The 487,587-nt window shown below is 45.5% G+C and overlaps 2 protein-coding genes, 1 non-coding gene and 2 pseudogenes across 9 annotated transcripts; 3 read left to right on the top strand and 2 right to left on the bottom strand.

The window, feature by feature from the left end:
* Positions 1-8,214: 8,214 nt before the first annotated feature.
* On the bottom strand, positions 8,215-22,456 carry SCML1 (Scm polycomb group protein like 1). 6 transcript variants are annotated; one of them, XM_041741780.1, is made up of 7 exons: positions 22,037-22,456; positions 17,634-17,782; positions 15,504-15,581; positions 12,472-12,576; positions 11,545-12,082; positions 11,242-11,393; positions 8,215-9,851 (listed from the first exon to the last, which is right to left on the bottom strand). In XM_041741780.1, exons 2-7 carry the CDS (start codon positions 17,661-17,663, stop codon positions 9,717-9,719), a joined length of 1,038 nt encoding a protein of 345 aa, XP_041597714.1. In that variant the 5' UTR covers positions 17,664-17,782; positions 22,037-22,456; the 3' UTR covers positions 8,215-9,716. The 6 variants fall into 6 exon arrangements, with proteins under 6 accessions (XP_041597714.1, XP_041597716.1, XP_041597717.1 ...); XM_041741782.1 differs by lacking the exon at positions 22,037-22,456 and adding an exon at positions 21,836-21,846; XM_041741783.1 differs by lacking the exon at positions 17,634-17,782.
* Positions 22,457-23,716: 1,260 nt separating this feature from the next.
* On the bottom strand, positions 23,717-370,012 carry NHS (NHS actin remodeling regulator). Of its 2 annotated transcripts, none has more exons than XM_041741605.1 (9): positions 368,675-370,012; positions 76,625-76,777; positions 71,879-72,012; positions 40,418-40,480; positions 38,218-38,410; positions 35,430-35,561; positions 31,431-34,415; positions 30,802-30,928; positions 23,717-27,800 (listed from the first exon to the last, which is right to left on the bottom strand). In XM_041741605.1, the coding sequence occupies exons 1-9, from the start codon at positions 369,225-369,227 to the stop codon at positions 27,191-27,193; spliced, it is 4,950 nt and encodes a 1,649-aa protein (XP_041597539.1). In that variant the 5' UTR covers positions 369,228-370,012; the 3' UTR covers positions 23,717-27,190. The 2 variants fall into 2 exon arrangements, with proteins under 2 accessions (XP_041597539.1, XP_041597540.1); XM_041741606.1 differs by lacking the exon at positions 368,675-370,012 and adding an exon at positions 108,401-109,356.
* On the top strand, positions 52,318-53,900 carry LOC121483225 (annotated as a pseudogene).
* Positions 370,013-386,351: 16,339 nt separating the features above from the next.
* TRNAQ-UUG lies at positions 386,352-386,446 on the top strand. Its single transcript has 2 exons — positions 386,352-386,388; positions 386,411-386,446. It is a non-coding gene; the product is annotated as a tRNA-Gln (tRNA).
* An 8,596-nt stretch (positions 386,447-395,042) lies between these two features.
* On the top strand, positions 395,043-409,988 carry LOC121482432 (annotated as a pseudogene).
* Positions 409,989-487,587: the final 77,599 nt, after the last annotated feature.

Here is a 487,587-nt window from a genome sequence, read left to right as displayed (position 1 = left end):
ACAGTGCACACTGTCTCTCCAATACTTCTACATGTTGGAATGATGGCAGTTCGGATACGTTGGATTACACGATGGTATTGTTAAAATTGACATTACCTGTTTAGTTTTACTGTCCAGTGTACCCATTGGGAAATTTAAATTACATAGATGGCTCGAATTAGATCTGTCCCTACTGGACAGCACTATAATGGAGAATTAAAAGAGGCGGAATATCAACCTGTAAAAACAAAAGATGTCCTTGGGATATTCGGCAATTTGTGTACTGCCGGGGCACCTGGGCGGCTCAGTGGGTTAAGAGTCCGGCTCTTAAACTCAGCTCACGTCTTGATCTCAGGGTTGTGAGTTCAAGCCCTGCACTGGGCTCACACTGGGTTGGGAGCCTACTAAGGAAGAAAAGGAAAAAAAAAAGAGATTTGAATACTACATGCCTGCTTAAAGATATGGAAGAAATGTTCATTTTCAAGTAATTTAAAATTTTTAGAATAGTTTTAGATCTACTTGAGAGGTACTGAGATAGTAGAGAGAGTACCCACACCCATTTTCCCCGCTGTTAGTATCTTAGGTACATTTGCCACAACGAGTCACACTGATATATTATTATGAACCAAAGCCCACGCTGTGTTCAGATTTCCTCAGTTTTTGCCCATTTCTGTTCCAGGATCCCGTCCAGGGTCCCACATCATGTTTAGTCAGCATGCCTCCTTGGGCTCCTCTGGGCTGTGACGGTTTCTCAGACTTTGCTTGTTTTTGAGGACCTTGGCAGTTTTGAAGAGTACCCGTCAGGTGTTTGGAAGAATGTTCCCCAGTTGGGATTTGTCTGGTGATTTTCCTCATGTTGAGAATGGGGTGATGGGTTCTAGGGAGGAACACCACGGAGGTGACGTGCCGTTCTCACGACATCGTCTCGGGGGGTACGTGCTGGCTGGTGACGTTGACCTTGATCACCCGGCTGAGGTCCCCTCCGTTGCATCTCTCCACTGTAGACTTAGGTTCCCCTCCTTCCGCATTGTCCTCTTTGGAAGGAGATCTCTCCTCACGCCCGCACTTAAGGCGCGGGGAGCAGTGCTCCACCCTCCCCCAGTGAGACTCTACATTATTGGGGGTCCTTCCGCACAGATCCATTCTCCCCCATCTGCTCTTTTCTTCCGTCGCTTGTTTACAGCAGTAAACCATGCACTCAAGGGTGTTTCTTTTGCGCTTTGGGTTCTAATCCAATTCTGCTTTGCTTTTTGCTCAAATGGTTCCAGACTGAGGCTCCCGGAGCTCTTTCAGTTGGCTCCCGTGTCCCGCTGTAAGGCCCCATCCTTGTGCTTTTTGGAGCACTTCCTTCTGGCGCTACAAGATGCTCCAGACTCATCTGGAATGTTCCCTGCGCTGGTCCTAGAAACAGACATTTCTCCGAAGAAACCTGGTTCCTGTCATTAGAGAACAGTCCTAGAAATGCATTCTTAAAGTGTGGCAGTAGTATGGTTACTTTTTTAAATGTTTATCTTTTTAATGGTTTAGTTTTAGGTTTAGTGGCTTTAGGTTTAGGTTTAGAGGTTTAGTGACCTCTTTAGGTTAAATGATAAGTCCTATCTGCTTCAAAACAACGTGGAAGGGATCCCTGGGTGGAGCAGCGGTTTGGCACCTGCCTTTGGCCCAGGGCGCGATCCTGGAGTCCTGGGATCGAGTCCCGCACTGGGGTCCCGGCATGGAGCCTGCTTCTTCCTCCTCCTGTGTCTCTGCCTCTCTCTGTATGTCTATCATAAAATAAATAAATTAAAAAAAAACAACGTGGAAATGGGGGTGCGGGTGGATGTTTGGCTGCAACAAGACTGGTCATGGGTTCATAATTATTGAGGCTGGGGGATGGGATAGGGGTTCTTTACACTCTTCTGTTTCTGCAGGGGCTTGAAATGTACTATCACAGAGGTCCTTTTTAAAGGTTTTATTTATTTATTCATGAGAGACAGAGAGAGAGAGAGAGAGAGGCAGAGACACAGGCAGAGGGAGAAGCAGGCTCTCTACAGGGAGCCTGACGTGGGATTCGATCCCGTGACCCCAGGATCACGCCCTGAGCTGAAGGCAGGTGCTAAACTGCCGCACCACCCAGGGATTCCCAGTCACAGAGCTTTTTAAAAAGAAGGGAACAAAAAAAAAAAAAAAAGAAAAAGAAAGAAAGAAAAGGGAACATTTGCCAGAGCCAATGGAGACTGACGTTTTATAGATTACCAAGACCAACACGGCTTTGAGCTTCTCTATTTTTATTTTTAAATCGCATTTCCAGGCGTTCCCTGGGTGGCTCAGCGGTTGAGCACCTGCCTTCTGCCCAGGGCGTGATCCTGGCGTCCCAGGATCGAGTCCCACATCGGGCTCCCTGCATGGAGCCTGTTTCTCTCTCTGCCTGTGTCTCTGCCTCTCTATCTCTGTGTGTCTCTCATGAATAAATAAATAAAAATCTTAAAACAAACAAACAAACAAAAAATCCCACTTCCAAAGGGTGAAAAAAGTGGCCTCTGAATTGTAGACAAAAATATTAGCCTGGCTCAGAAAAATTGGCATCAGCCAGCAGATGGTTGGGAAATACAAGCTCTAGATCGTCTGTAGGACGTAGGCCGAACTGCAGTGTTTACAGGTCATAGCTCCTGGAATCCCGGTTACACACACGTGCACGCGTGTGCGCCCAAGACTCCAGGCCGTTTCTGAAAAGCCCTCGGGTGTTGTGTCAGGCCACTCCGTGCGCATTCCGCGGGCCCAGGGGTGTTGTGTTGTGGGTGTTGCTCGGGCCTGTCGCCTTTGCCACGAGAATCCCCAGGATCCCTCCTGTCTCATTCCTGTGCAAACACGTGTGAGATGCGCCGCGGCGGCGGTGGGGGGGCCGCGCGCAGATTACTGAGGCACAAACATCAATAAAAATGGGTTGATTTTAAAACGGGGAGATGTACTTGGACGTGGCCATGTGTTTAAAAAGAAATTTTGTTTTTGTTTCCTTGTTTATTCAACGGACTTTTGGGTACGTCTTCGGTGGCAGAGCGTGTGGGGGACGCTGGGAACGCAAGACTAATGGAGCCTCCGGGGAAGGTTCTGGCGGGCTGGCGGCCGCAGGCAGCCAGCGGGAGCCCCGAGGCGGGGGAGCGGGCTGGAGGGGGCAGGCCGCCCGGGGGGGAGGGGTCTGGAGGGGGCGGGCCGCCCGGGGGGGAGGGGTCTGGAGGGGGCGGGCCGCCCGGGGGGGAGGGGTCTGGAGGGGGCGGGCCGCCCGGGGCGGAGGGGTCTGGAGGGGGCAGGCCGCCCGGGGGGAGGGGTCTGGAGGGGGCGGGCCGCGCGGGGGGGGTGACTGGAGGGGGTGAGCGCCCCGTGGGGGGGTTCCTGGAGGGAGCGGGCGCCCCGCGGCCTAGAGGGGCCGGGCCTCGCGGGGGGCGGGGCCCCTTCCCGGCAGGGCCGTCGGGGCGGCGGAGAAGCTGTCCCTACGCAGCGGCGTCCGTGACCAGGGCTCACCCACAAGCGAGGACCGCAGGGGCAGCCGCCCGGTGACGGGGCTCCTGGGCCGGCGGACGCGGGGTCCCCGCGAACGTGGCCGTGACTCGGAAGGTCTCCTCGCCCCGGCTGCCCCTTCCCCAGCGGTGACCCGAGCTGTCGCATGGCCGCGGGAAGGCGTGACGCGAGGCGGCGACACCGGCGCAGGCACAGAGCCGCAGGCTGCCCTTGACCCGATGATGCGCGGGGCGCACCTGCTTCCTGAGCCCGGCTGAGCTCGGGGAGCCGAAGCCCGCGGATGGGGGAGACGACCAGGCAGGCCTCGCGCTCGGAACATGTTCGGGAGGAAGCGGTGGCCAGAGAGATGGGACGACTGTCGTTTTCCTCCTCCGGGTCTCGGAAGCCTCCCGCCGCTTGTGGTTTGGGGCGCCAGCCCGCGGCCGTGCTGACCGCGCTTCCTGTGCTGCCCCCGGCGCTCCGACCTCAGTGGGGACTCCAGGTCGTGACCGGTCCACACCTCCCTGAACGCACCGAATCCTCTTCTGCAGTCCCACGGCCGCCAGTACAATCGGATGTCTCGCGCTGTATCAATACCTGCCCTTTAACTTGGCTTCCTTACGTCAAAGGCTGAAAGATACAGCAAAGTCCTCTTTTTCTTTTTTCTTTTTTTTTTTTTTTTTTTATTTATGATAGTCACAGAGAGAGAGAGAGGCAGAGACACAGGCAGAGGGAGAAGCAGGCTCCATGCACCGGGAGCCCGATGTGGGACTCGATCCCGGGTCTCCAGGATCGCGCCCTGGGCCAAAGGCAGGCCCAAAGTCCTCTTTTTCTAGTAAGTTATCCGCGTGGCCTCCCTGGTGTTGCTCGCGACTTTCGGACTCTGCGTCCCCGGCCACCTCCGCCAGTTCCCGAGCCGCTGTCCCTGACCTCAGGCCTCGCTGGTGCAGGGGCTCCCGAGGAGCCGACTGCCTCTTCCCGGATGTTCCACGTTGCCGGACCCGTATTATCACTGCGGCCTCCCTTCGGTTCATCTGCAGATCACTTTCTGTCCAGCCCTTTATCTTTAGTGTTTAAAGCGAATGACAAGGTGGGTGAAAGCATCTCATTGTTTTTAGAATCCATCCTTGGATTATTTAATACGGAGGTTTGATCTGTTGATACGTGTCATTAAATTAAGGAGGCCTTCTGACATCTGTTATGCTTTTTCCATATGGTTTTGCTGTTTCTGCCTCCCACGAAACGGCAATGTGTTATTTCCTTTTATCTTCCGCAGTGATTTGTACATGATATGGCCTGGGTTTTCCTAATTAAACAATCATTATGACAGCAATACATTGCAGCCAGATCAGAGAGTAAAGATCAGCAAAACGAAATGAAACAGACCCAGAATCCCACCTACCCGGAGACGCCCACTGTAAACATGTTTGTATACGTCTTGCAAAGTGTCTTCTGGACACGGAAGCACATTATGTAGAAACACACAGGGCAGCCCCGGTGGTGCAGTGGTTTGGCACCGCCTGAAGCCCGAGGTGTGATCCTGGGGATCCGGGATCGAGTCCCGCGTCGGGTTCCCTGCGTGGAGCCTGCTTCTCCCTCTGCCTGTGTCTCTGCCTCTCTCTCGCTCTCTCTGAATAAATACATGAATCTTAAAAAAAAAAAAAAAGAAAAAAACCACACAATAGAACCCGCCAGGGAAGTCATGCGACACACTCGCTTCTGTGACCCACTTGGATCGACATATCATGAAAGCCTTTCCACATGAATACGTCTCCTCCACTTGATTTTGAAAATCCCCTGATTGTCGACCCAGTCAGGCTTCCTACAGATACCTTTGGACCGCCCTTTGGATGTGTTTGTACCAAATTTACTTCTCATCAGCATGAATAATTAATACTGTTTTTCATCTCTGCTACTTTGATAAAAGGGGAGGAATAACATGCATCCTGTTTGCGTTCCTGCTGGTCCCTTCCTTAGGCGAGCTGCATGTTTCTATGTTTTCTGAGCATTTATCCTTAGGGATTTAATAGACGGCGAGGGTGATTCTTTGGAAGGAGTGGGCTAAGGATGCAGTGTTTGGCAAATGACGGGGGAGCCCCTGATTTACCGTGAGGCCAAAGTTACAAGCTTTTGATTAAATGCTCGCCAGATGTATTTGTGAGGTCTTCAAATGAACCCCAAATCTCCTAGAAGAGACACGGGTGTGTGTATAGCAGCTCAGCCCTGGTCAGCGGCGTCCCTGGCCTGGAAGGGCATCCCCTGCGCCCTCCCTGCACCCTCTGCAGCCCCCTGCACCCTTCCTGTACCCCCGCCCCCCACCCCCTCCACCCTCGCGGCTGTCCTGGTGCTGGCTAAAGCGACACTTCCTCTGGCGGTGGCTCCTCCTCCGCTCTGCCAGGCAGAGATCACCTTGTGTACCTCCTGCCTCCTTGACCTCTGCCCCATTCTGTGCATTTCTCAAGTTGCCCAACTCTTTGGAGCCTTCTAGTGCTGTGGGCCCACACAGACAGGAGGGTGCTGCCCTCCTTCACTCTCCACCCCGGGAGCCTGTCAACGGGTTAGTACCTTCTGGGGCTGCTTTCTCCCACCTCCACTTTCTAAATTACACTTCAAAAATACCATTGCTGGGGGCACCTGGGTGGCTCAGCGGTTGGGCGGCTGCCTTCAGGGCGTGATCCTGGGATCCCGGATGGAGTCCCGCATCGGGCTCCCCGCGGGGAGCCTGCTTCTCCCTCTGCCTTTGTCTCTGCCCCTCTCTGTGTCTCATGAATAAATAAGTCTTAAAACAACAACAACAACAACAAGACTGCGTTACTCTACGATCCTGATCCTTGCAGCTTCCTCCTTGTTTTCTTGGGCGGATGCAGGGAAACGTTAGCTGAGCCGAACCGTGCTGGCCCCTGCGCAGTGCCGGCGGCGCCCGAGCTAGGATGCACGCTCACGGCAAGACCTGCTGCTCGGCCGTGGGCGTGGGGCAGGTCCGAGAGAGCGCTCCTGCTCTGCCTGGTGCCGCGGCAGGCGAGTCCTGAGGGGCCAGGACCCTCTCGCGTCGCCGGGAACTGCTCCTCTGCTCTACCGTGCGCCCCCCCCCGCGGCTCTCCTCTCCAGGAACCCCCGGGGCGTCTCCGCTCCGTTCCAAGCAACTCGAGGGGAGCAGATAGGTGGCGTACGCCTTAGGGACACGCACCCCCCCCCCCCCCCGGGCAGCGAGTGCCCCGGGCGCCAGAGCGGGGTCCCGAACGCCCACTTACCTCCAGCGTCGCCGGGAGAAGGCAGGGCAGCTCGAGCTGAGCACGTGCTCGCCGCGGGGAGGACAAAGGAGGGCGCGTGGCGAGGTGGAGGAAGGAGCGCCCTCTGCGTCTGCTCGCCGGCGCGGGCCGCACATCCTTCGTGCCTGGAGCCCGCCCTCGTCCCCCGGATCAGCCTCGGGGGCCTTCCAAACACCAGCAAGTCCCGGCACCTCCCTGTACAGGCAGCCCCAGGATTTCAACCGTGCTGCGCTGATTCAGCCAGGTGTGCGCGCTCCCTTAGGTAGCTACAAAACCAGGGCTCTGCCTCCCCACGGCGTTGCTCCTACTCCTGACGTTTAGTTCTTAATTTCTAATCAGATTACAGAAGGCCTTGGCTTTTTCATGCTTCCAGAGGGGCCCGCGTTTAAAAGTCTGGGAAGTCCTACTCTGGACCGCAGACTCCAGGACGATTAGAAACCACGCAGAGGGATCCCTGGGTGGCGCAGCGGTCTAGCGCCTGCCTTTGGCCCAGGGCGCGATCCTGGAGACCCAGGATCGAATCCCATGTCGGGCTCCCGGTGCATGGAGCCTGCTTCTCCCTCTGCCTGTGTCTCTGCATCTCTCTCTCTATCGTAAATAAATAAAAATAAAAATAAAAAAACCACGCAGAGACGAGAGCGAGTGCCGCGTGCGCCCATGGGGCTGCACAGGTCAGCTTGCAGAATGCCGCCAGCCGGGGCTGGAAGGATGGACTGAGGCAAAACCAGAGGAAAGATTACTTTTAAAGCCTGGAGAGTTCACAAGAGCCTAACGTGGCAACGGTATCTCTGGACTAAAATTTTACAAAGCAGACAGTAAAGCTCGAGGGGTTCTCAATCACCCGGGTCCCAGACGGCAGTGACATCCTCGTCCCAGCCACTAGAGCATCAGCCCTGGAGCCTCAGCGAGGGCCCTGTCGTCTCCAGTGACCCAGCAGCCATGCTATGGCAGCGGGAGGCATCTACGGCTTCTGAGACAGGGCGTAGGGGAGGGGGCAAGGGGTCACACTGAAGGCGATTCAACCTCAAAAGCCTGAGCCTCTAAGGCTTTTCCACCCTGTAAGCTGGGAGAGCTGAAAGCAGAAAGGCAGTATGGCTCCTGGCCCCCAGGAGTAAAAGGGCAGCCAGGTCCTGCCAGCCAGATGTAGACACGCCCCCCCCACCCCCCGGGGAGTGGTGGTGACAGGATCTGTGGGGGCCATTGTCATTTTCTAGCACACTTGCATCATCAGTACCACTTCGAGCCACAAGTTTTGAGCACAAAACTCACTGATGGAACCCTGTACTGCTCCCCTGGGGTCTAGTTTAGGGCCCTACAAGAGATCAGCCCTTGCTGCTAGGGATCAGCCTAACTGTAGAATGAGGGCAAGTATTTGGACACAAAACCACACACTTAGTAAAGCGTTTCTTTATCAACTCTAATAAATTCGTACATTAATGTCATGCAGTGAAAGCAAAAAAAGTCAAAGTGGAGACTGTGACATTCATTATTGTGGTTTTAAAACTTTATTATATTTTAAAATCTGAAAATTGTAAAACACAGTATTCATACAAACACCTGAGGACTGTTCAACTGGGCACAGCATCTTCACACAAACAATTTGAGAGAAGATCAAGTTTAAAATAGAATCTTGTCTTAAAAAGAAATAACATAAATGAACATAAAAAAAAGCACCTTTTAAATCACGTGCCCAGTAAATAATTGGTTTTGTTTATAATGTACATTTGGTTTTCAAAAAGGAAAATGTACATTTTTGCCCCTGGTGAACATTTTATTGGCATTTGTAACAAATGGCTAATACACTTAGCACCGATTCTTATAGCTTATAAATACTACATCAAATGTTATATAAGATAATAAATAATAAAACAGTAACAATGAACATGTTTCTCTTAAAAGTTCTAGTTTTTAAAATAAAGTCTAAAATGACATATCAGAACTAATGTATTTTCTAAAGTTTAGTAGGACAAATGGCTCAGAAAGCAAATGAATTAGGAACATTGCACAAAACAGAGAACTTCCATGTATGGAAACCCTGAAGAGTCAGCTAAGAGGTACTAGTGATGGCAAATGATGTGAGTATTGTAAACAGAATAAAAACATCTCACTAAAAATAGATTATCTTTACCTCTGTGGAAGTACAAAGTGCTATTTTTAAATTCTAAATGAAAAGATTTACTTATGTGTATACTTCATCTATAGAACAAAATATAAATATGGAACAGTATCCTTTTGAACACAATAAAATATATATCTTTTAAGTATTTGGACACAGGCATCTTTACAGAGAGATGTGAGCAATGAATGCCTAGTGAAATGTCCAAGCTTAGGCAAAATATCTAAGTTTTAAAATAAGTACCACTTGCATAAAATAACCATTCTATCTGACAGTTTATCTAAAAACTGGTAAGAATACTTCATGAAAGGTTTATAAGGTTGCTTTTAATCTTAAGTAGGAATATAACATATATAGAAATAATAACAAGAAATTAATTTCTATGGCTTTCCCTTTTGGGAAACTGGTAGCTCATGAACGGAACCTTACAGTAACAAACATTTAGAAAGATGCTATCTATCTATAGTTGCATCTTTAAGTTTTCTTGTAAGAAAAACCCATGGATTTTATTAGAGAACTTGTCAATCTCTAGTATTTTCTCTTTGGGATTCAGCTATTTTTGGTTCTATAGATAAAGATGAACAAAAATTAGAGGTGTTTCTGTTTCCTGTATGAAGTACATTCGTAAACTATAAAATGAAAATAATAAAATGATATGAAGAACAAACTCCCAGTCTGAATATGCCAATAGTAACATGTTAAATGGCTTCTATAATAGTAGACCAGACTGTAATATAGATCTGCAATTCTGGATAGAACATATTTTTAGAGGAACCTTCTACACAGCAAAAACTTCTAAGGGCAAAAAAATGATTTTACACCAAGATGGCACTTGTCTCCCTGAATGAAATCCAAGCTAAACTTACACAAACATGTTTTTAATTGTTAAAGAATTTTTCTTCTTTAAGCATATCAATGTAGTGGCACAACTTCACGGCTGTCCCTAGCTTCAGCCCCATGTACTTTATCATCATGTCACTCTTGAGCAATAGCAGAGCCTTCCCATCAATGTCCTACAGACAGAAGGAAATGACAATTAATTAGTTAATGTGATCACATTTTATCAGAATGGTCATTTCTTCATATACAAGAACATTCTGAGTATACACCTGCTTGCTGAAAACTAAAAAATATAGTTTGCACAGTGAAGCATGGTTCGATCATTTATAAATATACTTCGAATTTTAAGAAAACTTAACCTTTTTAAAAAAAATATTTGAGAGAACCAGAGAGACAGCATGCGCATGCATGCATGCACGAAGTGGGAGGGGGCAGAAGGACACGGAGAGTGAGAAGGGGGGCCTGACTTGGGACTTGTTCCCAGGACTCCCAGGACCCTGGGATCATGACCTGAAACAAAGGCGGACGCTTTACCAACTGAGCCATCCAGGTGCTCCTAACCTAAAATCTTAAAAATGTCCTAGGCATCAAACTGCCAAACTTTAAATACTGTGTGGAATAAAATACTGCATATCTATGACAGACTAAAAACTATGAATGATAGAAATGAGTTTCAGATGCCTACTAACTTTCTTAGAACAGTTTGGAATCTGAGGATGTCAGCATCCATACAAACTGTACATGTGCTATATGTTGCCTTGATGTTGAAAGCTAATAAATTAGTTGCCTGAAGCCAGTTAGATGCTAAAAACTAATTATTTTCTTGCCATATTGAAAAGGGTATATCAAATATATGGCCACTAATTTTATTAGAAAACACTGTAAAACTATGACTTGATAGTCAAAAGGCACCCTCCTCAAATTCTTTACTAACTGACTGATGTTGAAACATATTACTTGGTTTTCACAAGTTCTGGTTTAACAATAAAACTGTACTGTCTGAAAAGACCTGAAAAACCCCTTATAGTACTGCCTTTGTCAGGCACCTTCTGCACTTTTTCTACTAAGTACAATGAAAATTAGAACTTAAAAAAAAATTAGCCCATGATGTTACTTTGCAAATGGCATGAGGGGATCAGCATCCTAAATAGTCAATAACCATATAAGGTTGACAGAACCGAGCCAAATAATCAGTTGCTGGATTCATTGGGCATCATATCAAGGAAGACACCTTGTCAGGTTGTTCCTATTTAAATCCAGCCTCTATTGGCTAAGGATCTAACTTTGGGCAAAGTGACCTTTCTCACATATGGAAAATCAGTTGATAGGGCTCCCCCCACACCATGTGTACAACTAACCAGTACCCAACTAAAGGGCCTGCATAGAGGTCATTCAAAAGCATTATGGCAGGGGCACTTGGCTGGCTCAGTCCTACACTATGCGACTCTTAATCTGGGATGGTTGAGTTCAAGGGCTACTTTGGGTATAGAGATTACTTAAAAAAAAAAAAGAAAGAAAGAAAAGCGCATTATGGCAGGAAAACCAGATCAAAATATACATTACATGTTGCCTGAAAAGATCAGCGATGGGGTTGAGTGTCTGAGGATCTCTCTGTTTCAGAAACTCGATCACTTCATCTACGGACCAGGTTGAAGGGTCATCAGGGAAGCCTCGTTTCAGGAAACCTGGGTTAGCTCGAATTGGTGAACTTGTAGCTTCAATGGGGAGAAAAAGACAAATCAAACTTGACCTGACCATTATCCTGAAAGAAGAGATGTTATGTAGGGAGAAATGACCTTGCATCAAGGATGTTGAAGATTATAGGTTAAATAGTGCTACCTGTAATATCTGTCATTTCACACTCACCAAAGTTGGGTGGGATACAATGAGATGAGGCAGCATGGTTGAGGCTCTGGTTTTCCATTAAAGTTGGATAAGCCATCATCTCAGGGTTATGTATCAGACTGGGTTCACCTTGTGCCATCATGGCACCAGGTGTTGCTGTGGAAGCACGAGTAGGTGAGAACATGCTGCTGCTATGGGCCCCAGGGCTATGATAGCAGGGCATGGAAGAGGAGCCCTGCACTGGCTCTTTAGATGAGAAATATGGCTGAAATGAATGTGAAGAATAGATGGTGGTAGGTGGCGGACTCTGGCTCAGGTTTGGCTCCTGCTCCTGGAGGAATGACTCTCGATCCTGTTCTGGGGACCCCACCTCTGAACGGTAAGGTGATCCTATAATATTGGGTGGGGAACCACTTGTGGGCCTTTCTACTGGCATAGTTGGGCTATAACTTTCAGGGTAAGAGAATGAAGAAGGAGGCTCCTTTTTTCTCATTTTCTGGAATTTGATCTTTCTGGAAAGCAGGTAACTATAATTTTTGTAGGCATATCCAAGTGGCTTCTGAAATGACACAAACCCAGCATAAACCAACTGTCAGTGAGTAAAAAAGGAAGTAGTAAATGTAAATTTATTTTTCATGTAACACTGTTTTATATTACTAAATATTAATGCTCTACTTTGATTATATGATTTTTTTGTTCTTCCTCAACCATACACTTTAACTGAATTTTATATATTGTGGTTTTAAACATAAAAATATTGTCATACATTTCTCAAACTTAAACTTTAGCATTTTCCCAACAAGTTTTAGTCTCCCATCTGCTGCTACAGCAAGAATCAACTGGCGTTGCTAATCACTTAGTTAATAGTTCCTTCTCATTTCTAACTCATTGGCATCTTTAGAAATGAGGGGTCTACTACAGTTGTGAAAATATTTTTATAACACTCACGCGATTTTGCCACAATGCTTTTGCACGAAAACGGTGGATTTTTGAAACTTTTCCATGAATGACATCAAATTTCTTATCCAGGTTTTGAATAGCATCATAGATGACCTATTATAATACAAGCTATTAATAGTTTCTATTTCAAAAGTAACACAACAAAGCAGCCCAATTTTGACTGCCAGAAACAAAGAAAAGTTCTCAAGCTGTCAGAACCAGATCTCTGGTTTTGGTGATGCCAAGCCGAGCCAGCTGAGATAGGAGCCCCAGCCTCCTACTCAACTACTCCATGCCATACAGCCATTTAATGAAGCTCTAAACCAGAAAGTAAACATCCCATCATTCTTAAAGCTACCACATTTATGATGGAGACCTTTTAGATCAACAAAAGAGCTATTTTAGGAAAGAAATCTTCAAATCTGCTAAAAGGCCAAAGAACCTCTTTCCATCTAATCACGGTGTGAATTCACAGGCAATGAGCATTCCACTCTGCAAAGAACAGTGAGCCAAATATAACAGATGTGACTTTTGACTTCAAAGTATTTTGAAATCTGGCAATCAACAACCTTACAAAACCTTCCAGGACATGTCCCCTCGCGGCCAACCAGGTATGTGACTAATAAAACCCAAGAATTCTTCAAATACTCAGAAATTTCAAAATACTCAGAAAAAAATACACTTACACAGGAGACCAGAACCATTTCCTCATTCATTCACTCAAATAAATAAACATGTACCGAGGGCCTACTTCCTATCAGAATGGCTTTGCTAGGTGCCGGGACTATGGACAGAAAAGGAAAAAAAGGAAACAAGACAACCAACAGTTCCTGCCCTAAGGAGCTCCCCGTGTTAGCTGGGGAGAGATTTCAATAAAGTGATGGGCAGCCCGGAGCCATGGTTTTCAGAGTGTGGTCTCAGACCAGTAGCACGAGTCACCCACTGGCTTGTCGGAAACACATGAGCTCCTGCCCTCCACTTACTGAATTGGGGAACTCTGAGTGGGCGCAGCTGTCTGCCCTCCAGGTGGTTCTGATGCATGATCAAGCGAGACCCTCCAGCCAACAGCACTGAGGTGAACAGTGCAGGCTCTCGGGGAACACAGGGGTGCAAAGACCAGAGTTCTGCTGCTTCTCAGCTGTGTGACCTTGGGCACGTTCCTTAACTTCTCTGTGCTTCAATTTCCTCATGTAGAGAATCGAGATGAGAAATCTCTCCCCCAGTTCCCTTGAGGACAACGTGAGGTGCAGTGGTATGGTTATTAATATTAACGTCATGACAAGAGTACTACACAACCCCTGGTCCAGTAATGCTCAATCATCCAGTAATATTCCTACTATTCTTATGCCTCTGATGGCTCTGACACAGGTAGGAATGGGAGGCTAAGTGTGCGTAGAAGAGCAAGACCTAAGCCAGGCTGGCAGTGGTGGCAGGCTTTTCAATGGAGACGTCTACACTGAGGATTAAAAGACAAGATGGTGTTCACTAGGTAAAGACGCAGGGAAGGGCAGAGAAGGCAGAAGGACAGTAGATTCAAAATTACCCAAACAGAGAGAACACCGGAAGTCAGATGTTTAGCCAGTGCACATAAATGATGTTCAAAGAGCTGGATTTTTAAGGGAAGGAGAGAGAATGCACGACAGGAAGAGAGATGGGAGGCCCAAAGAGGAGGCGGCCTTAAGCTGTGGAGGGTAGGCAGAGCAATGGAGCCAGAGGCAGAAGGTGCAGGAGCGGGCCACTCACAAACGGAGGTGTCCCAGCCCATGGAAGAGGCTCAGAGGCAGAGCAGTGCCAGCTAACTTAGCCTTAGAGAGGGAGAGGCCCGAAGGCCAGATCCCAGCCCAGTGGCTGGCTGTAGGGCCAGGAATCAGGACATGGAGGGATTTGAGCCTCACTCCCCCCCTCTCCTGAAATAAGCAGCGATGGCTGGGCTGTCTGGAGCTTGAGGGGGACAGAGAGGGAGCTGCCTTGAGCCCTGTGGACAGGCCACAGGGCAGTGGACGGGTCCCAGCAGGGCCCCCTCTGTTTCCCAGCCTGTATAGGGCTGGGGTCTCCCTAAAGAGAACTCTGGGCAAGGACAGAAAAAGAAAAGCTGGAAGTGTGCAGCAACAGGTCTATCCCGCTGAGGACAGGGGCTGAAGAAAGGAGAGAGCTCACACACTGGAAGAAACGGGGAGGCTCCCTGCTGATCTGTTTCAGAGCTGTGACTTAGGGCCCCCAGCATCTCTCCTCCCCCACGCTCTAGCCCACCACATCTCACACAGTCGCTCAGAGAGAAGGCCCTGGCAGAGCCGTCCCAGCCAGGGGCGTAGTGGATGCTCACGGGAGGCAGGCCAGAGAGGGCCCTGCCTGAAATCAGAACCGTCCCCCCCACTCTGGACATCCTTCCCCAAAGACTTGACGTGTTCCCTCGAAGCCATCCACCTCTGTTCTCAATAAGAGTGATAAAGACTCACGAAAAGATTCTGGACTTAGGCACGGTAGCTCATTTTAATTAACAAACTTTGGATCTTAACATCTATTTTTTAAAAAACAAACTTTCACTACCTCTAGAAGATGCAGCTACCAAATCCTTGATAATTATACTTATCAATCTCTACTGACACGCTAACTTGTACAAAATCTCATAATGATATAAGGTATACTTAAAAAAAAAAAAAACAATGGTGAGCTGCCATTTTTTTTTTTGACTGAGATATCTCAGCAATGCATTTAGGCAGCACATATTAAATTTTATCCATATCAGGCAATTTCCTTTAAAGATTTTGTAGGGGAAATTAATTCAATATTGCACATGACATACATTTTTTCAGTTAAAGGCTTTTAAAACAAAGCTACCAGATGTACATACTGGTATTTCAAGATTTTCACCTGGAGATGCTATTCTAACCAGAAATTGTTAAAAAATCATCACAATGAAGGAATAATCATAATGAATTTGATACAGCAAAATTTCAATTCATTGTATACTTTATATGAGATAACCGGGATTTTAACATAGTATTTCAGAAATCTACATTTGAGAGACAGAACTTCTGTACCTGACAGTGAGTAAGGACATCCAGCACTGTTTTTTGCTGCTCTTCGTTGTAGGAGGTCTCAGACATAACGTTTTCCTGCTAATATTTTAAAAGTTAAATAGTTAATGCTTTACTTTTGTAAGAGCTAAATTGAATCCTAGGAGGAAAAAACACTTTACATTTATTTATTTAAATTTTTATTTTTCACCAACTTTTCAAAGGGGTTCAGAAGTCTTAACCTAAAGCAGAGACAAGGGATCCCTGGGTGGCTCAGCGGTTGAATGGCTGCCTTCGGCTCAGGGCATGATCCTGGAGTTCTGGGATCAAGTCCCACATCCGGCTCCCCATGGGGAGCCTGCTTCTCCCTCTGCCTGTGTCACTGCCTCTCTCTGTGTCTCTCAGGAATAAATAAAATCTTTAAAAAAAGTAGCGACAAAATAAAATAAAACCTCACATTAATATGAGAATGAAAATGATAACTGCTGATTAAGAGAGGAAATAGGAATTTATTATATCAGAAGGACCTAGGTTTTGAGTTTTGTACTGAAAAGGAGTATAAATTGCCCTGAACTTCCTACAACATAAAGAAAAGGGAGGTAAAATGGGTAAGTGCTCACTGTCTAATGAAAGGAAGCAAATAAATTCAGTAGAGGCCAATATTTTTTGTGTGAATTTAGAGGAACTCTATAGTATATGAAGAATTTAAACTTTTTTCTTTAAAATGGTTAAGTGTTAATATATTTGGCAAATGGCAATTAACATTACTTACATTATTGATATATGCAGTGTTTGGTTCATATGCATAAAGAACAGTATTATCATCATCATAAGCAGGTATTCGTGTTCTTATCTAAGGAAGATGTATTAACAAATTAAAAGGAAAGATGAAAGACAGAACTGAAAGAGAAACTGAGGACTTCAATTTCACTTTTAAGAAGCTTCAAAAGCCTATTGGGGATATTAAAGGACCTTCGTCCATTGTAAATACTACTACATGAGAAGGTGTACTTGAAAAATTGTCTTCTCATTACCTTAACTACACTTAAGATATAATCTTCCATTGAGGTTATTAACCTCTTGAGTACCTCAGGGCAGAAAGACTAATCTAGTAACCTGACACCAGAACTGCTATAAAAGCAAGTTATTTCTAACCATGAACAAAGAACTGTGTGTGTGTGTGTGTGTGTGTGAGATAGAGAGAGAGAGAGAGAGAAGCAGAGAGAGAGAGAAAGAGAGAAAAGCAAATTATTTCTAACCATGAACAGAGAAGAAGGTGTGTGTGTGTGTGTGTGTGTGTGTGTGTGTTACAAAGCTTTTGATTTTTAAATAATCCAACAGTGCCACTCTGTGGACAAAATAGGAAACATTTAAGCACCTATTTTTCCTGATAAATTAATCTCTATCACCTTAAAATATTTTTTTTGGAATAGGATAGGGTATAAATAAATACACAATAAATAACCTGAAATATTATATTTCATTTAATAATAGCATTCTAAGAATGAATTATAAACTATATGAATAATGTTAAAATAAAGACAGAAGCTATATAGTCTTTGTTTCAAAAAACATAACCAAAATAATATGGAATGGGCTATAGATTAGTTCTTATAAAAATATACTGTATATAGTCTTATGCTTTTCAAACTGCTCCCACATATTTATGTCAGAAAGAAATTCTCAGTAACATTAACTCCAAAGATGAAAAGATACTGGGGCTGATAGAAGTTATGAGAATTGCCAATAGTGTTTAGGTAGCATTAATACCCACATCCTTATTTAAGTAAAGAAATGCTTTTTCTGTTAAGCCGAATTATATACAGTTTAGTAATCTATATTTTCACTCACCTTCAGGAATCAAAAAAAATACTAGGATGTGACAGAATTGTACAATAGCACAACCATTTTGAAAGATTGGCAGATTTTCATAAATTTACATTAACTCTATGAACTAGCAATTCAACTCCTGAGAGAAATGCTAGTATCTGTTCACAAAAAACTTATATATGAATGTTTGTTGAAGCTTTATAGATCACTATCAAAACTTATGAACTTGTTATTTCTGCATTTCATTGAATTAAATTAAATTTAGAAAAGAAACACAGCACAATGAAAAGAACAAAGACAGATTTTTCAATCTGAAATACAAACCACATCAGCTTCACTGGAGCCGCTAGACATCTTTTTTGTGCAACAGCAGCACTCCACTTCCTCTGAGTTGGGCCTATTTATATCTAAGCTTGCTGGAGGACTTATCTGTGAAACTGCCTGGTCACCCAGGGCAGGTAAACCACCTACTCCTGAAAAGCAACACATAAAAAAGTTACTTCACATATTACCATAATAAACTTAATAGGAATATGTCCTCCAAATGCCAACTCAAAGTGAATTGGAGTACTGGCTGAATTTTAGAGAATGACAAAACAATAATACTTCCATTAGTGATTTAGAATAAACCTTTATTCAGGGATGCCTCGGTGGCTCAGTCAGTTGAGCATCTGACTTGGTTTCAGCTCAGGTCACCATCTCAGGGTCATGGGATCAAGCCCTATGTCTTCTTGGGTTTATCTCCCTCTGCCCCTCCCCTGCTCATGCTATTTGTCTCTTTCTCTCTCTCAGATAAATAAATCTTTTTTAAAAAAGATTCTTTCTCCCTCTCCTTCTGCCCCTTCCCAATTACATGCTCTCTCTACTTCCAAACAAAAACAAAAACAAAGAACACCGCCCCCCCCCCAAAAAAAAACCCTTCCAATTGGAGGTGTAGCTTTAAACTGGTTGTTTTATTCTGGTTATAAGACTAATAATAATTAAACTGTTGTGTTTTATACAAAGGAAGCCTACACAGCAATGAGAATGAACCAACTATTGCTACACACGAGGATGAATCTCACAACCATAAAGAAGTGAGTAAAAGACACAAAAGAGAGAACACAGTGTGCAAGTCAGTTGATCCAAAGCTCAAAACAGACTAAAGTAATCAATGATCGGAGAAGTCTTTCCAAACCAATACCTTTAGAAATACTATAGTCACTTTAACAATGTCCTCATTTCCTATCTTGCTGATAGGCCACCATTTATGTAAGCAGTCCCCAATTTACAGATCTGACAAAGAACACTGCAGAGTAGTCTTGTACCTCTACTTGAACTCTTCAGGAATGAGAATACTGAACTCAAATTTCCCAACTCTAATAGTATTTCCTACAATCTCATCGTACTTCCAACAATTTTTTTATTTTATATATGTAATTTTTCATCAAATATGTTTCACTATAGAAAATACCACAGGGTACAGATATATTAATACCTGTAAAATACAGATTTTACAGCCGACTCTGTGCGGGGCAATGATCTAAGCACTTGATGTGTGTTACCTCATTAAATATTCCTGATAATAACCCTATGTGGCATGCTCTATTGTTAGAGCATTTTTCTTAAGAGAAAGTTGAGGCTAAGTGAGTTTAAATAATTTATGCAGGTCTCATAGCTAGTAAGTGGTGCAGTCTGGCTCCAGAGTCTATGGGCTTGACTTATTCATTATTAAAATCACCTGGAATCCCTTCTCTGACAACAACAAAATAAAACCCAAACTCCTACTATGGCTTACAAGGTCCTCACACAGTCAGGAGCCTCCACATCCCTCAAGTGAGATCACCTCTTACCACTTGTCCCTTTGCTCTAAACCTAAAATATTTACTATCGGCCTTTTATAGACAACTTACACCACCACCGTTTTAGACTCTTAAAATCAGACAATTCCCTACTGGATTAATGACACTGCAACTAAAACTTGGCTGTACTTAGACATAGATGCAACATTCATTGAGTCCACCACTAGAATCCAGACATTTCTACCTCTGTGGCACATTTACAAATCACCAATCTTGCACTCTTTGAACCTCTCACTCTCATGACCTCTACCCACAATACCCTGCTGGTTCTCATCTAGAAGAACCTATTCAACTTCAAAGCTCAACTCAAGTTCTATCTCCACAAAGGAAAGGTGCTAAGTCATCCCATCTGGAAGTGGACTGCTTTCCCCAAAGTACCAGAAAGCTCACACAATAATGCTTTTGAGGTAATTGTTACACAAAGGGAAACACCAAATAGCATAAAGACCTCAGGCTTGGGTCAGAATACCTGGGTTTTAGGTCCCAGCTCCTCCACTTACTGGCTGTTTGACTGCTCTGTGCTTTTTTTTTTTTTTTAAATCTGTAATACGGGGATAATAGTACAGACCTCACATGAAGTTATGAGGATTACATTAATTAATACAGTGTCAAGTGCTTAAAAGCATGGCTGGCATAGCAAAGGCACCCACTGTTCACTACCGTTATTTCATCATTTGGGTATTCATAACATCCTCCCAATAGAACTATTTGTCATGGAGCACATGGACAATAAATATTCAGGGTCATAATGTAATTTTCATTCACACTGCCCCTGTACACTGTAGCTATAACAACTATTTCTTTTTTTTTCCCAAGATTTTATTTATTCATTTGAGAAAGAGAGGGAGAAGCAGATTCCCCTCTGAGTAGGGAGCCAGACATGGGGCTTGATCCCAGGACCTGAGCAAGCCTAAGGCAGATGCCCCTCAACCATTTTTTTGTAAACAAATTTTATTTTATTATTACTTTTTAAAGATTTTATTTATTCATGAGACACACAGAGAGTGGCAGATATATAGAGGGAGAATCAGGCTCCTTGCAGGGAGCCATATGTGGGACTCAATCCCAGGACCCCAGGATCACAACCTGAGCCAAAGGCACTCAACCACCCAGGTGCCCCTGTAAACAAATTTTAAATACCAGAACATAATGCAAAGAACCGGGCTTTAAAAAATACTTGAATCCAAATTCAAACTGCAAAATTTGCTATTTTGCTCCAAGCAGGTATTTAACCTCCCTGTGCCTCAATTTCTTAACTCATTAAGTTAGAATAATATCTACTTCACAGGAATATGTAAGACTAAATGACATAGTTAAGCACAGAGTATCATGTCTGGTTCACAGCAGGCACAGCATCAATTTTAGTTCCTTTCCATTCTTTACATAAGATAGTTTCTGCAAAGCTTTCTTAGACCCCAATCATGCCTGGATTACGCAAAATTAATTAATATAATTCATTAAACTCAAAATCCTGCAAAACGAGTTTACTTAAAATGAAGCTCATTTATATTTTATGATAGAAAACCTAAACTCTTGATAATGAACGTAAGAACAAGAAACCATCTCGTTTTTAAAAAGACGTTTTTTAGACATTAAAGGCATTTCAAAGGCATTTATCAAAAGTCATTTGAATATTCTGCTTCCAAAGTTGCAAAGCATTCACTGGCCATCAATTGATCGAAAATATGAAGGATGAAAACAGCGTTTTTCACCAGAAAACCACTGCAAAATATACACAGCAAAAACAGGGCAAACTACAACACCCAATTAAAAAAATAAATCCTGTGTCAATACACTGGAACAATCATTTTCTAAAAATCCTGTCCAAACTCTCAAAACGAGCCTTTCCTGTGTCCATATCAAACTTAAGCGACCCCAAAGTTGCCAGGCATAAGATAAAGCTGCGCAGACTGTATCCCAACGCCCGGCACTGAATCGAGCCCATGCCCTGTTTTTATAAAACACCGTGCAGAAAAGCTGCTTATAATACCACGATTTGTTAACATTAAGTAGTTTAAAACCCTAAAACAGTCCGAATTTGGGGAGGACCAGGTAGAGGGAGGAAGCGATCTTTAACCAAGTTACCAAACGATCGTGCTCAACTCACATCTTTATTTTCTTTCGCCTCGTTTACGTATTTACAATAAACCAGTAAGAATGAACAGTCACAGATCAAACGAGGTTACCAACAAAGCCTCAAAAATCAACGTTTCAATCTCAAAAACATGTTTTACCGAATCAGCTCTCTAGTTCATCAATTCTTTTTTTAAAGATTTATTTATTCGTGACGGGCCGAGACCCAGGCAGCGGGAGAAGCGGGCTCGCTGCAGGGAGCCCGAACGCGGGACTCCCTCCCGGAACCCCGGGATCACGCCCTGAGCCGAACCCCTGAGCCACCGAGCCACCGAGCCACCGAGCCACCGAGGCGTTCCAGTTCATTAAATTCTTTCAACTCAAAATTCTATATAAAGTTTGTCTGGGTAGTTTCTCGCCCCACCCCACCCCCCGCCTCCGCTGAGGAAAAGAAAGGACGAGAGAGGATCTACTTGTCCCAGAAAGTCAGCACAGTACTCAAAAAATGGCCAAATCTCCAAAGCTCCTAGGCGCCGGCTTCCCGGGACAGGCGGCGGAAACCACCCTGAACCACCCCTCAGAGCGCTACCGAAATTAAAGCCGGAGACTCACGCCTTCCGACGAGCGAGTCCTTTCACTTCGCTTGAGGCAAGTCTGGTCCCGCCCCGCCCCCCACGCCGCCCCGCCCCCACCCGGCCCGCTCCCCACGCCGCCCCGGAGCTCCCCAACCGTTAAGCCAAATCGTATTTCAACGGATTTTCGCGCACACCGAGACAAGAAAGTTCAAGGGCAGGGGCAGTGCCGCTAACAGACCTGTTCCTGCATCATGGCTTGACGCACCGGCCTCCGGAGAGGACGCAACACCAGTAGACGAATCCAGCCTTCTGGAGCGACAACGGCCAAAAACCGTTACCTCCACCACAGATTCAAAAGCTATCCTCCTACCGGAAGTCGGGTTCCGTCACGCGATGCCTCCACCTCGAAGACACCGGAAGTTCCGGAACTATCGCGCGCACCAGGGAGCACGCGGCACTCAGGTTCCAATACGTGCGGCTCTTAACCTATCCCGCGGGCGCCTGCGCAATGGTTGGGGAGTGGGACGTTGCTAGGGAGATAGCCGAGGGGCGGGGCTTTGCTTCCTACCCCGCGACCGGCAGTGCCCACCTCCGAGCGTGGGTAGCTGGGCGTTTCCGTTCGCAAAAGCTGGTGGGATTGCGACCCGGCACTAGACCATGTGCGCGAGCTTCCAATGCTGAGAGGCGCTTCTGCGGCTGCGCGGGGACGCCAGCGCATGCGCGCGCGTGATTCTTCCAGCGCTGAAGACGCTTTGTGGAGAAAGCCGAGTGAGGCTGGTGGGCACGTGGCCTCACTACTGTCATTGGTTGGTTTTTTTGAAAAAAAATTTTTTTTAAATGTAATTTTGTCCCTACCCTTCCCGCCACAGATGTCAACTCTTGGCACTATCCTAGGTGTTCACGTCATTGCTAGAATTCAAAGGAGCAATGGGGACGGGGCCTTAGTTGTGGAGGTTTGGTACAAGCGGGGAAAGTTATTTTATTTTTTTTAAAGATTTTATTTACCTATTCATAAGAGAGACACACACAGAGAGAGGCAGAGACACAGGCAGAGAGAGAAGCAGGCTCCACGCAGGTAGCCTGACATGGGACTCGATCCCAGGTCTCCAGGGTCACGCCCTGGGCCGAAGGCAGGTGCTAAACCGCTGGGCCACCAGGGCTGCCCCGGGGAAAGTTATTTTAAAAAGTTGTTACCTCATGGAGAGGTAACACAGACCCGAGAGCCAGATTTACTGGGCTGAACCCCAGCCCCAACAGTTAGCCACTCCTTGGCTTTGGCCAAGTCAGGTGATGGCTCTGCGCTTACCTTTCCCCATCTGTAAAATGGGCACAACGTGAGGAGTCCACGAGTTTGAGTAAGCAAAGCACTTAGAACACGATCTGGCACATAAATTTACTATGTAAAAAAGGGTACATGACATTATTCAGTGGCATATTGTTATATGTATATCGAGGCTGCCCATCTTCGGAAGGAGGCACAGTCTGAGTATCAGAAGCAAAGCAGGTGAATATTTTAAAATAAAGCGATAAATCTTTTCTTGGCTCACAGAGGAGCTAAGAGGAAAGTATAGTAGAAACTGGAAATTTATTCTTTCCCCTCTCAAATACAAAACGAGATTAGAGAGGCACCCGGCTGGCTCAGTCAGTAGAGCATGTGTGATCTTCCGGTTGTGAGCTCGAGCCCCACGATGGGTGTAGAAATTACTTTTTTAAAAATGTAAAAAAAAAAAAAAAAAAAAACCTCCCACAAAACCCAAAATGAGATTAAAGCCCATTATACACTATTATTATTTTTGCTTATACTTCTGTTATAGTAGTCCCCTTCCTTTATGTCCAGGTCACTATAAAACACGTGCTGTTTGTGAAACCCCAAGAATGCAATTACATAATTCAAGAAAAACCAGTTGTTTAATTGCAGTCACGTTTATTTGCAGTTTCTATACACACTTTCTAGGTAATCAAACTTTTCTGGTACATTTTTTGAGAGGGGTTCACAATGAAACTGTCACCATTTTTACTAAAAATAAATACAAGACTTAAAGTGTTGCACAGCTCTAAAATATACAAAGGCTTGAATTGAATGTAAACGTTGAAAACATCTTACAAAAGAAACCATTTCTGCAACAATTTAAAAAGTCCATATTTACAAATATTACAAAAATACAAAATGGATGCAAGTCCATAAACCATTGTCTTTTTGGCCAGCATGAACTGGTTCTAGTACCAAAATAGTTACACTGTAACCTTCTTTATAGTTTTAAATCTTTTTCCTGATCTAGTTCTCTAAATCTGCCATCACTGCAGCAAATGTACTCACTCACTGACCTTTGGCAAGAGCAAACTGTGTTTTGTTTGCTACAACTAGTCCATGTCCTCTACTTAGCCAAAAACAAAACAAAACAAAACCCACCAAAAAATAAGGAAAAAAATTTCCCCCACAAAACATAGATATGTTATATAAACATAAAAGAACAAAAAATTAGCATCAGTGCAAACAACAGAAGAAAAGTTTGGATTGATGTTTTTCACAATACCTAATGTGTGTACCCTGCTTCAAAACGGCAGTGATGTTGAAGACAGCCCTCTAATTCTTGGTTTTATATGCTATGTAATAAAGCCATGTAGAATATTCCAAATTACTAAGGAATTCCTTACTTTTTTTTTTTTACTCGGTTTGTTACTCAATACTCTTTCCACAGTGAATTTAAAATCCATCATTATTTGGGTTATTTTTTTTAAATCTATGAAGTATAAAATAGAGAAACTCTGCTATAGATTTTTAGAGTAAACAAAATAAGTAAAACTATATTATAAGGGTTAGTTCTGTGATCATTACATATAGAAGGAATTTTATTGCCTCACAATTCAAGTCAGTATGTATTTTAAAAAATATATGGTACCGTTACTTAAATTGATGTCAATAATAAAAAGGTGACATATTTATTAAAGCCAATTCATGTGTTTCCTAGTCAAGATTTAGAATCACTTTTAAAGCCCACATACCTTTCTTTACGCTTAAAAAACCCCTAACTACACAAAAGCCATACTGCAAACGAACTGCTTTTATGAAAATTACAAAAGATCACCTATTGTGACTGGAAATGACGGTTTCTTATCACATTTGTCTAAAAACTTTATTTTTAAAATTTTGCCAAGTGTACTTTTCAAAGCATGAGAAAAAGTTATTCATGTTCCCATGTGGTGTCAAACCATGCTGGTTTTTTTGACTAATGGGTTCCAATGAGAAATGATGATCCATTTTTTTCAAACCCCCAAACATTTTTCTTTTAATAAAAAGTATAACACTTTGTAAATGTTCAAATGTACCCTTTACCCGGTAGCTTATCTATCCCAGCACAAGCACCCACACACCCACATCCACACACGCACACGTTCTCCCTCCTCTACCCCGCCACCCCCAGCACCCATTTTACATACAAGGATGACAAGAAATTAAGAAATACAATTCGATAGTGAAAACAAATAGAAGAAGCCAGACTTTTTTTTTTCTTTACAAACAAAAAACCAACAGCAATCAGATTCTCTAATTCTCAATCTATAACATCTTAGAAAGTGTTTCTATTGAAAGACGGCATCCTCTTAGACCAGGCTTTCTCCTTCATGTTGTATGATTTAAACCAAAGCCACAAACCCCCTTTCACACATCCTACTTTCCCAAATACCACTTGCATAAACTTAAAGCCAGCTGCTTATCAATTTCTTGGTAACTCTGGTCTGTTCTATCATTCTAATCACATTCTATTCTTTTATAGGCCATATCCCTTCTTAGTTCTCTCTACTTTCTACCTTGTTCCATTCAAAACATATTCTAAGTACATAGCTGCTTATATTTCTGACATATCATTTCAAACATTAGTATCAGTTCATGTTAAAATCAGAGGTGTAAGAACCATTTGCAGATTTCAACTTGTAACTACTTTTTTTTCAGTTTTAAGACAAGAAAATTCAAGTAATTTCAAGTAATTCAGCTTGTTTCCCTGCCTTCATTTTATCAGAGCACTTGCCCTGACATTTCCTTTCCCACCCACCACCCTCCCCTTTTGCCATCAAGCAGATATAGTAAAATCAGACAAAAACTCATTTGTATGTAGCATTGTGAACCAGAGCTGTTCCCCATTCCCAGTTTAACAGTGAATATAAATAATGCATATACACATACCTATTTCCCAACTATATTGTTCACAGTGTCATTTCTGTTACTTTTTAGGTAGCATGAATCTCATCAGCACAGAGAGAAAGCTTCACTGAAAACTCATTGCAGGTACTTACTGATAAATCAATAGCTCTGTGGCATGCTTATATTTTATTTTTGTTAGTTAAAGAACCTGGAGCTAATTGCTAAACTGTTTAAGGAGTGGATAGTCATTAGATTATGACTATTTATGTCCCCAGTAGCCTAATATAAAACATAACCTAAAATTAACTATTGTTTTCCCTATTCATTCTCTTTAAAGCAATCCATTGAAAAATTAAGTCTAAATGACACTGTCAAATCTGTTCTCCAGGGCTTTGTGTTGAGAATGATGATTTTTCTGATTAAAAAAAATCAAAAGCATGCTTTTCATTCTGTCCAAATTACCACATGGCAAATCATTGCCATGTGTTACTATTCGCTTGTTTGGTACTACATATTGTCACAAAAATGGTTAGGTCTGAATTCGTTATTTTAAATTAATCACATTTCAGTATATGACCTCGAGATTTTCTTTATTTCACCGGTTTAAAATTTATAATTGAGGTTTATCACTCAGAAAATCATATTGGTGGACATTTAAATATGGTATTTTATATGAAAATGGTATTCACAGAATACAATTATTACACTTTATTTGTTGTGTTCTATAAACAGTTGGTGTGTGGTAGATAATTGGCCACATGTCCACTCGTCATTGATAAATCTATTTACACATTTTTATCAAAAATATGGTATTTACATGTGTGTAGTTCTTTCTTCTGAATTTTGTTTTAGTTCGTTTTAATGTAAAAAAATACCAAACCTCCAGAGTAATTTCATCTTCTTAAGAATTATGACAGTGAGGGCTTTGTTTTCTGAATAGGCAGCTCTGGGAAAACTTTTTCTAGGTTTCATGAAAAGCAGACATTTTCAAATTCTATATTATCAAAAGGAATGAGATTGTGTAAATCAAACTAAGCTAAAGAAAAATATGAAAGACAGTGCAGCTACTTAAAAACATGGAAAACAATCAAGAAATACCATCTTCCATTTCCCCAGCAAATATTTAGGAATTTGTTGGTAAGCAGTGATGGTACCCCATGGTGTGCTGACTTCTCCCCAGTCCTCTGTTCTGTTCCTACATCCTCATATGACTAAGGGTTCTGGCCTCTGACAGCCAGCTTGTCCCTGGACCACCTATGTTGAGCTCTGGGAGGATCGGTCATCATGTGGGCTTCCATCAGAATTTTCTGTCTCACCCTCAGAGATGGCCTGCATGGGTGCATTGTACAGCCTGCAGCGGACGCTGTAGCGGCTGCTGCTGGCCGCAGGGGGAGCTCGGGAGCGTCCCACCCTTGCTGCTGCTGAGGTGGCAAAGTTCTTTGAGGAAAACCCTTCTGCATTAACTCTTGGGGAGCATGGAGAGAGTGGGGACAAAGCCTCAGCCCCAGGTGCCCCCTGATGGGCCTCCTGGGTGCTTTGTGGGGATTCAGCTGTGAGCTCTCCAGGAGGTTTGGGCAGGATGGGACTTTTCAGGATCTCAGTAGCAGACATGCGGTAACTAGAATCTGAGCGACTTCCTTTCTTGAGGAGTAACAGCTTAAACTCTTCATTCGATGTGTTAGACTTTTTGGCATTTCGGTAGATGAGGCCAGGAGACCTCTGGCTGTTTGGGCTGGTCACGCTACTGTTGGGCAAAGTGACAGAGCCAGCGTTGCTGCTGCTACTGCTGCCAAGAGAAGCTCTTGATTTGCTTCGAGCAGACATATCCCCAGAATCTTTTCTTCCAAGTACTTTCCTCTTCGACCTTTAAAGAAAAGGAAAAATCTCAGTCCACATACATTTTTACGAAACTAAAAGTATTAAGTCACATTCATGCACATGCACATGATGAGGAGTGAGATACTTTCCTATCCCTTATAGCACTCATAGCCTGAGGAAAATTCTCCAGTAACCAGTGGATATAAATTAGGTTCTATAAATGACCATTTCACATAGTGACTAATGTGAAGGCTAGAGGTTCTAGAGGAAGACTTATTGGGATGTTTTACAAGAGTATAAGAAAATATTGCTGTCTGATTTCCAGTTAGAGTATAGGCAGTGATGGAGTGTGGCTTTCTCTTATTAAATCTCTGCATTACAGATAAAATGCTCTGATGTCTGAGGTTGACTTCCAGTGAGTACCAGAAGAGCAAAGATGATAGAAGTGTGGATGGGACAGGATTAGCCATAGGTTGCTGGTGGACAGGCTCAGGTGATGCATATGTGTGTGTGTGTCAGGGGAAGGTACATTATTGCTTTTCTGTCTACTTTTTAAATTTCTCCATATAAAAAATTCTTATGTGACTTTTTAAATAAATCAGTCCATTTTTGGCTGTAAAGACAATTTTCCGTAGCTCCTTAGTAACGTCAGCAGTGTATAAGTAAGCCAACTTTCTGTGAGAAGCGAAAAACCTAGGCTACCTCTGGAGCTCTTAAAGCTCTATACACTGCAAACTCAAGAAAACAAGGTTAAAAAAAATAAAATCAGGTGTCATCCACAAAAAAAGAAAGAAAACAAGGTCATTCTTGTCACTGTGTAGCACATAAATAAATCCTACACAAATGCAAATCTAAGATTACCAAGTTCAGTAAGTCTACCAAACATAGGCATCCGTCATCATATTATTTCTTTTGATAAGTAAATAGGTGTGAATGTAATGAATCGTTAGCATGATTCAGTATATTGATAAATATTGGCAACGTGCTCTTTTACCAACCTAAAAATCCATAGGGTAGAGAAAATGTCAGCTTTGCAGTTGGAGAGCAGCCTCATTTTGATTCACTGAAACCTTTGTGGTTGTTATCTTGCATATGCCAGTGTCTGGCACTCCAATACGGTAAGAATTTCAAACTAACATTTGCTTTTAGCATGTATCATATTCTAGACACTAAAATGTTATTTTTGCATCAAAATTGAATATGTGAGCTATAGGTATCTTCACTAACGGTCAGGGAATAGGTGGAGAAGTTTTAACTGACAAGACTGGATAAGAAGTGGCAGCACTGAGATTCAATTCCAGATGTTTCTGACTCCACTACTTATGTTCTGTTCACTATTCCAGATACTAACATTTGGTCCTTTGGGGTAAGAAGTTGGCTTTTTTAACATATATAGCATTTTAGTGACTTGTAAGATAAAGTGGGGTAAGGGAAATATAATCAGATCTTAGACTACACATGGAGCAAAGAAAAAATAAACTAATGATTCTTTACTTTCCGAGTGGTAAGATGTGCCTGCTAAGGTATATACACACAGAAAGTGGTTCTGATGGACTCCTTTTAGAAAAGCTGTTGAAGAGCTGTGCTCCTTCTTTATGAGAAAACTACATGAACAGAAAATGCAAGTTCTCTTTATTTTATTTTATTTTTTTGCAAGTTCTCTTTGAAGTTAGAATTCCAGGGTCACCTGGGTGGCTCAGTAGGTTAAGTATCTGCCTTCATGACCCCGGGGTCCTAGAATTGAGCCCTGTATCAGGCGCCCTGCTCAGCAGGCAGTCTGCTTCTTCCTCTCCCTCTGCCCCTCCCCCATCTCGTGCTCTCTCTCTCTCTCTCTCTCTCTCTCTCTCTCTCTTTTTCTCTCAAATAAATAAGTAAATAAATGGTTTTAAAAAAGTAGAATTTCCAGGAAAAATGAAAAGTTTTTCTTGCAAAAAACTTGCTTCAAGAAGTGTGACTTTATAAGGTAGAAAAGGCAGTTTCCAAGTTGTATCCCTTGGGTGTCCCATGTAGGTCACCAAGGCCTAGTGGAAGAAGGTAGTCGTGGTTGTGATAGGAGCAGGCACAGTGGGATTGGATAGCTCAGTCTAATATGGGTTTGGTTGTCAAGTACGAGTTCCTGCTCTGTTCATCAGTCACAAATTGTAAGGAGTATATATTCTTGCAAACATGGCCCTTGATCACAGGGCACAGAGGGCAGGTGAGAGAATGTGAATGGGCAGCCTGGACATAACAATGTCCTAGAAAAACAGCCCAGGGGACATCTTCTGTTTGTGGGATTTGGAACATTAATTTTAGAGCAGGGCCAATGTTATTGAAGAAGTTTAAGTTTTTGGGGAGCCTGGGTGCCTCAGTCAGTTAAGCATCCTCCTTAGGCTCAGGTCATGATCCTGGGGTCCTGGGATGGAGCCCCGCATTGGGCTCCCTGCTCAGCAGGGAGCCTACTTCTCCCTCTCCTTATGCTGCTTCACTTGCTTGTGCTTGTCTCTCTCTCTCTCTCTCTCTCTCTCTCTCTCTAATAAATAAAATCTTTTAAAAAAGAAGTTTAAGTTTTAGGAAGAGAAAAGTAAAAGGATCAGTGATTAGTTATGAGCTATGATATGCGCAGGTTTATACACTGTCTTGTCTCAAACTTGGGCTCTGACTGTTTAGTGAATCAGCTTGCATCTCTGCTAGTGTAGGATTACAGCTATGAGCATTTTTTTTTTTGGTTCAAGAAATTATTTCAGTCACAGATTATAGCAGAGTTTGAGCTTTTACTCTAACTTACTTAACCACATATTGTTTTCAAATGAAAACTTGTTCCAGGATGTCTTTCCTATGGAAAAAAACCTCTCCATTCAGTTCTTAAGGAAGTCTTTCAAGTGAGGTTGAGCTACATATAAAGGCTCAAGTTCCCCAAAAGAAATATAAGACTATCAGTTTAATGTGGAAAACTAATCTTTCTTTGCTTTCTTGCTGAATGTATCACAAATACACAGGCTTTCCCATGTTTGCAATTTGATGAGATGTACTGAAAGAAGCAAAATTTTTGGTATTAATTGCCTCACCTGTGAATGACTGCAAACAAATCTTCAGTTGTACGAGGTTTGTTTGGAGACACAAACACACCTTCTGCTTCAGCCTGAGAGTCTTCACTAAGTGGCGAAATCATAGAGTCATCACTCGGTGACGATTCTTAAATGAAGAACAAAAGCATCTTTAGGAAGAAGTTACCAAGCATGCTGCTGTGTTTCCCTGGCTTAAGGAATCAACAAACAACAGTTACCTTACTGCTGTTTTCAAAAAGAGAGATTATCTGTCGCAGCTCAGTCTCTCACTAACAAAAACTCTTCTCTCAATTGTTTTAATAAAAAAGTGGAGGTAGGGATGCCTGGGTAGCTCAGCAGTTGAGCGCCTGCCTTCAGCTCGGGGCGTGATCCTGGAGTCCCCGGATCGAGTCCCACATCGGGCTCCTTGCATGGAGCCTGCTTCTCCCTCTGCCTGTGTCTCTGCCTCTCTCTCTCTCTCTCTCTCTCTCTCTCTCATAAATAAATAAAAATCTTTAAAAAAAGTGGAGGGAAACCAACACCCGGGGCTGTACTGTGTTAGAGGGAACACAGGAAAGAAAAAAAAATAAAAAACGTAATGACGTGCCACAAGACACACTTCCATGGTGACAAAGGCATCAACAACTGACCTTTCAGTGAAACCTCGTCCACACTTCCTTGGGTCTCCTCTGCTCCGCTGTTATCAGAGGCACTTTGGGCTGAAATACCTGAAGCGATATTTTCTTGCTCAGAACATTTTTCAGGGCATGAATTTGCACTTGATAGCTCTGCTTCATAGCTGATATTCCCAGGCACTTTGTCATGGTGGCGGCTCATCCCAAGTTGATGCTTAAGTTGACTGCTTATGTCTGTGGGTCTGGTTGGCGAGTTTGACTGAGCTGTGAGCACATCCACAGACTCAGGGTGTGCGGCTCCCTCCCAATCTGCAGAGGATGGCTTCTGCACTTGTGCAACGGCTCCATCTGGACCACCTCCATATTGTAGTACTTTACCATCCAAATCATTTGGGTGGGCAACAGAGACCATCTGAAATCCTTCTGTGGGAAAGTCACAATTTTTACTTGGTGTGTTTTCTGGAATAGGCTCACTTTCCATTTGTATTTGGTCTTTTGTCACACTTGAATCTAGAAGATTGCTACCAGCTGAGGTTGTTGCTGTTTCTGGGTCACAATGATTCTTTACATCAAAAGTACGTTTTTTCTCTAACTGTAGTTTATCTGGTCCTATCTCAACTGCAGAGGAGTCTAAAAAGGACAGTATGGTGTCTTCAGTGGAATACTGACGTGATACTGATTTCTTAGCCATGTGTGGCTTAATCTTACCTGGAGACAGGGCAGCCATTGTGAGAGTGCTGTCCTCCAAGTAGGGGAGATCTGTATTGTTGCCCTCTTTTGGCTTAACTTCTTCAGATTTACTGATGGACCTCAGGTTAACAGATTTCAGGACTGTTGGTGTGATTGCAAGGGATGGTGGAGGATTTGACCGCAGTGTTTCTCCTACTGGGTTCTGTTTACTATGAGTAAAAACATGCAATGGGTGACGGTGGTGGAATGGTTTATTCAAGACACTATGAAGAGCACTTAGGTCAAGATGGGTAGGAGGTATAATTGGAAGTTCAAGGTCTTTACTCAGTGATAGAGCTCCATCTTTTAAAGAGGGCTGCTGTAGTGAGGATTTTCTTTCTGGAACTTTCGGTTTTCTTTTGCTACCTCCAGGAGACAGTGGGCCAGAAAAGAAAGCTGTAGGGAAAGAGGAGGTCGGTGTTTCAGACTGGCTCGAGTAGCCACTTGATGGAGATGCCAAGCCTGCCAGCTTTTCTGGTGAAGCCAGTTTAAACTCATTGTCAACAGAAGGAAGGGATGGGGTGGTGGCTCTTGATTCTGACTGGGATGTTTGGGATTCAGAGCTCTCTGGAGACTTGATGCATTCAATAACTGTGGTACCCGTAGCAGTGCTTGAATTGGATAAAGATCTGTAAGGATCATTTGTTTTCAAGTCATTTAGAAGCCAGAGATCTGCATAGTGAGTCGATTCAGCACCTTCATCTTTGAATGGCGGAATATCTGAAGCGTCTAACTGAGGTTCCTTGATACCATGTTCACTCTGGTTCATCCAAGAAGACTCTTGCTTGATGGAAAGGTTGGCATTGTCCATTAGAGAAGGCGTGTTGGAGAAATCAAGAGGCAGCTTCATTTCCCTGGAACTGTGAGGCAGGAGCTGGCCACTGCTTATCTTTGGTTCTTTCTTCTCAGAAATGTCTGCATTTCCATCGGACTTCCTCAAAGATGAGCTACGTTTAGGTGGGGTCGGCTTTGCCTTTGGTTTCCTGAAAGAGATGCTTGGTCTCCCCTGCCTCCTGTGGTCTAAGTAGTCCTGCCAGGTACAGTCCGGAAGAGTCGGAGGAACCCCAATGCCCTGGCCATTCTCTGGGCCCAGGGCTGCATAGTGACACACATAGCTCTTATTACCTTTAAGACCACAGTCAAAGTGCATGGAAGTGTAGTATCCTTCTGTGTCCACTGAAAAGTGAGAGCTAGTGTCTGCTTTGTCTGATGGAGACTTTTCCAGAAAGCTGTCATAAGTGGCCATGCTTGTGAAGCTCGGGCAGCCCAGGCTGTCTGCCTTGGGGCGCTCAGGACTAAAATCCTGGCGGCAGGAGGCATCGTGATGGTGGTGTAGGTAATTCCACTCACTGTCACTGGTGTTGCTATTGTTGGGGTCATCCAGCAGATCCGCCACAGTGGAGGTAAAAGAGTTTGCCCGGTGGCCTCTCACTTTATCCAGGTGGTCATTGTACTGCTCTGTCACGAAGACATTGGCATCCTCATTAGCATGAGGGGCTGTGTTTAGTGACAACTCTGAGTCACAGTGTGAAGAGCCAGTGAGGGGAGGAGAAGCTGCAGGAGGGATTGTCTCTGAGGTCTGTGAGGGGCATGTGGAGCTGCTCCCACTCCAGTTCCCACTGGATGACTGATGGTCATCTTTCTGGTCCATGTGGCTGCTGAGGAGGACACCCGCCGTGGAGATGCAGTGGATGGGGCTCCCAAAGGTGTCTGAGTTGGAGGAGATGTCACAACTGCCAGAGTCAGCAGCCATTCGGGACAGACGTGACCTCCCTCTCTCATTTAACTTGTGCTGGGGGCTGTGAAGATGTTGAGAACAAGCCAGACCCAAAGCAGGCTGGTGTTCCTGTGCACTTGGGCTGCTGGGGGCCTCACTGCAATCATTAGGGGTTCTTTCTTGGTCGCCCATGAAAGGCTCCCCCTCTTCATATGCTGAGGGTTTAGCACCAACTTTGGGCTCAGCATCCCCACTTCTGTTGCCCTCCCGGGGAAGGCTCCGAGATCTTGTACGGCTGCTCACTGCAGTTGTAAACATGGTGTCACCTTTGTCAGCCAATGCAGAGATGTTGCCAGCAGAATGAGAAAGGGAAGCTGCTATGCTTTGACCCCTTTGAGCTCTGATTCTCCTTCTGGATGGAGCAGCAATCAGGATATCTTCGGTTTGGCACTCTGAGTCCCTGGTTCCAGACCTCCTATTGACAGTGTTGGAAGGGTCTGGATTTGTGTGCACAATCACATTCCTTTCCCTGGCCACAGGGGATTCATCAGAATCTAGGGTACATGGAAAGCATAGTGAGATATTTTATACATCAGCAGACTAACAGACATTCTAAGAGATGTCCACAAATCTGGGTGCTGGCATGTTGGATCTTTCTCTTTGAGAAAAAAAATCAGCATATAAAATTAGGAGAAAGTTAAAATGCTCTGGGGAATCTATCCCTTTGCCTGTCTGTCGCTCTCTGTATCTACCTACAGACACACACACACACACACACACACACACACATACTAGAGTGTGTGTGTGTCTGTGTGTGTGTGTGTGTGTGTGTGTGTGTACTAAGAGAAAATGTTTTTAGGTCTTTTGTGAATTCTCTCTCTTCACTATCAAATTACTTTGCCCCAATAAGTGACTACTATTTTTTCAACTAAAGTCCATTTTGTTTTTCTGGCCACTATTTTTTTTCATTTTGTAATACATGCCCAGCAAAATAAAACTCTTACATTCATTATAGGTAGTAAAAGAGATGCTAAAATAATAATGATGATAATAATAATAAAACATAGGAAGAGATCCTAAACACATGGAACAGAAAAAAAATAGGAAAAAATTCATAAAGGGTGACATGTTATCAGTATTCAATATTTAATTGAATATGCTTGAAATTTACCTTTTTAAAATAACTAATGCCATAAAAGTATATCTCTCTTCAAATAAACATATAATTTTCTAAAAGTAATCTTTCATTGATTCTTGTTACTTTTTATTCATTATTTCCATCTTAATAAAACTTAAAAAAAAAAACTACCAAAATAGTACATTTCAGCCATAAGACCTGAACATGAATACCTAAATCTGTAAGGTTAAATCGTCACAGTCAAGAACAGAGATTTCAGAAAGTCATGCCACCCGGCTTGCTGAGCACAAAACAAGTACACACCATTTCAAAACCTTTACAAGTTACAACACTATTTTTAAAGAAGCTGATTTTAAAAGGCCGGCTTCCATTTCATCTCCTTCTAATTGGCACCCGAAAGAATGTTAACTATAACAGTTTTATACCACACCTATTTCTTGTTGGACTCTTCTGGGGATACCCGAGATGGTTTTCCTCCTCCTCAGTTTTCGTCTCCGCTGTAGTACGGATTGTGAATGAACAAGAGAGCAGCGTATACTAGCCTCTCTGTCAAAACCAACTCCTGCAACCCACAAATAGGTCTCATTAGCCTTTAGAAATGGCAAACAAATTTTCATTTGCTTGGAACACAGTGATATTTATTGATTGGAAGTCAAGGAAGAGTTTGGATTAAGCCCGTGAATAAATATAAGGGAGCCCTTATTCAGCTGTTATTTAAATTACTCTGCAGTACATTAAGCTTTACTTCTAAATGCAGCTCTGCGCAACAGCTTGCACTGCCAAGAGTAACAAGCAAAGGAGGAAAATCAAAAGAAAGAAGAGAGAAAAATAACATCAAAGAATCACGCTCATACAGAAACAGCTCCTGAAGGACTTACAACCTTTAGTTACTACTATTTACTGGTCTATTTCTGGGCTCTCTGAAGCTAACTTTACATAGTAGATCCAGAGCCAAAAAGTTAACCTGAATTAGTTCAGCTAACATATCCTGACCCATTTTTTCATTAAAAGCATCTTTGTGAGTTTTTTTTTCTCTCTGCTCACTACACCCCAACCCTACACACAACACACACACACATACAAACACACATACATATACTCACACACTTCTGTGAGGAGTAAGTAGCCTAGAGATTTGTTTTTAAATCATCACATAACTTTCTACTTTTTTCTACTGGCTCAGTTGGACACTTTTTGGTTTGGCACCAATGTGGTATCAATATGAAATAAAAACACAATGCAGTCCCCAGTTCTGTATTTAAGTGGATCTACTTTCTCTATCAGCTATAAATGAAGCTGGAATTCTCAGTCTTTACAATGAGTGTCTGTTTGCTTTTATAAATACAGGGACCAAACCTTGATGCTTGTTTGTTTCTCTCTCTATAATCACATTATTGATATACTACATGCAATGCAGTCTTATCAAAACTAGAGTGGTGAGGAAGGAGGTAAGGAATTCACACTCCTGTCTGGCACAGGCATGTGCCATGGATTTTTCAGAGTGGGCTTTGCCTCCGACAGTCATCATGCCAAAAGTACATTGGAATTGGGTTGCCTCATCATTTATCCTGATTGTTAAGCATAGAGCAGGATGGCGTGTTAAACCTCAGCTCAGCTATAAAATGAAGCAATTTGAGTTCTGCTTAGCATCACAGTGACAACAGTTTCTAGAACTCTGAAAAATCTGTGAGATATCACATGATGAGTAATTACAATATTATTGGAGAATTCGTACTAACGGAATTTTCTTTTCTTAGCTCCAACCAAAAATTAAGATCTTTCATTCTACTCATAATAATTACAGAACACATGGCACACAGATACATTTTATGTTATATGGACATAATTAGCAGCTTTCTCATTAAAGCTCTTGAAATCAACATATAATCTAGGCTTTAGTCTGAGAGTTCCTGAAATAAAGCAGAAAGAAAGATCTTCCCTTTTCCTGAATCACAAGACCCATAATCAAAGAACTAAATTTGAAAACAAGATTTACTTACAGTGCTATGAAGAAAGCAGGTGCTGCTTATAATCAAATGTTCCCAGAAGGGAAAGTTAGTTTAAGAGGATGCCAAAATGGCACATTTTGACATCTACCTAACCCAGCCCACTTAGATTATGGAGATCAGATAAAGTACATATCCTTAGAATAATTTATCCTGCAAGTTGAGTAGGTCATTAGGAAACTTTCTCCTAGCTCATAACCAATGGATCAACCAGAATTCCTGTTTTTCAGGAAGGAAATAATATCTATCCCTGATATCTAGTCATCATTTGCTCCCCACTTTATGTGAGAAACATCTGAGTGGGATTAATAATAGCTACGTCCAAAATGCATCTCAAGCAGCATGCAATCTTTAGTCACATGGTACTGGGATAAAAGTCAGTAATATCATGGCCACTGTGAAATTTTCAATACACAATTAAGTTAAAATATAACTATCAGATATGTTTAAAGAAAGCCCAATGGATAGATCCTTTTATGTCTATCTTTGAAAGTGAGAATATTTCTTAACATTATTACACTTACAGCTAAGATTACCAGATCCTATCCTGGGATTTACAATCGCTACAGATAAACTTCTCAAGAATAGTCTGGACAGGCTTGCATTCAACCTAGACTAATATTCAAACTCTCAATACACAAGAAAAGGAAAGCAGAGAGGAATGTTAAGGCAGGCTAGCTGGATTAATATAGAGTTCAGCCTTCATCTTTGAATCTGTATATTTTTAGGTCAGAAATCACCAAAATCAATGCAGAAGTCTAAAGGATCTTTTAAACGAGCCTACCTTCATCCAAGGAAGACTGAAAACAGATTTTATAGTTGGTCTACAGGATCTTTACTTGCAGTTTGAGAGACCTGGGGTTTGCTGTTTTCTTTCTTGCTGTGCCATGCATCATTATCATAAGACTAATCACTGCTGCTTTCTCCATTATTTCAGTCAGCTATGACCAAAGAGCTATTTGGTGACTTTTTTCAAAAAGAAACTGTCCATCATTTACATAACAAGCGGCCCAGCAGAACATATGCAAATGGATGTTCAAAACCTGACAAAAGCATATTGAACATCTTCTGAGTTGTATTTTGATGAAAAAGGTATTGGTTGTTTACAAAGCGGTATTCTTAACTGGTACGCCCAGCAGCACAGGTTTTGAACATATTGAAAACACAGAATATTATGACCCGACTGCCCCTAGGAAAAGAACAGAACAGTACCAGTGACATTGATGGGAATAATGCAAGAAGAAATCACTTGGGCATCTTGTTTCATTTTCTCCTCTGGTGTTGGGAGAGGCAGTGCTTTGCTCCAGTTGGTCTGCTTGTCCAGTGTTGAAGGGATATTGTGTACTGGGTTTTTCGGCCTCTGCCCTAACATGACATCTGTATCTTCATCCTCCGGGGGATGGGACTGCAAATGAAGTACATTCAGACTTAGCCATCATGGTTTATATGGGAGTGCACATGTTAAGGAATTTCACAGTTTAGTTAAGAACAGTGAGAGCATAAATAAGCTTTTAAGTCAAAGGAAATAGTTAGTAAGCACAACTAATTGAAAGTTGTTATTTCAATAGCCAAGCAACACAAAAGAAAAAAATGGACTAAGTAAACATGCTTTTCAGGTCAAGTGGAATTAAGATGAGAGACAAGGTAGCCATAAATCCCCAAACTTCAAACTGAAAGAAAATCTTAGTCTCTAATCCAGTGACAGGTAGATTCTGGATATCTATCTTGCCATATATTCCTAATGAAAGTCTCGAGAGCTCTAGATGACTAGGATCAAAGGGAGAAGATGATTTAGATGCCTATGAAGGATTCAGAAAATGTGCCAGAAAACCTGGAGTTCAGGAGACATTCCAGAACACATCATCTGAAGGACAAATTCTCTAATCTGAGAGGCTGGATTAATTAATAAGGAGTTATCTTTACTGCATGACTATGGCATTTGTGAATAACATTTCAAAAATTCAGTTTCATCAACACTGTGTGTGTGCATGGAAAAGCAGCCCTCTTCTCCCACTTATTATAAGTGGAAAATACAAAAGCAGATAACGGGGAGAAAGCTTCAAGTGAGTTTCTTTTTCAAATTCAGAAGAGTTAAAGGGCCTTAGTTTCTTTCAGCTTTGTAGTGTGAAGCTTTTCTTCTAGCTGTGTTGTTAGAGGCTTTGACTTCTGTATGACATTCTGTATGAAAATTCTCCATCCAAGCCCTTGGTAGATATTAATATTGTCTACCTTTTATTTCAGGGCTAGGCTCCTAACCCAGATTATTAAAAAGGCTCCGTTCCAATTTTGATTTCAGGGTTGGGTTTCTAAACCAGATTATTAAAAGACCCAGTTTTCACCACTGACCCTAGTTTTCTTTCTTTCCATAATTTGAAGGAAGGTGAGTGTTTGTATACAATAAATATTTTTTCATCTTATTCCAGTTAAATTTTAATAATATTCTGTCCTAAAGTCATGAAAAGAAAAATTTCTCATCTCCACATTTGGAAGCATCATGCCCTGCTGACTCAGGATTTCACATATTGTCAAACTGTTCTCAGGTCTCTTAAAGAGAAGATTCCAGAGCCACTTGTTTAAGTTAACCCCCCCCCCCCCCAGCATTTGCTTACCTTGTCAGAGGTATCTGCAAAGCCCCCCAACACACCCAACAGGATATGATCCCCCCCCTTGAGAAAAATGTGTTCGCCATGAACATTTTAGTAAAACATTGCAACCTTCTTTCTCTCTTCAGCTTTTGTGCAGATTCCCAGCGAAGCGAATAGCTCAAATAAAGTTGGAGCACAAAAGACTTTGTTTCCTAGGTAACTTCCAAAAAGAAAAAAAAAGTTTGGTGCATGCAAAAAGAGAGACAGAAAAAGAGGGAGAAAGAGCAAGAGCCTGAAGAGAAACCCCCACCACCACAGGCCACATTTTGTAGGCGATTCCTTCCTTGAATAACAATGGACTGGGAAACAAAGAAAGAATAGTGACCTGACTACAGGCTCTGACCAGCATTAAATAAAAGCATGTTTTATTTAATGGCGACAGGGACAACTGGCTGCCAGAGAACCCTTTGGTCCTGTTCTCTTTTTTGATTTGAGAAGCTGAACTTTACAGTTCTGATAAATATAGAGCAAGTTGGAATTTCTTTCCTTTGAACTATAAGGTCCAAGAGTGGCATTAGGTGATGCCCATCTTGAACAGAGCCTTGATTGTAATTTACAGAGGGAAAGTAAGTGGGAAAGAAAGCCAATGACACAGCTGTCTAAATCATATTTTATTTAATTCAAGTTAGGAAAGTAACACTCTTGAAGTGGATTTAAAAGAATACCTGTTAGTTAGGAACAACAGAGTTAACCATAGTTAAAAGAGAGAAGAAAGTGTCTGGAGAGAATAGGAAAGGGCTGTGATGGAATGTTCTCAGAACCAGTACCTTTCTACTCCATGGGGTCATGTGGCAACACTCAGTGGGGGAGGGCGAACGGGTGCTGTTAAACTATGAAGATGAAATGCAAAAAAAAAAAAAAAAGGAAAAATTAAAAACATGCACACAACACACAGTACACCCTGGTTAAGCCAAATCTAAAATATTAATGAATGAATATACTGGGATGACTCCCTTCCTTCCTTCCTTCCTTCCTTCCTTCCTTCCTTCCTTCCTTCCTTCCATATACATCCTAATTTTACGAGAAATAACATAAATAGTGGTTAAGAGCACAGACTTTGGGGCTAGACTGTCTGAGTTCAAATCCTGGTTCTGTCACTTATTTGCTGTGTGACCAGGGACAATTCCTCAACCTTTCTAAGCTTAGTTTCCTCATCTGTAAAATAGGGAAATAAAAGCATCCATCTACCCTCCAGGGCTGTTTTGAGGATTAAATGCGTAAGTCACCAGAATAGACTAAAAAGAATGGTGGCACTTAATAAGCTCTGCAAATTAGTGTCAGCTACTACTCCTGATACTGCTACTATTATTGCTACCCTTACTGTAGCTGTGCCATATCTGTGACATTGTCTTTGCAAATGAAAACTTTCCTTTTGATCCCAGTCCCATTTGTCAATTTGGGAAAGACTGAATTCTTCTCTCTCCTTAGAGTGAGTTTATTTTCCTGTGAACTACTTGGAAGAAAATTCGCTGGGTGTACTTTCTTCGTCCAGGCTGCTTAAATTTTGCCTCTTCCTCATATTCATAGACTGTATTTGAAGACAGGTCTGAGTTCAAGGGCATGTGACAGGGCCCTGCACTCAGAAGGACACCATGCTTTTTTGAGTAGGAGGCCCTGCACCTTCAGTTCGCCAGTTCTGTTTGGAGAATAATCAGGTAACCCTTTTTTAGGATCTACTGAGGACGTTGAAATTTTTAAACCCTACACCATGTCACCTTTGGATTCAGTTAGGCCTCTGTTATGGCACTTTCCATATGGCATTGCTTTAACGTAACCTGAATTATTCCTGGATGTGTCTATTTCTCCTGTTAGGTTATGAGTTCTTAGGAGTCAGGAGCCATATTTGATTTTCTCTTCAGTCTTCCATGATGCCAGCAAAATGCCTCCTCATTGTAGGAGCTCAACAAATTATTGGTGCACTTGAATGATATGAGCCTTGTGTGTTTTAATAGTGATGGGAAACCCCAAAAAAGTAAAAGTGTGCTCAAGATATCAGGAGGAAGCAGACACCACAGGATTCAAGGCTACTAGCCATCTTAGTGCAAGTAAGTGAAAACAAACAGAGGAAACCACAAGCAACATTTGGTTCCATCAGAGGCTCAGCATTAATGTATTCCAGTTCTAATTATTCCTAAGCCTATGGCAGACATCTGTTTTGGAGGTGGAACACCCAAGGTCTAATTCTATTTTAAGTTTCTAAATTTTAAGTGACAGGGTTGCTCATTAATTTTTAAGCAAAGCAAATGCCATCTCCTCAGGCCCAGTTAACTTTGATCTAGATGTTATTTAGGACAAATGATTTTGTTGGATCTGTGGCTCCCTCACTGAAAATGATCACTTTGACAGATGTGCTGAATTTGGCCTGAGTTCAGACATTAACCTGGCTCTCTCCTTTTTTTTTTTTTTTTTATTTATTTATTATAGTCACAGAGAGAGAGAGAGAGAGGCAGAGACACAGGCAGAGGGAGAAGCAGGCTCCATGCACCGGGAGCCCGATGTGGGATTCGATCCCGGGTCTCCAGGATCGCGCCCCGGGCCAAAGGCAGGCGCCAAACCGCTGCGCCACCCAGGGATCCCAACCTGGCTCTCTCCTAAGAATCAGTCACAGATAGTGATGTGCAGGTCTCAAGTAAGACACTGGGGTATGCAAAACAGAGAGCAAACTCATGGAAGTAGGAAAAGGGAGCTTGAAAACAAAGCCTGCATGGTACAGGAACCTATTTCCAAGAAACCACAGGCTCTGGTGTCTCATGAAAGGATTTAAAAAATTACACAACAGAGAACTGCAGGGCATAAAACATATTAATGACATTAATATTAATGTATTAATTTTGGTAGTTTGTCTTTAATCTACTAAGTCAGCTCTCCTGTTGAGTATTTTTTCCAGGAGTGAGGGATGAGGAGTGGTTTTTATGTTTCATCAGTTTGAGAAACCCCTCCATGCCATTAAGTAAGCATGAGGTAACATTTGGAAATGACTGAGGATAGCAAGTAACTGTTCTGTTTTGGTCACCATCATTAAGTCAAGGTCTCTGTAGGTTATACTCCACTGAAGATTCCTTCTCAGCTAACCTGCCTCTTCACTATTTTGATAGGAGCTCCAACCTCCAGCTTGTGAGGGCTGAAACTAGGTACTCCAGAGCTTGTGTGTGGAAGGACTTTGTTCTTTGGTTCTACCACCATGACAGAAGCATTCAAGTTCCTATAGATGATCTGTTGATTTAGAGTAATTAAGCTTATAATATTAAAATGGACTTTGGTTTTATTTTTGCTATGAAATTAGTAACTGCTTACATGTAGTAGTGTTTTAAAGCATTCTTGTTCCTGAGTGTTTGGTCAAAGGAAGTAAAATAGTTCTGATTATTTCTGATTAGATTTTATACGGTGAATGCAGTAATCAGTTCATACAATTTTTTTCTATAATTATCTAACAAATAAAACAGAAAGAGAACCACTACCTCAGGGCATCTGATCTGCATGGCCCAGCATGCCATTCCTTAACCAGTGGGCGTAGATAAGCTGAGGAAAAGCTGCACACTGATCAAACTTGTTTGAATTAAATTATGCTTTCAAGGTTCTGTTCAAATGAATCCTATTGCTTGCTCCTAGTAAGACTTGTAAGGGCAGAAACCATTTCTTGTTCATAACTGTATTCCTACTGCCTTGGTAATGCTTAAAAAAAATTTTGTTGTGCTGCTAGCTAGCACCCCCTATGTGCCTGGCATAAGCACACAAAAATCCTCTCAAAAGAAATAGTATCAAATTATCTCCACATAAAGTTTTTCAGTACAACATCCAACACAAAGTCAAAGATAACAAGGCAAATAGGAGACAAGACAGCATGAGCAAGGAGCATCCAAAACAATAGATAAAATATAAGCAGACCCACAGGGCCTCCTGCTTTTGGAATTATCACTCCATGCAGGAGGAGCAGTGAACAACCTTGGCTTCCCCAGAATAGGTGTGTGGGAAGCCTCTTAGACCACTCATTCATTTTCATTCATTCAGGAGCATTTCTTTGAAAATCAGTCAACCCCCTGTGGAAACAAATTGTCACGTGAAAAACGATATCTCTCTCATGGGTATATGCATGTTCACTGTACAGTTCTTTTGACTTTTCTGTACTTCCAGGTTTTTTTCATAATACAATGTTGGAGAAGAACAAACATAAAAATTTCCCCTTCCTTTCCCAGGTTCCCATTCTGGCCCTCCTACCACTGATTTTGAGAAGCTGTAGACTCCAAGATGCACCATTTTAGAATCAGCCACCACTCGTCTTGCCCATCCTGTCCCTGACAAAAGATGATTCTTTGATACTTTCACCCCATTTCTGTGCCTGCTGGCCCCATAATTTATACTCTCAGATCCTTTCTCTACCTGCCCATGAAACTGCTTCAATGAAAGTTAGAGTTATACACTTACGGTCAGTGTTCAGAACAAGAAATAACAGACATTAATTTCTTCACTTTTGTGGCTATGAAGAAGCATTTCACCAAAGATCTCAAGATTTTCCCCAACCTTTCTCTTATTGCCAGAAGAAAAATATGATCCCTCCACATTTTACTTTCTTTTAGGTTTTATTTTATATGCTGATAGGAGCTTATTTTGCTACAAGACTCTCCAAAAGACATCTGTTAAAGTGTTGTGGGTATTTCAGCAGGAAATGTTTTGAAAATTTGGCTTTAGTTTGTGATCTGATAACACATGGCATTTATAGCAGCTGACTTTCAGAGCTGATACATTACTATCATGCTGTCTTAAACATGAGAAATAATCACTAGAGAATGAATGCTGTGGTATACTTGAAAATAGGAATAAAACCTTAGCATCCTAAGATGTCCATTGCCAGCCACATGGGTTACTAGTGAGGTGATCTCAGACCTTAATTTCATTCTACCTTGGGGTAGACCTTAGACCAGGTCCCTACATTTCTGCACAGGTTATGGCATATCTGTGAGATGGAGTGGACCTTGTCTGCCTCAGATTTTCCTTTACTGGAGTGTATGAATATGTTGCACATAAACATGAAGTGCCTTGATTTTTCTGGAAGGCTTAAAGGAATCTGGTAATACCTTCTTCACACATCACTCTTACTGCTACAATTACATAGCACTTTTATTCCATGACACTGTCCCAGAGTCTCCTACTGGCTGGCATTGTGCCCTTGCAAACATGTTTAATAACATTTCTGATGTATTTTGTGCTCCTCCCTTTCCTCTCTCCTCAACTCCAAGATTTACCAAAGTGAATAACTGTGGGAAAACAGAATGAAATAAGTAAAAGTTTAGGGTACATCCTGTGGTTTCTCTGCCCTAAGCCTTTCTTCCCTTTCCTGGTGTTTCCTTTTTTACCACTCTCTCCCAGGCAGCCAGGGTCCTCATGCTTCCCGAAGGCTTGAATGCAGCACCCCCAAGTGCCCAAACCCTTCACACTGCACTCCTAGCCAGTGTGAGTCTTGGCGGAAGCCCACATATGCATTCACATTAATGTGCTGAGAACTCCGAGTCATAAGCCCAAAGGAACACATCTCTGAGGCAGAAGTGTGGATAGCGGTTGTAGGCCAGGAGGGAGATACTTGGGACTAAGCGCCTACTAAGTTCTTCTTTTAATCACTTTATACATTACTATCTATTTAAAACACCAAAATGCATAAATATTCAGGACTGGGAAAAGTCACCTTATCATTGATAAGTCTGCTTTTCCAAATCATACCTTTATTTCTCTTCCCTGACAGATATTGCCACCACCACCACTTCCTCAATTCTCCTGAGAAGCATTTGGCAAAAGGAAATATATAAAAGGCCAATAAGCATATGCAAAGGCCCTCAACATCATTTCTCATCAGGAAAATTCAGATGAAAACTACAATCACATACTGCTATATACTAGAGGGGCTAAAATTAAAAAGATCAATAATAACAAGTGTTGGAAAACATGAAGAGCAACTAGAACTCTCATAAATTGATGGGATGAGTGTAAAACTGTATAGCCACTTCAGAGACTGGCAGTATCTAACAAACCTAAACATATGTCTACCCTATAGTTCCCTCTTAGATATATGGACATAAGAAGAATGAGTATGTCCACAAAAAGCCTTGTACAAAAATATTTATAGCAACTTTATTCATAAAAATACCCCCTGCCGCCAAAAAACCCTCATAGCTAGAAACATCTCAAATATCTACCAACAACAGAATGGATAAACAAATTAGAGACTACTATATACATATAATGCAGTACTACCTGGTAATAAAAAAGAGCATGGTATTGATACATGCAACATTGACCTCAAAAAAGTATGTGGAGTGAAAGAAGCCAAATACAAAACAGTATGTGCTCATTCACTTTTGCATGCCATCCTGTTGATAGTCTGAGAGACATCTTGGGTATGAGATCGGCCCCTAGTGAGCAGAACTTGAACACAATGGCAATGGTGCAGTTTCTACCCCAAGAGAGGCTTTCTGAAAGACTGCATATAACCAGCAAGAATCTCTCTCTCCTTTTGATCTCAGCTGGAACTGAAGGAAAATTCTTAGGGTGATGGAATGCAAAATGATTTTATGTATTTTAACATTCAGGAACACTTTGTTTAATGGTGTTCTATTAATGAAGCAATTTAAATGTGCTGAGCATAACAAAATTCTACTTTGAAGCGTTTGTGAAAGGTAGTTCCCATGTGAATGGAAAAGAGGGCTCCAGGGAGGCCAGGAGGGAGAACATTTCCTGCTGCTGCTCAGTCCTTTATTCACAGGAGTTGCTCTGACTGTCAAGGAGAACACAAAACAAGGCCCACTGGACCACGGTCAGTGTGATGTTGATGCCAGTGAGTATCTTATTCATCCTCTGTGGCTGGCTTTGCCAATTAGTGGGGTCACTGCCAAGGGCCATTCAGTATCAGTCCTCAAAGGTTGCTAGCACCAAATAAAAGACATGAGTGGGGAAAAGGCAGGCCAGGCTTTGAAGTGGAGGGATGAAGGCTTTGAATTGCTGCACACAGCACAGATAACCCCCGCCCAAATCCCAATGTTGGACTCACAGTGGCCCAAGGGGGTAGGGAGGATTCTTCCCTCACCCTCCTGCCTTTCCCTCAGCTGGGGGCTCTGAGGTGTGCAGTAACTAAAGAGATATTGTATATTTGCTCTCACTCCAAGTGACATTTTTCCCTTGTAACTCAAACTGGCTGTGGCAAGAGCTTGGTAGGGTCATACTTGACCTTACCACAGCAGATTCTTTAAAAATAAAAAAAAAGATAAAACCTCATGCACAAGCCATGCATGTTCCATCTTTATTTTCCCCCTTTCCCCCTCTTTTTAATTGATTCTTTTTTTTAGTATAGCTTTATGAGTGTTATCACAGTCATAGACTCATGTAACCCTCCCACAGTCAGGATTCAGAAAATTTCCATGACCTCAGAAAGGTCTCTTATGCTATCCCTTTAGAGTCACAGTCTCCCCCCCACTCTTAGCCCCTGGCAACCAAGAATCTGTTCTCTGTCACTATGGTTTTGTCTTTTTGAAAGTGTCATATAAATGGAATCATACCTTTTGAGACTGGCTTCTTTCACTCAGCATAATGCCTTTGAGATCCATCCAAGTTGTTGTATCAGTAATTCATGCTGTTTCATTGTGAGTAGTATTCCATTGTCTGCTTATACTTTGAACAGTGAAATGTCTCAGGCACGCAAGAAAACGTGAACCTGAGAATATTCCGTAATGATGTGTATAAATAAGTGATTTTATTCGCTGTTCCACAGCCAGGCTCATGTTTTAAAGATAAAGAATTCCCAAACTAAGATCTGCAACAAGGAATTTTCTTTATTTCTCACAATATTTGATATTAACCAGACTCATTGGCTAATGCTTTCATTAGCTGTTGTGTTGCCTGTTAGGCTGTTGTCTGTCAGCTGCACATCCATTCTTCCGGACTCTGCCATGACTCTGAAAATAACATTTCTTTCTCACCAGCTGCTCTCTATTAGGTTCTGCCCTAGGTTTGTCAGCTCCTTACTGCAGTTACTATCTCTGTGTTGCCTCTGTTTCCCATTTGCTGTGTCTGGCTTATGATACCTTCCCTATATTGGATTCTCTCTGTTAAAATAACTGGTATGGATTCTGTGTTCCTGGCTGAACCCTGACTGATGAAGTTCGTGGTACCAGGCTTTCACCCCTGACTTGCTTGTGTCTGAGCCATCTAAAGTACTTGCTACTTCTGGTTCCTTAGCCCATGAGGAAAACAGGAACTAGTGTGGTGGTCCGCGGGGTGTCGAGATGATAATGATCTCCGCAGCTTATGGCAGAAAACAGGAGAACTGATGTAGTCTCAAAAGCAAACTGCTTCTGGTGATTCTTGAAAATGGGTACAGAGGGAAAACATATTTGTGGGATTAGTAGCTGTGAAGTTCCACATTCTAGGTGCTGTGCTGATTTGTCCCAAGGGAAATACAGTATCAGAACAGCAGCTATGAGAAAAGTCACAAGTTACTTATAGCCAGTTTCCAAGATCTGTCTGCCTTTTGCAAGACCAGACAGATGAGTTAAATGGAGCATGCAGCAGGCATCACCACTTCTGCAGTCTTACTTTTGAAACGAATGTCAGGCTCTTCTCTCCCTGCTATACCAAGAAGGAACCTGTAGAAATTGAGGGAGTTAATCCTATCCACGCATGGCCTGGTATCTTCATAAAGCACTGCTCTTCCGGATCATGTTATTTCTGTGCTCAGAACTCTTCAGTAATTTCCTGTCTGTGGACTAGATTCATACATTTTAGTCTGACACTCAAGATCCTTCAGTATCTGGTCTATTGAACCACTGTAGCCAAGCCAAAGTAATTTGAATTTATGCATATGCACTTCATTTTCTCCTGCCTATATGAGCTCACTCTCGTGGTTTCCTCAGTCTATAATCCTTTTCCTCTCAGTGTACAAATCAAAATTCTACCCCATCCTTCAAAGCCTTTTCAGATGCTTCCTTTACCATGAAGTTTAATCCTAACACCCAACCCCATTCTAACACCACACACCAGTTAGGTGTTAACACCTTATACTTAATAACATGTGATTTTCTCTAGTATTCCATTACTCTGGATGGCAGAGATTATGTCTCTCATTTTTGTGTTAACTGTTTTTTTTTTCAAAATGAAGGAATAAATAAGAGGCCACAGTAGGAGAGAGGGCATTCTAGGTGGAGAGACTATTTTGAGAGTGCAGGATATTTTCCCAAGAAGCACATGTAGTTTGGTTTGGCTGAGGTCTAGGGTCTGTGCAAAAGATTTGTGAAAAATCCATCTGGAAAGGTAAGTTAGGACCAGATCGTACAGAGGCTGGAGAGTTGAGCTAAGGATTTGCATTTATTTCTCTAGGCAGAATGGAAGAGTTGCAGGTTTAGGATTAGGGAAGAACTTTTAGGTCAAAGATTCTCATACCAACATTAGAATTTTCCTTAATCTATTTAAAGGAGCAAACTTAGGAGATAAAGGAAGACACTTAGACTGAAGCAAGAGAGACTGACTTAATTTGGATGGACAGAACCATTTTGAGATAGGCCATAAAACAACAGAATATTTCTGAGTTTGCAAAACTATGAAGATGTTTTATAAAAGCAAAACACAACCTGTCTAGGACAGTGTGGTATGTGTAATTCTTTTACAACAAAGGAAAGGCTTAGTCAGCATTTCTCAGTCTCAGTCTTGTAAGCCAAAGAATATCAGAAATCTCTAGTGAGGATTCATGGAGAAAGGGAAGGAGGGGAGAGGCTGGATGAGAGGAGATAGAGCTGGAGATGGGAAAGAGAGTGAGGCAATGAAAAGGTCTTTATCCCAGGGCAGGTCAAATACTGTTGAAATGCCTCTCTTGCTAGCTGTAGTCTTTAAGCCCTCTCTTGGCTCAGAACTCAACTTCTAGTCTTGTAATTTGTCTGTAAACCAGTTAGTTTTTCTCAGAAGCTGCTTTCTCAGAAGACCTATCTTCTTCTTCTTGATAGAAAATGGAAGAGTGAACATGGTCATTGGTGATACCTTTGGACTATGATCAAGGAGGTCTGGGTCCTAGTTTGAGTGATTGCCTTCATTTACTTCCCAGTAAGGCTTTCAGAATGTCCCCTGTGCTTTAGATGTACCTTCTTGGTAAGAAGAAAAGTATTATTTGACAGACTGTTATTTTAAAATCTCTGGATGCACAGTATGATAAGTTAGAAAACTACTATCAGGCTATGAAATGATAATGAATCCCTGATATTCTTCCCAGGCTAATTTTGTGAAGTCTGACAAAGAGGATAACCGTGCACACAATATGGTGGAAGGAGTTAACTGGCAATCCTAATGATAAGGATTTAGATCTCTGTGTTCCTTGGGAACCTGATCAACTTTCACCATAGGGGCCCCATCTCATGTCAAGCTTTGCCATCTGCTACCACAGAGGCCATTAGATAGTCTGTCCCTGGATCACTGATGAAGGTTGGAGAGGGATGCTTGGTGAAATTGCTGGAACATCTCACCACATTTGAGGAAGGATAATTTCCATGCCTTTCTGTCTAGACCTCAGAATCTAAGCAGGGTCTTACACTCCAAGGGTCCCCATGGACCTGATGGCAAGATGAATGCAGTGATAGATGTTTCAGCTCAAGTGCCAACTCTGATCAGGAGTGGTTATCTGGACGATGTGGGAAAGAGTGCTATGATCTATTGGGAATGCCTGCCTTAGGCTTGCACAGAGGAAGAACAGATGAAGGTCTCTAGTATTTGAGGCCCACATCTGGGCCTGGACCAATGGACCTTACTGATGAGAACAGATGAGCTGGATATCCCATTCAGCAGAGGATGAGAGTGAGCTGCTATGACAGACTGTCTCCACACTCTAAAATGGGAATCTATGCCATGAGGGTGCCCTAGAGGCCCCAAAGTGTCATATACTTCTAATTATCTTAGATTAGATTCTCTGTGGTCTTCTGAATTTTGCTATTTAAAGAAAAGAAATTATGAACTAAGCATGTCTTGGTTGAATTTACTTCCTCCAGAAACCATATATTTATCATAGGCACTGGGGTACAAGTCCCAATCCAGGAACTGTGGAATATTTATGGCTGTGTGTGTGTGTGTGTGTGTGTATGTGTGTGTGTGTATAACTTTCTATTTTGAAATAATACTTACACAGAAGTTGCAAAAATAATAGAGAGGATTCCCATATACTCTTTCCCCAGTTTTTCCTAATGTTAACATCTTATGTGACTACGTACATTTATTGAAAGCAGAAAATTAACATTGATAAATATTATTTACCAATTTATTAACCTTATTTGGCTTTTACCAGTTTTCCCACTAATGTCCCTTTTCCAGTCCAGGATCTAACCCAGGGGCCCACATTGCATTTAGTTGTCAAATCTCCTTAATGTCCTTCAGTTTGTGGTAAACCCTCAACTGTTGCTTTAATGACCTTGACACTTTTGGAGAGCACTGGCCAATTATTTTCTAGAATGTTCCTAACTTAGGGTTGTCTGACATTTTCTTATGATTAGATTGAGGTTACACATTTTTGTCAAGAATCCCACAGAAGTGTCATCTTCCTGCATTATAGCAAGAGGTTCATATACAGCTGTGTTCTATTAACTGCTGATACTGATTTTGATCACTTGGTTAAGATGGTGGCTGTCAGCTTTCTATAGCTAAAGTTACTATGTTCTGTTTGTAATCAACAAGTATTTTGTGGGGAGAAACTTTGAGGTGCTGCACACATCCTATTTATCCACATAATTTCACCCAACTAATTTTAGCATTCATTGATGATTATTACCTGTAAAAATTATTACTGTTCTATTTGGCTGATGGTGATTTTAAAAATTTATATTGATACTTCTACATTTGTTAATTAGAATTTTTCTGTAAAAGGAAGAGCTACCTCGCCCCCATGCATATATTTATCTCAATTTACTTATATCAGTATACACTCAGGGATATAACTAAGTTATAATCCATTACTATCATTATTTTATTGCTCAAAGTGTCTCAGATTTAGCCATTGGAAGCTCCTCCAAGTTGGCTTCTGTGCCCTTTTGACATGCCTCCTATTATTTTTTGAGCACCTTCTCATTTTTCAGCATCTTAAGATATTCTAGGTTTATCTTACATTTCCCCTGGCCTAGCCCTCAAATAAGTAATTTCTCCAAGGATTCCTGGTTTATCTTTTTAGAGAATGGTATTTAGAAAGAAGATCTGGGCAGTAGATGTGCTCAATGCTACCAGAGTATCATTGCTTCTAAGGTCCTCTCAGATGACAGAACTAAGAAATATGTTTGTATGCTTATACATGCACATATATGCATTTATTTTATGCCTATCCATCTGCATTTACATGTATACAACTCTCTGCGTGTTTGAAAATATATGAATGAATTTATACTGATATTTTCAATGTAATCCAAAGGATTCATTCTAGCCTACCTCCTTTCCTTATTTGTAACTCCTTTCTCTAGCAGTGACAAACTGAGATTATCATTATCCACAACATACTTCCTCAGTCCTGTCATCCATATAAAGTAGTTTCAGAATTTCTAGTTCATTCTCTTGGGAAGAACAAATTTACCAACAAGAGTACAATATTTGTGTACAGTTCCTTTTATCTTTAGCTTTCCACTGTTGCTTCAGGTGCAGCTGCTCCTAAAGGAGCTCCCACTTGGGGATGGGGCCTTGGGCATCCACATTACTATAGAGGGAAGAACTAGAGGAGATCAAGGAGACCAACTTTTCTCACAGTCGGATCACCTACCTCTACTGCCAGTTCACCAGCCTGGACAAAGGCAAGAATGGGGCCCTCAGCTGGGATTATTTCCAGCTAATTCCAGAACTTGTCATCAGCCCACTGGGGGCTGGTTCATTAGTGCCTTCTTTCCAGAGGGAGAAGACCAGGTAAACTTCCATGGATTCATAAAAACTTTGGCTCAATTCCAACCCACTGAATATGGTGGAAAGAGCAAAGATAAGAATGAACCAGAAACACTCAACAGCTGAAGCAACAAACCATACTTTGCTTTTTTGGCTATATGATTTGGATAAAGATGACAGGATCTCCCACAATGAGCTGTTCCAGGTACTATGCATGATGGTTGAAGTGCATATCCCAGATGAGGAACCGAGCAGCATCACAGGACCATCCAAGAGGCTAATCAGGATGGGGTTGGTGCCATATCTTTAGCAAAATTTGTTATGGAGAAGGTGGGCATATAATAGAAAGCGAGCATCCATTTTCTTGACTAAAATGATGAGACCAAACTGTTCCTTGCTCTCTAGTATTTAAAAACTGGAACTGGAAAGTCCTCCTATCTATGAGCCCCATCTCTATCCTACATTCTCTTTCTGCCAAGATACCACTGCTGTTGCAGGACAACCCTACGTGTGTTCTGTTAACACAAACCTGCCTTTGGTGTAAACAGAACATTACAGAATGGCACACCCAGCTTATTTTTCTTCAGTATCCATTCACCTGTTCCTCATTTATAAATATCTCCCCAAGTTATGCTGCTGAATGCTGAATGTCCATCCTGTCTGAGAAAGTGAAGGATGGACTCTTGCTAAGAAACAGCCAAGCAAGCTTTTCCTAGGTATAGACTATGGCTGTGCTACCTTCCCTTCAGCTAGGTCTCAGCATGCTCCTGCAACCTTTTTCATATGGCCTTTGCTTCTCTGTCACACAACATACCATTCACTTGATCTTTCAGTCTTCCTGTTTTTTATTATACCTCAGAGTTCCCTGTTTTACTTGGCACCCCAAGCTATACCTGTTAAATACATATCTGACTTGACAAGATGGTTCTGTGGTCTGGCAATTTTTATCTACCTTTGCTTGTAAATGAGCCTCTGGGATGTTGTATCCCTAGGAGCTTTTTGGGAATCAGCACTTCTTTCAGAGAATATGACCATCTCTTGGTCCCCTGCACTCTGTTCTGTCATCAAAGGGCTACTGGATGGAGCTATTCTTCTTAAAGGGGGAAAAGTGTCAAGCCAAACTTCTAGGTGGCTTTCCCAGGTCACTCAATGTCTGGCCTCTGATTCTCCATACATAGACTACCTATATGGCTACTCCTGTTCTTCAGAAAATGACCATATGCCTGCAGGTTTCCTCAGCGCTGGGGCATGGTCACCACCACAATGGCTGCTCTGACAGTATGTTTGGCGACCTTCTCATGGGTTTTTGAACAAGGAGGCAGGAAGGGCACCCTAAAAACCCCCTGTATTCCCATCCCTGCTACATGATTTATGCCTCAGTGTTGCATGTCCTGGGATGTTTTTCACTTCACATTTCCAAGTAGGTTAGAGTTACAGAAGTGCGTAATTTATCTATCCAAGAGAGTTAAAGATAATCCTTAGTATCCTGAAGGTTTTTGCACTTGGCACATGATTATGCTGGAAGCCATAGTCCACCCCCAGTGGGGGTCCAAAGCATTGACTGTATTGTCACATTAGCTGCCTTGGTTACATTGACTACCTCCTTATGTAAATTACTGTTAATCTCTTAGAAACCTGGGATCTGGCGTTGGTGACCCAATATGATGTGGCGTTATAGACCTTTCAGCAAGCCAGAGCAGCTTATTTGCCCAAGTAAGCTTAGTTTAAAGGCTTCATTGAATCAGGCAGTTGCCATCCTAATGTCCAAGTCTTCATTCATGTATCTGCCTGTGGCTAACTTTCCCTGACTCATTGCTTGCTTGTTTGCATCCTTGCTGTGGAAGGAAGATGTGCACACAATTCCTTAGGAAGGGAATGGCTAAAGAACATCACTACAACGGAAAGGGAGAAGAATGGGGAACAGAGGAGCAGCCAGGTGGGAGGTTGAAGTATAAATGAATGAGGAATTTTGTAGAAGTATTATTCTGGCTTTGTGATCAAGTGATGTAATACAGGAATCATACAAAAGGGAAGAATTGTCTGATACTTACCTGTTCAGTACCTCAGAGGCTCTTTGACTTGAATATTTAAAGTTCCTAAGTTTATGGCTTTTGCCTCTTTTGGTGTTTGAACACTGTTTGAATCCATGGCTGTGCCTTATTGTTCTATATAAAATTATATTCATCAATCCATCAATAAATATTTGTGGTTAAAATGAAACAAAACAAAAATACTTCTTTCCAAAGTTACTTAGGTTTAGCTATTTTCTTCCCCACCTCCTTCAGTGTGATTATGATACTCATTGGAAATATAGTTAGGTTTATATGTACTGTTTGTTTTCCATTTTGGGTTCTCCTCACATTCTGGTTGATATTATTTATTTATTGGGGGTGCTGGTATGTAAAACATTACCTGAGTTCTAAGAGTTAAACCTACCCCCAAAATATACTCCGAGAACTGTCGCTCCCTCAACTCTACTACCTCATTCTCATCCCCCATTCTTTCTATCCTGTTCCCACTTAGCCCCTGTTGGTAATCCAATCTCACTAGTTTCTGATTTGTCTTTCCTGTACAGTCAGTTTTCCAATAATGCTTGTTTTGAAAAAGCAAATTTGTTCCAATGTGATTGATATATCTTAGGGAACAGTTTGAGCTTCATGCGAATTTCATGTTGCTTATGGATAGTTTTGTGTATGAGAAATTCTAGGTGAATGCAGAATGTGTACCCAGCTGACCTGAGCTGGGCGAGAATACATAAAATGCACATACTTCAGACATCTCTGAGTTTCCCCTGGTTTACCCCGTGTCTTAGAAGCCACACTCATCCACACCTGGGGCTACAGCCTTCCACCCCTTTGCACCAGTTCACAAGCTACAGCCCTCCTGATCCCCAATCCACAGGCAAACTTCAGGGCTTTTTGTAGGTAAAGTGACATGTTTATTGTATTATATTTCCTAACTAATGTGTAAAATTTCATTACTGCTTTTTTTTTTCAAAAATGAAGTTTCTATCTCACTGTGTGTGTGTGTGTGTGTGCGTGTGTGTGTGTGTGATAGAAGTTTTTTGAGTGTTGTGCCCTGTGTTCCCCATAAAGCTTCTGGTTTTATTGCGAAATTTTGCACAGTGTGGAGGTTTTTAGGGATGAATATATTGTGTTATAGCGGAATAGACTCTTTTTTAAAAAAGACTATTTCTTTTATACAAATAAGTTGGATACCTGTATTTTTTCTTATACATTTTCTTATATACCCTTTTCTCTAACATGAAGGGTAGCATTCAATAGATAATCTTTGGGGCTTTGCCTCTTTTTCTTAAGATATTAAACTTTATTTTTTTAAAGATTTTATTTATTTATTCATAGAGATACAGAGAGAGAGAGAGGCAGAGACACAGGCAGAGGGAGAAGCAGGCTCCATGCAGGGAGCCTGACATGGGACTCTATCCGGGTCTCCAGGATCAGGCCCTGGGCTGCAGGGGGCGCTAAACCGCTGCACCACTGGGGCTGCCCAGATATTAAACTTTAAAAAATTGTTTTAGTATAGTTTACACAAAATGTTACATTAGCTCAGGTATACAACTTAGTGATTTGACAAGTCTATACATTATGCTATGTTCATCACAAGTGTAGCTACCATCTATCATATTTTTACATTGCTATTTACAGTACCATTGACTGTATTCCTTAGGCTGTCCTTTTTATTCCTATGACTTACTTATTCCATAACTGGAAGCTTTTATCTTCCTTTCCTCTTAACCCATTTTGCACAACCCTCTATGACCCTCCCCTTCTGGCAACCATCAGTGTGTTCTCTGTATTTATATATCTGATTCTGCTTTTTGTTTTTTCACTTATTGTTTTTTTTTAAAGATCCCACTTATGAGTGGAATCATATGGTATTTGTCTTTCTTTTTTTTTTATTTTTTTTTATTTTTATTTTTTTTAATTTTTTTTTATTTATTTATGATAGTCACAGAGAGAGAAAGAGAGAGGCAGAGACACAGGCAGAGGGAGAAGCAGGCTCCATGCACTGGGAGCCCGACGTGGGATTCGATCCCGGGTCTCCAGGATCGTGCCCTGGGCCAAAGGCAGGGGCCAAACCGCTGCGCCACCCAGGGATCCCTCTTTTTTTTTTTTTTTTTTAAAAAAGATTTTATTTATTCATGAGAGCCACAGGGAGAGAGGCAGAGACATAGGCAGAGAGAGGAGCAGGCTCCCTGCAGGAAGCCTGATGGGGAACTAGATCCCTGGATCAGGGAACGCGCTCTGAGTTGAAGGCAGATACTCAACTGCTGAGCCACCCAGGCATGCAGTATTTGTTTTTCTTAGTCTTATTTCACTTAGAATAATATGCTATAGGTCCATCCATGTTGTCTCAAGTGGCATGATGTCATCCTTTTTATGGCTGTGTAATAGTCCTTATAGATGGATCTTTGTTTTTCTACTATGCATGCTGTTTTTATTCTTTATTTTTTATATTTAATTTTAAATTTATTTTAATTCTAGTGTAGTTAACATACAATGTTATATTGGTTTCAGGTGTACAATATAGTCTTCCAGCGATTCTCTATGTTACTCAGGGCTGCTCATCATGACAAGTGCACTCTTTAATCACCTTTACTTGTTTCACCCCACCTTCACCTCCCCTCTGGTAACCATCAGCTTGTTCTCTATAGTTAAGAGTCTGTTTTTTGGTTTGTCTCTTTTTTTCTTTTTTCTTTTGTTTTCTTTCTTAAATTCTGCATATGAGTGAAATCATGTGGTATCTGTCTTTCTCTGACTGATTTATTTCACTTAATTGTACCCTCAGGATCTATCCATGTTGTTGCAAATGGCAAGATTTCATTCTTTTTTATGGATGAGTAATATATATATGCTACCTCTTCTTTATCCATTTGTCTAGCAATGGAAAATTGGTTGCTTCCATAATTTGGCTATTGTACATAATTCTGTGGTAAACAAAGGGGTGCATGTATCTTTTCAAATTAGTATTTTCATATTCTTTGGGTAAATACCTAGTAGTGGAGTAACTGGATTGTGTGATAATTCTCATTTAATTTTTAGAGGAACCTCCCTACAGTCTTCCACAGTGACTGTACCAGTTTGCATTCCCAACAGTGCACAAAGGTTCCTTTGTTCCTATATCTTCGACAATACTTGTTATTTCTTGTCTTGTGTGATTTAAGCCATTCCACAGGTATAAGGTGATTGTGGTTTTGGTTTGCATTTCCTCAATGATTAGTGATGTTGCACACCTTTTCCTATGTTGGCCATCAGTGTCTTCTTTGGAGAAATGTCTGTTCATGTCTCTTGTTTATTTTTTAATTGGATCATTTATTTTTTGGTTTTCAGTTATATACGTTCTTTATATTTTTGGATACTAGCCCTTTATTGGATATGCCATTTACAAATATCTTCAGTAGGTTGTCTTTTAGTTTTGTTGATTGTTTCCTTTGCTGCGCCGAGGCTTTTTATTTTGAGATAGTTCCAGTAGTTTATCTTTCCTTTGTTTCCCTGGCCTCAGGAGACAAATCTGGAAAAATCTTGCTATGGCCAGTGTCAGAGAAATTAACGACTGTCCTCTCTTCTATGATAGTTATGGTTTCAGGTCTCATATTTAGGTCCTTAATCCCTTTGAGTTTATTTTTTGTATGGTTTAAAAAAATGGTCCAGTTTTCCCAACATAATTTGTTGAAGAGACTGTCTTTCCCATTGCATACTCTTGCCCCTTTTGTTGAAGATTAATTGGCCATATAATTGTGGGTTTATTTTGGGGCTCTCTATTCTGTTCTGTTGATCAATGTGTCTGTTTTGTGGTAGTACCATACTGTTTTTGATTACTATAGCTTTGTAGTATATCTTAAAATATGGGATTGTGATATCTCCAGTTCTGTTCTTTTTCAGGATTACTGTTTACTATTTGGGGCCTTTTGTGGTTTCATACAAGTTTTATGATTATTTGTTCTAGTTTTGTGGAAAAAATGCTGTTGGTAGTTTGAGGGGATTTGCATTAAATTTGTAGATTGCTTTGGGTAGTATTAGACATTTTAACAATGTTTGTCCTTCCAGTCCATGAAATGGAATATCTTTCCATTTGTTTGTGTCATCTTCAATGTCTTACATTAATGCTTTATAGTTTTCAGAGTACATCTCTTTAACCTCCTTAGTTAAGTTTATTCATAGGGATTTTATTATTTTTGGTGCAATTGTAAATGGGACTGTTTTCTTAATTTCTCCTTCTGGTACTTCATTATCAGTATATAGAAATGCAGTGGATTTCTGTATATTGATTCTGTATCCTGAAACCTTACTGAATTCACTTATCAGTTCTAGTAGTTTTTCAGTAGTCTTTCAGGTTTTCTGTATATAGTATCATGTCATCTGTAAATAGTGCAAGTTTTACTTCTTCCTTACCAGTTTGGATGCCTTCCATTTCTTTTTGTTGTCTGATTGCTGTGGCTAAGACTTAGTACTATATTGAATAACAGTAGTGAGAGGGGACATTCTTCTCCTGTTCCTGACCCTAGGGGAATAGCTCTCAGTTTTTTTCCCCATTGCATATGATGCTATCTGTATGTTTTTCATATATGACCTTTATTATGTTGAGCTACGTTCCCTCTAAACCTACTTTGTTGAAGTTTTTTTTTTTTTTTTACCATGAATGGATGTTGTAGTTTGTCAGATGCTGCTTCTGCATCTATTGAAATGATCATAGGGTTCTTGTCCTTTTTCTTGTTGATGAGATGTATCATATTGATTGATTTGTGAATATTGAGCCATCCATGCATCCCTAGAAGAAATCTCACTTGATCATGGTGAACGATTTTTTAAAAGATTTTATTTATTTATTTATTCATGAGAGACACACAGAGAGAGGCAGAGACCTAGAGGGAGAAGCAGGCTTCTCTCAGGGAGCCCAATGTGGGACTCCATCCCCAGGCCTGGATCACGTCCTGACCCAAAGACAGATGCTCAACTGCTGAGCCACTCAGGTGTCCCTGATGAATGAATTTTTAATGTATTGTTGGATTCAGTTTCCTAATAATTTTGCATCTATGTTAATCAGAGATATTGGCCTGTAGTTCTCTTTTTTAATAGTTTCTTTATCTGGTTTTGGTATCAGGGTAATGCTGGTCTCATAGAATAAATATGGAAGCTTTCCTTCCTCTTCTATTTTTTGGAATAGTTGAGAAGAATAGATATTAACTCTTCTTTAACTGTTTCATAGAATTCACTTGTGAAGCCATATGATGCTGGACTTTGGTTTGTTAGGAGTTTTTTTGATTATACATTCAATTTCATTGTTGGTAGTCAGTCTGTTCAGTTTTCTATTTCTTCCTGATTCAGTTTTGGGAAGATGTTTATATGTTTCTAGGAATTTATCCATTTCTTTTAGGTTGTCCAATTTGTTGGTGTATACTTCTTCATAATATTCTCTTATTATCTGTTGTATTTCTGTGTTGTTGGTTGTTATTTCTTCTTTTTTATTTTTATTTCTGCTTTTGTTTATTTGAGTCTCACTTTTTTTTTTTTTTTTTAGTCTGGCTAAAGGTTTATCAGATTTTTTTTTTTAAATCTTTTCAAAGAACCAGCTCCTGGTTTCATTGATTTGTTCTATTGTTTTTGTCAGTTTCTATTTTGTTTATTTCTGCTTTAATGTTTATTATTTCCTTCCTTCTGCTGGTTTGGGGTTTTGTTTGTTCTTTTTCTAGCTCCTTTTGGTGTAAGGTTAGGTTGTTAATTTGAGATTTTTCTTCTTTATGTAGGCCTGTATTGCTATACACTTCCCTCTTAGAACAGCATTTTCTGCATCCCAAAGATTTTGGACTGTTGTGTTTTCATTTTCATTTGTCTTTATGTATTTTTTTTAATTTCCTCTTTGAGGGACGCCTGAGTGGCTCAGTGGTTGAGCATCTGCCTTTGGCTCAGGGTGTAATCCTAGAGTCCCAGGATCGAGTCCTGCATTGGGCTCCCTGCATGAAGCCTGCTCCTCCTCCCATAAATACCTCCATGTATTTGTGTTCTTTCCAGATTTTTCTTGTAGTTGATTCCTAGTTTCATAGCATTGTGGTCAGAAAAGATGCATGGTATGACTTCAATATTCTGAATTTGTTAGGCCACACTTGTTATGTGGCCTAACATGTGATCTATTCTGGAGACTGTTCCATGTGCACTTAAAATAATTTGTGTTCTGTTTTAGGATGGAATGTTCTGAATATATCTGTTAGATCCATTTGGTCCAACGTGTCATTCAAAGCCACTATTTCCTTGTTCATTTTCTGTTTGGATTATCTATCCATTTATGTAAGTGAAATGTTAAAGTCCCTTACTATTACTGTATTACTATCAATTACTTCCTTTATGTTTGTTATTAGCTGCTTTATGTCTTTGGGGTGCTTCCATGTTTGGTGCATAAATATTTTCAATTATTATATCTTCTTGTTGGATTATTCCCTTCATGATGTATAGTGTCCTTCTTTGTCTCTTGTTATAGTCTTCATTTTAAAGTCTATTTTGTCTAGTATTAGTATTGCTACCCCAGCTTTCTTTTTACTTCCATTTGCATGATAAATGCTTTTCCATCACTTCACTTTCAATCTACACAAACTTTTTAGGCCTGAAATGAGTCTCTTGTATGCAGCACATAGATAGTCTTGCTTTTTTTATCCATTCTGTCATCCTGTCTTTTGACTGGAACATTTAGTCCATTCACATTCAAACTAATTATTGACAGGTGTGTACTTAGTGCCATTTTTTGTTACTTTGTTTTATGATCATTTTGTAGTTTTTCTCTGCTCCTTTTCTGCTGTCTTCACTCAGGGTTTGTTGGCTTTCTTTAGTAATATTCTTGGATTCCTTTGTCTTTATTTTTTATGTATCTATTACTGGTTTTTCATTTGTGGTTACCATTAGGTTTGTCTACAACATCTTGTAAAGAGTGCATATAACATTCTATATTGAGCTGATGGTCACCTAAGTTTGAACGCATCCTTTACTCTTCCCCACCTCCTACATTTTGAGTACATGGTGTCATACTTTGCATCTTTTTATTATGTGAATCCCTTGGCTGATTTTTATAGATATACTTATTTTTACTACTTTTGTGCTTCCTACTTTTCTTACTCTTACGGTCTTTCCTTTCTAGTCATACAGTCCCCTTTGACATTTCTTCTAGTGCTGGTTTAGCCGTCATTATTTCCTTTAACTTTTGTTTGGGAAACTATCTCTCCTTTTAGTCTGAATGATAGCCTTGCTGAACAGAGTATTCTTGGCTGCAGGTCTTTTTTTTCTTTCAGCATTTTGAATATATCATTCCACTATCTTCTGGCCTACAAAGTTTCTGCTGAAAAATTGGCTAATAGCCTGTATGTAACTGTTTTCTTTTCTCTTGCTGTTTTCAAAATTCTGTTTTCATCTTTATTTTTTACCATTTTAATTACTATGTGTCTTGATGTGGACCTCCTTGGGTTGGTTTTGTTGGTGGCTCTCTGTGCCTCCTGGATCTAGATTTCTATTTTCTTCCCTAGATTTGGGAAGTTTTTAGCTATTATTTCTTCAAATAAATTTTCTGCCTCCTTTTCTCTCTTTTCCTTCTGGGATCCCTCTAATGTGAGTAGTATTATGTTTGATGGTGTCACTGAGTTCCCTTAACCTATTTTCATGTTTTATTCTTTTTTTCTCTCTCTACTATTCAGCTTGATTACTTTCCATTACTCTGTCGTCTAGGTCACTGATTTGTTCTGCTTCCTCTAGTCTACCATTATTCTATCTAGTGTATTTTTAATTTCAGTTATTAAGTTCTTCATCTATGATTGGTTCTTTTTTGTTTTCTCTTTGTTGAGAGTCTCACTGAAGTCCTCCACTCTTTTCTCAAGCCTAGTGAGAATCTTTATGACAATTACTTTAAATTCTCTATGAGGCATTTTATTTATCTCTGTTTTGTTTAGCTCTCTTGCTATGATTTTGTCCTTTTCTTTCATTCAGCACGTATTCCTGGGTCTTCTCATTTTGCCTAACTCTGTGTTTGTTTCTCTGTGTTAGGAAAGTCAGCTATGCCTTGTGCTTTTGAAAGTAGTGGCCTTATGAAGAAGAGCTCCTGTAGTGCCTTTTTACCCTTCTCTTCCCTTTTTACTCCCTTCTCCACACTTAAAGTATATGTTGTCATATTTTACATCTTAATTTTTATGTCTAATTATAACTATTTATTTTCTACTTAAAGAAGTCCTTTTTACATTTCTTGTGAGACTGGTTTAGTGGTAATAAATTCCTTTATCTTTCATTTGTCTGGGAAACTTTATCTCACCTTCAAATCTGAATGATAACCTTGCCAGTAAAGTATTCTTGGTTGCAGGGTTTTTTTTTTTTCCTTTAAAGCACTTTAAATATATCATATGCTCCCTTTACCCCTGCAAAGTATCTGCTGAGAAATCAGCTGATAGCCTTATAGGTTTCTTATAGGTTTTCCCTTGTAGGTAACTTTTTATTTCTCTCTTGCTGCTTTTAAAATTCTCTTTAACTTTTCACAGTTTAATTATTGTGTGCCGTGGTGTGGACCTCATTGGGTTCATATTGTTTGGAATTCTGTGTTTCTTGGGTGTGGATATCTGTTTCTTTCTCTAGGTTAGGGAAGTTTTCAGTTATTTCTTCAAATAAGTTTTCTACACCTTTCTCTCTCTCTCTTCTTTTGGGACCCCTATAACATGTTTGCTTGATGTTGTCCAAGAGATCTCTTAATCTGGCTTCATTAAAAAAATTAAATTAAAAAAATTATTTTCTTGGGGCACCTGGGGGCTCAGGTGGTTAAGCATCTGCCTTTGGCTCAGGTCATTACCCCAGGGTCCCGGGATTGAGCCCCATGTCAGGCTCCCTGCTCAGCAGAAAGTCTGCTTCTCCCTCTGATCCTCCTCCCTGCTTGTGCTCTCTTTCTCAGGTAAATAAATAAAATATTTTAAAAAAAAATTCTTTTCTCTTTTTCTGCTCAGTTTGTGTGCTTTCCATTACACTGTCTTCTAGGTTGCTCTAATCTATTGATTCTAGTGGTTTTTTTTTTTATTTCAGTTACTGTATTCTTAAACTCTGACTAGTTCTTATTAGTATTTTCTAAACCTTTATTGAAGGGCTTACTGAATTCTTCCACTCTTTTCTCCAGTCCACTGATTATCTTTATGATCATTACTTTAAATTCTTTATCAGGCATATTGTTTATCTCGGTTTCATTTCATTCTTTTTCTGAGGTTTTTATCTTTTTTCTCTCTTTTGGAGCATATTGCTTGACTTTTGGTATTTATATGGATTAGGCAGAAAGGCTACTTCTCCTAAAATTGAAGGAGTGGTCTTGTGTATGTTGTCCCCTCTGTAGACTCTGTGTGTTTGGTGACTATTGCTGGCTGGCTGGAGCTGTGGCTGTATATGTTAGTTTCTCTTTTAAGCTGTGGGGTTTTTTTATAGAAAGAAGAAAAAATAAAGAAAAAACATTTTTTAAAAGAAGAGGAAAAGAAGAAAAACAAAACAAAACAAAACAAAAAACCAGGGGGGTCCCTGGGTGGCTCAGCGGTTTGGCGCCTGCCTTTGGCACAGGGCATGATCCTGGGGTCCCAGGATTGAGTCCCACATCGGGCTCCCTGCATGGAGCCTGCTTCTCCCTCTTCCTGTGTCACTCTGTCTCTCTGTGTGTGTGTCTCTCATGAATAAATAAAATCTTTTAAAAAATTAAAAAATAAAAATAAAAAACCAAACAAGATAAATTTAAAAAAATAAAATATTTTTTCAATTAGAAACAAAAATATGGCTTATTTTCTGTGCCCCAACACCACAGAGTAGTTGTGGGCTATTATGGGCTTATGGATCCTAGGCTAGCTGAGTTTGTACGATCACTGTAAGCCAACCCCTCTTCTGGTCTGGGCTTTTATGGTGAAGGGGGAGGGGGAAGAGAATCCCAGCTGTTATTCTGCCATTTTAAACTATGGCTTTTTTTTCTGGGTCCCATTGTGACCAGGGTTGGCGTGGTCTTGCAGACCCTGGGCTTGCTGAGATCAAAAGCTCCTGGTGATGACCAAACCTGCCAGTTATGGCATCCAGACCCACCACTTACAGCATCTGGATTCTGCTCCTTTCTGGGCTTTTAAGGTGGAGGCAAAGAGAATGTTCCCACAGCTACTTAGCCATTTTAAACTTGGCTTTTTTTCCTGTGCTTCAGCACAGCTGAGGCTGGTATGGGCTTGTGGACCCTTAGCTTGCTGAAGTTGCAAGCTCCCTGTGAGGACCAGATCCGGCCGTTATGGAATGTGGACCCTGTTCCATTTTAGGCTTTTAACGTGGTGTGAGAACATAAACTGTGTAGTTCTCCAATCCCCTGACTTGGAGAACATTCCTACAGCTCCTCCACTACTTGGCAGAGTTCTAGTGTTGTGTCTTTTATATGCTAGTTGCTCTTTAAAACTGTGGCTTTTTTTCTGTGCCCAAAGACGGAGGGATCTGTTCCGAGTTCCTCAGTACTATCCATCCCCACTGCTTTTCACAGTGTGGGTACAGGGGTCCCCTTTGTTACTGTGACTCTGTCTTGCTGTTCTCTCCATCTTTGATTGTTCAGAAGCTGTTCAGTCAGCCCTCAGTTCTTCAGGAGGAATTGTTCTATTAATAGGTATAATTCACTGTGTTCTATGCAGGAGGTCAGTTCAGGGCCTTCCTACATTGATTGCCATCTTGTGCTGGAACCTTGGGCTTTGCCTTTTTCACTTTAAGAATATGTCCTGGAAATCACTACTTACTAGTTCAGAAAGATCTTCCTCATTTGTTTTACCACTGCATAGTACTCCATTGTGTGGGTGTCCCATAGTTTATTCTGCCAGTACAGGTACAGGTGCCACAGAAAATGGGCTAATGTCACCAATAGATCAGTATCTTCATCTCTATATAGGCTTCCTGGTTCTTTACAAGATCTTGTGATTTTAAGCAACACTGCAATGATTAATCTTTTTGTATGATTAGACGTATCTGTTTAGTGGGATTACTAGGGTGAAAAGTAAGCATATACGTAGTTTTGTTAGATATCGCCAAATTCCCCTCCAGGTAGGTTGTGCCAAGTTTGCATTCTCACCAGCAATGTTTGTGAGTGACTGTTTCCCCCCAGTCTCACCAATAGATTATGTTGTCACATTAATTTTTGCCAATCAGGTCATAAATGACTCCTCAGTGTTGTTTGCATTTCTCTAATTATGAGTAAGTTTGAACAGTTTTTCTTAAGTTTAAGCAACATTTTTATGCATTTATTGGATGGTCTATTCAATGCTTTTCCTCCATTTTTCTACCAGGTTTTTGTTCTTTTCTTTATCTCTCAATTTTGAAGAGGTATTTATCTACTAGTGATATTAGTCCTTTGTTCATGGTACATATTGCACATATTTTCTCCCAATTTTTGAGAAAATTTGGGCATGCAAAATATTTACTGTTCAGATTTATCAATCTTTTCTTTTCTGCCTTTGTATTTTGAGTCAGAGTTAGAAAGCCTTTTCACAGTCTGAGGTTAAAGAATAATTCACCCCTATTTCCCTCTAGTACATTTGTATGTTTCATTTTTTATGTTTAGGTCTCTGATCCATTAGGAGCTTAATCTCGTGCTTGGTGTGAGGTATGGATCTAATTACATAGTTCTCAACCAGGAGCAATTTTGTCTCCCTAGGGGACATTTGGCAGTGTCTGGAGACATTTTGAGTTGTCAAAACTACAGGGAAGAGTGCTCCCGGCATCTCTTGGATAGGGGCCAAGCATGCTGCTAAACATCACATAGTGCCCAGGACAGCCCCCACAGCAAAGAATTATCTGTCTCAAAATATCAATAATGCCGAGGTTGAGAAACTCTGATGAAATGTTTTCTTTTACCAAGTGGCTACCCAGTTGTTCCAGCATCATTTTAAAAACTCCCATCTTTTGCCTCAGTGTTTTGGGATACTGCCTTTATCGTAGATTATGTTTTCATATATATTCAGGTTGATTTCTGGACTTTGTATTCTTTCCTACTGTTATACTTTTATTTTTATTTTTTTCTACTGGTATATTTTTCTATTCATATATTAGTACCACACTAATGTAATCATAAAGGCTTTAAAGATATTTTAGTGCCCAGTAGAGTTACTTACCCCTTATTGGTTTCCTTTGTCACTGTTTTCCTGGGTATTCTTGTATGTTTGTTTTTCCATAAGAACGTTAGTATCAATGGGTCTAACTCCTTTTAAAAGAAAGCTTATTGGTATTTTTAGTGAGATTGTGTTAAATTTATAAATTAGCTTAGAACTGATCTGCTTATAATGCTGAATCATTCTTTCTAAGAATAGGGGACATCCTTCCATTTGAGAAAGTCTAATTTTGTGTTTTTTAGGAATGCTTTATAGTTTTTCCCATACAGGCTTTGCACATTTCTGGTAAATTAATTTCTAAGTATTTAATCTTCTTTGTTATTGCTGTAAATGGAGTTTTCTCTACTATTAGGTCTTTTAACTGGCTATCATTTGTGTAAATGAAGGGTATTGATTTTTGTGTGTTTGTATCCTGCTACCTTACTGAATTCTTTTAGTGTTTGAGTTAGTTTTATCATTGATTCTTTACCAGGAAAATCCTATAGTATCATATCATCTGCAACTAGACATAGCTTTACTTCTTATCAATTCTTATGCCTGAAATTGATTTATTTTGTCCAACTGCATTGATTAATCTTTCTAGTATAATGTTAATTAGTAGCAGAGATAGTGAACATCTTTGCCTTGTTCCTCATTTTCGTGGAAATGCCTCTAGTGTTTCCCCATCAAGAGACTGGCTTTAGGACTAAGGTATATAGATTTAATTGTGTTAATGAAGTACCACTCAGTTCTTATTTTCTCGTCTTTTTATAAAGAATAGGTGTTGAATTTTGTAAGGTCTCTCTAGCATCTATAATCATATGGGGTTTTTTCCTTTAGATCAATTAATATGGTATATGACACCAATAGATTTCTTAATATTGAACCAACCTTCCATTCTTAGAATAAATCACATTTAGTCATGGTATAGTAATTTATTAATGTGGTAAACTGTTTGCTAACATTTAATTTATTTCCACACTAATAATCTGAATGATACTGGTCTATAGTTCCCTCCCCCTCTATTCCTTCTATTCTGTACCTTCATAAAATCTTCATAAAAGAAATGGAGAAGTTCTACTTTATTTTCAATATTCTGAAACTATTTATAGATTATTGGAATTATCTGGACTTGGAAGGTTTAGTAGAATTCCTCTGGAAAACCATCTGGGCCTGAGATCATCTCCTTTGCTACCCTTGAAGGAGGAGGATTCCCAGATGGGCTTTAAAATTGTGAGATAAACCTTGAATTTTCAGCTGACAGTGGGTTTTAAGTTAAATTGGCTGGTAAGTTTCCTTTGCGTTCCTTTTGGAGAACTTCTGATTTAAATTACATGTCAAGAAACTAAGCATCCTCTTCATCCTCTTTCCACTTGGAAGAGCTATGAGGCTACCTTGGAGCCATCACCAGATATAAACAGACAGAGGACACTGTACCTCTTGAAAATTTAAAATATTCCAATGCACCCTTAGGATTTCACTACAGTGCCCTGGAGAACCTCATCACACAGCTTAGGAACCACAGGTATATACCCTCACAGCCTTTTTTACTATGCATGTATGTCTATATACACTCCTAGATATTTTTGAGCTCATACCATACACAATTTTATACCCTATTTAAAAATCTCCAATAAAATATATACATTTTCCATGTCATTGAATATTCTTTTATAACACTCTTTTTGATATTATAGTCTATCCTATGAATATATCAGAAGTTATTAAGTACCTACTTTGGATATTTAAGATATTTGTAGCTATTTTTCCTGTTCTAAACAGTACTTTGATGAATATCCCAGTGAATAAATCTTAGCATTGTCTTAGGATAAATTCCTAGACATAGAATTGCTAGATCAAAGGGTATGAATATCTTAAAGGGTTTTTTTGGTAAAGATTTTATTTTTTTAAGTAATCTCTACACCCAATGTGAGGCTTAAACCCACAACTCCAAGATTGAGAGACTCATGCTCCACTGATGAGCCAGCCAGGCACCCCGTCTTATAGGGGTTTTTTGCCACTTTTATTTATTTTTTTATTGAAGTATAATTAAGACACAGTGTTACATTAGTTTCAGGTGTACAACAGTGATGTGTCAAATCATTATGCAATGCTCACCAAAAGTGTAGCTACCATCTGTCACCATACAACACTATTACAATACCATTGGCTATATTCCCTATGCTGCAGCTTTTATCCCCATGACTTACTCATTCCATAATGAATGGAAGCTTTTACCTCCCACTGCCCTTCACCCATTTTGCCCATCTTCCCTTTCCCTCCCCTCTGGCAACCATCAGTTTGTTTATGGATCTGTTTCTGCTTCTGTTTGTTCATTTGTTTTGGTTTTTAAAGTGAAATCATATGGTGTTTGTCTGACTTATTTCACTTAGCATAATATAATCTCTTATAGTTTGATAAATATTGGGAAATTGCCCTCTAGAAAGAGTGTAACAACTTATACTTCCTCCAATCTTATATGGGAGTATATGTTATAGGCTTTTCATTTGATGGTTAAAGAGTTTGATTATAAGTGATTATGAATATAGATTGAGATATTTGTGTGTTTTAGGCACTATACTGGGCACTATTTCATACACATACAATTTAATTATATTTACATAACACTGTATTAAATCTTAACAACCCTGTAAAATTGACGTTATTATCCCCATTTTACAGATGAAGAAACTGGGACTCAACTTTTTCAAAATCACACAACCAAAAAAAATGTAGAGCTGGGTTTTAAACATAGTTAGAGGGATCCCTGGGTGGCGCAGCGGTTTGGCGCCTACCTTTGGCCCAAGGCGCTATCCTGGAGACCTGGGATCGAATCCCACATCGGGCTCCCGGTGCATGGAGCCTGCTTTTCCCTCTGCCTGTGTCTCTGCTTCTCTCTCTCTCTCTCTCTCTGTGACTATCATAAGTAAATAAAAATTAAAAAAAAATAAACCTAGTTAGACTCATAATCTTAGTACTAGATCACTGATAAGTCATGAAATTGATTGGCTATTAACAATGATCATGATGTCTAATACATGTTGAGTGCTTATTATGCATTAGGTACTATTTATATGTATTAACACATTCAGTCTTTGTTTCAAATTTATAATGTACTATTATCCCTGAGACACTGAAATGATTAACTTGTTCAGGGTCATACAGCTAATAAATGGTAGAGCTGGTATTCAAATCCAGGCAGTTTGATTTCACAGTCTGTACCATTAATGACCAAACTACAGTATAACAGTTTGCAGAGTTGTGGAAGACTGTGTATCAGAATCTCATTATGAATGCTTTTTTCTATTGCTAAGAAAATGTCTGTCCAGCAATTTGGCGGCAAATTTCCTGTCCCTATAATTGCAGCCTTTTTTCTTGCAGCAATATCAGCCCTTGTAAGATTGGTGCATAGAACTGTGTTCTATTCTGAGTCACTTTCAGGTCCAAGGGATATAACTTGAATGGGAAAATCTTCCAGTGAAATTGGTGACCCAAACTCAATTAAATAAATGAAACAGTATTTCTAAGTAATTGGGGAGATTTTAAGTATTATCATTTAAGATCACTTTCTGGTTTACATAAGTATGATCTAGACTCCTCCTCTTATTGACATTTGTTGGGTAAATGAAGGAACACCCTCATTGTTATTCATTATTTTAGGCTTTTTCCTGTAGCCTACTTTGGTATTTAGATGTTATTAAAAATTATGAAGATTATGACAAATGGTGATATTTTTATGTCATTTCTGTAAATGCTCAACATTACTCTCTCCCACCTACCCTCCTGAAAAAAACAACTTAATGAACCACAAAACATGTTATAATGAATGGAAAAATATTTTTAGCATTTTTATGCAGAAAATGCCTCATTAAAAGCAAATGCTTTAGCAAGCAGATTTGAGATTAATAAGAACTTTTGTCAAGCAGGGGCTTTTACAACAAATCACTAGCATGTGTAAGTGCTCTATATAAAGACCTATAAAGCCCTAAGAGTCTCTCACCTTCCTTTCTTATCCCTGGGCTGCACTGCAGCAATGTAGTTGAGTGTGACATGGCACTGAGTAGACTCAATGAGCCTGAAGGACATGGAGCCTACCATGCAGCCACAAGTAGGAAAAAATATCTGTGTATTGTTCAGTGTCATTCACTGTTTTGTCTGGATATGTATAGTTCTAGCGCAGATTCATTTAGATGAAGCCTGTTCTCAGCTGGATGTTTGGCATCATGCAGTCCAAATATTTTGCATCTATTTTGTGTATTGTAAAAGCCATAAGGGTGCAGGGTTTATTACTATACATACAAACTTAATTTCAAGAAAAACCTCAACTTGGACCCACACTTGTAACTTCTTTAGACTTTGGGCCTCAAACTGTAATGACAGGGGATCCAGCCATACCTGCAGCCATATAGGCTGATTTGGTCACAGAAGTCATAGCCCCTCCCTTGAGCGATGCCCTCCTCAGAGGTACAAAGTGCTCACCTATCCCCACCAAGGCTTTACAAAGCACACTTGTGGTGATGGTGTTTGTAGGTGTTCCGAGCTGGGCTTAGCTTCATCTGTAATTCATACATGAGGTTTGGGCTAGGGTATAGCCACATCCACCCAGGGAAAGCTGAAATCAGCAGCAGTGATGAAGACACACCGATAACTGCTTACCCTGCAGAACTAGCCTCCCTTATTGAATAGGGAAGCATAAGATAATGACATCGCCCATCTTCAAATGGTGATTTTTCCATCCCCACCAAGTCATCTACACTATCACCTGACCAGTTACAGTTAACATTAATTGAGGTCTTACTCTGTGCCAGGCACCATGCTACATTCTTTCCATGCCTTATCTCTCTTAACTCTCAAGGTTGATGAGCTAGATGCTATTAATATCGCCATATTACAGATGAGGGAACTGAGGACAAAGAAGCAACTTGCCCTAAATCTTTCAGCTTATATGCAGAAAAACTAGTATTTGAAGCAAAATATTCCCCCTGATTTTAGAGCCCTTGATTATTATTGCCTTGTTCTGCATTGTGCAATCAGGTAACTAAAAAAAAATACTTCTGTAACCCTACTCTATTCCCCAAAAGAGGCATGAATGAGAGAGGAAAAAGAATCCAGTCTTTCTCAAATGCCTATAACTTGCTCTCTTAAGTGGCCTAGCCTCCTCTACTAGGAGGAAGGAAATGGATTCCCAAGACCCACTCATGCTTCCTGATGAGCAAGGCCAGGGCTTCTGGCTGGCCACCAAGCTCACCGTTAAGAAGTGCCGGTCCTTAACTTCACGCCTCCTCTGGCTGTGAGCTGGTGGATAGGCTGGCAGTGGAGGAGCTGCTACAGAAAGGGGGGCAGCGGCTCTCTGCTCCCGGCGATCACTTCGGCTCCGGTGTTCTGGGGGTAGAAAAAGCAATAATACAGAAACATCCTTGGCATTTTCCATTTTTCTTTCCCCCTTGGGAGGGTAAGCAAAAGGCTAGAAAAAGTAAGTTTTTGCTAATCTGGCTCACCTATATACCACATAAGATTTTCAGCATGATTTCAAACTAAACTTCCACTTCACATTAATATGAAGACAGGCACTTATATTTTAGTGGGTCCATCTCATAATCTTTGTACAAGATGGCTCACTCTGAGTTTGGAAAAAGCAGTATATTTTCAGCATGCCTCATTTCAAAACTACATGAGCCCCCCCCCGCTCAAAGTTTAGAACAATGCTGGAAGATTTTCTGCCTTTGATGCTGGAGTGGATGGTAGGCACAGACATGCCAGAACGGCCTGGGGAGTGGCAGGAACAAGTGCTCACAGCCATCCAGGAGGTGACGGGAGTTGGCTCACACTGGCTCACAAGTGCTGACTGCTTTGTGCTGAGGAAGTCAGCAAGCCAGTTTTTAAACTCTTGGTAGCTTGAAAGAGGCCACGGTGGAGGTATTTACATCACAGAAATTAATGAGTGTTACAAATCAGGGCTTTTATTTATCTTTCTATCATATATCCATTTATCTATCTATGTTTTCTTTTCTAGAGAGCCAGTGACCGGCACACCATGGCAGCCATCTAAGCTTTGTCATTTGTAACACTCAGAGGGCTTTGAAATCCTAGGCTCCTAGAGAAAGTAAGGGAATCCCAAGGATCAAAGTTGTCTGATTTAGGAATAAAGCTACCCCTGGGGAAAGCCAAGAAGTTTCTATTTGGGGGATGAAGTGGTCCTGCCTTGGTAACAAGAATCACTCAGACATGAAGAGCACAGTTTACGAACTGGGTGCCTCCGTGAGCTACAGAGCTCACCCTGCCTAACACACGGGCCAACACTAATGGCCGCCCTGCCTGCAAAATCCAGCCCGCATTCATGCCCAGGGCCTGAGATCTTGTGACACCACCACCCCCCACCCACACACACACAATATGACCAAGATACAAAGTCACTTTACAGGTCCTCTTTGCTAAACTGCCTCCATAGCCAGTCTGTATCAGAAAGACCTTTTGAGATAAATGTCTTCCTTGCCAAAGTGCCTACCTCCAGTGCAACCCTCTTTTTTCTTTACAAGCAAACGTGGGCTTTTCTAAATGGACAGTGTAAGGTAAGAGTTACATTTTAAAATTCCTAATGAGGAGTAGAATACAGGTGTCACTGGTGAGGAAAAGGTTGGAGGACAGGAGTCAGTAGGGAGACATCAACTTAATTTCCCATTTAGTTGCTCCCTTCCTACACTTTCTTAAATCTCTCTCTTTCATTTGCCCTAGGCTGGAAGGAGGCACACTAGATTAATGGCTCCCTAATAATACTTTTTTTCTGGCATTGTGGTAGGGAGAACATTCATCTGTGCAGACTCTTGCTCCTTATTCTTTTAGACCACTGGAACTTAGACCTCAGCCCTGAAACTTGAAAGAAAATATAAAATAAAAATATCTCTTTAGAGCTACTTAGTAATATCTCTCCCTGTCTTACAAACATAAATGATGGTGTCATTTAAAGCTATTATTGGCTCTGAGTATAAAGAATTGCTAAGAAAAAGGGGGAAAAAAGAGGAATCAGATGCTAAATAATTTGAAATCCACTGAGGTGCAACTTGCTCTGGGTAGCCTTCTCTGAAGCTCCATAGCATGATTTAGTGCCTTTCCTCTGAGCATCCATATCACTGTGTTGAAATTACCTGATTACTTGTCTGTCTCCTTCACTAGACAGGCATTCCTTGTGGACAGGGACCAAATATTTGTTATTGCTCTCTGAATCCTAGGTTTAGCACAATGCTTGGGCCTCAGTAGGCTTTGTTGAGAGATTTGCTATGGAGCAGATCTTGAAAACAGCCAGTTTCTAGGTTCTGATCTCAGTGCCCCCCCACACTCTAGCTTTCTCCTTCTAGCCTCATCTTCAAAAGGAGCACAGCGCTTCTGCCACCACAGCTTTGCTCGTCTGTGCTTCATTAGCCACTCGCTCCTAGTGGAAGCCAGGATCTTCCAGCTGTCCAAATAGAGAACCCCCAGGGAAGCTCACTGCGGCATTTGCTGAGCAAGGTCGCTGTCTGGTAGGTATTACACATGACCACCAGATGGCAGAAGTGGTATTCTAATGAATGCACCGCTAAGCTACTGTTTCTTGGACAAGGTTAAAAAAAAAAAAAAGTCGCTTTCTAATTTTAATTCCACACTGCATGTTTTTAATTCTATGATGCCTATAACTCCTGTTTATGGCTCTCTGCAGTGCTATTAAAACTACTACACCCAAGATTTGCTGTTAAAACAACCTCAAAGAAAGCCAGTCTATGGATGACAACATGCAGCTCCACAGTCTTCCTTCCCAAACCCCAGGAGGCCTTATATCCCTCTCTCAGCCCCCAGGAGGAAGTTCTGAGAAAATTGATATTGGCACTTGCTGTTCCTCAGTTCTGTCATTAAGTCCAAACCCGACAACACAGTGAAATGTGATAGCTTACAAGCAGCTTAATGTTATCTGGTTGAATCTGGAAAAATCTAATCAGGGATGACTTATGAATAATAATAAAGGGATAAAAATAATTATGTCTAAAGGGCTCACGTAACTCAAGCTTTCTGATGATGGGATCAGAGAAGGTATTTAGTGAGAATGATCAAATTCCTCTGTCATCATTCTATGCCCTCAAAGCTCAACCAGTTTTCTACAGAATTTGATTTACTTACACATACATTCATTGAGGACCTACTCTATGTCAGGTTCATGTTAAGTGATTTGAATAAAAAAATTAATAATACATCATCCTAGCTCTTGAGTTGCTCATGGATTAATGGTAGAAGACAGGCCTACAAGAGGTTAGTGATGATATCAGCTTATAAGTGGCACGACTGTGAGGATGCAAAAGACATTATTATGGGAACAGTGCCTAATCGAGGCTGCAAAGGAATGGTGAATATATTAAGATTTCCAGAAGGTGGCTTGCACTAAAAATTTGGTAAAGAAGGACTTTTTAGCTAACTATAAGATCGAAGTGACTCAATTTATTTTATTTTATTTTTTTTGTCATTTTTAAAAAGATTTTATTTATTTATTCATGAGAGACACAGAGAGAGAGAGAGAGAGGCAGAGACACAGGCAGAGGGAGAAGCAGGCTCCATGCAGGGAGCCTGACGTGGGACTCGATCCCAGGTCTCCAGGATCACGCCCTAGGCTGAAGGCGGCACTAAACCGCTGAGCCACCGGGGCTGCCCAAAGTGACTCAATTTTAAAAAATTGAAGTGAATAGTAAGAATGCCAGAGATATTCTAGAGAATACTGGTCATCAGTCTTTACTACGAGTGTCACAGTATCTGCTACCAATAATCAAGGGGAATTTTTATTTTTTTATTTTTTTGTATATTTTTATTGGAGTTCGATTTGTCAACATATAGTATAACGCCCAGTGCTCATCTCGTCAAGTGCCCCCCTCAGTCCCTGTCACCCAGTCACCTCATCCCCCTGCCCACCTCCCTTCCACTACCCCTTGTTCATTTCCCAGTTAGGAGTCTCTCGTGTTTTGCCACCCTCTCTGATTTTTCCCACTCATTTTCTCTCCTTTCAAGGGGAATTTTTAGAAGCACTTGCATTAGGGATATTAGTAGGTTAATTCTTTCATTAAAGGGGGAAAAGACTAGGGATATGGGGAAAGGGAGAAGCCATAAACATATGGAAGAAAATAAGCTGAAAACAAATGTGTCCTTTCTCCATCTTCACAGTGATGTTAAGATGTTTTATTTGAATTGTAATACCTTTGGAAAATACCCTTCCTTAAAGGAGCACAGGGGATTCAGAACAAAGACACTCAATGTACAGATACCATCTGTCTCTACAGCAAAAATCTAAAGGCCAAAAAAGCTGGCGTGCCAACTTCTGATACCCAACTTAGGGGGCTCTAAAAGGGTGATGCGTTTTTAATCTCCTTGTCCTAACTACAGTGGTTTTAAGTCACTGAAAAGTAAGAGAAGGCTGTTATCTTCTACCTTGCCTGCTGTATGCTGATCTCTGGCTTTCTCAGGACTGTGAGAGAAAGAGAAATAGAAATATTTATTTTCCTAGGACACAGTGTATGGTGAGGAGGAAAAAAAGCTCTGGCTGAAGGTCTGGAGGCCTGGATCTGGGTCTTGGCACTCCACCTAATGGGCTGCCTGTTACCCTGAGCAAGTTTTCTGACCTCTCTAGGCCTCCAAGTGCTCTGCTATAGAATGGTCCAGACCACTGGTTCTCAACAGGAGCACATCCCCTGAGGGAAGTTCTGGTTGTCTTCTAGTGTAGTCATTCCTAGGCATTTGTATATTACAAATATTATAGATCATTTTCCTTTTAAATTCTCATATTTAGACCATGGTGCTATTTCTATTATGTGTATAAACAGGTATATTACCCATGAATTTCATTTCAGTGTGAAAAAGGGAGCATTTTAAAGTACTTGCTATAACAACAGGAGGTGCTGGAACCGATGGGATGGAGAACAGCCCCTAGATGGGACAGGCTCTGAGTTCTCTCCCTGAAAAGCCCCCCAAGCCCATGATCAGTTACCTCTGCGCAGGGCTTGCAGGCTCTGCCGGGCATGGCGATGCAGTTCCTCCACGCAGGGTGGCCTTGTGGCTGGGAGGAAGATGTTTCTCTGCTGGTGCCATGGTGCACGGTAGTATACACTCAGCTTACTCTCAATGTCCAGGTTGGATACAGCTGCAAGACAAAGATAGAAATGGGGCATTATACATCACAAGCTTTAAACTGTGCATCTGGCAGACCCTGGGGTGGGGAACAGGGCTGGAGGCCGGGTGGAGTGCAAGTCCAGAGAGCTGCATTCACAGTAAGAACGCACTCAAGGCTGGAGAAAGGTTTGTAGCTTATGGTATGGAAAGAAACAGCCTTTGCCCCCAAGTTAAGGGATGGGAGACCCCAGGACACCAACCATCTGCCTGTGATCAGCTTTCTTTCAACACCTCTTTGTACTCTGTGACACAGTCGCGCATCAACCTGGACAGACTCTTGGCCATCCATGCTTGGGAGTGGGACTGGAGAGGGGGAGTGGTCCTGCCTTCCAGGAATGCAGAGAAAAGCCTTGACTGTGAGTCAGAAAGGTCACCCTAATTCCAGTCTTTTGGCCACAGAGCCTCAGAATTATAGTTCTGCACACCTGCTCCTGATGCCCACCTGAACTTTGCAACTCCCTTGCTCTGCTTTCTGTCTCCTCTAACCCCTGGCCCCCAACCCTTACTATTTCACCTTATCCTGCCCTCCAACCTGCCAACTCCATAGCCTGCCATCTTTCGAAGCATTGCTCAGTTTCCTTAGTTTCATCTGGGGAAGAGGACAAGCACTGAAGTACCCATTACAGGGGTACTGGGTGTTAAGTGAGGAAATCACAGACAGTGCAGGTGAGGAGAAGGGTACTGTCCTTGTAATGCATGCAAGACATCAGGGAAAGAGGCCTCGTTCCCCAAAATACACCCTCGGTCTTCATGTACATACTGAGCCTAGGATGGGGATCACCTATGAGTGATCCTCAGATAAATTTATCTTCAGAAGAATTCTCATGGGAGGAGCTGGTCCTAGGCAGGAAGATTCTGGTTAGGAAATTACTACACAGAGGAACACTTGGGCAGCTTGCCAGCCTCAGGAATGGTAAGAACTGGCCCAGAGTGCTTTACCTGCCAGACCTGCTATCCCAAACAGACCCCTGCTCCTCCCAGTCTCATTGTCTCCTTCTGCTTCTTTCCTTCTTTTCCCAAGTGGATGATTTGAACATGTTCTGCCCAACAGCTTATTCCTGTACCCCAAAGAGTCTTGGTTCTTCTCCAATCCTTTTCTTTTTGAAGTCTGGTTTACCATTTCACTTTGGGAAGCCTTACACAGAACAAGCTACTCCACAGATAAAGCATAAAAACAAACGGAAAAGGAGGGAAGATACTTTTGTAGAAAGGAAATAGAAGAAAACTGGGGAAGATGCAATCTTTTGATAATTAATCCCCTCTCCCCCTAGCCAGTAGTGCATTTATGGCAATTAGTTTTGGTTTTCTTTTCTTTAATTTTTCTTTTATTTTTTGAGAGAGAGAATGAGCATGTGTGCTAGTGGGGTTGTGGAGAGGGGGACAAAGGAAGGAGAATATCTTACACAGGCTCTATGCTCAGTACAGAGCCCAACACAGGGCTTGAGCCACAACCCTAAGAGCATGACCTGACCCAAAAATCAAGAGTTGGACACTTAACCGACTGAGCCACCCAAGTATCCCTTGGTTTTGTTTTCTAATGCAGTCTTCAGTAGTCTTTCTTTTTCTAGAATAATGCATCAAAATCACAAGGACCACCAATAGAAACAGACATGTTTCCAAAGATGCTAAAGAATTATCACATGTACAGGGTCAAGGGAACAGTGCCATACCTATAAAACAGTGCCATGCAACAGAAATTTCTGGGATGATGAAATGCTCTATTAGCTGTGCCATCCAGTGTGGTAGCCACTAGCCACATTGGCTATTAAACAATTTTAATTTTTAATTTTTTAAAAATTTAAGTTTAAATAGCTATAAGTAGCTATTCTTTTGGACAATCATAATCATGAATACCCTTATATTCTCTTACCTTCAGCTACAAAGGAGATTACTCCCTTTGACCTAGATTTTTTTCTTCTTTGGTGTTTAATATCTAAGAAGAATTCAGGCCCAAGGGTTAGAGATCCCAGGATTATCTTCCTGGATAGGGGAGAGTATTTTTAGGGCAGAGTTCTATGGGGCCAAACATAAAGGCAGCAACTTTTCTTCCTTGAGTTACTCTATAACCTTAGCCCTTTCCTTGGAAACCATAAGTGCTTGGTGAACTAGTCAGGGGTCACTGAGTTCTGGGGACAAGAAAACCTAGGAGGAATCACTAAGAGAGAAATCAGTCTCTTTAGGCCTAACATGAGGCGTGGGAGGCCTTGAGGTAGAAAGGGCCAGGCCATATCTAGATCAGAGCCTCCCTTCTCTCCTGAGTCAAGTAGTGAAGATTGCTAAGACAGAGGCTTTGTTTAGCTATCCTCAGAGGAATGCTCTGGTTCAGTGACCAAGACTAAAAAATCAGCCCCTGCCTGGCTGCCGAGGTCAGCTGCCATCTAACAGGGCAAAAGTCATTATCAAACTTAGCAGAGGTGGGTGGGAATTCATGTGCTAGTGACAGCTGGGAGAAGGTACTGAATAGAGAGCTTGCCTGGGGAAAAGAAGAGGCCAAGAAGTTGGGCAGTTCCAGGAGCAGAGGGTCTCCTGAGCACCTCCTCTCCTGGGCCTATCCCTTCAGGAAAGAAAGAACCAGGGTTCAGGGCTGAGCCCAGATGACTTGGGGATAGACTAGAAGACTTTTATAGTCCCTCATTCCCACAGCACCAATGACCAGAACTTTAGGATGTTAACTTTTGATAGCCCCTCAGAAACCAGGTCAAGTGGCCATGGTTCCTTAATCTTAGTATGGGGAAGAGATGAGCTCCTGCTATTTATCTCAGTGTTCATCTGAAGAAACAACTCATCAGAAGTGCTTGTCAAAAACACAGATGACTGGGCTCCAGCCTAGACTTCCTGAACCAGAATTTCCTACAGAGGCCCTAGTAATCTATATATTTGAAAAGTGCCCTCAGATTATTTTTTATCATGAGGTATCTGTGAGAAACAGAAAGTGTTATCTCATGGTGCCCTGGAATCTTATGTGAAGGAAGGGAGATGGGCAACATGATGGGCAGTGGGATGAAACTGCCAAAAATGGAAACATCTATCCACAACCTGGAATGTTTTCCAAATAGCTCTTATGTCCTAGGCACAGTGCTGCCATGTAACGCAGAACAAAACACGCAGGAATTCTTGCCCTCCTGGAGTGTATGTTCTCTGGTTCTGTGCAAAATGGTTTCGATGGGATTGTGCCTGGAAGCAGTAGGTTGGGAGAAGAGTCCTCTGGCTGACTCCTATGTTCTACTATTAGATCACTCACATTGTCTAAGACCTCTACACTTCTAAAGGCCCTATCACCAAAAAGATCAGTCTCCACTCCTCCATCTCCACCTTTCTACAATAGGTAACCCCAAGTTAAAGCATACATTAGCAATCATAAAATAAGTGTAAAGAAATTCTGTAAAATTCTTTCCTCATTATCAAATATTAAGTTATTTGAAAAAAGCATTCTTTGATACCACTGCTTTGCTAATGCCCTAAAGACATTCTTACTGTGCCTACTGGGCAAGCCAGTGCTGAGTTTCTGGGCTGCAAAACTCTGCCTGCTGCTCATGACTGTGGATTCGCAGATGCAAAGACTAACACAGGAGTTCCAGCACAGGCAGCCAAGTCATGGTTCCTGGGAAGAACCAGCTCTCTCAGTGACAGCCTCAGGACTAGGAATTCTCACCTCTCCCCATCCAGTCTTTTTCTTTATCTGCTGAGAAGCTATAATGAATTTCTGCCATGCATTAGCAGGTGAACATTTCACTCATCAGTTGCCACAATTGTGTTTATCTCTTAGACGGAGAAGGGAAGGAAAACTCTTTAATCCTTTTGCTTTCAGTTTTGTCCTTTGGTTACAGAGCATTAACTAGTATTATGTGTCCACTGGAGGCAGACATACAGGCACTAATGCTGCTCTTCCAGGGGAAAACTCCCATTTTCCTTCTTAAAATGTATTCCTTTCTCTAAGTAACAGTTCAACGAAAGCTGAATACACTCATTCATAAATTCATTGCACCACTGCCATTTATTTCAAAGCTGTCCCACATCTTCAGGCTCACCATGCCCCCCTTTCTTCCCTAACAATTACACTGTGGCTCAGCCTTGGAAGCTAGTGGTCTTAGGACTCCCAGTGATGTTTGTTCTCATAAAAATGACACAAAGAGCAGCAATAAGGTTTCTCCTCTGCTTATTTGGATACATCAAGACCCCTGCCCCCACCCTGTGGGAGGCAGAATTCTAGGATAGCCCCCAAGATTCCTGTCCTCTCATGTATGTACCCTGTGAATTACATTGCCTATACTCAGGGTTGTGGGGGACCACACAGGGTACAAACATGAGAAGACAGGCAATGGGGATTTTAAGATCCTTACTCTGTTGACTTTGAGTTAATCAAAAGGGAGATAATTTTGTTGAGTGTATCTGGCCTAATCAGCTGAGTTCTTAAAGAAAAAAAAAGAAACAAGACAAGAAGCAGCAAAGACTTTCTCTTGCTAGCCCTGAAGAAACAGACTGCCACACTGTAGAGAAGGCTGTGTGGCAAGTAACGGGGGACAACCTCTAGAACCTGAGGTCCTTAGTCCTACAATTTAAGGAAATGCATTTTGCCAACAACCACTGAGCTTGGGAGAAGCCCCCAGGGCTCAGATGAGAACTCAGCCCCAACCAAAGCCTTGATTGTAGCTCGGTAGGACCCTGGGGAGAGGACCCAGTGAAACTGTGTCCAGACCCCAGACCTGCAAGATAATAAATGGGTGGTATTTTAAGCTGCTAAATCTGTGATATGTTGTTATGTAGTAATAGAACATTAATACACCCTCCCACTATTTTACCTGCTTCCCCAGCACCAGTTGCTTGCCTTGTCTAGTACTTGTCTTCTTCCTTTGTTATAACTCTTCAAAAAAGGGGTAGATAATGGCATGGACTACAATAGGAAATAGGGCTCTATGTCTCATTTTAACCCCTACAGCAAAAAAAGGTTATTTGTATGTATCATTTCTCCTGTCTAACTATAGGCTCTCAGAGAGAGCTCTGGCCACATGCTAACCTGCATATCAGGTATTACATTCATGGTATCTTCACACAACCCAAAGATGAAAGTACTGCTCCCATTTTACAGCTAAGGAAACAGACATCAGAGAAAGTACATCAGTTTCCAAAGTCTCATACACCTGGCCCATGGATGATCTGGGACTAGAAACCATCTCTGTTTGGCTTCCAAGCTGCTGCTGCTCTTTCCCAAACCAATACTCAAATGTTTGCCTAAAGTAAGGCTGATTGGGGGCGGGTGTAGAGTAGGCTGTCTGCCACATAAAAAATATCTAGTGCTTCTCAAAATCAAAATAAAAGATTCAGAACTGCTACTATCTGCATCATCCATAGGACTGGGTATAGCCAAGAACTGAATGAATCTTTCAGAAAGTACCCAGGAGATTTGTCATATTCCAGAAATACAGACACCATAAACCCAAAATGCTGAAAGAGAAAACCATTATAGGAAATGTCCACAGGGCAGGAGAAAGTCTTTATAGACTGAACTTAGTTCATTCCCCTGTCAAACTCTGGATATAATGGAATTGTCTACACCTTGATTCATAGTGATGTATTGAAAGCACAGATCTGGTCACTGGGTTCACCTGAAATGAACTGACTTGGAAGTTGAGGAAAACTAGTGGCTGCCACTCTCCTGAAAAGGCCAGGCCCATTTCTAAGAACAGGAGGAAGCTCATGTTTAGGAACTGTTGTGAAGGGGTAAAAATCAGGGGGGAATTAGAATCTTGCCCTAAGCTTCTCCTGTCCTACCAGGGTTGGTACTTATTAATACTGCCTTCTCTGGGCTGGTCTCATGAACGTCTCACTCCCTTAAAGCTTCATTAGCCCAAAGAGGAATCCAAAATGCTTATCCTTGGCCTGCCTTCCAAGCCTCTGTACCTCAAGTCTCCACCCCTGCCACTCTGGCTTTCTCCATGGGCTATCCCTTCTTCCTTCCCTCAGGCTTTCCAGAATTTAAAAGGAGTAAGGTGGCAGCTGAAATCAATGTCTGAATGCTATTGTGTAGTGAAAATTTCAGAAAGATGTGCAAACGGATTCAGAAATGGAATTGGCTTTTGGATTTTTAAATGTTCTCAGAGTGCCCACAGGTCAGACTACCCACATCCACCTAACTAACCTTCCTTCCTTCCCTTCTATCCATCACACCCACCCCATGACAAGAATTCCTTGCAAGGAACACTTCTCTCCACAAACCCTCCATTCTGATGCCCTGTGACAGAAAGCAGCAGGGAATGTGTTAGCACATTAATACATTAATGAGCATCTGAAAGAGTCAGTGTCACAGATATGTCACCAGTTTGTCCCCCAGGTCCCTGCTATGCTGAAGCCAATCCTCAGCCATCATCAGCTCGGTAAGCAAAACAAAAAATCTACTCAGGGCCTTTCTTGCAGCTGCCTGAGCTCTCAGATCTGTTCAGAAGGTAGGGAGGGTTGGGATTTCACCTAGTGCAACCATTGATTCCTGTCTGCCCTTTCTTCCTTGGTAACCAGCCCCTTGCCCACTCTGCTTGGCAGTGTGGAGGAGAGAGCAGGATAAGGAGCACCAAGGCTCCTGCCACATGTAGAGCAGCCTGATCCAAGAGCCAGGTTCCCAGTCTGTCCCTGATGGACTGCCTTTTCTATAAAACCACAATAATTCAGACTTGTTCACCCCTGTGAACAAAGCATCCAACGTGGACCCCTTAGCATCAGAAAAATCTAGGTTTTCTGGTAAGTTCCAGCATCCTGAAACATTCCAGCACCCACAGCACAGAACATGTCTGTGTATTTATTTATACGCTAAAAGGATCTAGAGTGATTTTTTCCCTTAGAGATATTGCCCCAACTTCTATAACAAAACAATCCTTCATATTAGGAGTACTGTTAATTATTGCTACTACTGTTGTTGCTGTCTTCATGTCTGACATCCCATGGAAAGATCACTAGAGGCATTGGTTCTACTTGCAGTTCGGTACCCTCGTGCAAGTCATGGAAACTTCCCAGGATCCAGTTCCTCATCTTTACAAATGAGGGTTTGGACTCTTTACAACTGAGTCCTGTCCTGCTCTGTTTATGCTTCTGTTTTCTACCAGTCATCAGAGTAAGTGAGGTTGCATCATCCATCCAGAAGGACTCTGCATTCAAGCAATGGCAGGATGCTAAGACCCTGAACTCTGGGCCAGAAAGATGGAGGTTTATCACAGTAGCAGTGGATCCAGAACAAATGACTAAACTCTTTGGGCCTCTGTGCCCTCCTCTGTGAAGTGGGAATCTTAGAGCCTTGCCTTCTTGGAGTGGCTCTGAGAGTGCAGTGAAATGATAATGCCCTTGCCATGTCCCTGCTCACTACATATAGTTCCATTTCCTATACTGGTAACAAAAGAAGACCAAGAGGCCATGATTGGGGTCACAGTTCAAAAGAGGAAAAAGTCTGGAGCTCACGAAGTTTCTTGTTTCTTTATTTGCCTGTCTTGGTGAGTGAAGTATAAACAAAGATGAGGCCACTAGAGATCATTCTTTGGGGCAGAGCCCTTACAATCTGGAAACTAGAAAGAAGGCTGCCCACAACCTGAGGCTGTGGTCTCTCTGACAGGTTGCATGTCCCCAGTGTCGGGTACTGGTTTACTGGGGCAGCATTCAGTGTAATGACTTGGAGATGCTAATTGTCCACATTGCTTTCAGAGCTGCAGCACTATACATTCTCGGAAGCGGTTTATAATTTACGTGTTTATCTTTAGGTCACTCTGCTCCCATGTTCTACACTGTGCACTTCCTCCAGAATGTAAGCACATAGCCATCTGTTCCAGCTCAGCTATTGTTTTAAGAAAATTCCTTTAGGCATCTAACGGAGTCATTGAATTCTACTGCTGGAAGGTACCTCGGAAATTATGGAGTTTTGTGTTTTTTCAGACCATAGGGCATGACTTATTAGTGGACCGTGAAATCCATTCAGCAGGTCAAGACTAGTATTTTTTAAACAACAAAATAGAATACAGTAGAATAGAAAATACCAAAATGCATTGCATGTAGTAAGTATTGTTTTGTGAAGCTATTGTTTCTGTCACATGTGTGTGCATGCTGGTAAAAATGTGTTTCTGGCTCTGGATAGCAGTCAACACACTGAAAGCTACTGTTTAGGCCACCCCTCTCATGTACTAATGAGGAAATCAAGATTCAAAGATTTGACCCAAGATCACAGAGCTGATTTTTGGCAGAGGCAAAACCAAAGGTCAGGTCTCCTGACTGATACACTTCCCTTGGCAACTCTTCCTCCTGTGCCATCCTGGCTACTTCACCCTTCATCTCTCCTGGTCATTATTTGCTACCCATTACATCTGTCATGGTATACTTCCAAAACAAAACAAAAACCCAAAACACTTCTCATCTGTTCTCTAAGGAATCGGCCATTTTTATTTTAGGATTCCAGAAGCACTTCAGCCACGTGAGCTGAAAACAAGTTCCCCTGGGAGGTTGGCGCTGCCAGTCAGCAGACCACATATCGAGCAGCACTAGTTTAAGGAATGAGAGACTAACAACAAGGCATTAGGGTGAATAATACGAAATTAGTGGTATTCAACTGTTTTGCTCTACAAAAACTATCTGAATAGCTCAATTTAATAATTAGGTCAACCTCAAGGTTAGCTTTGCCAGAAAGGACGTCATGTTCTTAGTAGTAAAGTGCTTCATTTCCAGCAACCTGGACTGAAAATGACCAGCCCATCACTAAGAGGTGACACATTTGTTCCAGTTTTCAAGGCATGCGTGCCTGAGCTTAAATCAGAGGGGGCAGGGATGGGAGCTTGGCTCAATACTTGTTTCACCAGCCTCACACCCCTTTAAAGACACAAGGGTAGTTTTACAAGTTTGCAAACAGGTTTCAGTAGAGAAAGAATAACACTGATCAGAAATAAGGAAGTTGATCTTTCAGGAGAACCAAATGGAAAGTTAAGAAATACTGCCAAGATTTAGAAAAGAGTGAATGTCACAAATCTGTTTTCACTATTTGCAAAGAACCAGATGAGGTTGGTTGCAGGGAAGACCACAAGTATCATCCTTTGGTAGGTACTCTGTTTTCCTTGAAATTCAAACAGGAAAATGGAGAGGAAAGAAGGCACTCTGCCCACAAAGATGAATATGGGGTTTTAAAGTCCCTTCATTTCTGCTCAAACTACAGATGAGATGTCATGAACATGGGTACCTTTGACATTCCAGGGAAGAAAGTGGAGCTGGAATGGGAGAGGCAGGTCAGAAAAAGCATGTGAAAGTCACCCTTCTGTTTCAGGAGACACTGCACACAGCTACTGGATGTTAGAAGAAAGGGTTCTATTTTCAATATGGTACATGGAGTCCCTTGTCTTCTTGGACAGATGCCCTTGGCTTATTTAAATTGTGAAGCAATAAGGTATGTAGCATGTGATACCCAATTCTATATGCTAATAAATCTCTTCTCCTAGGTAGAGATTAGGCTCTTAAAATTTACTTAGAGATCATCAGTGACAATGGAAAATTTAAAAATACTTCAAAAGGCCCCACATACCACCTCCAGTGCACTTACTTAGAATTATTATTTGCTAATTAGTATTTCTGTAGATAGAGGAGAAGTAATGCCCTTTATTGGGCCAACAAAGAAGCTATAAATCCATGAGCCTGCAAGCCAAAAGAAATTCTTTTCCAAGGATCTTTCCACTCCAAAAGCCTAGACATTTATAATGAATTCTATGCTCTCTATAAAAGACAAGGTATGAGCTGTATGAGTGGAGAACACTTACTGCATGATATATTGAGTCTGATCAGAGAAGATGTGTTCTCTTATGACTTGGTTAGCCTTAGTCTAGCTGAGTATGCTGTGATACTGAGAGAGGCCCACTCTCCATGGATAGTGGCTCTTTCCCTCTTTATTTGCCCTTGAAAGACAAACTCAGAGAATGAAGAGTTTGGGTTTCCCCACAACAGGCGTTGAGACAAAGATTCAGGTCCAGGTTTATTTCAGAGGTAATTCTAGGGCGCCACCAATAGGAGGTATTGGGGGAAGTAAGAAAAGAAAGGGAAGAAAACTGATAAAGGGTGCACTCTTGAGCACTATGGGTAACCTGGGCTATATCCTTTGGGAGCTGGTGAACACGCACTGTAGAGGCGAGGGAGTTGGGAGTATTTATCTACCAATTCCTGTCAGTCATTGGTTGAAGGTTGCCTAGGCACCAGAGCAATATTTCCCTGGTACTTCTAGAAAAGCAGGCTCCCTGGCCAGAGAAAGCCCTCAAACAACAAATGCAGTTCCTAGGAGCTATAAATCAGGCTTCTGTGCACTGAAGTGATAAGAGTGAGGGAATATGGTCAGAGTACCAATAGTCTTGGGGGATTTAGGAATGTAATCCTCACCACACACAAACATGTGCATTTCAAATATGGGATGTCTTGATTGTGCTGCTAATTTTAAAAGCTCCCCAATGCCAAAATAGCTCAAAATGGATCTGTTGTCAAAATCCCTAAAGTGTAGCAGTGAGGAAGACTGGTCAGACAGCTCTGGATTCTAGTAGGAACATCAGCTGAGAGAGCTTTGGCTTGGAGGCCTGTCTCGAGGAGGCTGCCTTCTGCAAGGGTGTGGACCAGGCACCCTCGTTATCCCCAGGGTCCTGCCTCCTGTGTGGCATTGACTTGGGCCTCTCAAGGTCTGTTTCCTCCTCTGTCAGAGTTTCAGGTATGATAAGGTATGTCAGGTTCATCTTGCATATTTGCTGCTCCAGACCTGGAATTGGCCCTTTCTCCAAGAAGCTCTGGCTCTCCTCAAAGGGAGAGCTTTAAGAGACCACATTCTGCTGTTACCCTAATATGATTCAGATGCAATGAAACGTCGGGACACCTGCACCCCGATGTTTCTATCAGCAATGGCCACATAGCCAAACTGTGGAAGGAGCCTCGGTGTCCATCGAAAGATGAATGGATAAAGATGTGGTTTATGTATACAATGGAATATTACTCAGCAATTAGAAACGACAAACACCCACCATTTGCTTCAACGTGGATGGAACTGGAGGGTATTATGCTGAGTGAAATAAGTCAATTGGAGAAGGACAAACAGTGTATGTTCTCATTCATTTGGGGAATATAAATAATAGTGAAAGGGAATATAAAGGAAGGGAGAAGAAATGTTGGAAATATCAGGAAGGGAGACAGAACATAAAGACTCCTAACTCGGGGAAATGAACTAGGGGTGGTGGAAGGGGGGAGGAGGGCGGGTGTTGGAGGGGAATGGGTGACGGGCACTGAGGTGGACACTTGACGGGATGAGCACTGGGTGTTTTTCTGTATGTTGGTAAATTGAACACCAATAAAAATTAATTAAAAAAAAAAAGAGACCACATTCTGCATGCCGGGGGGATTCACTGTTGCTGGGTTGTCATTGACTCCACACTTCTTCAACAGAGCTAGAGAATATGTAAGTTTTAGAAGGTGAAGCTAAATCATGAGTTCAAACTGCTATTTCTAATTCAAATCTAAGATTATAGGTTTTAATTTAACTGTCTTGATTTTATAATTGATCTCTTTTCTCTTATGCTGAAAATCTTGATTCTTAATGACAGTGGCACAATTTCTTGTTTGAATAGTCTCAAAATGACTACAATAAGACAACTGAATTCCGTTTTAGGTTTCTTTATGTTTTTCTTTTATCTTTAGGATATTTTCTACTGGAAATGGAGTGCTTTGTTTAAAAGTCACATGAAATGATTGAAGGTGTTGAATACAATGATTGTGAAGGTCCTGTATATTCTATGAGTGTATAAAAAGAAAACTGAGAGGCTCCTGGCTAACCTATACAGGTAGATCCAGTTCTTAAATAGGGGAATCTATCTAAAGTTTCTGTATTGTTAATTTGTAGCTTATTTGAGAAAAACATACAGCCTTCTTGCCCTTCTACTCATCTGCCCCATGGGTTGCAATATTTAGAAATCTGGGAGTTCCTTCTCTTCCTCCCTTCTCTCTTGGGAACTCTGCCATTGGCCCTTGGAGGAGCTGGATTGGCTTTGTTGAATAACAGCACAGAGGAACCCATGTGGTGATGAGGAGAGCCTTTGATCTCCAGAAGACTTGAAAACTCAAGCCTGGAGGTCTTGGCATTTATCCCAGAGATCAAACACATATGTTGGCACCTGCAGGGAAAAGGGAAATGAACTAGCCATTTTTGAATCCAGAGCCTATGATAGAAACTCCATAAGCAATGACAGAACCTACTGAAGGCCACAGGCCCATCAGAAGCTATGCATAGCCTCTCTGGGGATCTCCCTACCAAGCATTTGGGAAAGTGGACCACACACAGGGATCACCACTTCACCTATGAATAACTCCAAATAAGCCCAAATATCAAGACTAGGCTGAAGCATATGAAACTGATAAAATAGTTGGTTGGATATTGTTAATTGCATATGGTTCAACTTTATAGCTCTTAAATAAGCAAATTAGGATCCAAAAACTTCAATAATCTTTCAAAATAGATAAATGACACACCTTATTTCTCCCTCCCAGGTTCAAGGAATTTGTTTTGTTTCTCTTCTCAGGTTGATTTACTAAGGAGGCAGTCAGAAGTGAGAGAAGAGAGAAAAAAGTTATAGCAGGCAACTGATTCTAGAGGGTCCCATTAAAGGACTAGGGCCTTGGGCCCAGTGCTGGCTGACATGGTTCAGAGGCTTACCAGAAGATCTCAACCCAAGTGTCTCAAAGTATACTGGAGTCCCTGTCTAATCACACTTGGGTCTGGGAAACAGAATGTGTCACCTCTTATTAAGTTCAAGGTATTGTGCAGATGCACTTTAAGGAGAAAGAGAAACCATTGGTGCCCTTGAGAATTTATAACCTAGTAGCCACATTAAACAGATTAGATGATAATCCCATGTGGGATCACATGTGTACCCTGAGAGAGGCACAGAATGCCATGCAGTTTCAACAGAAATGCTCTGTGGCTCAGGAAGGGGTATGGGGAAGAGGTATGAAGTGGGAGGAGGCCAATGGATAAGATTAGCAGTGAGGTTGGAAAATGCTGGAGGAGAACTACATATAATCTCCATTTTTGTGGTAAAAAGGATTTGAATACTGGCAGTTCCTATAAGACAACCCAGGTTGGAAAGAATCGTTGTGAGTCCCAGGAGCAGCTCTCTGCAGCTGGACCAGGAGTTTGTGAAGCAGGGCAGGTGGGAGGGAAGGGTTAGCGGCCATCAAGGGGAGGAGACGCCACCACTTAGTGAGCATATGTGTGAACCGGGCACTTGGTTAGGCTCTTAATAGAGGTAATCTCATTTGGTTCCCACAATAAACCCAGGAAGCACAATTGATTATCTGCAATTTACTGAATAGGCGCAGAGATGTTAAGAAACTTGCCCAAGGGCCCAAAGTTCTAAATGCTAGACCTAGGACTTGAAGTGAGTACATCTGATTCCAAAGCCCCACACTACTTTCTGCCTCAATATCCTACTTTCTAACTCCGCTCACTACTCCGCACAGGAGCAGATGTCTATGTGGGAAGAATGGTCATCCCAGAAAGGGAGACTGAAGTTGTTCAGTGGAAAGCCCTGGTGGCCAGGATGAGGGATCTGCTATATAACCAGAAGTATCTTAGTTGCCCCCAAAGCATAGCTCAGCATAACCTGTTTGAGGATAGAGGTGGACTTTATTGTGTATTTTTTGCATCCTCTAGCCAAGCAACTGTCTAGAACATTGACCTATAGGTTACAGGAGCTCAACTATGTGGGCCTCAACTCTATAAATGGTTCAATCTATATATCTTGGGGCTTTTTCTGTCTCCTTTTAATTTATCAGCTTTCTTTCCCTGATCCCTTTCCTCCCAGATAAATTGTATTCAGATGCAGCCCAAGTTGCACCTCCTCCATGAAGCCATTTAAGACCCCCATGGACCAGTTGGTTCATTCATTCATAGAACAGTTAGTGATTAAGGACCTGCAATGTGCCACACACTGTGGCACTGGAATATAGTGCTGGACATATATCCCACTGGGAGATGGTGCTGGACATTATACACAATCCTTATCCTGTGGAACATACATCCAGGTAGGAAGAATACCAGAAATAAAGTAGATTAATAAGGAAGGATGTAATCAGGTAGTAATAAGCACTTCGATGAGGGGGATGTGAGAGAAAGCAAGGCTAGTGGGATGCATGGCATGGAGGAAAGGACAGTGGATAGCTAATGACCCATAAGGCCTGAGATTCACCACCAGGCATCAGAGATACCAAGGTAAGAGAGTAAGAGGGTCACTGTCCATATGCAACTGACCTTTAGTGGAGTGACCTCTTCCTCTAGCTCAGCATGGCAGTCTGGCCTAGCTGATTATTCAAAGTCATTTCCTATTCTTCCTGGGCACAAAACTAGACTACATTTCCTAGCCTCCTTGCAGTGGGGTGTGGCCATGTGTTGAGGTCTAGCAATAGAATGTGGACAGAAGTGATTTGCACCACCTCCTGCACAACCCATAAAGACCTCCCACACATTCTCCTTCATATTCTTGAGACCTTAGAAGCCACGTACTGAAGATTAGGTAGACTCATAAGACAAAAGGAGCTTGAATCCTTGAACTCTGGCTAGGAGAGGAGATACCCACCAATGAAGACAAACCAACTTTAGATATTCTGCAAGTTGTGAATAAACCTGAATTTTATTAAGCCATTGAGGTATTGAGCGTTATTTGTTCTAGCAGCTTGCACTACACTGATTCACTGAAGTCACTGTCTCACCATGGCTACTCATTCAGGCCTTTCTTGGCCTATAACATGATCCCTGTTGTATTACCATTTACCTTTGTATTTTCTATTCACTTTTCCTTCCAGTAGATCCCATTCCCTCAACTCATATGGCAACAGTGCAATCAGAGGCTCGCTCTTAAGTGAATGTTTTGTTTGATACCTAATTTGCCCATTAAAGTGGGATTCTCTTTTCATTGCTATATCATGTTAGTGGATGCTTTTATGGCCCTTTAAGTCATTTGTAATTTTAGGTAGGGGAATGATCAATGCTTTCACCTTTTCTCCTTCAGTTTGCTTAGAAGACCTGTTATCTAGACTACCACAAAATATAGTCGTTCCCCAAATTATGATCATTTCTGAAATGGTGGGGGGCCTGAGTCAATATGGCAATACTATCCATACATGGCTGTAGTTGCTTATACTATTTCTTCTCTAGATTTCAGCACCAAACACAGTATCAGGCATATATAAGTGTTCAATAAATGCCTGCTGAATGAATGAATGAATGAATGAGGTTATTTGAAGTTGTTCACTACGCTGGTATACTATGGAAATAATCTGCAAAAGTTTTTGTTCTTCAGAAAACATCTCTGAAGCCACCCTCTCAGTTTATAGTAAGCATTAGCAAAAGCTTATTCTTGAAAACCAGATGCATAGAAGTCAGGCTGAATTACAGGTTGCTTTGGAGCATCCACAGCGGGAGGGCACGTTAAGTAGGACTCAATTTTCCTGCTCCTCTAAGTGCTGGCTTTTTCTCTACCTTTGCTCTTTCTTCCCGAATTCTACCTCCAAATTATCTCTAGGAGTCTATGAGCAGTCACTCTTTGTCCTGACACACACCTCCCTAAGTCACCTACCCAGTGAAAACAGCAGCCGCCCCTCCTCCATCCAACACACTGTGCTCTATTTCTCTTCAGTGCCAACTCCCAGGCAATGGATTAGTGCCCAGGAATGTCTATGGCTAGCCCATGCTGAGATGTCTTCTGAGTTCCCCAAGAGCAAGTCACCCAACCCCACATGGGCTTGTGCCTTCAAAGTGCCTGTTGGCCCTGGATAGCAACTCTGAAAGTCACAAAGCAGAGCTTCACTGGTCAGAGACACCAAGGACACATCAAGTTGGCAAAAGAACATGATCAGGAAAGGAATGGGCTGTATCCTGCCTTTGAAGTGTAAAGAAATGCTTTTATTGTTTTTCTTTTACACCTTTAGACCCATGCAGCAATAGAAAGTGAGGTTAAAACACAAATGCCACCAACCTGCAAACCAAATGGGTCAATGACATCAGCCCTAAGACCTGTTTGGAGCCCAAGCAATGGTCCAAGTCACACATAGGATCAGCTTACTTGTTCTACCAATTGATCAACATCAGGAAGGGGCATTTGTGACAGAATTTCACCCACTGCAGAAACAGCTGGCTAATCTGGTCATTCCAGTAATAAATGAGAACCATTTATTATTTCATTACACTCACATCACCTTCTAAGCTGACTGTTTCCCAAAGGTTGACAGTGAATTCAATCAAAGGTATAGATTCAGTCCTGTGTATATATGGGACAGACTTCTTTCAGTGGGATGTTATGGGGTTCCCTTCTGTCATTTCTGCAGGGAATTAAATATTAGGGCAGGGATGTTTATATAAGCAGCTAGTACCTAAACACAACCAGGGAATCTCATTTTACTTAAGAATGAGTTTCAGTCAGTGTTCTGACTTATTTAAAAATTTTTTCCTTCACAAGGTGTCAAACCAATAGCTTTGGTAAGCACAACATTTATTTGCCTTTATTGTCAACCCAGGTAAAGGTTTGTTCTTTCCAGAACAAAAGCCACCTGGGATAAGTGACATTCAGACATGCCAGATTCTTACCTCCCTTACCACTGTCGGCTTACCACTATGCCTTCTCAGGTCTTTTTCAGCTATTGGTTATTGGCTGAAGCCCATTCCAGAAATACGAGTGCTCTCTGTGGTAGGGTGCTCTGCAAATCCACAGAGACCAAGCAAACTGCTATTTCAGGGGCAACAAATTCCAGATGCTCTGTCCTCCTAGGGTGAATTTAAGCCAGTGGCCTGGTGCAGATGGGCCAGGGTCTGAACTGTGGGGCTATCAGTAACAAGTATGGATTTGGGGCTTTGGAGTGGGTTGTGTTTATTTAGATACATCTCAAAAGGCTCATGTTAAAAACCGAGAAAATCCCAGTTGAATATTCAATTGTTAGTGAGGACTCAAAGATTGTCAGGCCCTTCCTTTGCCTCCTTCCCTGGACTGCACTTCATCAATCTTACTCCACTTCCTTTCTCTGTCCCCTTCACATTCCTTTCCCTATTGTCTTGGTTGAGGGCCTGGGCTCTCTAATAGACCAAGACTAGCCTGACCTTTTTGGGTATGTTACTTTTCCATCCTGTAAAGAAACTCCACTTTTGGTGGTTTTTTTCCATTTGGTATATGAGGTAAAGGTTAAAGCTATCATGGCCATGACAAGAATAAAATCCTTGAGTACTCAGGAAAATCAGACCAAGAAACTGGAATGACTGATCATTCTCTGGTCTTCATTGTTTATGCATTAAACAAACAAAAACAACCGGGACACAAAAGCAAAAATAAACTATTGGGACTACATCAAAATAAAAAGCTTTTGCACATGGGATGCCTGGATGGCTCAGTGGTTGAGCATCTGCCTTCGGCTCAGGCGGTGATCCTAGAGTCCTAGGATTGAGTCCTGCATCGAGTTCCCTGCATGGAGCCTGCTTCTCCCTCTGCCCATGTCTCTGCCTCTCTCTCTCTCTCTCTCTCTCTCTTTCTCTCTCTCCCTCTCTCTCTGTCTCTCGTGAATAAATAAAATCTTTTTAAAAAGCTTCTGCACAATGAAGGAAACAATCAACAAAACTAAAAGGCAACCTATGGAATGGGAGAAGATATTTGCAAATGACATATCCAACAAAGGGTTAGTATCCAAAATATATAAAGAACTAATCAACACCCAAAGAACAAATAATCCAATGAAAAAATAGGCAGAAGACATGAACAGACATTTCTCCAAAGACATCCAGATGGCCAACAGACACATGAGAAGATGCTCAACATCACTCATCATCAGGGAAATAGAAATCAAAACTACAATAAGCTATCACCTCACACCTGTCAGAATGGCTAAGCTCAACAATGTAAGAAACAACAGGTATTGGCTGGCAAGCATGCAGAGAAAAAGGAACCCTCATGCACCGTTGGTGGGAATGCAAACTGGTGTGACCACTGTGGAAAACAGTATGGAGGTTCCTCAAAAAAGTTAAAAAAAAAAAAAATCCAGTAATCATATTACTGGGAATTTACCCAAAGAATACAAGAACACTAACTCAAAGGGATACATGCACCCCAATGTTTACAGTAGCATGATTTACAATAGCCAAGATATGGAAGCAACTCAAGTGTCCATCAATTGATGAATGGATAAAGAATGGTATACACACACATACACATACAATGGAATACTATTTAGCCATCAAAAAGAATTAAATCTTGCCATTTGCAACGACATGGATGGAGCTAGAGTACAATGCTAAGCAAAATATGTCAAAGAAAGACAAATACATAATTTCATTCATGTGGAATTTAAGAAAATGAGGAAAGGGGAAAAAAAGAGACACAAACAAAGAAACAGACTCTGAGCTCTAGAGAACTAAAGGTTACCAGAGGGGAGGGGAGCGGGAGGATGGGTGAAACAGGTGATGGGGATGAAAAAGGGCACTTGTTGTGATGAGCACCAGCTGATGTATGGAAGTGCTGAATCACTATATCGCACACCTGAAACTAATACCTCACTGTGTTAACTGGAATGAAAATAAAAACTTTCAAAAAAGCAAAAACAACAAATATTAATCAGGCACCTGCCATGACCCTCCCCTGTGAAATGATCACCTTTGTTCCTGCAACTTCTGCCCTGCTTCTCCCACACTTTCATGTGCTGATGATAATGATGATGTCAACAACAAGTTTCTATCTTTCTCTGGATATTCACTCATTGAACAAATGACTACTGAGCATCCACTGAGTGCTCTTCCTACCTGAGGCACTGAGAGACATATGGGATCTCTGTCTTCCTGGAGCTTGCTGTCTAGCAGGAGAGACAGATAAACATACAGATATAATATCAGGTGGCATAAATTCTGTGAGGAAGTCAGAAAGTGGGGTAAGGGGATAAAGAGTGATGGGGTTGCTGTTTTGAAGAGGGTGGCATAGCAGATAAGCTCAGTGCCTTCCCAGCATCACCTTGGCACTCCAAACGCTGCTTCCCATGACCTTCTGAGACTCTCTGTCTGGGGGTGGTTTTTCTCCTGGAGATGGGAGAACGCTGGGTTACAAGCAGGGCAAGAAGTATTAGAGAATGCATGCCCCTGGGAGCAGCCCTCCACAATTTCAGACCTCCTCCTCCAAGGTTAAGCGAACTCAGAAGTGTGGTCTCCACCTCTCCCGGATTTCCTCAGCAGGACTGAGTTCCAGCTGCCACGCGGTGCTTGCTTCATAGCACGTCTTTATCACATCTGTTCCCTCCCCTCCCCTCCCCTCTCCCCAACAGGCGTTACTTGCTTTGCTTGCCCCAGGAAACCACTTGTACTCCAGTCCTTGTCCCAAGGTCTCCTTCTGGGGGAACCCAAACTTAAGGTCGGTGGTTAGGGAAGGCTTCTCTCAAAGGTGACATCTGAGCAGATCCTTCATCTGGTGAAGCAGGGAGCGAAGGGGAGAGGTGCAGAAAGAGAAATGCAAGCAGAGAGAGCAGCCAAAGCAAAGGCTCCTCGGTGGGATCACATTTGAGTGTCTGAGGAACAGCAACGCCAGAGTGCAGGAACAGAATGAATGAGGGAAGGGGCAGTAGACAATGGCTTTCTTACTTTCTTCATTTATAGTTACAATACCTCAAGTTACAATACTAACAAGTCCTTTCTGTCACTCTTTCCTCCAGTTGGTTCACTTCCCATTTCTCTGGTGGCTCATTTTATGAGAGTTCTGCCATTTTATTTGCATTTGTTATTTCACTCTATTTAAATGCATCTACCACTGATTGGTGCCTGGAAACAGGGAGAGAGTCCACAGCCCTACTCAGGGAGGCAGCTTCCAGGGGGAAAGGAACAGGGTTTCTGCAGTGCCTCCTCCCTCCCCCAATTTTTTTTTAAGATGGAGAAGGCTTACTTTCTCCTGTTTCTTCACCATCACTATCAGCAACAGCACCATTTCCTGAGAACCCACTGCGTGTCAAACTTGGAGCCATTTGCTTGGCCCTCATCATCTCTGCCCTCCTACCAACTCTGAAAACCAAACAGTAACTACCTTCTTCCTCCTATTTCACCAGGAAGGCAACCTTCTTCCTCCTATTTCACTCTCCTGCAGCAGACAAGGTGCTCACACTTCTGGCTACACGTGACACACCCCAGCAGCAAAATCCTGTGGCTGTCGTGCCCTCACCATGCATTCCAGGCTCTGTTGAGGTGGCTGCTTTGATCCTGGAACAGGAGACTCCAGATCACAGAGGATACGGAGTTCTCTTTAGGCAGCTGGCATGAGCTTAGCACAGATGCCTCCCAGAGCAGGACTGCTTTGCTGCCTCCCAGGAGGTTTATCATCAAAACTTCTTGCCCTGACCCACATTGTGCCTCTCTCCATTTGGGCTTCTGGAGCTACCAGGGAACCGACAGCGGAGTCTATTAGTGCTTCGTTCTGCTCACAGTTCCTTCTGGAGGAGTTGGCATCTAAAAATTAGGTAGCAATATGCAGGCCCTGAGGTGGTAACTGTTAAGGCCTAAAAGGCAGGCCAGGGAGACTGAACTCTATTGGCAGAACTGGTCTGTGGTCTGTGTGGGAAATCCTCTGTAAGGCTCTTCTTGTCTCTAGGGATTAGGTTTCTCCCAGGCTGGAAGCAGTAACAGTTGCCAGGGCTCCCTTTTCCTCCATCCTAATTGTCCTTAGTGCTTACCAAATATCTGTGTGTGCATCTATAGTCTCCATCTTCCTAGGTAGCTGGATTGGGGCCAAATGACAGAGTGTCAGCTACTAGCCAGTGGGATGTGGGCAGAAGCAGTGTACACCATTTATGCAGGCTTGGTCCTTACAAGACCTCCCCCAAACCTTGCCACTCTCTTTGCCTCTGCTCCTGGGGCTACGTGCTTTAGGCTTATGTCAGACTTTGTGTGATGAAGAAATAGGACTTTTATTATGTTAAAGTGCTGAGCTTTGTTGGTTTATGTGTTAACAGAGCATAACATAGCCTATCCTAAGTAATGCAGTTTTCCTGTACTCTGCCTTTCATTCATTCAGTCGCTCTTTCAGATAGCCTTCATTCACTTGGTATTAATTGTCTACTCCATGCTAGGCACTAGTACTTTAGCATGAATATACTTTAGGGGAAGCCTGGATGGCTCAGTGGTTAAGCTCTGCCTTCGGCTAAGGGTGTGAGCCTGGAGTCCTGGGATCGAGTCCCACATCGGGCTCCCTGAGGGGAGCCTGCTTCTCCCTCTGCCTATGTCTCTGCCTCTCTCTGGGTCTCTCTCATGAATAAATAAATAAAATCTTTAAAAAAATGAATATACTGGGGAGCCCGGGTGGCTCAGTGGTTTAGTGCTGCCTTCAGCCCAGGGCCTGATCCTGGAGACCCAGGATCGAGTCCCATGTCAGGCTCCCTGCATGGAGCCTGCTTCTCCCTCTGCCTGTGTCTCTGCCTCTCTCTATCTGTGTGCCTCTCATGAATAAATAAATAAAATCCTTTTTAAAAGAAAAAATGAATATACTTTAGGTTCTTCTCCTCAAGGTGCTGGATGTCTAGGTAAAGAAGTAGATATGGGAACAGAGGCAATAACACAATGAGGTAAGTGTGTACTAGGTGCATAACACTGTGTTGTGCGCAGCAAAATAAATATTCAGAGGCCCTTATCTTGAGAAAACTTCAAGCACTTTATTCTTCCCAGCTTTATTCTTTATCAGATTCCTTTCACTGAGGCAGTGCTTACCCCTGCACACTGCACCAGTTCTAAAAGATCTGCATTTACTGCCATTCTGCTTTCTACCTATTATTCCAAATCCATCTACCTGAAGTACCATATCCATAGGTCACATCCCTGCTTGGAAATCATCCAGGGCTTTTTCATTGCCTACATAAAGTCCAAACTCCTCAATATGGTGTTGATCTAGGTCTGAAGCTATTTAACATTATTTTCCATTTCTCTTTTACCCAAAATTTCTCTTTCAACCTGATTGTTACAGTCCATGTACTGCAACCCACTGCAGATCCTACTCCATGTCTTTTCTCACACCATTCTTTCACTACAACTCCCCTCTCGTCTAAGTCCATTTTCTACAAGTATCACCTCAAGTGCTACCCTTTGGTGTTTCTCCCTACTCTAGTCTACAGTATGAATATATTCAACAACTTAGATGAAATGGATAATTCCTTTTAAAAAACTGGCAGGAGAAATAGAAAATATAGAGAACTTGAATTTTTTATCTATCATCTATCTATCTATCTATCTATCTATCTATCTATCTATTATCTATCATCTATCTATTTGAGAGAGAAAGCTGGAGACACAGCACGAGTGGAAGGGGAAGGGCAGAGGGAAAAGCAGACTCCCCACTGTCCAGGGAGCCTGATGTGGGGCTTGACCCAGGACCTGGGGTCATGACCTGAGCTGAAAGTAGATGCTTAACTGACTGAGCCACCCGGGTGCCCCAAGAATGTGAATTCTTAATCAAAACCCACAAAGAAAATTCCAGGCCCAGATGGCTTTATCAGTGAGTTCCATAAAACATTTTAGGAAGAAATAATACTAATTTACACAAATTCCTTCAGAAAACATAGAAGGAGGGAATACTTCCCAACTCACTCTATGAAGTCTTGATACCAAAACCTGATAGGGTCATCTCTAAAAAATCTATAGCTACCATCATATTTAATGATGAAACACTGACTGCATTCCCCTAAGACTGGAAAGAAATCAAACATCTACTCTCACTACTGTAATAAAACACAAGAAAGGAAGTAGTAAATATTGTCATTATCAGACAAGATAATTGGGTAGGTTAAAAACCCTATGGAATCTATAAAAACTGGTAGCATTAAGAGTGAATTTAGAAAAGTCACTGGATGTAAGGTCAATATAAGCTATATTATATTCAGGGATCAGAGGACATTGTTAAAAATGTGTATCCTCCCCAAATGTACTAACAGATTTAAATCGATGGCCAATCAGAACACCAGCGTTTTTATCTGAAGAAATTCATGAGCTGATTCTAAAATGCTTATGGAAATGAATAGGTTCTGGAATAGCTGAAATGATCTTGAGAGGGAAGAACAAATCTGGAGGATTCATACTACTTGATTTCAAGACTTACTATAAATCTACAGGAGTCAAGACAGTGTGGTTTTGGCAAGAGTGCAGACCTATAGATCAATGGAGCAGAACAGAGAGTCCAGAAATTGACTCACAAAGCTGAGTGTTTTTGTTTTTGTTTTTTTTTTTTTAGAAAAGGTGTTAATTCAATGGGAGAAAAAAAGTTTTTTTTTTTTTTTTTTACGCATGGTTCTGGAACAACTGAATATACATATGAGAAAAAACTGAATTTTGACCCCCACCTTACTCCATATACAAGAAGTAATTATAGAAGGATCATAGCCCTAAACATAAAAGCTAGACCTATAAAATGTCTGAAAGAAAATGCAGGAGAAAATCTCCATGAACTTGAGGGAAGCAGATTTCTTTGACAGGACTCAAAAGGGACTAGCCATAAAAGAAAACACTGATGAATTGGACTCTTTGTCAAAAATTTAAAAATCCTACTCACCAAAAGAACACTACTGGAAAATAAAATTGGCAAGGCAGACTAGGAATAAATATTTGTAATCCATGTAACTGACAGAGAACTTTTAGTTGGAATATATAAAGAGCTACTACAAATCAATAATAAAAAGACAAAGAACCCAATTAAAAATAAGAAAAGGGATTAACTAGACATTTCAGAAGAAAATATATGAATGTCTAATAAGTACATTAAAAGGTATTCAACATTATTTGTCATCAGAGAAATTCAAATTAAAATCACAGTGAGATACCATTTCACATCCACCAGGATAGCTGCTAATACATCAATTGCTGGCAAGGATAAAGAGCAACTAGAACTCTGATAAATTGATGGTGGGAGTGTAAAATGGTATAATCATTTTGGAGTAATCTCTGCCAGTTCCTTATAAAACTAAATGTACATGTACCCTATGACTAAGCAATTTTATTCCTATTTGTCCAGGAGAAATGAAAACATAAATCCACAAAAAGATGTGTACAAAAATATTCTCAGCAGCTTTATTCATAATAGCCCCAACCTGGATACAGCCCAACTAAATGGATAAACTGTGCTAGATTTCTATAATGGATTACTTCTCAGCAATAAAAAAAAAAAAAAGGAATGAACTACTGATACTTATAACGATATGGGTAAATTTGAAAAATATTTTGCTGAAAGAGGCCAGACATTGTTTTTAAAGATTTTATTAGAGAGAGAGAACAGGGGAGAGGAGGAGGGGGATAGAGAGAGAATCTCAAGCAGACTTGTGCTGAACATGGTGCCTGATGTGGGGCTCGATCTCACGACTGTGAGATCATGACCTGAGCTGAAACCAAGAGTGGGATGCTCAACCCACGGAGCCCCCCAGGTGCCCTGAGGCCAGACATTTAAAAAAAATGTTACTGTAGGGGTGCCTACACATCAGGTGCTGTGCTCATGGGGAGTCTGCTTGAGGATTCTCTCTCTGTCTCTCCTGCCCCTTCCCCCACATTTGCTTGCCCTCTTTCTCAAATAAATCTTTAAGAAATCATACTATATGATTCCATTTATATGAGGCTCTTGAACAGGCAAATCTACTCTATATGAAATCAGCATAATAGTTGCTAAAGTGGGTGGAAAATTAGAAAGGGGTACTAACAATTTTGGAGGTAATGGAAATGTACTATATATCATTTCAGGAGGTGGTTACAGACATGTATATGTCAGAGCTCATGGAACTCAACCCTTAAATCCTGTATATAGCTTAATTGTATTTAAGTTATATTTTAATAAAAAAAATTACTCCCAACCCCTCCCCAAAACACTGTGTTGGGTGCTACTGTACCATACTGTTATTCATTATTTTCATACATGGTTATCCATTTTAAACTCTCTCAGATCCCTCACATAATAGGTGGGACTCCATATTTGTTGAATGAATGAATCAGTAATAATTGAACAGTATAAAAGGGAAAGGAAAAGTAAAGAAAAATTAGAGTATGACATGATACACATTTATAATGTTTCTGTTTTCCTACGAGTCAACACCATTTCAAACACAAGTCCCTGTCTCCCAACACAAAACAATAGCCCAATATCTAAGACATCTTGCTTTTATTTACAATAAGAGAGGATGCAAGGAAATAAGAGAAAGCTTTTGTCTCTTGTATTTTGTGGTAACACCACATAATTATTACTCTATTTCTTAACTCTAGTGAGATAGACCAAAAGACATCTGATGAATCACCTTTTCATTCATAAAACCCTGCTTATATCTTTCATCGCTTTTATCCTCCTAGAATAATAGCAGAGAAACAGTACTTGATGGGCCTGCATTATCAGACGCTATTGGAAAGGTCTAGATAAGAGTGCTGAACCACCTATTAGTATTCTGCATGCAAACCCTTCTCTATAACCCAGAGTCATCCGTTTCCTGGCAACCCTCAAAATTTCATTCTCATTGAATTGCTAGATCTTTATCAAAATATAATTATAGCCTTAATTTGAAAGATAAATTTTGATTGCCAGTGCCATGCCCAAAGGAAGAAATAATCAGGTGGGAGAACACTTAGGCACAATTGTTAACCATATAATCAATGTCATGAATCACCCACCCCCCCAAAAAAAAACTTTGTGGGGAAAAACTTTGTGAGGGGTAAAGTGAAGAGGGGAAAAAATCATCGAGGCATCAGACTTACTTATGACTGTTATATTATGTTTGCTCATTTTCTCATATTGTTGCTTAACTACTTGTCCTCTCTTCCCAGGTGGAAGAATCTGGGGAAGGCCGGTTCTATGTGTCCTGCTTCTTTCTGTGTGTTTCCACAGTGGCCCAACCTGTAGTGGTAAGTAGCCCAGTCTACAAGCCCCCTATCTCAGGTCAGGTTCCCTGGAAGTATACTTTGACGTAGACATTGGTGTGGGAGAAGCTTGGTACAAATGCTCTTGGGGTCAACACCTGTAGAGGAATTAAGCAGGACTGGGCAGAGAGAGAAAGCAACTATGACACAGTTACAGCAAAGGCTTGGCTGGTCCTGAGGAGGAACTCTGGAGATGCCTTGGCTCTGAAGAACCATCCTGAGTCGAGGCAAGGTGACCCGTCATTGGAGTAGTGCTGACCTGGGAAGGGGTGTGCCCTCGGGCAAGGTGGCTCTCTTGAGTCAAGGACAGTTCCCAAAGAGGGACTTGGCTGTGAGCTGCCAGCCACGAGTGCCCAGCTTTGACTAGTGAGTGCTTGAGTCCTGTTGAGAAGGGGGGATATGGGCAGTGCACTAAAGTAACCTGGTACCCCACAGACTGTAGTGACTGAAGGGCAGGGGGAAGCTGATGTGAAATGGAACCCTGAAGGATCGAGCCCACTAACCCATTTCTGTAGGATTGCAGCTCTGAACCTCTTGAGGCAGCCAGGGGCTCCTACTGTGCTTGCTAAGTCACCTGGGGATGTGTGACTTGCCGGGGAGGAGTAGACGGAGATCAGAAATAGTCTTGTCTCCTGATCCAACTGGTATGCTACTGACTTTTCAGAAATTATTCTTAGTTTATATCTGAGGGCGGGTACCGATACTTTTTAAAAATTGCTACCTATGAGACAAAGTATGGGAGACACAAGAGAAGTCACACCCTTCAGTCCCCTTTCCTTTCGGGCAGTGACATCTATAGCATCAGTGCTCTCATGGACATAAATGGTTTGTTGGTTTGGGGATGGAGAAGGAACCAAGCATATATATAAGTTTTTTTTTTTCCACTGGAGTGAAAGGAATGGATTTCACCTACATTTTAATGTACAGTCAACGTCTCTTGAGACCTTTGGGAATCCTCACATTTGTAAATACAGAAGCTTCAGATTTCACCACTGGGTAGCCAGTTTCTACACCACCTGGTATTTATGCCCTTGGTGAATTTCTCTGTCCTGGAGTCTGGGCTGGGCCTGTGACGTGTGCATTCTGTCAATAATACAAGATGCAGGCCCAGCCTTGAGAAGGCCTGGAAGCTTCTGCCTTTGCACTCTTTGGGGGCCCTAAAACGCTAGGTAAGAAGTCCAGTTACCTTTCCTGGAGAGACCACATGGAAAGGCTGCTTGGAGAGGAAGTCCCAAGACAACACAGAAAGAGGAGTGCAGCCAAGCCCAGCAGCCCAGCTGAACCAAGCCCCCAGGTGGCATACTAGCCGAATGGCTACCAGTGAGACTAGCAGAACTGCCCAGTGAGCTCATCCCAGACTACAGCATCTTGAACCAATAGATGGGCTGTTGTTTCTTAAGCCAGTTAGTTCTGGGGCAGTTTCTTAAGCAACAATAAACAAAACAATCCCAATGAGCAATTATCTGGAGTCAAGTGACTATGCTCACCTTGCCCAACCCCCACCAAGTCACCAAGGTGCCTTTTAACCTTCCACTGAAAAGTCCTTCTCTCATTTGATGGCTGTTTTTCACAAGGAAATAAATATTTTTATTACTTCACAGTAGTTACTGCCTACCCAGTGATGAGAAGAACAAAAATTTTAAAAAGTCTCATTGGCCTGTCAGAGCTGGAGGCTTGGGGATGGGGATCCCTCAAATGGGTGTGACCCTGTGTATCAATTTCATATGCTTGGGGCTCAAATTCATGCCTCAGCAAATTTACAGATGAGTCCCTGTCGTGGACCTTCAAGGTCACTCACTGAGAGAGAAAACTCAGAATATTAAAGCCTGAGTAACAGGGTCTGCATTGATTGGACACACCACAGAGGGCTAGACATGGAGTCCGCCAGATTTGAGATGTAGTATAGTAAAATAATCCAGGGCTAGATTCTGGAGCCAAATTACCTGGGATCAAACTCCGTATCTGTCGCTTGCTATCCATAAAAGCTTGGGCAAGTTACTTAATCTCTTTGCCTTAGCATCCTCATCTCTAAAGTGAGGATAATAGTCCCTACCTCCCAGAGTTACTGTGAAGGTTAAATGAGCTAATATATGTACAGGACACAGACCAGTAACCTGACTATTCTAAGCTTGACCATAAGTGGTTCTGTAGTAGGAACTGGAAAAAAAATCTCACAAGGATTTTAAATAATGTGAATAGCTATTTCTAGTGATTATACACAATGAAAGGCTATCCAGAGACTGTATATCAGCTTTCTGAAACTATATCCTATATAATTGGTTCTGATTCCAGCCCTGCCATAAACTAGCTGTGTCACAGTGGGCAAGTGATTTATAACATGAGGATAATGACAATGACCTTGCCTAAAGAGGCTAGACCAGATGGTCCCTCTAGGAGCCTTTTATATCTCTATACCTTTCCAAATCCCTGTGAGACAGGAAAGGGCAGGTGGAATTACCACCACTTTTAAGATGGAGATCTGTATTTAGCTACATGACTTGTCCAGAGCCAGACCCAAATCTCTGACTAGAGCTTTAAAAAAAGGGTGTCTTTCACACTGGAATGCTTATTGCCATGGCACAGACATTTCCCAGTCTCCCTTACAGGTAGATATGGCCATGTGATTGAGTTCTGGCCAGTGGAATATGGGTGGAGAGGAGGTGTGCTACTTCCAGGACAAGCCTCCATGCTCTCTCTATCCCCTGTTGAGGGATGGCTAAATCCAGAGGAAGCCCGGGAAGGACTCCAAGCCCCTATGGGATAAGTAGAGCCACAAGAAGGCATAAGACCAGCTTATCATTACAAGCCCAAAGTTGATTAGATGTTATGTGATAAGAAATAAGCTGCATTGTGTTAAACTCCTGAGATTTGGGGCTTGTTACAGTATTTGACCTTCATTGACTCATAAGCTCAGTGTCTCTAGTTGATTGCTGGTTCAGGTTGTGAACTTCAAGAGGAAGAAGCCCCTTCTTGTTTAAGAGCAAGGGATTGTTGACATCTTCTTTGCATAGGCAGAGCAAAGTCAATGACATTTTTATAAAATCTGAATCCCAACTCATGGTCTTCCCATCTATTCTTCTATGTGGGCCAAAGAGTTAGCTACTGTTGCACTGGGCTTTTTGGCTAGATTGAATCAGCATCACTTTCACATCTTCCGTAGGGAACACAAAGATGGCGGGAACACTTTAAAGATAAACTAGCAACTGTTTCCAAGTCTCTACTAGATAACTAGAGGAACGAGGGATTTCTTAGAGGTGCTTTCTATTTCCTGGTCTCTTCCTTCCCCTAAATCAAGCTACCTTAATATTTGCCAGTGATTATATTTATGATCTAGAGAAAATAAGGTAAACTTTTAAAAATCAAAATTCACTTTGGGGATCCCTGGGTGGCGCAGCGGTTTGGCGCCTGCCTTTGGCCCAGGGCGCGATCCTGGAGACCCGGGATCGAATCCCACATCAGGCTCCCGGTGCATGGAGCCTGCTTCTCCCTCCGCCTGTGTCTCTGCCTCTCTCTCTCTCTCTGTGACTATCATAAATAAATAAAAAACTAAAAAAAAAATATTAAAAAAAAAAATTCACTTTGGAAGGGAGAAGAGAATTATCCAGTAGAGTCTACCTTGAATAGAGCACCAGTGATGGGTATTCACACCTTCCCTCCTAGATTCTCATGCTCTTTAGTTTGTTTCTTTCACTGTAGACAATTAGGCATTTACATTTTTTGGCAATAGCCAATGCATTTTTTTTCCAAAACAAAACAAAAAAAACTCTAGTTCAGTCAATCAAGAACAAGAGGAGCCTTTTTACTTCAAGCTGGACTTTGCCACCTTTGCTTCCAAAGAAAAGATGAACATGGGGGGAAATGAAGGCTTTTGAAAATAAATAATGGGAGAGGCCTAACAGGCTCTCAGGATCGACAACCCACAGGAATAGACCACTGTGGCCACTGAAAAGTTCTCAGGCCCTTCCTGGCTCCATTCCATGTGGTACCTTCTCCATCAGCTGGGGGCAGCCCCCTTGAGACAGAATGGGTACCTCTCAATTACCTGGAAGAGGTTTGTCACTCAACTGTCCAGGGGTTTCCATCTGGAAAGGAAAGAGTAGCACCCCAGCTACTGTCTGCACTGAGGAAGCTAGTATATGATTTAAGTGCCACCCCGGACCTTTGGGTCCCTCTGTATTCTGGGCCAGACTTCTTTGGAGGTGGGGAGTGGCCTGCTGGCCCCTGAGTACAGAGGAGGAAGCCCCATATATATGGCTAGGTGGAACTCCTAGGGAATGTAAAGCTGCAGATGCCAATGGCTAGGGCTGGGGAAGGGGTCCCTGTCTGGGCTCCCATCCCCCAATCTTGCAGCCCAGCTGCTTTGGGCCTCACATAGGACTGGATGAGCTACTGCCCTTCTCACACAGACCAGCACCACAGCATCCCTGCCCTGCCGAGGATGGTTGCTGAACTGCTCTGAAGGATGTGTGGACCTGGTCTCATGCTGTCTGGGGGCCCAAGTTTGGCTCACCCTCATGCAGCTGGGAAGGGAGACCCCATTCTTGTAATAGTGGGGTCAAGCTAAGCTGCATCTCCAACCGCAGGGCTATTTTTAGATGCTGTTATCTTTGCCTTGCTCACAAGCAGCTGTGAAAAACAAACTGGTGACCAGGAGGCACGAAACTGCAAAACAAAAACCTCATAAAACAGGAGCTCCCAAACTCAAGAGCAGACCACACTATGGCTACAACACGGTGCACCATCATGGCCGGGCCTGCTTAACCTGCCCTTAAGGGGGCACCAGTTGGGGCTTTGCTTTTTCACTGCCCATGCATTCCCCGGCCTGGCATGTCCTGGGCAAGTCCAGCTCTGGACCACCAGGTCTGGTAGGGCTATTCAAACAGGCAGCCCCACTCATGCCCACAGATGGTGACCCAGGTGGACAGGTGTGTCAGGGGAGCAGGCGCAATAGGGTTAACGCTGCCACAAAAGGAAGAGCTCTAGCTCTCTCGCTTCTCTCTTCCAGCTCATCCTAACAGTCCATTTGCCTCACAGCATCACAGCCAGCTCCATGACAGTGAAACCCCTGCACAGGCAAAATGTCACTCAAAACCAAGTGGCAGGGCACGAAAACAGGATGGAGCCCCAAGCTGGATCCCCGACTTCTCCCCAGCCCTCGGAGCTCCCAAAAGGCTGGGCTTCGGGGCACACTCCCTCTCACAAAGCCCTCGAGTCCACATGCCCCCTATAGGAAACCCACCACCAGCCCCTGCAGCCCGGAGAGCCCCCCTCCACTCAGCTGGTAAGGGCCTGGGTAGCCGCGTGGAAAAGTGCCGCCCCGCCCCAGAACCCGGGATGAGGGGCGAGGTGGAGGCGGCAAACTTCAAAGCTGCAGCTGCAATATGCTTAAAATAAAAGACCCCTGAAAGCCAGAGCTGTTCCCCTCGCCCCTCGGAGCTACGCGCGGTCCACCTTGACCGCCTGCTCACCCTCACTCCGCTCGGCCAAGGGGACCTGACTCTCAGACCTGGGGGCGGCTGGGCAGGAGGGGGGGCGGATTTCCTCCTAAGCTGGCGCGCGGCGGGGCTGCGGCTCTTGCTTCCTCCGTCCCCCAAGTTCCCCCACCACCCAGAGGTGTGAAAAATTAGTTTAAAATGATGTCACCTGCCCCTACCCCTTCCCCCCAGGCTGGTCCCATCTCACACACACCCGAGTGGCCTGGGCTGCGAGTCGCGGAGCATCCCGGGGGGTTGCGGTGGGGCGCCGCGCCAAGGCTAGCTTCCCCGGGCGCCCGCTCAGGCTCGGGCTCGGCCCTGGGAAGCCCGCCCGCGCATCGTTCCCCCGGTGCAGAGATCCTACCGCCCGTGCGCCCTGGGCGCGCCGCCGGGCCCCGCGCCGGCTCCCCAGGAATGCGGCCGTCAGGTGAGGTAGGCATGCGTGCCGGCTCCGCAGCGAAGCAGCAGCTGGCTGGGGCGCTGGGCTCAAGATATGCCTCTTCTCCCTCTCCCCGCAAAGGAGAGGCCTCTCGGGGGGAGGGGGCTTTCCAGCGCCTTGTTGCGTTAGGACCGCATTCCCTCTTCCTTTTGCCTTTTATCTTAGTTTCTCCTTCAGATGCAAAAAGGGAGATCGCAGGAGTCCATGCTCAGCTCCAGCCTAACTCGGTCCACAGGCAGGGAGAGAATTATGAATGGATGCTGCCTTCTGATGAGGAAGTCGACTGGGGAGGTCTCTGCGCACGGCGCGCTCCATCAAAGCCGGGGCATTGGCCCCTCCACTGCTTCAATGCTGCAGGCTGAGACACCTAATTGACCACTGGGAAATCAGGTGCCGGGAGACCTGGGCGGGACGTAGCCCCAGGGCCACGCTGAGATCGAGCGCCTTGCCGGTGTAGACAGCTTCGATTTACAGCCCAGTGAATGGAGGGGACTGCGGCAGCCAAACCTCCCGGGCAGCAGGCACGGTTGCACCAACGCTCTGCAGACAACCGCCCGGCTCCGTGAACATCTCCCAGCTCCGCTGGGCTAAAGGGAACCTGCTAAAAATAATCCGTCCCCTGCCGCCAGCCGCAGTGAGCTGCAGGACTCAGCCCCCAGCCCCAAACTCCGCGGTGCGCGGGAGCCGGCCACAAAGCGGGCCCTGCGCGCTTAGACAAGCCGGGGGTTGCGGAGGTTGCTGGGTCCGGATTTCTGGAACCTGTGCGTTTGCTTCTCCGGTAGCGCGACTGCCGGTGCTGCGTGTTACCCATGCCCGGAGTGGCAGTGGGCTCGGCACATCACCAACAGGCTGGACCGACCACGGCTGCTCAGCACCGCACCCCCGCGGCTCCCTTCTCACCTCCCTTGTCCCCAGTCTCTGACCAACAGCAGAAGAATGAGAGACGCTGACGGTGCCAACTCCTCCAGCCCCGGGAAGAGGGAAGCCAGACACTGGTGTGGAGTAGGTGCGGGGTGTGTAACAGGACTAGGGCAGCCCCCAGATTGTAACATTGCATCCCTTCCCCCTATTCATCCCTGGTGGCTGAAACCTTGCATCCTAGATACAACTCACTCTGCCCAGGCTTAAAAACACTGCAAAGACAATGCCTTCACAGTGATGAACTGATCTCCAGGGAAGGGTGATTTACTAAGCCAGCTGTGGGGTTGAATCAGGGTTAAAAACCATGGCATTGTGTGCCCATGCCTTAGGCTGGTAGGTTGTATATATAACAACAGCATGCAGAAGAGAAAAAAGCCATTTAGGGCCACTGCACCACTTATGGGATATACCCTAATACATAACAAGGGAAAAAAAACAGTGGATGAAATTATCCAAAGATGCCTTGTGGGACACAGTTTTTGGTAATCTGTCTTGATGCCTTGGAAACCCATTTCAGAAAAACTTGACTATTTTCTGACCAGGTCATCTATTTTCAAATAGGGAGGTTTATGCCCTGGGCAGATTTACGTGTGTGGGCAGTACTGTGTCCACGAGGCCGGTGACTCCTCCATAATTCACAGATTGTGGTGAAACACTAACTTGCCAAGGTCATAAGAAATCACAGGGTTTGCATGTGCACTGGTAGAGCATTTCCTAATTGGCATTACTATGAATTATGATTGTGGTCACATGAAATATCACATCTAACCCAAGTTAGTCTGGGTTGGCTGCTGTCCTCCGACCCCACTCACACTAACCTCCTTGGAGGGTTGCCAGCCACCAGGAAGGTTAGAAGATCTGGCCGGAGTCCCCCTGAAAGATGGTGTGGCTAGGACAGGAAGGTTGAGGAGGAAAGAAGTGCTGTGGCCACTCCCCCATGAGGATCAGAGGAGAGCCATGAACCCTACAGTTTAAGGGCTAGGTAGGCAAAGGAGAAGAGGCTACCAGAGAGAAAGAAAGAGATGAGTCAGAGAAGCAGGAGACCAGGAGGGAAGGAGGGCCCTATCTCAGAAATCAAGGGACAAAAAAGTTTCAAGGAGGCAGCATGATTGAGAATGCAAATGTCACTGAGAGGTCCATGGGAACAGTTTTGTCCGCCAACAGCCGGCCTATGCCCCTTAGACTTCAGGAAGGCCTGATGGAGTGGACACTGATATGAAGTATGGGGTGGATGGGAAGGCCAGCCAGAGCTTCTGAAAAGAAAAGGGAAGTCTTTCCCTTAGACTTGCTCATCAAAGGATCCGTGGCACCAGCAGCATTTGGGAACCTGTGCCACCCACACCTGGGAGAGGTGCACAGTGAGGTCTGGAGATCCATGTGTATTCACAAGCTCCCAGACCCACTCTACTCGGGACACTGGAAGTCCCACCAGGGGACTCAAACTGGTCAGGCTCTGAAATGAGAATTTATGTCTAGGTAAGCAAGATGGTGAGCTCATAGGAAGCTGGTGGCTGAATCACTAACCCTGTATCCCAAGAATTGAACTGTGTTGCTCTGGGTTTTCGGGGCTGCTCTGTCAAGGGAGAGCCTTGCCAGCACTCCCTAAAGTAATGGAAATGGCCACATCTTCCCCTTCACATTGATCTTTACAACACCGAGGTTGTTATTAACAGTGATAATGAAAATAAATGATATAACTAGATAGTTTGCACGTGAATGAAGTTTAGCAGTTTCCATGGTGTAGAGGGAAAAATAAAAACCAACAAACCAGGTTTTTGTCCCGGGAAGACCTGTGCTTGAATCCTAGCTCCTCCACCTCTTAGCGGTATGGCCTTGGGAAAATAATTTAACTTCTCTGAACCTTGGTTTCCTCATTTGTAAAATGCAAACAGGAATACCTAATTTATAGGCTTATTAGGAAGAGTAAATAAAAGATACAAAGCACCATGATGGTGCCAGCACATAATAAAAGCCCAACAAAGGCAGTTCCTTCCCAACTGTTGGAAGTCTTCATGTGCATGCTCGTCTAGTAGTTTTTCTGGGGTCCCTGTCCCCTGAATGGTGGTTAGAGTACCCAATGCTTCCCATGGCTGAGGGCTCCAACGGAAGCACATACTGAACATCTCTTAGATGCCAGCTACTGTGCTAGGTGCTGGCCCGGAGAGCAGGGAACTGGCATTTTAAGGGCAGAGTTTGCATCCCAGTGCAAGTGGGTATCCTACTTGTTTTTACTGGATACCCAGTCTCAAGAAGAAACAACTGCAAATGTGTCCTCCGTAGGACAGTGATCAGCAAACCGGTTCTGCTGTAAAGGGCCAGACAGTAAATAATTTAGGCATTGTGGGCCACGCAATCTCTGTTGAAACTAGTTCACACTGCTGCTGTGTGTGTAGCTCAAAAGCTGCCACAGGCGAGGCGTAAATGAATGGATGTGGCCGTGTCCCAATAAAACTTTATCCACAACAGCAGGCAGCAGGTGAGATTCGGTCTGTGGGCCACAGTTTGTCAGCCTATGATCTATACTGTGGCTTAAGGCATAAATATTCCCTTTACCTGGTACTGCCAGGAAATATGGAAGTCTCCATAGGTGATTTTGCACGTAACTAAAGTTTATCCAACCACGAGCAGTTTCCTGAAGCCCCTTGTTATTTTAAAGCCTATTTTATACCTTCCCTGGAAGAAACTGGCTAGTTAGCTGTTCACCAGACTGTCTCTGCCTTTCCCCCACAGCCAGCTTCCCTTGCAGTTAGGTGCAGCCACATAACTGAGTGCTAGCCAATGGAACGTGGGCAACGGGGTGTGTGTCTCCAGGCCGGGCCCATAAAACTCCTACCCGTTCCTACACACACTCCCATCTCCCCACTGCTGGCTAAACACAGGTGCTCTGTCGGGTGGTGGAACCCCAAGATGGAAGGAGCCTTGGTACCCAAATGACTGCATGCTGGCCTGCATTAGACTGCACTGTGAGAAATAAGCCTCTGAAATGTTGGGGATTTTATTACCAGAATTTAGCCTACCTTGAACAATTCACTTTTCCTATCCTTTTAATCAGATGGTAGGAAACACAATTTAATGCTTTGGTGACTACTTAGGGTCTTTATTAAGAAGGCTTATTATTGGTCTCTATGGTAACACATTTCAAAGACTCCTTTTTGGATTTCCAAGCTCTTTCCCTGATATTTAGCTCTCCACTGTCATTCCTCTTTCACCCTCCTTCTAGCTCCTTCCCCGTGGTTTGAATCCACAGTGAGCTGAAGAAAACAGACACCATGGCTGAGTAACATCTGTTCATTAAACAAGAGTTACTAATGGTCTGAGCAAGAACCTAAGCAAGGTTCTTAATGAAGTTCACGGGCTTGCTCACAACTATTTGCAGCCTTCGGAAGCTCCCTTCACAGACTTTCAGCCTCAGTGCTGTGTTCTAGAGAGCTGAAGTTATTGGAAGCTCAGCATCTCTGGAATCAGTGTGGCATTTCAGTATTATCTAGCCCACAAACTTTCAATTTTTCTACTAGTCAGCCAGGGGGGATCCATGATAAAGGTTCTAGTTCCGTGCCTTGACGTTCATGGGCTAGGCAGCTTTCGAAATACACTTTCGGATTTTTCTGCACATAGATTAAGCCCATTATATGCTCCAAATCTGCTTTAAACTCACCTTTTCTGCTTAATTATTCTGTGGACACCAAGAGATATTAGTTAGCTCATAGCTTATAGGAACTAGGAGAATTGACTTGAAAAGGCTAAATAATTTTATTCTTGTTCCAGAGCTGGTATTACCTTTATGTCTTGGGCGATTTACCAAGAAAACTGAGCCAAGCTTTGGACCTGGTCTTTGGATTATTCTGAGGGGTGGGGATATGGTCCTCTCCCAGCATGAGGCAGGATCCAGGAGAGGAGTTGGTAGGGCAGATCAATGAAGCAGGGATTGGAGGAAGCGGACAGAGTCCAGATACCTTGACAGTCTGATTTTACTTTTTTTATCTAAAGAACTGAGATAGCTGTATTTAAATGATCCTCTTGGTCTGTCTCTTCATCTATGAAACAAGGAGGGTGGAGATGATCTATCAGGTTTTCTCTAGGTCTGTCATTCTGGAAGTCTATTGTTCTATGAAACCTGGAACCAAAAATCTTTCTGAAATGATTGCTGATCATCAGTGCTTAGTTTCTCTTCCCATTTCTGCTGATCCTCCAGAAACTGACAACTCTACTCATAAACTTTAGCATCTGCAAGGGCAATAATATGTTCTGTGGTCTGCGCAGTCTGGGGAAACCTTTTGCCCCAGCATGACCTTGTTCGTGACCTTGGGGATCCCAATTCCAGCTCAACGCTCCACCATATGCACCCTCTCCTTATGTTCTTGGAGGCTGGCTTCCCTACTTTATTCTCCCCAGCTCCAGTGATGGAAACCCAGGTTTGCCTCCAAAGCTCACTTCCCTGAAGCAAGTTGGATATCCCCTTCATGGCGATGGGCATGGCGGAGCCTTGTCTCCCATGTCTCCTTGGCAGTACGTTACTCCTACTGTTGCCCCGCCACTGCTCATAAGAGATCCCGCGACTTCCAGAAGAAATCAGGGCTATAAAATGGCTCACTCGTTCATAAGGAGCTATGTGTTTATTCATATATATTTTATATCATAACAAATGTAAATTAATTTCAGGGTGCAACTACCCAAGCTAGCATCTATATGGCTGCCTGTATAAAATTTCTCTCTCAAAATTCTCTAAACCATCTGGCATAAACTACTGTATTGTGACCTGTTAAAATAAGTAACAGCTGTGATAATCCCTCCCGATTTATGGCAAGCTATAAAACTCTGCATATACTGGCAATGCATATAAAATAATAAATAAAACCATTATCATTCTGTGCTGTCTTGGTGGGAATTATGATGATTTAGCCAAAATGGAGCCCTATGGAATGCATCAGAGGAGAAGCAGAGGTTTTGCCCAATCTGGCCCCCTCTAGCCCCCAAAGACCAACTTCACTACGTAGAGTTCTGAGATGTTTGAAAACTTTACCACTGTAAATGCATCCTTTCTGAGAGAACATTATTCCCATCCATTGCTACCCGACTTCTATTATTTCAAAGCTTTCTTTTCTGATGGTGGGTTTCCAAAATTCCACAGTATATCCAGACTATAAAAAAGACAAGCTATGCACAACTAAAAAATGTGAAATAATTTGTAGCACCAAAACTAAGAATCGTCTCGGGATTGTTAACTGTAAGCGTATGTTTTTGCAAACACTGCCAAGATCCCAGGTTGAAAAAGACTATATCTAAGTCATCTTTCAAAGATATGCAGTACGTGGAAAAAGAAAAGCCAGTATCTGGCAGGAAAAGGGACTGGGCAGGTTTGATTCTGTGTCAAAAAGAGTTACTATTACCACTGCCCATAAATTTCAAAAAATTAAGGAGACAGGGATGGAAACGAACATGACATGGCTGTTCACTAGGTGCTGGGCAATGTACTATATCTCATCTAACCTTCGCAACAGCTAGACACCTTAGGTATTGTGCCTGTTTTATGGTTGAGGAAATTGATGCTTAGAGAGGTTAAGTCACTTGCCCAAGGCAATCCTGTTAACAAGTTGGAGAGATGGGAGTTTGAACTCAGGTCTGATTCCAAGGCTCATGCTTTCTCTGTGTCACCATATTGTCTTGTGGACAGCTGTTTGCAATCTTTTTCTGCCATGATCCACAGTTGATAGATAGTAGGTCCATGAAGCGCTCGCTGTCATGGCCAGGGGCAGTTATCTCCCCTTTGTTTCCCACTTCTAGAGTCTACTTGAATGCAACTGAGAGTTACCATATGGTAACTCTGGAGTGGAAGAACTCCAGATCTATTTTCATTTATGCATTTACAAAATTTGCAAATAAGGATGTTTGGTTAGTATGGTAGATTTCAAAAACAGCCATAGTACTTGTTAGCTCTTCCCACCAAGAGGTGGAGGTCTGCTCCTCTACCTGGAATCTGAGCAGGCCTTATGGCTTGATTTGGCCCACAGAATGTGCTAGAAGTAGCACTGTATGTGTTCTGAGCCTGGGCCTCAAAAAGCTTTACAGCTTTTACATTTGCTGATCTTGGTACTTACCGTGCTTACTGCCACTCTACCAAGAAGCCTAGGCTAGCCTGATGGATGATGAGGCACATGTGGTCCAGCTGCTCCCCATATTCTGGCCCATAGCTTGCTAACTACCAGACATGTGAATGAGGCCACCCTAGGTCATCCAACCCCAGATGAATGACAACAGACAAAAAGCAAGCCCTGCAGAGCTCAGTTGAGCCAACCCAGAGCATTAGAATCTCCCATGAATTTTAAAGCCACCAAATATTGGGGTGATTTGTTACACAGAAAGGGTTAACTGAGGAAGTTATTTAAAATAAATTTCTAAAAAAATAATTAAAAATAAAAATAAATTTCTAGCCACATGTGAAAATAAATATAACTGGTTGAGAGTTATTGGTTTGAACACAAATTCCACAAACTGAAATGAAGTAAAATAAAAACAAAATAAATCCCTTTTGATAGCTCCAAATACTGTCATAGCTCAAAGTCTTCACATCATCTCAATCACGTCCCATGAAAGCACTAGCTCATGAAGGCTTCCGACAGACAGCCTTCATTCCCAAAGCCCACCTTCCCTCCTCCAGTCCTGGACTTGTCAGGCTGATGTTGAGTCACGTGGTTTTGGGGAAAGAATCACCAAAGGTGAGTGGCCCAGAACCACCCTCAAGAGACAATCAGTGGAAGAGAAGGAGAGATGATGTGCTTAAAGACTATAAATGCCAATGCACAACCCCAGAACCCCTCCAGGAAATAGAAGGGCAATGCCATGGAGTTAAGAGGAGCTACAGTGTTGTTAGCATGTGGTGTCAGTCTTGTAATATTCAACAACAGCAGTCATGCTGTCTTAAGAAGATAGGGTATCCAAAGCCACAGTTGGGAGAGGGAAAGAGATATCCACCCTCCTCTTCCTACACACTCGGGGAGACTTACAGATGGATGAAAGCCCTCAAAAGGAAGAAAGGAATAATTACAAACTAAATTAGGGCCAAATTGAACTATCTGAGAAAGGAAGAAATAATGGCTCTCAACCTTGCCTGTATGTTGCAATTTCAACAGAATGGAATCAACTCCTGCACTCTTCTTAATCACTACATTAATTACTAACTTTATTTAATAGGAAAAACTGTTCAGCATTTGGAATTGTCACCAGTTTCAACGAAAGCTGTCTCTTTTGAAGAAAATGCTGGTGAGTAACGATTAGTTCATTGTTCGGCTCTCTTCAAATATGGATGCTTGGGCTTGTTTTTTCTTATTTTCTTAGTAAATGTGGGAACCTTTGAACTTTGAATAATTTTTTTTCTTTCAATGCCTTCTAGTTATACAAACAAAAAAATAATTACAGGGGCAGTCTTTGCATCTATACGTCTATGGTTTTTTTCATTTGGTATTTACACTGCTGAGTGAATGAATGAATTTAGTTCATTTTGCTTCTTGAAGAAAATGTATGTAATGAAAGGGGGTCCATTTTAGTTGACTCTGGCAAGGTTTTTAAGGAGCATATAAAGGAGAAGGAGAGAGAAAGAAGCCTTCTTTGTAGTCCTGAGAAAATATGTTGGTCTGTACCCCAAACAGTTTTTTCTACATTTGTGGTTAAACACATACTCATTATGTTCCAGAAAAGGGGATGTTTTACTGAAACACTTTATGAGTTTAAAAAACCCCTCTCTACACCAGTGTTTGTAGTTTCTCCCAGTTCAGGCTTTGAACTTGCTTTCCAACAGCTTTTCCCAGTCTGAGAGAGAATGTGGCCATGACACTGGATTCAGGCTCTAGGCTGGGACCTCCATGAGTTGCCTTCCAGGTGGGATCAAAATTGAAACTTCCAGATCGGAGCAAACATAAAAATAGTATTACATGCCCAATCGGTAGGGAAGATTTCTTCATTTAAGGATGGGGTCAAATTGAACAGAAAGAAAACTGACCAGGCAGGGAAAATCCATGGTCCCTGTGGTATAGCAGGAGCTCCACTACAGAAGCCAGGTAGACAAGTCCACCCTTCTTATCAGAAGCCCTCTAACCACGTTCTACCACTTGGAGTGTGGTGTGGAGGAGAATGGAGGCATGGTTTGGCCTGTTCTTGAAGGGTTTGAGTTTAGAGTAATTAATTTCTAAGAGAAGGAAGGGGAAACAGTGGGAGGCTTTTGAAGAGTAATTTCATAATAAATGGGTCATGTGTTAGCAAGTTGCTTTGCACATAGCAGCTCCTTTACTCATAAGTATTTCTTTTTGTCCCCCAAGTTCTTACTTAAGTTCTAGGTAGTTAACATAAAGGGCAATATGAGTTTCAGGGGTAGAACTTAGTGATTCATCACTTCTGCACATCACCCAGTGACCATCACAAGTGCCCTCCTTCGTCCCCATCGCCTGTTGCCCCCCTCCCCCTACTCCTTCCCCTTTGGTGACCAGCAGTTTGCGCTCTGTAGTTAAGAGTCTGTTTCTTGGTTTGTTTCTCTCTTTTTTCCCCCATGTTCATTTGTTTTGTTTCTTAAATTCCACATATGATTGAAATCATGATATCTTTCTCTGACTTATTTCACTCAGCATCATACTCTCTAGCTCCATCCATGTCATTGCAGATGGCAAGATTCCATTCTTTTTATGGCTGAGTAATATTCCATTGTATATATACCACATCTTTATCCATTCATCAGTCGAGGGACATTTGGGCTCTCTCCATAGTTTGGCTATTGTTGACAATGCTGCTGTAAACATCAGGTGCAGGTGCCCTTTCGAATCTGTATTTTCGTACCCTTTAAATACCTAGCAGTGTAATTGCTGGATCCCAGGGTAGTTGTATTTTTAACTTCTTGAGGAACCTCCATACTATTTTCCAGAGCGGCTGCACAGGTTTGCATTCCCACCAACAGTACAAGAGAGTTCCTCTCATAAATATTTCTTAATAAGATTTCTTAAATTGATTTCTCAGAAGGAGAAACAACAGATGGTTCAAGTGTTCATTTGTCTCAGAGAGGTACCACTTTTAGGGTCATAGAGATGCAAATGTCAGTAGGATTTGTAAGAATGATCTTTTCTGGCCTCCTGGGAAGGCTATTACACACCCAGGGTGGCCTGCTGCTGCTGCTGCTGGTAGAACCCTGGGAGATCTAAGGGAAAGACCAATCAGAGGTCATCCCAGCCCACTCCAGTGATTCTGGGATGTCACTTTGTATCTCTGACTTTAGCCTTCCTTCCCCTATCCCTCTGACTGTGAGCACTAAGCCATAATACTGAAGCTGCAGGATGTGGGGATTTGACGCATGAATAAAGTCCATCTCTAGCTTTGGACTGTCCCAGAGTTCATTTATAAGTTTTTCTTTTTAATTTAGGACACAGTTTCCCATGGAAAAGAAGTTACAAATGGCATTTAGAGTTCCAGGTTTGGCCATCAAGACTTATTTCTTCCACAACATAGTTGGGGAGATATGCATTTACAGTGAATGAGAATGGAAAACAATACTGGTATCAGGACAGTGAATAAATGTTAGCACATCTCAAGATGATGGTTCTAAAAATTAATTTTAAATGCTGACACCCCATAAAATGTAAGACTAACTAGAGAAAGAGTAGTCAGCTGATAGAGACGTTGGAGTCTGCAACTGGAGTATCTGTCTCTTTAAGGATTAATGACACTAATTCTTTATTATGCCCAGTATCACTAGAAAGAGTCACTCATTCCAAAAAAATAATATTTTTTGAGTACCTAAAATCCTCTGGGCAATATGATGGCAGAGATGAAAGGCCTAGTCCTTACTTTGAAGGAGCCCACAGAATGGCCAACTAAACAGACACTATACTACATACATGGTTTTCAGAGGGACTCACACATCCTCCCAAGGTACACTGTGTTGTGCCTGGGGATTCAGGGAACCATAGAATAGATGTTGAGGCAGCTTCCTGGACCACTAGCTTTACTCAGTAATTGGGGGAAGATTATTTTATATTAAATAATGTAGAGAATTGTGCTAATTTTATAGGAATGTTGAGGATGATGCACACAATTGTAAAGAAACTTTAATATCTACAGGAGGCTGTTTTGGGCCATAACCAACTGTACCCATGTCCTCCTTCTCCACCCTTTGGCTCAGATCCCCTAGGGGTACTAGTTCATCTTCTGCCCTTGGAAGTACCACTAAGATATAGGCAGGCACAGCATATGAGCTATGGAAATGGGGAAGTCTGAATCACCCTGGGTGATTTCAGGAAAGGCTTCCCAAGGAAGGTGATGCATAAGTCAAGGCTTCCAAACCAACTAGGAGTTGGCCAGGTGAAACAGGTCATAAGAGCACTCTAGAGAGAGGACAGCATCCACAGGCCTAGAAGTATGTGAAAGGGCATGGTGTGATGAGAAAATGCAAGCAATCTGGTGAGACTGGGACACCCACCGGACTGGTATAGGAGATTTCCACACACACGCACTGTCATCTTAAAGCACAAGAGAGGATGATGAATGAGCCTAACACTTCTATGTTCTAGCCAATAGGAAGTGCTGTTGGCCCAGGGCGGCCTGCTGGCTATCTAGAGCAGGTGGCCTTGGGAAACGCAGGCAAGCAGATGGTGGTCTGAAGATGGCCAAGTTTAGAAATAGGATTTTGTAACTCCAGGAAGAGCTGTTATCATATCTGCAACTTGTTACTTGGCTCAGAAACTCAGAACAAGATAAAGTATAATCCCTACAAGTATTACCTCACCAGGATGCCAAAATTAAGAAATTAGAGGATAAACTATCCTTTCCCCCCACTGGAAAACATCATCTCTTCTCACTGAACTGCCAGTACATCCAAGCAACGATGTGTGCAATTCTGCATTGTAACTTTGTGACCTGCCACAACCTCTAACACTGGTTAATCCATCACCTTTTATGATCCCAGAAGACATTTACAACCCTCTCCTAGGAAATGAATATTTGAACAACACATCATTGATAAACATTGCTGAGTAATAAATATATCAGTGATAGGCAGTCAAGTTAATTAGCAGAAAGTTCTAGAGTCATTATTGGGAATTAAAAGAGAAGGTAAAAGACCTTACCTTCCCCCACTCTATTTTCTCAAGACATAGGACACTACTGGTTCTGTCCCTTGTCTGACACCTCTTCTAAGCTCACAGTCATGTATTTTGGTGGGAGCCGTCTCTGCCGATTGGTTTTTGATCCCTCAGATCAAAACTAAGTTCACTTCTACTTTGGCTGATATAAGCAGAGACTGTAGCAGAGGCCATAGTATGTCTTTTAACATTTCGCCTGTATGACATCCTTAGAACACCACCCTCCGGTGAGTTTGGGGGCCCTCATTTGTAAACCATTGCAGGTGGTATCACCTGGTGGTAAAAAGCCGGGATATGGAATCAGACAGACCTGGGTCCACATCCTGCCTTTGCAACATCTGAACTCTGATCTTGGGCAAGTTATGTTAATACCGCAAGCCTCCTTCTCCTCACCTATGATACAAACATATAACTGTGCCTGCCTCAGAGGGTTGGCCTGAGGATCAACTAGGACAGAGTCATTAGCATAGTCCTGCTGAGCATGTAATAAGGGGTCATTAAATGACTTTTAATATTAAAAGTATTGGCCTTCCCCAACCACTGGACCCAAAGCCTCCTCAGCCCCAACTGTTAATGGACAAGCTTCTCTCAAACACATGATACTGGTCATTTATGATGCAGAAGTACTTAGCCTTATATCTTCACTGGCACACTTTAGAAGAAATAAGTTTCCCTGCTTCTTTCCAGAAACACCTTTCCTTTGTGACCTGAATGAAACCACTGGAGGATCAACAGATTAGAAGGAAAAAAAAAAACCCAAGTGAATATTTTTTTGAAGTTGCTAAAATAAGTTGTTGGAAACAGAGACCCAAGAGAAATGATAGCATAAGCAACTGGTTTTATGTTTACACCTTCACTCAAACGCCCACCCACTACTGAAATTATCAGCCAGTATGTAAGATGTAATACTGAGAAATGGAGTGGGGTTAAAAACATCTTTTGATACTTGGTTGAGTCTGCATTCATTTTGCTGGAGGTAAACTGATATTAACCAAAGTAGGCCAAGATATGAAAGATGAGAATCAGCCTCAGAAAAAGTGGGGTCAGAGTAGAGGGAACAGGGTTTTATTACCAGGGATGGACAGCGCATCATTTGCCTCCAAAGGACCCTGAAGGCTCTGCTCACACACTTCCAACACTGGCTCCTAATGATGAGGACAATGGTGAGGATGAGGATGACGGCAATGGCACACGTTTATTCAGGCCCTATCGTGTGTCAAGTGCCGCACTCCGTGCTTTCGTTTTATTACATCATTCAGTCTTCACAACAAGCCTAGGAGATTTTGCAGAAGAAACTGCAGCTTAGAGAGGTAAAACCCCAGAACGCTTCTGGCTAAGAAATTCCTCCCCATCCATCAAAGCCTACTCAGATCTCCCCTCCTTCTGGAAGCTTCCTTCCTTTCCCTCTTCATCTCCTCCATCCCCCACTCAGTTTTCCTTTGACTGTTTTAAAGTCTGTTTCCTTCCTACCTACCTTCCTTCCTCCCTCTTTTCTTTTTTCTTTCTTCTTTCTTTTTCTTTCTTTCTTTCTTCTTTCCTTCCTTTTCTTCCTTCCTTCTCCTCCTCTTCCCCCTCCTCCTCCTCCTCCTCCTTCTTCTTCTTCTTCTCTCTCTCTCTCTCTCTCTCTCTCTCTCCCTCCCTCCCTCTCTTTCTACCTGGAGATGTAGTCACACATGTTAGTTTTGCCCACTCTTTCACCAAGTGCTGCTTGGGCCTCTGGATGCGGCTCTATTACCTTAAAGGTAGGGAAAGTCCTTAGTTTTGACCCAAGTTCACGGCAGGGTGTAGGGCAATTCTCTACCTCTAGAATCTGATCTGGGCCTAGACATGTATTAAATTGCAACGAACTGGATTTTGAGGCTTTCCCAAGTTTCAGATTTCATAGTTATTTTGTACTTGTTACTCTGGACCAAGGGCAGAGAAACGTCACTGTCCTACAGAAAGCTCCACACACAAGAATGTTGGAGAACGGGAAGTCATTTTTAGTCACTGAACTCAAAAGCTTCCCTTCTTATAGGAATCAAGGGTGTATCTTATCTCCCAGTTCTTCCTTCTGAGTCCACCAGTGGCTGGGCCTGCCACCCTCCTATAAAAGGAGAGTAGACAAAGAGAAGCAGAATGTGATTTGGTGGCAAAGAACATTTTTCCCTGGGAGAAAATGGAGTGACTTTTAGCTTATCTGCTGTCACCTTGTTAATGTGATCATTGTTCTTCAAAATAAAATCTCCTCTCCTTACCCATGATGTCTTTCGTGTGAAAAAAAATTTTTAAAGCTGCAACTAAATGGCGAGAAAAGATGGGTAGAAGGAAGAAAATAAAAGGCTAATCAAGAGAAGCTACAAATCAACTTCTCTGCAAGGAAAAGCACTCAACATACAATTATCTTAATTCTCCCAGGTAGCCATTTTGCTTGCTTTCCAAGGTAGGTGTAGAAAGTACTAGAAACCTGTGGCTCCCTTCATTACCCCTGGCTTTCAGAACAGCTACAGGGCTGCATGGGTTGGGATGAGTAATTTATCGTCCATTTAAGCCAGGGGCTCTGTGGCTGTTGATGTGTGCCCCTGGCCTGTTCTCAAGCACATCCTTATTTCAAAATTAATCATCCAGCTCTACCTTGCTGGTGAAGGTTTCCGAGGATAAAAACTTAGATAGAAGAGGGAACCTAGTTGTTAATGGCCAGATGCCATCCATGGCAAGCGTAACACAAAGCCAAGGCAGCGAGAGAAGCGTGATTTACTACTCTATCTTGAAGAATAAATCAAAACTTCCTCTTTGTTCCATTGTAGGGTGGGGGCAAGAAAGGGGCAAAGATAACATTCCTGCGAGACCTCCATTCTTCAAAGCTGAGGAAACATTTGCATCTTTCCTTTTATTGACATTTGGCCTCTGGATGCCAAAGAACCAGTTCTGTGTTTCAGTTGTGAGAGGATATAGCTGAGATTAATTCCCTTCTGCATCTCCTTTCTGCCAGTGGTTGTCACCACACCCACGGGCAAGGAGTGATAGCCACACACAAGGCCAGCTCCCCTCAGGAGAGTGGGGTTTCTCAGTATTCCTGCTGACCCAAAAAGAGGCACCCGGGAGGAAGGGAGCCATGCTACCCAACAGAATATTCAGAAGCACAGGTGGACTTCAGAGGAGACTAGAAGACTCTGCCTTGAACACAGACAAGTAATTTCCACCCGAGTTCACACACAGAGGGGTTGTGCAGGACAGAGTGTGTGGGCAGCAGACTATAGTTGCTTATCGCTGCGTACAGCCTCATCCCTTCCTGATGTGCGTGTCTTCTCTGCCTCCCCACCCCCCAGACTTAGAGAAGGTAAGAATCAATCCAAAGCAAATCATCTTAATTTTATGCAAAATACTGGCTCTATCAAACATGTTTCCCTTGGGATTAGAGACCATGTACTTTTTAAAAAAAATTTTGAAGATCAGATCAGCAAAGTGACTCATGCTATCATGTTCTAAAAAATAGAACAAAATAAGACCAAACAGAAAAACCCCACAAACAAAAATCCACCCCAGACTTGATACACCTTAACTTATTTACCCTAACAGAGTCAGCCCAAAGTCCCCTCCATCGACCTTACACGGCTTGCCACACCACCCCAGGAGGAATGAGTTGATCCCTCCTTCCTGTAGATGGGCCCCGAGGTACAGTGTCCAGCCTTTCCGGCGCTCACAGGTCAGTGTCCTCCTGACTCACGAGTCCGCAAGGGCAGAACTGTGTCTTAGTCGCGTCTGATGCCTGCAACGGGACCCAGTACCCGGCAGAGATGCTGCTTCATACAGTTGAGCTCCCCAAATGCTGCCCCCTTCAGGGACAAGACCAGCAGTCAAGGCCCTACAGGGTGGGAAGCAGCCCAGGTGTAGCTGGGAAAGAGGCCAGGTCTGGGACAAGACAGCCCAAATATTCTACTGAGGAACACTCCACAAGAGACAGGGATGAAGAAACTTCAGAGGAATTTTTCAATGGTGAATTTTTGTGTCATGCCGACTTTCTTCCTGGCTCGTCTCAGCAGGCTCGATCCAGCGTAACACTTGGCTGCACGCCCTCCCCTAGGTACACTGTTGGTATTTTCATGTCCCATCTGCTAGTGCCTCTGGAGGACATCAGGATAAGTGGGTTGATCCAGAAAGGACACCCACTGTCCTGGCCCTCTGCCTAAGACATGCAAATGGAGAACAGCTTCCCAGCCACAGAGCGTTGCCTGTGCCAAAGGCATATTACTTTCAGCACGACGCTTTCTCGTAGCTGCTATGGACTGAGCAGCTAGTGAGCGTACTACGCTCAGTCCTTGGCCTGCATGCTTTCACTTCGTGCTCACTTAGGGAAGACAGAAGGCAGATAGTCCCGTCTCCATTTTAGAAATAAGGAAGTTGCCATCATGTGACTGGTAAGTGGCAGAGTAAGGGTTCAAACTCAGATCTGCACACACCAAAGCCACTTCCCGCACACCGTGCTCCAAACCTAACTCTAGCGGATGAAACTCGTAACAATAAGCCCGCAGAGTAAAACCAGTGGAAATTACCAAAGCTGTATTCCTGAGGTAAAGTTATAGCTCTCGGTTTTCAGATCTATCTTTTAAACTGAGCATCAACTTAAGAAATGGAAAACAAGTTTAAAATCGCAAGTAAATGAATGCAAAAATCTGATTAATTAAAAATAATAAACACCAAAAAGAAAAAAAAAGGACAAAAGCGATTGTGCCATAAGGTGGTGGCAGGCTACACCTCGTTCCCTCTGAATGCAGAGGTCCCACGAATGAACTAAGAGACCTGAGCTGATATTCAGACTGATAGGAAAGTTTTGCTTCTGGGGGTGCCTGGCTGGCTCAGTCGGTTGAACAGGAGACTCTTAATCTCAGGGTCGTGAGTTCAAGCCCCGTGTTGGGCATGAAGGCTACTTAAAAAAAAAAGAAGAAGATAGTTTTGCTTCTGGGAAACAGGAATGCCCAGGGATGTGGGTATACACAATGGGAGTCACTGCCGGGTCCCCGGCCCCTGACTGTGGATTGGCATAAGGGTCTGGGCCCTGAGAGCTTGCCACATCGGCATGAACGGCTCTCAAACCTGCCCAGGCCCCCAGGACACTGCAGGCTTACTTCGATGGGAGCCTGAAGCTCGAGTCCCACGCTCCATTTTTCCTGAAGATCACTACACTATCCTTTTTAAGTGTACCTGGACACGGTCCTTCAGCTACAAGATCTCCCATTTTTGGTGCAAGGCTGTGCCTGCCTCCAAGTCGGGAAGATTCAGCAGGGGCTGAGGAGGAAAGAAAGCACAGAGTTTTATGTTTCCCTGAATTATTCCTATGCTTATAAGGCAATCGTAGGAAACGATTGTTCCATGGCTTTAAATCTAGTAAATAAAATTCCCTTTGAGACTCTGGTTTGAAAGATGGTGAGGATCAGAGTAACTACTTTGTTTATGTAATAAACACACACCCCAAACTGTAACATTTTTATAATGAAACCTGGTGTAATAAAATTTGTGTTGAGGCAAAAAGCAGTCATTTTCCCCTCCGCTTTTATTGGGCTGAATGCAGTATCTGCCAAGTCCTACTTGGAGGCATCTTTGATTAAGGGCCTTGTCTCCCTACTTCTGAGCTATGCGGAGTCAGCAAGGGGACCACGGCCTTGCAGACGCTAATGCAGAAGAGAGCCCAAGTCACGCAGGGCCAGCAGCTCTAAGAAGGCCGAGCCCTCTGCCACGGAGCCCTCCTGACTTGGATGTCCAACGCTCCAAGGGAGACCAGGTCAAGCTTTTCCAAAGGCCTTCTCCCCATCTTCCTCCTTAAGCTTTGACTGGAAACTTCTGGCGGCACCTGGAGCGGCTTTATCTCTTTGGTATTCCCTCCCATTACTTAGCCCTTCTGGCCTGCTGACTACAACCTGACTGTTGGACACTCTCCCCTGAATCCCCGGATTCTTATGCAAATGTGTGAACTTAGGTCCTGAACTGTGTCACTCGGCCTCCTGAGGGCAGTTGGGGGTTAGAGCGGGAGAGGAGTTCTTCTTACCTAAGGCAGGGATTGTCCACCCTGACTGCACATTGGAGCCTACCTGGGGTGCTTTAAAACAACAACTGCACTGATGCCTGGGTCTGTCCCCAAAGATTCTGACTTCATGGGTCTGGAGATTAGGCTGCCCATCCAGTAATGACATTCATGGTCAGTATACATGGTGCCAGGCGCTTGGATCTGAACAACTTCCCCACCCCTGAGTCCGGGTACCACAGTGCCCCGAAAAAATGGGCAGAGTGCAGTGGTGCCCACCCGCCCCTGCCTGGTCCACGGGCCTCTTGCCTTCCTCTCCCACGGGATCCTAGATAACAAAGCAGGCACACACTGGTGCCTCCCCATCACCACACTCGGAAAAGCAACTGAGGGAGTCTTCTCAGATGGCAGGGCAGACGATGCCTTCACTGAGCCGGGCTACGGCTGGTTAGGCCACTGCTTGGCCCTGGAGCGTGCCCGTAGTGTGTGTCAGGCTTCACAGAGCCAGTGCAGGCGAATGTGCGACAAGCTGGGTTGGCGGGGGTGAGGGGAGTGGCAGGCTTCCACAATCACACTGCCCCTCCCCAACGTGTGCTCTTCGAGGTGGAGTTGATGCGAGAAATGTAAGGAAGGCCCTGTGCCCGATGGCAGGAGCCTGAGCTAGTATGGCAGGGCTAGCCCCCGTGCAGGACGCAAACTGCAAATCGTTGGATGCTTTTCAAGCAGGGTTCAGTTGTGTGGCTGGCCTCACGCGGGAGAGGCACATCCGAAGGAGGCTTTAGAGGACGCAGCCATTAAGATAGGCTCTCAAATGGTTTCAGGCCACTTCGGCTGGAAAGGAAGCTAGAAATTGGAGAGCCTGGGTCTGAGACTCCCCGTTCAGGGGGCTCTTTTGGGGCCCCAGGGAGATCTCCTCGGGATGAGGGCAGGAAACAGGAATTCCAAGCCAACGGGAGGGGGCGGGGCCGGGAGGAGAAGAAAGGGCCGAGCAGGCCTCTTCCTGGCAACCCGGGGGCCACAGCCGGAGAACCCTGGAACCCCCACCTGGGCTGCCCTCTGCGCCCTGTCGGAAGGCATGCAAACGTCCGAGTGGAAGAAGCGGAGAGAGAAAGGCTTGTCGTCTGTCTGAAGCCATCCAGCATCTCCGAAGGAGCACACAGTTGCAAGCTTGGCCGGCCAGAATGTCCCACCCCAAGTCCCCAGGCTTGGGAGCCTCTGGCCCCCAAACGTCAAGGTCAGCCCTGAGGGTCAGGCCCCCCCTCCTCACCTCCGTTCCCGCGGAAGGGCGCCCTTTCTCCAGAAGGCTCACTCCTCGGTCCCCCAGGACGGAAGCGGCTGCAGCGCGGCCCGCGCTAGGCCCGGCCTCTCCCAGCCCCCTCCCCCTTTGTCTGGCCGGGAAATGCTGCAAACCCCAAGTACCTGCATTCTTGGGCAGGCAGCAGGCGAGAGGCATGCTCGATTCCCGCTCTGCTTCGTAAGGCCCGGCCGCTTCTTTTATCCGAAGCCTCCCGGAGTCCCAGGGAGCTGAAAGCCGATCTGCTGGGGCCGGCGGGCCGAGCGGGGGCGGGAGGGCGCGAGAGGGCGACCCTCGGAGGGGAGGTGGCGGATTTTCGCACAGCATCTGCGCTGCCGCCGGGACTCCCCCCTGGAGGGGGAGATGGTCTCACCCGAGTGCTGGGCCAGCGCTAATCCCTCGGGGTTCACTTGAGTGGCAAATCAGGACTGCAGGGGAGCCTGGGCCACACCCCGGCTCCCGAGGAGGGGCTCGGCTGGCCGGACGCTGCGCCGCTTGCCCTGGGGCCCCAGTGCTCCCAGTGCGCCAGGCGGCTGTCCCCTCACCTGGGAGCTCGTGAGAAATGCAGCATCTCAGGCCCCGGCGGCTTGCGAAGCTCTGCCAAGTGCCACGTGGCTATGGAAACCATGAGCACGCTGCCAGGGCCGGCGCCGGGGAGCCCCAGTGCACGCTCCCTCTCCGCCTGGGCGCCCCGCTTGGCTCAGTCGGTGCGAGGGGGAGCTGCTCGACGGGCCTGCAAAGATTTGCACACACGCTGAAGGAGGAGGGGGGCAGCGGACAACTGCAGTTTGCTCTTTTCGGGTTGCAAATCAATTTCTGGTCCCCTCCCACCCCAACACGCTGGCCACCTGTATCAACACGTTAGGCCTCGCGGTGCCAACAACAACAGTCAAGCGCGGGGCAGGAATCCCGGGCCCCTTGGCAGACGTCACCCACGGCGGAGCCTGCTCGGACCATCCTTTGGTCAGAAGGACCGGGCCGTACGTAGGCGGGATGCGCACAGCTTCGCCCCGACAGCCTTGGGGCCCCCCAAGGCCCAGGTCCGCCCCCCGCTGAGCCCCCCCCCACCTGAACTCGGATGCAGGAGGTGCAGAGAAGGAAAGAAGGACCCCTCGTGGAAGGCCAGGGAAGAGCTTTGTTTTCCAGCCCAGAGGGAACCCTGGAAATACCAGTGAGGCGGGTGGGCCGGCTCTCTTCCCGGGGAGTCGCCAGGTCTCCCTGCACCCACGCTTCTGCTCCTCAGCCTCGGGCAGTGAGAGCCAGGAGGGGTGATTCATTTCTGGGGAGCCACCCAAGGGCGCCGGGGCTCTGGGATGCGTTAAGACGCCCAAATCAACACGGGGTCTGGCTGGAACCTTGGAGAAGTGCCCGGGACAGAATTTTCAGCCTTGCGAGCATCTGTTAGTGGCACCGGGGCGGTGGCGGCGGCGGCAGGCGCCTCGAATCCAGCTAACTGCAGCCCTCGGAGCGGAGAGCAGGCAAAGAGGGTGGCCCGGCTCTCCTGGGATCTGGGTGGGCTCTCCAAGCAATCACGGTGGGCTTTTGAGTGGGAAACCAAGCTAAAACAGTATTTAAAAATCTTCTTCAGATCCCCAGTCTTGCCTCAAACAACAATCACTCATAAAAAGACTCTCACGAATGGAAGGAAATGATGCCATTGTTTTATTTTCTATGGGAAGTCATAATAGTTTTTAAAAGGTTAATCTCCTTCTCAGCCCTGTTTTTTCCCTTCCAGTGACCCCAAGCTGAAAAGGAAAAATATTTGCACTTGGTGTTTAAAAACCACAGTGAATTAGCTTTTGTTGTTCATGGCAAAGCCACTATTTAGCTGCCCAGAATCAAACCAGATGTCGGGGAAGAAAGAAGGCCCCGCATCCTGGGAACTTGCCTTTCACCTTTGCAGAAGGGCCGAGAAGAAAGCCGCACTGAGGAGACAAAATGGAGGGAGCTCGGCGGTCAGTGAACCTGACAGGCGGTTCTGACGCAGGTGCCAGGATGCCAGGATGCCAGGCCCCTGGATGCCTGAGGCCTCTGTCCTTCCAGAAGTTTCTTCTGTGGACGCCAGGCTAGCAGCGGTATTCCCACTATTCCCACTGGACCAAGGTGAGCAGTAGAGAAGCATGGAGGGGAGGATTAGGAGCCAGAAAAAAAAACAAACAAACACAAAGGAGATCAGCAGAACTTGCTGGAACACTAAATCTATCAGAGAAGGAAGGAAGGAAGGAAGGAAGGAAGGAAGGAAGGAAGGAAGGAAGGAAGGAAGAAAAAGAAAGAAAGAAAGAAAGAAAGAAAGAAAGAAAGAAAGAAAGAAAGAAAGAAAGAGAAAGAAAGAAAGAAAGAAAGAGAAAGAAGAAAGAAAGAAAGAAAGAAAGAAAGAAAGAAAGAAAGAAAGAAAGAAAGAAAGAAAGAAAGAAAGAAAAGAAAAGAAACCCTAAAAGAAAAAGAATAGGTTTTCTTTCTGTGGCCTTCCGGGGGAGTATGAGGAATAGATTATTAGTCAGTCTTGTTTCTCTTTAGCACACCACCCACCACAACTCACAGCTTAAATTAGGAAGAAAAAAGTTCCTATGTGGCTGAGTCTGTTTCTCACTGTTTGCTAAATCTAGCAGAGTAAGAAAGCAGGAAGTCCCTCTACACTGAGACCCTTTCTATCCACTTTACAAACCTCTACTAAGCCCCCCCCCACTTTGGTAAGACATTCGGGTGAAGCCCTCAGGGCTTGGGTGCTCTTCTCATCCACAAGCACTTTACAGCCCACTGGGGAAGATGGACATGTTCATACCAACCACCACAACGGGTACCATTTTCCCAAGTGTGATCATGTGCCAGTGACTGTGTTATCTGGGTAGCATCTTACTTAATCCTTACAATAACCCTGCTGTGCATTCAGTTTGATCATTCCCATTTTACAGATGATGAAGCCAAGGCTCAGAAAGCTTCAGGAACTTGACCAGGATCACACAGCTATTAAGCTAGTAAGTCTTTGTTTTTATCACTGATAAAGCCCAGGGGCCTAGATCAGTGTCTGGCACATAGTAGCTGCTCAGTAAATATTTATTGAATGAAGAAAGCAGCTGAGGGTGCAGGGAAGGGCTTTCTGGGGCACTGGCGCTGAGCCTTGAAGCACGGCTAGGATTTGCAAAGACGACGGTAAAGGTACCCAAGAAGAAGACAGGAAATGGACAAATGTGGCTCTAGGAAAACATCACTGTTTTACAAGATTACAAAAATGGGCAGGAAGGAATAGCAGTTAAGGACACTCAAGTCAGAGGGACCCGGGTCCCACCATGGCTCTACTGCCCAAGGTTGCGTGAACACAGCCAAGTCATTTGGTCTCTCATGCTTCATTTTCCTTATCTGCAAAATGCTGATGAGAATATTACCTACTGTAGCAGAAACTCTTAATTTCCTACTAAACCTTCCATGTTCACTTTCTCTTTCATATTGATAACACGTCAATTTTTTAAATGGGGTCCACTTCCATACAACCAAAAGGCTACATGTCCAGGCCTCCCTTGTAGCTAGGGGCTGCTAGCTGGCCAATGAGATAAAAGCAACTGTGGTGTGGGGCTTCTGGAAAGTCTCTTTAGAATACAAAAGTCATGTTCCTTCTTTCATCCTCCTGCTTGGGCCAATGACGTGATGCCGTCTTGGACCAAGATGAGGGCTACCATCTAATGGTAGAACCAGGAGCTAGAAGGAGCTTTGGTCTCTCACTACTGCTAAGTCTCCATACCAGCTTTCGACTTGTTTTAGTCGAGAAATAAGAGAGAAATAAAGTTTTGTCTTTTTGAAGCCTCTCTCGATCCCCATTGGATATGTTTACCTCAGAGAGGTACTAGAAGGATAAAGTAAGATAATACAGACCAAATAATTAGTGCTGGGCTTTGGAGACAGTACGCACAAAAATGTAGGCAGTCACGTTTTGTCTCTATTCTTATCACCATTATCATCATTATCGTTACAAAATCTAGAATACTCCCTTATTCTGCATTAGGCTGAACCACCTCCATTCAGTTATTTAATTAATCAGTTTGCTTAAAATTCCTCAAAAATGTGCCTTTCTGGAGAACGTATCTATGAATCTTCCTATGACGGGGTCTCTGATAACAGAACAAAATATGTCTCTTTGAAGTTCATCACCAAATCATCCACACAACTAAGAATATTGAAAATCTAGGCCTGTTAGTGACAGGTGGGAGAGGGCGTGAATTATTAGTAGGTTCACACTTCTGAGCACAGAGACTGGGAAGCATTAGTTAAATTCTAAGTTTGGCCAAATAACCCTTCTTGGAAAGCTCCATGGCAACCCGGTGCCTCAAAAAAAAAAAAAAGTCTCCCCTTTCCCAACCAGACAGACTTTTCCATTCTAGGACACACAGGGAAAAAAATGTAAAGATTCAATTTGCTTAAAAAGTTCTGAGAGTCAGCATGGTATGCCGGACTTCGAGAGATTTGCCAAGGACTGTGGATCCTTTTACTAAGATCTCTGCTTCTGAGTGTCTTTGACAGGTTGTGTGGTTTGTTCCTGATCATAGATGTTTCCTGAAAGACATAAGGAAGGAAATGCTAATGAGCTAGAATGAGTGGGTCCCATCGGCCAACGGACTGGCACCAAGGATCCACTTGGGAGTACCAGTATCCAGGGCCCCCTGGAGCCACAGAATCACAGTCTCTGAATGTAAAACTCTGTGTTTTCAAAGCTGCCCAAGCGGTTGGCGGTGTGCGGTCAGGTTCGGGACTGTTCTCCAAGGCTCCCCGGCCCCGGCTCTCGGCCTGCGTTATGGAGAAGCACAATCTACGATGGGGATTCGGGTCCAAGTGATGAAGGAGGCAGCGCCCCCGAGGGCAGCCGGGCATGGCAGGGAGGGACTCGGCACGGCTGCGGCCTCAGCTGGACATTCAGTTCACCCCGATCCTGCAGGGCACTCTGCAGCACCCACTGCACCCCAGAGCTCGTCTCCCCTTCCGGCAAGGAGGCTGGTGGCGCCCACGTTGGGCAGACGGCTGTCCTCCGAGGCAGGGGCAGCTGTGGCCTTTAGCGGCCAGGATTCGGGCCACCTGGAGGCGGGGATCCAGGCAAGGCACCAACAACGCCTGCCACCAACTCCGAGCCGCTGGGCGCTAGTGGCGGCAGCCTCTGTATTTTGGTGGCTTTGCCCTCCACGAAGCCCCGATGTCCACGCCGCCTTTGCCGCCTCGGCCCGAGCTTCCCTCTTACAGACACGGTCTTGGAGAAGAGCTTCACCCCGTAGGAGGGCTTTCAGGATCGGATATGGTCCTGTTAGTGCCCGGAGCCGCTGCGCTGGCACGCGGGATCCCCGGCGCACCTGCCGGAGTTCTCGTTGGCATGCTAACCTGTGCCAGCAGTTGGCCCCGGGTCAGTGTTCCAGAACCGTTCTCACGAGTTCCAGCCATACCCACTCATCTGCTCCATAACACGCGGCTCAAGGAATCCGGCCGTCTGTGATCTGTGTCCTCTCCCTGTTCCCTTGACAGATCGGGATGCAGGCCACTGAACTCCCTTGGCTGATTCTCAGAGACTCCTAAATAGGTCAGATCAGTTTGGAAACTGGCCAACAGCTAATTTCACATTCACCACTGACCTGTTTTATTCCTCTGGTATTTCAGGAAAAAGAGGAGTGAGTGCCTTTTCTCCTTGTTTGTCTGAGTCCCGATCCCCTGGAGCAAAATTTGTCGCCTAGGCCACTGTGATTTGTTCCGAGCTACCACTACTTGTCAGTGGACTGCTACCTGACCTTGCCTGCCGCCCATCTGCTGGAGTCCCGGACATCTGTGCACATGTGTGGAAAATTAAAGGCCCAGCAGGCCCTGGCCGGAGCGGCCTTGCCCCCCAGCTGGTCAGGCCTCCACCAGGCTTCCTGCCAGGGTCTGTGAAGCAGCCCTGCCCACACGGCCAAGAAGTGGGAAGCGGCAGTGATCAAGCACATCCCAGTTCCCCATCTCTCCGTTGCTTTTCATCAGGAGCTCAGCCAAGGAGAGTTTATGTAGCACCCTATCCCCCTCTGGAACCCACGCTACTCAGCCCCTTCTCTCATCAAGGAAGTGCCACCATTTTGATATGTTACATGAGAGCAGAGCGAGGCCCAGGAAAGGAACCCAGAAGGGTGGAAGGAGCGTGGGGTGCTGAAAAAAGGGAACAATATGCTTTCCTTTTGTGGTTCATTCAAATCCACGAAGCAGCTCCATACTTCCAACCAAAGCCTGGAGCTAGAGAAATAAAAAACCTGGGCCTGTCTCGACTGTCTCCTCAGAAGCTGCTCTGTGGCAGCGCTTTTACTGAACTCTAAGACGTCAGTCCCCCTCTCTGTCTCTCCCCAGATTTCTGCATTTGTTTTGTTTTGAGACATTTAGTTGTTGTTTTCCCTTTTCTATCACACACTGAGAAATATCTGCAGCTGAGTCTGCATGGCAATCTGGCCCTACCAGAAGAACAGAAGTTGTGATTCTTAATAGGGTTCTCCTCGCTCTTCCCACTGAATCTGAAGCCACCGTGGAATGAAAGTTGCCTCACGGTAATAATAATGATAAAATTAACATTCTGTTCATTCAGCAGATATTTACCGAGCACCTGCGATGTGTCAGCCATTGTCTCAAATGTGTTGCATGTACAACGTCGGCTCATTCTCACGACTATCCTATGAGGTAGATACTAGTGTTACCTCCATTTTACAGATCGGGAAACTGAGGCGCAGAGAGGTTATATAACTTGGCAAAGGCACTGGAAGTGGTAAATGGTACCGTCTGGGCTCCTAACTGCTAGGCTGGGCTACCCCAATGATAGAGGTTTGGGAATGCATTATCCTGCCTCAGAAAGCACAGCCCCACCATTTCCCATTACTTGCATCCCAACCCCAAGTCAACAGTAAAGACCAGAATAGAAATCCCAGCTACCCACAGGAAATACTTGTCATTTGCTTTGCCAACTGTTTCAGGAGGAACATCCATGTGCAGATGCAGCTCTGTGTGTGTGCGTGTGCATTTGTGCAAGCCCATGGGTGGCTACAGACATATACCCTTACGTAATGCTCTCCCTTAAGCCTGGAAAAGTGGTTCCCATCCATAAAACTGAAAACAAGATTCTAATCTCTCTACCTTGCATGGCTCCCCACTGCTATTTTCACAAACTGGGATGGGAAAGGTATTAACATACCCTTCTGGCAAGGCTAAGAAGCCTCACCCTGGTCCCGGGCTGTCCCTCAGCACCAGAACTTTCTGCTTGGCAGAGGCTCCAGTTTGGGCATGAACGATGACCAAGTTTCCTCAAAAAGTTACAAAGAGAAATACCATTTGATCCAAGAATTCCACTACTGGGTATTTACCCAAAGAAAATGAAAACACTAATTCAAAGATATATGGACCCCTATGTTTACTGCGGCATTATTTATAATAGCCACGACCCGGAAGCAACCTAAGTAAGTATCCTTTGATAGATGAATGGATAAAGAAGATGTGGTGTACATGTACACACACACACACACAGAGAGAAATATTACACAACCATAAAAATGATAAGATCTTGTCATTTGCAATGACATGGATGGACCAAGAAGGTATTAGGCTAAGTGAGCTAAAGTCCAATTGAGAAAGACAGATACCATACAATTTCACTCATGTGTGGAATCCAGGAACAAATGAATAAATGAAAGGAATCAGACCTATAAATACAGAGAAGTGATGGTTGCCAGGGGGATGGGGGGGATAAGCGAAGTGGGTGAAGAGGAGTGAGAGATCCACACTTCCAGCCAGGGAACGAAGAAGCCATGGGGTTAAACAGCATGGCACTGGGAATACAGTGAACAGGATTGTACTAGCGTTGTGTGGTGATGCAAGGGGGCGACACTTGTGGTGAGCACAGTATAACAATACAGACTTGTCAAATCACTGTGTTAAACACCTGACACTAATGGGACGTTGTGTGTCAACTGTACTCACATGAAAACTTAAGAAAAAAAATAAATTACCAAGTACTGGGGTCACCCCGGAGGGTCTAAAGACAAATTCATTTAAATGCAGATGTTTTCAAAGAAGGGGCCAGAGGGTGTTGAGCCACAAGTAGGGCCCCCAAGTTCCCATTTGTATCCCCAAAGCTATCCTTACCACACCTTACAGCCTCCCACCAAAGTGAAAACACCTGGCAATGGTCTAAGTGTTAGCCTTGCCCGGGGCACTTGTATTTTCATGCCAAATCTGGCCTCATGCTGGAAGGATACACCTGGACGGGTGGAACCAGCAGCATCAGTCAGTAGGTGGACTGGAATCTGGGCATGGAAAGGGAGGCGAAACCACGGAGGTTTCTATAGTTCTAGAACTAGCTAACACTTTGCTTATATTTCTTAAGGATCCTAGTAAAAGCACAACTACATTTTACCCAGAAAGGAGAAAGAACATTAAAATGTTCTTAGGAACAAGATCATCGGGGGCCGAGAGACCACAGAAGCTCATCTCCAAGGTCCTAATAGTTGCAATATGCTGGTTCAACACTGCCCCCCCAATCTTTGGATGATGGACTCCTTTAGTGTGGACACTAAAGGCTGGGCTCCCCCAAATCCAAATGTACTCAAGAAGGTGGCACAATTGCTGTCTTAGTTTCCTAATTCCTGACTCTTAAGAGTTGAGTGAAGGGCATTTTGTGTCTAGCCAGTATGGTGTGGTCCTGGCTCCTCTGACACTCGGCATAGGCAACCTGGAAACAGAAAAATTAGGGGATCCAGTTCAATAAGGAGCCCAGGAAAACCTCAGTCTTCACATGTCATCAAGCATGAAATCATTTCAACCGGAATGGTGCTGGCCCTCACTGAGCTCCTGATGGATGTGAATTAAGTTTATTTAGCTTGGCTACCTCAGATAAGGAAATTCCAGCAGCTTTCCAGTTCCTTTTAGATTTATTTGAAATGACATCATGCACTCAAATGCAGGATTCTTGAATGAGTCCAACATGAGGGGAATGGATATGGTGGAATGATAAGACTGGCTAAAAGCTTAAGCAGTCAGCTTGGGTACTAGAGAACATATGACGGAGATAAAAGTCATTTCTCATTTGTCCACTCAATGACAAGAATCAGACACTTGACGAGCCACAAAACTTGCAGGAACGGGACCAGATGGTTAGACTTGGAATTCTAGTCTTTCACTGGGAGTCCAAGTAAAAGATCCCCCCAATGTATAAGACGGGGTAGCTTTTCAGTCTCCTGAGTTTGAAATGGTTTGGAGATGATGCAATTCGCAAACAGAACAAAGTCTTGAACACTGTACAGACTTGCGTTGGCTCTCTCCTTTGAAGCCTGTCAAATCATTTCTGCTGCCTTTGAGTTATAAGATGCTAACCTCAGTGCTGCATCTCTACTCTGAGTGCTTGGAGCCTAGATTTCATTCCGTTGCGTCCCTTACCTTTTGGAAAGCATACCAATGATTCAAGACAGGAAGACGAAAGGCAAGCAAACCTGCTTTATCTTTCAGACACTGATGTGGACGGAGTTCATCACTTAGGAACTTCGCCAACTTTGCAGGCCCTGGTCCCAGGAAGCACAGCGACCTGCTCTAAGTCTTTCCTGGTGTCATCCCGCTTAAGATCCTGCCATGTCCAATCAGGGGGAGGTGCGTTCCAGGGATGGCTGGGGACAGCACTGTATTTCACAGCTGTATCAGTAAAAATGTGAGATTATTCCGTGTGCATGGAAACAGCAAATGAGAAAGTCCTGGAAGCCAAGCTGAAAGGGAACCTGCCATTGCTAACTGTGGCTGCACAGTGATCCCCACTCCCAGCCTTCTGTCAAACATCTCAACCAGCCTAACAGGAAACCCACTGTGGTGCCAGTTTTCTAGAAGAATCATGAGAATGATTACCTTGTCCTCATCGGGCTTTTTTTTTTTTTTAAAGATTTTATTTATTTATTCATGAGAGATACACAGAGAGAGGCAGAGACACAGGCAGAAGGAGAAGCAGGCTCCATGCAGGGAGCCTGATGTGGGACTCGATCCTGGGACTCCAGGATCATGCCCTGGGCAGAAGGCAGCGCTAAACCGCGGAGCCACCGGGTTGCCCCTCATCGGGCTTCTAAGCACTGAAGAACCAAGGGATGGGATGGATAAGGAAAGCAGAGGATAGAGTTTAGGTCTGCTCTGTCCAGTATGACAGCCACTAGCCATACGTGGCTACTGAGCCCTTGAAATGTGGCTAGTGTGGATAAGGATTTTAATTTTAATTCATTTGAATACTGATACTCCTTTCAGTTAGTGGAAGAACCCGAATATGCGAATCTACTTTTTCAATTTTTGTGGAATTCTATGAAATCTAAATACAGCTACTAAGTGCTTCAAAGTACATAAATGGCTTGCATTATATTTCTAATGGACATTGCTGGCTTCCAACGAACAAAATAAAAGCGTTTCAAATTGATGTTTTTACAAATAAGGATTATAAAGTGTTGAGAAGAAAATATGGGTTTTTAAGCAGCTGAGAACTGCACTAAGTTATGGTGATTTGGAGTAACTTAGCAAACCCCCCACTGAGGGGGCCAGCTGGGGCGTGCCTGTTCACTGGAAGCTTCCATGGTAAAGCTGGCTGGGTTGTACTAGAGCAGTGATTCTGTAATTTTGGTCAGGAGGGTGCCTGAGATCCTTTCAGGGAACCTGCAATAGTATCATCGCCATGATACCAAGATACTCCTTGCGTTTTTGACTCTTCCTCTCTCCTGGGTGACATGGGAGAATGTCTCAGCTAGAATGCAGATACAGACATGAGAACCCAGCAGCCTTCCAGCGAGCCACTCTTCTCACATTTTTATCTGGGAAAATATAGTTATTTTTCCTCAAAATACCATATTGAGGGACGCCTGGGTGGCCCAGCAGTTGAGCGTCTGCCTTTGGCTCAGGGCCTGATCCTGGGGTTCCGGGATCGAGTCCCACGTCGGGCTCCCAGCATGGAGCCTGCTTCTCCCTCTGCCTGTGTCTCTGCTTCTCTCTCTCTGTGTCTCTCATGAATAAACAAATAAAATCTTTAAAACAAATACCGTATTGATAAACGAGCAATGCATGTAATGTGGAGTATGTACCTAATATTGTTAATTATGAGATGAATCACCAAGTGAGACTTCTTTACTTCTCAGATTTCATTCCTAATATGATAAATGTTGATATAACTCATACGAACTAAAGCTCTTTGGGGGTCTTCAAAATTTTTTAAGTGTGTAAAGGGAGCCCGAGACCTAAAAGTCCAGAAGGACTTGTGGGCAGATGCTGCTGCCGGCCCTTCCCCGGCTCCTCCGCCCACTCCGGAGTCCTCCCGCAGCTGTCCTGGACCACCTTCCACCTCAGACACCCAGGTGTCTCTGCGGTTCTGCCTGAAGGCCTTCTCTCTTGCTGCAGGACTGTTAGCGAGAGCTCCAAATTAGCAACAGGCAAATGTTAATTAACGGGAGGCTGGGCAGATAAGTGCTGGCGCTGTCACACCGTGGAAAACTACACACGACGAGCATGAACCAGCCCCTGCTCTATGCAGCAGCATGGGTGCATCTCGCAGATAGAAGGGGGAGTACAAGCGTCTGACGCCGAACAGCGCTCGCTGTATGGTTCCATTCTTATACAGATAAAAGTCAGGCAAGTCTACGGTGTCAGAAATCAAGAGAGCGATTTGCCTTTGTGAAGGAAGAGGAGCTGATGACACGCTAGGCGTCGATCCGCCCGGGGGTTCAGGGGTGCGTTCTCCTAATCATTCATCGATCTGCAGGGTTCGCGCACTGTTCTGTATAGACGTTAGACATCACTCAAAAGGTTTATGAATTAAATATTAATTATTATTTTTATGTGGTGCCCTGCTAGGCACAGGAGATGAAAAAATAGAATTTTCAGACATGGCTTATGATTTCTGCTTTTACATCAGTCCTCCTGAGAGATAAATAGTAGTAGAAGATTTAAATTGGTGGGAGGCAATTTGGGCTGGATTCTCTGGCTTGGACAGCACGATGATTTTTTTTTTTTTTAGTTCACTCCGAGGGCCTTTACTTCGCTGCACACAGCACCTCAGGCCGCACCGCCCCTTATTGTGCTCCTCCGGCCCTGTCCCGCGAGGAAGCTACCGGCCTGACCCCAGGGGCAGTACGACCTAAATGAGGATTCCAGAGGCGACCCGAGCCACTGCATGACGGGGACCCAGCTCACCGCCCTGACAGCGGTGGCCAAGGGCGCGGCTACACAGGAGCACGGACGGGGTGCCCACCTGAAGACGAAGGGCAGGGAGCGTGGGAGTGAGCCAGGTTGGGGCCGGATCCTGACGGGCCCTCTGAGGGAGGTGAGGAGACAGACGTGCTGAGGGCTCACCACCGTCTAGGGGCCGTGAACGTGACCCCACCAGCAGGCCCTGGGGACAGTTCTCCAGCCGACATCTTTGTCACTCGCAGGACGCGGCTTTCTCAGGACCCAGGCGTGCATCCAGCCGAGCGCCCAGGTTTCTGGGGACGTCGGAAAGCCCTTCCAGAAACCCCAGCAGCCTGGCCTAACATCCCCGGGCGCCTAACCCCGCCTCCCCGGGCGCCTAACCCCGCCTCCCCGGCGCCTAACCCCGCCTCCTCGGGCGCCTAACCACGCCTCTCCGGGTGCCTAACCACGCCTCCTCAGGCGCCTAACCACGCCTCCCCGGGCGCCTAACCACGCCTCCCCGGCGCCTAACCCCGCCTCCTCGGGCGCCTAACCACGCCTCCCCGGGCGCCTAACCACGCCTCCTCGGGCGCCTAACCACGCTTCCCCGGGCGCCTAACCACGCCTCCCCGGGCGCCTAACCACGCCTCCTCGGGCGCCTAACCACGCCTCCTCGGGCGCCTAACCACGCCTCCTCGGGCGCCTAACCACGCCTCCCCGGGGGCCTAACCACGCCTCCCCGGGCGCCTAACCACGCCTCCTCAGGCGCCTAACCACGCCTCCCCGGGCGCCTAACCACGCCTCCTCGGGCGCCTAACCATGCCTCCCCGGGCTCCTAACCACGCCTCCTCGGGCGCCTAACCACGCCTCCCCGGGCGCCTAACCCCGCCTCCTCGGGCGCCTAACCCCGCCTCAGGCCTACCTCCCACCGCCGCAGGACTGGGGACCGCCTGGCGTCCTCATCAGGCCCGGCTCCGCCGACCACAGGGAACATGGGAGACGTAGCCTGGTCGGGTGCGCAGGAAGGAGAGCGGGCCGCGGACACCGGTGAGCAGCGGCTGTCTCTGCCTCAGGCTGACCCGTTCTTCCCGCTTGGCGGGGGCCGTGACAGGGCCCCCGGAGCCTTCCCCCGCCCTGCCATCAGCGCCCACGCGGCAGCCTCCCGGGCGCCCCGCCTGTGGCTGCGGGGTCCCGACTCAGTCCAGAGCCCCACTCCGATCCCCTCCACCGCCTGCGTCTGCCGGGACCCTCGTTCGGGGCCCTGCTGGCGAGGCCGCCCCCTGCTGAGTGGAATCCCAGCCCCGGGTTCCCCAGTTCACCTGCTGTACCCCACAGCCCGCAGACTGTCAACTCAGGCCTGCCCCCCGGACAGGGACGGCTGCCGCCTCACGCCCGCGTCCCACAGGCCTGTCCCACCCTCAGCCGGGGGATGACGGCCACCCGACGTTCTAGGACATGATTTTGTTGGCAGGTCCCGACTCCTGCCTCTGCGGGGGACTGTGCTCATAACAGGGCCATTTGCTCTGTGAGGCGCTCAGAAGCGTTTGCCCACATTCCAGGGCGCATAAGCACCCACCGGCATTTCCAGAGCCCTCGGCCGGGGATGGAGAATTGGGGACAGGAAGCTGCTTGCCAGAGGCTTCAAAACTGGGGTGCATTCTCTCCCCGTATCTCCAAACCTTCGAACTCTCTCCTGCCCTCAACAAATGAAATGTGGGGAACAGGAGGCGGCGGCGAATTAGGGCTTGTGGCATAGCTCGCCCTCACGCCTCCACTGGAGCTGCAGGCGTCCAGATGTGCTCAGATGGTCAAGGTGTGAACCCGGAACAAAGAAGGGGGTTTGTGCGCGTTTTTAATCGAAGCCGAACAGCTGCAGCCCGCCGGGGCCTCGCACAAAAGAACAAAAGCTCTTCTCTCTCGGGCACTGATGGCTATTGTAGCGGCTCCTACCGCTCATTCTGGAAGAGGCCACTTGCTTCACCCTGAGGGCTGAGCCAACTCGGAATCAGAAAACGGGAAAGCTCGCAGCGCGCCTCTGCCCGATGCCCTGGCTTTATGAACGAGGAAGAGGAGGCTGGACCGCAGGCCCGAGAACAGCGGAGCTGGGCCTCCAGCAGCACCTTCCTCTCAGCAGTGAGGAGGGGTGAGCCCTCAGCTGGGGGACTCCTTCCTTAGAGCCGCAGGGAAGGCATGAAAGAGCAGGACCGCATGACAGGAAGGGGAGGATCTCGGAGGATAAACGCCAATGGGTAGAAGCCAAATGGAGACCAGGAGAAGCCCAGATTGGGGCAGACCAGCTTGGAGGGGCAGAAATGACTCTTCAGCATTTTGAAAACATGGGCAAGGAAGCCAGAAAAGGGATCAAATAAAATCCAGTGCTCGGGCTTCATAGTCTGACCTCAACCTGCCTGTCCTTGAGTCCTTCCTCTGTGTCATACCTGAGTCCTTACGATGCTCTCTCTTCCCTTGGTCTAGCTGCATTTTCACCCGCCTCCTGCACATTCCCCATTGGCAATGCCATGGGTACCTCGGTTCACCATGTCCAGCACTCCTCGGCCCCCAGTGCCCGCCTGCTCCTCCCCAGGGTTTCCTGTCTCAGAGGAGGGCACCCCCCCCCCCCCCATGGCCAATGCCCAAGCCAAACACCCGGGAATATGCTGGATCGCAGCCCTCTGCCTCAATCCCCATGCCCAGTCTGCTTCCAAGAGCCATAAATTCTACCTCTCAAGGAGCTCCGAAACCGGCTGCTTCCTGTTACACCTTCTGACACCGCCCCCCCCAGTCGGGCCTTCCTTTGGGGCTTGGGTTGGGGCAGTTTCTCCTCAAAGCAGCCAGGGCTCTTCCTAAAACACATTTCTCTCCTGTGCCTTCCATCTTTCTCACAGCTCCACACTGCTGACAGGCTAAAATCCAGTCTGGAAAAAGAGCGAACAAGGCTCTCCGTAAAGGACCCTCTGCCTCCATGCACTTGGCATCACTCTCTCCCCCACCCCCACCCAATGCACTCTCTGTTCCCACCACTCAAGACATTCTCCTCTTCCCTGACAGGATACTCTCTCACTTCGGGGCCTGATAAAATATCCCCCTTTTGCCTGGTATGTCCTCTTTCCACATTTCTATATGGCTAGAGCTTACTCGTTATGGGAAAGCCCAGAGGCCTTCCTGACCACCGACAGAATCTTCTTGGCCCTGGGCATTTTTGATCACATTGAGCTATTTGAATTTTTTTCCACAGAATGTTATCTCCGTCGGACATTTTCTTGTTTATTGTTGGTCTGTCGCACACTTGACTGGGCCCTCCTTGAGAGCTGAGCCATTTCTTATCTTGTGCACCACTGTGTCCTGGCACCTAGACCCGGGCTCCACTCTGGAAGAAGCTCAATATATGTTTGGCAAATGAATGCAAGAAAGGATAAACCATCAAGATCTGTCCTGGGCCACAAACAAGGCCATCAATTAATTAAGTTTTTGGCTCTTAAAAACTCACAGCAGCTAATAAAACGAAACCTGGAAATGGACCCTGATCTTGCTTCTAATACTGATTTGTGTTTTGACAGTTGATAAAGCTGAAGTCGGTTTACCTCCTTAATTTTTCCAGTGGCAGAGTGGTCTCACCTGGTCTAAGAACCAGCTCAGGAATGATCCTAAGGCTGTTGATCACACCTAATAACCAAAAGCACCCTGTCATTCATTCCCTTTATCACTCAGTCCACAATACTTATACCCTAGGCACCGGGTGGATGTGACGGTGAGCCAAGGTCAAATGGTCCCTGCCCTGAAAGACATATTGTCTACAGGGGAAGAGAGTCAGGATCAAGAGCTAGCCATTACCGGCCAATAAGGCAAGAAGTCTGATGAAGACACATGGGTGGTGACAAGACTACAGGGTGGGAGGCAGGAGAGATGAGCAAACTGGTCATGGCTGGAGGTTAGGAAAGTCTCCACAGGAAAAAAAAATTAAAGCCAAAGCCTGAAGTCCTTGCTAATTCAGAAGGATTTCAGCACCGCTCTCCCTTTTGTCTTCTGGGGAAGCTGCTTACTTGAAATGATCAGTTTTTACTACATGAAACTGTCCAGAGTTGCATCTGCCCCAGATAAAAGACTGACTCGAACCAGAAAATCACAGTTACCATGTGGCTTAATTAGACATGGTGATCAAAGAGCCACATGGCTCATTGGTTATGCTTTTTCACGACCTACTATTCAATACCGGCAATGTGCTCTGCTCGTTCCATTCCTCCTCGAGATTTGTAAAACGTGTGTAAGGAGAAGATTGATTCTCCACTACATCTATAAGAATATTAGTTAGGGTAGGCCAACTTGGGTAACAAACAACCCCCAAATCTCACTGGCTTTGTACAACCAAGTTCAATTCCTCGCTTATGTCACTCCCAAGACAGTTCAGCTGAAATGCTCTGCTCCATGCAGTTGTTCAGGGAACCAGACTCCTGTCTTGTTCCAGGAGTCACCATCCCTCAGGAGCCTAGGGTCATCCATTGGATATTCTGTACCTAGTTAACAGGCAAAGGAAGAGAAAGTGTGGAGGACTGGAAGGGAAGATTTTAAGGCAGGGCTTAAAGAGGAGTCCAGTACTTCTGCTCACATACTATTGGTCGTAACTCAGTCACAAGGTTCCATCTAACTACAGGGAATGCTGGGAAATGTAGTCTACCTGTGTGTAGGGGAAGAAAATGGGGTTGGGTGAACACCTAGCATTGTCTTTCCCACAAGCGCACTTAACAGTGAGCTAACGTAACGTACAGACCGTATGTAGTCAATGTAATGAAAATAAATTGGTGGTATTATGTAAGCCAAACAGCCAACCACAAACAATTAAACCATGAGCTAAGTCTGAAATAACTGAATTTTGCAGTTGGTGAGTTAATCCTGCTTAAAATCCAGTCAAAGCATTCTCTTTTCCAGGGACAATTGGAAACAGTTATTAATTGATGAAAATAATTTCTCCATCTAGTGCACATGATGTAACTCTGCAAGGGCTCAAGTATGTAGAATTAGTACAAGAAACTAATACTTGGCCATATTCTCAAGAGCATACCTGACTCTGTGTCTAATCACTTACTCAAGGGATATTTATTAAATATGTCAAGCCAAATTTAAGTCTGCACATCACATGTCTATATTCCAAAGTGAACACGTAAAAAGCCATACTTTTCCTTACCCACTGGGGGGGGGGGGAACCCCAGCATGAATAAACACGCCTAAATATGTATGGGTCTCTGAAGATATTTATTTGTGCTTAGAGAAATAAAAGTTTGCAGAGGGCCTTGCAATTTTCTGATAAAAGTTGCTCTCTAAGCACAAAGCATTATTTGATTTGTCTGAACAAAACCAAGGAGTAAGGTGAAAGACTGGAGACGTTGGGAAGGAGCCAAGAATTAATGATGTGGATTTGGCGGCGCTGTGCTAACTTCAAAAGTAATAATGATTAAATATACTGAGTACTTATATATCATCGATTCCTAAACAAAGCCAAGAAAACAGATAGTTCCAAGGGCAAGAAATGTGTCAGCACCACACTGTCACAGATCACAAATCCAGACCACCCTCAGGATGGTTATTTGGATATGTAATGAAATAATTGACAAAAGCCACTCGGAGGGCCGTGACTCAATGTGTCAGCAGATCTGGCCGTCTACAGTTCATGCAGCTTGGTAGCACAGAGGCCGCACACATTTTTCACATTAGGGAACAGATGGAAGCCGTAATTCCCGCCCTAGCTGAAGGATGCCTTGCACCCAACAGCAGCAGAGAGTAAGCTCATTTGGGGAGAAATTTGCCATTTCCATCCCCGAGCTCAGTGAACTGCCGCTGAACCACTCATCCAACTGTGGACAGCACGCTTCCCGGAGGCGAGGGGGGGGGCTGCACCTGTTTTAAAACCCTTAGGGTCCAGAGTCATTTCGGTTTCCCCTCAGGCCTCAAATCTCACCTCAAAGCCAGCCACGCGGCCCTGCCTCGCCCTCACACAATTCTGGGGACGTCAATCCCTAAGCTCAGTTTCCTATTAGAACTAAGTAACGCTGAATGCTTTCACGGCTTTGCAGGAGACACGGGCGGCTAGAGACTGGGTTAAGTGACACACCTCATTTTCATTTGTTCCAGAACATTTTTGCTCTAAACTTCTCAAGCTTTAAATTGGTCTCTGGGGTGCCATCCAATGGGAAACTTGCAGGAAGGGGAAAAATATATTCAACTATTTTGGATTTGGAAAATATGCTCTTTGGCTGAGAAAGACGTTTTCCACATATTTGATCACTCAAAAGCTGTTAAGCACTGAAACTTCAAATATGTTCAGATCTGATAAAAGCCGTGAGCATCTAAAGCATGTCACCCCGGTGCTGCAGACAACAAAACATGCAATTGACACAGGTGCCGTCAGACGCCAGCGTAGACCGCGACGACAGAAGAAAACACAGATCAGGGTGGCTGTGTGGGGTGCGGCTGCTGTGTAGACGGGCCCCAGTCTACAATCCAACAAGCCTGGGAATTACATGCGCCATTTCATCCCTGGATTTTCACATGCTTCCCCAACAGAAGCCGATTACCCTTCGTGGCAGCCCCAGGAGGCCAGCAGCAGGGCCCTAATTTCACGAAGAACTTGCTGGCCAGGCTGGCTAACTGGACTCGTCTAACAACTCGCCCAATCACCCTTTTCTCCTTCTTAAAAATTAAGTTGTAGCAGCAGAGGAAGGCGCTAAATGGCATTGAGAAATCTTTGTCTCCCTAGGGCTACGAGCTCTGAGATGGTAGCCCCTAGCGACATGTGGCTACTGAGCACCTGAAAAGAGACCAGTGTGAACGAGGAACAGAACTTTACAATTTTACTTAATTGTAATTAGTTTGAATTTAAATTGCAGAGCTGTTGTTAAATTCAGTTAGGAGAAAAACGTTAAACACATTCGGGAGAACGTGGATATGTGAAGCTACCTTTTCAAATATAAATTTTATAAAATCTAAACACAGATCAAGTATCTCTGATGAAAATTTAGCATTTGAATGAAGATGTGCTGTAAGCATATAACACACACCAGATTTTGAAGGCTTAGCACCAAAAACAGGAAAAATGAAAATGATTAATTAATAATTTTTGTATTGGTTGCATTCTGACACAGTAATAATTTGGGTATACTGGGCTAACTAAAATGTTATTTTTAAAAATATTTTATTTATTTATTTATTTATTCATGAGAGACACAGAGAGAAAGGCAGAGACACAGGCAGAAGCAGGCTCCATGCAGGGAGCCTGATGTGAGACTCGATCCCAGGACCCTGGGACCATGACCTGAGCCAAAGGCAGATGCTCAACCACTGAGCCACCCAGGCGTCCCTAAAATATATTATTAACATTAATGTTGCTTCTTGTTGCTTTTTAAATTTGAGTGCTAGAAAATTTCAACATGTATGTGTGGCTCAAATTGTTTTTCTACGGGACAGTGCTACTCAAGAGTGAAAAGTCTGATGCACACAGGTACCATCTACCTGCCTCCCACGTTCCTGCCACAGATGCACGTATATACAAATCCCCAGGTATAAAATAACAAATGGCAACTGCATATCTAGTTCCAAGATCTCTGAAGGGGTAGCAATACCCAGCCACTGAGGACTGTGACAGAAGCAACGGTGTCCCTGACTTGACTTGTCCTTTGAAGGACTATGGGCAAAAGAATCCCTCTACTGTCCTTACAGTGGTTGATGCTGAGCCCTCTTTACCTCCAACACGGGGTGTCATTTACTCACTCAGTTCATCCCTTGAGCTCTTCTTAGGACCAGGCCACTTGCAAGGTGCCATAGCAGGGCCCAGAGGCCATTCCTGGGCTCAAGGGGCTTATAGTTTAGTTGTTCCCAAGCACAAAATTAACTAACTAGATTGTTTTCTAGTTGGTTAATTGTTTCAGGCTGAAATACATGCAGAAATTGAGCTCCCAACCAAGGGTTCCAGAAAGTACCAGGTGAAGAGTGATGAGTTCTATCTCTGGAGATCAGAGTGGGCTTTCCACGCAGTAGCCCGTATGATGAACACGATAGACAAGGAGGATTTATCGGTGGGAAAGGGGATGGAAGCAGCCTGAGCCAAGGGAAGGAGGTGGGTAAGTGTGTGGTACGCTCTGTGGATGGCGAGGGGGTCAAGGGAGAGCAGTCCTGATGGATGAGGCTGGAGAGATGATGTTGGTCTCTCCAAAGATGCCAGATGATGAAGAACTGGGAATGTCAAATGAATCCACTGGAACCAGCGTGGTTTTAGAAGACAGGCATGACAAGCTTATGGAGACTATGGCCATATTCCAGACAAGAAATGGCCAGAACCTGCCCTGGGATGGGGCAGCGGGCAGGAGGGGAAGGGGTGCAGAAAAAGTGGAAAAGAGGGGCCATCTGCAAAAGGCCCAAAGGAGGATATTAGGCTGTCGGGGCAGTGAGGGAAGAGACCATGGAGCTAACGGTGTTATCAGCAGGCAAGATTAGGGAACACAAGAGGGAGAACAGCCTGGACATGTGGGGGGAGGGGTGTAAAAAACAAACCAAACCAAACCAAACCCAGCACTGCCAACTCTTTGGAGGAAAGCCTGGATTAACACAAGACACTGATTGCGGAGCTCCAGACCCCCAGACCCACCCTGTGCCTAGTGCTATACTTGGCTGTCACAAAAAACCGTTATCACACGAGCGGGATGGGAAATTGCCAAGGGGGGAAATTTTTCATTTTGGGATTTCCTGAGTTAATTTTCCAACATGAGGCAGCATGAGTGTAGATCGTTGACACTTAATACACGGAACTTTGGAAATGAAACAAACACATATTTAAGCGTGGGTGCTAGAGTCCTAACAATTCACCTATAATCGGTTAAAAGTCAGAGCTGTGCCCTTGGAAAACGTAACCCGCTGTGATGAAAGGATTATGTAATTTTTGCAGGGTCAAAATTATCAGAGGGGTTTGCTTGTACAAGTGGAACAGACACCAATCCCCCCAGCCGCCCACCCCCACAGCAACAGGAGCTCAGGTTTCAAAAGCAAGCTTTTTTGCCTAGCCCTCGGGCCGAGGTTCTGTGGTTTCAGATTGGTTTTGGCTTCAAGCAAAGGCAAGTCCTTGCTTTTGCTCTCTGAACTAATTCCAGCATGTACGGCTGCGCCTCGTGGCCCCTTTTCTGCTGACCATGTGGGTAGCTTCAAAGTCTCTTGGATGTGATTATTTGTTCTGTCAACAGCTCCGAGCCTCTGAAAAGCGAGGGCCACCGCTTATAGCTATCACTCATCCTCTCTCTCTCCCCCTATCACTTCTCCACAATGCAGACCTTCTTCTGCAGAACGCTCAGCATTTTAACACCAGCCCCCCTCCTCCACCCCAATCGATACTAAGTGATACCAGGCGTCTCTTAATCTCACAAGAACAAACCAAACACTATGTTCCTGCTGCCACCCCCCAGAAGAAAGTGCATGTTGAGCGAAGTAGGTTTACTAGGACATTAACCACAAGCCCATTAATTAATTCCATTTCACAGGAGCTGAGGGGTCTGATGCTTCCTTCTATTTTATGCTTTCTTTTCAGTTGCCTTCAGTAGACCCACCGGTCAGAATGATCTAGTCGCCCATCAGCCAAGGTGCAAACCCCTGGAGTTTCCGTGCGTGCGCCCTTCGCTGTTTATCCCGTTGCCACAGTCAATTTAAAACACGTCTTTAAAAGTCCGTCTGGAGAGGAGCCGACTGAAGCGAACGAAGTGCGGAGGGGAAGGGTCATCCTCTTATGGGGAATTATGAAAACAAGCGGAAGCGTGCCGGAAACGTGGAAGCACATTCTAGCGTGACACCGAGGGTCGCTCGTGCCGCGGTGCCGTCGTTAGACGCGCCTTTGGACGCTCGGCCTCTCGAGCTCCAAGAAGGGGCTGCTGCTGCTGCTGCTGTCGTCACAGGGCAAGGCAAGAAGGAGGCAAGATCTCTCATTCAGACCATTGTGCCGATGAAGGCAGCCCCCCCAGGTAAACTGAGTCTGGGGGAGCTGGGTAGCAAGGGCCCTTCGGATCCTGAACCTGGGAGCCCTGGGACGCCGCAGGACGGGCAGATGGGGAGAGTCCGCTCTCGCCTCCCCCGGGCACCTGTTGGTGCAGGGTCATCGCGGCGTCGTGACCACGAGATGCGTGGGCGGGGCACGCCCCTGCCCCGCGGTGGCTCCTGACAGCGAACCCGCAGACGCACGCACCCCCGACGTGCGGTGCACAGGCAGCCGAGGGGGCGCTGCCCCGCTGCGGGGCTAAGACAGGCGCATGGGGAACAGGGCGGCTTGGGAGGCCGGGTCGGAGGGTAACCAGGGCAGCGGCAGGGGCGCTTGGACTATAATTTCCGGAGAGGTCACTCCCAGCTGCGCACGCCGGGCTGGCCTGCGGAAACGAGCGCAGCGTGGCTGGGCAGAGCGAAGACGAGGGCCCGCGAAGCACGGGGATCCGTGGCCCAGAACTGGGGAGCCCACGGCACGCAGGGTGCAGCGGCCTGGCCCTACGCTGGGGGGCCGCCCTCTCCCACCGCAAAGCGGCGTAGCGACGGCCCTCCTCGTCGGTCACCAACGTACGGGAGGTGCCGGCAAGCACGCACGCCCGGGGGCGGGAGGACGGAGGCACCCACGGGAGCCCAGACGGCCGCGGGAGCCGCTCCACGGCCAGCTGCACGAGAAAAGGGCAGGGGGCACCACGGGCACTGTCAAGTGCGGGGTCCGGAAAGTGGGAGCAGGGAGGGTGGCTGGCGGCGGAGGCCGGCGGAGGGACAGAGGGAACACGCCTCGACCCGTGATGCTGCAGCGCCACAAAGTGACGTCTGTTTTGACAACGTGAACAACCACATTTTTCCCTAAGAAGGACCTAACCGTTCACGGGAGATGCTCCCAGTAAACGCGGCGTCGGAATCCACCTGGTTCGATGCCTGCGAGCTGTTCCACTCAGGCCACGCTGCGTACTTTGGGAAACCTTCGCTGTCCATTTGGAATGTCTCCTCGTAAGATGCTGGTGGCGGGTGCAGGGCAGGGGCGGCGGTGGCAATCCTAGGAGAAATCGCTGTTGAATCTCATCGACCAAACGTGCATTCACGCTTCCTTGCAAGTTAAATTCTAGCTTCCGTCAAATGCACAGGATCCGAACAGGACCCAAGATTTACATCATTTCTTTCCCCGATGGTTCTCTAACTGGCCGTGTCTACGCTCTTCGAGAACACGCCTATCTGGCAAGGGCCCCGGCTTGATGGCTGGACAGTCTGGATTTGCAGAGCCTGGATTTCACTTCCAAGGAGACAGCTCGTGACACATTCCGATGGAAACAAAGAGAAGCGCTCTCTGCTGGTAAAACGATAGTTCTGAACTCAACCACCTGATAAAGACTCACCCCCTTCTGTCTGGGTATGGATGATTTGGCTCTTGCTCATTTGCTGAACATATGAAAACTTCGAGAATTTTGCCCCACAATCTTCCCTAAATTCCCCATGAATGGGAATATCACTGAACTATCATTGCTAGCCAACTTTATTATGAAAAAGCCAGCCAAGCTTCTATGAAGTGAAAAAAGAAATTTGAAAAAAGCTTTCTTTCCCTTTTTTTCAGATTTTCTTTCTTTTTTTTTATAGTAATCTCTATGCCCAACATGGGGCTTGAACTCACCACCCTGAGATCAAGAGATGAAGAGTCGCACCTCTACCCACTGAGCCAGCCGGGGGCCCCTGTTTCTTTCTCTTTGATGGTTCTTCCCCTCAATGTTTTTGTTTTTTTTTAAACCGGGGAATCAAATGTTATGTCCTACCAATGGATGGACTAAAAGCCAAGGGCGATGAGGAAACCCAGTCTTCCCACTGAGCTAGGGAAGGGAAATTGGGGTGGGGGGCGATGCAGCAAATTGGGTGGGTTTCCCCTTCCCCTCTATTGTGTTCTCTCGCTTCCCCCATATAAATGGGGGTCTGGAATTAGTTCTTAAATCTGACAATGTGCCTAATGACAGGATATGGTTTGAGATCAAATAACCAACCAAAACAAGGGGTCTGTTTCACCTCAGCCACTCAGCGTTTTGCTTTTATCTCCCCTATTTGTTTCATGATAACTTTCAAAGGAGTTGACTGATTCTGATCAAATGTGGGGCACGGCTGAAGGGTTTCAAGATACATCTTAAGCTCAATTTGTGGTTCCGCCAGCCATCCTGAAACAAAACAGTAGCCAGTAAAAGTTTCTAAACGGGCAGATCTGCCGTAATCTTTAGCAGACTTCACCAAAGTTCATACATGAGTAGTGGTTACAGATCTATGTGATTACACGGAGCGGAGTTTGCAGATCACAGACCCACAGAGGTATCTAAATTCACTGCACACAATGACTTCTCACAGCCTTTCCAGAGGCGAGTGTTATCTCTGCCCAGGCGAGGGGGAATAAAAGCCTTAATAAAGGGGGACAAAGTTACATTACCTTGGCTATATCCTGTGAATGATTCATGAAAGAAATAGTTCAAAAGATGTAGAATCCAACCCAGTAGAAACAAGCAAAGCTCCTGTAGCTAAATCCCTGTCGTTGAAACAGGATCTTCAAGAAGCAGTGCAGCCACAAAATGATAAATCTGGATGTTAGAGGAGAAATCGTTCAGCTTGATATTGGAACGAAGCCTTTATCACTGTCATGGTGGCACCAAAGGATGGCTTGGAGGGGTGCTAATCCCTCCAGATGTCCATCAGACTCCCAACCAAATAGGAACAAATGGGAACTCTGCCTCTATACACTCATTTAAGTATCCTTTTAAAGGAGAACAAAGTGTCTAGCTACACATTTTCATTAATCGTGCTCATTTCATTTCATTTGGCGCTGATTAGTCTTGGGCGGCTGCTGACATCACTCATGTTGCAAGTAAAGAATTGTGCTTTGGTAATATTCCCATAATGATTTATTTTATATTTGCTCTTCTTTTTTCCCTGCCCCACTTTTATAGACCTGGATTGTGCAATTCAGTTTAAAGCAACGTGCTTCCATGGGAGCCCCCTTGAAGCCAGGCATTTTCTTAGGTAGAAGCTCCGCAGCCATCACCATGAGTCTTGGGTTATCTGATTGCGTAATAAGGAAAGTCAACTGAATGTAACAGATGGTTAACAACTCGGAAAGAACTGAGAGAGAAGCCTCCATATGCCCGACTGTAGGGCTGGCATAATATTCCAACTACCTTCTGGGACGAGCACCTCAAAAGTTTCCTGTCCAGAGCCGAACTCTCCATTTCCACCCAAAGCGACTGCCTCTTAGTTAAAAAGCTAGAACCACCCTCATCCCCTCCCTGTCTTCCACATCTGCTAACTAACTGCAGTTGGCCCTACTCCATGACTGCCCTCACCTCCACCCAGCCCTCTCTTCCCAGTGCCTCAGCTACTCACAGGCCAATGGGCCCCTCGGGCCCCATGTTAACTGTCGTCTCCTCGCTGCTCTCCCCAATACTGGTCCATTTCTCCCTCTGCTTACTCTATCACATGCCTATCAATCAATGTCTTCCTTCAGATCGAACCCCACTATCAGTTACATGCCAAAGTAAACTTGACTGGCTCCCTGTTGCCTACAGAACCAGGTCTACTGCTGGCATGGCATCCAAAGCACTTGGGAATGTGACACCAGCACAGATCCCCCACTTCACCTCCTACTGGGCTCACTTGGACCACCACCGCCCAAACTCTGTGCTCCAAACGCATGGCACTTGTCATTCCTCTCTGTGGCATGTCACACCTTGTGGCTTTACTGCCCGCTCTGCCTAGAATGCCCTGTGCCTTGGTGAACTTCTAGTCATCTTTCAAGATCCAGATCAAAGATCATTTTCTTCTTCAAATTTCCCTGATACCCGCCATGCCAAAGAATGACTTTCTCCTCTGGCCTCCCACAGGTTTTAAAAAACACTTCCATCTGAGCATTGGCTCAGCCTTTTCCATAAGGTATTTGTTTGTGTATCTGTCTCCCTCACTGTCTGACTCAATTTGGTGTTAAATAAATCAATACAGGGATGGCTAAGTGCTTTCTCACTGAAATAATTTCATTTCCTGCAGGATTGCCATGGCCACAATATTCAGGGGTGATATTCAAAATATTTAACAACTGTATAGCACAGGTACTGACCAGTCAAATGGATCCCCAGCTGGGCCAGTGCATCCCAACTCATCAACCTTGCCCGTAGCCCAGGGGGCAGGATTTCAGTGAAGGGTGCTCCATATCTGATCCAGTCTGTAAAAACTGCTCAAGTTTCAAGCTTATTAGGTCAGCTAGGGCCCAAGGCTCTGCGTACTGTCTGTAAAATCCTTCAGGATCCAAGAAATTTCCCTGAGTATGGACAGCAGGTTTTTTTTTTTTTAAAAAAGTTACTATCATCATTATTTTTACAAAGACTGGAGCCAAGAAGGTGAACAGTAGCTAATTGTGAGATTGCTTTGTAGCGACAAGGGCTTCAACACACACACACATAAACTTATATCCAAAAAAAGGAATAAAAAAAAGGTCTTTTCATTGTCTCTGCAGTCACAGTATAGCCACACAAAGAGGGCTTTCATTTATGTCTCCCTCTCTCCGAGAAGCCAGGCCAGAGAGTAAAAGATATCTTAATGTTCTCTTTCAAGGCTGCTGAGATTTAGAAACAAAGACTGGTACGATGCCACAATATCGACCTTTCTTTTACTCCCCTCCTGCCCTTTCTCTTACCTTCTGCTTGCCTTGTTTTAAAAAATGATATTTAAACAGCTCCTGTTTTACTTAGCTACCTGGAAATGTGTTCAAAGTAAGTAGCAGTGGGAAGAAATTCAACTCTGAAGAGAAAGACTGAATTTGGGGTTTTGTGGCCCATGTTCATGGATTTAAGTTTTAATCCAACAAGGCACATTTGAAAGCTGCAGGTCTGGCCACCTATTCAGACTTTTCCCAGTGAAATTTAGGAACTTAGAATAACCCGGACCAGGCTGGGGAAAAGGGTGCTTGATGTCATGTTTAGGATAGGAAAGTTCTAGGGCTGTGTAGTCCACTACAGAAGCCACTTGTCACATGTGTCCACTTCTATTTAAAATTTTAAATATAATTTCAAATTCAGTTCCTTAGTTACACTAGCAACCTTTCAAGTACTCCAGAGCCACACACAGCTAGGGGCTACTCTTTTGAACAGCACATATAGAGAACACTTCCATCATTGCAGAAAGTTCTATTGGGCAGTATGATCAGTGGTTTGACTTTGGCCCAGGGGGTGGGGGGGCAGAGTCATGCTGGGAAACCAGGGGAGTAACAAAATGCTGGAACATTTCTCCTTCCTCCTCTTTCCTTGCTTTTCTGTTTATTTTCCTATCCCTGAATCTCCTCTTCCTCGTTTCTGTGGACAGCAGAATCAGATCAAGACATACACGGCAATGGAAACTCCTCGCTGGCAGGGAGCTGGGGCCCTTTGGTTCACTGCTGTATCCTTCCCTAAGAGCCGGTGCTTCGTTGAGTGCTTGGTGGGTGAGTGATCCCAATGGGGTGGCGTGCCTCGGCTTTCTTCTACAAGGCAGAGAACTAAAACATCCTCCACTTCTCCGACAGTTGGTCGGTAGCTGTTCTCTGGATCCACCAAGTATGTCCGGGACACTCTCCAACAGCCTCAACCCTCAACTCCCCGAGGCCGGGCAAAAATCCGGTCTTCATTATGAGACTCAGAGGGGCAGCTTACCGTAGGGGTGGAAAACTCAACTCTTGGGGTGTCAACACTGGCTCTGCCACTTGAGAGCTGTGTGGCCCTGGGGAAGTCATTCACCCTGTCCTGTGCCTCAGCTTCCCCTCTGACAGATGAAGGTAATAAACAATAGTTCCTACCTCATAGGGTTGTTTGCAGGTCAGTACACGTGGAACACTTGGAGCAGCTCTGGGCTCATAATAAGTCCTCAAGAAACAAGAAACAATTCCTGCCAAGCCCATCCTGCTAAAGGATGAGTCTCCATATGAACTGGTGCCGACGAGGCCCCAGACAGCAGCAGAGCTGGCTGTGAATGAAATGCAGCACTGAAACCGTGCTCCAGCCATCTGAAGCTCGTAGGTCAGGAGGCTTCTGGAAGTGCGAGGAATTCGAGAGGTTCAGAAGCAGGATGGACAAACCCACAAATAGGAAACATACAGCTTCTGAGAAAACTGAGAGTAAATCCTTCTCGGCCCTTCCAACTGGTCACTCTCATTCAAGGAAGACAAATCACCAGGATCATTCTTAATGGAAATGGGCTTTGACTACCTTCCAATGACAGGGAGACCACTCTCTGGGAACTGGGATGTGAGAGGCCAGACCAGCATGGGTGCTAAAAGCGTGCCCACCCTCTCGTGATTCTGGGGTCTGTCGGGGGCCTCCATTGGTTCAACAACACATTTTGGCTCCCGAGACGACCGCAGGCTGCCACAGGTGTGAGTCCACTCAGAAGGAAACCAGCTAGGAGCCACCACTGGCCAGCAGGGCAGCTTCAGGCATCCCGCCTCTGCGGGGGTCCTTACAGGAGCCCACATGCTGTCCAGGGGCCCCTAAGTGGTGGCTCAGATGCAGACACATGGAGAGTACAGGGCCCATCTTGGCTTAGAAGCCCCCCGGCCCCAGAGGACCTAATACTTCTTGTAAGCAACTATGGTTTTCAGGGGCCCCATAAGGGACACGCCAGAACCAAGAGTCCCACACTCAGGGGAGCCCAAAGCTATGGCTTCCTGCCAGGTATTTAGACTCATTTACAATCCTGCTGCACCAGAAGCTATTTAACAATTGGGTCATTTTTACTATAAGCAATATTGCCTGGTAACACAGCTGACATTCCACCTTCACCAGGTTTCCAGGGCAACAGAGCTGGAAAGTGAACACAAGGGCAGATTTCCATAGAGAAGGGGAAAGGGTTACATTAACCCTTTCCCTGCATGCCCACAGTGACAAACTCTTCCACGGAAGGAGGCCTGCCAGTCCCCACTAATTGGACGCAGGGACAGGATGGAACGCAGAGAAGCTAGATGCCAATCCAGGCCTGAAGGCAATAGTGGCCATCGCAAACCCTAAGGGGAATGGGGCTTCCTTGGCAATGAATGATTAGGGTTGGGGTTAGGGCTACGCGTGTGAGGGGAAGGCCAAGAGGTCCTTAGGACTTCCATATTGTAGGTGTCAAGATGACTGACCCGTGGTGAGAAAGCATGATTCACACTCCTGGGAAAACATCATGAACTCCAAAGAAAGAGAAGGAATTCTAAATTACCCAAGCTACTCACTGACCTGCACTTGGGAGTTTTCAGATGGGCTCTTTACTTATTTTGCTAGTTAGGCATTTGCTTGGAAGGTACACTTCTGGCACAGCACCCTCACTGCTTGTGTTCCAATAAGATACATCTAACCGATTGTGCACGCACGTACCGTTCCCAGTAAGCAAGCTGTTTCCTCTCTCACTCTGGAAAGCATATCAAAATGGGAGGTTAGCTTCAGCCTTAAATCCATCCAAATTTATATTTAAAAGTAAATCGTTCCCAAATGCCTGTCATTAATAACAAAGTACTTGAGGCTTCCAACTTGAGCTTACGACTGACACACTGCTGTGTCGGGATGTGCGTCTAAGAGCCAGTGCCCGTGCGTATGAGCATAGATGTGCAGAGAAGACCCCCTGTGCTGCCCTCAGAGCCCACCTCAAAATGTAACCAGACATGCTTTCCTCTTTCTCAAGTCAAAGGGGGAGGCACCAGGCACTTCCCGCCCCAGCCAACAGCGCCCTCGGGGATTTTACTGAGGTGGGCCCACAGTTCGGGGACACCCAAAGTGAGCCAGTTCCCTTATTTCTTCACTTGATTTGATCATTTATCTAGTATAAGGGATCCCAAATCTTCAGGATGCATTTTAAATTCTTCTATGACCCCGAGTCAAAGGATAATCAGGATCAGCCGGTGCTTGGCTTAACTCAGGCTCGGAGAAAGCGTTCATTCATCCATTCACCTCAACAATCAGGTGTCAAACATTTGTGCCGCATGCGGGCCAGAGCGACCTCAAGGGGTCCCCGCGGAGTTTCTGGCCTCGAGGAGTTCAAGACCTTGCTTGCTTATTCAGATATCTGATCATCCTCTCTCCCCAACTCCTTCACCCCTTCCTCCCACTGAGAAGCCCCAGAAATTCTTTATTGCTGGAGGCATGGCCTGCCTGAGCTATAAAGGATCACTCTTACAGAAAGGCGCTTTCTAAAACAGCATCTCCTGAAATATGTTTCATGGAATCCAAGACCCAAATGTGTTAAGAGAGCTCTGTGGTCAAATGAATTTGGGAAATACTTCATGCTTGATCCTCTTACAGAATCACAATGTCCTTCAGGATATTAAAGGCTCTGATAGGTTCTGTAGTAAAAAAACTTGTATATTATATAAACAAGTATATATATATATATATGGCTGAGCGTTTATACACACACACACACACACACACTTGGCGAGAGTCCAATTACTGCAGATCAGAGTATATATATATATATATATATATATATACGCTCAGCCAGTTTTCTCAAACCCTTTGACCATAGAAATGAATGTGTGTGACCTACTATATCCCAAAGACAGACCCACATAGTTTGGGAAACATTTTACTAAAGCAATGCACCTGTAGCCTGTCTCCCATTTGATATAAATGTCTCCTATCTGGAGATGTCTTTATTAGCATGTATTTGTACGCACGTGAAATCTTACCTTTCATTTGTACAGTACGGTTAACTTGATCAATAGCTTTTAACTCTATTATTAAAAATAACATTAACAATACTTCATTATCAGGTCACAAATGTTGGCCAAGTGACGTTCTTAAGGCCCCAGAGTGGGATGGTGTGGGATAGTGGTAATAGGTCCTCGAAGAAGCCAATTTGTGGCCCTCAAGGAGTCTACAGTCTTCAATGAGAGGTCACCGAAACCAAGCCAATTTCTTTTCCTCTTGGGCCACGAGCCTCACCGAGGGGCTTGGGCAAAGGAAGTTCTCGTAGCTCATTAAACTACGTGCCCCGCTCTTAACCACCACTCTAGCTTTGGCTATCAATCAGAGTGAAGACTAAAAGGCCACTGGAGCTGTACCATCAGGATGGTGTTGAGCCATGGTGTGAAGTCACAGAAACATCTTTTAGCACTTATAACTATATTTTATCAAGTTCTTTGTTTGAACCATGAATAATGGCAATGTGAATGGCTGAATAAATGTCTAACCATATACTAGGTTTGGCAGGCATTCGTGAGAGCTGTGGACTCTGGAAAGAGAAAAAAAGAATGCAAATTCCTTTTGTTCTGTTTTCCGAGCTCTGAAATATCTTCGAGAGAAGTTTGAAATGGTTACAAATATCAATTCAGTGTCCCTGAACGAAGCCAGCATGTTCTGTCTGAGACTGTTCTGGCGCTTGGCCGACATTGTTCTTGAATCCTGCTCTTCAGAAAGAAGGAAAGCAGTTTATCTTGATTTAAACCGCCCCCCCCCCCAGCCTGAAAGCACTGTTGCTGGAATTCCTCGGGAAAGAGGTGCAAGTGAGTGTGCATGAATGTAGAGGGGAGTGGAAATGAGAAGCGTAATCAGTTTATCTTGTTAACAGTAACTGGACTGTTGCCAAGTAGCCTTATGCTTTATGGGACCCCCCACACAGAAGGAACCCCACTTGAAGAAGTGTAAAGGATTTTCTTCTGTCTTTGAACTTTTTCTTTCCTTAGACACTGTTCTCAGAGAAGAGAAAGGGAAAAGTTGACTTGCTCAGGCAAGCAGCAGGGAACTTTCGGCAGCCACACTGGGCCACTCCATGTGCTTCCCAGGCCAGGCCACAGCTACCTCGCCGGGAGATCTCCTCTGCGATCTGCAGCAAATACACTGCCTTGCTCTGGTGGCCTCTCACTGGCACCTTCCAGAGCCTTCCTTCTTAGGAGTTGCATCGGGCCATCTCCTGGTGAGCCTCTGAGGGCACCTTCCTCAGAAGCCTACTTAACTCACCTTCTGCTGAATGACAGCAGGCATCTGAAGTTATTACCAAAGAGCAGAAGCCCATGTGGAAGGAAGCTGGGGCTCTTCACCCCTTCCCTGAGTCACGAATGTCAAGTATTCAGAATGCTTTCCTGGGGAAGTCTTGCAAGTGAGTTCTCATATTATCCCTTAGTGGACCAAGGAAGCCCTTGAGAATCACGTAGATTGGATCCCCTGGTTGTGTGTGTACATATGTTGGGGCGGGGGAGGAAAGGGAGAGAGAGAGAGAGAGAGAGAGAGAGAGAGAGAGAGAGAGAGAGAGAGAGAGCCCCACCTTGCCTTGTTTAGAGAAAGGAACTGTGTTTGCTGTCTTAGCCAACAGCTCGAAGCTCCCCAGAAGGACTTCGATCTTGGTCCTGTTTTCTTGCTGGCATGCAGGGACACCTCACATTTGCAAGTTCAAGTCCACTTTATAAGAGAACTGGTGGAAAGCAACTCTCAAGGTTAAATAACAGCAGCTGGAAACTCCATTTCGGTTCTTTAATAAGTTTTGTGACTTTAGACAGTGACTTAACGCCTCTGAGTTTAAATCTCCCTTTATGTAAAAGAGGCCGATCTCTCTCATGGTGCTGAAAAGAGCTTGCAGCTTGTCGCTCTTTTCCCAGAAGATGACCGTGAGGTTGGCTGAAGTAGCAGTTAATAGCAAACCCTTAAAAACCAAGTAGTTGTGTTCCTCCCAGGCTGAAATGTTTCTAGAAATTATCATTTGGGGACTGTGCTCGTTCGGCCACTTACAAATCCAAGTGAGGCTGTCGGTGTCCAGGGCAATCTATTTTTAATTTTTTTTTATTTTTATTTTTTATAAATTTATTTTTTATTGGTGTTCAATTTGCCAACATATAGAATAACACCCAGTGCTCATCCCGTCAAGTGCCCCCCTCAGTGCCCGTCACCCAGTCACCCCCCACCCCCCACCCACCTCCTCTTCCACCACCCCTAGTTCATTTCCCAGAGTTAGGTGTCTCTCATGTTCTGTCTCCGTTTCTGATATTTCCTACCCATTTCTTCTCCCTTCCCTTCTATTCCCTTTCACTATTATTTATATTCCCCAAATGAATGAGAACATATAATGTTTGTCCTTCTCCGATTGACTCATTTCACTCAGCATAATACCCTCCAGTTCCATCCTCTTTGAAGCAAATGGTGGGTATTTGTCGTTTCTAATGGCTGAGGAATATTCCATTGTATCCATAGACCACAGCTTCTTTATCTATTCATCTTTCGATGGACACCGAGGCTCCTTCCACAGTCTGGCTATTGTGGCCATTGCTGCTAGAAACATCGGGGTGCAGGTGTCCCGGCGTTTCACTGCATCTGAATCTTTGGGGTAAATCCCCAGCAGTGCAATTGCTGGGTCGTAGGGCAGGTCTATTTTTAACTCTTTGAGGAACCTCCACACAGTTTTCCAGAGGGGCTGCACCAGTTCACATTCCCACCAACAGTGCAGGAGGGTTCCCCTTTCTCCACATCCTCTCCAACATTTGTGATTTCCTGCTTTGTTCATTTTCCCCATTCTCACTGGTGTGAGGTGGTATCTCATTGTGGTTTTGATTTGTATTTCTGTCCAGGGCAATCTGAACGAGCTTTTCGAGCACAATTTTCTGAGATAGCACAGAAACATCTTTTGAAGCTCTATACCAGGTTCTCCTTCCTCACCCAGTAATTATGTAAAGGACAACTGTTCTTTTCCATCATCAAACCCATTTATCTTGATTGTAAGCTGCCCATTGGAAACAATTCCACTGTGCCCAGGGCCTTTCAGCGCTTCTGTTCCATGTTTACTCTTTACTTTGGGAGGGGACCAATGTTCATTTTCTGGCCTGTACCTGGAAGATTGCGCTGTACCACCCCCTCACCCATGACAGGCAAATGCTCCTCAGAACCGACCTCCCATTTGACAGCCTTCCTGCTGCCCTATGATTCTCCCAACAGAATTGGCAAGAGACAGGGAGCCCATTTCTCTGCCTCACCACGCTATGCTGCCAACAGATCTGCTGAGTCCACGGGTTTGGGTTTTCCAAGCGGCTTTTAAAAATTAATTCCATTAATTAAAACTAAATAAATTAAAAAATCAATTCCGCTCCTCCCTGACCTGCCACCGCCATCGCCTCCAATGCCACCAGCTGCCACAGTGTCACTGCCTCTTAATTAGTTACAACACTGGCGCCCACGGTGGCTTCCCAGGTGTCTCCACCAGAATCCATCCGTGACCTACTTTCCCTCTAGTTTCTGTACACTTCTCTGTACCCCAAAACCGGTCTGACAAATTGCTTGTTTTAGAGTCCCTTTATATTTGTTCCTGGAGGTTTGATCTTGGCACTTATTATTACATGACTGGCACTTTTGCCTTGGGGCCCATCATGCCGGATAATATACCAGAGTGGAAAAGCTTGTAAGCTCCCACTCATGTTCTCATTCTTTCTCTCTTCTCTCTCTTTCCCTCTTTTATGCCTGCCTCCCCTCCCCATTCACTCAATTCACTCTCTAAATTCCAGCTGTCCATGAATAGAGTCTGACAATACCAGACAGCTGAGATTACTGGAAAATACTAAAAATAATTGCCTTTTGTTATTAAAGTCAGGACTAGGGCTGCTGTTCCCTCCCAGGAATTTGTAGTTTCCTGCAGGGATTCAGAGGTCTGTACCCCAGTGCTTTTTTTAGAACACGAAGGGCTATTTCAATAAACATGCCACTAAATTGACGACGTCGTCTTAAATTAATGTGTATTGTCTCTTGTCCCATTTAGCCCTGACTGCTGCCTTTCTGGAATTCGCCACTGGAATATTTTACACACTGATCTCTTCCTGCTGTCCTCCACACCCTCTTTGACATTAAAGTTCCTCTTGAGATTCCAAGGGGACCAAGAGCCCTAAGTCTCACCCTGTCTCAGCTTCCTTATCCACTGGGGACCAGCCACATCATTTCTGTTTTCCAGTGCCATCTTTTTTAGTCAAGGTCCGGGGAAACCTAACTCGAAAGTCACCGTTCTTAGGATTCTGGTATTAACAGGCTGCCTTTTTGCGTATAAGCTTTTATTGCATTAAAATAAGTACAATGTGAACCAAATGAGTGTCAGTACTAGATGCCTCACCCGGAAAATGTAATGCCTCCTGCATTTAAGATATTACAGGCACTATTTACTGGGGTGCTTTTCTGCATCTAAAACACAGGTTATCAGGTACATTAGAACCACCTGAAGTTTCTTGCTTAAAAGGCAGATTCTTGGCCTCCATCTCCAGAAGTTTTGATTCTTAGTGTGGGATGGAGCCCAAGAACTGGCATTTTAACAGGAGCCTCGTGTGCTACTTTGGGCCACGCCTGGAGAATCCTTGATCAATGATGACAGTCACAAAGGTTTACACAGACTCACAACTTCCCTGTATCAACTAGTGGGTTTGCCTTTATTAAGCAAAGGACCGCACTGGCCTCTGACCCACCCCTGGTCCACGTGAATGATCTAACTGTGGAACTGTTACTCACCGGTCCTCAAGTTGACAAGAGACAAGAGGAGAAGACGCCAACACCATCATTCATTTGTCCTGTGGGTTTGCTATTTAACAAGCAGTACACGAACGAAAATATATCAGTATTGGTTCACTAATTATAACGAGGTACCACACTAATGTAAGGTGTTAACACTAGGGGAGGTGGGGTGCGGGGTGTATGGTGGCTCTCCGTACTATCGTCTCCATTTTTCTTTAAGTCTAAGACTCTTCTAAAAATAGTCTTTTTTTTTTTTATTAAGTGTGATACATGCTGCCCACTAGAATGACTTAAAATGAACAGACAGAAAATTCCAAGTGGTGGCAAGAGTGAGGAGCAACTGGAACTCCGTCACACTGCTGATGGGAGCGTAAACCGGGACACCCACTTGGTAAAACTGCTTGGCAATATCTACTAAAGCTGAATACCTGTATTCGCTGGATTTTGCACCCTATGGGGATGTACCCAAGAGAACTATGTCCCCGAATTCACCAAGAGATGTGTACGTAGTAGCACCATTCATATCATCTCACGCGGGATATTAGCAAAATGTCCATCACTAAAGGAAAAGTGAATGAACTAACTGTGCCATGTTCCCACACTGCAATATCACGCAGCAGTGAAAAGAAACACACTTGAACTATATCGAGTAACAGAGGCGATGCAGAGGGAAAGCAAGCAAGCACAGAAGAAAGCAGACTCTGTGACTCTGTAAACAGTTCAAGTTAATCCACGCCCAGAAAAGTCGGGATAAGGGCAAAAGTTGGGGGTAGAGGTGGAAGGGCTCTTGTGGGACTGGTGATGTTCTGTTTGGGGCAGGCTTCTGGGTACTTGGGTGTGTTCAGTTTGTGAAGATCCACTGAGCTGTACACTTAAGATCTGTGCATTGTCCTGCACGGATGCACGTTGTGCCATTCTGCAAAAGCCACCGACGATTTCACTGGGGGAAGAATGCAGCACGAGTCAGCTTCCGGGAGTCCTAGCACAGACTCTGAAACATTTAAATCCCAGGGTTACCACCCATCAAGTGCCTGCCCCGGCGAAGTCAGTAAACCTTTTCTCCACCTCGTCCTCGTCTGTGAAGTGGAGGTAACAATGGTCCCTATGTGGGGGGGCTGTCCTGGGGATCAAAGAGCTACCATCCCTGCGGCACTTAGAGGAGCGTCAGGCCCAGAGCGAGACCCCTGCGAGTGTTTGCCAATTAAATAAAAGCATTTTTTTTGTGCACTAAGAACAATTGTCTTTTGATAGTGGCTCTTCTAAAGGAGACTGGAGAAGAGTGAAGAAAGTAAGAAAGGAGTGAATAGGCAGAGTTCTCAATTATGAGGGAAAATATTATCTTGGCGCTTGGCCAATTAATCCTTGACGGGGAGTCTGGACTTCCAACGGGCTCCTGGGCGCCCGTCCAGCGGCTTGACGACGAGCCACACGGGGACTGCCAGAAACTGCCACAGCAGGGCCCGCCCGGGGGGCCTGTGGGAATTGCTGGGGAGGAGCGCGGCCTCGGCCGAGCCGCAGCAGGCGCCCCGCCAGGCCCAGGCGCAGGCCCCGCTACCTGCTGCCCCGCAGCCGGCCTCGCCTTCCCTGCAGCCGCCTGCCAGAACCTTCCCTTCCTCGCGTCACGGGGCTCCTCCTCCCAACAGACCCCCGGGGGTGGGAAGAGGGGGCGTCAGGCCTGCCTTCGGGCAGGGCAGGAAAAGCCACAGAACCCAGGCGCCCGGGCCTCTGTGGCGCGAGCGTGTCCTCTGAACGGCCCCGGTGACTGCGCCCCACCCCCCCGCCACCTCGGGGCGGCCGCAGAGCGCTGCCCCCACCCCCGCGCCCCGCGCCCCGCGCCCCGCGCCCCGGCCTCCGTCAAGGCCCCGCGGCTCCCAGCGACTCCTCGGCTCCGGGAGGTTGGCCTCCGCCTCTACAGCCGCTGCCAGCGAACAAACGCAAGCGACAACCGGTTCTATCTGGGTTATAAGGGAATCCAAGGTGGCGACCCCCGGCGGACCCCCCTTTGAACTCCGTTCCTGCCGGTCTGCGCTCTGGCCCCTTCTCCAGCCCTCTTCGAAGGCTCCGGGAGGCCGCGTGCCGGCCGCGCCGAGGCCACCGTGCAGGCTGCCTCCTCAGACCCCAAACCCTTCCTTTGCGTCTGGGCCACACAGGTTTCCCGACCTCCTTTGCGTGCTGCTGGGGTCACAGGACAGCTCGGGCTGGAATATGGATACAGATGCGCCCATAAAACTTCCCATGCTCTCTGCCATGCTTTTTGGTTTTTTGGGGGTTTTTTTTTGGAGGGGGAGGGGCCTCATCTGCTGGATGGATGGATGGGTGCAATAGCTCAGGAAGCGGGAACTCAAAGGTCCCAGGGGATAGTGAAGCCATAAATTGGAAGACTTTGGGTTTCTGAATGCCTGCATGAACACGGGCCTCTTCCTCTTGGAATGTGACGTGAGCGAGAAATAAACTCAGTTTGCGTGAAGGCCTGAGACTTGGGGTGCTGGATACAGCAGTCAGCCCGCCCTGACTGACACACCAACTTCCAGACTCCCAAACTGCTTTCTACCAGGCGGGCCACGCCAGCCCTCTCTCCCTCGGTGCTTCCCCGGGAGGCATCTCTGACCTGTCTGCCCGGCCGGCCACACCTGAGGTAGTAGCATCAAAGTCCCATATTCTGACCTCCAACCTCTAACCTCGGTTCGTGTTTCAACTTTTAAATTGGTTTCCTGCCTGTTGATTAAGATGTACTTGTTGCAAGTGAATTGGAACTCTCATGTGGTGCCCGTTATTCTCTAAACGGGGTCTTGAGGCCATGTGCTCTGTGAGTCCACGTAGGCATGTTTAGGGTCTCTGAGTTGGTCCTACAGGCTGCAGTAGAGACAAATAAGCAAAGAGATTGGAAGCTGCCGACTCCGTCCATGCTGGACAAGTTCTCCCAAGCCATCCTTCCCACTGGAAGGCAGAAGAATTATAAGCACATTGCATAGAACAAGCCGTTCAGCATCTTGGCCGTGCCTGTGCCCTGACTTGCATCCATAATGACAAGAAACAGGCCGCTTTGTGGTAAACAGAGGCTGACAGACCTACAGACTGAGAAACTGAGTTGATTTATTGTATTTGACTTTCTGAGATTCGGCACTGCCAGATTTCAATGAGTAGTGGTGCCCATAACAAATGGTCAGTGTTTGTTGTTGTTGTTATTGTTGTTTTGGAGTGGGGGAGTAGGTGAGTAAATTATCTGTAATTTAAGCTCAGCTCAGAGCTCTGAACATCCTTCAGCCAGTTCTTACTCGGCAGGAAATTGGAGCTCGTAGAGCTACATAAAATTCACTTTTCCATTATTAAAGAACCAACACAAGTAACTGTTTGACTCAAGTTAACATTCACTCCTTGGAAGAGATGATGAGTAAATATTTACCCACTGGCATAGCTGTTGAGTAATTGCCCATTAAGAAAGTTAAATGTTAATCACTTATTTCTGGATTGAATAATTTCAACATGATCCTATGACTAATCCTTGATGTGTAAGGCAAGAAAAAAAAAAAAGCCCACATCCGTTAGTTTCTTTCGATTTTGACCATAAAGAAAGGCATACTTTTAGGAATGTCTTAAATTAGACACATAACCAGTTTTCACTCCCTTAGCACTCCAAGCCTGCTTGATTGCTTTTTCATTGTTCTTTACCCGAAGAAACCATGACCTCAGGTTAAGTATTAACAGGGCTGGAGAAGGAAGTGTTGGACAGGAGTCTAGTGGGAATGGGAGACATCTGAACTAAGAGGAGAACTAAAACTTGGGGACAGAGGACAGAAGATATAACCTAGATGTCGTGATGTTGGCTGTCCTACATCACAGGGAATTGTGTATGACAAATCCATTAAAGTGAAAATCTTAGGCTACACTTCACCAAGAACATTAAGTTTCCACCGAGTCAGAGGGGGATCCCAGCAGTACATGGCCAACAAAGGGTAAGTGGGGAAAGTCTCTAGGCTGGCAACCCCACGGAAAGGATCCCTGCGTGGTGTCCCCTCTCCTTCAGAATCAAAGAATGACCTTTCGGTTGGACTATCTCCATCCAAGGTAGCCTGCATCTGGATGGGAAGGGCAGTGGTCAAGATACCTGCAGAAATTTTTCACAGGCTGTATGCCAGCAGGAGTGTATTTGGGAGCTTGGTGGGTACAGAGGATGCTGTTGATGCCACACCCAGACCCTCTTACCTGGGCTGGGATCCCCTCTTCCAGCTGCTATGAGTATTGGTTGTTAACGGTGCCCAACAGTTGATCCCTTCTCCAGAGAACTGCCCTTGGTCAGTGAGAAGTACCTAATCCACAAGGTTATGCCCCCTTCCCCAGGGGCAGCCCATCAGCCCATAGCTAACTCAGTGATTCAAAAGGCTAACCCCCTAGCTTCAAGGTGGGATCAACTGGGGTGCCACGCCCGCTCCTGTTTGACAGGAGGTGAAGCTGGTGTCTAGCTAGGACCACGAACATGCTTGGATCTTTCCCCCTTGCCCTATCCCGCTTCCCTGACTCCCCTTTTCCTGGGAGCACTCCCCCAGTGAAGCATGTGCACAGGAATCAGTATCCGTTTCTGCTCCTGTTCCTTTCCTGAACCTGAACAAAGACAGTAGGACAGGCAACACGTTTGGTCTCCCTTCACTGTCTCCAGGTTGCCTGAGAATTTTTTTTTTTTAGCAGAGGCTGCCCTGCGGACAGGTGAGGCAGTTTGATCCCAGGTGTACCTCAAGCAGAATGGAGACAGAATAACGTACCTCACGCCTTCCAACCTGTGACTGAGTTCCACTTGGAGGAGAAGCCTGGGAGTGTAAGATTGCCTGCTGCTTCTTTCTCCCTCCATTGATCCATGACCTCCGCTCATCTGCCACCCGCCCTCCAATGTATATCCAAGTGAAGACTTCCTTTTGCCATTGGATTTTCTTCTGAATAGTGACCCCCTGCCTCTCAGAAATGTATTGGGTTAGTGACACCCTTCCTCACTTCTATACTGGTATGGATGGGCTTTGCTATAGGTATGCCTGCATTTCACGGTGTACAGGAAAGAACTTGGACATAAATGGTGCATAAACTTGGGCAAGCTCTTCATCCTTTCTGAGCATAGATCTCTCCACCTGTAAAATGCTATTAATAAAGCCTACCCCACAGAGTGCTGTGAGGATTAAATGATGTAAAAACTAGGCATTCACTCGTATACAAGTGTTCAGTGTTTAGAGTATCTGGTATACAGTAGGTTATTAGTAGAAAAAAATTTAAAGATAAGTGAAATATTAAAAAACTAAAAAAATAAAACTCTAGTCTTGGAACACAGAGATACATAGGCATCCTACCTCAGATCAATTTCTACCATCTATCCATCCATCCACCCACACACCCACCATTCATTCACTCTTCCACCCATCCACCCACAAATCCATCCATCCATCCATCCATCCATCCATCCATCCACCTATCCACTTATGTGCCCCTCCATCCACCCTTCCATCCACCCACCCACTCACACATCTTATCTGCCCTTCCTTCCTTTCTTCTATCCGTCCATCCATCCATCCACCCATCTATCCATGCATCCATCCATAAAAAACCTCAGTCCTCCTAGTAAGCCATGTACTGAGGATACAAAAGTATATTAGAAGCCACCTCCATGGGAGAAGCTCACATTGCAACGCTGATGAAAGCTGCATGCCACTTTCCCCGGGGATCCAGGGACATTTGGATAGAGGAGGAAAAAGGAGACCTGGGGTTGAGTTCTACACTGAGAAGTCACTTATTTTAGAGATCCTTCCTGTGTGAAGAATCCTGGCACTCCCACACTCAATGAAAACTAGGTATCCCCTGGGATTTGATGGGACCTTCTTGCCATTAAGTTGTTGCTGCCATCTGGAAGAGACTCCCAAATCAAGTTCCAAGAAATTGCAACTTCTAGGCTGGTTCTCTTCATGTGACCTGAGGAGTCCTGTTTGCCTAAAGACCAAAGGAATGGCTGCTCCCAAACATGATCCCTCCCTGTGAGCCTACTGGGATTCATGATTCACTTAGAATATTAACAATACAAGCAGGAACCACTTTGAAGAAATGTCTACCAAGGCCAGGTGGAGTTTTACGCCCTTGACATTTATTAATTTCCCATGGTCCCAACAGTTCCGGAAGGTGGGTGTTGGATCCTCATTTTATAGCTGAGGAAACAGAAGGCCACTGACTTGCCCAGGGTTACAAATGGAGTAGGAGATGTGATTTAAATCCATGTCCTACTTCAAAGTCTGTGCTCATTATAACCTTTGTGTTTTCATAAAAATAGCTTTGTAATAAGTATGTTGTTTTTCTCTTCCATTTATTTATTGAATTTATTTGTTGAATGACCTTGGCCAAGTTTAAGAATTTCCTTACTATTTTTTTTGGAGGAGGGAGTTAAGGTTCTAATGGAGAATTTCTAAATTACCCCCAAAGTAGATAAAACTTTACAGTGAAACTCCACATACTCATCACACTTACTCAACAACCTCGAAGGCCCATCTGCCCTATTCATGCCCCACCTATTTTCTTCCTCCTAGCTTGGCAATCCCAAATATCAAATCCAAAACCCCTCACCACACTGGTCTTTTTTTCCCCTAGCACTAGGCACCATTACAGCACTTCCCAAGGCCCACTTTAAATGATAATTTCTTATGTATATTTCTCTTTTCTTAAAAATTGTCAAAATGAATACAATGACAGAATATTCAACTTGACTGCAGAGCATTTCAGAGCTTATCCTCAGATTTCCAAACGTGTAGCCAAGTTCTCAGGTACCATCACTATTCTGCTACCTTGCTGATTGTAGAGCCAATGTTAGAGAGTAATAAAAGTGAAAGCACTTTTGCTCCAGCAAAAATAAATATATAACCAAATAAATGCCTTGCCAACTGGGGAGTACAAGTTGTTCCTTTTCTTCCCCTTAATTACCTCTCAATGGAACATTCTAGAATACCCAGGGGGTAAATTTTCACTAATCTTCAGGCCTCTCTAAAAGCCAGTGCCAATACAGAAGTTAAATATAGAACAATATCCTATAAACAAAGTCCTGAGCCTAAGGACCCAAATGATTCAGACATTATTTTCATTCATGGCTTACAAAGAAGTAACATGAATTGTGTCAATGGTCCCAACACCTCTAGAGAGTATTATATTGGAATACAAAAGACACAGATCATCTTCAAGGAATTTATAATACAGCTGAGGGTAAGGAATATGCTCAAATCAAATGATAGAGATACATAGAAATACAGTGACAGTTACATACCTAGACTTAGGACCACACATTCTTACACACACACACACACACACACACACACACACAGACACAGGCTGACTACCTCATCTCAAAATCACAGAGTCACAGTGTGATGCAAACACAGAGAAACACAAGACTACCCAGGAACAATGAGAATCTGAAGCCCTAGTTTTGGTTTCAAGTCAGCCACCTCGCATAAAGGCAGCCTGACGGCAACAGGGTTGGGGGGCTGCTGGACAAAATTCTGAAGGTTGGAATAGGTTCCATTCCTGCATCAGGCAGTAATGAATCATTTCTTTAAGCCACTTGGCTTTACTGGAACTCAGTCTCTTTGTTCCTGAGGCTCCTTCCAGCTCTAACAGTCTATGATGCTATGACGACCGGATCCACTTTGAAAACAACCCACCAGGACATTTTCACACAGCATGGACTTGCGAGACAAGCGATGTGATCAAGGCTCACACATTAGTTGCTATGGCTCGCAATTTAATAAATAGTTATTACGATACCAAGCAGTGTTGAGTGCCTTTGACATGGGCATGAAGGCAGAGGGAGTACCACTCTGCCTGGTGGCTCTGGAGGATTCCTTCTTCGTTAGGGGGACTGTGGGAATAGTGGTGACAGAGGTTTTCTTACCCATTCTGAGGTCTTAGGATTCAATCTGCAAGGATGCAGCAGTTTCTGAACATCCTGGTTTGGCTAGTAGAACTTGGGTTTGGTTCTAGAAGTACAAAAATTGCTGCGTTGACACCTCTTGGCCACCAGAGAGCTCCATGCATCCAGCCAGAGGCACCCTATTGGATCAGCAAAGCACATGTTTTTAAAAAGCAGGCCGCCCTCTGGTCCCTGCAGCAAGGACCACAGGTTCTATGGTCATTTCTTATACTAGCAAATTCACTCATCTGGCCCACCAACAGTAACTCTGGCCATGCCCCTCTGCCTTTTGGAACATGGTACTTGGTGCATTTAGGAGGCGGAGGATCAACATGAGTACCAGGTCCCCATGCTGGTCGAATGAATTCCTAGCTGTGGGGCAGGAGAAGCCTGGGCCCTCAGACTTACTGGATTTATTGGTGGCTGCCAGCACTGACGGCGGTGTGTAACACAGTGCTCAAGGAAACTTCTTGTTATGGGTTTTATTTGGTGGTAGTTTCCTCTTCCTGCTCATAAAAACAACATGGGCCAGCCATGGAGAAGTTGGAAGATACAAACTAGTATAAAGAAGAAAATGGTAATCATCCATCACTCTACCATCCAGAGAAAAATCACTGAATAGATCTGGACACATTTCCTTCCAATCTTCTTTTTCTTTGGGGATATGTGAGTATTCTTACATACTTGATTGGAGTCAGTGCATTCTGTTTATTTATATTTTTTTTTTGGTGATTTTTCTAGCCTGCTGTTTTCTCTTAATTTAGTAAGTGTTTTTCCATGTCATTACATGTGCAATGCAAGACAATGTGGAGAATTTAGAGCAGCACCGAAGAAAATAAAAACCCCTTGTGTTTCCAGTACCCAGAGATAATCATTTTCACATTTTGGTGTTTTACCTTCCAGTGACTTTTCTTTATTTTTTTTTCCAGTGACTTTTCTAAGCATGATAGTTACTTTTACAAAACTGGGGCCATATCATATATACTGCTTTATAGACTGCTTTTTTTTCATATAAATATTATATCACACCCATTTCCCCCACATCATGAAATATCCTCCCAAAACATGATTGTAAATATCTGAGTAATATTAAAATATATGAGTCAAGCTTAATTCATTTAATGAATTGCCTACTGTTGGCTATTTGTGCTGATTCTGATACTTTTCACTCCAAATACCATCAGGATGAACAACTTTATACTAATTATACCCCCATGTTCACATCATTCAATATGCACCCAGCATAAATTCTTAGACTTTGAATTGCTGGGTCGAAGAGTTTGAACATTTCTAAGAGATACATTCCAATGGCCACAGTGTTCCCAGAAATGTCATTATCAGCTCATAGTCCCATCAGCACTACCTGAAAGTCCCTGTCCCACCTGCACTCACCCGCACTGGGGATTACTGATTTTAAAAGTCTTTGTCCATTTAACACACACATACACACACACATGCACACAGCTATTCCTCATTGAACATTTTGAGTTATTGAGAACCTAACAAGTATCTAGCACTGTGCTGCATGTTTAATGACAATTATCACTGTCTTCCAAAGAGTCGTGCAGATAAATACCATAATCTCTACTTTACAGATGAGGAAACTGAGCTACGGAGATCTCAAGTGTCTTCTCAAGGTCACACAGCAAGTAAATAATGAAGCTTGGCTTCAAATTCGGATCCATGATCCCCCATCTCATGTTCTGCTTATGATGCCACCTCGCCTCTCTGGGGAATTTTTGAAACATATTTTTCTAGAGGATAGAAGATTAAAGAGCTCCTCTGCTATCTGTATAAGAAACGTCATGAGACTCCCTGCCCGTGTCTACTCGAACCTCTGAAGGGAGGGAGGGGATGAGTGAGAAAACCTTGTAGACCTTTTTATACTTGCAGAATCCAGTGACCTCCTGTTTACAGATAAGGACTTTAGGACTCTGAGGAGTGAAACGACTTGCCAGGTCTGAGTTTGACCAGAAGATGGGGGAAAGAGGGCAAGAAAATACCAAGAGTACAATAGTCTGACAAGCCCTTTCATGCTACTCTGTCTTTGCACACTGGGTTTCCTGTTTGGATTTCTCTCCAGCATCCACCTGGTGACTCAGCTAAAATGTCAGGTCCTCTACAAAACCTCCCATAATTTTTTTAAGGCAGAATTAACTGTCTCTGGACTCTGTATGCCTCTGTACTTACTGTATTACAGGCACTTACTGTATTATGTGACAGAGATGTCTAATTGCCCCACGAATGTTTTAAGCCCTTCCCTTCTATAGAGCTCATAGGGATAGGGCTAACAATGGAAGTGGCTGCCCGGGCAGCATGGATTGCTGGCACTCCACCCCTTGGGCTGTGTGACTTGTTCTGGTGAATGGCACATGAGTGGGCACAACCTTCTACTGCCTTGCTCACTGCTTATGAACTCCATCATTGGAGAATATGATACTTGGAGCAAGATAATCCTATCACAACCATGACACCACAAGCCCGAGGGACAAAAAAAACAACACGAGAAGGATGGTAGAGCAAAAAGTATGGGAGGAACCTGGAACGAACAGTATTGTCCAGCTACTAAACCAACTCTAAAACCATCAACCTTTAGACACTCTATCTTGTAAGAGAATTAAATATCTTTTTTGTTAAAGATGTATTTATTTATTCATGAGAGACACACAGAGAGTCAGAGACATAAGCAGAGGGAGAAGCAGGCTCCCTATGAGGAGTACGATGTGGGTCCTGGGATCAAGTCCTGAGCCAAAGGCAGATGCTCTACCACTGAAACACTGAGGTGCCCTAATTAAGTATATTTTTAAAAAGTTTTATGTATTTATTTGAAAGAGAGAGAGAGAGAGAACATAAGTGAGGGGAGGGGCGGAGGGAGAGGGGGAGAAAGAATCCTCAAGCAGACTCCTCTCTGAGCACGGAGGCTGACTCCAGGCCTGGTCCCTGAGATCATGACCTGAGCCGAAACCAAGAGTCAGCCGCTTAACCACTTAACCAACTGAGCCACCCAGGTGCCCCGATAGTTAAATATCTTTATCCTTTAAGCTGGATATTCTCTCCTTGCCGTCAAAAGCATCTACTCATGTGTTTGATTATTCACCTCTGTCTTTCATCAGATTATTAACATTCAAGAGCATCCTTTGCATTTAATTCATCTTTGTATCCTGTTCTGGGGCCAATCACAAAGCCCTGCAGGGGCTCAACGAACATTCCCGGAATCGAATCCACCAATGGTGTTCAATTTTGGTAAATGATAGTGCTATGCCTAATGATTCTTGATTTCCACTGGCCAATTCCTCTAAGCACCTGTTTACTTAAACCAAACTCTTCTGACTGTGGCTCCAGGAAGCTCCCCGCCATTCACACAGCCCCGTACAGAATTTGTGAGGCAAGGGTTCATTTACTGCTTGTTAATTAGTCAAGTGCTGAGCGGACCACATGACTCATTTTTACATTATTCGCACAATTGCGCAATTAGCATTTTAAAAGGTTTTCTAGGAGGCCGGCCCAAGTAAGTTTATCTTGAAAAATGTCACAAAAGGAAAAGAATAATTAACAAACCAGTTCCCAAGCAGATTTAGTGGACCGTTGGCTTCAGCCTGAAAGGCATTGCATGGAAGACTTGCTTTTAGTAAGGAACTGATTTTTGCTGGACTTCTGCCTCGAGGGTCCTAGCCCCCACCCTCAGGGCAGCAGACCTGGTGGGGAAGGGAAGGAAGGTCTCGTGCTCACTCGGTGGCAGTACGTGGGTTTTTACGCCACTCGGTTCAACAATTAACTCAGGCACCTGTTCAATTGACTCCAATTCCAACTCATTGGACAGTGACCAATTTGGTCATTTGTTTTTGGAAGAAGCTAAAGAAGCATGTGAGAGGCATCTCATCTTTGTTATGAAGTGAAAAAGCGAGAGTGCATTTTGATGTAAATTGGCAGTTGCTGCACAAATTAATTAATCAATAAGTTCATATATGTCACTGTACCTGTACGTTGCCCTCGAAACTCCAACAACTTAATCAACACTGGCTTGGGTATTAGGAAATCCACTTTTTAAGCTCCCTAGTCCTCATCCCCCCAATTCACTAATACACAAGGTGACTCTAGGCAAGACACTTCAGAAGTTAAGAGAAGAATCTTGTTATCATTCCCTGTCCTGTGAAGCATCGGGAGCTCAGAAAGGAGACCTCATAAGCCCGCATAGAGCCGAGAGCACAGGGAAGAGCTGTACAGATTGATTTCGGGGCTGCTCCGCCATCCTGGCAGCAGAGCAGTGCTGTCGCACCTCCCACGGGTGTCGCCGCCCTCTGCTTCTGGCATGTGGGCCCAGCTCCCCGTGCCCAGGGTTGACACGAGGCCTAGGCTAAGGAGGTCACGGCTTCTACGCCTATGGGGGCTCAAGAGACAGCAGGGGCCCTCTCAGGCCTCAAGTCAATGGCTGTGTTGGCTCACAGAAGGTGGCCACCGGGTGTGATCCCTTCACTGACAAAGCAACTGACAAGGTATCCTGTCACTCTGTCAACTCCCTGTGGCTTTCCAGCCGCGTTTTCTCTCAGGCATCTATCTTAATATTATCCGACGCTCTCGTGGTGACTCTACCTCGATCCTTTCCTTCGGACGCGTTCAGGCAGCTTTCACACGTGTGCGGAGCTCTCGTGGGCTCCGAGTCCCTTGAGGGCAGCGGCCTGCCTTCCGATTCTCTAGAAGCTCTTCTGGGCCAGGCCACCGAGCTCTCTGCGCAGAGAAGGGAGCCTGCAGGACAGCCCGGGCAGATGTGCCTACACTCACCCAACGATGTGACGACGTGACCCGTTATCACATCTCTCATTCCCCCCAAAATAGCTCTGCGGGGCAGGGACTTCCAGCCTCATTTTCTTAACCAGTGAGACAGCTGGGGCACAGAGATGTGAAGTAAGCTGTTCCAGGCCACACGTGGCAGAACCAGGACAGGGAGACGGCTTTTCTGACTCCTTCACTGGGCCTTTAAAATTAAGTTATCCGATAACAAATACCCCTTGGTTTTGAAAGCATCTGTGGTCTGGCCTAGCCTTTTGTCAGATGGCTTGGAGGTCCTGATTCTTGCTGTCTACAAACAACCACACAGATGTACTCCTTTTTAAAAAAGATTTATTTATTTATTTAGAGAGAGAGAGAGAGAGAGAACAGGAGCAGGAGGGGCAGCGGGAGAGGGAGGGAGAATCTCAAGCAGACTCTGTGCTGAGTGTAGTGCCTGACACAGAGCTGATCTCACGACCCTGAGATCACGACCTGAGCCAAAACCAAGGGACAGAGACTTAACCAACTGTGGCACTAGATATACTCTCACTATGGTTTTCATAGTGAAACTGGCAAAATGAACAAACTAGCTCTTTTTTCCACCTCATTAAAAAAGACAAAAACAAAACTAAAAACCCAATTGATCTTCCATCACCTTATCTAGTAGGAGACTTTGGTTCCCTCTTCCATCTAAGTCAGTCTGAGCTATTCTTTTGGCCATAAATCCTGCCACCATATTCCCTGGATGTAGAGCCTCCTCTGGGTGATGGCACCCATACTAAGGGCCCAGAGGCTTGCAAGAGAAGTAATGACCTTATGTGTCAGGTACCTCCTGAAAGCAAAAAACCCATTCCGATTCTTTCCCTCTCAAGAAAGCTTAGCATTCCTAAGAAGCCATGAAGAAAATCGAACCACACTAAATCCCACTAACGAAAACCAAATCAAAGGCCAGGCTTGTTCACTCACATGGGCCCTCCCCTGAGTGAAAATGCTGTTGGCAAAATACTGCTCACGGAGGCCTGGGCATGCCCTTAAAGGTTCGACTCCAGCACTGATGTACAGAGAAAGTCCGTACTATTGACAACAGATGCTAATATTGGTTTAGCCAGAATACATGTCAGACATTGTACTTAATCCTCACCAGAACCCTGAGATAAGTACTAATATCATCCCCCTTCTACAGATGAAGAAACTGAGGCACAAGAGTCAGGAAGTCTGCCCAAGGCCACACAGCTAGAACAATAAACCATGGTTAACTCTGGGCAATGATTTGGAGAGGGGCTACTTTCCACTTTTAAAAAATAGTATGTATTACTGTTTTATCTTTATTACTTTTTTTGCCACCAGCAAATAACTATATTGCTTTTTAAATTAAAAAGACGGAGCCAAACTGCAAAGTGAGCCTAATTCAGACTAAATGAAAAAACGCTAAGTTTTTCTATTAGTGACAAGTAAAAAGTCTAAAATATTATCAAAGAAAGGGCAGTTTTTCATGCTGAAGTGTTAAAGCTGGGTCAACCACAGGCTATGCAAGATGGTTTCCTTGGGCAACTGTTTGGGAAGATGCACTTGAAAGCGGGGACTCCAATGTGACTGGTGATGCCTTAAAAGCTTCACCTCCAGAAACGTCTGGAGCATTCTCTCAGGCTGCCCAGTGTTACTCTTTTCTTGGTTCTTGGCAGATCAATATCCCAAATTCCATACTGGTGGCCTCTAGTCTAATCAGATTTCGTCATATGACAGGGACAGAGCAGCTGAATACAATTCACAGATTACTGCCAAAGCCAACATCTGCCTTCGGTGCCTCCTCCCTTTGCAAACCAAAACTCTGTGGCAGCCGCCTCATAGACGGCGATGTGCAGGAAGACCCATGAAAGGTCCACAATGGCACTGGGCAAGAGGAGGAGAAATAAGACACCCAGCTCCTCCCTCAGGAAGCAGAGAAGTGGCCACCCGGAGCAGCCTGTAAGCTGGGTGCCCCACACTGCACACCTACTTCCTCTCTCCCCAGAGGAGGGGCCGTCTCCCCTTTGTGCTCCCTCCTCAGAGCCTGGCTGGGGTGAAAGTGGAAACCCACAGGAAGTTCAACGGTGTCCGGATACAATTACTCAGGAAGGATAGACTTCCTCTGAGTCCCTGATTTTCAAATCGGAGAATCTAGAAAACTCGGCCACCTCACCTCTCCTCACTGCCCATCATCCCCTCAAAAGGAAAGCTTCTTGTCTTCTTACACAGACACAGAGTGGCCTGTCTCAGCCACAGACTTATCCACTCTGATCAAGGCCTCTTGTGCGCCAACTTCCAACTATCTCAGAAAACAAAGAGAGAGAGGAAGAAGAGTCAGCGACATCTGCTGCTTGCCACATCCATCTGTGTAATTGGATCAATAATCTCCATTTTGGAAATGGCCTAAATATATTTTTACATGAATATGGTTCTAAACAACTTAGTCAGAGTCAACTTACAGCTCATAAAATAGCACAGAATTTTCACTAGAGATATATTACCCTAGTCAAAACCAACAAAGGCAACTCTATAGGGAAATTGTACGAGAGCTTGTGAACACGAAGAAGGGTAGGCCGGGATAGCGTGAAGACTGACTCTCCCTTATTTCGTTTTGGACTTCCATATGTGCTGGAAATTCCTCCTCCAACTGCCAGCTTAGCTGGAGGCCCACAGAATGCACTTGTGTAATTCCTTTGCCAGAAATCATTTGTCTGGGTGGCCGTGCCTGGTGGACATTGCCATGCTAAATGAGTTTGGCTCAAAATTAACTGCCCCAGATCATTCTGTTGAACACAAGAGGACTCATTTGGGGAAGAAGGGGAGACGAATGATTTGTGTAAACAGCTGGAGCTCAGGCAGCTCTTTACATCCTCAACTGTTCCATCAATACCCGCTGGAAAAAATGAATGAATGAATGGATCTGAGGGCATTACTGGTTGAGAGACAGATTTGTGGCATCTTGTCCATAGCACTTGCCACACAGGACAGCTTACTGTCTGACTCTCTTCCCTAGAAGAGAAGCTCTATGAGGCCCAGGATCTTATCTGAGTTGTAACCTTACTCTACCTCCAGCACCCAGAATTATCTAGTAAGCACACAATAAATATCTGTTCACTATTACTCATGATCAAATTAGCTGTGGGCTATCATTGGAGAGTAGCACTCTGAATGGCACGAAGAAAGAGCCTTACGGAATGTTCTACTCCAAAGGCCATAAAACAAATGTTCAGATGCTCCCCAGAGCAATTAAACTCCAATCCATCGTAGGAAGACCAGTGACTCAATCAGTAGGTTGGCACATGGCCCCAGAGGGAGTCAAAGCACAGTCTCATGCACACAGGATCCTGACCAAGTTAGCTCAGACTCCCAGCGACAGCTCTGCTTAACCTAGTGGCTGTCACTGGTGTGCACACACCTTCAGGTTTGTATGCCTGTCTGCGGGCACACACTTTTACGACCTGCGTTTGTTATCTCTTTTACAGAAGAAGAAACTGAGGCACATGGAAACTAAGTGACTTGACCCAAGTCATGCAGTGGGAAAGTTCCAGAGGCAGGACTGGCATCTGAACACTGGGCTACAGCCATCTAGGCAGCAGGGCAACAGACTGTGCACCCAGGAGGCCTCTGGGCAGAGCAGGTTGTGCCCTGGCAGCCCCAGGGGAAGTGCCGTCCCTCTCCACGTCTGAGTGGCCTTAGTGCATCCAGGAAGAGCTCAAAGGTCTCTCTCTTCTTGTAGTTCCTGTGAACTGCCCCCACCCCCCACCGCACCCCCACCCCCCGTCGGACATTCCATCTTACTTCTAGGCTTGCATGGAGTCAAGAAGGAACATTGCTACACAACCTTTTTCTAAAAATCCCCAATGGTATTTCAACATTTTTTGGAAAAGAAATACATCAATTCTCAGTCATCCCTCCTAAGTAAAAAGGCACAAAGGAAGCCCCAGAATTTTCTAAACTCTCCTCTTGGCCAGCATTTCAACTTTACTTCATACCAAATCTTCTCCCCAGAAACACCCAAGCAGCAAAACAGATGGCCAAGTTTTCTTTCTTCACCCCGTTTCCCCCATGATGGGTTGAAAAGTGGGGAAATAGCCCCCAAAGCAGGTGATGGAAGAGAAAAGAGGAGGCAAGTGAGGGAATGGAATGAAAGCAAGGCCTGGGTACCAGCCGCTGCAGACCCAGCCGAACGACGGTCGAGTCTGGCCCAGGAGCCCCCCGAAGAAAGGGAGCGGGAGGCGGGACCTGAACAACTCTCAGCAGAGCGAACAACACGACTTCCTCACTCTGCAATTCTGGAACCTTTTTTGTTGTTGTTGTTGTTTCTTTTTGGAAGAGAGATTAACGTCACTAAATAATAGAAGACCTACATTCTTGAAAATTTAATGACTGTCCTATATCAAGCAGCTGTCAAATGTATTTGCTTGTTTTCCTCACAAAGTGTTTCATCCCAAATGTTCACAGGGGACCTTGCCTTCATCAGTCTCAAGTCACTGAGAGGGGGGGTGAGAGGCAACCCGAGAAAGCAGGAATTCCCAATTTCCTAATTAACCCGTTCATTCCAAAGACCAGATCAGCTTGCCTTCCCCCCGCATGGTTCTGCAGAACTCACGGAGCAGAGGACAAAGCAGCCCCAACCTCCTCATACTCGGTTGGGATTATTAGCGGATTCTGACATGATTCTTTTTTATTTTTTTTAAGATTTTATTTATTTATTCATGACAGACACAGAGAGAGAGGCAGAGACACAGGTAGAGGGAGAAGCAGACTCTCCACTGAGCAGGGAGCCCAATGCGGGACTCGATCCCAGGACTCCAGGATCACTCCCTGGGCCAAAGGCAGACGTTCAACCACCGAGCCCCCCAGGTGTCCCCCCAACACGATTCTAATGCAGGCCTCTGACTGCTCTCTGTTCCTTCACTTCGCTTCACGGCTGACAGGCCTGCTGCCTTGGAACATACTCTGAGGTAGCTTCTGGGGCTCCCCTCCTTCTGGCCCCCTCGCCTCTCCTCCCACCTCTCGATCGTGAACCCTCCGGTGCAAAGCCCGGTGCTCCCCCAGCACCAGCTCTCCACCTTCCTCCCCCAGCGCTGACTTGGCCCAGTTCTCCGTCTGCACTTTCACTCCTCTCAGGGGAAAACAGCAGGAGCAGGCGCTGCCCTAGGTAACCCGAGCTCCGTCCTTCACCCCTGCTGCCCCGTGCGGGCCGGATGGTAAAGTTACCCCTCGTCTCCCTGGTGACCCCCCAAAGCCGCACCCTCGAGACCACCCCACCTCCCGTATGATGGTGGCATGGTCCCAGGAGGCAAGGGAAGGTGAAACTCCGCTCTCTCCCCTGTGTGTGAGAGCCACCCCGGGCCCCTGAAACTAATGATTAAGCTTCATTTTTAATTACAGGGGAATCTGAACGAGGCCCGAGCTCCAATTTCCTCCCTGCCCTTCCTGCCCCAGTGGTCCTGGCTGAGGCAAGGTTGGCCATTAAAACTCAACTGGATTTCAGACAGAGAGGCAGTTCCTGACACGCACGCATCACCCACTGAACGCTTACTTCTCGGTGTCTGTTATGAGCCAAGCTCCAGATAGGAGGAAAAAAGTCAACGTGAGCAAAGAACTTCAACTGGAGAGGAGACAGGCCTTGGTTTCCTGTCCTTAATGACGATTAACAGCATTAGCTTCTGCTGGGAGACTGATTTGGAAAACGAGGGGGGAGCAGGGGGGCTCAGGGTGGGGCCAAGCCCATCAGAGAATCCAGCAACACAGCCCTCCCCTCTGCAGGAGACAAAGCCACAGGCGGCCCAGCTTGACGGGCAACCAGCCCCCCTCGCCTCCTGTCGCCCTGCCCTGGCTTAGCTCCTTTCCTCAGTCCCGAGCCACTGCCACCCCGGCACGCAGCACGCTTCACACACTCGCCACCTTGTCGGGTGGTCTGCTCCTCCCCATACCTAAACTGTCACCAGGAGGGCAGGGATTCCTTCGGCTTCGCTCGCGGATAGAAGGCCAGCACCCCGCAGACTCTGGCACATAGTAGGAGCTCAATAGGTATTCGCCGAATGAATTCATGAAAACCAGCAGCCCAGGAGAATCTTCGCTTCAAGAACCTCCCAAAGAGAATCGCACACCCCAAATTAGAATGTGCCATGAAAAAACACCCCAACAAAGGGGAGCCTATGATATAGCCCATCATTTTTCAAAAGATGTTACTTATTTATTCATGAGAGACACACACACACACACACACAGAGAGAGAGAGAGAGAGAGAGAGAGAGAGGGACACAGGCAGAGGGAGAAGCAGGCTCCCTGTGGGGAGCTCGATGCAGGACTCCATCCTAGGACCCCGGGAACATGACCTGAGCCAAAGGCAGACGCTCAACCACTGAGCCACCCAGGTGCCCCGATATACCCCATCATTTAACAGATGCCCCCACTGTTTTTTTTAATTCTGGCACTCAGAGCATGGGGAAGGGGCAGCATAGGAAATATAACTGGGTAAATAGTTTTAGGTCTGGTCCAGTTTTGGGTTCCCCCAAAAGCAGCCCCTGAAGGGACGGCGTGGGTGCAAGAGGCAATTCTAGAAAGCTGAGCAGAGTGGAGCAGGGATGGCGAGACAGGGAAAGGAAGGAAGCAGATGGGAGTTACTGAAGGTGAGGGTGGCGGGTCCTGCTGGAAACCTGTGGAACACATCTCACGACTGTCCCACTCAGCGGGAGGGCAAGTCTAGGCTATTCTTCACCAAACCCCCCCACTGCCCGGTTGAGGGTTACTGTGATGTGTACATGGGGGGGTGGTGTCCAACACACCGCTGCAGCCCAGAGAAAGCCCTCTGATGGAGAGGCTGCAGGTGCTGCGCTGCAGTGAGGAGCTGTACGTGCACCGCAGATCGTCTGAGCCACAGGTGGCCTCTGGGTGGACCTGGGGAAAACGGGTTGGGCACAGACAGCATCTGCTACAATTCTCTGCTCTGTTTTCCTCTGAACCCGTATACACCTACATGAAGAAGGGTAATTGGTTTTGTTCTTTGTTAGATGTCACGTTGGCCTGTCTCTCATTAGCCTGGTTGCCTGATGTTTAGATTTTTTCCTCTTCTCATCAATAAAAGCAATTGAAGTGTTTCCTTTGGGGAAAAAGAGCAAGAGAATGGAATCCTGTGGTGTTTGAAGAAGAAAAGGAATGAGGCTGCTTCCAAATCAAAATAGCATCAAGACAGAAAAAGAGGGAAAAAGGGCCTGCAGAAAGTTCCACTTTTTCTCATTCATTGTTAACACTCGCAAATAAAACACTCTATAAATATGAAGCACTAGCATGTTTGGAGAATATCAGCTCACTCAAGTTTAAAACATGACACACATTCCTGAGAGGCGAACTGTAAATTGGATCATGTAGTGAAAATTATTTTTTCACTTTTTACTTGTTCTCAAAATGCAAGATTTCCTGGCCTAAACAATCTGATCGGGGGAAACGTTTCTTGCCCAGAAATGGCAATAAATGTTTAAAAGGAATTTGAATTTCACCAGGCTCGCAGACCTGAATTTGATTGCCTGCAACAGAACTTTTGGCTGAGATCATTTACTGAGTGAGTTATTGGATTTACCACTAGCACGCATCTTCTTGTCCACTGGCGCATGCTGAGGCACGCGCACACACACACACACACACACACACACACACACGCAGAGTGGGGCATGGGGTGAGAGTATTATCTCTGGGCTTCAATAAAGCTCTTAAAACTCATCTCTCCAGCACTGCAGGAAATGGAAACAGTATAGTGAGATAGTAGCTAACACCTACTGAATACTTACTATGTGCCAGGCATGTTTGTGAGCAGCTTTTTCTGTTTTTGGAAGAAATACAATATACTCACAAGATGCCTTGGACAGACAGATCTAAGAACTGGCTATAATACCAGTTTTGATGATTTCATAACGTCAATTGATTTTCTGCTGTATGTCAGGAAGTATCCCAGCCTCACTTCTAGTTGCTAACGGCCGTTATTAAATATGAAGCTATACTACGAATGCTCTGTGCATTTCGACATTAGGAACTCACTTAACCCACACACCCTGTGAAACCAGTTACTTCCAGCCCCATTATATAGAGGAGGAAACTAAGACACGAGAAGTCAAGCTGCCCAAGATCACTCAGCCTATAAATGGCGGAGCCAGAACTTGAACCCAGGGAGTTGGGCTCCAGACTTACTTTCTTAACCAAGGACTACCTCAATGCTGGGAAGCAGGAGGGCTAGATCCTAGTCCAGGATCTACCTTTACCCATGTAGAATCTTGAAGAGATATGTCACCTCCCTAGGCCTCTGTATCCGATAGCATTCTTCATAGTTACTGGGTATATACACTTCCCTCATCATATCCAATAGCTTTTAGCATTTTAGGAAAACGCTAAAAGTCTTCAATGTGAGATATTGAATGTTGGCACAATTAAAGAGCCTCATTAATCACAGCACCATTCAGTACAGCTGTTATAACCTCGACTTTGTACACCCCTCAACAGCGTTAATGAAGTGCTCACTGCGTATCTAACAGACATATTCTGTATCATTTCTAGGATAAGAATGGTATCTCATTCGTCTCTTGATCTTTCCCAACTAGCATGGCAGCACCTAACCAGCACTGAAATGAGGCTGTCAAATGACTGAGTAGCTGAAGGGCATCAGGGCACATATTTGACACAGCACGGTAGCGGTGCAAGAGCTAGGGTACCACGAGAGTCCGTAGGAACACTGTGATGTTACCCTCTGCTCCTGCCCTTTTCCAGAGATGAGGAAATGGAAAGAGTTTCATGAAGTAGAGGAGGTGGAGGGAAAGAGAGAAGATAGAATGAAGACAGAGTAGACAGGCTTCTAACTCCATCTGAGTCCATTCCTGCATCTCCCCCATGATGGAATTTGAAGCCAACCGTCAGCATGTCAGCTACTAAACCCAGAACGCCTTCCAAAGTCAAACATGAATGATTTCTGAGCTGTTGGTATTTGGGGGACCGCTTTCCAATAGTCTGAAAAATTGAGGTTGGAATGATATTTCATTCACTTTCAACCAAATTTTGAAATTCGGATGGCTACGGGCATATAGATGGTTGAGTCCAAGCTGCTTTAAGATAGTCATCATATTCCCTAGGGACACAATATAAGAAGCACTTGACCTAATCAAAATGAAGAAGATTCTACCTAAGATTGAAACAGTCAACTACCAGGAAACTGTAGGAATACGGAGCATGGACATTCCCTGTTGTTGGCATCTCCCGGGGTCGTCTTCATCTCCTGATGTATATGAACCCTTTCTCAAATGAGGTCCACGAAGCTCTCTGTGGAGCTATCACAATTCCCTAGGTTCCTGGTTATCTTTCATGAATTCTCATTATGGTTCACCAAAACTGATAAAGCTACTTCTTGAGACACTGGGGAAGTTGACGGACCCTGGAAGTCTGGGGTCTAGGGCTAGGATAAGAAACATTGGCTCCAGTCAGCTGCTATAAGGTATATCTACGTCTGTTGCCTCGGCTCTTCCCACTGACAGGGCAATCAGGACAAAGAGGAAACCTGGAGAAGAATGTTGGGTCCCAAACCCCAATCTTGAGCAACTGAGGTCTCCCAGATAACCTTTTCTTTCTTTCCTTGTTTGCTTGCCTGTCTGCACTGGGAGGAGAATGAATATACTTTGTTTTCTTTGAAGATTTCCTTCTGATGAGAGATTCTGGGAAAGCATCAAGGCTGGATAAGTGCCCATCCCTCAACCTTAAGATGATGTAAATTGAACAGACCTGGATGGGGTCCATCAAGTCGCCTCTCCTCATCACTGCTCCTTGTGAAGGGGAAAACAATCATGTGTTTATCCTCACCGCTGACAGTGTGCAGATGTGTTTTCTTAATGGCACTTGCGACACGTTTATTTATCCTCTTTGGCGCTTGGAGTCTGCGCTTTTCACATCTTTTCCAGCTGAACAGGGCAAGTCTGTTGGTAACCTCCAATTTTTTCAAACTGATTCTCTTGCCCCGGATTGTTTGTTTTGTTTTTTAAGTAACTTAAACCACACAAGCAGCCCTTGGGAGAAGGGTTATTTAATCAAGAGAAAGTTGTTTAGAACACCACCCATGAGATATTCCCATAGTTCACCCTTTGGCCGGGACAAAGGTGGAGGGATAAAGAGAAAAAATGAGATTTGCCTTACCGATCTTTCTGAGAAAAATTCAAGGAATGTCTGGAAGGTGGAAAGAGACCAAAATCTATCCACCTCTTTACCTTCATCAGAGAATGTCTCCAGTAACATGAGGGAGATGGTAACGTTCGATGGTGCAAAACTGAGATCTTGGATGCACACTTAACCAGCTTACTGGCTCACATTCTGTAATATGAAATTATTTGAGGGTGGATATATCCATGCTTAAGTATGCTGTGGCCCTTAGACCCAACCATTTCAGGTGGCTGAGGACAGTGAGGGAGCAGCATACTAGATATTCTTTAAATGCTATTCAGGGAAGAGCATTTCCTGGATACCCTAGACAATAAGAGAACTACGAACATCCGGTATCCTTCTACCTCTCATTCTGCACCTTGCCACAAGGCCAAGAGGATCAGTTGCAACAGACACCCTCTTTTCTTGCTGTGCAATGGATCTGCGGCCTCTTTGCATGGAAATTCCCATGAGGGCACAAGTGTCTGGAATGAGAAAGGGCAGCCAAGGAAGTGAGGCCCAGTGATCCCTAGCCAGGGCCTATCACGTCCCCAAATACACATCTCAGACATTCCAACTACACCAGCCATCTGCATATCAGCAAGTACACCTTTTGCACACCTCCCCTGAGCCAGGCAGGCCGTGCCGAATGCTGCGGATACAACGGCAAACGACAGACGTGACTACTGCCCTTCAGACCTATTAGTTCAGTGGGGGTGGTAGAGAGAAAGCAAGGAACTAGTCAGACAAACGAAAATACTTCTCGGTTGTGAGAAGATCACTGAAGAGAAAGAGGGTGCTGAGATACCGAGAAATGGGGATTTCATTCTCAGCGCAACGGGAGAGGGAATGAAGTGTTCGCAGAGGGACAGGCCATGGTGTGGCCCTGTGACGGCTGGCTGTGTGCAGAGTGGCTGTGTGCAGGGTGGCCTGCAGCAAGCAGCAGTGGACACAGGGGTGCCAGACAGGAGGCAGCTGCTGTGGTCCAGGCAGGAGGAGGTGGTGGTGGGGTCCTAGGCAGTGGTGTGGGAGGTGGAGAAAAGGAGGCAGATGTGAGTGAATTTTCTTTTGCCCGTGTTGTCACTGCCTCTTCTCATGACCGATGGAAGCCACGCTAGAGGAGATCCTCGCGCCCAGGTCCTGGCAACTGGGGCTACTCCATGCCTCAGTTCCCCATCTGTCACAAGGGGATGAAACAGCACCTACCTCACAGGAGTGTTTTAAAATTTGCTTCGAATAGTGCATGGCGCACAGTGCTAAAAAGAATTTAGCGATTATTATCGTGACATTGGATCATCGTAACTAATCACTGATCACTTGCTACGTGCCACAGGCTTGATATAAATGATCTCACTGAATTTTTACCCTAGACGGTGATGATACATATGGCGAACCATTTGGGTTCTCCATCCCGCTGGCACCCACATTCGTGCAGCCAGCCTGGAGGGTGAAGGCCTCCTGGGACTGCCTTCCAAACAGCTCCCCCAGATGCCACTCTGGGACTGTGAGAGTGCAGACACGGGCCGCTCTGGCCGCTGTGCGTGGCCACAGGTCAGCATCCCGCATGTGAGCTCACCGAGATGCTAGGAAGGCCGACAGGCCTCCCCGGCCTCCCCGGCCTCGGGCCTCGCTAGCCACACTGCAGGGCAGCGGAGGCCAGGAAGATGCTTGGCTCCCCTGCTGCCTCTCAGAACTGTCTGAGGCTCGAGCTGGTGCTTCCTCAGTCAGATGGACGGCTGGTGGGGGGGGGGGGCGGACAACTATTTCTGGAAGGGAGAGGAGGGGAAATTAGGGAGGGACAAGACACTTTTAACAGCTCTATTCACACTTGGAACTCTTTGAATGACTGCTCTGTCTTCTTTTAAGCTAGCTCCTTTCACCTTCTCCCTCTGCCTCCCTCCTTCTTCCTTCCTCCTCCCCCTCCCTCTCTCTGGGCTCTCTCCTCCCCACCGCAGCATCTCTTTCTTGCACACACACACACACACACACACACACACACACACTGGGAACAGAGTCCTCCCCACACTGGCCGGCCTCCCCCTGGGCGGGGGGCCGCACGGAGACCCGGAGGGGAGGTGGAGGCCGGGAACCCATCCATTTCCTCCGGGACAAAGGGCAGGGGTGGACTCTGCTTGTTTATTTATTTTTTTCCTCCGAAGCTATAGATCACTGTTGAGTAGAGGAGACAGCACATGACCCCAGCGCAGTGTGCCAGGGACACGGCCGTCTGTGTGCGTGGGGGACCGAGCCGAGGGGGAAGGAAGGCAACTGTCTTTCCCATTTAGGTCATCGCGGAAAATGAAGTGAGCGGCCGCGGGGGGGGCAGGGCAGAGCTGCTCCTGTCCTCCTGTCCGGAGGGGCTGCACAGAACCCCCACTCTGCACCCCTTCCCACTGACGCGCCACGTTCTGGATCTTTCAGGCCACGGCACACAGCTGGTTACTGAGAGACACCAAGAATCAGGCCACTCTCCGCCCGCACGGGGACGTTTCTCTTATGGCTTCTGTAATTATTTTTAAAGTAAATGAATTAACTATAAGCCTCACCCTAGAGGCCGAATCTTCAGTGCAGTGTTAAGTAGAATCAAGATGAGACCTATTATTAGGCTTCAGATCAGAAAAAGCCATTTTGCTTTCATATTCGAGAGCACAGAAAAGGGCTTGGCTTGCCAGGCAGATGAAGAGGAACAAGGACGTGACTCTGAGAGGTACATGGGGGCCCGCTCCGTGCCTCGGTGGGCCTGGCAGCCCTGCGGGGAGTTGCGGGGCCAAGCGGGCCTGGCAGGAACTGGTGCTCAATGGCACGAGGCCAGCCCAAAGTCAGGGATACTCCCAGTGCATCCCACTGAACCCGAGAAGGAATCCTCAGTTTTTCCTCTCTTATAATCACAGACTGTGACAGATCGGATAATCAGGTGTGTCAAGTGGCTTTTTAAAGGGATAAAGTCCTGGAATAAAAAAAAAAAGGGAAAACAAATGCTAATTATCTCCGAATCTCAGGGTCCTCACTCATCAAGCAGAGCAGGAGATGGAAGGTAATGAACCCCAAGCTCTCCTCCGGCTCACAGCTCCCATGATCTGTTCATTGACTCAGTCATTCATTCACCCATCAAATATATCGAGGAACAACCAGGAACCAAATTTGTGCAACGTGCTGGGGATGCCATGAGCAAAGAGAAAGACAGAACATCTCGTGTAGGTAAAGTCCAGTGGGGGCTGGCGTGTGCAACATTAAAGAAATAACTCATAAAGAATTATTGTAATGAGTGGTAACTACAGATTTTCTTACCTAATAGAGAAAGCACTTCTTCCTGAGGCATCTGCTATAGATCAAAAGAGATATTTAATGAAACCATTAAAGGTAGGAAGTCATTCATTGCCCACCATTTGTGAGAAGATTCTCTGTTTGAAATACCCACTTCCAAACTGTAACAGTGGGAAATAGAGGCTTAAGGTATTTTCAAACATATAGTCATGCCTAGGAGACGGGCCACGGCTGAACCAAGCATGGTTACACTGGCTGTCTATGTGCGACGTCCAGATGTGCTGTATACACGGGAGCAGGACATATGAGGCATCCACTATATATGGCAAGCTCTTGACCTTTCCTCATGCATTCTTGACCCTTTCTCTCAGCTTCCAAATACAAAAGTCAGCAGGAGGGATCCCTGGGTGGCGCAACGGTTTGGCGCCTGCCTTTGGCCCAGGGCGCGATCCTGGAGACCTGGGATCGAATCCCACATCAGGCTCCCGGTGCATGGAGCCTGCTTCTTCCTCAGCCTGTGTCTCTGCCTCTCTCTCTCTCTGTGACTATCATAAATAAATAAAAAAAAATTTAAAAAAAAAAAAAAAGTCAGCAGGACTCTTGAAGAATGGGACTGAATGGTGCCCACTGTGAGACTGGTGTGAGGGCCTGAGACACTTGGCTTGTGAGTGACGCCAGTCAACCAGCTAGCAGTCCAGGGGAGCGTGGCTTCGCTGCTCACTGAAGTTATGCTCTAATAGGTTGTTACAAACCATAAAATCGCCAATAGGTACGTATCAGTTTTCTACTACTGTATAACAAACCATCCCCAATCTTATTGGCTTCAAACAATGATTTAGTCTTTCTCATGGTCATGTGGATCTGCTGGGTGGTTCTTCCATGGTCTTCACCTGGCCTCACCCATTTGACTGGATTTAGCTGGAGGATCGGCAGACTAGAAGGTCCAAGAGGGCTCTATTTACATGTCTAATTGGCAGTGTTGGCCATTAGCGGGGTGCCTTGGCTCTCTTCCACATGGCTGCCCATCCTCCAGCACAGGGCTTATTCACAGGGCTGTCTCAAGACAGTGGTCAAGAAAGCCAAGGCCAAAGCTGCCAGGCCTGTTGAACGTCTAGGCTCTGGAACTTGAACATTACCACTTGCACACATTGAATTGCTCTAAGCAAGCCACGAGGTCAGCCCAGACTTGACAAGGTGGAGAACAGACTCCACCTCTTTGTGGGAGTCCCTGTGAAGAATTTGTGGCCATATTTAACTTACTGCAGGATGAGAGAGAAACCTTGAGGGGAATTTTGTGGTTAGCCTGTGGTATGAGGCTCTACATGGAAAACATTGGACTCGCCTTAGAAATGCAACTGCGAGAAGTCATGAGCCTAAACAAACATTTCCACATTCAAGAACTAGGGAGCTTCAAAAGGTGTTCAGGGTGGAGCTCTTAGAGTCTGTGTGTACCAGTTGAACCATATAAAAATTGCTGATAGTTGACCATTTTGGCCACACACACACACACACACACACAAATGGCAATTTCATGTGCTCTAAGCTAACACATGCTCAAAAAACCCCACGTGATTTAGAGCTGTTAGAGGATGTGTGCCCTGGGAAGACAAATATCCTGGCTGGGCGTCTGAACGCTGCCAATTCTGTCATGAGCACCACCGTGCAATCATTCCACTTCAGTGTACACACGGGATTCTGAAGCCGTGCAAGGGTCATCATTTGAAATCTTCAAATCACACAGATCACTACAGTGAGTGCTGGATTCTAGGACCCACTAGGCTTCTATCTAGGCCAGTGGTTCTCAACCGGGGCTGATTTTGCCTTCCAGGGGATGGTAGCAATGTCTGGATATATTTCTGAATGTAACACCTAGGGGGAGGTGATACTGGCATCTAGTGGTTAGAGCCTAGGGATGCTGCTAACCACCCCAACATAGTCCACCATAGCAAAGAATTACCAGGCCCTAAATTCAGTCCCTAGTACTGGAGTTAAAAAAAAAAAAAATCTAGGTGGATGAGAGGTCAGTGTCCAGTACAAGCCTCCATTTCCTCATCTTCAACAGAAAGTAATACAGTTGCTTTCTAGGCTTCCATCTACTTCTAAAACTTTACTCATTACAATGTTATTATACTTCCTCGACTTTTCTGATTATTTAAATTTTGCATGAATACAATGCCAAGGTGTGTGTGTGTGCGTGTGTGTGTGTGTGTGTGTGTGTGTGTGTATCTAACTGGCTGGTGGTATCAATTCCTATGCCTAGATTAGCTTTAGGAACAAACACAGTAAGACTTAGACAATGAGTCTGGAAGAACACAACAGGTTGGAAAATGACACATCTACACTGAACTTTGTAGAATAAGCATACCACTGCCCTGAAAATGTGACTCACACCTACACACCACCATCAGCCTCTGCCCCTCTGCGCGTGCCTTTCCTCTTCCGCCCCTCCTGCCATCACACACACTTGCCACCCCCAGAAACCACAGGCCGTCCTTCCTTCTTGGCTTTCCATCCAAGCTCTCATCACTCACCAATCCCAGAGAATGACAAAAATGTTCTTGCGTGACTGATCAACCCTGTGAGGTTTTTGTGGTTAAGATATAAAGTTCCCCCCCCAAAAAAACCTTTCTGAATCTGAACGGGATTGCAGTGACATCAAAGCTTTTCCTCTTGGATGCCTTTCATCTTTTTCAGCCTCTGGCGCTCTCCCCACCAGCGTCAAGTCAATTAATTGAAAAGTCATTAGAAAGGCCGTCCACTGTGAAGGCCCACCTCCCCAGATCTGGGTCCATTGAGAAAGAACAGAATGGCCCAACAGCGTCCATATTATTGGTGCCTCTCTCACCCCCACCCCTGTCTGTTTGCAACCGAGGCTGGTCCCAGGTGATACCAGTGAGCTGGAAGGAATCTGCTCAGCCCATCAAACATTTATTGAGTGCCCACTATGCGCGAGGCATTGAAATTGAACCTGGCCTAGTGCCCATCCTGAAACATCACCTCATCCTCATTTCCCTACCCAGCTGTGGCAGGTGGACTCAGCTAGCTTGACTGAAGAGATTGATGCCTAAGATCAGACCCTCTCTCTGTCCATTTCTTCTGCACTGCAGATGTTCAACCTGTGGCCTCACATATGGGATTCCTAGCCATTTTCCTTGCAAAATGCATGCCATGGTCACAAGGAGAATCTAAGCGAGAGTGGCGTGGGCCCAAACCATGGCCCGAAGTGCCCAAAGGAACTGCTTTGTCATTGGGGAATCACTCCCCACAGTTCAATACGCTGATCTGCCTGCACCCCATTTCAACATTTCCTGACTGAAATTCTAGAGAAAAGGCTTCAACTGTTGGTCCAGAGCCCAGAAAGAACTGTAGGGCTTCAGGCAAGTATGCCTCAAATATGTAGGAACTGAGGATTCTACCGAAAGGTATTAAGATCTGGAATTTATACACGTCTCTCTTTAAATGTAGGCATAATTTACATACAGTGAAATGCACAGATTTTGAATTTACAGTATGATTTAATTTTGACACATGTATATACCATGGAACCCACACCACTATCCTCTGTTTTTTTTAAGCTCTCTTTCCTTAAAACACTTTTTATTATTTCAAATCTTCTATTATGTTTTACTAAAGGGTAGAAATATTTATGGAGACCGTAACTGTGAGAAAGCCTCCCTCCCCAACAATCTACATGCACACCCCTATGTGACCGCAGCAGCCACCACCAGGGCCCTATGAATAGCTCTTCTACCTCTCACCATGGTGCACTGCAGCTGACTTCCAAAGGCCACCCTCTGCATTGCTGTGCCTGGCTTTGTCCCACCATAACTGAGAAAGGCCACTCTATCCATAGGCTTGGCCAGAAATGCTGGGGAAATAGCCACCCCCAGGAGCATCTCTCAACAAATGACTCCTGGGATTTGAAGCATTAATACCCCAGCTCCCTTACCCCTCAGATGGGAGCACTCTGAATGTTCTACACTAAACCCCAGAGTCTCCCTTGGGAATCAGCTCCAGTTGCTCCCAGGGGTAATTTGCTCAATAACCTTTTCATGGCTTTATTCCCTTCCCCACCCTGCTACCAGTGTTTCCTTCACCTCTCAGATAAACTACTTGTGCTTCAGCCCTTGTCTTAGGGTTTCCTTTTGGGGAACCCACACGAAGACAGTCATCCACAATCTCTTTACAGAATCTACCATATGGGACAATAGCATAGGGGTTTTTTTGTTTGTTTGTTTTTTTAAAGATTTTATTTATTCATGAGAGACAGAGAGAGAGGCAGAGACACAGGCAGAGGGAGAAGCAGGCTCCATGCAGGGAGCCCGATGCAGGGCTCGATCCTGGGCCTCCAGAATCACGCCCTGAGCTTAAGGCTGTGCTAAACCGCTGAGCCACCTGGGCTGCCCTGGCACAGGGTTTTCTACATTATGCACACATGCACACACACATAAGGAGAAGGCTGAGAACAAATATCAGGAAAGATAAAAGCCAAAGTTTCAGACTCTGGTTCATCTGGACTAGGATTCTGTTCCTGATCAAGATATACATTTAGATCCTCCATATCATCTTGAGAGAAATGTGCCCCCAACTCCCTCATCTTCCTTCTCACAACGCTTCAGGCTTTTCAATATTTATTGCACTATTTTGGGAGATGAACATCGTGGTTTCTGTCCCCAGGGAAAGGGTCTCTTCTCTGACTGCTTCGGTGCCTCCTTTTTCTCATTAAAACTTCACCCATGAGCTTAGGTCATTTATTTTCTAAAGGTGGGCACCAGGAAGTGGGTAACTCTGCAATCCGGAACCCAGCCCTGCCAAGCCACACTTTGGGAAGGCACAAAGTGTGTGTGTGGGTGTGGGTGTGTTATGCGTGTGCTCATGCATACATTTGCATGAGTGTAGACCATAAAGTGACTCTACCTATTGCCTGGAAAAGTTGAAAGCTGGGAATGCAGGAAAGAGGGCTCCACTTTGCTTTCCCTTCAAGGCCCTGTAAAGGGGGACTTGGCATCTCAATACACTCTTGAGACTTGTGTGAACCCTCTTCCCCTTCCCAGACAATGGAGTAGACACAGTACCTCTATATCCCTCCCCAGTGGGTAATCTGACAAAAGTAAGAGGAGAGGCTCGGGATCCCTGGGTGGCGCAGCGGTTTGGCGCCGGCCTTTGGCCCAGGGCGCGATCCTGGAGACCCGGGATCGAATCCCACGTCGGGCTCCCGGTGCATGGAGCCTGCTTCTCCCTCTGCCTGTGTCTCTGCCTCTCTCTCTCTCTCTCTCTCTCTCTCTGTGACTGTCATAAATAAATAAAAATTGAAAAAAAAAGTTTAAAAAAAAAAAAAAAGAGGAGAGGCTCATGGGGGTTGGGATTGAGAAATTGTTTATATTTCTGTCTGTTCTATCACCAGATACTGTTTCTCATTACTATTTCGCGATGACATCTATTCAGCCAAGGAATACTGTGTCAATGGGAAATTCGAGGGAATTTAGAGCAAGACAAGGCTCATTGACCTTATGTCTTGGATGGCTAACTTGGCAGGGCAGAGGGATGGCCAAGGCTTTCTCTATAAACCAGGCCTCATTGGACATCCCTTTGCTTCGGGTTCATTACTGAGAGAATGGGCTACCTGTAAAGACATGGGAGCTTCTCTTGAGCAGGACCAGTGGACAGGCATGGGGGCGGGTGACATGCTCCTCAATGAGCACTTTGAGAGATTGTTCTCATGGTGCTGAAGACCACCATCATTGCAAGGCCACTGGAAGGCCAAGGGAAAAATGGCCTTTGGGTGGGACTGTTACCTTGTGCGGTCCCCAAGTCTCCTTCGGTCAGGCTGAGGCAGCACAGTGGGCCTCTCTAGTCGGATTCAGTGGTTAAGAACGAACTTCTATTTGAATGGCTAAAAAATGTGATCACCTGAAAGACAATAGGAGGCTTTGTTCCACACAGAGAGAAAATAAGGGAGCACTGAGCCCTCCCAGATCTTTATGCTGAGACCAGTGGAGTCAGTTTTCAAGCCGAAGGCTGTTTGAAGTGTGTTTATATGCCTACACAGTGCAGAACTGGGTGTTGGAGTTAAAGCTGGCAAGTGAGAATATTTACGTCACCCTGATATCATGAGGCTGCCCATCATGTAATAGCAGGATGATTCAAGACATACATGTTGCACAGTCTTCCTTGTATGGAGAACTGAAATAAGAGAACCCCGTGGGTTTCCCAAGGGCAGCGAGGTGTGAGGAGCTATTGCCTGATTCCGAACCTGGAGATTCTTTTAACCTTATTGGAACCCCAAAGAAGGGAAACGACACTTGCAATTATAGGAGAGTCTAGCAAACCCAATCCTGAGGCTCCCTTCCAGGTGGCTCGCCTGTGATCCACAAATCAACACAAAAGTCTGCCAAGCCACGCTGAGTAAGACCACAAAGACAGGTCTACGTGGATTTCCATCCCATGGTGCTGCATTTCCTTCAGGCCATCATCAGCTCCTCTCCTGGGCTAAGCAAAACTCCCAGAGGCCAGCATTCATTGGAGCATCTTCACTTGGTGGAACAGCCCTTCCAGGCAGCCACACCGAGAAGAGGTAGATTTGAGCCACCTCAGATGCTTTTGCTAAATTGGACGTGAGCAACAACTCACAAGTAACTCAAGATTCCCTCTCCCACTCCTGGGAAATCAAAAGGCATTAGAGTTTTGAAGAAGACTGGTCTTTATCTTCTTTAAGAGATACTGCTTGTTGAATGAATGAGTATAGGAATGAACAAATAAGTCAGTGAATGAATGAAACGAACTTCCAAGAAAATAATCTTGTGATCAAATGAGAAACTATAATGATCACTCCCTTTTCATGGCATCCCAAACCTGTCACCTTCCAAAACACAGTTTGCGCGGCCCACTCAGGAAGAAATAAACAGCATCTGAAGTGGGTAAGAGACCTGGAAGAGCCTTTCCTCACCTTGTCCAGTCCCTACCGTGCCTTTCAACTTACATGTGTTTTCTCATGTCTTTAATCCTCCAGCAATCTTTGAGATGGGTGTCGTTCCTCTCATTCATCAGATGAGAAGACTGACATTCAGAGAGTGTAAATAACTTTCCCGAAGTCACGTGGTTGGTCAGGGGTAGAGCAGGGGTCAGGATTCAACTCTCTGGCTGCAAAATTCATTCACACCCCACTGCTCTGGCCAATGGGGAACCTCAGAGAACAAACTTCTAAAATGTAGTCATTACCAACTTCGCAAAGGTAGAGCTGAAGAAATGAAAAACACTTTTGGTGGGACACTGACATCTCTCTAAATCCAGTAATAAGAAAGACATTCTTAATTGATTTTGTTGTTGATTATGATGGGCTTTGGAGAGAATTAGATGCATTAGCCAAGGGGAGCATTAGCCAAGATTTAGCAGCCAAGGATGTGGCTACTACTGAGGATCAGAGGTTAAAAATGCCAGCAGTTATATTTTACCTGTAGATATCTTTTTTTTCTTTTTAAAACTTTATTATAGGGGCACCCGGGTGGCTCAGTGGTTGAGCATCTGCCTTTGGCTCAGGTCATGATCCTGGGGTCCTGGGATCAAGTCTCACATCAGGTTCCCCTCAGGGAGCCTGCTTCTCCCTCTGCCTATGTCTCTGCCTCTCTGTCTCTCATGACTAAATAAATAAATTCTTTAAAAAAAAACTTTATTATAAGATATTTCAGACATGTTATACTAGGCTGACCTATAAGATATCCCCATTGTTCCTCACTTCCTGGTACTCATGTCTTTGTACATGTTTTCCTCTCCCTGAGTGTGTGCTGGACCTAGTGACTGGCTTCTAATAAATCGAATACAGCAAAAATGATGGGATGGCACTTTCATAAGTAGGTTATAGAAGACTGTGACTGTGACCCCATCCCCTTTTTGTCTCTCAGAGTCTTCACTCTGATAAATCTGGCTGCCATGTTGTAAGCTGCCCTACCGAGTGAGCCAGAGAGCAAGGAACCGAGGCTGGCCTTTGGGCGATAGCCAGTGAGGAACTGAGGCCCTTGGTCCAACAGCCCACGAGAATCCAAATCCTGCCAATAACCACATGAGTGAGCTTGGGAGTGAACTTTCTGAGGCCCTCCAACAGCCACACAAGTGAGCTTGGAAGTAAACCCATGCCCAGCTGATCTTGGGATGACAGCCTCCCTAGCCAACACTTTGACGCAGCTTGTGAGAGAGTTCCCGAAGAAGGAGCCCAGCCAAGCTGTGTCCAGATTCTGGAGGCACGGAGAACTGTGAGATCATCGATGGGTATTGTCTTCAGCCACTAAATTCTGCGGTGACCTGTTATGCAGCAACAGGTAATTAAACCAAAAAGGCACGAAGCATAATACGACATATACCTGTGTACTGTCCACGCAGCTTAGAAAAAATCACAAACACGCTCAAAGCCTCGTGTTTCACCTGATGCCACACCCCTCCTTGCTCCCCTGAGGTAACCAGTCCCTCAAACCAGACTCTGGAATGCAAGTCTTAATATCAATGCATCCACATACATATACGTATTTGGTCAAACCATATGAAACTGCCAGTATTCAGCCATTCCCCCCCCACCAAAAAAATAGCTCTTTTGTGTGGTTCAACCTAATAAGCCTTCACACACATCCACAGCTCTTTTTTTTTTTTTCATCCACAGCTCTTTATTTATAATGATAATGCCCCTGATGGCAATCGTTGTCTAAACTTACGCCTGGCCTGGCCGTGTGAGGCGCACGGCTACGGGGCTTTGGGAAAACTCACTCCTCTCTAGTTTCTTCATCTGTAAACTGGAGACAACTGATAACACCTACTTTGCGCAGCTAAGTGAAGATCTAGTATGATGATGCGCGTACAGCCAGGCCCGTGATGAGGACCTAATGAACATGAGCTGTTGTTGTTGTTTCTCTGATGGTCTTTGTGATAACAGGTTTATGCCTGACACTGGCCCTCATCTACACGGAGGGTCTACAGACAAAGCCTCTAGGTGTGGCCATTTGCACGGCTGGTGTGGCCTTCACTCTGCACGGCGACCTACTACTCCAGCCTCCCCTTATGGCCTTCCCCCCCAGACTGATCTACAGTTGGGCCAGAAATCCCAAAAGAATACCCTCTCTCTTCCCTCAGATGAGACTTCTAAGTCGGCCTCCTACCGATTAGGCTGAAAAAGCTCGGAATCCTAGGAACACCCTCTCCTGCAGTCCAGATGCTTCTGTTGCTCCTGGCCCCAACCTAGGAAGTATTTCAAAAGAAAAAAAAATGAAAAGAAAAACCCAGGCTGGATTCTCCTTCACAGCCTACCTCAAAACCCCTTAAAATGCAGTCTGGGACGGAAGGCCAGGTTCAACGGAATGTGTATTTTATCCAAACCCGTCTGCTCTTCTCTCTTGCCAGCAACACACTTTAAAAAATCTAATCTCTGTTTTCTTTACATGAATCTAGACCAAATGTGATTTCTCCCCTGCATGTGAAAATAAATTATTTCAAATGTAATTTTCTCCTCTGGTTTGTTCCTGCTTCTCCAGAGACCCCTGAAGGGTGTAACTCCAGATGCGAGCTGCCTGCTACTGCAGCGCCAGCAGGAACCCTCTGCCCCAAGATCCCCTGGGGGGTGGAAGGAAGAGGGAGTACAAGGGGCAGCTGCGCTAATCCCTCAGCACGCAGGATTCCTGCTTCACACTCCAAGATGGCATCTTAAGTCCCTCTATAAATGAGGGGTCAGGGTGGGGAACCTAATGGCTAGGCCTGAGAGGAGAGGGAGATGGCACACTGAGTTCTTATCCTGACATGCTCAATCTGTGCTAAGGGGGAGCTACTGAAGGTCATCGTCTTGGGTACCTCTTTTGGACCACTGCCCTTTGAAGTATGGCCCCTGGACCAGCATATTGGCATCACCTGAGAGCCCGTCAGAAATGACAACTCTCAAGGTCGCCTGGGTGGCTCAGTCGGTTGGGCTTCCGACTCTTGATTTCAGCTCAGGTCATCATCTTGGGGTCATGAGATGGAGCCCCACATTGGGCTCCATACTGGGGACAGAGCCTGCTCAAGATTCTCTCTCCCTCGGCCCCTCCCCTCCCCCCAAAAAAGTGAATTCTCAGACCCCAGTCCACACCCATTGAATGTAAATCTCTGAGGGTAGGGCTCAGCCATCCAGGCACTGGGAAGCTTTCCAGGTGATTCGACGCACACTCCAATGTGAGAAGCTTTGCTTTAGGTAGTCAGGGACACACAATGGAGACCCATGGCCTCTGAGCTCCAGTCAGGCACCGCTGTCTAGTGAGAGGACCGATGAACTCCTGAAGGCGGAATGAACCCAAACCAAGGTTTGAAAGATAACAGCGACAGATAACTGATTCCATGCCCCTCCTTGCTCCTCTGATGTAACCAGAATCTCAAACCAGACTCTAGGATGCAAGTCTCCCAGCCCCTTCCACTCCCGCCACACAGACCTCACGTAGCATCTACAGCACCAACACGACGAGTGCCCTGAGGGGAGGGGTCTTCCGACTGCAAGGGGGTTGACGGCCACCACAGTCATAAACATGGCCACTGATCCTTTAGAAAGAGCTGTTCCTGGGATGCCTGGGTGGCTCAGCAGTTGGGCGTCTGCCTTTTGCTCAGGGCATGATCCCACCATGCCGGGATCCAGTCCCACGTCGGGCTCCCCGCAGGGAGCCTGCTTCTCCCTCTGCCTTTGTCTCTGCCTCTCACTCTGTGTCTCTCATGGATGAATAAATAAAATCTTTAAAATATATAATAAAATTTTTTTTAAAAGGGGTGTTCCTTACAGTACTGCAAATGGAAACATGGGCCTTCCAGTTGGGCTGCAAATTCTTAGAAACAGATACAATGAAGAGTCACTTGGTCTAGAAAATCGACAGCCCCACATCCCACTGTGTCTCAGTCAGGGGGCAATGGCTCCCACCAGAATGGTCCTGTCGGGCTGGCCGTGCTATAGTTCCTAGTTCTCCACAACAGAGAGCTTCCACAGTCCAGGCCTGAGACCAGATGGGCGCTGCCTTTGTCTGCTGTTGGCAAGTGAGGCCTAACATATCATCTTCCATTCACCTTGTCATCCGTGTCCATCGTCATGACTTGCGTCTCTCCATAGCCCTGGCCTGTGTCTGGGAATACGGCACATCTACAAGCTCTTTCTATAGTGTTCTGAGAAAGAGCACTGGAGGAACTCAGTAAGAGCAGCTTGGACTCAGGAAGCACACTGATACCCCACAGCTGTCCTTCTAGATGGCAGAAGGGTCCAAAGCAACCCAGCAAATTCCTGGATCTACCATTTCCCTGAATCCCAAACATGTCTCATACAAGAGCAAAGTGGTTACGTAGACAAATATGGACACCCTGGGGGAGGTCCGCAAAGCTCCCATGAACCACCCGGCTCACAATCAGACGGCCAGAGTAAAGGACGAAATCACAGTTCTCAGTTGCCCCAGCTGCCCTTGGATTTCTTGTCCCCTCCTAGAGGTAGGATACAGAAGCGCTAGTGTGTAAGACTGGGTTCCTTGCTACATGGCTCCCAAAAGCCCAAGCTTCAGGAGCCAGGCCTTGTCTTCTCTTTCTGCCTCCACCAGGCCCGGGGTACCAGTCAGCCCTCAGGCCCCCCAAACAGGGCCTTACAGGCAGCCATATGGGCTGCCCAGGGCATGACAAAGGAGGCTGGGAGGCAGAAAGGGGAGGACTCACAGGAGGTTCAAGGTCAGGAAAAGTTGTGTTTTTTTTTTCCACTAATAGATCACTCCGGCTCATTCCTGTTGCTCTGGGCTGGCAGGACTGAAAAAGAACTCTGAGTCACTGATGCTACTCATGACAAGTGCTTCCTGTGTGGGATTTGGGCATTTCTCTTTTGTTTTCTTGGCAGAAGCAAGAAAGAAACATGAAGGGGTGGAAGAAAGAAGTGAGGAAAGAGTTAATCTGCTGTGTTACCGGGTTCTTAATCCCAAACCCCTTCATGCTGGCTGTTGATATACTATTAAGTCCAGTAATGATACCTCTGAACCACCAGGATAAAAAGCCCTCAGGGCTCTTAACCATCTCCTTGCCGGTTCTCCATATCTCCTGCCAGGAGGGCAGAGCCTTGCCTTGTTCCTACACTCATGAGCCCTGGCTCAGGCCTCATTCGGCCCCATATTCTACAGGTAATGCCGTCTAGCTATCTTTCCTACTTCTCCAAGGAAGTTTTCTAGGCTTTCCATCTTGTAGTCATAGGCTGGGCCTCAGTAGAGGCAGAGGGAGAGGAGAACCCCACTGAAAAGAACTTACAGGGTGGTTTGCCCAGGACTGGGGCCTGGGAAGGTTCCCAGGACATGGGACCATCGGCACTAAAACCAGGAGAGTCCTGGGCAAACCTGAGCTGGTCATCCTAGAGCCAACAGCTGGGAGCACTTTGGTGGAAGTCAGGAAGGAAGCCTTATTCTTGGTTTGTGTTCTAGAAACAGTGCTTCTCAAACAGTAATGTGCACACAGATCATCTGGCGATTGTACTAAAATGCAGAGTCTGCTCCAGTAGGTCTGGGGTGGGACCTGAGATCCTACATTTCTAACCAACTCCCAGATAGTAATGATGTTTTGAGTACAAAGGATCTAGAATCGCTCCCTATTTCAGGGAGTCACAAACCGTATCAGAGCATTCTCCTGCCTTCTGATTCCCCTTATGTGGGACAAATAAGTCCTATTGGTTTGGCGTGGCCAATAAAGACCGGGACACCACTGGCCAGAGTCTCCTAGAAATGCTTCTGGCCAGGAAATCAAAACCACCAGTGTGGCAGGCACAGTTGTCCCAGAGTTCCCTCCCCAACCCTCTGCATTTCAAAGCTTTGAAATTTAAAATACTGTCTTTCACAGTCAGTTGACAGGGACAGTCCTGTGGCACAGCTCTGGCTGACGAATCAGGAGCAGAAATCTTCTGGGAGGTGGACAAGGAGGTCTGGGAAAGTTTAGCTTTCATGATAAAAACGGAACAGGTGTGACTGAAGCCCCCCTCCCCAATGTCTTTCTCTGTAGAACACAGACGTGATGCTTTGAGCCATAGCAGCCACCCTGTAACCATGAGGAAAAGGCCAAAAGAATTTCTGAGACACTGAATCCAGCACTGTTGAGCCACTAAACCAATGTCTGCAGCCACCTACCTCCAGACGACATTTGGCTATGTGAGAAAACGAAAACTCCATTTTGTTTAATTCCCCCGAGAGCTCAGCCCCTCTATTCCTTGAGGTGTGATGCATCCTGGCCGACATAGCTGGTCTCCCAAGCCCAAGACTACTCCCAGCAGATAAGGTGGCTGCGTACAGCCATGCAGTCTGTGCACTCCAGAGGGGGTCCTTCGCGATGCTTTTGGTGTTGTGCAGTGCACAACCTGCATTACCATACAAGGTAGCCGTGGAGGTGGTGCGGTTCGCAGTGTTCGGAGCCAGACCTTGGCAGAAACCCAGTTCTACTACTCGCTTTCCTCATCAGCCTCGGACCAGTCGTGGAACTTCTCTGAGCCTCAGTTTCCTCCTTAAAGAGGAATAATTACACCTCCTTGGGAGGGATCTTGTAAAGATTAAAGATATACGTAAAACACCAGGCTCATAGCAGATACTCCATAAACAGCAGGTATTATTACAGAAAGTGCGTCAGGCCCAGGCTACTGCAGGGGACAGCTGCAGAGGGGTGCTGGGAGGGCGAGGGGTGTGCAGGGAGGGGAGGGATGTCGGTGCATCGGGGAGGCACCCTGAGAAGCCACTGTGCTCCTCCGGACGGCCTGCACTTGTGTGTTTGCTGTGTGCTGCCGTGACGGGGGAAGCAGCCTCGTCGGTGGAGGCCCTGCTCCCACCACGGTGAACCGGGGAACTCAGGCCACGTCCCGGGGAAAGCACCTCGTCACCAGACCAAGGACTTCTAATAGATGCCATGGAAACACGCCATCCTCTTTGTTCCAGCATGTGTGTTCATGGAAGGAGGGTGACCAGACAGCCCTGGCCATTCCTGGGAGAAACAGTCGAAGCCAAGACCACGGGGGAAGGGGAGCGTCTCCAGAGACTCCCCGTCCAGCCTGTGCTAGTCGTCAGGCGGAGAAAGGGTCTGGCTCCTGCAGCTCAGCGGAAGCACCAGGGTTTGAGTGACCGTTTGAATGGCATCCTGGGATGCATTCTCTCCTACTGCGTGCCAAGCCCTCTGACTTCAGGCCTTGCTGGCACCGTACTGAATTCGATGACCAAAAATCCCCGTCCTCACAGAGCTTACGCTCTAGTCCAGGAGACAGATCCTAACACCCAGATGTAAGCCACAGTGTTTGTTAGCTGGTGACGGATGCTCTGGGGGAAAATGAAGGGAGGAAGGGGATCCAGAGGGTGGCCAGGAAAGGAGGGCCTCACGAGGCAGGTGAGCGTGAGCGGCAGAGTGCTCCAGGCAGAGGAGCAGCACAAGCAGAAGGCCAGAGGTGGACCCGCTCGGTGTGTCTGGGAACAGCTGGAGCCCTGAGGCTGAAGCAGGAGGGAGTTGGTGGGGGCACACAGGGGCCAGATCCCACGGGGCCTTCTGGGCCACCCCAAAGTGAAGGCTTTGGCTTTTGCCCTGGGTGGGGCAGGTGATCTTTGGACAGCTTTGAGCAGAGGAGGAACATGATCTGACCTCTTTGCAAAGCATCTGGGTGCAGAATGGACTAGAAGTACACAAAGACTGAAGGAAGAAGACCATTAGGAGGCTCTTGCACTAATCCATGGGGCTAGCTGGCGGCAGCTCCCATGACTGCTCCTTGCTAAGCTCCAGATCTTCAGGGTGTTGGGGTGGGGCTGGGGCAGAGGGGAGCCCCCTGGGCATCCGACCAGGCCACCACTGCCCTTATAGGCTGCACCCAAGTGGCTCCACTTGGAGCAGATGAGCTCCAGAAGGGGTGTCCAATGGCCTCCCCATGGCCAAGTACCAGTGAAAGCCAGGTGCCCTGGGCAGCAACCTGCCTTTCACTGCTCATTGCTGCCACACCAAGGAGCCACCAGAGGCCAACCCAAGCACCTAGCAGCCTGGTCTTTAACCAGAACCTTGACAAGCACCCCCAAAATAAAATGTTTCTCTCCCTGGGGCCCTGAGAGCTAATGTAAGTCCAAGGAAGGTTTAAAAAGAGTTAAGTGTATGGTCAGGCACAAGCTCAAGATGTCCTGTGAGGTGACATCCTTCTGCCCCACAGAGCTAGCTAGCTGGGCTATGTGCGCATGTATACATGTGTGTGCGTGCACGTAGGTGGGCATGAAAGCACATGGGAGAAAACTAGGGGAAACTGTTCATCGTCTTTGGGTACTTGGGGCATCAAGGAAGTACCTCCATACCTTCTTTACGTTTATTTTTACCCTCTTAAGAAAAATCATAGCTCTGTGGTTAGCACCTCAAATGCCTGGCATCAAACCTTCAGTTCCCCATTAGTACTACGTGAATTCAATCTCTTCCAGATCCTTCGTGGTCTCTATCTGATGGCCCTTCAGGACTCAAGGGGCCTTGCTCAGGTCCTCTCCTCTGGACTGCAGATGAGGCCCATTCAAATGCACTTGCTCCTTTTCGAGGGGGTGGGGGGGCTCCTGGGTTTTGCAGACCTGGCCTCTCCCCACCCCTCCTGTCCCCACAACCCCCCCCCCAGCTGTTTTCCCCGGCTTGCCACCAGCTATCTCTCCACCTTTGAGGAAATCCTGCCGAGCTTCCTGCAGGACCATCAGCAGTGGCCACTTCCATGAGGGCCTCTGGAGGCTGCGGCCACCCAGCCCCCTGGCTTCCGCCGCACAGGCCCATGCTTTTCGGCTACACGTGTTTGCACACTCACTGCAGTGCAGAGCCCGCTGCAAGGCCTCGGAGTGCTGGCATGGAAGCTGACGCTCCTGTCAGCTGAAAACCTCTAAACATAAACAAGAGGAAAGCCCTGAGCTGGGCAGGGGGGGTGGCCGATGGCTTGTCTTTCTGGATCATCCAGTAGGATGAGGTCCACGTTCTTGCTGACACCGCGGGCCTGGGAACAATGAGCGCTGGGGCCCGGGGTGGGACTTAGACCCAGCCTCCCGGGAGGGCGGTGGTGGCAGGGACGTTCGAGGCCTGGCATCACAGCCACCCAAGTAACTGGCCCTGGGCCACAGGCCTGGGCCACTGCTGGCCCAGATGGAAAGCAGGCACTGAAGTGGGTTGCTTTTCTGATGCTAAAATGCAGCCTGGCTCTGTTTGTTAATTGTAACAAGGGGCCGACTCATCTTGCGACCTTTTTAAATAGGTCTCCTGCCCCCTTTTCTTCCCGCCACACCACCCGCTTCTCTATTAATAGCAGGAAGACTTGTTTCATCCAAATAAGTCCATAGAGATGGGAAAATTAATTTAAACAGACATGTGTCAACCTTTTATAAAAAAAAAATGGGACAAGTAACGATGTACAAAAATGAACTTCGAGCATCATTATGCCGAGTGAGCATGGTGGTATCTTGATTCTAGCTTCACCTGGAAGGTGGGAGGGGAGTTTCCCCTGGGGCCATTGCCAGCCTCTTCCCTCTCCTCTCCACAGCCTGCTTTCTGTTTGGCAATTCACAGATCCCATCCCCTAGGCTGGGCTTCTGGAAGTCCTCCGAGGTCGTTTGGAAGATCGCGCATGTGCGATGTGCGTGCATGTGGCACACGTTCGTGTGTACACATGTGCATCTCCAGCTTTTAGCAGAATCTCAAATCTCTCCTTCTTCCCTTCTCCCATCATCTCCCTGTCAATAAGTCATATGTTTCTAGAACATTGCTGCCCCCACCCCAGCCTCTGCCCTAGGGGATCTGCAGATCTGGCAAATAGATGGAGCTCACGAAATATTTGTTGAACGACTTTGAGAAGTCTGTTAGACGGTAGAGGGGTGAAACCATCAGCACCTCAACCTGCACAGAGACAAAATCATTTGTCAGATCTAATCCTGCCTCAGATTTCTTGGTTCTCAACGGTCCCACCGTTCCTTTCACCCAGGTCCCTGCCCTGGACACCATCACAGCTGGTCTCCTTTTCGCTGCCCCCCGCATGAAAACAAACTGCCCAAACGGCCTGGCATCTGTTACCTCCCGTGGAGACTGTGCAAAATGGCCTTTGGGTCATCCCCAGACATGCTGACTCTGGCTGGGCCTTGCCACTTGCTTTGGTCTAAGAGATAAGAGCAAACGAGACTGAAGCAGAGACATGCAGACGCACCCGGGCTTCCAGGCTTGCCCTGTCCTGCTGCCGGGGTCCCTTCCAGGGCGGTGTGAACAAGCTCAGGCTAGCCTCCCGGAGGGTGAGAGACCACGAGGAGAGGGCACCCAGGCAATGCAGCCGTCCAGGCTGAGACCCTAGCCCTGGGAGTGAGGCCATCCTAGAACTCCCAGCCCTGGCCAGGCCAGTCCAGACCAGATCCTCCCTATCTGCCCAATCGACCCACAGGTTCATTGGCAAGATTAAGCGTGTGTGACTATAAGAAAGTCACTAGGTTAGTTACACTAAGTTCAGCTAACAGATACACCTGCATTCCATTCCCATGGCCGCCGCCTCTTTAACACCTGACCTCACTGTTTTCTGACTTGGATAAAAAGTCTACAGAACATAGAAAGCATTAAATCACATTTGGTTACATATTTAGAAGTCATCTTTATTAAGAGGAATCAGATTATATGAACTCAGGACTACCTCAGAAATGCGAAGTTAAATGGCTCACCAGTACAGCCTAGAAATAACGCAGTGCTTGGCACACAGTGAGCCCTCAATCAACACTGGTTGGATCCTGAGCTAACCTAAAGTGACTCCCCATTTCAAAGATGAGAGGACAGGGATCCCTGGGTGGCGCAGCGGTTTGGCGCCTGCCTTTGGCCCAGGGCGCGATCCTGGAGACCCGGGATCGAATCCCACATCAGGCTCCCGGTGCATGGAGCCTGCTTCTCCCTCCGCCTGTGTCTCTGCCTCTCTCTCTCTCTCTGTGACTATCATAAATAAAAAAAAAAAAAAAAAAGATGAGAGGACAGAGGCCCAAAGAGGTTCTATGGCTTCCCCTTAGTCCTATAACTAATGGCAGGCCTTCTCTGCAACATGACACTTGTTACGTGAAAAAGGGGGTGTCTGGATGACTTCCGACTTTTCCTGGATCCTAGATCAAAAGGGCGGGGTGAGCCTCAGCTCTAATATACCATCCACTGACTCAAAGCCATGGGTCTGTCTGGTTCTTTGCCATTGGCACACAGTAGGTGCTCAATTAATGTCGAACGAGGACATGGCTGTGGAAAACTTGCCACACTAAAGGAAAACTCTGTAGCTCATACCTGCAGGGCTCCCTGTCTCCCCCACACAAAAGCACAGCACTTGTGCTGCTTTCCCAACGGGTTAGAAAAAGTTGAGCCTTGAGTGCTTTCTGGCGGATGCCTAAAGGACTCAGATAAAACGAGCCGCCCTCCTCCCCACACCCGGGTGGAAAGCAGAGGCCTCCGAGGGGCCAACATGCATTGACTGCCCTCATTTATTTTCCACTTTTCTCATTCCATTCAGTCAAGGTCAACCTCCACTTGGTTTGCCCCCTGATTAGGAAGACTGCTTGCTGGGAGAGCAAATCCAGGCAGCAGAACAATCGATGATCTCCATGCCAGGCCAAGGACACGGCAAATGCCACTTTCTCCTCCTTCTTCTCCAGCAAGGAAAGCGACAGTCGTTTCCCCACCATGCTGCAGCCGAGCTCCCTGCTCTCAAGCCCGGAGGGTTTTCGGTGCTTCCCTAGTCCTTCTCTCGTTCACCCCGGGTGTGAGCACACGTGCGTGGCTGCGCACGCACGTGTGTGGCATGAGCTCCCTGTGGGCAAGAACGGCCTCATCCAAAGCTCGTCGCCCAGGACCAAGGCAGGCCCGGCATCCGGCAGTACGTGTTCAGGGAAGCCGCGGAGGAGCAAACCGATCGTACTCAGAGGTTTCTCGAGCGACCCTTTGAGATTCCGCGGTGGTGGCACCGCATAACCAAAACATAAACTATGTGAGCTTGAAACAAAAGCCCCCGTAGCAGTTATAAAGTCATCACCTCCGAAGCACCCTTTGCAGACCCTGCCCTGTGACGCCCACCTGGCCGCACGGTGCCTGCAGGCCTGGCCCGGGCTCCCCGCCGGGCTCCGCCAGTAGGGGGAGCTAGAGGGAGGCCGGCGGGGGCAGCACTGGGCTTCCCGGGCCCCTGCCTTGACCGTCCCCTTAGGAACAGCCCTTCCTTCGGGAGCGGCCACCCGTTCCAGAATCCAGCTGTTTTGTTTCGGTTTGGGTTTGGTTTGGGGTTTTGCAATCCCAGAACCGGCCTCTCTGGGCCCCCGCCGTTGCACAAGCACTGGCCAGGCAGCATTTCCTACTCAGGGCGCTAGGTCTCAGCTCTGCAGGGTATCCCCTCCAGACACCTCAGTTTTCATGACCTCGCCCTCTCCCCCTGCACCCCCATCCTGGGGCTGCTCTCTCCCTCACTGGTCTGTTCAGCCTCCTGCTGCCTGTTTAACCAACAGCCTCTGTTAAAATAGCCTGCGGGGCTGCTCTTCTCCAGGCGCATCCTGATTGATAGGGGCACCAGGGTGTCTGTAGGGGCAACAGCGCCTTTTGCGCTCCCCCGAAAGATCGAAGTCAGGTACAGTGACCTCTACTTAGTCTCGAGAAAGACCCTCCAAATCGGGCTCTGACCAAAAAGACAAAAGACAAAGCTGCCTCAGGCCTACAGCAAACGGAACCCAAACAGAACCTGTGGGCCTGACACTCCCAAAATATCCATTCAACAAATGAATGTACCTGCGGCTGACACTGCGCTGTGCATCCCAGGGCCTGTTCTTTCTTCCTTCTCAAAACACAGCCGGACTACATTTCCCAGCCCCCCTTGCGGTTAGGGTAGCCACGTGACTGGGAGCTAGCCAATGGCACCGATGTGCAGATGTGATGAGCACCACTTCCAGATCTGGCCCACAGACGCAGACAGTGAAACTCCCCTGTCGACCAGTTTTAGGGGATCCCACGGAAGGCTGTAAGGCACAACCACAAGGCGGAGAGGCCTGGTCTCGGAATGACCAGGTGGCAGATCTCCTGCCGACCTGGGAGATAGGAAACGATGGAATGGAACTGTTAGCTGAGCGCACAGTAAATACCTATTGTAGTAAAGCTGCTGAGACTCGAGGCCAAGGGCATGAGCTTGATCTCTAGCCCCGGCCATCCAACTCTCTGCGACAGGCGTTGGGTCATGAAGACGGTTAAACAGGAATTTGGATGATCAGCAGAAGCTCATTTCGACAACTGGAGGAACAGCTCAAAGGGCAGAGGCTCCTGACAGCAGGTCCCTGCCCAGCAGGAAAGCACATGATTACAAGGAGTCCTTCCATCCAGATAATGGAGTCAGCCACTTTTTGGGGCCTCATGTAGGTAAATCTACAGAATGATTAACCAAATTGACTAGCCCCTGCAGAGTCTGGGTCCCTGGGACTCTTCACAGAACAACAGATCATCTGCCCGAAATGACTTTAGACGTTGAACTAGGAAGAAAAAGCCTGGGCTAAGTGATTTTTCTTTCAATTAGTAATAAGTATATTTTACTGTAGAAGTAATAATATACGGTGACTGGGAAAATAATGAGAAAATCAGACCGGAAGAAAAAGTACATTGCTGTACCACTGCACCATTCAGACAAATCATCATCAGAGGTTGATATATCTTCTTCCAGAACTTTTGCCTGGCTTATATATTTTACATGGTTGTGATTATACACAAAGCATCATGGTTAAAAACTGAATTAAAAATATCAGATTTGAATCCCATCTCTGCCACTGCCTAGCCCTGCAACCTTGAACCAGGTACTCGGCCTCTTTGTATCTCCAGTTCTTCATCCGTAAAACAGGGGCAATGATTCAAATCTCATTCAACCTGTGGCAAGAACTAAATAATATTACACATGAAAGCACTTGGCACAGTGTTTGCTGGCTGAGACAAAGCACTTACGAAGTGCTAGCTGTTGTAGGCTATGTACAGAATTATCACTCTTGATTGAGAGAAAATAGTAGCCGGGTTCTCTGATTATTAAAGTGATATTTCCTCATTGTGGGCAATTAGGAGAATGTGGAAAGAAATCACAAAAAGAAACCGTGATTTCTGGATGTCCTCCAGCTCCATCTCTCTTGCATTTTGTCCTCAGGGAGACCCAAATTCTGGGACTCCCAGAATCCAGGCACTTTTCAGTGAAGGAGCCTCTGTTGTCCAAAGAAAAAAGAAGGGCAGGTGGGGGGGGGGTATGGGGAAGGCAGCAAAATCCTGATCTCTGAGCCAAGGCACCACCATACGAAGATGTCAGGGGAAAACTGACAGGATACCGAGGGCAGTGTAGTCCTTATCTTGATAGCAATGGTATTTGATTTTCATGTCTCATAACTACAAAAGAAAAAAAAAATCAAGAACTGCCTAGAGAGTATTTCTGAAACACCCTTATTTTCCCCTCTGTGCAAGCACTGTGCAAGAGAGGCAGACGATGAGCACATCTCCCTCCATCATCAGCTCCATCTGCGTCCCTGGGGAAGGGGAACCCACACCTCTTTGTGACAGGAATACACGCTGACTTCTAAGCAGTGTTCAGATTCAGCAGTGATATCAACCTTCAAGCTCTAAGCCTTTCTTGGTTATGTCAATTTTTCTAGGCATTCGCTTCTGCCTCCTTGTCTTATCAATGCTTAGGACAACGTTAAGCATTAATTCTACAGCCTAATGGAATGGGAATTGCAGTCCAGTAAAAGTCACGTGATTCTATGTGGAGTTTACAGCACAAGCTAAGATGAAGTGCATTGCTCCATTCCTCCAACACCTCAGAATATCTGTTACAGGAAGGATAATGCTGTTCTGTGGTTTATACCAATGCTACTCAAAGTGTGGTCTGGGGATCCCTGGGTGGCGCAGCGGTTTGGCGCCTGCCTTTGGCCCAGGGCGCAATCCTGGAGACCCGGGATCGAATCCCACGTCGGGCTCCCGGTGCATGGAGCCTGCTTGTGTCTCTGCCTCTCTCTCTCTCTCTCTCTCTCTCTGTGACTATCATAAATAAATAAAAATTAAAAAAAAAAAAGTGTGGTCTGTGGACCAGCAGCACCAGCAGCACCGGGGACCTTGTTAGAAATAGGCCCGTGGAATCCAAATCCCTAAGGGTGGGGCTCAGAAATCTGCATTTTTACCAACTCTTCTGATGATTCTTATGTGCACTAAAGTGTGAGAAGCACTGGTCTATAACTACCTTTCCTGGCAGGCCAAGCGCTCGTGAGAATATTGTTAATAATAACATGTAAGTAATAACAACACCTTAGCATGAATCAAATAGTATGTGTTAGAAACTATTAATTATTACTCCTTATCTCCTTTACTCCTCATAACCATCCCACGGGCTAGACACAATTTTACCCATTTCACAGATAAGGAAACTGAGAATTAGAATGATCGTGTAACTTGCCCAAGGTCATCCTGCCTGGAAGTGATGGATCTTTTTTTTTTTTAGATTTTTTAAATTTATTATTTATTCATGATAGAGAGAGAGAGAGAGGCAGAGACACAGGCAGAAGGAGAAGCAGGCTCCATGTCAGGAGCCGGATGCGGGACTCCATCCCAGGACTCCAGGAGTCACACCCCTGCCCAAAGGCAGGCGCTGAACCTCGGAGCCACCCAGGGATCCTGGAAGTGATGGATCTTGAGCTTGAATCCAGGGCTGACTGATGCAACAGCACTCTGTGTCTCAACCTCAACCTCTCCTGCCTCTCCCTCTACCTCTATGTCTCTCTCTCTCTCTCTCTCTCTCTCTCTCTCTGGATTCAGGACTTCCTCAAGGAGAAGTTCCCTGGGTATCACCGTGTTGTAGCCGCTATACTTTCTCTGGATTTAGGCAGCTGAATAATAGCTGCCTGTGGAGCTGACCCAGGAAGTCACTGCTGCTTGGAGACAGGAAACTGTAGGAAACAGCCAGACCCATCCAGTGTCTTCAGCATTCCTTTTAATGACAACTGGGCAGGTTCAAGCATCCTTGAGCCACCACTGCAGTGGAGCTGCTTGGCACAGCCATGGTGGCGTGCTTGGCACCGTCCCTGTTCCTGCTGGCACAGGCCAATGCTAGGAAGGAACGGACATCAGTGCCAGGCAGTGGTGCCAAGCCTCCCCGGCGGGCCGCTTTGCCGCCGCAGGTCAGGCAAGTGGCAGAAATGTAAAAACTGCTTCTCGCAACTGGGGAGCAAGCGTGCAAGTACACTGAGCCCTGGCAGGCTCTCCGCAGGCTGCTTCCAAAGGCTCTGGCCGCCCTGCACGATGATGTTGGCAGGGAGCCGGGGCGGAGATCCATTCGCGGCAGGCCCGGCTCCGTAACAGACGTCAGGCAACTAGTGGGCGATGACCTAGCAAGCCAAGAACAGGAAGCCCTCCCCGCTGCACCTCTTTCGAAGGCTGAGATGCCCCTACAGGGTTGTTTTTCAGTGCTTCCTCTTCTCGCCCTTTCCCAGCCAAGGTGGGATTATAAACCGCTGGGCAGAACTGTTTTCCACCCTGAGTATTTCACTCTCTTAAGACATGTTCTATGGAAAGCAGACTGGAGAAGGGTCCTGAAAGAGGGTTCGTGTGCATGTGAGGGGTGATGAACCACATCATCACACCTGCAACAGCTCCCACTCAGTGAATGTTTATTATGTGCCAGCTCCTTGACTTCGGTTGGTCACTTGAGTCAACTCATGTCACCCTCTCCGCAGTGCTAAGAGGTAGGTACTGCCACCATCCCTACTTCACAGATGAAGAATCAAGGTGCAGAGAAGTAAGTGACCCGCCTGAGGTTAAGTGGCAGGGTTAGGATTCGAACGCAGACAGTCGGGCTTCAGAGTGAGGTGTGCAGGGGATGACGCTCTGTAATACATCAGGTGACCACACAAGGCTTTTCTGTGAGATGTGCCACATGCTTTAGTGGACAAAGCTCTCCACCATTCCCCTGGAAGATGGGTTCATCGGTGTTTGTCTTCCATTTCCTCATAGGGTCACATGAAGGTGAACAGCTTAGCACCTCAGTAGAGGTAGGGCCAGTGGTAGAGCCTCTTGGGAAATGGCTCTTAACCGGGGTCAGAAAGTGAAATTAATTTTCCAAAGAGCTAGGTTGTGATTTCTTCATTTCCATGCCCCTCTATGCACCCTCCCTCCAGAACCCAAATCAGATGCTCGGTCCTCTCCGTCTGGTCAGTTTCTCTCTCCCTGAGCCTGACCAAAGTCACCTGCCATGTGGAGCCCCAGAGCTCACAGCTGACTGCTGCAGCCCAGGCCCCTTTATAAAGCATCTATCATGCACGATCCATTTTGCCTTCTCCTGGTGACACATCTCTTCATGCTAAAAAATGCAGGTCAAGGCCCAAATTCACCAAGAAACTCCCTGAGAGCCCCAGGTCACAGAATTTGTTTCCTCTTTGGATGCCAAAGGCTGAGACACCCCATCTGCACGGGAGACTGGGTCCTGGGCCACTCGGCCCTCATGAAGCAGACGCTCTAGAGAGGCCAGGCAGACAAGCAGCCATGTGACACGGAATTAAATTATGTGGTGTGCCAGAGAGCAGTAGGGACTACAGAGAAGAGAAAAGCGGGGACAGAAGACAGAGAAGGGGAGTGGTTGTGTCATATTTTGAAGGAAGTGGTTGGGAAGGGCCTCGCAGATAAGGCGAGATATGAGGAGATCTGCTGAGGAGGCATCAGAGCCAAGAGAGAAGTAGGGGGTCAGTGCTCCAGGCAGAGGGAGCCGCAAGGGCAAAGGCCTTGAGGCGAGACCTTGTGTGCCGTGTGTGTCTGAGGAATAACGAGGAGGTGGTGCAGCTGGCATGTGACGGATGAGCAAGAGGAAGACTAGCAACAGCACCTGGGAGGTGCGCAGAGAGGGGGCAGCAGGAAAGTTCGGCTAGACAGGAGGCACAGACACGGGGCAGTGGCTGGCGAGGGGGTCACTCTACATGCAACCCGAGCAGCTAATGCGCTCCCAGGAAAAAAGTGAAGTGTGCAGGCCTAAGAGCAAAGCGAAGCCTGTGCGAGGCTGAGCGGCCCCAGGGATGCGTGCCTGGACTCAGAGAGGCTGGCCCTGGGTCGGCAAGAGCTTGGCCAGCAGTCCCCGGGTTCGAGCCCCTCCCCAAGCTGTGCCTGTCCTGCTGGGGCACCTGCGGCACCGAAGGCGGCGCTCAACCGCTGGGCCACCCGGGCTGTCCTCACGCCTGCTTCTAGTGGAGGCGAACTGGAGACGCTGCTGGAGTCCGGGAGAGGCCCTTCACCTTGACAGGGCTCGTTTACCTGCGCGGCGCCCTGGATTAATGGGAAGCCGCCCCCTGCCCTGGGGCCCGAGGACCCCCGGCGCCTCCCCACCTGCGCGGAGGACAGATCCGAGGGGTGCGCAGCAGGGGCAGCTCCTGGGCCTGGCCCTCCGCGCCCTCCTTGCTCTCCCCTCGCGCTTTGTCTTCCAGGGGCCGCGCAGGAAGCCCTCCTGCCGGTGGCCGGCTCTGCAGCCCCCCTTCCTGTGGATGTGCTGGGAACAGCTTCCCCTTTGTTTGGCCCTCTGATCCCCATCTGCTCAGCAACTGCCCAAATCCAGTTCAGGCGTCGCGTGCCTCCAGCCTCCCGTCGCGTCGCGCATTGTCTCCTGGCCATCACTCCAATCCCCCCAAACAAAGGCCCTCAAATCTGAATAAACCCTCTGCCATCAGCCTGGCGGGTCAGGACGCTGAGCAGGACAGTCCCCATGCCTGCCTCTTTGAAACCCTTTGGCTCTGTTGACCTTTGTCTAACCCCAGTCGCAGTGCTCTCCTGGGTCCCCGCCAGGCCGGACACTACATTTCCTGGTGGACTTAGCCACTGTGCTGAGCCAACAGGTCACCTCCATTTTTGGGAGGACCTGAGGCCTTTCTTTTTGTCTTTTTTGAAGTTCGGCTTTATCCTTTTACAGAAATTAACTTCGTAGGGTCTGGTTTGCGAGGTTGACTTCATCATCAGGGTGGCACCAGACAGGACCCCATGGCGGGTTCCGCCTGGGACCATCTAGGAAGCCTATTATCTGCAAGTTCTTCGGCTACACAATGTCCTTCTAACTCCCTTTATCTCTCCTCGTGCAAGAGAGGCCGCCTTCTTCCAGAGGTAGACTTGCCCCAGTTTCAACCTGTAATCACAGAGACTTTAAAATCATTCATTATGCTTGGAATCTAAGTGAAAGATCAAGCTCCCATCCCCTGTGGCACCCGACAGAGTTCTGCTAGGGAGTTTTGCTGATGCCAAAGCCTAACAGAACGAGCATAATGCCTGCCAGAAACTTCACTTCAAGGTTGACACCGGCCATGTGCCTACCTAGAAGATGGAAGCAAAAGGCCCCATTTTTTCTTCTTTTTTTTTTTTTTTTGGATTTGTTCTTGTCATGCTTAGACATGACAAGAGTCTTTGCTTTGCTTCCCATCTGGCAAGTCTTTGCTACCCTTTCGATAAATTTTATGACTCATTTTTTTTCATTTATCTCTTTAATTCTATCACTTCATGGAAAATCAAGATAAGAATTCCCCTTAACTTTCATTTCTGGAAAAATTAAGCTCACCACACACCAAAGAAGCATGGCAGTATGGTCTTCCAGTGCCTTCTTAGAATGGAAAAACATCTTTACAAAGAAAAGTTCGCAGAGGTTTCACGCAGTGAACAAGAACAAATTGTTGATTTGTTTCCAACATGTCAGACAGTGGCTAGGTGTGTAGCATAATGAGACCAATCTTTCCCTCACAGGAATGTATTTTTAGATTTCCTTCAAGAAAAAGAAACATACTGGGCTCTTTGGACCCTTCTAGGAGACACAGAAAGGACACTGGTGGTGGCCCCAAATCACTCCAGTGGTAGAACAATCAGTGGCTCAGGGATAAACCACAAATCTGACTCTGCCTAAGACAGAACCAACTTTCCAGAACTTTTCTCCTTCTCTCTTGTTCTATGCTGTATGTGTGGGTCTCTGACAACCAGAGACACTGTTACCCGGGGATGAGCCTGCTCTATGACAGAGCCAATGCTTTCAGGGCACGTATACGTCTGCAGGCAAACTTTTAATGTTCCTCACTGAGTACAAAGGCAAATGAATGAAGGGGGGACTAAATTAAATATCTGTGGTTATTTCTGGCTTCCCTGCATCTACTCAAGAGTCATCACTGAACAGCCCCCCCAACCCCCGACTGAAAAATCCCACAGTGGCTGTGGCTCCATGTCTAAAGGTTCTTGACGAGAAAGTAATCATAGGATGGCAAAGCTCCAGAGGACCTCAGAAGTGATCTGATAGCAGCTCCTGACCCGGGATGGCGCTGCCTCCTGTAGGGGGCATTATCTGTTTCACCCTGATTAGGAGAAGACAACTCTCCCTGGTTTTAGTGGGCATGGCCAGAGAGTCTAGATGACTTGGAATTCCCAGTTCATCTCAGAGAAGTGATTGTCCCACCCACACTACCTATCCCCGGCCAGCTGAAGCAGCCCATGACCCTCATTTTATAGAAGAGGCGCCATCTCAAGAAATGAAGTGGCCCACGGCCAGAGGCAATGATGGTACCTGGCCCGTAACCCAGATTTTATATTGTACTTCAGTAAATGAGATCACTACTTCTTTTTTTAGGGACGCTCTGAAATGCTGCCTGAGGATGGATTCCTCCCAAAGCTGACCCGGAGACAAAGATTCGGGTTTAAGCCGTGTATTGGGGAAGCATGGTAACAGAGTGGGTAGGTGAGAGTGGGAAGGGAGAGCAGTTGTAAAGGGAAGGTTATCAAACAGGTTCCCACTATGGGTAAGAGAGGTTTGAGCTTGTTGGGAGACCCTGGGGGATGCTGTAAAACATAGCTCAGAGTTGTCCAACCTGAGGAGTGAGGAAGCTGGGGTACTGATCCTCCTATTTCAGTGTCCATTGACCGAAGTCTTTACCAGGAACATTCGTTCCCAAGCAATTTTGGCCTGCCCAGCTCACAGGCTGAGACAAAGCTCTCAGGCCAAGAACTGTAGCTACTTGCAGCTGGACACTGCCCAGGTATCCATGAGAACAGTGAATGTCAAGAGCACACAGGTGGGCACTGGAGATGCAAAGAACTACACTGAATAGTGAATCCAGTCGCTTATTTGGCTCATGAATCAAACAACCTGGGCTTGTAGAAATTGCTAGAAATTATTTTTAAATACTTGCCTTTATGTTTGGAACAGTTTAGACCATTTCAGTTTTGGATCTCCGAAGAGATTTGGCCAAGGGTCCCTCGTGAAGCCATAGGCTCTGGGGAGCTGCCATTTATGGGGCTGCCAGAGTGCAAACTGCACTTTTTATTTCTCTCTTTGAAGTGGCTGCTGCTTCCCCAGCCCCAGTCCCTAATTTTCAAAACAGGAGAGCTAAAGTAACACAAAAATCCACCAAAGGCTACCAAGGTCTCTAACCACACTGGTTTCTGAGGGTGTGTGCAGGGTGAGCAAAGGTAGCCATGGGCCTGGGGGAAGAAAAGCATGGCGTCACTTCCCAGAAGCCAGTGTGGCAGGTACCACGGCCACATTGGCCTCCTTGTGACCTCCTTCAGGCAGCATTCTCTAACGTTCCACCATTAGAATATATAATTTTGTGCTCATGAAATCAAGTGGTGTTCCCCACCTTTGGAATTCCTTCCAAAGATCCATCAGCTGCCAAGACATCATGAGTGTGACCTGGGAAAAGTGTGTTAATACAGGGGCAGATGCACACACGTAGAATGACCTTTCAGACTACAGACTCTGAAGAAGCCTTTCTTTCTCTGAGTAGGTGAGAGAAATCGTCATCAAAAGAAGAAAATGGTGAAAGAGCACACTCACAGACTCCCTTAATGTGGCTTTGGAATTCATCCTGTTAAGTGCTGACAAGACTCTTGCTCAGACAAAATGCTTATTAATGGGACGAGAAGGGAAAGCAACAATTTATTGGACCACTGTTAGACACTTTTGTATTTATGGCATTTAATCTTCAAAACGGCCCTTGGGCTAGGCATACTTTTGGCTCCATTGTATGGACCACAAAACGAGATTTAGAGAGGCCAAGGGGCCTGCCCAAGGTCACAGAAGCCAAGGGGCTGTGTCAGTGACCCTCGGGCCCGCCCACCTTCCTAGGGGGAGTCAGCACTTTGTGCTCAGTACTCAGAAGTGATGACTCCCTGATTGCTTTAAACATATTTTTTAAAACCCATCATTTTAAAAAACAGCAGCCTCATAAAAAAGGTTGTTGAAAAATATGTAAAGGGCTTAGGGTAATAAACCGTCTAACCACATGGACTCATGCACTTGAGAGGATCCCATATAAAGCCACTGTCAATGACCTTCACTTCTGCAAGAGCTTTGACCCGCCCGCATTTCTTTGATGCCCTAGCACTCCTGTGTGATGGGTACAGCAGACACCTGCCAGCAACGTCATAGGCTGCTTTGGTGATGGTTGTTGTTCGTTACAGAAGATTCCACAGAGGTCTCTAGTAGGCACGGCTCTGATACTGTCTGATAGTATCTGATACTCATGATAACAATAGATCCAGCATCGCTACATTCCAGGCACTGTGCTAAGTGCAGCTCCATGGGTAGATATTACTCCCATTTCACAGATGAGGAAACTGAGACTCAGAGCGGTCTAGACGAGCACCCAAATTGCCAACCGGTGAGTGGCAGGGACAGGATTTGGTCCTAGGTGAGCAGTTTGCTTACCCCAGCCCCAGCTCCAGCCCCAGCCCCTTCCTCGGGCTGGACTCTTTCCAACAACACACTGACATCAGTGACATCGTCACCAAAGTACCCGAATCTCCCCCCGTCCCCGGAGACATTCTACAGTGGCCTCGTGGTGACATCTCAAGCTCTCTGAAATGCAAGGTGAGGGAGAGCAGCTGAAAGCACACTGGTGCCAGCGGCTGCCTGCCTGCCTGCTCACCCCCTCGGAACCCTCCCTCCTGCTCATCAACTCCCCAGGGGCCGCTGTCTGCCTCCTGTCCCCTCAAGGGCAGAAACCGCATCATTCATCTCTGTTTCCTAGGGCTCCAGCTCGGCCTATCATGGGGCTGAAGAAGTGTGCCTGGATGGATTGATTAATTTACATAGAAATGGCTTCCGCTTTGTCCTAATTAAAGCCAGAGCAAAGAAGCCTTCCTGACCTCTAGGGCTGATTCATGCTACCAATTATGGAGACATTCAGAACTGAATTCTTATATATTTAGGACAATTTTGAAAAGGCACTTGTTAAAGGTTTGGAGGGGAGTCTGGTTTTTGCTTCCCGGTATCATATTTTCAGAGACCCCCCCCCCAATTCTCCACATTCCCTAAATGAGGCGGACAGTCCACCCAGGGCGTGCACGGTGTATGCACCACGGCAGGGGACTGCAGAGGATGCCAGGGGTTTCATCAGCAAATATTTATTGGGTGCATTCTAGATGCCAGCTCCTGATGACACAGGGATCAACACAAATGAATCAGGTCCCTGCTCTATGGAAATCCCAGTCCAGGAGGAGAGACGCATATGGATTCAAGCACCACACTTTGAATGTAGACGTGGGAAGGGCAAAAAGCCCCCGTGAGGATGAGAAAGCAGATCTCTAACATGGTCAGGGACGGGTCAGAACAGCATCCCTTGGGAAGCTGGAGGAGTGTCTGAGGGTACTGGTCAGGCCTGGTGGGGGTGGGAGGGCACTGGGCTGATGCAGAAGCGCTGTGGGTGGAGCAGCGCACAGAGCAGGTGAGGGCAGCAGGGAGGAGGACGGAGTGGGCCCACGCACAGTGCCTCCAGGGCCAAGCTCAGGATCAGAGGCTAAGACTAGTGGCTAACATCCCCATTTCGCAGATGAGGAAGTAGAGGCGCAGAGAGATCACATGACCTGCCTGAAGTTAAGTGGCAGGGTTAGGGTTCTTTTTTTTTTTTTTTTAAGATTTTATTTATTTATTCATGAGAGACACAGAGAGAGGCAGAGGGAGAAGCAGGCTCCCTGTGGGGAGCCCGATGTGGGGCTCCATCCCAGGAGCCCGCGATCACAACATGAGCCCAAGACAGACCCTCAAACACTGAGCCACCCAGGCAACCCGACAGGGTTGGGATTCAAACACAGTCTGGCTTCAGAGCGAGGTGTGAAGGGGACGATGCTCTGCAATACATCAGGTGATCGTACCAGGCTTTTCTATGAGACGAGATGTGCAAAATGCTTTAGTGCACAAAGCTCTGAAGGAGGACTTAATTGCTATAAGCCAATTATTAGCCACTGAAAGAGCTGAAGCTGTGGTGGGGAGGGGGAGGGTGTGATGGTGGGAAGACTGGGAGTGGAACGTGGAAAACAGAAGAGGAAGGCAATGGGCTCCAAGAAGAACACTGTGGGGACCCCTGCCAGAGGACACAGGGCGGGACCCCAGTAGCACAGGTCAGGACCCAATGAACATTGGGGTGAGAAAGTGGGATAGGGTCTCACTGGGAGCTGCTGGAGGGGTGGGGAGCTCAGAGGGACCTGGGCCTCCGGTGTGGGCCTGGCTTCACTGGCAGGAAGTGTGGAGTTTAAGGAAGAGAAGGGGGTGGGGGTGGGGAATGGGGAAGAGCAGGTAGTGATCAAGGGGACAGGGAGGGGGAGCCAGGCTGCTGTGGAGGATTCACAAGGCTGGAGGCAGGAAATAAAGGCTGTTGGAGGGGCTGGGGATCTCAAAGTGTGGTCCTAGTCCCCCAGCATCACCAGGGAACTCATTAGACCCACAGATACTCAAACACTGTATTGTGTAGTTGAAATCTGCTCGGAGAGTAGAACCTCTTTCTCGCAAAAGAAAAAAAGGTAAATATGTGAGATGATGGACATGTTAATTTACTCAATGGTGGAAATCTTTTCACAGTGTACATGGGTATCAAATCATCGCTATGTGTACTTTATACGACAATATTTTAAAGATTTTATTTTATTTATTCATGACAGACAGAAAGAGAGAGAGAGAGACGCAGAGACACAGGCAGAGGGAGAAGCAGGCCCCACGCAGGGAGCCTGACGTGGGACTCGATCCAGGGTCTCTAGGATCAGGCCCTGGACTGAAGGCAGTGCTAAACCACTGAGCCACCCAGGCTGCCCCTACATGACAATTTTATTTGGAAATTATACCTCAATAAAGCCGAGAGAAAAGAATGGATGAATGCAACTTTTCTGGCCTCACCTGGACCTGATGGATCCGAGGGAAGGGCCTAGCAGTCTGTGTTTTAGCATGATTGCTAAAGCAACGGACTCTGATGGACACTCAAGTTTGAGACCCACTGCTCGGGATCAAACATCAATGTGTATATGAATCTCCAGGGGATCATGGTACACAGCAAATTCTCACCCCCTCGGTCAGAGATGGAGCCCAAGATTCCACCTTTCTAACCAGTTCCCGGGAAGATGATGCTACTACTGCCAGGACCATACTTTGAGTAGCAAGGGTCCAAGAGATTAAGGGATTGTCCGTCTTCTCACTGGCGACAGCAGAGCACTCAACAGAAGGCCAAAACATTACCTCTCCAGAAATCTGAAAGAGCTCATGCTCCTTAAATTTCTTCCAGAGCAACTCCAGTACAGGCCCCTTACTCAGCAGGGCTGGAAACATAGTGAGCAGATAAAAATAAACCACCTCATCCAACAGCCTGGTTGGAGAGGAGAGGGGAGATTTGAATCCAGAGACCACTGAGCACATTTGCTGAAACTCACTTTCAAGTTCTCCTCAAGCTGTTTTTTTTTAAGATTTTATGTATTTATTCATGATAGACATAGAGAGAGGGAGAGGCAGAGACACAGGCAGAGGGAGAAGCAGGCTCCACGCAGGGAGCCCGATGTGGGACCCGACCCCAGGACCCCAGGATCACACCCTGGGCCCAAGGCAGGTGCCAAACCGCTGAGCCACCCAGGGATCCCCTCAAGCCGTTTTTAAATCATAAGCTCCTTTGGGGCGCCTGGCTGCCTCAGTTGGTTGAGCATCTGACTTCTGATTTCCGCTTAGGTAGTGGTATCGGAATCATGAGATAGAGGCTCCACGCTCAGCACAGAGTCTGCTTGGGATTCTCGCTCTTCCTCTCCCTCTCCCCATCCCCCCACTCATGATCTAAATGAATGAATGAAAACAATCTTTTTTTTTAAATTGAAATTATTAGTTCCTTTAAGAGGGGAGTTTTATTCCCCCAAGCTGGGAGTCACTGCAGGGAATGCATATTTGTTCTGTCCTTTCTGTGGCCCCCAAACAGAGGGGATGAAGCTCTCTCAGCTGCCACCAAAGGGCCAACAGCCACAAAGCAGCCCAGGGGTCTGGGGAGTCTCAAGCACAATGAAAAGCACATGTCAACAGGGGACGCCGAAGAGGGAAACAAACGAACAACAAAAGTAAGCAGGATGCAGTTGGGTTGTAGCCGACTTCCCGTCCTGTGGGCTCCATCCCAGCACCTCCCAAACAGGCAATCTCATGAGAACAAAATTTCGAAGCTCTCCCTTGGGATGAATCAAGTCCTGATGAGAATGCCCTCCTCATGCTTTCTAAGAGCTACTGTGAGCTGATTTTTTTTTTTTAAGGAAAATGTGCAAAGTGGCAAGAATTGGATAAATAATTCAAAGACTTTGAGTTGGAGTCTGTGTGGACTCTGGGCAGCTTGGGCTCATTTCTGTTTTATGCTGCTTGTCTGCAGTGGGAATGTGGAGGGAGCACATTTTTTTCCCCTAGAACAACAGCACGTCAGCTCTCTGCCAGCTCAGCGACACGAGAGGCATTGCAGTGTTAGCCAAACCGGAGCCAAATGAGGCTCACACACTCCTAGGCAGGAATCAAGTCATGCACCGCGTGTGACACGTCCCCGTCCCCCAACTGCTCCGCACTTCTCTTTTGATCGCTCTTCCTTATGGGTGCCCGTGTTTTCCTGTGTGTCTTAGGTGTACAACACGTTGACTTCTCACCAGCGATTTTTAGCTCTTTGACACATAATAAAAGCATCCGTTTCCAGCTAAATCAGGCCTTCTGTTCAAAGTGTTTTCCCTAGAAAATACGGCATCTTCTAATTAAATAACTCACCGAGCAGCAGGAAGGGATGATGTGGAAATTAGAGCAGCATTTCGGCTTACGTTGCACCCTTCCTGACAAGCGGCCCGCAGTAGTTGACGGGCTTCAGAAAGACAAGCTGTCTTAGCTTCCTGAAGAAAGAAGGGGGGATGGAGAGATGGAGGGAGGAGGGAGGGAAAGAAAACCCTGCTAGTCCCAAGTGTGGGTTCAGAAAGGACGTCTGGCCAGGCTGGGGTGAGGCAACACTACGGTGGCGGAGGCGAGGGGCCAGGGGTGCGAGGTTCATGGCAAGGCAAGGGAGAGACACTGGGACCAGGAAAGGGGCAGAGGGAGGAGAGAATCTGGAGGGAGACAGGAGAGGCCTCTGGGAGACCTCGTCCAGGCCAGGCCCTTTCTAGGAAGATGCACACGAAGCTAAGGCCCTTATCTTCCCGGCTCTTGAAAACAGGCTCTCCTCAGCATCTTGGGGCGGCTCTCTAGAGCCTACTGCAGTCTACTGCAGGAAGACACGGTGAGGATGGGCAGAGCTGAAGGCCCCTGCTCAGACGGCAAAGGGGGCCTCTGTCTCCCATAATTCCCTTACGTGGAGGGAGTGGACAACAAAGGACCACGCTGGGCATGGAGAGAGCCTGGAAGCTTGAGAGGGTGGGCAAGTCTGAGCTGCCAGCTTCTCTCTCCTGGATTATTGCAGTGGCCTCCCCGAAAGCGGCTCCCTGCCTGGGTCCTGGCCCCTCAACACCTAGTCTCCGCATTGTGCCACGGCACCCCTGTCAGGGGGCATGTGAGTCCCCACACCAGAGCCGCCACTGCCCCTCACACTCACAGGCAGCACTTGAGCCCCTGACTGGCCTCCAAGGGTCTGTGACATGGTTTGTCCCCATAGCCCCTCACCTCTCCTCTGTCTTCGCCTGCAGCTTGTCCCTTAGTCACTCCTCCGCAGGCCTCCAGCCTCCTTGTCGCTCCTGGAACTGCCAAGCACATCCCCACCTCAGGGCTTTTGCCCCGACTCTTGTGGCTGCCACACGGCACTGGCTCCCGTACCTCATCAGGTCTCTGCTCAACTGTCACCTCTGAGAGGCCTCCTTTACCCTCCCCACCACACTGTATCCCCTTACCCAGCTTCATTTGTCTCTGCCTGGCATCCCACCACCCGTCACGGTCTGTTCTGTACTGCGCATCTCTCCCACTAGAATGTCAACTACAGTGGGGCAGAGGGACCAGTGGCAGTGGTCACCACCACCTCTCCAATGCCCACAACCATGCCCTGCATGCGACCGGCACTCAACAGATGTTACTCCATGTTTAATGAAATGCCCTAGGAGAGAAGAAGAAGAAAAAAGAGGCAGAAGGAGATACCTTGAGAATGGCCAGCTTACACACAATATTCCTGCAGGGCTGGCATCGGGAAAGGTGTGACTCGTGAAGGAGGTGTGGCCAGCTCGAAGTCTCAGTTCTGACACCTCCCAGGTATACCAGGCCACCCTGCCATCATTCCCCGGGCATCACTCAGCTGTTGATCTGGTGTTGGTTACAGTGTAGCATGCTTATGAGAAAGGATGGTGGTGGTCCAGGGCTGTCCAACTTTCCCAAATGACAGATCTGGAACATTCTGAGGAGACCACATATTTATAAATATTTGAGAAATGGGGCATTTCCAGTGTAATATATATTCATAGAGGTTGCCTTGAAGTATGAGTGCTTTCATTTATTTTTTTTTCTTCCCTCCCCGCCCCTTTTTTAGCCAGTGATCCTACCCTAAAGCCACACAAGTGGAGCATTTAAAGAAGGGGCGAGTTCATCAGCACCCTCAGAGAGAACTGGGTCCTGAGAAGAGTCAGAGATTAGCTGATTTGCCATGAAGCTCCTCATGGGCAAACCCAGCACAGATGCCAGCAAAGCAACCCACAGCCAGGATTCTGATGCGAGCTCTTGGGGCTACCACGGCCCAGTACTCACAGGTACCCACAGACTCAAGTGTCAGCAGCACCCCTCAGGACCAGGTCTCTCCTTCTGTGGGTCTTAGTTACTGAAAGGCAAGGATGACACAACCAAGACTGGACTGGATTGGATGGGAGAACGGTCTTCTCCGGGAAGGAGGGAGGTCAGGAGACACACCAGAAGTGAGGGCGGAACCCCAGGCCAAAACCACAGAAAATGAGAGGAACCAGCACAAGTCGCCAGGCCCCAATTAATTTGGGGGCCGGGTGGGAAAAGCGACGAGAAGAAAGGGAGGAACACGGAGAGTAAGAGCGGAGGCTTTAGTCAAGAATTCAAATGCCAGCTCCACTTGCAGATAAGACCGGTGGGTCGTCTTCCCAGCCAAGAACTCACCAAGCCTGTGGGTCCCTCTGAAGGGAGCAGGGCATTTATAAGCAGACCAAAGGGGCAGGGAAGCCTCGTAAAATGGGAGTGTCCCAGGGCTCAGCAGATATCTTATCACGCTTACTTTACGGATTCAAAGCAGTAAAAACTCCACATGCCACCCCTGAACGTTCCTCTCTTTCAACTTCAAGACTAACAAAACTTTGTGTCAACACATAGGAGCCTGAAGTGATTAAAGCATAAGGGAGCACTCCCTCTATTGTGTCTGCTTTTAATCCCCGGAGAATTTTTCTTCTAGACACACATACAAACAGCTCGCCAGTTGTTTATGCTAACTGCAGAGGGGTGTGGGCAGGGAAGGGAGCGGGGCCGCTGAGAGAAGGCAAGAGAAGGGGGAAACAGAGGCAAAGACCGAGAGGCCTGGGGAAACTTTCCTCACCCAATCTGCCCTCCGCCCCCTTGTTGGAGTCAAGAGTTGGCAGATTCAAGGACATTTGGCAGCCAGTGGACTGTCCCCTAGGGGCCTGGATGGGGCAGGCCCAGGGAAGCACGCAGGGCCCTCCCCCCCTTCCATGTGCAGGAGCCAAATCAATCACTGGAAAGTAAAGTGCTGCCTTTGTCATATAACAAAGGGCACCCAAGAGTGCCCCCAAGGCTCCAATGCACTTAGTAAAGGCTAACTAAATAAAGAAAAAAGTCTTGAGAAAATAAAAGTCATCACACCTGGGTACCCTCTTTATTACAGACTCCACTTTAGCAATAACCCACCAACCTCTGACCTTAGTCAGAAATAAGCCAAGCCCAGTGAGGTGGTCCGAGAGGGCGAAACAGGACCCATCTTCCAGCCTCCCGCCCCTGAGACGACAACGGCGGATATGTCTGGTGGGCACTGGGACTGTCGTTGCCACGTATCCCGTGCCCCACGCTGTGACTGAATCTGAAGCTTGGTTCACTTGACTGTCAACTTCACCCTCAACTTCACTTCTCAGTAAGGCAGGGGACTTCAGGTGACATAGCCATTCATGATAATCATAACCACATCCACGCGCACAGGGCCCTTACTGCTGCGAGTCCAACGTGCTTTATGTGGATTGACTCATTACATCCAAAACTAAAGGTTTTTTTTTTTCACAACTTCTGCAATCATAAATTATTATTATGTACCTAATTTTCCTCCTCCCCTACAAATTCTCCCAAACCAGGCAAGTGGACAAAAATAATGAGTCACAAATTTAGGTGATCCCTGGGCTAGATTATGAAAATGGTCCCTATCATTCCCTTCTTGGCATCTCCACCCCTTTGCAATGAGACCCTGCCCTCCCCTCAAGAGATGGGGTCTAGTTCCTTCCACATCCTCGGATCTCGGCTTGGTTACGTGACTTGCTTTGGCTGATACACTGCAGGAGAAATGGCATCATGTGAGTTGTACACCCAGGGCTCGAGCTACTCCTCACATTCTGTGAGCACCGTGTGACCAGGTCCAGGCTGGCGTGCTGGAGGGAGAGAGAGCTTCTCTAGAAGAAACCCACCAGACGGGATCCCTGGGTGGCGCAGCGGTTTGGCGCCTGCCTTTGACCCAGGGCGCGATCCTGGAGACCCGGGATCGAATCCCACGTCGGGCTCCCGGTGCATGGAGCCTGCTTCTCCCTCTGCCTGTGTCTCTGCCTCTCTCTCTCTCTCTCTCTCTCTCTCTCTCTCTCTGTGACTATAATAAATAAAAATTTAAAAAAAAAAAAAAAAAAAAGAAACCCACCAGAAGAGGCCGGCCCAGATCGGCCAGTGCCCCGCTGACCCACCGGTTCCCTAGGGACACATGCCAGAGCCCAGGCATGACGGGAGCGGGGCCGGCTCAACCACAGACTAGATACATGTGTGCTGTTGTCGGCCACCAAGTTCTGGGGGGCGGGGGTTGTTCCCCGGGAAAGCTGTACCATTCAGACCATTGGCTGCTCCCTTTGACCCTGGGATTCTCCAAGAGGGACTTACCATTCGCAGTGTTTCTGAAACTTATTCAACCACAAACTTACTTTCTCTTTCCCTTTTCTGTCCTTTCTGGGTGTGCACCCAGGCACATTCGAAGAAGCACGCACACTTGGGGAAAAAGACTGTTCCAGATCACACATCTCGGGAGTCACTAGCATTTGTTCATTTGTAGGTTTTATGGAAAACAGCTGCTTTTCCTTCAAGTCCACTTACAGTTTTTACTGCTGTTCTGAGAACAGTTCCCTTAATGGGACCTGTAACAACCAGTGTTATAATAACATATAAGAGCCTTGAAACCTCTCCGACGGTCCCCATGGTTTCTTTGGTCCTACTATGGGCTATAGGGAACACACTTGGAAAGACTCAAATCAAGGCCAAGAACTTAATATTCCAGCCCCAGTAAAACAGCAATCAGAGGCTCCTCCTCAAAGAAACCCCTTCCACAAATAGCAGTCAATGGCTGCGAGAATTAGATAGACCAAGACGAACTGGCTAGAAACTGGTTAAGGATTCATTTTGAATCAACTCAATAGGAAACCAAGATTCCAAGCAACGCCATTCACTGCTTCACCCCCACCTACGCAAAAAGCTCCCACGCAAACATTTCTGGAAATTCATGTTTTACTTCATTCATCTACTTCCTATGGCTCTTTTTCCTTCTCAGTGCAGCCCTCCTCCTCAGGGTTCAAACAGTGTCTCTAATTTCCCCCCTTCCTCGGAAGCAGGGTTCAGATGGTGAGAAGATATTATCAATACTCTCAACATGATCAACTTTCTGTTGATCAACATCGTGCAAAAGATTCAGGTGCAATTTTTCCAGCAGATGCCACAAAAACAAATAGTAATATGTGTGATCAAAACCCTGTCTTTTTCATAAAGCATGTAAAAGGTTATTCCAACTTATATGGTGATGTATGTCAATTATTTCTCAGTAAACCTGGGGGGTAAAAGGTTATTCAAAAGTCATCCAATCAGTATACAATACGTATTTCCAAAACGAGTTATGACACATGTCAAAGCACACGCCCAACAGCCCAGGACAGCTTTGCAAGAGCTGTCAGTCGCGGTCCAAGGAGGATATGGAGACCCTTCCTCCCTGTGAGCTCACCTACCAGCCTCAGCAGGGTGCATATGCCTTCCCGCCCAATCACAGGCTACTTTGGACTCCCAAATATAGAAGGGATAATGGATGCAACCATCAGAGTAACCATTTTTCAAGCAAGAGTCTTCAGTGAGTGCTAAAACTAGGTGGGGAGAGTCCACTAAGGAAGGAGATACTTACAGAATATCAAAGTTGACTTGTTTGTTACAAGAGGAAGAAGGGTGACCACGCAGAGACCACCTTGAATGTGGGATCAAAGCTGACATCACCAGTAGGGGGTGAATGAATGGACAGTCGTGTCTCCTGGTAAGGCCTCCAGAGAAGGACAAATCCTTTATATCACTTACGGAGTATTCCCACCAAGGAAACATATAGCTGAATTGAACCATGAGGAACCATCAGAGAAACCAAAATTAAGGGATGTTCTAGAAGTGGCCAGCATTCTTCAAAAGTGCCAAGGTCATAAAAGTCAAAGGAAGACTTATAAATACCTCTAAATTAGAAGAGACTACAGAGACAAGACAATTCAAAGCAGTGTGGGCTTCCGGGCTAGTTAGTGAGTCATAAGGAAATCATCACAAAGGGCATGATTGGCACAAAACTGGAACATGGACTGTGGCTTAGAGAAAAGTATTAAATCAATATTACATTTCCTGAATCTGATATCTGTTTGTGGCCATGTAAGGGAATATTCCTGTCCTTAGAAAACACAAGGTGTAGTGGGAGTCTGGTGCCAATGGCTCACCTGCCAATTGTTCAGGAAAAAATTTATATATGTATATGTATATATATATAATTATGTATAATATATATTTATATATAAATATATAAATATATTGATATATATAAATTATATATGTGTAGGTGTCCACACGTGCGCACCTACACATGCGTGTGGAGAAAGAGAAAAGACATAAAACACGTGTATGCAGGAGTTTTTCGTATTGTTCATGCTGCTCTCCTGTAAGTATGGGGTATTTCAAAAGAAAAAAGAAAACAGACAAACAACCTCACCAGGGCAGAGGTTTGCCAGTGGTTGGGCGGGGCGGGGGGCCTGGCAAAGCCAGAGCCACGGAGAAGTTGATCCGGGAGCAGGCTCCCTTCCCAGATGCCTTCTGTGGCGCTGTCCAGAGCCTTTCCCCCGACAGGACCCCCTCTTAGCTTCTTGTGAGATGGAGCTTTGGTGACCACAGGCCCCTGGCACTCTGGGACAGTGTGTGTCTTGAAAATCAGGAAAGTGACACCACTCCAGGCCCCAGTGCAATTCCATTTGAACATTTTCTTCCTGTGGGTTTCCACTGTGGTGGTTGGAGGCTGTGGTTCCTTTGCCGGCACCCTCGTGAGAGACACCGGACTGTGCTTCTGCTGAGGCACGAGGGGGTCTGGGGAGCCAACAGAGGCATAGGCGGGAAGTCATGGGTTCCAGGATGATCCCTCGCGGTGTCTTGTCAGATGCTGCCCCGTCCTGGCCGTCTTCTACCTTCTGTGGACAGACCTGCTGAGGTCAGCGCATGTGGCCTAACGTTTGCACGCCTGGCTCTGCGTCTGGACTGTCAGGGCCTTAGGGTGTGTCCGAGGCTGCTCTGAGCCCGAGCCCCTGCTCCCCAGCAAGGGGGACGGGCAGCCCTGCTGTGGGGGTCCCGCCATCTCTGGCTGTGGTGGGCTCTGGAGGCCGTTCTCGGCAGGAGGACCAGGTCCCTCTCAAGTGCTACCTGCTCTGAGTCTCCTACTTGTTGCTGTACCTGCCCGGTCACGGCACTAAGTTACTACCTCAGTTTCCTTTCTGGGACTCCTGAATTCTGCTGGGGCCCGAGTCCCGCCAGGCCCCGTGACTCAGCCTGACGGTGCGCCCGCTCCTGCCCGGCTCCGGGCAAGGCCACCAGGCAGGTCGTGGCGCCTGCGGCCTGCTGTCCGCCCTCCACCGGGTTCCACCGGGTTCCACCGGGTTCCACCGGGTTCCACCGGGTTCCACCTCAAGTGCACTCGCCACACTCGAGGGACAACGCGGCGAGGGGCGGCCACCAATGCGAGTTTTCCCGGCTCGTCTTCCCTCTCAGCTTTCTCCAACAGGCCTTGGCTAACACAACCCCAGAGTCGGGCCCTGGCGTCTTGAGCCCTTCTCCAGCGCAAACCCACCTTCCACAGGTGAGCGGGCAGGGACCGGGAGAAGGAGCCACGGAGCACATCGCTCGCCCACCCGCAGCCACTGGGGAGGGAGCCGCCGGGTTCTAACTCTGACAGGAATTCCTTTCAGAAAAGGCAAGAAAAGTGTGGGGACAGCGGCACAGGACGGCCAGCCGCCAGTCAGGAGTTAGCATCCGGGTCCCAGGCCAACGCTTCACAAAGAAAGGCTCCCTGCTGTGGCGCGCTCCGCCAGGAAGGCGTCCGGTCCGGTCCGGGGCTTGGAGCCCGGCGGCGCAGCCCTGAACGCACCACAGAGGGGCCTGGGCTGCCTCTCAGAGCTTTCCAGCTGCTATTGGAGCCAACGTCTGAGCCACCACGGGGGCAATGGCGGGCCTGGCCTGGGGCCCCACCCCCACCCTCCAGACGGGCCCCTTTCAGAGGCCAGGGCACCCACCAGGCCACACGGTCCTGGAACAGCCAAGGCCAGGACACTCCGCAGGCGGCTGCCCCCACGGCCCACACATCCAACAGGACAGCCCGGTGCCCGGAGGAGCCACCGCATTTCTCTGAGGCCACACATGAGAGGCCTGACGTGAGAGCTCGCTCCAGGCGACAAAGTCAGACAAAGTTCTGGAAGAAATGACCTGAAAATGCCATAGAGAATAGTGGGCCCCACCCCCCCACCCCCGAGCAGCCCACGGCCCATCCGTCTCCATCCTCCAAGCCTGGGCCTCGCTCCCCGGCCCCCAGGGAGCAGAGGCCGAGTGTCCTGGCCTTGCTGAAACCCGGTGCGGGCCGAGCAGGCAGGCTGCTTCCTCTGCCAAACCAAAACGCAGCGACGAAGCAATTATCCAGAGGATTGGAGCTACACCCTGATTTGTCAAGGTCATTCAGCAAAATGGAGGCCGCTTCTTAATTTTCCACTTTGCTTCAGCTGTGGCGACCTGGCCTCAGCCAGCTGCACATTCGAAAGGAAGCACCGGCAAGTCCAAATCCGTTTGGTTTTCCAAAGGAATGAATGAACAAAGGAACGAATGAAGAAATGAAGCCAGCAAAAGCACCATGTCCTCCTCCAAGGAAGCACTTCTGGAAACACAGAATGCATCAGACCGAACACATATTTGCCCGGCTGGGGATTTCGTCAGTGGCAGAAACAGAGAGAAGTGGGAGAAGCCAGCTGAATTCTGCAAGGCCTCATGGGTCATAGGTGACAAGGATAGGAGTCTCAAACAGATCCCCTGCCATCCCTGCAAAGAGGCTTTCTGGAGCTGAGGTTCCTATTTCGTCCATGGATGTGAGATTACAGAGTGCACGGCCAGGCCCTCGCTCTGCGCTCCGTGGGCAGGGTCATATTGGGCCCCTGCGTGTGTCGTGCCTGGGTTAGAAAGAGTCGACCCAATAAGAGAACTGCCTGTAGCTCTTTAAACATCCCGAGAAGAATGTTTCCTAGACTGTACTGTGCACACAGACCACCCGTCGGCTCTTGCTCAAACGCAGATTGTTGATTCTATCTTTCCGGGTGGGACTGAGGGCCTCCCAGGTGATGCTGCCGGTGCTGGTTCCGCGGGCCCCCCCTTTGAGAAAGGAGGCTCGAAGGAGGGGATGAGAGCTGGGGCCAGGCCCTGGTTCAAGGGAACTCAGCACTCTCTCCCTCTGGTCCCTTTCCCCTCATGAAATCAAACTTTCAGCAACAAAAAGGGGGGTCATCCCTGCAAAATCTCATCCACACAATAGTGTGGCCATGACTCGGGACGCATGGAGATGCGTTTCTGTTTTCCAGTGGTTCTTAGGGAAATTCCACTTACAAATTACTAACTCCCTTCCATCCACGCTTCTCGCTCTCTTCCCCTGAACTCCTCTCAACAACAACCCTGGACACGACGCCCTGCAGCCAGGCCAGCTGCGCGGCCAAAACTCTAGAAGCAATTCCTAAAAGGGGTAAAATGTTTCGGGTGCAGCAACTCTGCTCTCTGTCTAAATAGAATGCGAGCAATCCATGCTATCCTCCGAGCCAGCCCCAAATCCCTACAGAGCTGGCTTTCTTGGCAGGCAGCGAGACGGTCACTGTCTGTGCTTTCATTATCCACTCTCAGATCTTAATCATCCAGAGACATTCCTATTTTCCATGTTTGGGGGGGGGGGGGAGGTGGTGGTAAAAAAAAAACTGGGAAAAAATACCTTTCTCATCAAAACCCCACAGAAATCAGAATATACAGAAATGGCATTTTATTGGTCATCCGGCCTAATCCTCCAGGGACCCTTGCAAAATTGTTCCCTGGGGTGGATTCAATGGGTGCAGCCAAGTTTTTAAAGGTCTACAAAGATGAGATTTCCCATCAATTCACAAATGTCAAATGCGACGAACTCTCTGATGTGTGTGTCATATGCAAAGAATTAGGAATAATCGGGAAATGGTTCCTGGAAACAGAAATGAAAGTCTTGACATTTGCTCATTAAATTATTAAAAACTCCATAACCGAAACCGGGATGGGGGAGTCTTATCTCATGAATTGAGAGACTAAGAGGCAAAGAACTTGCCAAATAAGCATTAAAAGGCCGAGCGGCGTGCTTATTTCAAGATAACCAGGGACAATGGCAGGTATCGTGGTGACAACCCCCTGCGCTGAGCAAAGTCCCCCAGGAGGTGGTCCCAGTGGGTTATCTTTAACCACAGAGAAATAGGCCTAATATCAGAGGCCAGTGGTTAGAGCTCTTTTGAGCTGGTCGCCACCCAGCCCCTTTCTGACATTTCCCATGCGTGGTGATTAATTTCAGAGTGAAAGCCAAACACGCACAGGGCAGGGCTGGTCGGGGATGGGGTGCAGTGTCCCCCCACCCCCAGCAGTGAGAGGCCCCGGGGAGGAAGGCGGATGCCGCCCTCCCGGCATCTAAAGAGCTTGCTCATTCACGGGGGCAAGCCAAACAAGCAGCCAGGCGATGGAAAGACATTTCAAAATTGTTGCTTTTCATTCCTTTTCTGTTTTATCGTAAAGGCTTCCCTCAAGTGAGCCCTCGATGCTGCACATGGGAGAATGGAGTGGGAAGGGCCCAAGGAGGTCCCGAGCTGTTCTCCTCTGGGGCCCCGAGAAGCTGGGGAAAGCCAAGAGCTCCTTCGTTCCTAGAACCTAGACTGTGGCAAAATGCAATCACCTTTGATAGCACCACGTGGTTTTTACAACACACCATTTCTTCCCCAGCCAACCTATTAGGATGGCTGACTTTCCCAGGAGGCACTGGTGCAGCGTCGGAAACACACTGCAACGTGGTGACCATCAGCACAACGATAACAAAAATCATCACGTTTACTGAGCACCGATGAGACCTAGGTGTGACACTTAACCGCTTTACCTGCCTCTCATAAAACCATCACAACAAATGTCTACTGAAGCCAAGCAGCAGAGAAATAAAGTAACTTGGACAAAAGCAATACAGCTGAGAAAGGCAGAAATCAAGTTTTGAACCCAGGTCCCGCCAGACTCGGAAATTGGTGCTTTGAACCAGAGGTCCGGAGAGTCTGCGTTAGAATCTTGGAGGCCCAGGCTGCTCCCAAGACCAACTCAATCAGACTCCCCGGGGGTAGAACCTAGACATCAGCGTTTTTGAAAGCTCCCTGGGTAACTCTTGGGTGTAGCCAAATTTGCGAACCAATGTTGCCAAGCACCATTCTTCATTGCCTCTTCAGAAAAGAGAGAACCAGCTGCTGGATCGGCTGGGCTCAACCTAGGTCATTGTTCAAGTCACCAGAAAATCTACACGGAGAACGAACACACATCCTTCAGAAGATGGAAGGACTTTGGAAAGGCCCAAGGTCAGTAGAGGCCAGCCTGATGGGAGTTACTGCTACAATATGCCTCAAGGGCTCTTGTTTGGTGTGTTTGGGGTGAAAGCAAACTCCAGTACCAGGGGTAAAAGAGAGGCGGGCCATGCCAGAGTTAACCTTGAATTGTCCCTCGGGTACTCCTTGAGTAGACAGGAGTCTTTGATGCTCTCTAATTGATACAGTGTCTTTTGCTGCTGTGGTGGATTGTATTATTGTTCTTAACTTTATCCCCGTAGACGGCTGACACATCCCCGTCACTGCTCTGTCGAACTCAAAGTTGGCCTGGCCACATGACTTGCTTTGCCAATTAAGTTTAGGCAGAAATACTGTGTCACTTCTGAGCATAAGCATTAAAAGCAAATGAGTCACCATTTTCTCTTCCCTCATCTACCACGTGGACCAGTGGGGTTCTAGACAGACTCACCACATCAGCATCAGCCCAGGCTCAGTGAAGGTGATGTAGTAAAGAGCTGCAGGTGACTCGTGACAGGCATTTTTCATGAGCAGGTAATAAACTTCTGCTGTTGTAAGCTACTGAGATTTGGGGGGGGGTCATTTGTTACCAGGCCTATCCTGACTGATACAATCAGCCACTCTCAGAGTGCACTGATTTCATCTAGGCCCTAGAGTGGATGAACCACACCAGAGCATTCTCTTCTCTATGAAACTCTTCTCGGGAGGGAGGGATGGAGACATCCAATATCAGTTCCCCTCCCCTGATACCTTAAATCCTTTCTGAGGCTAGAAAAGGTCTAACTAAAATAAGATAAATGGATTTTCACTTCCTCTCTCTCTCTCTCTTTCTTTCTCTCTCTCTCTCTCTCTAAGTGCATTAGGAACAAACAGCATTTGAAATCAGACACTTATGTGCCCACTTCTCTCTCTGGGTCCTCTGATTTTCCACCAAAGAAAAGGGAGGGCTCGTTTACAATACAAACAGCCCCAATCCCAGAGAGTCTGATTTATTTATTTTAGAACTGGGTCTGGGGGTCAGTATTTTTTTAAAACATCCCCCAGAAACTCTACTGTGCACGCTGGATTAAAATCGAAACCTACTTCCCCTTCTTACTGTAAAAGCCCGGAGGAATGGAGGTCACAGAGCTAGCTAATGGCAGATGTCAAGACTAAAACCTTTCATCTGTGATCTTCTCACTGTGATATTGTTTCTCTGATTATGCATGTTTTTCCAGAAGAGCCACTTGTCCCCATGAATTTAATTAACAGAAGGATGACAACACCAATGGCTAGTGCTCTCATTGGCCTCTCTGGGTCTTCAAGGGCACCTCTGTGCATTTTGCTCAGCAATCAGGGATTGTTGTTTTCCACTAGGAAGATACACAGAGCACACTTGCTCTCCAAGACTTTAAAACAAGCCTGTATTCTTCTGAGTCCAGTCGCTGCCTTTTAGGAAGCTCAGTGCCCTTATCAGACAGGTGTGGGAACTCTGCTGGAGTTCTGAGGTGGCCACACAACCAGCTTGTTTGCTCTTAAGGCTGGAGAGCCATGCACCCTCACTACTGGGTTAGAAAAAAAATACATATACATATACATATATATATATTCCATTTAAATTATACTGGGGCCAAGATGGCAATTAAGTAAATGTTGAAAGGTCAGCTAGACAAAGGAAGGTATCACACAGGCACAAATCAAACATCTCCCACCTCCTGTACGCTTGTATTGGGTCCCTAACCCAATGAAATAGGTACACTGACAACAAATATTGTGTGCGTGTGTGTGTGTGTGTGTGTGTGTGTGTTTAAGTTAAAACCCCTTCCAAGAACACTTGTTAAATATTGTCAGGTGTGCAAAGAAGGGCAGAAATGCTTGGGCCCATTTGTAAAAGCCTGCCCTGGACAGAAGTAGCCACTGAACTCTGTCAAAATATGGAGAAACGTTTAAGGTCTCTCTCTGACCTAAGCAGGATTAGAAAAACATCTTTCCGCCTTTCAGAAATCCTCCAAACTCAGTTCTCAAAGCCTCGAGTTTTTCACCAAGTATCATCCAAGGCTACACTGTCCAATACGGTGGCCACTAGCACGTGTGGCTTTTGAACACTTGAAACACGGCTCGTTCAAATTGAGATGTGCTGTAAGTGTAAAACATACACCAGATTTCAAAGGCTTGATATAAGAGAAAAACATAAAATATCTCAGTACTGTTTTGTAGTGATCACATGTTGGAATTAGAATAGCTTGGACATGTTGGGTTAATCAGATACATTATCAAACTAGTTTTCACCTCTTTCTTTTTACCTCCTTAAAAAATTTGGCTCTGAGAACATTTAAAATGGCATATGTGGCTCGTGTTCTATTTCCAATGGACAGTGCTGGACTAAGCAAGTCATTTCAATGATTTTAAGGACTGTCCCACTTGGTTCCAGTCAGAGGTGACAAACTGTTGACTACATTTGAAGGAAGCTGAGGGAGAATAATACTCTTATTCCCATTGTAGTTTGGCCACCTGGACGTCTGTGTGTCCCCGGCATTTAACCTCATCCATAAAATGGTAATGACCGTACGTACTTCTACCCCCTAATTCTACCGCACAGAGTGAGGATTCAATGAGCAAAATAAATGTACAGTGCTTGGAACAGCATGTGGCAGGTGTGGGTGCTCAATAGCTGTCAGGTATTAGAATTCTTCAAATCATGTTGACATTTCAATACTTTTAACAGATCCCAAAGGGTTTTCCAGACTTTAGCAGCCTACAGATGAAAAAGGTCCTGCCTTTAAGCTAGAGCATCCATAAAACGTTTTAATAATATACATGAACTCGTAAAAGATCACTAAGAGCACTCAAAACATCCTTCTTCGTACATTATCTGACAAACCTTATTGCTGAATAATAGGCTTATAATGCAGATACATATTCCTTGGGATATAATATAGACTCTTGGAATTTCAGAACTGGAGGCTGAATTACCCTTTTATGCCATACGTGAATTGCCAGTTTTCAAAATTTCAGGGCACAATGGAATACTCCCCGTGTTGAAATGATACCAAACACTCTAAGCCCTCTTTGATGATTTAGAAGGTACTTCCAAGATCTCTCCATAAGCAAGGGTCAATAACAAATGAAGCATGGAAGTACCAGTCCAGGCACCGTCCTAGGTGATGAATAGGGCTAGCTCTCACTGTATCATGTACCTATCAGTTAGGTAATAAAAATTGAGTATGCTTGACAAAAAATCTACACACACTGGCAGAAAAGCCCATTTCTGCATCTCCAAATTTGTGTTATTTGCTCTAACTCTGTAAGGCCCTTAATCTCTAGGATGACTTGAGTGGACCTGATTTACAGTTCAACTCCTGGATGCCAGAGGAAGCATCTTCAAGAGAGCCAGTATAACCCTCACCACCCTGATTCCACCAGGGAAGCTGCCAGTCTGTGCAACATGCACATTTCTGCTTATCCAGAGAACGTTGTCACTTCTGAACCAGCCAGATGTGAAGAAACCAAGGAAAATAATGACAAAGGAAACAGCCCTGTAAGTGTGCAGCCGACTCTAGAGAACTCCCTAGGTGTCCAAATCAGAGTTCCTCAATCTCAGCACTTTTAACATTTGGAGTCAGCTCACTCTTTGTAGTGGGGCTGTTCTGTGCCTTATAAGATGTTCAGCAGCAGCCCTGGCCTCTACCTACTGGATGTCAGTAGGCTCCCCTCTGAGTTGTGGCAACCAAAAATATCTCCAGACATTGCTACATGTCCCTAGGCGGGGAGTGAAAGGCACCGTTGGCACCAGTTGAGACCCTCCTGGTCTAAATCTTTGAGTTTCAACTTTGAGTACACATAAGCATCACCCAGTAGCTTATAGAAAGATAGATCCCGGACCCCACTCCCAAGATATTCTGATTCAGGAGTCTGGGGTGGAACCAAAGAAGCTGTGCTTGTAACAAGCTCCCTGGGGATTCTGATGTGGGTGGTCTGAAGTCCACACTCTGAAAAACATTCATCTCGCAGCCTGGGTGCACGCCCAGGTCAAAAATCAAGGCTACAGAAAGTCTAAACTTGAAACCGAAGCAGACCCAGTTAAACAAATGAGCCATGTGGTATATAAGTTGCTTGATTGTGTAGAGCTACACGTGGGAGAAATCAGGTATTGAGATTAAAGAAGTTGTAGAATAGAAAAGAACCCATTTGTAATCTACCATGGGAAATTAAGAATGAGCTGAGCTCAGGCTGTAATTTTACCTCCTGGGAAGCACTGAATGCAGGTGAATAATATATCTACCAAGGTTCTATGTTAATCTCTTTTTTTTTCTTTATAAAAGCCAGAGCTGAACATTTACAGAATTCTGCTCCAGCTCATAATAATCTGACATTTGATTTTAGGTTTACAGCAGTTCCAAGAAACGGCAAATAGGCAAGCAAGCTTTTCAGGACTTGTGAAACAGGGTCACAATCCCCTAGTGAGTTATAAGATAATGAGTGGGTGAGACCATGTGGCTTGGGGGTGGGGAGCCTCCCGGGTTGGGGGGGACACTTCAACTAGAGACACCAATTCCTACATCCAACCAGTCTCTGTTGAACTCATCTGGGTATGAAGGGGCTTCTGGTTTGCATATTAGCTTTGTTCAACATGAGAAAGGTCCAATTAAAAAATAAAACCACCACAAAGCTGCCCATTGTCAGTATCTTACTTTAGGTTTAGAAACAAGCCCTGCAACAAGGAAGCCTATACAAGTACAGTCAGTTCTGCTCCACCACTCGTCTTGGAAACATAAATTTGTTCCGAAGTGATTGATATATTAGAGGAGACTTTGAGCATCACATGGATTTCGCGTTTGTTTATGTGCAATTCTGTCTGTAAGACACAGTAGGTGATCGCAGAAAAATGCACCCAGCCGAATGGAGCTGCCTTGACAAAATGTGCACAAGTGCACACTTCCAGCACCTCCCAGCCACCTCAGTTCACCGACCGTCCACAGCCAACGTTAGACCTGTCCATTTGGTCTCTAATAATTCTAATAATTTTCCTAGCACCCCTTCACAACTTGCAACCCTTCTGATGCCCACTTCTGCAAGCCACTTCCAGGGCTTTCCCTAGGTAGAGCTCCACAGCTATTATTGGATTTATGCATTTCTTAACCCTATAACGTGTAAAACTGTACTACCATTTTTATTAGGTTTCCATCTTATTTTTCTTACGCGCTACTAAGTTTTTAAGTGTTGTGCCCGTAATCTCATTTATTCCATAAGCCCTGTGGTTTTTATTGCATAATTTTGCATAGCGTGGTGATTTTCTAGGAAGTCATGTCATATTATAGCAGAACTGCCTGTAGTTTATTGAGAGGCAAGGGAATGCCAGCAAGGAAACGAGGAAGCAACACAGGAAGGAAAGGCTGCCTATAAGGAGTATGCTGTCAGACACATCACTACCGTGTGTGACCAGAGTTCAAGCCCACCGGGAAATTCTGGGAAATGGGACAAGACATGGCTCAAATCTGTCCCACTTGGGAGGCAAGGGAGCTGGGGTATTTATACACCAACTCCTCTCTGCCCTGATTAAGGGTTGCTCCTGGAGGCATTAATTCCAGCCTGCTGAGCCCTCAGGAAGGCAAGAAGATGCAGTTATTGACACAAGGAACCCCCCAACTCCCCAGAGCACACAGGAGTGGTGAGACCAAAGGATGTGAGTCATCTCCCTGTGAGCAACTACCACAAAGGCCAAAAAAGAAGGGGGGAGGGGGAAACATTGCGGAAGAAAAGAAGACAAGAGTGAGAGCTGTACCTTTCAAAGTCTCTTACTCCCAAGTGTGCCCGGTACTAGGGATCCCCTGAGGCTTGGTCAAATGGCCGATTCCTGGGACCCACCTCACATCTGCTGGATCAAGTTCTTCAGAGGAACAACACCCCGGCCCCCTGCAGTGCCACCCTCCAAAGGTGAATGTCTCACCTGACTAGCCCAGGAAACAGTGCCAAACGAATAACCCACTAATTCTCCCAGATTCTGACTGGCCACAAGAGAAGCTTGCACACTGAGGCCCAGGGGCAGAAAAGAGACCAGAAATCTGTGTGGCAGAGGCCTCGGGTGGTGCTCAGCCCCCTCCCCACATCACACCCACTCCCAGAAGACAGAGGACAGGTCGGCTGTGGTCATTTGTCTTTTCCTTTAATCTTCAAGGGCGGTTAAGTGGCTTATGGAGAACAAGGGGCCAGGCAGGCAGGCCTCCCCTCCAAGGTCACATCCTGCCCACCCACAAGTGAGGTCTCTTCGGGCCCCAAAATAGCTTCTCTCATCCTAGAGATAACTCGGCTTCAGGAAATTGCTGTACATTTAATCTCCTAGAGCTTAAGGCCGAGGCAATCCAGCCCCATGGCCCACAGGGGAGCACCGAACTACAGTTCTGCACACCACCGGCCCATCCGCACGCAGGCTCCAGCTCTCGTGAGTCAGCCTCGCGGCCTTATTTCTCCTTCACCCAGATCATAGCTCATTTCTGAGCCTACTCAACTGAACAAAGTGCTCATCTATGAAACAAAATGAAATAATGTGATGGGGAATGTCGCTCTAAGGTCGGTAAGTAAATAAACCTATGTCGTCAGTTACACCGGCCATTGAAGTCCTATGGTCGCATTAAAAAAAAGTCCACAAACAGAATGTCAGAGTAATGAGGCTACAGTTTATTTTTACATGCAACAATGCATGAATCAGAGGGACAGCATCATCCCTCCTGGCGAACGGGAGATGGCGAGGCCAGCCACTCAGGCTCCTTTGAGAAAATCTAAACAGCTTCACCACTCGATTTATAATCTCACTATTTATGTGCCACCTCGGCTGCTGTTATAGAGACAGTGCTAACCTTGGACGTGTGTTTGTATTTGGCGTCTTGGAAAGCAAAGCTACCCCCACTGCTCCTCGATGGCAGTTCATCACAGGGCACCCATCTCCATGTGACATCTTCTGGACAAGTATGCCACCAGGAAAGGAGGTGGGTATCTGCAGACCAGTAAACCCATGATGAGGAATGAGACAGAGTAGGAGGCTGTGTGAAAGCCCATGTCCTGAACTCAGGGCCAAGTGTGCTGGGATTGGCCCTCCAAAGGATGGAAAAGCAGTTTAGAAAATTCTAGAAAGGCACTCAGAGTTCTGAGTTCAGCTGTTACTACCCACCTGATGTCTCGTGTCTCATTTCCAAGGTCCTCTTCCAAAAAGGGGAGATGGTTGCTATGACCTGAGAAAATAGGGAGATGAGGGGGAGGGCATATTTAAAAAGGAGGCAAAGAAATGACAGTTCTTGCTTGTTGTCAAGGGTCATGTCATCAAGGGGGAACAGCTGCCAAAGGCAGACATTGAGATAGACTCTGGGTGGTCTGGGTGGGGTACGGTGGGTCTACCTTTTGGGCTTGAGAATTTTTATGATGCCTTTTCCAGATACTAAGGTGCTAATTAACGAATGGCAGTAGAAAGCTTCAACGCCCTGGATTATACTTGCTGCATGAACACACGTACAGACGGTAGAAAGATCGATGCCGCAACTGTTGCTCTTAGCACCATCATGGCACGGTTGCTTTAAACTAACATTCCTTCGTTATGACCGGCTTTGATTTAAGGAAGGCAGTTCGTATAACTGCCTTTTGTATAACTTCTGCTCCTATGACCTTTCTAACCACTTCCAATTCCTGGTGGGAGAGGCAGCATAGCACAGCGGAAAGACCACGAAGACGTAGCAGAAACCCTGGATCTAAGCTGTGTGACCCTGGGCAAGTTCCTTACCCTCTCTGAACCCGTTTCTTCATTTGGAAAATGGAGATGCAAAGTATAAAGCTTGTCGCTCCAGCTTCAGACAGCTGTTATAAGGGCCAGGCCAAGTGAAAATTCTATATAAAAATCTTTTCTAAATAAAATAAAATAAAATAAAATAAAATAAAATAAAATAAAATAAAATAAAACAAATAAAATAAAATAAAATAAAATAAAGATCTTTTCTAAAAATAACATGCCGTCTAGAGTCAAATTAGTTATAACTATGACCTGCAGGTCAGGAATAAAGAAGAATGCCTCCCAACAACATTATTTGCTGGAGAGCACGGAATGCTTTAAAGAGACTCCACCTGAATGAACTCCATCCATGGTTACTGGCCTCTCAATGTCAGTGTTAAAATAGACAGTGTTATGCTCATTGCGTACAGGAAACAGCATAACATGGTAGTTACCTGAGAGCTCTGGGTCTCAACCCTATATCTAATCCTTATTAGCATATTTCTCTACACCCAAGTATCTACATAAAATATGGATAAAGATAATACCAACCTCATACATGACCAAAAGGCATGAGCACCGGGGATCAAACAAATACGTGTGCCCGCATGTTCAATACAGTACTATCCACGGCAGCCAGAAGCTGGAAAGAGCACAAAGGTGCATCCATGGATGAATAGATAAACCAAATGTGGTGCATCCATACAATGGAACATGATTGGCCATAAAAAACGTCCTGACGCCTGCTACACATGCTACGTGTGCTACAATGTGCACGAACCTTGAAAACGCGACACTAAGTGAAAGGAGCCGGACAAGAAAGGACAAAGATGGCATGATTCCAATTCTATGAAATGTCCACAAATGGCCAATCCATAAAGACAGTGGGCTGCGGGGCTGCCAGGGCTTGGGGAGGGGAAGTCGGGGAGCAACTGCTTAACGGGTATGGGGTTTCTTTTCAGAGGTGATAAAAATATTCTGGAACTAGACAGAGGCGGTGGTTGCACAACATGGTGAAGTACTAAATGCCACTGAATTGCTCATTTGAAAATGAAAGTTCATCTCAGCGAAAAAATACAATAATAATAATAACAACAACAACAATACTGCCACCAACCTCAGGCTCACTGTGAGGATTAAATGAACCAGTATGTGTACAACACTCAGCACTCTGCTTGGCACAAAGTAAACACTCAATAAATGCTGACCTCTAGCACTCCCTGCCCTCATCTTTCAGAAAAAGGAAGCGAGGTGCTTGGGCAAAGCTACACTATGAGAGGTAAACCAGATTGAGACCAAATGCTGTTCTTGGCTCCTAATAAAAAAGGCTCATCTAACTTGTGCTAGAAAAACAGGCAAACATACCCCGCTGCTCCAGCGAATGCACCCCGAAGCCCTGCAGTTTGGTCAATGCCCTGGGCTAGCGGCCAGGCACCCCCAGGGAACCTACAGGGAGAACAGGCTGGGCCTTTACTAAAACTCCTCATGCCCTAGAAGAAAAAAGAAGCAACTGTGTTTTACATTCTAAAGGGGGAAAGCCCTTTTCTGGCAAGAAGCTTGGAGAATCCCCAGGGGCGAAATTTTCCGGAGATTTGAAGACACACCTGGGATGTCTTGCCATTCTTCATTTTTTCACTTTGATCTTCATTACAGTGTGGTGAGGTGTGGTTTTAGGTATTTGTGTTTTTCCAGCTCAAAGCAAAAATCCAGCACCAGCAAAAGCCGGGAAAGGTGTGACGGACAAGTTCACAGGAGCGTTCAAGGCACAATAGAAAAGATGTCATCACATAAATACCCCAGATGTCAAAACAGCAATAAAACCATCTCTTCACTCATTTCATGATTGCTAATGACCCATAGGCTAAGTATCCATTTATGAAGCCCATAAAATATGGCATCTGAAGATGTCACCTTTTACAAATGAAAGGGTAGAGTTTTTGTCCAGGTTTTGTTTGTTGACTCCTGGGGATCGGTTTAGCAAAAAGCCTGACGAGACTGGCCAATGCGATTGCAAATACCCAGATACAGGCTGAAGAAAACCCAACTATAAAAGACAGTAAGGAATTTTAAAAGTAGACACTTCGAAATACACTCCATCCCATAAGATTGGTCATCTAAGATGACTGTTTCCCCACCCCCCCAGCCTTCAGCGTGTGCAGAGGAAAATATGTCATGAATTTATTCCCTAGAAACCAGTGAACCTGAAAAACTTCTAGGCAATTCCAAAAGGCACAGCTGCAACTACTTGACAAAATCTAATTTCCAAGTAGGACCTTGCTGCAAGGAGGTTTGGGAAATGTAGTTTCTAGTTTTCCGGCCTCTCCAGCATGGTACCTGCTAGAAGAAGGTGAGGCTGGATGCCAGGTGCCAATCCATCACCTTGTGAAGAATTAGCAAGGCAGAAATTCTTGTAGTTCCCCTTACTCTCAAGGAATTACCATCAGTCACAAGGAGAGAATAGCAGTGATTTAAAAAAAAAAAAAAACCTGAAGGTTCTCTAGTGCTCTCAGCCCAAGGACAATGCATCTTCAATAAGCGCCACACGTAATATGCCCATCTTCCTGGTGACTATGTCCAGGGGAATAAGAGAGGGAGAGGCAGCCTGTTTCTGCTGCTTCTAGGATCAAGTGCTTTGGCCATGCGCAATGACAAAGCTCCTATCTAGTTCTAACCTATATTTCACACATGGTACTTCTTTCCATACTCTCTGGTTCTACTTCAGTGGGATCCATAAAGGGGTGGCTCAGCTGAGAGTCAGACGAGGAGGCATAACACTGGGTATGCGGATCAAGTCAGATAATGCCCAGAGAAGCACCTGGGGCTCCAATGTGAATTTTGCAGGGTATCGAGGGGACCCGGTTGGGAGAAGAGAAATTTCCTACACGCACCAATCTTCCTTCTTGGATCCTAGCCCCACAATCTGTGCACACACACATCCACACGGTGTTTCCATCCTCGTCCGTGCTGGAGAGACATTGCAATTGCGGGTAGACAAATGAAATCTCAAGTCGGGAAACCTGGTTTTGATTCTCTGGTCCCTCACTGCTTGGCTCTGGTTAAGTCCCTTTTCCTGGCTGAGCCTCAGCTTCCTCACATGGAAAACAACCCCAGCCCCAACGTCACCGCTCATGACACACGTTAGAGGAGAGAGTGTAATGTAAGGTGCTCTGTAAAGGAAATCACAAAGAAAATGAGAGTTGTCATTTTAAACCAGCTAAATACACCTTGTATCGCCTATTTCAGATGAGCAAAGGTTAAAAGCCTGCTAATGCCCTGAGTGGTTGCAGGTTGGAAGAGAGAAGGTTCTTCTGCACAGAGGGCAGAAGCATAAAGTAGTCCAACGTAACTGGAGGGCAGCTTGACAGTAGCTCTCCAGCTACAAAACGTACCCCTCTTTGAACTAAATTCCCAGATACACTTGCAAAAGGACACCAAGCAACTCATAAAGGAACATACACTACAGCAATGCTGATCCCAAAAGATGGAAAATCCTGTCTGTCAGTGGGGGCTGCTGCAATAAATTCTAGTTTTAAGTACTATGTACTTGGATGGAAAGAATGAGTAGCTCATTTGGAACTGGAAAGATTACTAAGGTTTGTTATTAGGTTAACTGAAAAGCAAGAGAATGAATACAGTGTATAGTAGGAGACAAACTGACAGAGAGAGACGCGTGCAAACACACACACACAGGTAATTGCATAAAACCTTTCCGGGATGATATGCATGAAGCTGCTATCGGTGTTCCTCTCTGGAGAGAAGAACCAGAATGCAGAGAGGAAGGCTTTCACGTTTCATTGGATTTGATTCCTTTCTCTACTGTTGGAAGTTTTATTTTTAATCCTGTGCATTTTTTTCGTTTAAAATTATACAGTATAAAAGAAGGCTAGCAAATGGAGTAAAGAAGCCCTTTTCATGAGTGGGTGTTGTAAAAATAACAGAGGAACTGGCAAATGGAAACACCAGGATGCTGCATGAGGTGGCCCAGGCTGTGTTTAGGAAATATTGCCGTGCCGGCTGCCAGTCCTCTCTCTGCTTGATCGGCCTTGTCTTCGGGGATCGTGAAAGGTGGGGAGGGTGGAGAAAAATATGGAAAGACCCCAAAAATAAATGGGGAGAAGATACAGCATAAGGTGAGGGTGATGGGATGTTGACAGTGACCCATGGCCACAAGCTGGCACAGAGCAGTAAAGGGAGCGATGTCGGGAGGGTCGCTTTCACATCCTTCCATGCACAACCGGTGTTTAAGTGAAAATTTTCACCCTCAGGATCGCTGTGGGTGAAGCATATACATCTTGTTAGCCGAGAATCCCAAGAGGTAGGAGACATGTAATCTTTTTACAAAAGACTCCTGTTGTTCCTAATATTTATCCAGCTATATATACACAGAAGGGTACCAGCACAAAGGAGCTCAACTTTCAAATCACTGCAGATTCAAAGCTGTAAGCACTGGTTACAGAGAACACATGAGCCAGTGTGTCCCTGGTGTCCACTGGAAGCCCAGCTCTAGGGGACACTAATAAAACACTAGCCCAAGAGTAGATTCCACTGTAAAAACAAGGAGCTAAACACACAAATAATCGAAGTTAAATAGGTTTCTCAACTGTGGACCATCTAGAATCCTTTATTTATTTATTTATTTATTTATTTATTTATTTATTTATTTATTTATTTCTAGAACCCTTTAACAAGTTCATGTGCACTGTGAATGCTGAAGGGGGTAGGCATGGTTTGCAGAGCTTCTTCTCCGAATTCTCGCCTGAGAAACCGTTCTTGTAAGGCTGGGGCTGCTGACCCGTGCACCTCAGAATGCGCTTTGGGCCTGTCCGTTCACTCAAGGGCTGTTTCTCGTCCTCAATGTTGAGATTAGAGGACAGATGTAGGAAGCAGATACTATACTGCGGAAGACCGTCCCCAAGAGAACTACTTCAGCATATCCATTAGGGCGAAAATTCCAAGAATCAGGTGTTGTGACCGAAGAAACTCACCCCACTCCCAAAGCTGTCACTGTCCTCCAACGTATTAGTCCTAGAATCGAATTCAGAAATCATACAGTTCATCCTCCTCACTGTACAAATACGAAAACAGAGCCCCAGATCACTCTAAACAGAGCCAGCCCTTCAGAGCTGGGACTCCAGAGCCGGAATGCCCGGGTTCGAACCCCAGCATTCTGCGGGACCTCAGGCAAGTTCCTTGACCTCTCTGGGCCTCCGCCGCCTCATCTGGAAAATGAAGACAGTAGTGTCTACCCTGTAGAATGGTGAGAGGAGTGAGCGGGCTGGGGTCTGTGAAGCACGCAGGCCAGGACCCGGCACGCGGTGAGCCCCACGTAAGGGTGTCTTTAAAAAAGAAAAAAGGTACTGGGGCCTCGGAGTCCTAAACTGAGGCATCCTTACTCCCACATTCCTGCTCTTACACAACACTTCCACTCTAATAACACAGTAATTTTAAAAGGGGAAGCCAAAGGGATAATGGTCCGACCATCATCCAAAAGTCAATGTTAATGGGAAGTTAATAGGCACAGCACTGCCAGAGTAAATCTCAGGAATTCAAATAACACTTCTCCCTCCAGAAACGCATACTGTGTAATTAAAATATATATATATATATATATATATATATATATATATATATATATATATATATATACACACACTCACACACACACACACACACACACACACACACACATACACGGGCCAGGAAGGCAAGGGACACATTGTTGTTTTTTCTTTCTTGCCAGCCTTAAGGCTCTAAAAAGATTAGGTCATTTTTTAAGAGGATGTTCTCAGCCAGCCCTGGGGTGCGAGGGCGGGTGGAGCTGCAGAATGCACAAGAGTCAAAAGTGAGATGCCCTGAAGATCACAGGCAAACGGGGCGGGGGGTTGTCTCTGGCGGCAAAGTGGATAAAGGTGGGATGGGAGGGTGGGCTGAGGTTCCGCTCTCCCCTTTAATTTGTTTTCGAGCAGGTGTGCCGGGCAGAGGCGAAAGCTCTGACTCCTTAAATACAGGCTGTTCTCAAGTCGCCTGGCATCAGCTGCCTCGCGCGGGCACGTGAGTTTCAGCCTGAGCGCCGAAATGCGTGTTTGCTAACTGGGGCGTGGAGAAGGCTCTCGAAGGAGCAGGGGCGGGAAGCAGGCAAGGAAAGGAGACGGGCCGTCTGTCCAGTCCCCGAGCTCCGCCGCGCCCACCACGCGGAGGGATGCGGGTACGGCCTCCGGACCTCAGGGGGCCCCCCTCCCCCCGGGAGAAACAGGCCTCTCCTGAGCTGTGGAAGGATGTTTCTAAATATTCGGTGAGGGGGCTCCTGGGAGGCTCAGTGGTTGAGCGTCTGCCTTGGGCCCAGGGCACGATCCCAGGGTCCCAGGATCGAATCCCGCATCCGGCTCCCTGCAGAGAGCCTGCCTCTCCCTCTGCCTGTGTCTCGGCCTCTCTCTCTGTGTGTCTCATGAATAAATAGATAACATCTAAATGAATGAATGAATGAATGAATGAATATTCAGTGAGGAGAACATGAGCATAGCCAATGCGTACAGAAAAAGATGGGAAGAATCCGAGGAGACAAATGGGGTTTTTTTCCCCTCCATGCTCACATAGACATCAGTTGAGAGTGGTGTTTAAGAGGTGATCCGGTTTTATGAACCCCAAATCTGTACACTTGGTTGCCCGCTCAGATGGAATATCTGAAATTGTAACTGTCCTGGACTATTCGAGACATATGGTCACCCTACCCTGCCCACACAGCTTGATGGGATACCCATGACCTTCTTTTTTCCGGCCTATTTGGCTGGGGTCTCAGGAAAGTAAGTCCCTCAACATATCCTAACGCCTTTCTTGGTCTCTCCAAGAAGGGCTATCAGCTCTGGTCTGTGTCTACACACCCATAAACCAGGAATGCGACTGAACTTTCCCAGGAATCCCTAATAACTGCCACTTATTGAGTATTTACAAGGCAACAGGCAGCTTGTACAACTCATTCAATCCTCCAAACCGCCCTCTCACACAGGTATTCTTTTCCCTACTCTCAGGTGAAACAAGAGATTCTGGAAGCTGTTCAGGGCTTCAGCTAAGGAAGCTCCTACAGCTGAGAAGTGGTGGGACCTAGACTCAACCCCAGTCATTGTCTCCTGAAGGAGTAGCTGAGGATATCTGCAGACCTATAAATGCCCCATGGGGTCACCATGTAAAGCTCATGGGTTCCTGTCCCTGACTTCCCATAGAAAAGAAGCCGTGGTCTTAGTTTTTTGTTTCTAGTGCTGCTTCTTCAGAGTGGAACTTCTCAACAGCCATGCCAAGGAGGAAACATGACCAGACATTACAACAGGGAACAAGGGGATCATGGCCAGGACATTTCTAGAAATCCTTTCCTCCTCCTGCACAACTTCCAGATGACAAACAAATGAGAAGACACAATCAGGATCAAGGAAGACTCCCACAAAATAAAACCTGACGCCAGCCTAGCAAACATTCACGCTAGTCACCTGGGTTCCCCAGCTTTATGGTTTAAAGAAGCAATCGCATCCAAGGCCCTAGGTGTGCTGTTGGTTTTCTATGCATCAAAGCCCCAGCTTGTGAATCATCATCTCTGGAGCCCAGACCGGGAGGGGCACTGGCCTTCCTTTCGCATCTACTAGAGGATTCAGTTCATCATGCCACTTGTCCCGGCCACCAGTTCACACCTGTGCCTTACAGCGCTTCCCAACATACAGCCCAAGTGGCTTCCCGGCACTCTACGAGTCCCGGGCTCAATTCTAGGATTGAGATTAAACCTGCAAGGAGAGCCTCAGACCCGCAGCCAGGAGAATGGTGCCTTGCTGATCACAGTCCTTTCGTGGCTCTCTCCATCTGGGGAAATCACATGGATTATTTACCCACCTGCATGAAGCCCCTCTCCTTTCAGAGCCTTGCATGGCAGCACGTGAGAGCTGGGAGGGTCACTGCCTGTTGCCAGCCCACCAGGGATCCCAGAGGACAGGAGGGACAGCGGTGCCCCAGCCAGATCCCCTTTCACCAGGCCTGTGGCCCCATCCTCCAGCTGCTGTGAGCACTGGCTGCTAGCGGCCCACAACCGCCCTCTTCTCAGGAGAGCTGCCCTTGGCTGCTGAGAGGCACCTTGCCTGGGAGGTGAGGCCCACTCCCTGCCCACGGACTGTCCCAGCCACTGACGGACTGACACAGTGTACAAAAGCCCTCTCTCCGCAGATCCGAGCAAAGCTAGGCTCTGAGGCCACGCGTAGCTCAGCGAGGTCCCCTTCCCCATTCTGCTTCCTCCACAGCCTTGCAAGTTTCTCCCGAGTGCTCTCCCAATAAACCCCAAGCACTAGCACCCCGGGCTCGGGGTCTCAGGGTCTCGCGCCCTGCCTTTAGGGAATCTGACCTGAGACACAAAGGTAAACTGGAGATTCAAACCGAGCACAGTAAGAAGATTCTAGATGTAATGCAACTGATGGTGCGTTGTACTTTCAAACAGGTCCAAGGTAGAGTTCTTATGGGGTGGAGGGTGTGGAGGGGAAGGTGAGACAGGACCAGGAAATGGCAGGCACCTGTGTCTCAACAAGTGTCACAGGGAGAAGAGAGTTAGCCTCCTGGTCCTTCACACTCTCCCAGCCCAGGCCCTCAGGGAGGCCAGGGAGAGGTGCCAACTCACTGGCAGATTCCTGAAATGGCCTAGCCAGCCACAGGACCCAGAATTGTCCCTATTGACATTAAAGCCTGAAAGGGCCACCACCAGCAGCGAATGCCACCAGAGCCTGTGCTAGGACAGATTTGGATCACACCGTCAGGCTCCTGGCACTCCTGGTAGCTACGCGGACTTACCCAATGTCTCATTAACCTCACTGGCATGGCATTTTACGTGTTTGAATTGCTGTCTGGGCCTCACTTGCATACCAGGAGGGAGGGAGGCTCAGCACAGTGGGCTCGACGTTGCTAGTTCAAAGTGTAAAACGATCACAGCCTCACCAATTTTCACCCACTAAATTGTATCTGCACAAACACAGGGAGAGGAAGTAGAAAGCGAGCTTTCAGCGTGTGAGCAGGTTGGAAAGCCTCACTTAGCTGTCCACAAGGTCCAGAGAGCGAGAACACCAGGCTAAAAGATATTTCTACGCTGCTATGGTTTGAGTAAGGTCAAGGCTAGGACCTCTTTGATGTTTCTGCACAATCACTCTGATCTAACCACCAGGGAAGTCTGACCTTGGCTGAACATCTTGTTTCTCCAGCTGCTCGGGGGACTGCCACTGTGGACCTATCTAGTGGCTAAGCAACGCTAGACCAATAGGGCCCGTGTCAGTAGGTACACCCAAAGCTACACATCACAGATGAGCGCCAAACCATGCCGTGAAAAGGCTGTTCGACTCTTACCAGGCAGGATGGATGGCAGGAACCTCTTGACTGCCACACCTTATGTTGCAAAACGACGCTGTATCAGGTGCCCGGAGCTTTGAGTAATGCTTTGTGAGAACAGTTCCTACTCTGCAACCTTGGGGCGAGGCAAGATTTTATCAGGGGATGAATCAGGTGGAGGCAGGTGTGGGAGGCCATCAAAGGGAGAGCTCTGTACCTCCTTGGAGATCCCCGCGGGGACAAGATCCATAAAATTGAGGGGAGGAGATGAGGCCACAGGAACATGAGATCTCGGACCCTGCTGGTGGCGTTTCCACTTAGCACAACCACTCTGGAGAGTCATTCGCAAATATCTAAAAGGCTGAAGAGGAACAAACCCTTGGACCTGGAAATTTAATTTCTAGCTATACATCCTAAAGCAATGGTTGCCCATGCTGGCTGCGCACCGGAATTATATCTAGGGGAGCTTTAAGGAACTACAGGCACCTAGTTTCCACCCCCCACCCCCCAAGTGACTCAGATTTCACTGGGCTGGGTGCAGCCCGGCACTGGGACTTTTAAAGGCTCCCTAGGCAATTCTGATGGTGGAAAAGGTTGAGATCCACTGCCTGGAGACCTTTTCCCCCATGTGCCGTAAGGACATTTGACATAATTGTTTGTGGCAGCACTGTTTGCAGGAGCAAGAGATTGGAAGTAACCCAAATACCCACTGATCAGAGAGTGCAAAAATAAATCGCACTGTATTCCTTTAAGAGCATTCCTCGGGGCAGTGAAAGATGACTACGGTAGAGCTGTGTGGACCAGCACGTTTAAGTCATAAAAGCAAGTTACAGAAGGACGCCTACGATATTGTAGGATTTATGCAAATATTAAAACATGTCAATTCTGGTTGTGAATATATACATATGTGGCACTAGTACTGAAACACATGGAGGCGAGGACTGATAAGCACAGGAGTGAGGGTAACAGTTACCACTGGGGGTGGGGAGGGAGGGGGTAATCGGATCAGACAGGGAACACAGGGGCTTTCAATTCCAATGGCAACATTTGCTTTCTCTAAACGAATATAAAGCAAGCATGGGAGAAGTGTTGGCTTTGAAAGAATTGGACGGCGGGCACATGGCTGTTATGTTATTCTGTGTTTGCAAGTTTGCATAATAAATATTTAAAGCTATGGAACATAAAAGTGATCAAGCTGAAAAAATGACTCGACATATGTATGAGCCTCAAATTCATCATAAACTCTATAGGACAGAGAGCAGAGGCAGTAACTCCCCTGAAACGGAACAAAACCTTGACGGTAGTTTATTATTTAGGCTTTATTAAGTCCCCAGAAGAACTCCGGGACATCAGTTGCCTGCTATCAAATGCTGCCATGTGTATTAAAAACAAAAAGGCACCTGTCAAAGGAAATGAACGGGGTACTGTACATTTTGCATGTTCCCATCCATTCAGCGAGCATTTCTTTTTTTGAGACGCTATTGTACGCTCGGCCATGAATGAGGTGTAAGGTTTCCCCTTTCTCTCTTCCCAATCGTGAACCCAAATGACCACGAGTTTCCCTTTTCATGGGTAAGAATTCACAGCACTGCGCCATGGGCCACAGAAATGATTTTTCTTATTTATGCCAGGGTTTTCCCATTTCTGGTTGAAGGGCATCAGATGTCTCCAATTATCCACACAGAAGGTTGTGGAATGAAAGAAAAAAGAATCCGGCAAACGAACTTACCTGTAAGAGAGAAATACATACGGAAAACAGAGCCCTGGGGGTGGAGGGAGGGCCGGGAACAGAGGGAGACAATACTACCAAGGTTGAAACGCGGATTTCCATCAGGCTAATTAAGTAGTATCCAGAAGAAGGAGCGATGTATGCCAGTCCTTTGGGTCTATCAGCTTATTGCCAAACCAGTTCTCCTGGCGGGGCAGCTGGCAGCGATCTTTCTGACATCTGCTTGCCAAGATACTCACTGACGCACTCCTTTGTTGGGTCACTGGAGCTTTGGTCTCTGTGTCCCAAAAGCAACAGAAGTTTCTGTCTGGGCCTCAAATGCGTAACTGGACCAGTCTAAACCACTTTCTCTCACCTTCGCGAGCTCCAGAGCAACTCCTTTTTTTTTTTTTTTTTTTGGTTCTGAAAAGTGGTCAAAAATGAATCGCTGCCAAACTTGTTGGAGAAGCAGGGAGGCAAATGCATGAACCTAGTTGTGAGAGCGTGCCCACGCCTAGGAGTCGGAGATGCCCGGCCCTGGGTCTGTTCCCCCCAGATCCACGGGTCAGCCTCCCCTGCTCTGGGGGGCATCACAAGCAGGGCTTGCCCCTGTGGGCTGCAACTTCCAGGCCCGCTGGCTTCTAGCCAGGCTTGGCCCAGGGACGCATAGAGAGGAGCCTGGAGGGTGGGAGGACGAGAGAAGTCAGGGTGTTTCCCCCCTTCACTCTTAGTCCATGGCCGTGTCTCCTCAGGGGTACCGGTACCGACTCCCACCAGGCTGGCTCACCACTGTCCCAGCCTCCTTCAGGGCCCTCTAGCCCCCGGGTTCTGGTAGCATCGCTCCCTCCAGCTGAAGCGTGCTGGCAGCTTCCTGCCATTGCTGAACTGCACCTCACCTCGCCATTCTCTGTGTGGCTTCTCAGCTCATCCATGGGGCAGTGTAACCAATCCCCTGCATTAAATTCTCCCTGCCTGAAATTCCTAGAGTGGTTCCATTTTCCTGGTTAAATGCTGAATGGCACAGGCGCTTGGAGGCAGCTGCGTGCCAATGGGTTTATACTCGGCTCATATGTTACTCTTGGCCGATACCCGCCAATGGGCATTTATTTGGTGTTGCGTCAGAAGACCGAGGCTCATATCCCTGCTCTAACACTGCCTACGGGTACAACGTTGGGCATTTACACCACCTTCCTAAGGCTTGATTTCCTCATTTTTAAAATGGAGCTAACAATGTCCATTTTATTGGGTTGCTGGGAAGCTCAGAGGAAGTGATGTCTAGGAAAGGACCTGTGTAGATACAGAACGCTAAAGCCACCTAAGCAAGTACGACTGTACTACCAGCAATATTATTGTTATTAAGTTTTTGGTCTACAGGTAACATTTTTATAAAATGATTCATTTCATAAATATGGAATGTTTGCTCTTTCCTATCCACTCAGCTCCAAAGGGCAATTTTTATAAGATATTTTAAAGAGAATATTTCCCTTTCTTTTATAGAAATGTTTACCATGTAAATACACAGCCAGGCCAAGATAGAAAGGAGGATTGCTGAGCTCTGTTGGAACAAGCCCCAGGTAAACACAGTGTTCCATGTAATGGATGTGCGATACAGACTGGGGAGTGCTGGTGGGGAGGGAGGCAGTGAGGAACATTCACCGTGGCCATCACTACTCCGTCTGTAGTTATTATAAAGCTCAACTCCTGCCTCCCTGCATGGTCCAGGTGTTTAGAATCCCTCCAGATCAGAACAGGGAAAAGCGAGTTTAAAAGCGAAGATTGCCCCACACTGTGCGACTACCCTTGAGTTGAGCTGACCTTAAGTTTGTTGGTCAAGGTTACATACAACTAAAAGAAGGGGTCATGACCACACCTAGGGCCTAGCAGCCACTTGTCCACATGATGTGATTCTAGAGGCGCACACACACACACACACACACACACACAGAGTTTTATTTTTTATAGAAATTTCCCCCACCAGCCTACTAATACCTCCATCAAGGAGAGAGAAACTGCTATTCCACAATCAAGGGCCTCCAATTCTCAGGGAACGGAATGCTTTGTGAGCACTCATATTGCAGGTTTTGCTGGGGAGTAGGATCTTAGGAGACAGGGAGTGTGACACCCGGGAAGGATAAAGATGCCACAGAAAGGGGGGCGGAAGATGCAAAAGTGAAGGGCCGGGGGCCCCAAAGCCATGCCTCCCACTTCACAAGTTTCCCAAGGCCTCTCCATGATGATGATCAAGTTATCAGAGCTTTTGAAAGATGAACAAGTGTCACTGCCTTTTAGTTTGGAAAGACAGCCCTGAAGAGTTATCCAAAACACACCGTGTACTCCATGCTGCAGTCAGTACATTTTGTCTTTCTCTGATGCTAGGAGATGTGTTTCATCCACCCCACTTTCAGGTAAGAAAACAGAGGCCTATGGAACCAATAGGTGGGCATGCCAGAGTTCACGCCCAGGGTGCCCGACTCACCATGAGTGCACTTCTCTGCCCCTCCCCACCGTCTTGGTGGGTGAGGCCCTTGAAATCACAGTGGGAAGCTCTTCCCGGCTGGCGTTCTCACTCTTCCAGGCTAAGGGGGGGCAAATCAGTGCTCCTGAAACTGTGATGGGCCTACAGAGTCACCTGGGAATCTTGTTAAGATGCAGATTCTGAGGCAGGAGCTATGGAGGAGGGCCTGAGATTGCAGACTTCCAGCAGGCTTCCAGAAGACCTCAACGCCGCAGTCCGGAGACCCTACTTGGAGTAGCAACATCACACATCCCCACCGCCTACCTTTCTTCTTTGACTCACCCTTTCGAAAAGTATTGTTTACAAAGCACATACTATATGCCACACACTGTGCTGAGAGCTGGGGGTGCTGCCGTGGACAGGGAGACAGAGCCTTTCCTTTGTGGGACTTCCGTTGTGGTGGAAAGAGACAGAAAATGTACATAGAAGTGAACAATTAAGTGTTACATCATTAGCTACATGCCGGGAAGCACAGGGCAGTGACTGGGACCGAGGTTCTCTGATGCAGACCCACAGTCCTGGGACACCAGTCCCCAAAGGGAACTAGAATGGCACTTCAGAATCAATCTAATGGCACTTCTCAGTCAACCCTCCCACAATCCATAAAGATTTAGTGGCCCACCTGCTATTTATAAATCACAATATGGGAGTCTGGGATTTGCTTCAAAATACTTCGGGAAGGGGAAGTAGGAAAAAAAATTAGCTCTGAGTTGATAGCAGGTAAAGTAGGGAAATGAGTACCTGGAGGGATAATCATCATATTGTTCTGGTTATTTTATTGTATGCTTGGCATTTCCCCAAATTAAAAAAAAAGAGAGAGAGAGAATTAAACTATGTAAGTGATATGAATGTAATACCTGCCCTCAAAGAACTTACAAACTGGCCTGATTCCACATCAGGGGTCCTTAACCTAGCATTCAGGACTCCGTGAATTCAGAGGGGAATTTTAAATTTTATTGCACTCATCCATAACTGAAATGTAGTATTTCTTTCAGTTATGCAGGTAGGCAACAAACCATAGCAGCGTTAGCAGGACCTGTGCCGCTGTCACCAGTAGAAACCACAGGCAGGGGCACCTGGGTGGCTCAGTGGTTGAGCGCTCCCTTTGGCTCAGTCATGATCGCAGGGTCCTGGGATTGAGTCTCACATCGGGTTCCCTTTGGGGAGTCTGCTTCTCCTTCTGCCTATGTCTCTGCCTCTCTCTGTCTCTCATGAATAAATAAATAAAATCTTTAAAATAGTTTTTTTAAAAAAACACAGGCATTTTCATATTACAGTAAATGGTGTTACAGGTATCACAAAAGATCACTCCTTTAACCCTTCACCTAGAGCTCGATAATCAGTGGGTTCATCAGAAGCTCATATTTTACTATGATGTCACAGATTCACCTTTTAATATTTTAATAACTGTATTTCTTCACAATATTTAATAACTGTTGGTCCTTTGTGATTCAAATCCTAGTCTGAGAAGGGTCCAGGTTTCACCCGTCCACCACAGGGGTCCATGGCATAGGAAAGTGAGGAACCCCAGCTCTAGGCCATGTGTCCAGGACACAGAGCGACTGCATACCTCCACCTGCTGCACAGCTGCCGCGCCCCCTGCACTCCCGCAGGCAGCCTCACCTGCCCTGAGAGGCAAGAAATCTCTCATCCCCTCAAGAAAAAAAAAAGCCATAGCTCTCAAGCCCCAATGTCATCCTGACTGAAGCACTCAGAATGGGGGGAAAGGGGCTGGAAGCATTTGGAAGTTTCCAGTGTCTCAGAAAGAAGCTCTGACTTTAGTATGAAAGAACACTCAGGCGATGGGTTAAGAAATGCCAGGCAATGGGCCAAGTAAGAGTAGCATCCATCTCTGCTTGTCCTTTCTCCATCATTGGTGCCCTTCTATGGGAATCTGCCCTTAGCAGAAGCCCCTGAATGACAGGGCTGTAGCAGCCAGACTCTGGAAGGCAAGAGGTTGGGAGGTGGGACAGAAGGGCCGGGTAAGGTGACAGCAGAATTCAGGTGAGGAGAAATACATGGCCCGCATCTTTGTTGGCTTGGGGACCTTTGCAATCAGTCAAGAGGATGGGAGAGTTTCTGGCACAACTCCCCCAGCCAAAGAGCAGCAAGCATGGGGTTACATCCAGAGCCGCTGGTTTGCACGCTATTTGGGGGTGGGGAACTTCCAGCTCCCTGGAGCGCTCCCAAACTGGTGGCTTTGGATCCTCTCACGGCTTTGGGGTGAGAAAGTTGCTCGCACCCAGACACTATTCATGTTCTGACTTCCGGCTGAGGCTCCAGCGTCTGCACTCCCCAGGCTGCGGGACCCCGAGACTCGTGGCTTGGGGACACCTGTTAACGTGGCCAAAAAAGCCCCCTTGGCTTCCCCTGGTCTTTCATCCAGGGCTAAAATTACAGCCATGGAGCCGGCCTCGCCCTTCTGAGCCTGTAACCGGACACCACGGGACATGGGGAGGAAGAAAGCCAGGGCGGGGTGCACGGGGGAGGGAAGGGGACACTCGGGGACATGCCATGTCATGAGAAACTAGGGACTCAGAGAGCGTGAGAACGAAGGCGCAGCTACCTCGCCATGGCATCAATCCCGAGCCAGGAACCAGGGCGCAAATCCCCTGGCCAGAAAATAAGGAAGGAAAGGAAAAGGCTGCCCCGTGGGGTGGGAGCTCTAAATTAGAAGCCTCCCAAGGACTGAAAGCCGAATTATAGGGGGAAAAAACCCACTTGATAAGTGGCTCCCCATTCACACAGGAGGAATCCCTGCCAGAAGCAAGGGCGGGACTCGGAGCTGGCTCAGCCACTCCCCAGCTGTGGCACCCAGCACACCCCTTAGCTGGGCTGAGCCTCGGTGGCCCTCTCCATAGGACATGGAGAGAGCGAGACTTGGCCTACCAGGGCTCCCACAAAAGTTAACCAAGCCAATATGGGTGCTAGCCATCTGGAGCGGGAGGCCAGCGTGGCTAGGACACGAGGGGCTGCGATCGCGCTGCTGGCTGTGAGTCCCGGTTCTGCCTCCTAGATGCCTGGCCTCCTGCAAGCCCATCGGCAATTCTGTGCCTCGACTTTCTTAACTGTAAAATGGACCTTAAACATAACAGCACCCACGCCCTAGGGCTGTCAGGATAATAAAATGCGCTTATTCATGTAAACTCTTAGAGCAGTGCCTGGCACAGAGTAACATCCAACAAATGGTAGTTATTAGGAGAGTCTGGATTACTCTTCGGTGGTTATTTATTTTCCGCATGGTCCCACATAAGGCAGTCTACTTCACCGCCCACGGCTCTTGGGCTTGCTCAGATGACTTGCACAGCCAAGGAGAAGTTGGAAAATCTGATGTGAGCTACGGCTTAAGATGTGCTCGTGTCGTGGGACTTACCCTCCTGTGCTTCTGTCACTGGCACCAAAGGAATATGCCCCAGGTAGCCCACTGGTCCTAGAAAGACACAAGCCACGTGGAACCGACTGGAACCCAACCCAAAGACTAGAGCCAAACCCAGACTAGATTAGTCGATGTGCAGACCTACAGTTCAAAGTAGAGTCACCACAGCTGATGCACAAGACTAAAAGCCTGAGAATAGATACTTCCTGTCTTCTGCTACTGAGTTTGGGGCTTATTTGTTACACAGCCATGGCTGATAAGCTGCTGTTTTTTTTTTATTATTATCATTACTATTATTATTCAACTTGAACACTTTGGGGGGTTTAATACTAAATCTTAACACACACTGCATTCCATTTTTGGACAACTTTCATTATAAAAAAAGAAACAATAGGAAGGATGGTTGTCCACCATAGGATCTATAAAACAGGCATTTGTTCTTTCACTCAACTACCCTTTACTGAGCACCTACTACAGGCAGACATCACGCTAAGTGCTGGAGAATCATATGCTTCAGAGCGACGTGCATTTAATTCCTGCAGCTAAATCATCTTTCACCGCCTAATATGCTGATTCTTAGAAAGCCAAGGCATGCCCTGTGATGCATTAGTCCTGGCCAAGGGGGGAAGGCTTGCATGCCATGATCGCCGCTGCAGTCTACCAAAGTCTTTAACCAGCCATGTGTCTGCTCAGCAGGAAGGCTGTCACTGTCCAGGATCCTCTCAGCCCTGTAGAAGGTTCTATAGCCTCCAAATTGCCACTGATGTTCAGAATCCAAGGCACTGTCATCTTTTTCCTGGATAAACTCCCGCTCACACCTAGGATCGGAAAGGCAGTAAGTCGCATCTCTCTCTCCCTCGGGCTAAAGCAGTCCTGGTCTTTAACAGCCAAATGTTTTTCTGAGGCTCAAGGGAATTGAAAATCAGTCCATCTGGAAACTGGTCCAATAGCTGATGCTGTTTAGAACCTGGCAGGAGCAGGGATCAAGGGCTGGGTCGCTCTTCTATCATCCCTTCGACGTAGGCCACCTGAGAGTCTATTATCCAACCCAGACTACCTGGCAAAATTCCAGAGCGGCACATTTCAGAGGCAGAGGGCACCTCGGAAGCCATTTTACCCTCACTGCTCTCTGCCTTGGCCCTGGGGATAAGAAAAAAAAGGGTTTAGTCTGCAGATGATTCCATTTGGCCTCCACCATGCACCATGAAATAATGAACCTCGTGTGTAGAATGTTTACAACTCTCTAGAAGGCATATTTCTTAAGTGCAGCATAGAATGTGGTAGCATAAAAATAACTGGCAAGTGTTTATTTTTGCTAAATGCTCGCTGGGTTTCCAGAAATTTCAAATGTGTGTCCTCTGAAGTCTGAATTCATGCAAAGAGGGCTGAGACTGGTGCAATGCAGGTAACCCGGGGGCCTCTGTAGACCTGTCTGAGCACAGTCAGCTCAAGCTTTAAATTGACTGTAAATCTCAGCTTTTACTTTCCATCGTGCTTCTTACGAGGACAGCTGTAGCTGCCAATACGTGCAACGTGAGGCATTCTCACCACCAGCACTAACAGCGGCAGGGGGCCATCTCATATGACCAATTTGGAAACTACTCCAATCTAATGCCGCTACGTTCCCCTCTTAGAACACTGTTGGATTCCGTAGTAACCCGGTCTTTCTCTTCTGATGACCCTGTAGGGACCGCCTCACCTGGGGCTAGCTAATCTCTAGAGAGAGCCAACAGCTCACCTGGGAGCGTGTCCTTCCTATGCAGCCTGGCCAACCCATGGCCCAGACTTCCAACCGTCTCCTTTATGAAGCTCTCACAACTCCAGGCCACTAGCCACCTGCCCGAATCACCTCAGGTCAGGTCCCAGCAACTAGGGATGGTTCCTCTACTCCAGACTGAGCCCACTAAAATCAGTCAAACCAGCCAATCCGAATGTGCTTACTCTGTCTCGCCCATTCCTTTCTCTGAAAACCACGAAAAAAAGCTCTTGCTACAGTCTCCCCCGCCCCTCTGCCCGCTGACCAACCCCAGGGCTTCTCCATGTGCCCCATGCCGCGGCTCTGTGGCATCTGTAACACAATCTCTTTTCAGTGGCAATCATCTCCTGACCTCTTGGCCTCATCATAACCGAATAATAATAAAAAGTACATTTAACATAGCTTCAGTGCCCAGGAAGGGGTGGGGTGGGGGGGGAGGGATAACAAGCAGGTAAGTAAGACCTTGTGGCACCAAGGCAAACTGGTTCCTACAACTGCGAGGCAGTTGTTCAAATCCCTTCTTATGAAGGGATGAGGACTGGAAACACGCGAGGAACAAAGGAGCATGGTCAAGGGCAAAGGCTTAGCAGCTCATTTTAAAAGTAAAAATGCCCTGATTAGTAGTGTGTAGGGATTCCACCATGTGAGTATTCCTACCACGGCTGATTTTAAGCTGCCACGATGAGAAGAGATGCCCACAATTGGCTCTTGGCAGCTCTGCATGTTGTGTGGCACACCGGCGGGACAGGAGCCCCGACTGTTTGCTGGGGGCTCTGAGGCACCCCCAAATGTGGCCCTGGAGACCCAGGAGTTATGAAGGCCCTTTGGTACTCCCACAGGACAGGCTTTCAGAAGAGAGAGGAGCCTCTCCTCCGAGAAACCCCCGGAAATCCTGGAGAGAATGGCCCTGGCAAGGTCTTTTAAAAGCCTCTCGGCATCCCTCCCGCCAGCAGCCCTCCGGGGAGAGTGCGGCTCAGGGCGCGCAGGGTGCGGGAGGGAGCACCTAAGCCGGCACGGAGGCCTGCTGTGTGACCCTGGGTGAGCCCGGCAGACTCTGAGCCTCGGTTTCCTCACCTGCAAAATGGGAATAGCAACTCCAACATTGCTGGGTTGGAGTAAAGGCTGGGAATGTTTGTTCGGGGTTTAGCACCATGTCTGACATGGACAGGGGTTCTTAACTCGGTCAAGGAAGCACGTGTAGCTTTCTTCCATCAATTTGTAACCAGAATTTAGTATTTCCTTCAATTATGAATGAAGGCAACGAACCGCAGGGATATTAGCAGTAGTTGTGTTTGTTGCCAGCAGAAATTACTGATATTTTCATACCACATTATAGCACTCCACGACTTCAAGTTATGATGGTTGCTGGATTCATCACTAATTCTTATTATTGAATGTATTTTTAAAAGATTTATTTATTCATGAGAGAGAGAGAGAGAGAGAGAGGCAGAGACACAGGCAGAAGGAGAAGCAGGCTCCATGCAGGGAGCCCGATGTGGGACTCGATCCCGGGTCTCCAGGATCACACCCTAGGCTGAAGGTGGCGCTAAACCGCTGAGCCACCCAGGCTGCCCCCATTAAATGTATTAATAAAGAAGCATTTATCTATCACAATATCACAATTTAAAAAATACTTTGATGGCAGCCCAGGTAGCCCAGCGGTTTAGCCCCGCCTTTGGCCCAGGGCATGATCCTGGAGACTCGGGATCGAGTCCCACGTCGGGCTCCTTGCATGGAGCCTGCTTCTCCCTCTGCCTGTGTCTCTGCCTCTCTCTCTCTCTCTCTCTCTCTCATGAGTAAATAAATAAAATCTTTAAAAAAATAAAAATAAAAAATACTTTGATAATTGTTTTTCAATACAGTTCATTTCCGCTGTAATCCTATGTATTGTACTTTGTGCATTGAGAAACATTATTCTGAAAAGGGATCCCTAGATTTTACCGGATTACCAAAGGGGTCCATGGTTCGAATAAAAGTTAAAAATTCCTGGACTGATCCTATAAATGGCAGTAAGATGATGATGGTGGTGGTGGTTCTCACAGCTGCTGGGACAGTCATAGCCCTGCTTGGATGAGGGCTAGTCGAGCAGCTGCCCCTCACAGAACATCCTGGCTCCGTGTGCCCCTGAGCTACGGGAGCACCAAGAAAGCCATTGAATAAAAGGTCTGGTGTGCTCTCTTATCCCCCGGAAGTCCCAGCCACCATTCCCCTGGTCCCAGAGAAGGCTCTCTAGTCCACAGTGGTACCAGGTGCAAATAGTACCAGCTCCATGCCCACCGACTCGGTGTTGCCCAAGTTGTGTTTGTGCCCTGACTCCTGCAGGAGTCACCACTACTCCTGGAGCCTGGGACGTGTGGTTCCTGGAAGGCCTCGACAAGTACCCATTGGTAATACCCTGCCACGATCTGTGGTTCAGAAAACCTAGACACAGCATCTTCAGCCCTGCAAGATGTCATGGGGGCGGAGGGGAGGGGGGTGGCGCAGACCAAAAGCACCCGAGGCCAGATTGTCTACACCTGTGAGCTGTTTGGGAGCTTGGAAAAATATTTGGAAAGTCAGTTCACTGGTCAGGTTCAGCAGTGTGGAGGGCATGAAGCTCACATGGCAGAAAAGGACTGTGGGTAAGTTGCTACTTGGGCAGCAGTACTGTGTCACCTAGCTAGGGCATTTTAGGAGCTCCCTACAAAAATCACAGGTTTGTCTCTCGTCCTTCCGACTGGGAACAAGTGGACACCAAATGTAGCAGCGGAAATTCCACTGCAGGAGCTCCCCCGGCCTACTCAAGGCCCTCAAAAATATATTTGTTGAATGAAGCAGCTCTCTCATTCCTTTCCACAAAGATTTGAGCGAAAAATTACTATTATACCCATTTTAGAGACGAGAAAACTAAAGCAAAGCTATTTGCCCAAGGTCACTCAGGGCGTAGGTGGTAGGAGCAGGATGTGAACCCACTTCAGTGTAGCTCCAAAGCCTAGATTATTAGCCACTATTCTAAATAGATGGATTCTCAATGAACCACAGAGACTGAAGAGCTCACTGGATGATTAGGCACATTTAAAGCACATTTGGGGCAGTGGTGACTTTTGATCCTGGATAACGCTCTGGCTGTCGTCAACGCATCAGGCTTGGGTATTGAACTTGAAGAGATGAAAGCTCTGGTTGATTTGACAATTGGGAGCCAAAGGATGCTTTGTCAGCAGAGTTACTATGGTGAGGGCATCAGCTGCATGGAGACAACCCTTCCTGGTCCCTTGTCACCCTGTCTCTCTCATAGAGCGATGTGTCAGATAGGATCATTTCAGCTGAACTCTATGCTGCCCCATGGTGAATGCTCCCGAGTCTTGTCCCCGGGTGACATCAGGCTTTCTGCTTCTAGCTTCAGCAGAAAACTCCAACCTCCTTTCTCCTGTATGAGTTTCCAACAAACCAGGGACACTCGTCACAATGTTCAACCTTTGAGTTTTCCAGTCTAAAATTCTGATTCACTGATGTTCCCAGATTAGACAAAAGCATTTGCTGAAATTCTGCAATTTCGCATGGCACCTTTGAGTCCACAGAATACCTTGTAATTATTTCCATAAGTCTCTCCGAACAGTGGCATCTATTTTGACATAATCATGCACTCAGTATCAGCGGTATGATAGTAAATGTTTAACAACTGACTTTCCATAGGAAAAAAAACACCTTGATTTGTAGCATTTGCTAATTTCTGTGGTATAAATACTCACGCCTTGGCTGATTTCAAGCTACTGACTTGATGCCACTCAACACAGGGTGGGTAAGACGTGCACTGTCGGCTCTTGCGAACTGGCACGAGCTGGCTCCGGCCCACCACAGCCCAGGAGCCAGCACCCAAACATGTAATGAGAAAGGTCATTTTTAAAAAATATTTTATTTATTTATTCATGAGAGACACAGAGAGAGAAGGCAGAGACACAGGCAGAGGGAGAAGCAGGCTCCATGCAGGGAGCCCGATGTGGGACTCGCCCCCACCTGAGCTCTTAGGAGGGTCCTACATAAGCAAAGAGCTAACGATGTTTGTCATCTTGCTGGTGATGAGAAGCACAGCCACTGATGGTCTCCAACGTGACGGACACTTGTCATACGTTACACGGAACACTCGGGGCCAACACTAATGGCCTCTTTGCCTGGGATTTATTTGAGAGGAAAAGAGTGAAGATGGAAAGAAATGGGAAGAGGAATGGCAGAGAAGCAGCCACGCAGGTGGCGGAGTGGAAACAGCCTGGCAGAGTGGGGGAGGACCAAGGAGACGTGAGGGCAAGGAGGGCATACACCTTCCAACGTGCTCAGGTGTGTGTGACAGATGAAGCGAGGCGGGGTTGGGGGGGTGGATCTGTGTGTGCACATGCAGGTGCGTGTGTTTTGAGAACTACTGCTGTTAATTGTAAATTGCCCCCCCTTTGGCATTCTGAGAAACAGGAACTATATTTAGCCACTTCCGGTCACTAGATATTTTCTATTGTGACATTTTATCGGGACTGGACCATGCAGAGCCCCAGCTCTACTGGGTGTAAAATATATTATCTCTGTTACTTAAAATAGTTCTTCAAGGTAGGCATTTTTATTCCCATTGTATGGATGATGAAACAGAGTCTCAGAGATGATAAGCAAGGATTCCAAGACCATACAAACTGGTAAGCGACAGAGCCAAGAGGTAGTGTCCTTCTAGAGAAATAATAATTATATTGAAAACAGTAAGAATAGGGGTGCCTGGGTGGCTCAGTGGTTTAGCGCCTGCCTTCAGCCCAGGGTGTGATCCTGGAGTCCCGGGATCGAGTCCTGCATCGGGCTCCCTGCATGGAGCCTGCTTCTCCCTCTGCCTGTGTCTCTGCCTCTCTCTCTCTCTCTCTCTCTCTCTCTCTCTCTCTCTCTCTCTCTCTGTGTCTCTCATGAATAAATAAAATCTTAAAAAAAAGAAAATAGTAAGAATAGTAATATCCCCTTTTCTGAATATTAAAAACAAAGAAAAACAAATCAGTTAGGGGGAAGACATCTGTGTACAAGTGAGAAGTCGACAATATCTCTGCTTAGTAAAAGAGTTTAGAGGGGATGGCTCCAAGGAGTTGAGAAAGCTCTCAGAGGTTCTCCTGAGCTAGGGGGTAAAAAAGCTCAACACTGACACCTGCCTGCTCAGTCCCCCAAATGGGGAAGGTGCCACCCCTAAGAAGGAAGCTGTGGCAGAGACTTTTCATAATAGCCCAGTATCCATCCTCCTCTTCTTCCATGTTTCGGGTGTGTGTGTGTGTGTGTGTGTGTGTGTGTGTGCAAGGTTTCTCAAAATAAAGATGACCCCTTGCACCCTGGGGAAGGAAGGCTGTGAGTCATGTTCTGATACATGCAGTCTCAGCAGAAGTGAGGTGCCCCAACCTCCGGAGATTGGTTGCTGCAGGGAAAGGGCACGCTGGGGGACCTCCCCTTTACCTCCTATCCCTTTGTCTGGAGGGTGGACATGGTGGTCAGTCACCTTGGACCAGCAGAAGAAGGACATCACCCTGGGGACGACCGAGCACCAAGATCGGCAGATCCTGGGTCTCCGGTGTACGGGGGAGAATTAAATTCCTACCTCCCCTAAACCTCTCTTAGATTGGGTCTTTGTCAGAACAACAGAACTTTCCTTTTAATCCGATAACCCAGCAACTTCATTGCTAGGCATATACTTAAAGAAGGGTACGAATAAAGCCTATCAAAGGACAAGTACAAGAATACTCACAGCAGCTTTGATCCTAATCGTCAAAGGCCAGAACCAACCGAAACATCCATCGACGGGAAAACAGACACATCAACTGCGGTATATTCATATAATGGAATATTACACATTAATTAAAAACAAAGCAGTGATACACACAACAATGCGGACGAATCTTACGGACGCGATGCTGAAAAATAAATTGTGTGTGATCCCATTTACATGAAGTTCAAGAACAGGCAAAACTAATCTATGGTGACAGGAGTCAGAATAGTTACCTCTGGGTGGGACTGACGGACTGGCAGGGGACGTGACATGACAGGAGGCTGGGGATGTTGACAATGTTCTGTACCTTCTTCTGGGCGGTAGTTACAGATATATACGTGGTTACAGTTGTAGTTCTATATTTCTAAATCGGCCTCTTAAAAATTTCTTCCATGTGTTTTTCTTCTAAACAATATGGAACAAATTCCATGTTGGGGAAAAGCTTATGTGCACGCACATGCACGCGCATGCACACACGTGCACACTCCTTAGCTCAAAGACTGTGGAAAACATCCTTTCTTCACTACGAAAAATTTCACCATCAGCCACACAAAGAAGAAATTAATTTGTGGCTTAAGAAAGATAGAAGAAAATAAATAAATGACTTCTAATACCGGCAAACACAGAATCTCTCTCTGGAAACAAAGTTTCCATGGATGCAGGGCCAGAGTCAAGAAGGGAAGAAAAAAAGCCACTGGTGGAGGCGGCAAAGTTTGTCTTTCCCTCTTCAAATGTCAGTGCCCACCGATCACTAAATCACTCCCACAGCTTATTAAAGTAAATGTCACAGAAAGTTACGGACAGCACCTTAGTCATTAAATGCACTTGAAGAGCTTTCTGGGGGAGAATTTTCTTTTTAAATCCCATTGGGAGTTTGCATTACAGTGAGAGGGTTATAACCCACACCAGCCGGGAGGTCATTTTTAACACCAAATGGGTGCTGGATGAGCTATTTTCATTCTCAAACTACACTAAGAATAAGAAGAATGTAAAGTTTAAGCTTAAAGCCAACTTAATAGCACTGCACTTATCTATGTCAACGGGCATTTACGAATCCACAGGAATATACAGTGGCATGTGCCAAGGAAGGCAGGGGGCACATCTTTCCTAGACCATCCATTGTGTTCCATGGTAGAGCATTTACATCATAAAAAGCAAACTCATGCATAAAATAAATGTCAAATCATCACGTGTTTTTCAGCTAAACCTTCAGAGTCATTCTGCACTTGAATCCTGCACCCCAAACCATCGTCAAGGTATTAATTCTCTTTCCTCTACCATCAGGGGCACCTCAGTGGAAAAGTTTCAGAAGCAGTATCGAGAGCTGCACAGTGTACTATGGCATTCGGATTTAAATTCATTAAAAGCTTAAGTAAAATTAAGGCACATTAAAAATCCAGTTCCTCAGTTGTGCTAACCACATGTTAGGTGTTCAGTAGCCATAAGCAACTAGGGGCTACCGTGGAGGACAGCACAGATATGGGACATTCCCATCACTGCCCGAAGCTCTACTGGACAGTGCTGGTCTGGATGGCAAAAAGCTGTTTAATCTGTAGAGATGCTTCAAGATCCTTCCCTCCTACCTTGAGAAGAAGAGGGAGAGGTTTAAAGTATCAAACAGACTATTGTAGACTGACCTTAAGTCCATGGTCATGTGACTGGAAAGTCTACCAGGTGCTACATATTGGGAGGAGACTCAAAGAAACCGGCATAGACCTTGACTTCAAGACATATGCCCATCAATTTACCCCACTACAAGAACACAGTGCCAGACCTCTGTCAACACCACATCCAGAATACCGATCTCCACATGACCCAAAGAAGCCAAAATGGCTTCAGTCCCCAAATCAAGCCCATCCTTTGGCAAAACAGGTAGAAAATGAATACTAATAACCAGCACGGAACTCATCTTCGAGGTTAGGGTCAGGGGTCCTGATTTGGCTCGAGAAAAATCTCTTGGAAGCTACTAGAAGTCAACTGTGAGATTCAGCAATAGTGGTCAAGGGCAAGGTCACTGAAGATTTGGCCAAGGGTTCTTCACGACGCAAGATATGAGTGTTTGCTCTCACGAAAGAAGAATGTGGAGGTCTGTGAGAGGCACCAAGGAGAAAGGAGGCTGACAAAAGGATGTGGGAAAAGGGCTAAAAGGAGCAAAGCAGTCCAGTGGAAGTGCTTTCCTAATTTCTTGCCCCACGTCTCCTTGGCATGCCCACTGGCCTCGGGGGTCAGCGTGCTCTAAGATGGACACGGCACATCCTCGTGAGCCTTCAGCTTTACTCCTTAATATGAGGTGGGCTGCTCTGAGGGTATTTTAAGAACAGGGATACGGCAAGTTCAATTTGACATCCGTTGCCAGGGGTAGGCTCCTTGCAAACGTGGCCCCAGTGATTTCCCTTCCGGTGCCCGCACCCCTATGCAAAGTGACTCTGCAGCTCCTCCCATCAAGAGGTGAGTCGACTTCTCCTTCCCTTAAAGCTGGGCTTGTTTCCTGACCAGTTTTTGCCACCAGAACGCAGCAGAAACTGCATCGTGCCAGTTCCACCTGTGGCCTCAAGAGGCCTGTTCCCACTCTAGTATCTTCTTCATTCACCATGAAGTAAAGTGGAAGGTCCTCAAAGACGTGCTTCCTAATAGGTCTCCCTGCCTCGCCATGTCCTCAACACTGCGACATAAGCCACAACGTGTCCCTTCTTTGTAAGAAGCCCCCCAGGGACTCCCTGTCTCATTCGGAGTAAAAGACAAAGGACCCACAATCACTCCCCAGGCCCCACACGATCTGCAGTGTCACCCCACTCTATGACTTCTCTGAGTTCGCCTCCCGCCACCTCATGCCTCGCCCACTCTGCTCCAATCGCACGACAGCGAGGCCTCCTTGCTGTTCTTGCTATTCAAAGTGCCAAGCACACACTCCTGCCTCAGGACCTTTGCATGTCTTATTTCCTCTGGGTGCAATGTTTTTCGCCCAGATGATTCATCCCTGCCAGGTTTTACACCCATGACAACCTCTCCCTGAGGCCTTCTCTGACTGCCTGATTTACTGTGGCACCCTCAGCAAGCCTCATCCTCCATCTTTATTTGTTTCACGGCATTATCACCACTTAACAGGCTATTTTGTTGATGTACTTTGTTTCTCTTGGTCGCCTTATGGTCTCGTGTCCTTCCTAGGCAGCAAGTTCCGTAAGGGCAGAGATCTGTAAGTGTTGTGTTTATTGCTGTACCCTCAACACTTCGGACAGTGCCAGGAATATAGGGGCAGCTCAGTAAGTATTTGTTGAGTGAATGAATGAATGAGTGAGTGAGTGAGTGAGTGAGTGAGTGAATCTTAGCTACTGCAGCACACACTGTCAGTGCCTCATGCATATTCCTCAGGCCTTTCAGGTAAGCTCCAGATTTCCAACTGCCAGTGCCAGCATCTCTGAGCTGGAGGGGCAGTTTTCCCAAACCAGCGCCATGGAAGGCCATTGTGCCCATGCCAGAGGTAGACAGGAAATGCTGGGGAACCGATACCCCCAGAAGCAACCCCCAACCAGTGACTCGAGAGGTTGGAGTATAAATACTCCAGCTCCCTTGCCTCTTGGGTGGCATGATTCTTCTGTACGATTAAGCTTGCTCGTGTCACTTTATTGGCTTCCCCTCTCCTGTGTCATAACCTCATGACCTACTGTGTTCCTGAATCCCCCAAAAGAAACTACCTGCCCCTGGCTCATCGTCTCGGGGTCTCTTTCTAGAGGAACCAAAGCAAAGGTAGCTGAGACCCCTGGCTGATCACCCCTGGAAGGAACATTTCCTAAGCCCCCACTATGTGCCACGCCCATACGTTGCACCCAACACAAGATGTCTAACTCCTGCCCCCAACCTCACGAATGGGGCGGAGAGAGACTTATGAAGGCTCCTCAATTATAAACTATATGACCATTGTCTCCATTTACCACCCTCCAGGAGGAGAGAGGATTAAAAAGCCGATTACAGCTTTCCTCAACAGCTGTCCTGAGCCCCAGTGACATGTCTCCAGCCCAGCTCTAAAATTAAATATACAAACGCTGCCCTGCTTCTTCTTTAGGCTTCTGAGAAAATGCATGCTATTAGTCACGTGGCCTAACCCAACTCATAGAAGCCTCCTGAAGCTACTGCAGTTCTAAAAACTGCGGCCCTCCCCTGCCAGTCCTCCTCCCCCTTCACTCCCTTTCTCAGCCCCACTCCCATCCTCCCCTCCCCCCCAGAGTCATTCCCTCTGGCGGATAAATCAGAGCTCTGAATTCTCTTGTGATGTTGTAACAAGCTGGCAACGGGCATGACATGTAGCAGGGGAGGGCACAGGAGCCCCTAAATCAGAAATAATGAGATTTCTCTCTCAGAAGCAGCGTGAAATGAGAGGCAAAGAGCAAGGCAGTTGGAGATAGGAAGGGACAAAGGGGGGCAGGGAGGAAAATGAGGTAGCCAGGGGCAGCATTAACCCAGCGTGCACCAACGTGCTTTCAGAGGTGCCCACAAGCTAAGGAGTAGGAGCATCCTTGTGTCAGCACAGACACGTGTGACACACGCAGCTATGGAATTACAGATCACTGGCAGGAGAAGAAGAGGCTTATGGGAAAATGCTCGTGTCCAGTGATCACAGGCTGTTGGGCATCTCTTATTCATCAGTGCTTACAAACAGGCGGGGGGCGATTCTTGGGAAGTAGTACCGGGATGTAAACTTGCCCTAAAGGACAGAAGAGCAAACAGGAAACAGGACAACCAAACAGGCAGACAGACACACAGAGAAACACGAGAGTCCAGCTTTTAGGGATCGACTGGCTACCCAGCTCTGACTTGCTCTGCTGCAACAGCAGGTCACCTTCTGGAGGACCTGGGGGCTGAGACCTGCTCTCTTCCTTGGCTTGTTATCTGAGTGACATTCATTCTCCATCTGAGTGACAGTCATCCGCCAGTGGAATCCTAGTCTATCCTGAGAGTCTTCTTTCTACATTGATCTGGGCAGGGTGTCTGTCCCAGCAGCTCCCTGCTGGCCCCTCCTGCCCCACATTTGTGCACGGCCACTGGGCTGTAGCTTCAGCAAAATTCAGAAGTTAGAGGAACTCGAAATGGCTCTCTGCAGGTCTGGAATATCGGGGGATTAGGAGTGGTTGTGTCGTACTGATCCATCCGTCTCTTCTCCCAATCCCTTACTCTTTCTATGTTCTAGAAATTATGGCTCATTCCAGGGCAGGATGGAGAGGAATGCAGGAAGGTATGTGGCCTGCTCCTTGTTCTCAGGCACAGGGATGGTTTTAATTCCTAGGTCTAAGATGGCCTGTTTCAAAGGCTGTGCAGGTCTGCGTCCGGCTGGGGGCTGATGGTTAGAGCAAGACTGACATGTCCTAGTGGGTGCTGTGGCGTGCTACCCAGACAGCCCATTCTAGACTCGAGAACTCCTCTTCCTGGGGAGCCCTGGCTGCTCAGGGCTCACTGCTGTTTCCTGTTCTGGGAACCACCTTCCATGGAAGGGAGCTGCCTCCCTCAAGGGTCAGTTCCCACCCAGGGACAACCTGCATCAAAAAACCAATCATTTGGAGGACATGACGGCCCAACTTCCTCACCTCAACTGGGGACCACTCTGAAGGGCCAGCTCAGCGCCAGGGCCGAGGTATCTGCCGTGCTGCAAGGCTGTTCGACTCCTCCCTGCCCACTGCCACTTTCCTGGCTCCTGTGTTGATCCCACAGGCACCCCCAGTCCGCTTTGCATACCCAGTCTCAGGGAGAGAGTCGGGCCAGCCTAAGACAACTGTGAGGTGGAAACACAGCGTCTTGAAACCATTTACAAGCAAGATTCTTCATTGAGCTTGAGGCTTAAACAGAGGTCAGTAAAAACCCAGCTTTCTCAGCACACAAGATGGGCATGAGACAGACCACCTAGTGGGTGGATTGGGGGAGCAGAAGGAAGGAGCAGGGATAACTTTAAGCCCCACAGAGGCGAGAGGACTTTCCTTAGATCCCAATTCATTTCAATCTCCATTGGCAAAGCTGGCCTTAGCCACCAAATGTGGTACCTAAAGCACTGTCCACTGGAGCTCTAATGCAAGAATGCAAGCCACATATGAAACTGTACTTTTTCCAGTAGCCATATTTGAATAAAAAGAAAAAAAAAACAGTAAAAGAATCAGGTGCAATTAAGTTTCATCATGTATTTCATTTAACTTATGTCTACAATAGTATCATTTTATCAGGTGATCAATGTAAACAATCACTAATGAGGCATTTTACATTCTCTTTTTCATAGGAAGTCTTTGAAATCCCATGTGCTTTTTACACCTTAAAGGCATCTCCGTTTGGGTGGTAAATTTTTTATCAGACATACCTGATCTGTATTTAGATTTCATGAAACAGAAGGCTGGAGAGTACGCTCAGAATGTCAGATTTGTTCCAAAGATGCTAAAACTTCTCCAACAATCACACCAAGCTTTGGTTTTTAAATTTAATCGAACTACATTAAAACTCAGCTCGCCAGTCACACTAGCCACATTTCGAGTATCCAGTAGCCACCACAGGCTAGTGGCTGCCATATTGAACAGCACAGCCTCACAAGGTCTTGACAACTGAATGTTCTGGGTTGATAATAAACGGGTTATTTAGTGGAGGAAGAAAACAATCAGCCTACTCTTCCAATGGGAAGACATGACCTCCCGCTCAGCGATCTCTCTTGTTTATATACATCAAAAGAGAGCTTCCAGTATAAATGGGCCACTCTTCACGAACACTACACTTATTTCTATATGGTCTCTTTAAAAAATAATTCCATCTACCACTACTGATTCTTTCCCACCACTTGGTTAGTTGGGTTCTCATTTTTCTTCTGGTATCTATCAAGATTTTACTGGCACACTCACGTTTCCTGGCTTGGCTTGATGCTCTTGATATTCTGTGGTAAATAAATCATGTGTGTTTACATTCAAACTTTTCACTCTCTGCATATCATTGGAAAATTTGAATCTCTCTGACCCAAACTTGTACCTAGTACATGGTCTCCATTACTTAATGGACATGTTTAAAAAAAAAGAGTATAAACCTTTTCCTCATGCTCCAACTGCTGTCTGGAACTTGAATTCCATCTGCTAAAAGAAAACATGGCTTCGGTATCACACATTGAGGGACTCACCAGTGACGACTGCTCCGCGGGTGGTGGCTACGCCATTCCACTGGATCAGCGTCCTTGGAGACCAAAGAATCCAGAACTGACTCCCACTGGACTCTACAGAGTGCCTTTTCCTGGGTCTATGGTGGTATACAGGCTGAACCCAATGCCTCCGGACACAGGATTTGTGGGGAACAATTCCTGTGCTCACAGTTGAACACTTGGAGATAATCACTGACCTCTGGCCTCTTAAGGTATGTTGAAAGCTGTCCTGCTTGGCAGAAAATGTCTTTCACATATTTAGAATCAAAGGGGGTTCCAGCTGGAAGGCACATTAGGAACCAACTCGTTTGTCACTGTGGACCTCAATGATGAGAGCCTGAAAAACTGGATTAGGTCAAATTTTCATCTTTAAGAGGGCGGTACGGGTCCACTTTCTCATTATCCTTAACGGCCCAAATGTGCCTGTCGCTCTACTGCTCCACTTCCACTGTGGCTCTTCATCTCTGTCTCCCCCTTTCACTTTCTCTTTACTTCTTGCCCCTGACCTCCCTTCAAGTCAGAGACAACCCTCCCTCAACATGCAGAATCCTTGGTGCTTTCCCGATCACATTTCACATAGCAACGAAAAGCCTTGATCTTAACACAAGTGGACATGGCATCGGGAGACTCCCTGGGAAAAGCAAGCCTATCGGGTTGCAAACCAAAGCCAAAATGAGACGCGAGAATCTCTGAACAAATTTACGATCACTTCTCCACCACTTTATAAGGCGGAGTCCATCAGATGACATCTTGCTGTGAAACCATTCCGTGTTCTCTGGACTCAGACTCCACCCCAGAGGTTAAGTGCTTTAACTAGATAATCGATCATTGATGGCAGCATCAATCCCTTCCCTGACCCCCAAGCACATATTCCCATCCCGGCAGGTCCACCATTGGATTCTCCTTGTTCACGTAGGCTTATTTCCCACTGGCTTATATGTGCACTGGGAGAAGAATCCCTTAGCAATGCACCTCCTTACAGTCTGATTCCAACTCTGCTAATTTCCTAATTATACAGAGAGATTTTCTGTCTTGTTATTCTAACATAGTTAGATTTCACTTAGACCCAGAGATAAAAGCCCCAAAATGTGGTTTGAACTTTTTCATTCTGGCGTAACCTTCATCTCCCCGTGGTTTTAATTACAGCAGTAAAATAATACCAGTAACGCTGGAAACAATAGAAGACATTTGTTAAACAAGAATTAATAAATGGTACTGTAACAGTAGTCATACTCACAGGTTAGAAACCAATCCGAATCAATTGAAATGTTTTTAAAAAGGTTGGTATAGGCACGCCTGGGTGGCTCAGTCAGTTGAGGATCTGACTCTTGGTTTCAGCTCAGGTTGTGATTTCACGGTCGTGGGATCGAGCCCCGTGTGGGGCTCTGCACTCGGCGCAGAGTCTGCCTCAGGCTCGCTTTCCCTCTCCCTCCGCCCCTCCCCCTGCTCATGCTCTCTCACTCTCTATCTCTAAAATAAATAAATAAAATCTTTTTTTTTTTTTTTTTAAAAAAAAGCTTGGTTGAAATGATATCTGGATAATCTTTTTTTTTTTTTTAATGTAAGCGTTGTTCTTTCCTACCCTAGTGGCCCACGCAAAACTGGGAAGGCAGGAGGAGGAGAGGTCTAACCCGTGGACTCCCAGAGCTTCGAAGGTCTAACCTCGTCATCAGGCCTCATCATATCTGCGGTCGGATATGGTCTCGGCTCTCAAACCATCTTTAATGTGCAGAGATGAAACAGACATATACAAACCGAAGTAAATAAATGGAGAGCCAAACAAGAAGAAAGGCATAAAAGAAAGGGCTCAACCAAACCAAAAGCTGGTTCTTTGAGAAGGCTGATGAAAAAATAAACCTCTGGCAAGTATAATCAAGAAAAAAACAAGAGAATGCAAAAATAAATAATATTGGGAATGTTAGAAGACACAGCACCCAAAAGTTTCCCCCATTAAATACTGGCTCCAGTTACCCAACTTGGGTATCAATTTTCTGCATTTTCAAGCTGGTTCCATTCATTCATTCATCCACCCATTCATTTCACTCAATATTCATTTGATGTGCCTGGGATACACAGGGAGCAAAACCCCCCAGCCTACCTGAAGCCTACTTTGCCCATCAACGGATATAAAACAAACCAAGCGAGTCAAAATACCACATGCCAGGTAGCAGGAGTACCATAAGGATAAGTAAAGCAGGTTGGGAAATTTTATATAGGGAGGTCAGAAGAGGCCTCTCGTCATCAGGTGACTTTGAGCAGAGGCCTGGAGGAAACGAGAAAGCAAGCCATGAGAATTTGTAGGAAAGAAATGCCAGCTGGTGGGAACAGCAAATGCAAAGGTCCTGGGGCATATTAAGAAGGCCAGCGCGGCGAGAGCACAGTGAGGAGGTGGGGGGAATCCGAGCAGGAAGGATGGCAGAGTAAGGTCTAAGTGATGCGCGTCCCACAGGTTTCCAGCAACAATCACAGGAGAGTCATCGTGTGGAAGGGCGAAACCAAATTCTGCTCTAAGACAGACTTAGCAGAAAAGAGAGGAGATGGGGGTTGTTTTCATTTGGGCCTATTACACAGCGGCTTCTTGGGCAAGAGCTTTACCAGAGAAACAAAAACTTGGGCCAGAAGTGTCAACCACTGTCCCCACAATGCGTCACATGGGCCCTTCGCAGTCTGTGAGAGATTGTGAAATGGACAGTGCGTGGGGGCAGAAGGTTCTGGCCTGGATAACTGAGGAGCAGAGCCGTGGAGGCGGACGGGCTGAGGTCAGCCGTGCTAGACAAGCGCCCTCAGGAACGTCGCCCGGCCGCCTCACCCCTCGGTCTCCCCAGCTGTGAAACAGGGATAAGGACAAAGCTGCCTTGTAGGGGCCGAGAGGGCGAGCAGAGTAATGCCCCCAGAGTGCCAGCATCGTCGTCGGGCGTCCTCCTGGGGTCTGCTCCCCTCCCAGGTGAAGACAGTGACCCCAAATCACCTGTTTTCAAACATTTTTTAAGCTACAGAAGTTGGGGAACCTGGGTGGGTCAGCGGTTGAGCATCTGCCTTTGGCCCAGGGCATGATCCCGGAGTCCCGGGATCGAGTCCCGTGTCAGGCTCCCTGCATGGAGCCTGCTTCTCCCTCTGCCTGTGTCTCTCCCTCTCTCTCTGTGTATCTCTCGGGAATAAGATAAATAAAATCTTAAAAAAAATAAACTACAGAATTCATTCTTAAAGTATGGAATTCCAACACTGTCTAGGAGTCAGATAAAAGGAGGGTTGTTCTGGTTGAAAGGCAGAGCACCCCAAAGCCCCACCCGGCTTCTCTCTCCCCTCAGCAAAGACGCCCCGAGCTCGGAGAGTGAATCAGAAAAAACACTGGCTAGATACTTACTCTGTGAGGCCCCCCGGTCCTAAAATCCCATAACTACCTTCATGTATAGACAATGAGGGGCAGAAACAAAACAAGATTTCTGGCTAAAGAGTCTCTCTTGAATGATCCAGAATTTCCTCTCTTGGATATACATCCAACAGAAATACAAACACATGTTCTCCAAAAGTCACGTACGAGAACGTTCACAGCAGCACTATTAGTGATAGCCCTAAACCGGGAAAGGCCCAAATGCTTATGTACGATAAACGAGATAAGCAAATGTACTGTGGCCTATGTACGCAACGGAGTGCAGGCTAGCCGGGCGAATTAACGAAGCACTACCATACCTCACGACAGAGCTGAATCTCGCAAGCATACGTCGAGCAAAAGGGGCCAGACACACACACACGCACGCACAAAAGGCACACTCTGTGATTCCATTGATATCAAGTATGAAAACAAGCAAAATTAATCTATGGTGTCGGAAGTCAGGATCGTGGTTCTCCCGGGGGTGGCGTACACAGAGACAAGAAGGGCCTCTGCGGGGTCGGTAATGTTCTGATTCTTGCTCGGTCTTGAGCTTGTTGACAGTTGTCAAGCTGTGCCATTCACGGTGGCAGGCGGGATGGTCCTCTCTCGAAATCCCTCCACTTGGCGCACCGAAGCAGCGGGCCTCCGCTGAGCACGCTCCCGTCTCCCCGCCGCCCGCCCCGTGCAAGGCCCACCCTGCCGAAGACTCACACCTCCAGCCACATCGGAAGGGTTCTTGAAGGATTTTACAAACTAGGATGGATGGTGACGAGCTTTATTATTTTGGGTGTCATGGTGAGCTTATTCCTTCTTTTTTTTTTTTTTAACCCTGGCCAACAGCACTACACAAAACCCAGCGGTGGATGCTGTAGGTGAGAAGAGGATAAGAGTTTCACGCCGGGCCTGGGAATTGCACGGCTTTGTGTTCCTTTGTCTATTACAGTGGATTAGTGAGTCCACTTTTTTATGCTGATAATATAAGCAGAAACAGTCCATTCCCGAACGCCCAAGGTGGGAGTGCGGTGTGGTAAGAGATAAAAATAGCTATGATGATTTATATTAATGTGTTCAGAGCCACAAATTTGTTCTTTCCCATCAAGAGTCCAGAAGTGTATTCATACGCTTTTAATTGTCTAAATCATAAAAAAAAATCCAATTAACTTGGAACCTTAGCTCTTATCGATGACATGACACGGCTTTCTTTCCACGTTGTTATCCTCATTTCGCCCACATACCACAGCACGGATCATCTGATCTTTCAGAAATACTTCTTGGTTAAGAAAAAAAAAAATCTTTGTGTGGTTTTTCGCTTGAGTGGCTTTTTCCTTTTCTTTTTTTGCTTTTTCTGTTAAAATCCAGGCTACCCAATTATTGGGTTAAGAGCCAATTAAGTAATCAATTAGTGAGACGGTAATGAATTTGATTTTTAAAAAAACACTATCTAGGGGTGCAACTTTAAGAAAATTTAGGTTCTAGAAACAGAATCAATTAGAATTGGCAATATTATCATTTGGAAGAATGGTGACCTGAAAACCAATTCTAATTGCTAGGAAAGCTGATGCCACCCCTCTAGGACCCACACCCCTAAGAAAAAGTCCTCAAGTAGTAGGAGCCCGATATGCCCAACTCTTGTGACAGCACAGCCTTGTTAATAAGTTCATGTGTTGGGCCACCTGGAGGCTCAGTGGTTGAGCATCAGCCTTTGGCTCAGGTCAAGGTCCCGGGGTCCTGGGATCGAGTCCCACATTGGGCTCTTGGCAGGGAGCCTGCTTCTCCCTCTGCCTGTGTCTCGGCCTCTCTCTGTGTGTCTCTCATGAATAAATAAATAAAATCTTTTTAAAAAATTAGTTCACGTGTTGAGTTTGAAAGGAAACCAAGAGACAAAACACTGTGTTTGACACTGAAAGGAAAGAGCGAGAGTTTGGGGAAAACTAGATGCGTCCCTCCATCATACGCAAAAGTACATTTCTGTGTCTTCCTCTGAGATTTAAAAGAAAGAAAAGGCAGCTTCAGTAGGACCATGGTGGTCCATCAGGAGCATGGAGGGAAAGTAGGGGACAAGAGGAGCTCGGGGATCAGATGATGGAGAGGAGAAGGCTGCATCAGGAGTGCGGCCCGGGCCCCAGGGCTGCCCTTGCATCGCACCATGTCTGAGGACCAGAGCCCCAAAGCTCCCCAGCCTTCTCAGCTCTAGCCCCGGGACTGGACGCTGAGCACTGGGGCACTGGCCACTGCCCACTAACAGCTGGTTGGCTTCCATGGGACGGCAGATGGGTCTTCTTACAGAAGCCCCTGGAAGGAACCTACGAAGAGAGTGCCCAGTTTCTCACCTCGTGGCATCAAGCACATCGTGTGAGTTTCCATCACCTCTGAAGGTGCAGCCAAGAGAATGAGAGTTGGATGGGGACATCGCCCAGGACAGAAACATCTCCATTTTCAGACTACATCAAAAGGCCTCTCAGAGGTGATCATAAAAAAAAGTGAGATGTGAGCAATCTGATGCTGGATAGCAGATCTCCTGGCAAGGGCTTCTTCCCCAGAGATGCAGAGAAACTTTCTGTTCCTCCTTTCCATCTTATTGTTGACGAGATTACGATAAGATTATTTTCAGACTCTTTCCTTTCCACTAAGAGGTGCTTGACTACCAGCCCCCGCCAACTCCTTCAATTCAAACCCTGCTGAACACACAGGCCTCGCCTTTCCAATGACTGATGAGCCCTGGAGTAAGCACTGCTATTCCATGTTTAGTTATATGTCAATCCTACCTGGGAAGTTGCTTCGTCTCATCTAATTCTAACCTGTCTTGAGCCCTGAAATCCTCTCTAACGCCCTAATATCGAGACATTCCTTAACATACCTGAGGACAACAAATTGGGTTTTTCCAGACTTCCCCCATCTGTTTTCCAACCACTTCCATATGGCATCTCTATCTCCCCCTCCCCAGCCTCGCCTGCCTGCCTGCCCCACTGCAGCTCTCGTGGTCAATAAAGATGATGCCCTCCAGGACAGGAGGGCAACTCTATTTGACTCCCCCACACACACAATAAGCACATCTGTGCTGTTTGCATTTATGTACAGGAAGGCACGTGCATACAGATGCATGCCATTTTGCAGCAAGTGCTACACACTCAACGTCACCATTAACCGCCACATGCTAGACATTCAAATTCTGTTATATGCCAAGGACAGGCCACGCACAAAAGGACAGGCAGGCAGAAAACTGCTCCCCTTGGGGCCAGGAAGGTGCCACTGGCTCAGCCCCCAGGCAGCCTGGAACTCCACCAGGAAATGCATATGAGATGGCTTTGGCATGTGGGACATTACCTGAGAAACCAGAACCACACTCGGAAGAACACGATGCTTTAAAAATAGAATGAGGCATGAATCAATCAACCAATCCATCCATCCATCCATCCATCCATCCATCCATCCATCCATCCACCCATAGTAGATAAGGCAAACGGACAAACGAAAATTGCTTCACATACAAGGATGAAAAGGTGAAAAACAAAAACACATCCCCAAATGGTGTGTTCTCAGAAGAACAGAATGCTTTCCTATATCCTAGCTTCCACTGTGTAGTGAGTACTTCTTTTCTTTCTGGAAGAGCAGATTCTTCCAAGACTCACACAGCCCTCTTCTTGCCCCTTCATCTACGACTCCAGCAATCTGAGAAATTAGCCGAAGGGGATCTCATTTTTTCCTCCCCTCCACAAATACCATTACAAGTATTAACAATGAACAACTTCACCCCCATCTGAGCCCCATGCTGACAAGGGCACAACAGAGCCCTTTCCTTTTACGCTGTCTGCTGCTGTCTTGACCACATATGACACACAGAAAAGAAATTTCAATGGAGGCCTCCAAAGTGCTACTTTAATTCCTTCCATATTTTTTGCTGTGGGGCATTTCCGAAGACTTTTATGAGCTGAGCAGTCAACTGCATCATTGACTCGCCCTGCAGTATCACTGCGCTCTTGCCAAATCCATTCAAAAGCTCCCAAGCCCGAGCCCTGGTCAATCTCTGCACCCCAGACACCTATAATCCACATTTGTAACCACTCAAACCACCTTGCCTTGAAACATGGGTCTCCTCTCTGACCTCTGACCTCAACAGCTCTCCCAGCACCCTGGTGAGAACGCATTTGTGTGTCAATCACTCGCTAGCCACAGACAGCACTCTCGATCCAGTGGCAACTTCTCCCCTTCTTTTCTACACCTGTCTTCCCAGGAATTGAAGGCATCTTGCAAACGTAATACCAGGGCCCAAATATTGCCAGGTAGAGCACTGGAGACTACGCTGCCTTGGTTTGGCAGGTCGGCACATCCATGCGGCTGGCTCTCCCCACTATTCACGCCCTCCTACTCTTCTGTCTCCACACATTCACTGTTGTCATGACATGGCTGCCTCTGGTCTAAAGGCAGATCCCGCTACACATGAGAACTGGAGACATTTTGCTCTAGTATCTTCCCGAAATTTCTCTGAAAGTAAGGGAGAGCAATGGCGGGACAAAGGGAGCACACAGCTTTTAGCTGAGCACAGTAGACATTCTGCAGTGGCCCACAGGAACTGGGATCTTCCAAGTTGTTGCTTGCACCTGGCTGCTGGAACAACCCTAGAAACTCAGAGCAAACACCTCTCTCATCATCTTCATTTCCTTCTATCAGCTGAACTCAAGAGTGCTTGGGAAACAGGAGCCATTCTCCATCACGAACTATGAAGGGAGGGGTGTGCAGGTGGGGACTCATTTCAGGGTACTGGTCAGTCCAGGACAGGTTTAGTAGTTATGGCTTCTCATTGTCGTGCAAGGACTTTTCTCCCAAACCATCGTGAACACCAGGAGCAAACCCTCCCAGCGGGGAACCAGCCACCTCTAGAGTCAAAAAGCTGCTCTTTCACAAGACTTAAATGGTCACTGGGCCGCCTCTTGGATCCCCAGAGTCCTCACTCTTCTCCATTTGGAATTACACCAACCTTGAAGCAACCAAGAGGCAAAAAATATGAAAAGTCGGGGACCCTGAGAGGCCACTGCAACCCTAGAATATCAGTTTCAATAATGTCAGAAATATTAATATCATCACCATCATCATCATCTATGGAAGGGTTTCCAAATTATTTAATTCCCTCCCCTGATCAACAAAGCACATGAATATAATCTAACCTTCTTTCCCGTCTCAGAAGCAACTACTATACCACGTAAGGGGGGCAATGATCCCCTCAGGATCTATGGAGCTTTTTCCAGGCTATTGGTCCCTACACCAACACTCCCAAACCCCTGTACTTTGAGAGCTTGTGCTTTCTGGTAAATGAGTTCTTCTGAGTCTTCCTTCATTGTCCAATTGTAGCGACTGTACAAGCCGTTGTCAGACTTTTTAAGCTAATGCTGCCTTATATGCTTCACTGATCTATCCGAGGTGGGAAACCACATGAGTGAGCCTGCGAGCACTGCAAGGGCGCCACGATGCACACAAGCAGCATCACTGCCCATGCAGTCGGTGCCTCCCGGGTGGGGACAAGCTGGCTAGGCCAGATTCAGGAAGCAACGAACCAGTCACCTCCCCTGGCAAACGCATGTGCTCTGTGACGACAACTCTAGTTGTACCTCTAGGGGTCTTTTTCCCCTTGTTCTTTCATTGTCATCTACGTTCTGGAGAGTTCCCAGATGCCCCTCCCCTACGTCCACTGTAAATGGAGAGACTGCAAAATAAAGTCAGGGTACATGAAATGATGCTGCAAACCAGGTAGCAGCCCTGACTTGCCAGGCCTGAGTTCAGATCTTAGTTTGCATGTGCACAAGCTGCGCAACCCTGGACACGTTACTTTGTTCTTGGAGCTTCGGTTTCCTCATCTGTAAAACGAGGGTAAAAGCAGTCCTCCCTGGGTCAGACTGCTGTGGGAATGGAATGCCTCAATATAGGTAAAGTGCCTGGACCAGAGCCAGGCACATCCTAATCCTTCAATACACATTAGTACACGTTAGTCTTATAGTCCTCTAGTTAGGTGGCATGTCACCTAAATTTCACGGTCTGGAATGGGCCAGACGGCACAGTGGTTAAAAGCCCACAGGCTCTAGGGCCAGACTGCCTGGATGAGACTCCTAGGGCTACTTCTCCCTAATTGCGTGACCCTGGGCAAAGTGTTTAACCTCTCAGAGACTCAAGCTGTACCTCTGAAAGATGAGGGGGACGGTAACTGCTAGCACTCAGGGCTGTTGTGGGGTTTCAGCCACTTAAGACCCAGTTATAAAGTACTTCTAACACTACCTGCAGCTTGTAAGCATTTAACAGATGCTGGCTGACCTAACTGCTATTATATATGCTCTGACTTTGTGGGTGATTATTAAAATGGCCACAGATCTATCCTCTCCCTGCATTCATATCCTTGCCGTAGGACACAGCAGACTTCCCATCAAGTGATGGAGTTGAGGGGAGCCTGGGTGGCTCAGTGGTTGAGCGTGTGCCTTCGGCTCAGTTGTGATCCCAGGGTCAAGTCCATACATTGGGCTCCCTGCAGGGATCCTGCTTCTTCCTCTGCCTATGTCTCTGCCTCTCTCTGTCTCTCATGAATGAATAAATAAAATCTTTTTTAAAAAGTGATAGAGCTGGTTCTCCCAATCCTTGAACTGGAGCTGGCCATGTCACTTACCTTGGCCAGTACAGCATTAGCAAGCATAATACAGCAAAGGCTTAGGCAAGTGCTTGGGAGCTGGGGCATACCCTCTGTTGCTGCTCTGGGGAGCCCACTGTCCTGTGAATGAGCCCCAGCCAACCGCTGGAGGATAATATGTCACGTGGAAGAGAACTAAGGCACTGTGGCCAACAGCCACACTCTAAGAGCCTGCTAAGAGCCAGACTTAAGGCCCAGCCACTGGCTAACCCACTCACTGGCTACAGGTACATATATGAGCCCAACAGAGGTTGGCTGAACCAGTCCAGAGCTGAAGAACTGTGCAGACAACCCACAGAAATGTGAGACAACCCAAATAGATGGCTGTTGTTTTAAGCCATTAAGTTTTGGGGTGGTTTGTTACACAGCATAAGCCACCTACACCAGGCCTTCTGGAGCCTAAAATACTGTTCCATGTACCATTCTAACTCCTAAATCCTTGTCTGCCAGGTTTCTGTGGCAAGCCCAAGAATGAATTTTGTAAAGGCATTTTAAAATAAACACACACACACACACACACACACACACACACACCCCAAGCCCTATGCCTTGGCTAACCAGTTTTTCTAAAGAGAGCAAAACTCCCTCAAGACATTTCTATTAAAAACAGCTTAAGAGGAAAAGCTTCTTGGTATAATTATAGACACACAGATGGGATCTAGAAGCTAGAACATAAGAAGCAAAAAACTTTGTGGGTGGAAGGGACATTAAGACATAGGACAAGCTCTCAACAATTACAAGCTTCTACTCATGCAACTTGGGACCCATCAGGCCAAGGGGCTAGAATGGGCTCAAGGCCAACTCCTCTAAAAACTTTTCCTCAGCTCTTCTCACTGACATCAGCCTCTTCTTGCTGACTTCCTATACCTGGAGTATGCATTTAGGATTTAGATAACAGATGACCCCATATGGCCCTGGGGGAATCTACATCATGTGCATCTGCATCTTGTTGACTGAACAAAATGCTAAATTCTTTTTTTAAAGATTTTATCTATTTATTCATGAGAGACACAGAGAGAGAGGCAGAGACACAGGCAGAGGGAGAAGCAGGCTCCCTGTGGGGAGCCCAATGCATGACTCAATCCCAGGACCCCAGGATCACAACCTGATGAGCAAAAGGCAGATGCACAACCACTGAGCCACTCAGGTGCCCCCAAATGCTAAATTCTTTAGCAGGAGAAATCTGTCTCAATCCCTCACCACACCTAGCAAAGTTCCAGGCACAAATTAGGCACCTGAGAAAATCTTAGCAGATTTCATAAAACTAAGCCAAAAATCAGTGGTCATTATGTAAAACAATTGTGGCAAATTAGAAATGAATACATATCTTGCACCCATGGAGAGGCAGCATAAACAAGAAAGTGCAAGAACACAGACTACCACCACACTGGCTGTAGGTGAACCATTACCCTTCAAATTATTAACTGCACCCCAGTTTCCTCATCTGGAAACAGTGATAAGAAAAACAGCTATCCAAAAAACAAAAAAAAGAAAAAAAAAAGAAAAAAAAAGAAAAAAAAAAGAAAAACAGCTATCCCATGGGGCTGTTAGGATGATGAGCTGAGGTCACAAATGTAAAGAGTTATATCTACAGCATGGAATACTATCTGGTGACAAAGAGGAACAAACTTCAGAAATGTCACCCTCCGTGAAAGAAGTCAGCCACAAAAGATCACATAGTATACGATTTCATCTATGTGGACTTCCTAGAAAGGGCAAGTTCGTAGAGGCACAGAAAGGAGGTTAGTGGCGGTCTGCACTGGAGTAGGACTGGGGACTGAGTGCAAATGGACGTAAGAGGCGAGAGGGCGGCGTCTGGGTGGCACAGTCAGTTAAGCGTCCGACTCTTGATATCAGCTCAGGTCGGGATCTCAGGGTCATGAGATCAAGCCCCGCTTTGGGCTCTGCATCGGGCTCTGCACTCGGCGGGGAGTCGGCCTGAGAGTCTCTCTCCCTCGGCCCTTCCCACTGCTCGCACATGGGAGCACGCTCGCTCACTTCCTCAAATGAATACATAAATCTTTTTTTTAAAAAAAAGAGGCAATGGGGACCCTGGATGGCTCAGCGGTTTAGCACTGCCTTCAGCCCAGGGCATGATCCTGGAGACCCGGGATCGATTCCCACAGCAGGCTCCCTGCATGGAGCCTGCTTCTCCCTCTGCCTGTGTCTCTGCCTCTCTCTGAGTGTCTCTCATGAATAAATAAATAAAATCTTTTTTAAATTAAGAAAGAAAGAAAAGAAAAGAAAAGAAAAGAAAAGAAAAGAAAAGAAAAGAGAAAAGAAAAAAGAAAGAAAAGAAAAGAAAAGAAAAGAAAAGAAAGAAAAAGAAAAGAAAAGAAAAAAGAAAAGAAAAAGAGGCAAGAGGGCAGCCCAGGTGGCTCAGCAGTTTAGCGCCGCCTTCAGCTGGGGTGTGATCCTGGAAACACGGGATCGAGTCCCACATGGGGCTCCTTGCATGGAGCCTGCTTCTCCCTCTGCCTGTGTCTCTGTCTGTCTGTCTCTCTCTCTCTCTCTGTTTATTATGAACAAATAAATAAAATCTTTTAAAAAAAAAAAAGAGGCGAGAGAAATGTCCTGCGAATCAGATTGAGATGATGATAGCGCTATTAGGTGAATTTACCCCAAATCACTGAATGGCAGACTCAAAACAGATGAATTTTGCAGTATGTAAATGATACCTCGATAAAGCTGCTTTAAAGAAGCATAAAGGACTGGGGTGCCTGGCTGGCTCAGTCGGTAGAGCATGTGACTCTTGATCTCAAGGTTGTGAGTTTAAGCCCCATATTGGGCAGAGAGCCTACCCTTAAAAAAAAAAGTGTAAAGGGCTTAGAGAAGAGTGCCTGGCCCAGAATGAACACTCTATCAATGTTTATCAGATCAAATAAGTTAGCATTGTTCTTGGGAAAACCTGTGCCCAGCCGAGTCCCCGAGGGTGCTGAGCCACCCCAGTCTATCTGACCCCTTGTTCACCCCACCTCCTCATCGCAGGGATCTAAAGCCGGGATCTTCTTCCCATGAATCCAGGATGCTGCTAAGCCAGCCATATGTGGCTCCTTGGCTGCTACCGTCCCTCCGACTGCCAAAACGCTACGCAGTTTATTAAATGCCTCTTGTTTATGTAGCTCATGATGCCAAGCTGTATTTTATTATATTAAGCCAACTGCTCTTATGCAAGCTTTTTTGTGGGGGGGGGGGGGTGCGTGGTGAGGAGAGGTGTTGGGAGGAGGGAAGGATCGCACTGTTGAGGGAGGGAGATTCCTTAAAATCGTGACTCCAAAAACAGCTGGTGATTACTCACAGAAGCCCACACATCCCTGCCCCCGACAAATGTCACGCCACAGGGTATCTTTAAGCCTGCTCGAAGTCTGGACAGTGCCCTGTTGGGTGGAAAGAAGGAAGGAGCTGGGGAGGAAGGAGAGAGCTCGAGAAAGCGAAAAGGGAAACGGACGTGCAAATAGGTTCTGTCACATATGCAGGCATAGGGAGGCTTTAATCCATAATAAGTCCCTGAACCAGACAAGAGTCCCAAGCACACAATTCTTGCCAACTTCTGGCTTTACCATCTTGCCCCAAGCCATCTGCACGAAGTTCTCACTTCACCCCATTTTATCTCCCGGCTTTCATTCGGAGCTGGCCCATTCACTCTGGTCCCAGCAGGTCACATGCTCAGCTGCTCACCATTTCCCATGTCAGTGCGTTGGAGTCTATCTGCCCAGCCACTTAAGTGCATCCATCCAAATTTTTTGAGAGGGAAAGAAATATGACTCCATGTCCCCACAGCCTCCTCAGACTTGGCCAAATGGATACCTGGAGTCGTGCCCAGACCTAGTAAGACCAACCCTAATAAGCTCCCAGGTGATGCTAAGGCTGCCGGTTCATGGACCACACTGTGAGGGGCACTGTTCTAGAGGTTAGAAAGGTGAGTAACAGTGGAACTTGCCTCGGGCAGCTAAGGATCCCTTATCGGACAGAAGACACACATGCGCACACGAACATGCACCAAGCAAAACTGCGACACCTTGTAAAACACGGTAAGTCTTAGCCTTAGGAAAGAGCCAGACAGCACGTAAGGGAAACTGAGGGATGGGCTGGACTGAAGCAGTATCTGCCTATACACATGCGTATACGCATTTACATCTGAGTGTATAAATCTCCATGCAGGACTTATTTGTGGGCAAAGACCTCACCATACTCGTTTTTCTGCCTTTAACACCTGGTACACAGTAGATGCTCAATGGAATGTTTCTGGAATGAATGAGTGAAAGAAGAGACACAAACGTAAGCCTCCACCCATTCAGTTGTGTGCAACTAAGTTTCATGTCTCGTAGCTCATTTCTCTGCCTTATCAAAAACCAATGATCCTAGGAAATAATCATTTTAGTACTTAAGATTTTGATTTCAGGCTATTGATTTGATTTTGCCTAAAATAACTAACCTACAGAAAATGTACTAAAACTTGGCTTTTAAAACTCAGTGAGTCAACAAGCACTGAAAGAGCACAGAGACTGGGCCTAGGATAGTCTGTGCCGGATTCCACAGTGAGCATGACATATGCGGTTCCTGACCTCCGAAAGCTCAAAGTCTGAGTTTCTTCGGCAGATGATATTCTCCATACTTGGGGCCAAAGCCCACTGGAGCCTTTCCTAAGATCTAACTCTAGTCAAAATGCCAAAGTCCCTGGCTCTGAATCCCAGTTTGCTGGCCGTGGGTCTTGGGGTCAATTACTTAACCTCTCTGTGCTGCTTCCCCCTCCCTGAGATGTGGATAATAGCAGAAGGACTAGAAGGACTAGAGCAAAGATCACGTTCATTGATGTCATGCACTTACAACAGTGCCTGGCACAGGGAAGGTGGCTGTTAAACACACTCATTTTTATTACCATCATCATCATCATTATATCTCCATCATCATTAAAACCTAACCCTCCCCCACCCCAGGAGCACAAGACGCTATCAGCTTATAGAGTGTTAACTTGAGAAGTGAGGAGACGAAGAAAACTGGGCTTTTGAAGCCCAGCCTGGTCCTAAAGCTTCTTGCCCCACCCCTGTTTTTCCTGTCCCCTCCAATCCGCTTTCACAACGGCTTCTTGAAACATCCAACCCGTTTACACATCGAAGCCATCGCTTCGATGGCTCGAGTCCAGGACCAAGCTGGCAGGATCAAGGAAAGACAGGCCCCTCTCATTCAGCCACACACAGTCTACTTGTCACCCTTTTGGAAACCAGTGACTCAGATGTAACTCTCCTGCAAGGTGGCAGCTGGTGGGCTTTGGCAAAGCACACAAAGGAAGCACATTCTCCCTCCCAGCGACCCAGGGCACCAAGGAGAAGGTCTTAACACAGTTCTCATTCACGCTTTAGCCTAATTAAAATGGCATTACCAGTTTCAATGGCGGGTTTCTTCTGCCAGCTGCAACTGGTTCTCTTCTCTGGAGCTTTTTCTTGTTTTCAGCTCATTGATCCCCAACATGGATTTGAGGATGCTTGGATCGGGCGATAGCAGCCCCACTCTCTTTGCCCTCTCCCCTGCCCCGAGACCGCAGGTCTGCAACACTTATTTGCTGTCTCTGTTTATCAAATTCAGCTCAGAGGCCTCGCAATGGGCACAACTTTATAAACCGAGAGCCCAAACTCTTCTCGTTAACAAACAGACTTCATTCTAGAATTTAGCCTAAGGTTTCCCAGGGGCCAGGAACCCACATTTTATACACACCAAGACCCCGCCCCACCGCCTTGGCCTGCCCACCTCAAAAAGACACAGTGTCCACTCTGGTATCTGGCGAGCTGAGGTGACAGGTAACAAAATGGATCTCGCATCCCCTCTGCAAATTCTAAATTTCTTCCTCTCACGAGGGGGCTGCTTGTCTGCAAAACTCTCTAGGAAATTCTGTGAATAACTCCATTTCTCCTGTTGCTTACACACCAAGTGCCACCTTGCAGTCCATGGCACATGGCTCCTTAGAAGTGATACGGTGGCATTTAGGGAGGGGTTCAGCTGCCACACCGAGCCGAAGCAGTTAAACTCCAAGTTGAGATTTACAGGAACGGAGCCACGGGGTTTATACTATTGGGGACAAGAAGCAGAGAGATAATAGAAGATTAAATGATACCCTAGTAAATCCACTACCAAGATCCCCAGCCCTTTTCTCACCCTGTGGTATTTTTTTTTTTTTTTTTTACCCATTTGCTCATGTGTTCATCACACTCTTCTCGAGGACCAAAGCAACTGTATATAGCATGCTGGTTGAGGACACGGGCCTTGGGTTCAAGCAGACCTGCTCGATTTGCAGCTCTGCCCGTGGGCAAGTCATTGGGCTTCTGCAAGCCTCGGTCACCTAGTACAATTGAGCATGGTTATGGGAGCTTCATGAAACCACTTATGTAAACCACCTGGCGCAGCGGCCCACACAGGGATAAGCTATGCAATATGTGGTGATCGTGACGGTGATGTGATGATGATGGTGATGAGAAGGAGGAGAAGGAGGAGGAGGATTAAGTCAAGGAGGAGAACCACTCTTGGGTCTTGGGAGGTAGCCAGTGGGAGCTACTGAGCTGGCTGTTAGCCCAGATCAATAGCTAAATTTCTTTTCCAACTCCACAATTCCCAGTCATTTTTTGGATGAGAAACTACATTTGATCCCCCTCCCCACCCCAAACCCTTGGATTCCAGCTCTCCGCTTGTGAGAAAGAAGGGATTCCATTTTGCTTTTCACTGTTAACCGTGATCCCTTCCCTTCTGGGACTACCTGGGATGGCCAAATTGGACCCAGGAGGAAGGAAATCCACCTATTCCTCCAGTCCCTCATCCTCAAGCTTGGAGTTCAACCTAGTAAAGTGTTGGAAACCAATAAGGACTCTATTCTAATTGAGCATAAAATTAAGCCCTTTCATTGCAACTTGGCAGATGACCACGAGAGGTACTCCAGGCACAAAATAAATCTTAACCCTTCAGATTCTTCTCTTCGATGAACATTAGGTGGAAAGACAAGATGTAATCCCCACAGGGCCCTTGAGATGGAGTCCCAAATGCCTTACGCCATTCCTTTGTGCTCTCACGAAGTTTTTTCTTCTCCATGTGTTTTCATACCCTTCGACCCTCAAAAGAATTCTGAGGAGGGCACCTACCGAACTCACTTAACAGATGAGGAAACTGAAGTGGACAGAGGCAACATGCCACTCCCAAGATCACACGGCTCGTCACTGGAACAGTAAAAGTTAGCACCTCAGTCTCCTTACACTAAACTTGTGCTCTTCTTCACCACCAGCCTTCAGGCTACCATTCAGCTGCTGAACTGGGTTTATAAACTCCTTGCCAGCAGAGTGAGGGGAGGGACTGCTTGTTACTCGAACAGGGGAGGAGTCAGTAGTCCTGAGTCTAGGTAGCGAGAGAGCCTTGGAGCTAACCTACATTAACGTCCATCTGGAATGGGATTGGCAGTGGTTCAGGACACTGAAAAGATGATGCCCTGGAAGAGTTCTCAACTTGCCTCCCATCCGTGCCTACTGTGGCTCCTTCTGTCCTGAGTTTATGCCTTCATCCCATCCACCCAGCAGCTTCTCTTACTCGGCTCTCCAATGGAGAAGGCATAGACAACCCAGCCCAAATGAGCTCCAATGGCATCAAATAGCCTGTAACTCAACAGGGCCCCCAAAGACTCAGACTTGGGCTCCTACACAAAATATGCCCACTCTACTTCCTCTTAAACTAGGGAAGGGAGGCAACAATGTAAGGCTGTTGGTCTCATATCGATACATAATACCAAACACGTGAGACCAGATCAGTGCCATATCAGAAGATACGCACTCCATGGGGCATGTTCATACACATACCATGGGGTGGGTGCATCAGGGTAGCTTTAATTAAGAGCCTCCTGCCACTGTCCTCTTTAAATTACTGTTCTACTTCTTGCATAGCTTTGTTCCTAAACTACCAACCACCTGAATCACTCTCCCCAGGACCGCCATAGGATTTCAGCTTTAGGCTTTCCCTCCTTCAGACTAATACACACCACTACAGCTCCACTGAATCAGAGACCCCAGAATGAGCAGTGGCCTCCACAGCGAGGATGTGCACCACAGGATTACTTCCTTGAGCAGGGGTTCCTAACCTTTGCTGTGCCATGGCCCCTTTGGCAGACTGGTGAAGCCTATGGACCCCCTCTCAGAATTCCTAATGCATAAAATACAACATATAGAATTGTTAAGCAAATAAATTATGTCAAAATGCAGTTATCCCCATACTAAACAGAAAATTGGTCATAGAATATTAGGTGTGTTTATCAATACATGGAATACAAGATCTAGTGGTGAATCTAATACTACCTTGACTTTGAAGTAGTGAGCATATTTTGAGCTCTCTCTAGGAACTGTAAGATGATACAGAAATACCCATGATTTCTATTGGTGACCAAGCCACAAGTCTAGGTAACACTACTATGGTTTGTGTCTTGTTGAAATTGAAGGAAATATCAAATTGTAGTTTAAGGTTACTGAAACTGCAGATGTCATTTTTTTCCCCTGGACTTAATGAATTCTACCCACAGACTGTCTTGGTAGAAGGGAAATCTCCAGGTTAGGATCAATCCTTGTCCCAGAAAGGGGCTAGCTGGGTAGACTGATGAAGAAGAAATGAATGAGCCCTCTATATCAATGAGGGCATTTGTCAACAACTAGTTGTTGCTGGAGAGGCTAGAGGGACAATTCCTAAATATTGAAATACTACTCTGAGCCCCTAAAGACAAAGAAATGATGATGTTCTAGGCATGGCATTAATAAGCAGGGTGAAACCACAGCTAAAACAATCCCAATGCAAGGGATCCACAGTCCTGCCCCGGAACAATGAAAACAACAGGGTCCTAGATCTTTCTAACTTGCTCACTTATATTACTTCTCTAGATTACTTATATCTAACTTGCTCACATTATATTACTTCTCTTGGTATTAAAAGAACTTCCTAGATTAGTGATCTGTCCTGCCACGCCACATCCTTGGATAAACTGTCCAACATACTACAGCCCAGAAACGGCTGATGTGTAGGAGGGTGACTTCAGCAGCCATTGTCGGTACCATATGTCCCTGCCCCTCCTCACACCATAGCTGACTGGACCGAGGGTGAGCACCAGATTCAAGAGTTGCCTACGTATTGGCTGATCAGCTGCCAATGGTATGGCTTGATTTTTTTTTTTTTAATGATCTGGCTCAAGCAGGCTCTCTCTCATCTTCACTTCCAAAAAGCGAATTGAGACATTGCAAGGAGGAGGCAATTATGGGCAGAAGTCAAAACTGAAAGAAAACACAGAAGAAAGCCAGACTTTGATTCAGGGTCATAAGAGGGAACAATCCAGAGAGAAGCAGAATCTGGCTAATGGTAGTGCACTCGTTGTACTGAAGACCACGAGTCTTGATGATGGGTTCCTAGGATGGGTTCAGATTTGGACTGTCTTCCACTTCCTGTCTCAGTAAAGTTTCAGCTTTCTGTTTCCCTGTTAAGATCTCATGAACAGAATTCAGAGGGTCCTTGAAAAAAAAGGTCACATTTTAATTTTCACTAACCTGGAAGTAAAACTTAGCATTTCCTGCACCTTCTTCTGGGAAGCCTTCTATAACCTCTAAGATTGGAGGAGATGCTCCAACAATGTACTCTCAAGCCCCTTTCACCTACCCTTATCAATGTGGGAACAATGTTCATCGTAATGCCGACTTACATCTCTCTACCTCACTTTAGACCATAAGTTCCTTGAGGGCAGGAACCCTATTGGCCTCCTGTGGATTCACAGGGCTTTTTATTATATCAAATAAGGAATGAAATTTCTATAGGAAGTCATGGGGAGACTTCTACAGGAAGTCACAGGGACATTATAAATACCAATTTAATGATGCAAGCTTAGTGACCTAGCCATAGCTCTTAAAAGGGAAATAATGGAGCAGATACGAAACCCTGCAGGAGAATATTAGAATCAAGGCCGATCATACAACTGGATTAAGGCAATTCAGTTCACTGAGCATTTTCTGTGACCTACTCTGGGTCATAGCCTCTTCCCATAAGGATTCAACAAATATGAGAGAGTAAGGCATGCAGAAATCTCTCAAACATAACGCAGAATGAGATACCTACAAAACAGGTCAGTTAGAGGAAAAGTGTCACTAGAGCTGGAATCAGATGACCTAAATCTAAATCCTGGCCCACCACTTTGCAATAGAAACTTCAACAAGTTGCTAGACTAAGCCTCAATTTTGCTGTCTATAAAATGAGGCTGATGATATTCATCTCATGGAAGAGTTATGAAGACTAAAAGCCACCATTACCGGAAAGGACCTAGTATCACACTGGTACATAACAGATGTTCATTAAAGGTCTGGATCTTTTCCCCAGGTATTTAAAAAGAAAAAAAAAAGGTTTAATTGTACATTGCCAGCAAGGTGGTGGCAGTAAAAGATAGAAATTTGATCCATGGCACGTCACTCCTAAATCCATTTTACCCATGACTGTGCTGGGAGAAAATCTTACTGTATTTGGAGCAGGCTGGAAAGAAGGTTCAGCTCAGCGCTAGAAACCAAAACGGAACTACAATGTGAGCCACATGTAGAACGTTAACGTCTCTAGTAGCCACGTTAAACAAAAAAAGTAAAAACAAACAGGTGAAATCGATAGTATATTTCATTTAACCCAATATACCTAACAGTATTATTTCAATACACGAGGAGTATAGAAACGTAGTAATGATAGATTTTACAGTCTTCTGCTGGTACTAAGTCTTAGAAACGCAGTGTGCATTTTACACTCAGAGCGCCTGACGCCTCGAGGGTTCCAAAGCCACACGCAGCTAGTGGTTGCCACGTCGGACAGGCCAGGTCCAGCTCGTGCGGCGACAGGTGTGGGGGTCACCGCAGGGGAAATGGATCGTCTCTAGACGGTGGATGGGAGCTCGGACTCTGCAACCGGAGTGGGTTCAGATGCTGTCTCGCTCCTCGCCAGCTGGGTGATGTGGGGCAAGTGACTTCACCTCTCTGTGTCTCGGTTCTTCATCTATACCAGGGGAAGAGCAATGCCAGCTTCCAGAGCAGGGGAGGACGAGGTGGCCTAACGCGTGCCAAATACTTAGAGCCGCATCAGGCCCATGGCCAGCTCAGTCAATGTTAAGGAGCACTATTGTGACAGCTCCGGCGGGGGGCAGGAAGAGGGGAGCAGAGATGTACAGAACCTCCCAAGGGGTAGGGCTCTGCTCCTTCCTTTTCGGAGTCATCCACGCGGCCTCGGCCGCTCTGCTGTGCCCCTCGGGGGCCAACACGAGCGGGCACCCAGGCCGCAGCAGCGCGGCGGGAAGCGGCCCTGGAGGGTGGCGGGCCCTCGCGTTTGCAATCTCGAGGCAATCTGCGGAGCTATGGTTCCAATTAGGAAGGCAAAGCTGGCCCAAATACCGTTCCCCACAGCTTGGCAGGAAAAGCCATTTGCAACAAACCAGACCATGTCTCCCATTTTCTGTCTTTGTTTCTCTGTTCAAACATTTGTAAGTCGTTCCGAATTTGGGAGAGGCGGCGGCAGCAACTGTTTTAAAAGGCAGAGCCAGGATCAAATGAAGGCAGGCCAAACACACAAGTGGCCAGGGGTATTGGGAGCCAGAATACAAATCATGAAAGTAAAGAAGAAATTAAGAGCAATAAAATTCACATCTGCTGAATACGGGCAATTATGTCTTCCTGGAAATAACTTCTGATTCTTACGGATTAAGCGCTATCTATGTCTCTCAACCTACAGCTGATTTTTCTTTTAAACCTCACCCAGATGTGCCGCCTTCTCTTTCCTGGCACTCCTGGCCCGGCTTCCCCAGTACTGGCACACGTTACTATAGATGCCTCCGTTTCTATTTACTCTTTTGTTGAGGTTTCACAGACATAAAATGCATCGATCTGAAGCGTACAGCCCAAACAATTGTTACATACATCTACAGCCAGGTTAGCAGTGTTCGGGCGAAAATATGGACTATTTCCAGTGGCCCGGCAGACTGCCCTGGGCCCCCTCCCAAGAACACCCCCTCCCAAGATAACCACTCTTCTCATCTCTATCTCTATAGATTAGCTTTGCCTGGGTTTGAGCTTCATATAAATGACGTGCCTCTCTTTTCTTTCCTGGCTCCTCAAACATGTCCTTAAGCATATTATAGCAGAGACGCAGAAGAGAAGGGTGCAATAGGAACCCTTCCATGAGATCTGTCTCATTTATACAACCTAATAACGAAGAGGGGCACCTGAAGAGCAGCCCTGGAGAGGACAACAGGCCTCCAAGCACACCAACATGCTGCACGCAGGGCCTCCGATGCTAACACACCCGCACTACTACCCTAGGCTCCCAGGTGTCCAAGTCTGCCTTGGGCATGGCTGGGTGAAATATCAGGCCCACAGCCATCGGGCGCTCAGCTGCATCATCACAAGATTCAGCTTTATCTGGAAAAAGGCGAGGATGTCTCGCTTCCCCTAGGGATATCGTTTCCAGTCTCACATGCCAAGTAAGAGCTAGAGACGGCCAGCCTGGGTTTGAAGCCCAGCTTTGCCGCTTCCTGGCCGTGTGACCTTATGCAGGTTTCTTCACCTCTCTGGGCCTGAGTTCCATCATCTGACAAATGGGGATAGCAACAGTACCTACTTCATCAGGTGCGTTATAAGGACTGAATGTTATCAGAACAGTGCTTGAACCACGATAGTTCATAAAGATCAGCTACTGTTGTTGTTATTATGCCTAGAAAACATCCTTAATGCCTTCAGGGATATCTGGGAGGGCACAATACAGACCTAAGAATGTGCAGCACTCACATGTAAACACATGCTCACAGGTGCACACACACACGGGTACATGCATGTACACAAAAATGAATACACATGTGCACACGTATACATGCATATATATTTGCACCCACGATTGCATGTGCATGCACACACACATGCACCTTTGAGTCCCCTCTCCTCAGGATACAGATGACAGAAATTCTCCTCATCTTCCTAGAAAGCTCCTGCTCATTAAAACCCAGAGGTAAGAGATCAAAGTAAAGCAAGTGTGAAACAGGGAGAGGAACCTCATTCATGAGGAACATATTTGCCATAAGTAGGTCTGGGGAAGGCAGATGTTTCACCGCCTGAGTACAGGCTGGGTTCACGTATCCTAAAATGACATTGCGTGAGCTGAAATTCACAGAATGGCCCCAACCACAGGGATTCATGGGAAGACAAAGGAGTTGGGCTATTCTCATTCTCGGAAGAGCAAACACTGAGATCTAAAATCACGTCCTCCCAGAATACCATCTCAGGACTTGCATCCACCTCTAGAATTCCGTATCCACCCTGAAATGCTCCAAAGCCCCAGGGCCAGAGACGGACAGGTACATGGCATGAGGCAGTATTGAGGTGGCCTTGCCTCTAAACAGAACATCTAACAACTCACAAGATTTTTTTCCTAGAGAGCAGTGAAAATTTTTGGAGACGCTGCAATCATAGTACAAACAAAAAACGGCCTCCTAAAACCTTTCCTAGTAAATTATAAACATCCTGGACCATATTTCTCTCCAGCATCTTACCCAGGAGGTTGCCATGGATGAAAATACACCACTATACTTAACTTCACAAGAGGGTCAGAAAGAGGCAACTCAAAACCCAATTTTAAAGATCACGTCAACAAGGCTGGGGGCAAGAGGCTGGTACAGCAGTGAAGTTTAAAGACCTCTGCAATCCCAGGAAGGCCAGTAACTTACTGTACAAAAGCAAGAAAGACCTTTCTAAGCAGAAATAGTTATATCTCTTTAGGGCACACACAAGGAAGGACCTCAAAGAATTTCAGATCTAGCAGATTCTTCTTGTTGTTTTATGATTAAAGAAGAGGACTAGAATATTCTCCCTCCCCACCCCATGTGTGTGTGTGTGTGTGTGTATGTGTGTGGCCAAAGTCCAAATTTTGCTGTTGACTCAAAATCTTGCTAATACTGTGTCTATTTGTTCTCAAACTGCTAGCCAGCAAATGTTGATATGAGCCAAAATTACTTGGACTTCAGCCATAGCATGCGTATAAAGACAATGAAATTTTATTTCCTTTTCCTCATCATTAATGAGCTTATTGGCTCAAAGTGCTTTAAAGTTCTCCAAAGTAGTTCTGTGGTTTATAAACACTCCAATAGCATCCCTATAAAAACTACAATGTCCACCTGTCTCTTTGGACCTCGGTTAAAAGATTGCATAAGAATTAGGGATCTGATTACCATTTAATCTCTTTCAGCAACAAGGAAGAAAGTCAACCAATGCCCACAGGTGCTAGTTAACAGATTATTTCACAAAATTTAAAAGCTGTGCCTTCAAAATTAGAATCTTGTGTCCCTAATGCCTGGAGGGTATAATTTGACTTTTTGGCAGGCAGGAAAGAGAAAATTCGTAATTCTGACCCAAAGGTGAATTAATGAAAAATCACCCCTCAGCTCCTGACTTTCTGAAAATAACCAAAGAGCAGGACACTAGGCACCTAATACTGGCCTTCATTTCAGAAGCACATGGAAACATTCCCATTTTGACAACTATGCCCACCCAGCTTTTTACCACCCAGCAGACACCAACTGGCACCCACAAGCTTAGGGCAGTCAAATATACCATTAGGACAGAAATTAAAGCCTGTTTTCCTTCAAAAGAGTTGGCAATGTTACTGATTGAATTTTTATGACAATAAAAGCTGTTTAAGGCAGCTCATAAATCTCATGTAAAAAAAAAAAAAGTTAGAACATATTAAGCCTGATTTTGCTATGCAAAGACCAACCATGTAACTGTTAAAGGAGATGCTGCAGAAGAATATTTGGTAACACAGTAAGATATTCTTGTTCTAATGCGTGAAAAAAAGACTGCTTAAAAAGCAGTACATAGACTACAAGCCCGTTTTATTAAATTATGTACAGGGGGGAAACCTGGAGGGTATACACAAAAATATGGAGAGATTCTCTTTGGGTGACAGATTTAGAGATCATTTTTATCATTTTTCTTTTGTTGATCTTTATTTTTCAAATTTTGTTCACTTGAACGGGTCTTCTGCTTCTAGACTAAGGAAAAAAGTTTCAATTGCTGCAAAACTTAGTTTTACTCGAGTCTCAACTCTGCCAAGAGTCCAAGATCAATATTTGGTCAAAATCGTTTCTTCCAATAATCTGCAACTACACACAACCCCGTGGGTGAATCTCACAAACAAAATACTGGGCGGAAGAAGCCAGACACAAAAGAGTCCAAACTGATGGATTCACTTACCTAAAACATACACAAATGACAAAAGAAGACGATGATGTCAGAAGTGAGGGTGGTAGTCACCCTTGGGTGGAGTACTTAGCATTACCGAGTCTCTTGCATTACCTTCCAGGGTTTCTAGCTGTGCTCAGTGGGGAGAAGCTGGAAGAAATGAGTCTCTACCAAGTGCCAAGTTCGTGTGCGCTGCCCAAGCTAGAAGACCTGTTTAAAAACACCTCGCTTCCCCCTTATAAAGGACGAGTCTGGCATCCACATGAAATGCCTGCTGTGCCTTGGGGGCTCTGAGGTACAGCAGGACCAGCAGTAACACACACATCCGCAAGTTCCAAGACACAACACGAGTCTGGATTCCAGCACAAGTACTAGGAGGAAGGAAACGTTTCCAAACTCATTCTTCCCCACACTTGGGCTCCCACCGGCCAGCAGCTCCAAACAAATAAACAAATGAACCGAGATTGAAAACAAAACAAAACAGCACAACAGGAACGAATGAAGCTCTCTGTACTGTGGCAAAAACACAAAGACAGCCAACCAGAGAGAATTCTGGATGAAAACAATGCGTAAGGATTTCCAAACCTTCCTACCATCCGTTCCCAACATTCTCATACTTGGGACTGAAAGAAACTTCTCTTGTCAGGAAGGAGGAAAATGAGAAGTTGGGAAGAGCAGAGGGAAATGTGGTGAAGGTAGGAAGGAAGGGGGACCTCTGGGTACCCGTGGGGTGCTGGCTGGGCCACTGTTACCTCCTGAGTCCTCCTGGCCACCTGCAAACCAGGCCCTGTAATCTCCCCCTGAAAAACGGGAAGGGGAGACAGAGGCACAGCCAGTTGGAACAGTGCTTCCTCACCTTGGCTGCATGTTAGAATCGCCTGACGAGCTCCGAAAAATCCCGATGCCCGGGCACATTCCAGACCAACTGCTTTTGAATCTCTGGGGGTGAGATGCATGCACCAGCATTAGAACAAAACGAAGCAAAACGAAACAACAATCCCTCCAGATGAACCCAATGTGCAGCCCAGGCTGAGAATGATGGTTTAGAGCAGCACGTGTTAAATTTTCATGCACATGCGCACATGCATGGCACATTCTCAGTGGATCTGGGGTGGGGCCTGAGAATGTGACATTGGAGCTCTTGGCACCCCGATCCCCGCTTGGGACTAATGAGGGTATAGACCACAGCCTTTCGGAGGCTGTGGGGAACTTCCTGAGCATGCACTTCCAAAAGGGGCAGGGATGTTCTCAAATAGACTTTCTTCTAGCCCCTTATGCCCACTTCCACCCAACGGGATTCCAAATCTGTGTCCCTTTGTACTAAAGCAGATGTGCGGGCCCTCCTCTGCTTTAGAGAGAGGCCAATGGAAGTGCAAGACACCAAGTTTCTGGAACATCAAGTCAAAGGAAGGCAGCCAGCTCCCCCAGCCCCACCCCATTAATCACTAGAGGCTGCTGGCGAAGTAATGGCTCCCTGCAGTTTGGTGGTTTGCGAGGGCCTTCTATGCGCTCCCCGACTTGACAAGATATTAGGCACAAGCCATACCAGAGTGTGCATTAATGAGACCCACATGGAGCTGCCGAAGAGTAAACACTCACTTAATCCCATGTAGCTGAACGGCCTAACAAACGAATTAGCTGGTGGCATCCACTTAGGATATATGATCCAATTTATATTATGATTTCTTTCTAAAGGCTGAACTGATTTTGACACATATAAAAATGTGGTTTCAATCACCCGCAATTGCACCGTTTGAACAGGGGGAGAAAAAGGCTTTTCAAGGACCCAGACCTGAGGGGAGCAAAGAACAAGGTGAAATGAAGGAGATTTGCGCTGGTGCTGGGACTGTGGGGGTGAGGGGGGGGCCCTTCGAAGCCTTTAGTGCTGCTGTCAAGAAGCCCAGGGGACTTTTATCTCTGCTGCTGGGTCCGCTCGGCCAACATGTAGGCGCAGCCTGGAGAAAACAGAGAATTCCTCACCACCTCCCCCCTCAGACTGCGTTCACGTCCCTGACAGTTCAGGGGCCCCAGGATCACCGAGACCCGAGCTATGGGGAGAGATCAGGGCTCTATCAGGCCTGGCACGGCCATCCTAAGGCCAAACAGAGGCTAAGGAGTTTATATGCTCAAAGAACCTCCATATTGGCCTCAACTGATGACACCAAGAGGGAGAAAGCAGGCACCACAAAGGGGCTAAGAGATTCACGAGTGTTTATCCAATACTTCTCAGTACTTAGCTTTTTCTCGTCCTATTGTCACAACAACCGTTTGAGGTAGTTAATATGACCTGCCCCTTTTCATACATGAGTAAAACCAAGGCACAAAGGCCAAAGTCACTCAACTGAGTAATGGTGTTGCTTCCAGAAACCAAGTATTCAATGAATCTTGCTGTGGCCCCCAGCCTAGGCTGCTTCCTTGGGCCCTGCTGGGCCAGCCTGGGTCCCTGTGCTATGTCTGAGGCATAATGCTGTGGCCTTTGGAACAGCCACCCAGCTGCTGAGAGAGGTCTCGTGCCTGTGCCCTTCAGCCGCTTCCGACAGCTGTCCACATGAAGAGGCTCCCGATGCCACAACAGCTTGGCTGTGTCTGTCCATCTAAGTGCAGAAAACACCAAAATAACTACTCTGTTGTTACGTACTTGGCACTGGGCTAGTGATTTTCATATATCTTATTCCAATTTTTACAGAGAAAAAACATCAGGTACTGAGAAGTTATGTAGCTTTACAAAATCACCTATTCAGGTTTTCAGTGAAGAGCATCTGGGCCAAAATCTGGTGATTATTTTTCCCACTCTGCAGCTACACTACAATGATGCCAAATAATGACCTGAACTGTCCGCAGCAAATTTCCCTGAAAAAGCATGAAACATTCATTTATTCTCTCAACACGGACAATGTTTTCCAGTCAAACCAAACTCCTGGTGGATCTTCAAATAGGCTGTGGCCAAGACTGCTACATATTCATTCTCTGTTCTCTTTTCTACCCAGGCACGTGGCTGGGACACATTTCCCAGACTCTCTTGCAGTTGCATGGAACCGCATAACTGAGTTCCAGCCAATGGCACACGGGTAGAAGTGGCATGTTTCTCCTTTAGCCCGGGCACATGAACACCTTTTGCACAATCCCCCAATCTCTCTTCCCTCAGCTCCTGCTAGATTCAGTTGCTCTAATGGAGGATGTGAAGTCTCCAGGGAATGGCAGAGCCACACACAAAAAGAGCCTGGGTCCCTGAATGCCTGCATGGAGCAGAGTACTCCCCTATCAACCCACACCGGACAGTAACATAAATAAGAAACGAAATTTGACTGCGTTATGCCACAAAGACCTTAGGGCTTGTTTGTCATCACAGTTAACCTACTCTCACTAATACACAGATCCTTGTTTCCTTTCTCTTGAATTTTTACAAATCTTACCCAGTGTTTAAGTCAGTGATTTCCCAAGCATGGTCCCAGCAGCAGGAGTTTGTTAGTAATGCAAGTTCTCAGGCCTTACTCCTGTCCTATTCCATCAGAAAGTTAGGTGGGGGGAGTTGGAGGCAGGAGCTGGAGTCCAGCCATCTGTATTTTAGGGAAGGAGGGAGGGCAGGCATACCTATGATACAGAACAGGACAGGATCCCCATTCAACAGATGGAAAGTGTCAAGTGCCAAAAGACTGGGTGACTTGTCAGGCTATAACTCAGTAAACATGTTCACTTGATGCCATCGCCTACAGGTTTGACTCTCACTTAGAGAGGATCATAAAGAATTAAGAATTTGAGTACTAAAGCCAGAACTAAAGTTTCTGGGTTCAAATATGGGCTTTTGCCCTCACTGGTTGTGCAATTTTAGGCCAATTAACCTCTTGATGTCTCCATTTCTTCATATGTAAAGCTGAGATAATAACGATACCTACTCTTATTGGGATGGGATGAAGATTTAAAGAGAAAATTGTATAAGGTGCTTAGAATAATGCTTGGCCTACAGAAAGGTCTCCATAAGGTTAGGAATTCTATCCTATTGGATGAGTGACCTGCAGAAGTCACCTAAACTCTGAGCCTCAGTTTCGTCATCAGCAGAAAGGGGTGTTGCCAGGTGACTTGAGATGACGAACGGTAGGTGCTGGGCACACACATGGGCACGAAAGGTGGCCATCAAGCCTGCCTTCTTCCCATCTCTTGGTCTTGCTTGTGCAGTGCACAGAGGGAGGGAACACATGGATACACATCTCCAGGAAAACAGGGCACGAGTCAGACAACAATCAGCTCACACGGGGCTTGGCCTTCGGGGGTGGGGGGTGGCCAGGATGAGAGCAGGAACTGAGCAGGCACCCCAGAGAGATGAACTATGGGAGGATGGCTCCTTGGGCTCTCCAATTCACTGCTTCATTTCTAAATAAGAAACAACGGCACCACTGACTGATCCAGAGAAATCTTTGTCCAACTTTGAAAAACTGCCCACAGCAGCTAGAGAGCAAAGGTTAGACACAGCTCTGTTCAAACTTGTTATTAATGGATACCTCCTTCCAGCTCACCCCTTCCTGAACTGAGGCAAGAGAGACAGGAAGATGAGGAATTTCCTTCTAAGCTTTTTTCTGTTTTAAGATTAAAAGCAAATTTACAAGGTCAAGAAAACCCACAATGTTTATGCAGGGTTAAGAGGAGTGAAGAAGGTGGGAACTTTAAGCTTTACTCTTTTTTTTTTTTTTTAATTATTATTCTCTAGCTTCCATCTGTCCTTGGAGTCTATTTTTTTCTCGAGCTTTTCAACTGAAAAACTCATAGAAGTGTGAACTGGTACACTTGGGAGAGGAATTTGGCAAACTCTAGAAAAGCCAAAGGTACCCCCAGTCTTCGACTCACTAATCCATCCCTAGGTTGACCATGAGCCATACAGTAAGTTCGGTTTCCTTAAACTTGCTTCAACTATAAGATAGTAACAGGCGGGCAAAGTAAACCGTGTCATCTTGGAATTGAAACAAGTTGAATGAAATAGTAGTCCTTCTTACCATGGGCAGCAGAGTCTGGTATTTTCCAACGTACTCTATTCTATTCATTTTTTAAATGTAGTTGCAACCCATTGGTTTGAGTTCACGTGCCACAAATGAGTCACGACACCCTCTGTGAAAAACAGCGCCCTGACAAACTCACACGTATCTGCACAAAAGTGACATGTTCACTGCAGTGTTGTTTGGAAGAGGAAAAAACCAGAAACAACTACCATGTCTATCAACAGGAGAATTGATAAATGGAAGTACTTTCATATAATGGACTATACACAGCAAGCAAAATGAATCAAGGAGAGCTACAAATAACAGTATGAATAAATCTCCATGTGTGATGCTGAGCAAAAAAGGCAAGTTGCAGAAAGATACACAGAGCACAAAACAATGTATACAGGTGCTAAACCAAGCCACGATAATACTAAGTGCTGCTTAGGAATACACGCATAAATATTATAATATGAAGACATGCCTGAGAGTTATTAATAGCAATTTCCAGGGTGTGGTCATAAAAGGTGATACTACTAAAGGAGTCTACATTACAGTTTTGCTTGTAATGATGTATTTCTTCATCTAAATGTTGTGTCTTGGGATCACTGGGTGGCTCAGCGGTTTGGCACCTGCCTTCGGCCCAGGGTGTGATCCTGGAGACCCCGGATCGAGTCCCACATTGAGCTCCCTGCGTGGAGCCTGCTTCTCCCTCTGCCTGTGTCTCTGCCTCTCTCTCCCTCTCTCTGTGTCTCTCATGAATAAATAAATAAAATCTTTTTAAAAAATGCTGTGTCCTATATCATTCTCTTTCTTGTGTAACTAAATCTTTAAGATATTATATATTTATTTGAGAGAGAGAGAGAGAGAGAGAGAGAGAGCAAGGGGAGGGACAGAGAGAGAGGGACAAGCAGACTCCCTCCCGTGTGCAGAGCCTGATGCGGGGCTCAATCCCATGACCCAGAGATCATGACCTGAGCTAAAATCAAGAATCACACCCTTAACCGACTGAACCACCCAGGTGCCCCTCTGCAATTTTTATAATGACCAAAAGAAAAAAAAAATTCTCCATGGAACTAAAACCTTGGGACAATTTCGCTTCTTCCTTCTGGAGCCAATGGAATCAAAGTTCTCCGCTTTTAGTTCCAGCTCCCATCAGATAGCAGGTGAGCCCAGAATGCAGATGTGTAAGACCGTGTCCCCACCCTACCTCCCACCCCAGCCGACATGCACCAGCATCGAAGGAGGAGGTAGTGCCAGGTCCGGGGAAGCTGGGGACACTGTGCTGCAGTTCACTGAGGCCCGAGAAAGGTGTTGCTGGTGATGAAAGTCATCACTCCAGGGACCCCAGTTGAGAGGAGCCCTAGAATCTAAGCCAGGAAATTCAGTGTTGATCAACAGCAACCCTAAGGATGCATAAGGTTTGTGACTCTGCAGGGATTCTGACACTCGAGCCCACTCCAACGCAGCGAACACTGGCTCGGAATAAATAGTACTGGTTTGACCTTCTCTGTAAATCACCGAAATTAATGTTGGAGAATTTAAAAGAGGATATTTCTTGATGAAGACATCCCCAGTGTATAAATGGGGTGGTTTATTTCTGAGATTTCTGTCACCAGAGCTGGAGTTAGAACATATCAGATCAACAGAATCTTCTAGTAGGAAGGAGTCTTAAACCAGCACTTCTCAAATGTTAACACGCAAGTGAATCCCCTGGGGAGCTTATTAAAATGTAGCTTTGTGCACAGGAGGTCTGAGACAGCCCCGAATGTGGGGCTGAGGACCACTCTGGGCACAGCGAGGCTTTATAGGATTCTAAGCTGCCTCTGCTCTAAAGATGAAAAAGTTGCTGAGGCTGAGGGAGAGAAATGACTTGCTCACTGTCTCTTGGCACTTCACTGGGACTAGAACCTGGTCTTCAGAGTTGGGCTTTGGTATTTCTCTGTCCATCTCCCATAGGTCTCAGCTGTCGGATACTCCAATCCAGCGAACTGGCCACGGGGCTGTCAAGTTTCAGGTTGTTCCAAATTTACAGGACAGCATTGGCCCACTGTCACCTAAACTCTCGCTTGTTGTCAAAGGAGGGTCCACAGACCACCAGCGTCACCATCACCTGGAAGCTTGTGAGAAGTCAGCCCAGATCTACTGAATCAGAACCTGCATTTTAAATAAGCTCCTCAGGGATCCCTGGGTGGCGCAGCGGTTTAGCACCTGCCTTTGGCCCAGGGCGTGATCCTGGAGACCCAGGATCAAATCCCACGTCGGGCTCCTGGTGCATGGAGCCTGCTTCTCCCTCTGCCTATGTCTCTGCTTCTCTCTCTCTCTCTCTCTATCATAAATAAAAAATAAATAAATAAATAAATAAATAAGCTCCTCAGATGATCCACCTGCACAAAGCTTCAGATGCATCAGTTGAAACAATACACAATCTCATATACTAGACAATTCTCCCCAGTGTCGCTTTTTAAAAAACATTGATTAATTAGTTAATTTTAGAGAGAGAGTGCAAGCATGAGCTGGAGGGGCAGCGGGAGAGGGAGAGAGAGGGAATCTCAAGCAGACTCCATGCCGAGTGCAGAGCCCCACCTGGGGCTTAATCTCACTGCCCTGAGATCATGACCTGAGCCTAAACCAAGGGTCGCGTGCTTAACCGACTGAGCCACCCAGGCGCTCCTCACTGCCTTGGCCCTAGGCACGGGCCGCTCACTTGGCTTCCGTCTCCTTCCCCACCTCTCTCCCGCTCTCTGAAATGCTCACACACATAGCCACATGCAAAAGGAGTGCACACAGCTGGTGCTCCTTCGAGGGCCCTGTATTTGTGACCCACTACGAACAGCTACTGGTCACTTGCCGGACACGCTCTCTGCCTGATGTAATCCTCCCGACATTCCATGATGGGGGGACGATCACTCGACTTTCCAGATGGGGAAACGGAGACCTGGTACACTAAGACAACTGGCCCAAGCCTCCCAGGAAGCACAGGTGGCGGACCAGGAAAAAGCGATTGTCAGTTGCCCCCCAAAAAAGTGATCCAAAATGAAGGCGGGGAGCTAATGGCTCTGACACTGAAAACTGGAACACCCCTGGGAGAGGCCCCAGGGCTCTCCCTCTTGTCCCGGCGGTGGGGGCACTTCCCAGGGAGGGAAGGGCGAGGCTTCTGACCCTTAGCCAAAGAGTCGGCCTCCCGGGGACACAGGCTGTGGGAGGGAGGGCAAAGGGAAGAGGAGAGGGAAGTCCTAACCTCAAATCATCAAAGTGCAAAATGCATCAAAGCCTCCGAGTGTGAGGCACGTCATTCTTCTATTCGATGAGAGGTTTTCCTGGTGCTCTGGGACCACAATGTGTGTGTGTGTGTGTGTGTGTGTGTGTGTGTTTGCCGCTCAAGTAAGCTCCCAAAATGACTGCCTGCTTTGAGAGCACTGCTGGTTTCTAGAGTCGGGAGTTCTGATGAGCCTCATTCAGAAGTGCCCCATTCAAGAGAAAGTGCCCCAGTAGGCTGAGAATGTTCTGTGGTCCTCCTCCAGGGCTTCCCCGTGGGGGTGGCAAACACTGTCGTCAGGTCATCTGAAGAGCGAGGCCTTATACTAGCAGAGGACTGGGGGCAACAGGAGCTCTAGAACCTACTTCGGAACCTACCTAGCACGGTGTAACAGCCAGAGACACACACAAAGTACAGCAAATCCTCCCACCTGCGCCCCAGGTAGACCAAGTTAATAACTTACAGCACTTCTTCTGCGTAAAAATCAGGCCTCAGAGTCCTTCTCGACACAGTGATTCCACAGCCACTATCAAATGACAAAGACCGGCAAGCAATCAAACACCTGCCTGCCATCTCTGCGTAGGTAATGGGCCTTGTCTACATTTCAGGAGACCAGGCTTCTGGTCCCAGCTTTGCCACCAAATAGTTGCGTGACCACGCACCAGGCAGTTGACCTCTCAGGCCTTCCGCTTTCTCAGCAGTCGAATGGAAGAACAGAGAGGTGAGAGCCCTTGAGTTGGAGAAGGGGGTTGTTTCTGGCAGAGACCCCAAGGTGGCTCTCCTGGACATCTTGGGTTCCAGCAGGTTTTCCTCTCTCACGGTTCATCTCTCCTATGTGGCAATGGGGGTTACATTCAAGCAGCGGAGAAACTACCAGTCAGGCCACACACTGCCATGGTGGCTGATCACTCACACTGGAAAATGATGGGGGGTGCTGGGGGAGTGTCTTGATTTTTTTTTTCCTAAACGTTTACCTGGAATCTTCTGGTAAAATGGCTGCAGTATATAGTCATTGAGATAATCACTACAATTTTCTTTTTAAAGAAAAGCTTAAAGATATTCATATGTATCTATGAGGTAAGTATCCAGATAGAAATCATTTCCAAACCTTTGTTCCCACACCCATGCCTAGAAAAATGCACGCCCAAGAGGGTACCATGAAAGGATGGAGCTCCGATACAGACTAGAGGTGTAGTGTTTTCCCCTTTATCTCTGAGGAAAACCCAATGACCATAGTTTTTCTGTGAGGAAAACAGTAAAAATGAATTTATACTTTTCCTTCAGTTTTATTCTTAACCAAGCTATCCTATTTGGGACAATTACCCCCAAACCTCACAGCCTTCTGAGAGACACAGCCCTGGCTTGAATTCAATACCCAGCTCCCATATTTTTACACCTCCAATTTGGTATTTTGAAGGCTAGGATCCTAAGGTTGGGTCTTTATGCTTTTAAAACCAGACCAAAGTGTTTGCTTTTTATGTCAGGGTAGCACTCCTCATGGATAAGCAGGTGTGTATTTGCTACCAAGAATATTCCAGGGCCTTCCAGACACATAAGCAAAATGGTGTGGCCTGAGGAAGGCATGAGGCCTTCAAAAACCAAGTCTGTTTAGCATTCAGGCCTAGGGCCTGGGAGTCCCCGTGCTCTCCTTAGGGGGGTACAGAATGACAGGCTCACGATGGGTCCAGAAACGACAGCCTGCAGATCCCCCCATTACGTGTAGGACCCTAGGCTGACCAGATAAATCCCACTGGGTTCTTTCTTTTTTTTAAATTTTTTTTAATTTTTATTTATTTATGATAGTCACACAGAGAGAGAGAGAGAGAGAGAGGCAGAGACATAGGCAGAGGGAGAAGCAGGCTCCATGCACCAGGAGCCCGATGTGGGATTCGATCCTGGGTCTCCAGGATCACGCCCTGGGCCAAAGGCAGGCGCTAAACCGCTGCGCCACCCAGGGATCCCCCCACTGGGTTCTTTCTAAAGGAGCCACGCGTGTCTGCTCTCTAGCTTGCTGAATGGCAAAGCTGACAATTCCGAGGCTACACCTAACACCCCGTCAGCCCCAGGGAAACACAGTCTCCAGCCAGTCGCAAGCAGGGCCTGCACTCTGGCTCTTCTCTGCTTAAGAAATCCGAGAGGCGGATTTTTATATACCCCGTCCCTGCTCTCAGTCTACCTCCCCCCAAAGCACCAGAGGCAGGCCGTGAGATAATTAGACCCTGCGGGAGGCGTGCAGCGCCGGTGAAGCCCTGCCAGGCTGAGAGCCCAGAGGAGAAGGGATCCCACCCTACACCCAGAGGAAACAGCTCCTGGGAAGTGGCTCCTCCTCACCTCCGCCCTGTTGCCCAGCGACCCCAAGCCTCAGGGAGGAAGTGACTTCATTCTGAAAAGCTTTCATTCCCTCACACACACAGGGCGGGCCCTCTCCTCCTCCTGGCCTCTCTCTGAAGCTGCTATTCCAGTGATTCTTGACCTTGGCCATGCATCGCAATCACCTGGGAAGCTTCTTTTAACAAAAAAGAGCAGAGCGCCTGGGTGGCTGGGTGGCTCGGTCAGTTAAGCATCTGACTCTTGATTTCAGCTCAGGTCACAATGTCAGGGTTGTGGGGTCCAGCCCCGCATGGGGCTCCATGCTCAGCAGGGAGTCTGCTTGAGATTCATTCTCTCTCTCTGCCCCTCCTCCCACTGCACTCTCTCTCTCTCTCTGAAAAAATAAAACCTTTAAAAAGAAAAGGAAGGGCAATGCCCAGACAGACCCCACCACCCCAGGCTTCTTAGTTAATTGGCCAAACCCACCCAACCCAAGAGCTTCCCAGGTGTAGCCAATGCTGAGAGCCATGGAGCTAGTCCCTCTGCCTCACACACACTGCCCCATGCCACCCCCCTGCCTCCTTCAGCTACTTAAGTCCTAGTATCCCTCCCCTTCAGATCTCAGTGTAAATGTCTTTTTTTTTTTCTGGAAACTTCTCTGGCTCTCCCAGACTGGCCTAGGTCTCTGGCTACATGCTCCCATAGCACCCCTACTTCCCCTCACACCATCCTCCTATTATAGGAAATTTCCACATTCAGTTGCCCATCCTCTGCCAAACGCCAGCTCTAAAGAGACAGGGAGTGCTTCTGGTATTGCTTGCCGTCACGTCCCTGTGCTCAAGATAAGGCCTGGCCTAGGGTAGATGCCTAACACAAAACTGTTTGAACAAATGGTTGTCCCTGACTTATTCAGTGCTGGTCCCTTCTCTAGAACACCCTGGTAGCAATTTTTAAATCAAGCATTTTCCAAACCACAGTAAAATACCCTCTCCCTCCTCGTGACAATGGATTGGCAAAGTTTCCAGTTTGGCTTCTGTGGCAGAGATTAGCTACTTTTTCACCAAACCATTTGCCTTTCCTCTGGGCACACACACTGCAAGGCCACATTTCTCAGCGTCCTTGAGCCTGGATGTGGCCAAGAACTGAGGCTGGCCAGTGGAATGTGGGGGGAAGTGAGAAATACCATTTCAGGCCCAGCCCATAAAAACTCCCTTCACATCCTCCCACCCTTGCTGCTGGCTGGATCAGGGAATTCCGTGGAGGACTCCAAGGTCCTAAAGGAGGCTGGAGCCACAAGATAGAAAGAACCTGGGTTCTTGAACAACCACATGTGAGTACAGCACCACCCTCCATCCCCTGCCAACCCACATTACACTAAAGCGTGAGTGAGAAATAAACATTTACTGAGGTTTGAGGGTGTTGCAACAGTTCGCTTACCATGGATGACATACTTTTAAAATTTTTTCACCAGGAGGCACCTGGGTGGCTTAGTCAGTTGGGCATCCGACTTGATTTCAGCTCAGGTCATGATCTCAGGGTTGTGAGATTGAGCCCTGCATTGGGCTCGGTGCTATGCTTGGAGCCTGCTTAAGATTCTCTCTCTCCCTCTCCCTGTCACTACCTCTCAAAATTTTTTTCACCAGTTTATCAAAACTTCAGGGGACATATAATCCATAAATTCAAAGGTCAAAGTGAAAAAAAAAACAAAGGTCAAAGTGAAGAAAAATTGCCTTGACCCACTCCACACCTCAGTTTTGATGCACATGACTTCTTTTCACAGAACACAACCCACTTCTGTACTTCCCAGCTTGGCCACGTGTTACCTGACCCTAAATGACATGGTGAGATCTCTTTAGGACCCGCCTCCCTTTGACCTGTCACCTGTCCTTGGGGCATCCAGGAAAAAGTCTGGTCTACACATGGACCAACCATGCTCTATTCTGGACCACTGGCCCACCAACCTCTCGTTCTTTCTAACCAGCCATGCACAAGAAGAGACAGGCCTCAGGCCTCAAGCCCCAGCTCTCCACTAAACTACCAAAGCATTCCCAACCATGGACCCAAGAAGCGCTGTAATGGTGACTAGCTTTGAAATCTAGAACCCACCTCTAATAATCCATTATGTTTCAGATAGAACCAATGAGTGTTTGTGCACTTATATTAAAAACACACACATACACACACAAGATCTGAAGGAGTTCAAAGCAGAGTGAAACCTATATATTTTCTAAAATTGTTAAACTCCAATAAAACTTTAACATCAATATGTTCTTTGAACTGAACTCACATTTTTGTTTATTACAAGTCTCTGGCTCCTGCTGTCACCCACCTCTTTAACTTTTACCTTTATCACTTCCTTTAGGAGAAAAGAAAGCCACATGCCATGACATTGTCGGAGGGATACTCCTTCTGTATGCATACATCTCTGTGTTTGCATCCAGCAAAAAACACTCAGCAATTTAATGTTTTAAGACCATTGTTTCCAAAAGGGATTAATTATTTGCCAAATATTTATTGTCTTCCATGTAAAGCCTCACAGGAAATACCAAAACGATTGACCCAGGTTCTACTCTCCAAGGGCTGACCATCTGGGATAAAGGAGTTGCATTTAAAGCACAATTAACTCCAATAAAGGTTAAATGGGGAAAACTCTATAAAAGAGGATAGGGACAAAGTGCTATCAAAGCCTCGAGGAGAAAAAAATAAAAAAATAAAAATAAAAAAAGGGATGCCTGGGTGGCTCAGCGGTTGAGCGTCTGCCTTTGGCTCAGGTCCTGATCCTGGGATCCAGGGTCGAGTCCCACATCGGGCTCCTTGCGGGGAGCCTGCTTCTCCCTCTGCTTCTCTCTGTGTCTCTTATGAATAAATAAATTAAATATTTAAAAAAAAAAAAAAAGCCTCGAGGAGAAGTAGATTGCTCCCAGATGGGAAAAGGCATTCATTCATTCATTCATTCATTCATTCAACTCATGTTTCTTGAGCAGATGTTCTATGCCTGGCACCAGGCGTGGTACTGCGCACACAGTAGTGAGCAAGACAGACACTCGCTCAGGCCCAGCTTCACAGAGGAGGTGGCATCTGATCTGAGCCAATAGCCACAGTGGATGGAACACAGCATAATAACAACAATAAATGGAATTAAACACGAAGAACCTTCTAATGAAACTGTATGGCATCCGTCAACCTAGGAACTGTGTGAGGTAGGTACTGTTCTTATTCCCATTTTATAGGTGAGAAGACTGGTGTCCGAGAGGTGAAGTTATGTCCAAGGTTATTATCCCCAGGCAGTCCACCTCTGTGGCCCTCATTCTTATCCACTGCACCCAAAACCACAGGTGGTTTTGAATTCTAGGGCAAGAAACTTTAAGCCCAGTCCTTGCCCTGATCTGAGCCACTGCCACTCAGAGGATGAAGATACAGCCCAAACCTGCCTGTCGTGTAAGTCAGGGAAGGAATTCCACCCCAAGTTCAGGTCACTTCAAAGAAGCAGAACAAAACCGTTCTGAGTGCCCCAGAAGCTAAGTGACGAAGGTCTCACTTGGCACTGCCTATGTCTCAGGAAATCCACACCTGGGGGCTGTTTGTCAGGGACATTGCACTATAAGACCCTTGTCCTCTATTAATAAAGCCCCTGGGGGACGGGGTCCTATATGGAAAGTAGCAGCTTTTCCAGCCTGACAGGATTCTGTTTTAAGGGTAACTTCTCCTCAGTGTGCTATACTCCTTCTCAATACACACACGCATACACGCACACACACACACACACACACACACACACACCCTCCCCCCCTTTCTTCATGAAACAGAATAATCATTAGTTTCCATCAAACATCTTACTAAGCTGTTGAATGTAAAAAAAAAAAAAAAAAGGCATGGCCCTCCAGTCAAGGCCCAGACACCACCACACAAATAACAGACTGTGAAATGAAGGACCCAATTACAGGGGGCTGCCAACTGCAAGGCTCTAACTTGGGCCATTGTTTGGGGGCAAACCTACGAAAGGCAGTTCCAGATGACACTGGGGCGGCACAGCTGGTTTATGTTGCCTGCAGATACGGGGCTGACAGGCCGTCGTGCACTCTAGGGGGTCATGTTTCATAGGCGTCCCTTAAGAGCAGCTGAAAACCAAAAACCCCTCATTCTGGCCAGGGTTACAGACCCAGGAGGGTCATTAGTCTCTGGAAAACGAGGCCAAGGCTTGCCGAGGAAGAGGAGTTTGTCGTGTTCCTAACAGTAGCACCACCAGGCTGGGCCCTGCCGACATCCACCCGCGTGTGCCACACAACTTAATCCCCGTTCCTACCGTCAGGCCTCACAGGACAATGACAGGTCAAAAACACATAACCCATTCCTGCCAAGGCCATAGAGAGTTCCCATGTGGGCCCACAGCTCCACTCATAGGCATTGCCCAGAAAGAAATAAAAATCTACGTTCGCACAGAAACTTGTACACAAATGGTGCTGTCAGCATCATTCATAACGGCCAAAGGGTGGAAACGACACAACCAATGAATGGACCCACAAAATGTGGCAGAGCCACACGAAGGAAGACTACTCAGCTGTAGAAGCAGTGGAGCCCTGCCACCTGCCACAGCACGGATGAACCCTGAAACCATCAGACTAAGTAAAAGACGCCAGACATAAAGGGTCACGTAAGGAAACCCTGTGAAATGCCTAGAATGGGCAAATCCATTGAGCAAAAAAAAAGATTCTTGGTTGCCAAGGGCTGGGGGGAGGAGGAGATGGGGAGCGGCTGCTAATGGGCACAAGGCTTCTTTTGGGGTGAGAAGAATCTTCTGACATCGACTGGGGTGATGGCTGCAGGGTCTGTGAGGATACGAAAACCCTCTGAACTGTATGGCTTCAAACGAGTGAACTGCATTTCAATAAACGTGTTATTTTTTTTAATGTCTTAAGAAGCAAGCTCTTAATAAATGGTTGGCACACTCACTTAATAAATGGACAGACGGAAGGTAGGAAGGAAGGAAGAAAAGAAAAGGTGTATAATCTGAGTGGAACCAGGCAAAAACATCAGGTGAACTCAAAATAAGGAAAATCCTACAAAGTAATTGGTCCGAGCTCTTCCAAAGTGTCAATATCATAACACTGTCAGTGTCATGACAGGGCCCTCTGCATTATTCTGGAAACTTTTCTGTAAGTTCAAAATGATATAAAGATTAAAAATAACCAGGGGACCTGGGTGGCTCAGTGGTTGAGCATCTGCTTTTGGCCCAGGGCATGATCCCGGGGTCCTGGGATCGAGTCCCGCGTCAGGCTCCCGGCATGGAGCCTGCTTCTCCCTCTGCCTGTGTCTCTGCCTCTCTCTCTGGGTCTCTCATGAATGAATAAATAAAATCTTTTTTAAAAAACTAAAAATTACCAAATTAAAGACAAAGACGACGAGAGATAGGGAGAGACCCGGCACTGACGGCTCCTGGCCTCTAGGTACTCAACAATGTCCAAACCTCGGCCCTTTGAGCCCTGAGCCTCTTTCATGAATGCCCCAGCCTTTGACACAGCTACCCAAGGCGGGGGGGAGGGGCAGGCAGCAAGTGCCACAGTGGCAGCCATGGAGGGGAGGGGACAGTGGCCAAGGAGCCCCAAACAATATCGGTGAGAAGTTCTGGGGTCCCACCCAGAGAACATTCTCGCCACAGACACCCAGAATGACTGCACCTCGGGTAGGAAAAGGGGAAAGTCATTTTACAAGTAGTAATGCTGACAACTCAGCAACAACCTGACCCCGGGACCACAGTCAGTGAGTCACCTCGGGGCCATAGCTCAAGGAAGGCAACAGAATATCTGTGCACCATTTCCTTGCAGAGGCACGGATCCTGGGTTGGTCTGACTGCCCCCGCCACAGGGACATGACGGCTCTGCTTTCACCCCCATCAGGCATTTGGTTATTTTTCTCATCTTCAATCTTGTGATTGGCAGGACCCATGCCTGATGGGTGATAAAAGACCCTGTGCGTGTGTGTCTCAGATAGAAAACAGAATGAAATTATGAGACTGGCCTAAAAACCAATAAAGTTCCCCTTCTGCAATTTCTCTGAAGGTCTTACTAGATTTTAATTCCCAGCAAGTCTCCTCAGATGCCTTGGAATTGCCCGCAGAAACACTTGATGTTACCGTGGACCAAATCAAAGGGAATTAAACATTAAAGCACTTGGGTAACAGGGCAGGTCTGCGATGGCTTGAACTGTAAGGGGCGCAGACACAGGCAGACGCATCCTGCCTCTAACGGACTTCCCTATCTCTTCTTTAGGAACTGCCCCTCTAATAAGGACGTTGAGCCGCTAGATTAACACTGGGAGTTTCTGGCCATGCCTTCTTTCCGAATCCTATGAAAATCCCTATATGATTCCCACAAGTGTCCGCATGTTGGTTACTAGTGGTGACCAATTCCCCGTATCTACATGAGTCACCTCTTTACCCCTGATGCAAGATACGGTGCCTGATGCACAGTAGGTGTCCCATAAATCTTTGACAGGTTCAACTGAAGTTAGAACTCAAGAGTCGATGGCGGAACACCCACAAGCTTTGGTTGTGGTGAACGGGTGCTAAGTTTCTTTTGTTTAACATACATGGGTGTGCGTGCAGATGCACATGTACACACACACACACACACACACACACACACACGTGAATTCGAGGGCAGAAAGGAGTTTAAAAGGCTCGAATCCATGAAGTTCCAGGAGGGTATTAAATCATTCTCCAATTCATTGTTCTGAAACTGGGCTTCCCCTACCACCAGGGTCCCTGAAACCTTTTGGGCAGGGAATGGCATATGGATGGCTTTAAGAGATCCCATTCCCAGATCTGCAGCTACCATGTGTTTGCCTCCCTAAAGCTAAGCTGCCAGGTCCATGCTCGCCTGCTTCTCCTTACTCCTTGTACTAAAGAAAGGTATGTGGGCCTCCTACCCTCAATCTTACCCGGGTGCATTATCCTGAAGAGTAAAAATCTCCTGGCACTCAAACAAAGGGCACCCAAACAAAGAGATAATTATAAACAGCATCACCTCAAACGGAAAATCCCAAGAATTACATAAAGAAAGCTTCAGTAAGAAATATTGATGGCTACAGCGCCTTATTGTATTCAGGTGGCAACTTCATGGCACAGCTTTGGGCCTTATATATTTATGTAGCCACGCAGCTCCCCATCCATCCTCGGATAGAACTCAGGAAGGAGAAGACTGGCCAAGCACACGTATTAACACACTCATCTGAATCAATGAAGAAAAGTCCATTCTTTTTACTGAAAGTAAGTCTGGTTTGGCTGATGGTTTGACAATAAGAAATGATTTCTCCAATTAGGGCACATAACAGACCTTTTTCATAAATGGAAAGGTCTTGATGAAGATACACTTAAAGTTTGTATATGATATACACCAGTGCTTCTCGGACTGTAATGTGTACATAAATCACCTGGGAAGCTTATTAAAATGCTGATTCTGATTTAGTGGGGCTAGGGAAAGGACTCAAGATTCTGCATTTCTAACACACTTTCGGAGGATGCTGATGTTACTGGTCCATGAATCACACTGTGAATACTAAGAACACACAATGTGCTGGAAAATACTTTCTCTTGCAACAAATTAAACTTATAAAAAATTCAGATATCCACTATAAAATGTACAAGAGGGTGCCTAATATTTTTAGAGTTAGGAAGGAGTCCAACAAGAAAAGTGTTGAAGACCTCCGATCTGAGCCACTGTTGGCAGTGTGAAGCTACGAGGTTTGCACCCAGCCTCTGCTGTCTGTACAGGACAGAGCTCTCCTTTTCCTCTGAAGTTGAAGCCCAGAAGAATTTGCTTCTTTGCCAGCCCCTCACATAGCTTCTGCTTTTGGTGATGCAGACAATGGCCTGGACCCTAAGGTGTGGGAATCCCAGCTGCAGCCAAAGGAATCCCTTTGCCCTGAACGCAAAGGGCCCAGTTGGGATGGTGGGTGGGGGGAGGAGAGATGGGGGCGAGGGTTGGGGGATGGTAACCAACCCTGCACAGTCAGCAAAGCACTTGGGATTTCTGATTCAAGGGGAAATGGCCTCATCAACACAACTACAGTAACAGCTGACATGAGTTGGCACATGTCAGTGTGCACACTGGCACAGAGGGCTCATCCGGTAGACACCTATATCTGCAAGCGCGGAAACATGGGTCTGCCTTTCTTGACGAGATTCTAAGCAAAACCACAAAACTGCCCAGCTCTGGTCAGTCCCAACTCCCTAATAGTAGTCCTTCTCCTTCTCAGCATCTTGTAAAGATGGATTTGATCTCTTCTACATCTATTAAGTCCAGCTTCAACCCCCAATACAAACCCATACCACTCTTCTTTTTATTTTGAAGAGAACATTTAAACACGGATTCCAAAATCTTCTGGATTGGTAAAAACCTAATCAGGTGGCTTTCCGCTTCATAGAAATGGAAAATATAGAGAGCTCTTGCCAATAAGTTAGCCAGGCCAAGCATGCTAAGTAAACTGGGGTTATATACAGCAGATTAGTCTCAAAACTGGAGCTTCTTTTTTAAAAAAAGATTCTATTTATTCATGAGAGACACAGAGAGAGAGAGACAGAGACACAGGCAGAGGAAAAGCAGGTTCCCTGTGGGGAGCTCGATGCAGGACTAGATCCCAGGACCCCAGGATCACAACCTGAGCCAAAGACAGATGCTCAACCACTGAGCCACCCAGGTGCCCCAAAACTGGAGCATCTTTAAGACCAGGAAGTAGCCTCTTTTCTGCTCAAGAGAGGGTAAGTCACTAATTCCAGATGCTCAGTTCACCACTGTGATAGACCCCATGTAAAATAAGCACACTCACGTAGCCTTCTCTGCAGAGTGACCATGAAAGGTACTGGCTGCTGCCTTGAAAGTGCTCCAGATTAAAAAAAAAAGGAAAGAAGAAAGAAAAGAAAAGAAAAGAAAAGAAAAGAAAAGAAAAGAAAAGAAAAGAAAAGAAAAGAAAAGAGAAGAAATAAAGAAAGAAAAGAAAAGAAAAGAAAAAAGAACTCCAGATAGAAGGAAATAATTAATGCCAATTCTCACCCAGGGTGGGGAGAGCATTCATTCATGCTGGAGGTAGGGGTCTAGATAGAAGCAAGATTACTGGAGCCCACAATCTAGAGAGAAAAACAGGAGAGCTCTGAAAGGTCCCAATCCTTTCAAAGACGTGGCATTTCCCAGCAGCTAAACACTCACTGAATCATAGCATGTTAAAGCCAAAAGGAAACAGCGATCATCCAATGACCCAAATTATTTTTACTATACCGAGGAGGAAGCTGAGATCCAGAGAGGTAAAATGACCAGTTGTATAGCTTATTAGCAAAAGGAGCAGAATCATCACCCTGGTGGTCTCCTACCACACAGACCCACAATGCTCACTCTCAGGCTGAGTATAGTAGGTACCAATCTGCCTCTACACACCAGATACACACAACGGAACCACAGCAAAGAAGGTCTCTTCCTTTTAAGCTAAACAGCTCCAAAAATGAGGCTGAGAGCATGTCAGGGGTGAGGATAACTTCCTGTGTGTGCTGGTATTGAACAACCAGCTTGGGCGGTGGGGAACCTTGGTTTGAAGCATTTGACCATTTCCATGGTGTAAATACTCCCACCGTGGCAGATTCCCAGCTACCAACAGGATGTCACTGAACCCAAGTTGGGGAGAGATGTCTGCAATCAGCTCTCAAGGGCTGGTACAGGCTGACTCCAGCACACCACTAGGATTTCCGAGAAGTCCAAATCACTTGGGTTGGAAGATGGAATGACTTTTTGCCTCGTAAGGAAAAAACATTCAGGTTTGTGAGGAAAAGTTTAGCCCCCCAATCACTGAACCCTAAAGTCTCCAGTTCCAATGTCCATGACACCCAGAGAGAATCAAAGTTTCGAGAAGTCACTTGGTTCAGCCTGCGTGGATCTCTGACGATCCCAGGCAGGAGCCATGAGAGGTGGAATCAACATTCTCTATCTTAATGCTCTGGGCAACCAAGTGTTCCTTTCCCAGCAATGACAGGATCCAGTTTCCAAGGGGATGCGCGAGCTCAGACCTCCATCTTTGCCAAGGTCAGTGGAGGTGCCTGAATTCAGTTTCAGGCAGCCCTCCGCAGGGCTCATAAACACGAGGGGAAACATGAACCACCAAACTCCTCCTCAATTTCCTTTTGCTGAGATCGCCAAGGCTGGGGAGGCAACTCAATAGGGAAAGTTCTGAGCCTGTGCTTTCTCTTTGCCAAACACTGATTGGCTAATGGAGGAAAAAATGGCGTATAAACAAAGGTGGCTGATGACATCCGTGGGTCTGGAGCAATTCGTCTACATTGTTCTGACAGCTAACAAATGGAAATAGCTCTTAGGGAGCACGTTTAAGGAACAGCTGGAATATGTAATGGACATTTTTCTGTGAGTTTGACAGGTTGAGCTCCATCACAGTTGAGTTACACTCACCGGACACTGATCAGAATGAACTCTGCCATTCCTCGGAAGGTTGCCAAGAGCCTTTGAATAGAAGGGAATCCGGGGCCTCAGGTTCAGAAATGAAGGAGAATAAATACCAGACAGATCATAAGCAGATCTGATTTAAAGAGAAAGACCCATGAATGCCACTTTCTCAGCTTTCTCCCTGGTTTCTGGACCATCGTTAGGTCATTTTGATACATCCCACCAAAATGGCACAAGCACAGTCCTTTCTAGAGGGTCACTTTGGGGAAGAATCTGTCCCATGTTGCCTCTTGGTCTTTAGTTTCATTCCTTCCCCTCCTCCCACCACACACACACTTGATAAAGTCAACAGACATAAGTTCCCGAAAGATGTAGAATATTCCAGATACTTTGCCTTATACAATGATTCACTCTAAGCATCATTTAAATGACCAACTCCCATGGGGCCCCTAAGATAACCTGATATATCAAAATCTAGTTTGCCCTCAGCATTTCAGGAATGTATCCATAGTCTAAAGCAAGGTGGTTCTGGGTGCACCTGGGAGGCTCAGTCGGTTAAATATCTGCCTTCAACTCAGGTCATGATCTCAGGGTCCTAGGATCAAGTCCCGCATTGGGCTCTCTGCTTAGCAGGGAATCTGCTTCTCCCTCTCACTCTCCCTCTGTGCTCACACTCTGTCTCTGTCTCTCAATTAAATAAATAAAATCTTTTTATTTTTTTAAATAAAATCTTTTTTAAAAATAATAAAGCAACGTAGTTTTCAAAATCAATGGCCAAAGAAACTTCTCAGAAGAAACAATTTTTAAGATTACAAGATTCACTTCTACACAGCAAAGGAAACAATCAACAAAACAAAAAGACAACCTACTGAATGGGAGAAGATATTTGCAGATGATATATCTGATAAGGGGTTAGTATCCAAAATATATACAGAACTTATACGACTCAACACTAAAAAAAAAAAGAAAGAAAGAAAGAAAGAAAGAAAGAAAGAAAGAAAGAAAGAAAGAAAAAAACAAGTAATCCAAAATTTAAAAATGGGCAGAAGACATGAACAGACATTTCTCCAAGGACACCCAGCTGGCCAACAGATACATAAAAAGATGCTCAACATTATTAATCACCAGGAAAATGCAAATCAAAACCACAGGATCACCTCACACCTGTCAGAAGGGCAAAAAATAAGAAACACATGAAATAACAAGTGTTGGTGAAGATGTGGGGAAAAAAAGAACTGTCGTACACTGTTGGTGGGAATGCAAACTGGGGCAGCCACTGTGGAAAACAGTATGGAGAGTCCTCAAAAAATTAAAAATAGAACTACCATATGATCCAGCAATTCCACCACTGGGTATTTACCTGAAGAACACAAAAACATTAATTTGAAAAGATATATGCACCCATGTGCTTATGGCAGCATTATTTGCAATAGCCAAATTATGGGAGTAGCCCAAGTATCCATGGACAGATGAATGGATAAAGAAGATGTGGTTGTACGTACACACACACACACACACACACACACACAGGACTATTACTCGGCCATGAAAAAGAATGAAATCTTGCCATTTGCAACAACATGGATGCATCTACAGTGTATAATGCTAAGTGAAATAAGTCAGAGAAAGACAAATGCCATATGATTTCACACATATGTGGAATTTGAAAAATCAAACAAATGAAGAAAAAAGAGACAAACAAAAACACAGACTCTTAAATGTAGAGAACAGGTTGTTGCCCAGAGGGGAGCTGGATGGGGGATGGGTGAAATAGGTGAAAGGGATTAAAAATACACTTACCATGACGAGCACTGAGTAATGTACAGAATTGCTGAATCACTAGATTATACACCTGAAACTAATATAACACTGTACTTAATTATACTGGAATTAAAGAAAAAAGATTATGAGATTCAAATCAACAAACGACTGAATATTCCTGGTACTATTCTTTTTCTTCTTTCAGGCTCAAGGGAGTTATTACGAATAATAACATGCCTAGGAAAGATCCCGAGAAGGTTGCAAGATCTAAAGAAGCCACCCGTCCAAGAGCAGTAGATGCTTCCCAACACGGCATCCGGCCCCCTCACTGCAAGCTCCAGCCCAATACGCAAACCTTAGGGCAGCAAAGGATGACTCGATTAGCTGCAGTCCACAGGCCCAGTCGATCCATCCTCGTGGTATATGGACCCGCATGGAATCGCTCTTCGAAGTCCAGGCAGGGAAGGAGAAGGTCATCTCATGAAAGACAGAATCAGAAGGCACGCCAGCCTGGAAGAGCAAGCTACTGCTAAGCCCGCAGAAGTCCTCCTCCCATTTGTAGAGGCGAAGAGGACACAGCATCCTCCTCTCACCTTCTCCCTTGCTCACAGTCTTCTGCGACCTCCGTCTTGAGCAATCCCTCCAACCCAAGGCCATCTGGCTTGACCTCTTCTGACCCCGCTTCCTCCCTCCTCCTCCCAGTACAGTGAGCTCACCTTGGACAACCACCAGAACCTGATGAGTAAAACATTCTGAGCTAAGGATCTTCAGAAGTTGTGCCAATTGATAAGCCAAATTAGTACCAAGGCATAAAGTGAAGCGGCACCGTCTTTGTTCTCCACCGATCAGCGCATCGTGTTGCCTACCGTGCCAGCACTCTGCTCCATGAAACGCACTTAAAAGTCAAGAGGAACCCAACTGCTGAAAGCAAACGAGGAAAATCAGGGCACGTCCAGCAGGCACTCGCTGTCTTTCTTAATACTACTTAGCACTTCCACAAGCCTTTTCATCTTCAAAGCACTTGAGGAACATTAGCTAATTAATCCTCCCAACAGCCCTGCAAGGTGAGGAAGGATTATCTCCATTTCACAGATGGAGAAATGAAATATTTTGAACACAGGCATAAAACCCAGGGACAGAAAGAATTGCCAGAAACTGGGCTGGGCTCCTTCCCGGGGTCTTTGACGCCCACCTAAGCCTGCCAAGGTACCTCATCCCCAACCCGCACACTGCCAAAGGCTCCTAACCAGCAGGTAGCCAAGCAGACAGAGCGCCAGAGGCAAGACAGACAAGGCTCCCCCGCTAACCCTTCCAAGTCTACAATTAATGCATGATTTCACCCGATTGTCTGGTTAGGGGAGGTCCCTTTTGAAGGTTAGATGGAGGAGGAGATACTTTCTCAAGCCATCTTCTGAGCCATGATTTTCATGTTCCTCCCTGTGGATCTCCACGTGGTTGATATTTTAAACCAACACCAAAGAAAGCGCATACAATGATGGGCCAATCACTTCAAATCCTTCCTGGAACCAAGGCAGGTTCTACACAAGTAAATGAAAAGCCATCAGCATGGTGCTTTTATTATTCAATCTTTCTCATATTTTAGGACAAGACTTTCTCTGATCAAACCCAAGCCACAAATACCAGTTGGAACCCTGGTCAAAACCTCATAATTAAAAGCAGTATAGGAACTTTATGTCTACCCCAGGCCTACGACTAAAGGCATAATTCCAAACTGCAGTGGTCTTAGAAGTTCTTGAATTTTCAAAAGCTATAAAAATTACTTGGAGATTCACACTGCCAGCACATTTTTCAGAACTGCCACTTTTGAGTTTGACCACTGCCCTATCAATAGTTACCATCAGAGCTTACTGATTTCTACCTTCATGCCTTCTTTCAAACTCTTCTCCACCTGAGATACGAAATCTGTGTGCTTCCTGCATCCAGGTACGTAACAAATAGAGACAACTTTCTCCATCCCTCCAAAGTGTCTCTAGGTTCTTCCTACCAGAAGCTCACAGTAAGTATCCAAAAAGGTGTATGAAGTAAAATGTTGAAGCAGTAGCAGTATGTTTAGGACGGTGGTTTTTAATGGGGGGTGATTTTGTCCCCCAACAGTCCCCTGGCAATGTCTGGAGACATTTTTGGTTGTCATGTCTAGGGGGTGGGGAGGGAAAAGATGCTACTGGCACCTGGTGGGTACAAGCCAGGGGTACACAGCACAGCCTCCACCACAAAGAATTACCTGGCTCCAAATGTCAATAGCACTGAGGGGGAAAAAACTGGATTCAAAGAGAACCAGCTAGATCAAGTACATGCTGAGCACACAGTAAGTGGGTTTTCAGTAAAAACTAACAGATTGAATGGACTGAATCATAGCTGCTTCTATCACTGGGACCAGCCCCTGTTGCCAGAACAAAATAAAGTCAGACAAACCCAACTGAGAGCAACTCCATAGCAACTGCACTTTCTTAGAACCTAGGCAAAACCTTGATCATTTCACCTGTGAATAAAAGCATAAAGTTTAATGACTTTAAAAGAATGGTGAAATATTTAACAGCAGAGATCGTGCCTTGTACTCATTTTATCCCCAAGGATGCTGTATACCTAGTAGATGTAAAAAAAAAAAAAAAGTTCATTGATTGATGGTCATGGACCTCAATTCTATCATAGGTGAGGGGGCAAGCATCCAAATACAAGCAGAAAAGACACAGAATACTTATGCTCCATCAGTCCCATTATGGCTTTAAGATAACACACCTGGAGAAGCAGTCAAAAATCAGACGTGATTTAAAAAAAAATACAACACAGTAATAAAAAAAAAAAAGCAAAAGAGGGGCACCTTGGTAGTTCTGTGGTTGAGCATCTGCCTTCCAAGCTCAGGTCGTGATCCCACATGGGGCTCCCCGCAGCGAGCCTGCTTCTCCCTCTGCCTGTGTCTCTGCCTCTCTTTCTCTGTCTCCCATGAATAAATTAATAAAATCTTTTTAAAAACAAAACAAAAGAAAAGAACAGCTCTTCAGTATACAATATCATAAGTATATTACTGACCGAAAGAAGCCCCACAAAAGGTACTGATTCCATTTGTATGAAGGTCAAAAATAAGCAAAATGAATTTATGATAGAGGTCTAGTAAGAGATAGTAGTTACTGTTGCAGGTTACACGGTATGACTACTGACTGGAAAGGGGCACGAGGGAACTTTCTGGAACACTGGAAATGCTATGGATCTGGATCTGGTTAGTGGCCAGATGTGTGTGTCTGTACACACATAAAATTTTATCAAGCCAAACACTTAAGATTTGTTCACATTTTAAAAAAAAAAGATTTGTTCACAATACTGTATGTCAGTTATTTCTTATTTTTAAAAAGGAAAACATTAATTAAAAATACAAAGCACAAAAAAAAAAGAAAAAAAATCAGCCACGGTATAAAAGTTTAAAATTACAGTTCTAAACAGGTAGGCTTATGTTAACAAGCCTCTTTCCACTAGTAAATAGTCGCAGCTTTCATCCAAATTTCAGCTGCAAGAGTTGTCTTCTTTCTTAATTAAAATGCAAATACAGACTTGAACCAGAAAGAACATACTAACTTATTTCCTATTCAAACAATGGAATTAAATCCAAGTCTGACAGACCAGGTCTGTCTCCACGATCCAGGCCAGCACAGCACACACACACCCGCCACCACCACCCCACCACACAGCTGCCTTTGATGTGGCTGCCTGGGGCAGCTCATAACAGGAATAAGACTACTTAAAAATCTAAACAATTGCATTTCACAATTAAGAAACCACCCCTGCCCTCTCCCTCCCAAGAAACAAAAAATCATTAGTTTCCTGCTCCTGCAAGAAAGATGGCGAGTTCAACACCAGTAAATTCTCAGCTATGTCTGCGACTGAATTCCCACACTCCCTAGCCCTCCAAGTCCATGTAGTACCTGCCTCGATATTTATTTCCATTCTTAAAGTATACTTTTACACATCGTGATAAAAATGCTATACCTTTAAATAAGAGGTCAGAAAATACAGGAAGAAAATATTAAGTTGCCAAAGCATACCTTAGCATTGTCTGCTAAAATCACCAAGAATGCCCAATACACATTTACCGTGATTAGGCCACTGGGCAGTTGAAGAATGCTTTTCTACCAGGAAGTTCAAAATCTTTATAAAGGATTTTTAGTTAGCCTGTCTCCCCACTTGGATTTTGAACTTCTAGAGGACAAGGGCTACTTTGTCACCTTTATAGTTAAAATACTAGGACCCAGAGCACCTGGGTGGCCCATCGGTTTAGTGCCTGCCTTCGGCCCAGGTCGTGATCCTGGAGTCCTGGGATTGAGTCCCACGTTGGGCTCCCTGCATGGAGCCTGCTTCTCCCTCTGCCTGTGTCTCTGCCTCTCTCTCTCTCTCTCTCTCTCTCTCTCTCTCTCTCTCTCTGTCTCTCATGAATAAATAATAAAATAAAAATAAAATAAAATGCCAAGACGTGCGCAGAGCATCATAGGCCTTCAGCATCCTTCTGGTAAATGATTGATGGATGGGGGGGATGACCAGATGGGGGGAGGAAGGGCTGAGAGGATGAGAGATGAATGCATGAATGGATGGATGAATGGGTGGGTGGATGCATGAGTGGATCAAAGAGCAGGTAGGGAGATGAGAAGATGAAAGTCAGATTAATGGGCAAACGGATGAATGAACAAAGTAGTAGCAAATGGATTATACATGCTTTGGCAAATTATTCTCAGCATCTAAAATTGTTTTCATTAGACGTCTACTTATAACATCTCTCAGAGTCAGGTTCATAGTAGGTTTTCAGTTAATTACTTACCAATTTTAAAGTTTAAAATATAACCTCACCTTAGGAGGGAAGGAGGGAGCAGTTTGCATAGTGATCGCTCTCTATCTGAACGCTCTATAGCCTCCAGCCACCATTCGGCTACCAGATTTGTTGAAGAAAGCTGAAGGTACTACAACGAGAATCTATAAATCTGTGAAGGACACGAGGAAGGTGAACATGGGTTTGCTCCCAACATCTCGAAATATTAGGAAAGATTCACAGGATTGCTTGTTCCAAAAGAATGTATAAGCAGGATACTTTAATAATCGAAAACTGTGAGTGCGTAGGCAGGAAGCTGTTGTAGCCCTCACCTTTAAAAGTGACATGAGGGGCAACTTGAGCTTTTCGTGGCACAGACCCAGACAGCTGGCTGACAGCAGAAACCTAGGCTGGCTGGGCGGCGATTGTGGCTAACAGTTTCTCAACTTCCATACGTTCTAAGTCATCATTCTTTATTTACATTAAATGTAGGGATATTCTTTCTCCCTATGACGTACGTACACAAATGGACACATAAATGGTTCTGAAAGCAGCAAACCACATTTAAGCGACATTACTTAAGTGTCAGCAACCCAGAGCAAATACCACCCAGGTTCCTCAAAGACCATGAAGACAACGGTTATTTTCTTTCCGAGTTTTCTACCTGTGTATTTTTGTCTCCATTTTTGCTCTCACTTCAAGCTAGAAATGTCACAGTCACCTCAAAGCTTTTTTTTTTTTTTTTAATGTTATCATTTCTGAGACACACATTGGATTGTGGAAGGTTATGTCCAAGTTCAGGAACTCCACTTGAGAAAGGGAAACATTTCAACAGAGAATTTTAATACAAACCAAATATAATATTCAGAATCCAATTTTAAAATGTTCCTGGTGCTGATGGCAAACCATTGGAGCATCTCAACAAAAATTCTGCCCATAAGAAAGCCCAAAGCCCTTTAGATTTCCAGGCTTCCCACTAAAAAAGGGAAAACTGTTTCTAAACCTTGCTGCTTTTCAGATTCACTGATCAAAGAAACTGATCTGTGGTGAATCATAAAGACCCTAAGATCTGCAACAAAAATATTTACAGTAGAATAATCCATTTGTGGTCCTATTCACAAATACACATGCACAAATCGGAAGGAGGGGTCTCTGCTCCGAAAGCCTTCACTGTGATACTTAGGCTTACTAATCGCTGTCTTTGCTTCCTCTTCCTAGTTTTCCTTATTCATTCTCTGACCCTCTCAAACTCTTTCCATCGTTTCAGGATCAGATGGGCTGGATGAACATCATTCCCAAGGTCAGCCTCAGGAACACACACTGGGAAGGACCCTTGGCCCAAGCCTTAGGAGAAAAGCTGTCACAGGCTCCAGTGCCATACAAAGTCTTGAGGACTAACAGCCTCAGAGAGTAGAGATTTTTCTTTTCTACAAAGTCAGCCTGAACATGGCAAGAGTCTGAACATGGCAAGGGATTCTAAGCCCCCTTAGCATTGGATTGACAGCAGCCAAGTGCGAGAAGAAAGCAAGCTCTGGTCCTGCTGGATTGGATTGGAGGCCTCCAGGGACAGACTCTAGGCAGGCCCAGCTGAAGAAACTAGGGCTTCCAAGAATGATGGAGGAAAGTGCCCAGAGTGGCCTGGGCCATGCAGGATGAGGACCCTGGGCAGAGGTGGCCAGAGCATCCTGGAGACAGGGGCAGGAAGGGCAGGAGGGGCCAGCCCCTACCAGCATGACAAAGACGGCGTCAATATGCATCCAACCCTTTCTTCTTTTAATGAGCAATAATGCAAAGACCCCAGCATTCAGAGAATCATGAATTCTCTTAATACATCACCTTGCTTTCTTGTAATATTAATATTAAGGCATGACCAGGTATATTTGCAATTCAGCTCATCATTGTCCGTCTTTTCTTTTTGCATTGATTTCTTGCTGGTGAGTTTTGTCAGAAAGAGTCCTTGATGTGCAAGAGCAGTATACAACCTTCCAAATATTATGCAGGGAAACCAACAGGCTCCATGATTAAGTGGAGATCTGAGCAGCCCCACAATAAGTAACGACGAAGCTCACGCTTTAGTACGACTCGGCAATTTTAAGAGTTCTTTTATGCACATGCTCTCAGGTGGCATGCATGATCAGGACTTGAATCACTCAAAATGAGGCATTTGTGAGTGTGGCTGTAAAGAGAGACCAATGCTGACGAAACAAAAAATTGCAAAATTCACCAAAGGCACAACACTGACGCACAAAATCCATGGTCTCTTATTCCTTATCCAAATGCAAATCACTAGAGTGCTTCACAGGATAATCTGCAGCCCTATTACAAAACACATAAGTATCTTGACCATGCTGTAACTTCTCCGAACATATTTTTAACACCCAGTATGGCTGGTCTGATCAACACAATGCCAAAAAGGAACAGTAATGCTCTCTGGAAAAATTCTCCTTTCTCAAATAAGCCAGTGTTTGATCACTGCGAATGAGAAAATGACCAATGGAGGCCATAACTAAGTAAAATTATTGCTAAAAATTTGGATTTCATATTGCATTTTATTTTGCTTGTGGCAGCTTGAAGAGTTTCATCATAAATATTTGTGGTTGACATGAAAACAAAACTGATTCCAATATAATTGCCCATTCTCCCATTCTCGGCACATTTCCTCCTGCTGTGGCTCCCTTCACATGGTTTATATAATTCTAAAAAGTTGCAGGAAAAAAGTTTGAAGATAAAACCATCACAGAATATTTACTATTCAAAAGTAGAGAATTTGTATGTTTATTTTTAAATATATTATTTTGAAAAATTGTGTACAGTCTGTATTATCTCTGGCTTCCCTCTCACTACAAAGGCAGACCTGAGCATAACAAAGACTAAATGTCTTGCAAAGCCTAAAATATTTACTATCCAGGCCTTTACAGAAAAAGCTTGCTGACCTCAATATGTAATAACCCAGGGAGGGGGGAAAATATCTTAATTTGTGTGTTTTTAAAACTGAGAATTTCTGTGTATGTGTCTTCTGAAATTCACAAAGACCCACAAATCTCAGTAAAATAAAGAATTGTGTCAACCCCTAACAAGATTGGGTGTTTGTCAAGAAGGCTGATAAGGAGGGTAGATGTAATTATCGTGCTATCTCTTGAGGGAAACAGCCCCCTCTTTCAACACTCATTTCAAGAAAACGATGACTCTTATAATTAACACCACCAACTGTAGTAACTGCCCTCCCTCTCATTCATTCATTCATTCATTCATTCATTCATAGGCACACACACACACACACACACAATTTCGCGTTTCCCTCCTGGGCCCCATCCACTCACTCAGGAAATATTTACTGAACACCCAGTGGATGCCAGGCACTGTGCTGGGCTCCAAGAACCCACAGCAAGATGAGACACGGCCCCACCATCCCTGGGCTGGCAGTGGAAGGCAACAGGCATGGGACAGTTAGTGATGGTCCCGTGCAATAAGTGTGTTCACAGGAGCATCTGTAAAACATGAACCTATTTTGGCAGCAAAATCTTGGAGCGAGCAGACATGCAGTTCGGGAGGACCTCACAGAGGAAGCGACGCTTGGCTTGGGGTTTGAAGTCTGAGTAGGAGTGGCCGCCAGTGGAGAAGAGAAGACGGGCCCAGCTCTGTTGACAGCAGCGGGAACAGCATCTGCGGGGAAGCGAAACCAGCATGGCAGGTCCAGGGACCCAAGGCTGCCTGGGCCAGGAGAAGTGGGAGAGTGTAAGGATGAGCCAGAAACGTGGACTGCCCTCAGACCTATGCTTTGCTAAGGAGTCTCAGCTTTTCCTGTAAAGGTGGGGGCAACAGACATTCCCTAAACAGAGAAAGACATGCTCAGATTTCTGTTTTTAAGATGACACGGTTGGAGGGGGGTCAGAGGCAGGCAGAGGGGGGAGAGGGGCCGCAAGCACTGACTTCCCAGGTCCAGCAGTGTGTGTCACCCGGGAGCCCTCCCCAGGCACACCGAGCAGCCGGGGCCTCCACCGTGGAAGACAGCCTGGTGCTCGAGTGAGCCGAAGAAAGGGTTCACGCAATCTGTTCGCTGGCACATACAGGACGGTCATAGCATGCCAATTTTCCTTCACAAGAGGCAAGAACCCTTCCCCTCTCTATTGTGGCTTGTGTGTCTGAAAATCCCCAGTATCCGAGCAGCAGCGCCCTGCAAATGGCAACAGAAGTGTACAGAAATGCTACAGTTACCAGCTTTTGTACTCCCGGTCAAAAAAGAATGAAGACTCTGTTTCCAAGCCCAGAAACATTGATTATTACAATATTCCGATCACAGCCCAGACATCCCCAACTTGTGGAATGTTTGCTCCATACGCTCCCTTCAGAAATGCCTCCTCATTATAGAATTCTTGCAAAAGTGAAATAATTCCAGCTACTGTTTTTCCCATAAAAGGGACCACTGTGCTTCTGCTACTTTCCCCCAGCATGTTTCTGTAGGTGGTCATTTCAACAATAAAGGAAGTTCAAGGGTTCAAACAGATTTCCACTGTTACAGCCCAAAAATTTGAGGTTTTTTCAAGGAAGTCCCCCCTACCGAGCAATTATGCTTGAATTCAAGGCTGGCTCTTTCTTACCAAAGCTGTGGGGAGAGGAGGGCCGAGGGGAGAGGGGGACAGAATGGGGGAGGGAAGAGGAGAGAAGCGACTAAAGAAATCAGAGCACTCAATCAGAAGTAAATGGTTGCAACCAGCCATCTGATACCATGGCGACTCGGGAAGGGGGAGGAAACAGGAGTCTGGGGGATTTGGGGGATTGTTTCATTCCCCACTCTTATTCTTGGCAAATTTCTACTCTGATGAATGGATGCACTTTCGGGGAGGGGGGGATGGAGACATACAGGGGCCATATAGGGACTATAGTATCCCCAGGGAACACATTCAGAAGGTGCTAGAAGGAACCGGGTGGAGCTGCGGGGTCCAGCAGGGAACATCTATTTGTTGATGGTGCAGTCTTGTGGTCAACACACTGCTCGGCCCACCCCGGTGAGGTCTCCACCTCTGTATGACATCCCCTGACCTCTCCAGGGCAGAGCAGGCCCCCTCTGAAGATGCCATCTCCCCGCCCTCCCATATAGCGTTGCCAAGGGCAACAGAGAACCACTGAGTCACCATTTCCTCTTCCGCCTCTCTGTCCCCCATTCCTGGAAGGCCAATGAGCGAAGGTGACTCCAAAGGCCCAGGGGTAAGGGCCTTGCTGCTCCCCCCCAAATGGCTTGTCTCTTTCTTCTGCCCAGGTGTGTGTGTGTGTGTGTGTGTGTGTGTCTGTGTCTGTGTCTGTGTGTCTGTGTGTGTCTGTGTGTGTGTCTGTGTCTCTGTGTGGCCCATCTCAAAGTGGAATTCATTATCCTCACCTTTTTCACAGGGTGGATGCATGAAGCCCTCAGAGGCTAGCAAAGTCCTCATTTCTCTCTTCCCCTTGTGCTAAAATTGCTGAGGCCCCAGCCACTCGGCAGCCCACCTCCAGGGTCCCAGGGGAGCCTTCCAGGAAAGCCTCTAGGATGCCATCTCCTGCCACCACTAAGGAGCTCACAGCAAGTGACCTCTTAGAGAAAATGGGCCTGGCTAAGAAGAGGTATTTTTTTCAATGTATTACCCAATTATTTCACCAAGGGGGAAAATGTTATATAAAAGCCTTGAAAGCCCACATCTTTTTAAGAGCAAACTGCACATTAAACTACACTATCGTCACTGGTTAAAATGACTGAAATATCACTCTAACATTTATGAACGCACGTGCTCGTGGCATTTACGAACACCCCGCTGCACCACAAGCCACCCGGATCCGTGTCTGTCCTCTCCTTAGGTGGCTTTAGCATTTTTGCCTGCTGCTTTCCTGCAACTAAGCATTCACTCATTTTACAAAGAGGGAGTCTAAGGGTAAGAGAATGTGGGTGGTTTGGCAGAGATGCTGCAACCAATTGCACAGAAGGCAAGGAGGGAAAAAATTCTCATCCGGACATGGGGCCGCTCTCCCCCAATAAAACCTGGCGGATTAAATACCCAGAGGAAGTAGCTGGGCCCCAAGTGGGGCTACTATTTTAAAAGGTTGGACCAGTGTGTTTTGGTGCGCCTCTCCACGCCTGCGGTGTAGCTGTGGGGTGCACCAAAAGGAAATGAGATGGTGGATTAAAAAAAAATTAAGAGAATGTTTCCCCAGGTGTTCTTAGGTTAAGAAGTGTTTAATTGTATTTATCCACTTGGATTTTGCTAAGATGAGCTCTCTCTCATTATAAAGCGATCCTTCTGTTTCTTTCTATATGGCTTTCGAGGTTGTGGTGGGGGGGTACCTAAAAGAGTCCATATTGATTCTTCTTGCATTTTTTTTGACAAGTTGAGTGTACTTTGTGCTGCTTTAGAAAGCTAAGGTGGTTTCCATTATGGCTGAGGGTGGGGAGGGCACAGAATACCCCCTTCTTGTGGGTAGGTGATCTCAGGAAAAGTCTTAGAGAAAATAAAACATCATTTCCTGGAAAGAAAAGGTAAATGATATCTGCATTTTTTATTTGTATTTCTAAACTTCTATGCCCTATTGTCATTTATCTAAGTGAAAATCATTTTTATTTAAGTTCTTCCTACTTAGGAAAGATCAGTTAGCTCTCTGAAAAAAAAAAAAAAAAATATATATATATATATATATATATATATATATATATATATATAGAAAGGAAAGATGTGTTCAGCCCAAGAGTTAGTAAGTAAGACCTGGAGCCATTCAGGTCTAGATTCACTCTAGAAGACAGAGCTCTTGCTGACCTCCTGCTTTGCAGAAAGAAGTGCTCCTGGATGCTAATCCAACATGTACCCAAAGTAGAAGAGGCTTCCCCCCACCAACCCATGCTTATCAGCTTTCTCTGGTCCAACTTTTGAAACTGTCTATCATTTCAACCTTTCCAGTGTAAAAGGATTTATAAGGAGTGATAGTTCCCCTGAGGACAAACAGGTGAGCAGATAATACAAGCCAGATTTATCATCCCAATAAATCCGCTTCTCAAAACAAACAGCCTTATCATTTGGAAAAGCCTTGTTCTCTCCCATTTCTGGGCAAATGACTCCAGGTTTTTTTCTGGGAAGAAAGAAAAGTATTTTGAATAGAGTCTGAAAAGATTGATCAATCTGACCAACCCTGTGGTTTCATTTCAATTAATGCCTAGTTTAAAACTGTATAATGACATCAATAGAGAATGACTCATAACAAATGCGACTTGCAGAACCCACATTTTAAAAAAAAAGTCCATGTGAACAGCATCATCACCACTGAAGAGTATTAATTAAGCAGCCCATATGATCATGATGCAATGAACTTGAGAGGAGAAAAGACAACAATGACAACTCTGAAAAACCTTAGATGGATTAGGCAGCCAAAATCCCAGAGAGTCAGAATATTTATTCACAGAGCGGAGCATATTCATTTACTGTAAGACAAAATTACACATACGGCAATTCCAGACTAATCTGAAACAGGCACATAAACACTCCATCTCATTCTTGCATGTGCACACGCACATTTGTGCAGACACACATGTGCTAAATGCAGATGTACTTACATATCCAACTAGGTGCCATATATAAATTGCTTTTCGATTATGCTCTAGTGAAAAAAGCTTCATAGTTAAGACCAGGATTTGACAAACTGGCCCACAAGCCAAACTGGCCCATATTGTTTTTATAAATAAAGTTTTATTGGAATATAGCCATGCTCTCTTATTTCCTTATTGTCCCTGGCTACTTTCCCATTATAGTGACAAAGTTGAATAGTTGCATCAGAGACTATGTAGCCTGTAGGCTTATAATATTAACTATTTGAATCTTTACAGAAAAAGTTTGCCAATCCCTGATTAAGACAATGAATACCTCCTTACTCACACATAAGTTAGTCTGCACACGCTGTTCAGCTTTGATTGTACAAGCTCTAGGCTTTTTAAAAATTATTGCAAAGTGTTATTAAATATCATGACCCACTAAAAAGAACTTTTCAGACTTGGTATAATTTCTCTTTGTTTTGAACCTTAATTCCTTTGGAGACATTTCTGAGCTCTGCTCTTCCTATGATGATATATAATACATATATATTGTTTTGATACATAGTATGTACTAGAAATACATTATTTAAGTATACAATATCATGGAAATGAAGCTACACAAATGTTACTCATCCATGTTTCGAGAGCTTCATGCATGCATAAGATTTTCCTCCCTATTTCATATGAACAGACACACATAATTCTACAGCTACATTTACTACCAGTTACTGTCATTTCATCACAAAATTCACTGAGCTATGTAACCATCAGGGGCAGCTGGACAATGATCTGAAATCCCCTGTTACCAAAAGTATGAAGCTACGGGGAATTCTAATCCCATTGTGAAATACATTTTCCACATACATCTCTCCTGGATATAGCAATCCCTGACGCCCTACAAGATGAGATGATCCGATTTCAAAAAAAAAAAAAAAATTACTTGTTCTTGGTTTTCATGCACCGTGTTTAAAAATGAATTTGGAGTGAATATAAAAGTGGGGGAAGCAGTCAGGGAGAAGAAAATCTTACACAACATGGTCACAGGTTATTCTATACTATCTGAGTGTACTTCAATGAATATTCTATTTTTGTCTTTATTTCTAAGTTCAATAATTCTGATTTCATTTCTTACAGGGAACCTATTCATTATTCCTAGGTGATACGAAATTCTCTTCTTCAAAAAAATCTAAATGAAAAGCTTTTACTGTTTGAGGCTAAGGACTGAGCACAATACACATCTTTACCGCAAACCTCTTGTCAAACCCATGCCCTGAAGATGACAAGCATGGTGACAAAGTACAGTAGGGCAGCAACGATTGGGTTATTCTGTATGTAGATGCAGGCTGTCACATTGATGATTTGGATCAGGGGTTCATGACCTCATTCCATAGCTAGTCAACCTAGAGCAAATGTAATTTATTGGAGCCAGGAGGCCTCATTATGATCTGGCATTCAACACGGCCCATTCCTGTTACTGAAGTAACTCACAAAGAAAAATGATAGCCACATAAGAAATCCATATTAGTGGTCTTCATTTTATTGACAAGATTTCTAAGAGAGTAGAAAGAAAATATATTGCCCAGGGTTTGCCAACCCATTACAGAACATACATGGCATGTTCAAAATGATTATACAGAATGAATACGGGAAAATCATTCACTTGAAATCTCACTGGAAAACTCTGGCTTTTGGGGTAGCACTTTCACGACACATAGCCATGATCATTACCTCCTGGGAAAAGTTTAACCTGCCATTGCTTCGCTTAGGATTCCAAAATATCCTTAATGTCTTTGAAAGCCACTTGTAACTACCATTTGTCTTCATTGGCCAAGGCACCCTCACTCCCACCACACTGCCTTCTCAGTTTCACACAAAGACAATATGGCATGCTAACTCCTTCCAAATGACTCATAAGGGGCTCTTTTAAGGAAAATTGGAAGGTATAGCCCAAGAGGCAGGAGTTTCCTTTGCCTAAGTGATGGCATTTTTGCCTTTTGAAGTAAAAGGCAAAATTTAGGAGCAAGGAAGAGGTGTGAGGTAATGTGTGAAATGAGGGAGATGCAAGCCAATAACATCAGCTCACGGGCTAATCGGAGATTTTTCCAGGCAAGTTCTATCATAAGTCATTTAGGCAAAGGCTTAAATGGAAGCTAATGGAAGTGAAGGCCTGTGTACTGGGAAGCCTTGAGAAGGAGAAGGAAGGGTGTCAGGAGGAACATGGATTTCCTTACTCAGTGGTGTTCTAAGGTCTGTTAAAAAAAAAACAGAGCAGAGAGTTGCTGTCAGAAAGGTCAGTCTGGTCTCCTTTCCATGCTGTTGCTGAAAGCCTGTACGACCTTTATCTGGGCAGATAATGAACTAGTTATTATCTCAACGGAAGGTCCTGACTCTTTCTACGCTCCCCATCATCAACTCGCCATGCTTAATTCAATCTGTGTTTATGCAGCTCAAACATAATCCCATCAGATTCAGTCATCCCCCTTCCAGACAGTGATACTGTTGCTAACATCAAGCTGGTATCACTTTCAGGAAGGATGAGGAGAAAGCTTTATCATTACAAGGAGACCACCCTCAGACACAGCCATTTTTTATAATGTTTTTGCATGTTTGGGGGTTTTCATTTCCCAGGGGATCTGAGATAAGCCACCTGGAGAATTTTTATGTTTCTTTGAGGCCATTGTTATTTATACCGTATGGACACTTGAAAGGCAGCTCTCGTGGTCTCAGTGGAAAATGGTTTCATTCTCTGAATCTCATTCTAGGCACAGAAATACTTGGCCAGGCAAGAAGTCTTAGCTGTTAGAGCTATTCTGTAAACAGAATTATTTTTCTGCAGACAGAATTATTTTAAGAAAAGCAGTAAGTAAATAAAATTCACGTGTGTCACAAATTTTGCTCAAGTTCCAGCCACATTTGCCTAAGCCTCACTATGACCCCATTCTAGTAATAATCGGTGCTGTTTGCCAAATACTGTATGGCTTTCCTCCTTAGGTCACTTCATCAACCGCTTTGAGGTTGGGTGTGGCCATGTGACTTCCTTAGCCAACGAAGGATGAGCAGAAGGTGACACGTGGTACTTCTGGGTGAAAACCTGAAGAGCAATCTACTCCATCCTCCTTTGTGAGGCATGTGTCAAAATGCAGCCTCCATCCGCTTAATTACAACCAGCAGAGCACCCCTGCTGACCTGCAGTATAAGGGAAAAATAACTATCTGTTCTATTGAGCTGCTGGGATTTGGGGGATATTTAACACCACAGTGTAATGCAGCTTATCCTGAATTTCCTATTCCACCTCCTTTCCTGTTGTTGCCGTGTCTCCAAAACGTGAAAACCTTTCTGTAATAGACAATACTCAGGAAAACTCCCATGAGATAAAAAAAAAAAAAGAAAAAAATCATAATGATAATGGAAGGAAAGACAAGAGCATGGTGAAAGTACGTTCAGCTGACCATAGATTTTCATTAAGTGCTGTGACCCGATGCCTCTTAGACTCTTCACACCTGGTACTCTGCTTGTTGACACGTAGAGTCTAGCGTCATGTTTGTTTTTCAGCACTTTTTTCTTGATCAGGAAACTCTGGATATTACAGTAGGTAACAAGTACATTATGTTATGGACTGAATGTCTGTGTTCCCCCCAAAATGTCTAGGTTGAAGCCCTAACCTGCAGTGTGGCTATAGTCAGAGATGGGGCCTTTAAGGAAGTAATTCAAGTTAAATAAAGTCATAGGATGGGGCCCTGATCCGACAGTCTCCCTATAAGACTCCCCCAGAACTCACTCAATCCCTCTCTCTCTCTTCCTCTCCCTGACCATGTGAGGACACAGCAAGAAGGAGGCCACCTGCAAGCCAGAAAGAGAATTCTCATCAGAACCTGAATTGGCCAGGATCCTGATCTTGGACTTCCAGCCTTGAGAGCTGTGAGAAATAAATTTCTGTTGGCTAAGCGACCCAGCCTGTGGTATTTTGTCACAGCAGCCTGAGCTGACAAATACAAGTCATAACTAATCAGATGGGTATACAATGAGGTGAGTTGGTCATTAAATGAAAGAAGTTTCCCTCAGGACTAAGACACTAGGATAAAAAGCTTGTGCTCTGAAAGAAGGGATCTGAAAAATTCTTGACAGATGGATAGGTGTTCTGCTGGAGCACAATAAATATGCATTACATGCCAGACCCTGGGCACGGAGATGAGGACATAAGGCAAATGACACGTGGGCCCTGACTCCAAAGAACTCACAATCTAATGAGAAATACACTGAGTAAAGCCATTATTTCGAGACCACAGATGTTTGCTGAGTACCTACCATGTACTATGAAACACCACGCTGAGAGATCATCCAGGCGATCCATTATTATTGATCACCTGATCATTCTCCATGGAAGTAGACCTACCGCTCAATTACGAGCAGAATAACCAGGGCAGCGAGTTGGGGCAGATGGATGCTCCATGGCCTCCTCACATGACGACAGCACTCTTGTCTTCAGAATGTTGCCATCTTCTCCCCCAACCCAGTGCCAGCCTGGCTTACTCACCTCTCAAGAGGAGTCTGACACAATGAGGTCTTGCAAGAAGCAGGTGCTTGCGAGAGACGAACCAGTATCAGCCATATCCTCAGCTCCCCCAGACGAACGCTTGGCTCACAGAAAAGGTTATGTGATCACATGTCTTGATATAGAATTCGAAGCAAGTGGTCATTGCATAGCACTGTACCAGACCTAAGCACACCATTCGGGGGTCATGAGTAGAAATGGAAGCAGGTTTGAATGCTGATCAGACCACTGGAAAAATTACCCTGCCACCCCCTCACCCCAAAAGCAATAGCAGTACCCCTCAGAGAGGGCAAGCTTTTCCCAACCTTTTCTAAAATCTTAGGGACCAAGCATCATCTCTTCATATCAACCTCACTCAAGGGACCTTAGGCCTAATCATAAAAGACCTGTAACTTCTCTGTCGTGGCAAAACTGGGTTATCTTCCCTAAGAGAAGAAGCACAGATGCCATCCAAGCTGTTTGGGCTTTTTATTACTATTTGGAAAAGGAAGATATTGGAGAAGGGCTTCAAAATATGGTTCATAGGGATGTGAGGGGAAAGCAGAACAGGAAAACCGAAAAGAGTGTTAATAAACAGCACCTATGGCAGAAGAGGAAACACCACCATCTCCCCCAACTCTGGATTTACTACATTGATCGTTTGATACAGAGAGGGATTTGCCAAGGATACCAACATAGATACTACTAGATGTCAGTCATGCTCTGCTTCCGGGGGAAATAAAAAAAAAACCCACAATGCATGGGAGATGGTGCCAGATGTGAATTTCCCAGGAATACCTGAGCCAGTGAGAGGGAGACAGGCAGGTCCTTTTAGGAACTGACATTCCCCAGTCTCTCCTCTACAGGGATACTCTCTTGTGCTGTTAGGATTTTGATGCTAGAAATCCTGTTTCAGGTTCCATGGGGTAAGGAACTCATCGTGACCCTTACTGCTTCTTCCTACATCCTCCCACACCACAGCCAAACTTTAGCTTTTCCCTCCTCCCCTGTGCTGGCAAAACCCATAAACCAGACTATGATAGACTAGGGAAACTATAGCCTTCTTTAATTAGGTAGGATGGCGAGGTAATGTCGGCTCCCCGTCTGAGTGGGGTTGGGGGCGAGCGCTAAGGGTTCCTGGCAGAGCCACACTGGTGCTGGGCAGCAAGCGTGCACAGAAACATTTATTGAAACATCCTAGCCCTGGGCTTGCTTTGGTTTGTTTTGTTTTAATAAAAAAGAGTCCCATGGCACAACCCCACCTAGACTCTGTTGTAATTAACTGGAATATGGGGCACTGCAACTTGGAAAACATTTTAGCTGTCTCTGGTTTTCTCCGCCAGCACTCGGAGGGAGGACACGGATCCGCAGCACACAGAGATATAAACACAGGGGAGGACTTTGTGGTAGCTCCTTGCAGACCCGCTTGTTTAGACAGGAAAATAAATGGCCAGCGTGGAGAGGTAAGGTCGGTCATCAGACATATTTTCCAGTCGCACTAATTGAAAGCTAAGAGGGAATCTTCTGGAAAATAGTTTGCAGATTCAAGCCAAAGGGCTGGGGGTAGGAACAGCAAGAGTGGAAGAGCAGCCACGTGGGCTTGGGAAAGTCATACGAGTTACTTTGAGCCTTGGTTTGCTCATCTGTAAAGCAGACATAATAACCCTTGGCTTTCTTACCTCACCATGCTGTTATGAGGATGAAATGAGATAAGGTGTGGGAAAGTGCTGTGGAAAATTCTAGAGCCACCCACAGGCAAGGAGTTATTATATCCCAGCCCATCCAGAAGTTGGGTCTTTGGAGGCTAATTTTCAAACTAAATTGTTGGTCACTGGTAGCTATCACGGTGTGGCTCACTTGCTGCTTCTTATCCACGGGAAGAATGAGGTTTTTGCCACCTGTATGGGGCTGGGTTGTGGCAGAAGCCTGGCTGGACACTTCAGTCAGAGGGCCTTAGGGATGCTCTGACCATGGAACAGAGAAGGGACATGTCACGTGCACTCCCCACACCTGCTCCCTCCCGGGCAGGAGAGTGACAGGCAGCCGGGCGCATGCACAGGCATGCCGTACACTTCTTGCAGAGACCTGGGAGCAGTGCATGAAAAACACTGATACCGTCACATTCTACAAAATAAAAGCAGCCGTTTTCACTCCTCCCTTTCTACCTCCTCCCTTGTGCCCTCTGGAAAAAAAAATGTTAGTATTAATAAAAATCTCCCCCGCCCCAGATGACTTGAAGGGTAGGCACGTCGCTGTCTGGGCGCCTCGCTCCAAGACTACACTGCTCTGGCCTCTGCTGCTAGCCTGCCCGGTACCCAGGACCCTGGAGCCCAGGGGGCTTCTCTGTGATCCATCAGCACATGTGCCTCCTGCTGATTAAACTGAATCAGTGAAGAATCAAGACGGAGCCTGGAATATAATGGACGCTTCACGCACTCAACAAAGTCAACAAATATTGACTCACTTCCTACCATGTGCCAGGCAAGCACTGGTGTGGCACGGACCAGGGACGGGCTCCCCAAGCCCGCTCACAACTGGGTGACATTGCCCGGCATCCCCTGCAGTCACAAGCGCTCGTGTGATTGACTTCTGGCCGACGGACTACGGTGGAGGGCCCGCAGGGCCCCTCCTGTGTGATCCCCAGTCCCTCCCCTCCCACTTGCAGACCTGGGGAGGGACGACCGCCCCGAGGATGAGAAAGCTCCAAAGCCGTCAGAGGCCTACATCTCGGGCAAACTGTGTAGAAGGCATCTATCCAACACCCACGTCCAGTTGCCACGTGGGCAAGAAATACCACCTGTGCTGTGTTCAGTCACTTAGGGGTTTGGGGTTCTTGGCTACAGAAATTAGCCTACGCTGACTAATGGGGGTAAAATAAGAACCAGGACGTGGTCCCTGATCCGCCGCCCTTCTCGGTTTCTTGGATGGAGGAGCATTAAAACAAGTCATTGCAACAAAGCAAGATGGCCGCCGTGAAGAGGCACACAGGGAGGCTGGTGGGCAGTCAGGAAGGCTGCCAGGAGAGCGGCCGACAGGGGCAGGACCAGGACCTACAGAGCATGGCAGAAAGAACCAGAAGCCTCTTAAACAGGGGCCGCAGCCGTGAGTTTAGGGAAGCAGGCAGATGGATGAGGCAGGAGACGGGGTGGGGCCAGCCTCTACGGTCTGGAAAACTGGTTCATTTCGAATGTTATCTAAGGGCAGTAAGAAGCCACAGCAGAATGTGAAGTAGGGAACGATGCCATTAGACTTCTGCCTTGCAAGATTCACTCTGCAGGAGTGTGGAAAGTGGATCAGGGGAGAACAAGACAGGCGGACACAGTGACTGACTGGAAATCTCTTCCACGCGCCAACATGGCGCATCAGACCCCTGGGCATTGACACCAGCCCAGATCCCACAGCACGGTCACGGTCACCTGGACTGTTGGCCTCTCCTCTGAGGGCCCGCTCTCAATTGAATCACTTCTCCCTGGCCCTGCTGCTGCCCCTTCCTTCTTCATGCCAACCTGTCCTCGAGATCCCAGCATGCCTTTCAGCAAAGCCCACGGGGGTTATGTCGAAGGAAGAATCTGTACCATTCCGTCTCACCCTCTCTATGAACAATGCTCGTTAAACACCTAGCTTTCTACCAAGAGACAGGTGCCTCTGACAAGGACAGGCCAGTGAGGCAATGGCCACTACAGCAATAGCAGCTAGACACAGCCTCTCAGAAGGACAGGCAGCAGCTGGACTAGAAGGCAGGTTACAATCGCCAGAGAAATGTCACCGAAATAGCTGCACCTGTCAAGACAGCCCTGAGGACTTATGAGCAAGGCTCTCCGGGGACAGAGCTTCAATCTGAGGGACCCACTGGAGGGGGCTGATCCCGAGGAGAACTCAGGCCCTGCGGCCACAAAGGGAACAGGTGTGGCTGGGAGTGAAGGACACTGGGAGAGAGGGAGTCAAGACGAAAAGATCCAGAAGGGCCTGGGGCCGACTTCTATTTAAAACATAACCTCAAAGGAGAACAGATCCTTATCTGTACCCATCCCACGTCCCAGGGGCAAAGGAAGAGCAGTTTATTTCCCACACCTGTCTCTCACTCCCCTTCTAATGACAATATGGACAACAGGGCTACACTGGTCATCCCAGAGGTGAGAGGCCACAGGGAACGAGGTTGCCCAGGTCTGTATTTCCCTCCCCCAGGCATTACTAATAGAGACCGTGCCACATTCACCAGCAGCAATGTGCCCCATAGCAGTAACAGTAACTTTCGATCTGGGACTATTCCACCAAGAAGAGTGGGAAGAAATGACTGCCCCCTGCTCTCAGTGGTGACCCCAAATACAAGCCACCTCTACCTGGGCTCGGGGCCTGCAGCCCTTCTCCCTGTCCTCGGTCAGCCCTTGTAGCAGAGGCTGGCGAGCTGTTCAGCAATCCTGTTTCCCTCTTCTTGGGATACAGAAGTAGGCCATGTGCACCAGTGGCCTCTGCGGGTACATGTGCTCACGTGACTTGGCTCTGGCCCAAACAAAGTGAGTGGAGGTGAAGCAAGTCACTTCCAGGTCCATACCATAAAACTCCCCCACGCTCTGTCCTCCACTCTGTTGGTCCATCCAGCGGCTAAAGGGAGGGCACCAAAGAGCTAAAAGAGGGCAGGCAGAAAAGATGAAAAGAGCCTGGGTCCCTGAGTCACCACCTGGAGGAGAGCCACTGAGGCCAGTCACCTGACCAGAATCAGACAGCTGTGTGAAAGAAAAACAATTTTATTGTGCTCGGCCACTGAAAGTTGGGGGCTGTTTGTGATGGCAGTTAGCCTAATGGATACAGCTCTCTGCCCCACCCCCCATTCTTTGGAGCAAGGGTCCCAGATCATTAACATTTTTCTCCAGTCCGCTAACATCCCCTGCTCCTGGCAAAAGACCTCACCTTACTTTTTAACAGCTTCATTGAGATACAATTCACACACAACAAAATTCACTGTTTAAAATACACAATGCAATGTTTTTTTTTTAATTAATTTTTATTGGTGTTCAATTTTTTTAAGCATTTTACAGGCTTGTGTAACCACAGCCATCCAATTTTAGGACATTTTCATCCCTCCTAAGAGAAACCCCATATCCAATAGCTGTCACTTGCCATTCCCACCCCAACCCCCACCCCAGCCCTAGGTAGCCATGAACCTACTTCATGTGTCAGTAGATTTGCCTGATTTAGACATGTTGGATCACTGGGATCATGCAATGTGTGTTCCCTTTTGATTGGCCTCTCTTCCCTCTTAGCATGATGTTTTTAAAGTATATCCATGATGTAGCATGTATGAATAATTTGTATGGCCTTTTATTACGTTTTATTGCCAAGAAATATTCCATTGCATGGATATGCCACATTTTCTTTACCCATTTATCAGTTGATGGTCATCTGTGCTATTCCAATCTTTTGTCTATAAATGTTTTTTTAATATTTATTTATTATTTATGATAGACATAGAGAGAGAGAGGCAGAGACATAGGAGGAGGGAGAATCAGGCTCCATGCCAGGAGCCCGACGCAGGACTCGATCCCAGAACTCCAGGATCGCGCCCTGGGCCAAAGGCAGGCGCCAAACCACTGAGCCACCCAGGGATCCCCCGATCTTTCGTCTATAATGTGTAATGGTGCAGTGATCATTTGTGTACATGTTTTGTTAGAATACAAGTTTCAAATTCTCTTGGATATATACTTAGGAGCCGAAATCCTGGCTCATATGGTAACTCTATGTTTCACATCTTGAGGAGCTGTCCAACTGTTCTCCAAAACTGCTGCACCACTCTTCCTTCCTGCCAGCAATGTATTAGGATTCCAAATTTTCCACATCCTCACCAACGTTTACTTGTCATTATTTGCCTTTTTTATTGTAGCCATCCTCATGGGTACGAAGGGATATCTCATTGTGGTTTTGATTTACATTTTCCTGGTGACTAATCATATTGAGCATATCTTTGTGTGCTTATGCTCACTTTTATATCTTATTTATTCTTGTGTTTTTTTATAAGTTCCAGATATAAGTCTGTTGTGGGGTGAACTCTGCTCCCCCCAAAAGATATTTTGAAGTTCTAACCCCAGATTCTATGAAGGTGACGTTATTTGGAAATAGGTTCTTTGCAGATGGAATCAAGTGAAGATGAGGTCATACTGGGTTAGGGTGAACCCTAAGTCCAATGATTGACATCCTTATAAGACCACATGAAGGGGATCCCTTGGTGGCTCAGCGGTTTAGCGCCTGCCTTTGGCCCAGGGCATAATCCTGGAGGCCAGGGATTGAGTCCCACATCGGGCTCCCTGCATGGAGCCTGCTTCTCCCTCTGCCTGTGTCTCTGCCTCTCTCTCTCTATGTCTGTCTCATGAATAAATAAATAATATCTTTTTTTTTTTTAATTTTTTTTTTTAAATTTTATTTATTTATGATAGTCATACAGAGAGAAAGAGAGAGAGGCAGAGACACAGGCAGAGGGAGAAGCAGGCTCCATGCGCCGGGAGCCCGACGTGGGATTCGATCCCGGGTCTCCAGGATCGCGCCCTGGGCCAAAGGCAGGCGCCAAACCGCTGCGCCACCCAGGGATCCCTAATATCTTTTTTTTAAAAAAAGAATACCACATGAAGACACAGGGACATTGAGACACACAGACAAGAGAATGCCATGTGAAGATATAGACAGAGTAGAATCATGCATCTACGAACCAAAGATCTAAATAGAACTAAATAGAGCTGGCAACCACCAGAAGCCAGAAGAGAGGCAAGGAAGGATTCTTCCTGAGAGCCTACAGAGAGAGTAGAGCTCTACTGGAACCATGATTTGGGACTCCTAGCCTCTGAACCGTGAAAGAATAAGTTTCTTTGCCTTAAACCACCAGCTTGTGGTAGTTAAGTTACAGCAGCCTCAGGAAACAAATACAAAGCCCTTTCTCAGATATACGACTTGCAAATATCTTCTTCCATTTTGTGGATTGACTTTTCACTTTCTGATGGTGTCCTTTAAGGGACAAAAGTTTTTAATTTTGATGAGATCCTCTCTGTTTTTTTTTTTTCTTTTGTCATTTATGCTTTTAGTGTCATATCTAAGAAATCGCTGCCTAATTCAAAGTCATGAAGATTTCCTTCCATGTTTTCTTCTAAGAGTTTTACAGTTTTAACTTCAACTTCATTCTTTTGCATGTGGGTATTCAGTTGTCCCAGAACCATTTTGATGAAAAGATGGTAGCTTCCCCCCATTGAACTGCCTTATCACCTTTGTCAAAAATCTGTTGGCCAGGGGCACCTGGCTGGTTCAGTTAGTAGAGTGTGTGACTCTTGATTTTGGGGTTGTAGGTTTGAGCCCCAAATTGGGTGTAGGCATTACTTAAAGATAAAATCTTAAGAAAAATCAATTCGTGTAAGGATTTGTTTCTGGACTCTCAACTCTATTCCACTATTTATCTATCCTTATGCCACTACCACACGGTCTTGATTACTATAGTTTTGTAGTAAGTTTTGAAACTGGGAGGTGTGAGCCCTCCAACTTTGTTCTTCTTTTTCAAGATCATTTTGGCTCTTTGAGGTCCTTTGCATTTCCATATGAATTTTAGAATCAGCTTGTCAAATTCTGCAAAAAGTCAGCTGGGAGATATGGATTGAACTGAATCTGCATATCAATTTGGAGAATATTGACTATTCTAACTATTAAGTTAGACTAGACTAACATATTAATTTTCTGATCCATGAACATGGAAAGTCTTTCCATCTATTTAGGTGTTCTTTATCTTCTTTCAATGGTGTTTCATACTTTTCAGTATACAAATGTTGTACTTTTGTAAAATTTATTCCTAAGTATCTTATTCTTTTTGATGCTACTGTATGTAAAAGGAATTGTTCTCTTTTCTTTTTCATTGTTCTTGCTAACGTATAGAATACAACTAATTTGTGTATATTGATCTTATATCCGCAAAGCTTGCTAAATTCATTTATTAGTTCTAACAGTTTCTATGTGTGTGAGGAGTCCTTAGGAATTTCTATATACAAGATCATGTCATCTGTGAATAGAGATACTTTTGCTTTTCCCTTTCCAGTCTGAATGCTTTTTTTTTTCTTTAATTACTCTAGCTAGAATCTCCAGTATGATGTTAAATAAAAATGGCAAGAATGGACAGCTTTGTCTTAAACTTCATCTTAGGGGGAAAGGATTCAATTTTTCACTACTAAGTATGATGTCAGCTGTGAGTTTTTCATAGATGTCCTTTATCCGGTTGAGGAAGTTCCCTTCTATTCCTAGTTAAGTGCTTTTGCATGAAAAGGTGCTGAATTCTGTTGAATGTTTTTTTCTGCATCTATTTAGATGTTAGATGATCACATGACTGCACTATTACAAAAGTAATAATGACCACTGAAAAGAAATCAATTTCCAGCCCTCTTCCCCATTGTAGTTCACTGCATTAATCTGTTTACCTTTCCTCCTTCCCTTCCAGACTGTGAGTTACCTAAGGTAGGAGCTCACCTTTGATATATTTGTATCCTCAATATCCAGTTAAGTGTCTGATTCATAGAAGTCATTCAATAAATGTTTGTGGAAATAATGAGGATGAATTCATCCCTCAGAGGCATTTAAAAGAATAGATGACCAAGAACTAAAGGTCCTTTCCATGGAAAGGACTACTAATGAAAAGACAGTGAGTGGGAGTAAAGTTGGGATGCTTTCAAGGTATAATGTCCCTTACCTCAGCAGTACAGACTGTCTCAAATGCAAAGAATTTGAAAACTCAACTGGTGAGAGACTCCATGGTTTATAGAAAGAGTCATGGCTATGGTCTTCTGAGAAAGATGGCTTTGCAATGAGATAGCAGTTTCAAAGATCTATTTTTCCAATGCCCAAATTACAAAGAAGAGACATGGTAACAACTTGGTATTCTTGAAGCAGACAGCAAAAAGGGCAACAGTTCATCCCTTCCTGAATCCATACCCCTTGCAAATCTCTAATCAAGAAGTAGAGTCTTGGGGCACCTTGGTGGCTCAGTGGTTGAGCCTCTGCCTTTGGTTCAGGTCGTGATCTCGGGGTCCTGGGATCAAGTCCTGCATCAGGCTCCCTTCAGGGAGTCAGTTACGTGATTACCTCAGCCCACACCCAGCCACCCCTCAGATGTAAGGTTACCTTAGCCCAGTTAGTTCTCAGGTGACTTTCCAGCTGACTGGAAACTCATCACAACATAGGCAAGCCTGGCTGAAACCAGAAGAACCAACCAACCGGGTCTACCCAAATTGCCAACTCATAGAATTGTGGGCTAAAAGTGCATGTTTTAAGCCACTTAAAATGTTTTGCGATCATTTGTTACGCAGCAAAAGTTGATGGATACAGAAGTAATGGCCACGTAAATTGGAAAACCAGGCCTTATTCCTGGATTTTTAACTAACTGGTTTTACAACCTTGGGCAAATCACTTTACCGCTTTGGGCCCCAATTTTTAAACCAGAGAAACATGGAAAGACGGTGGGCTGGCCCAGTGTTTTGTAAATGTCAGTAAGCAGACAATACCTTTCCTCAAACGATACTCCACAAGGAGCCTCACTATACGAAACAGATGAAAAGGCACCTGCTCTGATTCTCAAGGAAGCTAAACCCCATCTGTTCAGCCTTCCTCTCACTCCTCCCTCCTACTCCCACCTCCATTCCCTGGAATGGCACCCCAGCAATCTGCAGATAAAGTTTGGAAAACATCGAGCCATTCAGTTTTTCTAAGGCTTCTTTCAGACTAACATTCCATGAATCTAGGCCTGAAGGGGAGATTTACTTTTGCATGAGTCAAGCCAGGTTGGTCCCTCTGGTAGCACTGCCCACACTATGTGGTAATTAGTTATTTGCTCATCTGTCCGCTTCAACAGGCTGTGAGCAACTCAACTACAACTCCTTTTCCTCCTTTCAGAGCTCCTTCCCCCATCCCAGTGATTGCCACATGCCCCTCAACACAACGCACCAAGTCAAGAAATGCCACGTAAGTGGATGCCTGGATGAATGGATGGATGAAGGAAGGAACGCATGAACCAATAACCACATGGATGAATTATTACTGGATAATCAATGAATAAATAAATGGGCATGGGAATAACTTTGACATGTTATTCACAATGTTTCAAAGACAGAATGAATTTAATCTTCTCCCTGAGAAGGTCAGGGCTCCACATAACATTTTCAACATTGCCCGATTACTCTCAGCAATCTGAGATTTCCTGTCATAAATTCCTTTCAAGGACAGGAACCTTCTCTCTCCATGTCCCTACTCTGAAAATGCTGACCTGCCTCTACCCAGCCCCAACCCAACACATCACCCTCCCCACTCTTTGCAGTTGGCATCTGTGCCCAGATTTACTTGGACTCTATACAAACAGAATTTTCTGCAGAAATCTCTGCCCCATTGTCCATCAATGGTTTTCCCAGAGAAGAGCGAGGGAAAGCTCACTTTCTATGAGCTCCCTTTTGCTTGTGTGGCCCTGATGGGGGTGGGGTTCCTGGGGCTGTTCCGCAGATTTCCAGCTGCATACTGGGAGCAGGAAGCCCATGGAGAAATGCTCTGGCTCAGGCCAAGGATTCTTCTTGTCCTCCTGCAAAGCTTCTGCTTCCTGCCCTAAGTTCTTAATGACTACCTTCCATTTAAAATCATCTTTAGCTTTAAAGGAGGCTAACTTTGACAGTGCTGTAAGCCAAGATAATCTGGCCAGAAAGTACTCTGATGAATTTAATATCCTTTTTTCCCCTTAAGGTGGGGAATGAGCATGAAAAAATGCAATCTGGAACAGAAATATAAATAAATTCCAGAGAATTGATGCAACACCACTGGAGTAAAGCAAGAAGTAGAGACGCTTGGTGACCTTTTGAGTTTAAAGAGGTAAGGTCATGTTTCATTTTCTTGTTATTCTCTTATGTAAAATGATGTGTGTCAATGGATATGTTTTTCCCTCCATAATGTTCTTTAAGGTTCCCAGAACACTCTGAAAGCCCGATAATTATGGAGCAGGCATCTTATTTTATACAATCAGTACATTCCTAAAAAGTTGCAGGGTATCAATTTGTTTTTAAATAGAATCATTATGTCATTTAAAAATGTTCATTAGCCTTTGTATGATGTAAGTAAAACAGAGAAGCAAAAAAGGCCCCCACTTCTCAAAAAAAATTATCTATAATCCCACCAGCCAGAGATAACCACTGTTAACATTCTAGAGCAGTGTTTTACAAACTGTGGCTTGAGGCCCATTGGGAGATCACGAAATCAACTTAGTGGGTCACGACCAGCATCCTAAAAGAATGAAACAGAAGAAGGGACAAAAGAAGAGGAGTAGAATTGGAATGAAGTAGAATAGTGTAGAGAAGAAAAAGATAAGATTGTACGGTAAAGAAAAGAAAAGTATATCAGAATGCCTCACATAGAGAAAAGCAAGTATTGTCAATAAAACTAAGGTTTCTGATACATCCATCTACTAGAGTCACAAATGTAAAGTATATTTCTCACCATGGATCACGATCGAAACATGTTTTAAAGATACTGATTTGGTGGGGTGGCTGGGTGGCTCAGTCAGTTAAGCATCCGACTCTGGATTTTGGCTCAGGTCATGATCTCAGGGTCATGAGACCGAGCCCTGCATTGGGCTCCATGCCAGGAGTGGAGCCTGCTTGAAATTCTCTCTCCCCCTTTGTCCTTTCTCTCGGTCACAGGTGCACATGCTCTCCCACTCTTAAAAAAAAAAATACTGATTTGGAAGTCAAATACTTCTTATATCTTAATATACATGCAATAATCTACAGACTGGTAGCAAGTCTATTAAACTTTGGAAAGTATTACCAACATATTTTGGAGTCAATAAATATCCATTTGTATCATTTTACTGGCAGTAGGGTATTTCGCTGTAGCAATTTGTAGTAATGTTGCTTGTCAACCAATTTTCTATTGTTAATCATTTAGGATATTCCCAATATTTCTTCATCATAAGCAATGATAAAGCATCTATTCATTCTTTCGCTTTTCCAATAATTTTTCTTAGTTTGAATTCTGAAGTGAAATCTCTGGTGTATAATTTTTTTGTGTATTAATTTCATAAAGTCCAACTGTAGGGCGCCTGGGTGACTCGGCAGTTAAGCATCTGCCTTTGGCTCAGGTCCTGGTCAGGGTCCTGGGCTCCAGCCCCATGTTGGGCCCCTGCTCAGTGGGAAGCCTGCTTCTCCCCCTCCCTCCTGTTCATGCTCTCTCTTGCTATCTGTCTCTCAAATAAATAAAATCCTTAAAAATAAAAGAAAGGCCAACTGCCTCCCTGAAAATGTGGGTCTATTCACACTTCCATCAGCAGAGGCTGACAGCACCCTTACGCTCACCCCATCCTCATTTCCACCCCAAACCTGATCATTATCATGTTTACATTTTGGCCTATTTGAGTAAGTGGGGAAAAAAGGCAATTTATTTTAATTTGGGATGATTACTTATCTAAATGAGGTCACTCACTCACAGTTAATTTACATCAACCTCCAAGCAACACTATGGAAGAGAGAGGGACGACCCCTGAGCTAGGTAAGCCTCTGTATCCACGAGCTGAATCTCTTGGGTTTAGGTAATAAAGGCCTCCATGTAGAAAATGACTCCCGCTATAGCGAACAACTTATTTTATATAATCAGTGCATCCCCCAAACTATTAAGTTACAACTGACCAACTAATTAGTTTCAGCCAGACAGGCAGCCCTGGCCTTGCCCAATCACACATGTGAACATCCACCACGGCCATATGCTGTGCTGGTCACGCAGCAGGGGCTTCTTGATCTGTGGGCTGTCTCGCCACCCAGGTGCCCCAAAAGAATACCCTTGATAACAGTCATCTAGGACAAAAATGGAGCCACCTTCCAAATGCCAGGGGCAGGGCTGGCTACGGAAAAAAGTCAAAGGAGTGAAGAAGAAAATAATTTGAGCCTTGGTCTCAGCTACACCCCACAGAAGAGAAAGGCCACTTGGGACGTGCAGTAGATTCAAGCAAGAGATACCCAGGTCCTCAGAGTAAGTCTGGATTCTCAAAGGCCTCTTGTTCTGCATTTCACACCTAGTAAGGAAAGCATATCCTCTGCCCCCCCTCCCCACCTGCGACTCCTGACTTCACAGAGCTGCCTCACTAGGGCCTCTGGTTTTTAAAAGCCAAACGTCAAGTCACTTCTATGTTTGAAGAAAACCTGCTTAATGGTCCAAAGCAGTTCCCTCATGGAAAAATCAGCTCATCTATCCTCTAGTTAGGAAAAGGAATGGAGCAAAGTATAGTAAAGTTTAAAGCCATGTTCAAATTTATTATAAAACCCCACTCTCAAAGGCCCAGCTGTGTGTCACTCTGCAGCAGGGTCCCCTGGGGGCTTCTCACAACGATTTTTCAGACTTTGCTGTAAAGGCTTCACATACCTTCACACCCAAAGTGAACCAAACATTCCATCGAAATGCAAGGCAGCCGTGGGGCTGCCCGGCCCTCCAAGAGCTCTCAGGTATTCCCAGGATGTTTGGAGGAGGGGGCCTGGACTGAGACAGTCACCCCTCAATTCTCCAATCGTGGTCGTCTCAGACCAAACAGTGAGGAAGCCTCTGGCATGGGGGTTGAGGGGGGTGCACCATTCACTGACTGAATCCAGGACCTCAAACCTCAGCAAAGGAGTCTGGGAAACTGAACCTGGGTCAGGGGTTTGAAAGAAAGTCGTGTGGGCAGTTTTAGAATTTGCTTGAGGCCTTTTCAACCCCCAGAATCCACAAAGCCCCATCTAGCCAGGATTGCTACTTTGTGGATCAGATATCCAAGGCCCTGAAAGCAGAGACCCAGAGAAACCCTCTCAGGGGGACAGAAAAACCTGCCCTCTTCTTTGTTTCTTGCCCTTGTGAGGAAATGCTCTGTTTTTGCCTGATTTTGCATAAAACCTTGATGGTGGAGCAATCAGAGAAGGCAACCCTCCATAGCTCTAAGGCTAACCCAGCCAAGTGATTAGAGAACTCACCAGTCTTCCTCCTCCGTTCCCAACCCAAGGAAAGGAAGCAATTTGAAAATCTGACAGGATTCTCCTCACAGAGGAAGAGCTGAAGCAGCGCCAATCAGGATTCCAATGTCAAACTCCGATTACATGGACTTTGCAAGCGCTGTGAAACATGGCTTTGTTAAGAGCCTTTGTTTGAGAATCAAAAGTCCCCATAACTACGCTTTAATTTAAAAAGAGGGGGAAGAAAGGTCCTTTTAAGGAGATCACATTTCCTCCATCTCAGGCATCAAAACTTTGCCACTGAAAATCAGTGATAATCTTTATATTACAGAAAAACAGAGCAAAACTTTGGCTAAGTCTAGCAGTCAAAGGACAAGGAATAAGAAGAACAGTCACTGTCACAGCCTTGAAGTATCTTAGTGAGGGAGAAAGTCTGGTAAAACTACAAGGCAGGTAAGTTTTTACCGACCAGAAATGTGTGGGTATATTTATCAAAAGACAGGAACTAGTCTAATGTCCACTAAATTTCACAGCAACGTTATTCAAAAGAGCTAAAACTGAAAATTATTCAATGCCCGTTAATAAGTAGAAGAGACAAATCATGGTTATGTTTCTAGAAAGGAACCCTATACTGCAATGAAGATAAACCACAGCTACATGCAACAACATGAACGAGGCCCATAAATACAATTTTGAGCCAAAAAAATAAAAATCCAGATACAAAAAAGCACGTGCCTAAGATTCCAAAATAATCTATGCTCTTAGAAGTCAGGATAACGACTACCCTTGGGAAGGTATGACCAGACAAGGACATTTCTAGAAGGTTGCAAATGTGGTTTCTTGTTCCAGGTGCTGGCTACAGAGGTGTGTTCAATCTGTAAGAATTCACCGTGTTTTACCCTTAACGATTCGTGCACATTTTGGTATTTGTGTTATAATGAGATCTTTAAAGTTTTACAAATATATGCATAATATTTATACCTGCGGGGAGAGGGAGAGAATTCTTTCCAGTTCCAGGTAGCAACATCTCTCTGGAAACTGGAGCTCTGTCAACAAGTTTTTATTTCCATTTCCTCACTTGAAGGAAGCTGCCACACTGCTCAGGTCACCCCCAGAAACTCTTTATGTCGCTCAGGAAAAGATCCTACAGCTTAGTGCCTCTCTTACTCGGTTAAAGAACACCAAGTCCCGGGGAGCCCTTTCATCATCTGTGCATTTTCAGGAAAAGCAACCCTTTCCCCTCCCCGCCCTGTGCGCGTGCGTCAGGGTCGGCTAACGCTGGCTGCGGTAACAAAGAGCTCCTAAACAGAACCTGAGTTTACTTCTCCCTCCTGAGCAATCCAATCGGGGGCTGGCACCCAGCCTTTCACGTGGGGATTCAGGGACCGGGGCTCTTCCCATCTGGTGGCCCTTCCATCCCTAAGGGCCTCGGTGTCCTCTGCAGAACGCCCCCGCACGCAGCCAGCAGAGTGAAAAAGAAACTGCCGAGGCCTACGTAGGAGCTTTTATACATCCATCCCAGGGTGACGCAATTATCCCTCCCACAGCCATTGGACAGAACCTAGTCACATGGTTTGGCCCAACTGCAAGGGAGGCTGGGAAATGTAGTCTGGCGATGCGCCCAGGAAGGAAAGGCAGGAGTGGGTGAACACCCTAGGCATTCTCCGCCACGGTCTGCCCAGATCTGTCATCTCCTCTCTTCTGCAGGCTGTTCCATTGTCTGCCTACAATGAGCAGAGGACAAAGCCCTGGACATGTCATTATGGGAGAAGATACGCACAGTTCCAGAAAGTAAGGTCATGGGTGTCTAGGCTCGGCACCACTTCCACAATGGCACGCGGCCTAAGCCAGGCCTTTCCCCGCCGGCCGTAGTAGTCCACGCCCCCCAAGAATGAGGGCCTAATGGCTGCCAGATGCTAAATTGTTCTTGCAGTGCTCCACAACGTGAGTTAGGCCAGCCAAGCCAGAAAACAGGGTGGCATTCTTCTGTCCTCATTTTTACCACACATCCAGCAGACCAGAATATTTGCACTGGTTGAGGAGCCACAGGGACTGGGTTTTATCCATCTTCATGCCCATTGCCTTTTCCTAAGCGTCTGATAATAATCATGATGAAACAGCAACAAAAATAGTAGCACCCAGGGGCACACACATATTAGCCCTTACTATGTAGTCTGTGTGTGTGCCACACGTTGCTGGCACTGGCCATGAGTTGACTCGCTTCGTCTGTACAATGATCCTACATGCTGGGCACTGATAGTGTCCCCATTTCACAGATCAGAACACTAAGGCACAGAAATGAAGAATCTGTCTAAGACTGCACAGCTGGCAAGTGGTAGAACTGTGAGGATCAAAGGCCAACATACATGTCTACTAGAAAAGTGACCACGATTCAGAACAGAGCTGGTGATCGTGACAAAACTCCAGACTCTCGGGGAGCAAACCTTGAACCTAAGCTTCCCGAGTGCGGGGCTTGATCCCACCAAGCTAACCAGGCCACAGAAAGGCATACAGATCTACTTGGAAAGAAAACAAAGTACAAGGTAAAAAGCAGAGGAAAGGGTCTCTCTGGTTTTTTGTGTTTTTCTTTTAACTTTCCTTCTCACTCAACAGTCATTAAAACCTTTGAAGTTGACAAATCAAGAAAACTCGAAAGAGCTTGAAATTTACAGTGACAAGCCAATACCCTTAATTCCCTGGCCTGCTCACCGTCTGTACTCAAGTGTATTCACTAGAAGAATCTTAAAATTCCAGAACCCAGGATACTTGAGGGGGTCATTTTGTGTTTGCTTGGGACCAAGCCATGGCAGCTCATGTGACCAGCCCCTGAGAATCAGGAAACCGAGTCTGACCCCGTGGAAGCTCTGCTGAACCAGCCCTTCCAACACAGATGAGGGGATTCAGGACTGGTCACCTCGGTGCTGGCTCTATGGCTGATTGTTTATCAAGACTGCACCTTTGTAAACATGGATGTTTTTATGTTGTATGCATTTTCTATAATTTATTTTTCCATTGGATTTTAGTAAAAATTTTTTTTCTTCCCTGAAAAAAAAAATGGGTGAATCCCATTTCTCACCAGCTCTTCCCAGCCCATCACCAGCCTGAGGTTCACCGGTCTCAGGATTTGGGGCAAAGAGTTAAAGTAAAGCCACACAAGCGGCAACCTTACGCAATGTATTTTTCTTCGTGCAATTGGATTAGTTTTAATTAGCAAAGGTTAAAACTTTGCCAGATGAGCACTCGTGACATCTGATACCTGCGCAGAGTTCCAACGTCTCTTGTCTCACACAGAAGGCATTTAACCCAAGTGAAACTCAGGAAACCTGCCAGGGTCTCTTCTTGGTTTGCCTACGTTCCCCTACACCGCCCCAAACGCTGAACCATCCATCCATCCATCCATCGCTCCTGTTGGTGAAGCAGAAAGCCCTTGGCTCCTCATGGAAAAGGATCTCTGTAGTATTTATTCATGCAGTACTTTTCCCCCCTCGAAGTTAATCTCTAGAATCGAACTTTCAATAAACATGTGCCATCTTGCAGTTGAAGCACTGCAGGGGTGAGGTGGGGTGAGGGGGAGGCCGGCTGAGGCAGTAGAACTGATGCGAAATTAAAAAGGAAAATATAGCTTTACTTGCATTATTAAAATATAAATACAGGCTCCAGGAACAGAGTCCAGATGCACGCTGGAGAGAAACATAAATATTGATATTAAATTCTAATGAACATTATGTCTCACTGGCTGTCATCCCTCCTCATAGCTACTGGCTCTTCCCTCCCTCAGATGTCTAGCATTAAAAATCAAGAGTAGCTGAACTCCAGAATAGGGCTTCTTATTTTGCAAATCTAAACGCACTTAGGATAATCAGAAATCAGATTTTTTAAAAGCTTCCTTCATCCTCTATCTAGTTTTCAAGCATCAGCATCAGCTGAAAACACATGTACAAATCAGTATTCCCTGCTACTTAGAAATTTGCCTAAGATTAACACGTTCCTTTTTTTTTCCACGTCCTTTACAATGTTATTTTAGCTTTATCTTAGAAAAACTCCTATTTCTAAGTTAATCCTGAGGTCTCTGAGGCCAGATTCTTATCCTTGTTCCAGATCCTCCCTAAAGCTCAGCACCAAGATGTCATAAACAGCCAGTGCCACCAGACCCAAGTGAGGAAACTCCACCATTGCAATTTGTCTTGAAAATCGTGGGTGGCTCAGTTAAGCGTCTGACTCTTGGTTTCGACTCAGATCATGATTCTTGGGGTCATGGGATCGAGCCCCACATCGGGCTCTGCACTCAGCTGGGGGTCGGCTTAAGATTCTCTCCCTCTGCCCCCTCTCCTGTGTGTGTACATGCACTCTCTCAAATAAGTAAATCTTGAAAGAAAGAGAAGAAAGAAAGAAAGAAAGAAAGAAAGAAAGAAAGAAAGAAAGAAAGAAAGAAAGAAAGAAAGAAAGAAAGAAAATTAATCTACATGGAGTCACTAGTTCTCAGTATGATCCTACTGGAGAACCCTGAAGCCCCCGTGGAAACATTTTCTTCCATGTGCAGTCATACACACCAGGCCCGGTCGGGGCTAGCATGAGGGCACCAGAGCTCTAACGCTGCTCTCCTAACTCCAACAAGCATGATCTATCTGGAGCAAGGGAATAGTGTCAATCTCAATAGGGGCGTGGGTTACACAGGCGAATACAGTTGTGAACACTCAGCAAACGACACCCTTGATGGCTGGGCATTTCATCGCGTGGAAATTATACCTTGATTTTTTTAAAGAGCATTAGTTAGAATACCTTTTAAATGTTTCCAAAACAGCAAAATAAGATTAATCAACAAGACTCTAGAAGTGCCGACTTCCTCGACATTCAAAAGTGGCTTTAGGAAAAGCATTAGATGTGTGTGAGAATTTGCTTGTGCTTCTCCTAGAAGGAGTACAACACGTTGTAACATGGTTTCCTTTGAAGCAAGGCTGGCAGGGTAAGAGGGGAGGAGAGCTTTCCTTTCCTTTTCAATTTGATGCCCTTCTGTGTGGGTCACATTGCCTAGCCCTAAAACATGAAACAAAAAAAAATGTCAACTGCTCTAAAGTGGATCCAACCACTTCTCATTACTTCTGCCAAACCAGCACCAGGTCTCACCAGGAAAATTGCAACAGGCGCTCACTTGCTCTCCCTGCTTCTACTTCTACCTCTTGCCTCCTGTCTCCCAGCCCCAGCCCCAGCCCCAGCCCCTTCACATCACAATAGCCAACGGGATCCTTTTCAATTCTAAGTGATCCATGCTATTCCTAAGTGATCCATGCTACCCCATTTCACCCAGAGTGAAAGGCAAAATCCTCACCCCAGCCTACTAGACCCTCCAGGAGCCACCCTCTGCCCCACCTCCCCGGCTTGCTCTCCCCCCCTTCTCCTTACTCCCTCCACACCCACCATGCTGCCCCCTTGCCATCCCCCCCACCAAGCCAAGCTCGCTGGCACCTCAGGGCTCCGTGCTACCCCAGTTCCCTCTGCTAGAGCCCCCTGCCTCCAGCTGCCTGCATCACTAACTCCCTCACCTCTTTCCAATCTGCGCTGCTTCCTTAACGAGGCCCGAGGCCCGCCTGACCACACCACTGGCACCAGCAACCCCACACCCATCCCCTGGCTGGCCCTCACCCTGCCCTCGTTGCTTTCTGCCCATCACACACCTCCTGACATGCTTTGTAATCCCCTGAAAGGTATTGTGTTTGTTCTTTATGGTTTGTCTCCCTCCACTGAAAGCTCTTGGTAACTTTTTGCTCACTAATGAAACTCAAGTGCCTACAGCAGTGCCTGGCAGAGAGCAGATGCATGCACTTAAACCGTGAGAGTACAGGTCAAATGTTTTTTATTTCCAAACTTCTCTGCAGAAGAAAAAGAGCCCACAAAGAGCCAGAAATCTTAATAGCTGTCTGACGGTGCAGAGGGACACAGCACTGCTTGCTCAGCTGTCCCCTTCCCCCAGCACGGCACAGATTTAGGCACAGGTTTCACCTACTTGGAGAAAATTAACACATGCCTCCCACGCTGCATGATCCAATTAGAGCACCAATAAAATAAGAGCCAGTTAATGAACCAGGACTCGCCATGGGCCAGGCACAGGTCTCAGGGTCCGTCCACGGTGACTCCTTGGATCCTGTCAACAACCAGATGCAGTAGGTAGTGTTTTTATCTCCATCCCATAACAGACAAAGAAGAAGAAATACTCAGGAAATTGTCCAAAGTCATATAGCTGTGAAGGGGTAGAGCTGGGATTTGAACCCTCGTGGTCTGACTTCAGAGCCCATGCCCTTAGCCACATACTCACCTGCTTCTCAACAATTAGATAAACTGGACGCTTGCCAACCTTACTCAAAAGGAGCCTAAGCAAACGCCGAACGTCATGACTTCCAAACCTTTCCTTAAGCAACAGACGACCAGGACATGGGGTTCTCACCAGCTATCCTGAAAGAAAGACATAAGCACTCTGATTCAATGCCTTTTACAAACCAGGCACTTTGGAGTCAGAGAAATGGACCCGAGGACCCAGAGAGTCCCCTTGCAGTCCTATGCTGCGGTCACTCTGGGGCCGATTCCCCCGAATGACCTCTTTATCCATTCTAAATGAGAAAATGTAAATGGCCCCTCTGATGGCTGCGAGTGAGTCCAGTTTGAGCCAGACTAACCTTATTCCCCTCCTGAGTAGGGTTATTAGACTGGGAGATCAAAGGAATGCTAGAGACATATGGTATCTTGATTTCAGCAAACCATTTGACAATTGCTCATGATGATAGATCTTGTGGGCAAGGTGGAGAAATGTGGTTTGAATGGGAAGGTGGGGGGTACATTTGTGGTTGCTGCAACAATGGTGCCCGAGGAATGTTGATTAAGAGACGTCAAGTTGGAGGGACACTGCTAGTACTGCCTGCCAGGGGACTCTGGCCTTGAGTCCATCTGAACAATCATTTTATCAAAGATGTGGATGATGGGCTAGAATCATGTTTATGATGTCTGCAGAGAGCAAAATGCTGTGGGCAATAGCTGACACAGTGAATCAAGATTTTAAACCATCACCACTGATTGGAAATGAAAGAGCAAAGCAAGCAAGATTCAATTTAACAGAGACAATGGGGGAGTCTTGTGAAATTTAAGTTCAAAATACCAAGTGCACAATGGCAGAGAGGAAACCTCGTGCAAAAGAACTGCTGCTGGAAAGCAGAGTTGCACAGGCCATGAAAGCAATGGTGCAGCAATGGTGCAGCAACGGCGTCGTGCAATGGTTGAAATAGCAAGGGCCCCCGGGCCACCTTAGCCCTAGCAGGGCACTCATACGAAGAAAGGATATGGGTCCACTTGTGCTCTGCAACCCTGGGCGGCAGGGTGGATTTGATGGGTGCTGAGGTCTTTCCCAACCCCGAGATCCAAGATCCTCCACCTCCTGTTACAGTCATTCTCTTCTTGGTTAATCTCACATTCAAGGGCTAGGGTACTTCATAATTAAGTAATCTTTCAGCATACAGATGCCCAGGTCCTCAGATTCCTATTTCAGGACACACGAACCTTCTCGTGTTCCTTAGTGAACTGAGTGATGGACATTAATGTCAAACAACTATTGACCATGCCTATCTCAGTCGTTCACAAAGAGGAGCCAGACGGGCTCTCTGCCCTTTTGTGGCCTTGCAGTCTGGCAGAAGGGCTTTCCAGAACCCTGTTTCTGCAAATTTAGACCTTAGAATGAGAGCCTTACATTGAGAAACCACTCCCACCTCATTAATTTTTTATTTCACTTCTTATCAGGATATGATTTGTGAGGAATTCTTGATACAAAAAGAACTTTCAGGAATTTTTGTGATTGATGGCTTGTTCTGGGCATACTCTTCTCATGGCTTTTTAATAGAGTGTCCTGCAAAATCTCGTGATCCATGAGTTTAAATAGTAAAAAGAAAAAAAATAAAACTGAGTTGTCAAAATGAAACTCCAACTACGCTTAAAAATGTCTTTGTCCCTAAAATTTCAGGGTTATAAGAAGCCAATGAATCCTTAAGACTCTTGGACAATAGGAGAGATTTCATACGTCTTTGCAATTTCAAGGTAATGCCCATTAAAGGTAGACCAGAAGCTCTGAGACTCGAGACATTTCTGAGAGCTTATGTGGAATTTACACTTTCCTGATGGTATTATGTGGGAAAGGCCTCCACAAACAGGAAGAAAGGAATCTTTTTTGTTACCGTCTTAGCATTATCAGCCCCAAAGAATCTCAAGGATTTCCTAGGTAAAGCAGTTCAGTAGTTTTGATTTAAAGCCCAATCCAGTACAACAAGAAAAGTCTAGAAGGAAATGTGTTGCTGTTACTAGTTATGAGGAAATTACAACCATGAATTATTAACCTTTGAAAGGTTGCTTTCTTCTCAGTTGTTCCGTGATGGATTTAAAAGCAGCTTTCAATGGAGCTGTTAGGATCTCCTAACGCATCAGAGAAGCTCGCCGAGCAGAGACAGGAGGAAAGGAAATCTAACCACAGTTACTAAAACATCCAAAAAACACATCAACCAGGCTGCAAGGGGTTTTTGCAAGTGGTTGAATGAACAGAATGGGGGAGGGAAAGGATCATCCCTCCAAGAGCGCAGTGAACCTGTGATTTGCGTTACCATATGCACCCAAAATGATGGATCCACCCAATGTGTGACTTTCTAGTATCTTTCTGAGTTTAGCAGTTTCTGTGTCTGCTCTGGCTGAAATTATGCTTCTCAAATAGTGAGTCTGGATCTCCTGAGGCCATCGCTGACCCCATTACACAGAACCATAAATTGTACTCTCAAAGGCTAGCCAATGGAACACTGAAGAACTGAGCAGATAGGTCTTCATCACAGTAGACTTGAGTCCCTTCCGTGTCCCTTCTCACCCATGAAGCAAGGAAGATATCCTCTAAAAGGTTAGAAGTTATTTCCAGACCCACTGGAGAGTGTCTGGGAGGGGCCAGGCATTAATATATACTGGGGTATATAGTTCAAGGAAAAAGAGTGAGAAATATCACCTCTACTATACTCCTGGTCCTAGGTCTTTCCCCTCACAGTTTAAAAATTAAACAGATTGTTTTGGGCTGGTTTCCCCAGATCCTATGAGTGCAAATACAAGTTCAAGCAGTTTCTGTGGAAGGCAACCCCAAGAACCAGCCACAGGTGAATGAGAAAGTGAGATGGAGAAAGGAAAGCAGAGAATACACAGTACATTATCAAATAAGTCAGCACTGTGGTCAACTAGTGCTCAGTCCTACTGGGGAACCCTGAGAGACGGTGTACAACATGCAAGGAAACTGGGGCATTCGTTCACCCATGCCCTATCCATCGTTGGTTGACTACTGCTTCAGGGCATTTAACTCACCAGCACTTCCGGCTTTCCCTGGGTTCAAGATCAACCATGGTCCATTGGCCAAGGGAAAAAGGGCCAAGGCAGAGTCAGGAGTTTACAGTAGGCAGCCTTCAGCCTGAGAGGGGAGAGACAGACAGGAATACAGACAGAGGACCAACACTGTCTGCTGTTCAGAAGGAGAAAAGCTATGATAAAAGCTAGCACACAGTTCTAGAAAACTTGTTGGTGGGGAGGTGGTAAGCAAGGAATGAGGTTCCACTTCATGGAGAAGGTGATTTGTTGGCTGAGTAGCAAAGAATGAGTAGTAATTAGCCAATGAAATGTTCCAGAAGGAAAGAGTAGTATACACATAGGCATGAAGAATGAGAAAGCTTGGCAAGTTGGGGAACACCCAGTAGTTCAGTATGACTGGATGAGGGTAATAGATGGAGAAGGCAGAGAGGGACATTGGGCAGAAGAGCAAGAGATGGAGCCTGTCACATGGACAGAAGCAAATGGAGAAGGGCCTTGATTTTAATATAGTAATTTCCCTGGATTTGCACAGCAGAGCATGGAAGAAAAGTCTAGTGCTTGGTAACATAGCTTGTGGACTCAGACCTGGATCTTAAATCTAGGCTCTAGCACTTTCCAGCTGTGGCTACCCAGAGCAAGCTGCTAACCCTCAGCAAAGTGGAAAAATAATAGTACCTCTCTCACAGAGTTATCGTGAAGATTAAATAAGGTAATTCATATAAATATCTTACCACAAGGCCTGACATATAGCAGAACTCAATATCAACTAAAAAATAAAATCAAACTGCTCAGTAGAGAACAAAAGTGTCACTGCAGTGCAATGGAGAGAAATGATGGTCTTTTTAGTAAGTGGCAATGGATTAATTGGGCATCGATATGGAAAAAAATTAATCTTGACCCCCTACCTCACATCATTTGCAAACATCAATGCCATATGACTCGTGGATGTAAATGACAAAGGCAAAACAAAAAAGCATCTAGAACATAGAAGAATATCTTTATGAACTTGGGGTCAGTGAGGAATTTAAGAGCAAAGAGAACAGAACGCAAATAACACTAGATGTAAAGACAAAGATTAATAAACCAAACTACATAAAAGTAAGAATGTTTGCTCACCAAAAGATAACACTGAGAGTAAAGAGGCAAGCCATAGAGGTAGAGAAGGTATTTGCAATATCTAGAGCACACACATGATTCACATCCACACTATATAAAGAACATCTACAGGACAATTGTATTTTTTTTACAGATTTATTTATTTATTTATTTGAGAGAGACCGTATGGGCATGCAAGAGAGAGGGCGCGAATGCACAGAGGGAGAGGGAGAAGCAGACTCCCGGCTGAGCAGAGAGCACGTGGCTGGATCCCAGGACCATGAGATCATGACCTAAGCCAAAAGGCAGATGCTTAACTGACTGAGCCACTAAGGCACCCCTACAAGACAATTTTAAAAGGCACTGAAAAATGAGCAAAGGCTGTGAACAGGCAGTTAAGAAAACAGCATATCCAAAGGGCCAAAAATATATAGAAAAGGTGCTCAATCTCACAAGCTATCAGAGAAATGCAAATGAAAATCACAATGAGATCTTTATTACCTACTCACCAGGGTAGCTGCAGTTAAAAAGACAGTACCCAGTGTTGGTGAGGCTGTGGAGTTCCGACTGGAACTCCCATCTATTTCTGGGAATATCAGTTGGTACAACCAGTTTAGAAAACCGGTAGGCAGTAGCTACTACAGCCAAACATCCATCCCGAGCTCCTGCAATTCCACTCTTACATATTCCACTTATATACCAGACAGCTGTGGATACATTAGCTCGTCAAAACACGTGTTTAAAAAAAAATGTTTGTGGCAATAGCCCTAAACTGGAAACAACCCAAAGGTCCATCATCAGGAGAGCGGATCAACGGATTGCGGAGTATGCACACAACGGAATTTCATTCAGCAACAAGAATGAACAATCTGCTGTATATGCAACAACATCGAGGATTCTTATGAACGTAATGCTGAGTGAACAGTGCTAGACCCAAGAAGCATTTACTATGTGACTCCACTTACATGAAGTCCAAAAGCAGGACAATCCTACTGACGGGGGTAGGAGTCAGAATAGTGGTTACCTCTGCGTAGGGGGAGGGTGACTGGTAAAGGGCCTGGGGAGGATGTTTCAGGATCCAGTAATGTTTTATTTCTCCATCTGGGAGATGGTTACCGGAGTTGTTCACTTTATGAAAATTAGCCAAACTGTACATTTATGGTGGCTGCACTTTTCTGTCGGAATGTTAAAGTTCACTACAAAACTTGCTTTAAAACTCAGTAACTAAATACAATCAACAGCAACGAAAAAGCCAACGACATTAAAATGTCTAAGGATGAATGGCTTGGGGTCGAGGCTCATGAAGTAATTCCTAAGTCTCAGGTTTTAGTGACTGAAAAGCTGGACTTACTTCAAGTTTATGACCATAAATCTCAGAAGGCTCTCAACACAGCCAGGTAATCCTGCTACACTTCCTTACTGCATCCATGCTCCCTCCCTGAGACAACATTAACACCCAGCCTTCTCTCCTCACATTACCAGCACCCTCTCAGTGGAGGACCTCACTACGCTGCAGAAAAATCAACGGAATCATATAGGAGCACCCCGTCCGTCCCCCAGCAGCTCAGCAGCCCTCCAGCCATCTCCATCTGTATGTCTCACATCTCCTGTCTGGGCCTCTCTCTTGAGCTCAGGACTCACACACTTAATGGTCTAAGACACATCAGGCATCTCAAGTTAACACGGCAAAAAGTAAAAAAACAATTGATGCCCTACCACACACACATAATAAAATAGCCACTCTTCCTAACTAACCTTACCCATTTCTGGAAACACTACCACCTCCTACAAGCTGTTTAAGACAAAAAAAAAAAAAAAACTAGAAGTCATCCATAATCATTTTTTTCCACTCATACCTTATACCCAATCCAATTAATAAATCCTGTCAATTCCATTTCCAAAATGAATCCAGAATCCTGCCACTTTTCACCGTCCCTATAGATACCTCCCTAGTCCTGACCACCATCACCAACTGGTCTACCAGCCTCCAGATTTGCCTCCAGAGTGATTTCACTAAAGTGTAGGTCAGATCATGTCACCCCTGCAACAACCCTGGCTCAAGGCAAGAGAAAGCAGCTGTGCACAGATGAAGCAGCACACAGGCTACAGAGGGACAATGATGAGGGCGGGAAGGCTATCCAGGGGGTATGGAGGTGCCCAGCTACCTTCAAATGAGAGGAAGAGGGAGCATGAGCTACTTTTAGGCTTCCTGTCCCTTTGAAACTGGCCTAGGCCCTGAGCAGTGCTAAAGGGAGATGCATGATGTAGTAGATGCCACTGGCACCCCACCCGGAGCCCCTCTGCCCCCCACCTCAGACATTCCTGTCTCATCACAGGCTTGCAACTCTCTACCTGGCCCAGGAGCATGCTGAACCCACACATGGGGCAGGCCCCAGGAGCCTTGGAGTTCATGCTTCAAATGCTACTTTCCAGCAGTGAGGGGTAGAAGTCATTGGGTAAATACTCCAGTTTCCTCCCTCTTCAGTGGACCGAGTCTGAGGTGTGTGCAGGATTGAACCTCCCTCCGTTCCCCACAGCAGCAATAAGCAGCCCACAACATTCAGGAGTTCTCCTCCCCTCCCTGACCCACCTCTGCACTCCTCACCCCCCTGGGCTTTCTGGAACCCCCTCTCAAATAAACTACTCACACAGAAATCCCCGTCTCTGTGTGTGCATGCTAGGAAACGCAAATGAAAACCCACAGGATTGTGCTCTTCTTTCCAAAAGTAATGTTTTCTGGGACATCGAATGACAACCATGCCATCTCAAGTTTATATGGACAAGAGAAGAGAAAGGTCTGGACACAAAGTGTGGGGCTACAGTTTAGAAAAAAATTCAAAAATAATAGGAGATTTTAATCCATCCCTGGGTATTAATTAGCCCTATCTTTAACCATTCTTGTATAAATACACATAAAGAGTATATAGTCCTCAAAAATCACCTTTTCTCCGTCAACCATTAGTTTGTATTCCTGTAAAAGGGCCTGAAAGAACTGTGTTAAATGCCAGATACATAACTGCCCACTGCTGTCTCTAAAGAAAGAGGAGAGGGACGCCTGGGTGGCTCAGGGGTTGAGCTTCTGCCTTGACTCAGGTCGTGATCCCGGGGTCCTGGGATCGAGTCCTGCATTGGGCTCCCCGCAGGCAGCCTGCTTCTCCTCCTACCTGTGTCTCTGCCTCTCTCTGTCTCTCATGAATACATAAATCATGAAAAATAAATAAAAAAGAAACAGGGGAGAAGGGGGCACATTCTGCTCCAGCACTGAGTTTCACTTGTGTGAGATCTAATTTGAGGAGCGATGTCACACACACACACACACACACACACACACACACACACACACACGTACGCACCACTTAACAGTCTGCAAAACTTCCCTCCAGTTCTTTTGAAGTGAAATCACCACTCACCCCAACCGCACTCCCCAGATATCAGCGCTGTAGAAAGTGAAGGGCTTGTCCCTGCTGTGTGGTTTGGGGTTTAAAAAAAGGAGGCAGGATTAAAGCGCTCATTTCAAGTCCCAAAAGTAAAATACGACTTGGCCTACGGCAGTCCTAATTCTTTCCAGAACTCATCCCGGAATTGCCCTTTTAAACAACCAGTCATTAACCCAACTCTGGGTCTTTTATAGCTGCGAAAACCGATCGCGCACATCATTTATTCATTACGCTTATTATTATTGTTATTGCAGAAAAGCGGCGGATTCCCGGGGCGCGGTGCAAAGGGGTTTTTGTTGGGGGGTGCGCGGGAGGGGAGCGGCGGCGAGGAGGCTGGGCCGGGCCGCGGGGCAGAGGTGCCCGGAAATCCCCGAGGAAGGATGCCGCGCCAGCGCCCCCGCCTCGCGCTCCGCGGCCACCGCGCTCGGGCGCAGCTGCTGCGGCAACGGGGAAGCTTCTTATGTAAGGCAGAGCCGCTGACATCACCTTCGGCGCGAGCGTCGCAGCCGGACTAGGCGCCCGGGGAGCAGCGCGCCGGCCTAGCGCCCCCGCCCGTCGTCGCTTCGCTCCTAAGGATCCGGCCGCCGCTTGAGCTGCCCGACCGCGCGGCCGGGGCGCCCCGGAGCGCCCCGGGGGGCCGAGGCCACAGAAGGCCCGTCACCGGCAGTCGGAGGGCGTCGCAAGAGTGAAGTTAAAGGGCGGCAAGGACGCCCGAGGGTCTGCCACACGCGGGGGGGGGGGGGTCTGGGCGACGGTGCCCGGTGGGGGAGAGGGGGCGCGGGGACACGCCTCCGGGATCCTCCGCTGGTCGGCGCCCTGTGCCGGAGGGAGGGCGCAGGAAAGATGCCCGGCGCCGGGGACACTGCTCCCTCCACGCCCGTCGCCGTCGCCGTCGCCGCGGCCTCGCTGGGCCACCGGGTTAGAGCAGAGGCTCCGGACTTCACTGGCGAGGCGAGCGGCGCCGCGCTACGTCGCACGGTAGCGCAAGGCACAAGTTCGGGGCTCGGCGCAGACCCCGAGGGAACAGCAAGAGTGACAAGAGCGCTACGGCGTTACAGACGCCCTAAAAGGGCGCTCGCTACTCCTCGAGCCCCCCAGGCACGCACGGGGGGGACTGCTGCAGGGCTCAGGGCTGGGCTGCTGGAAACCACTAAAGTCGCACCAATCCCCGCCCCCCGCCCCCGGGACAGTCGGAGAAGGCGAGTCCCGGGAATGAATGACAGATCCGTCTGCCTCCGGTGTCCCCAACGCTCTCCCTGTCTGCCCGCGGCTGCCGACGAGCTCCCAGGCCGCCCCTTTAACTTTCTCCCCCATCGCGACTGCATCCCTGCCTCCAGCCCAGCGGGAACTCCCGGTACCGGGCGGACTGGGGTGGGTCCCGGGGGGCGGGAGGGGCGGGGTGGGGAGGCGAGAGGAAGGTGCAAGCTGCGGCGGGCGCGGCGCCGCGGGGCTGGGATTGCGGCGACCGGGGAGGGCGCGAGGGTGCGGCGGCCGAGGGAGCGCCCGGCGGGCGGACGGCGCGGTACTCACGCACTGCCTCCTGCTTGGGGTCCAGCGTGCCGAGGACGCGCTGCACGCCGCCGAGCTTGCCCTGCAGCGCCCAGACGCGGCGGTGGGTCAGCTGGATGTCGCTCTCGAGCTCCTGGAAGAGGCTGCACGCGTGCCGGGCCACGTCCGAGAGCTGCCGGAGGACGCGGGCCAGCGCGGCGTTGCTGACCGCGCACAGGTCCAGCATGAGCAGCACGGCCGCCGCCGCCGCCGCCGAGGACGCCTCGCCGGCCGCGGACGCCGCCTCGGCGACCCCCGCCGCGCTCTCCTCGCCCGCCGCTGGCGCCTCTCCGTGCGGCGGCTGCGCCTGGTCGGTCGGCGCGGGCAGCGGCGGCGACGGCGGCCCGGGAGGCGCGGGGGGCGCGCGGGGAGGATCCTCCGGCCCCGGCGCCACGGCCTCGTCCCGTCGGCCGGGCGGCTGCAGGGGCGGCGGCGGGTCACCGCTGCCTTCGTTCGCGTCGTCCGCCGGGCCGGGCGCCGGGCGTCGCTGCCGGCACAGCCACTGCGGCTCCACGATCCTCTTGGCGAAAGGCATCCCGCGAAGCCGGGCCGCGACTTTCTGGTCTCCTCGAGGCGCCCCTTGCGAGCGGGGAACCCGGGAACCCGGCGCGCCCACCTAGGCGCAGAGGCAGCGGGAGTCGGGCAGAAGCGCGACCGGGCGGTCCGGATGCGCGGGGGCTCCTCGCTCACCTGGTCTCCTCCTCCTCCCCGCCCCTCTAGCAAATCAGTCCACCTGGTCCTCCTCCGGGCGCACCGTTGCCTGGGTAGGATGACAAGAGCGGGGCACAGAAATCCCGGGGTGCGCCGGGGCTCTCCTCACTTGCTTCCCAGCCGGGTCGGCTGGCTCAGCTCCATCATTCCTGCCTCGCCGCCGCCGCCGCCGCCCCGGCCGCCGCCGCCGCCGCCGCCTATATAAATGGGCGTGTATGTGTGTGTGTGTGCGTGCGTGCGTGTGTGTCTGGGTGTGTGTGTGTGTGTGTGTGTGTCTCGGTGTGAGTGTGTGCGCGCGCCTCAGTTTGAAAGTACCCCGGCGCAGGCCTCTCCCCGCGCGCCCCTCGGCCGCTCCGGGGAGCGACTGCGCCCGGGATCTCACTCCCTCTCTGGGCGGGGAGGACGGTTCGGAAAGGCGCTTTGAAAACCCGGAGCGAGGAATCCGCCTCCAGCCCGAGCGCAGGAGGCGGCGCGGGGGCGGCGGGGCGGACGCAGGGCGGAGGGAGGCCGGGGCGAGGGGGCGCAGCGCCCTGTGCGGCCGCTGGGAGTCACTGGTGGCCTCGCCGCGCCCCGCGCGCTCCGACGCAAAGACACTTAGGCGCAGCCAAGGGCTCAGGATTGAGACGCTCAGGGGGGCGGGGGCCGGGAGTCCCCAATTTGGGGTTGGGGGTGTGGGGAGCGAGCGCAGAGGCAGGAGGGTGGGGAATTGGGGATGCGGCCGAGTTGGCGTGTCGGAGCAAGTTGCTTTGCCGAATTCCAGCTCTGAACAAGTCCTCTGGGTTCTGAGCAGGAAAAATCGAGCTGCCCCTCGGAGAGCCCGGGGCTCTGTGAGCTTAGTGAGACAGCTGGGGTGCGAGGTGATGAGGCTGGGGCGCTTCCCAGAGTGGCCAGGGACCTGTTTGTACCGCTTCCCGGGCAACTCTGGGCCGCCTGCGCTGGGCCAGGTCTCTAAAGAATATCATGAATGGGGCCCAAACTACCAATGAGCGAAAGCCCCAGAAAACTGCTTGCAAAACTCATTGGCACGGTTAGGTGAGATAAGCCGGATCACCACCTGCGTGTTACCCTACTGTTCGGATCGCACTCAGGGATTTTAGAGTTCTCTACCGGAGAGATGGTGATTCACAGAAGAAAGTTTTCCCCTTCACTTAACTAAAAGGTATAATTTCTAAAAATGCATGTATTTCGATTGCCGCAGTCTACAGGCTGGATGCTGTCAGCCTAAAACCTAAAAAAAGAGTTTGGGAAATGTTAATAAAACACATGCTTTCATCCCTCCAAAAAGAATACTGTAAAAATATTTTTTTATTTTAAAGCCACAAGCCAGATCTTGGGAATGCAGCCTTCATTTCATGTGTCTAAAGAGAACATGGAAAAAATATGTTTTATGGCAACAATAAAGTCCTCCAGCCCTGTGGTGGTGCCTCCTTTCCTCTCTCCCTGCCTTTAGTGGGAGCCTGCACAGGGCCCCCACAGTCAGCACTTTGGACTGGCCCACGCTTTAGTTATGAAGGCTTCAACAGACCCTTCCTTCTCTTGTTCTACCAAAAACAAATAACATTTTGGCAGACGAATGTCCTTGTTTCATAAAAGATCCAGGCTGGGAATTTAAGGGTAAAGGGTCACGACGTCCGCAAGGTACACGTGAACGGTTCAGTAACAACAACAACAAGAAGAATGATGATGATAGTAACGTCTATGTCTAAAGACAGAGAAAAAAAAAAGAACATGGCAAAAATGTGCACAATAATAAGTCTAGGTAAAGGGCATATTGGGAGTCATCATACATTTCTTGCAACTTTAAATTCGGTTTTGTTTCCAAACATTAAAAAAAAGGGAGAAAAAAAGAAAATATTTTGGAGAAAGGTCTTTTAGGAGTTGTTTTTTTTATCTCACAAATCTAAAAAGCTTAGAGCTGGTTGTTTTTCAAATTTAGCTTGACGTTTTAATATGTTCAAAATTCTGAACATGAGTTCTGCTAGGTGGCCAAGCCACACACACTCCTCCCTAAACATATTGAGGCATAGAGAACAATGAGGGGTTTTAAAGGCATCCAGTTAGCAAGCCTGTGGCAAGTCTGCCCTGCCTGTCACTCCCCCTCACCCAGCACTGTCCTATTAATAGCTCTCAGGGGGCCAGTGGAGTGAGCCCAGCTGAGTCCTCACATGGGTGTTGAGCAGCGGGCTCGGGCTGTCACTCCTCAGGGGGGCTTGGGATCATCCGTGAGTTCCTCCCTGGGCCCCAGGGCCCCAGGGCCCCCAGCACACAACGCCAGGCTTGGTTGAAGGAGAGGGCAAGACAGTGGCAGGACGGGGGAGGATTCCAGGGGATAATTAAGTTCAAGAACCGGCTAGGGACGTTGGTGTCTGCCTGGAAGTGGTCCACGTAGACTGAAGTCAAGATTTCAAAATGATTCAAAGCACCGTTCAACTATGCAAAAAGGAAAACTCTCTTTGTAATCTCCTGGACTCCTAGCCATGTGCTAATAAAGCCATTTGGTTCAAAATTAAAAGCTTTGATTTTTTGGCTTCTGAGCTCCTTCGTTCTCAGTCCACTGTAAGGGATGAATAAAGGCACTCTCGGAAAGGTGATTGTTCTACATCTACCTAAATAAAAACTATGTGTTAGCTATGGAAGGACAGCTTTTAGACGACCTCCTGGCCTCACTGTACCCCTTCCCATTCTAAGCCCCCCCTATGTGGCCTCCCCCTGCCACACACATACACACACACACACACACACACATATTCTTCAAGCTTGGCTCCTAATGTATGTATAGTCCTGAAATACTGAAATCAATAAAAGTGTAGCAACCACATGTAATGTGTAATCTCATCTCATGATGATATGTATGAATATTCTTAATGCTGATGAGTTTTCCACACATCCAGGAGTCCTGCCTTCCTGACTCAAATCCCCGATCGCACCATTTTACTGACTTTTCCCACAAAACCCTGATGAACTCAAATTGGATGTCTGAAGCCAGACTGCTATACCCATTTATGGGTGTGTTCCTCTCTCCTGATCACGCCCCCACCCCCAGCCCATGTGCACATCTTTACTACCATGAGCTTGTGGCCAAAATGGGAAGGAAAGGCAGCATTTAAAAATGACCCCTTGGCCTAATCCCCAGCAGCCAAACCCATGCAGCTCAAAGGCCAACACAATTTCCCTGAAGACGCTAATGTTCAGTCAGTATAAACCTAAGGCAAATGTAAAATGAATGAAATACCCCCATCTATGTCGCCACGTCCCACAGTTCCGCTCCTGCCTGCTGCAGCCCAGTGGGAAACAGTGCCAATAAGTCCAGTTCCTCTAGAGCCTCCCAAGCAACAAAACAGATTCCTGAAAGATTCTTCACCAAATATGTCTATTCTGCTTCAAATATCCCAGCACTGATGCTGCACCATCATTATTTATACTTGAGAAATATTTCTTTTGTCTAAGAAATTCCAGGAGACACATGGGCTTGTTAGCATAATCATGTAATTATAGGGACTGGAGTCTCCCTTCCTCCACCCAATTGCACCTCTTCCTCACCTAATCGCCTTAATTCACTCCTAAAAGCCCTGCCACTAAGTAAAAAGCTGTTAAATAAAAAAAGTATTTTCCTTAATTTTATTGAGGAAAATTATGAGCATTCCATCCCAACCCACTTTACCCAAACCACTTCAGAGATAGCAAAATATATCAAGTTGACATAAGTAAAAAGCAACAACTTGAAAATAAATGAATATGGTATGTCCATAAAATGTAACCTTAAAATATCTTGCAATGGAGGTGCATTGTACTTGCGCCTCCAAGGGAGGAAGAGCAGATTCGAGAGTGCCTAGCGATGACTGAGGGACAAGTGAGAGGCTGCCACCTTTGGGAAACTCCTGGAGAGTTCTATGGTTCACATTCAAGCAGGAAACTTTCTGGAGCTCCTGGTTCTCCTATACTTGAACTGCCCCCGCGGATGAAGTTATAGCACAGAAAAACGACTTTAGGACAAGATAAAAGGGAAGGATGGGCCAGCCATGGAACACATGGGACACATGGGAAGAAGGCACATTCAACAGAAGGACTGCAGAAGATGTCACTGGCCCCTCTCTCTCCAGCCAGGAGGCCACCACTTCATGCTCCCCAGGAGGTTCTCTCAAGTTTTATGTTAGCCCCTGAGCTCTGACACTCACCAGCTCCCTCTCCCCTTTGGCTCTGCAGGTTCCCAGGAGGAAGCCAGCAGCCCATGGGTGGGTGCCCTCTTGTTGGAGGGAGCACGCATTCTCCCAAAGCTAAGGGTCACAGTACATTGTGTCTCAGCTCTCCAGGGCTTTGTTTCTGGAACTCAAAAGTCCAAGCTCTTCTGGTTCAAGAACCTTACATTTGGCTTTGTGTGTCTATGTTCCCAGGACACACCAGCGGGAAAAATTCATTAATATATCAAAATACGGGGGATCCCTGGGTGGCTCAGTGGTTTAGCGCAGCCTTTAGCCCAGGGCCTGATCGAGTCCCACATCGGGCTCCCTGCATGGAGCCTGCTTCTCCCTCCTCCCGTGTCTCTGCGTCTCTCTCTCTCTCTCTCTCTCATAAATAAATAAATAAATAAATAAATAAATAAATAAATAAATCTTTAAAAAATCTATGAAGCCACCATACACATGTATGCACAGGTGCATACATATCGGCAACTATCGTGTGTACAGTTCTCAGGGGAAGAAAAGACTATGTCCCACTCCCGAAGGTTTTCCTTGGTTTTAGTTGGTGCTTTTCTTCCTCAAAAATCCTCATTGAGTCTATCAAGTATGAAGGGCAAGGGCTTCTCCCTGCATTTTACTGACAGAGAAACATGGGCAGAAAAAAAAAATAATGCTATTAAATGTTTTTCGAAATGCCAAAGACAGTGAATCTGAAGACTGTTCTAACCAGCTTTTTTATCTTCCCTGCAAAGAACTGTTGATTACTCACATTGTTTCCAATGGGAGAAATTTTGACTTCTTTCTTATCTTCAGAACTCCGAGCCTCACATTTTACAACTGAATATAATTTTAAACATGCCAAATCTGGATCTCGTCAGAACTGCAAATACATCAAAATAACGGACAGAGTTAAAGCAGATGGTGATAGCAAACAGGAAAGTTTCATTCACTGATTCGTTCTTCTGGTTATGCAACAAACATTTACTGGAAGCTTTATTTACTGAGTGCAAACATCTATTGGGTGCTCAGGCCTCTGTTGGCTGCCAGGGATATAAAACGAAAGAAGACATAAACTCCGCTCTCAAAGGGTGGAGTCTAGTAGGGTAAATAGACATGTAAACAAATCAAGGTAATACATCACCAGCAAGCTATAATAGAGATAAGAATTAAGTGCAATTCAGAATCCCAGAGTGATTAACACTGGTTTTTTTTGGGGGGGTGGGTACAGATTCTAAATGCAACACAGGCTTCAGTGCTGGTTCTTCTTACAGCTTAGAAATGGAAAAACTAAAGCTGAGACCAAGCATCAGCACATGGTTGAAAGCAAAACAGCGGTGAAAATGAGGAGACCGTCCAGCCAGCTGCAAGAGAAGATGTGCCTTCGCCTAGAATCCCGAAATGGCACTTCCAGCAAGTCTTTTAAAACTCCTGACAACCGGTTGGTAGGAGAAAGAAGGTGGAGATTATGTTGTTGTTGTTGTTGTTGTTGTTGTTGTTGTTGAAGCCGATCTGCAATTTTCACTCCCTGGCAGGGCTCGGTTTATAAAGAGGAAGTCGATTTTTAATATATTGACTCTAAAGAAAAAGCCTTCAGTTGGGGCAAATGAAGCACAGGCTCTAGAGCACATGGCACTAATAAAGCTAACCGGCCATCCCCCAAGGGTCCACGAGCCCCCCCACACCTCCCCTTTGGCTGCACTGTTCAGAATTTGCTCTCCAAGCATCCCTCTGTGATGAAAACCCCGGGCGCTGGCCTTGACCCAGAGGAAGTGCTTTTGACCCAGGTGGTCCCCAAATAAATCAGCTCTTTCTGAGACCAACGTGAGGGAGTGCGAGCTCCAGGTCGCCTTATCGCAGGGACAGAGTCCTTGGGAACAGCAGAGGCAGCAAACGGCAAACTTTATCAAGATTGTAGTGCTCATTAAGGAAGTGAAATTGAGCCAGATTTGAAGGAAAGCGCTGTAGTAATTACAGAGTTATGAAGATTTAAAAGCTATGCGCCCGGGCACGCAGAGCGCAACGTGTTTCCTTTGGGTTCAGAGACACCGCAATTACAGGGCTTAAGGGGAGCAAAGCAGCGAATTAGAACTCCCCATTAGCTGATGAATCACTGATGGAGGTGCAGGCCCCAGAGGCTGTGGCTCAGCCTGATTTCTGTCCCTTCCTCAGCTCCTGGTCCCCTGTTCTCTCTCTAGTTCTTTTACAAGTGAGGGGGTCAGGGAAGGACACAAACCTTGGATCACTGATAAAAAACGGGGTACAAGAAAGTTAAAACTTGGGGTACCTGGGTGGCTCCGTGGTTGAGCATCTGCCTTTGGCTCAGGGCATGATCCCCGGGTCCTGGGATCGAGTCCCGCCATCGGGCTCCGTGCACGGAGCCTGCTTCTCCCTCTGCCTGTGTCTCTGCCTGTGTGTGTGTGTGTGTGTGTGTGTGTCTCTATGTCTATCATAAATAAATAAATAAATAAATAAATAAATAAATAAATAAATAAAAATCGGGGATCCCTGGGTGGCTCAGCAGTTTAGCGCCTGCCTTTGGCCCAGGGCGTGATCCTGGGGTCCCGGGATCAAGTCCCACATTGGGCTCCCTGCATGGAGCCTGCTTCTCCCTCCTCCTGTGTCTCTGCCTCTCTCTCTCTCTCTCTCTAAATAATAAATAGATATTTATAAATAAATAGATAAATCTTTTTAAAAATTAAATAAATAAATAAATAAATAAATATATTTTTTAAAAAGTTAAAACGTTCTGAAGCTTAATGCTTTCCCTACATTGGCGTTGGCTTTACCAACAGTTGTATAATAGCGTGCTCTTTCTGCTTCCTGGGCTGTTCAACGGTAATGGTATAACAATGACATTTTAGTAGATCTAATAGGAAAACCAGAGAATAAAGTATTTTATGTGGGTGTAGAACAAGTTAACATCCCCACAGGAGGCTCACTGAGATAATGATAGATGGTATTGCATAAGAGGGGCTAGAACAAACAGACAAATAACAACAACAGCAAAACCCCAATATCCAGCCAATTAGCAATAGTGGGCAAAAGTCTGGTTCTTTGGAAGGAATGATTAGACCCTGCTGGTCAACCTAACGAATCTACTTGCTGAACGATGCGGCTAGTGTGAGGTAAGTATTTGGGGTCAGGATACTTGACTCTGTGCCCCCATGTCAATACAACCAAAACATAAGCCAATTTTTTTTAAATGAATGGGGAACACAAAGGCACGAAGAGGTCAACACACTAATTCAAACCCAGCGTGACCACTCAGAGAAAGAACTCCATGAATGAAACTCCAGAACTCGTGGCACAAAGGCACTTCACTGGACGGGCCACCTTTAAGTTGTGCACCAAGATGATGCTGGGCGGGGGAAGGTGATTTAGTCAGCAGGAGATTTTTAAATAAAGAATATCACCGAAATTTACTTACGTGGCCCTTTTCGTATTTGCACATGAACTACAGGGCTCCTGGGATCCAACGTGAGACAACTGACCGGCCATGCCTCTTAAATTATTTTTCCGGAGGTGTTTTCTTTCTCCACCTCAATTGTAAAGATCCAGGAATAACAGCCCAGTGCACAAAGTAGACGTTTTTATTTCTCATCCTGTCTCAATGGTCTCATAATAGTTCAATAAGAGTCTGGAAATAATGAAAGCTTCTCCATGGAGAAACACAAGAACTCACCATAAGGAACGATAGCACCTAGGAGTCTCCTATAGTAACAGCAACACTAGCAGAAACATTCCAGGAGTCCGAGTTTCCTCTTTAAGAGAAAAGAATCTAAAAAGTGACCACCCTATACACTCACTGGTATACAGATGGACTATCAGGCCACGAAGACGAAAATAAACAGTTGGATTTATTTTGAAACATGTTTAAAGTATTTCCTACTGACACTGGGGAGAACTTCACCCCCGGTCGCTAGGAAAGTCATAATAAAAGGCTGCGGAAAGTGAAAAAGAGTGGGGATAAAGGTTTTTACTTTTTAAAATCATTTTCCATTTTTCTTTTATTTTTCTCTTTATTTGCCCTTGGGAAAGCGTATTCATTTTTAACCCCCAAGAGGACTTGTGTAGTTCTGCTACAGTGGCAGAAATCGACTTTTACTTACCCACTATCCCTTTCTTCTCACAGAATTTCAGTTTCATTCCAGGTTGCATTGACACCAGCCAATCTGCTCACCACCCCAGGTTCCCTCACATTTAGGGTTGGCCGGATGATGCAGTTGGCCAGATAAAGACGTCTACGTGGACACTGCTAGAGATTTCTAGGAACCTTTTCTTCCCCAGGGTACTGCCCTTTCAGATTGTTCCCCTCTCTCCTTGGCCCCAGAGAAAGGACTCGGGGCTGAGATGGAAGGGCTGTCCTCTGACTGCCACATCTATGAAGACGAAAGCCTCATGCATAGAGGCAAGGCTCCTAGGGAATAGATGATAGGCAGAGTGCTCCCCAGACCTGGACTCTCACCTCTTCCAAATTTGTTGTATTGTGAGAAAAATCAGCCCCTATTTGGGTCAGCTGCTATGCACATGCAGTCAGATGTGGTTCTGACTGATAGGAGTGCCAATTTCTTACAAAGCAATGCTGCAAAATCCAGGATTCCAGGGTTCTGGATCTTCCTTGTTCATTCATCCCATAGACGCTATTCAACAAAAACCTACTGTGTGTCTATGTGACTATTTTAGGAACCAAGGAGCCATCTGTGAATTAAACAGGAAAAAGTGAAGACTTGCCCTCATGGTGCTTACTTTCCAGTTCAATGATATTCAATAATCATTGTTCCACAACAGTTCATGTGTTCAAAAGATGGTTCTATACTCTGAAAACTATAGAACACTGATGAAAGAAATTGAAAAAGACACAAAGAAATGGAAAAGCAATCTCTGCTCATGGCCTGGAAGAACAAACACCGTTAAAATGTCTATACTACCCAGGGCACCTGGTGGCTTGCCCAGTTGAGCATCTGACTCGATCTCAGCTCAGGGTGATGGGGTCGAGCCCCATGTCAGGCTCCATGCTCAGTGTGGAGTCTGCTTGTCCCTTTTCCTCTGCTTCTGCTCTCTCTCTCTCTCAAATAAATAAATACAACTTAAAAAAATTTTTTAAACTTAAACTGTCTCTAGTACCCAAAGTAATCTACACATTTAATGCAACCCCTATCAAAGTAACACCACCATTCTTCACAGAACTAGAACAATCCTAAAATTTGTGTGGCACCACAAAAGACTCTGAGTTGTCAAAGCAATCCTGAAAAAGAAGAAACAAACCTGGAGGCATCATGATTCTAGATTTCAAGCTATATTACAAAGCTGTAGTCATCGAGGCAGTATGGTACTGGCCTAAAAAGAGACACACAGATCAAAGGGACAGAATAGAGCCCAGAAGTATACCCACAGCTATCTGGTCAACTAATCTTCCACAGAGCAGGAAAAACTATGTCATGGAAAAAAGACAGTCTCTTCAACAAATGGTGTGAAACCTTGACAGCCACGTGCAGAAGACTGATCTTACACCACACACAAAAATAAATTCAAAATGGATGAAAGACCCAAATGTGAGATAGGAAGCCATCAAAATCCTAGAGGAGGCCACGGGCAGCAACTTCTTTGACCTCAGCCCTGGAAACTTTTTTTTTAAGATTTTATTTATTCATGAGAGAGAGAGAGAGAGAGAAGCACAAGTGGGGGTGGGGGCAGAGGGAGAGGGACAAGCAGACTCCTTACTGAGCAGGGAGCCTGACTCGGGGCTCCATCCCAGAGTCCAGGGACCATGACCTGAGCCAAAGGCAGCTGCTTAACTGACTGCGCCACCCAGGTGCCCGAAACTTCTTATTAGACACGTTTCCAGAGGCAAGGGAAACAAAGGCAAAAAGGAACTATCGGGACTTCACCAAGATAAAGTTTCTGCACAGTGAAGGAAACAACCAACCAAACTAAAAGACAGCTTACAGAATGGGAGAAGATATTTGCGAATGACATACCTGATAAAGGGTTAGTATCCAAAATGTATAAAGAACTTATCAAACTCAATATCCAAAAAAACCCAAATAATCCAGTTAAGAAATGGGCAGAAGACATGAATAGACAGTTTTCCAAAGAAAACATCTAGATGGCCAACAGACACATGAAAAGATACTCAACATCACTCATCATCAGGGAAATACAAACCAAAACTACAGTGAGATACCACCTCACACCTGTCAGAATGGGTAAAATGAACAACACAAGAAACAACAGATGTTGGCAAGGATGTGGAGGAAGGGGAACCCTCTCGCGCTGTTGATGGGAAGGCAAACTGATGCAACCACTCTGGAGAACAGTATGGAGGGTCCTCAGAAAGTTGAAAACAGAATTACCCTACGACCCAGCAATTGCACTACTAGGTATTTACAAAAGGATACAAAAATACAGTTTCAAAGGCGTACATGCACCCCGATGTTTATAGCAGCATTATTAACAGTAGGCAAACTATGGAGAGAGCCCAAATGTCCCTCGACTGATGAACTGATGAATGGATAAAGAAGATGTGGTGTGGATATAGATATAGATAAATCTCACACAGTTGAGCTATAACTCATAACTCACACAGTTGATATATATATTTATTTACATATATGTGCGTATATATGTATTGGAATATTACTTAGCCATCAAAAAGAATGAAATCCTGCCACTTGCAAGGCTATAGATGGAGTGTGTTATGCTAAGTGAAATAAGTCAGGCAGAGAAAAGACAAATACCATATGATCTCACTCATACGTGGAATTTAAGAAAGAAAACAGGTGAACATATGGCAAGAGTAGGGGGAAGGGAGAGAGGGAAATAAACTATAAGAGCCTCTTAAGGATAGAGAACAAACAGGGCTGATGGAGGGAGGGGGTGGGGGACGGGATGGATGGGTGAGGGGGATCAAGGAGGGCATTTTTTGTGATGAGCGCTGGGAGTTGTACGTAAGTGATGAATCACTGAATTCTACTCCAGAAACCAGTATTGCACCGTATGTTCACAAAGTAAAATTTAGAAAGAAAGATGGCTCTAGTGGGTCTACATACTTAAAATAATACAAAGAAATGATGTCTGTAGTAGATGGTGTTGACTCCCTTCCAGCTCCCGTCCCCTGGCTGGCACACTCAGCCCCACACTGCTGTGAATGCTCCAGCTCACAGCTGCAGCCTGCCCTGGAGGCTTTCCCGGATTTCCATGGAGCCACCCAGGAGCTCAAGTCCCCCTAGAAGGGCAGCCCGTGGCCAGTGACTCAGTGGAACAGTACAGAATGCACTCTGTGCTGATAGTCACACTCCAGAACTCTCTGTGGGATCAAGCTGAGGCTGCTTCTCCCGAATCCACGGTTGCTTAGCCCCTTGCCCTGCCCGCCCCGCTTGCCCACATCACAGTCCCTCCCCAGAGCTCTCCCTCACTAAGGCATCTGCAGCAAACGTGCCCCACCTCAGCTTCTGCTAATGGGAACCTGATCTGTCCGTCTCCATTTTTTTTTAATTAAGAAAGAATATAAATTTTTCATCCCCCCCCCGCTTTGAACTAACCATCTGAAAACCTCCTCATTTGAACTTAAGTTCCTAGAAATTAGAGGGGCTTGCTCATAACTCACACAGTTGATCATCATTCAACTAAGTACAGCTAGCTACACTAGCATTAGCTCTCACTGCTGGAACACCCTAATTGTGTTAACTAATAATAATAAGTCATTTCTCTTGCACCCCCAATTGACCACCGGATCGAAAAAGATTCATAAGAATTCTTAGTATTGAAATAGAAGTTCGCGAGATACATAAAAGCCAAAGTAAAATGATTATTTCCTTTAGATCAGCATTCAACTGATCAGGATATTAGGGATACCTGAAAAACAAACGCAAAGGTGAAAGTATTATGATGACTATATCCATTGGCACTCGCTTTTTAAAAAAATTATTTATTTATTTATTCATGAGAGACACAGAGAGAGAGAGAGGCAGAGACACAGGCAGAGGGAGAAGCAGGCTCCATGCAGGGAGCCCGACGTGGGACTCGATCCCGGGTCTCCAGGATCACGCCCTGAGCCAAAGGCAGACCACTGGATGTCCCTGCATTCGCATTTTGGGGGAATATAGACGATCCACGTTGTGAATTGTTACGCTCATAAATAATAGTACCAAAACTTTCCTGTCATACTATGTCCTAATCCCACACTCAGGCTGCCATAACAATATACCATAGACAGGGTGATTTCAACAACAGACGCTGCTCTCTCACAGCTCTGGGGGCTCGAAGTCTGAGGTCTGGGCACCAGCATAGTTGGGCTCTGGTTTGCAGGCTGCCTTCTCCCATGGTGTGGAGAGAGGATGACTCTTCCTCTGCGTGGAAAGGCACTAATCCCATCATGGGGCCCCACTCTCATGAGCTCATCCAACCCTGATCACTTCCCAAAGGTCCCCCCTGTAAATACCACCACACGTTGTTTTTTAAAACCCCAAGATATGTCATATATGAAAAGCACAAAATCAGAGAATTATTAACGTCATCTCATGAAACTCGTTTTTGTCTCCTTTGATCCCTCAACATAAAATTTAAATGACCCTTGGGATGCCTGAGTGGCTCAGTGGTTGAGCATCTGCCTCTGGCTCAGGGCATGATCCCGGAATCCAGGATCGGTCCCACGTCAGGTTCCCTGCATGGAGCCTGCTTCTCCCTCTGCCTGTGTCTCTGCCTCTCTCTCTGTGTCTCTCATGAATAAATAAAATAGTTAAAAAATAATAAATAAATAAATAAATAAACAAATAAATAAATAGATTTAAATGGCCCCTGACCTTTAATATACTTTCAATCTGTGACCACATCCAGTATGTGAATTTAAAATCAATCTGTTAAAAAAATAAAATAAAATAAAATAAAATAAATCTGTTGACATATTCTAGTGTTTCTTACATAAGCAATTTAAGGCCAATAAAGTGCATCCCTTGCTAAATAGACAAATAGCAAAATTTGTCTTTACAGATTGTGAGTAGTAGTAAAATGGAATTAAAATGAATGTCTTAGTGTCTTAGTAGAACTTCAATTGTTAATCCAAAATTAAACAATATTTGCTTAAAATTGGGTTCTTTTTTATCATTCATAATACAAAAATGATCAAATGGGTTTTTTTTTAACATGTTAAGGGACTGAAAAGATGGCACGTCACTTTCAAAGGGGTTCATGGTCTCCATAAAATAGAAATGCTGAGATGATTGATCTCTGGGGTCACATATGATGTGAATGACTATGATTTTCATGTCACTGGCTGGACTGGGAGCTCTGCGTGCAGGGGATCTTCGTCTGTCTCACGCTATATTGGTAGGTAGTTGTGTAATCGTCCTTACATATTGAGAAGCAGGACACTGTCCCCCTCTGCTCTACTCTCATTGTCCCCCCCACTGAGGCCACCCCCTCACTGGTATCCTGCAGCCCACGGAGACTTCCTGGGTCCTAGAGAGTGTCTTGTTATACTTTAGTGTTTCTAAACAAGAAGTATTGAGCTCAATCAAGGAAAAAAGTATGCTAGGATGTGAAAGGAGCCAGATAATATAAGCCTCAGGACTATAGAAACCCTGAACTGAGTTGATAGATCCTCTAGTCCTAGAAATCTTTTAGAATGACTCCAAACTCAGGACACCTGGGTGGCTCAGTGGTTGAGCGTCTGCCTTTGGCTCAGGGCATGATCCTAGGGTCCTGGGATCGAGTCCTGCATGGGGCTCCCCACGGAGAGCCTGCTTCTCCCTCTGCCTGTGTCTCTGCCTCTCTCTCTCTCTCTCTCTCTCTCTCCCTCTCTCTCTCTCTCTGTCTCTCATGAATAAATAAATAAAATCCTTAAAAAAAAAAAAGTAGAATGTCTCCAAACTCAACATCTTGGTGTTAAGTGTTCAAATACCTAGAGGGAAGGAACTGAACTAAATGACCCTTTCAACTCTAAGCTTCCGTGTTTCCGAACACTGATGTTGGATATTAGACCAAGCCAAGCTCTCGCTTACTGCTTTATTGTTTTCAATTTTAAAACACATGAAATGCACATTGTAGTCTATGTCTACACCACAAGTACAAAGCAGTGTGTACATTGGAAATAACAAAAGAGAACTGTATGGTCTGGAAGATAAGAAAAGATACCCAAATCGAGTCTCTGTTTGGACCAACAACTTCACAACAGCTTTACAACAATCGCTTTGGTTTTTCCCACCAAAAACAGAGGTTCTCATCTTATTAAATCCCTGAAATCTGCATGACCGTTCTTCCTCCTTACTCTTGGTCTCCCACATATGCCAAACTGAGTGGCTAAAACCTAGAACTAATTGACAGGTCTGCCCATGCATGCATCTTCATAGCTCTGCAAAATCCCCTGGAGCACTTCATTGTAAATAGAAGTATTAACCATGTGAAGATAGTATTTTAATTAACATTATATTGAGTTATAACACCTACCTACTTTATAAGAGCTCTTTATATATCAATGCCGGCATCTATTTATTATGTATGTTACAAATAGAAAAAAGCAAATCCTGTTCTGTGCTATTGAATTGTGGTTTGCTTTGCTATTTCCTCATATTGTAAGAAATCCTGTAACGAATTTGAGAAGTGGTCACTGTAAGGAGTTTGACGTGGACAAGGTTGGCCCACTGTGGTTAGGGTGGCACCAAAGGGGGGAGCCTGGGGCCCAGAGTTGGGATCCCTGGGCAAAGCACTCTCTCCCAGTGATTTCAGTGACTGAAAGCATTCTCTAGGTATTTTCCCACTTCTCTTTTAAGTCATAATTCCCAGCTTCACATGTGGCAGTTTTGAAAACAAGCCTCAACCAAAGGGCTTAGCAATTCTGGGATGAAATGAACCACCAAGCACAGCTGTATCCAGCACAGTGCTTTTCTAGGGGAAAATTACTCTGATGGCCTTTTCTCCATCACTGTCTAAAATGGTTTCCTTGGCAAACACAGCCGGAGGTTTGTCCATTTTAAATGGCACAAAGACTTCTCCCCAAGTCCCTGGAGTTACTCTTCTATAGTCTAAGAAGATTCTTTTTTTTTTTTTTTTTTTTTTTTTTTTTTTTTTTTTTTTTTTTTTTTAGTCTAAGAAGATTCTTAAGGCAGAGCTTCCCAGTAACCAGTTTCAAATACATTTGCATTACTTATTTTCTTCCAATGCCTCCACCCACCTCACAAAACCATTTCTCTGCATTTCTGGAGGTGAACACATGCTGGTTCTCCCCATAGCTCAGTCCTAGCCCAACACAACAATGTGCCCCCTTCCCCCACAAGCTGCCACTGTTTCTGGACATGGGAATTGAACGTTCAGTTTGCTTAGTAAGGCTTCTGATTTTTCTCAAAGCTTTTCTGTTAGATGCAGTATGAGAGGTATGGGATTACCTGGGTCCTACCTCATGATTTAAAATGGTTCTCAGGGGGATCCCTGGGTGGCGCAGCGGTTTGGCGCCTGCCTTTGGCCCAGGGCGCGATCCTGGAGACCCGGGATCGAGTCCCACGTCGGGCTCCCGGTGCATGGAGCCTGCTTCTTCCTCCGCCTGTGTCTCTGCCTCTCTCTCTCTCTGTGTGACTATCATAAATAAATAAAAATTTAAAAAAAATAAAAATAAAATGGTTCTCAGGACACCTGGGTGGCTCAGCAGTTGAGCGTCTGCCTTTGGCTCAGGGTTTGGTCCTGGGGCCCCGGGGTTGAGGCCCGCATCGGGCTCCCCACATGGAGCCTGCTTCTCCCTCTGCCTGTGTCTCTGCCTCTCTCTCTCTCTGTGTCTCTCATGAATAAATACAATCTTTTAAAAATAATAAAAAAATAAAATGGTTCTCAATCTTAGCTGTACGCTGGAATCATCTAGAAAGTTTTTAAAAATAAGGGGCAGCCCGGGTGGCTCAGCGGTTTAGCGCCGCCTGCAGCCCAGGGTGTGATCCTGGAGACCCGGGATCGAGTCCCACGTGGGGCTCCCTGCGTGGAGCCTGCTTCTCCCTCTGCCTGTGTCTCTGCCTCTCTCTCTCTCTCTCTCTTTCTCTCTCTCTGTGTCTCTCATGAATAAATAAATAAAATCTTTAAAAAAATAAAAATAAAAAATAAAAATATTGATACTCTGGGGGCTCCTGGGTGGCTTAGTCAGCTAAGCATCCAACCCTTGATTTTGGCTCAGGTCATGATCTCAGGGTCGTGGGATAGAGCCTTGCATCAGGCTCCATGCTGAGGTGTGGAGTCTGCTTGGGATTCTCTCTTTCCCTCTCCTGCTGCCTCTCCCCCATCTCTCTCTCTCTCTCTCTCTCCTCCCCCTCAAAAAATTATTTATACTCTGGTCCCCACTGCCAACCCCACCAAAAAATTCTGGTTTAATTGGTTTATGGGGCAGCCAGGGCATGAGGATTTTTAAAATTTCTCAGAGGTGCCTAACACACAGTCACAGTCAAGTTTAAGAACCAACCAGAATAAGGAGACTTGATTTAAATGCAGCCACTAATTAGCTATGTGGCCTGAGCAAAAGAAATACTCATTTATCCGATAGGTATTCCCTGACAGTTTGCTGCATGCAAGACCGCGCTCAGAGCCTAATCTCTCCTAGCCTCAAAGATAAGTAAACTGGACTCAACAATTTGCTCATTCTTCAGCAAATAAGTATTGAGCGCTTACTACCTGCCAGGCCCCGTGCTAGGCACAAGATGTGTGGCAGTAAACCAGATGGAGAACCCTCTGTCCTCATGCAGCTGACAGTTCCGTTGAGGGAAGCACCCACACACAAGTAGTGAAAAGTGAAGAGCAGGGGCACCTGGCTGGCTCAGTGGGTAGAGCATATGACTTTGATCTTGAGGTCATATGACTCTCGATCTTGAGGTCATGAGTTCAAGCCCCATGTTGGGTGTGGAGCCTACTTAAAGAAAAAAAATATCTTTTAAAAAGGCGAAGAGCAATGTCATATAAAGGATGGGACAGTTGATGAGACGGATGACGAGGGGACAGGCAACCAATGTGGAGGAAACAGTGGACACAGTGGAGAAGCGGGGGTGGAGAGAGGTCCATGGATTCCAGAAAATAGTCAAGGAGATAACATCTCAAAGACTTGGCGGTGGATGGGATATGGGGGGGGGAGAGAGAGAGAGAGAGAGAGAGGAAGAAGACAGGCCAATTTCTGCCTCACAGGATTGATGAGTCATTCACTGGGGCAAAGAATGTGTGAAAAGAACCTCAGCCACCCCCTGGGGTTATGAGGGTCTAGAGGGAAGCTATAGGAGCCTGAGGCAGTAGGAGCCTGAACCAAGCCCCAGACAGAGACCAGGGCAGAGGAAGAGCGAATGGGAAGAAATGGAATGGCTCTCACAGGTGGTTATTTCAACACCTGAACTGGGTCTTTGTGTAACTAAAGGGGAAGCCACTAAAGAGCCTGTTCCCAGAGGCCCAAAGCTGAACCACTTTTAAAAGGGAAAAATGAACAGAAGAGCCAATTGTGATGGTAAACAATGTGAGGTACCAAGTCCACGGTGCAAGAGGGACCTTGCATACCATGGAGGCACTCAGGGAAATAGTTCTCTTCCCCCTTTCGGGGTGTAGACTATGTTGGCTCTGAGAATTCATATCTGTCCTTGGGAGATCCCTGTGTGTGCGTGCGTGCACACATGTGTGCAGGGGAGAAAGCGGGAGAGAGATCCACAGCTACTGTTGGACAATCCAACAAGGCCAGCGGCTTGATCTTGAGAGACAGTGGACAGAACAGCACCCAATGGGAGGCTGCAGGGGTCCTTGTTGACTCAGACACTCGGGAAGAGAGGTCCTCTGGGAGGAAAGGGACATATCCTGGGGTGAGAACAGCTCCAGTGGGTGAACATTTCTAAAGAGAGACGCAGAGTTAGGAAAAGGTGGAGACTGCACAGAGAGGAGAAGACTCGAGGGCAGGGGCGAGGACAGGAACTGGAGTGCACCTCAGAGAGCACCCCTGGGAGCGCCTAAAGTCCTTAGGGGTCCTGTCACCTTCTTTTCTTCACATGTGGTGTTCCCCCTTTGATGCTCCTCAAACTTCAACACAGGCTGTCAGACCCTCCTAACTGTCTGGCTGTGTTAGGGAGGAAAGTGAGAGCGGGGACTCTGCATTACGCTCAAGAGCTCTCCGAGGGCTTTCTGGGCTTTCCAGAGGGAACCCCCGCTTAGGAGGGGAAGGTCCCCTCCAGAGTTCCGGACCTCCACCCGCAGGGAAGTTTGTGGCGCCCCCTGGTGGAGTCGGGAGTAACGCACGACTCGGAGAAGCGGAGTGACAGGTGGACAGCTTGAGGATGGACCAGGGTCCAATCGGCCCCTTTCCCAAATACTGTGGGGATGCAACCCTTAAGAGCGAGATGGAAACTTCCATTTGATTTACAGAAGCAAAACACCAGGCGCAGTGCCTGGTTCAGAGTTGGCACTCAGTAATTGGCAGCCATTACCATGATTATGATGATTATGATTATTGAGATTCAGTTGCTATAGATATCCTGTGGCCTCAAATGATCTGAGAATGGTTCACAGAAGCCCCACAGGCTGCGAGCAAGTAGACTGTAACTCAGAGGGGTTTGAGGGCATCGTCAGTAATCCAGCTCCGAATCCATCCTTAGCCTTTCTTCCCAGCAAGCATACGTTGGCCAACTGACGCTCATGTGGATCACACTTAGCTCATGAGTATTGGGGCTGTACTTCTTGCTTCAAAAAATTCATCCCTTTCACCATAACCCCTTTGCTGCTGTTTCCTGAAGGGTCACCAGTTGTTCCCGAAGTGGCAAGATGAGTCATGCTAGAGGTGTGAGGAGGCCAAAAGATGCTGCAGGAGGTGAGAGAAACATAGAGCAGAGTAGGCTCAAGGGGTGGGGTGGAAGTGGAGGAGAGAGAAAGACAGGGCCAGTCCGGGCCCCATCAGGAAACAGATGGCACATTCAAAGGAGGATGACTTCAAGAGGGTTCTTTTACAGAGGCACTCCTTGCCCAATGGCAGCTTGTGGGAAAATGCCGGCACTCAGGGCGAGCAGCAGTAGAGCTGCTACCACCCCTGGGCCTGCCTTCGGGGATGATGGGAAAGAGGTTATCAGAAAAAGAGAGTCCTGTAGGCTTCCTTGAAGGAAGCAATGACCTTGGGTCAAGAGACAGAGTCATCCCAAAGAGGGAGCAGCACAGCAAATACCTGGAACTTGCTGTCCTCCAATCCTCGGATCTACTCCCAGAGCTGTGCACGGTTTGGACCCAGTGGGAAGCCTGGAGGTAAGGGGACCCTGTTGACATAATCCACATAGATCAAGCACCCAGGCCACGGAGCAGGGTGGAGAAGGCAGAGAAGGGCAAGTAGAGGTACCTGGCACGATAGAGGAGGGGCATCTAAGGATCAGTACCGGCGTTTTCGTGTTTGTTTTCCAGTACACAAGACCACATCCCCATTGGCAGCGGGATAGGCTGAGCATCATTACCCCAGAAACGACAGATGGGTTTCTATTCACCAACCAAACTCTCTCTTTGCTCTTGGAGCAAAAGACAAGGCTCCGTTTGGAAACAGTCGCGTCCAGGAGTAGGAGTAGGAGCAGGAAGAGAAAATTCCCGCAAAGGGATTGCTCTCCCTGCTGCTGCTAAGGGGAGCACAGGGCTCGAAGAAACGTGTCGTGGGGGGACAGGAGCAGGTGCCAGAGGTAGGAGCAGGGGAGAGCAGCAGGGCCCAGAAGGAAACCAGGCATTTGGCAGAGAACAGCACGCAGTGGCAAGTGACTGCGAAGGGTGGCCGGGGTTCCTAAATAAGCTTTGGCCCAGAAAGCCCCGGTGAGGTTGGGTGCAGGGAAGGGCGCCCCGGTGAGATACCCCATTTCTCCTAGCCCAAGGTTCTATTTCCTTCTCTTTTCAGCCAACGTCCTCCCCGAAGTCCTCCAGACCCTCCCCGACCCCCGCGCCCGCGCGTTTCCACGTGTCACCAAATGATCAGCCTTCAACGAAACGCTTCTATTTTGGGGGCATCGCCGTCTCTAAAACAAGGCGCAGAGAAGCAGAGGGAGGCAGCGAGGGGCTGCATCTAATCTTCTCTAATATCGCAGTGGGAAGGAGACTGGGGAATGAAAACATAGTCATTTAGAAAATGGTTGATGAGTCACTGATTGGCATCGGGTGGAGAAGAGGAGAAGTCATTACACATTCAGAGTTTGCCTGGTCTTTAAAAATAGGCTCCTCACTCTGCCGGAGGGGGCGCGTGGGCTGCAGAGCCCCAGAGCGTGGCCCAGGGCAGGGGCCTGGCCCTCCGCCGCGCCAGATGCACCTGGGCCCTTGCAAAGCCTCCAGTTTCCAGACGCGGAAAGCCAGCGTCACGCCTCCTCGTTCCTCCTCTACCTCTTTCTTGAGGCCTTAATAATACTTTTGGGGAGACTCCAGCTTCAGGGGACGCAGGCCAAGTTGAAGAGACAGCACTTGGTGTGACCATAATTTTGCCATCCCCCGCATAGCTCTTTTTCCAGGCCCGGGACGACCCAGCTCTCTCCTGATCTCCCCGCTTTTGACCTCTTTGCTGTTGATGAGTTGTTCTGCATTTCGGCGGGAGGATTAGGCTGTGGCAGATTAGAATGTGGGGTGATGTTTGCTGGAGGAGGGACATGAAAGTCTTGGGTAAGCAGAGGTTTGCAGATTGCCTGGCAATTTTCTTGCGGCCGGTGTTACAGAAAAACAAACCAAAACCAAAACAAAAACGCCGCCTGCTAAGGTCTCTTTACCTTTGCCCGATCATTCTGGGGCCCAGACGTGCAGATCTGGGCCACCGCGGTGGGGGGAGGTTGGGGGGGTGGGGGGGCGCCAAGCCCCAAAAGAGCTTGACTGCTTTACAGGCCAAAGGACAGAGAAGAGAAGCGATCTGGAAGGTAAAGGATGGCAAGGGCCAGGTCAGGCTGAGTCAGAGAGAAAGCCTAGGGACTGTTCGAGAGCCAGCGGGAGGAAGAGAGGCAGCTGCCGGGTTGTGATGACTTGGGGTTTGGGGGAAAGGATGCGCAGAGGGGAACCTGGTTGTGTGTTAGGAAAGGGATTGCTTCTTTCCATTTGGTTGATTCTACAGGAAAAATCTGAATAGTTTTTTTTTTTTAATTATTCTGGATTGTTGGATTGGTGTTTCTTCTGAATGCAGCACCGAGCTGAGGCAGGCAACAGGGTGGCCTGGATTTATGCAGGTTCCGAGCCGGAGGTACACCCCACCCGTGCGTGTGCTGCCCACCCCCACACGCAACTTTTACAACATACCTGCGACTTTCTGACATTACATTTCGCCTTGTCACTTGCTTCATGAGGTGTCCTTGCTCACACTTGGATAAATTTACCTACGCTAAGTCGAGACAAAAGAGGAAAGTCCAGGGCACCGGGGTGGCTCAGTGGTTGAATGGCTGCCTTTGGCTCAGGTTGTGATCCCGGGGTCCTGGGATCGAGTCCCACATCAGGTTCCCCGCAGGGAGCCTGCCTCTCCCTCTGCCTGTGTCTCTGTCTCTCTCTGTCTTTCATGAATAAATAAATAAAATCTTAAAAAAAAAAAAAAAAAGAGGAAAGTCTGATGCTGGGTCTAGTTTCAAAAAAGTAGGCAGATCTGTAAGACCCAAATTTATCTCAGCTTGGAATTCTATCCTGAGCATGCAACTTTGTTTATCCAAAATCTTCCCACTTTCAGTCTCATATTCCTCAGCTGGAGGTAAAAGAGAGGCTCAGTGGCCTGCTGAAAGCCTGCAGCTACAGTTACGTCTCATACAACATTGTTTTAAACATCATTGCCTGCACAACAGACATTTTCACTCTCACACGTTTATTCTTCATCAGAATACACAACCTGCCTTTTATTTTATTTTTTTAAAGATTTTTTAATTTATTTATTCATGGAAGGCACAGAAAGAGAGAGGCAGAGACACAGGCAGAGGGAGAAGCAGGCTCCATGCAGGGAGCCCGACATGGGACTAGATCCAGGGTCTCCAGGATCACGCCCTGGGCCGAAGGCAGGCGCCAAACCGCAGAGCCACCCAGGGATCCCCAACAACCTGCATTTTAACTTAATACACTCATTTTAGTCCCTTGACATCCCAAAAATGACTTTAAGGCACACACCCAGCTCTCGTCCAACCAAGATGCAACTCCTCAGAAAAAAAAAGAAGGAAAGAAAGAAAAGCAATATAGTTAAAGAATTATGCATCACCATCCAGCAGGATTTATTCCAGGATTTTAAAGTCTCAATAGATGTCTAGGAAGCATCTGATAACACATAATGCCCATTCTTGATAAGAATTCTTAGTTAACTAAGACTCTAAGGGCACTTCCTTAACAAAACAAAGACTATCTCTCATTAGCACTAGCCCATGCCAGGTTAATGTTACCAAACAGACAAACAACAAAAAAGCTTGCAGCATTTCCGTTAAAGCAAGAAAGAAATGAAGAATTCCTGATCTCACCACTGTTGTTCCATTCTTTGTTATTGTTATTGTTATTGTTGTTGTTGTTGTTGTTGTTGTCATTTCTCCATTCTTGATCAACGCTGCCCTATAGGTTCAAGTCACTGTGATGAGATGTTAAATAGCAACAAGTGGAAAAACTTATCAACACTCCCGGATGATTTACTTGTTTGCGTGGAGAAACCAAAAGAATCTAATGAAAAACCAATGGGCCAAATAATCAAATTCATTAAGGTGGGCCAGTTAGAAAACAAATACACCAAACACATTTATATCATCTTTTCTAGAAATTAGCAATCTGGTTAGAAAACCTAGTGGGAAAAGATCGCATTTTGAATAGTAACATGTTTTTAAAGGTTAGCTGCCGGCCGCCTGGGTGGCTCAGTCAGTTGGGGGTCTTCCTTCAGCTCAGGTCATGATTCCGGGGTCCTGGGATGGAGCCCCACATCTGGCTCCCTACTCAGCAGGGAGCCTGCTTCTCCCTCTCCCAGCTCATTCTCTCTCTCTTTCAAATAAATAAATAAAATCTCTAAAAAAATTAATAAAAGTTAGTTGCAATCGGGACAAGGCGCTCCACTGCATGTTCATCTCTGACTCCCAGCAACAGAGCCAATGGCTTTATGGAGTATTTACTTTTTCTAAGTGCTGAACTGAGCCCAAACTACCCCAAATGCATATTCTGGAGCAAAAAAAAAAAATTAGCTCTGGGGTCCCTGGGTGGCTCAGCGGTTTAGCGCCTGCCTTCAGCCCAGGGTGTGTTCCTGGAGACCCGGAATCGAGTCCCACGTCAGGCTCCCTGCATGGAGCCTGCTTCTCCCTCTGCCTGTGTCTCTGCTCCTCTTTCTGTGTCTCTCATATATAAAATCTTTTTAAAAAATAAAGTGGCCATTAGGTCTTGGATGGTTTTTAAAAAAAATTAGCCCTTCCAACTCATGATTTCATAATATCCCTGCTTAGGATATAAAGTGAATGTATTTCAGCTCATGAAAGCAGGGGCAGGGGGTAGCTGATGCAGGGGAGGGGGGCTGGGCCAAGGCTCACAGAGGCGGTCCCCTTTGCCTGTCCCCACTCAGCCACCCTCTCTGCTGCCCCCCCCCAGGAGGCTGGCCTCCTCAGGGGCACATCATGGGCTCCCTTGCTTCTGGCTGGGCACAGCCAATGGGGAGCACCAGCAGGCGATGGGGGGCGGGAGGAGGGTGAGCCTGGGGTACTTGCTCAGTCTTCTGCAGACTTGCTGCAGGTTCACCAGGCCACGGTCTCGCTGCCTTCTCTAAAGGGCCCCAGCTCTGCCCATGCTCTCTTGTCTTGCCCCCTTCAGGCCTGGCATGATGACAGCTCCCCACAATGGCTGGCCTTGGGCCCCCCACCCCACAGCTGGGGCCTTGAGCCTTCCTCACACCTTCCTCACAGATCCCTTTGCTGTGAGATGTGGATGGCTCAAGTCTGGGAAGCCGACCTGAGCTATTTGGTCATCACAACCACCTTTTCCGATGAGTATCATCACCCCCGTTTGACACGGGAGGAAAGCGCAGCTGAGGGGGCGTGGGCAGCTCTGACACTTGGCCACGCAGCCTGTCTGGTGAACCCGAAGCTGCGTCCCCTTGCTCCTCACCCGTCACCCCCGCCCCCGCCCCCATGTAGTTCCCCTGAGTAAAATATAATCGTTTAACTCTGGACCACTGTGATCTCACTCCTCAGGTTTCTTTTCTTCAGGCCAAAAGCTCCAGAAGGCCCCATTCTGAGGCAATGGGGGCTTCTGCATCCTCGCTTTTAAAATCTCTTCAACCACCCAGGTTTGGGGACTCAGGAAGAAAGGGAGCCCTCCACTGATCCTGAGGCCTCCACGGAGTTGGCACTGCCGTAGCTGGCTGTGTCCCAGTTGAGGTGATAAAAATAAAGCATCATAAGCCCACACCCACCCGGGAATGACAGGCTCCTGAGGTGATTCCGGAGCTCCTGAACCCACAGGAGGCCTCCTAGGATTTTAGCCAACTAATAATGACTCATGTTGTTCTCTGGCCTTGCGCGGATTTTAAAGGTTTCATGAATGACACTACACTTTATAAGATTGTTTTTCTAGGGGAAGACAAGGACTTACATTTTACTCTTTAGGTGGATGGAGGAGACAACAAATCTTAAATCATTTGATGAAGCTCATTTAACTTTCTCCTGAGGAAAATGGGAGTGATCTTCGTCGTTGATCTAATGTTTCCTTTTTGCTCTCTTTCTGAGAGGACAACTATTCTTTTACACTCCAATATTTAATTGCTTTTTAAATAAAAATTCTCTTTTTGGCCTTTCCTAGCAGTGAAACAAATTCAAATCCTCGGACGCTCCCAGAAGCAAGTCTAGCCCTGTGGCTAAGAGCTTGAGCTTTGGCGTCAGCAGCCCTGACGCTGACTTCCCAGCTGTGTTATCTTAGGCAAGTTTCCTAACCTCTCTGTGTCACAGGTCCCTCGAGTGTGAAACGGGACCAATGGTGAGTGTTTCCTTCATAGGGTTAATGCGAGAAGTAATGGGCTAATGCATGCAAAACTGTAAACATGGTGCTTGGCACAGAGCAAACACTCAATTGCTATTCTTACTATGTTGAAGCTTCTCTGATGAGCACTGAGGAGGGTCAAAGAGGAAAGAATCTCGGCATGTGAGCGGATTATACTTTTATAGAGAAAAATGAAAAATGAGCATCAGCAAGTATACTACGGATGGATGGTCTCAGAGAAACACAGAGTGTGACGGCAGTACAGAGGGTGGAGAAACGATTTCTGGCTTTGCATCCTAGGGAAGGATGTGTGACCAAGTGCCATTCGCCTGACCCTGAAGATGGCTGGGATGGTGACAGGTAGAAGGGCAAGGGAATGCAAGGCAGAGCGAACAATGCGGTCAAAGGCCCACGGGAAGGGGACAGTCATTGCTGACGCTCAGCCAGTGCACAGCATGCAGTAGGCACGAGGGGAGACCAAGGCAGTGGAAGAGTGGGGTGCACGGGGGTTGGATGGGCAGGAGAAGACAGGAGGTGGTGGGTGAGCGTGTGGCCATGAAAGAAAGCCCAAGATGCAAGGAGGCTGGAGCAGAGGCAACGCCGGGGGTCCTACTCCTGACTTTCTAGTCGTTGAGCCACGGGAACTCTGGATTCAGTTTCTTCATTCAGGAATGGGGGGCACTGGCCCAGGTAAGGGCCAAGATCCTTGCCACATGGACCACTGGGAGATACATGCCTGATGCTCAAGGAATTCACCACTTAGCCGAACGCACAAGGGTTTGTTACCCCTTTCATGTTTTCCTTTCTCCTCTCTTTCTTCTACTCTGGCTCTTCTTTCTCTCTGACTGATCTTCCAGATAGCTCAACATATGTCAGGCTGTCGACATATGGCATATTTTGCAAACAGATAAACAGTGGCACATATGCAACCATATATTCCTGGCATGCAGATGCCCCGGCTTGGCTTCGTCAGCCTCAGCAGAAAGCATTTGGTAAGTCTCTCTCAGAAATTCCAGAATGCGCAGGCCGCCCATGTAGCCTCTGACAAGTGGTTAAAATAAGTTGGTCTGTGTCTTCTTTGGTGCAAAAGCCAGAACACTGTCTCCCCACCCTTTCAACTCAAATGCAATTAATACCAAAGGCTCTGTCCTCTCTCTCAACTATTTGGGATGTTCTGACCAGGAGTCAAACTCCCCATTAAAGATCCTTTTGTTTTTCCATTCAGCAGTGACTCATTATCTCCTCCGCACCAGTGGATCAGCCCTACTAGCCCATGGATAGGCTGTACTCTAAGACCCTCGGGTCTATTTTGTCCGCTTAAAATTAAAAATAAGATTGTGTAGCGGACTCTGTCGATGTCTACGCTGGTCCTCCAACACTAGCCATTTGTCCCTGCATGCCAGCCTGAATCTGTACCTCTCTGTGTGTGGGCTTTCTCTGCCTGTGCGTGCAGTAGGCCCAGGGTGCCCCTGCGCTTGCTCTCTCCCGGCATCCCTCAACCAACGGTTGATGAGAAGGGATGGATAAATGCCCCAGCTCTCTCGCCCTTCAGTGGAATATTTCTGAAGCAGTGAATCCCAGACCTGCCTCTGAGAAATTGGCTTGAGACTGTATCCTACTTGGCTTCCTCGTTTTTCCTCTCTCTTGCCCACCACCAGTGTTTCCGCTCCCATTCTCACGTGGCCAGGCCAGGCCAATTCCGCTTAGCTGCCGGGACAAATTCTGACCAGACCAAGTCACCAGGTTGAATTTGGGCCTAGCATTTCCAAAAGCCTGGTATCTGCTGCTGCTTTTGTTGGTATCTGGTGCATCTGGAGCATTTTAAACCGGTAGAGCAGTAAGTCAATCGGAGAAGGACAGTGTATGTTCTCATTCATTTGGGGAATATGAATAATAGTGAAAGGGAATATAAGGGAAGGGAGAAGAAATGTGTGGGAAATATCAGGAAGGGAGACAGAACATAAAGACTCCTAACTCTGGGAAACGAACTAGGGGTGGTGGAAGGGGAGGAGGGCGGGGGGGGGGGGGAATGGGTGACGGGCACTGAGGGGGACACTTGACGGGATGAGCACTGGGTGTTATTCTGTATGATGGTAAATTGAACACCAATAAAAATTAATTTATTAAAAAAATAAATAAACCAGCAGATAGGGGCAGCCCGGGTGGCTCAGTGGTTTAGCGCCACCTTCACCTCAGGGTGTGATCCTGGAGACCCGGGATCGAGTCCCACGTCAGGCTCCCTGCCTGGAGCCTGCTTCTCTCTCTGCCTGTGTCTCTGCCTCTCTCTCTCTCTGTGTGTCTCTAATAAATAAATAAAATATTTTTAAAAACCCAGCAGATAGCGCCCTGGGCCCTAGTCAGAAGTCCAAGGTTGAGGAGATGCTGTGTTATCATTGATCACCTTTATTTCTAGACTTGAATCACAGACTGTCTTAATTTGGGTACCCTCAGAAGAAGACCCTGACATAAGGATTCAAGTGCAAGCACTTTGTTTCTGGAATAACTCCAGAAACTCTCACTGGAGTGAGATTCTTCCACGGTTTCCACTCCCGTGTGGCTTCTTGCCTCCTCCCCCTTGAGATCAAATTTTGTTCTTTTTCCTTGTAAAGATTAAAACGTACACCAACAATAAGGTAAAGGAAAACAGCGATCAAAGAAGAAAGTGAACCTGACTGGTGGGTTGTTCCAATACTCACTGGAAGCTCAATGTGTACTAGGTCTGAGTTAACATTTAACGACTAAAAACTCAAGAGTCAAAGGTCATTTAACGAAGGTAACTCTAAACAGAAAATTTACAAAGTATCTCTATACTATCGCCCCTTAACAAGCTAATGCAAATTTTTCAGGGAGATCCCAGGGGCAAAATTCGATTTGTTATAAGCTGAATATGGAGAGGAAGAAAACATGAGTTTGAGGCCCAGGACATCTCAACACTTGACCCATTCAGTAAGCTCTCGGCCAGTGCTGTCCAACAGAACTTTCTGTGATGATGGAATGTTCTAGAGCTATGCTGTCCAATACAGTAGCCATTAGCCATGTGTGGCTATTGAGTACCAGTTGCTGCATTCAGTTTGTATTATGGTTATGTAAATAATTCCATTTGTTGCATTATTATATATGTTGTACAATATAGTTTTATCTTGTATTATGATCATAATAATGTCTGTTCCAGTTCCAGCTGTTTCCTCGCCTCAGTGAAGCCCTGGCTCGAGCTCATTTTTCTGTCTTTGCCCCAAGTACTTCCTTCAGGATTGGTTTTCTGTTCTTGCCCTCCAGACCTGCTCATTGTCTACCACCGCCCAGACTCTGGGGGGCTAGTGGTGGGGTTGCCCTCATGAGGGAAGTATAACAGAGTCGTCCATTGCCAATGTAAGCTCCTCTCTTTAGCCTGCTTCTACTGACTCAACCAGGGGGGGGCAGAGACATCAAGGGAAACATGGTGACTTGCCTGAAACCTTATATGGCCTACATGGTGCCTCCTTCCCTTCATATCTAGGCTTGCTTGGAATCTGTGGAGAGACCCAGACAAAGTATGCCTTGTGGGACAGTAGGCACCTGCCGTCATATGTCCACACATATACCTTTAGACCACCTTCACCCACACCTGTCACTGCCCTCACCACACCCAACTGGCACCTGTATCTCTTTGTTGGAAGACAAGCCACAGGCTGCTAGAACCCACTCTGTCCATGCAAGGACATCCAGAAGTGCCTAGGAATCTATGCTGCAATGAGTCTTGATTATCATGGGGGGGGGTGCGGTGCTGTCTAGAAATACTCCAGCTCCCTTTCCCCCGGAGGACTTCTACTATCCCTAGAGCAGGACTGAACCCCAGCCACCCTCCTGGGGACTTGACTTGATACATCGCACTCCTTGGTTCTGGTTCTTCCCTTTTCAGTTGAATTTCCTTGCTGATTTTTCAGAAACCTCATCTCAGAGTCTACTTCCAGCATCCAACCTAAAACAAGTACTTCTTTAGATGAAAAAATAAAATAAAATAAACCCAAACCCTAAAATCACTGAAGCTATTTTTTTGGGGGGGGGGGGGTTATCTCAGTTTTTAAAAAAAGCTTGTTTGGGGGATGGGTGAAACAGGTGATGGGGCTGAAGGAAGGTACTTGTGATGAGCACCAGGTGATGTGTGGAAGTGCTGAGTCCCTAGATTGTACACCTGAAACTAATATTGCACTATCTGGTAACTATCCCGGAATTTAAATAAAAACTAAAAACTAAAAAAAAAAAAAAAAAAAAAAAAAAAAAAAAAAAAAAAGGCTTATTTTTAATGGGGCCAGTAGGTAGAAATGTTTTCCAAATAAACATTTAAAAGTGATTTTGAACCCAGTATTACCTTAAACTCTTAAAAATGTGATCTGTCCAACAGATATATTTGTAAATCTCCTCAGTCCAAACATTTCGGTCAGTAGCTCAGTGACAGACCCTCAAAATATAAAAGGAAAGAGAAGGGCGCTTCGGGGAGTCAACAAATATTTGCTGTGGGCGTATAATGCCAGCTGAAGAGATGACAGTAACGGGGCACCCCAAGCTGCTCTCAATTTTACACAAGTTCCAGAGAAGGAGTCTGTTAATCACACTGCTGCTTTGCCAAACATACTCAGCAACGCGGACTTATTAAAGATGAAATTGGGCTCTTCAAAACCTTTTTGAAAAAATTCACCAAAGGGCTATTTTATGACCTAGTTTCTCTATTAAGTAATAACGTATGGAACGTCTTGTTTTCAGTCCCAGCAGCTGCCAAAACCTGAATGTATCAAATCCAACAGATCACAGCCATCCGGGAGTTCTATTAATAGCAAGATAATTTTCAAATCCACTGTACCGCGTAGCGTTTTGTTTTTTGGTTAGGCATATAATACATTCCATATCACGTCTGGTGAGTTGTGTCTTGAGGTTGCATTTTTAAAAATAAATCAGGCTTGTTTTAAATTAGGGAAACAATAAATCCATCATTGTTTGGTATTTTGGCTTGGGATATTGTGGTACCATGGCTAATATCTAGGTTTGCAGAGCATAAATTAAAACACACTTGCTTCTTTTATGTTCTTGTCCTGTGTTTCTTGGTGTGGATCAGGAATCACAGAAGAATAAGAAATAGCTCTCTGGCAAGGAAGATCCCATGAAGCATATCATCTAATATGGGCTCTGGTATATTTGGGGGCATCTCGAATGAGGAGGAAGACCTGCACAGGGTATGAAAACACAACATTAAAAAAAAAAATTTTTTTTCGCCTGGTTCACACCATTTATCAAATCAATCTCTCTCTCTCTCTCTCTCTCTCTCTCTCTCTCTCTCTCTCTCTCTCAGTTTAAAATCCTTCCCTACCACAGGGTCATAAAGCTACTGTCTCTGGTGGTTAATTCTCTTTGTCAAGTCGGCTAGGCTATCATTGCTCAGTTGTTTGACCAAACACCAGTCTAGATGTTGCTGCGAAGGTATCTTACTAGAGTGATTAGAATTTACATCAGTAGGGATCCCTGGGTGGTGCAGCGGTTCGGCGCCTGCCTTTAGCCCAGGGCGCGATCCTGGAGACCCGGGATCGAATCCCACATCGGGCTCCCGGTGCATGGAGCCTACTTCTCCCTCTGCCTGTGTCTCTGCCTCTCTCTCTCTCTCTCTCTCTCTCTCTCTCTCTCTCTCTCTGTGACTATCACAAATAAATAATAATAAAAAAAATTAAAAAAAAAAAGAATTTACATCAGTAGACTTGGACAAAGCAGACCACCATCCATGGTGGACGTGGGCCTTGCCCAGTCAGTGCAAGGCCTCGAGAGAAAAGACTGAGGTCCCCAGGAGAGGAAGGAATTCTGCTTCCAGACTGCCTTTGGACTCAAGACATCAACCTCTTGCTAGCATTTCCAGCCTCTCAGCCCGCCCTTGCAGATTTAGGACTTTCTAACGCCTGCAATCAGATGAGAAAATGCCTTAAAATCAATCCATCCCTCTCTCTCTCTCTCTCTCTCTCTCTCTCTCTCTCTCTCCCCCTCTTTCCATATGTATATACATTCTTACTGGTTCTGTTTCTTTAGAAAACTCTAATACAGACATCAGATATTCTGCTACATGTTCTTCTATAAGTTAAGTTTGGGATTTCACAACTAACTTTTTAACCCATCTGGAATTGATTTTGTAGATACATTCTTTTTTTAAGATTTTATTTATTTATTTGAGAGAGAGAGAGAGAGAGAGAGAGAATGAGCGAGCATGAGCAGGGGGAGAGGGAGAGGGAAAAGCAGACTCCCCACTGAGCGGGGAGCCCAATGCAGGGCTCGATCCCAGGATCCCGGGATCATGGCCTGAACCAAAGGCAGATGCTTAACCTACTGAGCCACCCAGGTGCCCCTGTAGATATATTCTTAATTTATTATTTCTTCAGTCACTTTCACGTGCTTTGAGAAGAAGAAGAGCTAGTGTCTATTTACCAGTCCTTGTAAGTTTGTGTATCTCTTGAAAAGCATAAACATCTAGCTCTCACTGTAGAAATCGTGATTCAAAAGATCTGAATTGGGGGCAGCCCTGGTGGCCCAGCGGTTTAGCGCCACCTGTGGCCCCGGGGTGTGGTCCTGGAGACCTGGGATCAAGTACCACGTTGGGCTCTCTGTGTGGTGCCTGCTTCTCCCTCTGCCTGAGTCTCTCCCTCTTTCTCTCTCTCTCTATGAATAAATAAAATAAAATCTTAAAACAAAACAAAACAAAAAAAGGTCTGAATTGGGGCCTAAGCGCATATACTTTGTTTCCACAGGCAATTCTGAGCTTCTATATAGAAGAAAATAAAGATGAATATTTTTATATCCTTCTGATAGGGAACATTTAAGAATGCTATTAGAGACAAAACCCATTAAGAAAAAAGTTTGAGATATTTGACCATATCAAATATTTTTAAACTGTATAAAATTATCAGTTCTGAGATAACTGTTGGGCACATTACTGAATCTCTGCTTCTATCTTCCCATATCTAAAATGGGAATCATAATAACTTTATATAGTCACAGCAAATAGTAAAATAGGTAATGCCTACTAAGGGCTTAGTGTAGTGACACACTATAAGGTATCAATACATACTAGTCTTTTTAAAAAAAGATCCTAAGATTCTACTTATTTATTCATGAGAGATACAGAGAGAGAGAGAGAGGCAGAGACATAGGCAGAGGGAGAAGCAGGCTCCCTGTGAGGAGCCCGATGCGGGGCTTGATCCCAGGATCCCAGGATCATGACCTGAGCCAAAGGTAGATGCTCAACCAGTGAGCCACCCAGGTGCCCCACATAATTAGCTTTTTAATGAAAAGAATAATGGCCCCCCCAAATGGGCAGAGGACATAAACAGGCAATTCATCAAAAGCAACAATAACAACCCAATACAAGCGGTGATAAAACATAAAAAAGTGCCCTCACGGTTAGAAAAATGCAAAATAAATGAAACGTCGGGACACCTGCACCCCGATGTTTCTATCAGCAATGGCCACAATAGCCAAACTGTGGAAGGAGCCTCGGTGTCCATCGAAAGATGAATGGATAAAGAAGCTGTGGTCTATGTATACAATGGAATATTCCTCAGCCATTAGAAACGACAAATACCCACCATTTGCTTCAACGTGGATGGACCTGGAGGGTATTATGCTGAGTGAAGTAAGTCAATCGGAGAAGGACAAACAGTGTATGTTCTCATTCATTTGGGGAATATAAATAATAGTGAAAGGGAATATAAAGGAAGGGAAAAGAAATGTTGGGAAATATCAGGAAGGGAGACAGAACATAAAGACTCCTAACTCGGGGTAAGGAACTAGGGGTGGTGGAAGGGGAGGAGGGAGGGTGTTGGAGGGGAATGGGTGACGGGCACTGAGGTGGACACATGACGGGATGAGCACTGGGTGTTTTTCTGTATGTTGGTAAATTGAACACCAATAAAAATTAATTAATTAAAAAATAAAAAAAATGAAAAATAAAAGATGGTATGATTTTTGTCTATCATGGATCAGATTGGCAAAGATTAAAGAGATAAACAACATCTCTGGTTGGAGATGGTGATGGAAAACAGATTGCATACATTTCTCCCTTGCTGAGGTTTACTACACTTGTACAGGTCAATAAGATATCCCAGCTCCTCCACATTTGAGAACCACTCACTACTCCGGCTGCTTGCCCTCTCTCCTGTCACCTAAACCTCCGAATCCACAATAAAAGGGTTACCTTGGGGACTCTGCTCTATGCTGAGGTTACTATCATTCTGTTGCTAAGTATTTTGAATATCAACTCTGGATAGAACCTTTCTGTATTCTTGAAATATGTCAGAGGTTGAATCATGTATACCAAGAAACTAAGTAGAAAAATGTATAAAAGTCTACATATTCAGAAGTTTATTGCAAAATTGGAAACACCCTAAAAGTCCTTTGAGACACTTTGTTTAAATTAGTCATGGTAAATCCATACAATGTAATATTATGCACATCTTAAAATGAGGACATTAGAATGCCCCAGGATCTAATTAATGGAAAAAACCCACAAGGTACAAAACACCGTGTTTAATATCATCACTTTAAAAAAATATATAGAAATCATAAAAAATATTATCACTTTTGTTTGTGTTGTATATTTTTTCATGTAAAAATATATGTATATATATTTACACACACATACACAAATACATTTTTATATATATGCAATTTTTTAAAAGATTGATTTATTTGAGAGAGAGTGTGTGTGCAGGGACGGAGTGAAGTGCTGACAGGGAAAGAGAGTCCCAAGTAGACTCCCTGCTGAGCATGGAGCCCGTGTGGGGCTCGATCACACATCCCTGGGATCATGACCTGAGCCGAAATCAAGAATTGGACACTCAGCTGACTGAGCCACCCCGGTGCCCCTATATATACATAAATTTTGATAGCATTTATCTGTGGCGAATTGCAAAAAAATCACCACAAATTATTCCTATAGCTATCTCTGTATTTTTGCGTTGTGACTTTGGCTCTCCTCAGATCAAAAGATGAAATCTGTCTCTTGACCCCTTAAATCTGTGCTGAGCCATGTAGCTGGTTTGGCCAATGGGACATTTGCAGGTGTGGTCCTAGCAGAGGCAGAAAAATGCTAAGGCTTTGCTTTGCCTCCTGCTGCTGCACTTGGATCCCTGAGACCACCATGCAAAGGAGGTGAGTAGCCTGTTCTCCAGCAAGTGAACAGGCTGCTGGAAAGGTCATGTGGAGGAAAACTGAGGTGTCCTGGTCAATATTCTGCCAACTGCCAGCTGTGAATGAGGTCATGCTCAGCCACCCAGACCCAGCCAAGCGTCCAGAAGACTGCAGAGATACACTGAACCCAATCTGCCAACCACAGAATTATGAAGTAATGATTATTGCTTCCAGCTACTAGGTTCTGGATTGTTCGACATATTATCTCAGGCCAGTAGAATTTGGATACTTAAAAGTTTAAAAGCAATTTTGTATAACTCTGCATTTTCTAAACATTCACAAAGAACATGCATTACATTTAAAATCAGAAAAAAAGTATGCTTTTTCTATTAAAATTTTTAAAATTACTTTAAATACATTTTTTAATTAAAAAAACTGAAAACCTCTACCAGATTTAAGCTCTTTGGCAGAATAATAATATTAATAACTGACAGCTAAATAGCATTGACTATGTACCAGACACTGTGTTTTTACATATATTATCTTACTCTCCACAATAATTCAATTGCAAAGAATACTATAATCATTTCCTTTTTTCCAGCTGAGGAAATGAAGGCCGAGAAAGATTTAATGATTTGTCCATTGTCACACAGCTAGTAAAATGGCAGCTCTGGGGTTGATCCCAAGCAGTCTGTTTCCTGAGTCTATGCCTTTAATGGGCCCATGACAGAGATGAAACTATACATAAATGTAAAATTTAATGGGCCCATGACAGAGACGAAACTATACATAAATACATAAAAAATGTATACATAAAAAAGGTCATTTCTTAAGGATTGGGTACCTGAAGGTTATAGCTGTGAGATATCCAGGATGCTCTCTGGTCTCTCTTGGGTTCCCTAACTTTATAAGACTTCATCAAGTAATACCATTCCGGGGTGGACATGGTGGAGAAGATGTGCTAGGACTCAAATTGTTCCATTTTGGTGCATGTTATCAACTCTCTTACAGAGATCTGTTGAGGGAGGTGGAGGGTGTTAAACTTCTAACTAAAAGCAGGTTTGTCAATTGACAAAGTTCTTATAATTTATGCTTTCCCTCTCCACCAAAGCTGCCAACTAGAGAGAGCTATTTATAAGGTTGTTTATCCCACGTTCTATTGTGCAAGAGGCATTTTTATGCCATACTTCCAGCACAGTTCTGCCCACACTACAAACAATGAGCGCTCAACAAAAGTGTAGATGATGATGATGATGATGCTCAGGCATACCCAGCAAGTTCTCAACAGGGGGTGGTGTGGCTGAGTACTTAAGAGCAGACTTTAGATTCAGACCTGGGTTCAAATCCTGGCGCCATCATTTATAAGCCATTGGTCCTTGGGCAAGTTAGTTAATTTCCTGGTGCCTCTGGTTTTTCCTTTGTCAAATGGAGACCAAGAGGGTGACTGTAAGGATTAAAGGATATGATTCTTGTCAAGAACTTGGCAAGAGCTGCTACTCTCCATCACCATCATCGTATCAACTTAAAAATGAAAAGTCCAGAAAAAAACTATGACTTGATCAAATTCTATGTAGTCCGTAGATTTCAATGTCATCCAAAGCAAAAAGTAGGGCATCTTAACTATGGATGACAAAACTGAGAGCCCAAAATTCTTAGTGACAATCCTTTCTTAGGATCCTGATAGTATAGGGCAGCCCGGGTGGCTCAGTGGTTGAGCGTCTGCCTTCAGCTCAGGGTATGATCCTGGAGACCCGGGATCAAGTCCCACGTCGGGCTCCCTGCATGGGGTCTGCTTCTCCCTCTGCCTGTGTCTCTGCCTCCCTCTGTGTGTGTGTGTGTCTCTCATGAATAAATAAAAATAAAATCTTTAAAAATAAAATATTTTTTAAAAAGGATCCTGATAGTATAAAATTAGCACAAGGTGGTGGCCTTAAGTGGTCAAACAAAATCAGGACTGGTATTCCCATCTGGAGTCACCTGACGATCCTTGCCATTTGCTGAGAGAAATTGCCCCCAAATACTGTTAGGACTTGAAGATGTGAGTCCATTTCCAACTCCACATGGCCACAGCCATAGACCGTCAACGCCTGAAAACAACAGAAAGCAGGCCCGGGACTGCTCTGCCCTTTCATGCCTGCCTCCCACAGCCATTATTACCCAACATGACAGGCTTTTACTTTTCCGACAGACAGAGTTAATATCTCCAGTCTTAGATAATAATTCGAGGCCTGCAACAGTTAAATTGTAAACATGACAGAGTCGTGTTGAGAAAAACCAAGGAACAGATTTTGTTAAATAAAAACAAATGGAATTAAAGGAAAGGTCATAGTTTTTGTATTTCTGTAACAAATGCAATCTAATGATAATCCATATCTGCTAGAATCCCTGGGATTTTTTTTTAGGTTATAATTAAATTTCTCCTTGAATAATCATCTTGCACACTTTCCCTAGGGGAAACTATTTACATTTCATCATATCTTTGAAAATGTAACAGATCTCTATTTTAATCAGCCTTTCTATCCTATTTGGATCATTCCTTGAAAAGACTGATGAACGGGTTTGTTTTTAAAAATAAAATTCAGCAGTGAATTTGACTGGTACCAGAGGTGCCATAAGTCAGCGCAGTTTTAGAGATCGTTTTGATAACCAATGCTATGATGCCAGAGATAACTTTGGCAGATTGATGCAGTAATGGCTCCCAATTTGTTCAATCTCCCCATATCCATACCCTTTTGTAGTCTCCTACTCTGACTCTAGATTTGGCCACGTGATCTGTTTGACCAATAGGATCATAACAAATATGATACAAGCAAAAATCTGAAAACCACTTGCACATTGGGGCCATCCCTCTCTTACTATTCTTATTTTTACTTTTTAAAGATTCATTTATTTATCTATTTGAGAGAGAGAGAGAGAGAGAGAGCATAAGCATGGTAGGAAGGGGCAGAGGGAAAGGGAGAAAGAACCTCAAGCAGACTCCCCACTGAGCGGAGAGCCTGACACAGGGCTCGATCCCAGGACCCTGAGATCGTGACCTGAGCTGAAATCAAGAGTCGGTGGCTTAAATGACTGAGCCACCCAGGTGCTCCTCTTTCTATTCTTAGGACTCTCATTAGAGCTGCCATGTGAACAAGCCCATCCAGGGCTACATGATGGATGATGAGAGAAATCCATGCCTGGGACTAGAGTGGCTGCCTCCAATGTCCCAGCTAACTGCCAGCCAATGTCCTAGCCGGCCCCGCCAGGGGCCTGCGGACACATGAGTGACACCCAGTTAAGACCAGCAGAAGACTCCTCCATCTGAACCCAGCCCGAATTTCCAGATCACAGAATTGTGGCTGTCATGTTAAGCCACTTTTGGGAGTGGTTATACATAAAAGCTAACTGATCTAGTGGACCTCGTGTCTCAGTGGGAGCAGAGTTGTAGCACGGACATTAGGGCAGACGGGGGATCCCGTCATACTGATTTTGCTTATAAACTGACATAAGCTGGGACGCCTGGGTGGCTCAGTGGTTGAGCGTCTGCCTTTGGCCCAGGGCGTGATCTCGGTGTCCGGGATCGAGTCCCGCATCAGGCTCCCTGCGAGGAGCCCGCTTCTCCCTCTGCCTATGTCTCTGCCCCCCGCCCCGTGTCTCTCATGAATAAATAAATAAGATCTTTAAAAAAATAAAAATTAAGAAATATAAATAAACTGACATAAGCATAGAACAAGAAGTAAGCAAATATGGGTTGCTCCATCCACCCACAAACAATGATCAGTGTAATGACTAAGAAAACTGGAACAAACGTGGCAGAAAGTACGGGTATGGATATGGGCCGAACCCTCACTACTCACTATTTGGGATCAATTGAGTAAACACCCAAAATTATGAAACTTTTAAGAACAGTGAGTACCTCCAGTTCAGCACAACTTACAACTTAATTTGCTTGCTACTTTGCACTTTAGGCTTTGCATTAAGCTCCTGAAGCCCTTGGTTGGACCAGATCAGCAGGCTTGTAAAACTGGAACTTGCTAATCTGTTTTTTGCCATCACTTTTCCTAAGTGTATGCTCTGTAAAATGTCCCTTGCGAAAAGGGTTCTGTGGTCACATAAATCAGTGCATACTCTTGATTCCTCTTGAAATGTCACAATGTACCTCGACATACTAAAGACCTGTTCATCCTTCTTTATTCCAGGGCCACAATGTATTTGGCCATGGAATCCTTTCTGCGAGTGACATATTAAGATCTCATGAACCAATGTTTCTCAGAGCATACTCGGAGAAAGCTTTTTCTTCAAGTTTCTGAAAATGAAATACAACACACAAACGGAAAAGTACATGATGCGCAGACATGGAGCATAATGAATTACTGTAGACCAAGCACTCCTGGAACTACCACCCAGCTCAAGAAATAGAACATCGCCAACCTTCCACCAGACTCCTGTGTACTCATGGTCCATTTCAAACTCCTGCCTCCATTTCCCTGACTTTATGGGAATGACTTCCTTGCAGTGTTTTATTGCTTTGCCACCTACGTATGCGTACTTAAATTACACACTTGTTGTGTCTGTTCTGGAAAGCTACAGAAATGGAATTACACAGTATGTATTGGAGGGGCCTAGGGCATAACTATCTTCAACAGGTAATGTCAAAGTCTTTCCCAAATCGAGGGCACCAACTGACACGCCTACTAACAGTGTATGAGAGTTCCAGGTGCTCCACATCCTAGGTCATACTTGGTAATGTCAGATTTTTTTTGTTTTTGTTTTTGTTTTTAATGTCAGATGTTTTAATCGTTGCCAATCAATTCGATGTATAGTGGCGATTTTAATTTGCATCTCTCTGATTAGTAATGCGGTTGAGCACATTTTACTGTTTAGTGGTCATTAGGGTATCTACTTTTGTGAAGCTCGTGTTCAAGCCTTTTGCTCACTTCTCCCCCGAGTTTCTATTTCTTTCTCCATTTATAGGAGTTTTTTAATCTATTCTAGACAAAAGTCCTCTGTTGGATACAGGAGTTACTAATATCTTCTCTTGCTCGATGGCTTGCTTTTTCTCCTTCTTAATGGTGTCTTTTGTTGAACAAAATCTCTTCATTTAAACGCGCGTAATCAAATGTATCCCTTGTTTTCCTTTCATGCTTAGTGCTTGGTGTGTCTCCTTTAATCACACCTGTCTCCGTGTCCAGCAGAGTTCTGGGGAGGTTGACTTTGCATAGTCAAGTCTTTTCTTTAATCATTGGTACTGGCGAAAGCCCAAAACTGCAGGCCCAAGGAGGAAGGGGGAGTGTATGGGAAGGGGGAAGGTAGAAGGCCAGAGGGCCAGGGGAGGAACACTAGGGATTGGCAGGAAGGCAACAGGGGCCCTACAGGTAGTGAGAGGCTAGGACTGACTGTGGACTACAGGTCACATTCACCATCCAGCATCTCATGCAGGTAAAGGAAGTTGGCAGTATCATCAGAAAGAAAGGAGAATCAGCCAAGATTTGTGGGGACAGTAGTGCACCTACCAACGTCTGAGAAGGGAACTGTGCTGAGAATTACCACTTTGGCTAGACCCACTAATACTACATTTACATCCTTAGCTATGATGATCGACAAACTGGAAAAGGATATCAGCACAAAAGCACGGCTGTCAGTGGACCTGGGTCACCCTGCGCCTGATGGACCCTGCTATCAGTGTGGCTCTCTCATCAAGGACATAGAATGAGAGGATGCAGGGGCTCAGGTCTGCGTAGCTGGCAATATGCTTCCCAACTCAAATGAGCAGCCCATTACGACTGGTGTTTGGCAGTCCATCACTGAGTGTGTCAGACAGACTTTTCTGGTCACGTTGGAGTCACCCCGAACCCTGAAGGTCATCCAACTCTCTGGTTCCTTCCTTGCAGGTGGTCAGGAGAGGCAAAATACAGGCAGTAACCGTGGGAGCTTTTCTCACATGGGTCCCCTCTGTGTGCCTCAACCCTGACCCGGGGGGACTCCCTCTAGAGGCCTATACCATTTGAGGACAGCATGCCATTCCACAGCCACCTGGACCAAGATGCCCCCTTGGGCAAAGCAACAGTCTTGTTTTCCTATGTTGCATGGCCACCCTGGATTCAGTGACACTGAATCCACTCTCCAGAGGTGAGAGGCTACTAGGCAAGTTTGGATGCATCTACTAAGACAACTCATGCCCTCCCCATTCCAAGCATTTAAATTGGCTGCATAATGGGGTGTCAGGGTGCCAAAGTCAATAAGACACACCAGATGTCTTGGGTATAGATCAAAATTGCCAACCCAGTGAAGGGATCTACCAATGGGCAGGCTACCACCCTGGGCCTGCTGCCAGCACTAGCCTGGTTCAGTACCTAACTGCCAGGCTCACCTCAGAGATGGGCAGGATGGGAAGTGGCTAAAACAATGCACGTTCATCTGTAATCTTTTTCTGGCTGTTCACTTCTCTTGATCCATCTGGGTAGTTTCTGAACACTCAGCAATTTCGGTTTTTAAATAGTCTGTAAATTTTCAGTTTCTTTACACTTTACCATAAACTTGTGATTTTTAAATTATTTTAATTCCTTTCTCCATTCAGCTGTTAGAGCTTAGTTCCAGATTTAGTTTTATATGCTTCTCTGTGTTTTGTTTTATTTTGGGGTTTTTGGCTCATGAATTTTTTTTTTGTTTGCCATAGTAGAATACAAGAGTAGAATGTTCATACAGTTCAGTTTCATCTAAAATGTCAGAATTTTTAAAATAAATAGTTAAAAAGCGGGCCGGAAAATTTCTTTAACCAGATAAGGTTTTCCACGTGGTTATCTTCACCATTGTTTTGTAATCACATAAAGCCCTTGGATCTTGACACCTTCTTGCTGGGTATCTATTTGTCTTATTCTCCCGTGACAAAAGCTACGAGGACAGGAACCAGGAACGTTACATTGTACTGGTAGAGGCTGCGGCACAACCTGCTGAAAGTCGAAGAGCTGACACTGGTCTGCTGCTGTATGCCACGCGCTGTTGACGACATGCCATAGTCAATTCCCTTAACCATTCTGCAGGGCTATATCGTTATCCCTCCTTTAGAAGTGGGGAAACTGAGGCAAAATAACTTGAGCAAGGTCAGTGGCAAAGGCAGGATCTGAACTCAAGTCTGAATGTCACCCAGAGCTCGTGGCTTTCCAGCTGCAGCTTGTGGCCACCCGGTAAGAGCAGGGGACGCAGGGGACGTGGCAAAGTGGCTCTGGGAAAGGGAATTATAAAGTGCTGCCTTGGCTTCACGAGGTTGGGTAGGAAAAAAATCTTTGCATTCACCTTCCGTCCGGCTGTGGGTTACCCTAGAAGCAGAACCTAGGAGAAGGATTTTTGAGCACTCATCATTTCTCCGGGTGGCGGCTGGAGCCAACAGCAGTGGGGGAAGGCAGCCTGTCAAGGGGACGTGAGGGACGCTGGGGGTCCCTGGGGCTCCGTTCTGCTGGGGAACTCCCAGAGCCCATTGTTGCTGGAGCAACCCCACCCCAGAGTTGCTCCTGCGGAGGGGGAGCAGCTGGGTATTTACCCAGCACCTCGCATCCATCAGCAGAGGAGGACAGCTGTGGAGGGATTAGCCCTCCAGTCCTGGGGGCTGGCCCTGAGCGCGGGCCCAGCAGCTCCGAGAGCCAGAACAATCCCCGCTGGCGTAGGCCGAGCTTCGCAGGTGTTTGCAGTAAAGAGCCCTTGGCTCAGAGGTGGATACCGAGGGGTGGTGGCAGGAAACCAATACTGTCTGCTACACCCTCTACTAATAAAAGCCAACAAAAAAATAGAAATCAACATGAGCTCTGGCAAACGCGAGGAGGCTATCGAAAGGCTTCAAATCCCTCCAAAGGGCTACGCGATGTAATATTCCTGAGACGGTCCCCCGGCACCTCCAAATCGAATTTGCCACACCAAGGAAGTGACGCCCCCCCCCACTACAGTTTAATAATTTAGCTATTATTGCAGAGCGATCCTATTAACAGTCCATTCATTTTCTCCACGGCAGCTCGGTCATTGGAATTCACCCACTGTGTCTTGTGACTATTAGCGATACTCCGGGTAGTATTATTTATGAGTGTGCACAGAAAAAGATCTGACAAAGATTTCACGTGCAACCTGATACGAAAGACAAGATTCCCAAATCTGCATCTGCCGGGGGGGGGGGGGGGGGACGGGCTGGGCTGGGTTTAGTCTCCGACCTCTTCTAGATGGAGTCTGTGCCCCCCTCCCAGGGCGCCCACCCATCCCCAGTCACCGTCTGGGGGGAGGGATGGAGAGTGGTGCTCGGTATTTAGGGATTTTAAATACCCGCTAAATAAAGGGGCTTTCTCATGCAAATTAACCCACTTAATCCCCCTCTGAGACTAGCACTTTCACAACAGCTTTTAAAATAGAAGGAAAATGTCAGAATGGGGAGGAGGGTCGACTAGGAAGCAAGCAGCGATCGAAGTTAACTCCTCGCCTAGAAGGCGGTGATGCTGGCCGGGTTCAGAGACAGCAGACATTCCCAAGGAAAACTCTGCAAAATCGAAAGAATTTCCCGTTTCTGGCTTAGGTCCTCATGCCATGTACAACTAGTGCCCTGCCTTGTCGAAAGGTGCTGCCGTTTAATTCATCTGCTCTGGTACAAGTAGTTTTACACTCAGGAAGAAAAGCAAAATGAAGCTAAGGAGTTGCCCAAACCCTCGCTCCAGAGGGGGATGCTCGTAGCTGGGGAGCCCAGGGGAGGGGGCGGCCGGGGCCTGTGTGGAAAATCTCTGCGCTTTACCTTCAGCTGTGCCCTGAACCGCAAACTGCTCTAAAAATAAAATCTCAAATTAAAAAATACATTTTTTATGACGCTTCCTATTTTTTTGAACCTTTGCATAAAAGTTGTGATGAGATAGGACAGATACCATATCCTCATATTACAGACGTGAAAAGTCAAGCTTCGAGTAGCTCAAGTTCAACTCACAAGCCGAAGAGCCTTCTGATTCTAATTCAGTGTGCCCAGAGCAGGGGTCGGCCTTTTGTGGCCTGAAGTCCTAGAGAAGCTGAGAGAGAAAGCAAAGAGAAGTGTTCCTGTTTTGCACATTTGTCCCTGATACAAACAGGAGTGGACCCTACTTCCTTCTGGCCAACAGAGAGTGTCCCAGTATGAGGGGGTGTGTGTGTGTGTGTGTCTGTGTGTGTTTAGGGGAGTCAGCTTCACGTGATCACTCTCCACACCTCTCCTCCCAGAACTCTTGCACCTTGAGAGACCCTCCGTATTCCCCCCACCCCCCCGACCCCCTCCCACCCCTGCCACTCACCTACCTTTACCGGTTTCCCGAGGGCAGAGCGGCCAGGTGACAAGCATGCCCCCTGCAGAGCTCGTGCAAAGCTCCAGGGTGGAGTAGAGCACGCCCAGTGTGCTAACTTCAGGACCTCTCTGCCAATCCTTTCCCCTTGCCTGAAAACTCTCCTTTCTCACCTCTACCCCTGCTTGACTAATCTTCCTCTTTAGAACCTCAATCTGAAGATCACCTCCCCCAGAAGATGCCTTCTGTGGCCCTCAATAAAAATTAGGTTTCTCCCATTATTCTTTTCCCTGTGTCTTGTTTTTTTCTTCAGAGAGCTTGTGAAAAAGTAGGATTGTTTAGACATTTGTCAATCTGTTTTATCGCTAGAGCTCCTCTCTATAGACCGTAAGGTTCAGGAGAACTGAAGCATCATTCACCAGCGATAACCCAGTATGCAGCACAGGCCCTGACGTGGGGGCGGTAATAAATGTGTGTCGCATAAGTGAATGCATGAATAAATGAATCAAATAAATTAAATGAATGAAACTAGTCACCCCTTTTAACCTCACATAACAGAGTTCTCTACCTCCAACCAGAATATGAATATCAAGATACCAGAGGTATGTAGAGCAAAGGATTGGGGGATCAGGACAGATTTTACAGTTGGTTCTAAGGCCTTGGGCTTATATTCTGAGTAATACGCGAAGGCACTGAAGGGTTTGAGACATCTCTTATTCTGCTCTCTACTTCACCTAGCACTCCGCCCCATCCCTAGTGACTTCTAGAAGGCACTCAATAAATTTGTTGAATAAATGCCCGAGTGCATGCATGCATGCATGAATGAATGAATAAATAAATAAATAAATAAATAAATAAATAAAAATATTATCTCTATTCCTAAAGAACTTAATGAGCATTGTGATAAGATACAACTTGTATTCCTGCAATTGTTAGAGAATTTCAGGAACGGGAGGGGCTAATCACGTTGATACACTTCGAACTGGTTCGCTGTCAGCCTCGTCTCCTCCGTTTCAATTATAAACAGCTTCAGAGCGGTGCCCAAGTGACTCAGATCCCTGGGGGCCTAGCACTGAGCCCAAGGGCACGGGCGCGCCAAAAATACTCTTCCGGTTCTCATGATGCTTCAGCAGGTTGGATTAATTTGTAATGCAGCGCATTTCACACACCAGGCCTCTAGCTAGACCCTGGGTAATCGCTCTTGGGGAGCTACCAAATGTGCTTCTCTCACAGTCTTGCGCAGCCAGGAGACAGCTCCGAAGATTCTGGTCTTTGCCTCGGTTGTCCTGACCCTCCAGGCCTCCCTGGTGACAGGGGTGGGAGCAGTGGTGGTTTGTCTGGAATCCTTGGCTTTTCTGTACAAAGACCAGGGGTGGTGCTCCAGAGCTGTGGGAAGGGCAGTGAGCTTGTTTCTAGGCTCAGCTCACTCACTACCGACGCGTCTGTAGGCCCATCATTTCGTCTTCCTCTGCCTCAGTGGTCCTCACCCATAAGATCAGAGGGCGTACGGTGGATCAGAGAATTCCTAAGATCCTTTCCTGTCCTTCTAGGACTCTGATTCCTGATGTGACATGAGAAAATGATTCCTTAAATGGCCACAATCCATCTTCTAGCTTCCAGAACATTCCTAAGCCATATATTTGCTGTATCTCTGGACCATTTCCAGAGAGTTCAGCTTTTGCTCATCCGAGAGGCTCTCTTATTTCCGAAATGCCAGACCCTGATCAGTTTAGTAACTGGAGCTTATTTTTATTTTTTGGCGTTGGATTTCTGACATCTGGAACAACTTCCTGTCAGATCCCAGAAGGTTCCCTCCCAGAGTGTCTTCAACAGCAGCAAACAATTTACACCCACCCAGGACCCATCATGCCTAAGATGTCTTAGGGCATCTTATTGCAATTAGGAAAAAATGAAAGCAGGAGCTCAGTCTGATGAAAACTGAGGTTGGAAACCAGTATTAAAATAGAAATCATCAACGCAGGCAAAACATAGCTCAGAGTGCCAATTCATGTGAGGGAGCATGTTTGGGAGGGCAAGGAGAGAGTGCCAGTAGTCATGTTTGCAGTCCTGTGGAACGGGACAGATTCGAGAACAACATTCGGCTTCTACTTGTTGGTTAATGTGCCAGAGATCCTGATGCGCTGATAAAACAGGAGAAGCCACTGAAAGGCTCCTGGGACGGTGCCCTTAAACATCATTACCTTATTGGGCTAGGAGCTGACTACTTTAGGTTGCATCTACCCAGATGCAGATCCTAAGAAAAAGATAGAAGCATAGTAGTTTACTTAGGTAGTGATTCCAGAAAGCACCATAGAGGAATGGGGAACGGGGACAGGAAAAGGAAGGAAGCCATAAAGGGAGTATTACTGAGCAGGGTACCCCTGTGGGCGCTGAGGCTCAGGCCTGCTGGGGGCCTCTGGGAAACTGTGTAAAACTTGGCCTAGAGTGTGCCCCGCGGGGGCCATGGAAACTGAGGTGTCTGCCCTCCAACTCCCATCCAGCACTGGGTGAGGGCTGCTCCTAGAGGCATTGCTGGCCTCCCCCCTTGCAGGTTGGGTGTGCTAGAATAATAGGTGCTGAGGGGATGTGAGTGCAGTGCTGACTGCTTCTGCTACATTCACCTTGACCGCGGTTCACATCGCTGGGTAGTCAATTCACGATGCATCAGGCATCGGGGGAATCAGGGTGTCCTTGAGGTGACTGTACCTTACCAATCTTGGCCTATCCCCCTCATTTTCCAGATAAGAAAACCAAGGCTTAGAATAGCACTATCTAATAAAAGTACAATGCAAGCCACACATGTAATTTTTAAAATTTTAGTAGCACATTAGAAAAGTAAAATGAGGGATCCCTGGGTGGCGCAGCGGTTTAGCGCCTGCCTTTGGCCCAGGGCACGATCCTGGAGACCCGGGGATTGAATCCCACTCGGGCTCCCGGTGCATGGAGCCTGCTTCTCCCTCTGCCTATGTCTCTGCCTCTCTCTCTCTGTGTGTGACTATCATAAATAAATTTTAAAAAAATTAAAAAAAGAAAAGTAAAATGAAACAGGTGAAATTGATTTAAGTAGCATATTTTGTTTAATCCAATATATTCAAACAATTGGGTTTTTTTTTTACTCTTTGTTCAGACTGTTGTATTTTTAACATGGAATCAACATAAAAATTATTACTGTGGGGCAGCCCCGGTGGCTCAGCGGTTTAGTGCCGCCTTCAGCCTAGGGCGTGATCCTGGAGACCTGGGATCGAGTCCCACGTCAGGCTCCCTGCATGGAGCCTGCTTCTCCCTCTGCCTGTGTCTCTGCCTCCTCCTGTGTCTCTAATAAATAAATAAATAAAATCTTTAAAAAAAATTATTACTGTGATGTTCTGCATTTTTTGTACTTGGCTTAAATTGTCCACTCCCAGCATACCCCACTCTGACTGGCTACACTCTAAGTGCTCTGTAGCCACTTGTGGCCAGTGCCTACCACACCGGACAGCACAAACTCAGAGCACTTCTATCATCGCACAAATTTCTAATGGACAGTGCCAGTCTGGTTAGTTTGTGTCATTTGCCCCACGTTAGACAGCTTGTGGGTAGTTGAGGTGGTTGCCAAGAAGCCAAAAGAGAACACTAGGGTCCCTGGGTAGGCTGGGACCCTGAGCTTTAAATCTTCCCAAAAATAGGAGGAGGAAAGGAGTTCTTAGGATGCTTCAAGCTGTTTAGTTCCAAGATTAACTTGGCTGGTTGCTCAACCTCCTAGATGGAAGAAGACCCTGAGGTCAAGCTCAGGTAGTCCTCCCGAGGGAAAGGACCTGGTCTCTCTGTTCATTACTGCATCCCCAGCCCAGGGACCTGGCCCACAGGAGGCCCTCAAGAGAGCCCTGCTCAATGTTGATTAGAAGCACTGGGTGGCTGTCATAGGGTCATCAGCAGGTGAGGGCTGCGGAGCAGTGGGGAGGTAGTCATGAGCACCATAGCCATTTTGGACATTACCTGGGTGAAGAAGTCATGAGCAATCGAGTAAACGGAAAGTTGGACCAAGGAGCCTAAAAGAGAATCAAGCATCTTCCCACTCACCAATCCCTACTTAACATGCCAATCTACAAAGAGAAACAGAGGCACAGAGTGGTCGAGAAAATTTTCCAGGAGGGCCACTGTGTTTGCTGGGAGTAAACTGCTTTGACATTGGGCACAACACACACATTTAACCGGAGGCGATTTGCCCAGGGTTTTATTCCCGCAATAAATCTTATCATCTTCTGCTCCTTACACGGCCTGTCTTCTCTTCTCTGCATTACACTAACTGCTCCCTTTCCCAGCGGCAGTGGTAATAAATGGTGTGCTCACAATGTAGAAGTTAAGGTTTCAAGGTGAAGCCTTTGGAAACGATTCCTTTGTAATTTCATTTATAGCCATGCCATATTTTATGGCTCAACTCACTAGCTCTGTGGGTGGCTTTGTGTGTGTTCCAGAGAAAGCGAGAGTGAGACGCATCCCACCCTCCAATCCTCACACACCCCTCCCAGTGGAATTTGGAAGTTATAGCACCTCCCAGGTTTTTAAAGGAAGATTTTTAACCTCTCCTGGTGTTCTTGCGGAGATGCATGCTATCCAGCCAGCCATGACACGAAATGCCGGAAATGTGGCTGCTCCAGGAAGCTTCCCCTCATCCCTCTGGCCCACCGTGATGCTCCTAGAAATCCTAATTGTCAAGACAGACCTCTGTCTGCTGTCCGCAACTAGACAGCCATTTCTCTTGAGAGCGACAACCAAGGAAGAGATGTTACTTTTCTATCTCCTTCCCTGTTCCATACACACATCCCAAACTCACTGGAGTATTAGGATTAGGTTGACTGACTAATGAATGATTGGCAACCTCTAAGTGTACAAAAATTTAAAAAATAAAAAAATAAGAAATTTTTTTTTAAAGTGTACAAAAATCATTCAATTAGTATGGCCTTTTTAGGGGGCAAACAATGCAACACGATTGGTCCACATCCTCCAAGAAGAGGTCAAGAGCCCTGCAAGGAGGGAAGAAACTCAATATATATGTTTGAGATCTAGATCAGTTTCAAGTTCTCTCTAAAGACAAAGCATAGCCTGACTTTGTACATAGACTCCCTCATCACACACACACACACACACACACACACACACACACACACGATGAGAGATCCTTTAGGACTTCTTAAGGATACAGCCAAATATATTCTTTATCTGGTACATAGTGGATGCTCAATAAATACCCGTTAAATAAAATCAGTGAAGGTGGCTGCCATGACTCTGCTTATCTTGGGGGGAGGCTGTATGATAAAGTGAGAGGAGCATGGGCAACAGACCTGATTCTAAATCTTGCCTCTGCTCCAAGCTATCTGAATGGTCTTGGGCAAATGCCTTCATCGCTCAGAATCTGAATTTCCTCAACGGTAAAATGGAAATGATAATATCCACCTCCTAGAGTTGTTTTGATGATTATATAAGATAGTCTCAATACAACTTCTAGGTGTCTACTAGGCACGTAGGAAACATCAGGTGCTTTTCCCTCTGTCTGGAATGTTCTTGCTCACTGGGCAGACTCCCTGGCACTCTCTAAGACTCACCTTGAATATAATAGGCCAAGAAGAGGTGATTGCTCCTTCTGTTCTGCTTTCCTTGTAGCTCTTCAGGCAGCTACTATTGCACTTTTCAGCCTATATTACAGTGATTTGGGATGGGACACTGCTCTCTATCCTTGAGGTCAAGACCAACCTTTCACCATTTTATATCCTCATTGCTTAGCATACTGCCTGGCATGTAGGAAGCACTCAATAAAAACTTTCTTTTCCATGTAGGAAAAGAGATTAAGAAGGACACATACCAAAATGTAACTGGTTATCCCTGGTTGGTGAGATTATACGTGGTTTTCATCTTTTGTAGAGAGGGCTCATCTATATTTTTAAAATGCTTTTCCCTACAAGGGTCATGTTTTATTTGAGTAACAAAATAATTCTGTAAAAATAAATGTATACTTAATGAGAAGATGGATAAATAATGGGTGGACGGATGGATAGATAGATGGAAGGATAGGTGTATTCAATAAATGTAAATAGTTTCCATTCCTGTAGATTCTCAGTACCTGGGTCTGAGGCTAAGTTTTCTGCACAGTGAGAAAAGGTATTTCCACTCCCCATGAACCTGCTCCCTATTTCCTGCCAAATGGCTTTGAACCTGCACTCCTGTTCAAACCCACATTTTTGAATACCCATTTCAGGAAGGAAAACTCATCCACCACTTCCACCTTGGTCTATGCCAGGACTCAGTAAACTTTGTATATAAAGATCCAAATAGTAAATATTTTAGTCTGTAGGGGCCCTATAGTCTCTATTCACAATTTCTCAGTTCTACCCTTGTAGCCTGAAAGCAGCCATCGATGAAGCATCGATGATGCATGATGATGAATGAACGTGGCTGTGCTCTAATCAAACCTTATTTACAAAAATGTGGCAGGCCAGATTTAGCTCAAGGGCCATATAGTTTGACAATCCCTGGCCTTTCACTTTGCCAATGTTATTCTCCTTCCCTGATGGCCCTGAAGGGCCCTGCCTGCCTACTTAGATTATATTCATCCACTGTCTTCCAACTAGAGCATTACTACTTATCATTTATGGTATTAGCCTCCTGTTATTATATTGTATTTACATGTATAGTAGATAGTAGTAAATGCTACAACCATTTGCTGAGAAGCTTTCTACTTTGGGGGAGGTTTTTTTTTTTAACTTATTTGTTTATTTGAGAAAGAGAGAAAGAGAGAACACAGAGGGAGAGGGAGAAGCAGACTCCCTACTGAGCAGGGAGCCTGATGCGGGGCTCCATCCCAGGACCCTGGGAACATGACCTGAACCAAAGGCAGGCACTTAACTGACTGAGCCACACAGGTGCCCCTGGGGGAGATTTTGTAAAGGGGTATGTGTTGGAATTATGCTTGAGAAGGACTGGAATGGGAGAATGTAAGTAATAAACATTCGTAATAATAGTATACATGGCATTAATCTTATAATGATGTGGTCAGCCTAGTGATTCTCATCTTGGAAGAAAAAGACATACCAAAGGAAAAAAAAAAAAAAAAAAACCTTTGGCAGCCCTACAATGACCTAATGGCAAGTGACAGAGGAGCCAGGTCCTATGACTCAATGTCTCATTCCTTAAGAATTGTCTTTATTTCTAAAACCTACAAGAAAAATAACAGAAATTTCTGTTGGGGAATTTAAGATCCAGGCACAAAGGAGCTTTTTCGTGTCTTTGGACAAGCTGGGTATGATAAATCGAATGCCACCACTGGAGATGTTGCAATTTCCCTTCTAAATTAGCCACCATACAGCCGTCTGTGCAGAACTCGGGCTTCAGCTTTCGGCTTTCATTTTTTTCTGCTCTCCTGAATGCTGAGCCTGTGCTCTTGGCTGAGATGGGCTAAGGTTTACGCTTAGGATCACGAGGCAGCCGCAGCAGCTCTTCGCAAATGCGACTGAGTAGTCCATAAATGGTCCTTGTTTGGTGGCAATGCTTGGCTCCCTCTCCCTAAAAAGGAAATTATAAAGAAAATGTACAGGACGGTCGCCGTGCGGCCGATAACACAATTTCCTGGCTTTCAGACCACTTGCTGACAGAGCAGACCCTTGGAGAGCAGAGATGCAAAGCCTGTTGATTCACACTCGGGGCTTTTCTGACACCGGGGACCCGGTACTTGCAGCCGCAGCAGCTCTTTCCGAGAGCGCGCACCATCTGGCCCGGAGCCCCTGGAACTAAATGAAGGGAATACATTTGAATAGAGCTTTGACCTGGGGCCTTAAGACACGCCTCCTATGGCTTCCTTTGGAATTCTAGACTTAATGACTTCTCCTTTCCTTCCCCTCCAGCCCTTCCAACCGTACCGCGGCTCTTTACACAAAGCGGGTGTACTCGGCCGTGGACTCAGTCACTCATTTCCTCATTCATTCATTCATTCATTCAGGAAGTCAGCATATATGGAGCACTTCACAGATGCCAATACTTCAGGCACAGCACTGTCGAAGTCAGACTAGGTCCCTATCCTCCCGGAAATCACAGTTGATTAGACAACACAGATATTAAACATTTTCAATTAATGGTGAGGAGGGTTATGTGGAGGCCAGTACAGTGCTGTGGGTACATTTACAGATGACCATGTAATCTGTCATCCACACCTGGATGCTTCTGAGAGTAAAAGAAGGTGCTAGGATTGTCCCGGGCCAGCTAAATCATAGGTTCGGCCACACAGCCTGGACTTTGGCCATGCAGCAAGGGACCTCAGATGATAGATTCACTTCCCCTCTTTCCCTTTGTTGCTCTTTTCCTGCCTTCCCTGCCCTCCTCCTGCCTTTGCTCCTTTATGCGGTAGCAGACCTAGGTGGCGCGAGTGTTGGAGCCCCTCGATGGCAGCGCTCTCAATCTAGCGCTTGGCAGCGTTGCCAGGCATGGATCTGTCATCATTTGCTCCTTTTCCTGGTCACTTGGTAAGAGCCTTCACCAAACAGAGCCTCTAAATCTGGACTCCTGCCTTTGATTCCAGCCTCCTCCCCATATGTCAAGAATGCAGCTGGGCCTCTGTTACGTAGCAGAATCACAGGGCTGACCTGAGATGGCATATTCTTTAGCAGTATTAGGAGTAGGCTGGCTTTGTTTTTCTGGAAGCTCCTTTGGCAGGCATGGTGAGCTGCCCAAAGCCCAAAGCTCAGTGGTACAGTAGTCACCTAGAGGGCATCTCACCAACGACCTACCATTTCATTCCTTCTGTAAGTCTGAGCTATCGAATGGTTCTCTTTTCATTATCAAAGATGGACCAGCACGACTCTATCACTAATGCCAGCCTTGGGGCATGTGGCAGATGCTCTGCCTCGGGGCCCTTAGGACCACCTCTGAGTTTACCTAGAGCCACAGTGGATACTTCCCGGCTGGCTGGTTGCTTCTTACCACAAATGCAAACCCTCAGCCTAAGGCTTTATCAGCCCTTCCTTGAGCTTGCCCAACCCACACAAGGCAACCCTCCACCAAAGAGAGACAGGAGACAATGGATGGGTGGGCAAACCCCAAGAGGGCCCCAGTGATCCTTGCGTCCTGCTATACCTGCCTTTGTATAGTCCCTTCCCACGATGAATACTGCTGACATTTGTAACTAATATAGTATAGTGCAAATGATGGGGCATGACTTTTCAGGCTAGATCATAAAAGGCATTGCTGCTTCTATCCTGCTCTCTTTGGGATCACTTGCTCTAGGGGAAGCCAGCTGCCATGTTACGAGGACACTCAAGTAGCCTTACGCAGAGGGCCATTTGGGGAGGAACTGAGGCCTCTTGGCAACAGCCAGCACTGAGTTGTCAGCCAGGTGAGGGAGCTGTCTTAGCAGTGGATCCTCCAGGCCCAGTTAAGTCCTCAGATGACCACAGCCCGGCCAATATCTCTACTGCAGCCTTATAAGAGACCCCAAGCTGACCACTCAGCTAAACCAACCTCAAATTCCTAATCCTTAAATCTATGAGAAATAATAAATGTTAATCATTGCTTTAAAATGCTAAGTTTTGCGGGGGGCACCTGGGTAGCTCAGCAGTTGAGCATCTGCCTTCAGCTCAGGTTGCGATCCTGGGGTCCTGGGATCAAGTCCTGCATCAGGCTCCCCGAAGAGAGCCTGCTTCTCCCTTTGCCTGTGTCTCTGCCTCTCTCTGTCTCTCATGAATAAATAAAATCTTTTTAAAAAATGCTAAGTTTTGGGTAACGTGTTACACAGTATTAGCTAACTAATATATATGGTGGATAAATGCCTCAGCTTCCCCCAAAGCACAGTCCACATGGTTCCTTAGGCAATCCCCAGTGGGATTGAGTCCCAGTTGCCCACAGAGGTGATCTTCTCACTGTGTGCTTTCTCTTTTCTTTTGTATTTTTTTCTTGTATTTTTTCCCTCTGTATCTCATTCTCCCCACTCCCTCACTTCTCCGATGATCATGTCCCAAAAAAACTATCTGCCCCCAAGTCCTTGCCTTGGCATCCACTTTGAGGAAACACAAACCAAGATAGGGTGTCTTGTTCATATTCATGGATCAGCTTTTCAAAAAAAAGCTAGCTTTTAGGGGCACCTGGGTGACTCAGTCAGTTAAGCATCTGACTCTTGATTTGAGCTCAGGTCATAATCTCAGAATCGTGAGATGGAGCCCTGTATCAGGCTCTGCACTGGGTGTGAAGCCTGCTTAAGATTGTCTCTCTCCCTCTCCCTTTGCCCCCTCGCCCCCATTCGCTATGCTATCTCTCTCTCTCTCAAAAAATAAACTCTAAAAAAATAAATAAATAAAAAAATAAACTCTATCATATATTGTATGGTTCCATTGATATGAAATGTCCAGGACAGGCAAATCTTTAGAGATAGAAAGTGGATGAGCGGTTGCCTGGGATTGAGGGTGGGAGTAGGTACTGACTACAAATGGACATGTGGGACCTTGTGGAGGTGATGGAAATTTCCTGAAACTGGATCATAATGATAACTGCATAACTCTATAAACTTACTGAACATCACTAAGTTATTCACTTTAAGCAGGTAACTTTTATAGTATATAAATCATGCCTCAATAAAGCTGTTTTTTTTTTAAAATAACTGATTTTAATAGCTGAAACATGTATAGAAATGAGAAAAGAAGAAAGAAGTAGAAAAGAGGAAAATGTAAAGGAAGGGATCCCTACTGGCAGTCACGTTAGACCCCTAAGAACTAGATTTGCTACAGTCTCCTCCAAAGTAGAACCAACGTATTTGATACAGGATACGTAATAATTAGGCCAACTATGTCCCCTCAAATATAGAAAACTAATATTAAAGACAGACTCTCCTGCAGGCTTTGTCTAACCAAAGAAGACTCCCCCAGAAATGCCACATCTGTGGTTTTAGGAATCAATACCATGTGCGATATGTAAGGACACTCCCCGGGAACGTGCCTTGGGAAAGCCATCAGCAACAACCAAGCTACGGTGGGGGAGGCTGTGAGATTCTGACATCCTAACCCCATGACGAAAAGGAGGAAAAAGCCAGTGGTTATCCATTTCCTTACAACGAGAAGAATTTAGGTGCACACGTCTTCCTTCATCCTTTGTGCTGGGGCTGCCAGAGAGAAGCAACATTCCCAGGAAAACGAGCGGTGTGGTCCATTCTAAGTGCCTCCTTCCTTCAGATTGGCCAGATTTCTACCTGGCCAAGATCCAAGTTCAGGAGTCTGGCACAGGAGAGGGATGAGCGGGGAAAAGAAGAATGATCACTTACTCCTCCACATGTTAATTTATGGAGCTTAGAGTTTCTACAGAGCAGCCAAGAAAAGGTCTTACCTGGACTGTACTGATTTCAGAGTATGTTGGGAACATCTGTAATTGATATGGAGGACACACCTACACAAACACACACATACTTGGTTGTGTCAGTCAGCTTGTGCTATATAACAAACCACCTCAAAGCTTAGTGGCTCAAAACAACCATCATCTACTTAGTCCAGGTAATTCTTTTGGTTTGAGCTCAGACTTCTCACTCACCTGCAGTCAGCTAGTGAGCCATCTAGAGACTGAGTGCTAGGCTGCTCACGCTCATGTGCCTAGTACGGCAAGATATTGGCTGGGGCAATGGGGACAAATACATGTCTCTCATCGTCCAGCAGGCAATCTTGGGTGTCAGGGTCCCAGGACCCACGGAAGAACAAGCACAAGTACACAAGCATGTTTCAAGTCTCTGCTTGTTTCATGTTTGCTAACGTCCCATTGGACAAAGCAGGTCACGTGGCCAGACTAGACTCAAGGGGTAAAGGAACAAATTCACCTCTTTTTTTTTTTTTTCTTTTTAACAAATTCCACCTCTTGATGGGAAGATCTGCAATACCACAGGCAGGTGAAGTATTTGGGATCATCATTCATATAATCTACCACACCTGTTTGTTTTGTTTTTTAAATTCTCTTCTGAGATCTGCAGGTTGTCATTCTTCTCACTTGCTGGAGAAAGTGTTTTGTTCAACAGCTGTTCTAGCGGCTAGAAAATATAATTTATTTTGAGATGAACCATTTTGCTCTGAGATTAATTAAACTCTAGCTTTTTCTCTTGAAGAGAAAATTCTCTGTTGCCCTAATCAGCTATTGACTGCCATGTAGATACCCCCAGAGTCTGGTTACAAGCCAAATATAGGATGCCATTCCGGGGAACCTGTTGACAGTGTGGTTTTGGCTCACAGGTCACGGTGAGCCTGAAATAAAGAAAAATGGCAGTGTCAAAGTCATGAAGGAGGAGACAGGGAGGGGGAGTAAGAAAGTGAGAGGAGAAAAAAATGCTCAGTTAATAGAATTGGCCTTGGTGTCACCATGAAGGAACACCCAAGCACATACCACTCAACACCTCAGGAGGAATTTGTAGCCTGCAGACCTAGCTGCATCTTTTTAAGGGTGATTCAAGTGCATCTGGGGTAAAGTTTGACTAATCACAGTGGAGGGAAAATGCTCTGTGTTCAATTACATACTGTCATAGCCAGTCAACACTGTTGGGGTCCATGAAGGGCAAGGAGAGAGAAAAGATTGTTGGGTAATAGAGGTAGGTGGGGAAGGGGACATCTGGATTGGGAGGATTTTCCAGGAAAAGAGAGAGATTTGAGACTCACAGTTTCAGCTCCCCACTGTGAGACAAACATTCAGGGGAAGGAACAGGGCCCTTCAAGTCACTTCCCTCCTGCTTTACTCAGCTCCTGAAACATAATCATCTCTAGCTTAACTTGGCGTCAGGCAGGGGTTCAATAACTAGTAAATAACACTCCCACCCGAAGATCATCAGACCATGGTATAAGCGCGCGCGCACACACACACACACACACACTCCCACACACAGGGCAGATGTACCCTAGACCAGAGTAGGGAAAAACTCTCACTGAGGCCTGGAGAATATTGTTCTTCCCTCAAAGCATGGAAGAGCAGTTCCCTGAGCAGCCCCTTGAGGGTCTGAGGGCTAGCTCTTGGGGGGTGAAGGCTGCCAGCTGTCCATTAGAATCTACTTTCCCCTTCTTACTGGGCACACAGCTTGAGTACATTTCCCAGATTCCCTTGTAATGAGGTTTGGTCATGTGATTGAATTCTGGCCAGTCAGATGTGAGAGTAAGTGACTTAAGCCACATCTAGAATGAGGATGTAAGATAGTAGACATGTCTCCTCCATCTTATCTTTCTCTTTCTCACTACCTGCAACCCATCACAATCTAGATTCTTTTTTTTAAAGATTTTATTTATTTATTCATAGAGATGCAGAGAGAGAGAGAGAGAGAGAGAGAGAGAGAGAGAGGCAGGGACACAGGCAGAGGGAGAAGCAGGCTCCATGCAGAGAGCCTGACGTGGGACTCAATCCAGGGTCTCCAGGATCATGCCCTGGGCTACTAAACCGCTGCGCCACCAGGGCTGCCCCACAATCTAGTTTCAACCATAGATAACAACAATACCTAGGGGATGGCAGAGGTACACAATAAAAAGAACACGAGTTTCTGACTAACTGTGGAGCAGAGCTGCTCCAGCAATCTGAACCATGTACCTCTGAATTATTACCTGGAAGACAAACCTCGTGGTTCTGTAGGCTATACTGTGTTGTTAGGTCTCTTTGTTACAGCAACTTAGCCTTTTACCCTAACACTTTCATTCACTCGACCTAAATGCTGTAGGTCCCCTTTGGGAGACTCTCCTGTGTCTTGAGGTCACCATGAAGCCAGTCTTAAACACCAATAAATTTTTTAAAATCACAATATATAACCAACTTTAAAAAGATTATAGATTAATGGGTGCTTTCCCTGAAAGCTTCTTGGGGAGAAGGTGCAGAAAACATGTTGACATCACACATGTCTCAGTAAAACTTCTTTAGAACATCTTTTATTTTCCTCAAAGTTTATTCCGTATAACAATTAGCACCCTTTGTGTGTTTCTCATTCTTTCTCTTGCTCTTGTGCTACACACACACACACACACACACACACACACACACATGCATGCACTCCTCCCCCTCCTCTTGAGTCTCTCTCCCCCCTTCTGCTCTTTGTTCTACTTCTGTAGCCTCCTCCTCCTTCTAGTCTTGTCTTTCTTGACTCTTCTCTTTGTAGCCCTAATGACCATCCTGGTCATAAAAAACATCTACTCTTATTAGGATGCAGGAAAATCAGTGAAATAGTAACTATTTTCATGTTTTTTAAGTCAAGAGGAATATAAATTTTTCAATATTTTTCTCTGTGCTGCATAGGAAAACAAATTCTAATTGAGCATCTACTAAGAACTCGTAAGACAGACATAGAACCATCTGGAAAGAATCTTGAAGAGCAACCCAAGAGAAAAATCAAAGTTCAGAAAATTACTTGCCTGGAAATAATTAGTGGAGGAACTAAGACTAGACCCTGGTCTCTTAGCTACTTATCCTCAACTTCCAGTCCCATTCTCTTTCCTGACAATACCCTCATTCCTTGCTCTGAAACTTAGAGGAAAGTATCTGAGGCCCCTCCACAGAATGCTTGCTTGAACTTCCATACCCTAGACCCACCACAGGGGGAGGAAGGCAGGCCAATCAGAGGGCTGGGGAAACTAAGCCAGTCACAGAGGCAACGAGACCAAAGGCTTCATACCTATCCTGTGATCTACCAATTTCACTCCCACATATTTACTCAAGAAAAATGAAAATACGTGTATGAAGAATACTTGTGCATAAATGCTCATGGAAGCTGTGTCCATAATAGATAAAACAGGAAATAATGCAAATATCCAACATGATGAGAACTGATGAATAAATTATGCTATAATCATACAATGAAATATGATCCAGCAATAAAAAAGGAATGAACTGTTGATATATACAACACAGATAATCTGAAAAACATTATGTAGAGTGAAAGAATTGAGACATAAAAGAGTACTGAGTGACTTCATTTTTGTGAAGTTCTAGAGTAAGTTAGACTAATATATGATGATAGAAATCATAGCAGTGATTGCTTCTGGCGGGGGTGGGGGATTGGCTGCAAAGGGGCACAAGGGAACATTCTGGAGTGAATCAAATGCTCTATATCTCGATTTACAAGGTTAGGGTTGCATGTATACATTTGTCAAGCCCATTGACTAGTACATTGAAGAAATGTGTATTTAACTATATATAAATTATAATAGATACACATATGCACACAAATAGTATTAGGAGAAAGAAAGACTATTATAAGAAAAATGGATACATTAAACTTGCAGCTTTTGTTTCCTGCCACATAATATTACAAGGCAGATCTCTCCCCAGTGCCATCCCTCACTCTTATCTCTTGGCTTCATCTATTCTTCACCTTCATTCCATCCCTGATAATCGTATCAAAAGCTCTTGCCACATCCATTGAAACCATCATGCCAAATGTATGGGATGCAAACATACAGCTTCAACCTGGGACCAGGCCTAAATGAGCACCCTAGGCTCATCCTTGGGTTCTGTACTTTCACATCAGGCTATGAATGAAAAACACAAGGACAGGGAGGTAATGGAAGCTCTTTACCACATCTTAGAGCTCAGTCTCTCTGGGTAACTCTGGGAAACAATATGGAACGATCCCACTCAAGTGATGAGGAAGCTGGAGAATTTACACACCAACTCCCACCAGTCACTGGTTGAAGGTGTTAATTCACCAGAACTTCTAGTCTGCTGTGTGTACAGGCAAGGTGTGATCTGGCAGCTAGGGAAAGCCTTCAGGCAAAGAAATATGTAAGTTGGCCACTGGAGATCAGATGGATATGCACAGAAATGGTAAGGCCTGAAGGGTTAAGGGTGGGGCATTGTCACTGTCTGCTACAAGACCTAAATATATGGGACTGAGTTCTGTTCCCTGATTGGGTCTGCTGTCTTAATCCAGACCCCCTGTATTGGTTAGCTTTTGCTGTGTAACAAATCACCACAAATCGTAGTGGCTTAAAATAATGAATATTTAATTCAGCCCATAATTCTGTGGTTGACCAGGTAATTCTTCTGATTTGGGCCAGCTCAGCTGATCTCTGCTCAGTTCTCTTATATGTCTTATATGACATATGTCTGTAGACATAAGTAAAATGAATGGTTGTTTTAAGCCGCTAAATTTTAGGACAGTTACATTGTGGAAGCTAATTGATATGTGTGGTAGAGGAGTGAAGTTAGATTAGGTGATCAGGTAAAGTCTCCCTAAGAAGGGGACATTTAACTTGAGACTTAGAAGATAGCAAAGAGATGGTGATGGTAAGACAGGGGTAAGGCATTGGAGGCAGAGAACAGCAAATGCAAATGGTGTTTTGAGGGAACTGAAAGAAGATGAAGAAATGCTAGTAGGACTGAAGACAAGAGTGAGAATGAGAGCAAGAGTGAGAGAGAGAGAGAGGGAGGGAGGGGAGGGGATGGGAGGGGAGGGACGGAAGAAGATTGAAGGCACAGGGAAAATCTATTCATCCTCTGACTCATAAGAGCAAAGGAGTCATAAGAATCTGTTCTTTATTAGCATCCTTCATTAATAGAATCTTAGTCAAAAATACATTCTGAATATGTAGCATTTTTATCATATATATTATTCATACAGAATATGCTAATAAAAATTATCCATATTCTTTCTACAGTCTTCTCATGCTCTTCACTCTCCCCTTTCTCTTCTCCCCAGGCTCAGCTACAGGAGGAGGGACCTGTGGCAGAGGCACTGGGATAGTCCTTCACATGGAGACAAAATGAAAACCCATTGTCTAAACAAAGAATTCACAAAAGCAAGACAGTGGTGTGAGTTGGCCATTCAGCAAATTGGCCGTTTGGCAAACTGGATTCTGGAAAATTGGCTTCCAGCTTTGCAACCCTGCAAACTTCCAGCCCTTTCCCTCTTTGTGCTTTAGTCTTCTCAGAAAATAGACTGGATGAAGCCGAAGTCCCTTCCAGCTCTAGTGTAATGAGGTTTTATGGGACCCATGAGCTCCATGGGGTTGTGTGTGGGTGTGCATATGAGTAAGTAGAAATTAATTAATCTCAGATGCCTGAAAAGTATTAAAATAGAAAGGGGGTGAGGAACCTTGGAGGTTGAAGGAGAGAGAAGGGGGGTAGGCGTTCACTGGGTCGTCTTGAATTGCATCAGACTTTAGTTCAACAATAAACTAGTCCTCTAATTTCAAAGTCTAATGCTTGGGCACGAATGTGTTATAACAGGGGAATGGATGTGGAAATAGACCAGAATTGAAAGGCTTGTCTCAACAATCAATTAAATTCACCAGGCAAATCCCCAAATAAGCCTTATTAGTTTTGTTTTCTTCAATGAAGGAAGGAAACTATACCATATCTGGCATGGAAGCAGACTTTCAAATAAAAAAGGGGGCAAGTGTGGAAAGAAAATTTAAAAATACGCCATGCTTAACATACTGATCAGGAGACCAAGGACATAGGCCTGATTCTGCTATGAGCTGTGTAACCTGGAGAAAATCACATCATTCTTCTGTGCCACAGCTTCCTCTTATGAAGACATAACTAGATCACAGATGGCAAACACCTAGCACGTATAATACCACCATCTTCTGTCCAGGCCAGTGAGGGGTATCAATAACCAGTCATAGCAATCTTTCCAGTAATATCTAGAGATATCCTCAGAATCTACTCAACACAGGGCTTCCAGACCACTGCCAAATTAACAGCACTGGCTCTCAAAGTTAAATTTACCAACTTTTCTGAACTAGCCCGCTAGTTCCCAACTTGTGGGCTGCAGACTTCTAGGATGCTGTGAGGTTACTGAAAACTGTTAAGTCATATGCTCACCAAGCCTCATCTGTAGTTTCAATAAAGTGCTACCTTACCAGTATCTTCATTCCAAAAAGATATTGGGAATATCTGGCCAAGGACATTTCAAAACTCTTCTCCTGCTCTGGTATTTTCTATTCCAAGGCTGATTTTCTTTCTGTCTTAAGCCCATGTCCCTTCTACTTCCATCCCCCTACCCAAGATTTTCTAACACTAACATGGACTCTGGTCAGGATGGAATTTCCCAATGCTATCTGATAAGGGAAAGAACCAGGCAGCATAGGTCAGCAAATAAGTTACAATAATCATCATTGCTTTGTCCTTGACATGGGCTGTGACCAACGTGAGGGTCATCTGCCCAAATTGGCTCTGGACTTCACCCTTTTATTTCAGGTCATGAGGCCAGGATCTTTGTTTTCATATCGTCTCCCAGGCTTTCCTAACTGTTTAATATCATCTCAGATTCAAGTTGAGTTTCTTCTTCAGCATTTTAGGGTAGGAAGCTAAGACCCAGGGTGATATGGAGTACCAGTTTGGGTACCATCACTTACTAGTTAAATGACTTTCAGTAATTTTCCTCATGTCTTTGAGCCTCAGTGCCCTCATCTGTAAAGTGGGATAGTTGTGGTGATTAAATAAGACTAGTAAAAAGCCTGCCACATAGGTATTCAATAAACGATAATGATGATGATGATGATGATGATGATGATGATGATATAAGTTCATTGGACACTTAGTACAACGTCACTCTATTAAGCGCGTGACAGACAACCTGTTTAACCCAATGTACTTCCTTTTTGTGATGGTTTTTTTAAAAGGCCACAGTTCTTTGCAGCTTCTATATCTCTAATCTTTGATTCTGGGTATAGACCAATAATATGTAACAAACTACGCTGCATGAGTTCTGAGACTGGGCCTCACCAGACTCTGCAGACCTCTGCTCTTGCTCTACTGGAGGGTGAGAGACAAATGGAGCAAAGACATGCCTTTCTAGCTAAAGCCATCCTAGACCAACCAGTCCCCAGCCAATACAGCAGCTGGCCATGTTTGCATGAGAGAGCCCAGACAATTGATCAGGTCAGCCTGACTTAGATCAGCACAACTGCCTACCAGATCCCATCCCAAATTGCTGCCCCACAGAATTGTGAACTAAATAAAGGATTGTTGTTTTAAACCACTAAGTTTTGTAATGGCTTATAATGCAGCGATAAATGATACACTTTTCTTCTTGAGTATACATGTAGACTGTATATCCCATTCCCCCTTGATCCTAGATTGGCCACGTGACTAGTTCTTCTCAATTAAATGTGAGTGAAAAGTGGCATGTGTCATTTTCATGTCAAAGTGGTTTAGAAGCTATTACGCCATTTTACTTTTTCTTCCTCTGTCAACTGGATGCAGAGGTTCTAGCGGAGGGCTTCAAGGCCTTAGGGGATGTCAAGCCAGAATATGGAAAGAATCTGGGTCCCTGAATCACTACCACATGGAGGAGAGCCACCCACCAAATGAGAACATCCATTTGGACTTTACATGATCAAGTAATAAACTTCAATTGTGTTAAGCCACTGAAGTATGAAGATGTCTCTGCTACGGTAATTAGCATTATCTTAACTAGCACACAGGGATGGCATAATTAATTTTTCTCCATTTACCGATGAAGAAACTGTGGTAAAAAGAAATTAAGCTAGTAATAGTTGGAACACGAACCCAGGCTGTCTGATTCATGGTAAGTCCACATCTTATCTTCCCAAGGTAGTTGTATTAGTCATTATTGTTAACATTCCTTGAGGTTTTAATTTACTTGAATGATGAGTTACTGTGTAGAGACACAACAATATAAGCCTTGGGCATTTCTTGCCCTTCCCTCATCCCCCAAACTGTATAGGCTTTGAGGTTACAGTGGAGGGAATAATTCATATTGGTGTCCCCATATCTTCAGACTCCAGCTGCCCAGTCTGTCTATCACAAAGAGAATGGCCTGAAGTGCTTACACCTATAGGACTTCTCACTAATGAGGGAGCTACCTTCATCCACAGATTTCTGCAGGGCTCTAGGTCCACCACATGCTGCATGTTCCTATGCATTTCAGCATTCTCCCTTGGTTCCCCACGTCTCTCACTTTACACTATAGCCCCTCTTCAGTATTACAAGGATCAGGTCAGTGGGAGGGATAGAGAAATGTTTGTTTCTTGTGCTTTCATTCAATAGCTGGTGAGCACCTACTATGGGCCATGTGCTGTGCTGGGCACTGGGAATAAAATGAAAAAAAAAACTTGATAGAATTCCTGCCTTCACCAAGCTTTTATCTGAGGGAAAAAGGAAAAGGAGTAGTTAGGATGCTAATAGAGGTGTGACTCTGCTTAGATATAAATGAATATACAGAACAGAGTAGTGATGGTGTATATAGTGATTATTTTGCCAACATCTAGGGCAGCAGTTCTTCAATTTAGCTTGTATGAGAATCATCCAAAAAGGCTTTAGTTTAAAAAGCACACTATAGGGCCTTGTCCTCGGAGATTTTGATCCAGAAGATCAGAAGTATGGATTTAGGAATCTGCATTTTAAACAAACCCACTGGGAAATTCTAATTCAGATGATCCTTTGAAAAACCCTAGTCTATGGTAGGGTGTGGCATTTCCACAGAACTTCACAGATGTTGTACCAGAACTCATGGGCAGATCTAGGCAAGGCCTCTGAAGCCAAAAGCTGGGGGCACTGGGGAGCAACATGATGGGGCATAGAACTGCCAGCAAGTCAGCACCACAGAATGCCCAGAAGAACAGAGAACAAAGAATCCAATTAAATCCATTGAGTCTCCATGAAAAGACAGAGAGAAAGGGCAACTGTCATCACTAAAGTGACAAATAACATGCTGAATGTGAGTACTTTGCCTGAATTAAGTTAGCAGAAGGCTTTCAGGGAAGCAGCTTGTGGGAACACATTAAAATAGCACAAGAGACTAAAGCACTTTATGAAGAAATCAGATTTTTCTTACCTTAAATCAAATATTCATTGAAAGGAAGAACTCCTACCCAAAACAAGCAGCACTGAATTGTTTCAAGAAGAGGCGCCAGTTATAGCTATGTCTCTGGCCAAGGCCCAGCTAGGGAAACAGATCACTGCCCTCTAATAAGAGATTTGGTTCCTAAGGACACAGCAAGGACAAGTGGGTAGAAATTACAGGGAGGCAGAGTTCAGCTTGCTGTGAGGAAGAACTCTTGAATAACTTAAAAATGGAATAGACTGTTTTTGAAGCAGCAAACTGTCTGTTATTTGAAGAATTCAAGCCAAGCCTAGATGTACTGCTGTGTATTTACCAAGCTCTGTTTGTATCTAGTTATAGAAAGAACAAGATTAAGACACAGTCCTTGGCCTCAATGAATTCATACTCTAGTAGGGGAGGTAGACAAAGAAGTCCACAATTGTAATATGGTACAATGATACCATGGCTATAGTATACCTGGGTATTGCAAGAACCTAAGAGAGGAGGTTCTGGCTCAGATGGAAAGGTCGGGGAAGGTCTCCCAGAGGAAGTGACATGAAATTTGAATGCTAAGCCACTCAGAGAAAAAAAAAACTTGAGGAGGGAGAAGGAGGAAGGAGAAGGAGGAAGAATGGCATTCTGGGGGGATGGAACAGCATATTTGAGGGCACAGAGGCAAGAAACTGCATTATAGGAAGGAGAAAAGACAAAAGTCCAAAAGGATGCAGTGTAGGTTACTGAAGGGAGGAGTTAGAACAAAAAGAGAAACAGGCACAGACAGATCAGATCATGAGGAATTTCTTGGGCTAAGATGAGAGGTTATCTTGAAAATGGTGAGGAAGTTCATTGGAAGTTGACTTACATGACTTCTGAAGCCCTTTTCAATAAAAAAAAAATTCTTTGAGTCTAGACAATGATTTGCTTCTTCTAAAATTACTTTGTAAATCAGTAACATGTATAAAATCAATGCCATTTTTGTCACAATCAAACATTTATAGGATCTTGGTATGTGAATGATGTGGTATTTTAAATCAGTAGAGAAAGAAGACACTATTAATAAGCAGTGTTGGAACAACTGGCTAGCCATAAGGCAAAAGATCGATTTAGATCCGTCCGTACATACATCATCCACAAGCATAAACTCCAAACGGATCAGGGATCTAAATGTAAAAGAAAAAAAGATGAAACCATATCAGTGCCAGGAGAAAACATAAGCAAATTCCTCTATAATGTGGGTGTGGGAAAGGCTTTTTAACTATGCCTTAAAATCCAGAGGCAATAAAAGAAAAGATTGGCAAACTTGATTACTTTAAAAATAAACTTTGGGTGCTTGGGTGGCTCAGTCAGTAGAACATGTGACTTGATCTCGAGGGTTGTAAGTATGAGCCCCACGTTGGGTGTAGGTATTACTTAAAAATACAATCTTTAAAGAAATAAACATTGCATGGCTAAAAACACTATAAACGAAGTCAAAAGACAACTGGCAAATAGAAAAATCCTGAAATATGCCACAGAAAAGGCACTAATATTCATAATATATGAATGACTCTTAAAATGGAAGGACAAGGGGCTAAGGAAAGGGTAGAAGGAAGAGTTGTTGCTTTATGGTTATAGACTTTCTGTTTGGGGCGATGGAAATAGATAGCAGTGATGATCATATAACATCATGGATATACTTAATACCAGTGAATTGTACACTTAAAAATGGATAAAATGGCAAGTGCTATGTTACACATACATTTTTTACCATCATAAACTTTTTAAAAAAATCTTTGGGAAAAAAAAACCCTGAAGGACAAAGGATCAAAGAACCTGATGAAAAAATCAGAAAAAGACATGAACAAACAATTCACAAAGAAGTTATAAAAATGGCCCTTAAACAAAAGAAATACCATTCATAATGAGAGAAATACAAAATAAGGCAACACTAAGATACCATCTCTCACCTACCAGATTGGTAAAACTTTAAAAGTACAACAACAAACTGCTGGCATGGCTGTGAGGAGACAAGACACTCTCATGCGTTATGGGTGGGCGTGCAAACTGGTCCGACCCTCCTGGACGGAAGTTGTACAGTGTGTACAGAATTACATATGCAAGTTATCTTTTGACCCAGTGATATCTCTTCTAGGAAATACATCTAACAATATAATTATACGTATGCACAAGATTATTTATTGTGGCATATTTTATAATTGTAAAATATTGGAAACAACGTAAATGCTGATAATGGAAGAGTGGTTGAATAAATAAGTGGAGCACGTACACAATGGAGTACTATATGCAGGTGTAAAGAAACAAAGAGGAAGATATCTATGAACTGATATGGAGTGAGTGAGTTCCAAGACATGATGCCACGTGAAAAAAAAAAAGTGCAAAAGATTACTCATAGGATGTTCCCCTTTGGGTGAGAAACAAGGGGATATGAGAAAACACATATGTATCTGCTCATTTGTTCAAAAAGAATCTAGAAAGGAGGAGAAGAGATAACTATAGAGGATGAGTGGGAATGGAGTGGAACAGGCCAGGAAGGGAGCAGGGTAGTAGAGATGAGCGGGAAGTGACATTTTAATGAGTCTACATTTTTGTGGAGTTCTGGCTTTTAGAACTGTGCGAATGCTTCAATTACCCTAAAAATAATAATGATGATTATATTCAGGATATGAAGAGAGCTCAGGATGAAATACAATCAATAACAAATGAGTCTAACTGTACAAGTGAACAATATAACCACACTGAAGGGAAAATAACTAACCTAAGTAAATTCGTTAAACAGTAGTTTGTACACCAAAGAACTGTATATTGTTCTCTAGTTAGTAAACTGTTTTTCACGGGGGTTTAGGTTAGCAATTCTGAAACTATGCGTGTACTAGGACAGAGCAAATACATAAATTTATCATGGATAATGAGAGCCAGGCTTCTCACTGTTGGGGAGAGGAATTGCAAATAAGGAAAAGAAGGCTAAAATGAACCCTGTAGTGTTGGACTGCAGGAAGCATCAATATTAAATTCGCAGGTTTTTTATTTTTTTTTAAATTTGCAGGTTTTTAAACATATGTACCTATGGAGAGGCAGAGAAATAAATACAGGTGTGTGCTATCCATGTGTGAGCGTACATGCATATGCTCCCTCGCTCTGTTTACTGAGAGCACCAGGGAGTGCTGACACTCTAGTAGCAACAAGGGTACCTAGCACCCACATCTTGGTTTCTAAATACCATTCTCCAATAAAAGGAACCAGGGCTCCCTGGAGCAATGGTGACTTCGGGTTCAGGACTGGGAAAAGGCAATGTAGGATAAGCCTGGCACATTTTATGGAGACAGAAAGTAAGAAAGTGTTCGAACAATGATGGGTCATGTTGGAGAGACACAGAACCAACACAAAGGATCTCCCAGTGGTCAAATCTGGGACAATTTTATTTTTTTAATTTTTAAAAAAGATTTTATTTATTTATTCATAGACACAGAGAGAGAGAGAGAGACAGAGGGAGAAGCAGGCTCCATGCAGGGAGCCCGACGTGGGACTCGATCCCGGGACTCCAGGATCACACCCCGGGCTGCAGGCGGCGCTAAACCACTGCTCCACCGGGGCTGCCCAAATCTGGAACAATTTTAATAATGAAATAATAAAGGGTGCTTGGGTGGCTCAGTCAGTTAAGCATCTGCCTTCCGCGCGGGTCATGATGTCAGGGTCCTGGGATTGAGCCCCCAGTCAGGCTCCCTGCTCAATGGGGAGCCCGCTTCTTCCTCTCCCCACTGCTCACGCTCTCTCTCTCTCTCTCTCTCTCTCAAATAAGTACATAAAATCTTAAACACACACACACACACACACACACACACACACAAATAATGACAGTAATGGATTATAACCCATAGGAAAAAATGTCTGTACAGGCATAGTTTGTATTAATGCGCTTCGCAGATGGCATTTTTTTTTTTACAAATTGAAAGTTTGTGGCAACCCTGTGTCAAGCAAGCCTACTGGCGTCATTTTTCCAATAGCATTGCTCACTTTGTGTCTGTGTCACATTTTGGTAATTCGCACACTATTTCAAAGTTTTTCATTATTACTATATTTGTTATGGTGATCATGCAATCACAACTCACTGAAAGTTCAGAAGATGGTTAGTATTTCTTAGCAATAAAGTATTCTTTAATTAAGGAATGTACATTGTATTTTTAGACATAACACTATTGCACACTTAATAGAGTAAGTATAATATAAACATAACTTTTCTATGCACTGGGAACCCAAAAACTTCATTTGACTTGCTTTATTGTGATATTTGCTTTATTGCAGTGCTCCAGAGCCAAACCTGCAATATCTCTGAGGTGTGCTTGTGCTCATATAGATAAATAAATAAGCAGATAAATAAATAAGTTAAAGAGCAGCTCTCCTTTACAGAAGATTCTAATTCATACGTGTAGAAAAAAATGATGGAAATTGAAAAACACCGTTTGACAAAACCATGGTAATAGTTTGTCAGAAGCAAGAATCCTTGATGGATGTGGTTATGGACTGAATTATGAATCCCCCAAATTCATGCATTGAAGCCCTACCCTCCACATGACTATATTTGGAGGTAGGGCCTTTAAGGAGGTGACACTGCACCAAACTTGGAACATACCCCCTGTGCCCCATCCTACCAGTTCAGCGCCTCTGTAATCATGATGCATGCTCGTTAATTCCCACCAGCCGTGGGCCCCTCAAAGGCAGGAATGTCCTGTTCTTCTGTGTATCACCAGTGCCAGGAGCACAGTAAACACTCAGGGATTTTTTTCTGAATTGGCTAGAATGGACACTGAAAAGGAGTAAATTAGTACGTCATCTGTTGCTGACTCCCCTCTATAGAAAATTCTTTGGCTTTGTTTCCAGTTAGTGGGTGCCATGTTGTGCCCCCTAAGTCCTCCCTTCGGAATGAAGTAGTCATTCCCCCAGCTGACTGGAGTGTTGGCAGCCAAGTGCTCTCCGTTTGACGAGAGAGAGCTGCCTGGGCAAGGGTGTGCCCCGTTAGTGGGGGCAACCACATCTAATGACTGGTGGGTGCAGAGATACAAAGGCCTGGGCCCTCCCCCTAACCCCAGGCAACTTGGCAAGGCTCTCCCAGCTCTGGACCTCCCCACAGGATCAGTGTGGCCTTTGTGGGGACCACACTGTAGCTCAAATTACACTCTGCCCAATCCTGCTACTTCCTCTTCTTTCACAGGTGCTGAACCTAAGAGCACCTTAATAAGCTCAGCCAATGAATCGTTCTCCGGTCGGCTCCCCAGGGAGCAGGGCATGCAGCACCCACTAACCTGTGTCTTAGGTGTGCCCTTCTCAGGCCTGATCTATAATACGCTGAATGCCTGTTGGAGCCTAGACTGACTTCCAGGCTAAATTTTCACTAAAGATGCCCGGAGGGTAAGGAGACAGGACCACAGTCTCACTGGAGAGACACTACTCTGTTTCCCCGACCCTCCCTCTTCCCGGCCAATGCTCTACAAATGCCTCTGCAGCCCTACTCAGAGATCCTGTTACAATCCAGACAAAAACATCCCTTTCGGGGTCCAAACTAACCATAAACTGAACACAATTTAGTTGAAACTGAATCCCTTTACAGGAAGTGTCTGCTTCCAGTATCTTTTAACAACTGAGCACATCCCAAGTTCAAATCCCATCCTCCCTGCCGAGAGGCTGTCCTGCCTCGTGGCAGCAAAACCCTCAGCTCAGCAGAGGTACCCCTGGCACAGACCAGCTGCTCTCCCAGCTTCAGCTGCAGAGTCGCTGCTACTGCTCGACTTTTCCCCACCTGGAACTCCTCGCAGCTGGGGATGGCTTTTGGATTCCTATGAAGGACATGGTTCCCACTGCCCCTCAGCGGAGCTCCGCCTGGAGCTTTCCCAGGCTAGAGGAGTCCTGAGCCAACTAGAGATGAGAATCACTTGGAGGAATAAGAAAATGATGGGAACGATCAAACATAGATTTGACCTGACTGGTTTTGAGCTGACAGCTAGTTAAGTGAGTCCCTTCATCTCCGCCCTGGAGCTACCCTACCTGCTGTCTTGTGGGCATCAGATGCCCACAGCAGATGCCGGACCTCGGCCACACAATTATCTGGACATTGCTGTGCAAATGTCTCTTTATTAGCAATATAGGCCTTTTCATCTATTTTCCCCTCTGCTTGTGAAACATTCTCTCATGCCCACAAAAAAGAAAGGCATCTCAGGAGGTTCTAACATTCCACTTTCAACCATCCCCCTCCCCAGCAATACAGTTTTTTCTTTGTATTTGATAGAATCAAAATCAGATGCGTTGCCATCAGGATATGATAAACTGTACTCTTGGCGTTTCATCATAATAGTAGGGTTGGGACTAAAGCCAAACAGTGGCAATTTCTTCCCTTCAAAGAAAAATTGCCTTTAAGAATTAAATAAAATCCTCCTTCTTCACATTATCCTCAACAGACCCTTCCCCAACCCGTGGTACAATATTTTATGAGGAAGACCTTTTTGTAGACTCTCTTGAATATTTCCATATTTCAAATCAATACATTTGATGCCTCTGACAAAATAAATAAATAAAGCTGAGGCTTTAGCAAATCATTTCAGAGTCACAGGCCAGATAAAATGAAGGTGAAATCTGGCCTTAAAGAGGAATGTTTGTTTTTTTTTTTTTTTTTTTTTAAAAAAAGCCAAGTAGAGGTAGAAGAAAGACTACACTGCCTTGCTCTGTAAGCAGAAAGAATTGATCCGAAGTGGAAATTTGATGGACTTTAATCTTACCCCTGGTATTTGGGGGCCTTCCAGCACCCACACATTTTTGTCAGGCACTGTTTACAAAGAACTAGAGAAGCAGCAGCAATTCAGAAAAAGATTTTGTTTCAGGATGGAAAAGATTAATCATAAAGTCACGTGGTCTATTATTATGCAACAAGAAGTAATGGACTTGTAAGTAAGTAGTGAAAGAAATGACTTAGTAAACAACCTTTTTTTTCCTCCAAGAGGACAAGAGGAAGAGCTAGAGACAATTTCAGCACAACTCAGGAGGTGAAATTCAAGGTTTGATCATTTCTGTAGATTTCCAAAAGACTGAGTAGCATTTGTAAAGCTGTAGTAAATATTGACTGTATAATTGCTATAGATTTTCTCTGGGGCTCTTAAGAGAAATCATTTTCTCAGATTGAGGTTCTTCCATGGCAGCCAGCCCACTAGGAGAAAATGATCACTTCTCCTGCTTTCTGTACTGCGATTCGTTTATTGGGAGTTGTGTGCGGTCAGTATTACTGTCCATCGTCACCAACAAATGGAGATAATGGTGATGGCGATAGCGACGGGGATGATGAGGAGAGTGATGAGGGGACCAGTAGTAGACATGGCATGATAACGGAGGTGGCGATGGTGGTCATGGTGTTGGAGGTGCTATGTGGTGTGTGGTAGAAAAAGTGATGGTGCTGGTAGTGATAATGGTGATGAGTCCGAGGTGAGGATGGTATAAGAGTGATGGTGGCAGTGATGGTGTGGTAGAGATGGCACTGATGCTGATGTCGCAGAGGTGGTGATAGCCATGGTAGTGATGACAGTGATGGTGGTGGTGATGGTGACGGAGATTATGATGGTATTGGTGGTGTTGGCGGTAACGGTAACGTGAGGATGATGATGATGCCTGTGACAGTGATGGTAATAGTGCTGATGGCAGTAGTAGTCATGGTGGTATGGTGGATATAGTGACAGAGTCAGTCTGCTGCCGAGATTACATCCCTATCGAGAGGCTGCAAGATTCTCCTACAATTCACTTCTGAACTTCCTTGAGTGAGTCTATACAGCAAGAAGTGGACTTACTCTGACATCCAAGAAGTACTTACTTAGCATCCACTCTGTTTCAGGCACTGTTCAAGGTAGTGATGATACAGCAGTAAACAAAACTCTGTGCTCTCAAAGAGCCACCATTGCAGCCAATGAGACAAAGTAGATAAGTAAACTATGTCATTATGTAGGATGATGATAAGCCCTAAAGAGAAAAGGCGCAGGAGATGAAATAGGAAGTGCAAGGAAGGGTGGTAGGGTTGGTGTGTGTGTGTGTGTGTGTGTGTGTGTGTGATAGTTCGGATGACTGTTCAGCAAATATTCTCTCTCTTCCTCCTCTCCTCCCCCGGCACAGGCAGGGTATACCTCCCTAACTCATTAATGTTGAGTTTGGTCACATGATTTCCTTTGGCCAATAGAATGTTCGTGGAGTGTGATGTGAGCAGAGATTTTAAATTGCTTATGTTGTTGGGCTTGGCTCTTGTGCTCTGACGATATACCATGAGAAAAGCATGCCTTGGGGAGCCACTGCCCCTTCATTCTGGGCCTCAACGTAAGCACACATAGGGCAGACCTGAACCCAGCCTGCAGCCTAAAGCGAGGTTGACAGCTTAAGCCTATCCTAGAGCAATCTAGCCTCAGCCAAACCCAGGAGTATGGAAACAAAGGCTTGTTGTAAGCCACCGAGTGAGGGTGGTTTCTTAGGTAGCCTCATTATGGCAATAGCCATCTAACACAGGGTTGGCACGATTTTAAATACGGTGAGCAGGGAAGGCCTCATTGGGAAGATAGCGTCTGAGAAAAGAGCCGAAGGAAGCGAAGCAACAGGGTATAATGCAGGTAATTCATGAAAAATCATTCCAGGCAGAGGGAACAGCAAGTGCAAGAGCTCCGAGACAGAATAGAAATGACATGGCCGAGCAAGGAGGCCAAGATGTCTGGGACGTAGTAAGAGAGGGGAAGAGTGATAGGAGGTGAGGTTCCCAAAGTGACCTGAGCGTGGGGCAGATTGTGTAGGGTCCTGTGAGCCATAGTAAGAACCTTAGGAAGCCATCGGAGGGTTTGGAGCAGAAGAGTGACACAATTTAACTTGCATTTTGAGAAGATCACTCTGATTTCAGCGTGGGTGAACAGTAAGCTCTAGGGAGGTGAGAATGACAGCAAGGAAGGTGACTGCTAAAACCCCAGTGAGAGATGATGGTGGTTTGGATGGGGTGGGGGCGGGGGACTTACTGTCTTGGACCATATCCATGGGATGACCCAGACTCTCCGTCATCCCAGCCCAGTAGCTAAGGAGACTGAGGCTATTGGGGTTGGCCTCAGTGGGAGTTACCAGTAAAGCAGCCAAGATGAAAGCTCCCATTCCCATGTCTCCAATCTGTTGCTCAGCACAGGGAGCGTCACCACTCCATCCTGCTATTGTCTGGGGGCGGGGAGGGGGGTCTCAGTGATTCAGGAAAGGAGGATCTTTTCAGAACTGCTCAGGCAGACACAAATACAGCCTGACAGCCCAGCCACAGTCTCTTGTGTGCGTGGATCCTCCACTTTGTCTCAGTTGGCAACACGCCTTTTATTCCAAGCCTCAGATGAAGAGCTCGCCTGCATCCTGGGGGCCCTGGCTGCTCTTACAGTTTCATGGTGGTGACCTAACAGGCTAGAGCGCTCACACCCGAACCCTCCTTATTCTCGTAGGCTCCACTGGAAATGAGTTTGCCTGGCTCAGGCGCTCCAGTAACTTGCCACCTCCCCCCATGGCACCACACTGTCCTGCTTCTCTACTTGGCCTGGACCTCTGTGGAGTAATCGAAAAGGCAGACTTAGTCGAGCATTTTCCAAACTCTGCAGGGGACATTACTCTTTTCTTCAAGTTCATTTGAGTATATGGGAAGGTAGCTAAGGCTATGTGCGTGTGCAGTTGCGCGTATGTAAGTGTGCTAGGAGGGGATACTGCTCAGAATATTTATTTGAGTGTTTTATTTGATTATTTTCATCTAAATATTAGTTATTTAAGCTTGCGTCCCCTGCCTTTTTTGTTTTCCTGGCTCAAGTTCAGGCAGGCACAGAGTATGTTTTAGAAGAGAAGACTTTTTTTTTCCAGATCAAAAGATAGCCTACGACAAATGCATCTATCTGCAATAATAAAAAAAATTAGCAAATTGAACAAAACCGGCCCCAGTCCACTCTTACTTTGTCAAGTGACCTCTTCAAAAAAAAAAAGGAGAAAACCTGTGAAAAGTTGTCAGAGTTCCTAAAATACTTTGTTTCCTTTTAGCGAATCACCAGGTTTAGAGAAATACTCTGTCCTAACCTTCTGTGGCCTTGTGTGTGAGTCCACTTGGCTGGACTTAGTGTTGCCCTCAGAACCGGTTGCTGCAGGTTCCCATGACCACAAACTCCACCGCGGTGAAGAAAGGGGGAGGAGATTTTCAACACGAGAAGTGTTCTTTTGCTTTCGGGGAGGAAAGCTAACTCCACCTAGAATGTAAGCAGATCCTTGGCGTAGGGATCATAAGATCACCTTCCAGCATCTCAGCTGGAAGAGGCCTGGAGACGGGACTCTGGGAGCATCGGTTAGCCACCCCATCTTACAGATGAGGAAACCGAGGCTCAGTGTTGGAGGCTGGCAGATCCAATCCACGGCGCTGTCTTTGGAAGGTGCAGGGAGACTGCCTAATGCAGTCCAGTCGCAAAGGTAAATGGCTGATCAGAAGTGCAGAAAAACTGCTCCCTGAGAAATTATATTCTTGTAAGAGGCCGAGGTACGTGTCCACCTGGTCTTGGGATCACAGAGTGTGAGGACTGGATTCCATGTGGAAGCAGGGCCACTTCTCTATTTGGATGCCCTTCAAGGACTGTATTGGAGGAGGAACCAAAAGTATAAAGCCGGCTGCAAAGGCAACAGTAATCGAGTGGTGCCTGTCAGCTGACCACAGTCTGCTTGCACTAGTGCAGTCCTTCCCTGACTCAGCTCTCCCAGCCTGAGCTCCCAGGCGAGGCTGTGGACTTCCTACCCTCCTGCTTTCTTAACTCCTCTCCAGCTGTATTTGCCTAGGTAGGTGGCCTTCAGTAACTGCTGTCACTGTAACCGACCCTGAGATTTTCATGTATTCTCTCATCCTAATCACTCAGCAGAGTGGGTTTCAGGGAGAGACCAGTTCAGTGATTTGCCCAAGGTCACAGATCTTGTAAGTAACAGAATCAGGTCTCTGGGACAATGAAGCCACAGCCTTCTCCACCAACCAGGCCCTTCCCCCATCAGCAAAATGTAACGCCTTCCTAATTGGATGGCACTGCTTAACACTAGAAATTGGTTAACAAGTAGAAATGCCACCAAAAATGCACAGGTGAGGGCAACCTGTAAGACAAGTGAGGGAAATAATTGGTGGAAGCTAGGAGAGAAACCAAACCATCAACAAAAGGAAAAAATGAAAAACGACTTGATTTTCTGGAAAGGCAGGCAACAAAAGGAAGACACTGAGTGGGGCCAACCTCAACGGCTGCCATTAGATCACGAATCTAAGATGCTAAAGCAGAGTCAAATGCTGAAATAAGTACAGAATTTTGTAAGGGAATGACTTCACTCATAAAAGGCAAGATGAAATAAGATGCATGAATTTGAAATGGGCCTCTTCTCTGAAAAACATCATACCCAACACCATATGACTCTGAGCAAGAGAATAAACTCTGATTATCTTAAGTGAATGGGCGAATTAATCCATGGTCTATCAAGGGCTAACCCAATCGGTGAGAAGCTGGATGAGAAGGCTTGGGACAACCAGCAGGACCCAAGGATGCCACTGAAGTAGCAGAGGCAACAGCCAAAGCCCAACTGCCAGGCACAACATTTCCCCCCAGTTGCTGCTACTGCTGCTGTATACCAGTTTCTGAACGTTTCCTTTGTCTTTGTGCCCCTCAGATAAGATTCAGTGTCCTAGGATCAAGAGTCTAACTGGCTGTCTAAACCTTGGCTATTCCAGGGGCAGAAAGAAGAGGGAATGGACCCCTTTGCCTTCCATAACAGGACCATCAGAAGGAGCCTGAAATGGCTGTTGCCATCCTCTAAGAGCACGCATGATGGGGATCTACTAATTAAGGCCACAGTAACTGCGGTAACAATCCCAAGGTTTAATGACCTAACACAATAGAAGCATATTCTTCTATTGTGCATGTAACTGTCCAACACAGGTATTCCCAGTTGGGAATCAGTCTTCCACAGGATTAGCCACAACCAGGCTCCTTCCCTACTGTGGCTCCATCCTCCTTCTGGGCCTTGGGGTCCTTTCCATTCAACTGGAGGATGGATAAAGAAAATAAAAGGTACACCCACTGCTTAAGCTTCCTGATCTGGGAATGGCGTACTTGTACATCACAGCTGCTTCTGTTCCACAGGCAAGAACCCATCCTGAGGCCTCACCTGCCTGTAAGGAGGCATGGTAAATGTAGTTCTTGGTAAGCAGATGCTTTCAATGATTCTGCACTCTGCTCTGCAAGGGGGAATCCGCATTGTTTAGGGACAGGAAGTTGGTTTTGGTATGGGAGACCTCCTACATAGAGAGATGGAGACCAAAAGGTAGGGAGTGGGTAAGATATGTGATAGCCAAAAGGCAACATAAGTCTGGTACAAAATGAATTGCCAGACACTCGCAAGGAAGCCCACATTTTAATCTTAATGAAGTTGGCTTAATGAAGTTGGGAATACAGCATTCAGCCTGTATTCCCAAACCTCCTCAGGAGTAGTGCATCAACTAGGATGTTTTAAACTAGACATAATAGACTCCCTACCTAAAAGTGAAATTCCAGAGGTAGAGGACTCGTCAGGCATCAGATGATCAGCAGCTTCGTGGACAGCTTGTTTCCATGTCTTTCCTCTGCGATCCTCAGTGATGATTTCATCTTTAGGCTGGTTTTCCTCATGGCCGCAAGATGATTGCCAGTGAGTGTCAAGACTAGTGAGTCCTGATGCATGTGCAGCAGGAGGGAGGGATAATCTCTCCCCCAGCCATGTAACATTAGAGCTTCCTTTAGGTCTGATTGGGCCAGCTCAGGGTAAATACCAACCTCTGAACCACAAAGACTACTAAGAGAACACCATGTGCTAAATGGCTTGGACTAATCGAGATCCATCCCTAGAACTGGAGATGGGATCCCTCTCTCCCATAATCTTATGAAGAGGATACTTCAACAAAATTGGGGTTCTGTAGTCAAAAGCAGGGGGTGGGAGGAAAGAGAATGGATATGCTGTCCATCAACAGCAGCCATTGAAAGATGGAACAAAGGCTTTACTTGGTAAGAAAGGCCATTCCACTTTGGGGCAGTGCTAATTATTAGAAAGTTCTCTATAGTGAGCCCAAACCTTGCTCCTAGCTTTTGCTCTCTGAAACCCCACAGCAGAAGTCTAAACCTTCCCTGACATACTTTCAAAACGTTAAGGATAGATATTGTGGATTCTTACTCTGTACCAAAATTTTCTTTGGGCTGAACCCCCTTGCTTTTATTCTTCTCAATATATATCATTTTCCACCTCCTCATCACTCTGGTCTTTCATTTACATACATATTCCAGTTTGACAAAGTCCCTCTTTCAGGGTAATGTCCAGGAAAGAGTGGCAAAACGACTCCCTGCTTTGTTCTTCTTACAATCCCTCTATTAATGCAGCCAATGACTGTATATTGAGTTAAGTTACTCAAAGCTATTCTAACAGGTAAACCCCAATATCACATTGGCTCTGCACAATAAAGGTTTATTTCTCACTCACACATAGTCCCGATTGACAGGTGGCTGTCCTCCATGCAGTGGTGATCTATGCCTCTTCCATTCTGTGGTTCTGCTATATTCAACACATAGCTTCCAAAGTCACCCCTTGCGCCTGGGTCAAGCTAGACGGGGAAAGAGCAGGAAAGCTCACGTGTGCACGGTATTTGTAGGCCAAAGCTGGAAAAAGAGCACCTCACATTCTGTTGGCCAGGACTCAGTCACATGGCCACACCTAAGTGCAAGGGAAGCTAGAAAGTGTAGTCCAACTGTTTCTGTCACAGATATTTAGCCACTGAGAGCCTGCATCCCATGGATGGTTCTTGTTGAGCCTGCTGTTGCCTAAGCTCCACCAGATTTTCTCTTAATGAGTTACTGCTAAGATGGCCTCACTGTCCTATAATCATAGAATTCATCTTTTGAACCTAGGGGTAGGGCTCCTCCTTGCTCCCACTCAGAGCCCATTGGGGCCTCTCATGCTGCTCGCTGCTTCTACTACTTTTCTCCCTTTTAGGAAGGTACTTTTGGGCACGATACAATGAAAGCCTTCATGGAGAAGAGCAATTCTTCACTGAGGACAATCAAGTTTGGAGAAGTCAGGCAATGGTGCTGACTTGTTTCCAGGATACTGAGGGCCCAAGGGAGTTACCAACTGACACCTCCAGTGAACATCACAGGTTAACACTGCCACCGCCTACATCCTTTTTGCCACTCTCGGGTTGTAGGTTTTTTTTTTTTTTTCTGGATTGGCAAGTAGATTTCCAGATCTTCTGTTGGTTCATTCTGCTGTGTCTTCAGTGCCACGTGAAAAAGAAGAAAAATTGTATGGCTGGCTCTGCTCTGCAATGCTGGGAATTTTGAAAATGACCTTGAAGTCTATGTTGCTCTCATTGCTTTTTGAGGCTTTGTGGGGCCAGAGCATTTGCTGTGTATCTATTTCCAACCCATAATGCAAGACATGTAATTAGTGGTGCGTCCGCCTCTCCTTGCAAGCTCAATCAAGCAGAGCCCATCCAAATGTACTCCATAGACTCCCCCTTCCACAGCAAACCGAGGCAGATGTTTCTTACTCCAAAACACCATTTTCAAACAATTTTCCAGCCAAAAAATCATCACTGGGATGTCACTAAATGGTATTTGCTCTGGAGCAGCTCACACTAATTCACAGGGTTATTAAATACTGGACATAGGGTTGTATGTGGCTAGAATTCTGTTACCGTAAAACTTCAAAGGAGTTAGTACCACACAGGTCAAAAAAAATATCTTAAAAGACCCTTTCCAAAACGCCAGTATGTGGTTCATCTTCATGGTAACTCAGGGTTTTTTTAAACCTAGAGGAAAACCATAGATTCATTCATTCATTTATTCTTTACTAAGCATGTGCCAGGCACTAGAGTAGGTGATAAAGATAGAGATGAATCCTTGGCTAGAGAAGCTTCCAGGCCAGCAGGGAAGACAGACGTAAGCCAGCAATATGATATGATAATATAACAGATTTATAGAAAATTCACTGGACAGATACTGATGTAGATGAGGTCACAGAGATCTCAAATGCAGTCTTTCTTAACCTTTTAGAAAAGGTTTAGAAAACCCTACCCCCCCCCCATATCTCCCTTTATATCAGAACAAAGATCTCTAGGCCACCTCTGAGGAAAACTACAATATCATCTCTCACTTTCAGGAGATGGGAATTTTTTAGGAACATGGGGGCTGTCTTCCGTGGATCTTGGCCAGCTTAGAAGATTTCTTCCTATTTTGCTTTTTTTTTGTAGAAGTATTTTTTGGTTTTACTTATTTATTCATGAGAGACACAGAGAGAGGCAGAGACACAGACAGAGGAAGAAGCAGGCTCCCTGTGAAGAACTCGATGCAGGACTCGATCCCAGAACCCCAGGATCACGACCTGAGCCAAAGGCAGACAGCCAACCCCTGAGCCACCCAGGTGCCCTGTAGTATTATTTTTTAAACACTCAGTGTGTTCTAAATATTAAAATGCTATGAAAACAACTCCTCTGTCCTCTCCTTCCCTCAACCACCACTGCAGTTAGCTCATCAATCCAGCACACCTGCCCCCCATTCTGAAGATGAAGATACTGAGGTCCAGAGAGGCGAAGATCAAAGCTCAGGGACCCTGGGGCCTCCTATGTTGTTTGAGGTTAATGATGACATTGGATGATGAAAGAAAGAGTAGGACTGGTTTTAAGAACAGTGTAGTTGGGGCACCCGGGTGGCTCAGTGGTTGAGCATCTGCCTTTGGCTCAGGTCATGATCCTGGGGTCCTGGGATCGAGTCCCACGTTGGGCTCCCTGCATGGAGCCTGCTTCTCCCTCTGCCTGTGTCTCTGCCTCTCTCTCTCTCTCTCTGTGTCTCTCACAAATGAATAAATAAAATCTTAAAAAAAAAAAAAAAGAACAGTGTAGTCTTTGCTTCTTGAAATGTGATCTGTGGACCGGCAGCATCAACATCATCCAGGAGTTGTTAAAAATTTGGAATCTCAGACACCACCCAAGACCTCCAGGATCAGAATGTGCATTTTTAACAAGACCCCCAGGGGATGTGTACACACCCTGAAGTCCGAGAAACACTGCTGTGGCAGTCATGGTTGGTACCCCCACAGCCCATCTCGCCCACCCACCTGAGTCCATCAGCAGATATGGTGCTACTCAACATGCCAATAGCTTCTTACTTCACATGCTTCGTTTTAACTCCTCGTAAGTGTGGTGGAGTTAACGCCCCAGGGTAAGCCCTCGACTAGTGAGGGCCTGAAGCCGGTGGATTAATGCCCTATTCTTTCACTCCATCTTTTAACCAGGGAGTTGACTCATCCTTAGCTGGTGTGGTTGGTCCAGTGATGCAAACAACTCCTCGGAAAGAATACCAAACAAGCCTGCAAGATTTTGTCCCAAAGCTGACTAGAGGATCACAGTGACTCTTATCAAGATCTGCCTTGTTTGGGTGATTGGTTTTTTCCCTGGCCCCTTGCCATTCCTCCACCTTCTAGGCATCTCCCGTGACTTAGGCTTAGCCCAGGCATGGGAAAATGGCACCCAGTAATTTCGTGCAAACAGACCCCACCTGCTTCTCCCATACAGGTTCCCCGTGCTGCTTTGGGAATTCATTCAACAGTCTTTGCCTTTCAAAGCCTTGAATCAGACACCAATCTGACCGAGGCTGGAATTTCAGGGCACTGCTTTCTTTATTTGGATTGGGTTTTAATCATAGGGTTTGCCCTTCTCATGTCACACTGACCGTAGTCCCTCGGGGTCTCTAACTTCACTTATTTTACTTACTGGGAGGCGCCGCTTCCATGGATGATGGCTGTTGACGTTCTGCCACCTAGTGGAGGAACTGGATCTGCGGGGATGGAGCCTAAAGGCTGAAAAGAAGGGATTAATAATTTAACACCCCTCAGGTTCTTACTGAACTTTATCATGTACAGACCACTCGATGCATAGGAGCACAGTTATTTCTTAAATGTTTCTAATTGGCTCCATGCCCGACGTGGGGCTTGAACTCACAACCCTAAGATCAAGAGTCCCATGCTCCACCGAGTCAGCCGGGTGTCCTACATTTATTTGTTTTTATATTCACGACTTTATTCTTCTTGTAGTCTCAAGTTTTTATTTAAATTCGTTAGTCACCATATAGTGTAACATTCGTTTCAGGAGTGGGATTTGGTGATTCGTCACTTACATAGAACACCTCGGTGCCGCAGGAGCTCATTTCATCTTCATAACAACCCTATGATGAAGATGCGATCCTAATTTCACAGGCTTAAGAAAATTAAGAAACTTGGCAATAGTGACATGAGGAAAGGATAAACCCAATAAATGAGCTCATTGATGAATGGGTTACAGCTCTGGGCAACTGCGGCTCAACTCTGCTGGGGGTCCTTTGATAAACTACATGGAACATGCCTCAGAATCATCCCACTAGAAGGTGGAGAGGTTGCAGCATTTATACTGACTCCTATTCCTCACTGGTTAAGGCTTCCCCCATGGATGTGAGCTCACCCACAATTCTGGCTTGCACCTACTTGTGGGAGAGAGTGCTCACAGGAAAGAAATGGAGACTCAGGCTCTTGAGGTGGGAAGCTGCTAGCATGCTGGAAACTTAGAAAGTGGTGGAATAAGGTTCTAGACCAGGCATGTCTGGCTCTAAAATCTCTCTCCTAACATGTCCATCATACTGTCTCAATAGCTCAGCCACATATGAATTATATCACTTGTCAGGCTCTTGCCTGGAAAGTTCTTCCATGTAGTCAGAGCTCTAGGCAATGGTCAGGGAGTGAGACCTTGAAGTCTCATATCAGTTCTAGTCGGGGCTGTAATATGAAGCCAGGGTCCATGTTTTCTCTGGATCCCCTGATTCATCGTGGATGATTATGGTCTTTGATCTACTTCATTTCACCATGCTCACAAGCAGGTGTGTTGCAGCAGCTTCTTTTTAGTCTGGAAAGGGCTGATAATTGGAAATCCTAAAGCAACCAGCTTAGGGCAGGCTGTGGACCTGTGGTGCAGCAGCCCCATAGCCCTTGGCTCTACTCATGCCCTCCACTCTTTGCATTAGTGTCACGTTCAAAATTACTAAGATACAAATTGTTACTAGGAAAGGGCATGGGCTTTCGCCAGACCCAGATTTCTATCTGAGCTGTGCCATTTACCAGATGAACAAACCTGAGAGGGTCATTTGCTCTGCATGATTCTGCTACCTCATCAATCAACTCGGGCTCATAATACCTACAACCCTGAGGGTTGTTGTAGTGATTGGACAAGATAATGTATATAAAGCAGACCATGATACCAGGCTTAGAGTGCAACTAGTTGGGAGGTGCAGACAAGACTGGTCGGGAGGTAGGAGAAGTGAAGCAGGGAAGGGAGGACAGCCAATAAAGGATGCATTGTCAACCTGGCTGCCATAGTGGCGACTGGAACCTCATCCTGCAGGAAAACTCTGGGAAACAATGTAAAACACTCAGCTCAGAATTGTCACAAACAAAGGTTGAGGGGAAATGTTTCTAGCAGCAATGTCCACAATAGCCAAACTGTGGAAGGAGCCTCAGTGTCCATCGAAAGATGAATGGATAAAGAAGCTGTGGTCTATGTATACACTGGAATATTCCTCAGCCATTAGAAACGACAAATACTCACCATTTGCTTCCATGTGGAGGGAACTGGAGGGTATTGTGCTGAGTGAAATAAGTCAATCGGAAAAGGACAAACATTATATGGTCACATTCATTTGGGGAATATAAAAATTAGTGAAAGGGAATAAAGGGAAAGGAGAGAAAATGAATGAAAATATCAGTGAGGGTGAGAAAACATGAGAGACACCTAACTCTGGGAAATGAACAAGGGGTAGTGAAAGGGGAGGTGGGCAGGGGGTTGGGGTGACTGGGTGATGGGCACTGAGGGGGGCACTTGGCGGGCACTGGGAGTTATGCTATATGTTGGCATTATTTGCCAATTGAACTCCAATAAAAATAAATAAATAAATAAATAAATAAATAAATAAATAAATAAATAAATCAAAGATCGAGGGGACTGGGTGTTTTTTAAATTTTAATCTATATATTTTTAAAGATTTTAGTTATTTATTTGAGAGAGAGCATGCTTGAAAGAGAGCTGAGCAGGGGGCGGGCAGAGGGAGAGGGAGAAACAGACTCCCTGCTGAGCAGGGAGCCCAATGGGGCCCTATCCCCAGACCCCAGGATCATGACCTGAGCCAAAGGCAGGTGCCTAACGAACTGAGCCACCCAGGTGCCCCAGGTCTATGTTATTTATATAGCAATTCTTGAGAGTCATTAGTTGAGGGCCACTCCAGGAGGGTGCTAATTACCCCATCTTTCCACAGCTGTGAGGACAGGAGGGGCAGGAGTGAGCCCTTGGGCACGTATGTGCAGACACTGGCAGTTAGAAGTAGGCCAGTGCATCCTGAAAGGCCCATGGACCACAAGCAGGGCATCATAGCATCTGCTCAAAGAGGCCAGCCCATGCTAGGCACAGAGGAGTTGCTCTGTATGTGGGCCCCACTCTTGCCCCTTCACCATCCCCACGCTCCTTGAGTCTCTCTGCTGCCATTCTGCTGAATACAACAGGTAAGACACTTGCCATTCTCTTCCTCTGTGATCATGTTCCTAGTTAGTCCTTAGGCTTCACGTTAAGTGTCTTTTCTGCAGCACATTCCCCCTTCCCCCCGGCCTATACTACTTTCATATTCTACATGTTATCTTTTGCTCAAGTCTCTCCTTTGAGCCATTATTCTTTGTTTCCCACTCTCTGGCAACCATCTTTTCTTTCCCAACTGTTCTTTAGGCAGCCTTTGTGATATAAGTCCCTTCTCCCATGACTTACAGTAGCAAAAGTATTTCCTTCTCTCTTGCTCCATAAAAGGAGTAAGGTTACCCTTTCAAAATGAGTATTAAGGAAAAAAGCACTGCGGCAGGCACTGTGGATTTCCCAGCCAATGGCTGTTTGATCCTCTTCTCCTTCTTCTTAACAAGAACACACTGATTATTTTTTCTTTTTATTATTCGAGAAGAAGCCATGTCTTTCAGAGGAGGCCGAGACCAAAGGAGAAATATTTTTTGGTCTAAGTCCATCAGGGCACTAGCCTTTTCCCTTGCAAGTGACCAGTTCAGATATAGTCAGGTTAGGTGCTGGCCAATGAGATTTAGGGAATGCCTGATGCAGGTCTCTGAGAAGGTTTGCCTTACTCACACAAAGGGATCTTTTTTGCTTCTGCTTTAGGACATTGTCACCTGCGTGTAACATCCAGAATAACCACAATCCTCTTGAAACTATGAGGGAAATAAGAGAGAATATGATAGAAGTGAAACGAGAGCCACCATGTCATTGAACCACTGACTTCATCAACACTACAGCAAACCTATCTGATTGTTTAACCCATTTTAGTTGAGTCATATGTCACTTGCAACCAAATACTGAAATGATATGATAAAGTCTTTCGACTTTAGAACATGGTTTTTAGAAAATAATTACAAGAGAATGATTTTAACACAGAGATGATCTGTTCACAAATGTTCTTCGTGGCCCATATAGTTTCACTGGGCTTCGCCACATTCTCTTAACATAGTGCCACTATGTATGTAAGGTCTATAAGAATCAACTTGAACAGACAGAGGAGCAAAATCTAAATGAGCCCAACTGGCCTTTAATTAATGCCACTCTTGAAAAGTCAGGTGTAAATTGAATTTTTCCTACATTGAAGAGCAAGCTAACTCAATTGAATAATGTTTTAGGAAGCATTCTGGATAAACCTGAGGTAGTGGTAGCTTATGAATCACTTTAAACAATAAGATTTCCTTTAAATAAGCAAGTCCATGGCAAATCCTTTTGGGTTCAGAGGAATTCTTTTATACAAGTATATATTCTCCCTGTGATAAAAGGTTCCTTAACTTGGGGTTTGGCTTCAGGGAATTTATGAATCCCATGAAATTATAAGCAACATTCTGTGTCTGTATGTAAATGTAAATTTATCTGGGGAGAAGGTTTAAAGCTTTCACTGGCTTCTGAAAGGAGTGTGTAACTACCCTCTTACCTCCAAAAAAAAAAAAGGAGTTAAGAGCCATGGCTAATGTAGGTGCTTTCAAAGCCTTGATTTTCTTAAAGAAGCATATGCTTATATTTGAAGAGAATCTGACAAAGGGTTAATATAATATTTTGAGGAGCCAACGTTCATATCCAATTTGTGAATTCTCAGATGTCATACCAGATGTCCTCATTTTCATGAGGGCCCTGAGGCCCTCTGGGAAAAATATGTGAAGGGGACTTTGGATCTAGTTGCCATGCACCACAGTCTCAGGAGATGTGGTGGTTGCTATAGTAATGGCCTCCAATGTTTTTTCATATGTCTCTGAATCTAGCCCTTGGATAGTCACCTCCCATCCTGACTCTGATGTTGGCTGTGTGACTTGCTTTGGCCAAAGGAACAATAGTGATTGTGACAGAGGCAGAGACTTGAAAAATATTCAAATATTGGGGATTTCCCTCTTTTACTGTTACTGGAGTCCCTGCCACCACCTCCATATGAAGAAGCCTGGGCTAGCCCGATGAATGATGAGAAACATATGATCTAGTTTCCCACCTCATCCCAACCTACAGCCAGTCAGCCTCAGAAGGAGAACCACGTATATGGGTTGTAACTGACTTCAGGCACATAAGTGAGTCCCTTTGAGAGAGCAGTAGAACCATCCAGCTGAGCCCAGCCCAAACTACCAACCCTATAAGCTAAGGAAAGAGCTTATTGGTTTTAAGCCATTAAATTTGGGGACAGTTTGTTAGGCAGCAAAAGCTAACTGATACAGGAGGGAAGGGAATAGCTGTTCTTCCCAAGCAGCAGCATCAGTTGTGGCTGTGCATAGTGGAAATGGCAGGGAAGGGGACCAGAGCTGCTGTAACAGCTCCAAACCATAGGAAGGCTCAGTGGCAGCTCCTCAGGTGGTAGTTAGCAGGCCAGTCTGAGCAGGATGGGTCCAGTGAACAGAGAGGAGAAAGGATCCCTAGACTGAGTCTTCACTGACCCTGGCCTAGCTGAAGTTATCTGGGCCCCAGAAAGAAGAGACCTACTGGGATCCTTCCTTCAGCCTCTCTAACTCCCACCAAAGGAGGGCCTGGATCGTGGAAGTTAGAAAAAGGTATTTTTTTGTTTTTTAAGATTTTATTTATTTATTCATGAGAGACTCGGAGACATAGGCAGAGGGAGAAGCAAGCTCTCTGCAAGAAGCCTGATGCAGGACTCAATCCCAGGACCCCAGAATCATGCCCTGAGCCAAAGGCAGACACTAAACCACTGAGCCACCCAGGTGTCCCAGAAAAAGGTTTTTTTTTTTTAATTTATTTATTTATCCATGAGACACACACACACACACACACACAGAGAAAGAAAGAGAGAGAGAGAGAGAGAGAGAGAGAGGCAGAGACATAGGCAGAGGGGGAAGCAGGCTCCCTGCAGGGAGCCCGACGCGGGACTCGATCCTGGGTCTCCAGGATCACACCCCAGGCCGAAGGCAGCGCTAAACTGCTGGGCCATCAAGGCTGCCCCAGAAAAAGGTTTTTAAAGTTATTCAAGTCCTTCTTTTTCCTCATACTTGGCTTAATGAGATGGCAACGAGATGGCAAAATGAGAGTAAATAGGACATTAAGCAGGAGATAAGACTATCAGAATTGAGTGTCAGAAAAGGAGAATGGGAATCAAAGAATGAAGTAAAGAGAAAAATATGAGAGAAAAAAAAACAAATAGAAAGAAGAGATGTCAACTATCCCCCAGACCTGATCATGAAGAGCAAGAGGGCAAACAAATCATTATTTTTAGGTGCTTGCATGTCCAATAAGCTGTTTAACCTTCCTAACTACCCGGGAAACTGAGGCTCATATAGGTTATGTGAAGTACTCTAAGATTACCCTGACCCAAAGTGGCAGAACCAGGACTTGAGCCAGTACTTGCCTCACTAAGAAAAGAGGGCTTGATGTGGAAAATGATCATAGACAACACTTTTGGGGTGCTTACTATATACCACACATTATTCTAACTACTTTACCTGGTTGACTAGTTTGACACTCAGGACACCTAGGCACCATGATGATCATCATTCCCATTTCAGATGTGGAAACAAAGACACAAAGAGGCTATGTAACTTGCCCAAGATTACTTAGCTAGTAAGTAAGGGTGATGCATGGACGGGAACCCACATAGTTTAGCTCTGGACTCTGCACTTTGAGCAACTACACTATGATGCCTATCAGAATGCTACCAGATTTCAAATCCATTGCTGTTGCTGCCACTCTTGGGGCTCCCAAGTGGCCCAGGGATGGGCCTGTGGTACCCAGACAGGCCCCAGATGAGGACTGATCACAATGTGGAGATCTGTGAAGGCTGAAAACTTCACAAGGAGCTCAAGTGAAACCTCCTGTACTTTAGATAGAAGAGAGAAGTCTGGGGACAAGGCCTGGCTGCCTTATGCTCTTTCCAGAGCCAAGCACACCTCTGGGGTACAAACGCACGGAGCATGGGATCTGAAGCACAGCTGAGTGCACTGCACTGCATGGGAAAGAGCCAGGAATGGCTTCTTCTCATTTTGATGTCTGGGCCTTTGGAAGCTGGAAAGAGACTTTGCTGGAAACTGTTTGAAGAAAGAATAAGGGCTTGCATAGGGGAAGATGAGGGCATAGAGACAATACTGAAAGACAGCCAGAGGGGAAGGGAGCCATAAAAGAGGAGGTACTCACTGGGGGGGGGGGCTCTGTATTACTGACTGCGTAGCTCATAAATTTATTTTAAGTCCATTGGGATCCACAGGTGTATCCCAGGTGTACCCAACATGAGTCTGTTTCAGAACTTGATTCCCTAGAAGTCTCTTGTGATTTAGATCTTAGCCAATAATCCCAGAAGAAGAAAGGGTGGAAGATTTTAGAAAGTAAAATTTCATTCAGCGATCTGTTTAGTTTTTGAAGTTCCTCCCAATCTTCATTAGACTTACTCTTTTCTTCACTAACTGCAAAGGCCAGACACATTTACGTCTGCACTGCAAGGCCAGACACATCAGCAATAAAGTTCAGCATGGAGACTCGTTTTTAAAAAGAAGAGAAAGAAAAGAGGAAAGAAAAGGCTTTGGTGATGGTGGCAATGCTCATTTTTGTGGTATGAATCCAACTGGAATAAGGAGACCGTGTCTTTGGCAACCTGGGAAATATTTTTGCCTTTTTTTTTTTTTTTTTTTTTTTTTTTTTGCTGGAAATCTCTGGATCTCTGGGCTTCTGGGGCTTTCAGCATCAAATCAACCCATTCTGCATATAACAGAAGAAAAGGAATGTGAAGTCCTTGATTTCTTTCCTCCGTGGTTTGAAGTGTTTCTAGGGAGAGTGTTAACACTCTCGAGAAGCCTAAGGTGTGTATTTAAATTTCTGACATGGAAGTTAAAGGTAAGGAAAGAACACAAGGTTTCCAAAGGGAGAATTCCAGAAGAAGTAACCATGGAAACCGTTCCAAGGTCTTCAGAGTAGTGTCACATTGAGCTGAGAGACAGCAAGCCCCATTAGTGGGAAACGAAACCCTAAAGCAGAGAAGCTGAGCAAAGGAGTGAAATGAATTGAAAATGAACGAAGCCATTTTTAATAACCAAGTAAATCAGACTCAGTAAGCAGTGAAAATCAAGGTAGCAGAAATCATCTGCTTCTGTAAATGAAAGATGAAAACAGAGGTATGCTTTGAGGAGCACTTCTTCCTGTGGGCTATATTCCAATCGTATGCATAACCCTGGGCTTTTCAAGCGTACCAGTGCCAGATTTCAAGACTTTATACATTCTCATACATTTATTCATCAGTTCACTCTTTCATTCAACAGCTGTTATAAGGTATCTGATGCCACATTTATTATCCCATTCATTCAATATTTATTGAGTACCTACTATGTGCCAGATACGCTACTAGGTACCAAAGATATTACAGTAAACAAGACACATATATTACCTGTCTTTACAGAGCTTACCATCTAGCTTATGCTGTGCTCACCAATATGAAGGATTCAGAGAAGCAAAAAACTGAGTTTGCTAACCTCAAGGAACCCACAGTTTCCTTAGGAGAAAAAAAAACAAGCATAGTAAGAATTAAATATTTATACAAGAGCTAGATCAGAATTCCAGGCAAGAATACAAGCAATGTCACAGGCAATGTATTTCCATTTTTCCATTTCATCACTGCCCAAGCTCATTCCCAACTTCGTCTCTAGCTACTCAATGCATTGTGAAGTTCCTTTGTGAGGCAAATCCTCAACGAGGTGAATATCTTTTTTTTAAGTTTCAAGTTTTTATTTAAATTCTAATTAGTTAATATAGCGTGTAATACTGGTGTCAGGAGTAGAATTTAGTGATTCATCACTTGCATATAACACCCAGTGCTCATTACATCAAGTGCCCTCCTTGATTCCCATCAGCCATTCGGCCCCCTCCCGTGCCCACCTCCCCTCCAGCAACCCTCAGTTTTTTTCTCTATCATTAAGAGTCTCTTATGGTTTGCCTCCCTCTCTCTTTTTCACCCTTCTTCTATGTTCATCTATTTTGTTTCTTAAATTCCACAAATGAGTGAAATCATATGGTATTTGTCTTTCTCTGACAGACTTATTTCGCTTAGCATAACACTCCCTAGCTCCACACATGTCATTGCAAATGGCAAGATTTCATTCATTTTGATGGCTGAGCAATATTCTGATATATATATATATATATATATATATATATACATATATATACATTTATCTATGTATGTAGATATGTATCACATTTTTATCCATTCATCAGTTGACGGACATTTGGGCTCTCTCCATAGTTTGCCTACTGTTGATAATGCTGCTATAAACATCGGGGTGCATGTGCCCCTTTGATTCTGTATTTTTGTATCCTTTGGGTAAATACCTAGCAGTGCAATTGCTGGGTCGTAGGGTGGTTCTATTTTTAACTTTTTAAGGACCCTCCATACTGTTCTCCAGAGTGGCTGCACCAGTTTGCATTCCCACCAACAGTGTAAGAAGGTTCCCCTTTCTCCACATCCTTGCCAACACCTGTTGTTTCCTGTGTTGTTAATTTTAATGGGTGTGAGGTAGGATCTCATCAGAGTTTTGATGTGTATTTCCCTGATGATGAGTGATGTCAGGCATATTCTCATGCACCTGCCAGCTATCTGAATGTCTTCTATGAGAAAGTGTCTATTCATGTCTTCTGCCCATTTCTTAACGGGATTTTTTGGTTTTGGGGTGTTGAGTTTGATAAATTCTTTATACATTTTGAATACTAACCCTTTATCAGGTATGCCATTTACAAATATCTTCTCCCATTCCATAGGCTGCCTTTTAGTTTTGTCAATTGTTTCCTTTGCTGGGCAGAAACTTTTTATCTCTATAAAGTCCCGATAGTTCATTTCTGTTTTTGTTTCCCTTGCCTCCAGAAACGTGTCTAGTAAGAAGTTGCTAAGACTGATATCGAAGAGGTTGCTGTCTGTGTCTTCCTGTAGGATTTTGATTGTTTCCTGTCTCACATTTAGGTCTTTCATCCATTTTGAATTCATTTTTGTGTGTGGTGTAAGAAAGTGGTCCAGTTTCATTCTTCTGCACATTGCTCTCCAATTTTCCCAACACCATTTATTGAAGAGACTGCCTTTTTTCTATTGGATATTCTTTCCTGCTTTGTCGAAGATTAGTTGACCATATAGTTGTGGGTCTATTTCTGGGTTTTCTATTCTGTTCCATTGATCTGTGTGTCTGTTTCTGTGCCAGTACCATACTGCCTTGATGACTACATCTTTGTAATAGAGCTTGAAGTCTGGGATTGTGATGCTTCCAGCTTCGCTTTTCTTTTTCAAGACTGCTTTGGCTATTTAGGGTCTTTTGTGGTTCCATACAAATTTTAGGATAGCTTGCTCTAGCTCTGTAAAAAAAAAAATGCTGGTGGTATTTTGAAAAAGATTGCATTAAATGTGTAGATTGCTTTGAGTAGTATAGACATTTTAACAATATTTGTTCTTCCAATCCATGAGCATGAAATGTTTTTCCATTTCATTGTGTCACATTCAATTTCTTTCATAAGTGTTTTATAGTTTTTAGAGTACAGATCTTTTACCTCTTTGGTTAGGTTTATTCCTAGGTATCTTAGGGTTTTTGGTAGAATTGTAAATGGGATCAATTCCTTGATTTGTCTTTCTACTGCTTCATTATTGTTGTACAAAATGCAACTGATTTCTGTATGTTGATTTTGTGTCCTGTAACTTCACTGAATATGTGCATCAGTTCTGTCAATTTTTTGGTGGAGTCCTTTGGGGTTTTCTACATAGAGTATCATGTTATGTGCAAATAGTGAAAATTTGATTTCTTCCTTGCAGATTTGGATGCCTTTTATTTCTTTTTGTTGTCTGATTGCTGAGGCTAGGACTTCTAGGACTATGTCAAATAACAATGGTGAGGGGGGACATCCCTGTCTTGTTTTTGACTATAGAGGAAAAGCTCTCAGTTTTTCTCCATTGAAGATGATATTAGCTGTGGGTCTTTTGTATATGGTCTTTATGATGTTAAGGTTATGTTCTCTCTATCCCTACTTTGTTGAGGATTTTTATCAAGAATGGATGCCGCACTTTGTCCAATTCTTTTTCTGCAGCTATTGAGAGGATCGTATGGTTCTTATCCTTTCTTTTATTAATGTGGTGTATCACATTGATTGATTTGCAAATATTGAACCACCCTTGCAGCCCAGGAATAAATCCCACTTGATAATGGTGAATAATTCTTTTAATGTAGTGTTGGATTCAATATGCTAGTATTTTGTTGAGAATTTCTGCATCCATGTTCATCAGGTATAGTGGCCTTTAATTCTTTTTAGTGGGGTCTTTGTCTAGTTTTGGAATCAAGGTAATTCTGGCCTTGTAGAATGAGTTTGGAGGTTTTCCTTCCATTTCTATTTTTTGGAACAGTTTGAGAAGAATAGGTATTAACTCTAAATGTTTGATAGAATTCCCCTAGGAAGCCATCTGGCCCTGGACTTTTGTTTGTTGGGAGGTTTTTGATTACTGATTAAATTTCTTTGGGGGTTATTGGCCTATTCAAATTTCTATTTCTTTCTGTTTCAGCTTTGGTATTTTGTATGTTTCTAGGAATTTATCCATTTCTTCCAGATTGCCCAAATATTGGCATGTAATCTTTTCATAATATTCTCTTATAATTATTTGTATTTGTGTAGTGTGGTTGTGATCTCTCCTTTCTTATTCGTGATTTTACTTATTTGGTTCCTTTCTCTTTTTGGTAAGTGTGACTAGGGGTTTCTCAATTTTATTAATTCCTTCAAAGAACCAGCTCCTACTTTCATTGATCTGTTCTGCTGGGGTTTGTTTGTTTGTTTGTTTGTTTGTTTGTTTCTATATAATTTCTGTTCTAATCTTAATTATATCCCTTCTGCTGGCTTTAGGCTTCATCTGCTGCTCTTTTTCTAGTTCCTTTAGGTGTAAGGTTAGGTGGTGTATTTGAGATTTTTCTTGCTTCTTGAAGTAGGCCTGTATTGCTATATACTTCCAAAGAGGTAAATATCTTGAGGCAAATCCAATGACTGTTTACATTTCATTCATCCCTTAATCTATATCACCAAAGACAATTTGGTGTGTAGGTGACCTTATCAATTCACCTGAAGGAGTGATAGGGAGAGAATAGATTTTGAATATAGCTACTTTGAGGGCACCATAAATGTCTGATCTGCTTTGAAACATGACCCTAAGCCAGCTCTCAGCCTTTAGGGACTACTAAAGGAGTCCTCACTCTCATCTTTGGGGTTGGGCCAGTACTAGACAACTCTGGATTATTCACAACAAAACCTTAGGTTCCTGCCTTCTAGAAGACCAGGAAAATGTGTCTTATGAGAAGAGAAAAAATGGAATATGAGTACCAACCCTGACCGTGGATCTCACACTGGTGACCATGTGAAAATGGGGCAAAGTCAGTGCAGGTGGAAGACAGCCCTGCCCTCCTTCCTCTCACCTGACACCTGGTATGGTCCCCTCTCCTTTTTGAATGACACAAGATGACTCATTCCACTTGGGAAGACCACTGTGCTTACTCCAAGAAAATGACCACTGGATTGTAGAAGAGAGACTTTTTAAATCTTTGGCTATATAATTATCAAGATGAGCCAGTGGGAAAAGCTATGTGATGGGTGAGGGAGATTATTTCAAAGAGAATATTCCGGGCAGCCCGAGTGGCTCAGCGGTTTAGCGCCGCCTTCAGTCCAGGGTGTGAACATGGAGACCTGGGATTGAGTCCCGAGTCGGGCTCCCTGCATGGATCCTGCTCATCCCTCTGCCTGTGTCTCTGCCTCTCTATCTTTGTGTGTATGTGTCTCTCATGGATAAATAAATTAAAAATTTTTTTAAAAAAGAGAATATTCCCATGGGGTGTATAAATTTTGTGTAAAACAAAATGTACAAAATAAAACTATTTTGTCTCTAGTTTCCTTATCACTGCAGAGAAACAGAACTTAGTGACCAAAACAAGACCATGTTCTGGGCCTATCATGGATCCAAGGATGACTAAATTTGAAGAAAATAGGGGTGGTAGTGGGGGGGAGGGTGAGTTCCAAAAGTCTATGGCAAGGCCGATTGATGGACTGCTCTCAGGCAAAACTGTGGCAGTCTTGAAGAAAGCATGCAGACTCTGGTTCATTTCAATTTCCTTAAATTTCTCAATGAATCAAAATCATTTTCACTTCATTGAATTTTGATGGTAATTGGGTGATGAGCTACTCATCTGTCAGAATTTTCTAATGAGAACAGAAAGAAAAGGAATCTTCAACATTGCTTGTCTTGTTTACCTTCCTCTAAGGCAGAGGTCATAAATTTGTGTAGCTGGTTACCTTCATTATGGTTGTTTTTTACTTGGTAGAGGAAAGGCAGGGAATGGAGACTCCAGTCCTGACCCAGGCTCACAACTTTATACTTGGCCTAATTCTTACCATTCCAGAACTCAACAGCTTAAGACATCACTTAGCTTATGATTCTGTGGGTCAATAATTTGGCCTAAGATCAGCTTGACAGTTCTTCCGGTGGTCTCACCTGGACTTACATATACAACTGCAGTCAGCTGGAAGATTAACTGGAGTCTGGTCAGTCTAGGGTGGCCTAACTCACATGTCTGATGGTTGGTGCTGGCTATTGGTTGGGACAATGTGGATAATTCAGCAGGCCAGCTGAAGCTTATTTACATAACAGGGTTCTCAGGGTAGCAGGAGCAGCAAGAGAAGACAAGCCCAGTGCAGAAGCATGTCTTAAGTCTCTGTTTCATCACACTTTCTAATACCCCACTGGTTAAAGCAAGTCACATGGTCAAAACCAGATTCAAGGGATGGAGAAATAGATTCCATATCATGATGGGAATTATTGCAGAGTCACATTATAAAGGGGGGGTGCATGCAGAGAAAACAGGAGTTCTTGTTGCCACTTTTGCAAATAATCTACCATTCCCCTGCTGCCATTTGAGATAGCAGCCCATGCAAGGACTCTCTTGCATCTGGCGGACAGTGTTACAGGCTTGGTTGGACTCCATGTTTCATGTTTTTCCTGTGGTAAAATGAAATGGTTTTGAGGAAACAAAAGAAAAGATGTGAAGTGTTTAAAGTTGCCAGAGGGTATTGTTTCAATTACATTTCCATATATCTACAAGAACAAAATCACACACATATGTATATTTGATATATGTGTATATACACACAAATTATGTACATACACATTCATACTATGTTCTTTTGGTAACTCTGCATGCTAGTACAGAGTCTGGGCATCTCTTTTTTTGTCAAAGCAATGTTGATCATGTCTAGTCAAATAAATAAATAGTCCCAATCTTGACTTACTCATTTGATAGAAAGAGAAAGTTTTCACATCGATTTGTAAACTGATCCATATAATCTCCTATAAAATAAACACACACACACACTCATAAATTCAAGCTAAACAATAAATAAATACTTAGAAGTGATAAGATTTTTTTTTTTACTTTCTTACTTTTATGACATCTATTGATCCACTCCTGTCATTTTGTGTAAGGAGCATATGCTGGAAATTACAAAAATGATAGTGATGTGGGTGTGAGAGATATTGTATAATTTATCCAGGTAGGAATACTGTACATAGTATGTATATATACTATATTTAACCTAGAAGATATAAGGTAATGGCTGAACATGTATTTCAACTGTTTAATCAACTTTATCATGGAAAGCAAACAAAGGAATTATAAAGCCCTTGTATCAGTCAGGGTTTGGTCTGAAAATCAGAAACTAGGTGTTCCAAGAAGAAAAGGATTTAATTTAGAAAATCAGTTGCTTACAAAACCATTGGAGGGGCTCCGGAACGAAGATCAGGAAAAGCTGCCCGTAGCTTTTAAGAAATGAGGAACTTGCAGGAATTGTAGAAAGCTGCCATTAAAGGTCTCAGCTGCCTGTCTCCCTGAACTGGGTAATTTAGAAGAGAATTCCTGGAAGTTGCTGAAAAGCCTCACATCTACTGTCTGGGTAAGGCCCTACGCCTTCCTGCTGCCTCTTAATGGCCTCTGCTTCTCTTCTGCTTTTCAAATCTTTGCAAAGGAGCCTCTCATCAGAGGACTCTATCCTGGAAGCTAGCTGGCAAGAGTTTCTAGGAGATGTAGCTTTGAGGCTTCTAACCTCTCAGTAGAAGGGAGATCAGAAAAAAAAAAATGGAAATGAATCCTTGTCAAAATTAAACCAGCCACGGGCTCCCTGCATGGAGCCTGCTTCTCTCTCTGCCTGTGTCTCTGCCCCTCTCTCTCTCTCTCTGTGTCTCTCATGAATGAATAAATAAAATCTTAAAAAAAAATTAAACCATCCAGCACAGACCCCGAACTCCTCTTAACCTTACAGCATCTACAGTTCTAAGCCTGTGGCTCCATATTGTGCAAATACGTTTAAACAAAATGCCACCAATCTATACATACTAATTTTTAAATTTTTTCTAACCTGAATTTATTGATTTACCCATATAACTCTCAAACCTATAAACTGATGATTTTTGTGGCAATGATACATTTCTTCAATATATTTAAGCACCCTTGAGCTCTTATGCAAACAGATTTCTAATATTTTTCCTCTGTTATAAAAAATGGCTACTTTATACAAATAGCTATTGTTTCCCTTTTTGAGTTACTTTCTTAAGTGTTATTCCCCAAATGAATTAATGAGTCAAAATGCATAATTAGTTCCTTAAAAAATATTGTCTTGTTAAACCAATGTAGAATAGTAAATTGTACTAACAAACATTATGCAGTGTAATCTTACACCATATGGCATTAATCAATCTGTTACTAGCTTTTGTTTTCTTCCGGGTATATAAGGGATTAAAAAGTACAGCTTCACACTAAGACATCTGGCTTCAAAACAATTTAAGTCACAAAGAAATATATATTTTTTGCTTTCTCACCATTTTTCCCTAACTCTTGCAATCCTACTCTTGGAATTTCTGGCTAATCCCTCCAAAAAAGTCCACCTGCCAAACTTTTGATTATTCCTAGCCTTCCATAATTTATCCAGTGTAACCCCACGTTGAACTTTCTATCATAGAATGGGGAGGATCTCTGGACAGGATAGGCCATATCTCAGGGGTCCCTGAGAGGCCCTGGGAGTTAGCCGACACTCCAAAATGGCCTTTTGCCTGAATGTGGGCCAGCCCTCCCTGCTCCAGGACTTCTCGGGGGAGTGATAAGGTCACTACCACTTCTCAACTTCTACATGAAGCTCTCGCCGTCAACCTTTGACATCTCCAACCACTCTGCTTGACTGCTCTCTCATAGCTCTTCAGAAGATCAAGACCGTGACCATGATTCAAAGCTATACTAGAAGGCCACCTCCTCTAAGAGGCCTCTCTGATTTCCCCAATAAAAGAGATCTCACTGTAAAACTGCCATGACACTTCATCTGTGCTAGTTTTCATGTAAGTTTAATTATTCTCCCATTTGTGAAGTGATCTGTGCTCATTGTAGAAAAGTTGAGAAATATGGAAAAGATTAAAGAAAAACATCACTCATTCCCACAACACAGAGAGATAATCATTGTTAACATTCTCCTATGTTATCCCATTAGCCTTTCTGATGATTTTTTTTAAATATATAATTGAGAGCATACCATGGATACAGTTTTTTCTATTTAACATTTTATCATGAGCATATTTTCATGCTGTTAATTTTTTGATGTCTCATTTCAACATGAACATAAATTTCATTGTGCAGATGTACGATAATAACTAATTCTCGGTTGTTCAATATCTGGGTTGTTTCCAATTTTATGCTATTATACATAATGCTACAATAAACACCCTTAACAATAAATCTTTGTCTCCATGCCTATTTCCTTAAAATAGGTTTCTAGAGGTGGGAGTACTGTATTGAATTCAACAATGCTTTTATTTCAGAATTTGAAAAAACTAAGGATCTTCTCCTGGTAATAATACAATGAAACATATAGCCACACTTTTGTATACACTCGAAGGAAATTTTCCTGAAGCTCATGTGTGGATTTCCTAGAAGGCCAAAGATCCCTGGATTGAATATATTTGAATTACTAGTTCACAGATATGAAAAAATTTAAGGATACTGATAAATATTCTGCATTTTTCTCCAGAAACATCTGTCCCACTTTTATGGTACCTTTTACCATTGTTATTTATGTCTTATCACCTCTACTAGACTATAAGCTCTTGGAAGAGTCATGTCTGATTTGTCTCTGAATTTTCCACAGGACCAAGAAGAATACCTCCCTCATCCACAATAGACGCTCAGTAAAGGGTCATTGAATAAACAACTCAATTTCAAAGTCAGCGAGTTCAAGGAAAAGAAAGTTCTAAGTTTGAACATCTAGAAAATGATTTGGCATATGCTTCATACTCATGATGAATGCCATCAGGAGACGGTCATTGGAGCCTTTACCAAGCCTGGTAAGCAGAATGGACACACCACTTTGGATAACTAGAGGAACAACACTGAAGACAGATCTGTGCCAAAGGCTCCATTTTCTACAGTGTGGAGGGTGGTTAGTGCCTGTCTCTGAGGTACTGAGGACTCTGCACCAGCAAGTGGCCATCAGTTGCTTGCCAGTGAAGTAATTTTTAAAAATATTTTATTCATTTACTTGCGAGAGAGGGAGACACAGAGAGAGTACACAAGCGGGCTGAAGGGCAGAGGGAGAGGGAGAAGCAGACTCCCTGCTGAGCAGGGAGCCCAACGTGGGGCTCAACCCCAGGACTCTGGGATCATGACGTGAGCCAAGGCAGCCACCAAACCAACTGAGCCACCCAGGCACCCTGCCAGTGAAGTATTTTTAAGAATCACAATGACCTATTAGCTCTGTAATTAGAATTACATATCAGTTGTATTACCAGCCTCAGTTACCTCTTTGCATAATATACACTTTCCAAGCAACACGGAAGGGAACAGATATCTTGTGGCAGACATGCTTAGTGGTCCGTCCAATAGCTACCCCCCTTCTCTGTGAGAAGATACTCATTCTAATTTGGTTTGGGTTGGCAATGTGCCCAGGCTTAAAGGGTGACTATGATAAATGAGAAACCAATTGAGACTATTCCATTCCCCCTTTCCAGGTACAGACTTAACTCACATAATGATTGTTAACAACTTTTTGTCATAATGGCTCTTGAAAAGTTGTACCACTTTTTGAACAATGACTCCCTTCCCCCCCAATATATTGACTTTTTCACCCCCAAAACATAATAAACAAATATGCAATGAGAGGCGATATGACATCATTTCAGCTTCAGGCTATGTCACACTCACCAATTTTACTCAACACACATTTACTTGTCAAAGCGTATCATACGGAACAAATTTGAATTGGGCATCATGTTTGAATGAGCCCAAAATGTCCTGCTTTGCATATGGACACCAAGTGAGAGTGATGAGGAAGTATCATCTACATCTCTGCAGTCTTCCTGCATATGCAATTTTACACGTTTCAAAACATTCTCCTATTTATCTTCTATTTTGTCTGAAAGGCAATATCTAGGCCATAACTTTATATTTAAATGCAGTGAGAGTACAAAATAACCACGTACCTTCTTTTCAAAATTGGAAAGTTGGTGAAACAAGTGGTATAGACAAAAAAAAAACTGCCTTCTAGAGAAGGACTCCCTCACCCTCTCAACCACCATTCCTATCGAGTCTAATCTTTCTACATTACATTTTGTGTACAAACCATATATGTACTTTCAAATTGTGCTTAATTTCCTATATGAACGTGTTTTCATTCTTCACTTGATTTATTTTCTTACCTGTGAAAATTATTTGGGTATCTAGGATTGGGAGAGAACATATTGCAAATTTTCCCATTAAAATTAATGGATTTTTAAAAAATTCACAGCTTTCCACTTTAGTAGCAAGGCTTTCAAGAATGAATTAAAGTCAATTAGTGAGGGACTGGGGGGACCCACTTCTCAACCCACCTTGTAGCTAGGGATAGAAATGAGAATCACTTCTAGCCAAAGAAAGGTAAAGTCTCTTGGGAAAGATTCTTCTCTCCATTATAAGGAGAACAATTTTCTGCATTCCTCGACTTCCTATCCTGAACTTTGCAGTATTTTAAAGAGTGGTTCGCATAGGGCTATGGCAGCCTTCATGTGAACTTGAGGGAGAAAATCCAACCCAAACCAAATTCCAGAGAATCACACAATGCCAATCTAGTACCCTGGCCTGGTAGAGTTAAAGAAACAATCCTAGAACCATTCACTGAAGACATTTGTGTGTAAAGCGGACTTTACTTATGGTTTTAGATTATTTGACAACAAAGCCAAACAAGTAAAAATGGACTATCAGACATGTTTATCTTTATAAAATATTTAGGCTATGCCTCCATGTTCTTTAGCCATGCTACTTGTCCTCTAAAACTGCTTGCTTACCCAGTTTGAGGATCATCATCTCAAGGCCTCCCTAGAAGTCCCACTGCTTCACAATGTTATGCAAAGTCTTTTAGTGCTCTACACTTCTACCCAGGTGGGCAGCTGCTGCACATCATCATTCTAGATTTTGTTACAAAATAAGCCAAATACTCCACTGTCAGAGGTTTTGAACTATCAATCTTTGCCTCTTCCCGCACTCCACAGTCCCTCTGATCAAGAGAGCAGAGATTTAGTTCATTGCTGTGAATTATGGCACCACTTTAGAAGGAAGAGGTACATACAATGAGTTTGGTTTTAAATTTTTTTTTTCAGTTTCAAAATGTTAGGGTTGGGAAGGACATTGTACTTGTGTATTTGAAAGAGCATAGGATTGGAACTTGGAAGACCAACATTTTAATCCAACTGAGCTCTACTATTTATAAGCATCTTGGGGTCCCAGTGGCCTTAAATGTGAAAACACGGGAAAGGGACACACTAGAATATCTGAGGTCCCATCCTGCTTTAGCAGTTTCTACATGAGGAATCTGGGGCCTCAGAAGCCAGGTGAAATCATATTCAATTTACCACATGTGATCAGCCACCTTTAAATTGTTATTTTTGAGGCTTGATTTATCAAGGTTAATTGTATACTTGTTATTTATTCAGATGCTCTATTTCTTTCTCTTGCTTCCAAAGCTATACTGATCTTAGCACTGATACCACAGGCAGAGGAGGAAACAACAGGTAATGAACTAAACTGAGTGAATTGGGTATACTTACACATGTGGGGAAAGTGTGTACAGAGCTGTTCATTGTGGCTTTATTTGTGATTGCAAGAAAGTGGAAACAACATAAATGTCCATCACTAGAAGACTGGTTTACCAAATTATGCCATTTTCCTAAGATAAAATACTAGGCAACCATTAAAAAGAATGAAACAACAACAACAACAAAATGAAACAGATCTTCATGTACCAATATGAAAGGTGCTCCAAGATAGAGAGACAGACATACAGACATCTATCTATGTCTTTGCCTATATATATTGTATATATTTATCTATATATGGAGGGGTGTTATGGTGGTCAATGATGTGTATACTATGTTGCCATTAATTAAAAAAATACATATATTTGCTTGACTATATATAGAGTATTTCTGGAAGGATATACAAAACAAATGATAACAGCAGTTGACTTCTTAGGAGATAAGAATCTAGGGGCTAAAGATAGGAAGGAAACTTAAAGCTTTATTTAAAAAAAGATTTTCTTTATTTGAAAAAAAAAAAACAGAGAGAAAGAGAGAGAGCACGCGCATAAACAGAGAGAGGGAGAAGCAGACTCTGCTGGGCAGGGAGCCAGACACAGGGCTCCATGCCATGATCTGAACTGAAGGCAGACGCTCAACTGACTGAGCCACGAAGGCACCCTGAAACTTATGCTTTATTGGTGTTTTTTGCATCTTTTAAACTTTGTACTATGTGCATGCATTGTCTGTTAAAATATAAGTTAAATCAATGTTTTAAAGGTTAATAATTTTTTAAAGGGAACCATAGGGGTAAATGGGGTATGGGTATTATTCATGGGTTTCAATCGTCCACACTTTTCCTATCCTAAACTGGGAACAGTCCTCTATGTCTACCTGGGCCTAGAGAGGATTCTGTGACCTAAAACTATGAGGATGAGTGGAATCCTGCTTTGGAACCCTGCCTGAGTCTCACTCGTCCCACAGGCACTCATCAGACCTTGGGTACTGACCTTTAAGCTCATTAGAAAAGTGCTTAAATTCCCTCTTTGGAACCAGCAGCCATCATTGGGCAATTGCTCCTAGACATCTCTGTCTTTTCCTGGCCTAAGCGAGAAGCAGCCCTGGATTCGTGGCAGCAAGAGCATGCGTATTGGAGTCAGACAGACCTGGGCTGGATCACTAGATCCACCTCATAATAGTCAAATGTTAACTTATGTTCCCAAGCCTCTAGCTCCTCATCTATACAACAAGGTGATGGCTACCTCTTCACAAGGTTGCTGTGAGACTTTAATGACATAAGCAACATGCATGGTTGGGGCCAAATAAACAACCATCCTTCTTCTCCCTACCTTTTCACTTGCTTCACTGTCACCCATTCATCATCACCCTCCTCTGTTTTCATAGTGGTAAGCCAGTTGGTGTTTCCTGAACGGTTTTTCTAGAATAGTGGTTTCCAACCAGAAGCAACTGTGCCTCTAAGGAACATTTGGCAGTGTCTGGAGACATTTTGTTGTCACAGTGGGAGGAGAGTTGGTATCTGTGAGTTGAGACCAGAAATTCAGCTGAATATCCTTCAGTGCATAGGATAACAAAGAATTATCTAGTCCAAAATGCCAATAGTACTGAGGTGGAGACACCCTGTTTTAAAGATTTTTATAAAGCTCAACAGTAGCATGTTTGTATAAATTGGCAGGATACTTCATTTAAGGAAATACTTTTAGGGTACCCTATAAATAAGTTCAGTAAGAAAAGTTTTAGCAGTTTTCACTATTGCTCTGTGTTCAAGAACATGAGTCTACCTCTAAGCAAAGGAGAATGGGAAATTGGAGGGAAACAATAGCTACATCTTTTATTCCAGGAACTTAAACCTGCCTCTGCCCTCTAAGCCTATGAACTGGGGTAGGTTTGTATCACTTATCTATTGCTGTATAGCAAACCACCCCAAATGTAGTGACAACAACCAGCATATAGTTTACATTCTGCTGGGCAGTTCTCTAATTTGCACCAGATTCTGCTAATTTTGCTTAGCTCAGAGCAGGAAAACCACTCATCTGGGCCCAGTCCAAATTGCTGACCTGCAGAATCAGGTCCTGCAGGTTCCTGTTTTAACTGCTAAGTTTTGTGTTTGTGTATTATGCAGCAGAAGCTAACTGATACAATGAGCATTGGGAGCTTTTACGTCAGTTTGGAACTCTTGGCAATACTGCTGCTATGAACATTCTTGTACACAACTTGTCCATATGCGCATGCAGCTCTGTGGAGCACAGGAGTGAAAATGCTAGTAGATCAGCTTCATTTCTAAAGAACCAAAGTATTCACACACACACACACACACACACACACACACACACACCTTCATTTTCTTTTCATAAATTCTCTTTGTTGCCTTTAGTTGCACCAACTGCCATGAGCCCATTTTTCAAAAAGAAAAGGCAACTGGAAAAAAAAAAAAAGAAAAGGCAACTGGCAGGAAGCTAATTGATGATGATTTTCCAAGCCAGGCTGGGAGCTCAAACTCCTGGTGCCCTCTCTGCCATCTCTCCCCAAGTGAAAACACCTTTCATTAAAACAAAACAAAACAACCTCTTTTCATTTTATCCACACAAAGAACTGTTCCTAAACGTTTTTGCACATAAGAAGGAAATGACCAAGGGCACACCACAGGAAAATAATCTCTCAGGCATGTGAGAACATAAGAGCTACTGCACTTTAGAAAAAGCATACTTCAATGAATAGGACAGAAGTTCTGTTTGCTTATGAATCAGGACCTTGAGGCAATACCTGGGTAAGAAGTGCTAATTCCTGTGGACAAGATGAATATACGTCAGGAAGAAATGTATGGGTTGCTCATGGAACCTATCAACAAATATTTATTGAGTGCCAACAGTGTAGAGAGGACTACACTTCTTGTAACTCCTTTGGACCTTGAGGAAGAAAAGAAAAGGGCCATGAGCTCAGCCTGCTGTTACAAATACCCCCAAATCAGAAACTGGTCGCACTCCATTTGGGTTTCTGTGATTTCACCTTTGTTAAGTTATTTTCTTCTAGTGTAACTTAGTTTCTTCATCTCAAGAACTGAGAAAAAATATATATATATATGGGCTTAAGCAGTCCCACACTTTTGAGGAATTTACTAGATAATGTCATTAAATCCAACTGACATTTTTCCACTCTCCTCTAACTTGACTTCATAAAAGATTTCTTGTAAAGATTTTATTTATTCATGAGAGGCACAGAGAGCAAGACAGAGACACAGGCAGAGGGAGAAGCAGGCTCCCTGCAGCGAGCCCAATGTGGGACTTGATCCCAGGACCCCGGGATCATGACCTGAGCCAAAGGCAGATGCTCAACCACTGAGTCACTCAGGCATCCCAATTTCATAAAAGATTTAATCACTATTGGCCACTCACTAGTTTTTAAAATCTTTACCTCTTGGGGCACCTGGGTGGCTCAGTCAGTTAAGCATCTAACTCTTCATATCAGCTCAGGTCTTCATCTCAGGGTTGTGGGTTCAAGCCTTGCACTGGACTCCACACTGGGGGTGGAGCCTACTTAAAATCATCACTTCTCTTGAATTCATGAAACAAAACCTTGCTGTTTTTCTTTCTACTTTTCTGGGCTATCTCTAGGGTAGCTTCTACCCTACTAGCTTCTACCAAGCTATTTGATTTTGGAGATCTTCAATATTTGGCTTTTGACCATATCCCTTTCCCACTCTCCCTAAACATATCTCATCATACCTGTACCTCAGACATTTATATGATGATGGCTCACAAACTTCTTCACCCTAGACCTTTCCTCTGAGCTCCAGACCTCTACCAATGACACCTCCTCATGGATGGCTCAAGGACACCCCAAACAAGCACTTTCAAACCAAATTCATATGTGTCTAAAATAAACCTAGTTCTTGCTCATAATCTACTCCCTATCTTGATGAGTTACTCCATCATCATCCAGAGGATGCAGAGCTAAAGCCAGTTGGCTATTCTTAGCATCTTTTACTCATCCCTCTCACTGAAGCCTCATGACCAAGCATTACCAAGTCGTATTGAGTTTCCTCCTGTATATCTCTCCCATCCTTCCACTTTTCTCCATTTGCATCTAGCACAAACCATTATCATTTTTTTCATCTCCATTACTAGCCCTTCCAGTCCATTCTCCATACTCTGTAGCAGAATTATCTTTTCAGTGTAAACATGAGCATGGCAACTTCCCTGCTTAAAGCCTATCAATGTTTTCCCATGGCTTCAGGGCTCATGGCAAAATTATTTGATCTGGCCTAAAAGTTCCTCTATAGTCTAGTCCCTGTCTATCTCTCCAGGCTCTTCATGTCATACTCTCCCTCTAGCTTCTAGGCTCCAGCCACACTGACTTGATTTCAGTCCTTTCTATTTGAGATGCTCTGTCCAATTCCCAGGCTTTTGTACATGTTGTTCCTCCCACCTAGAATGCTCCTGTGGTAGACAAGAGTATCAGCCCCCTGAAAGTATTCATGTCATATCCCCGAATCCATAAATATGTTACCTTATATGGCAAAAGGGACTTTGTAGATGTGATTAAGCTGAATATTTTCAGATGAGGAGAACATCCTGGATTATCTGGGTGAGCTCAATGTAATCACAAGTGTCCTTAAAAGGGAAAGAGATTGGTGGAAGAGCCGGAATCAGAGAAGATGTGATGATGACAGTAGAGGTCACCGAGGAGAGAGATTGGAAGATGGTATGCTGCTGGCTTTGAAGATGAAGGAAGGGGCCAAGAGCCAAGTAATGTAATGTAGGTAGCCTCTAGAAATGGCAAAAGGCAAGGAAATATATTCTCCCCTAGAGCTTCCAAAAGGAATGCAGTCTAGCTGAAAAGCTTGATTGTAGAACTTCTGACCTCTAAAATCATAGATAATAGATTTGTGTTGTTTTAAGCCACTAAGTCTGTGGTGATTTGTTATGGCAGCCATAGGAAATTGATATCCCTCTCCTCTTCATCTAATTGATTCCTATTTTACATCAGATCTGAGCTTCTCAGGGAATCCTTCTTAACATTCTGACTACATCAGATCTACCTAATGTAGGCCTTTCTGGATTGACTAGATTTTCTTTTCAGCTCTTGTCACAGTTGTGAGATTGTTGATTATCCCAGCTAAAAGCTCCATGAGGTCGTGCACCATGTCAATTTTTGCTCATCTAGTTTATCCCCAGGACCTAGTACAGTGCCTGGCATACAATAACCCTTAATAATTGTTTGTTGAAAGAATTATAATAAACATCTAAGAATAGTTGTCATAAAATGAGCTGCCCAAAAATGAACAGACACGGCAGTCTGGCCATTAGGAACAGGAATCAAAATCTCTCAGAACCAGTTTACAATAACAAACTCTCCCTGGGAAAGCTTTCAAATATATCTTTATTTCTTCTGAGAATAGGAGTATTCCTTTTTTAAAAAATATTTTATTTATTTATTCATGAGAGACACACAGAGAGAGGCAGAGACACAGGCAGAGGGAGAAGCAGGCTCCATGCAGGTATCCCAATGTGGGACTCAATCCAGGGACTCCAGGATCACGCCCTGAGCCGCAGGCAGATGCTCCACCAATGAGTCACCTAGGCGTCCCGAATAGGAGTATTCTTTTTAAAACTTTTTTTTTTCGAATAGTATTCTTGTTGAAACTTCAGTTATCACACCATCCTTCAGATCGAATTCTGGCACAAGTTTACATAAATAAATAACTATAAGGTCCTTTAAAATTTATAAACTAATATCACATATATATTGTATTTAATCCTCAAAACAATCCTGTGAGACAGACTTAACTAAATGTCTTTATAGTAGCATTTTAAAAAGATTTTATTTATTTACTCATGAGAGAGACAGAGAGAGAGGCAGAGACATAGGCAGAGGGAGAAGCAGGCTCCTCACAGGGAGCCTGACATGGGACTCGATCCCCAGACTGGGATCATGCCTTGAGCCAAAGGCAGGTGCTCAACCACTGAACCACCCAGGCGTCCCATGTCTTAGTAGTTTTATACAAGAAAACTGATGCTCATAGGAATTAAGTGAATTGCCCAATGAAGGGCACCTGGGTGGCTCAGTGGTTGAACATCTGCCTTTGGCTCAGGTCATGGTCCTGGGGTCCTGAGATTGAGAACCACAGGGCTCCCTGCAGGGAGCCTGCTTCTCCCTCTGCCTGTATCTCTGCCTCTCTCTGTGTGTCTTAAATAAATAAATAAATAAATAAATAAATAAATAAATAAATAAATAAAATCTTTTTTTAAAAAAAAGAATTGCCCAATGAACCACAATACTCAAGAAACAAAGCTAGATCTTAAACCCAGCCCTTCTGTCTCTATATGCAGCATGACTCCCATTACATTTTGCCCTATACCATGTCCCAGTGGCTTTAGCAGATTTTTTCATTCCAGTGTTGAGCACACTATTGGTCAGTGTTGTTCATCCCTCTTAAGCAGCTCTTAAAGAAACTGGATAAAGCTATTCTGCATTAAGGGTATTTTGAGTAATTTTGTAATGCCCCAGCTCTACTTTTCATAGAATCAAAACAACTGCTTGGACTTCATGCCTTGGGAGAACAGGGATTATGAAGGAGATGAAGGAATTGGAAAAAATTCCAGGGAATGGCTATGAGAATTTGCGGCTGAGGAAGGGAGAGACAAAATCACTGGAAGAAGGAAAGTCAAAGTACAGAGAGGCAGAATATTGAAAAAGTTATTGACATGATATGGAAATCCCCAAGAATTAGGACAGGAGCAGTATTAGAGAGAGAGCAACAGTAAAATTTTAGAGGAGAGAGAACGACACAGGGCTGACAGATGACTGTAACCAGGAAGAGTTGGAGGGTGGTATAATCTGATGACTTGACATTCAAAGATGGGGATGGGGTTGTATTAGTGAGGAACAAGAGAGAATGATTTGGGAAACTAGAAATAAATAGGAAGGAAAAGTCTCTATCCCACCTTTTAGTTTAGGGATATGAGGAACATGGGAGAGAATACGGCTACCATCTGAGAGGGTTGGAGGAAAAACTGTGTCCTCAAGGGAAAGCCAGGTTTCATGTAGAGCAAGAAGGTAAAAGAAACATTCGGAGAAGAGATTTATAATAGAAGGAATTTTGTTGATGACTAAACAAGAACTCCATAGGGCACAGTAGAAAAGTTTAAGGAGTTGGGGAAAGGCAGACAAAAAGGTCGGGAAGTGGGGTATGTAAGCTTGTCTCCAAGGATTCCCCAAGTCCTGTCTTCCCAATAGGCTCATCAAGAAGTAGAGAGCCTATTTCTCCTCCCCCTGAATCATTGCTGTCTCTTGACCCTTGGACTACTTACTTACTCCCTGGGACTCAGCAACGATTCTTTGAGAAGTCCAAACCATATGCAGAAGCTACATGGAAGATAACCAAGGAACTCTGGTCAACTGCCCACTGGAGTTTTCTGCCAAAAGCTTGCATTAACTGCCAGCCATATGAGCAAGCCATGTAGGATACTCCAGTCTAACCAAGCCCCCAGATGACTGCCGCCCCAGCTGACATCATGAGCAGAACTATCCAGTTTAGCCCATTCAACCCATTGAATCATGTGAAATAATAAGATGGTTGGTGTTTTAAGCCATGAAGTTCTTGAGTGGTTTGGTTATAGCAGATTACTGAAATAGGAATGCAAAGTCATGCAGGGACTAGGGTAAGTAAGTAAGGGATGGCCAAGGAATCCTGAGTTTCTTTTGTGACTGACATCATCAGGGATAAAGGCTTAATGAATTAAACTTTTTTTCCATTGTAAGAACAGAATTGCCCTGGGAAATATGCCTTCTCCCTGTAGTCTCCTCACTGAGTCATTACAATAATGACTTCTTTTATGCTTTCAGACACAATCTCCGGCATTGAGACATGCACATATGCGAGACACAGAACTCCAACCTCAGATCTGAAGAGGAAATCTCCAGGTGAATTGTGATTTCAGGATGAATCTTAAAATTTGTTTCTGCTTTGGAGGTACCTTTATCTAAACCATCACCCAGACGCCTGGGAATTAGGACTCTGCCCTATCCTACAAGTAGGATTTCCCTCCCCTTGAAGGAGACCCTCTGAGTGGTTTTTCAGGTTAAAGGAAAGAAGCTTGAAGATGCAAATGAACTGAGTAACCATGACAACAAAGAAGGGAAGAAAACAAAACAGGCCAATTATGCCTCTGCAAATTCCTTCCTGAACTACCTAGGTGAGAGGGAACATAGCTGTCAGCAAGCCTAATGGTCAATGACCAATGCAGAAGGATTTAGGGCTAGTGGCACTTGGAGCAGCTGTGGTAGGGGAGGAAGCCAGGCCTTCAGAAGTCACCGCTACAAGCTCATGTTACCATGATAACATGTTTGTGTGTAGCGTGTGTGTCTGTGTGTGAGTGTGTGTTTTGTGTTTATTGAGTACCTATATATCAATAACATGCAGTAAGCTGCATTATATTTTACTTCATTATCTTCAGTTCAGGTCTTCTTGGATTTTTGCTCTAAAAGCATCTTAGACATAGCTCCACCGAAGTCCTTAACTCCTCAAAGTCCAATTGGCATAGGGTAGAACAGTCCTTCTCCAACTGTAATATGCATATAAATCACCTGAGCATCCTGTTAAAATGCAAATTCTGATTCAGGAGGTGTGGTGGTCCGGTGCCAGGATTCTGTACTTTAATTTTTTTTAAAGATTATTTATTTATTTGAGTTAGAGAAAAAGAGAGCATGAGCATGGGAAGGGGGGTTTGCGGCAGGGAGAGCAGAGATAGAGGGAGAAGCAGACTCCCCACTAGCCAGGGAGCCAATGTGGGGCTAGATCCCAGGATCTCGACATTACGACCCAAGCCAAAGCCAGACATTCACCTGACTGAGCCACCCAGGCGTCCAGGATTCTGCATTTCTAACCAGCTACTCCAAGAACCACAACTTGAGAAGTGAAGGTGGAAGGTTAAGAGTGTGGGTTCTGCATCCAGACCAGCTAGCTTCAAATCCTGGCTCTGTATATTAGCTATGTGACCTTTGACAAACTACCTGGCCTTTCAGCACTTCTCTATTTGTAAAACAGGGATGATAAAAATAGCAAAGGATAGTGTCTACCATTAAGGGTTCTGGGATGACCTAAATGAGTTTATGCATTTAAAGTGTTTAAGCAGGGGCACCTCAGTGGTGCAGTTAGTTGAGCAATCAACTCTTGATTTCAGCTCAGGCCATGATCTCAGGATCATGGGATACAGCCCCCCATCGAGCCCCATGTCTAACCCCATGATGAGCCCTGGATTGGGCTCCATGCTCAGCAGGGAGTCTGCCTGAAATTCGTTCCCTCTGCTGCTCCCCCTCTTTAAAATAAATAAATCTTTAAAAATAAATAAAATAAAATGTTTAAGCAGTGACTGGCATGTAGTAAACACTCAATAAATATTAACTATTTTAATCCTCCTATGTCTTACCCACTAATTGGACATTTTCTATACACTGGGAACAATGTACTATATGTTTTACTTTAACCATAGATATTAATTCTCATACTCTGTGAGGACATTGGTCCCACCTGATAAAGAAAAACAGAAGTTTAGTGAGGTCACAGAAGCTAGTGGAAATATAATTCAAAGCCCAGTTATCTGACTTCAGAACTCACAACATCTATGCTGTGAGTGTCATGAAGGAAGATACTCCAACTATTCATGACTGTATCTCAGGGAGCTAATACAAAACCAGTATGTACTAGGTGCTCAAAAGTATTTGTTGAATGAAATACCTAACTGACATTTTGCCCTGAATTTAGAGACAAGTGAACTAAAGAATTTTAAAACATGTCCAATTATGCCACAAATGGGAGAATTGGAATTGAAATTCATGTCTTATATATAAGGCCAATGGACTATTTTCATCACAGATATACTTTTGATTTTATCTACTGGGAGAGATGACAATGGGTAAAGAAGACAGGTCAACTAGGGCACCTGGATGGCTCAGCTGGTTAAGTGTATAACTCTTGATTTCAGCTCAGGTCATGATCTCAGGGATGTGATATTGAGCCCTGCATCCACCTAGCATGGAGTCAGCTTGGGATTTTCTCTCTCCCTCTCTCTCTGTCCACACCCCTTGCTCACACTCTAGCTTCCTCTAAAAGAAAAAAAGAAGAAGACAGGCCAACTGGTGAGCAAGCACTCAAAACCTACCAAAATCAACAAGGACTGCTTGACTTGTTTTGAGGATAGGTGATCAATGGAAAGCTAAAATTAATGCATTTCCTCATATGAAACTTTGCCAGAGTTTCCCCCCCTCTGTTGGTATCAGAATCCTTAACCTTCCTTGCACTTTCAGTGAATGGGTTAAGGGAAGCTTCCTTAATGGTGGTGTATAACTTTTAGAAAGTATCTTAGTATGAGTTTCCCCCACCAGTTCAGTACAAATAGTTTACTTGGGAGGTTTTGGGAACACAAATAGGACAGTGGAAAAGTGATTCAGAGAAGGGAAGGCATCCAATAAGGAGCACAGTAGCAAGCCATCTATCCACAATAGATCATTGGAAATTAATCCCATAAGGCAGCTCTGAGGAATGGTATAAAATACAGGTCTCAAAATTTATTCCACCTAAAAGGAAAGGGAGCTGAGGTACTCATACCCCTATTGCCAAGAGACATTAGTTGAAGGCTGTTCTCAGGGGAGCTAATTCCTTAGCACAACAAACCTGCCACATATAGGAGTACCCTGGCCCCAGTGGCCCAGAAAAGGTCATCAGGCATAGAGATGTAGATGCTGCTGTTTGGAAGTCAGTGGGAGCACTCTGAAATGGTAGAGTTCAAGAGATACAGACAGGGAACCAACAGAGTCTGCTAAAAAGAAGCTCTTTTTGCCGCTTCCCACTACAGCAGCTCACCAAGAGGGGAATTACATGGGGAAAAAAATTACCTACTTGCCCAACTGCAGTTGTTGGGAAAGGTAGGTCCTATACATTATAGGCTAGGCATTGCACGGTCATTTCCAAAAAGGGGAATGCAGGAGATAATGGATCACAGCTATTGGATAGAGTGCTGATAAGCAGGCCATGTTTGTGTCTCTCAAACCTTGAATTCATTCAGATGGATTCTTGAATTTGGTTGTGGTAAAGGGAAAAAGAGGATCAGTACTTGGGGGTTGGGGGGATGGTAAGAGAAGGCTCAGAGGAGGCGTCCTGTATATGTTATTAGATTTGTTCTTAATCCCAGAAGGAAAGAATACATATATTTTCTGAAATATCAGTGTTTTCCAGAATCAGTGAGGTCATGGAAACCATAATCTTTGCCATGTGCTCTCACAGCCACAGTTATGCTAATTAAACCAGGGGGCTCTGGTGAACATGGTGAAATCAGACTTGAGTCTAAGGGTTGGAGGGGGATGGGAAAGCATGTGGAGGCTTCAGCAGTTGATTTTGCGTTCAGGGCATAGATACGAGGCCAATTGACCCCTGATCTGCCTTTTATTTTCCTGACACCTGGAAGCTGCCCATACTCCAGAGCATGAAGTGGCAGAGAGCAAGGCATCCTATCACTGTTAATCTGATCTGTCATCACCAATGACAGGAGGGAAATCATTCTAGGATGGTTTTTAAAGTGGGTTTGGGGTCTAGTGGATTTCAAATGTTGTTGCTCTTTTACTCAGTTTCCTCAACAAAGGAGCTCTGATGCTACTGTGAAATTCCAGTAATGTGGACGTCAAGAAGCCACAACAGACATTCACTGGCATTTGGAGCTCTACTTCTAAAGGTAGAGCTAAAGTATTGAATATACTTTCAAATCATCACAAAACATCTATTCCAAAGACATTTAAAAGAGCCTAGGCAAAGTAGATTTGTCTTTCTTTCTGTCCCCTCTCCTTCCTGCCATCCCTAGTTCTCCATATAGAAAATGTCTTTAAAGCATAGAATGGCTCCGTGTATATTTGCATAACAGCAGTTCTCTATATAAAAATAAATCCTGAATAGATTGCTCCATTGTATATATGTGTTGGTATACATGTCACATACACGGATTTATTTTTCCAAGAACAAATGTCTTAATGTTTCTTTTCCTTGAGAAAAATTACCAACTGCCAGATTCTCAAATTCCATGTGGAACTTTGCAATAACGGACAAAATATATGTAAAAAGCCACAGAGAAATGAGATATAGTGAGGAGTCAGATTTTTGTTTCAAATAGCTCTGAATCTCCAAAGACTTCACAAGTCAAGTAGAAGGCTATTCTCAGAATGACTTTGTCCTCTACAGTAGGTGAACAATGACTGGGACACGGTACAGTGATTAAGTAACCAAGACTCATTTTTTTCCCTGAAGCAGAGTGGCTATAGCCATAGGATTGCTATGGAACTGTGGAACAACACAGCTTTGAAAACAGACTGTCCTGAGTTCAAATCCAAACCTTCCTACTTACTTGGGCACGTTTCTAAACCTCTAGGAATCTGTTTCCTCATCTAGAAAATGGAGCTATTCACATCTCCATCACAGGGGTGAAGATTAGCTATATTGCATATGAAAGCACCTGCCACAAAGTAGGTGTCAAGAACCACAAAAGGTCTAAGATTTTACCCTTCTTGCAAACCAACGAGCTAGCCTGCCATATTTTTTTAAAGATTTTATTTATTTACTCATGAGAGACACAGAGAGAGGCAGAGACATAGGCATAGAGAGAAGCAGGTTCCCTGCAAGGAGCCTGATGCAGGACTCGATCCCAGGACCCCGGGATCATGCCCTGAGCCAAAGGCAGATGTTCAACCACTGAGCCACCCAGGCATCCCACCTGCCATAGTTTTTATGGATGCTGGCAGGAGACACAAGACTCCTGGGTCAGAGATGAAGGGCAGTTTCTTATAGCAATAATAGTAGCCAGATTGTCAGCAATTTTTGTGTCAGTTTCCCAAGCCCCAATTCCCACAGGGGATGTGAAGAAGACCATGTGACACCTGCATATGCAAGTGGGTTTTATTATAGAAGAGGAACTGGGCAGGTTGGATGGGAAGTGGTGGATCCTGAGAGACACAAAAAAAAACACTCTTTTTGGAAGAGGATGGAAAGGGGAAGAATGTGGAATAAGAACCTGGTAAAATGAGGGGTGAAGAAGAAATAGGTTGAAGGGTATCCAATGGCTTCTAATCTACTGAAAAAGGTAATAGACCTGTGGAGAAGATGATATTTTCCAAAATTGGCCTTAACAATATTTCCAGTTCCATATGCTTTTCTAGAACCTTCCTGCTCTCCTAGCAAGAGGTGGAGTCTATTTTCCCTCCCCTTGAAGCTGGGTGAGCCTTTGTAACTACCTCAACAAACAGGATGCAGCAGAAGTGATATATGATTTCTGAGACCAGGTTAAAAAAGGCAATATATCTTCCACCTGACTCTTTCTTGGGGTGCTCATTCTCGAAACTGAGCCGCCATATTGTAAGGAAGCCCAGACTACACAGAGAGATCACATATAGGAGTTTTGGCCAATAACCCCAGCTATGGTACCAGAAAAGTTTTATTTTATTTTTTTTAAATTTATGATAGTCACAGAGAGAGAGAGAGAGGCAGAGACACAGGCAGAGGGAGAAACAGGCTCCATGCACCGGGAGCCCAATGTGGGATTCGATCCCAGGTCTCCAGGATCGTGCCCTGGGCCAAAGGCAGGCGCCAAACCGCTGCACCACCCAGGGATCCCCAGGTACCAGAAAAGTTTAGTGGACAAGCCTACGAGTAATTCTAGTCCCCAGCTGTCAAGTCACCATCTGTGGCCCCACTGTGTAATAGAGATAAACAAACCATTTCTGCTGTGCCCTGTGCCAAATTTCTGACCCACAGAATCCATAAACATAATAAATGGTTGCTTTATGTCACTGAGTTTTAGAGTAATTTGTTATGCATCAACAGATAACCACAACAACCAGGCTGGAGACTAGGAAAGTCTCCTTAAATAGACACTCTAAAAAGATACTCTTGAAAGATGACATCTTCTAGAGAGAAATGAAAAGCTTTCAGTGGGGAGGAGCCTACCTGACGAATGTGAAGTACAGCTTTGTGGGGGCAATAGGCTCAGTGGGTCAACATCCTTGACCCAAGTGCAGACCCCAGAAACAGTGGATGGCTGTGTGAGGCAAGCAGAGCAAAAGAAGGCCCCTACCTCCTCAGCATCTCCAACTCATTATCCCAGATCAACTGCCACACCGCAGCCTCTTCTCCTGAGGATCGGCATCCTTTCTCCTAATTTCCTGACTTAGGAAGGTCAGCAGCACTGCCCAGCTACACAAGCAGGAAACTGAGGAATGACCCTCTGAAACAGAACCCCCTCTCCTTCACCCCCATACTTTTGCCACAACTCCTTGGCCCATTCTTTTTTGAATAAATTATACTTTTTAAAAAGTGTGCTGGTTGGGATCCCTGGGTGGCGCAGCGGTTTGGCGCCTGCCTTTGGCCCAGGGCGCGATCCTGGAGACCCGGGATCGAGTCCCACATCGGGCTCCCGGTGCATGGAGCCTGCTTCTTCCTCCGCCTGTGTCTCTGCCTCTCTCTCTCTCTCTCTCTCTCTCTCTCTCTCTCTGTGACTATCATAAATAAATTTTAAAAAAAATTAAAAAAAAAAATACAATAAAATAAAAAAATAAAAGGTGTGCTGGCATCAACATTTACAACTTGCAAACTGGGGTCTATAGAAGTGCAACTTTATCTCTTGCTCTTGAGCTCCTATCTTCATTGGTCATGCTATTAGGCACCTCTGGTTCTTCTTTAATTGCTTCTTTCAGATTGTTACTTAGTTTTTCAGAGCTCTGCCTCCCTATGAAGGATCATTCCTCTTCTTTTCTCCCCCAATATGGTGACTAGGTGCATTTTTATGGTTTGAGGGAGATGGCCTGGTCCTCCTGCTGTTCTCTGGGGGTGGCTTGGCCCACCCAGCCACTTGGTATCCTGCCCTGGTTCCACTAAGGAGAGGCTGATCTTTTGGTCATTGTCCTGTGGATCGCGGCCCTTGCCATAGCCTCCATCTTAAGGTCCCCAAATTCTGCAAGGTTCCCTTAGGCTTTCTTGAGTACATCTGCCCTCTCCATGCTTCCATGCCCAAGCTGGGGGCCCAGGAACTCTCTCCTGCCTTCTAGAGTACTCGAGACTATGAAGCGGCTGTTCCATCACGTCCCCCTTATCGAGGAGGAGGAAACACAATGCTATCACAGGTCTCCCCGAGATGCTTGTATCAATTTGGGACGTGCCTGGTGAGGCAGCCCCTTACCCTCATGCTTTCACATTTTCCCAATCCTACGTGGGTATTTCTGCCAGCCCTTACTCCCGCCCCCATGCTCTATTTGGAGAGTGGAAAGGGTGGAGAGATAGGCAGACATCTGATTCTTTCTTTCTGTGGCCAGCTCCCCCCCCCCCGCCCGCCAGAACTGGAAGGGCATCTTCTCTCCTGTGTGGGAGCCCCCCCGTACCTTCACTGTGTCCTCATCCTTCCTATTCTATGGCTTTTCCGTGGTCAACCTTCTAAGCTTTGGTTTCTGTCTTATAAGAGCCCAATTTTGGGAATACTGAGAAAACCTTTTTCTTTCTCTTGTTAGTCTGGCTTTGAAGACTATTGTGCCAGTAAGGGCTTTTAAAAATCTAGTTGCAATTTACAGCTAAGCAATGATTAATTTGTCCTATCCTGTATCTACCTCCACCCAGGACAGCAAGCCTACATCTTATGGCATAATCTTAATGAAAAAAAGAACAGCAAGTAATTCTTTTCCTTTCTTTCTTTTTTAAATAAAAACTACCTGCCAAAAAAGGGAAAACACATTTGGATGATATTTTAAAGCATTATCCTAATATCTAAGCTAAGTTGAAAAATGTAGTCATGAGAAGTTGTGGCTTCTATTTTTTAATTATGTCTACTATAAGAAAATAAAAACTGGTTTGCCAATAATTAAAATATTGAGTTATTTTATTGCATTTTGCATAAATCTGAATTCAAGCTAATTACCACTATCCAGAGGGGAATTTTGAAGTGAGAGAGAGAAGTCTTTAAATATTACCCTCAAATATACCATATACAATATTTTTAAAGGGTTTTCCAAGGATAGAATAAGCAAGATCATAAATTTAGAATTAGAAGACAAATTTTTCATCATCAATCATCATCTGATGGATCTAGAACACCCACCAAAAGTCTCATTTGTGTTCATGATAATTTGATTTCCCAACATGTACATGCCCTTACAATTTTAGACTGATTTTTTAAAAACTTGGAACACATACTTGGGAAAAGATGAGCTTTGTGTGTAGATGAGATTAGACTGGGCATGAAGTTCTCTTGCTCTATTTGAACAGAGCCAGGAAAGATCCCATCCATTACTCCCTTCCTCAACCAGGTGCCAAGGTGCTGAACATTTCACCATTACAGAGTTGTTGTTCTTCTAACTTAGGAATTACCCAAAGCAGCAATCCACTTTTAAACTCCTTTCATTACCTTCACCAAATATTTAATGAGAACTGTATACAAGTCACTATACTAGGGCTCAAAGATGACTTGGGGGGGTGGGTGGGCAGAGATGAGCGAGAATCAGTAAATTTATTAGTTAACTACACCTTAGGGTCAGCAACACCTTGGTGTGACGTGGCTTTTCCTTTCTTTGGGAACTGGGCTTAATGAGAGCCTTGGGTATCTGAAAGGAGCAAAAAGAAGGGAAAGAAATAGAAGATGGAAATTGAGGGGAAGGTAGAGAAGCTGCTAGAAGCTATCCTATTTCCTTGATTTCAGTTGTAATTTTTCCCTCCCTCCCCCATGCTCACACACATTGGAATATTTCTCAAAAAAAAATAAAAAATAAAAATAAATTTTTTAAAAAGGAATATTTCTCAAGTCAGAGTTTATCCTGCAATCTATAAATAGATTTAATGAGGCAGTGTATTTCTTCTTTGTTCCTAAGTTATTAAATTGAGCTTATTATTAAATGGTGCCTCTTGTATCCCAGTGTAATACTTAGAGATTGGTAGTATTTTTAGTTGAAATTTTTATTGAGATCATTGTAGATTTACATGAAGTTATAAGATAGAATACAGAGATATCCTGTCAACTCCTAATCCAGTTTTCCCCAATTTTGCAAAACTATAATGCTCTACCACAACCAGGACATTAATATTGATATAATCCACAGATCTGAATTGGATTTCTAGTATGTGTGTGTGTGTGTGTGTAGTTGTAAGCAATTCTATTGCATGTGTAGGTTTGCATATTCACCAACACAGTCAAGGTACTGAACAGTTTCCTTACCACAAAATTCCTTC

This window comes from Vulpes lagopus, chromosome X (genome assembly GCF_018345385.1).
Source record: "Vulpes lagopus strain Blue_001 chromosome X, ASM1834538v1, whole genome shotgun sequence".
Lineage (NCBI taxonomy): Eukaryota > Metazoa > Chordata > Mammalia > Carnivora > Canidae > Vulpes > Vulpes lagopus.
The sequence above is the reverse complement of the archived record's forward strand: the minus strand, read 5'-3'. Positions and strand labels throughout refer to the sequence as shown.

Excerpts from the sequence above, each read along its gene's own strand:
- SCML1 (XM_041741778.1), bottom strand. The coding sequence starts at position 17,798 with ATGTGTTGCTTTTCAGGAGTAGGTGGTTTACCTGCCCTGGGTGACCAG. Across the intron at positions 12,083-12,471 it reads AAGCATTGTGGCAAAATCGC|AAGCCACTTGGATATGCCTA; the intron begins GTGAGTGTTATA and ends GTGTCATTTCAG. Across the intron at positions 11,394-11,544 it reads TTGTATCCCACCCAACTTTG|CTACAAGTTCACCAATTCGA; the intron begins GTGAGTGTGAAA and ends TCCCCATTGAAG.
- NHS (XM_041741605.1), bottom strand. The coding sequence starts at position 369,227 with ATGCCTTTCGCCAAGAGGATCGTGGAGCCGCAGTGGCTGTGCCGGCAG. Across the intron at positions 40,481-71,878 it reads AGGACCGGCACTTCTTAACG|TTTAACAGCACCCGTTCGCC; the intron begins GTGAGCTTGGTG and ends TCATCTTCATAG. Across the intron at positions 27,801-30,801 it reads TTGTTTGCAGTCATTCACAG|GTCGAAGAGGAAAGTACTTG; the intron begins GTGAGGCAATTA and ends TTTTCTTTAAAG.